The sequence below is a fragment of the Toxorhynchites rutilus genome, chromosome 3 (assembly GCF_029784135.1).
Source record: "Toxorhynchites rutilus septentrionalis strain SRP chromosome 3, ASM2978413v1, whole genome shotgun sequence".
Taxonomy (NCBI): domain Eukaryota; kingdom Metazoa; phylum Arthropoda; class Insecta; order Diptera; family Culicidae; genus Toxorhynchites; species Toxorhynchites rutilus.
In genome coordinates this window covers 210,140,795-210,717,510 of record NC_073746.1, presented here as the reverse complement: position 1 = coordinate 210,717,510, position 576,716 = coordinate 210,140,795, and the positions used below count along the sequence as shown (strand labels likewise).

The 576,716-nt window shown below is 39.4% G+C and overlaps 22 protein-coding genes, 7 long non-coding RNA genes, 1 other non-coding gene and 4 pseudogenes across 47 annotated transcripts; 21 read left to right on the top strand and 13 right to left on the bottom strand.

Annotated features, from left to right (window-relative positions):
- Positions 1-24,430: 24,430 nt before the first annotated feature.
- LOC129775419 (serine/threonine-protein kinase polo) lies at positions 24,431-27,429 on the bottom strand. 2 transcript variants are annotated; one of them, XM_055780162.1, is made up of 6 exons: positions 27,037-27,429; positions 26,417-26,641; positions 25,762-26,356; positions 25,344-25,671; positions 25,031-25,277; positions 24,431-24,966 (listed from the first exon to the last, which is right to left on the bottom strand). In XM_055780162.1, the coding sequence occupies exons 1-6, from the start codon at positions 27,136-27,138 to the stop codon at positions 24,775-24,777; spliced, it is 1,689 nt and encodes a 562-aa protein (XP_055636137.1). In that variant the 5' UTR covers positions 27,139-27,429; the 3' UTR covers positions 24,431-24,774. The 2 variants fall into 2 exon arrangements, with proteins under 2 accessions (XP_055636137.1, XP_055636136.1); XM_055780161.1 differs by having other exon boundaries at positions 25,735-26,356; positions 27,037-27,425.
- An 11,627-nt stretch (positions 27,430-39,056) lies between these two features.
- Positions 39,057-40,138, top strand: LOC129775427 (cyclin-C). Its single transcript, XM_055780173.1, has 2 exons — positions 39,057-39,787; positions 39,849-40,138. The coding sequence occupies exons 1-2, from the start codon at positions 39,200-39,202 to the stop codon at positions 40,056-40,058; spliced, it is 798 nt and encodes a 265-aa protein (XP_055636148.1). The 5' UTR covers positions 39,057-39,199; the 3' UTR covers positions 40,059-40,138.
- Positions 40,139-75,161: 35,023 nt separating this feature from the next.
- On the top strand, positions 75,162-77,618 carry LOC129775421 (protein RFT1 homolog). The gene is made up of 4 exons (XM_055780163.1): positions 75,162-75,574; positions 75,640-75,848; positions 75,906-76,401; positions 76,461-77,618. Exons 1-4 carry the CDS (start codon positions 75,515-75,517, stop codon positions 77,388-77,390), a joined length of 1,695 nt encoding a protein of 564 aa, XP_055636138.1. The 5' UTR covers positions 75,162-75,514; the 3' UTR covers positions 77,391-77,618.
- Positions 77,619-82,851: 5,233 nt separating this feature from the next.
- Positions 82,852-86,602, top strand: LOC129775417 (uncharacterized). The gene is made up of 2 exons (XM_055780159.1): positions 82,852-85,992; positions 86,054-86,602. Exons 1-2 carry the CDS (start codon positions 82,889-82,891, stop codon positions 86,226-86,228), a joined length of 3,279 nt encoding a protein of 1,092 aa, XP_055636134.1. The 5' UTR covers positions 82,852-82,888; the 3' UTR covers positions 86,229-86,602.
- A 4,128-nt stretch (positions 86,603-90,730) lies between these two features.
- On the top strand, positions 90,731-92,422 carry LOC129773901 (jerky protein homolog-like). Its single transcript, XM_055777561.1, has 3 exons — positions 90,731-90,805; positions 91,032-91,831; positions 91,981-92,422. The coding sequence occupies exons 1-3, from the start codon at positions 90,731-90,733 to the stop codon at positions 92,420-92,422; spliced, it is 1,317 nt and encodes a 438-aa protein (XP_055633536.1).
- Positions 92,423-115,630: 23,208 nt separating this feature from the next.
- LOC129773900 (uncharacterized protein K02A2.6-like) lies at positions 115,631-117,700 on the top strand. The gene has a single exon (XM_055777560.1). The coding sequence runs from the start codon at positions 115,631-115,633 to the stop codon at positions 117,698-117,700; it is 2,070 nt and encodes a 689-aa protein (XP_055633535.1).
- LOC129773899 (uncharacterized protein K02A2.6-like) lies at positions 116,774-121,564 on the top strand. The gene is made up of 2 exons (XM_055777559.1): positions 116,774-120,090; positions 120,919-121,564. The coding sequence occupies exons 1-2, from the start codon at positions 117,716-117,718 to the stop codon at positions 121,562-121,564; spliced, it is 3,021 nt and encodes a 1,006-aa protein (XP_055633534.1). The 5' UTR covers positions 116,774-117,715.
- Positions 121,565-123,526: 1,962 nt separating this feature from the next.
- On the bottom strand, positions 123,527-125,514 carry LOC129775424 (DCN1-like protein). The gene is made up of 3 exons (XM_055780170.1): positions 125,368-125,514; positions 124,637-125,221; positions 123,527-124,280 (listed from the first exon to the last, which is right to left on the bottom strand). Exons 1-3 carry the CDS (start codon positions 125,368-125,370, stop codon positions 123,981-123,983), a joined length of 888 nt encoding a protein of 295 aa, XP_055636145.1. The 5' UTR covers positions 125,371-125,514; the 3' UTR covers positions 123,527-123,980.
- A 12,585-nt stretch (positions 125,515-138,099) lies between these two features.
- On the bottom strand, positions 138,100-139,113 carry LOC129775435 (uncharacterized). Its single transcript, XR_008742952.1, has 3 exons — positions 139,008-139,113; positions 138,515-138,948; positions 138,100-138,458 (listed from the first exon to the last, which is right to left on the bottom strand). It is a non-coding gene; the product is annotated as an uncharacterized LOC129775435 (long non-coding RNA).
- Positions 139,114-139,258: 145 nt separating this feature from the next.
- Positions 139,259-140,207, top strand: LOC129775438 (uncharacterized). Its single transcript, XR_008742956.1, has 3 exons — positions 139,259-139,297; positions 139,357-139,791; positions 139,848-140,207. It is a non-coding gene; the product is annotated as an uncharacterized LOC129775438 (long non-coding RNA).
- Positions 140,208-140,599: 392 nt separating this feature from the next.
- On the top strand, positions 140,600-141,771 carry LOC129775433 (uncharacterized). The gene is made up of 3 exons (XR_008742950.1): positions 140,600-140,883; positions 140,943-141,382; positions 141,439-141,771. It is a non-coding gene; the product is annotated as an uncharacterized LOC129775433 (long non-coding RNA).
- Positions 141,772-142,200: 429 nt separating this feature from the next.
- On the top strand, positions 142,201-182,180 carry LOC129775415 (uncharacterized). Of its 4 annotated transcripts, none has more exons than XM_055780155.1 (13): positions 142,201-142,392; positions 142,711-142,882; positions 161,007-161,319; positions 161,377-161,632; positions 161,939-162,010; positions 167,282-167,517; positions 167,574-167,659; positions 167,723-168,162; positions 172,128-172,374; positions 172,440-173,531; positions 173,593-173,943; positions 174,005-174,318; positions 179,823-182,180. In XM_055780155.1, the coding sequence occupies exons 3-13, from the start codon at positions 161,115-161,117 to the stop codon at positions 180,652-180,654; spliced, it is 4,131 nt and encodes a 1,376-aa protein (XP_055636130.1). In that variant the 5' UTR covers positions 142,201-142,392; positions 142,711-142,882; positions 161,007-161,114; the 3' UTR covers positions 180,655-182,180. The 4 variants fall into 4 exon arrangements, with proteins under 4 accessions (XP_055636130.1, XP_055636129.1, XP_055636132.1 ...); XM_055780156.1 differs by having other exon boundaries at positions 142,203-142,360; XM_055780154.1 differs by having other exon boundaries at positions 142,201-142,882.
- Positions 149,156-149,284, top strand: LOC129781004 (U4 spliceosomal RNA; annotated as a pseudogene).
- A 4,046-nt stretch (positions 182,181-186,226) lies between the features above and the next one.
- Positions 186,227-190,030, top strand: LOC129775422 (GPALPP motifs-containing protein 1). Of its 4 annotated transcripts, none has more exons than XM_055780164.1 (3): positions 186,227-186,387; positions 187,792-189,028; positions 189,088-190,029. In XM_055780164.1, the coding sequence occupies exons 2-3, from the start codon at positions 187,799-187,801 to the stop codon at positions 189,238-189,240; spliced, it is 1,383 nt and encodes a 460-aa protein (XP_055636139.1). In that variant the 5' UTR covers positions 186,227-186,387; positions 187,792-187,798; the 3' UTR covers positions 189,241-190,029. The 4 variants fall into 4 exon arrangements, with proteins under 4 accessions (XP_055636139.1, XP_055636142.1, XP_055636141.1 ...); XM_055780167.1 differs by having other exon boundaries at positions 186,237-186,387; positions 187,796-189,028; positions 189,088-190,030; XM_055780166.1 differs by lacking the exon at positions 186,227-186,387 and adding an exon at positions 187,580-187,719.
- LOC129773898 (phosphatidate cytidylyltransferase, mitochondrial) lies at positions 186,579-187,589 on the top strand. The gene has a single exon (XM_055777557.1). It carries the CDS (start codon positions 186,579-186,581, stop codon positions 187,587-187,589), a length of 1,011 nt encoding a protein of 336 aa, XP_055633532.1.
- Positions 190,031-193,095: 3,065 nt separating the features above from the next.
- LOC129773897 (uncharacterized) lies at positions 193,096-203,818 on the bottom strand. Its single transcript, XM_055777556.1, has 5 exons — positions 203,670-203,818; positions 203,310-203,328; positions 198,886-199,143; positions 198,692-198,830; positions 193,096-193,256 (listed from the first exon to the last, which is right to left on the bottom strand). Exons 1-5 carry the CDS (start codon positions 203,816-203,818, stop codon positions 193,096-193,098), a joined length of 726 nt encoding a protein of 241 aa, XP_055633531.1.
- A 9,035-nt stretch (positions 203,819-212,853) lies between these two features.
- On the top strand, positions 212,854-462,781 carry LOC129775413 (protein TANC2). Of its 9 annotated transcripts, XM_055780145.1 has the most exons (12): positions 212,864-212,913; positions 213,011-213,190; positions 234,553-235,497; positions 408,578-408,772; positions 411,365-411,522; positions 430,040-430,313; positions 430,606-430,860; positions 454,742-455,080; positions 455,138-457,564; positions 457,630-457,981; positions 461,525-461,789; positions 461,847-462,781. In XM_055780145.1, exons 3-12 carry the CDS (start codon positions 234,567-234,569, stop codon positions 462,213-462,215), a joined length of 5,565 nt encoding a protein of 1,854 aa, XP_055636120.1. In that variant the 5' UTR covers positions 212,864-212,913; positions 213,011-213,190; positions 234,553-234,566; the 3' UTR covers positions 462,216-462,781. The 9 variants fall into 9 exon arrangements, with proteins under 9 accessions (XP_055636119.1, XP_055636122.1, XP_055636120.1 ...); XM_055780144.1 differs by having other exon boundaries at positions 212,854-213,190; XM_055780146.1 differs by lacking the exons at positions 212,864-212,913; positions 213,011-213,190 and adding an exon at positions 234,379-234,488.
- On the top strand, positions 238,977-242,491 carry LOC129775434 (uncharacterized). The gene is made up of 3 exons (XR_008742951.1): positions 238,977-241,563; positions 241,623-242,059; positions 242,116-242,491. It is a non-coding gene; the product is annotated as an uncharacterized LOC129775434 (long non-coding RNA).
- LOC129775441 (uncharacterized) lies at positions 241,589-249,338 on the bottom strand. The gene is made up of 3 exons (XR_008742958.1): positions 248,985-249,338; positions 248,517-248,849; positions 241,589-242,969 (listed from the first exon to the last, which is right to left on the bottom strand). It is a non-coding gene; the product is annotated as an uncharacterized LOC129775441 (long non-coding RNA).
- LOC129775416 (uncharacterized) lies at positions 314,036-348,595 on the top strand. The gene is made up of 3 exons (XM_055780158.1): positions 314,036-320,840; positions 347,053-347,098; positions 347,159-348,595. The coding sequence occupies exon 1, from the start codon at positions 315,553-315,555 to the stop codon at positions 319,408-319,410; it is 3,858 nt and encodes a 1,285-aa protein (XP_055636133.1). The 5' UTR covers positions 314,036-315,552; the 3' UTR covers positions 319,411-320,840; positions 347,053-347,098; positions 347,159-348,595.
- Positions 314,071-314,199, top strand: LOC129780806 (U4 spliceosomal RNA; annotated as a pseudogene).
- Positions 320,225-320,353, top strand: LOC129780805 (U4 spliceosomal RNA; annotated as a pseudogene).
- LOC129780675 (U4 spliceosomal RNA) lies at positions 362,463-362,602 on the bottom strand. The gene has a single exon (XR_008743998.1). It is a non-coding gene; the product is annotated as a U4 spliceosomal RNA (small nuclear RNA).
- Positions 462,782-469,059: 6,278 nt separating the features above from the next.
- On the bottom strand, positions 469,060-470,791 carry LOC129775432 (uncharacterized). Its single transcript, XR_008742949.1, has 3 exons — positions 469,968-470,791; positions 469,650-469,738; positions 469,060-469,418 (listed from the first exon to the last, which is right to left on the bottom strand). It is a non-coding gene; the product is annotated as an uncharacterized LOC129775432 (long non-coding RNA).
- An 8,858-nt stretch (positions 470,792-479,649) lies between these two features.
- LOC129775426 (40S ribosomal protein S3a) lies at positions 479,650-481,002 on the bottom strand. Its single transcript, XM_055780172.1, has 3 exons — positions 480,619-481,002; positions 480,216-480,525; positions 479,650-479,914 (listed from the first exon to the last, which is right to left on the bottom strand). The coding sequence occupies exons 1-3, from the start codon at positions 480,957-480,959 to the stop codon at positions 479,753-479,755; spliced, it is 813 nt and encodes a 270-aa protein (XP_055636147.1). The 5' UTR covers positions 480,960-481,002; the 3' UTR covers positions 479,650-479,752.
- A 191-nt stretch (positions 481,003-481,193) lies between these two features.
- Positions 481,194-481,927, top strand: LOC129775430 (mitochondrial import inner membrane translocase subunit TIM14). Its single transcript, XM_055780175.1, has 3 exons — positions 481,194-481,360; positions 481,420-481,659; positions 481,730-481,927. Exons 1-3 carry the CDS (start codon positions 481,358-481,360, stop codon positions 481,841-481,843), a joined length of 357 nt encoding a protein of 118 aa, XP_055636150.1. The 5' UTR covers positions 481,194-481,357; the 3' UTR covers positions 481,844-481,927.
- Positions 481,928-497,262: 15,335 nt separating this feature from the next.
- Positions 497,263-498,281, top strand: LOC129775431 (single-pass membrane and coiled-coil domain-containing protein 4 homolog). 3 transcript variants are annotated; one of them, XM_055780179.1, is made up of 2 exons: positions 497,263-497,280; positions 497,920-498,281. In XM_055780179.1, exon 2 carries the CDS (start codon positions 497,936-497,938, stop codon positions 498,116-498,118), a length of 183 nt encoding a protein of 60 aa, XP_055636154.1. In that variant the 5' UTR covers positions 497,263-497,280; positions 497,920-497,935; the 3' UTR covers positions 498,119-498,281. The 3 variants fall into 3 exon arrangements, with proteins under 3 accessions (XP_055636154.1, XP_055636151.1, XP_055636153.1); XM_055780176.1 differs by lacking the exon at positions 497,263-497,280 and adding an exon at positions 497,561-497,667; XM_055780178.1 differs by lacking the exon at positions 497,263-497,280 and adding an exon at positions 497,675-497,862.
- A 167-nt stretch (positions 498,282-498,448) lies between these two features.
- Positions 498,449-499,523, bottom strand: LOC129775429 (programmed cell death protein 6). Its single transcript, XM_055780174.1, has 2 exons — positions 499,386-499,523; positions 498,449-499,313 (listed from the first exon to the last, which is right to left on the bottom strand). The coding sequence occupies exon 2, from the start codon at positions 499,292-499,294 to the stop codon at positions 498,770-498,772; it is 525 nt and encodes a 174-aa protein (XP_055636149.1). The 5' UTR covers positions 499,295-499,313; positions 499,386-499,523; the 3' UTR covers positions 498,449-498,769.
- A 14,889-nt stretch (positions 499,524-514,412) lies between these two features.
- On the bottom strand, positions 514,413-516,058 carry LOC129775423 (DALR anticodon-binding domain-containing protein 3). Its single transcript, XM_055780169.1, has 5 exons — positions 515,340-516,058; positions 515,098-515,279; positions 514,910-515,043; positions 514,681-514,848; positions 514,413-514,620 (listed from the first exon to the last, which is right to left on the bottom strand). Exons 1-5 carry the CDS (start codon positions 515,906-515,908, stop codon positions 514,501-514,503), a joined length of 1,173 nt encoding a protein of 390 aa, XP_055636144.1. The 5' UTR covers positions 515,909-516,058; the 3' UTR covers positions 514,413-514,500.
- Positions 516,059-516,413: 355 nt separating this feature from the next.
- LOC129780777 (U4 spliceosomal RNA) lies at positions 516,414-516,494 on the bottom strand (annotated as a pseudogene).
- A 7,845-nt stretch (positions 516,495-524,339) lies between these two features.
- Positions 524,340-525,726, bottom strand: LOC129775425 (S-adenosylmethionine mitochondrial carrier protein homolog). The gene is made up of 4 exons (XM_055780171.1): positions 525,576-525,726; positions 525,387-525,501; positions 524,653-525,335; positions 524,340-524,536 (listed from the first exon to the last, which is right to left on the bottom strand). Exons 2-4 carry the CDS (start codon positions 525,444-525,446, stop codon positions 524,425-524,427), a joined length of 855 nt encoding a protein of 284 aa, XP_055636146.1. The 5' UTR covers positions 525,447-525,501; positions 525,576-525,726; the 3' UTR covers positions 524,340-524,424.
- An 8,329-nt stretch (positions 525,727-534,055) lies between these two features.
- LOC129775439 (uncharacterized) lies at positions 534,056-534,842 on the top strand. The gene is made up of 2 exons (XR_008742957.1): positions 534,056-534,189; positions 534,261-534,842. It is a non-coding gene; the product is annotated as an uncharacterized LOC129775439 (long non-coding RNA).
- LOC129775418 (protein CLEC16A homolog) lies at positions 534,778-552,985 on the bottom strand. The gene is made up of 10 exons (XM_055780160.1): positions 552,609-552,985; positions 552,415-552,554; positions 551,971-552,349; positions 541,793-542,370; positions 541,522-541,731; positions 541,107-541,226; positions 540,861-541,053; positions 540,534-540,799; positions 535,463-536,051; positions 534,778-535,405 (listed from the first exon to the last, which is right to left on the bottom strand). The coding sequence occupies exons 1-10, from the start codon at positions 552,809-552,811 to the stop codon at positions 534,925-534,927; spliced, it is 3,159 nt and encodes a 1,052-aa protein (XP_055636135.1). The 5' UTR covers positions 552,812-552,985; the 3' UTR covers positions 534,778-534,924.
- A 17,652-nt stretch (positions 552,986-570,637) lies between these two features.
- Positions 570,638-571,305, top strand: LOC129778169 (splicing factor 3B subunit 6). The gene is made up of 3 exons (XM_055784907.1): positions 570,638-570,793; positions 570,849-570,967; positions 571,025-571,305. The coding sequence occupies exons 1-3, from the start codon at positions 570,764-570,766 to the stop codon at positions 571,254-571,256; spliced, it is 381 nt and encodes a 126-aa protein (XP_055640882.1). The 5' UTR covers positions 570,638-570,763; the 3' UTR covers positions 571,257-571,305.
- Positions 571,306-576,716: the final 5,411 nt, after the last annotated feature.

Sequence of the window (576,716 nt, the reverse complement as noted above, 5' to 3'; positions counted from 1 at the left end):
TTCTACTGGGGTCTCCCAAATACCAGCCCAGAAGTTCGTCACATCGCTAATATCTGGCAAACCTTCGCGGTAGTCGGGCTTCTCGTCGCTAATGTGGTCGTAGAACGCTTTTTCGTTATCTCTGAACATCCGATTTTGTTCCTGGCGCTTTGCAGAGTCAGAGTAACGTTTCAGCCGTTTAGTTAGGACGCTCAATTGCTGTACCAGTGTATCGAGTTTTTCCGTCAGCTGGTGAGCTCCCAGCTGGCGAAGTTCAGTAGGCCGCACGATCACAGCAACTTGGCGACATAATTTCGCCGATCTGCTGCCTCTTTTGTACGCCATCAGTCTTCCAATTGCGGCGCGCTTGTTTAGGATCCGTTGCTCCAATCTCCTTCGCCATGGAGGCTCACGCCTTTCACGGAGATGTTGGAGCAGTCCGCCTCTTGGCCTAATACGGTATCCTAAACTTTTGGCGGTCGCCACAGCAGCACAGTAAACTTTCAGTTGCAGCTCCTCCATGTTCTCAGCATCAACCAAGTGCAGCGGAAGAACGTGCTCGTTCATGAGCTTTACTGCACTTGTCAGCCTGCGGGAATGCTGCAACTTCGGGATCCTGGGGCGCGACAAAGGGTCCGTGTCGCGGAACTGTGAGATCGCCTCGTCGTAATGGAAGACCAGATCGCGTAGTAGTTGTTGATCTGGCTGTGGATCTTCCGGCTCAGGGGGTTGTTGTACTGTGGCCTCCACTGGTGCTGATTCGCGTGCCCCACTCGCGAATGAATTGCTCAGCCGTACTGAACTTCGTCTCGACACATCGCTTGCTCTGCTTGTTCTGGAGCTTAGTTCTCTCTGCACCTGCTGCTTGATCTCGTCGACTTGCGTTTGGGAGAGCATATTGTTGCGTACAATCGCTCTACGCCTCGCGTTCATCGCGTTTTGGTCAAGCACGAACTCTGGATACGCTTCCTCGAACATTGCGAGTATTCGAGGGCGACCGCTCATGTCCGTCTCCAAAGCAGTGCAGATGTAATAGGCGCGGATCACGAATTCATTCATTTCATGTGTCCACATGATCCGTCGCCTAGTAGTACCCACAAGTGTGGACGACTGTCGTCTGACAGTCGCAACACGCCTCGTAGGCGCAGCGTTTCGTTGGTGATGTCGATGGCTGCTGTTTCCGTGTGGCGGTAGCTCTTCGGGTTGAACCCGGCTGGTGGCCCGCTCTTGCACATCGCCCTCCAGCCGCTGGCCGCTCGCTCTTACGCCCGTTCCAGGACCAGCTCCAGTTCGGGGACCCTCCTCGGGCGATCGCATTCTGAGTATTCTTCGTGAACGTAGCTCCATTTTCTGGGTGTATCTCCTTTGCCCGGGAGACAGCGGGTTGGCAAGGCCTCCATGACCCGGGAGGCCTTCCCCGGGAGAGATATAGCGCTCTGACTCGCTCGCACCCCCTCACTTAGCCACTTTCGACACCCGTTCTCGGAGCCAAGACCAGGTGTGTGTTTCCAGTTCACGCCCGATCTAAAAATGTCGTCATATGATCTTCGTGGAGGCGTGAGATAGGAACATTTGAGACCAACAGGTAGGCTCCTACCCTAGTGTTGATCCCCATTTGAGAACCAATTTTTTTTTTTTTTTTTTTTTTAAGGCAGACTTATCTCACTTCTTAACTAGGCGAACCTAGCCAGAATTTTCACCTGCCCCCGGGCTTCTGAATGCCAAAGGGGGACTAGGCTCTGCGGAATGCACGTATCTGCATGCTCGTGCTGTTTTAGTCCTGACCGAGGAATTGTCGGACAATCGCGCAGGTGCTAAGGATGACCGACTTTTGGATGCCGGCCAATTCCTTCTCGATGTTCAACACCTTTAGCGCTTCCAGAAGTGTCTTCGGGATAATTCCAGTTCCAGAGAGAACGACTGGAACAATTCTTGGGACCTCCCTTAGCCCCCACAGTTCCTTGAGCTCCACGGCCAATGGTCGGTACTTGCAGATTTTGCGACCGTGGGTCTCCTCCAGATTCTGGTTCAGTGGAATAGCGACATCGATGATGGTGACTTTGCGGTCGCTCTTGTCGTAAACCATTATATCTGGGCGGTTGTGGTGGATCGAGAGGTCGGTCAGAACAGTGCGATCCCAGTACAGCTTGAAACGGTCATTTTCCAGGACAGGTGCAGGCAGGTACCGGTAGTTTGGTACGTTGTCTTCCAGTAGAGCACATTGGAGCGCCAGTTGTCGATGAACAATACGGGCCACGTTGTTGTGGCGCTCGGTGTAGGCTGCGTTGGCCAAAACGGGACAGCCTCCCATAATGTGCTCTATGTTTTCACCTGGTTGATGGCACATCCGGCAAATGTCATCAACGTCTTGATGCCAGACGTACCGCCTGCAGTTTCTCGTCGGCATTATCCTGTCCTGGATGGCTATCATGTCGGCTTCTACTACTGAAGAGAGTTCACCACGCGTTAGCCACAGATTAGATGCGGCCTTGTCGACGTGTGGCCGGTCCAGTTGATGGGGGTGGGCACCATGCACTGCCTTCTGCTTCCAAGCTGCAATCTTCTCCTCCACTGTCTGCAGATTGCAGTTGAGTTGGTACTCCGCTTGCGCCAAGTGCAGAGCGCTGTATCCTCTGTCGGCGGCGCAGACAGCCCGGTATAGCGCGTTTTGGTTGGCGCGTTCTGCGAAGTACTCGCGCAGTTGTCGTACCTGGGCAACACACAGTGCAGAAATGTCGACGATTCCAAGTCCCCCTTCTTTGCGTGGTAGTGAAACTCTCTCCAGTGCCGATTGAGGATGGTGCATTCCGGCCTCTTTGAATGCTTTCCTCATCCTCCTCTCAAGGTCCTCTAGGTTAGTTTTGCTCCATTTGACTACACCAAAACTGAAGGTCAGCAGGGGAACCGCGAATGTGTTGATCGCGCGTACCTTGTTCCCCGCGTTGAGGAAAGTCCTCAGGACACAGTTCACTCGACTCAAGAACTTGTCTCGCAGCTCCGTCTTGATGTCGGAGTGGCGAATCCCGGTGAGCTGTCGGAATCCAAGATATTTATAGGATTCGCCACGAACCATGTCTCTTATAAACTCGCCGTCATAGACCTCGTAGCTTCCGGATTCGGTAAGTTGTCCTTTCAGCAGGTGGACACAGCGACACTTGTCGAGGCCGAACTCCATACAGATGTCCCTGCTTATGTCTTCGACAACCCGGATAACTACACCTAGACGCTGACGTGAATCAGCGTAGACCTTGAGATCGTCCATGTAAAAGGTATGGGTCACTTCTTCGTGGGCGCCGTCGCCATACCTTATTTTATAGCCATGACCGTTTCTATTGAGCGTCCTACTGAGGGGGTTCAGTGCCAGACAAAACCAAAGCGGGCTGAAAGAGTCGCCTTGGAATATCCCCCTCTTTATCTGCAGCGTTCTAGACTGCAACACATTTTCCCCATCACTGAGGTGCAGAGACGTACTCCACTGCCTCATCGCATGCTGCAGGAACCTAACGACGACGGGATCAATTTTGTAGAGCTCCAATACCCGGACGAGAAACGAGTGAGGTATGGAGTCATAAGCCTTCCTGTAATCGATGTAGGCCATACTTAGGTTCCGCTGGTTATATACCGCCTGGCCGACTATGGCTGCGTCGATGATGGCCTGGTCTTTGCAGCCATGCGTATTTTTCCTGCATCCTTTCTGCTCTTCTGCGATGATGTGATGCTGTTCGCAGTGAGCAGAAACTTTGGCGGTAATTATGCTGCTCAGTATTTTGTACAGACTCGATAGGCACGTTATCGGTCTGTACTTTGATGGGTTCAATGTGTTGCTGTCTTTCGGGAGGAGGTAGGTGACGCCACGGGTGGCGAATTCAGGAAGGTTGTGTGGGTCACGTAGCACCTTGTTGAAGCACTCAGCTATCTTTGGATGTGCGACGGTCAGCTTCTTGTGCCAAAAGTTCTGGACACCATCGGGGCCCGGTGCTGCCCAGTTCCTCAGGTACCGCGAGGCTTCGCGGACATCGTTCTCTCCGACGATGATAGCTGGCATCTCTCCAATTTCACCACAACTCTCCTCCTCCCGTCTTAACCACATTTGCCCGTCGCGATGTTCTACTGGGGTCTCCCAAATACCAGCCCAGAAGTTCGTCACATCGCTAATATCTGGCAAACCTTCGCGGTAGTCGGGCTTCTCGTCGCTAATGTGGTCGTAGAACGCTTTCTCGTTATCTCTGAACATCCGATTTTGTTCCTGGCGCTTTGCAGAGTCAGAGTAACGTTTCAGCCGTTTAGTTAGGACGCTCAATTGCTGTACCAGTGTGTCGAGTTTTTCCGTCAGCTGGTGAGCTCCCAGCTGGCGAAGTTCAGTAGGCCGCACGATCACAGCAACTTGGCGACATAATTTCACCGATCTGCTGCCTCTTTTGTACGCCATCAGTCTTCCAATTGCGGCGCGCTTGTTTAGGATCCGTTGCTCCAATCTCCTTCGCCATGGAGGCTCACGCCTTTCACGGAGATGTTGGAGCAGTCCGCCTCTTGGCCTAATACGGTATCCTAAACTTTTGGCGGTCGCCACAGCAGCACAGTAAACTTTCAGTTGCAGCTCCTCCATGTTCTCAGCATCAACCAAGTGCAGCGGAAGAACGTGCTCGTTCATGAGCTTTACTGCACTTGTCAGCCTGCGGGAATGCTGCAACTTCGGGATCCTGGAGCGCGACAAAGGGTCCGTGTCGCGGAACTGTGAGATCGCCTCGTCGTAATGGAAGACCAGATCGCGTAGTAGTTGTTGATCTGGCTGTGGATCTTCCGGCTCAGAGGGTTGTTGTACTGTGGCCTCCACTGGTGCTGATTCGCGTGCCCCACTCGCGAATGAATTGCTCAGCCGTACTGAACTTCGTCTCGACACATCGCTTGCTCTGCTTGTTCTGGAGCTTAGTTCTCTCTGCACCTGCTGCTTGATCTCGTCGACTTGCGTTTGGGAGAGCATATTGTTGCGTACAATCGCTCTACGCCTCGCGTTCATCGCGTTTTGGTCAAGCCTCCCGACGAACTCTGGATACGCTTCCTCGAACATTGCGAGTATTCGAGGGCGACCGCTCATGTCCGTCTCCAAAGCAGTGCAGATGTAATAGGCGCGGATCACGAATTCATTCATTTCGTGTGTCCACATGATCCGTCGCCTAGTAGTACCCACAAGTGTGGACGACTGTCGTCTGACAGTCGCAACACGCCTCGTAGGCGCAGCGTTTCGTTGGTGATGTCGATGGCTGCTGTTTCCGTGTGGCGGTAGCTCTTCGGGTTGAACCCGGCTGGTGGCCCGCTCTTGCACATCGCCCTCCAGCCGCTGGCCGCTCGCTCTTACGCCCGTTCCAGGACCAGCTCCAGTTCGGGGACCCTCCTCGGGTGATCGCATTCGTAGTATTCGTCTTGACCTTAGCTCCATTGTCTGGGTGTATCTCCTTTGCCCGGGAGACAGCGGGTTGGCAAGGCCTCCATGACCCGGGAGGCCTTCCCCGGGAGAGATATAGCGCTCTGACTCGCTCGCACCCCCTCACTTAGCCACTTTCGACACCCGTTCTCGGAGCCAAGACCAGGTGTGTGTTTCCAGTTCACGCCCGATCTAAAAATGTCGTCATATGATCTTCGTGGAGGCGTGAGATAGGAACATTTGAGACCAACAGGTAGGCTCCTACCCTAGTGTTGATCCCCATTTGAGAATTTTTTTTTTTGGCAGACTTATCTCACTTCTTAACTAGGCGAACCTAGCCAGAATTTTCACCTGCCCCCGGGCTTCTGAATGCCAAAGGGGGACTAGGCTCTGCGGAATGCACGTATCTGCATGCTCGTGCTGTTTTAGTCCTGACCGAGGAATTGTCGGACAATCGCGCAGGTGCTAAGGATGACCGACTTTTGGATGCCGGCCAATTCCTTCTCGATGTTCAACACCTTTAGCGCTTCCAGAAGTGTCTTCGGGATAATTCCAGTTCCAGAGAGAACGACTGGAACAATTCTTGGGACCTCCCTTAGCCCCCACAGTTCCTTGAGCTCCACGGCCAATGGTCGGTACTTGCAGATTTTGCGACCGTGGGTCTCCTCCAGATTCTGGTTCAGTGGAATAGCGACATCGATGATGGTGACTTTGCGGTCGCTCTTGTCGTAAACCATTATATCTGGGCGGTTGTGGTGGATCGAGAGGTCGGTCAGAACAGTGCGATCCCAGTACAGCTTGAAACGGTCATTTTCCAGGACAGGTGCAGGCAGGTACCGGTAGTTTGGTACGTTGTCTTCCAGTAGAGCACATTGGAGCGCCAGTTGTCGATGAACAATACGGGCCACGTTGTTGTGGCGCTCGGTGTAGGCTGCGTTGGCCAAAACGGGACAGCCTCCCATAATGTGCTCTATGTTTTCACCTGGTTGATGGCACATCCGGCAAATGTCATCAACGTCTTGATGCCAGACGTACCGCCTGCAGTTTCTCGTCGGCATTATCCTGTCCTGGATGGCTATCATGTCGGCTTCTACTACTGAAGAGAGTTCACCACGCGTTAGCCACAGATTAGATGCGGCCTTGTCGACGTGTGGCCGGTCCAGTTGATGGGGGTGGGCACCATGCACTGCCTTCTGCTTCCAAGCTGCAATCTTCTCCTCCACTGTCTGTTTTTTTTTTTTTTGGCAGACTTATCTCACTTCTTAACTAGGCGAACCTAGCCAGAATTTTCACCTGCCCCCGGGCTTCTGAATGCCAAAGGGGGACTAGGCTCTGCGGAATGCACGTATCTGCATGCTCGTGCTGTTTCAGTCCTGACCGAGAAATTGTCGGACAATCGCGCAGGTGCTAAGGATGACCGACTTTTGGATGCCGGCCAATTCCTTCTCCATATTCAACACCTTTAGCGCTTCCAGAAGTGTCTTCGGGACAATTCCAGTTCCAGAGAGAACGACTGGAACAATTCTTGGGACCTCCCTTAGCCCCCACAGTTCCTTGAGCTCCACGGCCAATGGTCGGTACTTGCAGATTTTGCGACCGTGGGTCTCCTCCAGATTCTGGTTCAGTGGAATAGCGACATCGATGATGGTGACTTTGCGGTCGCTCTTGTCGTAAACCATTATATCTGGCCGGTTGTGGTGGATCGAGAGGTCGGTCAGAACAGTGCGATCCCAGTACAGCTTGAAACGGTCATTTTCCAGGACAGGACAGGTTCGTTAACCAGCTGCCGAGGCATCCAGACGTAGAGTTGTTTGCGTCTATTGTACCGTTACAACAATACCGTTATTGGCTTCGTGACTGGTGGAGTGCTTTTGTTTTCACCCAAGCGGGTTTGTGAATGTCGCGTGTGATCCGTGCTGTGGAAAAGCGGAATACCAGTGCCACAATCAGCGGAGAACAAAGGCTGCTACAGCGGACGCTGTGACCTTTTGCTGGTGTCGGATTATCGGCATTGTTTTTATTGCATTGCCGTATTATCACCGAGGTATACCGATTCATCGCATTATTGGCCGATACACCATCTCGTCTGTATCAACGTGGTCTGCCGTTCGATTTGGTGCAACGAGGTACATATAAAATAAATATAAATATAAGATTAGAAAATTAGTTAGAACATTGATTATAATGGAGAATGATGAGGGATCTCCAGAAATGGAGACCTCCGACTCTGAAACCAATTCAAAAAAAGTAAATGGGAAAAAACATAAACGAGTCCCTCCTACAGAATGTAGTTCGTCTGGGGACGAATCTGCTCATCCTACCAAGCCCCCCTCGAAAAAAAATTGCCTCCTCCCTCCTCCCTGAACTCCCCAAAACTCCCACTCCTCCTCTCCCACCATCGATTTCATTTCCTTCTTCTGATATTTCCGAGCCAGTTCCAACCTCGTCCTCGTCTTCCTCTTCTGTTGTATCCTCTCCCCGTGTCAAGGTTTATCCAGAAGATGCACCTGGAACTGGTCCCTGGGTTGTTTTCTTCCGGCCCAAACCAAACGGAAAAGCACTGAATGTTATTCAGATCACGAAAGATCTGACAAGATACTACTCCTCCGTGATCGAAATTTTAAAAGTTAGACCGAACAAACTGCGTGTTATCGTGAGTGACCGGAAACATGCAAACGGTATTGTGATCGACCAGAGGTTCACCCTAGAGTATCGTGTCTACGTGCCGTCCCATGACGTAGAAATCTCGGGGGTGGTAACTGAAACGGGTCTGACGTGTAAAATGATAAAAGAAGGATTTGGAAAATTTAAAAAACTCCCTTTGGTGAGTGTTAAAATCTTGGACTGCCGCCAACTAGGGAAAGTCTCCCAAGAAGGGGGAGAAACTAAATTCACGCCGTCCGACTCGTTTCGAGTAACTTTTGCTGGTTCCGCCCTCCCTGACTACGTCATGGTGGATAAATTGAGGCTGCCTATGCGACTCTTCGTGCCAAAGCCCATGACTTGCCAAAAATGCAAGTCAGTTGGCCACACTTCAGCTTATTGTGCCAACAAGGAGCGCTGTGCCACTTGCGGAGAGCAACATGTGGGCGAATCCTGCAGTGCGACTGAGCATAAGTGTCCATATTGCGGAGGAGCTCCACATGTACTCTCAGCTTGTGAAACTTACAAGAGTCGCTGGGAGAAACAGAAGCGCTCTTTAAAGGAACGCTCGAAACGCACATTTGCGGAAATTTTAAAGGGCGCTTCTTCACTGGCCCAGCAGCAACAACAACCAATCTACACACACAATGTTTTCTCTACGTTGCCAGTTGATGAAATGGAAGCGGACACAGCTAGCGGGGGCACACCGCTTATTTTCAAAGGGAATCCCCGGCGCAAAAATGTGACCACCCCCAAAATTCAAGAACAAGTCCCCCCGGTGATACCCCCTGTTAGCTTGCCTAAAAAATCGAGTGCAGCGGACAAGCAAAATCAGGTTCCTCCTGGCTTCCGTGGGAATAGTTCATCTTTGAACAACCCAGCACTCGAGGGGACATCAAAAACCCCAACTGTCCCTGTTTTTCCGTCCAGTTCAACTTCCCAATCGGGATTTATAAAGTTGTCTGACCTTGTGGATCAAATCTTCACGTGTTTTAATGTTTCCGACTCCATCAGAACCATTGTTATCTCAATGCTTCCAGTATTAAAGACAATTTTGCAACAATTGATGCAAACATGGCCCCTCCTTGCAATGATTATCTCTCTTGATGTCTAATTTAGATAGAGAGGTCGGAGATATCACTGTTTTACAGTGGAATTGTCGTAGTCTTATCCCTAAATTGGATACATTCAAATTTTTAATTCATAACTCCAATTGTGATGTTTTTGCTCTGTCCGAAACTTGGCTTTCTTCGCGAGATGATCTCTCTTTCCACGATTTCAATATTATACGCTTGGACCGTGATGACAGATACGGAGGGGTGCTATTGGGGATCAATAAGTACCACTCATTTTTTCGAATTGACCTTCCACCTATTGGAGGGATCGAAGCTGTTGCTTGTCATGCAAACATCAGAGGCAAAGACCTCTGTATTGTCAGCTTGTATTGGCCTCCGAGAGCTGCGGTTAGCCGCAAGCAACTTGTTGACATGTGCTCACTCCTTCCTGAGCCACGATTGATCTTGGGAGACTTCAACTCTCACGGAACTGCCTGGGGGGAACAGTACGACGACAATCGTTCATCGTTGATCTATGACCTTTGTAACAGCTTCAATATGACCGTTTTGAATACTGGGAAAACAACACGTGTACCTAAACCTCCTGCTAACCCAAGTGCTCTTGACCTCTCGCTTTGCTCGAATTCACTATCGTTAGATTGCGAGTGGAATGTAATCCAGGACCCCAACGGTAGTGATCACTTGCCAATCAAAATTTCCATCACCATTGGGTCGAATTCTTCTGAATCTATAAACATGGCATATGACCTCACAAGACACATTGACTGGAAAAAATATGCGGACGCGATTGCTCTAGCCATCAATTCCAGAGATGGCTTACCTCCATTGGAGGAGTATAACTTCCTTTCTCGTTTGATCTATGACAGCGCAGTTCGCGCTCAAACGAAACCCATCCCAGGTTCCACTATTCGCCGAAGGCCTCCCAATCTATGGTGGGATAGCCAGTGTTCCAAGCTTTATGTAGAAAAATCGAATGCATTTAAAGCTTTTCGGAAACGTGGAACCCCTGAAAATTTTCAAACGTATTTAGCCCTTGAAGATCAATTTAAAAACTTAATCAAAGGGAAAAAACGTGCTTATTGGCGAAATTTCGTGGGAGGTTTGTCACGAGAAACGTCAATGAAAAAATTATGGAAAGTGGCTCGAAACATGAGAAATCGCTCTTCAACGAATGAAAGCGACGAATATTCACATCGATGGATTTTTAATTTTGCACGGAAGGTTTGTCCTGATTCCGCTCCTGTGCAAAAAATTGTTCGAGATATACCACAAGATAGGTGCGATCTTGATTCCGAGTTTTCGATGGTAGAATTCTCTCTTGCTCTGCTTTCTTGTAACAATTCTGCTCCGGGATCGGATAGAATTAAGTTCAACTTGCTGAAAAACCTCCCTGATGTGGCGAAACATCGCTTGTTGAATTTATTCAATCGGTTTCTGGAGAATAATATTGTTCCAGATGATTGGAGACAAGTACGAGTTATAGCTATTCAAAAACCCGGAAAACCCGCGTCCGACTTCAATTCGTACCGCCCAATAGCAATGCTGTCTTGTATACGGAAATTGTTGGAGAAAATTATCTTGTTTCGCCTTGATCGATGGGTTGAAACGAATGGCCTACTCTCAGATACACAATATGGGTTCCGCAGGGGCAAGGGGACGAATGATTGTCTTGCGTTGCTTTCTTCAGAAATTCAAATGGCTTACGCCGAAAAAAAACAAATGGCTTCAGTATTCTTGGACATAAAGGGGGCTTTCGATTCTGTTTCAATAGAGGTTTTGTCGGACAAATTACACTCTCGGGGTCTGCCGCCTCTATTGAATAATATGTTATATAACTTGCTTTGTGAGAAACATTTGAACTTTTCTCACGGAGATTCGGCAGTAAGTCGGGTCTCTTACATGGGCCTCCCCCAGGGCTCATGTTTAAGCCCCCTTTTGTACAACTTCTATGTAAGCGACATCGACAATTGCCTTACACAAAATTGCAGCCTAAGACAACTTGCAGATGATGGAGTGGTGTCTGTCGTAGGATCAAACGAATCCGACCTGCAAGGACCCTTACAAGATACTTTGAACAATTTTTCAACCTGGGCCATTGGGCTAGGGATCGAATTCTCCACGGAGAAAACAGAGATGGTGGTTTTTTCTAGGAAGCATAGACCAGCAAAACCAAAGCTTCAACTTTTGGGTAAACCGATCACTCATGCTATGTCATTCAAGTATCTTGGGGTCTGGTTCGACTCCAAATGTACTTGGGGGGCCCATATTAGGTATCTGAGGAAAAAATGCCAGCAAAGAATAAACTTTCTCCGTACAATTACCGGCACCTGGTGGGGAGCCCATCCCGAAGATCTTATAATGTTGTATCGAACAACTATTCTCTCAGTGATGGAGTATGGCAGTTTCTGTTTTCAATCAGCTGCCAAAACACACCTCATTAAACTCGAGCGAATTCAGTATCTTTGTCTCCGTATCGCGTTGGGATGTATGCCCTCAACGCATACCATGAGTCTCGAGGTTTTGGCAGGCCTACTCCCACTAAAAGATCGCTTCAATTTATTATCTCTTCGGTTCTTCATCCGGTGTAAGGTTATGAACCCATTGGTGATCGGAAATTTTGAGCAGCTGATCGAGCTAAATTTTCACTCCGGATTCATGAGTTCATATCATGAATTCATCTCCATGCAGGTTGATCCTTCTTCGTATATTCCCAACCGTGTTTGTTTCCTTGACTACATCAATTCCTCTGTGCATTTTGATCTGTCCATGAAGCAAGATATCCATGAATATTCAGATTACCAACGATCGAGGATCGCTCCAACGATCTTCGATGAAAAGTATGGGGGTATCAATTGTGATAATATGTACTTTACTGATGGGTCCACTATAAACGAGTCCACAGGATTTGGAGTGTTCAACGAATTTTTTAGCACCTCACACAGTCTTCAGAATCCTTGCTCAGTGTATATTGCTGAATTGGCAGCAATTCATTGGGCGCTGGACAGCGTCGCCTCACGACCTGTTGAACACTATTACATTGTAACGGATAGTCTTAGCTCTGTCGAAGCTATCCGTTCAGTGAGGCCGGAAAAGCACTCGCCGTACTTCCTTGAGAGAATACGAGAAATTTTGAGTGCTTTATCCAGACGCTGTTATGTCATTACCTTTATCTGGGTCCCTTCACATTGCTCCATTCCGGGTAATGAGAGGGCTGACTCATTAGCAAAGGTAGGTGCAATTGAAGGCGATATTTATCAGCGTCAAATCGCCTTCAATGAATTTTATTCTTTAGTCCGCAAAAATACCATCGCTAACTGGCAACGCAAGTGGAATGAAGATGAATTGGGCCGGTGGTTTCACTCGATTATCCCTAAGGTTAGCCTCAAACCGTGGTTCAAAAGTCTAGACTTGAGTCGGGACTTTATTCGCACCTTCTCCCGACTCATGTCCAATCACTGTTCGTTAGACGCGTTACTCTTTCGTTTCAATCTGGCCGGTAGCAATCTCTGCATTTGTGGCCGAGGTTACCACGACATCGAACACGTTGTTTGGGCGTGTGAGGTGTATCTTGTTGCCAGATCGAATTTAGAAAACTCCCTTCGGGCTAGAGGAAGGCAGCCCAATGTGCCGGTGAGAGATGTGTTGGCTCGGTTAGACCTTGATTACATGTCCCATATATATGTTTTCCTTAAAGCTATAGATCTTCGTGTGTGATTGTCCCTACATCCTTATACCCTCCTTTCCTTCCTTTGCGGGTAATTCGTCCCCTTGCTATAAATAGTAGAATAAGTTGAAATGTAAATACACTATAGATATACGAATAGATTTAAGAAATGAGTGTTCATCAACATTGTTACAATTTCCTTATATCCCATCCTTCTCCTAAAAATATGTCACCCTCCTAAACTCGAGTACACCGCGAGTAATCGGTTTTCCACCTTACTAACCATAGATCTAAGAAAATTGTTTATATATATAGTTTTAAAATTATATTTAAGAATTCGGCTCCTTTAAACTTAAGTAACTGAGCCTGTAAAAATAAACGAATTAATAAAAAAAAAAATAAAAATTGATTTTTTCATAATTTGTTTGCCAGGATATGATGAGTATGTGAATTTGGCAGTTGTTCTGAGCTTATTGATTTTCACCAACTCTTAAATTGCTTCTAGATTGAAAGTACAGTAATTTACACTTATCTCGACATTTAGCTAATTGGACGGACCTGTAATGCGATATATTTAGTTGGACATTTTTGTAAACATAGAGTTCGGGGTCCAAATTATGACTCCTCATTGAAAGCCGACACTGTACCACTGTCATCGCAAATGTTCAATTACAGGTTAAAATTACCTCCAATCCGATACTGAGTGGTGGTAATGCGACGTGCCATTGAATGTAATTTACTGTAAAATATGTCACAAACTGGATGGGAAGAAATTTTCCAACTGTGAAAGCTGTGGCGAGTGGCAAATGCAATCGCTAAACAGAAAGGTTTAGCCGAACAATATGGGGATATCGAGTGATAACAAAACAATAAACTCTTTAGATTGAAGATAATTTTGTGATCCTGAAAAGGACCCTTTTTAGCCTGCATGTGAATCCAACGAGCGAACAAATCGTAATGAATGTATTTTTTTTGCCATCGCTCCCTTTTAACGCTCATTCGTTCCTCTCGTTGGACTCGCCCCTCTGGCTGAGTCTGCCGATTTGTCTCTATCCTGTGAGTGTGTACCGCTAGAATATAAAACACGCGGACCCCAAAAAAATATCTTATTTTCTTTCAAACCGTAAACCCGTGTGGTTGTACGGCATCGGCATCGTGGACGTAACAAAGGAGGACAAGTTAAGGGAAAGGCAAAGTCTCACTCGAACCGAGCAGGTCTCCAGTTCCCTGTTGATCGCATTCACTGATTGCTTCGCAAGGGTAACTAGGCCGAACGGATTGGTGCCGGAGCACCAGTATACCTAACAGCGATTATAGAGTTTCGACCGTCGGAGTGTTCGAGTTGGCTTGCAAAGCTGCTCATGACAATTAGAAAACCCGCATCAAGAACAGAGCAGCTTCGGTTCGGCGCTCATCAAGGCAACAATTAGTTTCAGTGAGTGGCAAAGGGTTTCTCCGGCACGTCGCATTAAATGTAATTTACTGAACAACATGTCACAAGCTGGATGGGAAGAAATTTTCCAACTGTGAAAGCTGTGGCGACTGGCAAACGCAATAGCTAAACAGGAAGGTTTAACCGAACAAGATGGGAATATCGAGTGATAACAAAAACACAACACCAAAGGTTCTTCTCAGAACCATCAACATATTCATAAAGAGTAAACAGTAAACTAATCCATTTTTCAGGTAGATAGGTAGGTATTCAAAAAAAAAATAGGTAGGTAGGCAGAAGAAAATAAAACAATATATTTAAAATATATATTTAACAAAAGCTGTCCCCTTTGTATAGTCCTACGTCACTCCGGTTATGTCCCCGACATTACCCACCCGTCTTTTTTATTACAGAGTCAGTTTGGCACTGACTCAGTTTTAAAAACGAATTCGCTATATGTCTGGTCCGGGCGATTTGCATTTGATTTCCACTGGCGTAAACAAAACAACTTTCCCGCAAAAGATCCCGCGCCTCGCTTTCACTATGTCCTCGACCTAAAGCTCCCCGTTACGGAATCAGCTCAGGTAATTAGGCCAGAGCTTGAAGCGCGATCAGGGGCAATAAACAATTATAAATGAAATAATCAAATAGCAAATTTATGGCGCAACGCGCATTTGAAATAATGAATGTCAACAACCAGCTCTAAGGGGATCACTCTACGATGACAACCGTGCCACTTTGATTTATGATCTGTGCGACAACTTCAAATTGACAGTTTTGAATACTGGGGAAGCAACCAGAATAGCCAACCCTCCTGCACGGGCAAGCATGCTAGACATATCTCTATGCTCTTCTTCGTTATCCCTGGATTGCATGTGGAAGGTAATCCAAGATCCCCACGGTAGTGATCACCTACCAATAATTTTATCGATCGCTAATGAATCAAGCTTTCGTGAGTCAGTCAATATTTCGTATGACCTCACGAAGAATATTGACTGGAGAACATTTGCGGAAATAATATCTGAAGCAATTGTTTCAATGCATGAACTTCCTCCACTCGAAGAGTATAACTTTATATCGAGTTTGATTTACGAAAGCGCACTTCAAGCTCAAAAGAAACGTGTACCGGCTACCACTTTCCGACGTCGTCCTTCATCACTTTGGTGGGACAAGGAATGTTCAAAGGTCTACCTTGAAAAATCATCCGCTTTCAAAAAATTCAGGAAAACTGGATTAGTGGAATGGTTTCTAAAGTACCAAGCTCTAGAAGCCAAACTAAAAGGTTTGATTAAAGCAAAAAAGCGTGGATATTGGCGGAAGTTCGTCAATGGTTTGTCAAGGGAGACCGCTATGAGCACTCTTTGGAATACGGCTAGGAAAATGCGTGGCTGGAACCATACAAACGAAAGTGAGGAATACTCTGACCGTTGGAGTTTTAACTTTGCAAGGAAGGTTTGCCCCGACACCGCTCCTGCACAAAACGTCGTACGCGACATTCCACTTCAAAGCGATTATGAGAATTTTTCGATGGTGGAATTCTCAATTGCCCTTCTCTCATGTAACAATTCAGCTCCGGGGTCGGACAAGATTAAATTCAACTTGTTGAAGAATCTTCCCGACTTGGCAAAACAGCGTTTGCTGAACTTGTTCAACAAGTTTCTGGAGCTGAATATTGTCCCGCATGACTGGAGACAAGTGAGAGTGATAGCCATACGGAAACCCAACAAGCCGGCTAGCGATCACAACTCGTATAGGCCGATTTCAATGTTATCCTGTATTCGTAAATTGTTAGAGAAAATGATTCTACTTCGTTTGGACAAGTGGGTCGAAACGAACAATTTGCTGTCAAATACGCAGTTTGGCTTCCGCCGAGGTAGAGGGACAAATGATTGTCTCGCGCTGCTATCTTCTGAAATCCAAATCGCATTTGCTCGCAAAGAACAAATGGCTTCCGTTTTTCTCGATATCAAAGGGGCATTTGATTCAGTTTCCATGGAAATTCTCTCAGAGAAGCTTCATAATCGTGGACTTTCACCAATTCTCAATAATTTCCTGTACAATTTACTGTCAGAAAAGCACATGATTTTCTCTCATGGCAGCTCGAAATCTTCTCGTTACAGTTTTATGGGCCTACCACAAGGCTCCTGCCCTCTTGTACAGTTTTTACGTCAATGATATAGATGATTGTCTAACTAGAGACTGCACGCTGAGACAACTTGCAGACGATGGAGTTATTTCCATCACGGGTACTAATCCCGTCGCTCTGCAAAAGTCGTTGCAAGATACCCTGAACAATCTGTTCACGTGGGCCCTCAAGCTGGGTATCGAATTCTCTACGGAGAAAACTGAAAACGTTTTTTCTAGGAAGCACGAACCCGCCCAATTCCAGCTTCACCTATCCGGCAAAACGATCCAACACTCTATGTTTTTCAAATACCTGGGTGTATATTTTGATTCTAAGTGTACCTGGGGGAGACACATTGCGTATTTGAAACAGAAATGCCAGCAAAGAATCAATTTCCTTCAAACAATTACCGGAACATGGTGGGGTGCCCATCCAGGAGACCTCATTCAGTTGTACAAAACAACGATATTATCAGTGTTAGAATATGGCAGTTTTTGCTTCCGTTCAGCTGCCAGGATCCATATTCTCAAGCTGGAGAGAATACAATATCGTTGCTTGCGTATAGCCATGGGGTGTTTGCATTCGACACATACGATGAGTCTCGAAGTTTTGGCAGGAGTACCCCCGCTTACTCTTCGGTTCACAGAATTATCCTACAGATTTCTCATCCGTTGCAAGATCATGAATCCATTGGTGATTGATAACTTCGAAAATCTACTCCAACTGACTCCTCAGTCAAGTTTTATGTCTGAGGTGGTTTTGGCGTGTGGCTGGCGTGCAAAGGAAAACACTTCACGCCGGCGATATACGTACTTCTCCGCTTCTCTCTTGCATATGTTTATTTGTAGTAGTGACATAATTTTAATTTTTCGTGTTTTTTTACATTTTTCACCGTCCGATTTTTGTCTCGGTTCGTCCAACGATGTTGGAATATTTAAAAATAAACCAATTTTCATTCTTTCATTCAAAAATACACATTGACAATTTGTATAAAACACGCCAAAGACACGCCGCTGGCACGGTGCAATGTGAGTGAATTAAAATGTCGTTGCGAGAAGTGAACACGCCCGCTGCAGTGAGAACATGGCCTTATACGAGGGTCACTATTTATATTTCGGGAATAGGAACAAAAACAAATAGTTAAGCTGCGAATATATTTTTATTGTTTTTCAAAGTACTCGCCACGATGATCGATACACTTTTGCGCATGCGCTTAAACCAATTTTGAACATAATTTTCGCACAACTAAGTGTTCATGTAAAATCGCATATATGCTGGTGGAACTAATGCTTAGGGATGCCTCAATCTCACAATAGGTTACATGACGATCTTGCTTAATCATTTCGTGCACAGCATCGATGTTTTCTGGCACTACCGTCGATTTTGGACGACCTTCACGAAACTCGTCGGACAGCGAACTACGACCACGATTGAATTCACTATACCAGCGATACACAGTGGTTATTGATGGAGCTTCATCGCCAAAAGTCAAATTAAGTTGATTGACGCACTCTTGTTGTAATAATCCACGTCGAAAGTCGTAAAAAATCATCGCACGAAAATGTTCACGATTCAGTTCCATTTTTTTGCCGAGACCAAACTTTCAACTAAATATAAAATAAACAAATTGCGTCCGTATGACAAAATGTTCTGAGTACGTATATCGTCAAAAATGTCAAACTTTACGATGGAACCGTCAGATGGACTCACATGACATCAGTGTTGCCAATTCCCGAAATATAAATAGTGACCCTCGTATAACCAGATAAGCAGATAATCAAATTTGTAGCGCAAAGGGCGCACTTGAAATCAATGGAAAGTAAAGGAGGAAACCATAATGATAGGGCATTAGGCAAAGTGAATTTTTCGCTGACGATTGGCCAGATGTTTCCCACTCGAATCTTTTTCTTGGGAAACATATTTTAACAAGACCCAAGCGAGAGTTGGATAAATAAAAGAGAACGCTAAGCGATGGTGCGCTAAGCAAAGGATGAGGGCCATAAATATGTTTAGGACAGTTCATAGGAAAGAATGATTAGAAAAAATATTTAATTGCTGGCATTTAGATAAGACCCAAGACCAGAGCTCCGTATGAGCCACCCGAGAGTTGATAGAAATATATGCATAGGTCTCGCCCTTATCGCGCATGGAATGAACGCAAAGAACAGAGAAGAAATAAACAAATGTTTAGTGAAATTCTACACGGTGGTGTAGAGATAAGAATAGAGATGGGAAAATTCCAACACCACAACCAAGGAACCAGATAACCGACGCGGTTATCTGAGTAGGACGATATTTTCTCTTCCTTATAGATTTAGGCTGGGTAAGAATTTCGCGTATATGTACTCGGGATTCTTGCCTAGAAAACTAGTTCAAATCGTCAATTACAATAGTTCATAGTTCAATTCGTTCGGATTAATAAACTTTCAATTAAAACAAAGCCGTGGATCAAGTATTAATCCGAAACCATTCCGAGCGTTGGCAATCAGGCGCCACGCTTCCAAAGATAAAAAACAAGCAACTCCCTATCCGAAAAGTAATCGCAAGCTTCACTTGGACGGACCAATCTGGAGCCGTCTGATTCTGAGGCGTTTTTGCGACTACGTTAGCCGGGATTTGCTTGAACTAGGGGCTTGGCCCATAAGATTCCATAAATCCAGGGAATTAGTTTCCCTGGCTTTTCACTCCCAGAGTTGAACCAACCTTCGGCTGAAAATTTCTTTAACAAAGAAAGAAAAAAAAGAGTAAACCTCCCGTCGGAGATAGCCACGTAAGACCCGTCCATAAGACGTCAGTCTCCCAAGCCCACTAGTATGCACCCATACAGGCATTCTGGAAGTACCTACTGCCCGACACTGTGATTATGTCTTTTTGAATGGCGTTAACGTTCCCTGTGAAACTTTTGCCGTCCCAACGTATGCATTAACCAGCGCCATTTATTAATACTTAATTGAGATTTCTTAAGCCAAATAACACGCTTTGAATGTTTTCCGAGGGGCAAGCTCTAGAACACGCGTGACCACAGTACAAGTCGAAGGAAATTTCTTTGACGAAAAATCCCCCGGCTAGAACGGGAATCGAACCCGAACACATGATAATGTGAGACGCTATACATTCGGCCACGGGTGCCCAGCCTTATTATGCTTCCTTTTAATTCACTACTACCAGGATGCAAAATAAAGCTAGGGCATCTTGGTCATGCTGAAGCAGTTTAATACAGTGGTCCAATATGCGTTGCAGTTCGCTCATGAAGGAACTATTCTTTGAACGCATTTTCTCATGGGCGAACTATCTGAATTCGAGGTAATCCAACTTCAAGGAATAATCAAGCCAGTAATCATAAATAATGTGGATGGAGGACTAGACGAGAACCCGTTTCAAAAAAGGTCATATATATTTTCGATTTATCATTTTAATCAATTGAATCTTGATCCAATATGCGTTACTACAAATGCTCCAGGACGCAGTGCTTTCAATCGTTGAACGTCGGATGGTTCTTCTTCCCCGGGAGCTAGTAGGTTCAATACTTCCTCATGATCATGAGGGATCTCAACTGGGAACGAAACATTTTAAATATGCAGGGGAATCGTTAGAATAATCTAGCGATCGACGGATATTCCTTCAAAGCAGAATATATTGAGTTCGCAAACTCCAGAATCGATAAAGCGGAATCAGTACGATATTGAGCCGACTGGTTTACTCGTCACATGAGGACATCCCAGAGCCTTTTGCAAGTAGTGAAATGCAACGACAGGAACTGCTGCGTTGAACCAAGGAGTAGTGTAAATTAACATCGATTTATATGAGCCCATGTTGCTCCCAGTTTTACGCCAGATGGGTACCAATCCCAACTGTTGTCAGCATCAAGGCGCCTAGAAGCATATCCTAAGGTGAAGCCGTTTCGTCACTAAGTTGGTTAAGGGAGGGGTATATGAAAACAGTACGGAAGAAAGCAGAAGGAGAATTATTTGCTTGTAGCGTGAAAGAGACAGACTGATCACGAGCGAGCTTCGGCACTAGCGTATTGTGTTTTGGATGTACTTCTAGGCGCCTTGCATCAGCACTAACTTTCCGTCTATGTTGGTTCAATATGCTATGAACTTGTCGAAAGTTCCTCTGATGTCACTACTTGCATATAAGAAACTTCCGTAAGAACATTTGATTCCCACCTGGGCAGATATCTAATTTTTTTATGTTGATCGAACGACTTTGACTTTATGTACGTACGTAGCGTTACGTAACACAAGGGGAGGGGGGTGTTAGCGTTACTTTTTGTTACATAGGAGGGGGTTCAAAAATCGCATTTTTTAGCGTTACGTAATTTGTGCACGACGCCTAACTATAGAACCAGATGGAAAAACTCTAACTTCTTTACAGAATTAATGTCAATTTCACAAGAATTCAGCCATCCCATGCCAAACCGATATAGTGGTTCTCAGATTTGCGTGAAAATTAGTAGTTTTGTTCTTTATCGCAAAACATTAGACCGGTATTTTTTATTGAGGTTACCATGACGTGGAAATAAATAGTCGAAACTAGTCAAACTAATCAAGAAAAGAATCATTTTATTAAACGAGTGAAGATAATATAAAAAACGTCTTTGTCACTACGTTTTCTCGAATGTGATTGGCGATTGGCTTTAATTTGATAATTTGATTTCGATCATCTGAATCGGTCTAGTAGTTCAAAAATTATGAATTTTTGAAAAAGTCATTTTTGGAAAAAAGAGGAATAGGTTGACTTTTCGGACAACTCCAAAATGGAAATGGTCACCAACCGAAACAATGAAAAAATACGGGTCTAGTATTTTGCGACAAAGAACAAAACTACCACTTTTCACGAAAATCTGAGAACCACTATAACGGTTTCGCTTGGTTTCTAATTCGTAGGACATCTTTAGTTCTCATTCATTTCAAATAACCCATTCGAGGTGGTTTAGACCAAGCTGCGCCAGGTTGTAATGTGTATGTCGTTCTACGCAGAAGATACTGCTCGTTTAAGATCGGTTTAGATCTGGTAAACAAGCAGAATCTGAAGCCCCTATTCATTAAACTATGTCACTACTTTCCGGACTTTTTGAACTGATGTCAAATTACTCAATTATCACATTGTTTTTGATGCAAAAACAGCAGTAAATAATTCTGAAGTACTTTGCACAATTCCGATTGAGACAGTTAGCACGAAAGCGAATACCCAACAGGCTTTCGAGATGATTGTTCCAAGATGGACTTAGTGTTTACTCTACAACAGATCCTTGATAATTACTGGGACTTAAAATTGCAGGCTTGACAATAAGCGTGAATTTCTAGGCGGCTTATGATTCAGTTATGCATTTTAGTATTGATGACGCTCAGGTGGACCTGGACAGGAAAAAAAATAGAAAAGTTGTGTTCAAAACCGCATTATCGATGTAGAACTAGCAACCGACAACAAGCGTTGCGGAATAAACTTTCAGCTTCAGTTTTCCACCGGAGAACCTAATTTTCACCACTGGAAGATACATTCGTAACATGCACTGCACTTTGCCGCCACTTTTAATCCGGAAACAATGCTCAAACACACTCCTGAATTAACACAACCTCTTCCGCCACAAAATGTTATGTAAATCAATTAGCTTTCTATTATTTCGAATATTACTTCATAATGCATCGAAGCATTCTTAATAACTCTTTTGGAGAAAGTTTTGACGACCCTAAAAAAGGTCGATAAATGATTTTGTAGAAACAGTTGAAGATGGATTGATGATTCATTCTTGCCCTGACGAGTCTACTACAACACCTCGAAATTAAATTGTATTTTCTCTGAACATCAATTATGAAAGATCCGGATTGCTGAAACAGGTACGGAAAAACGTTCTTTGTTATAGGAGTTGTCGCAAATGAAAGTGTTTTGACGTAGAACTACGTCTTTCATTTCTATACTGGGGTGTAAGTTCAAACTTTTGAAAACGAAAGCGTTACACCGGAGAACGAGATTTTGAGCGTTAATAGCTCCTAAATATCTGAACGAAATAGTATGATAAACACTTCATTCGGAAGATAAAATGTCTACGCGTTATATGATTGTTACTTTTGACGTGGGACTACGTCTAACCGGAATATATGGAGGGTAAAATGAAAACCTAAACACAGAACATGCAGGAAAAAATGAAAGATTTCGAATGCTTATAGCTCGAACATTTCGTACTGGATAGGAGAGATGTTTGCATCACTTGATAGGGAATATTTCTACGCATCTATCGCAACTAACAAAATGTTGTTTTTCATTAGATAAACAATTGAATAACTGTAAAATATTAGGCGTTATCTAAACGCCCTAACTGCATCGTTTTGATTGGCCCGATTTACGGTTTCCTTAACACAGCCATCAAAACCAAGCAGCCTTGGGGAAATCGGCATTGCAAATACATGAAAGTAGGGGGACTTTAGTTCTCATCGAAAAATGTTCCCTAACACAGACTTCAAAACCAAGCAGCGAAATCGGCATTGCAAGCACACGAAAGAGCCTAGAGGCGAGTAAACTGAAAAGTTTAAACCCTCTTAAAGCCAAAAAGAAGAAAAAGAACACACGAAAGTAGGGGGAGCTTTTGTTCCCACCGAAATGTGTTCCCTAATAGAGATTTCTAAACCAAGGTGCCTGGAGAAATCGGTATTTCAAATTTATGCAAGTCGGGGGTATTTTTGTTCCGACTGGAATGTGTTTCCCTAACACAGACTTCAAATCCATGAAGCGTGGGGAAATCGGCATTGCGAATTCATACAAATCGGGGGTATTTTTGTTCCGATTGAAATGTGTTTCCCTAACACAGACTTCAAAACCGAGGTTTCTGGGGAAATCGGCTTTGCAAATAAATGCAAACTGCGAGTACTTTTGTCCTCGCTTGCCTTTGTGCAGAGTGGAATATGTCTGTCCTAACATGATCTTCTAAACTTAGGAACCTGGGAAAATCGTGCAGCCACTAGAAGCGAATGAACTTCCCAGTTTCAAGCAAATTCGAGATTCGAGAAGTATGTACACTTTTGGGATGTAAACTTCAGAGGGAAATGTAAAATAAAATAATCGTTTGATAATTTTTTTTTTGTCTTTATTGGAAAGATTTTCAGCCTTAGGCTGGTTCATCAAACGTTTGATAATTCTTCCGTACATATATTTTGTTCTAGTCATCATACCAAACGTAAAAGGTCCGTCATTAAATTTACTTGTAACGAAGAACAATCAATCACAATAAATGAATTGACTTTACACGGCATTTGTTCATTTTTTTCACTCACAGAGCAAATATATTGAACTCAATTGAATTTGGAAACTGTTTCATTCAATCAAGAATTTAATCAATACAAACGAATGATTGCTAAGCTAAGGTAGTTTCACGTGAACCTTGCGGTTATATCATAGATATAACCCACTAATTTTTTGATTCAAAAATTTGTTTCAATAGCTCTAAAAATGCTTTCAAAACAGGCTACTGAAATCACACCAATCGGTGTATAAGCGAGTGCCGCTCGGAAATCCACTCAGTTATAATTGCGCAACGATTGAGGTACGATCGCTGGATTGGATGGATGTTTCCCTAACACAGACTTCAAAACCATGGAACCAGGGGAAATCGGCATTGCAAAATAGATGTAAGCAGTGGGTACTTCTGTACTCGCTTGCGTTTCTGGAAATCGGAATGCTTCCCTAACACAGACTTCAAAATCATGGAGCCAGGGGAAATTGGCATAGCAAATTAGATGCAAGCAGCGGGTACTATTGAACTCGGATTGACTATAGATTTGATATGGTATAATACGGTGTAGTGGATATGATCGAAATGGATATTATATTACATATCGAAGAAATCACAAAGCACCATCATAAAATTATTTGTTTACGAATGCTGCAATCGATCGTAGTTATTGGGAAGTTGGAATTGCTGGAAGGTGGTCTTATTTTCGCTGTGTAATTCCGTAGAGGAATCCATTCGAATCCATTCCAGGATTCGATTGGACAACTTTCGTTTCGACAGGAATCCAGATTGAGGGCGTTTGGTCAAATATAGAAAAATATTCTCATAATTCTTTTGTGTTACTATCCAATGACATGTCAGTTCTGCAATTTCTGACTTATATGTTTATTGCGAAGGGAAAAAACATTGTAGCGTTAAAAATGAGATGCTAAAGATAATGCTATCCGTCAATAAAAACAAAACCAACATTATGCTTATATTTCTCCCTTCAACATATTATATGACTGCTGACAGATGATTCGTTTTGAGTACCGGCGATGACTATGAAATATAGAGTTTTGGTCCTCGGTGGCTTCAACAAATAAATCAAAGAAAAATACTGCACGCGCATGACTGCGCTGAACTGTTGAAGGAATGGAAGTGGAGCGATGTTCAAGAAAGTTACGTTCTGCTGAACCATAAACAACATGATACTGCTACCCATACTACGCAAGTTTTTCCAAAAGTTTTTTCATCTTCTCATGTGCGTACCGGATTTTCTGATAGAGGTCACTTGAACATCCCTGCTCCTGGATGGTGGAGAAACGATACGTTCGGAAGTTCTTGTTGTTGTCCATTAGCGTGACGGCTCGCATTAGCGGACAAAGGATGATTTTCTGATGATCGGAGAAGTTGAGCTGGTGAAGAGAAACAAAAATCAAACTTTGTAATGGTATACGAAGATATTTAGAGAGAACTCACTTGCACGGTGCCATTCGTCAAATGCATAACAACCGCGCACATCGTACGGAACCAGGTGTGCAGATGGGGTATACGCGAGATCTGATCACTTTCAATATTTACAGCACCCGCGCCGGCTTTAACCAAATGTTCAGTCATGTAGCGTTTAAAGTATGATAACAGTTTCATCTTTTTCTCCATCTGGGGTGGGTAGTTATTTATATCCATGTACGTTTCAACACCTTCCTTGTCAATAAAGTGCACGTTTCTGTTGGATAAGTTAAGATTTTTCAAATATTTGTAACTGTCTTGCACTGAAGTCTGATATACTTACAAACCGTTGGCAAGCATGATCAGTTTGGTGGTGTCATTGAACATTACGCCCATGCCTTCGTCGCACAGTTGATAACCGAAACCGTATTTATCACTGTAGTCCACCCATTTGGACACCCAGAAAAGAGGTTGTACCGCCGGATCAGTATTCTCGTCATCCAAGTTGGAGGCTAGTTTCGGTGGTTTTGAGGCGATTAGCGAGCTCAACTGTTTGTACAAATTATCTATATCCGTCCGATATCCTTCATTGTGTCGCGACATTGTGCCAGAAGCTGTGATTGCATCATGCAGGTTATTCTTGAGGAACGATGACTCGAAACGGGTGTCGTCTAGAAAGAAAGAAAAAAAAAGGTTTTTTATTTTATCAAACGATGTTTCCTGCTACCGCGTACCATTAATTTCAGAAAGTGGCTTCCTACCCATACGTTCGGCACTCTCCAATTGATCAGCTCGTGGAGCCATTGTAAGGCAAGAGATGGGCAGGGATAACGGAATGTGACTGTTGAAAACAAATTCGTACTTGAACAATTGTCCCACACTTGGTCGTTTGCCGGGATCTGATTGCAACATTGCGCAAATCATTTCCGCCGCACTAGATCGAAGTGTCGATGGAAGACGATACTCGCATTTCCTAATCTTAGTATAAGTATCTTTCAGACTTTTCGTTTCAAACGGTGGCTGGCCAACTAACAGTGTATACATTACACAACCAATCGACCAAATATCCACCTCGTAACTGTGGCCCTTCTTGTTCAGAATCTCAGGTGCGATGTAATTCGGTGTTCCGCAGAGCGTCTTTTTGCGTTCACCTTCGAACTCTATTTTGGTGGCTAATCCGAAGTCTCCTATCTTAACGTGAAGGTCATCATTGAGAAATAAGTTTCCCAACTTCAGATCTCGATGGATGATGTGCTTATCGTGCAAATATTTAACACCGGTCAGCACTTGATGAATGTAGTAGCGACACTCGTAATCGGTGATAATTTTTCGCCGCTTGTGTAACTCCATCATTGACTGCGAAAATTGAATATCAGATAAGTTGTGAACTTTAGCTCGCAATTATTTCAAACTTACCCGTTTCTTACAGAGCTCTAGCACAATATAGATATTCATCGGATCGTCGAAAAAGCTATGAAATCCGACAATGTTCCGATGGTTCAAAGAACGGTGAATTGTAATTTCTTGAGTCATTTTTTCTTTCTGATTGTGTTTCATCATTAGCTTTTTGGAGACGATCTTGCCTGCATACACATCGCTTGTGACCACATCCATGATTTCGTAGCATTTTGCGAATCCACCCTACGAATGGGACAAAAAGGAAAAAAGAATCATTATCAAATCTGTTGCAGTATATTGTCATATTGAATACATATGGAAATTCTACTTATTTTGTTGGACGTTTTACATCATATCCATCTTAAGTTTTGATTCATTTACCCATGAATAAAATGAAACACAATTTTTTCTCGAAATAATCATAAATATTAACGAACGAAATTGAGGTTAGTGACAAGCAACAGAACATTTTCAAAAACATCGCTCCTATCCCCAACTGCTGTAGCATTCGTCCTAACATTTTGCTTATAGATCTGCATCCAATCAAACTTAGCTAATGAATAATGTGAAACAGAGATCACCACATACATCACCGGAGAAAATTGCAATGAATTCGGCAAAACATTTCAAGCACTTACCTTACCGAAAAATCGCAACCTTTTGTACGTTCTTTTTGTCGTGGCATCGTATAGCTTCTCCGGGATATCACTTGCTTTGTCGTCGGGTTTAACAGAACTCATGTTTACGCTTACTCCTCCTCAAATCGGTTTCGGTTGAATCAAAGAACCGGACAGCTGTATAAATATTTCAAAAATCTACCATCAGATAGCAAAACCCACAGAAGTTTCTTGTAAATATTCTTATTCTTTCTACGCTCGTCTTGCTAGCGCTTCTTGCGAGCGAATTTCAAACTGACAGGAGAGCCATGCAAACGGTCGTTATGACAGCAGAAGAAAACCGAACCAAAAAAAAACTGGGATCCTTGGATCTGTGTTGTCCCGCGTCTTCGCAAGATTGTGTGGTGGAATGTACACTATCAAAAACAAGCGAGACTGATATACCTACTAGAAACGGTTTGAATATTAACCAGGATGAGTATATATTAAAAAGAAAAAAAAACTTCTATCGAGGAGAGACCTAAACACTCGCGCTTGTAACGAAAACAACTGAATGAAAAGCAGCGAGTGAAATGAGATTCTCTAGAAGTGCCGGCACACACAAATTACCGTTCACGCAATGATGGAGGAAAACCAGAACTTTTGCGGGCTTTGCAACTGAAGGCTGTCCACTGAGTGTGTGTTGGTGATCGATGTATGGGCGAATTTTTTCCATATGTGATCGAAAGTGTTTTTTGAAAGGGCTTGCGAATTAGTTGAAGCCAGGGGTGTGCTGGACCCACAAATCTACAGGATAGGTTCTTGTACATTTTTGAGCGTTTTTTAAAATAATTATTTTCGATCCATTTGTACTACACAATTCGAACACAATAAAACTTATCAAAGCATTTCAAATTTCAATTATTTTCTTAAAGTGATATACAACATTATTCAATTGTATACCAAGTCACTGTCTACATTAAATAATTCCCTATTAATTTTTGAATCCAGCAGCTCAATAGTTTTAGGATTGTTCGGGTAAACGCAATACTGATATTGTAGAAATTATTGGAGTACCGGACAAACTGGTTTGAATAGTATATCATTTATTAACTTGATGGAATATTTGTAATGTAGGTTTTATTCTTATCCAAACAAATATATTTTCCATTTTATAATATATATCTGGTAGAATAAGTAAATGTAAAGTTTTTTTTATCTATTGGGTTGGAGAGTAAATTCCTAGCGTAGCTTTTATTTGAACAAAAAATATAATAATTATATCAATAAGTTAATAAATTTTATACTCGTTCAATTTATTTTGTTCCGAGTTACTTTGGCAGCTATTTGACATCGATGAAAAGCAAAGAAGAGCAGGTGTCAAATGTCCTGGGTATTCCATTTCTAGGCCTCAAAACTAATAACAAATTGAATAACTGAAAAATACAATCAACATAGTGAAATTCGAATCAAATTACAATCGTATAAAATATCAATCAAAGGATCATCATGTGTATCCGAAATAGTATAAAATACAAAAACTCGATTTTCTATATCATTGATGGATTAAGTCGTATGACGATCATTCTAGTATCGCGATATACAGTATAATATACGCACATTCTATTTATTTTATATACCATTGTCAGGTTAATTCGCATCATTCTGGTTAGAAAAATAGCAACGCATACCCAGGGTAGCAGCCGGTTAACAATTTTGGCAACACAATAACGAAGAAACATCAAATATCATGGAACCCGCATGTTGTAGCGTTTTACACAACCAAGTTCTACTCATGGTACTCATACGGAAATTTTGGATATCTGTACTGAAAATGTGTATTCATGATACGAGAACTATTCTCTATTCAGGGTCTCGATTTGATTTTCATCGGTATAATAGATAATAGAAGCGTATTCAAAAAACTACTAAAAACTTTCAATGAAGACCCAGCAAACATTAATTCGCATAACAAGCGTATATATAACATCATATGCCCTAAAATTTGGTGGGCATATAATGCGCCTAACTGGCATATGCATGCAAAAGTGGAGGCTATATACATACATGGCAAATGCTTACCGAATTTGTTTGGATGAATATGCAACTTTGAGCGGCAATAATAGCGATTATGTTTAATTGAATTGCGATCTAATGTGAATATATTCATGAATTGTCAAAGCAACAAATACGACTTTTGCCATACTCATATACGATGTCTGTAGACATAGAAAAAACAAATAGCGCAAAATGTTTTCGTGAAATGTTTATTATAGCCTTGCTTATACGACACACAAACTGCATCAGCGTAATATACGCATATGATGCGGATTCAATATATTTTACGACAATGTACATCATAAAATTGATGTTTATTATACCGAATTGCGACTTAATTTGATAATGGCATATAAAATCGAGTTTTTACATTTTATACGATTTCAAATATACACGATACATACTTTGATTGATATTATATGCGATTATGATTTATTCGGATTTTTTGTAAGACTTGGCACGTGTAAAATTATACGATTTAATGTTTGCATGTAATTGCATAAAACTCGAAAGTTTTAACCGCTGTTGAATTAAATTTCAGTTAGCCGCGCGAGATAGCTGGTGGATAATAATCCAGACGACCGGAGTTCGAACCCTCATCGGAGTAGTTTTCACCAAACATCAATCTGTGCCATTTTAAACATTCATATTCCACTCCCAACACAAGTCAATCAAACAATTATTATTGCTTTATTATTGGAATCGTAATCCAATTCGGATTTTGATTTTGTTTATTTTGTTTATTTGTTCTGGCATCAACAGACTACAGTGTTCCAATTGATACAATTATCTAACTCTAATTAATTCTAAAAACCGTTGTTTCAATGTAACAAGCGAAACGTTAATATCAAACGCCGAAGAAACTGTGTTGAATGGCCTTCGAAACATCAACTTCATAACGTTAAAATAATGAAATTTCATTCGTTTCTATGAATGTGGGGGAGTGAAAATGGCTCATGGAAATATCACTTTTATCCTTCTTTTTCGACGTGATTTCACAAATATTCACTCCACGCTATGCCATTAGCCTCATATTCAGTGGGAGCTCTACAAAAATGTACGTTTTTAATTGATAAATTACTTCCTGAAAATGGCATTTTCACATGGATGCGGTGGGCGTTCAAAGATAAACACAACTATTGTAGCTTCGAGTGAAAAACGACTTGATTGTTTGACGGTAACTAACGGAATGAAAATTTTATTTTCCTATATTGAGTCATGGCTTACTACACTACAATACTCCTCCTTAAGCAATTAATCCTATGGCTTCACGATTCCGGTTCAGTTTAATGAGGGTTAACGGTTTCGTGAGCCCATCAGCGAGTTGATCTTCACTACTGACGTAATCGATGTTGACCATTTCTCTCTCCAGCGCATCTCGAATATAATGATGCCTGATATCGATATGTTTCGTTCTAGGGTTATATCCGCCAGCTTTACCAACAGCAATGGTACTTTGATTGTCACATAGAATCTTGATAGGGCCAATTTCTTGAAACTGCGAAATCAATCCTCTCCACCACGAGGCTTCCTGAACTGCTGCTGATAGGGCCATGTATTCAGCTTCACATGTTGACAACGCAATCGTAGGCTGCCGCTTACAGCACCAGGAAATCGCCGCACCCTGTAGCTTGAATATGTAACCGCTAGTCGATTTTCTGTCGTCCAAATTTGCTGCCCAGTCCGCATCGCTGTATCCTATGACTTCTTCATTAGCATCCTTCCTGTACGTCAGCTTCACTTTTGCGGTTCCACGGAGGTACCGGAACAGATGCTTCACAGCACTCCAGTGCTGCATTCCTGGATTGGAATTATATCGGCTCAGCTGGTTCACGGCAAATAAAATGTCCGGTCGGGTACATTGGGCCAAATACATCAGACTACCGACTGCTTCCTGATACGAGATGTTGGCCATCTGGTTCGTCTCGCCAGGGGTTTTTGGTGACATCTCCTTGCTCAGCTTGTCAGTCATCGGGGTCTTGACTGGTTTACAGTGTGCCATGTTGAATTTGGCCAGCATTGTTTCAATGTAGGCTTCCTGATCCAACGCAATAGTATCCTCGGTCCGGCTTATCCGAATTCCTAGGCAACTCTTAGCTTCACCCAAGTCCTTCATTCGGAAGTTTTCATTCAGGAACACCTTGACACGCTTGATCCAGTCGTCAATGTTCGAAAAAATCATCACGTCATCGACGTATACTATTAGGGTCAGAACAACGTATTTCTAGTAGGTAAATAACGCCAAGAAAAAATTTTCATACAAATTTTAGCAATTTGAAATTATCTTAGTGCCGACTAATCTAATAGAGAATAGTTGGCCTCATACAAACTAATGTCGTATCCAGATGTCGACACCATTCTGCCGTCAACGCGAATTGGCGATCTAACGTACAAATTTACACCTACGCGGCGCTGCGGTGAAAGTGATGATGGTTTTAAATTTTGCCATGTGAGCTTATGGAAGGTTTGTAGTTCTATCCATAAATTACAATGTTATAATCATAAACGATTATTTGATTGTGATGAGTTTGTAAGAAATTTAATTCTGCGCAATTTTATATATAACATGTTATTTATTTACCTCTTTCAGTAGTCAAAACTATAAAAATGTTGACAATGGTTGAATTAAAGAAGGAAATTCGAGAGCACAATCAAACACAAGTAGAAAAATGCACGATTCCTGCATGTGAGAACTACCTTGGAATGTCCGGAAGTAAAATATACGTAATTTGTTTTTTGAGTTTTAGGTTACATTAGCATCATTTTCTTAGTTCAAAAACAAAATCCAGATGTCTCACCGATCGTTTACGTTTTGCGTTAGATCGCCAATAGTATCGACGGCTGGTGGCAACTTTCAATTAGGGGGTATAATTTAGGTCCCAAACTCATTAGTGTAATCTCTATCAGATTGAAAGACACGAAGTTAGTTTTCAAATGTTAAAATTTGAATGAAAATTTTTACATAATGTTTTTCAATTACTTGAAACACGTATTTCCGATCTTTATTTTACTATTTGTCTATTGGCGATCTAACGCAAAACGTAAACGATCGGTGAGACATCTAGATTTAGTTTTTGAACTAAGAAAATGATGATAAAGTAACCTAAAACTCAAAAACAAATCACGTATATTTTACTTCCGGTTTTTCCAAGGTAGTTCTCACATGCAGGAACCATGCATTTTTCAACTTGTTTTTGGTTGTGTTCTCGAATTTCCTTTTTTGATTCTACCAATGGCAACATTTATACAGTTTTTACTACTGAAAGAGGTAATGAAATAACATGTTATATATAAAATTGCGCAGAATTAAATTTCTTAAAAACTCATCGCAATCAAATAATCTTTTATGATTATAACATTGTAATTTATGGAAAGAACTACAAACCTTTCATAAGCACACATAGCAAATTTAAAACCATCATCACTTTCATCGTAGCGCCGCCTAGGTGTAGATTTGTACGTTAGATCGCCAATACATTTCCAACATTGTTACTGAAATTTTTCATTATGATATAAAGTTGTCTTCAAAAACAATTTTCTCATAAGATTGTTTCATCACCTGCAAAAAAAGTATTTTTTCATGTAAACACAATGCTAATTTGATATGGAAAATTTCATTCATAATTTTAATTTTAAAAACGTTTTCATTTCGCCTGAAAATCAATTATTTTTTGACGCCACCCTAAACTAGTAAACGAAGATCAATTGACAAATTTACGCAAAGCTGAATCAGCTCATGCGACATCTACATTAGAGCTCAGAACCACAAAAGTGAGGGTGTTTGTTTATTTTACGCACTGAAAAGCAAAATTCGGTGGTGATTATTCATTTTATCTTAATTTAGATTCATTTCAGTCATTGAATGTCGTCAGTATATGGTAAGAAAGTTGGAGTTTTGTATATTTACGATGGTCTCAACACGCGAATTGACCAAAGTCATAGATAACCCTCGAAAATTTTTAGTTTGATAATGGTATGCATTATTGATACTATGGCTAATTGCGATGAAGTCGATATCATATCAAATTGGCTGATATCATTGATTATATAGGGATCGATACGAGAAGGATTTGCTGTATTTTTAGCGCAAAACACCCTATTCATCGTTCACTTAGTTCAAAAAAATTAAAGTTACAATACTTAAAAATGATGATTTTCTAACCTTTTCAGCGTGGAAAGAATACATTAAACCGGGAGATTTGAAGATAAATTCTGATTTTTCTAGAAAATTTGAACGAATTTCATACCAAAAAAACAAAACATCCTCATTTTACTTGCTGCGCCATCTAGTTGTAAATCCAACGTAAATTCGTCAATGCCGTCAACGCGAAATTTGTGAATGCATTAAATCTTCTATACCGACGGTGTACCGACCATTTGTTTTGCTGTTTTGCTTCCATCATGGTGTATAGAGTAAATTGGGTGGGTCATGGTAACACTGTGAACATCTTGAAAGTCTACTCTAATTTATTAGTGAATTAATTACAATACAAACTTTATTCCCTCTCCCTTTAAATATTTATAACAGCAGAACATCACAATATGTTCAGTGGATGAATGCAGGAAATTGAACACTTGTGATCAACCTCTCCCGTTTAAGAAAATAATCTTCTCTTCGCTACTATACTCGTTTTTTACTTTTCAAGGCAGGTTTAGAGTTACCGTAAACGTGAACGCGGACAAACACTTTTTTGTTAATAATTCATCTGTCCATATATAAAACGCGATGAAAACATCTTGAAACGATAGGAAGAAACATTTTCTAGTTGAAAAACATGCTTAAACACAATTCATATTGATAAAAGTGGATTAATTCAATATTTCACAACGATTCTGAATTTCCACCGTGGAATCGAGATGTTGGTGAACTCACCATAGTTCACCGACTTCGGTGAACGTGAACGTGAAAACAGTGGTGAATATAGGCGTCAAAATATTTCCCCGTTCATGTTCACGTTTGAATGTCCCAAGGCAAGCCTGGTTTAGAGTTCCCGTGAACGTGAACTTGAACAGGTGGTGGAATAGTACGATCATTTCACGGTGAACTACATTGCGAACAAACAACTAAAAAAATCATGGTGAATAGAATGATTTTGTTCACGTTCACGTTCATATTAAAAGTTCGGCAGTAAACGTGAAGTAAATAAACATCGATCTTCAATAAAGTAATTCGGATAAAATATACAGTTGTTCACGAATCAACCCAAAGCAACGAAGTTTTTCAACCCGCGCAATGATCCGATTGATTGAAATTGCATCCATATCAAAATTTTCATTGAAAACATGAGAATTGCTAAACATATCCTTTTAAGTTCACGGTGAAATAATTTTCAGAATGCCTTGGTACATTCGAACATGAACATGAACGGGGAAATATTTTGAAGTCTATATTCACCACTGTTTTCACGTTCACGTTCACCGAAGTCGGTGAACTATGGTGAGTTCACTAACATCTCGATTCCACGGTGGAAATTCAGAATCGTTGTGAAATATTGAATTAATCCACTTTTATCAATATGAATTGTGTTTAAGCATGTTTTTCAACTAGAAAATGTTTTTTCCTATCGTTTCAAGATGTTTTCCTCGCGTTTTATATATGGACTGATGAATTATTAACAAAAAAGTGTTTGTCCGCGTTCACGTTCACGGGAACTCTATACCTACCTGCATTCTGAAAATTATTTCACCGTGAACTGTAAAAGGATATGTTTAGCAATTCTCAAGTTTTCAATGAAAATTTTGATATAGATACAATTTCATTCAATCGGATCTCTGCGCGGGTTGAAAAACTTCGTATCTTTGGGTTGATTCGTGAACAACCGTATATTTTATCCGAATTACTTTATTGATCGATGTTTATTTACTTCACGTTTGCTGCCGAACTTTTTATATGAACGTGAACGTGAACAAAATCATTCTATTCACCATGATTTTTTGAGTTGTTTGTTCGCAGTGTAGTTCACCGTGAAATGATCGTACTATTCCACCACCTGTTCAAGTTCACGTTCACGGGAACTATAACCAAGGCGCCTAGAAGTATATCCTGAGGTGGGTCAACTTGCTAAAACCACCGTTCAGCCATCTTGGAAATCTACTGTGTTTTGTTTGTAAACAAAACACAATACGCTTGTGCCCAAGTTTGCTCGTGATCAGTCTGTCTCTTTCACGCTTTAAGGAAATAATTCCCCTTCTGCTTTCTTCCGTACTGTTTTCATATACCGCTCCCCTAACCAACTTAATGACGAAACGGCCTCACCTAGTACCATAGACCCGTCTTGGTTTTTGCTAGGATACGCCATTTTTGCATTTTCACATGCGAGAGTAGTGGATGAACTGGATGAGAATGAAATTCTACAAAATCATCCCTTCTTTTTCACATAAATTCGCGAAAGCCGAACATAGTAGACATCGTTCAAATAAGCATCGTAGCAGTTTCTAGAGAGCCGCCGGCAGCGTTCTGATGCTGTTTGTAAACAATACCGACAGCAATTCCAATATGGCTTAAAGTGCATTTCATATGATTATTTCACCTGGTATATGTAGAGGCACCTTGCTCTAAACCAAGGAAAGTGAAGTGGGAGGTAAAACGTAATGTCAGAATTGCCGTTCAGACGTATCCCGTAAGTTTGAACTTATTTACATAGATGGTATCCAACCAACACTAAACATTGACTACAGTTTCGCCGGCACGGTTGATTGTCGTTATAAACCAGCACAAAAAACAAAGCTGCAAATTATGCGCCAGTGGCGGTACCACGATCAAACCACTCCCTGAATCACATTAGCCGAGCCAGCTGGCGGAAGCATATGCATAAAGGTTACTAGGTTACTATTTTCAACGACAACTGTTTATTTATTATACTGCTTCAAATACCTTCGACGAAATCAAATGTAACCATACCAACGTAAGTTATAACGTAAACAAATCCAAACTTTTCGTCTTGCCATTCATCAAACGTCTTTTTTAAATAGTGTAAATTACGAGCCACCTGTTAACTCGACTATATTGCTCTAAACCTAAGTGGTGCGGACTCAATCCACTTCATTCTCAAGCAAATTCATGCATGTTTTCAAGCGATTTCTTGCAATAAATTCTCAGACCACCGGAGATGCCAGATTTCCAAATATGTTTGTAAATTTACAGACATATCTGTAAAACGTTCTTCACATCTATTCATCACATCAAAAATATTTGACTCACCATATGACATTTTTCCATAGTTTTAATACAGAAAAGTTATTATATTTAGTATATATCAATACACATGACGTTAGACCAGCGATACTCAACCTGCGGCCCAGCAGTCCTTCTGGTTGGCCCATCTGGTGTGTATGAACTTTTGCCTTGACATCATTGCAGACGAAAGAGAGGATACGGTTATTCACAATTAATGAAAAATTGCATTCTCTGCAGGTAAGGAAAAATCTTGAACGAAAATTGTCTCTGATAAATATTTTCTGTTCTAGATAAGATTGTTTTGCTGAAATGCAAGGAGATTTATTGAAAAATAGTTAAGTTAGGGTCAGGACTATGTCTTCTAAGTATTTAAACAACATCGAATAAAAATTTTCATTCTATTTTTAACAACTTACATTTGCTTTCGGGTCTGCTTATGACGAAATATGGGTTACTGTTCGATATTGTTACGACAGACATGGTTCATGGCCGTGTGGTGATCTAAAACTTGTATAGCCTTGCATGGCGGATGGAAAGTATACACTGCATTTTCTTATAAATTTCATCAACGACAAGACCGCAAGCCTTGGTGGATGTCCAATATATCAACGGTGAAATACTGCTTTTTATAAAAATTAACAACGCGTATGTATGTGTATGTATGTATGTGTAGATCGTTGAAATATTTAAACACATTACAGGACATAAGTTATTAAGTGGTCCGAAAAATATTTTTTTTCCACTTTTTCCCAAAAATGACAAATGAAAATTAATAACTTTTGAATCACTGAATCGATTTAGATGATCGACTTTTTTTAATTGACCTAGCCATTTATTAAAAAATATTTAACTTGCGAAAAAAATAATTATATTTTAGTAATTAGTGATTGTAGTCGTTTTTTATTTTTTTATGACTTTCGACTAGAGGGCGCTATATTTTTTTATATTTTTTCTTGAAAGCTGAGGATTTTTTACACAACATATCTCGATATCAGGGTTGCTATTTTTTCGTTTTTTAGATATGATTTAAAAAAAAATCATTTTTCCCCATTTGTCCAAAAATAACTTTCTGCAAAAAATCATAACATTTGAACTACTGAACCGATTTAGATGATCGATATATTAAATTGAAGCCAATAAGCAAAATTCACACTTGCGGGAAGATTGGATTCTAGTAGCATAGGTCTAGTTTAGTCACATATGAATATTGATCGAAGACTTAAAACATGTTAAATTTACATAATTCTAACTTAAAAACGATAATTATAGCATCTCTGATATCGAGATATGTTAGGTAAATAATCCTCAGCTTTCCATAAAAAATATAAAAAAATATAGCGCTCCTATCTTTAACCGAGAAAACTATGAAAAACTAACTAAATCAATAATTACAAAAACAAAATTCAATTTTTTGCGCAAAAGTAATATTTTTTCAAAGAAAAATAACTCGTAAGCTTCAATTTGATATGTCGATGATATGAATTGGTCCAATAGTTTGAAAGTTATGACTTTTTGTAGTGGGAAAAATGGGGAAACATTGTTTTTCGAACCAGCGATTAGTTTTGAAAAATCATATTTCAAAAACGAAAAAAATAGCATCTCTGATATCAAGATATTTTATGTAAAAAATTCTCAGCTTTCAATCCATATTAAAAATAGGATCCATATTATATGCAAGTTAAATATTTCTCAATTAAAGCTCATTGGCTTAAATTTGATATGTCGATCATCTAAATCGGTTGAGTGGTTCGAAAGTTATAAATTTTTGATAAAAGTCATTTCGGAAAAAGTGGAAAAAAATGATTTTTGGGATCACCCTAAAATGGAAATGGGCACCCTAATGACAAATTAAAAAAATACGAGTTTAATGTTTTGCGATAAAGAACAAAATTACCACTTTTGACGAAGATCTGAGAACCACTATATTAGTTTGGCATGGAATGGCTGTATATATATATACAGAATACAATCTTACGTGCATCGTGATGTACAAAGTATTAATGAATATGTGAAAATTAACGTTAAAAGACATTTCTATAGATCTGCACACTTTTACAGACTTTTCCACATTTTTAACAGACATTCACATGTTTTTACAGACTTTTTTTAAAAATCATCTGGCAGCTCTTCCTTCCACTTTTTATCGAATATTTCCAAATCACAGGAGTAAACATTTACGTGACTCTGACTTTGTTTGTTTTTATTACGTTCGGAAAAACGTTATGACAAAGAGAGGGGACATTAAAAATACGTTGCTCAGTGAAAGGCTGAGATGCTCTTTCAGAGATGCAATGGTTAATTAAACAATTGACGGAAATATGTAGTTCGTTCATTTTATAATTTTACTTATTTTTGCCCTTGACAACAATACCTCTTTTATAGTGTTGATTATCATAAGAAATATAACACTCCTGATCGTTGGATCTCTTTTGACATTTCAATTGGATCTTTTTTGACAGCCGTTTTGATTCAGTCCGCACTACCTAGCTCTAAACCAGACTTCACATGGAGCAAAGCAAGACGGGTCTATGATACTAGGTGAGGCCGTTTCGTCACTAAGTTGGTTAGTGGAGCGGTATATGAAAACAGTACGGAAGAAAGCAGAATGGGAAGTATTTCCTTGAAGCGTGAAAGAGACAGACTGATCAGGAGCGATCTTCGGCACTAGCGTATTGTATTTTGTTTACAAACAAAACACAGTAGACTTCCAAGATGGCTGAAGAGTGGTTTTAGCAAGTTGGCCCACCTTAGGATATACTTCTACGCGCCTTGGAGCAAAGCTACAAAATGGATCCACCTCATGTAAATGTAAATACCTTGAATTTCACCACCGCTGAAATTAGAAAAGTCAATCGATGTATATCTCAGAGTTCCAAAGCTAGGATCAAAACATTTATTTCATTCATATATTACTAACAGAATATCTAGGCGATCTTTACTGAAATTTCGATATAGTTTCAACTAGGCGGTATGGCTGGCAACTTTTGGCAAAGTTCACATCACCAGCAATGGATTTTAGATAAACAGGATCTCATCCGTGAAAGACAAATTGATTTGAAGACATTAACAGAAGAGGAGTACCAAAAGATATTCATGTTTTTCGCAAACGTGATCCAGGTTCTTGGTGAACAACTAAAGCTACGGCAGCAGGTTATTGCTACCGCAACTGTATATTTCAAAAGATTTTACGCCAGAAATTCCCTCAAGTGTATTGATCCATTATTACTAGCACCGACTTGTATTTTGCTCGCTTCAAAGGTGGAGGAATTTGGTGTCATCTCGAATTCTAGACTAATTACCACTTGCCAAACAGTGATTAAGAACAAATTCAGCTATGCTTATCAACAAGAATTTCCATATCGGACAAACCACATTCTCGAGTGCGAGTTCTATTTACTAGAGAATTTGGACTGTTGTTTGATAGTTTATCAGCCATATCGACCATTGCTTCAGTTGATTCAGGACATTGGTCAGGAAGAACAATTGCTGACACTAACTTGGCGATTGATAAACGACTCCTTGAGAACTGATGTTAGTTTGCTTTATCCGCCTTATCAGGTAAGATCACTGTGAAGTTTCCAAACTGAAAAACTAATTGAAATGCATTATTTTATTTCAGATTGCGATTGGGTGTCTGCAAATTGCATGCGTGATTCTACAAAAGGAACTGAAAGCGTGGTTTGCCGAATTAAATGTTGATATGGAGAAGGTACAGGAAATAGCTCGCGCTATCCTTAATCTTTTTGAACTGTGGAAGAGCTACGATGAGAAAGAAATACAAAGTCTGTTAGATAAAATGCCAAAACCAAAACCGGCTCCACAGCGGTGATTCATGGTTTCGGTGATTTCGTCTATATGGAATTAATTCATTGTATGGAAAATTATATTAATATCAATCAATCAATTTAATATAGGTATCTAAGCAATAATGACTATCCGAAATCATTTGGCCGAAACAAAACTAATCAAATTACATTTGAATGCGTCGTTATATCATATCGCTACAGAAAATAGAAGAATCTCTAATGTTACGGTTTTCTGAGTATAATGGCTTTAAACCTGGAAGTTTAAAGCCACTATAAAAAAGGGTCATCAAGCAAATGATGGATTTGACTATTTCGCTAGGAGTCAGATTGCATGGCCTAGATGGTTTGGAAAATAGTCTCTCGCTAACGGAGCCTGTGGAGTACCAGGGCATTCTCCACAGTTGTACAGTTTCGACGTGTTTGGGCCATAATTTGGGTTTTATTAACTCGAAAGTGTAATCTCTATCAGATTAGAAGGCACGAAGCCAGGTTTAAAATGCTAAAATTTGAATAAAAATTTCTACATCATGTTATTTAATTACTTGAAACGCGTATTTCTGACTTATTTAACCACTTGTCTATCCATTTTTGATATTTCTACGGATTTCTTTAAAATTAATATGAAATTGTCTTCAGACACAATTTTCGAACGTTTTTTTTTATTCATAATTTTCAATTTAAAAACATGTTCATTCCGCATGGAAATCAATTAATATCTTTGATGCTCCCCAAAAACGTAAAACAAAGCTCAATTGATGAATCTACGCAGAGCTACATAAACTCATGCGTAGGCTGACCAAATAGTTCCGGAATAAAAACGGGACACGTAAGCCAAAAAAAATCTTTTGATATTTATCCAAAAAAATATTGAGTGAATAAAATCGAGTATAAAATAAAATAATCAAACATTCTTAGGAATTCAACGACGGAATATTAAGATGATGAAGTGACGTGATAAGGGATATTATGATTTTTGGATGTTTTATCATTAAATTTATATTCCAATTCGTTTATTTGTAAGGCTCAATCGCATAAGCTTTGCGGAGCCGCTAACTCAAGTTTTGTTTATACAAAAATTTCATCTTAAATCTATGTTTAGTAGGTTTCGACCGATTACTCGCGGTTTACTCGAGGTTAGAGGGGCAACAATTTTTGTGGGACGGGTCAGGTTAGGGATATGGATATGAGGTATCAATGTCTCAACCGAGGGTTGCCGCACGCACTGTAGCATTGTGCATAATGACCAGGGATAGCATCTGGTGTTCGACTAGCTGTCGAGGGTGGGCGACGGTGAGATGAGGGGACAATACAGACAAACTAATAATGAAAAAGAAAAAAAACACAAAAGCATTAAATTCTTATACTAGACCGTTTCACAAACATATAGATCAACTGCATATAGCAGATGTCGCGAGTTCCCAACACGTCTCTAACAGGAACATAGGGTTGTCTTCCTTGGACCTCAAGGGCATTCAAAAGGTACTCTCTGGCTGCGTAATTATCCGTACATTGCCAAACTGCGTGATCGATGTCATCGTAACCGTTTCCACACCGACAGACATTGTTTTGAACAAGATTTATTCTGTGGAGGTGCACATCTAGCGAGTAGTGGTTGGATATAAGTCTACTCATTACACGAATGAAGTCACGACTTACGTCCAAGCCTTTGAACCACGCTCTCGAAGAAACCTTTGGAATAATTGAATATAACCACCGCCCAAGACTTCCAGTGTCCCAATCGGTTTGCCAACTCAAGAGGGAACTCTGACGCAGTAATTGGAAAAATTCATCGTATGAAATCTGTCTATCAAACAATTCGCCTTCCTGGGCACCCACCTTTGCTAGAGTGTCCGCCTTCTCATTGCCAGGAATTGAGCAATGAGAGGGGACCCATACAAAGGTTATCTTATAAGATCTTTCGATCAGTGCACTCATCTGCAGCCTCACTTTTGTGAGGAAATAAGATGGGTGCCTACTAGTTCTCATCGACTGGAGAGCCTCAAGCGAACTGAGACTATCCGAGAAAATGAAGTAATGGTCTGCAGGCTTGTTGGAGATCATCCCCAATGCGAAGTCGATTGCTGCCAGCTCAGCAACATAAACGGAACAAGGTTCCTGCAGTTTACGGAAGGCGCTCGAATTTTCATTGAAAACACCGAAGCCAGTGGATCCATTGAGGCGAGACCCATCAGTGAAGTATCTTTTCATGCAATTGACTTTTGAGTACTTTCGGTTAAAAATACGGGGAATGTAAGTTGATCGAAGCTGATCTGAGATTCCAAGTATTGCTTGTTTCATCGACAGATCGTATTCAATTGAGGAACTGCTGATGGTGAAGTGAGCACGGTCTGGAGTAAACGATGGAAGACAAATATCTGACGAAATATAGTGGTGGTAAATTCTCATAAACCGAGATTGTATATTTAGATGAAGAATTTTTTCAAAGTTTTCAATCAAAAGTGTGTTCGTGACTCCGCATTTCACCAGTATTCTGAGAGAGAGTTCCCAGAATCGGTTCTGTAGAGGAGTTACTCCTGCCAGAACCTCGAGACTCATGTTATGCGTTGAGTGCATACAGCCAAGAGCTATACGCAGACAATGATATTGAATTCGTTCCAGTTTTAGAAGGTGACTTTTAGCTGCTGAGAGAAAGCAAAAAGAGCCATACTCCAGAATGGATAGAATAGTTGTTTTATAAAGTGTTATGAGATCTCCCGGAATAGCTCCCCACCACGTGCCGCAAATCGAGCGGAGGAAGTTGACCCTCTTTTGACATTTTTGCTTCAAATACGTAATGTGGGTATTCCAAGTGCATTTTGAATCAAACCAGACACCAAGGTACTTGAAAGTCAATGATTGGGTAATGCTTCTGCCCAAAAGCTTAAGTTGCAATTGGGCTGGGAACCGCTTTCGAGTAAACACTACCAGTTCGGTTTTCTGCGGCGAGAATTCGATCCCTAAGTTCCTTGCCCAAGAAGACAAGTTATCTAAGGAATTTTGCAATGGTCTTTGCAAATTTTCGGCATGGAGACCTCTGACGGAAACCACACCATCATCTGCAAGCTGTCTAAGCGTGCATTGTTCTGCCAAACAACTGTCAATATCTTTCACATAAAAATTATAAAGAAGGGGGCTCAGACATGAGCCTTGGGGTAGACCCATATAACTATTTCTGGAAGTTGTCAGTTGTCCAAGGGTGAAGTTCATTCGCTTTTCTGACAACAAATTGTACAAAAAGTTATTCAAAATTCCAGGAAGTCCACATCTGTCCAGATTGTCTGACAGAATTTCTATGGTAACCGAATCAAAAACTCCCTTAATATCCAAGAATACTGAAGCCAATTGCTCCTTGTGCGCAAAGGCCAGTTGAATATCTGTAGAAAGCAACGCTAGACAATCGTTTGTTCCTTTGCTCTTGCGAAACCCAAATTGTGTACTTGATAGCAAATTATTTGTCTCGATCCATTGATCGAGTCTTCGAAGGATCATTTTCTCCAACAATTTTCTAATGCACGAGAGCATAGCAATCGGACGGTATGAGTTATGGTCAGACGCTGGTTTGCCAGGCTTTTGAATTGCTATTACTTTGACCTGTCTCCATTCGGGTGGCACAATATTGTTTTCTAGTAGGGTATTGAATAAGTCTAGCAAGCGTCTTTTCGCGATATCGGGAAGATTTTTTAGAAGAACGAATTTAATCATATCGCTTCCGGGTGAAGAGTTGTTCGATGAAAGAAGAGCCATAGAAAATTCCAGCATTGAGAATGGTCCGTCCAGAGGTCCACTGCTCGGAGACGTTTCTCGAAGAGTATGTTGGGCTGGAACTGAGTCTGGACAGACCTTTTTCGCGAAATCGAATATCCATCGGTTGGAGTATTCTTCACTCTCGTTGGTAGATGAGCGGTTACGCATGTTGCGAGCTACCCTCCACAAGGTACGTATTGAGGTTTCACGAGAAAGACCTTCAATGAAATTGCGCCAGTAACCGCGTTTTTTTGCTTTAATTAATTGTTTCAGCTGTATTTCAAGCTTTGAATATTCCTCGAAGTGTGTGGATGTTCCATGTCTACGAAAAGCTTTGAAAGCATCAGATTTTTTCAAATACAGTTTTGTGCATTCATCGTCCCAGCCAGGAGTGGCTGGTTTTCTTTTAAACGGAGCACTTGGAACTTTTCTTTTTTGTGCTTCCAGTGAGCTTTTATACATCAAATCGACAAAGAATCGATATTCTTCCAATGGTGGAAGTATATCTATTGATTCGACACCGATTGTTACCGCCGTTGCAAATTTTTGCCAGTCGATGTTCCTTGTTAGATCAAATGGAACTCGAGATGGTTCAGTGGATTGCGGGCTACACTTGATTGATATACTGATTGGCAAGTGATCGCTACCATGGGGATCATTGATGACCTTCCACTGGCAATCCAATGATAACGAGCTTGAGCAAAAAGAAAGGTCGAGACGACTTTCTCGAGCCGGAGGTTTTGGAATTCGTGTCGCTTCACCAGTGTTCAAGATAGTCAAGTTGAAATCGTCACATAAATCGTAAAAAATAGCCGCTCTGGCGTCATCATAAGGATCACCCCACCCAGTACCATGAGAGTTCATATCACCCAGAATTAGAACTGGGGATGAGAGAATCGAGACTAGATTCCAAAGATGACTACGGCTAATGTTAGTATTTGGAGGAACGTATACTGAAGCTATGCAAAGTTCTTTACTCTTTGCAGTTATTTGACACGCGACAATTTCGACGTCTGATAGAGCTGGGAGAGGAATTTTATAGAAAGAGTAGCACTTTTTGATCCCCAAAAGTACTCCTCCATAAGAATCATTTCTATCCAGGCGAATAATGTTAAAATCGTGGAAGTTGAGTTCAGTGTCAGAAGAAAGCCATGTTTCAGAGAGGGCAAATATATCACAATCATAATTTTGAAGTAAAAATTTGAACGAATCTAGTTTTGGCACTAGACTACGGCAGTTCCATTGTAGCACATTGATCATATCTTCTACTACGCTAGGGGAATTATCCATCGAATGATATGATTGATGCAAGGAGGGGCCATGAAGCAGTCAATTGCTTAAGATAAGACTTTAAAGATGGAAGCAAGGCAGAAATAAAGCTTCTGAGGGGGTCTTGAATTTTTAACGTGTTTAGTATGAAGTCCACAATGTCCGAAAAACCTATCAATCCTCGATTAGACGCGAATTTTCTACGAGAAGTTCGAGGAGCAGCGTTTTTATTTCTCTCTTCTCTGGGTAATGACGTAAAATCCTTGCTGCAACCAGGAACTGGCTGAGAAGGAGCCTTCGGATTCGTTTTTTTATTACTATTACCCTTGGAATTAGACAATCTTCCGAGGGTCACTTTAGGTTTCTTACGGTGCACCGTTGGTGAAGAGAGCTTTCTTTTTGATGATTCATCCTTTATTGAAGATTCTGGTGCAGCCGTAATATGACCCTCATCAGAATCAGAGTCCGATTCTTGAGATGACAAAACCGAAAATTGGTTTTCATCTTGAGCGGCTGATGCGGTCTTTAGCATTTCAGCATAAGTCCGCTTGGAGCGTCCAGCGATAGAACGCTTCACTTTATCGGAGTGCTGTTTGTACCTCGGGCACTCGAGTGTCCCAACTTTTTACAGTTGGTACAATTATAAACCCGTGGTACAAATTATCATTAAATTTGTCACATTCCAGATCAAAGTACGGTTTGATAATTATCATAACTTTCATGGTTTCAACATTGAGTCGTGACTTTTCCGTTGCCGTTGTTGTTCCTTATTTGATTCAATTTGATATGTCGATCATCTAAATCAGTTCAGTGGTTCAAAAGTTATGAATTTTTTAAAAAGGTCATTTGTGGGAAAAAGTGGAGAAATTGATTTTTCGGACCACCCTAAGATGGAAAGGGGCACCCTAACAAAAAAAAAATTAAAAAATACTGGTCTAATGTTTTGTTTTTTTGTTCTTTATTATAGTGATTTTCAACACATTTAGGCACGAATTCTTACACTCTAAAAATTCATTTTCCATCTCACCTTCCGATTTGCAACTGGCACGAATTTTTTTTAAAGAACTAAATTACCACTTTTGACGAAAATCTTATATCCCTATATCGGGTTGACGTGGAATAGCTGTGTAAGGAAACGAATTTCTTGTGTATTGCTCGCGCGAGGGCAAGAATGAATCATCAATCGATAATCTTCATCTGTTTCTACACAACTATCCATCCCCAAAACATGGTTTGAGCTATTTGAAAATTGTCGGTGTATTCTAAAGTAATATCCGTAAAGCGAATTGATTTTTAAATTTTTTTTTGTCAAAAAAGAGTTTTTGTGAATTCAGGAGACTTATTGGTGACTGTTTCCGATCGATCATTCAATTTCCGCGAATTCGAGCATTGTTTCCGGGTTTAAAGTGTCGTCAAAGTGCAGTGTTGCTTTTGGCAGCCGGCTCTCGCGTATGCCTCTTTGGGAATTTCGTCGAGAGAGGGGTCTAAGTGCTTTCGATGCACTCCGAACGTATTTCGTACTAAACTAAAGGGATGCAGAAGAATAGGCTCAAACTACTGTAGGCAGCACTTTAACTTCTCGAAGTTGAAAGAAATTTTCGAATCTTCAGACAGAACAAGTTATTGTCATATGAAAAATTAAAAACGCAGAGAATGCTGTGCATTATTTCCGGTTTAAAGGTGGCTTCAATGTGCAGCGTATTTCAAGTCGGATATAATGAAGATATTTTTCTGGAGCGAGAGCTGTGTTCTTCGACGAAACACTTGTCCTATCCGGCAATAATTTTGTAGTCCTACGTTAACAACGCGGTCGAGTCTTGGACACCACCCTTCCAATTTAAAAAAAAGATCTTGTTGCAACTGTTCAATTTCATCTTTAAATGACCAATTTTAATTGTGACTGATTTTTTTTAAGGGTGTGTACAATATAATATTTCGAAAAAATCGTTGCTCGAAATTGTTGGAAAATCAATTAACTATTTAGAAAAAATGACATTTAAATACAATGTTCAAAAATGTTATTCGAAAATTGAGTTCAATACTAAAAATTTTGATAACTCAAATCAAGTTATTTTTTCAAAACAATCCATCGATTTTCCAACAACTTTGCCGTAAATCATATTTTAAGCAGACGCCTGGACTTCGAGTTATAATTTTAACAAAGAAAAGTCATTGATCAGGATATGCCTTATAAAAAAACAGTCGTAAATAAAATTGGTCATCTGATAATAAAAATAATGATTTTGGTACCTGTCACCATACGTACAAACTTTTAAAAAAATTGGAGAGTATCGAAGTAACGGCTAATTTGGCGAGGAATTGCTCTACAATCCGCTAGCTTCACGAATTCTTACACTCTAAAAATTCATTTTCCATCTCACCTTCCGATTTGCAACTGGCTCACATTTTTATCTCATAAATCATAACTTCTTCAATCATTGGCCACTTATGCTACTACTAATGCTACTTTGAACAACTTTGAATGAACTCTATTACAATCCTTTTTGCGTTTCTTTTTGACTTTTTTTAGGCCTTCCCTGTTTCAATGTATTCCAACGCAGTATCGAAAAAAATCACTGTTTTAGTAAATTTAGCATACTATGTTCCACCTGAACAAACTACCCAGCAAACATTAAATCGCATAACAAGCGTATATATAACATCATATGCCCTAAAATTTGGTTGGTATATAATGCGCCTAACTGGCATATGCATGCAAAAGTGGAGGCCATATACATACATGCGAATGCTTACCGAATTTGTTTGGATGAATATGCAACTTTGACCGGCTATAATAGCGATTATGTTGGAATTGAATTGCGATCTAATATGAATATATTCATGAATTGTCAAAGCTCCAAATACGACTTTTGCCATACTCTTATGCGATTTATTACAGACATAGAAAAAAAAACAAATGGCGCAAAATATTTTCGTTAAATGTTTATTATAACCTCACTAATCCCCATTTTTATATATGAGTATTTATGTTCGTAGAAATAATAATTGATTGATTGACTTATGTTGGGAGTGGAATATGAATGTTTAAAATGACACAGATTGATGTTTGGTGAAAACTGCTGCGATGTGGGTTCGAACTTCGGTCGTCTGGATTATCATCCACCAGCTATTTCGCGCGGCTATCTGAAATTTAATTCAACAGCGGTTAAAACTTTCGCGTGAATCAGCATTTCATTGACATTTCAATATGATGTAATATGTTCTTTATTAGGATCTAATATGATTTACTGTTTCATGATTTTCTTCAGCATGCAACACGATTTACTACAGTACTGAATCGATTTAAATTATACGCTTATACGACACACAAACTGCATCAGCGTAATATACGCATATGATGCGGATTAAATATATTTTACGACAATGTACATCATAAAATTGATGTTTATTATACCGAATTGCGACTTAATTTGATAATGATATATAAAATCGTGTTTTTACATTTTATGCGATTTCAAATATACACGATACATACTTTGGTTGATATTATATACGATTGTGATTTATTCTGATTTCTTGTAAGACTTAGTACGTGCAAAATTATACGATTTAATGTGTGCTGGGTAGAGTTCTAAGAACAATTTTCACCTCGAAAATACTTCTCCCCTTTCACGTTGAAGAATTCTGCATTGTTTCTTCCAACAAAGCCGATTAATGCCTGAAGGGTCACTAACCGATCTCTAGTAGAAAGCAACTATCGTTTGCGGCAAATAGTCGAAAAAACGGTACGTTTGGTCAGCCTACTCATGTGACACTTACATTAGAGTTCAGAACCACAAAAGTGATGATGTTTGCATTTCTACGCGCTTAAAAGCGAGATTCGGTCGTGATTATTTTTATTAATTCCTTTTTAAATTCATTTTAACCAGTAAATGTCGTCAGTAAATGGTAAGAAAGTTAGATATTTGTATATTTACAATGGTTTCACCACACGATTGGATCAAAGTAATAAATAATCTTCGAAATTTTTAAGTCTGATAATGAATATAAGAAAATTAGATATTTGTGTATATTTACAATGGTTTCACCACGCGATTGGACCAAAGTCATAGATAATCTTCGAATTATTTTACGAGAAGAATCCGCAGTATTTGAAGCGCAACATCGTCCGCCTAATAAAGATTGAGCGATACAAAAAAGAGAGCCTTTTCCTTTCATTACCAAAAGAGGTATGAAATTTTCCATACCTCGCATCGCACGGGGCACTGGGCCGCTCGGAATCTTTCCGTGGAAACGCACTCTCTTCTAATAGCGAATTCGTTTTTAAAACTGAGTCAGTGCCAAACTGACTCTGTAATAAAAAAAATGTTTTCAGTTTCACGAATGCGGTGGTTTGTTGGTGTGCGTTATACTTATGACAGACATACAGCTGTACTTGCGTTGTACTTCGAAAATTGTATGTCTGTCACCATGTACAGCGCTAGAACCATGCAAGCAACTCGGTACAATCGCTGTACCTGTACCGACCTGTTTTACCGCTGTACATGGCTACAGTTGTACTGTGCGCAGCGCCATAGACGGTTAGTGATGGGTAGCATGAACAAGCAGAATCAAATCACTTGATAAACGTTCTTTTCATTGACTTTCTTTTAAGTTAATAACTCAGATTGGAAACTTTTTTGTTGTGTTTGATAGTTTAGACACTAAATAAAAACCTTTTTCATTGAAATATGTGGTGGAAATTGGAAAAATATCTGATTGTCAGTTTGACATACGGTACAATGTACAACCAAAGTATGTCTGTCATGGTACGATGGTACCTGTACAACGCTGTACACGTACAACGCAAGTACAGCTGTATGTCTGTCCCTGGTATTATATAGTCTGATTTGTTTATATTTACGACGGCAAATGTACAGTGTCGACGTCTGGTGGTGATATTAGTGCTTGGGAGGTAAATTGTTCTCCATCAGATCAGAAGGGCCAAGTACAGTGTAAACATATAAAAGTTTGAATGAAAATTTTTACTTAATATTGTTTGATTACCTAACACATGTAGTTCTGACACTCACTTAACCATTTGTCGATGCATTTCCTGTTTGTTCCACAAATAATTACTATTATAATATAAAACCATCATTAGACACAGTTTTCGTTCAATATTCTGCGATATCGGAAAAAAACTTTTATTTAATCACATAAAATAAATATTCGATAAGTTAAATTAAATTTTCAATCATAATTTTGATTTTGAAATTTATTCCACCTGAATATCCATCATTATTTTCACCTCCCAATGAAAGCACACGTAGCTTAATGCCGTCTACTCTACTCTTCAAAATCAGAATCCAAATTGGATTACGATTCCAATAATACAAAAGCAAAAGCAGCAGGTTTTCCATTTTCATAGTCTTTATTTTTAGATTTTCCAAAACAATATTCGGAACTTGACAGTTCAGTATAGTTGTATTGGTGAACCCGAGTGCCAACCCGTGAAACATCTCAGTGCGAAACTAACAGCTTTCGGGGCGAACTAGTGCGACACTGAGTGCGAAACTGAGTGAATAAAAAAACGTTTTGACAGCAGTTAGTGCGGCACTGGGGTTGAAACTGAACGAAAACGAATTCGCTATAAGTAGCATAATTGCTACTTTGGTTGAGATTGCCACATTCGTTGACCTTGCGTGTCAGCTCCGGCTATGGAAAAGTTTGGTTCGAACACGCACAAACAGGATCGCAGCTTAGGTACAGTCCACTGATTGGTGAAAAAACACAACCAATCCAGCAGCCAACTTGAGACAGATGGGAAGAAGCTTTGCTCCAAAATTAGCAGTCTAAATCAGAGTGAAAACGAGACGCGTCAACGGTACGAATAGCATGGAAACGTGGTTGCAGGCAAAACAGAGAGAGAGAGAGAGAGAGAGAGAGAGAGAGAGAGAGAGAGAGAGTACGATGAACTGCAGAATCGATATCAAGATTTGACCAGAAAGCGCCAGCAGGAACGCCAGAATATCCAGGCGGTAAAACGATAACTTGACGAAGGACGACACCACCGACAGCAAGGGATTGCTAAGATTACCACCTTTTTGTAGCCAGCATAGAAAATCATGAGCATAGAAATCTTAACCTAAATTAAAAATGAAGTACTCCGCGCGATTCTCCAGCAGTGGTTTTAATTACAAATCGCCAAAAAAGCTCCCGGATGGGTATCCAAACATCGCTTGCCAAAGGAAACTATCCAACGCAATCAATGTTTTTCAATATGTCGCTGAATTGGGTGCGATATATTACGCATTAGGGATCATTGAAACATTGCCCATCGACCACTACTTTATTTTTTCAGACAGTCTCAGCTCAACAGAGGCAATCCGCTCAATGAAAGTTGATAAACGCTCATCTTATTTCCTAACAAGAATAAGACAACTATTGAGTGTTTTGGTCGAAAAATTATTCAAGATTACCTTAGCATGGGTTCCCTCTCATTGTTCGATTCCGGGGAATGAGAAAGCGGACTCGCTAGCTAAGGTGGGCGCTTTAGAAGGCACACTTTTTGAAAGGCAAATTGCTTATAATGAATTTTTCCACATTCCTCGTCAGTATACGCTCGTAAGTTGGCAGCGCATGTGGAGTGGTGATGAGTTCGGTCGTTGGTTACACACGATTATCCCTAAGGTCTCGACGAGTGCATGGTTCAAGGGATTAAATGTAGGTCGTGATTTCATTCGCGTGATATCTCGGCTTATGTCCAATCACTACAACCTAAACGAGCATCTCTATCGCATTGGGCTCGCAGCAAACAAATATGATTGTGGCGATGGCTACCACGACATCGAGCATGTTGTCTGGTCGTGTATCCGGTTCCATGCTGCTCGCTCTCAGCTCTCTAGAGCACTGAGAGCACAAGACAGACAATCGGATATCCCCGTCCGGGATATCTTAGGTAGCCGGGATCCTGATCTTCTGCTTCATCTATACCTGTTCCTCAGAAACGCCGATGTCAACGTTTAATGATGTTTCCTTCGTTGTGTCCCCGTTTCATATCCCTCCTATCCGATCGATAAACTTTTACTTAGTCGCGGCAATACATACACACACTCTTTACAGATGCACGGGCCGAAGGTTGTGCAGTCCACTGATCAATCAACAAGAGCCAAAGGTTGTACCGCTCATGACAACTCTACACGAGCTGATGATTGCGCCGGCTAGTGACCATTCTATCCTGGATTCCTCGAGTTGAGAAAGACGCACCACGCTAGATATGGGGTACAGCCTAGGGGGGCGTTGCTGATTAATGGTCAGCTGCATCCCAATAGGAAGTATCCCGTGTCGGGCACACGAACAGAGCATCGAAGACTGCAACATACCAATTATGATAACACTTGTAATACTAACCTCGAGCCAACCGCGAGTAATCGGTTACATATTACTAACATAGTTGTAAGACAAAAATTGTCAAAATATTGGACTCCCGGCCCCGTCAGGCTAACGTGTGCCTTAATAAAATATATATTTTGGAAAAAATAATCTTATTTTTGTTATTTCATGGGGCTATCGTTTGTTTCCATTCGTTAATTTGAGGACTATTTACCTTGCAGCAGCATTAGGCAGCGGTTACACTGGATGCAGAAAAGTGATCGCACGAATTGTATACAATAGTGAAAGTAAACAACCACATTGAGTTGCATTGGTGTGGTTACATTGCTTCCCCTTTGCTTCGTTAAAATTCGTCAGCTTCTATCGAACAAAATTGTTTGTTTCTATTCGTACAATCAAATTTTCGTGCGTACTCCGATCCAAAGTAACCTTAGCCTTAATCTATCACTCGTTCGTTCATCTTCCTCTCAAGGTAAGGTGACATTGGCTCGGAGTACGCACGAAAATTCGATTGTACGAAAGGAAACAAACAGTTTTATTCGATAGAAGCAGACGAATTCGAACGAAACAAGGGGGAAGCAATGTAACCACACCAATACAACTCTATGTGATTGTTTATTTTCACTATTGCATACAATTCGTACGACCGCTTTTCTGCATCCAGTGTCACCGCCGCCTTATACACCATACACATTTAGCCAATTTACATATATTTACATAAATAATGCAGATACCATTATAGCATACCTGTGTAACCGTTTAATACGTTGATTGGGATCTATGTTCAAAGCAAGGCACCTATATATACCAGGTGAAACAATCATATAGCGAATTCGTTTTTGAAACTGCCCTTAGAAAAATCCTCGGTCGAAAACTACTAAATACATTTGGTAATGCAAAATTAGTAGAATGTACAAATTTTTTGTACAAATTGTCAACAAACCCGCATCCCTACCAGAGATTAGTATATTTTACTCGATAACATTAGTAAGCTTGGATATTGTCATATCTGAAAATTGGTGAGAAAAGCGCGTTTTAACCATTTTCATTGTTCCCATAAGGCAATACGGAGGTATAATAAGGATATAATTCTGATACGTGCATTTTCGGCGAGAAAATGTAGCCGATATTGGGCTTCCGAATCATGGTTCTGCTTGACATATGTGTTTATTAGTACGGTCGAAAATGACTATAGATTGGTAGTATTTACCAAAAAATTCGTTATATTTACTAATTATTTCTCTCAGTGTGATAGCTGATTTATACCAAGGCGCGTAGAAGTATATCCTAAGGTGGGCCAACTTGCTAAAACCACTCTTCAGCCATCTTGGAAGTCTACTGTGTTTTGTTTGTAAACAAAACACAATACGCTAGTGCCGAAGCTCGTTCCTGATCAGGGGCTGTCCACATACCACGTGGACAACTTTAGGGGGGGGTAGGGGTTACGAAAATGTCCACGCTTGTCCACGGTGAGGGGGGAGGGGGTTTTGATATTGTCCACGTGGAAACGTAAAGTATTTTTTAAAGAACATTCAAGTTAGAAGTCAATTGAATGAGATCTGTTTTGTATTTACACGATTTTCTGAACTTCACGCCCGCCCTAAGTACACAGTATTCATCGATGAAAATACTGAACTGCCTGAGAGTGCTGCTCGGTCAAACGTCCATATTTTTTCATATGACTGAACCTCTTTCCTGAAATGTATATCCTGAAGGTAACGCACATGAACTAGGATCCAATTTATTCCAATCGGTAATAAAGGGCGATTAAATCCGCCAGGATAAAGACACCCAATAACACAAAGAATGTTGGATTTTTTGTAGTATTAAAAATCACGACTTAAGTGCGGGTTGAATTCAGCTTTTGCTCTTGATGACAAAACTGTTTGGTTTGTTTTCGAGAACTCCCAAGGATTTCTGAACATTGAAACGAAAAACAAATTCTTCCATGAGTGTACGGGCCGTATCTCTGGAGATCTTTTTCTTGCAATGATGTTGTTCTTCACTGATGTCTGGTAATTTTTGTAATAGGTTTTTTTGAGTTGTCTGGAAAGTTCATGCTGCTACTGCTGATTAATTAAAAGAAAAGATTAATCTTTCATGCACATGAATTAGTAGATTCACTACAGATGTCGAAAATCACCGAAATCACAGAAATGAAACATCACGAAAAACATGCATGAAACATGCAAACATGCAACAATGCATGGACTACATATCAACCCATATTACGGAACCCGATCGGATTTGACAAATCGCAATCCGAACGAAATAAACTTTTGCATTCTGCATTTCAAGGTTGCAATATTTGTACAATCCGATAGGATTTGACTCGATCAGATTAAGGGGGATAGAGACACGAATTTCGGACGTTTGTTCGAGCTCCGAAAAAGTAAAACAAAGAATGTTTTTACCATACATTATATCACTATTTGTTATATCAATAAAACAAAAATTGAACGGAAAAATATATATCCATAATTAGAAGCTGATCGAGTGAGGGGGTTCAAAAAAAAGTTGTGCCATGGCGTACAAGATTCCATTTCTGGTTCTCTGGAACAAACAAATCGAACAGATTCTGAATCAGTAAAGATGCCACTATCGTATGAACCTCGGACAAGTCAAAAACGCGTGTTTTGATAAAATGGCGGAAATTTGAACAGATTCTGAATCAGTAAAGATGCCACTATCGTATGAACCTCGGACAAGTCAAAAATATGTTTTTGGATAAAATGGCGGAAATTTGAAGGAAAAAAATGCTGTTAAAAACTTTTTTTTAAGTTTCTTGATTTTTTTAAAATAGTAAAGTTACGAAATTATGATTTTTTATAGGTTCATGCGATAGAAAGATACATACAGATTGTATTCATATAAACATAGATCGGATAAGTAGAACTTGAGATATCGTGTAAATCAGTTTGAAAAACATATTTCGAGAAAAACGCGTTTGAAGTTAATTGTTATGGCCGTACTAGATAAGATATCACATCACTAAAATGGCTATAACTTGGTAAACAATGAGATTTCCAAAAAGTCTCTTCTATGGTATATTCTTAAATGTCTGAATTAGAGAAACATGAAGAAAATTTTTTTTTTCAAATTTTTAGACTAGAATACCCTCTTAAACAACGCAACATTGTGCTAATTTCAAATCCGACCGGATTCAGGAATAAGGGTTTGTTTTACCGAAAACACTTGAAGGGACTTATCACAATCTGCGATTCGTTTCATAAACGTGACGGAAATACATATTTGTAGCGAATTGTAAAGGGCATATCATTTACAAGAATATTGAGTTAAAAAAAATCTTAGCAAGTGAATGGAACCCCGAAGCAGGTTTTTGCTTGAAGAAAGTTATGGCTGGGTCTGGTAGGACTGGAAGAAAATCTGTATCATGAGCTTCTACCAAGCAACTAGTTTCGATGAATTCCAACAAGTACTGCTAGCAGCTGAACGTATGAAAATCAACGATCCAGAACGCTTCTAGGGCACTTCTAAAACTCCACCCGCCTTACACATCAGATATTGCATCTTCAGATTATTAACTGTTAAGATTCTTGTAAGAACTTCAACTTACTGTATAGCATAAGTTCTGAGAGGATGGAATTCTCAAGTTGCATGAAGGATGCTGAAATATTCAGGAAAAAACGGTGCATCTATGATCGAAAAAATGTATGCCTACAAAAATATGCTTTTGGTTTTTTCCTTAGAATCGGCATGAATTTTTCAGGACAATATTCAGCATGATTTAACAATTAAGGGTTGTAGGTCAACGGAATCATCGATCACGATGATACTGCAGATGTTTTGTTTTGACTAGGTTCATTATAGCCATCAGGTACTACCGAACCTGTGAAAGCGAAAGTCATTGATGTTTAGACGAGAAAATTCTGTTTTCAAACAAAGTGGTTGATTTCATTGTCTGATTTTTTTGAAAACTCAAACAGCCAGCCAGCTTTAATAAAAATACTCGAGAATAAGCTCACAAAGGGTATTTTAAAATGGATATGGAGATAACGTGAGTGGAATTCGGAAGAAAATAATGAGTTCCCGGACAATGTTGAAAAACATCGAAGATTTCAAGACAAATCGTTACCATTGGTAAGGCTATAATTTTTATCAATAAACATATGGAATAGAAAATAGAAACAAAAAAAAGAAACAAACTTGAAATGAAATTTAAGCGAAAAAATAGAATTTCTTGATTTTTTCCTCAAAACCGGAGGAATGTCCACGTCGACAACAGGTGGAGGGGTATAAGAAATGTCCACGCTTGTCCACGGAGGGGGAGAGGGGTGTCTAAAATCATGCTTTTTCTGTCCACGTGGTATGTGGACAGCCCCTCAGTCTGTCTCTTTCACGCTTCAAGCAAATAATTCCCCTTCTGCTTTCTTCCGTACTGTTTTCATATACCGCTCCCCTAACCAACTTAGTGACGAAACGGCCTCACCTAGTACCATAGACCCGTCTTGATTTATACCAGGGACAGACATACAGCTGTACTTGCGTTGTACGTGTACAGCGTTGTACAGGTACCATCGTACCATGACAGACATACTTTGGTTGTACATTGTACCGTATGTCAAACTGACAATCAGATATTTTTCCAATTTCCACCACATATTTCAATGAAAAAGGTTTTTATTTAGTGTCTAAACTATCAAACACAACAAACAAGTTTCCAATCTGAGTTATTAACTTAAGAGAAAGTCAATGAAAAGAACGTTTATCAAGTGATTTGATTCTGCTTGTTCATGCTACCCACCACTAACCGTCTATGGCGCTGCGCACAGTACAACTGTAGCCATGTACAGCGGTAAAATAGGTCGGTACAGGTACAGCGATTGTACCGAGTTGCTTGCATGGTTCTAGCGCTGTACATGGTGACAGACATACAATTTTCGAAGTACAACGGTAGTACAGCTGTATGTCTGTCATAAGTATTACACATTGACCAGTAATTGGCGCCAGTTACTTGAACGTCAACGGCACGCCATATTTACATCACCAGTTGACTGGTGCTGTGCGTTTATACACATTTTCAGCAACTGGACAGCTTGGCTGTCACTTTATCCTCGATGACGAATGACAGTGGCGACATCTGGTGGCGATTACCATTTTGGGAGGCAAATTAATCTTTATCGGTTTTGTAGGCCCGGGGGCAGTTTTAAATTGTCAAAATTTGAATAAAAAATTTTACTTCTTGTTAATTTACTAATAAAAACACGTCGTAATGAACCTTCATCAGCTGTTTTTATATAAATTTCCTGATATTTCCATGATTTCATTGTCTATTATCATTTTCGCTTCACAAATCGAACACATGAAGCACAATGCCGTCAACGCGAATGGAGATTCTTGAGGGAATTGAATTTGATGTTCCTTGTACCGTCGAACCATCCAGTGTTGACAAATGTACAGATTTATCCGGAAAGGTATATTTTTTCAGTTTTTTTTGTTTTGTTCTGTACAGTAAGAACACAGATTTTTCTCATAAACATAGCACCGATAGGAACTGTTTTTAAACGGTTTTATTTAGCTTGCCCTGTAATTTGTATGTTTGTATGTTTGTACGTTTATATGTTTGTAACATGTTTGTCTGTAGCGCATTACCACATCGATAGAAATTTGAGCCCCTTCCTGTTGACCGATTGATCTGAAATTTGGAACACACCTTTATCTCTGCAGTCATTATAAAACTGGGAATTTCATGATTTTAAAACTCCAAGATGGCTGCCGCTACAAAATGGCGGATTACATGTTCTCCCAAACTCCTTCAATATGGATATCAAATGAAAGGGCTTGGCTAGTAGAACACAATTATTCATGAGGAATGCAAATCCAAAATGGCCACCACCACAAAATGACGGATTACATATTTTCTCAAAACTCCATCAATATGGGTATCAAATGAAAGGGCTTGACTAGTAGAACACAGTTATTCATGAGAAATGCAAATCCAAAATGGCCACCACCACAAAATGACGGATTACATATTTCCTTAAAACCCCATCAATATGGGTATCAAATGAAAGGACTTGACTAGTAGAACACAGTTATTCATGAGAAATGCAAATCCAAAATGGTTGCCACCACAAAATGGTGGATTACATATTTTCTTTAAACCCGATCAATGTGGGTATCAAATGAAAGGGATTGATTGTTATTTATGAAAAATGCGAATCAAAAATGGCTGCCACCACAAAATGGCGGATTACATATTTTCTTTAAACCCGATCAATATAGATATTAAATGAAAGGGATTGACTAGTAGAACACATTTATTTATGAAAAATGCGAATCAAAAATGGCCGCCACCACAAAATGACTGATTACACGTTGTCTCAAAACCCCATCAATATGGGTATCAGATAAAAGAGCTTAACTAGTAGAACACAGTTATACATGAGAAATGCAAATCCAAGATGGCGACCACTACAAACTGGCAGATTACACATTTTATCAGAACCCCATCAATATGTATATCAAATGAAAGGGATTGACTAGTAGAAAACAGTAATTTATGAAAAATGCAAATCCAAAATGACCGCAGTCCCCAAACAACTAATTACTTTTTAAATGGTTTCATTCAGCTTGACCTGTTTGTATGTATGTTTGAATGTTTGTAGGGTTGTCCCATATTAATAGAAAATTGCCCCGTTCCTATTGACTGATTGATCTGAAATATGGAACATACTTTTAATTCTACTGCCATTATCAAACTACGTATTCTATGACCTTGAAAAATTTATTTTGGCCTTCGCTAAAAATGGCTGAATGACTTGGCATGAAGAACACGAAACATAATAAACAACATAAATTCAAAAAGGTCGCCGCCACTAAATGGTCGACTATGTATTTTTCGCAATTCCCTCAATATCGGTATCAAATAAAATGATTTTGATGGGATATTCAATGTATTACCCCTCACCAAGTTTATGGAATAACAAATGGCCCTTCCGGCAGCACTGTATATATCAATGTAAATATAAATTCAAATAGCAACCATTTTTGTATCGACACACATTGAAAGTAAATCTGTTCTTCCGTGATGCACCGCGTGTTTTAATTCATCCTTCCAAAGCAAATGCGTGTTATCCACTTGCGCTCTGTGAAAATTCTGTCCTCCCACAGATTTGACTAATAGAATACAATACATCATGAGAATATTCCGAAGAAAATTAGGTAAGAAATAAACGTTGGATTTCCATTATCCACAGTTAGTTGTTTCATCATGTACCCCACGATGTTATTTTCGTCTCATCATTGCCCTAGATCAATGAAAGAACGGATGTGATAATTACTAACAGCTACTTGTCAAATTATTTTCTAGCTCTTAGTACATTAAACCGTTTAACTTAAAAAGGTTTTTTTACTTATTTTAATTCCTAGTTTCTCTACATTAAAACCATTTTAAAAAATTGTTTTTTTTTCAATTTTTGTTTCTTACCTAACTTTCTTCGGAATATTTCGATGGTGTACTGTATTCTATTAGTGAAATCATTTCATTTGATACTAATATTGAGGGGATTGCAAAAAATACATAGTGGAACATTTTATGGCGGTGACCTTTTCGACATTATGTTGTTCATATTGTAGTGTATTCTCCAAGTCAAGCCATTCAGCCATTTTTTAGCGGCGGCCAAATCAAATTTTCCATGAACATGGAATACGCAGTTTTATAATGACAGTAGAATTAAAAGTATGTTTCGATGTTTGTTGGGATTTTTCATGATCTACTGTGTTCTACCAGTCGAGCATCTTCATTTGATACCCATATTGATGGGCTTTGAGAAAAACATGGCGCCATTTTATGATGGCGGTCATTTTGGATTTGCATTTTTCATAATTTTCCATAAATTTCTGAAAATATGTAATCCACCATTTTGTAGTGGCCGCCATTTTAGATTTGCATTTTTCATAAATAACTGTACTCTACTAGTCAAGCCCTTTCATTTGATACCCATATCAAAAGGGTTTTGAGAAAATATGTGAACCACCGTTTTGTGGTGGCGGCCATTCTGGATTTGCATTTCTCATGAATAACTGTGTTCTACTAGTTAAGCCCTTTCATTTGATACCCATATTGATGGGGTTCTGAGAAAATATGTAATCCGCCATTTTGTAGTGGCCGCCATCTTGGATTTGCATTTTTCATGAATAACTGTGTTCTACTAGTCAAGCTCTTTCATTTGATACTCATATTAAAAGGGTTTTGAGAAAATATGTGATCCGTCAATTTGTGGGGGCGGCCATTTCGGATTTGCATTTCTCATGAATAATTGTGTTCTACTAGTCAAGCCCTTTCATTTGATACCCATATTGATAGGGTTTTGAGAAAATATGTGATCCGCCATTTTGTGGTGGCGGCCATTTTGGATTTGTATTTCTCATGTATAACTATGTTCTACTAGTTAAGCTCCTTCATTTGATACCCTTGTTGATGGGATTTTGAGAAAATATGTAATCCGCCATTCTGTGGTGGCGGCCATTTTGAATTTGCATTTCTCGTGGATAACTGTGTTCTACTAGTCAAGTCCTTTCATTTGATACCCACATTGATCGGGTTTAAAGAAAATATGTAATCCGCCATTTTGTGGTGGCGGCCATTTTGGATTTGCATTTCTCATGAAAAACTGTGTTCTACTAGTCAAGCCCTTTCCTTTGATACCCATGTTGATGGGATTTTGAGAAAATATGTGAACCGCCATTTTATGGTGGCGGCCATTTTGGATTTTCATTTCTCATGAATAACTGTGTTCTACTAGTCAAGGCCTTTCATTTGATACCCATATTAAAAGGGTTTTGAGAAAATATGTGATCCGTCATTTAGTGGTGGCGCCCATTTTGGATTTGCATTTCTCATGGAAACTGTGTTCTACTAGTCAAGCCCTTTTCTTTGATACCCATGTTGATGGGATTTTGAGAAAATATGTGAACCGCCATTTTATGGTGGCGGCCATTTTGGATTTGCATTTCTCATGAATAACTGTGTTCTACTAGTCAAGGCCTTTCATTTGATACCCATATTAAAAGGGTTTTGAGAAAATATGTGATCCGTCATTTAGTGGTGGCGCCCATTTTGGATTTGCATTTCTCATGAATAACTGTGTTCTACTAGTCAAGCCCTTTCATTTGATACCCATGTTGATGGGATTTTGAGAAAATATGTAATCCACCATTCTGCGGTGGCGGCCATTTTGAATTTGCATTTCTTATGGATAACTGTGTTCTACTAGTCAAGTCCTTTCATTTGATATCCATATTGATAGGGTTTTAAGAAAATATGCGATCCGTCATTTTGTGGTGGCGGCCGTTTTGGATTTGTATTTCTCATGAATAACTGTGTTCTACTAGTCAAGTCCTCTCATTTGATACCCATATTGATAGGGTTTTAAGAAAATTTGTGATCCGTCATTTTGTGGTGGCGGCCATTTTTGATTTTTATTTCTCATGAATAACTGTGTTCTACTAGTTAAGCTCTTTCATTTGATACCCTTGTTGATGGGATTTTGAGAAAATATGTAATCCGCCATTCTGTGCTGGCGGCCATTTTGAATTTGCATTCCTCATGCATAACTGTGTTCTACTAGTCAAGCCCTTTGATTTGATACCCATGTTGATGGGGTTTTGAGAAAATATGTAATCCACCATTCTGCGGTGGCGGCCATTTTAAATTTGCATTTCTTATGGATAACTGTGTTCTACTAGTCAAGTCCTTTCATTTGATATCCATATTGATAGGGTTTTAAGAAAATATGCGATCCGTCATTTTGTGGTGGCGGCCGTTTTGGATTTGTATTTCTCATGAATAACTGTGTTCTACTAGTCAAGCCCTTTCCTTTGATACCCATGTTGATGGGATTTTGAGAAAATATGTGATCCGTCATTTAGTGGTGGCGCCCATTTTGGATTTGCATTTCTCATGAATAACTGTGTTCTACTAGTCAAGCCCTTTCATTTGATACCCATGTTGATGGGATTTTGAGAAAATATGTAATCCACCATTCTGCGGTGGCGGCCATTTTGAATTTGCATTTCTTATGGATAACTGTGTTCTACTAGTCAAGTCCTTTCATTTGATATCCATATTGATAGGGTTTTAAGAAAATATGCGATCCGTCATTTTGTGGTGGCGGCCGTTTTGGATTTGTATTTCTCATGAATAACTGTGTTCTACTAGTCAAGTCCTCTCATTTGATACCCATATTGATAGGGTTTTAAGAAAATTTGTGATCCGTCATTTTGTGGTGGCGGCCATTTTGGATTTTTATTTCTCATGAATAACTGTGTTCTACTAGTTAAGCTCTTTCATTTGATACCCTTGTTGATGGGATTTTGAGAAAATATGTAATCCGCCATTCTGTGCTGGCGGCCATTTTGAATTTGCATTCCTCATGCATAACTGTGTTCTACTAGTCAAGCCCTTCGATTTGATACCCATGTTGATGGGGTTTTGAGAAAATATGTAATCCGCCATTTTGTAGCAGTCGCCATCTTGGATTTTTAAAATAATGAAATACCCAGTTTTATAATGACTGCAGAGATAAAGGTGTGTTCAAAATTTCAGACCAATCGGTCAACAGGAAGGGGGTTAAATTTCTTTTAATGTGATAAAGCGCTACAAACAAACATGTTACAAACATACAAATTACAGAGTAAGCCAAATAACACCGTTTAATAATTGTCTTCACCATAGCCGAAAAAGATTTTTCCCCTTCCAGTACAAATAAATATATGGCACCACTGAAACTGCCTGGCATTTCGATTTCACACAAATGTCTAAAATGACGCACTGTTTGGAAGAAATTGTCATTTATCTATTGGCGCCAGTATCTAGAAAATTTTCTATTCGCTGGCGTGGCCAATTAAGGCTGATTTAGACGATGCCAGTCAACGCTCTAGTTGAAGTATCCAGTGAATAGAGAAGAGACACTCTGTTCAAGTTAGAGGCCAATTACTTGTTCGATACTGGTACAAGTAACTTGAACAGAGTGTCTGTTCTCTGTTCACTGGATACTTCAACTAGAGCGCTGACTGGCATCGTCTAAATCGGCCTTTAAGCCGGGTTCAGACGGTGCGAGTAAGCATACGAGTCGGTCTAGTCAGTTGCTGCAGTGCAGCTACTCACACCGTGTGAACACATCATGCCAGTTAGTGTCATGTGTTTTCCGGCGTGCGAGCTACTTCAAAGTTTTTTGAATTCACTCGCACTCGCATCCCTCAAAACGTCAAAAACAAAATTTAGTGTTCGAATCAGGGATGCCAAATGTAAAGAAATGTCTCTATTTTTAAGATAATTGAAAATATACGAAGATATTTATAAACTTTACAATTATTGGAAAAATAAATAAAAATCTCATAGTTTCTAAACGAAATCGTTGTTATTTTGTTTTGCACGCTGGCGGGCACGCTTTCTTTTTGAGATAGTTTTCTTGAGAATCTCTAATATAGAATCATTATCAGGCACAATTTTCATTCAAAATTCACACACAACTTGCAAAAAAAAAGTATTGATCTAAGAAACAGAATACATATTCGAATTAAAAAAGGACATTTTCATTAATTCACATGCAAATCTACTATCATTTTTATTTCACGAATTGGTACAAGCTGTTGGCAAGACGAAATAAATAAAATTTTAAAAAATATTTTAGACTGCCATTTATAGCATCACATACTTCCGGAATTATCTTAGCTATGAATGCTTTCGAGATTCTAAAACATATCGACAACAATCTGAACGATATTCCAGAAGAAAGCCACATCAATGTCGTTTTTTGATTTCACTCTTGCAGGTATAGCACCTCTCATGAGTGTATCATGGCGTTGTATTTTTGGACCAATGAATTCCAACAGTGTTTCCACTTATTCAGGTGTTTTTCTCAACACTGCTCTGTACTCTAGAGGATCATCATCGTAGAGTACCTTCAGTATTACTTTTGTTGCTCCTTTTCCTTGCATCCAATTCCTAGCCCAAATCCTTTTGCCCTTCTGCTTTTTCGGATAGTACCTTCAGTTCGAAGAAATTCAGCTCAAAGTGTTTTTATACACGGTCAGCGTGTATTTCGCGATAAAAATGTGTAAATGTGTAATAAAAAACTGTCAATAGAGAACTCGATTTGGGATCAATCATCTGACAAATTCGGACCTGATTGCTGTTTCTGACTATTTGATGGACATTTGAAAAATCATCTGGCATCCCTGGTAAGCCAATGCAGTAGTATCTAGTTTCTCGTCAGCAGCTCACACTGTGTGAACGGACAAGGCGAGTCAACCAATTGTCAAGCGAGTTCACCGGCCCAGTAGCTGCTCACTGTAAAGTCAGCTACTAGCAACGTATAAATGGGCCTTTACTTGTGCGATACTTGCGCAAGTAACTGGAGCCGGGTATTTACATGGCTCTAATAACTAGACTCTAGTGATTGGATTCTTCTACTAGCGCGTTGACTGGCACCGTCTAAATCAGCCTTGAGTCAGTGCCAAACTGACTCTATAATAAAAAAAATGGGTGGGTTATATCTATGATATAACCGCAAGGTTGACGTGGGACTATCTTAGCTTAGTAACCATTTGTATGTATTGATTACAGTTTGCATGTATTTGCAATGGCGATTTCCCCAGACACCTTGGTTTAGAAGTCTTTATAGGTAATCAGATTTCAGTCGGAACAAAAATACTCCCGACCTGCATGAATTTGCAATCCCAATTTCCCTGGACACCTTGTTTCTGAAGCCTGTGGAAACATATTTTAGTCGGAACAAATTGCCCTCGACTTGCATGTATTAGCAATGCCAATTTTCCCTCGCTCCATGGATTTGAAGTCTGTGGTAGCGAAACACATTTCAGTCGGAACAAAAATGCCCCCGAATTGCATGTATTTGCAATGCTAACTTTCCCACGCTCCTTGGACTTGAAGTCTGCGTTAGGGAAACGCATTTCGGTGGGAACGAAAGCTGCCCCTACTTTCATGTATTTGCAATGTCGATTTCGCCAATGCTGCTTGGTTTTGAAGTCTGTGTTAGGGAACATATTTCGGAGAGAACAAAAGTCCCCCTACTTTCATGTATTTTCAATTCCGATTTCCCCAACGCTGCTTGGTTTTAAAGTCTGTGTTGGGGAAACCGTAAATCGGGCCAATCAAAACGAGGCAGTTAGGGCGTTTAGATAACGCTTAACATTTTACAGTTATTCAATTATTTATCTAATGAAAAATGACATTTTATTAATTGCGATAGATGCGTAGAAATATTCCCTATCAATTGATGCAAACATCTTTCCGATCCAGTAGAAAATGTTCGAGTTATAAGCATTCGAAATTTTGCATTTTTTCCTGCATGTTCAGTGTTTATGTTTTCATTTTACCCCCCATATATTCCGGTTAGACGTAGTCCCACGTCAAAAAACGTTTTCAGTTTCACGAATGCGGTGGTTTGTTGGTGTGCGTTATATAGTCTGCTTTGTTTATATTCGCGATGACAAATGTACAGTGTCGACGTCTGGTGGCGATATTAGTTCTTGGGAGGTAAATTATTCTCTATCAGAACATAAGGGCCAAGCGCAGTGTAAAAATATAATAGTTTGAATGAAAATTTTTACTTCATATTGTTTGATTACCTAACAAATGTAGTTTTGACACTCACTTAACCATTTGTCGATGCATTTCCTGTTTGTTCCACAAAAAAATACTATTATAATATAAAATCATCATTAGACACAGTTTTCGTTCAATATGTTTCTGCGATATCGGAAAAAACCTCCTATTTCATCACATAAAATAAATATTCGATACATTGAAGTAAATTTTTATTTTCAAAGCATGTTTATCCCACCTGAATATCCATCATTATTTTCGCCTCCCAATGAAAGCACACGTAGCTTAATGCCGTCTATATATCGAATATACTCTTCAAAATCAGAATCCGAATTGGATTACGATTCCAATAATACAAAAGAAAAAGCAGCAGGTTTTCCAAGTCTTTATGTTTAGATTTTCCAAAACAATACTCGGAACTTGACAGTTCAGTATAGTTGTATTGGTGAACCCGAGTGCCAACCCGTGAAACATCTCAGTGCGGAACTAACAGCTTTCGGGGCGAACCTAGTGATCCCCGATTTTTGAAATTTATCGTTTATCAGCTAATCGAATACATTTCAGCGGTTTGTTATTCGATACGATTAATCGCTTCAAATAATCGATTAATCGATTAATCGTTACAATCAGAGAAATAATTAGTTAGACTAATATTTCTCATTTGCCAAAAAGACTTCTGGAATCAAATGAACACTTTACGCCTGAAAATGAATTATTATCCTTTATGCTCCCCTAAACTCGTCAACGTAGCTTAGCGTGGGCGGAATTGAGCTTCATTTACGAGTTTAGGGAAGCATCAAGGATAATGACTGATTTTCAGGATAAAACTGCGGCAACCGTACGTTTTTTTTTCTCTGGGTTTAGATTAATTGGCGTCGAATAATCGACGTAAATTATTTGTTCGCTTCGATTATTGGTTGCGCAGTATTCGTTCGATTAATAATCGACTTCTGTATGAAGTATTCGATTAATCGATTAATCGAACGATTATCGGGGATCACTAGGCGAACCCAAGGCGCGTAGAAGTATATTCTAAGGTGGGCCAACTTGCTAAAACCACTCTTCAGCCATCTTGGAAGTCTACTGTGTTTTGTTTGTAAACAAAACACAATACGCTAGTGTCGAAGCTCGTTCCTGATCAGTCTGTCTCTTTCACGCTTCAAGCAAATAATTCCCCTTCTGCTTTCTTCCGTACTGTTTTCATATACCGCTCCCCTAACCAACTTAGTGACGAAACGGCCTCACCTAGTACCATAGACCCGTCTTGGGCGAACCTAGTGCGACACTAGGTTGTAACTGAGTGAATAAAAAAAAACGTTTTGACAGCAGTTAGTGCGGCACTGAGATGGAAATTGAACAAAAACGAATTCGCTAATATGAAATGCACTTTCAGCCATATTGGAATTGCTGTCGGTATTGTTTACAAACAGCTCTGGTGAAAATCTCTACCCGGTCGGAAGAACAGGAAAATCATCAGAATGTTGCCGGCGGCTCTCTACAAACTGCTACCGCTTTCACGAATTTATGTGAAAAAGAAGGGATGATTTTGTAGAATTTCATTCTTATCCAATTCATCCACTACTCTTGCATTAGAGATGTGCCATCCGCTCATGAGCTGTTCCGAAGAATCGACTCTTTGAAGTGAGTTGACGCGGAACAGCTCGCAAAAAAAATCAAACAGCTCTTCAGCTCACTTTGATGATGATGAAGGAGAGAAAAGAGCTGTAGAATTGAAGAGAGTGTGTGAGCTGTAAGATTCAAATGAACTGACCGTCTCTCGCTCTTCGTGTTAAGACATCAGTTTAGTTTCATTTGTCCCTCGTCTTTTCAACTGTTATATTCGCGTTGACGGCATTGAGCTTTGTTTACCAGTTTAGGGGGCGCCAAAAATAATAATTGGCTCTCAGGCAGAATGAACACGTTTTTAAAATTCAAATTATTAATGGAAATTAACTTCTGTGTATCAAATGAGTATTCTATTTCAATGAAAAACACTTTGTTTGCAGGCGGTGCAAAAATCTCATAAGATTTTTTTTTTTTTGAAGAAAACTTTCTATTGTAATGTAAAGCCTCAGTAAAAATGTCGGAAATGTTGTACTCGCCGAGTCTGTTGTAAATAATAGTCTGGAATACGTGTTTCAAGTAATTAATAATATGGTGTGAAAAATTTCATTTGAATTTTAACATTTTCAAACTGGCTTCGTGGCTATCGAGTTTGGGACCCAAATTGAAAGTCGGCACTGACAACTGAGCTGAAGAGCTGTTCATAAAGAACAGCTCATTTAGATGAGCTGATATGATCAGAGCTGTTCATCATGATGAGCTGATTTGCGCACCTCTATCTTGCATGTTAAAATGCAAAAATGGCATATCCTAGCCGTAATCCCCTGCTTATTGAAGTGATGATATTGCTTCACATGTTATACATTTATACAAGCGCCTTGGTTCAAAGCAAGGCGCCTAGAAGTATATCCTAAGGTGAGGCCGTTTCGTCACTAAGTTGGTTAGGGGAGCGACATATGAAAACAGTACGGAAGAAAGCAGAAGGGGAAATATTTGCTTGCAGCGTGAAAGAGACAGACTGATCACGAGCGAGCTTGGACACGAGCGTATTTATTGTAGCTTCGAGTGAAAAATCGACTTGATTGTTTGACGGTAACTAACGGAATGAAAATTTTATTTTCCTATATTGAGTCATGACTTACTACACTACAATACTCCTCCTTAAGCAATTAATCCTATGGCTTCACGACTCCGGTTCAGTTTAATGAGGGTTAACGGTTTCGTGAGCCCATCAGCGAGTTGATCTTCACTACTGACGTAATCGATGTTGACCATTTCTCTCTCCAGCGCATATCGAATATAATGATGCCTAATATCAATATGTTTCGTTCTAGGGTTATATCCGCCAGCTTTACCAACAGCGATGGTACTTTGATCGTCACATAGAATCTTGATAGGGCCAATTTCTTGAAACTGCGAAATCAATCCTCTCCACCACGAGGCTTCCTGAACTGCTGCCGATAGGGCCATGTATTCAGCTTCACATGTTGACAACGCAATCGTAGGCTGCCGCTTACAGCACCAGGAAATCGCTGCACCCTGTAGCTTGAATATGTAACCGCTCGTCGATTTTCTGTCGTCCAAATTTGCTGCCCAGTCCGCATCGCTGTATCCTACGACTTCTTCATTAGCATCCTTCCTGTACGTCAGCTTCACTTTTGCGGTTCCACGGAGGTACCGGAACAGATGCTTTACAGCACTCCAGTGCTGCATTCCTGGATTGGAATTATATCGGCTTAGCTGGTTCACGGCAAATAAAATGTCCGGTCGGGTACATTGGGCCAAATACATCAGACTACCGACTGCTTCCTGATACGAGATGTTGGCCATCTGGTTCGTCTCGCCAGAGGTTTTTGGTGACATCTCCTTGCTCAGCTTGTCAGTCATCGGGGTCTTGACTGGTTTACAGTGTGAATTGAATTTGGCCAGCATTGTTTCAATGTAGGCTTCCTGATCCAACGCAATAGTATCCTCGGTCCGGCTTATCCGAATTCCTAGGCAACTCTTAGCTTCACCCAAGTCCTTCATTCGGAAGTTTTCATTCAGGAACACCTTGACACGCTTGATCCAGTCGTCAATGTTCGAAAAAATCATCACGTCATCGACGTATACTGCCACAAATATCATCTGCTGGCCATCGATATGATAATAAACGCAGGGGTCGTAGTTCGCCTGTGTAAGGCCAAACTTCTTCAGCATCGAGTCCAGCTTGTTGTTCCAGACTCGACTAGATTGCTTGAGTCCGTAGAACGCCTTGTTCAAGCAGCACACCAACGAACGATTCTGGGGATTCTCAAACATCGGGGGCTGCTCCATATAGATCACTTCTTCCAGGTCTCCTCGGAGGAAAGCGGTGACGGCGTCCATCTGCTGGATTCGCAAATCGTACCTTGATGCCACCGCGAACAGGTATCGCAGCGAACTGTGGCGAACGACGGGGGAGTACGTTTCGTCATAATCTACCCCCTTTCGCTGCGAAAAACCTTTAATCACCAACCTCGCCTTGTATCTGTTCACATTTCGGCTTGAATCACGCTTAGTCTTGAACACCCATTTGCATTTTATTGCCTTCCTACCTTTTGGTAGTTCTGCCAGGTTCCAGGTACCGTTGCTGATCAGCGCATCGTACTCCTCCTGCATGGCTGCTTTCCATTTCTCGGCATCAGAACGCGACATCGCTTCTTGTGGTGTAACAGGATCACTTGAGATGTCGTTCGCTTCGTCGATTTGCTGAGTCGTCATTCCGCTGAACTGGCTCGATACAATTGGCTTCGCAACTTGCTCATCATCGGGTTGCGCGTCTTGCACGGCATCGGGTTTTTTTGATTGCACTACATCGGGTTGGGTTATCTGCGAAGAGTGGGGACGGAGCAAACCTTTGGTCGAAACTACAAATTGATCATACTTGCCTGGAAGATGGTGCTCCCGACCGCTTCGCCTCAACGCCAGTGACCCAGACGGATATGAAACTTGGCGCGGAGGGAGCACAGTCACATCAATCATGGTATCTGTCGAGCTACTGCTAATGTTGCTTAATGCTTCTTCATATTCGTCGTCTTCGAAGTCGCTCTCGGTAACAGCCGGGACTGCTTCAGCCGCTGCACTCGTCCCTTCCGTAACTTCTGGCGATAACGACACATAATCCTCGACATCCAGCCTGACCATCGTGCGAGTACTTCCTCGATTCACTTCTGATTCACGACCATGCATTGTCCCTTCGTTGATGAATCGAACATCCCGGCTCTTGACGATCTTCCTGGTCTTCAGATCGAATAGACGGTAACCCTTGGTGTCTTCATCAAATCCAATCAGGATACTAGCTTCCGATTTCTCATCCCACTTGCGTCGTTTCGGTTTCGCAACATGAACCATGGCTTGGGTTCCGAAGATCCTGATGTGCGATAATTCCGGTTTCTTTCCGCTCCACAGCTCCTCAGGTGTGATATTGTGACCTCGCGTTGGTGAACGATTCAGGAGGTACACTGCCGTCGACACAGCTTCTGCCCAGAAAGATTTCTCCAGTCTTGCTTCGAAAAGCATACACCTCGCACGTTCGACGATTGACCGATTCGCCCTCTCAGCTAGTCCATTCTGTTCCGGAGTATAGCTATTCGTGGTTTGATGACGAATTCCGAACTTCGCTAAATATTCAGAAAACTTCTGGTTTGTGTACTCCAATCCATTGTCGGTCCGGATAATTTTCAACTTGTGTCCAGTTTGCCGCTCACGTGGAAACTTCGCCCTCCGACTTCGATCGCAAAAAATATACAAACATCCGTCTGGACTTGTCATCCACAAACACGATGTAATACCTGCTTCCTCCGATCGATTTGACCTCCATCGGGCCGCAGATGTCCGAATGAACAACCTCCAACAGCTCCAATGCACGGGAACCTTTCTTATTGAATGGATGACGGCTATGCTTTCCCATCGCACAAACACTGCAATCATTCCCAGCCTTGTTGCTCAGTAGCACACCATCAACCAGTCCATCCGCAAGTTTCTTCAGTCCCGCCGAGTTCAGGTGACCCATCCGTCGATGCCATTTATCCATAGATACTGTTGCGACGCACGCTAATGCCGTTCCACCATTATGTTGATCCAACTGGAACATGTCATTAGTGTGGCTGCCTGTTGCCACGACATCGCCACTCGCGTTCAGCACCCTACAACCTTCATTGTCGAAAATCATACTGTACCCGTTCTTTACAATTTTGTTGACAGAAAGGAGGTTCACAGATAGCTGCGGAATATACCGCACGTCGTTGACTTGAAGACTAGTGCTTCTGTCACGGCAGCTCGGTCGCAAAATGGTTTTGCCGATTGCTTCAATGCTCATCTCAGCCTTGTTCGCTGCAACTACGCTACCATTTGATGGCTTCAACTCCTTCAATAGTACCTTGTTATGAGTCATGTGAACCGTTGCTCCGGAATCGAAAAACCAATCGGTGTTGCTATTGGACTCGATCGATGACAAGACGACACAGAAAGCTTCTTCCTTTTTGCTCCTGCAATCCTTTGCGATGTGCCCGAATTTCTTCCATTTCCTGCATTTCGGACCCTTTGATTCCGTCTTCGGTTGATTGGCCGGTTTCTGCTGCTTGTTGAATCCTCCACGCTTACCTCTTGCCAGTAGTGTCGCATCCGACATTGGTACCTGCAGCTCCTGCAGTAGCTTTGTCTTGATCGCATCTCCTGTTACAGGGGTTCCAGAGTTTTCCAGAGCCATAATCATTGGTCTGTACTCGTCAGGAAGATCACACAGCAGCAACGCGCCAATCCACTCATCCGAAATTTTGAATCCAATCCCGTTGAGTTGGTGAGCCGTCGAAATCACTTCGTTGACGTATTCAGACATCGACGCACTGCTTCCCAGGTCTGTCTTCACTAGTTTCCGCAGAAGTCCTACTCGCCTAGTGAGTCCGGAGTCTTCAAACGCTTTCTCCAGATTATCCCAGACTTGCTTTGCAGTCGTCGCTTCCTCTACATGAACGTAATTCGTTGGTTCCAACAGAAGAATAATCTTCGCTCTCGCTTTTCGATTCTTGACAGGGTCGATAGCTTTGAAAGTTCCATCCTCGTTCTTCTCGGGCTTGACGGCCTCCTAGAGGTCTTCAAGTTCGAGGTAAGTCTTGACGGCGAACTTCCATGTCGCCCAATTTTCCCGTCCGTACAATCGCTCGATTCCAGGTAGGCTTGAAGCACCGTGTGATCTCGAATCTTGATTTCCCAAACTTCCAATTCTTGACGTTGCCATTTCGAATCTTCAGAGCTTCAAAAAAAAAAACGATGAATAGGCCCATAACCTATTGTAGCTTCGAGTGCAAAATCGACTTGATTGTTTGACGGTAACTAACGGAATGAAAATTTTATTTTCCTATATTGAGTCATGGCTTACTACACTACAATAGTATTGTGTTTTGTTTACTAACAAAACACAGTAGACTTCACGGCTGTAGAGTGGTTTTAGCAATTTGGCCCACCTTAGGATATACTTCTAGACGCCTTGGTATATCCCAAGGTGTGTATATATATACTAAAGGTGTGACCGTGTCGTCAATAAGTGCGCGAGGGGAAACGGTATAAATATACAGAGGATTGTGGAAAGGGGTTTGACTACAAAACGCGGGAAAAATATTACTGTCAAGTTTTGCTCACGGACCACGGTCACCAACTACTCATTTCTACATGCTGCCGTTTTTCACTCGGGTATTAAGTTTAGTATCGACGCTTTGGATCAAACCTGCCCATGATGATCTGCATGGTGTCGAGAGTATTATGCCGAGGAATATCACCGTTGGGGCGGATGCAGTCGAACATGTGAATCTGATTCCCGTTTATGAACTGAATGTCTGCTCAATGCTTAAACACAATACTTTGGTTCTAACTAGAAGCGCAGCGCAAGAAATTGAATCGAAACTATGCGAGCATTTACATCACAACGATGCGAGATCACTTATGACAAAATTCCATGTCGATCGGTCATTAGATCATCAGAATCATGAAATAAAATCGAGTTTTGTTTGATTCTAATTTAGTTTATAATCTCAATGTAACATTAATCAGTCGTTTTACTTATGCTAGAGACGCCAAATCAAAAATCGCTCGTTTGGACGGAATTTGGCAGTCAATGGCGGAATGTTGTAAGAGATGATCACTTTTTACCAAACAGTTTGTTTCGCTCTATCCATCTAAGCTCGGAATGGTTGTTTTCTCCTGGTAGACGATCTTTGAACCGTTCCTATTCTTTTTTATATACATGATACAGTGCAACAGAGTCATTTTCCGACAGCCCATCGCGCGTGTGCTTCTTGTTCGGATCGCTGTGAACAAAGTCGTTAATATTGTCGATCCAATATGCTTGGTCGCACATTTTATTCGGAGTAGATTCCTGTTCCTTCGAAGGCTTTTTACTTTTCCCGCATTCATGCTGATTCTCCTTATCGGCACTGGCCCCCCGTGGCTACTCAGTTTTCGCCTCATTGTCTGGCTCCGATCCTACAGCCATTTCCGATGGAGCAGCGGAAGGTGCCTTTGCAATACCTTTCTTTGCGTGTTTCGCATCGTAGTTAATAGTAGTGAGAGTGTGCAATCGCTGGAATGTGTTCTTTGAGTTCGCCACATGTTTCAGTGCTAGAACTAAAAAAATACTTTTTAATGCTCTTATTGCCACCAAAACAATTCCACACACAAAAAGCAAAAAAAAGCTATTGCAAAATATTGCTGATTGTTTACAAACACTGCAGAAAAAATCCAAGATGGCTGAAAGGCCTTTCTCATAAGTCGCGCTACCATACTGTATTTATCGTGGTATATCCTTAGGTGAGACCGTTTCGTCACTAAGTTGGTTAGGGGAGCGGTATATGAAAACAGTACGGAAGAAAGCAGAAGGGGAATTATTTGTTTGAAGCGAGAAAGAGACAGATTTTTTAATTTGTTTAATTTGTTCTGAAGTTCTGAAGTTTTTTCAATATTCCTTGATTTTAAAAGTTCTAAAAATCGTAAAAAGTGACAAAATCGCAAGTCGAGCTGATGGTGAACACGATAGTGTACCGATTTTCCACTGCAAGTAAGGTTTTATGTGATTTTTTATCGATTTCATATTAAACAGTTTTTATTTACTTCAGCAAAATGTTGAAGTACCACGCCCCGCGATGCCGGAACAGAATAATTTCAAATGAGATAAACTAATCGGAGTTATTTTCAGCCATCTCATGCATTCACTCCTTGGATCGGGACGAAACTGCTTCGATATAACCTCTCCACACATTTGTTTATCGGTTTTGCATTATTCTTATAGTACAGGTGCGATAATTCTACTGTTTCAAATTTAAAAATAATTGAGTAAACTACTATTTCGTCATTATGAAACATGTTTTGAGACAGTTCTTGTGTTATAATTTAAAAAACATTTAAAAAAAGTTTGCATTTATATGGATTCGTTCGATGTTTTATTACTATTTTTTGCTTTTTTTCTTTTCTTACCACTACTTGAACAATGTAGGGAATAGACTACCTTCTTATTCTATGTATTTTGTTCAATGTTGACGACGTATTAACAAGTGACATTACACTTCAGCCACAATGATGCCAGCAGAGAATGCCAGTTTCCCGATAAAGAATAATTTTGAATTAATTTGAAACAAAAAAAAAAGGTGTCAGCAATTTAGATTCAAAACAATGAGTTAATAAAGTACCGATGTGTTAAGAAAAAGCACACACGCGAATCACATAAACTATGCTTGTTACAAAATGAATAAATGATAAGGAACATTGTTTGAATCAAGCTGGCATCTATGATGCGGTGTGAGAGGTGTGAGATGAGGTGAGATGTAAGTTACAAACAAAACAAAAACAAACACTTCGTTCTTCATCATTGCCGTCAGTCCTTGAGGCCTTTGCCTTAATTTTTCACTTTATAAAGGTAAAATGTATCAGTAAGTGAGTCACTCTAACTAGAGTAACTTTAGAAATATGGGTAGAAATATTCTTGCCAGCAGCTTACAACATGCGTCTTTTAGCATCGTATTCCAGGTGAGTAAGAATCGCTAATCATCGTGTTAAGATTTAGGTAATAATCGTATTTTGTTTATGCAAAGATACTGTGTAGATGCATTACGTTTGCTATAAATGCGTTCATAGTTAGAAGCGTTGGGCGAGAAGTGCTTGGCATCACAAACGTTCGGTTGCTTCTTTTGGAAAGCACCCTCCTGTTTCTGTCTAAAGAAGCGATTACCCGTTCGGCTCTGAGCTCTCGCCATAACAAGCACTGCACATGGGCCCAGCTGATAAACCAGCTTTGGATCACGTAATATGGTAACCTTATCCGCCGATACACTCGATGTATGATTGATGACCGTTTCAGGGTTCCTGCATGCTTCATCCTGGCGATTCCCTGTCTTTACATATGGCTCAATTGGCTTTCGACTGTGGACGAGCACTATTATGTGCAGTATCGTTTCGGATGTTTCGCAATTGCCTTTGCTTGTGTTATCGAACTTACAGCTGAAGCACCAATTTTCGTGTCGCAAGTGTTTTGTTTCGTTAAATTGAAGGTTGTGATGGATACATCCCATATATTCATACGTTCCTTGGTGTTTATCGTGATTGTTCTGCTGAATAAAAATATAACGATATACGCTTTCGGCGTAGCGCAAATAATAAGCGCCGTAACCATCATCGCTGGAAATTATGCCTTCTTCCATATGTACATACCCCGTTTGATGCACTATCGGAGAGAATTAAAACGAGTCGACGATAAATATAAACTACGTGAAATGTATGGTGACTACTACGAAAATATGGACGACTTCCCGTTCATGTCCATAAAAGAAATGTGTCCAGGGGTTCTACCGAATCCGGTAAAATGATCAACATTTCGTGTTTTGGTGTATTTTTTAAATCATTGATCTACTTCCAGAATTCCGCATTTAATCCCGATCTTCAGAAGCTCGTCTTAAGCTTCACTAAACAAGGCGTCCTGAAGCAGGTGTTAACGGAAGGGGAGAAATACGTTATGTCCGTGAGCCCGGTTCTGACCTTTAGTGAGCAAGCAACGTATGACGTTGTGAATAATATGGGCAGTTTGGCTGCCCGATTCATCTTCCGACCGATTGAGGACAGTAGTTATTTCTATTTCACTCAAACGATTGCTCGTGACGCAACGCTGTTGAATCAAAAGCGGGACGCCGTAAACGAGGCCTGTCAGGTGCTTTCGTACTTATTCAGAGTAGTGACTTCCATTGCACTGGTTGGGTTTGTGTTTGGACAGTTCTATGCTGGAACTATTTTGCTTCTATACGGTGGGGCAGATTTTGTTGAAGGAGGCTTACCGGAGATCCTTCTGCGATGGCACTGCCTGGCAATCGTTCTGCTAGCGGTCAATGGTATTGCGGAAGGATATATGTTCGCGACGAACACATCTCAAGAAATTGACACCTACAATTACTACATGGCGTTCTGCTCGGTTGCATTCCTAATGCTCTCGTACCAGTTGACGAATTGGCTTGGCCCGGTTGGATTTATATTGGCCAACTGTTGTAACATGTCCTTCCGCATTAGTTATAGTTTATTTTATATTCACAAACACTTCAATGAGGTTAATACCAATCCACTGCAAGGCTTTCTTCCTAGACCAGTGTTCGTTACAGTTTTGTGTGTATGTGGTATTATGTGCAAGATTTCCGAGGCGTATTTCAGCCCACACTCGATATTATACCATGTCCTTTTTGGGGCGCTTTGCACGTGTTTAACTTTACTGACATGGTGCTTCGAAAATCGGCAGCTTTTACAGACAGGATTAGCAAAATATCGTGAGCGAAAGGTGAGTTTAACTGGTGATACCAACTAAAGTTGTTTTTATTGAAAATCGATCGATGATTCGTATATTGTTATTTGTTTTCAATTGTTTCGATGGTCCTACAAAAGTGTTATTATTTCTATCAGCACTCGAAGCTAATAGTAGTATAGACGAAGCGTAGACAAGCTAACAGGTTTAGTTTAAAACCCGTGTGGATCTCCCAATGATTTTTGAATAAAAATGCACTTGTACATTATATTTGTTGTATGTGCAAAGCGATACGGTTGTATCATTATGAGGCACAATGAGAGAATAATTTAGTAAATATTCCTAGATTATATGAACGACGCACTAATGAGGATTAACTTATAGAACAAATGTGAAAGTGTGCATGTGTGGTATGCCAAAGAAAAATAAAAGAACCGTCCTCGTGATTTTCCTAAGTTTGTGTTTATTGAAAATAAAATTAAATCTTGAAGCTAATAGTAAATTTTGTATATTTGTTTTTCTCCCTTCAATTCCGAACAATCAAGGTGTTTTTCATAATTCGTTTACTTTTACAAACTCAGTTAAATAGGTTCGAAGGAGCAGGGCCTTACAATTTCACTTCAATTGGCACATCTCAATGATGTGTCTGTCGCTTTTCATTTTGCCGCAGAACCATGTTTTTATCCCATTTATTTATTAGGCTCATTAGCATTTTATCTGTAACAGAGCCGGGTTTTTATCGTTTACATGTTTATGTTTCTAAAAATTATAAATTACACAGAAGTAGTAGTAGTAGCCATTTAGGCGTTAGGTTTTCTGTTCCATTACTTTATGGTAAATTACACTGTAGTAGCCATTTAGGCGTAAGGGTATTCTATCTGTTCTTCAATTGTTCAGCAGACCGGACAGCGAAGACAGTTGATATTGATCATTGTTGGGTTATTTATAGAACAGCAGCCCGATGTGTCTTGCAGAGCAGAGCAGTTATATGGATGAATCGATCTTATTTCGACCGTGGATCGATCTCCATCGCTGATTATGGTTGCGTGGACGTAGTTATTCTATAATAACACAAAGATGGTCAATTGAGGGCCCTGAGTTTGAACTCACGATCGCTAGCTTAGTAAGCGAACGCGTAACCAAGTGGCTACGAAGACTCCCGTCCGCAGAACCATGCAAGTTAAAAATATAGCTATTCTCTTTTCACCAGTGATGGTAAAAAATCACATTCAACGATCAATGAAGTATATCCCTCTAGTCGGATGTTTTTAAATCACCCTCAGCAGGCGATGCTCTTTTTTCCTTACTATGTACACAGAGAGAATACTTGGAACGGTGAGCTACCAAGATCTCAAAAAAGCAATATGAAAGAGGAATCCCCACTGTATGCACTCTCGAAGCATTACTTCTACTACTCAAGGTTTATCGTGCGTGCAAGTCACAAACGATTAATCCCATTCCATAGAGCGGATGATGAGTTCTTGATCGGAAAGTGTACAAGAGACGATCAACTGAAATCTTACGACACTCGTCGAGGGATTTTTAATTCTCTATTGCACTGACCGCAGTGAGTGGCTGACTTAGTCTCGTGTCGATTTTATTTTGCTGTCGTCTCCAGCGCGATAAACAGCAGACGGGTAATGGATGCAATTTATTAATTTTATTACCAGCAGATTTGGGCGAATCTCATCCCGCCCAAAATCGTTTTTTAGATTCCAATAATTCTGAACATTCACATTTCTCTTCAAATATTTTTTTCTAATAATAATTCAATTAGTGATTTCACGAAATTCTTTTCGAATTCAATGGAATTTAAGATCCTTTTTTATTTTGTAGATAAAACGGATCACATATTTGATTAATTCAATTCTGTGTGGTTACGTTTTTCGTTGTAAATAAATGTAATGAATAAGTATAGACATATGTTATTCATATATCGTGGACTTCCGTCATATGTGGCAGTAGATTTATTGAACGACCAATGTTTTTTTCTCATATCCCTTAAAACTTGTTGCATCTTTTGAGTGTACATACTGCTTTGTCCGCAGATTTGTTTGGTTGAATCTGGTTAATTTCAGGTATTCAATCTCTATTTTGGCGAATAAATACTGTTGGAACAATCGGTATCGCAGAAAATGATTATCAACATCCTACCTAATCATCAAACGGTATGCGAAGAATTTAAGTGAACTGACGGCATTGGAATATATGCTTTGTGGGGACCACACAATTATTATCAGAGCGGATAAACGTCCGACTGGAAGTCATGAACATCAAATTAATGTTCCCAAGATAAATTTATCCTTTGAAGGTCGTTAACCTTCCTAAAGATGATCAGATGGAATATATTCCAATGTCATCTGGAATAACCGAGCCAACACTTTATGATCGTGATGTTGTTTTTGCTATTGTGCTGATGTTTCATAACACGGCACTCTATTGATTATTCGCCGAAAATGGATAAAAAAATATCCTTGAGGTTAGCCTACGGTTTTAGTAGCAGTGCAATATGGTGAACCAGTCTCATGATAAGAAAACATTTTAAAATAAAGCTTTTTTTTTTGAATGAATCAGTAGTAAAACAAAACGTCAAAAAAAATTTCAGCTTTGTGATAGTAGATAATCATTACCCATTTGAGTTGTATGAGTATTCTCCCACAAACTGTGGATAGTCTATCTGTATACAAATTATGTAGAGTTCCACAATCCTAAAATTTTATGAGTAAATATTTACGTGCTTACACAAAAAACACATGTTGTCATATAAATTCAAGGTAATTAAGGTAATTTCTAGCCACAAGTTTACTCGGGCCCGAAAGGAGTATTCTGTATTTGGGCTGGCGGAAAAATATATCTCGCGAGACCACGTGTTCACTCCAAATAATCGATTAATCGTCACACTGAGATAAATAAATAGTTAGACTCATATTTCTCATTTGTTAGAAAGTCATCTGGCATCAAAAAAGTGTTCATTCCGCCTGAAAACCAATTATTATCGTTTACGCTCCCCTAAACTCGTAAACGAAGCTAATTTCGAATCGACGGCATTGAGCTTCTTTTAGAAGTTTAGGAGAGTGTCAAAGATAATGATTGATTTTCAGGATAAAACTGCAGCGGCTATACGGTTTTTTGGCTCTGGGTTTGGATCGATTAATCGACGTAAATTATTCGTTCGCTTCGATTATTGGTTGTGCAGTATTCGTTCGATTAATAATCGTGTTATGAGTCGAAACAAATTATCGATTAGTACCCTATTTTCCCTTTCTGGAATTTTCGATGTACATAAAAATCATAGCAAACTGGAATTAATAATTTCCGCTTTTATATACCATAAAAACATAGGCCACGAAGGCAATATATTCTGTTACTATGTTCAAATAAACTTAGTAGACCGTTAACCATAGAAGCGAAAAGAAGTATTTTTTTTTCTTCACGCCAGCCGAAGTTTAATTCGAAGTCAGCCGTCCCGCTATTACTATCAAGCCTTGTCGAAGTCGAAGTCAGGAATTTTCGTCACATTCTCCTGTCGTTAAGTCCAGCGGTTTATCGCTAAGTTTGAACAGTAAATGGTGCCGAAACCCGGGAGGAGTTCCCATAGTCGTCGTGTCGCTGAAAGAATAGCCAGTTTGGATTAGAGGAGACTGCAGCCAGGAGCGCTAGTGGACCACGTGGAATCCTGTCGTCATCGTCGTCGTCGTCATTGGCCAGAGAAGCGCCAAATCTCCTGTCGTACGTGTCCAGCTAGTTGCAGCCTGATCGCCGAGAAAAACGAAAATTCCAGAACGTTCACCCATAAATTGAGGTTACGGTAGGCTTGTGGTAGCAATCAAAGCAGGTGGGTAACTAGATTATTAGAAATTGCAAACGATGAATACGTCCACCAAAAGAAATCTGCGTAAGAATGCGCAGCACTTGAAAGGTCTATATCGGAAGCGGGACAACATCCTTGGTTCTGCTAGACTCATCGAACAGTTTAATGCCGATTATGATGTAAGTAAGGCTAATCAGCTTCAGATACGCATCGAACGATTAGACCAACTGTGGGAAAAGTTTGAAGATATCGAGGATGAAATTGATGCATTTGAAGACCAGGAAGAAGGTTTCTCGGAAAGTCGCCAGGAATTCCAGAACCTTTATTTCGAACTCAAGTCATCTCTAGTGAGTAAAATTCCTATTCCCGAACGAGCACCCTCGAGTCCTTCTGCTGCTCAGTCATCGGCTCTTTCTGTACCCCCTGCTAACCACTTGATGTCCGTCAAGCTACCTGTAATCAAAATTCCCGAATTTGGAGGGAAATCCGCCGAATGGATCGAATTTCGCGATCCATTCAAATCGTTGGTTCACACTAACCCCCAAATTTCCGCGGTGCAAAAACTTCACTACCTACGTAGCGCATTGAAAGGTGAAGCATCGCGATTAATTTCTTCGCTTACAATAACTTCGGATAATTATACGATCGCTTGGAAAACAATCAGTGATCGTTATGAAAATAAAAACTTCCTCGTCAAACAACATATGTCCGCTATTCTCAAGATTCCTCATGTTAGAAGAGAGTCCGCTTCTGGTCTTGCCGAACTCGCTGATGAATTTAACCGACATGTTGGCATCCTGGACAAGCTTGAGCCTGAGGAGCCTCACTGGAACTCGTTTTTGGTTGAGCGTTTGAGTAGCTTGTTGGATGAAAAGTCATTGTTAGATTGGGAGTCTCACTGCGAGGAGAATCAAGTTCCGCTGTATCAGAAACTATTAAACTTCATACACAAACGTTCTCGTACACTACAAATGTGTAAATCTACGCAAATTCAACCTACTTCCAATTCAACAAAACTAGTGAAAATTAAATCATCCAATCATGTCGCCTCGGAGAATATGATCAAATGCCCCAATTGTAAGCAGGCACACGCACTAACGCAATGTGAGCTGTTCTTGAAACTAAAGCCAAATAGTCGGTTGGACTTCGTCAAAAAACATCAGCTGTGTATCAACTGTCTTCGTGGTGGACACATGGCTAGGGACTGTCGCAGCAGTTTGTACAAGACATGTACGAAGAAACATCACTCCCTACTACACCTTCCGCCGATCGCTTCAGTGCCAGCAGTTATGGAAGAAGAGGATTCAGCATCATCAACTTGCACGGTTGTCTGCTCGACAGAAAGCTTTGTCCATCCAGTGGACACTTCGTATTCGGTTTCGTTTGCACCGTCGGTGGTGTCTTCGCGCAATTCACCACAGGCGTATGGTTCGTCATTGTCGAAAACGTCCGCCGTCGGTAGCCCCTCCCTGTCGTCGTCGATCAATTCGGATCAATTGGACAAGCTACAGTCTGCGTCCGCTACTCCGTATCAATCTCTCTCGCATCACGTTTCGGTAAATTCATACAACACCTCGATTGCTTAGTTTTACCGAAGCTAACCGTTAGCCTTCCAAGCTATCATGTGGACATCTCACGCTGGAACATCCCACGTCACTTACCGTTAGCAGACCCGGAATTTAACATTAGTCATGAAGTAGATCTGATCGTTGGAGCCGAACTGTTTTTCTCGCTTCTTGAATCGCACCAAATGCTTTTGGCTGATGAACATCCTTTTTTGCAGAAAACTGTGCTGGGTTACGTGGTCTGTGGAAAATACACAACACCTTCGGTCGGAACGGTGGCATGTCATGTTGTCACGGAACAAGATTTGAATTCCCAGCTCGAGAAAATGTGGGAAGTCGAAAATCTGGATGTCGGAAAGTGCTTCACGAGAGAAGAGCAAGATGTCGAAGATCACTTTCTTCGCACGGTAAGCCGTGATGATGCAGGCCGTTATACGGTGCGTCTTCCCTTTCGGGAATCCATGGTTGCACTATTAGGAGAATCATATGAACCAGCATTACGTCGTTTTGTTCAAATGGAGAAACGATTCATTCGTGACAAGACCCTGTATGATGAGTACGTGAAATATATGGACGAGTATGAGCGATTAGGGCATATGGAAGTGAGTTCTTGCGTCGCGGGCCCGCAATACTTTCTCCCACATCACGCTGTTCATCGATCGGAAAGCAGTACGACAAAAATCCGCATAGTGTTCGATGGGAGCAGCAAGGGATCTGGATCTCTGTCCCTTAATGAAGTCCTCCACGCTGGGCCAACTGTACAGCCACCTTTACTTTCCACTATATTAAATTTTCGGATGTACCAGTACGTGTTTACGGCGGATGCCGAAAAAATGTTCCGCCAAATTTGGGTCGACCCGGAGGACCGCAAATTCCAACAGATCATTTGGCGTAGGAATCCGTCATTACCTCTCCAGATTTATCAATTGAAAACGGTGACCTACGGACTTACCAGCTCACCGTTCCAAGCTGCTAGAATCCTCAACAAACTCGCCGAAGACGAAGGTGATAAATACCCTCTCGCTGCAGCAGTGCTTACCAAGCGTTTCTATGTCGATGATGTCCTAGCCGGAAGTGATAGTTTAGAAGAAGCCGTCGAAATATGTTCTCAATTACGCAAGTTGCTCAGCCTGGGAGGATTCTCGTTACGAAAATGGAGTACGAACAACCAGACAGTCCTCAAACACATTCCGTGTGAGCTTTGGGAAAATTCATCGCAAATGGAAATATGTCGATCAACGGTGACTGCTTTGGGACTCCTGTGGAATCCACATCGTGATTACTTCGGATTCAAGGTTCCACACCTCTCCGAACTGTCGAAAGTAACTAAACGAATAGTGGTGTCAGAAACAGCCCAGCTTTTTGATCCACTAGGATTACTCGGATCAGTTGTGATCAGCGCCAGAATCTTCATTCAAAGGCTTTGGGCCATCAATTCTGCGTGGGATGAAGAACTCTCTGATGAAGATACTGCTTGGTGGAAGCAATTTCGTTGTGAATTACCTCTGCTGCTCGAGGTGGCCGTTCCTCGTCGAGCTCTCTGCAATCGTGGCCGTAATTATCATCTGCACTGTTTCTGCGATGCTTCGAGTAAAGGCTATGGATGTTGTGTCTACATGGTTGGCCCTAATGATGAAGGACAAATCACCAGTAACCTGTTGGTCACCAAATCCAGAGTCGCACCTATACGTGGACTATCAACGCCGCGACTGGAGCTGTGTGCGGCATTGTTGGGCAGCCAGCTGGTGGATAAACTACGTGCTACAACAGATTTCTCGCAATCGGTCACATTCTGGACTGATTCGACGGTGGTTCTATACTGGCTTCGAGCACCCCTGACAAACTGGAAGGTATTTGTTTCCAATAGGATCGCTGAGGTACAGCGCTTTACAAGGGATTTTCAGTGGAGGCACGTTCCCACAGAACTTAATCCAGCCGGTCGAATCTCGCGCGGGATCCGTCCAAGTCAGATAATCGATGATGACTTGTGGTGGCACGCACCAGACTTTTTGACACAGTCGGAGACTGAGTGGCCTAAAATCCTGCCGGACACTGCACGTTCCGTGAAATCGGATGTAGAGGCTGAAAAACGTCAAACTATTGTTTTGTCCTGCTTGAAGGTTGAAGATCCCATATCTGAACGATTTTCAGAATTAGGGAAGCTACTGAAAACTGTTGCCTGGTGCTTTCGATTCTACAATAATAGTCGCAAGAAACGAGAAGATCGTGTCATCGGTAGACTTACACCAACAGAAGTAAATGGAGCACTCAAATCGCTCATTCGGCTAGCACAAGCAACAGCTTTTCCGAAAGAGTTCCACAAATTAACCACGATCAATGGAAATCCGAACGATAACGTCGTATTCGATACAAATTCACCTCTTAAGAATCTAAATATATTCTGTGGTAACGATGGGTTGCTTCGACTAAACAGTCGTTTGAGCAATCTAAAGGGACCTTACGACTCAAGGTACCCCCTACTGCTTCCCGCCAATCATCATTTGAGTACGTTGATTGCTCGTTCGCTACATCTGCGTACGGCTCATGCGGGACCTTCACTACTACTATCAACAATGCGCCAAAGTTATTGGCCAATTCAAGGCAGGCTGTTAGTTCGTCGAGTCGTCCGGAATTGTATCACGTGCTTCCGATGTTCACCAAGTAACACTCATCAACAAATGGCACCACTTCCAACAGTGCGATTATCTCCAGCTCGAGTATTCTCCTACAGTGGACTGGACTATTGCGGGCCATTCAACATTCGTCCGTCGTATGGGAGAGGGCCAAATGTGAAAATGTATGTCGCATTATTTGTGTGCCTGTCGGTGAAAGCTATACACGTCGAAATTGTTCCGAACTTATCGTCAGGTGCGTGTATAAACGCGATAAAGCGGTTTGTGGCTCGACGTGGTCGGTTGATCGAGCTTCGGTGCGATAACGCGACAGCTTTCGTCGGGGCTGATCGTGAGATGCGCGAACTACGTCATCAATATAAGCAGCAGTTCCAGACGGACCAATGGGAGCAGTTCTGTCTCGATGAGGGAATCTCCTTCAAATTTATTCCGGCTCGGTCCCCGCATTTCGGTGGATTGTGGGAGGCGGGAGTAAAGTCGTTCAAGTTCCATTTTCGAAGAATTTTTGGTGGCTCGTCGTACACATTGGATGAATTTACAACAGCAGCAGCACACATCGAAGGCATTCTCAACTCTCGGCCTCTCACCCCCCTCACGGACCACCCAGATGACCTCGCTGTGTTAACACCCGGTCATTTCCTCATCGGGGAACCAATGTTCTCTCTTCCCCAGCCTGATGTCTCCGAAGTTCCCACTAAAAAACTTTCTCGCTTTCAGGAAATGTGTTCTTCCGTACAGAATTTTTGGAAACGTTGGTCCAGAGATTACATCTCACAGCTACACCAGCGCTCAAAATGGAAGCAAGCAACGAACAACATCCAGCCTGGAGTCCTCGTTCTTCTTAAGCAGGAGAATCTCCCACCGTTCATGTGGCCCCTTGGAAGAGTGGTGAAGACCTATGCCGGAACTGACGGGTTGGTGCGTGTAGTACTGGTTCGTACCTGCCGTGGAGTTTATAAACGAGCCATTACTGAGGTCAGCGTCTTGCCAATCGAGACGGTGGATCGAGAAAGTGGAGCAAACCAGGTCATCGAAGACAACAACAAGGATCTTCAAGACACGTTGAACCGGACCGGTTCAACGGGGCCCGGGATGTTATGAGTCGAAACAAATTATCGATTAGTACCCTATTTTCCCTTTCTGGAATTTTCGATGTACATAAAAATCATAGCAAACTGGAATTAATAATTTCCGCTTTTATATACCATAAAAACATAGGCCACGAAGGCAATATATTCTGTTACTATGTTCAATAAAACTTAGTAGACCGTTAACCATAGAAGCGAAAAGAAGTATTTTTTTTCTTCACGCCAGCCGAAGTTTAATTCGAAGTCAGCCGTCCCGCTATTACAATCAAGCCTTGTCGAAGTCGAAGTCAGGAATTTTCGTCACATTCTCCTGTCGTTAAGTCCAGCGGTTTATCGCTAAGTTTGTCGTGAACAAATCGATTTCTGTAGGAAGTATTCGATTAATCGATTAATCGAACGATTATCGGGGATCACTATTTGCGATTAATCGTAGATCGCATCATGCTTCCTTGTTTTCCATCCTTGCTCTTCACGCTCGATAAGACAAATATCTCGTCTCTTTCGCACATATTCCTTTCGTTTCACTTTTTTTTATCCAAAATATATATTTTTATTAAGGCGTCGCGCACAAATTACGTAACGCGATAAGGGGGGGGAGGGGGGTCGAGGTTGCGTTACTTTCTGTGTATTAGAGATAGGAAATTGCGTTACGTAGGGGGGGGGGGGGGGAGGCGGTTCAAAATCCGGATTTTTCGCATTACGTAGTTTGAGCACGACGCCTAAGGCTCAGTTCAAAACTTCAACAATGTTCGTTTCACGTTGATTCCTTTCATTCTGAAAACAAAAGCGACATTAGAAATCGTCACTTGGAAATTAATTTGAAGCATCCATGTATTCGGGCAGTCTGTGTATGTTCGCGTGTTTTTTGGGTATTTGTGTGCGTGTGTGCGCGTGTATTCGTACATGCGTGTGCGCGTATGAGCACGCTAATGTGCGCGTGTGTTCGTACATGAGTGCGTGTGTGTGCGCGTTTGTGCGCCTATGTGTGTGTTTGTGTGCTTGTGTGCGTTGTTTGTGCATTTGTGCGTGCGCTCGCATTTCTGCTGAAATTTTCCAGACCTAGTCGAAAATCGCGTAATTTCGAGCAAATCATGTAAAAAAATCGCGTAATTTCAAGCAAATCGCATAAAAAATCGCGTTATTTTGAGCAAATCGCGTAAAAAAATCATACAAAAAAAATTATAGGAGGTTGTGTCCAAGATACGACCGCATTGTTGACGTAGAACTACGCTGTTATTTTATATTAGTCGCTTGTTTATACCTTCGGATATTATTCTATAATGCTGTGAAACTTTAGAAACAACTGCTTAGTAGAATAATCTCTGAAATGGTTTTTTCATCGTAGAATCAGTTGACGATAATTGATTGATGATTCATTCTTGCCCTCGCAAAACAATGCACTAGCTGATCGTATGTCGCAATTTATTTCTTGGTTTACATTGGTGACTTGAAACTACTAGGAATATAAACACTTCTAGCATTTTGCGCTATTCTCAAAAGAAATGCTTCTGTTAATATAACTGGCCTCGAAAAGAGTTGCATAACTTTCTCATGCTCGAGAGAAGCGCAGCTGTCACCCTTAGTGGAGGAAGTTTTGCTACTGGCAAGCGAAACCTAATCACATACAAAATTCCAGAACATTTGCTTTCTTGGTGACTAAACAAGCGAAATAAACTCTTTTTGTTAATAACAACCTCGAAAACAGTGTCAATGCTTCATTATGATCAAGATTAGCGCAAATGCAATCCTAGTTGAAGGCAGTTTTACGACTGGCACGCGAACCCAAATAACTTATAACATTCCAAACATTCCAGTAAGACATTCAAGATGCTTGGTGTTCCCCAAATATTTTTTGGCGCACAACCTTAACGTCTGCTTCGACATAACGGCAGTTTAATGCATTGATGCATTCTCATAGGCACCAACGAAGCCCTTATGATGACGGAAAACAAAATGTTAACTGCTTGGAAAAAGACTGAATTATGCCACACAGCTTGTACTCTGCTGTAACACCCATCGATGCGAATTCGCTGATGAGTTTGTCAAGAGCGACCGCCTTCACCACCAGCGGGGGAAGCTTGATTTTGGTTGCTGCCTGGGTAACGGCGTTTACATTTTCGACCGACGCGCCGAAATCGCCTGCTTCGATGTTGTTCGATGCGGTGTCACACTCGCGAAGGCTCGGTTCAGTGCGAGCACTTTTCACTGCACCAACATCGCGTGCATCCTTAGATGACGCTTGCCTCGAAATTTTATTGCCCCTGTCAATGCGTTCGTTTTTTGCAGGGCTCGAGCCTGCCTTCCTCTTCTTCTTGCTCATCACACACTACGCGAAGCGTCCAATTTATGACGCGGAGAGAAAAGCACACAATACGAAAAACGCGAACAGAAAAACCAAACGACGATATCCAAGTTGGATTACCACTGGTGGGGTCCAATCTTAGATCGAAGCGCAGCGAAAGCAAAGTGAACTGGATTGCTCAACAGTCCGATGCCGAATGAAAGTTTGCCTCAGCGAGATCCACTGTTTATCCGCGTTGACGGCATTGAGCTTCGTATTACGAAATGGGGGAGCAGGCATGACAATATGGGTTTGCAGAAGAAATGATCGTACTTTTAAAATAAAAATTATGAATGAAAATTATTTTTACCAAACCAAATTAGTACTCTATGTAAATGAAAATCACTTTTGCTTGCAAGTAGTGAGAAAATATCATACACAAATTGTGTCTAAAGATAAATTTGTATTATAATGGTAGGTTTTGGTGAGAATATCTGAAAAATTCATAGAAAATAGTTTAAATTAGAGTCAGAACAACGTACTTCTAGTAGTTAAATAACGCCAAAAAAAATCGTACAAATTTTTGCTATTTAAACCTGCTTTAGGGTCGACTAATCTGATAGAGAATAGTTGGCCTCATACAAACTAATATCGTATCCAGATGTCGACACCATTCCGCCGTCAACGCGAATACTCTAGGCAAGTATTCCCCTTCATTCTTCTACTTTTCTTTTGTTCACGGAGACTTTAAATCCTACGATTTCCCCTCCGTTGGTCGTCGATAAGTTGCTCGGTGTTGACAGTTCTGTTCGGGAAAGCACACAAATGGACAGAACAAATGTATGGGAAAATGGAAACGCTTAAAGTTTTCATGAATTTTAACCATTTACAAACCAGGGGATTCTAATGTATAGCATAATAAACAAATCTTACGGAATTTGCGATTCGTTTAGTACGTAAATCGCCAAAATCCGTTCGTGGCAAAAATTGTTATTAATGTTAACTTTATTTCATAAAAACGTGACCTGTTTTCTGATTTGGCACCCTTAATGAAAGACGTAGTTCTAAGTCAAAAATCATTTCTGCGTAACACGGAATACATGTTTGATACAGAAAATGAAGACGGCGCCAGTGGTTGTGTGGTTAGCGTAACAGCCTCACAATCCGATCGGCCTGGGTTCAATCTCAGCTGGCGTCGTTGGGATTTTCTGAGGCGAAAAATCTCTGGTTACGTCTTCCTTCGGAGGGGAAGTAAAAGAAGTTGGCCCGGCTCATGAGTTGTTGAGTCTGATAGGTAGGAACAGGTGGAGTCGCCTCCCTGTTGTCGGTGATTGGCACTAAAGTGGCGGAAATAGGCCGACGAAAAATAAGCGAAGATAAAAAAAATAAAAGAAAATGAAGACAACTCAAATCGGCCTATTCCTTTCTCGAGTTTCAGGGGGGGAGGGGAGTTTCAGGGACCTCCCTCCTCTCTAAAGAGAGGGCTGCACAACTCGAAAACTAATCAAACAAATGGAACGAAATTTGCCATGTGGATGTTTTAGGAGACAAGAAACATTTCTATGGTAGTTCGTCACTCCTTCCCCCTCTCTCTCATTCAAACAAAACACAAATTTCTGCATAACCTGAGGATTAATAGAGCGAATGAAACCAAAATTCGAATGTGAGGATTTTAGAGTACAATAAATGTTTCTATGATGGTATGACACCCCTCCCTCCTCTGATAGGAGGAGGAGGGTCCCATAAAAATATTACACATATTTCAACCAACCATATTCCAACCAAATATGACAATTGAAAGACTTTCACTCGTTGGGCTGAACTGTCAAAGTCGAAAATCGATCGAGGGTCACACCGATTGTTTGTTGTTATGGGAAACGCAGAAAAGTTTTCACACCACTGGCGTTTATTTCATTCGTGGTTGAGTTTCGTTCTAGGTTGGATTAATTGGTAAGTTCTTAATGAAGTTTGATATTAAAATTAGCGTAGATTTAATATACGTTCATTTCGATCGCCAGGCTCAAAATGGATGGTTTGCAAGGATCCAGTACGAACGTTAACCGGAAACGGAGGAGCAACTTCCTGACGCTGGTGGAGAAGGTTCGCATAATTGAAGATTTTGAAGCAGGAGTCATGCGTACCAGACTTTCTTGGGAAGAAGTACGGCGTAGGATCTTCTACGGTCACGAGAATAATCCAAAAGAAAGAAGCAATTCGTGAGGCGGTGGACAAGTTCAAGGAATATGGTGTAAATAATCGAAAAACATTGAAAAAGCAGACGTTCCCTTTGCTGGAAGAAGCTCTTTACATCTGGATTTTACAGTAGCGGCAGTCCAACATTTTGTTGACAGTGGATATTCTTAAAGCAAAGGCGGAGCTGCTGTTTAAGATGTTCCAGGACCGGGGGCTCTATGCGGTGCACGGTTTTTCTGCTTCGGATGGCTGGATGCATCGTTTTAAGCAGCGGTTTGGATTGCGCGTGAAAGCCGTAACAGGAGAAAAGGCATCGGTAAACGTTGAAGCGTACCTAAATTTCAAGAAGGTTCTACAGAAGAAGATTCAGGAAATGCAGCTAACACTATCCCAAGTCTTTAATGCAGATGAATCTGCCTTGTTCATCAAGCTCCTAGCCACACGCTCTGTCGTTACTTGTGATGAGACCGTGGCAAGCGGACGGAAGCAAAACAAGACATGGTATACATTTATGCCTTGCTCCAACATAGATGGTTCCCTAAAGCTTCCGTTGTATTACATTTGCACTGCTGCAAAACCACGAGGAATCAACATCGAAGAACTTCCCGTTTCATATAATCATTCCAAAAAGGCTTGGATGGCCAGACTGTTGTTCCGTCAATGGTTCCACGAAGAGTTTGTCCCCGCTGTTCGAAAATTTTCGGCCGAGAGAGGATTGGAGCCAAAGGCATTGCTGGTTCTTGATAATTGCACCAGTCATTATGACGTTGACGAATCTCTACAGAGTGACGATGGACTGATTCAAGTGATCTACTTCCCACCAAATGTAACTGCTGAATGCCAGCCGATGGACCAAGCGGTCATCAATGCAATCAAGCGAAAGTATAAAAGAAAACTGATGCTCGCATTAATTCTGGAAAACGAACACGTAAGGTAAATTTCCAAATATTAAACATTAAATTTTTGTAATTAATTCCAAATATAAACACAAAACTATGCGCACGATAGTTTTTCGTCTGTGCTTTTTCAAAATTTAAATTCAAATTCTAATTGAGGTTTTATTTATGTACTTTCCTCTTTAGTTTCGAAGAACGATTGAAGAAGATTAATCTTCAACAGTGTATTTCGTGGTTGGCAACCTCTTGGGAGGAGATATCTGACAAAACTATACGTAATTCGTGGAAGAAATTGATCGATGGTTTGCCGGAGGATGCTGTTAATGTAGACTCGAAAGCGGCCGATGATGACTTCAAAGCGCTTGTGTCCAGGATTGACAGTTTGGCAGGAACAAAAACATCTGAGCAAGATATTGATCTGTGGATCAAAGATCAGGTGTATGATGCTGATCATAATCCAGATTGGGTAACCAGTGAAGTGTTCTCTGATGACGAGATTTTGTCATCAGTTCTCAAGAAAGATCAACCTGAAATGCAAGAAGAATGGTTGGTAGACACAGAAGATGGAAGTAATTCGTTTGATACTTCCATTACTAGTACCGGAGATCCTGATTTTGGCGATGATTGATTGCCTAGTTCGCTATATGAAGCATGATGTTGCAGAAGTATGCCGTTTGAACGCGCTACGTTCGAAAATCACTGAAGTTGAATGGCTAAAACGAGCATGTTGAAGAACTCTACCATTTTGTTGAAAATGAATTTACGTGGTTTGTTTAATTTAGTTTGAAACGTTTAAAATAAATATTGTTTTTGTTGAATAGTATTCGATTTTATTTATTTCAATGATTCATTTAAAATTTATTTTAAACCTAAAACACCATCCACGAGCACCTCGAAAAAAATTTTACGTTGTCAGAATTGACGTTTGTCTTCGATTTAGTTGGGCTATAGCCCAACGAACGGGAGCCCAACTAAAGATAGCCCAAAGAGTGAAATTCAACTGTAGTGAAAGTAAACAACCACATTGAGTTGTATTGGTGTGGTTACATTAGTTCCCCCTTGCTTAGTTCGAATTCGTCATCTTCTATCGAACAAAATTGTTTGTTTCTATTCGTACAATCAAATTTTCGTGCGTACTCCGAGCCAATGTCACCTTACCCTAAACAATGATATTAGCCAACTTAATATGATATTCATCGCCATTATCCACAGTATTCATAACCAGGTATGGGCAAAATCGCATTCGTTCAACAACACTCATTCACAGATAAAACTCACCCTTCTATTCTCCGTTTATGCCTCACTTTATTTGAGACAGAAAACATTCACCTATCCTCTTCCCAAAGCTCATTCTCGATTAAAACTAGAGGTGGGCAAAACGGTTCACTTCAATGAACCGTTCACTGACCAACCGTTCACTTAGAAGAACTAGTTCTTATGAGCAGTTCACTCACTCTTTTGCACAGTAGAGGGATATGTCAAAGCAAGTATAAAAAAGTGTGGGATGTTATGTAAGACTGTTCTGTTCATTTATAAAATGCTATTTATTAACAAATAATTATTCTCCGAATTTTGTGAAAAATATCTCAAATCAAATATTGATTTTGAAATTTTGATTTAGTTCGAACCGTGATTTACTTTTCTCAGCACAAACTAGCTTTGTATACACAGTTCAGTCAGCGGTCAGTTCGTTCTGAACAGGGTATACAGTTCATATGAACTGTTGCCCAGTAAAAAAGAACGACCGTTCGTTCACTCTTTTTGGTGAATTAGTTCTTTTGAACAGTTCATGAACGGTTTGCCCATCTCTAATTAAAACGAAAAAATACTGTCTCGATTCCGCTCTTCTACTCTTAAGGCTGATTTAGACGATGCCAGTCAGCGCTCTAGTTGAAGTATCCAGTGAATAGAGAACAGACACTCTGTTTAAGTTAAGGCTGATTTAGACGATGCCAGTCAGCGCGCTAGTTGAAGTATCCAGTGAATAGAGAACAGACACTCTGTTCAAGTTAGAGGCCAATTACTTGTTCGATACTGGTACAAGTAACTTGAACAGAGTGTCTGTTCTCTGTTCACTGGATACTTCAACTAGAGCGTTGACTGGCATCGTCTAAATCAGCCTTTAGAGGCTAATTACTTGTTCGATACTGGTACAAGTAACTTGAACAGAGTGTCTATTCTCTGTTCACTGGAGACTTCAACTAGAGCACTGACTGGCATCGTCTAAATCAGCCTTTTTGGAATTTTTGAATTCTCTCATTTGCCTCTTGGAATGATGGTGATAGAATCAAACTGGAAACTTATGTTTGAGCCAGCGAGTGTCTCTGTAAAATCATTCGTTTTTCACTCAAATAGCAATCATTGAGCCTCGATCGTAAAATATAGGTAGATAGTTGAGATCGAGTTGTTTCCTGTGCATTATTGCAATATTTTTTTGTTTCTAGTATGAAACGATCTAAGCCAATGCAAAAAACCATATTAACGCAAGTTATTGATGAGCGGGAAGGTGGATTTCATGTGCACATGAACGCTGACAAGGAAAAGAGTACAAGGGAAAATAAAATCATACATACACGCAGATTCAATCTATTTTGACTCACTTGTTATTTTGTTTCGTGCGATTCTTCCAAAGGAATATTCATCCATTGAATGTTATTTTCCACTCTTTGTTTTGCTATGTTTTCTATCAGCCCCGAATGTAGATGGTCGGGGAGTGTAAAATGATTCATCGTGCAATCTCACGATTGTTTGCTGCATTCTTTTCGCCATGATTATTCCAAGCAAATACAAGAGTGATTTATATTCAGGTGCGGAGAAATGAGCGAATGGAATTTTCCACACTTGTTCATAACCTGTAGGGGAGATGGTGGTGAGACGGACATGTTAAGGAAAACTTCAATTGTATCTTTGGAAACTCATGTTTTCAAAAATTTAAAAGCAGTTTCTTCTAGTTCAATATACTGGTTTTCGAAATAACTGGCCAAATGTTCTATAAAAATGTGTTTTTCCATGTTTTTTTACTGAAATAAAAACAAGCCGAAAAGTATAAGTACATTTATATCGGTGCGGGTATAATGGACATGTAGTGGGGGGGATATGGACAGGTTCATAATATACGAAGTGTAGAGGTTTATCGCTCGCGAGAGAAATAATTTAACTCTCTCTTAGTGTTTGTGCGTCCAGTAGCTGAAATAGAACAAAAAGAGAAAGCAATACAAAAAAGAGTTCAATATTCTTCCCTTCACTTTCTATCATGCATTGGATGTGATTATGGATGTGACTGTCCATTTCTTACCCGCGGCTCCCCTATGCATTATCAAACTTAAAATTTTAAAAGATTATCCATGACTTTGGTCAAATAGCGTGTTGAAACCATCGTAAATATACAAAACTCTAACTTTCTTACCATATACTGACGACATTTGATGGTTGAAATGAATCTAAATAGAAATAAAATGAATAATTTTGCTTATAACGCATCTTGCTTTTAAGTGCGTAGACATCATCACTTTTGTGGTTATGAGTTCTAATGTAGGTGTCGCATGATCTGATTAAGCTTTGCGTAAATTCGTCAATTACATCGTGATAAGCGTGTTTAGTCCATTCGATGTTTGCGCTAACTAAATTGATTCCTGTTCGACATGAATTTTCAGCTGAAAAAACGCATTCCTATATCTTCTAAATTATGTATGAGTCCTCGTTTTATTAACGTGGGACTACGTCTGCCCGGAGTATATGGAAGTGAAATGAAAACCGAAACACATAACATGCATGACGAAATGAAAGATTTCGAATGCCTATAACTCCAACATTTCTTAATAGATCGGAAAGATGTTTGCATCAATTGGTAGGAAATATTTCTACGCAACTCTCACAATGAATAAAACGTCGTTTTTCGTTAGATAAACAATTGAATAACTGTGAATTGTCAAGCGTTATATAAACACAAAAGCGGGTACGAACACAACGCTTTGGCTCGGTTATTCAAGACTGCATTGGAAGATATGTCTTCATATCTTCTGCTCACTGAATTTATACACATACCGTTTGATGATTAGGCAAAATGCTGATAACCATTTTCTGCAATAACGTCGATTGATTCAACAATATTCAACAATATGCGTTGGACGCGCATGTCAAAGTCGAAACTGAGTGCCTGAATTTAATCAAATCAAGCAAATTCGCGGTTCGAGAACTACGTACACATGAGAGATGCAATGATTTGAGAGGGAAATGTAACATACAATGATCGTTTGACAATTCTCCCGTCACATATTTTGGTAGACCTGGGCATCATATCAAACGTAAAAGGGCGGAACATAATCTATTACAACGCATGAATTGATCTTATATGTAAATTGTTTAAGCTCCTTAGTTACAAAGCAAATATGTTATTTGCAAGTGATTTGAAAATCTTGAATTTGTGTCTGAAAATAATTTCATATTATAATGACGAGTTTTGGTAGAAGTACACTGCATTTCACAACTATAGAACCATTCATTTTTTCTGAGTTTCAGGGGATATGTAAGAAGTCGGTTGAATTGAAGTATATAGTTTAGGATATAATAACTATGTTCATTTAAAAGACTGGCCATTTGAACTTTATTGTTGTGTCCACGCGCGGAACATTCAAAAAACTAAATTTCCAGTGTTTCATAGCTATAGAACCAGATGATAAAACTCTCATTCCTTTACAAAATTAGCGTCAATTTCACATGAATTACAATAAGTTTCTAACACGTAGGTCATTTTTAGTGCTCAATCAGATCAAATAACCTACTCGGGGTGGTTTTGACCAAGTTGCGCCATGCTGTAGTATGTATCTCGTTCTACGCAGAGGACACTGCTCGTTTAAGCTATTCAAATCACTCATACTGCTTGTAAGCTGCTTCTACTATTCGTACGATCATTCCACATAAGTTTTTGATATGGGTTTGAAATGGTAAACAAGCTGACCAGATTGGAATCTGGAGCCCCTGTTCATTAAACCATGCCATGACTTTCCGAATTTTATGAATTTTCGTCATCTGGTTCTATAGTTATGAAAAACTGGAAATTTAATTTTTTGAATGTTCCGCACCTGAACACAACAATAAAGTTCAAATGGCCAGTCTTTTAAATGGCCATAGTTATTATATTCTACACTATATCGTCGAATTGCAGCGGAATACCACAGGTCATTGGCAGAATCTCTATTCCCAACGTCGCTGATGCCAACGGTTCAACTGTCCTCCTGTATTACCAAAACCTTGGCGGAATAAACACCTCGCTAGCGATGTACGCGACTGCTTGCAGCGACGGCTGCTACGACATCTACGCGTTTACTGAAACATGGCTCAATGACAACACTATTTCAAGCCAGCTCTTCGATAGTAATTACGCCGTTTTCCGACAAGATCGATCACCCTCCAACAGCAACAAAAGGTCTGGTGGCGGAGTGTTGTTGGCTATTCGTTCTCGCTATAAGTCGCTGTTACTATCCCCTCCCGAAAGCCTGACGGTTGAGCAATTGTGGGTGTCGATCGAAGCGGGCGACTCAACGCTCTTCATCTGTGTGGTGTATATTCCTCCGGATCGTGTAAACGACAATATTCTTATCGAAAAGCACTTGTCGTCGCTCGACTGGATTATCTCTCTTATGGGCGCGAAGGACAGTTTGATAATCCTTGGAGATTTCAACTTACGTGATGTGAGATGGGAGCAGAACACCCATGATTTTTATTTCCCTACATCTGACTCATCGACTGGACTCGCATCCCGTAATCTGTTGGATGCTTATCGCACTTCAAGACTCGGACAAAAGAGCGGAGTTATGAATCGTAACAACCGTATGCTTGACCTCTGCTTTGTGAGTGAGGAAATGTGTTCCAGTTGCTCCGTAATACCAGCTCCTGCTCCGCTAGTGAAAAGTTGCATACATCATCCCCCGTTGCTGGTCAGCATTGATATTTGCGTACAATGTGATTACAAAGACACGACAGAGAGCATATACTACAACTTCGACAAAGCCAACTTCGACGAGATGAACAATTTCCTCTCAAACGTTAATTGGGATGAAGAATTGGCCAATCGCGACGTCAACGATGCGGCATCAACGGTATCGTGCATCATAATCTATGCCATTGATCAATTTGTACCTAAGCGAACTAACCGTGTGTTGAATAACAGACACGCGATCTAGATAACTAGATAAGTTTTTCATTTCGACATATCCTTTACGATGCTCTTGAGTAGTAGGCTCTATATTTTTCTGTAGCTATAAAAACACTGTCATTAAATTGTATCTTTCTCTTTATCAAATAAACCATTGCTGCGCTAACAACTCTGTACCTCATCAGGTTATGGGCCCAGCGAGCAGGTTACCATAGTAACGGAAGTTTTTTTGAAAGTGTGCGCGTCGCGAGTAGTTTCGTTTGCGAGTGAAAATTTTTTTTTCGGATCGTATAAAATGGAGGACGACCGCGTCCAAAGAGTGTATCTTTTCGACGGGAGAAATTTCTCGAATTGGAGCTTCAGGATGGAAGCGTACCTGGAAGAAATGGGTATACGTCATTGCGTCGAGAAGAAGCTGGAAGAGGAAGATTTTTTCGGAGAAAATGAAGCGGACACGGTTGCTGTGAAAGCGGAGAAGGAGGCGAAGCGAAATCGACGGAAGCAGGAGGACGCCAAGTGTAAATCAATACTGATCCACAAGATTGCCGATTCACAGCTGGAATACATCCGCGGAAAAACATTCCCACGAGACATCTGGTTGACGCTGCAGAACACGTTCGAGCGGAAAGGAGTTTCGGGAATTTTCTTTCTCCTGAAACAGTTGGCCGGGACGAAGTACGACGATCGTCGGCCAATGGAAGAGCACATTTTGGAGTTCGAGAAGATTGTTCGCGAATTGGAGTCAGCGGACATCAAATTCAACGAATCCGTTATAGTGTTCTTTTTGCTGCAGTCGATGCCGAAATCCTACGAGCAGCTCATCACCGTGCTGGAAACGTTGCCCGTGGAACAATGTTCGTTGGAGTTCGTCAAAACGAGGCTGCTGAGCGAAAATGTTAAGAGACAGCATTTCGTCGTGAAGCAGGAAGTCGGCACTGCGTTTGCGGGAAAGAGCAGGAACTTCAATTTTAAGTGTCACTCTTGCGGAAAACCAGGACACAAGCGTGCGAACTGCCCAGAACAAGTGAAGCAGGAACGATCGTCGAAGAAACCGGAAAAGCAGCAAAAGAAGCAGAGTAAAGCCCATTCAGCGGAAACCGACAGTGACATCGCCTTCATGACGAGCGAATCAAAGTCGGGTAGCGGTGATTTCCAGTGGGTACTGGACAGCGGGGCGTCCGAACACATGATGAGTACCAGAAGCTATCTTAAAAATGTTCGGCCGCTCGACACGCCTGTGACGATAAACGTGGCAAAAAGTGGGGTTAAACTCACTAGTACTCTAGCTGGTGAAGTTGAAATGTTCTCGACTGTTGGAAGCAAAAAGCTGAGCTGTACGGTGCACAACGTTCTCTACGTGCCGGGACTGTATACGAACTTATTCTCGGTGAAACGGATTACGGAACGTGGCATGGAGGTAACTTTCGGAAGCAATAGTGCGCGGATTATGAAGCAGTCGGAAGTGGTCTGTACAGCCAGTCGCAGAGGGCGCCTGTACGAGCTGGACGTGGAACTGAAGCATCCGGAATCGGCGATGACAGGAAGTGTGGAAAACAGCCTACCGTTGTGGCACCGGCGTTTCGGGCACATCGGGAATACGAATCTGCTGAAGCTCATCCGAAGTGGAATGGTCGAAGGCATCGACGTGGACAGAAGCGTGAAACCGGAATCCGAAATTTGCGGCTCGTGCATGGTGGGAAAGCAAAACAGGTTGCCGTTTGAAGAAGCCGATTCGCCTCGTTCGTCTCGTCCGTTGGAGCTGATCCATACGGATGTTTGCGGTCCATTCACACCATGCTCATGGAATGATCAGAAGCTGTTTGTGACGTTCATCGATGACTACACACACTTCACCGTGGTGTACACGCTGAAGGCGAAAAGTGACGTGCTAGACGCATTCCGGAAGTTTGCTGCCATGGCCACGGCGAGATTCGGAAGCAGGATTGCCAGACTTCGCAGTGACAACGGTGGTGAGTACATCAACGCCGAATTCATTGATTTTTGTGAGCACACCGGAATCGTCATGGAACCCACCGTTCCATACACACCGCAGCAGAACGGTGTTGCCGAACGAATGAATAGGACGATTATGGGGAGAGCGAGGGCGATGCTGGACGATGCAGGTTTTAAGCGTTTGATGTGGAGCGAAGCGGTGTTGGCTGCGGTATATCTGATCAACCGAAGTCCTACGTCCGCCTTGCAGGAATCGAAAACGCCGTACGAGATGTGGTTCGGGCACAAACCAAATGTGTCCAAGCTGCGAGTCTTCGGAAGCAAAGTCTACAGTCATGTGCCGAAAGAGAAGAGAACCAAGCTGGATGCTAAAAGCCAAGTGTGTTTCTTGGTAGGCTACGCAGTCAACGGCTATCGTTTGTGGGATCCTGTTCGTCGCAAGGTCATTGTGTCTCGAGATGTGGCTGTGGAAGAAACTAAACGGAAACGTGAGTATACGGAAGTCTACACCGAAGATCATTTAGTATCGGACCAGCTACCCGAGCAGCTGCCTGAACCAGTTGCGGTGGAAGTTCCAGTCGTTGAAGATGTTCGAGTGCGACGAAGCGATCGTGAACGGAATCTACCAACCCGATTCGGTGACTACGACATGTGCGTTGCGTTTGCATTGAATGCGCAGAGCTATGTAGGAGAGCTGCCTGGTACGGTTGAGGAATTGCGGAAGCGGGACGATTGGCCGGAATGGGAACGTGCAATTAACCACGAGATGGCAGCGATGAATAAAACAGGAAGTGGGTTATATCTATGGTATAACCGCAAGGGTGACGTAGGACTATCGTTGATTTAGAGATCATTTGTTTGAAGTTGAATCTAAATCCATCCTGAATGAATGAATAAATAAATATTTGGGTGACTTCAAAAACGAGAGTGTTACGTTGGAAACTCAAGGTTTTATGCATCCAATATTGGATACAAAAAACCTTGTTCTGAAGAATAATCTTCAGAAGCTTTCCTGCTAACTGCACTTGATTGACAAATCACAAAACCAAATGTATGTGGTCGCAGTATTATATGGATAGAAAACATTAAAATAAACTCGCTTGAATGTAATTTTCAATTCCAAGGGGAACTGGCAGATTATTTTTCAGCAACGATCATTTTTTTTCCAGGTTTCCTCTCGATAACCAGCAAACGAAAAGAGTTGCGCGCGTGTATGTGTGTGTGTGGCGGCTGCTTCTATGTCTTCCCGAGAAACCGTATTTCGATGCTGATACTCTCTTGGTCACGAGAGTATCAGCATCGGCTTTTCTGCGCTCCCTCACAGTTAAAACAAACTGATTGCATTTCAGGTCAGGTCAGGCCAGGTAATGAATCCCTCGATCCCTCGCCGTTCAGCTCGTTCAGTAACGATGTTGTCTTGTCGATGTCCTCAGGCGTCGTGCACAAATTACGTAACGCTAAAAATCCGAATTTTGAACCACCTCTCCCCCCCCCTTCGTAACGCAATTTCCTATCTCTAATAAACAGAAAGTAACGCAACATCTACCCCCTCCCCCCTTATCGCGTTACGTAATTTGTGCACGACGCCTCACGAAAAATGAATCGGTTTCACCACCAGAATATCATTTCAGTATGCTTTTCGTGCGTGATTGAATCGAGAGAAGGTGTGGTTTACGATGGCAATTTGGAAGGCAAACTAGAGGAGAATGAACTCTCTGAGTATGAAAATTTCGGCGACTGAGCAATAATCGATTGAAAATTATATAATTTTCGAGATACGAAACATTTTCCGTTTTTCATGTTATGCATCCAATATTGGATACGAAAATATCCTACTGATGGGAAAGAATAATCTTCAGAAGCTTTCCAGCTAATTACACTTGATTGAAAAATTACGAAATCAAATGTATTTGGTCGCTGTGTTCGCCATATAATTAGAAAACATTAAAATAAACTCTTTCGCATGGATGTATTCTTCAATTCCCAGGGAACTGGCAGATTATTTTTCAGCAACGATTAGATCTTTCCGGAATTTTCTCGATGCTGTATGGCATCCAAACGAAAATTCTCGTTTCAGTTTGGCCTGCAAAAAACTTTTCTAAACTCTAATCCATCAAATTTGGAGCCCTGAAAAGGGCCGATGATTATATGCTAAGCTAATATAGCACCCTCTCCTTGCATTCGATGGGCCAGCTGAATGTCCTTGGGCATGATGTGACGCGTTTTGCGTGGATAGCACACAAATTTGTATCTTCGAATAAGCCTCCTGCAGCGTCATAACCGCGGAACTTTGGAAGCGCAAGTCGGTTTTGAAGTCCTGAGCAATTCCACGATCCAAAAGCTGCAAAGGTAGCTTGCGGATCAGCAATTCGGTCGACTTCCGATAGCGATGAATTTCACGCAAAGTTCCCGGTCGATAGCGATGTGGCTTTTTCACCTATCCTGCGGCTGGTGCGCTTATCCGAGCTGCTTTCGTGTGCCTTACCACTGAAAGACTAACTATCTATCTGCTTGGTCCCAAACAAACGAGTCGTCACGGTGCGAGAGTAGAGTAAGAAATGAACGAAAGCAAAGGAAGCGTCATTTTATAAACCATAAAAGTATAGAATCTAAACCCCACCCTTATTATATTCGTTGCTTAACCTGAGAGAGAAACGAATAACATCGAAGTAAGTATACAGTAATGTATTTGAATCCGGACACTTTGCGTTACATTTAATACCATACCGCAGCCACAACATTTCCTGCATGTTGAATTAATGCGATTGATAAGTAACTATCAAGAAACTATCAGTAACTATATTAGTAACTATTAATCGCATAAATTCAACATGAAAAAAATGTTATGGCTGTGGTATGATATTGAATGTAATGCAAAGTGTCCGGATTCAAAAGCATTACTGTAAAAAAGAGTTAACTCGACTGAAATTTTTTCGGTTCGGCCTGCAAAAACGAAATTAAGAGCCCCCGCCGACTGCAGACTGACTTGTCGACCGATAGTTCGGTCGGCTTCTTAATCAGTACGGAGAAAAAAAGTCTGTAGTGTACAGCATAATGCATAGACGTAAGTATGAGCTTCCCCATCTCACATTCCAATAAGATTAATGGGTTTCCAAGTGGGCGCGCTACATACGGATACGAATGATTTCAATAACCTGTTTTCGAAGCTATCATTAAGCTATTGAAACAATTTTTCGACTCAATAAATAGCAATCATATAACTCTTGGACATTGTATCTTTTGTATGAAATGATTATCATACTGTTCCGTTGATCCGAAGCAGAATGAATCACGCTTAAAGAAGGAATGGATTTTTTCTTGGAATTTAGTCAGCAGAAATAATGCCCTTTCCCAACAATTAAAAACGACAAACGGTAAACAGTTTCATCAAAGTGATTTCTTCGATATGGGGATATATTCACTACATCATGTCATATATTTCATATTTTTCATTATAAAATCCATATCCATGGCACCTATCGGTATCGAATTATCATCGACACCACGATTTTCGCTAAATGCTCCTTTCAGTTCGGCCTGTAAAAAACTTTTCTGAACTCTAATCCATCAAATTTGGAGCCCTGAAAAGGGCTGTTGATTATATGCTAAGCTAATATAGCACGCTCTCCTCGAATACGATGGGCCAGCTGGATGTCCTTGGGCATGATGTGACGCGTTTTGCATGGATAGCACACAAATTGGTATCTTCTAATAAGCCTCCTGCAGCGTCATAACCGCGGAACTTTGGAAGCGCAAGTCGGTTTTGAAGTCCTGAGCAATTCCACGAACCAAATGCTGCAAAGGTAGCTTGCGGATCAGCAATTCGGTCGACTTCTGATAGCGACGAATTTCATGCGAAGTTCCCGGTCGATAGCGATGTGGCTTCTTCACGCTTCCTGCAGCTGATACGCTTATCCGAGCTGCTTTCGTGGTGCCTTACTACCGAAAGACTAACGAGCTGTCTGCTTAGTCCCGATGAAACGAGTCCTCGCGGTGCGAGAGTAGAGTAAGAAATGAACGAAAGCAAGGGAAGTGTCATTTTATAAAACAGAAAAGAATCGAATGTAAACCCCACCCTCTTTATTGTATAAGCTTACTGTATACTCACGAATATAATAAGGGTGGGATTTAGATTCTATACTTTTATGGTTTATAAAATGACGCTTCCTTTGCTTTGGTTCATTTCTTACTCTACTCTCGCACCGTGAGGACTCGAGCTCGTTAGTCTTTCGCAGACAGCTCGTTAGTCATTCGGTGGTAAGGCACACGAAGTCAGCTCGGATAAGCGCACCAGTAGCAGGATAGGTGGAGAAGCCACATCGCTATCGACCGTGAACTTCGCATGAAATTCGTCGCTATCAGATATCGACCGAATTGCTGATCCGCAAGCTACCTTTGCAGCATTTGGTTCGTGGAATTGCTCAGGACTTCAAAACCGACTTGCGCTTCCAAAGTTCCGCGGTTATGACGCTGCAGGAGGCTTATTCGAAGATACCAATTTGTGTGCTATCCATGCAAAACGCGTCACATCATGCCCAATGACATCCAGCTGGCCCATCGTATCCGAGGAGAGCGTGCTATATTAGCTTAGCATATAATCAACGGCCCTTTTCAGGGCTCCAAATTTGAGGGATTAGAGTACAGAAAAGTTTTTTACAGGCCGAACTGAAAGGAGCATTTAGCGAAAATCGTGGTTTCGATAATAATTCGTTACCGATAGGTGCCATGGATATGGATTTCCTTATGAAGAATATGAAATGCATGACATGATGTAGTGAATATATCCGAAGAAATCACTTTGGTGAAACTGCATTATAAAATTATTTGTGTACGAATGCCGCAATCGATAGTCGACTCTAATTTGCGCTGGGTAATTTCCTCGGAGGACTCGATTCCTCCTTTGAGCATTAATAATCTCTTTCTGGCAAAACGATGTGGTATGAATCACATTATTTGAATGATAGAATGAAGAAGTTTTCTGCCAATTTCCTTCAACCTCCAAACGTATCTTTCTCCCGTTTGTCGTTTTCGCGTTCGCTAATCCTTTCTCACAACACCCATTTCTAGTTTGAGAAATTGTTGAGTAAACATTGTTTGCCAGTGCGCGTAGAGCGGGAATTCCTAAAGATTCATTGCACCTCTAATAAATTGCCGAAAGACGTGGTCTTACGTTGATCGCACTTGATTGAAAATATCCAAAACGAAATGTATTTGGTCGAAGCATTATATGAGTAGAAAGCAAATAATCGCTCGAAAATGACTTGATTTTCGTGATGTGAAACATTTTCCGTTTTTCATGTTATGCATCCAATATTGGATACGAAAATTTCCACTGATGGGGAAAAAATATTCAGAAGCTTTCCTGTTAATTGCGATTGATTGAAAAATAACAAAACCAAATGTATTTGGTTGCAGTGTTATATGGATAGAAAACATTAAAATAAACTATTTCGCATGAATGTATTTTTCAATTCCCAGGGGAACTGGCAGATTATTTTTCAGCAACGATGATAGCAACGAGAATTCCGCGCGTGTATGTGTGTGTGTGTGTGTGGCGGCTGCTCCGATGTTTCAAGCGGAACCGTGGCATCACTCTCCTCCTGATGGATTCCCTTTTGGCCTTAGGTGCACAAACAGGCTCTTGGTGACACCGTTCATCAGCGCATTCATGATAAACGAAATTAGCTTCACAACAACAGCGACAACATGCTCCAATCGCTGTTCAATCATAACTGAGTGGGTTTACGTGCGCCGCTCGCTTATATACCGATTTTTTATTTCAATAGCCTGTTTTGAAAGCAATTTTAAGACTATTGAAACAAGTTTTTGGATGAAAAAGTAACAAGTATATGACGCGTAGACATTTTATCTTTCAAATGAAGTGTTTATCATACCATTTCGTTCAGTTGTTTAAGAGCTATTAACGCTCAAAATCTCGGTCTCCAGCGTAACGCTTTCGTTCTCGAAACTTTGGTTTTACACCCCGGTATAGAAATGAAAGACGTAGTCCTACGTCAAAAACCACACCTGGGATCTGGTGGAACTCCCTCCTGGCTGTAGGACGGTTGCAAGCAAGTGGGTGTTTAAAATTAAGGAAAATGAAGACGGATCGAACGGCAGGTACAAGGCGCGTCTGGTGGCAAAGGGGTGCTCTCAGCGGGAGGGCTACGACTACCAGGAAACTTACGCTCCGGTGGTCCGGATGTCGACTGTGCGGACCTTACTGGCGGTTGCGGTGCAGCGGAATCTACATCTGCACCAGATGGACGTGCGCACTGCCTTCTTAAACGGACGACTGAAAGAAACGGTCTACATGCGGCTGCCTCCCGGATTTGAGAGGGGAAGTTTGGTCTGCCGACTGAACAAATCTCTATACGGCTTGAAGCAGGCACCACGCAGCTGGAACGAGCGGTTCAACGAGTTCATACTGAAGCTGGGATTCCGTCGTTCTCAGTACGATAGTTGCCTGTACACGAAGAACGAGAACGGCGTGCAGGTCTATCTGGTGCTTTATGTGGACGATATAATCCTGGCGTCGAATTGTCTGGAAGAGATTGGAAAAGTTAAGCAGAAACTGTCGGAGGAATTCGAGATGGATGACATGAACGAGCTTCACAGCTTTCTCGGAATCAAGTTCGAACGAGATCATCAAACGGGTAAATTAATAATTAATCAGTCTAAATACGTTTTTGATCTCTTGAAGCGATTCGGCATGGAAGGATGCAAGCCTGCATCAACCCCAATGGAGTCGAATCTGAAGCTGGAAAAGATGAAAGATTGCAACGTCTCGACTAAGCATCCGTACCGAGAGTTAATAGGATGTCTGACCTACTTGATGGTATCCACGCGGCCTGATATCAGTGTGGCCGTGAATTATCTGAGTCGCTTCCAAAACGGCGCCACCGAAGTCCACTGGGTCCATCTGAAGCGGATTCTTCGGTACTTGCAAGGTACGAAGCACTTCAGCCTGGAGTATCAACGGAGTCCAGGAGCAGATCCTTTGGTTGGATTCGCCGACGCCGACTGGGGAAGCGATATCCTCGATCGCCGATCAACCTCGGGATATATTTTTCAAATGTTCGGTAACACTGTCTGTTGGACCACCCGGAAGCAAGACACCGTTTCACTGTCGTCGACCGAAGCAGAGTACATTGCTCTTAGCCAAGCAGCATGTGAAGCCATATGGTTGAGGAACTTGCTAGGAGAATTCGACGTTGTTCTGAGTGCACCGTTGGTAATACACGAAGACAATCAGTCATGCATTCGTATTGCCGAGGAACCACGCGACCAAAAGAGGATGAAGCATTTAGACATCAGGTACAATTTCATTCGCGAGTGTATCCAGAATCAGCACATCCAAGTGCGGTACATACCAACGGGGCAACAACTTGCGGACTTCTTCACCAAAGGCCTTCCGGTGTGTACGTTCAAGGAACATCGAGCAACGCTGCGTCTGAGAGGGGGTGTTGAATAACAGACACGCGATCTAGATAACTAGATAAGTTTTTCATTTCGACATATCCTTTACGATGCTCTTGAGTAGTAGGCTCTTTATTTTTCTGTAGCTATAAAAACACTGTCATTAAATTGTATCTTTCTCTTTATCAAATAAACCATTGCTGCGCTAACAACTCTGTACCTCATCACCGTGTACCTCTTAAACCTACATGGTCGAACTCGGAGCTTAAGCGTTTGAAGAAACGGAAAAGGGCAGCTCTTCGGGAACATGCCAAACTTCATACCGAATCCACGAAAACGCGTTATTCCAAGGCTAATTCGGACTACAGACGATTGAACGATCAACTACATCAAGCGCACCTAAGACAGCTCCAACGTCGTCTGAAATCCAACCCTAAGAGGTTCTGGCAACACGTGAATAGTCAAAGGAAGGAAACAGGGCTCCCCTCAACCATGACTAACGGTGTAGTGAACGCTGCAGCCATTCCAGATATTGCAGAATTATTTCGTTAACAGTTCAGCAGCGTTTTCAGTAACGAACGAACAAACAGCTAGGACATAGCAGCTGCATCTCGCAACGTTCCTTTCTCATCCTTCTCAAGTGGACCGTTTGCTATTACGAGAGAAATGGTTATCTCAGCCGGGAGTCAACTGAAAAGTTCGAGGGGTTCCGGTCCTGATGGAATTCCGTCCTTGGTCCTGAAACGCTGCTTGATTGCTCTAGCAACACCTCTAGCCAATACTTTCAATCTCTCCCTGAGGTCGGGTGACTTCCCATCCTGCTGGAAGGAATCTTACGTTTTTCCGATTCACAAAAAGGGTTGCAAAAGGACTGTATCGAACTATCGTGGAATAGCCGCTTTAAGTGCTACGTCGAAACTTCTCGAGCTAATTATTCTCGAAGAATTGGTTCAAAACATCGCTCACTGCATTTCGATGGACCAGCATGGTTTCATGTCCAAGCGCTCAACGACTACCAATTTAGTACAGTTCACTTCCTTTATTCTTTATTATTATTGATTCATCTGACAGAAATAGTCTTAATGAATAATCCATCACGTTTTAAAATACATGCAGTCTTCTTATACTATTAACAAATTGTGACGTGGACATTCCAAATTCAAACACTGATTCAACGGACGAAAACATGCGGATCATTGCACAAACAGGTTGGTTGTATCCATACAAAGTACGATGAAATCCCGGCTGCATTAGGGATCGGTATCTCAGCATCCTACCCGAGGCTCGAAAGTCCAAAAGCGATAGGAGATACGAGCAGTCGACATCGCCATTGAGTAGTTTAACTACAAACGTCGCTTGGTGAATCTTTCGTCTCCGATCAAGTGTTTCAAGTCCAAGCAAGCGACACCTGTCAGCATATGCTGGTAGGTTCAATGGGTCACGCCACGGTAAATTTCTGAGCGCAAGCCGTACAAACCTCTTTTGCACTCGTTCAATCCTTAGGTTCCACGTGACATCATTAGGAGCCCAAACAGCAGATGCATTCTCCAGGATCGGGCGAACAAGAGAGCAATACAATGCTTTTAGGCAATGCGGGTCCTTGAAATCTTTGGCAATCTTGAATAGAAAACCAAGTTGTCGGTTTGCCCTAGATATGGTCCAGGTATAATGAGAATGGAAGGAAAGTTTAGGATCCAGCACTACGCCAAGATCTACCACTTCATCTACTCTCTCAAGAACATTTTCAACGATGTGATAGTCAAAAATGATTGGGTCCTTGGATAGATGAAAGGTCATTACATGGCATTTACCGATGCTAATAACAAGTTTGTTCTTGCGGCACCAGTGAACAAACTCATCGAGTAGCCTTTGAAGACGTAGACAATCCCCGATGCAACGTACCACGACATAGATCTTTAAATCATCAGCATACATAAGTTTGTTCTTGAAGCCTAACGAAGATGCAGCGTCATTGAAATATAACACGCACAATAAAGGTCCCAAATTGCTTCCTTGTGGGACACCAGATACGCTCACAAACGATGATGATACGCTAGAGCCATGCTTGACACGAAGCTTCCTATCAGTAAGGTACGACGACAACCACGACACCAATCTGTTCGATGCGCCCATCCGTGATAGTTTACACAGTAGCACTTTGTGGTCGATCTTATCAAAGGCTGCCTTTAGGTCTGTGTAGATCACGTCTACATGTGCCTTTTGTTCTAAAGCTTCGAAACAAGTACTGGTGAAATCCAACAGATTGGTACTTACGGATCTACCGGGAATGAAACCGTGCTGATCGGATGAAATGTGGAACTTAGTAGCATGTAGAATTTGATCACTGACGATAATCTCAAAAAATTTCGATGCAGCGGGGAGGCTGGTTATTCCACGATAGTTCTTCACATTACGTCGATCCCCACTTTTGTGTACAGGTAACATATATGATTGTATATATAAATTGAGCTACGTATCTTTCAAAATCGGCCTGAACCCTTCTTACCGGGACATTGCTCTCGACGCTTCTACGTGGCCTGCCGGACTACTGTTTAGGGAGTTTATGGAGCATTCGACTAAGCGTCGTCCGGATAGGGTCCCTGCTGAGATCCCTTTAGACAACGCTATGGGCCCGATTCAAGCTTAAGGCGATGTCGTGTGGATGGTGGAGATCATCTCGTCTCCACCAATGGCGAGTATTTTTTATTTTCAATTGACGATCCCGTACAAATGCTTCGCCCGTTGCAGCCGAATGATGATACTATACCCGTACTATGTGAACATGATGGTCGTGACGTGCTATGTTTCGCCGATGTCCAACGAAGCGATATTGTGAGAAATTCTGATGTGGGGCATTTTTCAATGGAAGGCGGAGGTGCTTGCACCTCCGTCAGAGGCGAGTATTCATCTGTTGGTAATTCCGGTGACGGATCACCATCCGTGCAATCGTTTCAGCCCTCTAATCGCGGGGAAGTGTGTATGTATTTCCAAAACGTCCGGGGACTACGTACTAAAATGGATGAGATCTTCCTGGCTGTGAGACGACATCATCATTCTAGTGGAGACCAATTTAGACGAATCAATAACATCAGTACAACTGTTTGGTGATAACTACAATGTCTTCAGGAATGATCGGAACATTCATAATAGCACTAAAAAAATCTGGAGGAGGTGTTCTCATCGCCGTTCGTCGTCAATTGGCTTCATCTCCTATGTGCAGCGCTGAGTTAGATTTCGAACTAGTGTTCACAAAAGTCCAAATCGATGACACGAACCTACTCATTTGTGCCGGATACATCCCACCCGAACTGCGTGCTAACGTTTTATATATGAGGCGTTTTGTCGATGCAATCAATAACGCTCTTGATTGTACCCGCGGTGGTGATACAATCATCGTGGAAATCTGAAGAGTCAAACTTTGTAACTGCTGATACCAACAGCGTGGAAACGGCAAGTGCCTGCTTGCTAGATAACATGGCCTTGATGAATCTGAAACAATTTTGCGGAATTTTGAATCCTTGGAATCACATTCTTGATCTCGTATTTTCCAATGTTGATTCATGTATTGTTCACGAAGCTGCTGTTGCAATAGTGAAAATCGATCGTCCTCATCCACCATTAGAAATAACACTCGTCTTTAGCGGCAGCGAGTCATTGTTTGAGCACGAAGACATTCCCCAACTGGATTTCAATCGCATTGACTTCGTTGCATTGAATGCTTTTTTGGCCGATATTGACTGGACAGATGCTTTGTCTTGCACTGATGTGGACCTTGCCGTGGAGAAGTTTAGCAATCCTATTTTACAGTGGCTTGCTTCTAACGTTCCAAAAAAGCGATTGCCTGCCAAACCGCCTTGGGGAAATGCACATCTTCATTTTCTAAAACGCAAAAAGAATGCATGTCAGCGTCATTACCGGAGACTACGAACCCCGGTCCATAAGCTCCGTTTCCAAATCGCTAGCGATTCATACAGGACTCTCAACTGTTTTCTTTATAAGCAATACGTTGCCAAGTAGCCTCCATAGAGCCTAATAGCCTCCATAGAAATCCTAAACGTTTCTGGAACTTTTTCAACTCTAAACGCAAGAGTATCGATGGTGTGCCTGCTACGGTGTCTCTGTTTGATGAAGTTGCAACTAATGCTTCGGATAAATGTGAACTCTACGCAAAGCATTTTGTAAGCGTTTTCAATACTGCTAGCGCGACAATGGGCCAAGCTAAGTCTGCTGCATCCGCTGTTCCGGGTAGTATGTGTGACTTGAGTCTACCGGTCATAACCGAGGAAATATTACATACTGCAGCAAAGAAATTAAAATCGTCCACAGCTCCTGGACCCGATGGAATTCCAGCTGTCGTATTCAAAAAATGCATTGAAATTCTAACTTCGCCACTGTGTCGCATATTAAATCTCTCACTACAACAGAAGAAATTTCCCACGCTCTGGAAGGAATCTTATATGTTCCCTGTTTATATGAAAGGCGATAAACATGACGTGCGCAATTACAGGGGAATCACATCTCTATGTGCTGGCTCTAAGTTGTTTGAGACTATCATGTACGGTCATCTATTTTCTCAATCGAGAGCTTACATCTCCACGGATCAACACGGATTCTACCCGGGTAGGTCAGTGACAACAAATCTGCTCCAATTCACTTCCGAATGTATTAACCACCTGGAGAATGGCAAACAAGTTGATGCCATCTACACCGATCTGAAAGCCGCCTTCGATAGAATTGACCACCGGATTTTGCTATGTAAGCTCTCTAAACTTGGTGCCTCGGCTGCTTATGTGGACTGGCTCAAATCCTACCTTTACGACAGGAAGCTTTGTGTAAAGATTGGCTCATATAGTTCAACATGGTTTCAAAACCATTCCGGCGTCCCGCAGGGCAGTAACCTCGGACCACTACTATTTGCACTCTACATCAACGATGTCTCAGCTCTATTGGGTGTTGGTTGTAGACTGATGTATGCTGATGACCTCAAAATCTATAACGTAGTCGACAGCCCAGCTGACTGCGTTCACCTACAATGCCTGTTAAATCTGTTTGTCGAATGGTGTAAACTGAACAACATGATGCTCAGTATTAACAAATGCTCCGTGATAACATTTTGTCGCTCTGCCAATCCGATCCACTGGGAGTACAAAATTGATGATATAGTTATTGAACGAATGCATCAAGTAACAGACTTAGGAGTTCGGCTTGACTCTAGGCTGACCTTCAATGATCATCGCTCCATAGCTATTGATCGTGCCAATAGATTGCTAGGACTCATCATGCGGACAACTAAAGAGTTCACTGACATGCATTGCCTCAAAACGCTCTACTGTTCGTTGGTTCGATCAATCCTTGAATCCTCGTCAGTGATTTGGAGTCCCTATCAAGCTATTTGGATCGACAGGATTGAACGCATACAACGACGATTTGTTCGTTTCGCCCTGCGCTTGCTTCCTTGGAGGGATCGCATTAATCTCCCTCCTTATATTGATCGGTGCCGCCTGCTGGGAATGGATACCCTTGAACAACGACGCTCTGTTCAACAAGCAGTCTTTGCAGCGAAGATTTTGAATGGAGAAGCTGACTGTCCCAGCCTACTTGCAAAAATGTCACTGAACGCTCCCACCCGGATTCAACGACGAACTCTGGATCAGATGCTGGCTGTTCCATTCCACCGCTCGCTATTCGGTTACTTTGAGCCGATGTCCACTATGACAAGAGCATTCAACGAAGTGTCACATTTGTTTGATTTCGATATGTCTTCGACAGTGTTTAGACAGAAAATCCTCCGCTCTAGACATCCTCCACATCATTAGGTTAAGTTATTTTCATTAAGACTATGAGCCAGATGGATTAATAAATCAAATCAAATCAAAAAAAAAATCAAATCAAATATGATTCTTTCCAGCACATGGGAAACACTCCTCTTTCAAACGAGTGTCTGAAAATGAAGGCAAGCGGCTCTGCAACTGCAATTATGCAGCGACGGAAGGCAGATGCAGGGATACTATCCGGTCCAGGAGAAAATGAATTCTTCAATTTCTTGGAGGCGTGGATGATCATTGCAGGTAATATTTCAAACGTATCCAAATCTACTGCATCCACAACGATGTAAGACGCAGCCAGTTCAGCATCGGAATCGCTAGATGGCTCGGGTTGAAAGACGGAAGCAAAATGTCTCGCGAAGAAGTCGCACGCTTCGGCTTCATCACTGGATTCCTTGTCTTCATACACTAAATTGGACGAAACTATTGGGTTTTTGCGTTTGCTATTGACAAAGCTCCAGAAGGATTTTGGATCACGACGTAGACCAAACTGCACCCTTAATACATGTGATTTGTAGAGTGCAGCATTACTACAGGCATCTATAGTCATCGCTTGCATGTTTGAAATTGACTTTTGTAAAGTTGGATCGATGAGTTCGCATACGTCGCTGCCATTGATTGCGTACACGCTTCGCCCTCCGGAGGAGAGGCGTACTCCAAGGAGGTGAAATTGGGCACCGTTTCAAAGGAACGTTCGCAATCAGCCATTGGCGAATGATGTCGCAAAATTTGAATGCCATGTCATGGACGTTTGTACAATCGTATATACAACTCCAATCAGAACCGGACAGATGGGCAGAAAGGCTGTCAAAATCAATTTTGCGGTAATTTATTTTCCTTTCTTCTACATTTCCCACTGGAAGCGAAGTCACTGATTTAGCTGGTGCGTTGAAGCGAATGGTCAAAGGAGGGTGATGAGGATCTACGGACACTAGTGAATCAACGGCGGTCAATACTTCAGCATGGCTTCCTTCGGATACAAAAACCAAATCCAAAGTACGGCGCAGGTGATTTAGTTGTGCATTAATTTGATTCATGTTCAAGAAATCCATTTCGTCAATCAGCGCTGCGCTCGCCGGAGTCAAAAGTATCGGGTTGTCGAGACGTAAGCTGTTGTCGTCGTTAGACCATGCTACGCGGCTGGTTATAGTCGCCACAAGCGAGAATGATAGCTTCGGAGTTGGCGGACACACTTAGTTCACGGACGGTGGCGATATGATCTTCCATCAAAACAACGTCCCGGCTTTTATCGGGTGGAATGTAAATGTTACACATCAGGAAACGATGGCCCCGAATATTCGCAGAAACACACACTTGCTCCAGCCGATTTCCGTTAAGCGTGTCGATGCGTGTGCTCACGTGTCGATTGGCGACAGCTATCAGTACACCGCCAAAATTACGCTTGTCGCTATTCAGAGAACATCGATCACATCGAAAAACGTTGTACGATGATCCGAAAATTTGCAGTGAATTGATGCTATCGTTTAGTCCAGTTTCCGTCAGCAATATAACGTCATAACCGCAGTCGAGGGAAGTAAGAAATATATTGTCCAGCTTGGTCCTCAATCCTCTTACATTTTGGTAATAAATCCAGACGGCATCATCGATGGAAGTAGAAGTATGCTGCAACACAGACTGATTGAGTGCTGGGTTCGAGAGAATAGAATGGATATACTCGCCTGTGATGGGAATCCTTGGGTTCCCACCGTCCTCATCATAACGCATTGGAACATCGATCAATTCTGCATTGCATCTACCGGTGGTGTGATGGATGTTGGCGTCAGGTTGACAACGGGAGTTTTCCGAAATTTTTGGACAGTAATCTCCTCGAACTCACGGAACATGATGCCCTCTGGCCAAGACGAAGGGTCCATTGCTTTGGATTTCAAAGCTGGATCAAGCCCGACTTTGAACGAGATGAAGGTCATGTTGCCGATGTCTGCTCCTTTGGGGACCAGTTTGACTACATCGGGATCCTGGGTTAATTGCAAATTTGCACACACCATTGCTGAAATTTCCCCATTGGTCACATCGGGACGTATGCGAGACAGGTAGAGCCAAAATTTGGGTGCTGGTTTTGCACTGCCGCGCTCGGATACGTTATTCATCCGACGCAGCTCAGACCGCAGGGCTCGCGTGCGACAGCATGACTGTCACTGAGCGATGCTGGAGATGCGCATATATGTGTTTTTAATGTGGTTGTCACTTGTTGTTGTTTACATTGTTATTGTTGTGGAGAGTCATTGTTTATCGTCCATAGTGAAATGTATCGTTTAGTCATGTCGTGAATAAAGTTTGTTTTTATTTATTGTACCGTGCGCGTTTCATTAACCCTGTCGTGATATTGTCCCAGTGCAAGTCCAGGGTCCCGCGGTACAAAAGTGGCGACGAGTAATCGCGAGTGTGTGTTGTTTTTCACCGTCGGAAAAACACACTGAACATTTCGCCCCCCGCGCGTAAGAAAAGAAAGTGGAGTGAAAGTGCGATGGCGAGCAACGACGACGGACAGAATAGTGTTGACCCCACGGGTGTGATAAACAATCAACGGCAACAAAACCAGCCGATTATCCCCGTGCCGGCGGTCCACTATCAGCAGCAGTTTATTCCCGTCTCTGCCGCCCAGCAACAGCAGTACGCGCCCTTCCCGCCCCACCAACCGCAAGCACAGGTCAGTAGCGATGTGTTCGTGCAAATTTTGCAAATGATGCAGCAGCAGCACCGAGAGATGATGACCCAGCTGATTCAACAGCAGCAGCAAAGTGATGAGAAGCATGAACGCTTTCTCCGTACGATCGCATCGTCAATCAACGTGCAGGTACCACCGAATCCGGAACAGATTCTTGACTCTTTGGCCGGCAACATCAAGGAATTCCGGTTCGAGGCCGACTCCAACGTGACGTTTGCGGCTTGGTACTCGAGATACGACGATCTCTTCGAGAAGGATGCTGCTAGATTGGACGGTGAAGCAAAAGTTCGTCTTCTTTTGCGAAAGCTGGGTGCATCGGAGCACGAACGGTATGTGAGTTACATTCTGCCTAAACTTCCGAAAAATTTTAGCTTCCTGGAAACAGTGGCCAAGCTCAAGAGCCTGTTCGGAGCAAAAGAATCGGTGATCAGCCGTCGCTACCGATGCCTGCAGATAGCGAAAAATCCTGCAGAGGACCATGTGGCATTCGCTTGCCGCGTAAACAAGGCTTGCGTGGAGTTTGAGCTGGGTAAGCTCTCGGAGGAGCAATTCAAGTGCTTGGTCTACGTGTGTGGTTTAAAATCGGAGAACGACGTCGAGATCCTCACGAAAATAGAAGAGAGAAATGACGTGACGTTGGAGCAGCTTTCGGAGGAGTGTCAGCGACTGTACAACCTGAAGCACGACAGCGCCATGATCGAATCTCCGTCCACGTATGACCAAGTACAAGCGATAAGAAAATTTGGTGGGAAGCGGTACGAAAAGCGTGACCGTGAGTCACCGAAACATCCTTCCAGTGACACCGACAGGAAACCAAATTCGCCATGTTGGTTTTGCGGTGGATTCCACTACGTTCGGGACTGTAGATACAAGAGCCACAAGTGTTCCGAATGTGGCCAGTTCGGGCATCGTGAGGGGTACTGTGACGGTGCCAAACCCCGAAAAACTGGAAGGAGGCGCAGGAAGCAACCAGTGTCCGCCAAGGTGGTGGTCGTCGATGTGTGCAGTGTGCAGCAACGACGCAGATATGTCTCCGTGGGCTTTTCCGGAACAAAAATTCGCCTGCAACTCGACACCGCCTCAGACATCACCGTCATTAGCAGGGAGATTTGGCGGAGCATTGGCAGTCCTGCGTTATCGTCAGCAACGGTGAAGGCGAAGACGGCATCTGGCAGCATACTATCGCTCGATGGGGAGTTCGAGTGCGACGTCACCATCGGAAGCAGTACACGACGTGAGCTCATCCGTGTAACCGAGAAGCAGCTGCAGTTACTCGGATCCGATTTGGTCGACAGTTTCAACCTTTGGGCCGTCCCTATGGACACCTTCTGTTGCCACGTGTCTGGAACGCCAGTGTCGACAGGTGCACTCAAGTCGTCTTTTCCAGAGGTCTTCAGCGAGAAGCTCGGCTTGTGCACCAGAACAAAAGTGAAGTTGGAGTTGAAAGAAAACGTTCGACCCGTCTTCTGTCCGAAGCGTCCGGTAGCTTACGCTATGTATGATACCGTTGATCGCGAGCTCGACCGGCTAGAGAAATTGGACATCATCACCCCGGTCGATTATTCGGAGTGGGCCGCTCCGATCGTCGTAGTCCGCAAGTCCAATGGCTCCATCAGGATTTGCGGAGACTACTCAACGGGTCTGAATGCAGCTCTCCAATCACAGCAGTATCCACTTCCACTTCCGGATGACATCTTCGCCAAGCTGGCTAAGTGTAAAATCTTCAGCCAGATAGATTTGTCCGACGCCTTCTTACAGGTGGAAGTTGACGAGCAGTACCGTAGTTTGCTGACGATCAATACGCATCGTGGTCTCTACCTCTACAACCGCCTGCCGCCGGGTTTGAAGATCGCGCCTGGCGCATTTTAGCAGCTCATCGACACAATGTTAGCCGGACTGAAGGGCACTTCTGGCTACCTCGATGACGTCATCGTCGGCGGAGAAACTGAAGAGGAGCACGACCTCAATCTACGGGGTGTCCTGAAGCGAATCCAAGATTTCGGATTCACGATTCGTGTTGACAAGTGTTCGTTTCGCAAGCAGCAAATCCGATACTTGGGGCACATCGTCGACAGTCGCGGGTTGCGACCAGATCCGGCGAAAATCGAGGCGATCACCAAGCTGCCGCCTCCAGCCGATGTATCCGGTGTGCGATCGTTTTTGGGGGCCATCAACTACTACGGCAAGTTCGTCCCCAACATGCGCATGCTACGCTACCCGCTCGACAATCTCCTCAAGGTGGAGACGAAGTTCAGCTGGAGTCCGGAGTGCCAGAAAGCGTTCGACCGGTTCAAGCAGATTCTCTCGTCGGATCTTCTCTTCACACACTACGATCCGAAGCGGGAAATCATCGTTTCTGCTGACGCTTCATCCGTTGGACTTGGGGCTACCATTAGCCATAGGTTCCCAGATGGAACCATCAAGGTGGTCCAACATGCATCCAGGGCGCTCACGAAGGCAGAACAGGGCTACAGTCAGCCCGATCGCGAAGGTCTGGCCATCATCTTCGCCGTCACGAAGTTCCACAAAATGCTCTTCGGACGGCACTTCCGTTTGCAAACCGATCATCGCCCGCTGCTTCGTATCTTCGGCTCTAAGAAGGGAATTCCAGTGTACACTGCGAACCGCCTGCAACGCTTCGCCCTCAACTTGCTGCTCTACGACTTTGAGATCGAGTACGTGTCCACTGAGAAGTTCGGCAACGCAGACCTGCTCTCCCGGTTGATCGACCAGCACATCAAGCCTGAAGAGGACTACGTCATCGCGAGTCTCAATCTGGAAGAGGATATTAGGTCAGTAGTAATCAATACGGTTAAAGTGTTGCCTCTCAATTTCAGAGTCGTTGCGCAAAGCACCCAAGCAGATCCGCTGCTCCGTCAAGTCCACCGCTACGTTCAGAACGGCTGGCCCCAGTCAACACTCGATGGGTCAGAACTTCGCCGGTTCCAATCAAGGCAGGAATCGCTCTCTGTGGTGGATGGGTGTATTTTGTTTGCCGAACGACTCGTCATTCCGTCGCTGCATCGGAAACGGTGCCTCGAACAGCTGCACCGTGGCCATCCGGGCATGCAGCGAATGAAAGCCATCGCTAGGAGCTACGTGTACTGGCCTACGTTGGATGCTGACATCGTCAGCTTCGTCAAGGCATGCCAGCAGTGTGCGTCTGTAGCTCGATCACCTCCTCACTCTCCACCGGTGCCGTGGCCCAAATCGACCGCTCCGTGGCAACGCGTCCACGTCGACTTCGCCGGTCCAATCGAAGACGACTACTACCTGCTCGCTATCGATTCGTTCTCTAAGTGGCCCGAGATCATCCGAACGACCCGCATCACCTCTGCTGCGACCATCAGCATCTTGCGTGGGTTGTTCGCGCGGCTGGGTATGCCCGTAACCTTGGTCAGTGATAACGGTACCCAGTTTACCAGCGCCGAATTCGCCGATTTCTGCGCTTCCAATGGCATCGAGCACCTCACGACAGCACCGTTTCATCCACAATCAAATGGCCAGGCGGAACGATTTGTGGATACCTTCAAGCGACCCGTCAAGAAAATTCGAGAGGGGAGAGGATCCATTGAAGAAGCACTGGATGTCTTCTTGCTGACGTACCGAAGCACGCCCAGTCGTGCTCTGCCGGATCAGAAGTCGCCATCTGAGATCATGTTTGGCCGCAAAATCCGAACGTGTCTCGAGCTTCTGCGTCCACCACCGGTACGTGTCCCAGTACCAACCGACGATGACCGCAAGCAACCGAGGTCCTTCAACCGAAACGAGACCGTGTACGCCAAACTATATGGTCGTACCGGTTGGAAGTGGGCTCCTGGTGTCGTCGTCGAGAAGATCGGAGACGTTATGTACAACGTGTGGGTCGAAGATCGCCGAATGCTACGCTCGCATATCAACCAACTTCGGAGTCGCCTTGCTGCTGGCGCGATACCGAAGCAACCCACTGTACATGCCACCTTAAACCAACATTCGCTGCCGCTGGACATTTTGCTGGATGCCTGGGATCTCCCAAGCCAATCACCAGGTCCATCTTCACCAGAGCCTGTCTCCAGTGCTGAGAGAACCATGGTAGATTCCGGGCCGACTCTTGCAACGTCTACGCCACGTCATGAGGTCTCGGCGTTCGTCCCGTCATCAGCATCGTCATCATCAACAACAACAACGCCAACATCGACAGAGTTCGAGTCCGCTGTCGAAGTAGAACTAGCTGTAGACATCCCTAGGCGCTCTTCACGACTACGAAGACCGCCAGTAAGGTTTGATCCGTACCACCTCTATTAAGAGGGGAGATGTTGTGGACAACCCTATTTTGCCGCGCTCGGATACGTTATTCATCCGACGCAGCTCAGACCGCAGGGCTCGCGTGCGACAGCATGACTGTCACTGAGCGATGCTGGAGATGCGCATATATGTGTTTTTAATGTGGTTGTCACTTGTTGTTGTTTACATTGTTATTGTTGTGGAGAGTCATTGTTTATCGTCCATAGTGAAATGTATCGTTTAGTCATGTCGTGAATAAAGTTTGTTTTTATTTATTGTACCGTGCGCGTTTCATTAACCCTGTCGTGATATTGTCCCAGTGCAAGTCCAGGGTCCCGCGGTACAAAAATTCCCAATCTGCTTAGAGCCAGACTGACATTCAGACGATTTTTGTGTGACATCAGGTCCACGAAGACGTTTGGCAGCTCGAACAGGTTCTAATGAGGGCCAACGCTTCACTGCGGGTGACATGGTCAACGAAGTGGGCCTAGATGACAATTGCTTTAATTCCGATTGCAAATTGGTGATTGCTTCCGTGAGTGCAACCAGCGGAGATTTTTCATCTGCTACCTTAGTAATGGAGCGGAGATGGGAATTGCTGAACAGCTCAGCGCATTCATCGCACATCCAAAAGTGATTTTTCCGATGTGACGAGAAATAGCCCAGAAGGGCACGTGTCACTACCGGCTGGCCAGCACATTGCAAGTGGAATATGCCACCACAATATCCACGGCATGTGACGAATTCAATGCCGTTTATCATTTGGCAGCAGTTTGCACAAATCTTCTCCATGATAACCGTCGAACTTATTCGCCTATCGGTAGGCTTACAGCACAGCACAAACACAAGAACAGCAAAGAGGTGCCGAGGAATGTTTATTGTTTTTGTGTACAAGTGGATGATAAATCCGATGAACAATTAGAAGCTTTCGCCGAGTGGTGCCAACTAAACCGCATGTCTCTCAATGCATCGAAATGCTCTATAATTTCATTCGGTAGACAACGTGCATTGATTCAACACAACTATGTTCTATCGGGGATAAGCTTGAAACGGGAATCGACGGTCAAGGATCTTGGATTACTACTTGATTCCAAGCTTACATTCAAGGACCACGTCGCCTACGTGGTGTCGGAAGCTTCATCTCAACTCGGGTTCATGTTCCGCTTCGCCAAAGAATTCAAGGATATATATTGCCTTAAGGCTTTGTACTGTTCTTTGGTTCGACCAATACTGGAATACTCGGCTGTAGTGTGGTGCCCATACTACCAAAACGAGGTGAACCGCATCGAAGCAATCCAACCAAAGTTTATCCGTTTCGCTCTGAGGCATCTTCCTTGGAATGACGTCCACAACTTGCCCAGCTACAAAAGTCGTTGCATGTTAATACACTTGGAATCACTTGAGGCGAGACGTACCATCACGATGGCATGCTTCATTGGCGACCTGTACTTCGCTGTTAAGCTGTTTTAACATAAACATCCGCCGCCGTAATTTACGCTCTCATGTTTTCTTATGCGTCCATTCCTCGCGAACAAATTATGGATTTAACGAGCCCATGCGAAGGATGTGCCGTGTCTTCAACAGATACTACGATGTGTTTGACTTTTATGTTTCACGTTGTAGAAATAAGAGATGGTTCCGTAGAGTTTTTAATTAATATGTGTAGTGTCGTAATTTTCATGTCATTGGGATAACTATTGTATCTGTTGGCAAATGAATAAATATAAATATATACTTCAATTCAACTGACATCTTACATATCTCTGGAAACTCAAAAAAAAAAGAGTGGTTCCATAGTTATGAAACGCAGTGTATTAGGAAGTTTATAGTAAAAAAATGTCAATTTACGAAAGGGTCAATTAGAAGATCAATCAATGAATTGTCCTGCCGGGTCAGCAATTTTAGTTTAGGTAAACCCACGACTAAAAATAGGGTGATAGTGTTTGTGAGAGAAGAGCAAAGCACACGTAAATAGATCAATTCACTTATCAGACTGTGTGGCGCTTCGTTGACACGAGTCTTTGAACAAATTTGAAAAAAAAATAACAATTCAATACTAAAGTAAAATGTATGAACGATATGTTCCGATGAACAATTGCAAATATAAATATATATAGAAAGTGTATTTGCATGTTAAGTAAAATTCTTGTTCTACGCGAGCAAATTCATAACACATGCAAATTGGAGCTCTTTTGGTATTAACAAGTTCTTCCGCATAGTAACTCGATGTTGATAATTCCTTAATATTTTCCTTCGTTGGTCGTATTGTTTTCACATATTCATGTTGGAGAGGCTCAACCCTTCTCTTCGTTGGCCGAGGCATTTAGATTGAATTTAATACTTTTCCGTTTACTGTTTTTGAAAGCATAGGCAGCCGTGGCAGTGTTCCGAGCTCTGCAACACAATTTTCTTACCCAATGTTAATGTTGCTAAAACTTACAGTATAGACCCATTAAACGTAAAAATAATAATTTTGTTGGTATCAACACAATTTTTCTCCCCTCCTTTTCCTGAAGAAAATATGTCACCCTTCTAAACTCGAGTCGACCGCGAGTAATCGGTTTCCTATATCATTAACATTAGAATTAAGGAAACATGTATATATACTAGTAACAAAACAGTAAGGAGTTCGGCTCCTTTAAACTTATGTAACTGAGCCTGTAAAAATAAACGATTTAAATAAAAAAAAACACAATTTTATTCTATTGATTTTCATGACATGAAACGCTATGGCTCAGGAATAACATTTTATTGAGTGGTTTTTATATCTGTTTCGATGATGTTGTCTGGCATCAGTATTGAAAAAATAACGATGCTTCCACCAATACAAACAAAACCATTGCTGAAGATTGAAAAACGAAAATTTAACTTCCAGAGCACTTGCTCGAGCTTTCCGACGTTTTTCACTATACAGTGCGAAAGAAGATGAAAATTTAACATCTTGTGAGTAATCGATTAGAGTTTGGTTGATATTACTTGATGGGAAGTGTGCGAAAACGATCATTTTCTTCACACTGTCTCGCAAAATTATTGATTTTCGGGCGAGGGGTGAGGGAGGGAGATGAAAGAAATGAGTGCCATTGTGGCTAGCTTCCACCTTCACCTTAAAACCTATGTAACTGAGCCTGTAAAGCGGACAAAAAATAGGAGCAAGTTTAAAAAGGAATTTCAGTCCAATTTAAATATTTTCATGTCTGTTTCCAAAAATTGTAGGAATATTCACGTGGACAACAGGGGGAGGGTATAGGAAATGTGCACGTTTGTCCACGAAGGGGTAGGGGGTTGTCTAGAATGGTGCTTTTCTGGTCCACGTGGTATGTTGATAGCCCCTCAGTCTAACCGTGACTTTTGGCTTCCATCTGAATTCGTCCGCCACAAATAGTAAATTTCGTATATTTGTTTTCTTTTCATTCAATTCCGAAAATAAAGGTATTAGCGAGAAAAACATTTTATTGCATCATTTTTCAAATGATGGTATTTATAATAATAGAGTAGTATGTATGTATTCAACATTCAATGAATTGAAATAATTTCCTGCTTTACTACATTTTTTGTTAAACGAAACGTTACTGTACATCACTACTATCCTTCTGTTGAAATTTAGTTTGTTTCCGAGTTTTGTTTTTAAATAAGCATGAACAGGTAAGGTGCGTGTATTCTTTAGAACTAGTTCTATGAGCTGACAAATATCGCGCCCATTCGCAATGGTATTTCATTCCTGATCGGTAACGCATGTTTTTTTTCTATTGTTTCAGTACAAATTTTGCAAACCAAAGATAATTTACCCTCACACAATATCTAGGCAATAGAGATGCAGTGAATTAAAACAACGGGATAGTTTTCATCATCAACTCGCAAAGACAAACGTATCAACAAAAAGAATTTCCTAATAATACATGTTTGCCGTACTGCTGTAAGGGTTGCCCTTGCTGGCACTATATGGGTTGGCTGTCGATGATGGCGGAGAGGTTGACGAAGTGGACGGTAAGTGGACTACGGCACTAGTTGAAGTGATCACTGAAGGATGACTGATTTTATTCTGCTGCAAGCACCACTCGACGAAATCATCGATTAAAACTGGCCAAGCACCTTCCGCGTCGTAGTTGGACATGCTGTCATCGATGTATGTTGCGAAATCGAGCAGGAGATTCCAGGTGTCCTTTGGGATTGATCGTTTGTGGTTTTCCTGTAACAAAAATATAAAAAAGAATAACATGGACGAATAAGATCTAAGAATGACTAAAATCCCTCAAGCCATAAGATAACGTAGTATGTGATAGTGTATGTAATTACTTTCTCAGTTAGCATATATTCATTGACTTGGCATGTTTTCAATTGAGATTATGAATATTTATTTTTAAGTGAAAGTGATTCATTAAGAAGGTTGAATTTCCCAACAAAAACAACGCTAATGCTCCCCCGCTTTTTTTTCTATTACTGAGAATATTTTTGAATATGTGAACATGAAACATTTTTCCCAGCCGGTCATGAAATATGTAAAATGAGTTATCCTATTGCTATATACGACAGGATACAACTTACCACAAGAAATTTGCACCAGAGCTCGAGGAATTTAAACCTGTCCTTAAGTACTATATTCCAGTAAGCGATGGCCATCTCCAGATCGAGCCCCTTCTGGCCCGGATCTTTCGCATAGTTGAACGTGAATTGATAGAAATCTTTAAATTTCATAGGATCCTTCAGTTCTACCTCAAGCAGGGGAAGCTTAGCTTTCAGCTTGTCTATGCTATCTACACCTAAGTCGCTGAATCCATTTACAAATTCATCCTTGCTGAATTCGCACTGCATTTCCGCTTTGAACTTCCAAGCTATGATGAGCACTAATTTAGACTCGGGACTAAGGTACAGATCGTCGAGAAATTTCACTACGCCATCTGAGCTAATTTTGCTGGGATCGGCAGAATCGCGATACCGGTTGAAAAGTTGGTCGATTTTTTTGCGATCTAGTTCCCGGTAGTAGATGTCCGGGTTTTGGAAGTAATTGTCACACGACAAATCTAATTTCCAATCATTGTTTTGCAAACAATATATTGCTGTCTGCTCTCCGGTTTGTGTGAGAGAAATAAACTTCTTTACCTTGTCCTTCTGGTTCAGTTTGAGTTTGTTCTGGAATAAAAAAAATCGGAACGGCTATTCAGTTTTGTTTACTCGAAATATTATTCAAAATATAAAAAACGTAAAATTAAAATAGAATTCCCATATCAGTTTTCATAACTGTACTGTACGTTGATGAAGGTTTAGTACTCACTCACCATAGTTTGTATCTTTGTATTAACTATCTTGTGGTCGAGTATTTAGAAAATAGATTTCGGCAGCAATTTTACAAAATTTCAATCAACATTCTCAAAAAAAAAAATGCGACATTTGATGTAGGAAATGTAAAAACAACCCACTGCTGAAGCATATGCAGACAGTGTAAATTTCAGTTGCAAAATATATGCAAGGTGGTATAATAAGGTGGAACGTTATGTCAGAACTGCTGTTCAGCCATTACTTGAGTTCGAATTGACAGCGACCAAACGAACGGCTAGAGTTTTCCGAGAAAGAGGATAACAAATGGCATGCAATGATGAGTGCATACCGCTATGTGTTTGCTGCGCATAAACGTTGGTTTTGTTTACGCTGTTGGCATCATTGTTGTGTTTCGGTGACAGCTGCAAGTTGTTGTCTGCATTGCTGTTTTACGGAACGTGAGGGTTGTTGCTGTTGCTGCTGGGATTGGCATGTCAGCGATTGTGGGAGCTTTGCTAGTGGGTATATGAAAGGGCCACTACCGGCGGGCTTGTGCCGTACTGCTCTAAGTTCCATTCGCTTTGGTGGCATTAGTCGTTGGCGACCCATTAGGATTGAGTGATAGCGATACGCTGTGGACATCCATGCATGTCGTTTCCCGGCGATTGCCGTTTTAGCTAGAGACTCACCTGATCGTGCGGGTTGTGAGACACAACAGCTAGTTCGATTGAAATCGACCCAGCGGATGTATATGTTGGTGTGGACCGCTATGTAGCATAAAAATTAGACCTGCTTTGTTTATAAACAAAAATAGTCGCTGTCATTTTTTATACCCTCTTGCATCTTCCATGCCTTATCAACATACTGTCGAAAACGAACCACCTGCCAATTCCAGGTCCTTGAATATATGTATGGAACAGGGATGCCAGATGATTTTTTGACCCGAACTACTAATTTCTGCACTGAAGTGCGTTTTCAATTTAAAAAAAAACGAGAGCGTTACGTTTTGGGTGCAGACAAGAGCTAGAGTTGACAGGGATTTCATTTTTCGCAATAAGATGGCAATACATGGAAGATCTGAGAGGGGAAAGCAAACGATAGCAAAGAATTTTATTTTCCAACATTTCTATGATGAAAGTTCGACGAAAAAAATGAAATATCAGAAAAGAGGGGCTTAGAATGAAAGGGGTGTAGGTGATTTGATCGATTTCTCTACATCGACTCTCTTTTTTGGTCACAACTTAGGTGTAAACTCATTCCAAGCTGTATTTGAGAATGTGGAAGAAAGGTCTGAACCTCATCTATCGGATTCTATAGCTAACTTAAATTGGAACGTTTTTGCAGTTGAGTAATTAATGAAGAGAAATCGTTCAAGTCACTTACACCCCTTGCATTCTAAGCCCCTCATAATCATTTCCAATTGTAACTCTCATTAGACACATATTGAACATAATGGTAAGTATGTCCGGCGGCTTACTCCTGCATTTGAGCGACCAGGTAGTTTTATACACTGAGGCCTAGAAAGTGCTTCCAGCTCCTCATGGGCTCGTTTATCCTTCTCCTCAGGGCGCACACACACTGCACGCTATTTTATACGTGTGAGTACATTTAGGCAATCTATTTCATGAACCAGGGTTTTCATTTCACGCATATTATTCAATTTACTGGCACCTATTTCGCGATGTCCATTTAGCGACTTTCCCACTAGATTTGAATCGAAAAATTGACAGAAAAGGATGATCAACATTTTCGTCCTTATCCAGCTCCGATCGTGTCGTTTTATGGTGGTACGATTTCAATGAGTTGAATTTTATGGGCACTAACACAGTTTTTGATGAGTGACAGCTCGCTTTCCTCAAACAGCAGCACTAAAGTGGCCTTCGCCTTTCGGTCGGTGATTCTCCACTCATCGTCCCATTCTTCCGGCGGGAGCGGCTCACTCACCACAGTCCACAAATCTTCGCGCTGTAACAACATCTCAATGCGCACTTTCCAGGTTCGCCAATTTGTGCCATTTAGTTTGAATCATTCAGTCAAGAATCAGAAATCTTGGCAAAACATTTGCGAAAAACAGTACATTTATCCCGCACACGCGACGCTTGCCGGAAAAACGAAACTTTTTCGAACCGACGATGACTCTGTACTTTGCAGCAGCAGCACACCAACACACACAAACACCGTGGAACTTTCGCGATACTCCGTCACTTTTCAATCTGACTATTTATTGCGAGCTTTCTCAAATCCTACTATTTCATGGGCCCATAACCTGATGGCGATACGACTAGGCAGAGTAACGCAGCGGACCAAGGAACCAGTTTCGGAATGATCACGGTGAAATAAAACACGCGAGTTTACATTTGATAACTTGTATTTAAGGTTAAACGAAAGAATGAACTGTACTTGGGAAAAGTGTTTTCTCCAGCCTGAGGGCATCCGTATACTAGCACATAGGATTTGACAGCGTCAAACATGTCCGGGTCGCAAATGCAATTTGCGACCACTGTCACTCGCGAGAACTGCCAAACTCTCAAGCTGGTGTAAAACAAGGCACTTAACATACTACCAGGTGGGTCAAAACGTGAAGTGGTTTTCTGCAGCCATTTAAAAAATACACAAAAGTAAATTAAGACGATTGAGCACAATTTGTGGAATATACTGATACTTTATGAAATACTCATTGCTATATTCATTATATTCATTACGTTTTACGCTGCAAGCGTTTCATTTATTGTCTTTGCGTTGAAGGCACCATAATGATTTGCGCCATTTGGAAAACGAAATTAAGGACGAAATTAACACACTTCTAGAACAAAAAATAATGAATGAAAATTTACTTTTCTGTATTCAATATGTATTCTATGTAATAGAGTAATACGTTTCCTCGAAAATTGTGAAATAATATGAAACTGAAATTGTGTTTGATGCTGATTTTATATTATAATGGTGAGTTTTTGTGATTATTGTGTTGTGAAATATTTGGAAATATACAACCAAATGGCTAAGTAAGCGTCAGGACTACGTGTTTTAAATACAACTGAAATTATTGAAATAATGCAGAATTCATTCAAACCCTTTTATTTCACTTAAATTCTTTCAATTTCTTAAGTTGGTTTACATTATAATATAATACTACATTTCAAGTGATCAACCTAGGGTTCTACGTTTTATATTATCATTCAGACCCTTGTGATCATCATGATCATTACATTTCACATAAATTTTTTTTTCAAAAAACAATTCTTTTTTTAGTTAGCGAATGGGCGCACCTTGTTCCATAGATTTGCCTTGAGTTCGCCGAGTAATTTGATAGGTTTGGCAATGACAGCTAAATTTGTAGCACATCTTGACTCGCGGATCATATCCCCTTGCCCGGGGCTCGGTTTTCTCGAATGAGAGCACACGCTATTTACCTTACTAGGGAAGGGGTGCTCGGATGTAACGTGTGTACAGCAGGAGGTGTAATAATGTAGTTTACTAACAGTTTAAATAATAAAGACCACTGTTTAACTAGTTTACAACTTTTTATTTTTAATTATTAATTTATTCGCCGCTATCTTCAATGCGTCCGTCCGCAACCAAACGTAATAATTCTCTCTTCCCAGTATGCCTTTCTCTCAATTTCTCTCTGCTTCCCAAGTATATATGATTCAGGTACATATAATTAAGTTTTCTATTAGTAGTAGAACCGAACAGGAGGTAATCATTTCTCTCTTCAGTATTCCTAGTTAATACTCTTGAACGAAGATGGAAGCTTCAACAAGCTCGTCGCCATGTAACTGAACGGTGAAATTGACTCGCCCTTGCTGCTTTCTCGCATGAATATGCGTGCGCCATCCAGAGTTCGGCGTTCAACAAGCATTTTACAGCCCGCGACACACCGTTCTAGTGTTGGTTATCATGAACCTCTAACGAGAATGATTCCAAAAAATGTCACAACACCGTGGATTCTTAGCGAAAACATGTTGTTCACTTAAGTTCAAATAGTTGTCTATACACCCGATGAAAACGGCTTTTTTGTTACGATTTCTCAATGAAACCTAAACTCCTCCATATGATCTTGACGTGGTTGGATTGTTGTCGATTGATTGTGCCTAGTGCTTTATAAAATCTAAACCATCAACCTCCAGTTGATGAAGAATGTCGTTACTCAAATCAGTAGCCTTCTATCATCCAAAACGAAAAATAACCCAAAAAAATCTTTTACATGGACTTTTCCATTTTCAATATTGACATTTTTCGCTCACCGGAATCGGAGAAGGATGTCAACTCGATACATTTTCCGTACCTGGTGTGTCTTGGGAGATTGATTGTTCAATAGCTGATAGTTTTTTCCATTAACATATCCCAACGTATCCACAGAGCGTTGATCATGTGCGGTGTAATGCAAAGCGGAAAAATGTCTCGTCAGCCTTCGTGTCTTGGGAGGTTGATTGTTCAATAGCTGATAGTTTGTTTTTCATTAACTTATCCCAACGTATCTGCAGAGCGTCGACCATGTGCGCTGTAATGCAAAGCGGAGCAACGTCTCGTCAGCGTTCGTGTGGAATATGAAAATGAATTTGTGAAATATGTGGCGAAACAACCTCTGTGTGTCGGGCGAGTACGGAAGATACTCTAACATCTCAAACCCTAATATGCTCCCTCTATGTTGTGAAAAAAAAATCCCGAAAGCCCGAAATCTTCGAAGGTGAAAAATGAACACCGACTCTACTCTCCATAGCTTCGCTTCGACTAGAACTGCTTCGGCAGTCGCGGCAACAAAAAGTGACTTGACTATAAAATGAATTGACCAGCGTTGACTAGCGAGGACGACTGGTGGACTAGTCCAGTCAGTGATTATTTTAACTGACTCGACTAATGAATACAAATCTGCCTCTTCATTCAACTGACTTTAATCTACACTTCCATTTCCCCCTGACACTAATTTTATATCCGCGTATGCAATCTTATTTTACGTCCATATAAAGAGGAACGAAAACATGATTCCTGATGCAAAAAAGAAGTTACTTCACCCCTTCAATGGACGGTTTATTGTCTACCCATCGTGAATTCAAACCAACGAACTTAGACATTTATCAAGTATGCTATAAAGGTCCTCGCGTTAGTATTAGCGTGCAAAACAGCGTACACACACTGCACGCTATTTTATACGTATGAGTAATTTTCGTGTACGATACAAAAGAACCTAACTCACCTGTAGCGTATGTCAAACCACGTTGAACTCGAATATCGATTCATGCACACGTACATGGGAGGAACGAATTCGTTTTGGGGGAAGTCACTTCAAAATGCAATGAGAACAATTGGACTGGGAAGAATGAAATGATATAGTCGAGTTGGTAGAGGGAGATAGCGACTAAACGCCTGACTGACTGTGCAGTCGTCTTGGCGGAGAAACTGCGTGAAAAAGCCAAAAGTCATTACTAACTGACTACGGATATAGTCAGCCAGATAGTCAGCTAACTATTCTCAGTTGACTATGACTATGCAGAGCCCAGGTGGGGGCGCATTATCGGGCAACAGAAGTATCGTTTTCCTAGCAGCTGAACCATGAGATCTGCCTAACTTCTTGGCCACTACACAAAGCTGATCCTATTATCGGTGTTTTCTTCATTCTTATTTATATGTTTCGTTCTTTCTTCTGTTTTTCTTTCATCCTCTCTTCCTTCTTTCTTTCTTTTTGTCTTTCATTTCTGTGTCTTTTTATTTCCTTTCTTCTTTATTTCTTCCTTATTTACTATCTTTCTTTCTTTAGTTTCTTTTCCTTTTTATCATTATTTTCTTGTTTCATTTTTACTTTGCTTTTTTTTGTTTCGTATCCTGTTTAATTTCATTTGTTTGTTTGTTTTTTTTGTCTGGTGGAAGCTTGGTAGAGCAACGTTGTTCGTTCATTTTGTTGTGGGCGGAATGATCGTGTAAAGTCCATGTAACTACTATCTCTTGGGAACCTACTACACCACGTCCTGCATGTTTTTATATTAAAAATTGCATCACAATTGTGGATCATAAAGACTGTTTCGTTCATCATGTGACCCGAGTCAAAGTGATATCAAATAATTATTTTTAATTCATTTCTGGTCAAACTATGCCACATATCTGTGTTCAACTGTCCGATTTGGGCTTGTGGCTTGAAGTTCTCCTATCTAGTGGTTCTAAGGCTACCCAGCAAACATTAAATCGCGTAACAAGCGTATATATAACATCATATGCCCTAAATTTTGGTATACTTGTTGTGGCTTGGTAGCCTTGCACTCAGTGGCTCAATTACCATTCACATTAACGACGACTTCAGTAAAACCCATACATGCAGGGCATGTGTTGGCCACACATCGCTTGTTTCCATTCGTAGTTTGTATGCAGCAGAAGCGGATTTATTATCAATCGGCGCTCTTGTAGATGATTTGAATATAGTTGCGGTCTTTCTACTAGCGCGAAATTTTTCATAGAACTAACACGCACTGCGTGAAACATTTAGGGAAGCTATTTAATGATCCAGAGATTCTATGTGACGCATATTATTTAATTTAGCGACTTTCCCACTAGATTTGAATCGAAAAACTAACAGAAAAGGATTATCAACATTTTCGCAACATTTTCAAAGTCATAGAGGCTCGAGCTGACGTTCGAATGCTTCCTTGTATTTTCCATGCTAATCGATGGATTTTCTCCGTTTCCGATCAATTTTTTTATCAACATATTCAACTTCTCCGTGTGGGACAGAACCCGATTCAAATAACCAGGTTATGCAGGGAATTCCGACAAGCGAACTATCAACAACCGTCGTAAGGACAACACTTCGGAATACACGCGCCGATCGAAATTAAATAAAAGAACACAACTTAGCGAGAGCGTCTTTATTGCTGTAACGATACATGTGGAATGAGAGGAAAGAAAAACTTTTACTTCTTCTGCTGCTGCTTTCTGTCACTTATAATTGACTGTCATATTCATAGCGGGGGTAGGACAGTAACACTCGACGAGGAAATATCGCTAAGGTACAGGACATCCAATACTCCTCCTCGATATTTTCAGTAATGATCTGCTTCTTATTTACCGTTGTTTACCAAACCCAGCATCTCCGCAAACCGTCTCTGCTTTATTGCACCAAGGGGCTTAGTTAACACATCGGCTATCATGGCCTCTGATGAGCAATACTGCACCGACACAACACCTTTCTCGCACAGGTCTCTGGCGTAGAACATTCGCGTATCTATGTGCTTAGACCGCCTAGACTGACGATCTACTTTAACGAACTGGATACAACTAGTGTTGTCTTCATAAATCGTAGTTGGCCCCTCTTGCTGAATGCCCATTTCCACGAACAGCTGCCGCAACCAAACAAGTTCCTTGCATGTTTCGGATAAAGCTATATATTCGGCCTCCATACTTGAAAGAGATATTGCGGCCTGCTTACGGCTTGCCCAACATATTTTTGCTTTGTTCATTTGAAATACATATCCCGTAACAGACTTCCGATCGCTAGGATCACCGCTCCAGTCCGCATCGCTGTAACCAATTAGCGTCATCGGTTCTTGTCTATTCACTGAAAGTCTCAATTTATAATCACTGGTCCACAGCAAGTAACGAACGATTCGTTTCAGCTCTGTCCAATCAGTCTCCAAAAGCTGGCTTATCTTTCTGCTTAAGATTGATACAGACGACGCCACGTCTGGCCGCGTATTGACCGCTACGTATAGTAAGGCGCCTACTAGACTCCGGTACTCACTGTTATCCGGAAGTAACTTGCCACCTTCTCGACTTCGGTAATATCCAACATCCAACGGTATTTTAGATCCTTTTGCTTTATCTAGCTTAAATCGGCTTGCCACCTTCGCAACGTAAGTTTGTTGATCCAAAGCGTAGAAACCATTATTGTCTTTTGTAACGTGAATCCCGAGAAAATGAGAGATTTCTCCGAGAGACGACAAACTAATTCTGTTCTTTAAAAGTTTCTCAACTTGGTCAACTTCCGCTTCGGAGGTACTTGCAACTATCATGTCGTCGACATAAATTAAGATATAAACTAACTTTCCATTTTCTGATTTCTTGCTAAATAAACATGGATCCGCTCTGCCTTGTTTGAAATCCAAATCTCCGAATATTGCACAAATTGTGTCGTTCCACACTTTTGCTCCCTGTTTCAAACCGTAAAGACTGCGTTGGAGCCTGCAGACGAGGTGCTCCTTTCCGCGAACAGTAAAGCCCTTTGGTTGCTGCATATATAGCTCCTCTTGCAATTGTCCATGCAGATATGCGCTCTTGACGTCGAGATGCCTTACAGTCATCTGCTCATAACCTGCTACTGTCAACAAAATTCTGAAAGTTGTCTGGGTAGCAACTGGCGCGAATACAGTGTCATAGTCAACTCCTGGCTGCTGAGAGAATCCCTGTGCAACAAGACGCGCCTTGAACTTCGCAATCTTGCCTGAAACATCCTCTTTTCGCTTATAGACCCATTTGCAACCTATGGGTTTACGGCCGTTGGGTAACTCCACGAGACTCCAGGTATTATTTTTCATAAGAGAATCATACTCTTCTCGCATGGCCGCTCTCCATAAATCGCGTTCCGGTCCTTGCATGGCGTCATCGTAACTTACTGGCACGTGTTCAACCAGTTTTACAATGTTTACAACGTAATCTTGAAACTTCACAGGTAGAATACCTCGGGTGCTTCTATGTTCTCGTGGGTCATCTCGCTCCGATGCCTCTTCTAACTCAACATCCTCCTCATCAGCTGGCGCTTCTACTTCATCGCATCCGTAGTATTCATCATCGGAATCAACGGTAGGATCTAAAGACTCTTCTTGCCCTGCACTAGGTGAACGACTATTCTCCTCCTGAGCTGCATCTCCATCTGCTGTCGACTTGAACCAGGAATCATCACCTAAACTTTCAACGACTGGATCATCATCAGGTGCTTCCATGAACGAGCCATTACCTAGCTCAATGAACCGCGCATCACGGCTGATTACAATAGTATTCTTAGTCGGATTGAGAAAACGATACGCTTTGCGGTCCTCGCAGTAACCCACAAACACGAGTTTTTCAGCTTTAGTATCTAACTTCAACCTCTTCGTATCTTGTATATATACATACGCAATGCTTCCGAACACCCGCAAATGACTCAGAATTGGTTTTTTACCAAACCATTTTTCAAAAGGCGTTTTGTCGATCGAGCGAGAGGGAAGGCGATTCTGTAGGTAAGTAGCGGTATAAACTGCCTCACCCCAAAACCTTTTATCAAGTCCTGCATCAGCGAGCATACAGTTCGCCATCTCCAAAAGCGAGCGATTCTTCCGCTCGGCAACGCCATTCTGCTGCGGAGAATATGGCGCCGTTAACTGAGATTTGATCCCTTCTTGATCATAGAATGACTTGAGCTCCGCATTAACATATTCTCCTCCTCCATCTGAACGGATAACGCAAGGTTTCTTACCAAATTTAGTTTTCACTTGGGCTACGAATCGCTTGATATATCCAGCAGCGTCAGATTTGTGTCGAAGTAAGCAGACTATGGTGTATCGACTATGGTCGTCGATCAAAGTCATCAAATATCGGGCTCCACCAGGCGTTACTGTGGACATTGGTCCACAAACGTCGGTATGAATCAGCTCAAGAATGCTGCTGGCTCTATTTTGGGATGCTTTCGGGAATGGAATACGAGACAATTTACCTTCTAGACAGGGTTCGCAGACTATTCTCAAACCACAGTCTTTTATCTGCATTCCGATGCCGAGATTCTCCATTTGAATCCGCTCCACTGCGGACGGATCACGGTGGCCGAACCGCCGATGCCATGTGTGTTGGCAATTCTGCAGATGTCGAATCTCCTTACTTAGCTTAACGTACTCCACTGTTCTCAAAACAAACAGGTTCCCGTACGACTCACCCAGAGCCACTTTTTCACCATTCGCACTCACAATGTCACAGCTAGATCCAGAAAAGTTCACTCGGTATCCTTTTTTGTGTCAGCCGTCGTACTGACAACAAAGCACTATCCAGCTTAGGAATGTACAGTACATTTTTGAATAGGATCTTTTTCACTAGTCCATCACTATTCACACAGTTGACATAACCTTCACCGATTCCATCGGACTTTGTCATGGAACCGTCTGCCAGGACCACTTCCGTTCTGACACTTCCATCCAGCTTTACGAAGAATGAGCGTTCGTTTGACATGTGACTAGAACAACCGCTGTCGATGTACCAACAGCTTCGATACCGTACACTTCCTGCCATGAAACACAAGTCAGCATTGCTCTTTGCGATCTGCTTTTCATCACATTTCTTGTTCTTCACTTGTTTGTCACTTCTCGGAACTTCCTTCCGGAAATCTTTCCGGAAATGTCCGGGATTCTGGCAATGGTAACACACTTTCTTCTTCTGCCCCTTAGATTGCATTTTCATCACTCGTTCTCCCGAATCTACACTTCGTTCCGATCTTCGGTATCATCGATCTTCGTCCGACACTTTTGGTCTAATCGTTTCCAGGCTTCAGTCTCGGGCTCTGGCTTTGCATCAACAACTACAGACCAGAGATCTTCCCGTTTCAGTAGCATTTCCATGCGAAGTTTCCATGTCTGGTAATTTTGATTACACAGACGAGCAAACAGAAACTTGTTCTCAGACATTTTATCTCCTATTCACACGCGCACGACAACTTTCACCCGCACTGAAAGTATTTTTTCACCGACTTTATTGTTCACACCAATCGATCGAGCAGTTACCACGACTCTCGCATCGAAAACAAAAGAAACGAACCAGTCAGTCACACGTGCCGCGATGAACAAAATGACTCATAAACGCCCTCAAAAACACTTCACTATTTTTCGATTAGCTTCTGGGCCCATAACCAGTGGGACAGAACCCGATTCAAATAACCAGGTTATGCAGGGAATTCCGACAAGCGAACTATCAACAACCGTCGTAAGGATAACACTTCGGAATACACGCGCCGATCGAAATTAAATAAAAGAACACAACTTAGCGAGAGCGTCTTTATTGCTGTAACGATACATGTGGAATGAGAGGAAAGAAAAACTTTTACTTCTTCTGCTGCTGCTTTCTGTCACTTATAATTGACTGTCATATTCATAGCGGGGGTAGGACAGTAACACTCGACGAGGAAATATCGCTAAGGTACAGGACATCCAATACTCCGCAGATCATTCAGGTGCACGGAAATCATATCTTAGGGTTGGTTGATCGTTCTGGCTGAATATGTCCTTAACATCAACATAATCATCTGATTCTTTGGCGGATCTAACCACTGATTAAGGATATCTGCACACGAATGTTCATTATAGTTTACTTCTTCAAGAGACCAGCATTCTATGGCAAAAAGCATAAAGGCTAAAAAACACACTTCACCTAATCCGGCTATACAATCGCAATGTGTAGTTTACCTTCCCCCTTATTCCACGCGGCGAGTAACGTGAGATAGCAAAGTTTCTCGCTTCATTGTGGAAGCTACCTCACTTTCCAACTTCTTTTTAATACTCGAGTCGATAACATATGAGGACACGACTTCAAATCTCACTTAGCGACAAACTATAGTCATGCCATTCGCTTACGGGAATGCAGTGACTTGAGCCATCTCAGCTCACTCGTCGCGCGGAATAAAAGGGACTATTTCTGTGAAACTTTCTGCTTCCAATGATATAGATCATAGCCATAACAAAAATTTCTATTTTTCTCCGTGTATATGGCTTTGACGCTAAAAGTAAATATTTTTATGTAAAGAAACATATATTCACATGTTATTAATATAGAGTAGCGAGTAATTTTTATAACTATTTCGCTATGCAGCGATCACGTTTGCCTGCCCAACAGATTACTAATACATATGCAACATGATGGAAAGTGAAGGGAAGAAATATTCAACTCTTTTTCCTACTGCTTTCTCTGTTTGTTCTATTTCAATTACTGGACACACAGATCCTGAGGGATAGCGAAATTATTTCTCTCGCGAGCGTTAAACTTCTATGGTTCGTATATTATGAACCTGTCCATATTCCCCCCTCTACATGTCCATTATACCCACATCGATAAAAAAATGTTCTACTTTTCAGCTTGTTTTAGCTTCAGTAAAAAACATGGAAAAACACATCTTCATAAAATATCTTGAAAATTATTTCGAAAACCAGTATATTGAACTGTACGAAACTGCGTTTAAGTTTTGGAAAACATGAGTTTGGAGTTCTTCTTAACATGTCCGTATTACCCCTACTTCCTCTACATACAAATTTAATATGAAAACTAGTATCTACCCACATTCCGTTTTGCCTGCCAAGATCGGGTCGATGAAATGTCAACAATCGACCTCAAATGCTGCCACCTTGCAATCGAGTTATCGACCTTTCATATGCATTCATCGAACAACTTGACGCCACTTTTTCGCCAACATGTGCAAGGCGTCGACCTGCTTGCAGAGCTGCTTTCAGCACTGCTTGCTGCTTGTTTGTATTGGTTTCCCACATTCCGTTTTGCCTGCCAAGATCGGGTCGATGAAATGTCAACAATCGACCTCAAATGCTGCCACCTTGCAATCGAGTTATCGACCTTTCATATGCATTCATCGAACAACTTACCGCCACTTTTTCGCCAACATGTGCAAGGCGTCGACCTGCTTGCAGCGCTGCTTTCAGCACTGCTTGCTGCTTGTTTGTATTGGTTTGTTATTGAAAATGAAAAGGAAATACATTGATCGATTTTAAACATTTTATTGAAAAAAAAAATAATAAAAATCCATGTATAATAAAAATAAGGTATATAAAGGAATTGGTGCATCCGGGTTGTCTGGATTGACGATTCAAATCCGACTGAGTACATTGATGAATACCTCCTTGCCCTTGATGACACAGATATGTGGCTGAGGAGGATTCTTCAATGTGCGTGAAGCACGGGATCTCCGATGGGGAAAATTGCTCGAAATACTATCGATGGCCAGGTCCTGCTGCTGTTCCCCGGAATAGCACCCTGGACTTAAAGGATACTGCTGCGGGAAAGCTGATGCTGTTGGCTGGCGTGACAGAAGTGGAAATAAGCAATGTGGTGATGAGGGAAATCATCTTTCTCATTCGCCGATTGATTGAGTCGGATGTATTCATAGCTGAAACAAAATAAAATGATTAGTAAGTGAAAAGCAGAAATGAATTCTCTACTCACCAGTTGTATGATCCGGATAAAAATGCGAACATTAAAATATCATGCGATTACGTTCGCTTACCTCGCCTATTTTCATTCTACTATACAACGGAATCAGTGCATTCGGGTTCCTCCGGGTGGTAATTCAGCTGAGCAAGTTGATAAATACCTCCTTGTCGTTGAGTTTTCGTGTCTGAAGAGGATTTTTGAATGTGCGCGAAGCACGGAACCTCTAATGGGGAAAGTTCTTCGCAATACCATACCATGGTCAAATTCTGCTGCTGCTGCTGTTGATGCTGTCCCCCGGCATTCCCAACAGGGGTTGGAGGTTACTGATGCAGGACGGATGTTGTTGGCTGCTGTGATAGAAGTGGAAATCCGCACTGTGGTGATGGGAGAAATCATCTTTCTCACTAACCGATTGATGGAAGCAAACGAGTCGAATGTATTCATAGCTGATAAGACAAGATAAAATAATTAATAATTAAAAAGCCGAAATATATTTAATACTCACCAGTTGTATGATCCATTTGTTTTTGTTTGAGATGACAGTTTAGCGGAGTGGAATAAAGAACCACCAGTGATGCCATTTGGTTTGTTTAATTATTCAGTATTTTCGACTAACGAACTACGATATTGGGGAATAGGCATGACAGTATGGATTTGCAGAAGGAATGAATACACTTTTAAAATGAAAATTATGAATGAACATGATTTTTCCTTAATCAAATTAGTACTCTATGTAAGTGAAAATCACTATTGCCTGCTGTCATCTCAAACAAAAACAAATGGATCATACAACTGGTGAGTATTAAATATATTTCGGCTTTTTAATTATTAATTATTTTATCTTGTCTTATCAGCTACGAATACATTCGACTCGTTTGCTTCCATCAATCGGTAAGTGAGAAAGATGATTTCTCCCATCACCACAGTGCGGATTTCCACTTCTATCACAGCAGCCAACAACATCCGTCCTGCATCAGTAACCTCCAACCCCTGTTGGGAATGCCGGGGGACAGCATCAACAGCAGCAGCAGCAGAATTTGACCATGGTATGGTATTGCGAAGAACTTTCCACATTAGAGGTTCCGTGCTTCGCGCACATTCAAAAATCCTCTTCAGACACGAAAACTCAACGACAAGGAGGTATTTATCAACTTGCTCAGCTGAATTACCACCCCGGAGGAACCCGAATGCACTGATTCCGTTGTATAGTAGCATGAAAATAGGCGAGGTAAGCGAACGTAATCGCATGATATTTTAATGTTCGCATTTTTATCCGGATCATACAACTGGTGAGTAGGGAATTCATTTCTGCTTTTCACTTACTAATCATTTTATTTTGTTTCAGCTATGAATACATCCGACTCAATCAATCGGCGAATGAGAAAGATGATTTCCCTCATCACCACATTGCTTATTTCCACTTCTGTCACACCAGCCAACAGCATCAGCTTTCCCGCAGCAGTATCCTTTAAGTCCAGGGTGCTATTCCGGGGAACAGCAGCAGGACCTGGCCATCGATAGTATTTCGAGCAATTTTCCCCATCGGAGATCCCGTGCTTCACGCACATTGAAGAATCCTCCTCAGCCACATATCTGTGTCATCAAGGGCAAGGAGGTATTCATCAATGTACTCAGTCGGATTTGAATCGTCAATCCAGACAACCCGGATGCACCAATTCCTTTATATACCTTATTTTTATTATACATGGATTTTTATTATTTTTTTTTCAATAAAATGTTTAAAATCGATCAATGTATTTCCTTTTCATTTTCAATAACAACCCACAATCCAATCGACGAAAAAAACATCGACCTAACAACGACCGTAGCGCTGTTACCTATTCACGATGACGACGATTAGGTATCGACATCTGGATACGGCATTAGTTTGTATGAGGCAAACTATTCTCTATCATATTAGTCGGCCCGAATCAGTTTATAATTGCTAAAATTTGTATGAAATTTTTTTCTTGGCATAATTTTTCCTACTTAAAGTACGTTGTCATGACCCTAATTTGAATTATTTTCTATAGACGTTCAGATATTCTCAAAAAAACTTGTCATTATAATATAAATTTATCTCAAAACATATTTTTTTATGACGTTTTTTCACCACTTGTAGGCAATGGTGATTTTCACTTACATAGAGTACTAATTTGATTAAGGAAAAATCATGTTCATTCATAATTTTCATTTTAAAAGTGTATTCATTCCTTCTGCAAATCCATACTGTCATGCCTCTTCCCCAATATCGTCAACGCGAATAGTTCGTTAGTCGAAAATACTGAATAATTAAACAAACTAAATGGCGTCACTGGTGGTTCTTTTTTCCACTCCGCTAAACTGTCATCTCAAACAAAAACAAATGGATCATACAACTGGTGAGTATGAAATATATTTCGGCTTTTTAATTATTAATTATTTTATCTTGTCTTATCAGCTATGAATACATTCGACTCGTTTGCTTCCATCAATCGGTAAGTGAGAAAGATGATTTCTCCCATCACCACAGTGCGGATTTCCACTTCTATCACAGCAGCCAACAACATCCGTTTTCCTGCTGCAGTAACCTCCAACCCCTGTTGGCAATGCCGGGGAACAGCATTAACAGCAGCAGCAGCAGCAGAATTTGACCATGGTATGGTATTGCGAAGAACTTTCCCCATTAGAGGTTCCGTGCTTCGCGCACATTCAAAAATCCTCTTCAGACACGAAAACTCAACGACAAGGAGGTATTTATCAACTTGCTCAGCTGAATTACCACCCGGAGGAACCCGAATGCACTGATTCCGTTGTATAGTAGAATGAAAATACACGAGGTAAGCGAACGTAATCGCATGATATTTTAATGTTCGCATTTTTATCCGGATCATACAACTGGTGAGTAGGGAATTCATTTCTGCTTTTCACTTACTAATCATTTTATTTTGTTTCAGCTATGAATACATCCGACTCAATCAATCGGCGAATGAGAAAGATGATTTCCCTCATCACCATATTGCTTATTTCCACTTCTGTCACACCAGCCAACAGCATCAGCTTTCCCGCAGCAGTATCCTTTAAGTCCAGGGTGCTATTCCGGGGAACAGCATCAACAGCAACAGCAGCAGGACCTGGCCATAGTATTTCAGGCAATTTTCCCCATCGGAGATCCCGTGCTTCACATATCTGTGTCATCGAGGGCAAAGAGGTATTCATCAATGTACTCAGTCGGATTTGAATCGTCAATCCAGACAACCCGGATGCACCGATTCCATTATATACCTTATTTTTATTATACATGGATTTTTATTATTTTTTTTCAATAAAATGCTTAAAATCGATCAATGTATTTCCTTTTCATTTTCAATAACAAACCAATACAAACAAGCAGCAAGCAGTGCTGAAAGCAGCGCTGCAAGCAGGTCGACGCCTTGCACATGTTGGCGAAAAAGTGGCGTCAAGTTGTTCGATGAATGCATATGAAAGGTCGATAACTCGATTGGCAGCATTTGAGGTCGATTGTTGACATTTCATCGACCCGATCTTGGCAGGCAAAACGGAATGTGGGTAGTGTCGTTCAACAATTTTCGAATCATATTTCTTTATTTTTAACTGTACATTGGCGCACCGAAATCTTGCATGCAAGTTTCATACCTTACTGTCAAAACATGCAATTTTGGATTGGTTGTTTCTTTTTTATGAATCGAGACTTTGCATAGATCGCAAACGTTTCAGTTTCTTTTCATCGTCGTATCGCGCTCCTTGATGATGCGCTATCGGTCGACCTCGTACCTTTGTGTTTGAAGATGGTTCATTTGGCCAGTGCGAAGAATTTTATTATTTGAAACTGGAAATCATGTTGAGAGCTGTTCAATAGTAATTTCAATTATTTTCTAATGACAAACAGGGTAGGGCGACTTCGTGTTTTATATTTCCTTGCTAGTGTTTATGTAATTCCAATGTGCTAGAGAAATGAATGAATTGGATGCATAAAAAAGAAAGCATTACGCAGCAAAGTAGCATATTTATTGTTGCTGAGAGATGTGATACATACGTAGTTAATGGGAAGAGTTGCTTATCGGAAAACAGTGTTAGTGACAGCTGAGTTCCATTGATTGTGTGTGTTTGTGAAGTTTTTGATTGCTATGCTGAATGCCTTGTGCGCTACTGTTCAATGCGTTTGCTTGATAGAAAATTCGATTTTCATGAAAATTATTTCGATACAGTGATAAACGGCTGATAATAACATCCCTCTTGAGGGAATAAAATGGAATAAAGTGATACATCCATATGCTGTTCCAGGATTACGCAAATTGAGTGGATTATGTTTTTTCTTTAGTGGGTCAATGTTTTCTACAGCATTGAAAAGTGCTTCTCCCAGTTTTCTCTATTAAATAGGTAAGTGATGTGCAAAACGACTCCGAGTTGTCATAAAGCTCCGAAATGGAACAGTCCAGGAACAATGCAAAGTTCTTGCCTCTCCCGGTCCTTAGGGTGTTTTTATGACGTCTTTTATGTTTTCATTTCGATATGGTATTTTTCGACAAAGCTTTATGTGAATTGTTTCCATGTTTCAAATGAGTTTTTGAGAAACTAAAGTATTAGTTTTGTAAATGGTAAATTGTTATGGTAATTGCAACGAACTGCTCGACGGGAGGTATTGTTTAGATCCATAAATTGACCCATTTTGTGTTGGTTCAGTGATCGTAGGACGTCGTGACCTGCATGATTGGTTGAGGCAGGTGGCGAATGTGGGCAGTTGTGTATTCTAACCTTATTCGTCAAATTGATTTTAAAGGGGAAGGTGGGGGGAATACCGCATGTTAAGTAGATCTTAGATTGTATTTCTGGAGAAAAACTTAAATGCAGTTTCTTGCAATTCAAAATACTGTTTTCGATTTAATCAGTAAAATGTTCATAAAAATAAAAAATTAAATCCATAAAAAGTGTCTTCCACTGTTTTTAGTGAAAATAAAACAGATCGAAGAGTAGAACAATTTTTGTGATGCGGGTAAAATGGACATATAGTGGTGGTGAAACGAACAGCTTTGTAACATACGAAGCGTAAAAGTTTGTCGCTAGCGTGAGGAATAATTTTATTCAATCAAGGTATAAAATATTTCCGAACGTTCGTTGAATTAAAAAAACGAATTGATTCTCTTAGAAGTGATATCGTGCTTTTCAGCTGTATAAATGGGCATATCTTTAACTATTTTGATCCAGCGGTGGTTAGTTGCTGGGCGGCAACGCAGTGTCCAATACACCCATACCTCGCTTTACGGCCTAAATATGTTCCACGAAATTCGGCCGCAAAGCGAAAAGCCGTAAAAGGAATCAACTATTCTAATACAAATCTTGTGAATTGGTTAAAGCCGTAGAACAAACTACTCCGATTGACAGTTGGAACAGTAATGAAAATTTTATTCAGCTAACAGTTATATAAGGCTACTTCGTTATTTGCTTCACATCGACACCTACTGTGATTATATTGTCGCAAGGTATCAACACTCCTCCTCGACAATATCTTGCAATACTCCTATCTTCTCGCGTAACGTCTTCAATCGTAATTGTTGCAGCGGCTTCGTTAGAATATCTGCCAGCATAAACTCGGTGGGGCAGTACTTCAGATAGATCTGCTGCTTCTCTTGAAGGTCACGTACGTAAAAATATCTGGTTTCGATGTGCTTTGATCGCTTCTCAATTCTGTCGCTTTCCACCAAACGAATACAGCTTTGATTGTCTTCGTAGGTAGGAACTGGCTTGGAGACATCTTCACCCATATCGATCAGCAACTTCCGCATCCAGCTTAATTCCTGACATGCTTCGGTTAATGCCACGAACTCGGCTTCGGTGGACTTTAACGCAACACAGCTCTGTTTGCGGGATGCCCAACTGATGATGCCTCCTCCAAAACGTATCAAGAAACCGGAATTTGACTTCCGATTCCGATGGTAGCCTGCCCAATCCGCGTCCGCGAACATCTCCAGTCCCGCAGCGGTGTACCCAAGATGTAGTTTATGATCAAAGGTAGATTTCAAGTACCTTAGTACCCTCTTAGCTTCTTGCCAGTCCAGCTGTGTTGGGCAGCTTGATTTCTGAGCCAGGATGGATACGCTTGCTGCTACGTCCGGCCGGGTTTGAACTGCAATGTACAGCAGACCACCGATGAGACTCAGATATTGAGCATTGTTTGGCAAATGTGTCTCATTCTCCTCCTTCTGCTGTAGGTACGCAGGATCTAACGGTATTCTTGATGGCTTAGCGTTTTGCAGACCAAATCGTCCTGCGAGCTTCAGAATGTACTGTTTCTGGTTGAGCTTGAAACCGTTGCCATCCCTCTCGATCTCGATACCCAAGAAATGCTTAGCGTCACCAAGTGCAGTTACGGTAAAAGCTTGTTGCAGTGCCTGGTATATTGCGTTGTACTTTTCCTTAGTCTGACACACTATGAGCATGTCGTCGACGTATATCAGGATAAAGGCGAACGTGTTGTCCTTCTTTCGGATGTAGAGACACGAGTCCGCTAACGAAGGCTTGAATCCCATTTTCCGGAATACTGCGTCGATGCTTTGGTTCCAGACACGGGCAGATTGTTTAAGTCCATACAAGCTCTTCTTCAGCATGCAGACTGTGTTTGGACCTCCCAAGGCGTAACCTTCTGGCTGCTTCATGAAGATGGTTTCTTCCAGCTTCCCATGAAGATACGCCGTCTTGACATCCATGTGTTTCACCAGCATATCACGCCGCTTTGCTATGGTAAGGAGCGTCCGGAGCGTCACTTGCTTGGCCACAGGAGCGAACACCTCATCAAAGTCCACGCCGAACTTCTGCGTGAATCCTTGAACCACCAGTCGAGCCTTATGACGCACTACGTTCCCCTTCTCGTCCTCCTTCGTTTTAAATATCCACTTGCAACCAATGGCCTTGCGGTTCGGGGGTAGTTCAACCAGGTCCCATGTATCGTTCTCGATCAGAGACAGATACTCGTCGTCCATCGCATCCTTCCAGAGTTTTGCCTTCGGTCCTCTCAGGGCTTCGGGTGCATTACGTGGATCTCTATTGACCAATGGTTGACGTCTGGCTGCTAGTCCCTGCTGTTGTACGTTTGCCCCAGGTTCAGGAAGGTCGCAGTTTCCTCCAGTGCCCTCGTTCGTACCAAGCTCGGGTTGGTTGTCTGAAAAATGATCGGAGGGCAGTCCTTTGCTTGAAAAGAAAAAATCTTTCAACTTGCCTGTCAGATAGCGCTCCCTTCCGCTTCGCCTCAACACCTGTGACTCGGGTGGATTTGAAGATGTTTGCGGGGGGAGCGCAGGGAAGGTCACGTCATTTGCTGGATCTTCATAATCTTCATCAGTGCTTGATTCGTCGCCCTCTATCGTTTCATCATCTTCTTCAACATTGATTGTGTCTTCTTCTTCGTGTGGTGGTTCTCTAGTTTCGGAGACCTCCTCGAATGTAAATGGATCACCAAGATCTAGACGGACTATCTTACGATCAGGTGCCATTGATCGAGCTTTGAAAGTTGACGACGGTTGCTCTACTCTCTCGCTGATGAACGTGACATCTCGGCTCTTGACAATTTTCTTGGACTTCATGTCCCACAAACGGTAAGCCTTGGTTTCTTCTTCGAATCCAGTGAGTATGCATTCGTACGCTTTCGCATCCCACTTTTTTCGCTTCGGTTTGGGAACATGCACCATTGCTTTTGACCCGAAGACTCGAACATGTGCCAGATTAGGCTTCTTGCCGGACCACATTTCTTCTGGTGTAATCTCGTGCCCTTTAGTAGGAGATCGATTAGCCAGGTACACGGCCGTTGCTGTTGCTTCGGCCCAGAACGTCTTCGGCAGATCCGCTTCAAATAGCATACACCGTGCACGCTCGACGATGGTTCGGTTTACTCGCTCAGCCAGTCCATTTTGTTCCGGTGTGTAGTCCGTTGTTGTCTGATGACGAATTCCCAAACGCCTCAAATGGACTTCCAGCCTTCTATTCGTAAACTCTTTACCATTGTCGGTTCGGAGCACCTTCGTTTTCTTCCCGGTTTGTCGCTCGGCCATGGAACGAAAATCTTCGAACGCATTGTAAACGCCTTCCGCAGACTTTTCCCTCAGGAAGTACACAAAGATTCGGCGAGATTTGTCATCCGTGAACGTCAAATAATATCGGCTTCCACCTAGCGATTCCACCTCCATAGGTCCGCAAATATCCGAGTGGACGACTTCCAACAGATCTGACGCTCGTGATCCGGACTTGCTAAAAGACAAACGTGTTTGCTTACCCATAGCACATATCTTGCATTTTTCGCTCCTCCTGGACGACGTATCATACTCGACTCCGGAAACAAGGCCACCTTTCATCCTTTGCAGACTGTCATAGTTGATATGACCCAGTCTCTTATGCCACAGCTCCGCGCTCTCTTGAGACGAACACGCCAAGGCTTCCGATGACTGCAGCTGATCCAGCTTGAACAGGTCACGCTTTCTACTTCCAGTAGCCATTATTTCACCATCCGGATTGATGACTTTAACGCCATCTTTGCTGAACGTTACTGTATGGCCACGTTTAATAATCTGACTCACCGAAAGTAAATTAGTCGAAAGTTCCGGAATCACTTGGACATTTTGCACTACAATAGTGTCATCTGGACAGCATTCCGGCTTCAATTTCATGCTTTCTTTTGCGATTACCTTCATTGTTCCTCTGTTGGCGGCAACAACTGTGCCACTGCTACTCGAGGAGCTCTCCAAGAACCGCTCCGATTTGGCAAAATGATTTGAAGCACCTGAATCGAAGTACCAGTCGTTGTCATTTTCCTTAAACGCCGACAGTACCGTACACCAGGCATTTCCTTTCTTGGCAGGATTTGAATAACATTCCTTCGCAATATGGCCAAATTTATGACATCGCCTACATTTTGGTCCTTTGCTGGATGACGACGAATTCGGTTCTTGTTCGTCATTCTTCTTGACTGGTTTCTTCCAAGGCCTGTTACTTGCGTATGCAGCTCTCGACGAAGGTACTCGAATTTCCTGCAGCAGTTTGGTTTTTATTATGTCCCCGGTAATTGCCACTCCGGAATTCTCGAGAGCCATAATCATTGGACGGTATTCTTCAGGCAATCCCGCCAGTAGAAGAGTTCCGATCCACTCGTCGCTAATTGCAAATCCGATTCCTCGTAACTGGTGTGCCGTTTCTACGATACTGTTGATGAACGTTTCCATGGAGTCACCAGTAGCTAGGGACGTTGTTATCAGTTTTCTCAGCAGGCCAACTTTCCGGGTCAATCCGGTGTCCTCGAACGCTGCTTCCAACCTTGACCAAGCGTCCTTCGCAGAAGTAGCTTCCCTCACATGTACGTAATTTACCGGATCCAGTAGGAGAATTATTTTCGCCTTGGCTTTCCGGTCCTTCAACGCATCCACGACCGCCATAGTTCCGTCTTCATTCTGCTTCGGTTTTACTGCTTCCCAAAGGTCTTCCAGTTCCAAGAACGTCTGGACCGCAAACTTCCACGTCGGCCAGTTCTCACGGCCTAGCAGAAGTGGTATGGACGGCAGACTTGTTGGATTGTACATCCGGATTGGTGCAGCATCTCCTCCGCCTGTCTGGAAACTTGTTGAATTCATGTTCGTTTTTGAAAAAATTGCTTGAAACTTGATTTCACTGGGACTGGGCCCATAACCTCTTGTGAATTGGTTAAAGCCGTAGAACAAACTACTCCGATTGACAGTTGGAACAGTAATGAAAATTTTATTCAGCTAACAGTTATATAAGGCTACTTCGTTATTTGCTTCACATCGACACCTACTGTGATTATATTGTCGCAAGGTATCAACAACAAATTCATTCAGATCGGTTCCAAACCATGTTAAATATGTATCATGGTTTATCATTCAAAATGCATTTTATCTTTTTATTTTTATTTCATTTTAATCAAAAATTACATAATACAATACAATACAATAAATACATAATAAAAAAAACCATAACATAAACAAAAAACATACAATACATAATAACCAACAATAATCTTTAAACAAAAATGAAACAACTTCATGTTACATGGAATATGTGTACATACCTACCTACCTACCTAATACATACCTAATTTGTATGTTGCTTAAGTTATTGTCTCGCAAATATTTTTTCACTTCTGTACAAAAGTGGTTTTTGAACCAATCCTCGGATTTTTTTTCCCGTTATAACGAAACATTTTAGGTCGTAAATCGAAAATGTGCCTGAACTGAAGAGGGCCGTTATAGCGAAATGCCGTATAAAAAGCGGCCGTATAGCGAGGTATGGGTGTATGCTCTATTAAAATTCAAACATCGGGTTTTTTGCATAAGAAATTCAGATTTTATTGGTTATTGTTTTGAATGAAAGATAATATTTTGTTGATCATTCACAGCATCTATTTCGAAATAATAACGCGTTTAACCTTTTTGATTAGCTTCGAACACTCTATATTAGTATATTAGTGATGAAACGGATAGTGGTTTGGCCGGATACCAGATACCGGATATTCAAAATTGAGACGAACAAAATTGAGAGAAACGGCATGTGACATGGTGCAAATAAAGTGTTAAATGTAAGAAAGAAATAAACACATCTTGAAATAAAAATTTTGATCGAATACTAAATTTCTCTTTTAGAATAAGTATCCGATTTAGCTTTGCGCAGTATCGTAACCAATGAGGTTATACCGATGTGCGGTTATTGCTAATTAAAAAAAATCATATTTAAAAGTGTATTATGTTTTCCACAAGGAATTTAGAACAGTTTTATTCTGATTATGGTTTTATATTATTACTAGCTGACCCGGCAAACTTCGTTCAGCCCAAAATTTATTTTTGGTTATCACATCCACGTTTTCTTACTAAGCGCACGTTCATGGGTCCATTCCCAGTACTGTTCATTGATTGATCTTCTAATCTACCATATAACATTACTTTTGACTATAAACATTTCAATTCTTCTACCAAAACTCGTCATTATGATATCAGATTATTTTCAGACGCAATTCTAGAGTAAGATTTTTCATCCACTTGCAAGTAACATGTTTCTTTGTACATGGAATAAACGTTTGATACAGAAAATATGATAGAATGAAGACAGCCCTAAATCGAACAATTCCTTTGTCGAGTTTGGCTCTTATCAGCACATTTGGCGATCCTTTTTTTTTGGTATAGATAGAAGAAGATATAGGAGTGCGTTTCATCACATTAAAATCCATTTCCAGTTTCGAACAAAGACCAATTTCGCTAGCGCAAACATCAAATGGACTAACAGCACTTGTCACTATGTAATTGTAGAACATATGGGAATTTAATATTCCAAGTTTTCCTTTTTTCCTTCAGAGTTTTCCGAAAATTTTCAATTGTCATGTTTGTTTCATTTGTATGGCAGCTCCCCTTAGAGAGGGGGTGGAGAATCTAACCACCATAGAAACATTTATTGCACCCTTAAACCTCAATATGCCTAATTTGGTTTCATTTGCTTGATTAATTCTCGTGTAATTCAGAAATTTGCATTTCATTTGTGTGGCAGACCCCCTTAGAGAGGGGGTGGAGAATTTAACCACCATAGAAACACATTTATTGCACCCTAAAACCTCAATATGCCTAATTTGGTTTCATTTGCTTGATTAATTCTCGAGTAATGTAGGAATTTGTGTTCAATTTGTATGGCAGACCCCTTGACTTGACTTGACTGTTTCTATCAATCAAATTAAAGTTCTCAAACCATTCTACAATTTGTTTCTGTCACCCAACTTCAATTTTTCTTAATTTCGCTGCAATATCGATATAAACAATTCCTGGTGAAAATTCAAGCAAAATCTTCAAAAATCATTATTTTTACCCCACTGTACATATAATACCCACTTAAATTCCACTTTAACGTTCAAAGGTTACATTTTTCATTGAAACAAGTCATATTTGAAATGTATTTTTTTCAAATTGTATATAATCGAGTCCAAAGTTGTATATAATCGAATCACATATAATCGAGTCCGACCTGTATAAGTAAATAGGTAACTAAATTCAAATACTGAGAATAGGATTGGGCGATCTTGGATCGATATTCAAAAAAAATCGCGAAAATCGATAAATAGGTAACTAAATTCAAATACTGAGAATAGGATTGGGCGATCTTGGATCGATATTCAAAAAAAATCTCGAAAATCGATCTTTTTCATCCATTATTGACGTAGGACTACGTTTTTCATTTCTATACCGGGGTGTAAAATCAAAGTTTCGAAAACGAAAGCGTTGCGCCGGAGACCGAGATTTTGAGCGTTAATAGCTCCTAAACAACTGAACGAAATGGTATGATAAACACTTCATTCGAAAGATCAAATGTCTACGCGTTATATGATTGTTACTTTTTGAACAAAAACAAGCTATTGAAATCACCAATAGATATGTAAACAAACGCCGGTCGGAAATCCACTCAGTTATAATTGAAGAGCGATTGGAGCTTGTTGTGGTGAAGCTAACTTCGTTCATCATGAAAGCGCTGATGAACAGTGTCACCAAGAGCCTGTTTGTGTACCCTATGCCAGAAAGGGAATCCATCAGGAGGAGAGTGATGCCACCGAAAAGACGAACAAGAAAGTACCAGCATCGAAAATTGGTTCCGCTTGAGGCATCGGAGCAGCCGCCATAAACATACACAGACACGATCGAGAAAAATCCGAAAAGATGTCATCGTTGCTGAAAGATAATCTGCCAGTTCCACTTGGAATTGAAAATTACATTCAAGTGAAGGAGTTTATTAAAATGTTTACTATCCATATAATACTGCGACCAAATACATTTGGTTTTGTGATTTTTCAATCAAGTGCAATTAGCGGGAAAGCTTCTGAAGATTATTCTTCCCCATCAGTAGAATATTTTTCTATCCAATATTGAATGCGCACACAACGGAAAATGTTTCGCATTGCGAAAATCATATAATTTTCAATCGATTATTGCTTAGTCTCTGAAAGTATCAAACTCAGAGAGTTTATTCGCCTCTAGTTAGCCTTACAAATTGCTATCGTGAACCATACCTCCTCTCGATTCAATCACGGACAAAAAGCATTCTTAAGCGACATTCTGGTGGTGAAACGCATTCATTCTTCGTGAGGGCACTGACTGGACAACATCGTTGCAAGACGAGGGATCGATTGATTCATTACCTGACCTGAAACGTATTCAGTATGTTTCGAACTGTGAGGGAGCGCAGAAGAGCCGATCCATCAGGAGGAGATGAGAAGGCGACAAAGAAAGTACCAGTATCGAAAATTGGTTCCGTTTGATGCATCGGAGCAGCCACCACACACATACACACACACATTTTACATAGATCTTGTCATGGCTTTATTCATACCAATTATTTTTTCAGATCCACAAATGGACTCACCAATTAAACCATCCGGCAATCACTCAGTTTAGGTCCACATAACACCAAACCGGTTCTTTTCAGGACCACTTCACAACTTTGAAAGAGTTCAATTGAAGTTTTCTAAATATACAGGGTTTTCCATTTCGGGCTTCCGAAAGTATACAGCTCTGCGCTGACAACCGTTTGACATAGCTGTCAACCAAAGCGTCATATCGTTAGTTGAATGTCTGCCATTTTACAATATGGATCGTTTTAGCATCGCACAACGTGTTAATTTTGTTAAATTATACTATAAAAATGATGAAAAACCGGCAAATGTTTTTCGAGCATTACGGACGGATTTTGGTCGTCATGGACAGCCTACAGAGCACAAAATCGCTAATGTAGTGCGTAAATTCGAACAAACTGGATCCGTAGCGGATATTGTGAAACCTGTGCATCATCGTAATGTGCGTTCGGCCGAAAATCTTGCTGCTGTTGCTGCCAGTGTGGAGGATGACCCGAATGTTTCGATTCCACGACGTGCTCAGCAATTGGGCTTGTCAAACACATCATTGTGGCGAATTTTGCATTTGGACTTGCACCTACATCCATATAAAGTCCAACTGGTACAAAAATTAGAGCGTGGTGACCATGGAATGCGTCGGGCATACGTCGATTGGGTGAACGAACAACAGCAGCAAAATGCTGAATTTTCGCATCAAATTTTCTTCAGCGATGAGGCACATTTCGAGCTCGGTGGCTATGTGAACACCCAAAATTTCCGTAAATGGGGCTCAGAAAATCCACACGTGATTGTTGAGAGGCCATTGCATCCGCCAAAAGTCACTGTTTGGTGCGCATTATGGTCTGGTGGAGCTATGGCCGCATGTTAATCGATTTTTTTTGCCACAAATTGAAGATATGGATACGGATGACATGTGGTTTCAGCAGGACGGCGCCACGTGCCACACAACACGACCGAACATGGCCATATTGCGAACGAAATTTGAGGGACGCATAATTTTGCGTTTTGGTAATGCCAATTTGCCGTCCAGATCATGCGATTTGAACCCGCTAGATTTTTTTTGTGGGGTTATGCGAAAGACCGTGTCTATGCCAACTCTTCGCAAACTCTTGAACATTTGAAAGACAACATTCGTGCCGAAAAGTCATCGTAAATTACCTGTTCCGGATCAAGGTGTGCGAGGAAGCCACATCACATCAAATTGCATCACGGAAAAAACGCTGTAGAAATTTAATTTTTAGGAATTATAACTTCAGCTTTCGCTTATAATCAGATAAGAGTGTATGTGTGTCCGTGGCGTAATCCTCATCAGCTCCCTAGTTACGAAACCCGATGCTTGTTGATCCATCTGGATTCACTGCACTGCAGAAGAAAGCTAGCTAAGTCTTTGTTTCTAGCGGATACACTCACTGGTCGCGTCGATTCTCCAGAAATTTTAAGCCACCTAAATCTCAACGTACCACCTCGACGGTTGCGGAGAGTTCCTTTTCTGCGGACCATACTTCGGCGAACGAATTATGGCATGTACACAGCAATAGCAAGCCTTCAGCGTGCATTCAACACAGTTTCTACGGCGTTTGATTTTAACATTTCGCGTGTTACATTGAAACAACGGTTTTTAGAATTAATTAGAGTTAGATAATTGTATCATTTGGATCACTGTAGTCTGTTGATGCCAGAACAAATAAACAAATAAACAAATATAGATCACGTTGGCCATGCTTCACTGTCAATTTTTCGTAAATTTGGAAAAATGTCGTCGAACGAAAAAGAGCGTCGTGAATTAATCCTGTGCACTCATTTCGAGAATCCGGAGTTGTCACATCGGGACATCGGTAAGATGCTGGAATCGTCCAATCCACGGTCAGCAGAGTACTAAAACGATACTTCGAGAACCTAACCATCGACCGGAAGGTGAAGAACGGCAAAAATGGATGCTCCGTCAGTGAAAAAGATCACAAGCGCGTAGTTAAGCAGTTCAGACGTGATCCGAGAAGTTCGGTCCGGGATGTCGCCAATAAGCTGAATTTGTCAAGTTCATTCGTCCAGCGGACCAAGCAGCGGGAGGGCCTGCGTACATACAACGTTCAGAAGGCTCCTAAACGCGACGCAAGGCAAAACATGGTGGGGAAGACGCGAGCCCGGAAGCTGTACACCGAAATGCTGACGAAGCCGCATTGCCTGGTAATGGACGACGAAACCTACGTCAAAGCGGACTTTCGTCAGCTGCCGGGCCTGTTGTTCTTCTCCGCAGAGGACAAATTCAGCGTTCCGGAGGAGATTCGCAAGCAGAAACTATCCAAGTTTGCCAAAAAGTACATGGTGTGGCAAGCGATCTGCTCTTGCGGAAAGCAGAGCGCCCCCTTCGTGATGACCGGCACGGTAAACGGGCAGGTTTACCTTAAGGAGTGCCTACAGAAGCGCTTACTACCACTATTGAAGTAGCACGAGGGCCGGACCATCTTTTGGCCGGATCTCGCTTCGTGCCACTATTCAAAGGACGTGTTGGAGTGGTACGAAGCCAACGGGGTCACCTTCGTGCCAAAGGAAATGAACCCGCCCAACGCGCCGGAGCTTCGCCCAATAGAGAAATATTGGGCGATTATGAAGCAGGCCCTCCGGAAGAACCCAAAAGTTGTCAAATCGGAGGCGGACTTCAAGAGAAAATGGATTTCTGTTCAAAAAAAACTACAACCTGTCGTTGTACAGAACCTTATGGACGGGGTAAAGAGGAAGGTGCGAGCATACGGGCTTGGGCTCGAAGTATGAATAAAAAGAAAATGCCAAAAGTTGTTTAATAGTTTTTATTTTACTGTCTAAAATTTTCAAAAGGATCGGTCTACTCGGCGAATTTCTACAGCGTTTATCCGTGATGCAATTTGATGTGACACACCCTTTAGCTAGACATAATCACCGGGTTGCTCTGCTTGTAGCGTTAATATTTAATATTTACAATTCCGATAATAGTCAAAACGTCTTCGTCGGTAGTTTCAGTTCTTATCGGATAAATTCAAAAAGATTTGAAAGAAATTTAGTGAAATGTCTGGAAAGGGTGCTCTTGATTTGTTGCGAGTCTATGATAGTACTTTTTTCCTGAAGAATACTCTGGGATATGATAAGAACAATAGGTTCAATTAATTGAGATTGTAAAGCCAATCTGCAATATTGGTAATTTTAGCAACATGATTTACCGATATCACGATCAATCGCCGAAAGATAGTGGAGTGACTTACTCCAACGGCATGAGTAAATGCTGAGTATATGGAATAATTCAATGTTGAATCCGAGGAGTTAAAATGCTAAGAACCATTATTATTTTAATTTTACTACTGATCTGATTGTTTAATTATCTACTAGAAGATCCAAATGCAGAAATTTAGGTAATTATAACATTAAAAAATACAATTGCTTCTCTTTGTTCATCGTGTACAGAAAATAGTAATTATATGAGCAGCGTTTCAATGGTTTCTTATACACATTATTAGTTATTAGGAAACACTAAGTAATAAGACACTATCGTGACAGACATGTTTGGACTCTACAAAGAATGTGATTCAAATGTAGATTTAGCTTATAGCACATAATACTGACAATTGTTGATTTTCGAACGATGTATGAATGCTGTATGGAACTACGTCCGTTATGCGGACAAACAGTGATATTTTTCGAAAACGTTTTTTCAAAATTGCTCAAATGTTTTTGAACAAAAAATGTTTGTTTGCATGTTGAGCAAACGTATTACATTGTGTAGAATGCGAAACAGCGAAAAAGTCGATTTTGTTCATTTTGTCGTTTACGTCTCCTATACAAACATGGGCAGTTCAGTGTACATCGATTTTAGTCTCACCTAAGATCACCTACCAAATTCTGCCAACATTTGGATCGCTTCACTAATTTGTTTTAACAAGTATGTCTGGTTCTTCTATGATTTACTTCCGTACTGGCGCTGACAGGATCAGAACTAGCAGCAGCTACTGAGGGGCGCGTACGTACTGCAACCAGTAGCTCGTACGATCACTGAACTGGATGGCTACATCAGTTCTAGTCGAAAGGTTTTTTATAGAACTGACACTAAAATCAAGATTTGTATTTCAATAAATAAAATAAAAAATTAATGAATTGAATAAAGGCGTCAAATTTTCCAAAGATCGAGTCTGTGGTAGCGATATAAACGGTGAATTCATCTCTACGCTGTTTTGAGAATCGATCCGTCAAGATCGAATTTTTTTAAAGATTGCCCAATCCTAGTTGTAAACCTAGGGAAAGCAGTTGTGTAAGTTCGGTCATCACAAAACATACGGTCACAAGTCATATTAAAATCATCACATTCACTAGGCTGACAGTGAACATGGAATGCCCTGGAAAATGTATTTTTTCTGGGCTTTAAAGTTTTTTGTGGCCTTCATAGCAAGGAACAAAATAAAATGCTTTTGATGTTTGAATATAAAAATGAAATTTGTATTCCCTGTTTAAAAGAGACATGGTTCTCATAAAGGATAAATAAATAAATTGTAAAAAAAAAGCATTTCATTTTTCAAAGATCGATTCGGCAAAAATCGATTCTTTGGTACCGATTTATTCAGTGGATCGATCCCACGAGGTTTAGAAAATCGATCTGTCAAGTTTTTGTAACGATCGCCCAATCTTAACCTGGAAGCTACTTACAAATATAGATTTCAGGTAAATTATGGCACAATTTCCTATCGAAACATTCCCCGTGGGAATGAATGGAACCATCAATCTCACCACGTCTATCTACAGCCAGCACCGCCAGCTTTGAGACAGGTCTCCGGATTAGTCCATTGCTGCTCGGAGTCACTTCTACAATTCGGCCTCGTATCCTCCCATTTCGTCTACTGTCGTCGATCAAAATGACCAAGTGTCCGGATTGGACAGGCTTCGTCTCTTCAACTAACTTAGTGTGTTTGGTGAGTGTGGGCAGATGTTTTCTTTCTTTTGCTTTTTTTTTTGTTTCGACAGATGAAGCGACATATGCAGGCGATACAGCTCTCCGTCGATAGATCATACGCAACCTCGATGTGTACTGTACGAATTGTAAGTCACGGAATCAGACAAATCTACCGTTACATCAGCCTGAGATCATCAGTTTAAGCACTGAATTTACATACTATATTTGTAATTGAATTACCTATTATGAGAAGAGAATTTATAAAACCTTTTGGCCAAATTTGAATATTTCCTACCTCGCAGTTTTGTTCTTTCAATTTGTTTTCAAAAACCAGCTTAGCGTATTTTGCATCACACGAAGAGAAAAGATAATCCCGTTAATTGATTCAAGCTATCAACTGATGAACACAAATGATACTCGAACCAAGGTTGTCGTGTGCAAAGTCGCATAAACATAAGCGAAGTTGTTCAGTATTGGAGAAAATGTGTTTTTGGCTATAGTGTGCGCCGGAGATACTTATTTCCATTTTACGTTGATACGCCGATGGAGATTTTTTCTTATTGTTCGGGGCGAGATAAAAGAAATAAAACAACTTATGGCGTCATATACAGCTGCGTTCTCTTGCGTTCCACTTCAACTCTAGAGCAGGTCTGAAGCGGCCTGTAAAATCTTCATCTAGAATAAGACCAACTGATATGGTTTTTGTTTCCCATTTCACATTCCGATGCACCTGTACTGTTAGTTCAATCATATGGGGAAGCTAATGCCGGAGTAAAAAAAAAGTTGTTTGTGGAAAGGAATCAACTAGGGTCCATTCATGCAACATGTTATTGTAGGGTACAATACGAAATATAAGAATAGAATAATCTAACTACGCAAATAATAGTGCCATATTCAAGCAAACCATTTGTCATGACAATTGTCATGCGAAAATGCGAAAACAGAATAGAAACTGAGAGAGGTTGGCGTCGACATCATGCCTCATACCGTATGTTTCTATTCTGTTTTCGCATTTACGCATGACAATTGTCATGACAAATGGTTTGCTTGGCCATATTACATGCAACACATATTTGGTAAGGTACATAGCAAGTACATAGCATACGAAATGCTAAACTTAATAGGCGAATGAATTGAAAAGTTTAAAGCTTTAACGCCAAAAAGAAGAAGAAGAAGAAATGTTTAAACTAATGCAATCAATAACTCGAAATTTTTCAATTTTGCGACTTTGGTCCCCTATGACTTAACACCGACCACATAGAACGGATAATCAGATTTGGAAAATCGCGCGTGCAGCAGAAATATAGTATCGAAATTGTTTCGAATGCTCTATGGAAACCCCGTATAGCACCAAACTTTTCTTTTTTCGTTTTTCTTTTTGTCTATACTCGTTTTTCTCGAAATCATAAAAATGTCACATGGTCCGGTCTGAATTAACATCGACCATGTGATAGAAACACTTACTTTTGCAAGTGTTAGAGAAAATCGTGAGCTAAAATTTTGTTTTAAAATGATTTAAAATTTATCTGTTTCCTTTATCTATCTACAGGCAAACCTTGTTTTGTGCGGGGAATAGGGAACGCACCAAAAAATCGTGCAAAACTTCTCCAGTAGCTTTAAAAAAACGTGTTCGGTACACAATGCGAAAAAAACTTTTTTGTGCGATAGAAAGGGATCGCATAAAAAAGTTTCCCCCAAGAGAATAACTCAAATGCACGCCGTTTACCGTTCGATTCCCTTTTGTTTCCCTGCTTTGCGATAAGACAGTTTACCTTTTCGATTGCGCGTGGCTGTGTTGTGCTTTTAGTTGCATGTTAACTTCGTCAAATATGCTTCTTTTCATATACCGCACAGAAAAACGCACAAAGAAAACCACATAAGAGCAGAAAATCGCACAAAAACAGGGTTTCCTGTATATAAATGTTCTGTTCGTGTACGCGTTAAAAACTCGAAAAGTTCGGAACAAATTTAATGCAAAATAGTTGATTCTCATTCGAAGCTCAATTTCTGAAATGCTCTAGAACCATATGAAGAATCATTTTTTGCATATGTTCATATTTTATTTAATTTTTTTTCTTCAAATTTTTATGTCTTAACAACATTCCTTCAAGTGGATTGCATATAGTGTGAGTTTTTGAACCATACACGAACGTGTTAATTTATATATAGACCGGCTTCGGGCTCGATGTTGCCCATCTAAGGTAATTAAGATAATTTTAACCCTTTTAATGATTAAAGGATTATAAATGTTGTGTCCTAGTTTCGTGTCGCGTCTCGTGAGTGGATAGAAACAAAATGTTCTTTAAATTCGATAATTATTTTTTCCCATACCTTCATTGCCTCTCCAATGCTAAGTCCCAAAAGGTCGATTTTTTAAAGTCATTTGGCATCGAAAAAAAAATTCGATTTCCGATTTCCTTGGAAGATTTTCGAGGGTCAAAAAATCAAAACTTTGAGCGCTTTGAGGCATCCCTAAATCATGTCCGATCGAGCTTAAACTTGGCACAGATCATTTTTTGGACCAATAAACAAAATGTACATGGTCGGTTTTTGAAATTCGACAATGAAATTTTTCCCATACATCCATTGCCACCCTAATGTCCATGTTCGCCAGGCACTTTTTCACTGTTTGGCCGGTTGCACCGACCTTCCGACCAAGCGCACGCAGCGGTGTAGCCACTTTTCCCTCGATCTTTCTCTTCAGCATCCTTGGAGCTTCTTGTCGCTCAGGGTCGTCCGGAACCGGACTTTTTTTCGATGCCCTGATTGTTGTCCAATAGTGTCAAGATGTTGTAGATGCCGGAACGGGCGTATCCGACGTCCACGATGTGCCGCACGATGTCCGTTTACGGCGCGGCGGAGTACCGTTCTTTGAAGGCGCACACTTCTGAACGGAGTAGCTTCACTGTTTTCGCCATCACGGTTAGAGTTCGACTGATAGAGCTGTCATTTTTTTTGCGGGAGGGAGGGACTATGATGATACGATATTTTGAATGCATTTAGTAAAGAAAAAAACGTTTCGCAGAGGAGGAAAGAAGTCAATTCAGTTCAATTTTTGGCGTTCCGTAATTGGTGAAAACCCCTATACTAAAAATTTTCAGGTTATTACACCTTTGATTATTCTTATGAAAACATTTTGAAATATGACAATAATTTTGCCACTATTGGCTGGAGCACTTTATGAAAGATTCTGCTCTTCATGGAACAATCTGAAACACGGTGTTGCACAAAGCGTTATCTTACACTTAGTACATTGTATTTTTGATCTTTTATTCCTGGTTTTCGTACTACACGAGCGGCAGCGGCGGTATTCTGGTAGCTGCTCCAACTGATGACTTCCAACATCCGTAAGACATAGGTTGTCTGGAACTCGTTTTTTCTGGTGGTGTGATGACATTTTTGGTTTTTTTTTGCAGCATATTTCGGCTCGGCTTGTATACTTCGCTTTCGGCATGTATAACTACCTACGAGGTCCCGTGCCAGCTTCAATCTGCACTGAAACTGACGCAAAGGGTTTCGGATGCGACTGTTAGAAGAGTACAACAAATGTGCATTTGTGATATCCAAATCCATGCATAAATAGAAAATTCGCATCCACCACTTCTTACTTTTTCTTCCAACCTCATAGGGTTTTCTCTTTTGATCGAAACGGTCAACACCTCCCATCCTATTTATGTACTACACAATATGTTTGGCAGTCGCTAAATTCGGTACCTACAGACCTGATAGTTTTTTGTGATTTTTACCTTTGGAATACACAATTTACTATTGAAGTATTATTTCTAATGTTTCATGATAGCTCGATATTTTACACACTAGAAACAGAAATTAAAACTGATATAATTTTGCCGCTAGTTAGTTTATCGAAACAATATGCAAGTCTTCTTTTGTTTCTAGTATACACGATAACAAAGCTTAATTTTAATGAACCGATCATTCGGAATATTAGTTGTTGCAAGAAAGGTGCATTTGCATGGCAATCTTGAAGCCTACAATCATTTCACTAACATTTTTCTAACAAACGATGATGGTATACACATAAATGTTCACTCTGGGTGAATGAATAGGTGCGCGCTTCATGTGCATACAATTATAATGATTAATTTCTCCAAGTACTGATGTCATTCAGTTGAAGCGTTAAGAAAACTTTAGGAAAGAATTCCATCCGTTTGTGTTGTACTGACAGTTATTTTTTTTTCTTAATTTTCCCTTTTCAGATGATCATTAGGATGGCTTGAGAATAAAGAGCATTCACTGGCGCGTATGCCAGTTTTAACTGACAAACTTGACGCACTTGACACAATCGATAGACCGAGAACGAAACAATGGAGACTGGTGACACAGCAACGCTTCCAATGGGCACTGCTGCACCTGCCCTTGTACGTCCGAACACATTGCTGCCGCCCGAGAGAGAGCCGGTTCATTTTCAAATCAATCTTATTGGTGCACCACCGGAAGTAGAACAGCTGATCGAACATGTCAAAGCTGTTGCGGAGCAATTTCTATATCATTGGAAAACGTTTCCTATCAGTAAGTTGTTAAGATTTTTTTGAATTTCCAAATGTTCTATAATTTAAATTTTCACAGATCTGCCTACACCGCTTTCTTCAGGCCCTGGTGCAATCACAGGTACTGGAAGCCGCAGTGAAGGTGGAGGAAATGCTATTATTAGTACTAATAACAATAACAGCACGGCTGGTACTAATCGAAAGTCACGCCCGATCAATCTGCGTGACCTATTCATCGCTCCTCCGTTCGACGAGTTGGACGCAGTAGCGGCGGATGGATCGGGTGAACCGCGGCTGCTGAATAACGCTCAACTACGATCGTTGCGCGAACGAGGGTATGTTTAAAACCAACAGCTGCCATACGTTCCATTCGAAATATAAGTTACACACTTATTATTCGGTTCAGATACATGCGTTGAAATAATTGGCAAAACAAAAGAGCACCCGCATTATTTTGTGTAAATATCACACATCGGCAACGAAGTGAGATTGCTTTATATTTCGAACTAATTTTTTTTTAAACTTGGTTTTCGCTTTGACTTCATGATTCAATTTCTATCCGATTATTATCTCTTAACTGCCATTTCGTGTACGTAAACTAAAATGTATTTCATAACAATTCTGTAAATATTTCTGTAAAGCTTGCAAAAGGACAAATTTGGCAAACCGAAGAAATTAAATTTGGAACAATTGGACTCGATACAATTGACAGGGTAATGATCCAGACTAGTACTGATTTCGTTTCCGTTCTTATCGTTTAGATTTTTGATTTTGTATTTTCGGTTTACGGTGACAAACCATGTGTACAACAACCTGATTTTGAATTGCGATACTCATATGTATTACTTTCCCTGTTTCTCTTTCACTTGAATATACTTTAGTTCTGGTTTCAGCATGCGAACAATGTGTAATATGGTATAGCTTCTGTTTTGTACTTTCTGTGCGTTATAAACAAATTCCGCACGTTTGTGTGCAACAATGGTAGTGGAGAATAGCTCAATGAGTGTGTGACATGAAATAGGTTTGCAAAGAGATAAAAACAAGAGAGGTTCAAAATATTCACGATGATATAGGTTTTAAATAGATCATGTACTATTTAGTTTCCGGGATATTATTACGCTTATGTTGCAATCCTATTTGTTTTATTTTGTCTGTGATATTTGAAACTGATTCAGCAATGTATCAGTTATTACAATTGTTTAAAACTGTAAGTGTTTTGTCTTTAGATCACTTCAATTACAGGATTGGTAGCATTATTACAAGTGGTCGGTGTTCAGTCAGGTCGGATAAAGTAACATAATTCTGATTTCGATTTACTCGTACTTAAAGTCTGAAGCTGTGTAGTTTTAGTAGTATCAAATCATTCTCCCCAATTGTTTTTCTACAACTCTACAATTTCATTTTTTCCAGAGACTGAATCATCTCGTTTATTCGGTAGATTTCTCTCCAATAAACCTGTACAATAAAACACACCGGTTTTATGTCTTGGAAAGTATTTTACTTACCAAAAATAATCAGTTAGTATGTATTTTCAAGTACAATTCTTGGTTGTCTATAAATATGTTTCAACGTCAAATGGGTTAGCGTGATTTTGAAAAAAGGTACTTGCAGTTAATGAAAGACCACGGTTGGATATGAATTCGATCATGAAAGGTTTAGTAATTACAATTTTTTACTTCCTGACACTTGTTTTTTCCAATCTGTCTGAACAAGATATAATAACATATTCGAATTAATTTCCAATGACTATGAATTATTTGAAAAGCATATTCGTGTTCATTGAAGGACAATGGAAAGAATCTTTTGATGCGAAGAAATCCAACATTTTATTTGAAATTCCTTCCATTTTCTGGTTGTCAGAAAAACTTGGCTTCTCTCTAGTCGTATGCACTTGGTCCACTCTGACTGTATACTATTCTAAGTTTTTACTGATCATTCAAAATAAATTTATGCCATAAGACCGGCTGCTTGCTACATAATGGAAAAGAAGTAAAGAAAAGTGAGGTAAAAATAAAGAAGTAAAGAAATGCTTTAATTGTTACTATTGACTCAGTTGTTCTTATTTTGTCACTTAGTCTGGTCTGACTGAACACCGACCAAGTGTTATTGATAATATTTGGGAGCGATACAATATTTTAATTGAAGGGCAATTCATATCTTTGTCTCACACTAACGGGATAGGAGAGTGCTAGTTATTTTGAAATAAGTCTTGAAAATCATTGCATTTTTGGTATAATTGGTATATTTGGTATAATTTTCAATAAAAACTAAATAAAAATTTCTAAGGGGTTGTATCTAGGACACTACCGCATATTTTCGACGTAGAACTACGCAATTATATTATGCAATCCATTTGTTTACCACTTCGAATATTATTTTAGAATGCATCGAAATTTTTGTAATAGATTATGTTCTTCGTTACGAATAAATTTTTACGTTTGATATGATGCCTAGGACTACCAAAATATGTGAACGAAAGAATTGTCAAACGATCATTGTATTTTACATTTCCCTCTGAAATTATTACACATCTCATGTTTACGTAGTTCTCGAACCGCGAAAGTTCATTCACATCTAGTGTCTGAAATGACGATTTTCCCAGGCTTCTCAGTTTAAAAGTACGTTTTAGGGAAACATATTCCGGTCTACACACTCGCTTGTCGTGACAAAAGTACTCAACACCAAAAAACACCCCCGACCTGCATATTAATTTTGAAGTCCGTGTTAGGGAAACACAGCTCGGTGGGAACAAAAATACCCTCGACTTGCATGTATATTTGCTGTGTAAGGGAAACCGTGAATCGGGCCAATCAACCCTTGGCAGTTAGGACGTTTAGATAACGCTTGACATTTTACAGTTATTCTATTGTTCATCTAATGAAAAACGACATTTTATTAATTGTGATAGACGCGTAGAAATATATTTCCTATCAATTGATGCAAACATCTTTCCGATCTTGTTCGAGTTATAAGCATTCGAAATACAGGTAGGGTTGGCACACAAATCGGCAGAACAAATGTATGAGAAGGAAGTTCTTCCAGTTTTCATGAATTTAAACCGTTTAAAGATTACCGAATTGTAATACATAACATATCAAACAAATCTTGAAAAATTCCGATTCGATTGGTATGCAAATCATGAGAATTCGTTCACAGTGAAAATAGTTATTAACGTTAACTTTATTTCATAAAAACGTGACCTGTTTTCTGATTTGGCACCCTTCCTGAAAGACGTAGTTCTACGTCAAAAAATTAAATGATATCTCGTGATTGAAAAGGTTGCACACTCAGCAATAATACAACGTAAGATATATACTGCAAGGAACTCCAGTAACGAATTCGCTGTTTTTCTGTGTTGATATGGTAGATTTAGGTCAGATTGTTCGGTCTGGGATAAATATTATGACTTGAGGATTTTCATTCACATTTCGGGAATGTTGACATTCGAAGTACAAATATCGAACTTTGTCTTTTTTTTAGAATGTTTTTTCTTCGAGTCTTGAGTTTTCCCCTCCGTCGAATCGAGAGGCTCTGTGGGTCGTCGCTACCTGAACTCCGTTTTTTCCAATTTTGTTCGATCACCGAGAGCGCAGGTACAAAAGAACTGCACACGGTCAATGAGATGGAGATCAGCTCACCCCGCTGTCAAATCAACTTCGGAAGTCCCAATCATGAACCGAATTCATCTTGTTCCGTCCATGCCTGTCGAAACACGATCCAGCGCCGCCATCTACGATAAATGGAGACCAAATCTGAAAGGTCAAACAGACGTCAGATCAACGAATCTGCAATGAAATGTCAATGAACAGAATAACAACCTTGGAGCACTACAATAGATCAAACTAATGGTCGCAGTGGTTCAAGACTCCTAGAGAAGAAGAACAACCTTGGAGAGGTGTAGATCCTAGATCTGGAGTTAGGTTCTTCACCGAGTACACCGAGTGTCTCCAACTAACGTCCAGAAAATCCTTGGCGGTAAATACAACTGGCACACAAAACAGAGCTCCGCTCTACAGCTCTCCGTGGCTTTGGTTATCAAGAGGAGCATGAACCCCACAAACGTAAACAAATCACCACCGACCTACCGATACTAGCGGTCAAGATGGAAGCCCCATCGGATACAAGATGCTAAAATAATTAATCCTCTGGCCTAGTACCATCCACGCCTGCAGTCTCGATATGCGCTGAAGCGGGTAAACCTTCTTCCCTCTCTTTTAATCGACTCGGCGATAGCATCCAGAATCGTCAAAATCAGCGAACACATAATCGATTTCTGCCCAAATCATAAGGAAATCAGGATATTGTACGGCATCAGCGGCAGCATCCGGCGGCGATCCATTCCTGAAAGATGCCGACCTCTATTTTCAAATTTAACTCGTAAACTGTGGAACCAAAACGAAGATCCTTGTTCCTTTCTTTTGGCGATTAGGGGGCTGAAAGTCTCAAATAAAAAATTAAAAAAATATTCCTGATAAGCGTTATAAGAACGATCACATACAGCGTGGCAGGTTTCAGTGGGCTGGACAAGTGGCCAGAATGCCTGATGAGAGAGCCGCCAAAACTATCATCAGAAGAGAACCAGGAAGAGGCCGTCGACTTCGTGGTAGGAAGAGGATGCACGATCTGCTGGTGTACGAGGTGACTGGAGAACGCCTGCCCAAGACAGACGAAGCTGGACATCTCTAATTTGTTAGGCCCTAGACCGGAGAACGGTCCGTCGACCAACAAAGTAAAAAGTAACAAAAGTAAGATCTCAATCGTACTCAATGTCCAGCTGCTGCAAACCTACTGGACGATTTCCTTGATCTTCTGTACATTTATGACCCTAGAGAGGAGACGAACAGACGTCTGGTCACCTTTCTGTTCGAAAACAGAAAATTGGATTACCGACCTGGTGTGTTCACCAACTCATACGCTGCGATCCTTGGGAAGATGATAGATGATAGTACGTGAATCCCGCTAGTTTTCAAAACGTTGGCAGATTGGACTGTAGACGGCATGTTATTCAGAGCTTCTCAACAAATCGGATCTTCAAGGTCAAAATAGGAAACACCAGCTCCACAAGTTTCCACGAGAAGACTGGGGTACCTCAAGGGTCCGTTCTATCGTCTTTCAAATTGCAGCCTGTTCCAGGTCCTGCCGAGGGGAGTATTCGTATTTGTCTACGCGAACGACATTCTCCTGGATGTGGTATGAGACACGCATAAATTCCACACATCAGGATGCAGACAACTACCAGAGCTATTGGCGAGTGGGCCGCAGAGGGAGAGAGTTTAAACTTTTAGCGAGGAAGAGCGGTCATATAATGATTTGCGGCCACAGAAACCAGGCCCCTGGACATTCTTGCCATCCAACCAACAACAAAAAGTGGAGCAAGCCCTTGGGAACAATTTGGTTTCGAAATGAAGAAAACAAAATAATTGTAAACTATGTGAATTTAAATGTAAAATTGATGTGATTTGTGATGTGTTTTGTAATTTCTGTAATTTGATATTGCGGCATTATTGAAATGCGTACACAGATGGTTTTTTCTGAAAAACTTAGAAAGAGGCTAAAAATTGATCAGAACAGATATCTTCCGGCTGTTATTGCTTCGAATTGAATGTGATCGCTTTCTTTTTCCGTTGAGTATGGCACTCAGATAGCATTGTGGTTATATTTGCATTACACATTTTTAGTTGAATCGTTTAGTGGAAATGCACTCATCACAGTTTACTATCAAAATAATGGTAAATGTTGTCAATGAAATGAGAGGATTGAATCTATTCAAAGACTGCATTTGGAGGACGACTTAATATATATAAATTCACGATGAATACAAATTAATCATAGATACTATGGGGTTCATTTAATTAGATTCTAAACGTAGTTATCGATAGCAAAGTTTAGTGTATGTTACCTTCAAAAAAATATATCAGTGTAGTTCTCGATCATGCTGTTATTCCTACACGACTATAAGTAGATTGGTTGTGTTTGTTTTTCAGTGAGTTTGAAGTTCCCAGCTTGAACTTTCCCGGACAAATGCACCGTTGGAGGTTGTCTCAGTTTCTACAGAAAGGATCCGAACGTACGCGAGCTTCGCTGCTTGGAGATTTGGCAATGTCCGCGCGTTTCTTGGTTATCACTGCCAAGCTAAGACTGTTTGGTCACTTCTTTTCAGTTGCCCACGCAGCTCGCGCACTTTTGAGGGGTCTCATCAAACTAGCTGATATGATAATAGGTGAGAAAATGAGTTTCGTCCGGAAGATATAGTTACCTAATCTGTTTCGAACGTAGGTGTTCCATCTCTGCTGGCACAAAATCTAGATAATAAAATCAAAGAAGAACGATGCCGTTTTTTGGTAGCCGAATTAGTGTGTAGGGTGAGTATAGGATATTGAGTGTTTGCTATCTTAATCTACCATCATCTCTTTAACGATTTGTAGAGTGAATACGAGGATTGCATGGATGCCCTGTGTGGCTACGTAAGACATCAACTTCGCAGAGCCACAATGGAGAAATTTGATGTCAACTGTCAGCAAGCACAGCCTATACCTTATTTGTACCTAACGCCAAAAGGACAGGATATTGATTTGCGACTTTTCTCCAAAGACATCATGCGGAAGGCACTGCCCATTTTGGTGGGAATTTTGGAGAAAGAAACTCGCGGATGGTTCCTACATTTCCGCGAGAGATTGATTGCGGAGCTACGAGAGCGCAAAATGACCGACGCAGAGATAGAGGAAGAAGTGAATGATGCCGTAATGAAGGAATATCTGCAGCGAGTCTACACGTCTATACTGGCAAACGGCGATCTGGCTGATTTAGGCGAAAATATTCCACAATTGCTTGTACAGCAAGCACAGTCTGTGGTCATCATGCATAAGTGAGTAATCATGCATAAGTTGATTATGAATTGTTCTTGAATATCCTGGAGATACATTCTGTCAAATCTACATCGGGAATTTGTAAGTTTATATCTCCCCGCTGCACTTTTTTTGACGTAGGACTACGTTTTTCATTAAGGGAGTATTCTAGTGTAGAGATACGAATTCCAGACGCCTTTTCAAGCTCTGAACAAATAAAATGAAAAATATTTTACTATCCATTATTTCATTAAAGTACACCGGGGCAAGTTGAAACTCGGGGTGAGTTAAAACGGAAGCCATAACTTTCAACCCACCTGATGACCAGTGTTGACAAACGTACAAATTTTTCTGGAAAGGTACACATTTTTTGGTTTTTTTTGGTACAGGTTCTGTACGGTGAAGATTACAGTTTTTTATAGCAAAGTAAAGATAGGTACAGATTTTCTGTGGTAATACATTAAGAACACGTGGAGTTGGTAAAACACATAAGGCCGAGAATTCATTTCGATGATTGGACTCTCTAGGCTGCTGCAATGTTGAATTCCAAAAACATTTCCAAACTAACAAGCATCAAAAAAGTATTGACAGCGTTTTCAGTTTTTTTACAATGGGGAATGAATACTTAAATATGAAAATACTCCGTAAAGGAATCTCTGCTGAGCAAAAATCGCTCATCTGAGAATAAAAATGACATCTCGCTTGAATTTTAATATTCTTACCATGCCTCACTCCTCGTAAACGGTCGAAGATTTTTTGCTAAACATCTAAATCGACAAAGCAATGATACGGTTAACACAATCTTGAATTCATTTGGTCAATAGGGGAGCTCGAAACTTTTAAAAGCTGAAGCAGTCAAAGCTTAGCAAGAGTTTGTATAAAATCATCAAACAAATGAGTAATTTGAGACTTGGGATTGCGATAGAGATTTTTGAAAGTGGTAATATAGATGAAAAACTTTTCAGTATAACTGTGATAAAAATCAGACTGCTTACAGAATATTTACTATCCTCAAAGGTTTAATCACATAACCTCTGTTGCTTTTGGGAGTTTATTTTTTCCAGATCAACAGATTGATTTGTTTGTTACAGTTTGAAAACCCTGATTTCACGATGCTACATGAAGAGCTGAAAGATTTTAATCTAGCCATTCTCAATAATATCTGCGAGAAATCTTTCGTTGTTTCAATGTCCAATGCTTGTGAATTTGAAGATCATTTGAAAAGCGGCAAGAATTATGTTGGGATGGCAGCAGAAGAAACTATCAGAACAATAAGTGGCGAACGCAGATATTTTTTTAAAGGGTTTGTAGCAGTTTTTTCGTGGACCTGATCAAGAAAATGAGAGAGAGAGAGTCGATTTTAATGATCCCAGGCTTAGGTTAGTAAATAAATGTAATATTTTGAAAACAAAAAATGTTAAAAAAAATAACAAAAAAAAATAATTAAAATAGGTGTTGGTGTGCAGAACTTCTGGCACAAGAAGCTGACCTTCGCACATCCAAATATAGCTGAGTGCTTCAACAAGGTGCTGCGTGACCCACACAACCTTCCTGAATTCGCCACCCGTGGCGCCACCTTCCTCCCGAAAGACAGCAACACATCGAACCCACCAAAGTACAGACCGATAACGTGCCTATCGAGTCTGTACAAAATACTGAGCAGCATCATTACCGCCAAAGTTTTTGCCCACTGCGAACAACATCACATCATCGCAGAAGAGCAGAAGGATGCAGGAAAAATACGCATGACTGCAGAGACCATCATCGATGCAGCCATAGTCGACCAGTCGGTATATAACTAGCGGAACCTAAGCATGGCGTATATCGACTATAGTGAGGCTTATTGCTCCATACCTCACTCATTTCCCGTCCGGGTATCGGAGATCTATAAAAATGATCCCGTCGTCGTTAGGTTTCTGCAACATGCGATGAGGCAGTGGAGCACATCTCTGCACCTTAGTGATGGGGAAAATGTGTTGCAGTCTAGAACACTGCAGGTAAAGAGGGTGATATTCTAAGGTGACTCTTTCAGCCCGCTTTGGTTTTGTCTGACACCGAACCCTCTCAGTAGGACGCTCAATAGAAACGGTCATGGCCATAAAATAAGGTATAATGACGGCGCCCATGAAGAAGTGACCCATACCTTTTACATGGACGATCACGATCTCAAGATCTACGCTGATTCACGTCAGCGTATAGGTGTAACTATCCGGGTTGTCGAAGATATAAGCAGGGACATCTGCATGGAGTTCGGCCTCGATAAGAATCCGGAGGCTACGAGGTCTATGACGGCGAGTTGATAGAAGACATGGTTCGTGGCGAATCGTACAAATACCTTGGATGCCGACAGCTCACCGGGATTCGCTATTTCGCATCGATGTCGCTATTTCGCTGAACCAAAATCTGGAAGAGACCCACGGTCGCGAAATTTGTAAGTACCGTCCATTGGCCGTGGAACTCAAGGCACTGTAGGGGCTAAGAGAGGTCCCAATAATTGTTCCAGTCGTTCTCTCTGGAACTGGAATTGTCTCGAAGACTCTTCTGGAAGCGCTAAAGGTGTTGAACATAGAGAAGGAATTGGCCAGCATCCAAAAGTCGGTCATCCTTAGCACCTGCGCGATTGTCCGACAATTCCTCGGTCAGGACTAAAAAGCACGAGCATGCAGATGCGTGCATTCCGCAGAGCCTAGACCCCCTTTGGCATTCAGAAGCCCGGGTGCAGGCGAATATTCTGGCTAAGTTCGCCTAGTTAAGAAGTGAGATAAGTCTGCCAACAAAAAATGTTAATGAAATAGAACATTTTTCTGCAATAAATATTTTGATGGTTCAGATTTTTGGATGAAAAAGTACAGATGAAAAATATTTTAACAACTTCCGGTACAGATGAAAATGTGGCAACACTGTTTGAGAGAGCTAGCCCGTGAATTAAATATCTGTCATGAGACTAGCGTTCAAAATCACAAGGGCCCGACATTTTAACAGAAACTGAAATTTCAGTGTTTTTGAAGTGTTCTAAACATAATTTCAATTCAATTTTACTTCTCGTTACGTCGACCAAAAACGTAAACGAACAAAGTCAGAGTCATACAATCTTTTGTTCCTTTGACGGATAAACATTTGAGACGAAAAACTTTCCGCTTGCGTCTTAGTTTTAGACGACTGAAATTTTTAGCACCTTAATTGTGAAAAAGTAAAATTGTAATTACAAATGTCAAACTTCCATGAAGTTGCTCTAGAATCCAAACATAGTAGACATTAGAATACTATATCTGAAATCAAAGAAATAATTAAACATTTTAGTTCGTGATATGTTTCGTTTTTTTTCATGATGCGAAAAATATGATTTGGAAATCTGTAATTAGCTTCTGTATATCCTCTTTCAACGTTATTCGTTGACACATTCAATTTTGTACCATTTGAGTAAGGCTAAGGTTAGTTTGGATAGGAGTACGCACGTAAATTTGATTGTACGAATAGAAACAAACAATTTTGTTCGATAGAAGCTGACGAATTCGAAAGAAGCAAGGGGGAAGCAATGTAACCACACCAATACAACTCAATGTGGTTGTTTCCTTTCACTATTGCATACAATTCGTACGACCACTTTTCTGCATCCAGTGTCACCGCCGCCTAACTGGTATGTGAACTTCCTATCTTCCTGGCTACTAACACAATCAAAGTTCAACACAACCAAAACCCGTGAATCTTCCCACCTTCTATTCTTCATCTCGAGACCGATCTTTATGAGAAAAGTCGCAGCACGACTAGTGCCAAAAGAGCTCAATTTTCTTCAAAAATTTGATCGCGATCGAAGGCGATAATATGAATTTATGATAAATACAGCACTTTCTTTAAAACACAAATTTGCGGTATGTATTTGACAAAATGTAGATGGGGTGTAGAGCTGAGGACAGTTTGTTTAAGAAAAAGGAGTTACTCAGGGGGATTCTCTCAACAATCTGTTCAAATATTGTATATTTTTCAGAGCTGTCGATAAAATACAGAAGGAGCTGAAGAAATCTCGCGATGAACAGAGAAAACAGTTGCAGGAACAACACTTAGTTTTATCTCGTATATCGCCCTGGCTGCGCGCGAAGCTTGAAGCCTGTGAGCAAACGAAATTAACCAAAATTACGTGGGGTGCCCATGAAGAGGCGCTCAAAATAGCACAGAAGCATAATTTACACCAGACGGTGTATTTTCTCAGTCGTGATCTAGCATTCATGAAAGAGGTAAGGGTATAAATTATATGTTTCAAGAATATGTTATTCAAAACTTTTTTTCTGCATACTCTCAGCGTGAACCAGTTCTGCTGAAGGAGTTGAAAAACGCAAAAACACCCACGCGAAACTTTCAATGGGCATGTAGGATATGGTCACCGAGATCATGGATTATTCGTCGTAGTTTCCAAGGACATTCCGAAGCTATACCAACTGTTATCACTCAGCAAGCCACCTCAATAGTTACCCCTCGATCAGATCCCAGCCAGCCAGTGTTTCTGGTGGAAAAAGAGCTTGTTCGCTCAACGAGCACGCGGTGGCCAATGTGGCGCTTGCTGAACCTGTTCCAGCGCACTTGGACTTGGACATGGAACATTATGTTTCTGCTGGGCATAATTGTACCGTGGTGTAGTCCACTTGGACTTCGCGCTCTGTTTTGCGTCAAACCATTCATGGCCGATTTAGAGTTGTCCCAGGTGAATGGGACACTTTTCCCTAGGAAAACCAGCATTACTCCAACAATGTGCTCAAGATTGGTAGAACTGTGGAGACACATATCGAAAGCGAGGACACACTTTGAAACTGAGCCGGACACCGGATTTGTTGGGAAAGGAATGACAAGGCATTTGAACAGACTGTACAATTATTTTATAAAAGGGTTTCTCGGATCTCTGCTTATACTCATACTTTTTCCGTTGTTGTGTATCAGTGTTAGCATTAGTAGCATCGCGTTTGCTATCGCTGCTCCACTGTGGATGCCATTCATTACTGTCACACTCCATATGTACATGATGTTAGTCTATGATTTGGATTGTCCTGATGAAAGTCGTCGGAATCGTTATTGCATATTCATGGAGGCGGTTGGTTGGAATATTTTGATACAAGGCTTGCTGCAACCACTAGCTGCACTGATGGTTATTGCTTTGATTTGTCCGACAGTGTCAGTGATCGTTTTATTCCTAGGAGTCGCTCGATACTGGTTACGGTTGATCTGGGATGCCATGACATTCCATCTTTTTATCAAGAAATGCGGACGGGTTCCTGCGAGTGACAGTTTTGCCGTAAAACGCATCGCTGGACCTGGGCTGGCTTTGGACTATTACTTCTCTATTAAACCCGAGCAAGCCCTGGCGGCTTTCGAAGCAAAAATGGAGCTGGATGAATTACAGGTATGAACTATCCAATTCATGCTTGAGATGTAAACTATTTTCAACATTTATTGCATCATAGGCCTATCAGCACTCAATGGAAACAGTTATTTGCCAGCCACAGAAGGATTTTAGTCAGTTTGTGGAAGCTTGTTTCGGGCCCTTTTCGGCACAGCTTTCCAAATCGGTTGGCCCCTATCGGCAGCTCGAACGAGAGGGCCAAGATCTAATGACATCACTACACGAGAAGTTGGAGAAGCGACGGCGTGACTTACAAACCGGACTGACCACCGCTGTAAAGTCGAGGATAAAGCTGAATACGATGGAACTGAAAATTGTTATTCAGCAATCCGCTTATATGTTGGAGAAATTTTACCCATCTCATGTGATAGCAAGACTCTCAATCAGTGAGGACGAATTTTGGGATGCCAAGGTATTGGTTTTGTATTGTTTATTTTTTTTTTACTTCCAATGTTTTCTCTTTCTAATTTTAGGGACTCTCAGTGGGTGATTGGGCAGGGTTAGCAGGATTGCTGTACGCCGATATCTTCAGTTTGGACTTTTTGACACCAATGGCAGATAACGATACTCAGTTCAAGTTGGAGCCTCATTCGCAGCTGGATTTGTCGCGCTACACGGAGATGGTACAAAACACGAGCGACATTATGGGCATCAATGGTCCAGACCTGTTGGGAAACGTTTATGCGCCTCGTGGAAATATACAGGTCCATTCGCCATATCTGGAGGTTTCCGCTTTCAATCCTCGGTCAAGAGTTATGATTAATTCTAGAAGGGCTGAGAAAAGGAAGTAAGTATTTTTTGCTTGTGAATTTTTCGATCGGTTTGATAACATTTCATTTCATCTAATTAGTGTTCTAGAAGTTGGAAAGATGTTTATTTTTAAAATACTTGTTTCTGATGAAATCTGTTCTACTTTTCATTACTTCGTATTAAATCTGGACGGAAAATCTTACAATTAAAAGATATAAATTGTTGAACGACTCAGAAAGTATTAACCCATTAACAATCAAGCTGTAAAAGTTATTTTTTCAACAAACCTCATTGGTGTAATTTTGATTATTGGCGTTAAAGAAATCCCAATCTTCAAGAATTGTTTTTTTCCGTTCTTCCGTTTTCCGGAAAATGACAAAAAATCAAAAAAGCACCAAACAAAAATATTGGCCAAATCTACATTTTTGTTCTTGCATCACAATGCGTGATTATTTATCAAAGTAATATTGTTGAAAAGTTTACATATTTTTAAATTTTGTAAGGTTTTGTTTTTTGTTAGGTTATGTACTTTTCGCACACAATTGCTTTAAACCGATGTTTAACCCCAATGAATTGATGCAAATTTGAAGAAATTGATAGTAAGTTTTAGCTAATAGACGAAGCTATCAATTGATGCCAGAATCTTACCATATGGTTGCTTTCCAAAGTCATGAAAAATTATCGAAATTGCTGTTCGATTTTTCGAACGCTCGGCATAAAACAATAATTATATATTATTAGGCGTACTGGTAAGTTTCTTCGGGTTTAAAACAGATGGCGCAACATGGCGAAGCTTCGGAAATTCATCGCATTTTGGTGGGAGTTTATGGTGACCATGATCCAACTGAGCGAACGTGTCAGACGTGGTTTGCACGGTTTAAAAGTGGTAATTTTGACTTGGAAGACGCATAATGTCCGGACCGCCAAAAAAGTTTGAAGATGAAGAAATGCAAGCTTTACTCGATCCGTCAAAAACGCAACAAGAACATGCAGATACACTTGGAGTAGCTCAGCAAACCATATCCGATCGTTTAAAAGCAATGGGAATGATCCGAAAGATAGGACATTGGGTGTCGTATGAAGTGAAGCCACGAGACGTCGAACGCCGTTCGATTTTTTTTTTCCGAAGAAGAGTCAAACCACCCCAAAAAGCGCTACTCTGAAAACCCGCAAACCTCCACTGTCACTCTTCTAAACTAATCGCTTTCATGCAATCATCGGATTTCGAATTAATTTTCTGTTATCTCCGCTTCCACTCAACTATCTACCTTGTTTCCCCCTCTCTTCTCTTCGTTGTCTTCGCTCCTACTCATCCATGGTGATCGTCAATCATCTTTTCAATTGTCTCCGCTCCACATGTCGAGGTATATCCAGAAAATGCACCTACGAAAATGGCCTAAGACTTATCGACTTCGCTGCCTCCAAGAACACGACGATACGTAGCACCTTCTTTCAGCACAGCCTCCAATACTGCTGCATCTGGAGATCACCATAGCAAACAGAAACACAAATTGATCACGTTTTGATCGACGGCGACACTTCTCGGATATCATCGACGTCAGAACCTATCGTGGCGCTAACATCGATTCAGACCACTATCTGGTGATGGTTAAACTGTGTTCTAAACTGTTAGTCGTCAATAACACAAGACACCAGCGCCAGATTTTTGTATTGAGGTAGATCCCCCAAAAGTGCCGCGAGTATCAGGTTCCTAAGCACCACTTCTTCGTTGACTTCAAGGCCGCATATGATACAATCGACCGACGACAGCTATGGAGAATCATGGACGAACACGTCTTTCTCAGAAAGCTGACAAGACTGATTCAGGCAATTATGAACGGCGGTGCAGTGTACGGATCTCAGGTGAGCTGTTGGAATCATTTGAGACTCACAGGGGACTTCGTCAAGACGATGGACTCTCCTGTCTGCTCTTCAACGTGGCGCTAGAAGGTGTTATGCGAAGAAGGAGCTTCAAAATGCGGGACACGATTTTCAACAAGTCTAGTCAGTTTATCTGCTTCGCTGACAACGTGGGCATAATCGGAAGAACACATGCGACGGTAGCCGACTTGCATACCCGACTGAAACACGAAGCGGCTGATTGGGCTTGGGATCAATGCGTCTAAGACTAAATACATGCTAGCAGGAGGAACTGATTGCAACAGAATTCTTCTTGGTAGTAGTGTTGTGACCGACGGCGACGAGCTCGGGTTGGCAGAGGAATTTGTATACCTTGGCGCGTTGATAACAACTGACAACAACAACAGCCGTGAAATTCGAAGACGCATAATGTATGGAAGTCGTGCCTACTGGGTTGTTCTCTATGGGCACGAAGCATGGACGATGCCTCACAAGCGCTTGGTATTTTCGAACGCCGAGTGCTCAGAACAATATACGGTGGTGTACAGGAAAACGGAGTATGGAGAAGGAGAATGAACCACGAACTCGCATCTTTACGGCGAACCCAGCATCCAGAAAGTTGTCAAAGCTGGACGAGTGCGATGGGCAGGGCATGTTCCAGGATTGATGGACAGCAGCCCTGCCCAGATGGTGTTCGCATCAAATCCGGTAGGAACAAGAAGGAAAGGAGCCTAGCGAGCGAGGTGGTTGGACCAGGTGGAACAGGACTTGGCAAGAATCGGTGCGGTTGGGAGTTGGAGAACTGTAGCCATGGGTCGGATTTATTGGCGAAAAGTTGTGAATAATATCTATTCTCTCAATGGGATGTAGTATCATTTTAAATGAAAAAAAAAATATTAACACTGAAGAAAATAGTTTATTTTATGAAACTAACTATCAATCAAGTAAAAAATCCCACATATCCAAAAAAACAAATTTCGCGTTCGGATTGTTCGATTCACAAAAGCAATCATATCCAGTGCATCTGCACTTTGTGAAATAAGGATACGGAACTATGCAATGTAATATGAGTTTGACGTTTGGTTTTCTACTGATGTGTAACTTTTAGATTTAGATTTTTTACATAGGCATATTTAGGTGTTCAGCGAAGCGAAAACAGCATCGTTAGCCCCACCCCTTTCGATTCATTAGTCAGTCAGAACCAGCGTTGCCAATGTTCCAGTTTCTCTCGATCCAGTCAAACAGTTAAATCCTTGAATCTTCCAGTTTTTTCAAATATTATCCAGTTTTTTATATAAGTGTTTCCAAAATTTGGTTCGGACAAGCGTTATATAGGAAGAAAAGTACCAAAGAATAAATTAACAAAATGGAGAGAAATAGTTTTCAATACCAAAATTTGACAATTTCAATACTTTTTCAATTTTATATGAGGGGCTTAGAATGAAAGGGGTGTAAGTGATTTGATCGATTTCTCTACATCGACTCTCTCTTGGTCATAGCTTAACCTCAAATACATTCCCAGCTGTATTTGACAATGTGGAAGATAGGTCAGAACCTCACCTATCAGATTCTATAGCAAACTTAAATTGGAACGTTTTTGCAATTGAGTTATAAACTAAAGACAAGTTGATGAAGAGAAATCGATCTAGTCACTTACACCCCTTGCATTCTAAGCCCCTCATATATTGATAAACAATATTTCTTTTTTTTTTTAATAACCAGAAACCATGTCCTCATGCACCTTAATTAACCACATTGTTGAGCAGTTTGAGCAGACGATCTTCTATCAGCATTTTTATCGACATAAACCAATAACGAGATTTTTCAAGTTAGAACCGTATTTTCTAGAGATTCTAATTCACAGTCATGTTCGAGTGGTGGGAAACGACATTTTGAAGGAAATTCTATTTCTCAAGCATTGAAATAAGCAAAAAATTGTTCTAGATCGTTAATCTTCCTAAAATAAAACGGTTTTACAGGATCTGTTTTTTTCAGTTTTTTCAAGAGCAATCTTTCAGTTTTTTGAAAAATATTATTGGTGACTCTGGTCAGAACTGCATAAAAGGTGAGGCCTAGCAGCGAGAGGCATTCATTCACTTCTCTTTTGGTGATTGTTGAGTGAACATCGTTTGCTGTCGAGCGTTGAGCGGGTATTAATTGAGTGACTCAAAATGAAAGGGGTGTAAGGGTGGGTTTAGACTAGTGATAAATTCATGTGAAGAAATATGATGAGATTTATAGAAATCGCATCAACCGTTTACACTAGCGTGAATTTCTATAATGAATATATTTATATTTTCGGTGACTTTATTCACCTGAAGTAGAACTGCATCCAACTCTAGTGATTTCTCACCAGTGATAAATTCATAAGCGTTTACATATGCTGAATTTATTCAAGTTATGTATACCTCGAATAAGTGTATCATATTTATTCTCACCCATTTACACCTATTTTCACGTGAATAAATCCATCTATAGCTAGAGACTCCCTAATGTAAACCCGCCATAAGTGACATAATCGATTTTTCTACATCGACTCTCTCTTTTGGTCACAACCAAGGCGCCTCTATATATACCAGGTGAAACAATAATATGAAATGCACTTTTAGCCATATTGGAATTGCTGTCGGTATTGTTTACAAACAGCTACCGGCGGCTCTCTACAAACTACCACAATGCTTATTCGAACGATGCCTACTATGTTCGGCTTTCGCGAATTTATGTGAAAAAGAAGAGATGATTTTGTAGAATTTTATTCTCATCCAGTTCATCCACTACTCTCGCATGTGAAAATGCAAAAATGGCGTATCCTAGCAATAACAAAACAAACAACCCTCGCTCCACAAACCGTAATCCCCTTCTTATTGGAGTGATGATGATGCTTCACCTGTTATACATTTATAAAAGCGCCTTGGTCACAACCACATTTCACAACACATTCCCAGCTGTGATTGACAATGTGGAAGATAGGTCAGAACATCATCTATCGGATTCTATAGCAAACTCGAATTGAAATGTTTTTACCGTTTTTACAGTTGAGTTATCAACTAAAGAAAATGTTGATGAAGAGAAATCGATCAAATCACTTACATCCCTTTCCTTTTAAGCCCCTCAGTTGTCTTTCTAAAGACATGGAGAGGGGTTGAGGTTAAGTTTTTCTACAAGGGCCCGTTTTAGGGCTACAGGCTATTGAACTGGAAAAGTTTAAAAACTCTCTAATAAAAAAACGGAATAAAAACGAAAGGCATTCAGTTTATTAAGAGCTGTGAAGCAACCTTCCCTACAAATTAGAGGAACCACCCGAAAAAGCAGCAAAATAACATCCGTACGAGCTACGTTGGCAGCAGTAACGGCAAAAGTGGAGAAGTGTCTGTCACAAGGAATCGGATTTTTTGGCGAAAATGGATCATCCGACTTGAGCTGTCTATTTTTTGTGTTCTTCTCCGCCCAAGGAAGGTTTATACGTTACGTACCTAACGTATGCCTAACGTAATCAGCTATGTGTCTCGGACTCAACCCTCCTTTAACTTTTTACAACGTAATGAACTGATACGTTTTTTATCACACTCCGTTCATTTCTAGCTCAATTAATCGTAACAGCGCAATTTTCATGTTAACATCATAATTTAAATTTCACTTTTCCGAATTTGTTTAATCATAATAAAACGTTTTCTATTCAAGTGACACTTCATCTGGATTGACGACGCCACGTGTAAGGGCCCGACGTTCGCCCATTCCAACGCCCAAATCAACACAAAGCAGCTGGAAGCCGTGGAAGCGAAAACAAGCGATGAAGCATGCTGCTGAGAAAATGTTGATTCCGTTGCCGATACCGCATCCTGTTCACATAGCCATATCAATTTATAACAGAGACTCAGACCACCCCGTTCCGATCGAGTCGGACATTTGCTGGGATATTTTAAGATCGATCGAGGAATGTCAGGGTGATTTGGAGGCAATTACACGCTTCCGGGAGGCCGGTGGGGAAGCGAATCGTTCTGCGGGGCTAAGCGTCGATGGATTAGCTGCAATTGACTCCAGCATCGATTCGTTGGACTCACAGAATTCTTCCAACTCTGGGACCAAGGACAGTATGGATATGATGGCCGGTGCCAGTGAGACACTTCCTTGTACCAATCGAGAAGTAACGATAATTATTCCGGCCGCTCCGGGTGAATTGGACAATATAAAAACTGTTGGAGGGCGCAGTGCCGTTGAAGTGGATGTAGATGTAACACCATCCGCACCAACGCACTTCCATTGGACGCTAAGAAATTGGGGAACTACCAATGGGAACCAGTCGGCGCTGGCTGCTCGTCGTCGAAATACCAGCTACACATATAGCAGTAATACCAGTGGGGGCCATGTTAACTTGAACAGTGCCAGCACTACTTCCCAAAATGATGCGTTGCTTGAACAGATTCGCGTTGATTTGGCCAGTCCAGAAGATATTTCTCTGGACACCGATAGCTCTAGAGCTGTTTTCAGTGCTGCTTACGGAACTACAGTTTGAAAGCTGAATGACTAATTGCTTATGATAAAAATCGTATATGCATAAAAATGGTGTTTGTGATAAAAAAAGTATATTTACTTTTTCCGGCCAATGGATGAGCCCTCAAGTTGAGAATGTGTTTCAAACACATTGTTTGTATTCAGTGCATTGTTTCATTATTTATTATATTTGATATTGTTTTACCGATGATTTTGTTTGTTTTTCTTTAGTTCTCTATATACTCACTAAGTCATTTTAATCACAATTGATACCTTACATGTCTAGTCTTACTTATTGATGCACTTTCGTAGTTAGGACATCAGGCCTTTTTTGTGAACGTCCTTTAATTGTATATTATAGTTTAACAAGTCACCACTCAACGCTGGAAAAACTTGAGTTCAATAATATTTAAATATAGATGCTTTCATTACTTGCTGTTGACAGATAGCATTGCATAATAACAGTTCACTGATAAACTCGATGAGCAGTCAATGCTTGATGTTCTTAATATACATTAATGTTGAATGCATTTATTATTTAACGCGAACCAAATCAACTAATGTACAGCTAGGTTAAATTGAAGTTAGTATAATGGAAAATTGATAAAGATAGATTTTTTATATATTTAGTGAAAAGCACAGTTGATCTGCCAATAATAGTAACTAGATTGTAACGAAAATAGCGATGACGATATTTTCGATCCGGTATTCAAATTTCTTATAAACCAGTAATTTCTCTCAGTTTGCTTGCTTCGTTTCAAAATCGATTTGCTTTGCGTACGAAATGAAAAGCATAACACGTATTATCTTTGATTGAAATATTCCAACAAAGTCCATCCTTTCATCATTCCTCCATTTCAAGAAGTACACACACACAAACGATTCTCTAAAAAATAATAAATTGTCCTACGTAATTGATAAAAAGAATAAAAAGGAAACAATAACCTCAATAGTTAAGACATACTTAATACAAAATCACTTCTCGGACTAGAGTAGCAACAAAACGAACACGTTAAAATTCATCTGCAATCTAGCTTCGTAAGGCGGACATTTAAATAACTAGAACATTATTTTAAGAAAAGACCTACGAAAAGCTACTTCTAAGATGTCGAAATAATAATTTTGCTCTCTACATTCATAATTACGACAAAATAACATTCTGAAAGTACATTTATTTACCTTTAACAAAACTTATTTCCATTTTAATAATCTAATTGTGGTTTTAGTACAGGTATTGATTTTATTTGCAATACAATAAATGCCAAAGACAAACAAAAGTACGCAACATTCTCTGCAAACAACAAAATGAATCTTATTTATACAGATAAACAAACTTCCATGTGTTTTAGCTTGTATTTGACACATAAAATCACAGCATCACTTCTAGCAGCTAAGGGACAGTTTGCCATGGGCACATGTTCTTTTGTGTACATAAAGGGATAGAAACCCCCCGTAAAACTACCATCATCTATGAATAAAATTTCTTTGTAGACCGAAATTCATGGGAAACTAATAAATTCATCATGCGATGAACAGTTTGCGATCAAATGCTTGCTAACTGGCGCATTTGCCACTGAAAGAAACGCCATTGTTAAAAAAACGGTACGTCTTGCCTACATCTGCATATCCGACGAACACAAGTTTGCATTGAGATCCAGCTGAAGCATTTTTTTCTTGGGAATATGCACTTACACCTCCGATCCGAAGATTCTGATGTGACCAGAGATTCCTATGACGATTCCTTCCATGTAAGGGGGAACTCTGAGATTTCAAAAAAATAACGGTTTCATTCAGCTTTACTTGTTTGTATGTACGTTTGTAACTTTGTAGCTTTGTCACTTTGTCTGTAGCGCAGTCCCATATTAATAGAAATTTAACCCCCCTTCATGTTGACCAATTGATTTGAAATTTGGAACACATCTTTGCCTCTGCTGTCATTTTAAAACTAAGTACTCCATGATCTTGAAAATCCAAGAAGGCGGCCGCTATGAAATGGCAGATTACATATTTTCTCTAAACCCCATCAATATGACTATCAAATTAAAGTGCTCGGCTAGCACAATACAGTAGATCTTGAAAAAATTAAATCCAAGATAACCGCAGTCCCAAAACAGTCAATTACTTTTTGAAATGGTTTCATTCAGCTTGTTTCATTATTTGTACGGTAGATTTGAATGTCTGTGGGGTTGTCCCACGGAATCCAAATTTGACCCCGTTCCTGTTGATCTTAAATTTGGAACACACCTTTATGTTTACCGTTATCAAAAAAACTACGTATTCCATGATCGTGAAAAATACGATTGCCGCCGTCAACCCTTTCGCTACGACAGTGTGCTCCATCGGAGTGCTACCACTGAACGGAGCACTGCGCCGAAAAGTATGCATATCGCGCTGGTACGATCGATTTGCAGTATCACCCTGATCTCGTATATAGGCGACGCTCGTACACACAAGTCGTCGCTCGTAGCGTAAGGGTTAAAAAATAGTTGAATAGCTTGACTTGGAGAACACAGAAATTCAAAAAGGTCGCCGCCACAAAATGGTTGACTATGGGCCCGATCACGAACGTCACTTCACGGCGAAAACGAAGTGAATTATATACAACGTTATAACGGCTACCACCGTGCGTGTAGAATGCAGAAGAGTTATCCGTCGTGACAACTTTGATGAACTCGGTGTTATATGAATACCACGATACTGTCAAGTCACGGAGAAAAACTGTTTAGAGAGTACCAACTGGAAACGACAGGAAAAAAATTGGAAAATGATTTTTATAAAAGTTCCCTATTGATCCGATTCAGACGAAAAGTTCATCTTTGGTTCTCTAGCTCGGTCGGGGCTTAACGTGTTGAATAACCCGGAAGAACTAGTGTATACTTGATAGGAAGAGGCAGGGTTGTTTGATGAAGTATCGCAAATGAAGCGCCGGACGGCCTTACGGAAGTTGGCCGGAACCTCAATCATGGCCGATGAAAACACGTATGTCGACGTGTTCTTTTACCTTTCCGAGGCTTCGGGAGTCAGCTATCTCTCTATTTTGGCCATTCTGAAAATAGTAACCTAGTAACCTTTATGCATATGCTTCCGCCAGCTGGCTCGGCTAATGTGATTCAGGGAGTGCTTTGATCGTGGTATCGCCACTGGCGCATAATTTGCAGCTTTGTTTTTTGTGCTGGTTCATAAAGACAATCAACCGTGCCGGCGAAACTGTAGTCAATGTTTAGTGTTGTTTGGATACCATCTATGTAAATAAGTTCAAACTTACGGGATACGTCCGAACGGCAATTCTGACATTACGTTTTACCTTCCACTCTACTTTCCTTGGTATCAAGTACATCTCGTCTTTCATTATGAGCACGAAAAGAAGTTGTTCACCAGTGAAACTTCTTCTTCTTTTTTTTCCCTTCTTTCGCCGGAAAGAAGTTTTCCACGGCCGGTCTCGTCTGACGCTTCCACATAAAAATGTCCATTTTGGCCAGATTCTCATTCACCGTTTGGCCGGTTGCTTCGATCTCCCGGCTTAAGGAGCGACAGGGAGAGGATGTTGTAAATACCAGATCGGCTGTATCTGGCGGACACAAAGTGCCACAGGATGTCCAACTCCTTTGCTGTGGAGTGGAGCTGGTAGTATGAAAAAATCATCAAGTTTAGGGATACCATCCGGTCGGAGTAGAAAATCAGGACACTTGTCACAGGTACGATTATGACCAAACCATTGAGATTCTTTGAGATGTAAATAAAGAAAACATGTGAAATTTATTCATTTAACATATTTCTCAGGCGATCCATGAAAATATTCCGGAGATAAGGGCTTCTGTCTTTTTACGAGCACAGATGATTTTTGGCGATTTCAAAGTCATCAAACAACAAGTGTAATAGTACCGAAGTACAAGCCACGGGTATGAAACGCAAGAGCTCCTTCTGCAATAAAAATTTTCTGAGCGGTATGACTTCTGCACCACACAGTTCAGCATGGAACTATGAAAGTGGATGCCAATCGAGTATTCTGGTAATTTTTCGGTGTTTGGATATGCTTTTCCTAATTAGTTTTCCTAATCAGTATTAATATTTCATTGTTGATTTCAAACTTCTGTTTCAAAAAAATGCTAATACCGCTTTGAGCCACTTATGAATCATATATGCAGCGTTGGTTATCCTCAAGTTCTTTTATGAAAAAGGGGTAGTTCTGGCGTAATTCGTCGGTAAGAGGACACTTTCGTTTAGACATTTGGAAAACTCTACATAGACTCCCTCTTTTGGTCATAACTTATAGTGAGTTCGTTTTTGTTCAGGTTCAACCCCAGTGCCAATTAACTGCTGTCAAAACGTTTTTATTTACTTAGTTTCAACCTAGTTTCGCACTAGGTTCAACCCGAAAGCTGTTGGGTTCGCAATGAGATTTTCACGGGTTTGAGCCAACACAACTATACTGAACTGTCAAGTTCCGAGTATTGTTTTGGAAAATCTAAAAATAAAGACTATGAAAATGGAAAACCTGCTGCTTTTGTTTTTGTATTATTGGAATCGTAATCCATTTCGGATTCTGATATTGAAGAGTATATTCGCGTAGACGGCATTAAGCTTCGTGTGCTTTCTTTGGGAGGCATTGGGAAGTTTTGGAACTAACTCAGTTTTAAAAACGAATTCACAGTTAGCTGATAACACATCCGCGTTGACGGTATTGAGCTTCGTATTACGAAATGGGGGAGTAGGCATGATAATATGGGTTTGCAGAAGAAATGAACATGCTTTTAAAATCAAAATTATGAATGAAATTATTTTTTCCAAATCAATGTTGTGCTCTATGTAAATGAAAATCACTTTTGCTTGCAAGTAGTGAAAAAATATCATACAAAAATTGTGTCTAAAGATAATGTTTTATTATAATGGTAAGTTTTGGTGAGAATATCTGAAAATTCATAGAAAATAGTTTAAACTAGGGAAATTCATACAAATTTCAACAAATTAAAAATGCCTTAGAACCGACTGATCTGATAGAGAATAGTTGGGCTCATACAAACTAATGTCGTATGTAGATTCCACCATTCCGCCGTCAACGCGAATTCCCAGTTTTATTTGACAATGTGGAAGATAGGCCAGAACCTCATCTATCGGATTCTATGGCAAACTCAAATTGGAACGTTTTTGCAGTTGAGTTATCAACTAATGAAAAAGTTGATGCAGAGAAATCGATCAAATCACTTACACCCCTTTTCTTCTGAGCCCCTCACAAACGAGGTCTGTTCAAAAAGTATCGCGACTTTCGAATTTCTGCGGGTTACGCATATTTGATTCTAGATTTTTTTTGTGGCATTATGTTGGTACTCATGTCTCTCACTTATGATGACGGCTCATTTGAATATTTAGTGAATTTTTGACAACTGCTATTCTTACACGTGTTTTGGTTCATCTTCGATTTTTACCTATTGCAAAAATGGATCAAAGAATCTATATCAAACTTTGTGTAAAAAACATGTAAGAAAAAATTCTTTTCAAGTCCTGCAACATCGTACACACCCTGTAGCCATCGCAGTAATGATTCCCATCTTTGAAGTATTTTCGATCACTTGGTGCCGATGCCAAACAACACTGACAGTAATGTCGATGTAACCTTAAAACGTTCAAAACAAATATTTTATGGTTGTGGATAGTTTTAATTTTGTTGCTTCTCACAATAAAAAAGGAAAGCGAAAAATACGTACCGAACCTGTGAACCCGCTTGGGAAACGACAAGCAGAACTCCTCGTAGTCGTCGGTAGGTATTCGTATTTTTTTTTGAGAATCAGAACATGTTATATCATCTCTCTTTTATTTGTTTTTTGACATTTGTTATGGAGCGCATGCATACGGCTAATGGTCGAAATTAATATTTACCTGGGTTTCCACGAATTTGTTAAAAGATTGAATTGTGTGTCATGTGAAGACAAACGTGAATTAAGTGACACAATGTTAACAAAAGGAAACACTTCTCCAATGTTCTACCGGATATTAGCCCGGTTTCCCTCGAATTTCACTTTTTGCTTCGCGTACGGATCGGGAGTAAAGCAGCAGATAGGATATGATTCTTCTAAGAAGAAGACAAACATGATCGATTTGATCTACACGGTCGACAATGTTCATCGGTGGCACGCTAGTAATCTAGACCGGAATCCGGACCACTATTCTGGCCTTAGAGTTTTGGGTAGTAATTTCATCGCTCGATACCAGGAGACTCTGGGGGCGAAAGTCTTCTTCAACACATTGATACCTATCAAGGAAGAGGATGTGGTTATCAAATATGGAGTTATTTCCACCAAAGATTTGATTGAAGATTTAACGGATTGGACACATTTGTATTTGGCCGGGAGGCTACACAAACCAGTGGAGATCATTCGAACGGCGTCGAATTCCAAGATCCAGAATGCTATCGAGTGTAATCTAAAATCTGCGGTGCATGCTGCGCTGCTGTTGCTGCCGGAACAATTCACAGAGTTCGAGCTATATAGGGCCATATCTAACCTGAGTTATGCAGGAGATTTCCGTATGATATTCGGCGAAAATAAAGACAAGGTGAATAACATTGTTCGACCACAGTTGGAAGGATTTCGTAGTCTTTATGCGTCGACACTCAAAGAATTGAGTCCTGTGCTGCATCTCCCGTCGAAAACCAGCGATAATTCCGTCTGCACTCAGGATCAGTCCAATAAAACTATTCTGTATCATCTGAGTCGTCTCCCAAAATGGCCCGTGCGTGTTATTGTACACAAGAAAACCAGAGGGCGTTACAGACAGGACACCGAAGACATACTGACTGCTATTTCGAAATCATCCGATTATCAGGACACAGTTTTCCGATGCCTTCGTTCGATTGTTTGGCAGAGCAGTGTAAAGCAATCGATTAAAAACATACCTTCGGCCGGTGTGATCAAATCCATCAAATACAGCTTTGCCAAAGCACTTAAAACATTCAGCACATAAGATAATCCTTTGGTGTTGTTCGCGAATAAGATTAGTATACGTTCGAAACTAAATTTTCAATCATTACAAGTAATCTACGTAAATATAGAATTGATTTCGGTAGTCATACGTCCATAGTTCGATTATAAAAGTATGTCATATAACGTTTTAATCAATAATTTCCGATACAACACTGTTTGTTAAAAAACTTCGTTTATTTCAGATAGATCATGTCCGACTCAGACACCACGGATTCAGATTCAGGTATACGCTTCAAGACAACATCAACCCGTTTCAGGTTGGGATGCATAGAGAAGTATGCGACCACATCCGAACCAAGCCACTCTGCAGATTCCAGTAATGGGCACAGACAAAGCCGCCGTTCCGAACGGGATAACCATCGGAGAAGTGATGACCACAGAACGAATCGTCGCAGCAAACGCAGTTCCTCCAGAAGTAAGAGTCGCAGCCGCAGTCGCGAACGGCGAAAGCAAAAGGAGAAAGATCGTCGAAGGCACCGAAGTCGATCCCGGTCCAAATCGAAAAGACCTCAAAGTAAACGGGAACCGGATTCAAATTCCGCCAGCACAAGCCAAGCTCCATCTGCAACCATCGATATTACGGATACAAGTTCAGTTGCTAAACAGTCAAAAGTTTTAGATATATCTGTTTCATCGCTATCATCGCAAGAAGATCCCATTGGAAAAGAAGAAACATCCGAAGATATCTTTGGGCCTGCCCTGCCACCATCACTGCAGCAGAGTGAAGTGAGCAAACCTACCAACAACAATGGCCCTCATGAAGACGAGAAGACTGACTCAATTGGGCCTGCGCTTCCACCACACTTAATCAACAAAACACAAGAAGATGAAGATAACCTCGCCACCGATAGTATCAACATTGTTGGACCCACCCTTCCAGCTGGTTGGAAACCATCCGAAGTGACCAATGACGATGGTTCGGAGTCTGAGCTTTCACCATTCTCAGAAGAAGAACAAAACGATGATGACGACTTCATAGGACCCGTTCTTGGCGCTTCCAGTTCAAGATCCCACGTGGAGCTGGAGCAACGTGCGCTGGAATTAAAAATACAACGTTTCGACGGCGAGAAATATACGAAAGGTGCCACCGTTTCATCTCGCGAGGATTGGATGCTGGAACTGCCAGACATCCGGAAGGTGGGCGATATGGGACTGGGTGCCAGACAGTTCCGAACTCGCGAAAAGCAACCAATCGGTGACCGATCGGTATGGACTGACACACCGTCGGATAGAACCACTCGCAAAAAGAGTGGCCATTCGTCAAAAGATCCACAGTACGACCATGAAATCGAACAAGAACGACGACGAGCAGCTGATCGTGATAAGCAGCAGGAGGAATTGGTCAAACGACACAAGAAAAAGCATAAAAGAGACAAATCGATGCTGGAAATACACCAAACGAAAGTTAAAAAAGAGAAAGTACGTGATTTTCTGTAATGCGCCACCGAGATTGTTAATTCGTTTCATTTCATTTTCAGACAAGCAGTTCTTCGGAACCAACAAGAAGACCATTTGATCGCAATATTGACCTACATGCAAATCGATTTGACGATGCACAGAAAAAGGCTATTTATAAAAAAGCACAACTTCTGGACACGCGCTTTTCTAGTGGTGCCTCGAAGTATCTGTAGAAGCGTATCACTTGAATCTGGTGTTCATACTTTTGATTCCGTTACAACAGTGATAAGGGAGTGATATATAATTTTATCGTTTCCATTTCCATTTAGAAAAGTAAGTTTAAAACATAATACGCCTGCTGTAAAACATTTTTATCATCAGATTAGTTTGATTTTTTTTTATTTAAGGCTGACCTTTCACTCAATAAAAATATGTGTAATTCAAACAATGAAACTTATTCCATAAAGTGGAACACACTAATCAATTAGTTACTTTTGATAAACAGGCATCAGAAATATAATGTTGAATACTGATTTTGCGATACTTGGTTAGTAACATGTATTGTTTCATTCACCCTAACATCACATACAAACGGGTCATATAATTGACCCCGTCCTGTATACCGAAGAGTTTTGCGGTTTCTCGACGTTTTATGCATTTTAAGTCATTTGGGATCGAATTTTTTTTTTCGATTTTTCAAATTTCCTCTACTCCTCCCTTGGAAGATTTGCGAGAATCAAAAAATCAAAACTTTGAGCGCTTTGAGGCACCCCTAAATCATGTCCGATTGAGCTGAAACTATGCACAGGTCATTTATTAGGCTAATAAACAACTTGTACATGGTCGGTTTTTTAAATTCGATGATGATTTTTTTTCATACATCCATTGCCACCTTATAATACATATATATAGTTCAGTAAAAAATGTTTATTTTTCATAATCTTGCATGTATAACTGCTTTTCCAAGGAAAAATAAAAAATTCGACCAGTACGACACCCATGCCCAAAATTAATACGACCGCAAAGGGTTAAACTATTTGAATATATTATAACTACATAATCATTAACTTGAGTCTAGTTAGCTTAAACTACAGAACAATATAAAAAAAATATATTATTTATTCCTTTGTTACCTCGTCGGTATTATCCTAGTCTGGAACAGTGCCTGTGGTGGGTCGTAACAACTACATCGCCAGGTGATGTAGCATTGGTATCCTTTGGTAGTGAGCGCCTCCTTGCTATGTTTATAGTTCTTGTAATGATCTTATCTCAACGGGTACTAAGTTCTGCTTATGTAATAGGAAAGGAAGGGAGAATGGACAAGTGGGAGTACGAGATGCGACCTAAATAATAATATAAGCGCTTCTTAGGAAGTCATATGGGGAACATAAAATATGAAATTTAATACGCAAAAATACCCGTTTTTGAAAAACTGTTTTTGATGAAACTAAAGTGTTAAGCGCATCTTAAATAAGACCACATGACAATTTAAGAGTGTTTCTTGTGTCAGTGTCAATTTATCTGTCATTTTTGTTGTTTTGTTGTGTATTGAAGCTTGCAAAGTTCGAGTTTCCCGCAAAAGTCGCAAAGTAAACATAACCTACACCTGGACAGTAATGGGTTAAGGTCGTGAGTAGCTAAGATATCGCGAACTGTCATGTGTGAGTGTACTCCTCGAGTCTCTAAATCGACAACCAGTTTGATTCTTCCATTGCAAAATTCATCACATGACCAAACAACGTGCTCGATGTCATGATATCCTTGACCACAATTGCATAAATTGTTAGTAGCAAGACCTATGCGGAAGAGATGCGTATTTAGCGCGGAATGTTTGGACATCAATCTGGACATAGTTCTAATAAAATCTCTGTCAAGATCTAACCCTTTAAACCAGGAATTCGTTGAAGCTTTTGAGGATAATAGAGTATAGCCATCTTCCAAGCTCATCTCTGTTCCATTGGTTTTGTCAACTGGTGAGTGACTGCTGTCGGGAAATGGAGAAGAATTTCCGATGCGCTATTTGTCTTTCAAAAACTGCCATGCATACTACCCATCTTTGCGAGTGTATCCGCTTTCTCATTACCAGGTGTTACATTAGTTTTTAGTCGGGTACTCATCTGATTCACCCTTTCATTCACACCTTGTATTCACCATCTTGATTCCCGCTCTAACTTGTATTAGTTCAATAAAGCTCTTTGTATCGAACAGTCGCGCTAGTATTTTGCTCTGAACCATATCCGAAACATGGTGTCAGAAGTTTTCGCGGTGTAGAGTTCGAGAAACGTTCGAAATCGTCGGGCATTGCACAACCCGAGATCGCATAACATTTTATAAACGAAAGCGATTAAAACTTTCTTCACGTAATAGCTCTAAATCAAGATGGAGGAGCTAACTAAATTGTTGGAACACCAAAACAAAATTTTCGAGAAGCTTCTCAACCAGCGGCGCGAACCCCAATCGGTAGCACTAGTACCACAAAATGTGCCGCTCCCGCCGCCATTATGTCTCGAGGGCGATATGGATGAAAATTTCTCATTTTTCAATGACAACTGGAAAAATTATGCCACTGCGGTTGGCATGGACAACTGGGCTGCTGAAGAAAATGCAAAGAAAGTGAGTTTTCTGCTATCAGTTGTTGGCTCGGAGGCACTCAAAAAGTTTTGCAACTTCGACCTGACAGCAGCAGACAGAATATCGCCGGATACTGTACTTGCAGCCATTAAGCTCAAAGTGACACGTACAAGAAACATCATTGTGGATAGACTGGATTTCTTCACGGCTAGCCAGACAGCAGTGGAAAGTATCGACGACTATGTGGTTCGTTTGACGAGTCTAGCAAAGCCGGGCAAGTTTGCAGCCCTGGAAAACGAAATGATTACCTATAAGCTGGCTACCTCCACCAAGTGGCCACATCTTCGATCGAAGATGCTTACGATGACGGACATTACATCGGCAAAAGCGATAGACTTGTGTCGTGTAGAAGAGATTACGACTAAACACGTACAAACACTTTCAGTAGACACGATGTCAGAGGTAAACAAGATCAAAGCGTCATCATCGAAGGCCCGTTTATGTAAATTCTGTGGTGACTGGCATGCATTCACGAGAGGTTCATGTCCAGCATACGGTAAGAAATGTAAGCTTTGTTCCGGAAAGAATCACTTCGAGAAAGTTTGCCGAAAAAACCCATCGAGTTCGTCAAAACGCAATCGCGTACGCAGAGTGAAGAAAATAAACGAAGACACCTCGGATGACAGCGATTCAGAAAACGAGTACAGTGAGCAGTCAGAGGAATCGGAAATGGAAGGGGAAATCGGCAAGATCTTCGACAAATCTAAGAAAGGAGGAAATGTTCTGGCGGATATGTTCCTGAAAATTAAAGACAAGTGGAGAAGTGTCAAATGCGAGCTGGATACAGGTGCCAATACCAGTTTAATTGGGTACGATTGGCTGTGTAAGCTGACTGGTGAAACCGATCCGGAATTATTCCCGTCACCGTACAAGCTTCAAGCTTTTGGTGGTGGCACTATCAACGTTCTTGGTCAAGTCAAACTACCTTGCAAGTGCCAATCGATGAAGTATATACTCGTATTGCAAGTCGTCGACGTTAGCCACAGGCCACTGCTGTCCTTGAAGGTCTGCACAACGTTTGGTTTGATCAAGTTTTGTAACTCCGTCAGCATGGTACCTGCTCAACCAACGGGAGAAACTGAACAAAATGTGCTGAAAATATGTCGTATCAAAGCTGAGAAATCATTGAAGAGTACGGAGACGTTTTTGAAGGATATGGGAAAATGAACGGGGAAGTTACGTTGGAAATCGATAATAGTGTTACACCGGTAATCCAGCAGCCACGCCGGGTTCCAATCGCTCTTCGACCAATGCTGAAGGCAGAATTGGATCAGCTGCAACGAGATGGAATCATCACGAGGGAATATCACCATACAGAGTGGGTGAGTAACATCCTTATTGTTAGACGTGGTACTCCAGGATCCGAGTCAATCCGCATTTGCTTGGACCCTATTCCGTTAAACAAGGCAATCTCCAATTCGTTACTCTGGATGAAATTTTACCAGAGCTGGACCAGGCTAAGGTATTCTCAACAGTTGACGCACGTAAGGGTTTCTGGCACGTAGTGTTGGAAGAGGCGAGCAGCAAACTAACGTCGTTTTGGACCCCTTTCGGACGCTACCGCTGGCTAAGACTTCCTTTCGGTATCTCATCTGCGCCCGAAATCTTCTAATCCAAGCTGCAAGAGATAATTCAAGGATTAAATGGCGTAGAGTGTCTGGCAGACGATCTTTTGATCTATGGCCGGGGTTCAACCATTGAAGAAGCACTTCGCGACCACAACGCTAATCTGGAGATGCTACTGTGTGGAACCACGCGAAGCTTAACAAATCAAAGCTCAAACTTTGTGAAACTTCTGTAAAATTTTTTGGACACGTGCTTTCGAACGAGGGTTTACAACCGGATCACACCAAAATTTCGTCGATCAAGCATTACCCGGTTCCAGCAACCAGGACAGAATTGCATCGGTTTATTGGAATGGTCACGTACCTCAGCCGTTTCATTCCCAACTTGAGCGCAAATTTTTCGAAGCTGCGACGGTTGATTTCGGAGAAGGAGCCGTGGCAATGGACACAGGTAGAGGATGAAGAATTTTCAAAAATGAAGTCTCTTGTCTCCGATGTAACAACTATGCGATACTACAACGTACGTGAGCCTCTGACAATCGAATGTGATGCGAGCTCCTTCGGTCTTGGAGTGGCCATATTCCAGAAAGACGGAGTATTTGGTTACGCTTCAAGAACGCTAACGAACACAGAAAAAAACTACGCGCAAATAGAGAAAGAGCTGCTTGCCATTTTGTTTGCATGCGTACGCTTTGATCAATTAATCGTTGGGAACCCCTGTGTAACCGTTAAGACAGATCATAAACCTCTTATCAATATATTCAGCAAACCACTATTAACAGCTCCGAAAAGATTGCAGCACATGCTTTAAATTTACAGCGGTACCAACTAAAGCTGCAATTTGTTACCGGAAAGGAAAATGTTGTGGCGGATGCGATCTCTCGTGCCCCATACGACGATTCAAGGGAACACAGCGAATATCGAAAGCTTAACATCTATAAGATATTCCAGCAGCTCGAGGACTGCAACGTGAGCAGCTACTTGAGTATATCCGACAACTGTTTGGATGGAATCATAAAAGCCACAGAACAGGATGCACCTTTACAAGCAGTAGTAGATTACATCCGAAACGGTTGGCCCACAACCATCGACCGAGTTCATCCAGGCGCCAAAATTTACTATAAATACCGATGTGAACTATCTACTCAAGATGGATTGGTCTTCAGAAACGATCGAATTCTAATCCCAAGTGCACTTCAGCGATCCATGATCCACAAGGTACATGTGAGTCACAATGGCATCGAATCGACATTGAAGCTTGCACGGGAAAACATCTTCTGGCCAGGTATGAGCGCGCAAATTACGGATGTGGTGAAGGAATGTTCGATCTGCGCAAAATTTGCTCCGAGTCAGCAGAAACCTCCTATGCAGAGTCATGCTATCCCAATTTACCCTTGGCAGATAGTCTCGATGGATGTATTTTGACGTAGGACTACGTCTTTCATTTCTATACCGGGGTGTAAAACCAAAGTTTCGAGAACGAAAGCGTTACGCTGGAGACCGAGATTTTGAGCGTTAATAGCTCTTAAACAACTGAACGAAATGGTATGATAAACACATCATTTGAAAGATAAAATGTCTACGCGTCATATACTTGTTACTTTTTCATCCAAAATCTTGTTTCAATAGTCTTAAAATTGCTTTCAAAACAGGCTATTGAAATCAAAAATCGGTATATAAGCGAGCGCCGCTAGTAAACCCACTCAGTTATGATTGAACAGCGATTGGAGCATGTTGTCGCTGATGTTGTGAAGCTAATTTCGTTTATCATGAAAGCGCTGATGAACGGTGTCACCAAGAGCCTGTTTGTGCACCTAAGGCCAAAAGGGAATTCATCAGGAGGAGAGTGATGCCACGGTTCCGCTTGAAACATCGGAGCAGCCGCCACACACACACACACACACACACACATACACGCGCGGAATTCTCGTTGCTATCATCGTTGCTGAAAAATAATCTGCCAGTTCCCCTGGGAATTGAAAAATACATTCATGCGAAATAGTTCATTTCAATGTTTTCTATCCATATAACACTGCAACCAAATACATTTGGTTTTGTTATTTTTCAATCAATCGCAATTAACAGGAAAGCTTCTGAATATTTTTTTCCCCATCAGTGGAAATTTTCGTATCCAATATTGGATGCATAACATGAAAAACGGAAAATGTTTCACATCGCGAAAATCAAGTCATTTTCGAGCGATTATTTGCTTTCTACTCATATAATGCTTCGACCAAATACATTTCGTTTTGGATTTTTTCAATCAAGTGCGATCAACGTAAGACCACGTCTTTCGGCAATTTATTAGAGATGCAATGAATCTTTAGGAATTCCCGCTCTACGCGCACTGGCAAACAATATTTACTCAACAATTTCTCAAACTAGAAATGGGTGTTGTGAGAAAGGATTAGCGAACGCGAAAACGACAAACGGGAGAAAGATACGTTTGGAGGTTGAAGGAAATTGGCAGAAAACTTCTTCATTCTATCATTCAAATAATGTGATTCATACCACATCGTTTTGCCAGAAAGAGATTATTAATGCTCAAAGGAGGAATCGAGTCCTCCGAGGAAATTACCCAGCGCAAATTAGAGTCGACTATCGATTGCGGCATTCGTACACAAATAATTTTATAATGCAGTTTCACCAAAGTGATTTCTTCGGATATATTCACTACATCATGTCATGTATTATATGCTAAGCTAATATAGCACGCTCTCCTCGGATACGATGGGTCAGCTGGATGTCCTTGGGCATGATGTGACGCGTTTTGCATGGATAGCACACAAATTGGTATCTTCGAATAAGCCTCCTGCAGCGTCATAACCGCGGAACTTTGGAAGCGCAAGTCGGTTTTGAAGTCCTTAGCAATTCCACGAACCAAATGCTGCAAAGGTAGCTTGCGGATCAGCAATTCGGTCGACTTCTGATAGCGACGAATTTCATGCGAAGTTCCCGGTCGATAGCGATGTGGCTTCTTCACGCTTCCTGTGGCTGATGCGCTTATCCGAGCTGCTTTCGTGGTGCCGTTTGTCGTTTTTAATTGTTGGGAAAGGGCATTATTTCTGCTGACTAAATTCCAAGAAAAAATCCATTCCTTCTTTAAGCGTGATTCATTCTGCTTCGGATCAACGGAACAGTATGATAATCATTTCATACAAAAGATAAAATGTCCAAGAGTTATATGATTGCTATTTATTGAGTCGAAAAATTGTTTCAATAGCTTAATGATAGCTTCGAAAACAGGTGATTGAAATCATTCGTATCCGTATGTAGCGCGCCCACTTGGAAACCCATTAATCTTATTGGAATGTGAGATGGGGAAGCTCATACTTACGTCTATGCATTATGCTGTACACTACAGACTTTTTTTCTCCGTACTGATTAAGAAGCAGACCGAACTATCGGTCGACAAGTCAGTCTGCAGTCGGCGGGGGCTCTTAATTTCGTTTTTGCAGGCCGAACCGAAAAAATTTCAGTCGAGTTAACTCTTTTTTACAGTAATGCTTTTGAATCCGGACACTTTGCATTACATTCAATATCATACCACAGCCATAACATTTTTTTCATGTTGAATTTATGCGATTAATAGCTGCTAATATAGTTACTGATAGTTTCTTGATAGTTACTTATCAATCGCATTAATTCAACATGCAGAAAATGTTGTGGCTGCGGTATGATATTAAATGTAACGCAAAGTGTCCGGATTCAAATACATTACTGTATACTTACTTCGATGTTATTCGTTTCTCTCTCAGGGTAAGCAACGAATATAATAAGGGTGGGGTTTAGATTCTATACTTTTATGGTTTATAAAATGACGCTTCCTTTGCTTTCGTTCATTTCTTACTCTACTCTCGCACCGTGACGACTCGTTTGTTTGGGACCAAGCAGATAGCTAGTTAGTCTTTCAGTGGTAAGGCACACGAAAGCAGCTCGGATAAGCGCACCAGCCGCAGGATAGGTGAAGAAGCCACATCGCTATCGACCGGGAACTTTGCGTGAAATTCATCGCTATCGGAAGTCGACCGAATTGCTGATCCGCAAGCTACCTTTGCAGCTTTTGGATCGTGGAATTGCTCAGGACTTCAAAACCGACTTGCGCTTCCAAAGTTCCGCGGTTATGACGCTGCAGGAGGCTTATTCGAAGATACAAATTTGTGTGCTATCCACGCAAAACGCGTCACATCATGCCCAAGGACATTCAGCTGGCCCATCGAATCCAAGGAGAGGGTGCTATATTAGCTTAGCATATAATCATCAGCCCTTTTCAGGGCTCCCAATTTGATGGATTAGAGTTTAGAAAAGTTTTTTGCAGGCCAAACTGAAACGAGAATTTTCGTTTGGATGCCATACAGCATTGAGAAAATTCCGGAAAGATCTAATCGTTGCTGAAAAATAATCTGCCAGTTCCCTGGGAATTGAAGAATACATCCATGCGAAAGAGTTTATTTTAATGTTTTCTAATTATATGGCGAACACAGCGACCAAATACATTTGATTTCGTAATTTTTCAATCAAGTGTAATTAGCTGGAAAGCTTCTGAAGATTATTCTTTCCCATCAGTAGGATATTTTCGTATCCAATATTGGATGCATAACATGAAAAACGGAAAATGTTTCGTATCGCGAAAATTATATAATTTTCAATCGATTATTGCTCAGTCGCCGAAATTTTCATACTCAGAGAGTTCATTCTCCTCTAGCGCAGATACACACACATACACGCGCGCAGCTCTTTTCGTTTGCTGGTTATCAAGAGGAAACCTGGAAAGAAATGATCGTTGCTGAAAAATAATCTGCCAGTTCTCCTTGGAATTGAAAATTACATTCAAGCGAGTTTATTTTAATGTTTTCTATCCATATAATACTGCGACCACATACATTTGGTTTTGTGATTTGTCAATCAAGTGCAGTTAGCAGGAAAGCTTCTGAAGATTATTCTTCAGAACAAGGTTTTTTGTATCCAATATTGGATGCATAAAACCTTGAGTCTCCAACGTAACACTCTCGTTTTTGAAGTCACCCAAATATTTATTTATTCATTCATTCAGGATGGATTTAGATTCAACTTCAAACAAATGATCTCTAAATCAACGATAGTCCTACGTCACCCTTGCGGTTATACCATAGATATAACCCACTTCCTGTTTTTTGCATTCTATCAATGCAAGAAACACCAGTTCCTCGTAACAGTCGACCATTACTCGGACTACATCGAGCTAGGTGGTCTCAAGGATATGTCCGCCAAAACTTTATCTGAAACCTGTAAAAGAAATTTCTCTCGCCACGGAATACCACAGATCGTCAACACCGACAACGGAACCAATTTCGTGAACGAGGAGATGAAGAATATGGCTATCAAGTGGAACTTCAAGCATTCGACATCGTCTCCTCATCATCAACAAAGCAACGGAAAGGCGGAAGCAGCAGTCAAGATCGCGAAGCGGTTACTTCAGAAGGCAGATGAAACGGGTCAGGATACGTACTGCTCCATTGGCGGAATATTCCAAACAAGATTGGAAGCAGCCCAGTAAGTAGATTGTTCTCACGCAGCACTAGGTGCGGAGTGCCCGCTTCGTTCGAAAAATACTCTCCTCGTGTCGTACCGAATGTTCCAAATCGATCCTAGAAAACAAGAAAAAAGTGAAGTATTATTACGATAAAAAAACACGTAACTTACCTGTATTGCAAACGGGTTCACCAGTTTACATCCAAGCTCATCCCGAAAGCAATAAATTATGGACTCTAGCCGTTGTACATGAGAAGCTGAACGATCGCTCTTATGTGGTGGGCGCGAACGGTTCCTTCTACCGAAGAGACCTGGTAAACATAAAACCGCGTAAAGAACCAGCAACAAGCTCTCTTGATCCGAATCCAGAACGTTCACAACAGGACAATCAGCATACCATTTCGAGAACACAGTTTGAACCACAAGCAACTAAAGCCGGGTTCAGACGGTGCGAGTAAGCATACGAGTCGGTCTAGTCAGTTACTGCAGTGCAGCTACTCACACCGTGTGAACACATCATGCCAGTTATTGTCATGTGTGATCCGGCGTGCGAGCTACTTCAAAGTTTTTTGAATTTACTCGCACTTGCATGCTTCACAACGTCAAAAACAGAATTTAGCGTTCGAATCAGTGATGCCAAATGTAATGAAATGTCTCTATTTTTAAGATATTTGAAAATATGTGAAGATATTTATAGACTTCAAAATTATTGGAAAAACAAATAAAACCCTCATAGTTTCTAAACGAAATAATTGTTATTTCGTTTTGCACGCTGGCGGGGCACGCTTTCTTTTTGAGATAGTTTTCTTGAGAATCTCTAATATAGAATCATTATCAGATCACAACTTACAAAAAAAAGTATTGTTCTAAGAAACAGAATACATATTCGATTTAAAAAAGTACATTTTCATTCATTATTAAAATTTTTGAAGCGTATTTATTGCACCTGCAAATCGACTATCATTTTCATTTCACAAAATAAATAAAATTAAAAAAAAATCTTTTAGACTACCATTTATAACATCACATCCTTTCGGAATTATCTGAGCTATGGATGTTTTCGAGATTCTAAAAAATATCGACAACAATCCCAACGATATTCCAAAACAAAGGCACATCAATGTCATTTCTAATTTAACTCTTGCAGGTACAGCATCCCTCATGACTGTATCTTGGCGTTGTATTCGTGGAGCAATTAAATCCAACAGTTTTTTCACTTGTTCAGGTGTTATTATCAACACTGCTCTGTAATCTCGGGGATCCTCATCGTAGAGTTCCTTCAATATTGTATTTGTTGCTCCTTTTCTTTGCATCTAATTCCTGGCCCGAATCCTTTTCTCTTTCTGCTTTTTCGGATAGTACCTTCAGTTCAAAGAAATTCAGCACAAAGTATGTATTTTTAAACACGATCAGCGTTTGTTTTGCTATAAAATTGTGTGATGATACATTCAACTGAAAACCTAAGATGAAAACTGCCAATAAAGAAGTCGATTTTGGACCAATCATTTGACAAATTCGGACCTGATTGCTGTTTCTGACTATTTGATGGACATTTGAAAAGTCGCCTGGCATCCCTGGTAAACCCGTGCCGTAGTATCTAGTTTCTCGCCAGCAGCTCACACTGTGTGAACGGACAAGGCGAGTCAACCAATTGTCAAGCGAGTCCACCGGGTCAGTAGCTGCTCATTGTCAAGTCAGCTACTAGCAACGTATAAATGGGCCTTAAGCCACAAGCACCGACACCATTGCGTGGAAATGACAGTAGGGATAAGTCAGTTAGGCCGACTGAAATCAGCACACCCAAGAAGAACACAGATGCGACGAACAGACCAAAACGTGAGAGAAAATTGCCAAGCAAATATGATGAGTTTGTCATGGAAAATTAATTTTATAAAGAAGGGAAGATGTTACATTAGTTTTTAGTCGGGTACTCATCTGATTCACCCTTTCATTCACACCTTGTATTCACCATCTTGATTCCCGCTCTAACTTGTATCAGTTCAATAAAGCTCTTTGTATCGAACAGTCGCGCTAGTATTTTGCTCTGAACCATATCCGAAACACCAGGAATAGAGCAATGGGAAGGAATCCAAATTAAAGTGATTCGAATACTTTCATCAAAAAGAAAATTCAATGCATCCCTAATTTTGATAAGGAAATATGATGCTTTCGTCTGACTATCCGAGAAAATAAAATAGTGATCAGGGGGTAACGACTCAGTGGTCTTAATTGCATGATATATTGCAGCCAGTTCGGCAACATACATTGAACAAGGGTCTTCAAGTTTATGGAAGCTAGTGTGATGTTCATTAAAGATACCAAAACCAGTGGATCCGTTGATTCTTGAACAATCAGTGAGAAACATTCTTGAAGAATTGATATGGTTATATTTTGAAGTGAAAATATGAGGGATTGTCGACGATCGAAGATGATCTGAAATATCTCCAATTGCTTCCTTCATAGAAAGAAGACCTGCAGAAGTTCGGGAAGCTAACATTATCGAAGATGTCTGCTGAAGAATGTTCAAATGAACTTTTATAGTATAAAGTTTCCTACAGTAGAGAAAGTAGAAAAATACAATCAATACATTTCCTAGTTATACGCCAAGATCCAAGAGCACTTTCAGACCCTTCCCCGTACAACATCGAGTCTCATTCGTGGTGTGCTTGCATAACATAGGGCGCTAGAACGCTCACCAGAGTAGTGAAATCACTTGATGTGTGACGTATTAAATAATACGGGAAGGGGTTAAGCAGGACGTCGATTTGAAGTTGGTCGTGGTTTGTGAAACACATGGCCAGGGTTTGCCATAAATAAGTTTTCACTTGCATTTTGGAAACTTGGCGGGAAAGATGGACACTGACCTGAAAACCCAACTCGATGAGGTCTTCAAATAAACCTTAAAAATATTCGAACAGAAAGGCTAGGTAAAATCACCTAAAAGAGCTTGTAATTTTTCTCATTTTTTCATATCTAAAATAGCTTTCGACATTCGGAATGACAAAATCAGATTACGTTTTAAAACCGCTCTGCCGATTCATCCATGATATCTGCCCTTGCAAACGTAGTTAGTGAGCATCTGTTATAAAAAGAAGGTGAAGGTGGAGATAATCAAATTGTTTTAAAAACAAAATGTCTGTCTTTAGTTGGTGGAGTGTCCGTCTTACCCGACATGATTAGTATTTTATTTTCATCGATATTTCTTTAGTAAAAATGAGGACACTTCACCGTTATTCATTAAATATATTGTAATTATAATATAATGTATGTAATTTTTGTCTACTATAGTTTGACGAAATAAAGAAATAAACTTGATTATTATTCCAGTGAATCAAATTTTCAGACATTCGTTGGGAAGCTACTGTCATTGCGCGTCTTTTTCAGTATATGTCAAAAAGTTGAAGCGTAAACAACATAGTTTTTTGCCACTTCGAATATGTCGAATTTCGTACCAACGAGAGTGTTTTTGCGGGGAGTGTTTCTTCATTACATCAATATGATGCTCCAACTGAGAGAATGTGTCAGACGTGGTTTGCACGGTTTAAAAGTGGTAATTTTTACTTGTAGGATGAAGAATTGGAGGCTTTACTCGATCAAGATCCGCCACAAACGCAACAAGAACTTGCAGATGACATATCACAATTTAAAATATATATATTTTTTTGTTTTCTTTGAGTAAATTACAACTGATCCTAATTTTGTTCAAAGTCGAGATAGCAATATACTGTATTCGACGAAGTTTTAGATCTTATTGAAATATGAACATTCATCGAGGACGTCAAAAGTTCTATCTTTTATAGTTTTTCTAGTATTTTGTATGGAAACCCCTGAAAAAATAATGTTTTGCTCGTTACATTTTTATGTGTAAATTCTCGCGTTTGACATGTTCTTGACATGTTTCTGAATAGAAAAAAGTTAGCAGACCATGTAAATCGCGATAATTTATACATACAAATGTTACGAATTAAACATTAATAGTAATTTTTCTAAGAAAAACATGAAAAAGTGATTGTTCAAAAAACATTTTTCCTGTAAAAGTGCCCATCTTCCGATGTATAGGTGACTTGTTGGAAATTGTATGATCTATTCAAATCTATTTTTTCAGAAATAATAAAAAACAAATTTTCGAGAAAAATGAGTTTTAATTTTCAAAACTAGCGGCCCAATTCAATGTTTCAATATGTTTACCCCAAAGTCATTGGAATAACTTTGCTGTTGCACTCGAACAGACTTTCGCAACTTTTTTTGCTTTGCTTTTATTCAATGTTTTTTTTAGACCAAATGTCTCTATGACTAAAACTTCTACTCTTTCTCTGCGATCAATTGTTGCTCTTTCAACTTTGACTTTGGCTTACAACTCTCTACTCTCTATTTGCTACTGTATACTCTACACTTTTTTCTCAATTCTCTCTACTCTCTGCTCTTCATTTTAAACCCTCTACTCTCTACTCTCTCTACTCTCTACTCTTTACGCTCTGTACTCTTTACTCTCTCTACTCTTTACTCTCTCTATTATTTACTCTCTCTACTCTCTAGTCTCTCTACTCTCTCTACTCTCTACTCTCTCTACTCTCTACTCTCTACTCTCTACAAACCCTCACCCCTTTTTTTGAGCTATTCGGGGTTAAAAAGTAAATAAAAGTGACTCATATTCATCGTAAAATTGATCCTTTTCATTCTCATGTAGTAATAAGAAAAAAATTAAAATGGTCACATTTCTACTTCATGTATATAAAACAAACAAAAAATCTTCGATTCAGATATTGCAAGATAGAGTGTACAGTTCAAGTTTGTCTTAAAAAGAAAATTGAAATCAGTTCGTGTTCCGCTTTGTTCCCTGGATTTTTATTCTTCAGATGGTTCATGATTTCCCACCAAAGATACTCAATAGTGTTGAAGTCCGGTAATTTCGGAGGTGTTTTGAGTTGATTGGGACATTAAAGAGCAGGTATTACCGCATTATGAGGTCAGTTTGCTTCGGGTCATCATTCTGTTGAAAGAAGTAATCACGAGGGAGAGCCAACTTCTGCACGGGACACTGAAGGTTACGTTTCAGGACGTTCAATGAAGCGATTTTGTCTATCGCCGAATCGATAAACTCCATGGTTTTAGTTCTAGAAGCCGCTGTAGTATCATACATCATCTGACTGCTGCCGTCGTGTTTTATTGTGGGAACCAAATGCTGAACCTGAAGCACCAATCCTGGTTTCCTTCACACTATCTATCCTTCATCCGATTCAAAGAGATTGGTTTTCATCTCAAACTGTAGTCGTTTTTTTTATATTCGCCTTTGAGATGAAAGATTTTTCACGGCCAACAAGACCTCTCAGATTGTTCCTGTATGCTGCTCTCCGGACAGTGTCTGTGCTGACAGGTCTTCCAATGATGCCGACTACTTCGGTAGTTAATTTAGGAATGTTTGTTTTAGAGTTGTTTTGAAATGTTCGCACAATTACTCGTTCATCATCAGAAGACAGGATACGTTTGTGTCTTCTACTCGGGAGATTTTCCATGGTTCCTTCGTATTTCCACTTGTTTATGATTTTCTTTGCTGTGGGTTCTCCCGACTATAACTGCTATTTCCTGCAATGTCTTTCCACGACAATTCATATTTATTATCATTGTATGTGTAATAATATCTCTTTCTTTCCTCTAACTTGCCATTTTTATAAAAAACTTTTTCAAACATCAATGAAAAACAAAAATCAACACTGCCCAAGTAGTGGTTAAGTGTTGGTATCAATCACTGACGAAAAAAAGTACACCAATTCGCACAGATTTTACTTACAATGTTAATTTTTTCGGAAAAAATTCAAGGTGTACATTCAATTTTGCGATGCCTAGAATAGAGATTGTTTTCAATTTTCAGGAATAAACAATTAGCAGAAAACTTTTCGTGGAATTTGATTGCACGTACAGCTAGTTAAATGTGTGAGTAATTATATGCATCAAAAGAATCAATGTATTCAAAATATGTTATACCAAATAAATGGAAAGTATCGTCAAGTAGCATTTGTACACTCAATTTTGCGATAGACTGTAAATAAAAATGGAAGGCCAAATCTGTTTGTAAGCCAAAAAACCGAAGAAGGAATGGTCCGATTAAGGTCGTCTGTATTTGTTGTATTCGTCTCTTCCTGTAGATCAATATAGCGGAGAGAAAAATCGAACAATTTCCGGAAAACTCTGAAAGAAGGTCGAAAATTCGGAAAATTGAATTCCCATATGTTCAAAAATTACATCATGATAAGCGTTGTTGGTCCATTCGATAATTCTCGAAAATGATTCTCAAGTGGAAAATGAAAATTATGAATGAAAATTTAATTTTCTGTATCAAACATTTATTCCGTGTAACGGAGAAACATGTTATTTACAAGTGAATCAAGAATCTTGGCCAAAAATATGTCTGAAAATACATTTGAATTATGGTGGTGAGAAGAGATGCCAACCTTTCTGATTTTTCAGGTTTTTTACTTTTTGGCACATCCCCTGATATTCTGACAAATACTAAATTTTGCCTGATTTTTCTGATTTTTTGTATTTTTCACTTAATCTGAATGAAAATTATCCGTAATAAATATACAAAGTTTTACTGGTTGGAAATGAAAACTGTCATGATAACCTTCATTAAAAAGCTCTCCTGTTTGCATTTGTATAATGTTTAAATCTCATTATCTATCTATTCCAAAGCGATCCAAATTTATCAAAGCATTCAGTTTCTTTCGACATATATTGAAGCTTGAATTTTGCGTGAAGGAAATATAAATAATTACCTGATGTGTTTTCTATGCTTAAACCACGTAGTCCTAACTCTTACTTAACCACGTGTTAACCAAAACGTGTTTCTCTATTACGTAGAATTATATGTACAATTATGTATTTGATGCGGAAAAGTAAATTTTCATTTTTAATTTTTATTCTGAAAGCGTGAAAATCTAATAAGATTTTAGCTTCACAATGACAGAAAACAAAACCCAATGCCGTCAAGGCGAATATACTTATACGGTTCAAAATTTGAATTGCAGGCATTTGAAAAAAAGGGTGTCCCTGCATCAATCTTTCGCAATTAATTTCTAAGCTGAATTCATTCATTTTTCTCAAATCACAGGAGATCATCCAAGTCAGTCACTTTCGGAAGAAGAAGTCGCTTCTGGTGAAGAAATGAAGCTAAAAAAACCGAATATTGCATCTACAGATTAACACAGGTTCAGGTCCCTGCAAAATTTACTCGAGGGCAACAACTGAGACCCTATGGGCAGCATAAAAAATACCTTGAACAGTTTTCGACGAGAAAGCAAACATATTCTGAGAGGATAGAATCTTTGAGCTGCGTGAAAGATGGCGAAAGATTGAGAGACAACACTGTGCCTATTAAATTGAATAAATGTATGTCTGCCTATAAAAATAACGCTTTGCCCAATATGAGCTAATATGAGCTATCCTGATTTCTTCCTGATTTTTGTGTCTATTATTCCTGATTTTTGAAAATTATAGTTGGCAACGCTGGTGGTGAGTTTTGTTAGAAGTAATAGGAAATTTATAGTAAATTGAAATTATAAGAACCAAATACCCCTTTGACCCGAATTTTTTTAGGTATTATAGTTTTTAAGTTATAATTTTTTGTAGAAAATCAAGAAAATTTGTTTTGCCCTTTCAAAAAATCAGTCTAGTTTTTTTTTAATATTTCATGTATGCAAAATTGCTTAAAAGGCCCATGTGCAACGTTTCGCTGCTATCTGAGTGCTGGCATCATATATCATCCAAATGTGTCTTGGATGTATGTACATCGCCTCTAATTATGGCTATTTATACGATTTCATGTTTGCTGGGTTGTCATAGTTAACGCGATGCGAATTTCAATGCAGCGAAACTATTTGTGGAGTGCTTTGCCGCGTGTGAACTCAAGTGGTGGTTACCAGGAGATTTTCATGAATATCTTCACATCGAACTTATCGAACAAATATAAAAATTGAGTTATTGAATTATTATTTTCGCTTCGTTCGATAAGTCATATATTTATAACTCTAACTAGCTGATCCGGCAAACTTCGTCCCGCCCAAAATTTATTTTTCGTTATCACATCTACGTTTTCTTACTAAGCGCACGTTCATGGGTCCAATCGCAGAACTTTTTATTGATTGATCTTCTAATCTACCCTTTAAAATTATTTTTTACTATAAAAATTCAGTATTTCTACCAAAACTCAACATTATAATATCAGATAATTTTCAGACACAATTCTCGTGCAAGATTTTTCATTCACTTGCAAAAAACACGTTCCTCCATTACATGGAATAAATGTTTGATACAGAAAATATGATAGAATGAAGACAGCCCTAAATCAGACAATTCCTTTCTCGAGTTTTTGTCTTACCAACACATTCGGCTATCCATTTTTATTTATATAGATAGAAGACGATATAGGAGTGCGTTTTATCACATTAAAATCCATTTCCACTTTCGGACGAAGATCAATTTCGTTACCGAAAACATCAAATGGGCTAACAACGCTTGTCAATATGTCGAACTACCATAGAAACATTTATCGATCCCTAAAATCTCTATATGCTAAGTTTGATTCCATTTGATTGAGTAGTTCTCGAGTTGTTCAGCACCCTCCCCCCCTTCTTTAGAGAGGGGAAAGGAGTGTCAAACCACCATAAAAACATTTATTGCTCCCTAGAACCTCCATATGCCAAATTGGGTTCCAATTGCTTGATTCGTTCTCGAGTTATGCAAAATTTTGTGTTCCATTCCTATGGCAGACCCCTCCTCCTTACAAAGGTGGGAGGAGTGTTAAACCACCTCAGAAATGCTTCTTGCCCCCTAAAATCTCCAAATGCCAAATTTGGTTCCGTTTGCTTGATTAGCTCTTGAATTATGCAGAAATGTATGCTTCATTTGTATTGCAGTATGGCAGTTGTATGGTATATTCACCATATAAACGTTTCGTTTTTTTTTGACTTGTACAGAAAATTAGTTAAATGTAAATAATATTCTTGTACTTAATTTTGGTGGTGCTAACGTAAGGGCATTTAACACTATTCACTCACGAGACGCGACACGGAACTAGGACACAACACTTATAATCCTTACAAACATTAAAAGGGTTAACATTACCTTCTTCGTCGACCGGTTTCGGGCTCGATGTTGCCCATCTACTGGACGGTGTCCGACTGGTTACGATGGAGCACTAACACATATTCATACGGTTATCAGTACTTGTTGAAGATATATTTTGCTGAGTTATCAGCTTCGTGAGATGGAAGAGTTGAGATGATATTGGTGCATCTTCTTCATTCATAAGTGGGGAATCGCTGGTTGAGATGTACACCCAGGTTTTTTTTTACGCGGGGGATACGTACCTCGTAAAAAAAACCGCGTAAGAAAAACCGCGTTAATTGGAAAATCCGCGTAAAAAAGCCGCGTTAATCGGAAAATCCGCGTTAAAAAAACCGCTTAAAAAATTTAGCCGTTAAAAAATTTAGCTTTCTCGATTGCTTAACCGCGGGTACCGCGTAAAAAAACCGCGTTAATTGGAAAATCCGCGTAAAAAAAACCGCGTTAATTGGAAAATCCGCGGAATAAAACCTCGTAAAAAAACCGCGCAAAAGAAAACCGCGTAAAAAAACCTGGGTGTACATTGATTCCCATGCATTCAACTGTGAGGCTTTAAGGTGAAGGTGGAAGCTAGCCATTGTAGTAGTATAGGTAAACCCTCGTGTAAAAATGGGGTAATAGTGTTTGTGAGAGAAGAGCAAAGCACACGTAAAAAGATCAATTTACTTATCAGACTGTGTGGCGCTTCATTGACACGAGTCTTTGAATACATTTGAAAAAAAAACAAATAACAATTCAATACTAAAGTAAAATGTATGAACGATATGTTCCGATGAACAATTGCAAATATAAATATATATAGAAGGTGCATTTGTATATGATTCTGATTATACGCGAGCGTAACATGAGCAAATTTATAACACATGCGAATTGGGGCTCTTTTGGTATTAACAAGTTCTTCCGCATAGTAACTCGATGTTGATAATTCCTTAATATTTTCCTTCGTTGATCGTATTGTTTTCACATATTCACGTTGGAAAGCCTTAACCCTTCTCTTCGTTGGCCGAGGCATTTAGATTGAATTTAATACTTTTCCGTTTACTGTTTTTGAAAGCATAGGCAGCCGTGGCAGTGTTCCGAGCTCTGCAATACAATTTTCTTACCCAATGTTAAAGTTGCTAAAACTTACATTATAGACCCATTAAACGTAAAAATAATAATTGTATTGATATCAACACAATTTTATTCTATTGATTTTCATGACATGGGACGCTATGACTCCGGAATAACATTTTATTGAGTGGTTTTTATAGCTGTTTCGATGATGTTGTTTGGCATCAGTGTCGAAAAAATAACGATGCTTCCACCAATACAAACAAAACCATTGCAGAAGATTGAAAAACGAAAATTTAACTTTCAGAGCACTTGCTCGAGTTTTCTGACGTTCTTCACTATACGGTGCGAAAGCAGATGAAAATTTAATATCTTGTGAGTAATCGATTAGAGTTTGGTTGATATTACTTGATGGGAAGTGTGCGAAAACGATCATTTTCTTCACACTGTTTCGCAAAATTTTTGATTTTCGGGCGAGAGGTGAGGGAGGGAGATGAAAGAAATGAGCGCCATTGTGGCAGCCATTTGTGGCTAGCTTCCACCTTCACCTTAAGTACATTTTTGAGTTAAAGCGTGTGCTGCCACACTTGATTCGTTGGCTCGTTCATTATCCACCGCATTCTTATGTTCCCGTAGGCGGATTTTAAATTTCCGACGAGTTTGACCGATGTATACACTAGTACAGTCTTTACAGGGAATCTGATAGATCTCTGATTTTTCATCCGGTGGAATTCTATCTTTCAGGTTGCACAAAAGGTCTTTCAGGGTGCTCTCACTTTTGTACACCACATGAAATCCGTGTTTCCGGAGTGTAGACTGGACTGCGTTGATTATTTTGGGATAGTACGGTAGACTGATTCTTTTGTGTTGTTCCTTCTCAGGCTCTAATGTGGTGTTGTTTTTTCTCCATTTCTTCTTCTCGTGTTTCCGAAGGATTTTCTCCACAAAACATCTCTCGTACCCATTCAGCTCTGCATATTCTTGTAGATATCGAAAACTTACAGAACTAGGTAATTTCGATTGCTTATGGTCTTATGGACATGTAGTGTGTGGGCGTTTGTGTTCGCGTGTTGACCATTGAACGGTGAGTGTTGAGCATTGAGCGTTGAGCGTTGGGCGTTGGGATTTGAGCGTTCAGTGTTGTCGTTGCACTTGTTTTCTTTTTCGATGGTTGTTTATTGAATTATCCATCATCAAAGACGAAGCAGTAATTTTTCAACTGAAATATCCCAGTGTGGGAAGGTCCTACAGGAACGTTCTTGGAACCAAAAAAAAGCTGATTGATTAGGTTATATGGATTTGCTGTTGAGTTGGTTAGCAAAAAATTGTGTTAGTCCAGAATATTCTTGAAAAAACAAAGAAAATTTGATTTTTCATTTCTTCCCGATATTATTGCCTACTACACCTACACACACCAAGATAAAAATGTGTACATAAAATATTCTAATACCCGAAAGTTGTAGCTTCAAGATGATGCGCCTCCCATCGATATGCGTTGATTTTTCACGAAGATACAGCATGTCAAAAATCACTTAAAATTTCCGACTTCGCACTCTGTTCCTCTAATTTTTTTGTATGTACATAAAAATGAATCGCCTAATGTGTTGATAAGAGCAAAACTCGAGGAAGGAATTGTCCGATTTAGGGCTGTCTTTATTCTATCATAATTTCTGTATCAAACATTTCTGTTTCTTCATGTAACGGAAAAACATGCAAGTGGTTGAAAAATCTTAAACGAGAATTGTGTCTGAAAATAATCTGATATTATAATGACGAGTTTTGGTAGAAGTACTAAGAATTTTATAGTAAAAGGTAATTTTAAACGGTCGATTAGAATATCAATCAATGAATAGTTCTGCGATTGGACCCATGAACGAGCGCTTAGTAAGAAAACGTGAATGTTTGAAGATATTGATAACAAAAAATAAATTTTGGGCGGGACGAAATTTGTTGGGTCAGCTAGTTTACACATAAAAATGTTACGAATTAAAAACTAGTTGTTGCAAAAACTCTTTCCTTTTAAAAGTGCTCATATTCCGATGTATGGGTGACTTGTTGAAACTTGTATGGGCTATTCATATTTTTTTTATTCAGAATTTTGAAAAAAAAATTTTTTTTGAGAAAAATGAATGTAAATTTTTAAAATATTTGTTTTAATAAAATTTTGTTTTAAAAATTAGTTTTATATTTTTTAATGAAAACATGAATAATATTCCACATTTGAAAATAAAAGGTTTTTGTTTTCGTTATTATTGGTTGAATTTGTTTACAAGGTTTCGGGACCTTGAATGCTATTATATTTTATTCTTGAAATCTTACATAACATATCTAAAAATTAGAGACGCGTTTTTTTTAGTTATAATTTTCCAAAGTTAACCGAAGATTTTTAACCAAATTTAAAAGTAATTTTCCCTCCTTTTTTTCCAAAAATGACTTTTTCAAAAATTCATAGCTTTTGAACTGTGAGATCGATTAAGATGATCGACATATCATATTAAAACCAATGAGTTAGAAACTGGAAAAAATAATCGGATTTTGTATTCGTAATTATTGATTGTATCATAACTCAGGGCTCGTCAACTGACCATCTTTGTGTGTTATTCTACCTACTACATCCACGCAACAATCATCATGTGACCGTAATCTCAGTTCCCTACCGCTCACATTACGATCTGCTGTGTCGGTAATCGGCATTATTAATAACACAACAATGGAAGCCTCATATCAACAGTCCCGCTGTGAACAGTCCAACTGTGTACATTCGAACAGTAGGAATATTCATACGCCGAAAAAGGCGATTTTGTATCGATAGAATAGGAATACTGTTACGTCTAAACAGCTACTGTGTAATATACAGCAAGAGTTATCTTAGGATAAAAATGTACACTAATTAATTCGGCTCTGTTACATCTGAATTGAATCTGAATGAGCCTAATAAAATAAACAGATAGGATGAAAGGAAAATCATAACTCAGAAACGAAAAAAGCGCCTCTCTGATTTCTAGATACGTCATATAAAAAACCTGAGCTTTCGATAAAAAATAAAAAAATAAATGTAGCGACATTCACTAGTTATGAAACCAAAATCCTTTTTTTTACTGGTGCAATATTTTTTCAAAGAAGACTGGCTCATTGGCTTCTATTTGATATGTCGGTAATCTGAATCTGTCAAACAGTTCGAATTTTCGAAAAAAGTTATTTTTGGTTTAAAGGGAGAAAATTGATTTTGGTTAACTTTGAAAAATCATACCTCATAAACGAAACAAAAACACCTCTCCGATTTTTGGACTGGTTATGTGAAAAAACACCTGCTTTCAATAAAAAAAAAAATATCCTGGGAAACAGTACCTCAATGTGAAATTCTCCTGTGTCAGAACTCAATTCTGTGTTAAATTCGTTAGAATGTATTCTTCGTGAGAATACAAAATCACTCTGGTGAATTTCGGTGAACTATCTTCCGATTTTCCAGTTCGGTTTGATGTTATTACTCTGTTACGATGGGTTCTAGAAATGAATGAGAATTGCAATCTAGCACTAGGCATTTAAATGGATAAATCCTGAATTCTCAAATAAGTTAAAACAGCTTTTGTTAAATGGTAAACAAAACTGAGACTCTCAGAAACCTTTCTTTTCACTTCAGAAATATGAGCACATGAGCACTGATCTTTTCTCGGTTCCCCTTTCCCGAGGGCTAAAAGATCGTGTTCTCCGTTGATTTCAACAGCTTTCGAATTTCCTTTTTTCCGTTTTACTTTGTCTAAATGCATACAAACACAAACAGTCTCTTCTCATACACACAACAAGCACGCACGTACAGACCGGTGAAAACGCATTGAACACAGAGGCATCATCCGTTTTCCTTTTTTTTCCCGATTTTGAAGATGCTACTGCTAGAACGAAGCGTACGCAGCTCAGCCGTGTATTTTCTGCTTTTCTTCGAGAATTAGTTTTCACTTTCATTTCGTAGATGTAACATCGGTGCTCCGCGCGTGGCGATGCGCCCCCTTTTATTTATAACATCATGTAGTGTGTACTCATTTGTTGGGAAAATGATTTTTTCCGCAGCAGGAAATTTAGATCCGTTAAGTTATTTTATTTATTGATTTATTTATTGTGTGCTTAGAATTAATCTTACACAAAAGTGTGGGGAATGAATGAACTAGTGGAGTGTACTTAGAAAAAAAGTGTGTGCAAATGAAAAAAATTAAAGTGCGGTGCGGGATTTTGAAGAAATAAATGGAGTGAATTATGCGAATGAATCTCACGAATTGAAACGATTTCACTGGAAGCCTGATCGTCAAATGTGAGTGATACACTTTTATATATGACGGTTAACCTTTATTTAGCTAAAAGCGAAAAACGCAAGCAAACCATGTAGAGTAAATTAAAATCGAACAAAGTTCTAACGAAATCCCAGACAAACGGAAGTACATGATCGTGCATTTGTGTATAATTTTTTTGTCCTAATGGAGCTATTCGCCGAAAATGTCCAAGACAGATGCGATCTTTTCTCGTCTAAAGTAATGCGATGCATTTTCTCTAGCGCATCTCGCAGGCCATAGCGACTGCGAAAAAATCTGCTCGGAATACATTTTGGAGAACATAATCATACAATATAATCGTTTTCACTCTTGGTGGAATATAGACCATTCTTCGGGTTAAACTACTATAATGATCAGATGTCTATGTATATTGGATTTATTTGTGTTCATTTTGAATTTCAATTTAATTTTGTATTTGAGTTTTATTATGATCACTGCTTGATATGATATCGGATGCATAAAAATATGTATAATCGAAAACTAACGGTTTTTCTCTAGTGATCCGAAGTTATTTGCTTTTTTTAATGTCATAACTTAATCATGACTCATTCTAGCATGACATGACAATGAATTGGCTCATTGCATTAGAGGAGATTGTTAAAATTGATGAAACTTTTAGCAAATCAATCAAGATTCAAATTTTAATAACTTTTCGGAAAATATTCGATGGAAGTAGTTCTATTAGTTTCTAATTTTGGAATGGAAAACTGGAGATTTTTTGGGGGTATTTTGAACGTTGTATTTTCAATCAATGTTGTTATAGCTACGAGTTCAATGCAGCTCTTGGATTTTAGATCGGCTATGGAACAGCCGAGACATAGCCATTCAGAAAAACTATCGATACTGTTTACCAATTAGGAGTTTGTCTCCTTTAAACTTATGTAACTGAGCCTGTAAAAATAAACGATTTAACAAAAAAAACTGTTTACCAATTGAATAGTGTCAATACGGGTTCGATACCTTTTGCATTATGAGTTTTATTCTGGTCGGAGAATCAAGATTCGTTAAAAAATAATCGAAATATACACCCTCATCCTCATCCTCATCCGAACGAGTTTTGTACCAAAATTGTGTCTGATTATAATTTATTATTGCAATGATAAAATTTAGGAGAAATACTACAAAATTCAACGAAAATAGTTGGGTAAAGGTCAGAACGACGTGTTCTAAGTATTTAAGTAACATAAGGTAATAGTTTTCTTTCAAGTTCAAATAATTTAAAACCGCCTTCGGACCTGCCGAACTGATAGAGTAAAATTGGGAGAAAATTGAAGTTGGTTCTCGAACGAATTCCAGCGTGACGTGACAACGTTTTGCCTCACTAAAAACAGGTTTTCTTTTCTCGTTTTCATGTATTATATAAATCACACGATTTCCAAAAAGTAAACGAAGTCAAAGTAAAATTATAAAATTTCATACAAGGATCTTCAGATGGAGAATATTTTACAGCAACAAGCGAATTTAGCCAATTCAATACTTTTGTGACGTGAGAACACCTGACTTTTTGCGGTGTCCAACTGTTGAACATTTATGTTATATTTTCGGCTCCGTTTCGAAACATTCAGATGGACTTTGTTTCAATGATTTGTCAAAAAAGATGAATGAGGACTCCTGTATATTAAGTTAAAAAAAACGCGAGAACTTTGCAAAAATCATCATGCATTTTGTGACGTAACAACACGTTCTGTGCGAAAAACAGTCTACACCAGGGTTTCTCAAAGTAGTCGATATCGACTCTTTGGGGTCGATCTCGGTTTCCCAGGAGTCGACAGAAGCGAAAACTGATTTTGTGAGTCGACGAGGCCTAAAATCGACCCCTATTAATCAACACAAGTTCTCATTTGAAACTTTCAAGATACTGTCTAAGTTGTATTACATGAATCAATTTGTTAAAAGAATGACTAATATTTTAATAGAATAGGTTGGGGTTAAAGTAATCCATTATTATTGCGTAAAATTCAAAACTTTATTTGTGATATATAGGATTGTCCGATTGCGATATGCACCGTTTTTTTTGTATATTTTGTTGCCATTTTGAAGGTAAAGGTAACAAACATGGCAACAAGTGATAACCACATTTTTTCTCGTATTGCAAAACTTATTATTTCTTAGCACTCAGGAAGAGTGCCAAGAAATTGTGATCAAGAGATGATTGTGATAATCAATCACTATAAGTTTTTCAATGCGAGAAAAAGATGAAAATCACTAGGTGCCAGGTTCGGACTGGATATATTATTACTTTCCAACTAAACTCCCGGAGTTTCTGGCGAGTCACTATAGACATGTGTGGCTTTGCCTTGGAACATAACACCTCTTCTGATGGCCAATTCAAGTTTCTGGCCAATCACTAGTTAGTCCTGGTTAAGCCACCGTTTGAGCGACTTCACCATGCTTTGACCACGATCGTACTGCACAATATGGTCGTATGGGATCTATTTTTTATCCTCAGTCACTATTCGTTTAAGAAATGGGTCGATTTCATTCCGTGTTGCCAAGGCTTCGCAGATGCAAATTCGATCCTTCCTTTAGGCACGTTTTGACTTGTGCTATTATTGACACATATACTCGATTTAACAGAAGACAGTAATGATCAAATTCAAATCCAAACATGATCCTAATATTTTACTCTATAACAAGCTTGCACTTAGGTTCCAAGTTCTGAAAAAAAAATATCTTTCGAATGAAGTTATTATCATATCACTTCGTTCAGCCGGCAAACAGTTATTAACGCTCAAAACCTTGCACCTCCGACGTAACCTCCTGTTTTTGAAGCTTTTAACTTACACACCGGCACAGAAATTAAAGAAGTAATCCTAAGTCAAAATTCATGCGAAAGCAAGCTTACTACATTACAGTTTTCTTTGTGCATATTGTGAGAACACTTTTTGAAGCTTCATTGCAGCTTGAATAATAATGAACTCATCTAACTCATCTATTAATTTAGTTCAAAAAAAAAAATCAGAAATTACATTTACATTTTTCTGGAAATTGTGATCAGTTTGCTCCCGGCTTACGGTATTTGATGAAAAATTAAAATTATAAAAATGATGAAAAAGTCTATATAAAAAAACATGTTATTTCGCTGTACTAGATATTTTAATTTTGTTTTTGCATAAACAAAGGAGCAATAAAGTGAGCTGTGAGCAGCGACAAACAGTGTTTTTGGGGTTAACGAGCAGTGGCAACTATATTGCCACTCTTTTTTCCAATTGTTTCAATAGTTTATTTTTTATCAAAGGTTTATGTTCTCTGAAGTTTGAGTCGATTCCTTGCCTAATTTCCACGGCCTTCTAAAGGGTTAATCAACAGCAAAGTTTTTCAATTGTTAATTATTTCATATGATTGATGTATGATTGGCTATGGGGGTCTGAGGTATCACTTCATTCTGGAAAAGGGGTTGTTGCAACCCTTTCCGAATTCTTCAGTTTACCGGATCCAATAGTGATAATAATTCCTGGAAGTCCCCGTGTTTTGAATATCTCATTCCAACAGGGGACGTTGCGTTACGTATAGAATGCGTTACGTGATACGGGCAGCGATGAGAGACATAGGATTACGAATAACACCGACACGTAGCAAACGAAGACGTATTTTGACGTGGGACAACGTCTAACTGGTGTATATGGGGAGTAAAATGAAAACCTAAACGAAGAACATGCAGGAAAGAATGAAAGATTCCGAATGCTTATAATTCGAACATTTCTTACTGTATCGGAAAGATATTTGCATCAATTGATAGGGAATATTTCTACGCATTTATCGCAATTAATAAAATGTTATTTATCATTAGATAAACAATCGAATAACTGTAAAATGTTAAGCGTTATCTAAATGCCACTACCTCGTTTTGATTGACCCGATTTACGGCTTCCCCAACACAGCCATCATAACCAAGCAACCTTGAGGAAATTGAAATTGAAAATTCATGCAATTCGGGGGTACTTTTGTTCAGACTAAAATGTGTTTCCCCAACACAGACTTGAAATCCATGGAGCGTGGGGATTTTGGTATTGCAAATTCATGCAGGTCGAGGGCATTTTTGTTCCGACTGAACTGTGTTTCCCTAACACAGACTTCAAATCCATGGAGCGTAGGGAAATTGGCATTGCAAATTCATGCAGGTCGAGGGCATTTTTGTTCCGACTGAAATGTGTTTCCCTAACACAGACTTCAGAACCAAGGGGTCTGGGGGCATTGGCAAATTCATGCAGGTCGGGGTATTTTTGTTACGACTGAAATGTGTTTGCCTAACACAGACTTGAAAACCAAGGTGTTTGGGGAAATCAGTTTTGCAAATAAATGCAAACTGCGAGTACCTTTGTACTCAGATGACTTTGGCCAGGCTAGTATATGTTTCCTGAACACGGTATAAGTTGAAGTTGTTGATCCATGCAAGCCGGGGGTACTTCTGCACCCGCATGTTTTTTTTGGCACTCCGAAAAGTGTTTTCCTAACACGGATTATAAAAACGGGTACAAACACAACGCTTTGGCTCGGTTATTCAAGATTGCATTGAAGGATATGCCTTCATATCTTCTGCTCACTGAATTTCTGGCACTGAGTACCTGAAGTTTATCAAATCAAGCAAATTCGCGGTTCGAGAAGTACGTACACTTAAGAGATACAAACTTCAGAGGGAAATGTAAAATAAAATAATCGTTTGATAATTCTTCCGTTCACATATTTTGTCCTAGGTATCATACCAAACGTAAAAGGACTGTCATTTAATTTACAATACATGAATTGACCTTACATGGCATTTATTCAATCTCTTTACTCACAAAGCAAATATATTGAATTAATTAATTAATATTTTTAAAAGCATAGGCAGCTGTGGCAGTGTTCCGAGCTCTGCAATACAATTTTCCTCACCAATGTTCAAGTTGCTAAAACTTACATTATAGACCTATTAAATGAGAAAAATGAAAAGTTAATTTTCAGAGCACTAGCTCGAGTTATACGACATTTTCCACTATATATTGCGACGGCAGATGAAAATTTAATATTTGGTGAATTATCGATTAGATTTTGGTTAATATTACTTGGTGGAAAGTGTATGCAAATGATCATTTTCTTCACACTGTTTCGCGAAATTATTGATTTTGTGGGCGAGGGGTAAGGGAAGGAGATGAAATAAATGAGCGCCATTGTTGCAGCCATTTGTGGCTAGCTTCCATCTTCACCTTAATTATGAATTTCACTGTGTTTTATTGTTCTCTTCATTCTAGCGTTTTAGCCCCATTTTGTTTTCATTGCTTCAAAAACAGAGAAAAAATATGTTTGACCTTTCTGGAAAATGAGTTCAATGTACGTTTAGATTGCGATACATTACAAAACAAGGCATTTTCAATTGTTTCTGGTATGTTCATAAAAATAAGCTATATAAATTGAATCCACCTGTTACCAGTAGTAAACGGCATGGCGTTATTTTGAAAAAGTCGGGGTGGTCTTGTACCGACCTTCAAAAAGGTGGTCCTAAGCTGACCCTCATTTTTTAGATCGTGATTACTTAACATGTTCATTCTGGCGCTTGCCACCAATGGCTCACACAAGCCTAGCTCACCGGACGGCGTTCACTAACGGTGGAACGCATTTGAATTCGCTATCAGAAACTTTCGATTAACTCTATGTATGCATATATGTGTGCATGTGCGACTACCTGTGTAAGGAAGTTTATGTTTGCGTGTTGAAGATGACGTTGACTTTGACCGATGACGTTTGCCTGTGCTTTGTATGTGAACTTTCTTTGTCTACCTCCACTCGCGTCGCTCTAAGGCTAAGTTCTTCCCACTCTAACATTATCTCCCACTCGCTCAAATATTATCTGTTTACTATAAAGCTTTATTTTTCATTGTTCTTCGCGCACCCATGGATATATGCTAACACTATAATTTCCGATCGTATTGTGGGATTTCAAACCATTTCCGGTCTTTTAGAGTCGCTTTTAACAAACCGGAAGTCATCACCTTCTATTTCAAAATAGCAACGGAATACGATATTAGATTTCCGCTGGTAAGACCCTTTCACCGAATACCCAAATCGTATGGGTTTTCCATATTTTTTGTCATCCAATACTATTATCAGGATCTGTAATTAATTCAGTTAATCATATCAATGTTCAACAGTCCGAATCAACGTGTTGTCACGTCACAAAAGTATTTGACTGACACCAAGTCAATCTAACTATACAAAATACCATACTTTTCATGACGTGACAACAACTGCTTGAAACATTTCATACTCCTGTGTCTTGAAACATTGCATACTCTGTGGAAAGTTCTGAACCATTTTTTTTGGTTTATTTACGTTCATCGTTTTTTGAAACCTAAATATAAAAATGTTTTAAGTTCATCTGATGAACCAAAAAGTACACATATTACATATAATGTAGTTTTTTAAACTCGTCCCTCTCAAAGGCTGGTGCATGAAAATCAAATTCGTTTCAAGGAATTTATGTTGTAACTAGTGCTTATCCAAATAAGGTTTTTATTTTTCATTTTTCTCCTAAAACTAGATTTGAAATTTGAATCTTTGGTGCATGACTTTATGGTATGTGTCAATTGCAGAATGCAAAAGTCGATCTCGATGGGATTGTAAATATTGAAATCCGATCGGGTTTCGGAATATGGATGCTCATGAGGTCGTTTATTCTTAGTAGACTACCAAACATACAGTTTTTGATCTACAATTGAAGAAGACCTTGCACATTGGAATACATTGATCATATGTTTGTCTTTATTTGAATCGAATAGTATTTTTAATCAAAATTTGAATATCAACATCACAATTTTGGAGACTATTTTTAATACATCAATGTTATAAAAAATGACACGTAACGATAAATATGTTAGAGGTGAAAGTAAATTCTGAACCAAATTATTTTAGCGTTACGAACACAAATTGATCGATGAATGATCACAATATGAAAAACCACGTGCGGCGCTAAAATCTGTTGGTATCTTCCACCTCGGGATAAACAGCATTTGTTCGCAGCAAACAGCTTCGAACATCTTTGTTTTCATTCACAAACGCACACACGAACAACATCTGAAAATTCTGTAACACCTTTAGACGCACCCATGTTTCGAATATGGTAGCTATGATGGCAGGAGCGAGAGGGGTGGAAAATCTTGACTGAAGATGAGTAGAGACAACACGTGTCCGCTGGAGGAGATGTTCTCGTCTTCGTTGAAAGGAACGCAAGGAGAGGGCGCGAAGATTCCGGAACCCCTCCTGGCAGGATTATGTACGCTCATTACGCACCCTCGCACCACTCTCGTAACGGTGACTTTGTTTTGTTTGTGCTAGTAGTGGGTTGTTATTACATACGAGTCACTGACTTAGATTAGACTCAGCCAGGGTCAATAACCGAACGAACATTTAGTTGAGGCTGCTTCCTTGATGCATTTGAGTAGGAGCTACCGATGTGTTGTAAACCGCAATCGGAAGAAAATTGAGTTTGGGAAAATGGTGTACTCCAATGTTCGTTGTTATTATTTGAGTAAAACACATATTTGATCAATTTGATCGCATTTCCTGGGTGCAGACAGTGACTTGCAGGGTTGCCACGATTTATTTGCATTCCGTATTTAAAAGAATTCGAATGATTTTTCGCTTTGCAAATACAGCGCGGACTCGATTTCTTTTCACTGTATAATATACAGTGTATATAATCGAATCCTGTATCTATATCTATAAAAATGGATTTCTGTCTGTCTGTCTGATTTTTATGGACTCGGAAACTACTGAACCGATCGACATGAAAATTTGTATGTAGGGGTTTTTGGGGTCGGGTAAGGTTCTTATGATAGTTCGAGACCCCTCCCCCTCTCTAAGGGCCATACAAATGAAACACAAATATCTGTATAACTCGAGAACTAATCATTCAAATGGAGCCGAATTTGGGATGTAAGGGTTTTTGGGTACAAGAAATGTTTCTATGATGGAATGACACCCCTCCCATAAAAATAATGCACATTTTTCAACCAAACATATTCCAACCAATCATGAAAATTGAAAATTTACGGAAAACTCTGAAGGAAAATGGGAAAATTCGAGAAAACTCAATTCGCATATGTTCTACAATTACAAGCGTTGTTTGTCCATTCGATGTTTGCGCTAACAAAATTAATCTTTATTCGAAAGTGGAAATGAATTTTCATGTGATAAATTGCACTCCTATATCGTCTTCTATAATAAAATAGATAGCCGAATGTGTTGATAAGAGCAAAACTCGAGAAAGGAATGGTCCGATTTAGGGCTGTCTTTATTCTATCGTATTTTCTGTATCAAACATTTATCCCATGTAACGGAGAAACATGTTATTTGCAAGTGGATGAAAAATCTTGCACTAGAATTGCGTCTGAAAATAATCTGATATTATAATGACGAGTTTTGGTAGAAGTACTAGGAATGTCATAGTAAAAGATAATTCTAAAGGGTCGATCAGAAGATCAATCAATAAACAGTTCTGCGATTGGACCCATGAACATGCGCTTGGTAAGAAAATGTGGATGTGATAACGAAAAATAAATTTTGGGCGAGACGAAGTTTGTCGAGTCAGCTAGTATAATATAAAAAATCTTAATTATTTCAGGAGGTGATAGTAGATCATATTTGATGATAAAAATCCTTCTAAGCATATGTTCGAATTCTAACAATGACAGAGCTATTGAACTTTTTCTCTGTCTCGGGCACTGTTTGCTTTTAATTTGCTATAATTCAAAAATTACGTTACGTAGGACAATTCTGCTGCTTCCATTTGGAATATGAGAAATTTTTTTACAGGATACCGTTATGAAATTTCTAAATTAGTGAATTTAAGTAACAATTTAGAAGTGAAAAACTTCAAAGTTTGTGGTTGTTAAGGTGTTACTCTTAATTTTATCCCAAAAATCATAATAAACATGAATATTTCTATCAACCTAATTGAAGCTCTCCAACCGAGTTCTTCCTCGAGCGTCAGCTAATTGTATATCTTGAAACGTTATTGAAAGGTTTTTTAACCTTCCTGTACTCGCGCGAAAAATCGGAACTCTTGTACTCACAGACTGTGCGCATCTCTGTAATATTGCTATTGTGTATTTTTTAGGCGTTATTAGTATTAATTCAAAGGAAAAGATATAATTGAATGAAAAATCTCCAGAATTTTTTTTTCTTTGACTTCATTCATAATAGTCATTTAATTCAACCACCTCATTGCTTCTCGGTCTGTCAGACCGTATGCGCGAGTATAGGAGGGTTAAAGCAAAACATCTGGAATGCAACAAGCAAAGCAAACAGCTCGAAAAATTATGTCGACTGCTTTCACCCGATAAATACAGATACAGCGAAATAGAGCTAACAATCTAAATTCTGTTGAACTAGAATTACATAATAGGGCATAATATTTTAGAAATTTTAGAAATTCATAATTTCTCATTGATCACTCCATTCCATCCACTCCATCACTCATCAAATCACGCCATTTAAAATTTGCCTTTAAGATTAAAATAATAATACTTCATTAAAACTTGCGTCTTCAAAGGCGAAGTTTTCTTCAAGAATTTAGTTATTATTGATTTTTGAAACCATATGTCGGATGTTTTCAGCATTTTCAATTGGCCGTTTCATTTGTTAAATGAAAAAATATGCCTGAAGAAAACATTGTTTAAATTATTCCTAGTTATTTTTTTTTGCTTTATTATAAGTTATGGTCAAGCATCTGGTTTTATTGGTGATAGCATAAACACCTTATAAGATGATTACGGAAAAAGGTGGAGGGACATTTAGAACATTGCGTTTGGAGGTGACACTATCCCAGACCAGCTCTGCCGTAATCTCGCAAAGTGACGCAAGCGCCAAAATTGACATTTTCCTTTTTTTGTTATATTTTTTTTTTCCAAAATATATATTTTATTAAGGCTCATATGGCGTCAGCCTAACGGGGCCGGGAGTTCAATATTTTGACAATGTTTGCTTAGACTATGTTAGTAATATGTAACCGATTACTCGCGGTTGACTCGAGGTTAGTATTACAAGTGTTCTCATAATTGGTATGTCGCAGTCTTCGATGCTCTGTACGTGTGCCCGACACGGGATACTTCCTATTGGGATGCAGCTGACCATTAATCAGCAACGCCCCCCTAGTCTGTACCCCATATCTAGCGTGGTGCGTCTTTCTCGACTCGAGGAATCCAGGATAGAATGGTCGCTAGCCGGCGCAATCATCAGCTCGTGTAGAGTTGTCATGAGCGGTACAACCTTTGGCTCTTGTTGAATCATCAGTGGACTGCACAACCTTTGGCCCGTGTATCTGTAAAGAGTGTGTGTATGTATTGCCGCAACTAAGTAAAAGTTTATAGATCGGATAGGATGGATATGAAACAGGGACACAACGAAGGAAACATCATTAAACGTTGACATTGGCGTTTCTGAAGAACAGGTATAGATGAAGCAGAAGATCAAGATCGCGGCTACCTAAGATATCCCGGACGGGGATATCCGATTGTCTGCCTTGTGCTCTCAGTGCTCTGGAGAGCTGAGAGCGAGCAGCATGGAATCGGATACACGACCAGACAACATGCTCGATGTCGTGGTAGCCATCGCAACAATCACAAAGATTGTTTGCTGCGAGCCCAATACGATAGAGATGCGCGTTTAGGTTGTAGTGATTGGACATAAGCCGAGATATCACACGAATGAAATCACGACCTACATTCAATCCCTTGAACCATGCACTCGTCGAGACCTTAGGGATAATCGTGTGTAACCAACGACCGAACTCATCTCCACTCCACATGCGCTGCCAACTTACGAGCGTGTACTGACGAGGAATGGGGAAAAATTCATTATAAGTAATTTGCCTTTCAAAAAGTGTGCCTTCTAAAGCGCCCACCTTAGCTAGCGAGTCCGCTTTCTCATTCCCCGGAATCGAGCAATGAGAGGGAACCCATGCTAAGGTAATCGTGAATAATTTTTCGACCAAAACACTCAATAGTTGTCTTATTCTTGTTAGGAAATAAGATGAGCGTTTATCAACTTTCATTGAGCGGATTGCCTCTATTGAGCTGAGACTGTCTGAAAAAATAAAATAGTGGTCGATGGGCAATGTTTCAATGATCCCTAATGCGTAATATATCGCACCCAGTTCAGCGACATACACGGAACAAGGATCTTTGAGTTTGAAAGAGGCACTGGAATTTTCATTGAAGATGCCGAAGCCAGTGGACCCGTTTATGAATGAACCGTCAGTAAAGAACATTTTATCAGATCTAACTTTCCCATATTCTGCCGAAAATATCGGCGGAATAGAATCGGAGCGTAGGTGATCTGGGATTCCATGGATTTTTTGTCGCATGGACAGATCAAAAATGACAGAGGAATTGCAGAAGTATGGGAAGCAAACTTGGTTGGAGATGCCTGGTGAAGGATGCACGTCGTGTGTAAGGTACTCATGGTATAAAGCCATAAAACTTGACTGAGGAGTCAGTTGGAGTAGATCTTCGAAGTTATCAATTACCAATGGATTCATGATCTTGCAACGGATGAGAAATCTGTAGGATAATTCTGTGAACCGAAGAGTAAGCGGGGGTACTCCTGATTACTCTTCGGTTCACAGAATAGCCTGTTTGTTATAGATCGATAAATCATTCCAAAGGCTTTCAAACCACTGCGTTTTACAGAAATGTGAAAAAATGACCCCGTAAAAGCCTAAAAACGGAGTGGCACATTTTTCCTATGGTGTGACGTAATTTGATTGTGATGCGAAGTGATTTTTTATCTGATCTGATAGCATAGAATGGATTAGCAGGGACAGCAAATTGATATCCTTGATCGATCACATATTGCACATAAAAATTGTAACTAATTGGTTTCAACTCATCAATTTAATTGTTGATTACCAGAATTGATGTCTTTTGATGGCAATGATGTCTTTTATCCTCATGTATTAAGCGATAAAGCTTCTTGACGCTGTTTACTTTCCCACATTCTCATTTTTCTTTCGGATGGATTGAAGCTGAGTGTTGATTGAAGGGTAAATGTCGGATTTGGTGAAAAGCTGCACTTTCTAATTCCTCCGTCGAAACGCATCAAACAACAAAACAACATCCTCGCATAAACTGTATCTGCTTTACATCGGATGATTTTGGACGGCATTATCTTATGTTTTTTCAATGTTTTCAATTGCATTTTGGATTGGAAAAAAATGGTGCTGTCTCTAATTGTTACAATCGGGTTCTCAACTATGTTAGCCTGTTTAACGCATGTTACAATGTCGGAAAATGTGTAGAACTTTTCTCCCTGATGCTTTCTCATGTTCCGCTCAACGGCAGCATTTTGGATAAATAATTGGAAACAATCGGTTGTGGAAACAGTAATTAAAATTCGCTGTTTCCACAACAAACTGGCGTTGGTAACATAGCTTAAATAAAACGGCAAAAACCAAGCCGATGGCAATGTTTTTCCATCAAGTGTACACAATTTGAACAGATCAGATTTTCGTAATGTACGCGTAAGCTGATTATACATGCAATTTTACGAAAAGTCTCGTACTGTACCAGTTCCTCTACGTTATCTCTCGATAAAACAGAGAACTGTTAAGAAAAAAATTACTGTTAAACAAGTTGAGTTATTGTTGATTACAGTATTCAAAGTAGTTTTCTCCAGCTTTAATACATTTTTTACATCGATTTATTCGCGTTACGCGTCCACTCGTAGAATTCACAGGATCTAATTCATACACGGATCTATCGTTTTGTTTATGAACGTTGGCGGCAGTTTGTGCATTCCCCGCAGATCACAACGCCCATAACGTGCGCAGACGTGTTTTGGTTTAAAGTCAATGCCAAGATGACGCTTTCGCGCGAGATGAATGTCCGTTGTCTAACAAGATCTAGTCGTTCGCGTGCACACACAGAGATAATTGAACACATCGGATGCAGTTGCTAATGTTAGATGTTAGACGCGACGCGTTCTACCGAAAGCGACGTTTGCCTCAAAAACGAAAAGTAGGAAATTGCCTGGTTGGCTATTTTCATCGTTCACAGATGAGACCGAACATATTTTTAAACACTGCGCTGAATTTCATTCAGTGACTGTTTTTGTAATTTTCGGCTGAAAATGTTTGACCTATGAACAAAAACAACCCCGCTGTGAAAAACGTAGAAATGCGATTTCAAGCGCAATCATCTGCTTATGAGACTTTGCCAAAATACATCCATTTTAAGTTTCCGTCAAGTCAATGAGATCTAAAGAGAATGAAAAAAAGTTGGATGGGATGAAAACTACTTCTCCACCTCATTAACGGATGATGTCTCAATAGCTTCTCGAAAGGGGAATTGTGTGTAAATACAAAAAGCAGATGATTGACTCTTCCGGTATGTCAATTTTTATATACTTAAACTTCTTCAAACGAAAATGGCGCATATATTCTACTAATGAGTATTTGCGAAATCATAGTTTATGTTACGAACTAATTGAAACAAGCAATCCATATCACAACCATGGAGAAAGTAAGTATGCATACTTGCTAGTCTACATTTTTGCCCAAGGGGTGATATTTTTAGAACGAGTTTCATTCCTTTGCGTGTCAAAGTCCCGACTTCTCGGTTCGGTTGTATTCACGGAGACACGTTTTTTTGGCCTACCAGTCTTGAGATGTATTGTGTAACATGTCTGGAGAGCATTCGCGCACGCGTTCCTGATAGTGAATGGTCAATTGAAACGATCATGAAGTGTATCTTTAAAAAATAGTTTGTTTAAAATGTTTTATTTTTCTATATTTGATGGTTCTATAGGTTCTCTCTATGATTGTTGCCTCCACGTGAACGCGTTATTTGTTATCATTTAGTATGCCAATGTGCACTGGGTTTGTCCTCTCGCTTTCTTCCTCTGGCTTATACCCATATGCAGGAAATATGATGGTTTTCGGTTTATTCTATTTGCTTGTTTATAACTTCGGACATTATTTTAGAATCCTTCGAAATTTTGGAAATAACTATTCAGTAGAATGGTTTGATCTTTCTGAAAAGGTTTTTCAATGAACGATAATTAATTGATGATTCGTTCCTCTCGCAAGAACAATACACAAGCAACTTGTTTCTGTATGACACGAACGCTATTCCAGTGGCCTTTCAAAGTACTCACGGTTGCATCATAATTTGAGCCGAAATTCTCATGAAATCATTGAGGGTTGATGTACAGGGTGACTCAAAAGTCATGACATTCTTCAAACATAAGCAGGTGACCACTTTACCTCACGAATTGATATTTTTTTATAAGTGGAAATGGATTTTCAGGTGAAGAAACGCACTCCTGTATGTTATCTATATATATAAAAATGGATTTCTGTCTGTCTGTCTGTCTGATTCTTATGGACTTGGAAACTACTGGACCGATCAACATGAACATTGGTATGTAGGAGTTTTTGGGGCCGGGGAAAGTTTTCATGATAGTTTTAAACCCCTCCCCCTTCTCTAAGGGCGGGCTGCCATACAAATTAAACACAAATTTCTACATAACTCGAGAATTAAACAAGCAAATGAAACCAAATTAGGCATATTGAGGTTTTAAGGTGCAATAAATGTTTCTATGGTAGTTAGACTCTCCACCCCCCTCTCTAAGGGAGTGCTGCCATACAAATGAAACACAAATTTCTGCATTACTCGAGAATTAATCAAGAAAATGAAACTAAATTAGGCATATTGAGGTTTTAGGGTGCAATAAATGTTTCTATGGTAGCTAGACTCCCATCCCCCTCTCTAAGGGGGGGTGGGGGGTCGTGTGGGTCTGTCATACAAATGAAACACAGATTTCTGCATTACTCGAGAATTAATCAAACAAATGAAACCAAATGTGGCATGTGTAGGTTTTAGGGTGCAATACATATTTTTTCATGGTGGTTAGGCACACCATCCTTCTTTCTAAGGGGGAGCTGCCATACAAATGAAACACAAATTCCTCCATTACTCGAGAATTAATCAAGTAAATAAAACGAAATTTGGCATGTGAAGGTTTTTGAATACGAGAAATGTTTCTTTGATTGTATGATATCCCTCCCTTTTCTGAAATGGAGAGGGGGTTCCGTAAAAATAATACACATATTTCAGCCAAACATATTCCAACTAAACATGACAATTGAAAATTTTCTGATAACTCTGAAGGAAAATGGGAAAATTTGGAAAATTCAATTCACATATGTTCAACAATTACATAGTGACAAGCGTTGTAAGTCCATGTGATGTTTGCGCTAACGAAATTGATTTTTGTTCGAAAGTCTAAATGGATTTGATTGTGATATAATGTACTCCTATATCTTCTTCTATCTATATAAATAAAAATGGATCACCGAATGTGTTGATAAGAGCAAAACTCGAGAAAGGAATTGTCCGATTAAGGGCTGTATTTATTCTATCATATCTATCAAACATTTATTCCATGTAACGGAGAAACATGTTATTTGCAAGTGGTTGAAAAATCTTGAACGGGAATTTTGTCTGAAAATAATCTGATATTATAATGACGAGTTTTGATAGAACTACTACGAATTTTATAGTAAAAGGTAATTTCAAAGGGTAGATTAGAAAATCAATCAATGAACAGTTCAGCGATTGGACCCATGAAAGTGCGCGTTTAGTCAGAAAACGTGAATGTGATAACGAAAAATAAATTTTGGGCGAAACGAAGTTTGCCGGGTCAGCTAATAACTATATAAATAAAAACGGATTGCTAAATGTGTTGGTAAGCGCAAAACTCGAGGAAAGAATCGTTCGATTTGAGATGTCTTCATCTTATATATAAAATAAGTTTTACCGAGGTATGTTTAATTCATCATCACAGGAGAACGGCTGATCAGATCTGCGTCGTCTATATATCGTTGTGTTTGTTTCATTCAAAATAGAATGTTAGAATACTTTGGAGGTTATTTAAAATAAAAAAAAACATGAAAATTCGACATTCTCTGGTTTTTTTTTTATATCGGTGTTCATAAATGACATGAAAATCAAAATTAATAAAGCCGATCCTACAGAAATACTTGTTGATCGTTCGTCTGTTTTCTATTGTTAGTTTAATTTAGCTGAAAAGAATAAGGAATGACACTTTTGCAGTACATTCTTAAAGTTTATTATCATTATTATTATTAGTACACTCAACTGGAATCCAACAAATGTAGGAAACTTCACAGCTCTTCATGTCCTGAAATTGATATCATTAGATTAGATAGGACATCTTCTAATTTGTATGATTTTTTTTTCACTGGGAAATGAAGAATTGCTTCTTCTTTAAAAGTCGCGAATTGTGAGTCAAAATATGTTTCTCGCTTGCCAATGCGGTACGTAATAATTTGATCTGCGCAATTTTGCATATTTTCTGTTGAGAATCAATCTAAGTTTCATTAAAAAATAATGTTTAAAAATAGTTCAATCGGAGAAAAAATCCCATGATCTCAACGAAGAAACTTTTTTTTGTTTTGCTTTCCTACTAGAAAAATATTTTTTACCTAATTCATGAATTGTTTCAGATCTCTCCGTATTACACATGAATTTAAAAAAAATGCATCAAATTGAAAACTAACAGCTTTGCCGAATACCTAATTTAATTGCAATGATGAACATTTTAATTTTAACAACCCTAGTTTTAAATTCAAAGTTAAGCATACATTAACAAAATCAGCAACGCGTCACATGAATTTTTCTTGTGAATGGCAATATTGTTATCCTTTTTAGTTTCCTAGCGTTCTCCGTATCGTTCACCACAATCCAAGGACAATTTTGGGGAGTTAAGTTGGTCGTTCATGATTCCTTACAATTCCGTCAGCTAGCTGAACCTCCACGAATACCATTTGATGATAATTCAGAATGTGGATAACCATTTACTCCGGAACCGTTGATTGTTCCAACAGTGTGTATTCGGCTTGTATCGAATTCGAGACTAAGTTACTGAAAGTCATCAGATTCAACTAAGAAAATTCGAGGAGTACGTATACTTAAGAGATGGGATAAGTTCGGAGGGAAATTCTGTACACCTCGCTCTACGGCCTAGTTACGTTCCACGAAACTTGGCCGCAAAGCGAAAAGCCGTATAAGAAATCAATTGTTCTGATACAAATTCATATAAATTCATTTGGATCGGTTCCATATTTATAAAATATGTAACATGGTTTATCAATCAAAATGCATTTAGTCTTTTTATTTCGTTTAAATCAAAAATACACACATAACAAGTTCATACATTAATTTACACGATAAAATACCCAAAACAATGTTTATCGTGTAAATCAACATTTCGCTCGAAGTTCCATATGAAAAATCAAGATGATCATTTTCATTGGCACCCTAAACCATACGTTTTGCCTCCTATTCCGAAAAAAGACTCAAAAGTCTCAGTGTCGATTTTTGACAATAAAAATTTTGGAGATTACAGTAGATCTCGACGTTTCATGCAATTATAAGACATTTGGCATCAAAAATAAATTCGAAAATACAATATTCATCGACATCGAAAAAAAGTTTTTTGCCGTTATAGCGAATCATTTTAGGCCGTAAATCGAAAACGTGCCTTAATTGAAGAGGACCATTATAGCGAAATGCCGTATAAAGAGCGGCCGTATAGCGAGGTATGGGTGTATATATAAAAATGGATTTCTGGCTGTATGTCTGTCTGTCTGTCTGATTGCTATGGACTCGGAAACTACTGAACAGATCAACATGAAAATTTGTATGTAGGGGTTTTTGGGGCCGGGGAAGGTTTTCGTGATAGTTTGAGACCCCTTCTCCCTCTCTAGGGGGGGGAGGGGGTGGTCTGCCATACAAATGAAACACAAATCGATAATAAATTAAGCAAATGAAACGAAATTTGGCATATGGAGGTTTTAGTGTGCCATAAATGATTCTATGGTGGTTAGATACTCCTCCTCCCTCTTTTAGGTGGGGCATCCATACAAATGAAACACAAATTTCTGCATAACTCGAGAATTAATCAAGAAAATGAAACCAAATTTGGCATGTGGAGGTTTTAGGGTTCAAAAAATGTTTTTACGGTAGTTAGATACTCCACTCCCCTCTCAAAGGTGGAGCTGCCATACAAATGAAAGACAAATTATTGCATAATTCGAAAACTAATCAAGCAAATGGAGCCAAATCTGTCATGCGAATGTTTTAGGGGACACGAAACGTTTCCATGGTGAATAGACACTCCTCCCCTCTTTCTCAGGGGGGTGCTGCCATACAACTCAACTCAATATTTTGCATTACTCGAGAATTAATCAAGCAAATGGAACCAAATTTTGCATGTAAAGGTTTTAGTGTGCAATAAATGATTCTATGGTGATTAGATACTCCTCCTCCCTCTCTTAGTTGGGGCAGCATACAAATGAAACACAAATTTCTGTAAAACTCGAGAATTAATCAAGAAAATGAAACCAAATTTGGCATGTGATGGTTTTAGGGTGCAATAAATGTTTTTACGGTAGTTAGACACTCCACCCCCTCTCTAAGGGGCAGCTGCCATACACTCGAAAGACACATTTCTGCATCATTCGAAAACTATTCAAGCAAATGGAGCTAAATTTGTCATGCGAATGTTTTAGGGGACCAAAACGTTTCCATGGTGAATAGACACTCCTCCCCTCTCTCTGAGAGGGAGCTGCCATACAAATGAAAAACAAATTTCTGCATAACTCGAGAATTAATCAAGCAAATGAAAGCAAATGTATCAATGATGAGAACTGATGAAACACGGGAGAAATTTGAATATTTATGAACGGGTAAATTCTGCGTGTTCATGCTAAGGAAACTTCAAACACAAACGATAATGAGTAGTGTTGTAAGATTTCTGCCGATTATATTATAATTTAAATGTAGTTCTCATGTGAAATGATAGAGATACCAAGGGATTATTCTTAGGAAGCAATTGTGATATTAATTTGATAGTTATATCATCAGTGCATTAAGAATTTCTAGATATTAGTAGAATTTTAGTAGAATTTACCCGTTCATAAATATTTAAATTTCTCCCCTGTTTCACCAGTTCTCATCATCGTTAACAGTTTACTGTGATTGCTTGGTAAGTGTTTCGCAGTTGACTATGAAATGAGGGGCTCAGAATGCAAGGGGTGTAAGTGACTTGATCGATTTCTCTTCATCAACTTTTTATTTAGTTAATAACTCAACTGCAAAAACTTTCCAATTTAAGTTTGCTATTATTTATTTTATTCGATGATTTTTTATGTTTTCAATCAAATAGGTATCAAAGTAGAAAGCTGAAAAGGATATTGAACTAATTTATTAAAAATATCAACCGAATAATATCTGTGCATAAAGTTTAGACCTGTTTTCTGCATCATATGCCTTCAGCGTCCGAAATATGGTTCTGAACGGTACTGAAAAAAAAGTTCATGCATGCATTGAATAATAATATTATTGAAGAATAAGTGCGCACATAAAGATTGTATTTATTATTTTCGGCATCACTGTACATCAAACAGTTTCTGTTCGAGCCGTTATAGAATCCGAATTTATTCATTTCGTCAAACAAATGTAGACTACACACTTATGTTACAATGTTTTCTTAGGTTAAATATTATTTTTGCGGTACATGTTCCTTTTTAATTGTTTTTTTATTCATTGTTGGGTCAATTATTTCGCAGTGCTGATTGTATATACGCATCATGCGATTGATAGGGGCGTTATTTGCATAATTTGTTCTGGATGTTTTGGTTAGAAACAAATTTCGCATTCTTAGTTGACGCCCAGGTACATAGAAATTTAGTTTTTCTAGTAATTCAGCTGACTGTACTCGTTGCGAAATTAGGTCATTAACAAAAGAAAGCATTGCAAATTCACGGCGTTCTTTTAGTGTTTGGATGTTTATGAGCATGCAACGTGCTTCATATGAAGGAAGTGGAAATGAGGTCCAGTTGAGTTTACGAAGTGTAAATAGAAGAAACTGTTTCTGGACTGACTCAATGCGTTCTTCATGTACGACCAAACGATGTTACAGTATTCCAGAATAGGCCTTACATATGTAATATATAAAAGCTTTATTGTGTATGGGTCCTGGAAGTTATGTGAGAAGCGTTTGACAAAACTTAACACACTATTCGCCTTATTTATTACAGAGTTGTAGTGTTCTATGAATGTGAGTTTACAGTCCAGGACGACGCCTAGATCTCTAACTATTTCACATTTTTCTACATTTTGATTTCCAAGACATATTGCAATATTTGGTACATGTTTTTTTCTGCTAAATGTTATAGAGTTGCACTTTTTCACATTCAGTGTTAGTAGATTTTTATCACACCAAGTATGGAATACATGTATTTCGTTTCGAAATGCTTCGATGTCGTTTTCATTTCCAATTTCCGCGAAAAGCTTCATGTCGTCGGCATACACAAATACATTGATACGCTTGAGAACGAAGGAGATGTCATTAACGTACAGAATGAAAAGAAGAGGACCAAGATGAGAGCCTTGTGGGACTCCCGAAGTGACTTACTGGATTTGAAAGAGAATTTTGAAAATGAACAATTTGTTCCCACAAGCCACGTTTACCGTTTGGCAAAGAGAGTCACGTCTTTAATACGTTTAGAACTATGTTTCTTCTTCAAATTCCTGTTATCCCGAGCAACCAAAATCTATCTAAATCTATCTGATTCAATGTGGTTGTACCGTTCATAGAAGTGTGCCACCCTTCTTACGTGAAAAATAATCCGCGTTACGTGTTAGATTTTATGTTCGCTTCCGAGGATGGTATACTCAAGGCATCAAATGGCATTTAAATACCTTTTTCCCATATGTAAATTTTGTTGAGGGACGGCGTACATGTGATCCATGCGGAGCGGGGTTTATGACACACGAATTGAGTGAACGGAACCAAGTGGCGTCAGAAAGAGGACAGATAAATGTGACGCGCTACGAAGGAAGGACCCCCAGCAATAATTTCTTTGCGCATTATCGGAAGCTGTGTGATGCAAGAGAGTGAAAAAGGTGCGTGGCGGGCGCGAGTGACAAAATACTGAGTCAGAGCTGCGCAGTCTATGGGTGCGCAACATGACATGTGCGGATAGAAACAAAGTTCGTTCTAATGTACGTAGATTTATGGCGTTGCATCGTTTCACATACTGGGGAAATGGCAATCGCCGGAGGGTTGCTTCTGAGTGAGGGTTTCCGTATGTACCCATACTAAGTGCAGATAAATGATTAGAAAAGTGTGAGACGCATCTCCACACACAGTGCGAACAACTGTGTTCCCCTCGTTTATTTACATTCATTTTATTTCCACTCTAGTTCCACTTTTAGCGTACGTTACTCCAGATAATCGTGTTGCTAGTCCATGTAATATAACATTTTATTTCTCTCGACAGATTTTTCAACGAAAATGGATGACTCAACGGAAAAGCTGCTCAACGATTCAATGATTTCCACCATGTCCACCAACACCGACGACCTCGCTTCGTCCGGTGTGGATAATTTAAACTATGTTCCTGGACATCCGGACAATCCGTACTATGCAGACATCACTAAGGATAGAGTTGTGCCCGATTTCCTTCTTGGAACATACAATCGAACGGAAGTCCCAAAAGTTACGAGACCCCTTTCAATGTACGAACCGTGGATTGGGCCAAAGGTTCATACTCTGTCAACAAATGCTCAACACCAACACGAAGCTGACATCAGCTTCGAGTCCGAGTTGGTTGCTCGGAAAAATTGCTGGGAAGCAGAAGATGCGAATGATTTCATCACCACATTGGATGAGTCCGCTATTCTTGATATCGAGTCGTTCGAAGACGTCAACCAGTTGTATGCACAGCCAGCATCTAAGGTGATAGTTGCAGCTGACATCCATCATCGGTCCGATATGGATGACAGAAAATACGAAGAAATTGAAATCTATGCCACAGTCAAGAAGAAGAAGCCACGCGAAAAACCCGTAATTCAATCTCAACCAGTTGACTGTCAAGAGATGATCACATCCGGCGGACCGATGGAAAAGTTTCCGGATATTATGACTACTTCCTGCTACGGCGAGCTGATGAACACGAGCGAGGTGTGGAACGATAACGCATCGATGGTGAAAAGTAACGAAAATCTTCTGGATTCCCGCGCATTTTCGATTGGAAACAACAATTCTATGAACAATTCCATCATGGATGGGTTTTCATCCATGGCTAGTTCCATATATGAGCCGCATTCTATGAATTCTTCGATTGAGATAGTGAAACTTCCCTCCAACGAGAAAGCACGCGTTAAATGGTGGGACGAATTTACGGAAGAAACCGAAGCTGAGTTGAAACAAATAGCTGAAAAAGGTAGGTGGTTTTTCATAGGCGAATATTCTGTATTGATCGCTTATTTCGCATTGCATTGAGAGATTGCATCTCTCGATTTTATTTATTTTGAATCATTTTAATATTTCGTTTCAATTATTTTCATCAAATAAAAACAAATAGTGAAATTTAGCGTATAATTTTCATCAGGTTTATTAAAGCTGTTGAATGAATTTTTATTCCATGTTTCAGGTTCTCTCAATAGGGCGATTTTTCTAATTTAGTTCACGTTTTTATGATTATGAATAAGACGCAGACCCTGTGTCTTGTTTGTGATCATTTTCAAAACAAATTGAATCGTAAACTGCAAATGTCTAAACTCGGAAGGTATATCTTTAAGAATCATTGGTATGCATGAGAATAATACATTTTCCTGTTTGAATTTGGAGCTTCTACCACATGAAACCATTACCAGATATATAAATAAAAAAAACTGGAATTTGCCAACAAATGGCTCTAACTGTCAATGTGATTCTCATCATAACCCAACAAACAATCATTACCTGTTATTAAACTAGTCAGGCGAATAATGGTCCAACAAAGGCATTGATTGCTAAATAAAACAATATGCTAAACTATACGTTGGCCTAATTAATGCTATTATTCAACCATTGATATACACATGTATTGCAGAGCAGCTTTTCCACAACAACTGACGGTTCACTGAAATGAGCATTTACATCAAGCGAATACAGTAGTAATATAGAAGGTAATTTTGCATTACATTCTTAAGTGATCGAACGAATCAAATGATTTGATGAAGGATACCCATTCCGTGAGGTTATGCACCAAAGGAAGAAATTTCAAATCTAGTTTTAGGTGGAAATTGAAACCGTTATTTGAATAAGGACTAGTTATATAATCAATTCTTTGAAACGAATTTGATTTTTATGCATAAACCTTTGCGAGGGACGAGTTTAAAAAACTACATCATTATATTTAAAACATTTTTGGTTTTCAGTATTTTTATGTTTCTTGAGATATATCTGCACTTGCTTAGCCAAACTTTAAATTTTATTTGCCATTGAATGGATAATTAAATACTTGTTTGAAGAGCGGTGGGTAGACCTAGGTTTCATTTCATTTATGAGAAACAAGCATTTCAAAAACAAGTACAGGTCAGACTCGATTATCCGGAGTATTGATTTTTTTTTTCACTCCGGATAATCGAATCCTCCGGATAATCGAGTTATTGAAAAAAACGAATTTTCTCTCGGTAAACGTAATATAATTATGAATTGTACTTATTTATTAAACTGTTTTATCTAGGTTGACCCGTTTGTATGTTTGTGACTTTGTAACTTTGTAACTTTGTAATGTTGTAACTTTGTAACGTTGTAACGTTGTAACTTTGTCTGTAGCGCTGTACCACATGCTTAGAAATTTAACCCCCTTCCTGTTGACCGTTTGATCTGAAATTTGGAATACATATTTATCTCTGGTGTCATTATAAAACTGCACATTCCATAATCTTGAAAATCCAAGATGGCGGCCGCTACAAATGGCGAATTACAAATTTTCTCAGAACCCCATCAATATGTATATCAAATGAAAGGGATTGACTAGTAGAATGCAGTTACTTACGAAAAATGTAAATCCAAGATGGCGGCCGCTACAAAACGGCGGATTACACATTTTCTCAGAACCCCATCAATATGTATATCAAATGAAAGGGATTGACTAGTAGAACATAGTTATTTATGAAAAATGCAAATCCAAAATGGCCGCCACCACAAAATGGCGCCATATATATTTTTTTTCAAAAACTCATCAATATGGGTATCAAAGGAAAGTTCTCGACAAGTAGAACATAGCAGATAATAAAAAAAAAACAATTCCAAGATGGTCGCAGTCTCCTAACAACTAATTACTTTTAAAATTATTTCTATGTATGTTTCTATGTATGTTTGAATGTTCTATGTATGTTTGAATGTTCATAGGGTTGTCCCACATTATTAGAAAATTGACCCCGTTTTTGTTGACTGATTGATCTGAAATTTGGAACATACATTTAATTCTACTGTCATTATGTAACTGCGTATTCCATGAACTTGAAAAAATCAATCGCCGTCGTAAAAATGGCTCAATGATTTGACTTGAAGAACACGAAACATAATAAACAACTTAAATTCAAAAAGGTCGCCACCACTAAATGGTGGACTATGTATTTTTTGCAATCCCCTCAATATCGGTATCAAATGAAATGATTTGACTAATAGAATACAGTACATCATGAAAATATTCCGAAGAAAATTAGGTAACAAATAAACGTTGGATTTCCATTATCCACAGTCAGTTGTTTCATCATATACCCCACGATTTTATTTTAGTCTCATCATTGCCCTAGATTAATGCAGGAAGGTATGTGATAACTACTAACTGCTACTTGTCTTATTATTTTCTAGCTTTAAGTACATTAAACTGTTTTACTTAAACATTTTTGTTACTTATTTTATTTTATAGTTTTTAGTAAATTATCTGTATCATTAGTATACTTCTCTACATTAAAACCATTCAAAAAATATTTTTTTTTTAATTTTGATTTCTTACCTTACTTTCTTCTGAATATTTTGATGATATACTGTATTCTATTAGTCAAATCATTTCATTTGATACCAATATTGCGGGAATTGCAAAAAATACATAGTCGACGATATTGTGGCGGCGACCTTTTCGAATTTATGTTGTTCATAGGGTAGTGTATTCTCCAAATCAAGCCATTCAGCCATTTTTTAGCGGCGGCCAAATTGAATTTTACAAGATCTTGGAATACGCAGTCTTATAATGACACTGGAAATCCCGGTTAATCGAGTCTCCGGATAATCGAGTCCGACCTGTATTATGAAGCGTTGTAACGTCACAATAAAAGAGCTTTTTTTTAATTTATCAGTTCAAACAATTTTTTACTTGGGTTTCTCAAACAAGCAAACATTGAGAGTTAACAACCCATAAAATTTGGTTAGGAACGGTCCATAAATAGAGAAGTATCAACTGTCTCGAGAAGTTGTTGTCACGTCACGAAAAGAATTCCATTCCAGCGTGACGTGACAACATTTTGACTCACTACAAACACTTTTTTTATGTTTTCATGCACTGGTCGGACTCGATTATATACAGTTTGAGAAAGAAATATTTTTTTAAAAAATATATGCATAAAGAACGATTAAAAAAACTGTTGGGTTTGACTCGATTCTATACAGTGAAAATAAATCTGAAACTATATATAATCAAGTCCGCCCTGTATAAAGCACATAAAATTAAACGATGTTATGGAAACATTGAAGAAACTTTCTACAAGAATCATCAGTTGGAGAAAATTTTATAGTTAGAATGGCTTGTTGTAAGTAAGAAACTTTTGTAAAGTGACAACACTTAACTTTTTGCTATTTCGAACTGTTAAACATTAATGATTAATTTTATTGATTTCAGTTTTTTTTTTCAACAATAGATAAACGTAGGTTCCAGAATAGTGAATATAATCTTGTTGCGAGTTCCGGTTTGCTGTTAATAGTATTGAAGGACAAAAAATATGGAAACCCCATACGATACGGATATTGCGTACAGTTGTCTTACCAGTGGAAGTCGAATATCGTATTCCGATGCTATTTTTGAATTGAAGATGGTGACTCCCGGTTCGTTAAGAACATATCTGAGTAACCGGAAATGGAAATGGAAATGGTGTTAGCATATATCCACGGGTGCGCGAAGAAGAATGAAACAAGAGAATCAAGTTTTACAGTGAGCATATAGGATTTGAAAGAGAGTTGAGTGGAGAGTTGAGTTGACGCAAACGTCAACGGTTAGCGGTCAACGTAAAAGTAATCTAATAAACACGCAAAAATAGACGCCCTTGCACAGATACGCGCACACTGATAGGTTCAGGACCGGTCGCCGGAAATTTGGTAAAAGAAACTAATGTAGTCAGGCGAAGATCGTCTTTTTGATAGCGCAATCTAAGTAGAACTAAACAAATCAAAATATGGTCGAAAAGATGTTTCCACCACACTTTAAACTGAATTTAATGAACAATATTGGCTATAGCATAATAATTTCTCGTAATTTGCTTGGCATTGTATATTAAAATAGATTAGGGATTATTAAGCAAAGAGCTGAGCTATAAACGTCGCACTGATGGGAAATTGTTAGTTGGGAATGCATCATTGATAACATTGCTTTGCTTTGACATCTTGCAAAGGATTTCAATTCAAACTAAAACAAATTTTACTCTGTAGTATAGGTTTGAAGAGTTTTGAACATGTGACCTGGAACCCCGGAAAACCCGGAAAAGGTCGATGATGGTCGATGGTTGGCTCAGCGGCACTGGCGTCCACGGCAGGTCGGCATGTGGAGAGTTGACCGTGGCTGCCGTCTTCCCTCTTTGACGGCAATCGACAGGCCCAAAATGACACCGGAGTGAGACTGCCGAGAGGGGCCCTGCTTTATGATTATAATCCTTTATGGTTAGGCATCCAAACTATACCGAACTCTTGGACAAACGTCCGTCACATACCACGCCTGAATCCAAAAAGACCCATTTTTGATGGAGAATCCTTCCTCGAGCCTTATCATTGCATTTTTAGTGGTACAGCGTCCATTTTACGCAACTTACCGCTCGCTCTCGCTCGCAATCTAAGCTGTGTTCTGCCATATTGACTAGCCACAACTCAAACCTTCATCTAGAGTATTCATTCCATGGCATGTCAGAGAATTTCCAAATGGGAAGTCCCTAGACCGAGCGGGAATTGAATCCAATACCTGTGTCAGTTTTAGCCATCAAACCCAACCCCAAGACTAATTATATACGAACTTCAGACCGATTACTATTCCCAGACATGCCAAGAAAACTTCCAGTCCGAAAAAATCCTCAACCGGACAGGAATTGTACACAACACCTATGTAAGTATTTCCCTTGAATTTTACTAAGTAAATCCCGTCTTAGTATTGGATCGCGGAATAAATTCGTTGCGTTTTTACCGAAGACTTTTATTTAAACAAAAGACAATAATTATATCAATAAGTTAATCAATTATATATTCGCCATTGCCGTCTACAACCTCTTCCCACCTCTCGACCAATTTGTTCCGCCAAAAATCGCCAGTTCAGGTGTCAAAGAAGTTGTTCAGCCAGATTCTAAGGACCTCCTTGTTATCGAAGGTAACGCCCTTCATATGGTTTGACAGGAAGCGGAAAATATGTAATCGTTTGGTGCAATGTTCGGAGAATACGGTGGATGCTGAATGACCTTCAATTCGAATTTTGACGACTTGTGCAACATGGGCCTGGCGTAATCGTGAAGGAGTATGGTTTGACCACATCGATCAGGTATTTTCTGTCGAATAGCCTCATTCACGTGGTGGAGCTGGGCAATGTACAGCTCCTTGGCGACCGTGGTATTTTTTTCGAGCATTTCCCAGTGCATCATGACCAACCAACCCACAATCCAATCGACGAAAAAAACATCGACCTAACAACGACCGTAACGCTGTTACCTATTCACGATGACGACGATTAGGTATCGACATCTGGATACAGCATTAGTTTGTATGAGGCAAACTATTCTCTATCATATTAGTCGGCCCGAATCAGTTTATATTTGCTAAAATTTGTATGAAATTTTTTTCTTTGCATATTTTTTTCTACTTAAAGTACGTTGTCATGACCCTAATTTGAATTATTTTCTATAGACGTTCAGATATTCTCAAAAAAAACTTGTCATTATAATATAAAATTATCTCAAAACATATTTTTTATGACGTTTTTTCACCACTTGCAGGCAATAGTGATTTTCACTTACATAGAGTACTAATTTTATTAAGGAAAAATCATGTTCATTCATAATTTTCATTTTAAAAGTGTATTCATTCCTTCTGCAAATCCATATCCATGCCTATTCCCTAATCCATGCCTATTCCCCAATATCGTCAACGCGGATAGTTCGTTAGTCGAAAATACTGAATAATTAAACAAACCAAATGGCATCACTGGTGGTTCTTTTTTCCACTCCGCTAAACTGTCATCTCAAACAAAAACAAATGGATCATACAACTGGTGAGTATGAAATATATTTCGGCTTTTCAATTATTAATTATTTTATCTTGTCTTATCAGCTATGAATACATTCAACTCGTTTGCTTCCATCAATCGGTAAGTGAGAAAGATGATTTCTCCCATCATCACAGTACGGTTTTCCACTTCTATCACAGCAGCCAACAACATCCGTTTTCCTGCAGCAGTAACCTCCAACCCCTGTTGGCAATGCCGGGGGACAGCATTAACAGTAGCAGCAGCAGAATTTGACCATGGTATGGTATTGCGAAGAACTTTCCCCATTAGAGGTTCCGTGCTTCGCGCACATTCAAAAATCCTCTTCAGACACGAAAACTCAACGACAAGGAGGTATTTATCAACTTGCTCAGCTGAATTACCACCCGGAGGAACCCGAATACACTGATTCCGTTGTATAGTAGAATGAAAATAGGCGAGGTAAGCGAACGTAATCGCATGATATTTTAATGTTCGCATTTTTATCCGGATCATACAACTGGTGAGTAGGGAATTCATTTCTGCTTTTCACTTACTAATCATTTTATTTTGTTTCAGCTATGAATACATCCGACTCAATCAATCGGCGAGTGAGAAAGATGATTTCCCTCATCACCACATTGCTTATTTCCACTTCTGTCACGCCAGCCAACAGCATCAGCTTTCCCGCAGCAGTATCCTTTAAGTCCAGGGTGCTATTCCGGGGAACAGCATCAACAGTAACAGCAGCAGGACCTGGCCATCGATAGTATTTCGAGCAATATTCCCCATCGGAGATCCCGTGCTTCACGCACATTGAAGAATCCTCCTCAGCCACATATCTGTGTCATCAAGGGCAAGGAGGTATTCATCAATGTACTCAGTCGGATTTGAATCGTCAATCCAGACAACCCGGATGCACCGATTCCATTATATACCTTATTTTTATTATACATGGATTTTTATTATTTTTTTTCAATAAAATTATTAAAATCGATCAATGTATTTCCTTTTCATTTTCAATAACAAACCAATACAAACGAGCAGCAAGCCGTGCTGCAAGCAGGTCGACGCCTTGCACATGTTGGCGAAAAAGTGGTGTCAAGTTGTTCGATGAATGCATATGAAAGGTCGATAACTCGATTGCAAGGTGGCAGCATTTGAGGTCGATTGTTGACATTTCATCGACCCGATCTTGGCAGGCAAAACGGAATGTGGGAAGTATATAGCATAACAAACAAATCACGCCTAACTTTTCAATAGGGTCTGTCTGTTTTGATTGATTCTCTTAATCGACATTCTCTACCCCTAATATAACTCAGCGGTAAAAGCCTTACCTGATGTGTTCGACGATCTGGATTCGAGAAGAGAACCTCGTCTATCAAACTATCTGACAAAAATACCGCTAAATCCGTCGTCGAGGAAGTTCTTATCTAAAGAGAGAGCAAATAAAAAAAGTCGATCAAATCAGATAGGTTCTATTGAAAAGATTCTACTGGTTTTTTGTTGACTTTTTGCAGTCGGCCTTGATTTAAGGAAAATTATACACAATTTGAATGCGCTAGACCGACAGCGTCATAATGCAATGGTAAAACATATTTTATTATAAAATATTTTTTTTTTATTATTCCGTTCATTTTTACAGGCTCAGTTACATAGGTTTAAAGGAGCCACGCTCTTAAATATATTTTTACTATAAAATATTAACATGTTTCCTTAATTCTATGGTTAATAAAATAGGAAACCGATTACTCGCGGTCGACTCGAGTTTAGAAGGGTGACACACTTTGATTGGGAAAAGGATGGGATGTAAGGATATTGTAGCAATGTTCACACTCACACTCGCATTTACATTCACATTCTCATTCACACTCACACTTCACACTCAATTCTTAAAACTATCCTTACATCTAATATGTATTCACAATTTAACTTATTCTAATGTTAGTAGGAAGGGAACCGATAGCTCGCAAAGGACGAAAAGGAGGGGTAAAGGATGTAAGAACAATCACACTCGAAGATCGATAGCTTTAAGGAAAACATATATTTGGGACATATAATCAAGATCTAGCCGAGCCAACACATCTCTCACCGGCACATTGGGTTGCTTTCCTCGAGCCTGAAGGGAGTTTTTTAAATTCGATCTGGCGACAAGATACAACTCGCACGACCAAACAACGTGTTCGATGTCGTGGTAACCATGGCCACAAACGCAGAGATTGCTGTCGGCAAGATTAAAACGAAAAAGTAGCGCGTCTAACGAACAGTGATTGGACATGAGTCGGGAGAAGGTGCGAATAAAGTCCCGACTCAAGTCCAGACTTTTGAACCATGGTTTGAGGCTAACCTTAGGGATAATTGAGTGGAGCCACCGGCCCAATTCATCTTCGTTCCATTTGCGTTGCCAGTTAGCGGTTGTATTTTTACGGACTAAAGAGTAAAATTCATTGAAGGCGATTTGACGCTGATAAATATCGCCTTCAATCGCACCCACCTTTGATAATGAGTCAGCCCTCTCATTACCCGGAATTGAGCAATGTGAAGGGACCCAGACAAAGGTGATGACATAACAGCGTCTGGATAAAGCACTCAACATTTCTCGTATTCTCTCAAGGAAGTACGGCGAGTGCTTTTCCGGCCTCACTGAACGGATAGCTTCGACAGAGCTAAGACTATCCGTTACAATGTAATAGTGTTCAACAAGTCGTGAGGCGACGCTGTCCAGCGCCCAGTGTATTGCTGCCAATTCAGCAATATACACTGAGCAAGGATTCTGAAGACTGTGCTAAAAAATTCGTTGAACACTCCAAATCCTGTGGACTCATTCATAGAGGACCCATCAGTAAAGTACATATTATCACAATTGATACTTTGAATTGAAGATCGTAGGAACGATCCCCGATCGATGATAATCTGGAATTCCATGGATTTTCTCTTTCATGAACAGATCAAAATGTACAGAGGAATTGATGTAGTCAGGAAAACAAACACGGTTGGGAATATACGAAGAAGGATCAACCTGCATGGAGATGAATTCATGATATGAAGTCATGAATCCAGAATGAAAATTTAGCCCGATCAGCTGCTCAAAATTTCCGATACCAATGGGTTCATAACCTTACACCGGATGAAGAACCGAAGAGATAATAAATTGAAGCGATCTTTTAGTGGGAGTACGCCTGCCAAAACCTCGAGACTCATGGTATACGTTGAGGGCATACATCCCAACGCAATACGGAGACAGAGATACTGAATTCGCTCGAGTTTAATGAGGTGTGTTTTGGCAGCTGATTGAAAACAGAAACTGCCATACTCCATCACTGAGAGAATTGTTGTTCGATACAATATTATAAGATCTTCGGGATGGGCTCCCCACCAGGTGCCGGTAATTGTACGGAGAAAGTTTATTCTTTGTTGGCATTTTTTACTCAGATACCTAATATGGGCCCCCAAGTACATTTGGAGTCGAACCATACCCCAAGATACTTGAATGACATAGCATGAGTGATCGGTTTACCCAAAAGTTGAAGCTTTGGTTTTGCTGGTCTATGCTTCCTAGAAAAGACGACCATCTCTGTTTTCTCCGTGGAGAATTCGATCCCTAGCCCAATGGCCCAGGTTGAAAAATTGTTCAAAGTATCTTGTAAGGGTTTTTGCAGGTCGGATTCATTTGATCCTACGACAGACACCACTCCATCATTTGCAAGTTGTCTTAGGCTGCAATTTTGTGTAAGGCAATTGTCGATGTCGCTTACATAGAAGTTGTACAAAAGGGGGCTTAAACATGAGCCCTGGGGGAGGCCCATGTAAGAGTCCCGACATACTGCCGAATCTCCGTGAGAAAAGTTCAAATGTTTCTCACAAAGCAAGTTATATAACATATTATTCAAAAGAGGCGGCAGACCCCGAGAGTGTAATTTGTCTGACAAAACCTCTATTGAAACAGAATCAAAGGCCCCCTTTATGTCCAAGAATACTGAAGCCATTTGTTTTTTTTCGGCGTAAGCCATTTGAATTTCTGAAGAAAGCAACGCAAGACAATCATTCGTCCCCTTGCCCCTACGGAACCCATATCGTGTATCTGAGAGTAGGCCATTCGTTTCAACCCATCGATCAAGGCGAAACAAGATCATTTTCTCCAACAATTTCCGTATACAAGACAGCATTGCTATTGGGCGGTACGAATTGAAGTCGGACGCGGGTTTTCCGGGTTTTTGAATAGCTATAACTCGTACTTGTCTCCAATCATCTGGAACAACATTATGCTCCAGGAATCGATTAAATAAATTCAACAAGCGATGTTTCGCCACATCAGGGAGGTTTTTCAGCAAGTTGAACTTAATTCTATCCGTTCCTGGAGCCGAATTGTTACAAGAAAGGAGAGCAAGAGAGAATTCTACCATCGAAAACTCGGAATCAAGATCGCACCTATCTTGTGGTATATCTCGAACAATTTTTTGCACTGGAGCGGAATCAGGACAAACCTTCCGTGCAAAATTAAAAATCCACCGATGTGAATATTCTTCGCTTTCATTCGTTGAAGAACGATTTCTCATGTTTCGAGCCACTTTCCATAATTTTTTCATTGACGTTTCTCGTGACAAACCTCCCACGAAATTTCGCCAATAAGCACGTTTTTTCCCTTTGATCAAATTTTTGAACTGATTCTCAAGGTCTGAATACGTTTGAAAATTTTCAGGGATTCCACGTTTCCGAAAAGCTTTAAATGCATTCGATTTATCCTGATAAAGCTTGGAACACTGGCTATCCCACCATGGATTGGGAGGCCTCCGGCGAATGGTGGAACCTAAGATGGGTTTCGTTTGAGCGCGAACTGCGCTATCATGAATCAAACGAGAAAGGAAGTTATACTCCTCCAATGGAGGTAAACCATCTGTGGCATTGATGGCTAGAGCAACCGCGTCCGAATATTTATTCCAGTCAATGTGTCTTGTGAGGTCATATGCCATGTTTATAGATTCAGAAGAATTTGACCCATTGGTGATGGAAATTTTGATTGGCATGTGATCACTACCGTTGGGATCCTGAATTACATTCCACTTGCAATCTAACGATAGTGAATTCGAGCAAAGCAAGAGGTCAAGAGCACTTGGTTTAGCAGGAGGTTTAGGTACACGTGTTGTTTCCCCAGTGTTCAAAACGGTCATATTGAAGCTGTTACAAAGGTCATATATCAACAATGAACAGTTGTCGTCGTACTGTTCCCCCCAAGCAGTTCCGTGAGAGTTGAAGTCTCCCAAGATCAATCGTGGCTCAGGAAGGAGAGAGCTCATGTCATCAAGTTGTTTGCGGCTAACCGCAGCTCTCGGAGGCCAATACAAGCTGACAATACAGAGGTCTTCGCCTCTGATGTTTGCATGACAAGCAACAGCTTCGATCCCTCCAATAGGTGGAAGGTCAATTCGAAAAAATGAGTGGCTCTTATTGATCCCCAATAGCACCCGTCCGTATCTGTCATCACGGTCCAAGCGTATAATATTGAAATCGTGGAAAGAGAGATCATCTCGCGAAGAAAGCCATGTTTCGGACAGAGCAAAAACATCACAATTGAAGTTATGAATTAAAAATTTGAATGTATCCAGTTTAGGGATAAGACTACGACAATTCCACTGTAGAACAGTGATATCTCCGACCTCTCTATTTAAATTAGACATCAAGAGAGATAATCATTGCAAGGAGGGGCCATGTTTGCATCAATTGCTGCAAAATTGTCTTTAATACTGGAAGCATTGCAGTGACAATGGTTCTGATGGAGTCGGAAACATTAAAACACATGAAGATTTGATCCAAAATGTCAGTCAACTTTATAAATCCCGATTGGGAAGTTGAACTGGACGGATAAACAGGGGCATTTGGGGTTTTTGATGTCCCCTCAAGTGCTGGGTCATTCGAACTATTCCCACGGAAGCCAGGAGGAACCTGATTTTGCTTATCCGTTGCACTCGGTTTTTTATGCAAGCTAACAGGGGCTATCACCGGAGGGACTTGTGCTTGAACTTTGGGAGTGGTCACATTTTTGCGCTGGGGATTCCCTTGGAAAATAAATGGTGTGCTCCCGTTAGCTGTGTCCGCTTCTATTTCGTCAACTGGCAACGTGGCGAAGACATTATGTGTGTTGATTGGTTGTTGTTCTTGAGCCAGTGGAGAAGCGCCCTTTAAAATTTCCGCAAAAGTGCGCTTTGAGCGTTCCTTCAAAGAGCGCTTCTATTTATCCCAGCGACTCTTATAAGTTTCACAAGCTGAGAGCTCATGTGGGGATCCCCCGCAATATGGACTTATGCTCAGTCGCACTGCAGGATTCCCCCACATGTTGCTCTCCGCAAGTGGCACAGCGCTCCTTGTTGGTGCAATAATCTGCTGTATGACCAACTGATTTGCATTTGTTGCAAGTCATGGGCTTTGGCACGAAGAGTCGTACTGGAAGCCTCAATTTGTCCACCATAACGTAGTCAGGGAGGGCGGAACCAGCAAAAGTTACTCGAAACGAGTCGGACGGCGTGAATTTTGTTTTTCCCTCTTCCTGGGACACTTTTCCTAATTGATGACAGTCCAAAATTTTAACTTTTGTCAAAGGGAGCTTTTTAAATCTGCCATCTCCCTGTTTTATTAAGAGGAGAGGAGGTGGATGATTGAGGGGGATCGGAAGCAACAGATGAGGGATGCGAGATCGGGGGTTGAGTTAAAGTGGATGGTTCAGGGGATTGAGAGGAGAGGGTTGCGAGTTTTTTCGAGGGGGGTTTTTTTAGGTGGGATGACTCTTCTTCCGAAGTGGTATTTCGCTTTAGCGATTTTCCTGCCGCCGTTTGCACAAATAAAGCGGTATTACTTTCGGAGTCAGAGGTTTCCATATTAGGAAACTCTCTTTCCCCTTCTGCCATGATTATGCGGCAGTTAAAAAATGCAATATTTTTTTAAATCTTAAAACTATCAAATCTTAAAAATTATTTACTCTTAAATACCTAAACGCACCCACCGGTGCAGTTGAACTTGACGCACGGTTGATTGCGTGCTGGGCGCTCCGCGCAAGTGAGATGGCAATCGAACACTACCACCACCAAAAAGTGCTTCTTCACGCTTTCACACTGTGTGGGATTGACTAGTGATCCCTGATTTTTGAAATTATTCGTTCATCCACTAATCGAATACTTTTCAGCAGTTTGTTATTCGATACGATTAATCGCCCCAAATAATCGATTAATCGATTAATCGTCATACTGAGAGAAATAATTAGTTAGATTAATATTTCTCATTTGTTAGAAAGCCATCTGGAAACTAAAAAGCGTTCATTCCGCCTGAAAATAAATTATTATCTTTTACGTTCCCCTAAACTCGTAAAAGAAGCTCAATTCGCGTTGACGGCATTGAACTTCGATCACGAGCGCCAGTGACAATGGTTGATTTTTAGGATAACACTGCAGTGGCCGTACTTTTATTTTGCTCTGGGCTTGGATCGATTAATCGACGTAAATTATTCGTTCGCTTCCATTATTGGTTGTTCAGTATTCGTTCGATTAATAATCGATATCTGTAGGAAGTATTCGATTAATCGATTAATCGAACGATTATCGGGGATCACTAGGATTGACCACCGATGTCTGATGCCGATAGTAATGGCGATGATATGGTGAAAACCAAAAGCCAGACGCTTTGCCAATTTTGGCTGAAGTGAAATTTTCTTCACTGCTATCGCGAACACTGTATTTAGTTCACGCGCGACACTAATGCGGGAAAAAATAGCTTCACTAACGGTATCCGATAACACTAACGGGACGTACACAAAGCGCGTGCGACTTCTCGAAGCTGTCGGCGTGGAATGATTATAAAATAATGACAGCTGTCAAAAATGGCACGGTATCAGTGTGGTACGTTTAAAGTAGTGTTGTCAACACAAAGGTACCTCTATAAAAACTTCAGTTAATCGATTGGAACGATGTATTTTTGACCTCTTAAAGCAGGCTCCCCTTGAAAATGGTGATAGAATCTGTACTATAAACTGAATTCTGCCACTTTAAAACCGAATCCATTTTCCACAAGACAAAAGCAATCCAAGAGCGTTTATGGAATGTACAGTAAAACCTGTTTTCGTGCGGTTTGTTTTGTGTGATTTTCTGTTCTTGTGCGGTTTTTTGTGCGATTTTTTTGTGCGGTGTATGAAAAGAAACATATGTGACGAAGTTATCGTCCATTAAGTTTTTTTCGATGGTTTATATGCATTTCAGTGCGAAAAAAGTCACAGAACGGTTGTGTCCGAGACACGACCGCATAGTTGATGTAGGATTCCGCTGGGCTATCTGTTGATTTCGGATATGTTTGAAGAATTATATCGTTAAACTCTTTGATAATGTTTTGGTTTTAATGTCTCTGTTAGGGAATACATTTCGGTAGGAACAAAAGTTCCCCCTACTTTCTTGTGCAATGTCTGTGCATCAATACTCAACGTCATTTTGTTCGTCAGGGTTTGGAGTGCACGGCAAACTGCTTTTCGAACTCGGGAACTTTCGGGAACATCACTTTTTATACCAATTTTTACAGCGCAATTTACTCAATTTTACTCTGTTTTCTTCATACTTTATCTACTATTGATGTTTATTTGCATTATATTAATTTATAAATCAATGTCCGATTCTGTCTGACTCTCAGGCCTCGAATTTGAGTTATTTTGTAGTAGTTTTATTACAGTTGGTGATAGCAATTGGACCTTTTTAGATTTTCGTTTTCGCAAGCCGCTTATCAAAGAGTCGGATGTCATAAGAAATCTTGCAAAAACATCCTGATTGCTGATCTCTCTGCAAGTTGAATTGAAAAGGTTTAGAATGTATTTATACGCCTTTTCTAGATATGTGTGATTTTTTTTTCAGAATTTTAGCAGTGTTCCGCAGTACAAAATATATATATTTATGAAATTTTGATGTGTTTTTTTAGAATTTTGAGACTCAGTACTCTTTTTTAATTTATATTTAAATATGTTCATATGTGTTTTTTAGTATTTGTGAATTGAACCAGTACTAAGTCTCAAAATTCTAAAAAAAATATATCAAAAATTTATATATATATATCAAATTCGGAAAAAAGTCACACATATCTAGGAAAGGCGTATAAATACATTCTAAACCTTTTAAATTCAACTTGCAGAGAGATCAGCAATCAGGATGTTTTTGCAAGATTTCTTATGACATCCGACTCTTTGATAAGCGGCTTGCGAAAACGAAAATCGAAAAAGATCCAATTGCTATCACCAACTATAATAAACTGTAATAAAACTACTGCAAAATAACTCAAATTTGAGGCCTGAGAGTCAGATAGAATCATAAATTGGTTTATAAATTAATATAATGCAAATAAACATCAATAGTAGATAACGTATCAAGAAAATAGAGTAAAATTGAGTAAACTGCACTGTAAAAATTGGTATAAAAAGTGATGTTCCCGAGAGTTTCCGAGTTCAAAAAGCAGTTTGCCGTGCACTCCAAACCCTGACGAACAAAATGACGTTGAGTATTGATGCACAGACGTGCACATTTTTGAACAATTTAATGAATAAAAGTGGCATGTTTTTGCTTTGTAACCACTGTGAATCGCAATGGTGTCATTTAAAACTAATAGTGTCTTCAGCAAAGTTATATATTTTCATGTTATCTAAAACTTTGTGGAACATGTTGAGTTGATATAATGTAATTTAGGCATAACATAAGTCAAAAAACTAGTTTTAAGATAGTCTGCTCAGAGAAATAGGTCTATCTCTGAAGGACTGATAGATAGATATTATGTATCTTCAGCAAAGTTTCATGAAATTTATAGTTTTTACAATGATACTGAAGACATAACTCAACTATCTCGTAAGTATAGAAAGTTATTTTTTTAATTTGTACTGTAACTTAGTAAGAGTTTAAATGAAACCGTCAAATGATTCAAAACAACTTTTCTTAAGACACCCAAGCTCTAAAATGTAAGGTAAGACGAGAAAAGATTTTTGACCGTCTTTTTTCAGAACGGCCCCACTGTGCGGCAGCTTGGTTTTGATATCTCTGTTAGGGACCCGCCTCATGTGTCGACCAATCAGAAGTGGGTATTTCCGTTAGGATAGGGGTTGAGATTTTTCAATTGTTCAATAGTTAGTTTCATGACATAAATTACTTTCTTCAATATAAAAATTGTTATGGAGTGCCGAAATCGATTGATGCAAAAAATTCATCAATTCATCATGAAATGACTGAGCAACAAGCGTTTGAAATTGGACAAATTTCACGATGTGCTCGATTTTCGATTTTCAATTTGTACCCTAATATGTTTCCGAAAGACGTAATCCTACGTCAAAAGATGCAATCGAATATGTCATTCCTGGTCGTCTATTGTATTTCTGTATGTCTTGAAATTTATACAGAAATGGTCAAGATCTGATAGAAATTAATTTGCCTCCCTGAATCACCATATCACCAGACGGCGACACTGTATATACGACATCGCGGATCTCGATATGTCAAATTCCTGATATGATGTAATACGGCCTCAATTACGATCTAATATTACCCATTGGTAAACGATTTTCCACAGCATGTAGTACAATTTTTCACAGTACTACATTGATTCAATTTATATGTTCATGCGACTCGATGCGACTTTATATGTTCAACGAAAAAGTCGTGACTCAATGTTGGACAAAACTTCGATTTGGAATGTGACAATTTCTATGAGTATGAACGGATAAAATTAGCTGTAGAGAACAAAGTAACAAAATTTAAGAATGTTCCATTGTTTGGATTTATTCCCGGTTTTATTCACTCATTCATGAAATACTGGGTTTTTTTTCTCACGTGTCCCGTTTATATTTCGTGTTTCACAATCAGAATTATGGATGTATGTAATTGCTACTGCTTTAGTCGAGAATCGATTTATTTCGATATTGGAAGTCGTCTCCCGCTTATGCCGTGTTAACATATTTCGCCATATTCCGTTCTATGGAGAAGCTTATTTCATTTGCGATTCAAATTGCATAAAGAAGCGCGAACACGCCGAAATAAAGTGAACTATAGAGACAGGCTATTTTGGTACGAATCGTTATCGCGAAATTATAAAATAAATCGAGTTGCTTCGTGCAGTTTACTCCACTGGATGGAATCTTAGTCTGGCGGTCGGGTTTGGCGGCAATAGTAACGCCTGCACTCGCTTCCGTTCGGTGATTGTGCACAGAAGATGATTTCTTTTCTGGTCGTGTTTGAAAAACAATTCCGTGCAATGGTGTTATACGTTTCGAAATTATGCTTTAATTAGCGGAAAGTTTGGGTGATGCAAATTGTTCAATGATCGTTTCGATAGATAAATGTTTTTAAATTTACATCAATCAGCAGCCTTGGGCGCATTATTTCGGTGAAGGCATCGTTTGATTTGATGAATGCAATGTTTCGCAAAGTGCATGGAAAAAACGGCCGTATTCGAATGGGAACCAGTACATACACCAATTGCACTACGACAGCCAGCAACAGACGATTTGGTAAATGTTTTGGTTTTGGCTTATAGTCGGACAAAATGACTACATGTGAAATTAGCCGGAAAGGTTTCAATTGAATACGTGTGGAAAAACTGATAAGTCAATGTGCACACAGCCTCGCGATTACATTCCCAAACGTTGGTTCACTGTTTATTGTTTGAGTTTATGTTCGAGTGCGATAAGGCGTCACCTTTTCTTATGTGCATCAGATAAAAAACGCTTTCCGCGGTCGGTAACGTGTTTGCGTCTGAGTTATCTCGTTTGAACATTTGTCCCAGTGTTCATGTTTCATATTATCATGCACATCCCTGGATATTTTCCATTGTAATTTATGTTCTCATCCGAATGAAAATATTGAAATTCTAATTCATAAATTCTTGCGGTGCAATGCCAATGAATGCACAGACAAGTTTTTGTCTTAATGAATAATTTCCACACCACTAGAATGATTGCTTTCGGTTCACTGCAGCGATGATCATCTGTAAAATTTCTTCAATCATGTTCTCACAACACTTACAATTCTTTTTGTTTCAATATCTACCTGAACATTTCATATAACCGCTATGGGCAGAAGATAACAACCACTGCGCAGTGAAGAAACGCAATGAAGCCTCTCTGCACATCCCAGCACTGACCTTTACATTGTAATATTAACACTGCTAATTTTGCCCCAAACTCTGATTAATACGATTAAAGGTCACGAACAAACCTTGGTTTCGCGAGAGAGTCGCCTGAGATGCTGTTCGCACAGCATCGTGCTCGGAACGGGCAGGTTCTGCACTTAGTCATAGCACTCAGGCTGCGTACCTTGAATCATAACGTGACCGTGAGGTTCTATTTACCATACATATATTTACAAAACATTTTATGAAGTGCAATCGATAATACATTAAGGGGATCTCGAATGGTTTGGTCCCTTTTTTGTACGCATCGTTAACACGTTTTCGAATATTTTGTAGAGAATAATGTATTGAACGTTGGCACAATATTAAAGCACTGAGGAAATATCAGAGGGTTAATGCATTCCAAAACTGAAAAATAAAGTTATAGATGAACAGTAACGGACAACATAATAAGACTACGAAAAGAGGTTATAAGTTATTGTTTCAATAATAGATTGTTATGCACCAGAGAACCAAATTTCAAATGGTAGGAGAAAATTGAAAACGATATTTGAATAAGCACTAGTTATATCATACATTTTTTGTAACAAATTTAATTTTGATGCACCAACCAAGAGCCAAGAGCTAGTTTAAAAAACTACATATATAATTATATTTAAAATATTTTAGGTTTTACCTTTTTTATGAGATATATCTGCACTTGCTTAGCCAAACTTCAATGTCTATATACCATCGAATGGATTATTAAATACTTGTTTGGGTAGACCTAGGTTTCATTTTGTAATTGATGAGAAACAAGCACAGGTATTTTGAAGCGCTGTCAAGTCACAAAAATAGAGCATTTTTTAGTTTATCAGATGAACCTTAGTTCAAACATGTTTATATTTGGGTTTCTCTTAGCAAACAATGAGGGTCAACAACCCACAAAATTTATTTAAGACCGGTCCACAAATAGAGGAGTATTAACTGTCTGAAGAAGTTGGAGAATATTTTATAGTTAGATTGGCCTGTTGTCAGTCCAATACTTTTGTGAAGTGACAACACCTGATTCTTTGCTGTTTTGGACTGTAGAACATTTATTATTAATTTAATTGATTGCAGTTCCGTTTCAAAACTTACAAATGAACTTTCTCTTGTCAACAAAAGATGAACGTAGATTTCAGAATATAGGTTTTAATCGTGTTTCGGCTTCCGGTTTGTTGATGATAGTATTGAATGACAAAAAATATGGGAAACCCATACGATATGGGTATTGGGTACAGGTCTCTCCAGTGGAAGTCAAATATCGTATTCCGATGCCATTTTGGAATCGAGGATGGTGACTTCCGGTTCGTTAAAAACGAATCTGAAAGACCGGATATGGCATGAAATCCCGCAATGGTCGATGGGTGCGTGAAGAAGAATGGAAAATGGAATAAAGTTTGATAGTGAGCAGATAGGATTTAGGCGAGAGGGAGATAATGTTTTAGTGAAAATAACTTAGCTTTAGAGCGACATGTGTGGAGTTAGACAAAGAAAGTGCATATACAAATGCACATGCAAACGTCAACGGTCATCCGTCAAAGTCAACGTCAACGTAAAAGTCATCTTCAACACGCTAACATAAACGCCCGTGCACAGGTTTCTGATAGCGTTCCCCGGTAGTGAGCGCTACTTGATGAACCATGCTTGTGCGAGCCATTGATGACAAACGTTATTTTCCCAAATAACGGCATATCGTGTACTACTAGTAACAGAAAGAGTTAATTTATATAGCTTATTTTTATGAACATACCATAAATAATTGAAATTGCCTGTTTTTGTAATGTTTCGCAATCTAAAAGAACATTTAACTCATTTTCCAAGCAGGTCAACAATATTTTTTTTCTGCTTTTGAATTCATTGCTTCAAAAGCAGAAAAAAAATATTGGAATGACGCTAAAACGCTAAAATTAAGAGAGCCCGAAAAAAGAAGGAAGGGACACCGTAGGAAGCTCCGTTCCAGAGATACAAAGGGGATTAGGTTCTGGACTACCGGTCGGGTTAGGATGGACTTTTGAAAGGGGAAGGGGAGATCTCAGAGGAAAGTGAGAAGGTTTTAGCGTTGTAAAAAACATGAAAAAGATTTTTTTAAATATTTTTCTAAAGTTCATGCGAGTTTTTTGAAGAACTGAATAAACAGTAATCCACGTTCATCTTTTGTTGACAAATCATAGAACAAAGTTTATTTGTATGTTTTGAAACGGAACATAAAATACAACATTGATTTTCAAAAGTCGGAAACCGCAAAAAGACAGGTGTTGTCACGTCACAGAAATATTGGCAACAAGCGAATTCTACTGCAAAATATTCTCCAACTGAAGATTCTTGTAGGAAATTTTCTCATTTTTACTTTAACGTCGTTTACTATTTGGAAATCGTGTGCTTTATACATGAAAACGAGAATAAAAACCGTTTTTAGTGAGGCAAAACGTTGTCACGTCACGCTGGGATGGGTCATTGATGTTAAAAAAATACTGATCAAGTAGGGAAATACTGAAAATCCACCGAAGGAAAAGACGAACATGTTGTTTTAAAAATAATTTGATTATCCCCTCGTTTTTCAACAGTTGCCTACTAACTAAGTTTGCAAGAGCAACCGGAAGTCATCGTCGAACCAGCGAATGGAAGAAACTGTTAAGGGAGGTTCCCCCCCCGTTCACAGCAGCGTTGATTTCTAACATTCTAAGAAAACACTCATACGGTACCTCAAAAATTCCAATTCTTCACTACAGCTTGGACCACCAACTCAGATGGTTGGAAAAGTCTAGCTTACCGGTTTTTAAAACGTAATCCGATCTGCCATTCCGGATGCCGGAAGCTATTTAAGACAAGGAAAATTGAGAAAATTTGCAAGCTCCTTCTAGGTGATTTTAGTCAAATCTTTTTGTACAATCATTTGTAAGACCTATTTGAAGACCTCAAAAACCTATTGAGTTCTACATGGGCTGGAAAATCCCGGGAGTTTCGAATCCGCGTTCGATTTTAATATCTCCACAAAAGAATTTCTACGTAGAATAAGAAGATTAAACTTCAGTTGAGTGTCGGGTGTTTATTAAGACAATTATGTCAGATAAATTTAATTGTAAACAATAAACAATAAACAATAAACAGTCTAACTGGATAATGATAGAACAGAAGGAATACTCTTACGCCTAAATGGCTACTGTGTAAATGTACCATATGCAATGTTATAGAAGAAATACTTCTACGCCGAAAAATGACAGCTGTGTAATGTTCTATTTAAAGATATGATGAACATGTGACATGCACACGATTAAAATTCGGCTCTGTTACAGCTAAATGCTAATGAGCCTCAAATAAACAAATGGGAAAAAAGTCTAAAAATACACAATATAAATATTACACACACAGTCTGTGAGTATACGAGTTACGATTTTGCACGCGTGTATAGGAGTTAAGCACCATCAAAGAAGTAGGAGTAGTGGGGGTAATGTGGTCACGTGGGGGTAAAGTGGTCACTTGCTTGTTTGGTAGTATAACTATTGACTATTGACACCGTATCGATAGTCACCTTATATTTCATGACTTTTGAGTCACCCTGTACTACAGTGGAGCTGTCGTATGTCAAAATATAAATAAAACCAAAAATTGTTCGCTCATGGCTACGGTCGCAGTTTTGTGCGTTTCGAATTTAAGGAATTTCTAGTGAAATTTGGACCTTAGAATTTGACCTGATATTTGCAACAAACCAACAGTTTGGACGAATGTTCACATATTCTAGGGGAGAAGTACAGATATTTTATTCAATTTCAGAGATTATTTCGCATATTTCGCAATTCGTTGTTTGGAGGGCAAAGTGGTCACTGAAGGATTACTACTGACAATGTTCTGTTTTCAAAAGCTGATATACCTTATCATCTTCTGCTCCTGGTTTTGACCCAGAAAAAATATGCACCCCAACTAAAACCAAGCCTCATTTTGAAAAACATTATGTGTTTCCTACCTACTATTTCAAAAACGTTTTAAACAAATTTGGCCAAAAAACCGGCATAAATATAATCTATCTAGCGTGATATGTGTGAGTGACCACTTTGCCCCCCACAGGCCACTTTACCTCCTCACTAGAAAAATGTTCGGTTTTCAACCTTTTTTCTAATAAAGAAAAATGTACTATTTTCAATTTTCATTAAAAAAAATCGCTTACTATCCTGAACTACAATAAATTGAGCTACAATATTTATCAAAGAACGTGAATTTTAGTGGTATGTGAACAAAGGAAATGGGCATGTTTTTTAGAGTGACCACATTCCCCCAGTTCCTCTAGTTCTTTTTGGTAGGTGAGTGCTGATTGACAGTTACAATATAAGAAAATAAAAATATATATGGTTTGAGTTCGGATGTTTTACAAAATGTGACTACTTTTTAGTCGAATTTTTGACTATTTCCTATTTATACAATAAGTATCTTCTGGAACTGGGACCGACACTGATACATATTGTGCAAACTCTCTTGATGCGGACTTAATGGAAAGCGCAACAAGAACAATTCGGAACTCAACGTGCTAAAAACTTTTGTTCTTATTTAGACTTTTTTTTTCAAATTTATTATTCTAAACCTTCTTAGCATATCAATGGGACGACTCCAATACTGAAGAATGGAACCACCCAAACACTTGTGTGCAGGGTTGCCAACTATAATTTTCAAAAATCAGGATCAATGAAAATAAAAATCAGGAAGAAATCAGCATAACTTTTACTGGGTTGTAATTTTTATAGGCAGACATACTTTTATCCAGTTTTATATGCACAGTATTGTTACACAATCTTTCGCCATCCTTCATGCGGCTTAAAAATTCTATTCCCCCAGAACATCAAAAACTGTTCAAGGTAATTTTCATGTTGTCCATAGAGTTGAAGCTATTGCCTTTGAGGGAGTTTCGCAGGGACCTGAACATGTGATAATCTTATGGTACAATACCCGGTTAGTTTAGTTGATGGGATAGCACCTCCCAGCTAGTCTCCAAAATAATTTATCGTGTTGTCAGAAAAACATGACGTTAGGTGTTTCCCTATTGGATGACGTCTATCACATTGACTTATTTAGGAAGTTTATCATGGATGGATCTTCAATGGGCATCAGTGAAAAACTGAAGCGATTGTCAATGTTTCGAACTAATTCCATAATGTTCCAAATATCTCGGGTATTATGTGTCTAGGATTACCATTCTACGTTCGATTCAAATTTAGCTGTACAATTACTTCTTGATAATGAACCGTTGATCTGGAAACAAAGGAATTTTGTGGAATCTTAATTCTGGCCCAGATGTGAAGGTTTCGAAATGAAGGGTATCACTGCGCAATATCTCCCTGTCGATCAGCCAACTCTGCCTTTGTGGGCCCCTAATAGACGTAGAACGGATTGGAACAGGTACGAACGCTCTTGTAGCGTGGCCATGAAGTTGTTAACTGCTTCATTGTGGCGATCTGCGCGCTCGAAACCATCGGTCCTGGCATGGGTTACGAAATTGCCAAAGTTGTGCTGTGCTGTGAATAATGTTTTTTTTGCTCCCACCCAATGGAAAGAAATCTGGTTAAGGTTAAGTGGAGTTGCTGTATGCTGCTGCTGCTGCTGCTGCTGAGCCACGTACTTGTGGAGAGGCAAGATAACGAGTTTTTAATTGAAGAACGCGAACAGAGATAAAAATATCATTATCATCCGATCGAAAATCAGCGCTGTTTTTAAGCGATGTACTCTCACCGCGCTGGGATGACTGAAGTCCCTTGCAACACATAAAGAGTGCTACCGAGCTGATAGTGATTGCTGCTGAACTCTACGATCTTATACATATATGTGGATGAACATAACGCCTCGGGCATGTTGTAAACTTTATGAGGACATCAGATGTAAATGAATGGTATGGCTACCGAAAGGAAAAATGAAAATTGAGATACAGACACTATGCCGAAGGATGCTGTTTTATTTTTGTTTTTTTTAATGTGCACCCTGTCATATGCATGTTAATGACTCAGATTAAGACAAGAGACTCGTAGAAGTCAAATGATTAATGAGTTTCTTTCACCTTAAAATTTTCTGTTTCTTTGCGACAGTTATTGTAGTTTTGTATTTGTTTTTAATTTATGTTCCGTGTATATGTGGTTTAATCAATGTTCTTTCACTTTCACTTTTCAGGTAACTCATCTTTATTGATCAATAAAAATACTAGTACTTAAGGTAAATATGATCTTTTTTCCCATGATATATTTGATGTTCGACTTTCCTAATGCACGAACTTGCAATGATGTTCAGTTTTCCTTTATTTACTGATAACTTTATCTGAAACAAATGCAAAGTAATACTTTCTCCCGGTTCAACTTCTCATTCGTGTAATGACATATAAATTGCACACGAGAACCTTAAGATGCAGTTTTACTTGTAGCTGCGTAGGCAAACTAGATTTTCATTCTTGCATATTATGCATAATGTTTTACAGCCTCTCGATGCAGAAAAAAAAGATCGACGAGAAGCGTGTTGAACAATAAATATGTGTCCATTGCTCAGAACTGAAGAACATGGTTCGGAACCATTTGCGACCAGTTATATAAAGTGGGGAAGCAAAATCCGTACCCCGATGGAAAGCAATCGATGAATGGGGTCTGAAGTGTAATTCTCGAATTATATACAGAAAAAAAAACGTAAACCGAGTTGGCCCTCTTAGCTTCGATTCTGCTAGATCACATTATATAATGTTGAAATTTCAGCTGCAATGCGCAGCTTGTGATTAAGCTCGCGTACATATTGTCGATGTCTATGCCTTCTTGCTTGGCAAGGGAGTTCAGATTCAAATACCACTTCAGACTTGTTGACGACGGACTATTAATTTATATTACGATAGGGCAAAATTGGACACCTTTTGGATTACTGTGTTCCACCTGAGTAACACACTAACAGAGGGCCAGCGAAACGGGGCTGATGCTAATCGTGACTAGCGGCAGGACAAGATTTATTGCAAAACGTTTTCTAGCTACTTTTGCCATGTGATCAGTCTCATACTAATTATTGTTTATGTATATACAGCTACCCAACAGGTTGTCTTTTCCGTTCATAATGTACTCGATGGCATAGGGGATGGAAAATATTATAACGAGATGCCCAAGTATGTCATATGTATAATGGTGCATATGTTTTTCGTTTGGATAAAATGTCTGTCCAAGAGGAAGCAGTTAGTTGACTCGAATAAATTTGAAAAGGTGTTCTAAAGATATGACTTTGAAAACGATTTCCTGCAGTAAAAATATTCCATTCTATTTTTGAGTCTAGAAATGAATAGAGCAAATTTTTGATACCTTGTTTAAGAGAACTCGATAAAATGATACAAAGCGTCGATTTTCATGTCGTCTGGTGGAAAGCGCTTGTGTAACTGTGCATAACATAACATTGTTGGTTTCTATGCTCTGCCAAATGTTGATTGAAATTGTTACCTTAAGCGGTTTTAATGTTTTGTTGATTCGAAATGTGGTTTCCATGTGGTGGTGGCGGAATAAACATATAATTGCTGTGACCGTATGTATGTCAGCTGGAAATAAGAACGCCGCGAAAGCTGTTAGAGCTAGAAAGAACATCAAAAAGAACGCATGCTCATTTTCCTCATGCTCGTGAGGAGGAGAATGAACTCATCCATATTCAGCTTCCTTCACAAAACCACGCAATCGATCCTTTTCAGGATCACCAAAAATTTATACTGAAGGGTTAAAGTATGTTGCAGGTATGACATTTCGATTCATTCTAAAATAATATCTGAAGTCGTGTGATACTCCTAAATGTTCGGACTTATATTATAGTTTCGAAAAACACCAATTGAAAGATCAAGGCCAACAACAATCATTTCGACTTTTTCTATGTTTGTTCCATCATCAGCATTATTCTACATTTATAATAAACAAAACAAAACAGAATAGCTACCATATTGTGCGACTTACCTCGACGAGAGTCCGTAAAAGAGTGGGTGAATGGTTGGTTGGTGGGGAGATGCTCGGGTCGTGTGTGTGAATTGAGGCGTTACTCGTTTAACGGCTTTGTACTACTCCGCTTGCAACGGTGGATGATGGTACTAGCATAGTTAAGCTCCATTCACAATAGCGTTTTATATGCCACACATCTTCCCCTCTCTCTCAAAAAAAAATAATAAAAGAAGCCAAAATAAATAAATTTCAACTGAGAAAGATATCGTCTTAGAATAATAAATTTGACAGCTTTCGTCAAACTCTTAGTCATAACAACACTCGTAGTTTTCGAACGTATCATCAAGAAGCTTCGACAACTATTGTAGTATGTTTTTATACACCGCATTTCCAGGATCGCATTCAATAAAGACGGTGTAATTTAGGTCGGTGTAATTGTACGTGACCATCTTGTGATATCAGTTGTCTCTGACGTTTGCCAGTAAATAGCGAATGGAACGAAGTGAAATGTAACGAACAACAAGCAAATCTTTGACAATCTGGTGTGCTCAGTTTGTTGTTGCTTAAACTAAATGAATTTCTTCCACAAGAGCACTGAGGTATAGTATACATGAAGTAAATTTCACTAATTATTTGTTTCGTTTTAGATTTTCTATATATTTACAATGGGTTATACGCTATATTTATTTTTCGACCGACCGTACGTATTGATCTAAGTATGCTGGAACCTTTTTTGCACGATTGGTCCCTCGTTTGAGGTCTGCTGCCTTACATGTAGCACTGTTATTAGGTGACGATGAAGTTCCCTCGTCATTGAGCGGATGATGTTTTTTCCAAAGAGACACTTTCTTCGTCTGCGTAACATGTCGTTTTATCGTTTGGCCATCCTGGCTATGGAGAACCAAAGTTCCGTTATTTTCATCCGAGACAGCGTATCTTGTTGGAGAGAATCGAGACTGTCCTTTACTACGAGATTGACGCTGAACGATAACCGTATCTCCGGGTTTAACACGACATTCTCGTGCACCACGGCGAGTGTCCTCTCTCCGCTTTCCTTCTAGTTTTGCCTTCCGATCTCTTTCGTCCAAGAGCCTATCGTCGATGAGTGATTTCCCGCGGTTAATCAAAGGTAATCCGCGTCTGATTTTTCTTCCCATCAGGATTTCTTCAGGTGGAAGCCGTGTTACGCTATGAGCTGCGGCGTTATGGGCATTTACTGCATCGCGTAGTTCAGTGACGTAATTAGTTTTGTTGGTGATAGCAGTCGACATCGCCTTATTTATAGTTTTCATGCTGCTCTCCACCAATCCATTCTGTTGGGGGAAAAGGGGCGTGGAAAATAATGTTGTTATTCCGCGTTCTGTACAGTATTCCTTGTATTCCAATCCATTGAATGGAGGGCCGTTATCTGACTTCATGTTTTTCGGGTATCCCTCTTTTTCAAATATCTCATCAAGGATCTTCCTCGTGCATTCAAAGCTAGTTGACTTCACGGTTTTCGCAAAAATAAACCTTGATCTGTAGTCGATAATTACCAAAATTGAAATTCCGCCAAGAAGAACGTAAGGACCATTGAAGTCGAGTGCGATTGTTTCCCACACGACCTTCGGAGCAAATACTCGTTGCATGGTAGTAGGTCTTTCTGGTTTGCCATTCATTACGCAACTCTCGCATGATTCAACCCATTTTTGTACCTGGGACGATAATCCCGGCCACCACACTCGTTGCCTGGTTATGCTTTTCATTTTTGCTACAGATGGATGTCCTTCGTGAGCAACTTTCAAAGCCTTGTTGTGCAGTGATGGTGGTACAACAGCACAACCGGTTTTTATGATCATTCCGTCACGAACAGATAAGTCATCTCGCACGTTACGGTAGCTCGTGTCTACGCATGACCAGTTCCCTGATTCTAATGCAGCCATAACACGCTGAAGTGGTTCATCTTGTGACGTGGCGTTTGCGATTTCTTTTTCGGTAAGAATTTCAATTAAATTCGCTTCCAACATTCCAATTTCCCACGGGCTAACATCGTCGTCGAAGGGCTCGTCTTTGCCGTCGTAAAGTCTGGATGACGGGTCGGCAATGTTCTCCTGTCCGCGTACATACTCCACGTCGTAACTATAGGGACTTAACCGGAGTGCCCAGCCATCTGCCCTAGTTAATGCTCGTTTTGATTCCTCTCGTGATCGATTAAGGATAAACGCTACTCCTTGAGCATCTGTGCGGAGGGTGAAATGTCTGCCTAAGAGAAAATAAGAGAAGTGTTCTACTCCCCAAACAGCACCTAGTGCCTCGCGTTGGTTCTGGGCATATTTTCGTTCAGTTGGCGTGAGAGCTTTGGATGCAAAACTGATAATTCTAGGTTTATGAGTATTGCTTTCTTGTATTAGAACGGCGCCCACTGCGCTGGGGGAAGCGTCGGTATACAATATAGTTTTATCTGTTTCCGAGAAGTACCCTAGGGCGGTTGTACAATGTAGTATGCACTGTTTAATTAAGTTGAAGGCTTTTTTCTGCTCCGTGTCCCAGATCCACGTTTTCTGTGTAACAGTTTCCCACAATGGGCGCGATATTTCTGCGAAATTGCTCAGATATGGACTGATAAAGGATGCAAGACCCAAAAAACTTCTCAGTTCGGAAATAGTGGTGTGCTCCCTGAAATTGTGAACGCTCTTGACTTTTTCTTCATCAACGTGGAAGCCATTGCCGTCTAACTGGTGCCCAAGGAACTTGATGCTGGTTTTGTCGTACTCACACTTTGCCGTGTTAAGCGTGAGGTTGTTGCTCTGTAATATATGGAGTACTTCGCTAACGATTTGCCGCAATTCTTCCAGGGTTTCCGCAAAGATCAGAATGTCATCAATATATACTATCACGTTTTCAACGCCAGCAAATAGGCGCACCATTTCTCGTTGAAATATTTCTGGAGCGCAATTTACTCCGAACATCAACCGTGCAAAACGGTACATACCATTTTCTGCGAGAAAGGTTGTCAAGTCGCGTGATTCTTCACATAGCTCCAGATGATAAAACGCGTTTTTCAGGTCCAATTTTGTAAAGTACTTTGCGCCATGGAGTTTTACTCGCATTTCATCTACCAAAGGCAGTCTAAAATATTCTCTATTTATGGCCTTATTCGGCGCCCTCATATTGATCACGAGTCGGAAATCTGACTTGCCTTTGGCCACAGCAGACATGCCACTTATCCAAAGGGGTGCCTTCGTTACCTTTTCGATTATTCCCTGCTGTTCTATCTCATGTAACCTTAATCGGGCAGCTTCCCTGAATGCTGCTGGAACATTATAATACGCGTTCTTAGTTGGGGGGATTGATTTGTCCACACTAAATTTAACTTGCACTCCCGGCATTTTAGGAAAAATACTGGGTTTAATGATGTCGCAGCTGTTTACTGTTTTGCCCACTTGGAGGAGCTTCAAATCGTGAGCAGTGGACCGGCCTAGCAGTGATCTCGCACCATCAGGGACAACATGGAAGGTTGTGACGATCGTTGGTTTGTTTGTTCCTGGAACCTCAATGGTTGCTTTGAACGTGCATTCTATGAGCATAGGCTTAGTGGAAGCGTAGGCATGCATTTTTTGCTTAGGTTGTTGTGTGATCTGAAGTTTCGCGAGCCCCGCTTGAAGATCTCGTTTCAAATGCATCCAATCGCTGCCGCCGATTACATTGACGTCGGCTCCCGAATCGATAAGGAAACTTATGGGACTTGCGGATCCGATACTGCAGTCGACTATTGCTTCCTCTAGAGTGAGGGTGTTAATATGCTAGAAAAGGAATTTGAACGGGTTTTTGAAGCTCAATAAAACGGCTAATTTATGTGATCAACGTATATTTGAAATCGCTTTTTCTTAGACAATTAATCATGTTTTACCTGTTTTTCGTCAATATTTTCCTCGCTTGAGGACTCAACATCGGAGTGCTTCGTGACCTGCTGTATGGTTCGCCCTGTTCGACATGCGACTGCAAAATGTCCTCGTTTGCCACACTTATCGCACGTCCTGAATAAAGCGGGACACTGCGGATTCCGGTGAAAAATGTTGTTACATCTTGGACAGCGTGTTCGACGTCCTTGTGTCCGTGTAAGCGACCGATTATCTCCTGCTTGTAGGCTGAGCGATAGCCTTCGAGAGATCAACGAGAACCTTCTCGATTTGTTTTATTCGTTCGCTTGTGTTTTCGGTCTTCTGGTGCTCGGTAGTGTTCGACTCATGACATGCGGCGGTTTCTTTCGTCTTCGATGTGGGCTCGTCGACATCGTTGTGGTTATCCACACTGCAAACATTGCTACTGTCGCTTTCGCTTTCTTCTTGGGCGCTTTCATTGGTATAGTCCACTGAGCATTCGCTGTTGCTACATCCGTTGCTACCATCAAGATTTGAACCATCGATATCGCTAGGGTTTATTACTCGCGTCGGTTGATTGTCGGTTGAACCGGACTGGTCTCCATCGTCTTTCGATCGAACGTATTTTCCGTTGCTTGCCATGGTTTTCGGAAGTATTAGTTTCAGAGCTTGCGAATTTTAACCTGCAATTTGCAACATGTTCATTATTACTTTTGAGGTTTAAAAACATTAGCCATCAATTAGGATAGCTGTATGCATTGGTCGAGCTTATTACGTTATGGAGGCAAATAATTTCGTGACACTTTTAATTAATGGCATGCGTGTCATAACAACCAGGCATTTTTTGCATGATTCATTGCTTTGTTTTTTGGTGGTTGTCCCAATCCACTAATGCTAGAAATGCTTTGCAATAACACCAACAGCAACCATTCAGCAATGCGGCATCGTTTTGAAACGATTCGAGTAAATTTGCAAATGAGCATTTTATAATGGCGTCGTTTTCAAAGTTCAACATATTTATGATGGCGTCGTTTCGAACGACTGCAGCAGTTTTGCAGTTTTTGTTTTTGCATTTTTCCAATTGTGCAGTTTGGAAGCGAATCAAGCATACCTTTACTATTTTTTGAATGCATTGGCGACGCTATTGTCCCAATCCGCTTGTTATGAGCGTGGCTATTATATTTACAAATTATTGAGCTGGAAATGGAAGATTCCATTCGGCTCGCTTTAATAAGATGGCAGGATCGCCAAATGTGCGACTTACCTCGACGAGAGTCCGTAAAAGAGTGGGTGAATGGTTGGTGGGGAGATGCTCGGGTCGTGTGTGTGAATTGAGGCGTTACTCGTTTAACGGCTTTGTACTACTCCGCTTGCAACGGTGGATGATGGTACTAGCATAGTTAAGCTCCATTCACAATAGCGTTTTATATGCCACACACATATCAGTATATCTTTCACAACGTTTAAAAACAACATGTAAATATAAAAAAATAATGATAACAGACACTGTAAATCGTTTCATTTAGTCTCCACAATTGATTTGAAATCACTGAAAAACCGCGCCGCGGTGTGTGAGAACAAAAGAGCCCATGGTCTAGCGGAAGGTCTAGTATGAACGGTTGTTGTCGTACTATTCTCCCCAGGCGATTCCGTTAGAGTTAGAGTCTCTCAAGATCAACCGTCGATCAGGAAGGACTTGGCACATGACAGCAAATTGCTTGCGACTAACTACAACTCTAGGAAGCCAATACAAGCTTACACATGCAGAGGGTTTTACCTCTGACAAGTAACGGCCTCGATCTTTCTTGCAGGTGACCGATTCTAAAAAATGAGTGTCACTTATTGATCCCCGAATAGTATGAGTCATTATGATCTAAGCGTCTAAAATTGAAATCGTGAAAGAAGAGAACTTTCTTGAAGAAAGTCAAGTTTTCGACAGATCGAAAACATCACAATCAATTTTATGAATGAAAAATTTGAACGTATACGATTTAGGAATAAAACTATGATAATTCTGCTATACTCAATTTTCCAACCAACGGGTGTGTGAGAACAAAAGAGCCCATGGTCTAGCGGGAGGTCTAGTATGAACGGTTGTTGTCGTACTATTCTCCCCAGGCGATTCCGTTAGAGTTAGAGTCTCTCAAGATCAACCGTCGATCAGGAAGGAGTTGGCACATGACAGCAAATTGCTTGCGACTAACTACAACTCTAGGAAGCCAATACAAGCTTACACATGCAGAGGGTTTTACCTCTGACAAGTAACGGCCTCGATCTTTCTTGCAGGTGACCGATTCTAAAAAATGAGTGTCACTTATTGATCCCCGAATAGTATGAGTCATTATGATCTAAGCGTCTAAAATTGAAATCGTTAAAGAAGAGAACTTTCTTGAAGAAAGTCAAGTTTTCGACAGATCGAAAACATCACAATCAATTTTATGAATGAAAAATTTGAACGAATACGATTTAGGAATAAAACTATGATAATTCTGCTATACTCAATTTTCCAACCAACGGGACTTGTCCTTGAACTTTGGGAGTGGTCACATTCTTGCGCCGGGTTTCGCAAACTTAGTCCGCCACTATTAAGTCTACTAGCCACGTGACGGGGATGTTGTTTGTGGTTACTGGTTGTTTCTGCGAAAGTATATTCCGAAAGTTTCTTTAAAAAGCGTTCTAGTTTACCCTTGCGACTCTTCTCAACTATCAGATGAAAGAGCTCCGGCGTGGTTCCTCGTACTATAGATACTTATTTCAATAGCATGGCAGGATTCTCCTTGTTGGCACAATACGCAGCCACGTGGCTCACAGACTTGCACTTCTGACTCAAAACAAAAAAAGTCACGCTCCATCACTTCGATTGGTTTCGGATGTCATACCCACTGGAAGGCTAAAAGAGGCTACGAATTCAGTAATCGTAAAACAAGTGCAGCGGCTCGTTTCGAACGATCGTAAAGTGAAGTTACGCGAGTTAGCTGATGCCGTAGGCGTAGCGGGATACATTTTGCACGAGTTTTTGGACATAAAAAAGCTCTCCGCGCGATGGATGCCGCGCTTGCTGATTGTCGACTAAAAACAGCGGCGCGTTGATGATGCAACAGCCGGTTTGGCGTTGCTGAAGCGTCATCGAGTGGACTTCCTCCCAATACGAGATGGAAAATTAAAGGTGGGAAGATTTTTCAAATCTGTGACGTCACAGATTTTGTTTATGTATGTTACTTTTCTTATAATGGTCCACTACATAGGAAAAGTGTTGTTATTAAAAGTAAAAATAAGCAAATGAAATGAACGAACTAGTTTTTTTTCCTAAATCAATGCTAGCGTTCAAAATCATAAGGGGCCGATATTTTAACAGAATCTGATATTTCTGTTTTTTTATGTGTTCTAAACTTAATTTCAATTCAATTTTACTTCTCGTTACGTCGACCAAAAACGTGAACGAACAAAGTCAGAGTCAGACAATCTTTTGTTCCTTTGACGAATAAACGTTTGACAGTGCAAAGTTCAACACAATCAAAATCCGTGAATCTTCCCACCTTCTATTCTTCATCTCGCTCCCAAAAGGCAGTCTGCAGAGTGACTGACAAGCTACGAAAGCCTGCCAAAGCGGCCAAAATACGAACGGTCGGCCGGAAAGGTTTTAGTCGTCGTTTTTTAGGATGCGCATGGTATAATCTTCATCGATTACCTACAAAAGGGAAAAAAATGGGTGGGTTATATCTATGATATGACCGCAAGGTTGACGTGGGACTACCTTAGCGTAGCAATCATTCGTTTGTATTGATTAAATTTTTGATAGTATGAAACAATTCCCGAATTCAATTGAATTCAATATATGTTGGACCATATGGCCAAGTTGGACCAATTATGATTCCAATTGGTTGCTCACCCATCATATTCTTCAGACTTGGCCCCCAGCGACTACTATATGTCCCCAAAACATCGAATGAGAAGGTCATCGCAGAGACTGAGGCATATTTCGAAGATTTAGACGTACTACAGTAAGCGAATCAAAATGTTGGAAACTCGCTATACCAAGTGTATTGCCCTTGAATAACTCTATGTTGAGGAATAAATACAGCTTTTCCCAAAAAACTATTTTTTTTTATTAATTCGTTTATTTTTACAGGCTCAGTTACTTAAGTTTAAAGGAGCCGAATTCTTAAATATAATTTTAAAACTATATATATAAACAATTTTCTTACATCTATGGTTAGTAAGGTGGAAAACCGATTACTCGCGGTGTACTCGAGATTAGAAGGGTGACATATTTTTTGGAGAAGGACGGGATATAAGGAAATTGTAACAATGTTGATGAACACTCAATTCTTAAATCTATTCGCATATCTATAGTGTATTTACATTTTACCTTAGTCTACTATTTATAGCAAGGGGACGAATTACCCGCAATGGAAGGGAAGAAGGGTATAAGCATATAGGGACAATCACACACGAAGATCGATAGCTTTAAGGAAAACATATATATGGGACATGTAATCAAGGTCTAACCGAGCCAACACATCTCTTACCGGCACATTGGGCTGTTTTCCTCGGGCCCGAAGGGAGTTTTCTAAATTTGATCTGGTGACCAGATACACCTCGCACGACCAAACAACGAGCTCGATGTCGTGATAACCTTGGCCACAAACGCAGAGATTGCTGCTGGCAAGATTGAAACGGAAGAGTAGTGCATCAAACGAACAGTGATTGGACATGAGTCGGGAGAAGGTGCGAATAAAGTCCCGACTCAATTCTAGACTTTTGAACCACGGTTTGAGGCTAACCTTAGGGATAATCGAGTGAAACCACCGGCCCAATTCATCTTCATTCCACTTGCATTGCCAGTTAGCGATGGTATTTATGCGGACTAAAGAATAAAATTCATTGAAGGCGATTTGACGCTGATAAATATCGCCTTCAATACCTTTGCTAATGAGTCAGCCCTCTCATTACCCGGAATGGAGCAATGTGAAGGGACCCAAATAAAGGTAATGACATAACAGCGTCTGGATAAAGCACTCAAAATTTCTCGTATTCTCTCAAGGAAGTACGGCGAGTGCTTTTCCGGACTCACTGAACGGATAGCTTCGACAGAGCTAAGACTATCCGTTACAATGTAATAGTGTTCAACAGGTCGTGAGGCGACGCTGTCCAGCGCCCAGTGAATTGCTGCCAATTCAGCAATATACACTGAGCAAGGGAACTGAAGACTATGGGAGGTGCTGGAAATTTTGTTGAACACTCCAAATCCTATGGACTCGTTTATAGTGGACCCATCAGTAAAGTACATATTATCACAATTGATACCCCCATACCTTGCATCGAAGATCGTTGGAGCGATCCTCGATCGTTGATAATCTGAATATGCATGGATATCTTGCTTCATGGACAGATCAAAATGCACAGAGGAATTGATGTAGTCAGGAAAACAAAAACGGTTGGGAATATACAAAGAAGGATCAACCTGCATGGACCAAAAAACTATTGTTTTTATTAAAAATCCCGGGACTTTTCAGCCCATGTAGTATCTGCAACATTCTTATTTGCATGCTTCCGATTAGACACGAAACTCATCGTTTGTTCGGTTTAACCTTACACATTTCCTTCACGGAGGGATATCTTGTCAGATCTGTCGGGATTTGAATGACCTTCAGGACTTTTCGGTTCGATTTGGATTAGAGGTTAAAGGTTCAAATTTGAGCACAAAGGGATGGGAGGAATGACTGCGAGTTTTTTTAGGTGTGGGCTTGACAGGGAAAGCTTTACAAGTGTACGAGTACGAGTAAAGGAAATGCATTTCCGTCGAATCATATTATGTACACTCGGTTCAGCTCTGATGCATGCTTACGGGATCGGACTACTGAGAAGCCACCTCAATTGTCTATTTTTTCAGAAGCAACTAAAAATGGTTGATTCATTTTTGCCTTCGCTCGATCAATACTCACGCTGGCCATTACGTTGTAATTTTCCCCTTCTACACTGCATTTCGAACGAGTTATTCACAATGGCAGTGCTAGATAAAACCAACAACAGTACCCTGAACTATCCGATATTGTTCGCACACGAGAAAATCGTCGTCATAATTTCATCGTTGTCAATATTTACTCCCTTGTTAACCTTGCACTTGTAGGCAAAGTTGTCAAATTAACTCTAAAAAATATTAACATCTACTGTCTGCATCTACACTTAGACACTGAAATCCCAGAAACAGGCTTTTATACTTGTGGCACCTACACAACTATTCGTAACTTGTTCTTTTCAGACGGCAAAACTGGGGGAGCACAAGTAGGACCAAACAAAACGTGGGATTAAACACAGCAGGAAATCACGCATCCAGCGAATAATTCTTTGCACAGTACCACAAAATACACCAGCGCTCTCCACCAGGCGGCATGAAAATCCAACGCTTTGGGTCACTTCATTGTGTTCCACCTTCTGTTTGAAGGTATAAACAATATCGCCCCGCGATCTGATGTTGACTGACCGCTAGCAGGAGCAAGACTGTGTAGTAGAAGTTGCAAGTGCTCTTTCTTACGCTCTGGTCCCTATCAATTAGATACCGGAGGCGGAGCTTAATTATGCGTTAGGGTGAGGACTAATTTTTACTCATTTCTACGAGACATCATTATTTCATTTGATTTCATTTTATATGGTTTTATTGGGAATTCTTGGGAGCTTTTAAATATTTGTTTTTCAATATTTAAAAGTTCTTACGGTCATTGGCCGATTCTCTCAAATGTCTATAACGCCGCTGAAATTAGTAGAAATTGTTCGCCATGTGTTTCAATAGTTCGATATAAAATATCAATATTCTTTTTACTGAAACACGAGGTTTACCATATTACACATACCCTAGACACAAAAACATGGTTGGTTTGTTCGAAAACATTTGAGAATTATTGAAAAAAAACCTTTTTGACCTTCCATCCATTCGTACTCAATGTTTATATGCACTGTCGTAATGCGTCTGGTCGTGGTAACGATAGATTATGTTGCTGAAGTTAGCAACGTCAAACATGATTTTTCCTCTCTACTCCGCACGACGAATGACGCTTAAGTTACAGTATTTCCGAAGGCGAATGGCGTGGCTATATTTTGTCAATTGACGAGCCGAGTGTCCTCATTTGTTATCGAATCCGGGTATCAAATAGGAGCTAATGAATAAAGGTTTCCAGGCAAATAGTCTTCCAGAATAAAATTAGAAACTTTGCTACCTACCTTCAATCGCGGCGCAGAATAAAGAAGACTATCTTTTAATATTTATTCGATGCAATAAAAATATATAAATCTACTTTCCATAACATAGGCCAATGCACAATGGTCCAGGAAATGTATTTAACACTTCACGGACCGCTTACGAGATTTCTCGTGTTTCGCGTCCCATCCGTTGCGAACCGCTCTCGAGATTTCCCGTTTTCGTGTTCCTTCTTTACGGACTTGTGTGAAATTAGCGGATAAAAGTTTCTGTTGCGTGCAAGTTTCTGTTCAACGTCTTGCTGAATTTAATGAATAATAAATTATTTCAGATGAAATAGATTGATTGTTTATCAAGTAACAACCTTCAAAATCATGCTCATCAGATAGAGAGCTGAATCATTCATCTTCCCACATAATTAATTTTATTCTTGATCGTGATAGAGAAAAGTTATAGACTGAAACTTGAGCATGGGTCAATATAGGAAAATATACAGAATTTTGAAAATCAAAAAAAAAGTTGTTCAAATAGAGTTATCGAAGTTATTCGTTACAGAAATATTTTATCTATCTTATTTTATTTATCCAGCGAGACGTTGAACAAAAATTGGACGCAACAAAAACTTTTATCCGCTGATCTTTCATCCGCTAACTTGAATGAACTGCAAAGTTTAAAGCCTCATTAAAACTTGCAAGCAAAGCAAGCAACTTCACACAAGTAAAAACGTGCGGTCACAGGCGTATGTCTTACAGATTTTATCCCGGTCCTCAAAGTGTTAAGTGGAAATTAGCATTTAGAGCTCGACGTTTATTCTCTGGACAAAAACTGTCTGAGACAAAATTGTTACATATGATAGGGTGCACATTATAATGTCAAAAATAGGGTGACCAAAATTGTCGATAAAATAAAAAAATATAACTTTCTTATTTTTATAGATAGAGGTAAACATAGTTCGACAATGTTGTAGTTCCAGTTATTTGAGACATCTTTGTAGAACAAAGATTTTTCTATCTCTTGAAATAACCGATATAGAGCCTTTTTTCTAAGTTACGTTAGGGGCACAATGAATAAAAAACTGTTTTCTTGCTCTAACTTTCATATTTCAAATTTTATATACAAACTGTCTTCGAAAGACTTTTAGAACTTACTAATACAAACATTTTGCGATGCAGAACTGTCAATATCTCAACTTCACTCAAAGTTATTGATATTTCTCCCCAAAAAAACACGCTCTTTTCATTTGTTTGTCATTCTTTTTGGGGAAAACATAAAAAATGTTTGTTGACAAAATTTTAAAAAACAAATTTCACTCTATATAATATGTAATTTTTAAAACTATGTTATTTTTCTTGTTTGAGTGAATTAAAATTGAAATCATGAGTTTTGAATGGATGAAAACCCATCAATAACTTTGAGCAGGATTAAGATATTGACAAATTCTGCATCGCAAAATGTTGGTATTGATAAGCTCTAAAAGTCGTACGAGGACAGTTTTCATGTAGAATTTTAAATATAAAAGTTAGAGTGAAAAAACAACCGTTTTTTCATTGTTACCCTAACTCAGATAGAAAGCGCTAGAAACAATATTGAGGGAGATATTTGTTCTTTAGACAAAAACTGTCTTCGACAAAGTTGTTACACATGATAGAGCGCTCATTTTTATGTTATTAAAACCAAAATTGTCGATGAAATAAAATATCTAATTTTCTTATCTTTATAAATAGAGATAGTTTGACAATGTTGTAGCACCAGTTATTCTAAACAACTTTGTAGAACAAAACTTTTTTCTATCTTTTAATATAATCGAATTAGAGCTTTTTTTCTAAGTTGTATTAGGGTGACCATGAAATAACGGAGTTATTTTGCTTCAACTTTTATATTTCAAACTCTACATCAAAACTGTCTTCGTACGACTTTCAGAGCTAATCAATACCAATATTTTGCGATGCAGAACTTTTTTTTTCCAAAATATATATTTTTATCAAGGCTCATATGGCGTTAGCCTGACGGGGCCGGAGTTCAATATTTTGACAGTTTTTCTTATTATCTATGTTAGTAATATGTAACCGATTACTCGCGGACGGCTCGAGGTTAGTATTACAAGTGTTCTCGTAATTGGGATGTTGCTGTCTCCAATGCTCTGTACGTGTGCCCGACACGGGATACTTCCTATTGGGATGCAGCTGACCATTAATCAGCAACGCCCCCCTAGTATGTACCCCATATCTAGCGTGGTGCGTCTTCTCGACTCGAGGAATCCAGGATAGAATGGTCACTAGCCGGCGCAATCATCAGCTCGTGTAGAGTTGTCATGAGCGGTACAACCTTTGGCTCTTGTTGAATCATCAGTGGACTGCACAACCTTCGGCCCGTGCATCTGTAAAGAGTGTGTGTATGTATTGCCGCGACTAAGTAAAAGTTTATAGATCGGATAGGAGGGATATGAAACAGGGACACAACGAAGGAAACATCATTAAACGTTGACATCGGCGTTTCTGAGGAACAGGTATAGATGAAGCAGAAGATCAGGATCACGGCTACCTAAGATATCCCGGACGGGGATATCCGATTGTCTGCCTTGTGCTCTCAGTGCTCTAGAGAGCTGAGAGCGAGCAGCATGGAACCGGATACACGACCAGACAGCATGCTCGATGTCGTGGTAGCCATCGCCACAATCACAAAGATTGTTTGCTGCAAGCCCAATGCAATAGAGATGCGCGTTTAGGTTGTAGTGATTGGACATGAGCCGAGATATCAGGCGAATGAAATCACGACCTACATTCAATCCCTTGAACCAAGCACTCGTCGAAACCTTAGGGATAATCGTGTGTAACCAACGACCGAACTCATCTTCACTCCACATGCGCTGCCAACTAACCAGTGTGTCCTGACGAGGAATGTGAAAAAATTCATTATAGGCAATTTGCCTTTCAAAAAGTGTGCCTTCTGAAGCGCCCACCTTAGCTAGCAAGTCCACTTTCTCATTCCCCGGAATTGAGCAATGAGAGGGAACCCATGCTAAGGTAATCTTGAATAATTTTTCGACCAAAACACTCAATAGATGTCTTATTCTTGTTAGGAAATAAAGTTATCAATCACCAATGGATTCATGATCTTGCAACGGATGAGAAATCTGTAGGATAATTCTGTGAACCGAAGAGTAAGCGGGGGTACTCCTGCCAAAACTTCGAGACTAATCGTATGTGTCGAATGCAAACACCCCATGGCTATACGCAAGCAACGATATTGTATCCTCTCCAGCTTGAGAATATGAATCCTGGCAGCTGATCGGAAGCAAAAACTGCTATATTCTAACACTGACAATATCGTTGTTTTGTACAACTGAATGAGGTCTCCTGGATGGGCACCCCACCATGTTCCGGTTATTGTTTGGAGAAAATTGATTCTTTGCTGGCATTTCTGTTTCAAATACGCAATGTGTCTCCCCCAGGTACATTTAGAATCAAAATATACACCCAGGTATTTGAAAAACATAGAGTGTTGGATCGTTTTGCCGGATAGGTAAAGCTGGAATTGGGCGGGTTCGTGCTTCCTAGAAAAAACGACCATTTCAGTTTTCTCCGTAGAGAATTCGATACCCAGCTTGAGGGCCCACGTGAACAGATTGTTCATGGTATCTTGCAACGACTTTTGCAGAGCGACGGGATTAGTACCCGTGATGGAAATAACTCCATCGTCTGCAAGTTGTCTCAGCGTGCAGTCTCTAGTTAGACAATCATCTATATCATTGACGTAAAAACTGTACAAGAGGGGGCTTAGGCAGGAGCCTTGTGGTAGGCCCATAAAACTGTAACGAGAAGATTTCGAGCTGACATGAGAGAAAATCATGTGCTTTTCTGACAGTAAATTGTACAGGAAATTGTTGAGAATTGGTGAAAGTCCACGGTTATGAAGCTTCTCTGAGAGAATTTCCATGGAAACTGAATCAAATGCCCCTTTGATATCGAGGAAAACGGAAGCCATTTGTTCTTTGCGAGCTAATGCGATTTGGATTTCAGAAGATAGCAGCGCGAGACAATCATTCGTCCCTTTACCTCGGCGGAAGCCAAACTGCGTATTTCACAGCAAATTGTTCGTTTCGACCCACTTGTCCAAACGAAGTAGAATCATTTTCTCTAACAATTTACGAATACAGGATAACATTGCAATCGGCCTATACGAGTTGTGATCGCAAGCCGGCTTGTTGGGTTTTCGTATGGCTATCACTCTCACTTGTCTCCAGTCATGCGGGACAATATTCAGCTCCAGAAACTTGTTGAACAAGTTCATGCAGAACTTGTCAATATCTTTTTTTTTTTTTTTTTTTATTAAATCGTTTATTTTTACAGGCTCAGTTACATAAGTTTAAAGGAGCCAAACTCCTATCTGTATTGTTATAAGTATATATAATCATTTTTCATTAATTCTAGTGTTAATGAAGTAGAGAACCGATTACTCGCGGTTTGCTCGAGTTTAGAAGGGTGACATTTTTTTCAGGAAAAGGAAGGGATATAAGGATATGCTGACAATGTTCACACTCACATTCGCACTCACATTCATCATACTCAATTCTTAAGTCTATCTTATATCTAATATGTATTTACATTTCACCTTATTCTATTGTTAGTAAGAAGGGATTTAATTTCTCGCGAAGGAAAAGGAAAAGGAAAATATAAGGATATAAGGACAATCACACACGAAGATCGATAACTTTTAAGAAGACGTATATTTGGGACATGTAATCAAGGTCTAACCTAGCCAACACATCTCTCACCGGCACATTGGGCTGTCTTCCTCTGGCCCGAAGAGAGTTTTCTAAATTCGATCTGGCAACAAGATACACCTCGCACGACCAAACAACGTGTTCGATGTCGTGGTAACCTTGGCCACAAGCACAGATATTGCCATCGGCAAGATCAAAACGAAAGAGTAGCGCGTCTAACGAACAGTGATTGGACATGAGTCGAGAGAAGGTGCGAATAAAGTCCCGACTCAAGTCCAGACTTTTGAACCATGGTTTGAGGCTAACCTTAGGGATAATCGAGTGAAGCCACCGACCCAATTCATCTTCGTTCCACTTACGTTGCCAGTTAACGATGGTATTTTTACGGACTAAAGAATAAAATTCATTGAAGGCGATTTGACGCTGATAAATATCGCCTTCAATTGCACCTACCTTTGCCAATGAGTCAGCCCTCTCATTACCCGGAATTGAGCAATGTGAGGGGACCCAGACAAAGGTAATGACATAACAGCGTCTGGTTAAAGCACTCAAAATTTCTCGTATTCTCTCAAGGAAGTACGGCGAGTGCTTTTCCGGCCTCACTGAACGGATAGCTTCGACAGAGCTAAGACTATCCGTTACAATGTAATAGTGTTCAACAGGTCGTGAGGCGACGCTGTCCAGCGCCCAGTGTATTGCTGCCAATTCAGCAATATACACTGAGCAAGGATTCTGAAGACTGTGGGAGGTGCTAAAAAATTCGTTGAACACTCCAAATCCTGTGGTCTCATTCATAGAGGACCCATCAGTAAAGTACATATTATCACAATTGATACGCCCATATTTTGCATTGAAGATCGTAGGAACGATCCCCGATCGATGATAATCTGGAATTCCATGGATTTTCTCCTTCATGAACAGATCAAAATGTACAGAGGAATTGATGTAGTCAGGAAAACAAACACGGTTGGGAATATACGAAGAAGGATCAACCTGCATGGAGATGAATTCATGATATGAAGTCATGAATCCAGAATGAAAATTTAGCCCGATCAGCTGCTCAAAATTTCCGATCACCAATGGGTTCATGACCTTACACCGGAGGAAGAACCGAAGAGATAATAAATTGAAGCGATCTTTTAGTGGGAGTAGGCCTGCCAAAACCTCGAGACTCATGGTATGCGTTGAGGGCATACATCCCAACGCGATACGGAGACAAAGATACTGAATTCGCTCGAGTTTAATGAGGTGTGTTTTGGCAGCTGATTGAAAACAGAAACTACCATACTCCATCACTGAGAGAATAGTTGTTCGATACAACATTATAAGATCTTCTGGATGGGCTCCCCACCAGGTGCCGGTAATTGTACGGAGAAAGTTTATTCTTTGTTGGCATTTTTTACTCAGATACCTAATATGGGCTCCCCAAATACATTTGGAGTCGAACCAGACCCCAAGATACTTGAATGACATAGCATGAGTGATCGGTTTACCCAAAAGTTGAAGCTTTGGTTTTGCTGGTCTATGCTTCCTAAAAAAAACCACCATCTCTGTTTTCTCCGTGGAGAATTCGATCCCTAGCCCAATGGCCCAGGTTGAAAAATTGTTCAAAGTATCTTGTAAGGGTTCTTGCAGGTCGGATTCTTTTGATCCTACGACAGACACTACTCCATCATCTGCAAGTTGTCTTAAGCTGCAATTTTGTGTAAGGCAATTGTCAATGTCGCTTACATAGAAGTTGTACAAAAGGGGGCTTAAACATGAGCCCTGAGGGAGGCCCATGTAAGAGACCCGACTTACTGCCGAATCTCCGTGAGAAAAATTCAAATGTTTCTCACAAAGCAAGTTATATAACATATTATTCAATAGAGGCGGTAGACCACGAGAGTGTAATTTGTCTGACAAAACCTCTATTGAAACAGAATCAAAGGCCCCCTTTATATCCAAGAATACTGAAGCCATTTGTTTTTTTTTCGGCGTAAGCCATTTGAATTTCTGAAGAAAGCAACGCAAGACAATCATTCGTCCCCTTGCCCCTGCGGAACCCATATTGTGTATCTGAGAGTAGGCCATTCGTTTCAACCCATCGATCAAGGCGAAACAAGATCATTTTCTCCAACAATTTCCGTATACAAGACAGCATTGCTATTGGGCGGTACGAATTGAAGTCGGACGCGGGTTTTCCGGGTTTTTGAATAGCTATAATTCGCACTTGTCTCCAATCATCTGGAACAACATTATGCTCCAGAAACCGATTGAATAAATTCAACAAGCGATGTTTCGCCACATCAGGGAGGTGTTTCAACAAGTTGAACTTAATTCTATCTGTTCCTGGAGCCGAATTGTTACAAGAAAGGAGAGCAAGAGAGAATTCTACCATCGAAAACTCGGAACAAGATCGCACCTATCTTGTGATATATCTCGAACAATTTTTTGCACAGGAACGGAATCGGGACAAACTTTCCGTGCAAATTTAAAAATCCATCGATGTGAATATTCTTCGCTTTCATTCGATGAAGAGCGATTTCTCATGTTTCGAGCCACTTTCCATAATTTTTTCATTGACGTTTCTCGTGACAAACCTCCCACGAAAGTTCGCCAATAAGCACGTTTTTTCCCTTTGATCAAGTTTTTAAATTGATTTTCAAGGTCCAAATACGTTTGAAAATTCTCAATGGTTCCACGTTTTCGAAAAGCTTTAAATGCGTTCGATTTATCCTGATAAAGCTTGGAACATTGGCTATCCCACCATGGATTGGGAGGCCTTCGACGAATAGTGGAGCCTGGGATGGGTTTCGTTTGAGCGCGAACCGCGCTGTCATAGATCAAACGAGAAATGAAGTTATACTCCTCCAATGGAGGCAAACCATCTCTGGAATTGATGGCTAGAGCAATCGCGTCCGCATATTTTTTCCAGTCAATGTGTCTTGTGAGGTCATATGCCATGTTTATAGATTCAGAAGAATTCGACCCAATGGTGATGGAAATTTTGATTGGCAAGTGATCACTACCGTTGGGGTCCTGGATTACATTCCACTTGCAATCTAACGATAGTGAATTCGAGCAAAGCGAGAGGTCAAGAGCACTTGGGTTAGCAGGAGGTTTAGGTACACGTGTTGTTTCCCCAGTATTCAAAACGGTCATATTGAAGCTGTTACAAAGGTCATATATCAACGATGAACGATTGTCGTCGTACTGTTCCCCCCAGGCAGTTCCGTGAGAGTGGAAGTCTCCCAAGATCAATCGCTGCTCAGGAAGGAGTGAGCACATGTCAACAAGTTGCTTGCGGCTAACCGCAGCTCTCGGAGGCCAATACAAGCTGACAATACAGAGGTCTTTGCCTCTGATGTTTGCATGACAAGCAACAGCTTCTATCCCTCCAATAGGTGGAAGGTCAATTCTAAAAAATGGGTGGCACTTATTAATCCCCAATAGTACCCCTCCGTATCTGTCATCGCGGTCCAATCGTATTATATTAAAATCGTGGAAAGAGAGATCATTTTGAGAAGAGAGCCAGGTTTCGGACAGAGCAAAAACATCACAATTGAATTTATGAATTAGAAATTTGAAAGTATCCAATTTAGGGATAAGACTACGACAATTCCACTGTAAAACAGTGATATCTCCGACCTCTCTATTTAAATTAGACATCAAGAGAGATAATCATTGCAAGAAGGGGCCATGTTTGCATCAATTGCTGCAAAATTGTCTTTAACACTGGAAGCATTGAGATGACAATGGTTCTGATGGAGTCGGAAACGTTAAAACACGTGAAGATTTGATCCACAAGGTCAGTCAACTTTATAAATCCCGATTGGGAAGTTGAACTAGACGAAAAAACAGGGACAGTTGGGGTTTTTGATGTCCCCTCGAGTGCTGGGCCGTTCAAAGGTGAACCATTCCCACGGAAACCAGGAGGAACCTGATTTTGCTTGTCCGCTGCACTCGATTTTTTAGACATGCTAACAGGGGGTATAACCGGTGGGGCTTGTCCTTGAACTTTGGGAGTGGTCACATTTTTGCGCCGGGGATTCCCTTGGAAAATGAACGGTGTGCCCCCGTTAGCTGTGTCCGCTTCCATTTCGTCAACGGGCAACGTGGCGAAGACATTTTGAGTGTTGATTGATTGTTGTTGGGCAAGTGGAGAAGCGCCCTTTAAAATATCCGCAAAAGTCCGTTTTGAGCGTTCCTTCAAAGAGCGCTTCTGTTTCTCCCAGCGACTCTTGTAAGTTTCACAAGCTGAGAGCACGTGTGGGGATCCCCCGCAATATGGACACTTATGCTCAGTCGCACTGCAGGATTCCCCCACATGTTGCTCTCCGCAAGTTGCACAGCGCTCCTTGTTGGCACAATAATCTGAAGTGTGACCAACTGACTTGCATTTGTTGCAAGTCATGGGCTTTGGCACGAAGAGTCGCACAGGCAGTCTCAATTTGTCCACCATGACGTAGTCAGGGAGGGCCGAACCAGCAAAAGTTACTCGAAACGAGTCTGACGGCGTGAATTTCGTTTTTCCCTCTTCTTGGGATACTTTACCTAGTTGGCGACTGTCCAAAATTTTAACGCCCACCAAAGGGAGTCTTTTGAATTTACCAACTCCTTCTTTTATCAATTGGCACGTCAGACCCGTTTCAGTTACCACCCCCGAGATTTCTACGTCATGGGAGGGCACGTAGACACGATACTCTAGGGTGAACCTCTCGTCGATCACAATTGCATTTGCGTGTTTCCGATCACTCACGACAACACGCAGTTTGTTCGGCCTAACCTTAGAGATTTCGACCACGGAGGAATAAAATCTTGCCAGATCTTTCGAAACCTGAATGACATTAATAGATTTTCCTTTAGGTTTGGGCCGGAAAAAAACAACCCATGGACCAGCTCCAGGTGCATCGTCTGGATAGACCTTGACACGAGGAGAGGAAACAACTGAGGGGGAGGACGAGGTCGATTGTTGAGCGGGAGCGGGATCAGTAGGACTGGGAGGCAAGTTCGGGAGTTGAACGGAAGCGGGAGATTGAGGGGGCGAAGAGGAAAAGTTTGCCAATTTTCTTGAGGGAGGCTTGTTGAGGTTAATTAACTCTTTCTCTGAAGAGACATCTTCTGAGGGGGGAACGCGTTTGAGCGACTTCCCAGTCCCCGTTGTAGCTAGTGAGGAGGAAACAGTAGTTTCAATCTCCATTTCAACTTGACCTTCTGCCATTACGGCAGATATGAAATAATATAATTTTGGATTCTTCTATCTTCCTAAACCTAATATATATATTATACCTAAATCTCACACCAATGCGAATGAAATGAAACGGTGTCCCAATCGAACCGCGTGGCAATCGCTCGGTACAGCTGCAACGGTAAATCGCACCACCACACGATGATGGAATCGGTGACGATGATAAAGCACACACAGCGATGATACGGCACACGCACTGCGCCCGCGGTGGAGAACTTCTTCCTCACGCTGGTTGTGATTGCTGCTCTTCTCACTCGCGCAATAAAGAGAACCCCGTTAGGGCGAAATAACTTCACCAGCCACTGATAACGGTATAATCTCCACTGTATGATAGACGCGAACAAATTTGCGACCGATGTCTTCGGACTGCGCGAGCTGAATGTCAATATCTTAATCCTACTCAAAGTTGTTGATGTTTTTTTACCCAATTCATGATTTCAATTTTAATTTACTCAAACACGAAAAATAACATAGTTTTGAAAATCTCACATCATGTAGAGTTAAATATGCTCTTTCAAAAGCCGCCAATAAAATTTGTTTATGTTTGCAACGGGAAGAATGACAACAATTGAAGAGAGCGTATTTTTCGGGAACAACTATCAATAACATTGAGTGAAGTTGAGATATTGACAAGTTCTGCATCGCAAAATGTTTGTATTAGTAAGTTCTAAAAGTCTTTCGAAGAGAGTTTGCATGTAGAATTTTAATTATGAAAGTTAGAGCAAGAAAACATTTTTTTTCATGGTGACCCTAACGGTACTTAGAAAAAAGACGCTATATCGATTATTTCAAGAGATAGAAAAAAAAATTGTTTTACAAAGATGTCTCTAATAACTGGGACTACAACATTGTCGAACTATGTTTACCTCTATCTATAAAGATAAGAAATTTATATTTTGAATTTCATCGACAAGTTTGGTCACCCTATACATAAAAATGAGCGCTATATCATATGTAACAACTTTGTCTAAGACAGTTTTTGTCTAGAGAATAACTGTCGAGTTCTAAATGCTAATTTCCACTTAAATGCATCTCCTGGACCATTGTGCAATGTCAGAAAGAACCGAGATCACGGGGGATTATTTATACATTAACACGGTCTATGTTTTTTTTTTTTAAATGGAAGCAGATAATTGAAGAAAGAATAATATTAAATAAAAACATAAATGTCTTGAAAATTCGAAGAGCAAGGAAATATAATGTAACAAAGTATAGTTCTTTCCCTTCTTTAAACATGAGCTGTTCCAGCTGTTCCTAAAGGTGATATGTTTTAAAATATTGAAATTGGAGTAAATATAAACTTTCAACAAAGTGCACCAATGGCCGAGTGGTTAGCATCTCAAATTATCATGCCGGGTGTTCGGGTGCGATTCCCGTTCTGGCCGGGGGATTTTTAGTCAGAGAAATTTCCTTCGACTTGCACTGTGGTCATGCGTATTCTAGAGCTTGCCCCTCGAAATACATTCAAGGCGAGTTATTTGGCTTAAGAAATCTCAACTAAGTACAGGTAAACTTCGATATAACGTACATTTCACTTTCAAAATTGTACGTTGTATCGAATTGTACGTTATATCGAAGCATAATAAAGTACTCACAAACGTAGTCTATATTACATTATTGTGTTGCTGTTTTAGTAAAGTTAATAAATAACTTCAATCAGAAGACGAAGCCAGCCTTTCTCATGATGTTTCCCTTCGTACTGTTGATTAAAGCTTGATTCATTTAGAATCCGGAATCACAAAACCAGCTGTATTTTGGAATTGATTGAAGGTACAAAACTTGTTTTAGCATCACAATAAAGATAATTCATTGTTCTATCAGAAAAAAAAATTCCTTTACACTTTGGAAATGTGTACGTTATATCGAGGTAAAATGTACGTTATATCGAGTGACGTTATATCGAGGGTACGTTATATCGAAGATTCCCTGTATCACTAAATAGCGCTAGTTAATGCATACGTTGAGACGGCAAAAGTTCCACAGGGAACGTTAACGCCATTCAAGAAGGTAAACGTTCAATAAAACGCCCGTAATACTAATCTTCTATTAACTTTCGTCTGCTCATATTCGTTTTATAGGAAGATTATTTTATATAAGTGGTTCGTATTGATAAGTATTCAGCTAAAAATAAGAAAACAAAATTTTAACTTGAGACGTTTTAATCAAAAGGATGCATTTTTTTCAAATATGCACTCTTCACCAAGTATAAAATGTTTCAAGTCAATATGATTTATATAATTAATTATATTTAGAAATAATTGGAACACATTATATTTGAAACAACTCATCCATATAATAAAGGCTAATGAGAAACCTACAATACAGAAAATACTAAACGAGGGAAAAAAATGTAAGCTTCTAGGTATCACTCGCATATACTCGTATTTTATTAGGTCAAATCTTATGCCCAAAACAAGCTGAAAAAAGCTTCATACGCACGGCAACCTGTTGATTATAGCGAAAGCCTATATCCAAGCTGAAAAGTTCATCCAATGACACTCACTGGTACGTTGAGACCTCTCCTCTCGTACGCTCTCTGTGATGGAGTTCCAGGTTTTACTTCGATTTCGAGCACTCCATTCATTCATGCATAAATTGCTCCAGTCATGCAGTTTTGTTTATATTTATTATTTTGTTCTCAACTCTTCGAGTCGATCTCCACTTACCTACCTACAACTTCACCGCTGCAAGTCGCTCCGCCATCGGGCTCCAATCCAGCCATAACCGGTGAGAGCATCGCCGCCACCGCGGGGTTCATCATGAGTCCAGTTCAGTCGCAACCGTTGATCGTGTCGGACGCGTTGGTTTGAATGGTTCGAATGGCTAATGAAGAGTTCGCGGGCTCTTTAACTTTAGAAGTGGGACTGATCGTCAGTGAATAGTGGTTTTTTTCTGTACCTTCGAGAGACCCGTGTTGTATGCATACCGGTTTTGGGTTTGCTGCTTTCGGAGGAGATGTCTATTTTTGTGCAAAAAACAGTTTTGATCTTCACTGTGACTGTTTTATGGCTGTGAATGAGTTCGGTTTTGTCGCGTATTGATGGTCTGTTTGCAGGCTGTCCCCTGATGATAAGGGCGCCTTAAGGTACAGAACGTGTTCAATTGCACATAAACGTGGTGATCTCATAAAACTTGTGGAATTGAGGAAAAAATATGATGTGGTGCGCTACATTTTTCTTGAAAGGTGTATGGGGGGTTACCTGGAAGTGAGCTAATGTCTGGAGATAAGCAAACACCGATAACGAAGTGTTCGCTCTGTGTGTTTCGAGTGAACGAAATGTGCATGGGAATTTATAGTCAATGAAGTCTGCAAAGCGACGTAAAATAGATCATCTGTCAATAGTTTGATGTATTAATAACAATCAATGTGAATATCGGTGTATCGTAGACCCGTGATGATGATAGATGTAAGGTTTGTGCCGATGCAGTTAATTTGAAGTGAGTTATGTTGCCCTCCATTCACGATTGGGATAAAGGAGGGTACGTAGAGTAGGAAGTGAGATTGATGTGAAAATATACGATTATAAACGGCGAGAAATAACTGACCGTACTCATCAGCAGCGTAACACGTAGCTGATGAGACAAACTGGATGCTGTATTACCTAGTGTAATTAATTGTTTGTTGCGGCCTATGTAAATCATCAACGGCTGCTATACTAATGGCCGTTAGCATCGTTTATCCCAGTGATATTAAATGTTGGTTGGCCTATGAATGTGTGTTTCCTTGATATATTTTTAAAAGGCCTAATTTATATACCTGTGTTAGCACAACCCGTAGATATACAATGCAGTTGAAATGAAAAAAGTGCCTTGTAAGCGGTCAAAACCCATCGAAATTACTTTTTTGGATTGTCTTCTTTCGACTTATCCTTCTACGATCATAGTGGAAAACTTAGCGGCATCTGGGAAGGTGAAGAAACAGAAGTGAAGCATCTATTCCCCCTAAGAAACAATGATAATATTAGAAGTGTCAAAAAATGTCGAAACAATCAAATCGATTAAAAGTATTTTGTGTGTTGGATAGATAATGAAATCGATAACAAATGAATTTTGGTGGTGACTATCTGTTCACTGGAATGAGTTGAATATTTGATTGGAAATGCCAATCACCACGGCGAAAAGTGCCAGTGCGAAAGCATGTAACGCAAAGGATTTCCCAGCAAGTGCCACAACGGCGGCCAAATCCGGCATTCAGGAAGCCGACAAAGGTATCCCTGCGAAAAGAGGCTTCGCAGGGCCGGGCTCATTGGGTGCCAGTGTTCGCAATGGGCGACCAGGGAGCGGATTGAGTTTGAGCGTTTTAGGTGAGCAGTTTTTTTTTATAACCGATCGTGTTGTTGAACATTGTTGAATAATCTGTCCATTTGTTTGGTTATGATACCATCATCCGGGGGGTAAGAAAAATCAATTTTACTAAAAAAACACGACAACTTTTTTTCTTAACCAGACAACCAAAATTTCACTCGAGGTAACTCTGCATCTAAAAACCCTATACTCTAACAGTACCATTACATCAATCTACTTCAGAAGTAACCATACTGTTTGTTTATTTTTCATTCTGCGTTAGGTACATCTTTGAGTGTTACATAAACCAATATAAAAAGTAAAATTTTCGTGAAAAATGATTCGAACTCATAAGAAGCGGTTGGGTGCATGAACTGATCTCAAATATTCGTCCGAAACAGTTGGAAAGGCGGTGTCAGCAGGCCAATTCAAGCCTACATGACCTCGATGACGTAACCTGGATTCGTTTCGAATCAGGTTTTCGAGGGAACAGAGATTTTTTTTTCTAATTGGTAAAAACGCGTGTTCTAATTTTCGTGGTAATGACAGCAATGCTGACTCGTTTCTAAGCCACAAGAGTCTGCTGATTTGGTGACATGAACCAAGATTTAACATGTTCCTAGAGAAAAACAAGTCTAATGGTATTAAGGCACACAACATCACATGTATTCGTATTATCGAATCATCAAACTGCCCGCGGATTGTAAAATTCAGCGTAATTATGGCTGTGTGGCATGTTGTACCTGCTTGTTGAAATAGAATGTTATCACCATCGAATTAATCAATTTTCGGAGAAAAAAATCAGTCAAAATTCCTCGAAAACGCCCGCTATTCACGATAATAGTGGGGTCCTCCGATTTTTGAAAATGTTCGGCCCGATTATACCACCATACCAAACCTTGAGTTGCTGTGGATGTGGTCTTTATTTTGGTCTATCTGTTTCCAAGCTCCAGTCATTTCATTCAGTCACTAGACGTTTTATTCTTCAATGAAAGTTTTACAAATATTTTTTTTGTGGTAAAGTGGAGAGAAGGCTCTATTACATTCAAAAATAAAATTACTCTCATTTGAGTAATGTCACACTAGTTAATGGTGAACAAAATATAAGTGATCGAAATTTAAGGCAAAACGGAAATCACTGAGCAAACAGCTTTTTTTCCAGGCGTCGTTTTCAGATTTTATCTTGAATATTCGTTCACATAACATCAATTTATTGCAAAACGAGAATGGGTCAAAAGTTCAAGAAGTTACGAATAAAAAAACAAAATTTATCTTTATTTATTTATCTAAAAAAACAAGTATTCCTGAAATTTTTATATTTTATGTAAAAAAGTGAATGGGTGATGCCGGATAACACGCCTTAAAAATATTCTGGAGTGGCAAACTCAAGAACACGCGTGATCACAGTGCAAGTCGGAAGGCATTTGTTTGACGAACAATTCCCTGGCCAGAACGATGATCAAACCCGAACCACCGGCATAATAATGTGGAACGGTAAACTCTCGACCACGGGAGCTTAGTGAAATTACATTTTCAACGCTCCTAAAATCGTCATTCCCAAAGAAATAATCAACAAATTATACTGTGCAGCACCTTTCGCAGAACGACAAAAGAACAAATTTTCAAATTCAGTTTTCAATTCTAGAACTCTTACCTCAATGAATATCTTCTTCACATCGGGCCTGAAAAGTGCTGCACTTTGACGTCACTTTTAACCCGAGAATAATGCTCGAATTCGCGAAAATTGAATGATCGATCGGAAAAGGTCACCAATAAACCACAAAAAAAAAAATTCAAACAAGCTCTTTTCCGGCAAAGAAATATAAAAATCAACAAATAATAAATTACAAATTAACTCTCAGCTTTAACGCATGGTAATCGCTATCTAGAGTGAAACTGAAAATCAAAAAAGGGAGACCATGCCTAATTGTAGAGGTTTTAAACTTTTGCAGTTCACTAAGAAAACTTAACTCTTAGCTTTAAGAAAGATCATTACACGTCCTCTCCACCGCTTGACAGCAAATTTCGACGTTTCATGCAATTTGAAGACATTTGGCATCAAAATATTTTTTTTGAAAACTATGATTTCATGTTATACTATCTCCACTATGTTTGTCTTAGGCGAAATAAATTTCTGGGAATATTTTCTATTAATTAGTGTGTTTTGGTCATACACTTTTTCCACCCGAAACATTGAATTGGGACCCTATATTGAAAATACGTAGTCCTACATCAAAAATCTCTGCTTCCCCAGAATATTATAAACAGTCTTTTTGGGTTTCTTTGCTCTCGACACCATTTGGGCCTTACTAATTCGGGACCCAAAGTACGAAATAAAAAAAGGTTTGTTTAAAATTTATCATGAAGCTAAAACTAGAGGGTGAGTCGATAATTATTGTGACACTTTAGATCAATGGATAAATCGGCTGACATACAACGGTTAAATTTAAGGGCGGGTCTGAGAAAAAATGTTCGACACATGCGATTGACATCCTCCAGTCGTTACCGTTCCATTTTTTAATTTTTTTTAGCTTCCTACTCTTTTCCTTTTCGTCCTTCGCTTCTCTTCGGTCACCCCAAGTTCGCACTACATCATGACTCAATAGGTTGCGATCGGTCGAAGTTCAAGACTTTTTGGTGACTTCATGTCTTTCGGCACAAAATTCATAATAGCTGTATACAACTGCGCGTTTTTGGAGTAAAAGCATGAAACCAAATCGGACCGCAACAATGATTCTGATCGTGCTTTCTCTCAGTGTTGTAGATCTCACCGTTTATGGTGTCTTTGGTCATGAATGGTTCACTACGTTGGCCAGAAGTGCATATGTCCTGCTAAATCAGGTACTTCTGAGTGAATTTCGACATCTTCTTCCATTTGTAACGGCCATCCACATCAAACATGTCCTTAACCGTTAAATATTCCTATCCCGACAACTGCTTAAAATCTGTTTTGATGTGAGTCTCATTATAGATGACGTAGCACCGGAATTCCGAAGAAAATTGCTTTTCTTCCAACTACTGTCTAGTGGTCTAATGTCATCGGTCCCCGGAACCTTTGGAGAACTCTTGAGACGGTCGAATGATGTATATTCATCAGTTTTTTCGAGGCACGACAATCGACAACGAACGAGTTTGCATGTGGGTGAACAAAATCCTTTTGCGAAAGGTTTGCTGATTTTCTTCCACCTCGAAAGGAAACTCGCTGACAACTGCAAAATTGAGTGGATGTGAACAAACACTCTAAGAAGAAACTGGGCAAAATTTAATTAATTTCAGCTAAGTATGAAAAAAGTTACACAAGTTTGAAAGCGTCGCAATAATTATCGACTCAACCTTGATGCAGTCATTCCATCAAACCAATATAGTGGTTCTCAGATTTTCGTGAAAAGTGGTAGTTTGGTTCCTAATCGCAAAATAACAGACTTATATATTTCTGTTTTTTACTGTTGTGCCCATTTCCATTTTAGGGTGGTCCGAAAAATCAACTTTTTCCCTTTTTCCAAAAATTACTTTTTTCAAAAATTCATAACCCTAATGAAAAAAAAGAAGAACATGGGCCTAATATTCTGTGATAAGGAACAAATCTACCATTTTTCAACTCAAAAAATGATCAACGGACACTGTAAAATGGTCCATGACGATTTTAAGAAAGGTTCTTTAATGATTTTAAGCCGAAGAAACATTGGAGATTATGGAAATACAGGGAAATTCTTAGGGTGTCGGTTTTACCCTGATTTATCCTATATTATTTTTTTCATTTTTTCATGTATACTCTCAAAATGAAAAACGCCTTTTTACGAATGAATCAACAACCTGTAACACTCAGTGTATTGTAATAAATTTTTTAGTTTTTAAATAATGTTTTGACGTCATTTTCATACGAATATGGAAGTCCGCATGATTTGAGAAGCCGTTACTCTGTGCTGTTATAACATAATGACTTCATTCGGCCCGATTCTCTAGAATTTATGCTAGACAGGTCGGCTGACGAGCAAATTCTACACATGATATAAATTAAGAAAAAAAAACTCGTCTGCGAGCCACTTTGAATGAGTCTCGCCTGTTGTGAAGAAGCACACATCATGTTGGGTTGAATGTTTCTCGTTTGCTTGTCCACAGCTTCTTCTCGTGCTACAGAGCTACTTCACTATCGATTAATGACTCGGTCAATATTTAGTGTGCTTCTTTTTACTCTGATCTTTCCTTTCCGCTGATTCTCCCATACATTCAACCCGGTTCTTGGGATCACTGACGTCCGACCAGCAGAAGAGTGGTGGGCGAAGGCAAATCAGCGAAAGCGATTGATTTGGCCTTTCCGATCTCTGGGACTGTGTGTGACTGGTGATCAATATTAAGCTCCCCGAGAAGCCTGTTCAGAAGCTATCTTGAATGAAATGGTGCACTTAAACAGTGCACACTTAGCGCCAGATAGACACTTTGAGACGAGAGTTACGACGCAAATAAAAGTTTGTTTAGATACTGTATGAAAAAAAAATGGAAGCAGTCTTCGGAAGCAAATATATGTGCTGAGTGTTCAATGCTACCCAAACACAAAGAACCTAAAACATAGTGCGAAGATCGGCACGCGGGGCCTCGTCAGATGGCGTAAGCTGACCATGGCGGAAGAAGAAGTTTCATCATAGTTTCCGTACCGACGGACCATTTCTTTTCACTTCACATCGAACTTTCGCAAAGACGCACAAAACAGTGATTTTTTGTTGCCCGAGGCGCTGCATTTATCCGTTGACCTCACGTATCACAAGACGTATACGAACCGAGATTGGTTTCGACTTTTCTCCTCTCCTCACTGGACAGGTAATTTGTAAGCTGCAGCCTGTATGCGAATCTGGGAGAAAAGTTGAAATACAGCACAAAATCATATGTCGGATTAATGAATTGTGTCGATTTCGGAAGTTGAAGGTTCCTATGCATATCTCTAGTATATTTAGTACTTAAGACAACACAAATTGACATCTACATAAAATTACATTTGCAAACAGAGCATAAATGCATACGCTTCAGACAAACAACCCATTACACGAAAGATGATAGCCTCCAGCTATGATAATGTCAAACGGTGCTGTTGCTCTTCATCTCACTGTTTTGCTCTCTTTGCACTGCCCTGACAACACATATAGCCTTTCAACTTGGGGGCCTGCAATTACTTTCACAATTTCTCCACTTTTCGCAAGCTGCAAAAGTTTCTCTTTTTTTCGAAATGCTCAAGTCCTCATGTTGCGTTCGGTTCCAAGCAAGTATCGTATGGCCGGTGTCATTCTTCGGACATATGTGAGGATGAAGTAAAATTAATTCCTAGAACGCAGAAGATGCAATTAGCATATTTTTTGCCCCTGCTAATCCAGTGTTCACCGATGACATGTGTTGTTCACAATTTTTCCTCAATGGCAGCACATTTCGGAGTTTGGCCACATACATTGGCTGTGAGCTAATGTTTATGCGTTGACTGTCACTGAATTTTAATAGCGGTAGGATTTCCGCGAACGATAAAAAAAACCAATTCATATTCAGTTAATAGTCCGTGAAATTTATCGAAAACATTTTAATGTATGTAACAGTAGTCAAAGCCTCGCTACCGCAAAACCGATACGGTTGCAGCCAGCGTTCCATCCACCCGGTAATCATTTCACCCTCCAGCGGTCGATCAATCAGTTCGAGTTTTAAAATTTGGAAGAGGGAACTGGGCGGACAGTTTTTCATCTCTGATATCCACCAGAAACGCTTCATTCATTATATCACTATAACGAAATTACAAAGAGGAAAGGCCGAATTTTAACCGTTCGTTGGTCATATCTTCGCGAAGTCGTGATATAACGGCAATGGGTGTTTTTAGTCCCAATTTGGGTCGAAGATTATTTTTGTATTGGAAATCGACACTGTTTGTAGTGAAGTGGAGCATATAACTAACATCCCAACAGTGCAATCAAAGATCAACAGTTTGTCTAAACTTGAGAAATTATCACATTACACCTATCCCTCGGTTTACACTGAAGATAGATTCCCGATAAAACCGTGTAGAATGAAATCTCCGATTTTGCTATGTAAAACGAATTAAACTCTCGATATATGCACAATTTAATCATAAAAAAACAATAATAAAAATCTACTTATGGAATTTATTATGAATTCTAGATTCAAATAAAACAAAGAATTCTTCAAGAAACTAAATTGTAATGAGTTTATTCGCTATTACCACTTTTAGAGATCTCCAGTCTTTTTATACTGATTAGTATAAAGTCATCCTTATCACTTGAGCATTCCTGATGCCATTCTGGTTCAACAGTCGACGAATTCAGGAAGATCTCAGATTCGACTTCAGACTCAGACTGTTAATTGAATCTTTAATTAACAGCTACGTAGATTTGTTCCGCTTTATTTATCATTAAATTTATTAAAGAGATTTTCAGCCAAAAGCCCAAGATATAACTTTCTTTTACTTTTCATTTTTGTAGATATTCCTGGCATTCTAAGAGTTTGAAAAATTGACACAAACCACACAGAAAGACTCCAAAAATGCTACCAAATTGCCAATTCTGGAACATAAAATCGCACCCGTAGTCAAAACTATCATCCTATTTTACTTGTTTTCATATGAACTACATATATACATTCTTCAAGTTTTTCAAAATTTGTTATTTCATAAACCGTGCAAAAGCGAAATCGTGTAAAACAGGTACCGTGTAAATAGGGGGATAAATGTATACAACTTTCATTGGATTGGGTAAGAGGTCAATTCTTCGACTGATAATTTAACCTAAACGCTTTGGCTAGGAGACCTTCGCGGCCTCTGGATGAAATCGCTCGTTACGGTGGATCAACAAATTACTCCAAGAGATCAGTCATACACAGTATGTGAATTAAGTTCCAGGACTCAACCTATTTAAACCATTATGTTCAAACAACTCATCGCACCTACCCAAACGGTTACTGGAAAATATCTCAGGATTTTGGAGCATGTCATACCTAGAACTCGCGGAATTCGACCCGAGTATCACCATCCAGAACGTTTGGCTCTCCTATACGATAATGGTAACCCTACAAAATTCTATTACATGTTACGAAAAGTTTAAGAGCTTTCGAACGCCTTTTTACGCAAAACCGATATCAATATAGATGTTCTAATATATTCAATTTGAAGGAAAAATTATCCAGCAATTTGTTTTTCGCTTAAATCACAAATTGTGATGATAGTGAAGCGTACGATTCCATGAATAAAAGAAGCACGTTTTGTGAGTAAATGCGAGGGTAAATTCAGCTTCAGTTCCCTTGAATGTTGTAATAATTCGTTAGATCAAATTAATTAGATATTCAGTCAGTGTGATACAAATTAGAGTGATGTAAATGGTGGAGGATAATATTGACGAGGTAACGATAGATAAAATGATGTTTTTAATATACTTCAATATTTCTGTGACACTTTTTATTTTTATTTATTTTATATTTATTTTATATTTATTTTTAATTTCTGTGACAGCATTAAGAATAAATGGTTCCGAATTTTCTCTACTAGTTCAATCATACAACCCGCTTGAAAGATATTCAGTTTATACGAGGAACGACTATTTTTAGGGTAACCATTTGGAATATCAAAAGAGAACTTAATTTAAAAGCACTTGGCTGCCACGGCTGACAACCAGCCCATGACAATATAAAAAGAAGAATCTTTTAATTTTAATTCATTTCACTTTTTTTACATCGAATATGGATATAATCATACTCCTTGATCCAAGGAACTATCTCTTGATTTAACAAAGTATGCATTGCTCCATATTCGATGTAGGTCATAATTTGAAGGCCGCATCAATGCAATGATTCTATCAATGTTTCACTGGTCGAATTGAAATACTTTTTGACGAAGGACTATGACTTTCAGTAAAGGTGTAAACATGTAACATCTTTATGACACAAAGTTAACGTTCGGGTTTTGCTACGAACTAATTCTGATTATTAACATACCAATGGAATCGTAAATTCTCTAAGATTTGTTTGATATGCTAGAAAATTGTAAACTTTTCCATGTTCCCATACATTTGTTCTGCTCATTTGTGTGCTTACCTAACCGTACCGCCAATAACGGGCAACTAATGCGTTCGTTTCTGCCCGTTTCAACTTACTTGGTAGCTAGCGAGCGGATATAATGCTGATATCACAAACCTACATACATACAGTTCGATACAAGAATGAAATGAATGAACGATATTTCTAAACAGCAATTTTTGTTCGATGGAAACAACGCACCGATTTTTATGTCAGTGCGTACCCGAATTACGGCGATGAATGCCAGGAAGTGAACGTTATTTTACGTGAGAGAATTGAATAATCTTTTCTCAACCATTTGCATTCCAGTTGCCCTCCGGAAAACGCTGACTTACACGTGATACACAAATCAAATGCAGCGTTCGTTTTAAGAGCAATGAGAGAGGAGAGAAAGGAAACATTACAATTTAAGCATCGCTATTTCTCGATAGATTGCAGTGATATTTGCATCAATCAGTAGGGAATTTTTCTACGCAATTAGTAATAATTAATTACAGAAAATTATACGTGCTTTGAAAAGAACTATTGAACAGCTGGAAAATGTCAAGCATTTTCTAAATGAAAATTCCGCCTTCTGATTGGTTGAATGGAGAGGAGTTTTGCTGCTGAGTTTTTAATGGTAGAGAAAAGAAAAGAATCGATCGTAACAGATAGGTCCTATAGAGAAGTTAAGCTTGAAATATCCTGAAAATGGCCTTCTGTACCCCTGAACGAGACACCTGTTGCGTTCGTATGGATTAAATATTGAAAAGTATATATGGAGGGTTTAATGGTTTAAAAAAAAGGGTTTAATGAATGGATTCTCTATTGCCATATTTGCTTCAAACCAACGAAACACAAAGTTAAATGCATCAACGCAAATTTCTATTGAATTAACAACATCTACTACGATCTCACGCCAGAACACATGGGAATTTATTATTAATTACTTATTAGATGAACACAATAAATCAGACATCTTAAATTGGAACATCCGTTCTCTATGTGCGAACGTACATTTATGGCGATTGATTTTAGTATGTGAATATTGAAAAGAATAGCTTTGAAACTGTTTCCAGCAAAACGGCTACTGCTACTTTTAGTTATACAGGACACTTTGCCTGCTACGTAGAGACAAATCAGTCCAACAGGCCGAAAAAAAGTCTACTATGATTCCATGGCCCGATTTCCTTCACTTCATTTTTCTACCCAAATAAACCTTTCTTGGGCGGAGACGAACACAAATAATAGATAGCTAAAATCAGACGATTCGCTCTTGGAAGGAAACCCATTCCCGTTGTGATAGTCTCTAGCCTCAGGGCCCTTGTGGACAAACTTAATCCAAACTCCTTCTCCACTTGTCTTGAGAATGACAGTTCATTCTCACTCGACGCTAAACGGTGTCCCACATCAAATTGTATCACGGAAAAAACGCTGTAGAAAATTATCTAGTCGACCGATCCTTTTCAAACCTTCAGACAATAATATATAACCCATTAGTAAGCTTTTGCCATATGTATTTTATTCAACTTCAATACCATAACTCGCACCTTACGTTTAACTCCACTCATAAGGGTCTGCACAACTTCAGCTTCTTCTGTACGGCAACCCACCTTTTCTTCGCGGCTTTCTCAGATTTGACCTTCTTGAGATGCTTCCGTAGTTCGTGCTTCATAATAGCCCAATATTTTTCGATGTGTGGAGGCGATCTGGCGTAGTGATAAACATCCGTACCCCTCACGCTAAGCGTCACGAGTTCAATTCTCACTCCCAACATTCTTCCAACAGAACAAATCCGTTGGTCCAAGTGACGCTAGTTCGAAGGCTGAAAATCACTATAATACAGCAAATATATATATATATATATATATATATATATATATATATATATATATATATATATATATATATATATATATATATATATATATATATATATATATATATATATATATATATATTAGGCTGTCAAAAAAGTCCTGCGGTATTTCCGCGAGTTGTCGTATTCATTGTATCGAGTCATACTATAGCTTGTTGGAAAGGTATTTTTGCGCGCTATAATATAGTCCTTGACAGTGTTTTGTTTGGTTAAGTCGTTCGTTATAGTGTCGCAAATATGGAGCAAAATAAAGAGAAAATCCGACATATTTTACAGTACTACTATGACAAAGGCAAAAATGCATCTCAAGGTGCCAATAAAATTTGTGCAGTTTATGGACCCGATGCAGTTTCCATTTCCACCGCACAACGATGGTTTCAACATTTTCGTTCTGGTGTAGAGGTCATCGAAGATGCGCCACGCTCCGGAAGGCCTGTCGTCGAAAATTGCGACAAAATCGCTGAATTAGCCGAGAAAAACCTGCATAGTAGCAGCCGTAGCATCGGCCAAGAGCTGGGGATAAGTCATCAAACCGTTATTAACCATTTGAAGAAGCTTGGATTCACAAAGAAGCTCGATGTATGGGTGCCACACACGTTGACGCAAAAAACATCTTTGACCGTATCGACGCATGTGAATCGCTGCTGAATCGCAACAAAATCGACCCGTTTCTGAAGCGGATGGTGACTGGCGATGAAAAGTGGGTCACTTACGACAACGTGAAGCGCAAACGGTTCAGACGGTGGCCAAGCCCTCATTAACAGGAAGGTTCTGCTGTGTGTTTGGTGGGGTTATCAAGGAATAATCTATTATGAGCTGCTTCCCTATGGCCAAACGTTCAATTCGGACCTGTACTGCCAACAACTGGACCGCTTGAAGGTAGCACTCATGAAGAAGAGGCCATCTTTGATAAACAGAGGCCGCATTGTCTTCCATCAGGACAACGCCGGGCCGCACACTTCTTTGGTGACGCGCCAGAAGCTCCGGGAGCTCGGATGGGAGGTTCTTTTGCATTCGCCGTATAGTCCGGACCTTGCACCAAGTGACTACCACCTGTTTTTGTCCATGGCGAACGAGCTAGGTAGTCAGAAGTTAGCCACAAAAGAGGCCTGTGAATATTGGCTATCCAAGTTTTTTGCCAAAAAGGAAGCGAGCTTCTATAACAGGGGTATTATGAAGTTGGCATCTCGTTGGGAACAAGTCATCGAACAAAACGGCGCATATTTGACTTAAAACAAATGATTGTAACTAATTTTATGAACAAATGAAAATTCAAAAAAAATACCGCAGGACCTTCTTGACAGCCTAATATATATATATATATATATATATATATATATATATATATATATATATATATATATATATATATATATATATATATATATATATATATATATATATATATATATATAACACACTGATGAAAATGAGATGAATAAGAGAAATAAAGCAATGGGATTCCGCGTTGTTTCCGATGTCCCGATAAGAGAGTTGAGGGTTTTCCCGGTTGCTTGTGCGAAATCAATTTTCGGGTGACGCAATTTTTCCCAATTTTCGAGAAACTGACAGCCATAAAAATACAGTGTAAATAATACACTCTACTTCTATCTATATTTTTAAGTAAAAATACCCAATGGGTCATTTTTTACAGAGTTTTTTTCCGTGATGCAATTTGATGTGGGACACTCTTTAATCATTAAACGGTGTTCGCGCCACAAACACCAAACGAGGTTCTTGTGGGCGCTCCTCGATGCTAGTCCGTGAATTTTATATATTTTTGGTTGGTTCATTAATCACCAAAGGGTGGGGCTTCATTGTAGTTTTCGCTTCTCTTCAGGAACTGAACGACTAGTGATATGCACAAATGTATACGAAATTCTCTCGCCGTAGTAGTTTACTTCATCGTTAGTGATGATGATTATGTTTTGAATTATCGAGGCGAATGAGCTCTGCGAGTTTAAAGCTTCCAGCAACAACAAAATCAATAACTTAAACTAAATCAATCACATACATACATTTCATTGCACAAACTCGTGTTCGCGTTGAATGAGAATGGGAGAGCATAGATTGCTTGCAGCAATCAACCAATCATAACGCAGAATTTTCGTTTAGATAATGCTTGTCATTTTTCGTTTGTTCGATGGTTAGTTTCATAAAATATTTAATTTTCTTCATTGTAAAAAATTATTATAGAGTGCCCAAATCAATGGATACAAAAATATCGTAAATCCATCAAGAAGCGCACAGGTTCTCAATACAGCTCAATCTTGCCAATCAGAGACGAGAATAGAGCTAAAGAAGTGGCTAGGGCGGTCTTTGCGAAGTCCAGGGTTGAATGGGCAGTGGAATCCTTAAAGCCCTTTAAATCTCCAGGACCAGATGGGATTTATCCAGAGCTGTTAGAAAAAAAAGGATATCACTGTCCCTCTTCTGACGGAGATGTTTAGAGCTAGTATGGTCCGGGTTATATTTATTCCCATGGCTGGTAAACGTGACAGTAGGACTCCCAAAGCGTATACACCAATTAGTCTAACATTTGTCATCATAAAAATGATGAAAAAGATTATTGTTCTCCATATCAAATCATCATATTTGAACAGGAGACGATTAAACAAATTTCAATTTGCCTACTAAGCGAATAAATCACTAAAACTGCGCTTCACACGTTAATTTCAAAAACAGAGAAGTCATTTGATGCTAAAGAAATCTCACTTACAGCTTTTCTTGATATTGAGGGAGTATTTGATAATGTTTCACACAATTCTATAAGTAAAGCTATGAATAAATGTGGTTTTGACATGTGTATCTCCAACTCCATGCTACTCCATCAACATGCTCTGTTAGCCAAGGGAATGATAAAAGCCAAATTAGGAGGATCAACTCTAACGACGAAACCAGCAAGAGGCTGTCCTCAAGGAGGAGCTCTGTTTCTTGCTGTTGATGATCTTCTCAACTATCTGACTAACCAGGGGTACGAAGCCATTGGATTTACTGATGACATTTGTTTGGCTAGGAAATAGAGGTGTGCCAGTATCTGTATTTTCTCAGATAGCCAAGAAGCTCTAAATGCATTGAAAGCATATACTTATCAGTCAATGCTAGTTTGGGAATGTATTCTATCCTTTAAAAAACTAGCTGTAACTAACGAGATTTACCTATACTGGGTACCTGGTCAAAGCGGTGTGGAAGATAATGAAAAGCCGATCTCTTAGCTAGATTTGGATCTTCAACTAAATTCGTCGGACCTGAGCCATTTTGTGGATTATCTACATCCTGTCTGAAATCAAAGCTGAAATCCTGGAAAATATCGATGATTGAAGCCAACGGGAGAGCTCTATCAACATCACGACAATCAAGAATATTCATTACACCTTGTAATAGAATAACACGCAGCCTACTCAGCTTGAATAAAGCATATCTGAGTAGAGTAAATGATCTTGGTTTGTCCGATTTGGGGTGTTTTTCCGCAACTAGTAAATGCAAATCGATTTTTCTTCATGAAAAACGCATACAATCGATACGAGTTTGGGCTTGTTGAAAAGCCTCAAGTCTCTAGTTGCTTTTACTACCATAAGGCGTTGATACTATTTAATTTTTTATGTATTTTAACGATTTTCCTAAAAGAGGAATTATGATCATGGTTTGATCACTTCTGATCATGGCTTGTCCAAAAAAATGATCATGGTTTGTCCGGCTCAAAAAATCATAATTTTTGAATGAAAACAGTCGAATTCTCAAGTAAATGTTGCATTTATCATTGCTTGAGTTTACTGTCATCATATTGATCTATTCATAATTTTGGCTTTCTTCAGAATATTGCATTTTCCCGGGCATTTTAAAAGTGTTACCCTCAACACAGAGAAACTTTATTTCTACTATGCGCGAAGGACGTAATAAACAAAACAAACAAACTGCAGCGCGCCAAGCGGTTGCCGTAGAATCATGTGGACAAAACAACATTATTGAATTGGACAACTCGTGATCAGAATTGAGTTCATCAAAATGCGTTAATTTATCGGTTTAGTTATGTAAATCTGATACAAATGGTGTGCAAGAATGATGTTTACAATATTTGTAAGTGTTATAATCCAGAAAAGGTCTGAATACGTGCCAAATAATCATCTGGTGATCGATTAAAAGTTAGCTCGAATGAGGGGCACATTGACACCAATAGATCCTTTAAAACATGTGAATCCGTAAAAATATATTATAAAACTACTGTTAATCATAAAAAAGACAATATTATTTATATGTTTTGAAACATTCGAATACCTGTTTTGACACAGGTGCGCTGAATTAGAGCATTCAAAAAAGTGGGCAACCCATGATTTTTTTCTTGTTCTTCAAGCAGCATTTCAATTTTTTTTCTATTTTGCTAACGATATGAACGAAGGTGCAAAATTTTTCACCCACGAATGCATACTCATGTGCACGTGGAAAAGCATAGAAGAGATCTTGCACTGACGGGTAAAAGAGAAATATCCATTAGACCATACATCATCGGTTTTCATACCATTGGGTGAAGAGTGTTTGTGTACGATTAAATAGCACATGAGTATTGATGATTTTACTGTCAAATATGGTGGTGGCGGAACATATAGAAAGTAGTGATGAAACGGATACCGGATTTACGGCAAGCTTCGAGGCCGGATAGCCGGATATCCGGCGGCCGGATTTATGTGCGAAGGTGAAACTGGGAGAAACTGCATGTTTGTATGAAGCTGATAAAAGATTACATTTTAGAGAGAAATAAACACCTCTTCACATAAAAATAAGGAACTATTATTACATGTTCCATATAAAATGAACATCCATTAATAGAGTAGCAAGTTTTCTACAGGGAATATTGAACACATTTTTTTCTGTCATGGATTTTCTACTACAATGATGAGATGTTTGAGGATATATTGAAATAATTTTAATACTAGTCAGTTAGAGTAAGAACTACAAATTCAAATAAGCTAAGAACAACAATCAATTATTTTTATTCAAGATTTAAAAAAACCTTTGAACTGTCTTCAGGGCTGAAAATCTGAGAGATGGTACACTTACTTCGACACAAATAAAATTAAACGAAGAAAAAGAGACGAAACTGAATTAAACCCGATACACAAAGCTCACGAAACCTTTTGAGACAATTTCAACGAAGTGCCAAATGAATATAATAAAGGGTGTGTCACATCAAATTGCATCACGGAAAAAACGCTGTAGAAATTTAATTTTTAGGAATTATATCTTCAGCTTTCGCTTATAATCAGATAAGAGTGTATAGATCACGTTGGCCATGCTTCACTGTCAATTTTTCGTAAATTTGGAAAAATGTCGTCGAACGAAAAAGAGCGTTGTGAATTAATCCTGCGCACTCATTTCGAGAATCCGGAGTTGTCACATCGGGACATCGGTAAGATGCTGGGAATCGTCCAATCCACGGTCAGCAGAGTACTAAAACGATACTTCGAGAACCTAACCATCGACCGGAAGATGAAGAACGGCAAAAATGGATGCTCCGTCAGTGAAAAAGATCACAAGCGCGTAGTTAAGCAGTTTAGACGTGATCCGAGAAGTTCGGTCCGGGATGTCGCCAATAGGCTGAATTTGTCAAGTTCATTCGTCCAGCGGACCAAGCAGCGGGAGGGCCTGCGTACATACAAGGTTCAGAAGGCACCTAACCGCGACGAAAGGCAAAACATGGTGGGGAAGACGCGAGCCCGGAAGCTGTACACCGAAATGCTGACGAAGCCGCATTGCCTGGCAATGGACGACGAAACCTACGTCAAAGCGGACTTTCGTCAGCTGCCGGGCCTGTTGTTGTTCTCCGCAGAGGACAAATTCAGCGTTCCAGAGGAGATTCGCAAGCAGAAACTATCCAAGTTTGCCAAAAAGTACATGGTGTGGCAAGCGATCTGCTCTTGCGGAAAGCGGAGCGCCCCCTTCGTGATGACCGGCACGGTAAACGGGCAGGTTTACCTTAAGGAGTGCCTACAGAAGCGCTTACTCCCACTATTGAAGCAGCACGAGGGCCCGACCATCTATTCAAAGGACGTGTTGGAGTGGTACGAAGCCAACGGGGTCACCTTCGTGCCAAAGGAAATGAACCCGCCCAACGCGCCGGAGCTTCGCCCAATAGAGAAATATTCGGCGATTATGAAGCAGGCCCTCCGGAAGAACCCAAAAGTTGTCAAATCGGAGGCGGACTTCAAGAGAAAATGGATTTCTGTTCAAAAAAAACTACAACCTGACGTTGTACAGAACCTTATGGACGGGGTAAAGAGGAAGGTGCGAGCATACGGGCTTGGGCTCGAAGTATGAATAAAAAGAAAATGCCAAAAGTTGTTTAATAGTTTTTATTTTACTGTCTAAAATTTTCAAAAGAATCGGTCTACTGGGCGAATTTCTACAGCGTTTTTTCCGTGATGTAATTTGATGTGACACACCCTTTAGTCATCGTCGCGAAAAGGAATTAAAAATCCCACTGTTAACGAAATCGACTGTTATGCGGAAATATTTCGAATGGGTCGCAATCACGTTTGGTAGTCATTAAACTCTAAGCGGTACCCCAATTGGTAAGGTTTGTTAGAGGTTATCTTTGATCTCCTTACAGTAGAGTTTACGAAGAAAGACTGTTCTCTGAAGCTGGTCTAGTGTACGAAGCAAAGCGTATAGTTACGATAGTGTTAATGAATCAATGTTATGAGTTAATATTAATTTAATTTTGAAAAAAATATGATTTATCTAGTGTTAATGAGAAATTATTGATTTTTTTCCTAATATCCGGTATCCGGCCGGATAGTAAATCACTATCCGGTATCCGGCCGGATAGCAAATATTGGCCAGATAGGCCGGATACCCGATAGTTACCGGATATCCGTTTCTTCTCTAATAGAAAGAGATCATATTGGCTATAAGGAGACAAATCTCGTTCATTGTTTCACGTAGTTTTTTTTATTATAGAGGAATAGAAAAAATTGAGCGAATAAACTTATTTTTACATACTGTATATTTAATTTTCGTTGTTCCATAACGCTTGTAATTTGGTATCTCGTACGCACAATATGTCCACTAATGTTTTACAACGAATCTCTTGCGTTAAACACAAGAGAGAAATTAACCATCAATATTTCCTACACTGAAATGTTATGTACACACAAGAGAGGGAAGTGTAGACATTATCTTCTGTGTGCAGCAACAGTAATTTGCCTCCATCGCGTATTCCTCCGACAACATGCAGAGTCAGATGAAACACCCAGTTGACGCCACAGCCAGCGGCAGCGCCATGCTCTCATCTTTGAGACATGACGGTGATGCCCCTGCGCAGCATGGTCTGTTCCCCAGGAGTGGTTATTTAAGATTTAATTTCATAGCGATTTAACGCCCGTCCAGGGATGGATTTTCACTCTCCGTCTCCGTCTCCGGCGGTGACGGTGTGTGGATGTGGTAAATGGTTCCTGCGCCATTCTCAACCGGAATGAATCCCGGCCATCACCGTTGCATCAAATACATACATACAAACGGCCGGGTAATGGAGTGTCTACCCGTTGAGTAGTGGTTCCACGCGAAAGTCGATTTTGCACGCTTTGTCTCGTGGAGCCACAGAGGTTACCACAGATCATCGTTGTTGTTGTGTTGCAGTCGAAGCAATGTCAGTTGTCGATGTTTTGCTTTCTATAAATGGTAGTGAAGTAACTCGACAGATATCATGCATTGGAACAGGCCTTCGCTTGCCGCATGGCGAGAGAAAAATTAAATGACTTCAATGATGGTACTTTAACTGCATGGTGGAGTGGCAGCAGCATCAGCAGCCAACAACGGAGTTATACACAAAATTAGTCATGAGGACCAGATTTTTTTTTCGTTTTTGTTAACTCTGATGGACAGACGCTTTGGTCTACCAATTAGCTTCCCCCCGTTGTATTGTGTTTTTATGCTCTCTTTCGGAAATCAGTGGTGGCTGAAATCGATTAAATAACAGCATAATCATCATTATCTTATTCCTTCGCATTTAGCGCGCCTTTTTGAGTGATCACTTTTTGTTTCCTCGGCTTCAGTCGAGGGTCAGACCAAGGCAAACATGTGCTCGATGACGCGTCTAAGTGTGGCAGCTACCACTTCTCGTGGCTGCTAAAAGTTCGATCCAAATTACTATTTTCATGAAATCACGCAAGATTAGCCGGTTTGATCCAAGTGCGATTTGGTGTGTTTACGATCGCGGTGGTAGCTTTTATAATCGTCCGTGCCATTTGGTGTGACCTCGAGCGATGAAGCTTTACTCTTCCGAACCGAAAGGCAAATCTCGCGCAGATAACCTTACGTCAGCGATAATTTTCGACACCGCGTCAGACGCAATCCAAAAATTGCGTGGGAGAGACCGGAAATCTCCAAACACATCCCGACTAGTCAGGTGTGCCAGCCTCCGCCGCGCTTGTCAATGATAAATCAACAGAGGAACGTTCCTAGACTATTATTGGAAACGCAAATTTCAAAAATGATCAACTGGATGATTGAATGGGCGACTGTATAAATGCTGATTCGGTTGCGGATAGATCAGCAGAGCAGCACTTTGAGTGGATAGATTTGCGATAGTTTTGGAAACACCTAAGAAGGAGCCATGACATGGTATTTTCATCAATGCAAACGAGCGGAACGAGTGCTTATGAAATAAATAATGAGTAACTCCGACACGACTGAAAAGGAGAGAGTTTCAGTTTGCCCTAATGAATGACTGCGTTGATTACATAGCAGTGGAGTGTGTAGTTTCAGCGCACCAGATTAGTGCAAATCTCTTTTGGCTCGACTGAATAAACGAAGCATATACTAAAAAATTTACGTAAACTCAACTAGGAACTGAACTGTCTGTCGGGATATGTCCAGATGAAGAGTTGTTTTATCTGCGACTAGACAAAAACATGTTTCTTCCATTCGATAATATCTATTGTTATACACAGAATTAGTTTCAGAAGTATTTGAATTTTGCGTGTCAGTTTATGTTATATGTTTATTACCAAATAAAAATGATAAAATGATGCTCGAACTGCGGTCGAGGTCCATCCTGATCTGTGAATAATCTCAAAAAACATATGAATTTGGTTGAAAAGGTTTATGGGGGGTGCTTATTCCGAAACATATGATGGTGGAAATGAACATCTAGCGATCTGCATAAATGAATGCGAAATCATATCCTTTCACTTGAGTAAAACACTGCAAAAGATAATTTAATGGGACAAATTTCCTATAAAATATCATTTTATTGATCATTTTACGAAAAATATTTCGATGCCCGGCAGTTGGCCGGAACTTTCGCCACTTATGTCGAAAACATACTGATTAGAATGAATTACAGTTCTTCCTTAGCTTTATTTATATGTTCCTCCTCCGTTTTCACCACGAAATTATTGGAGTAAACCCTCCGCTTCAGGTTTGCCCAGAATTTCTCGATGGGACACGACGTTCCTCTACTTAACTTTCACTTAATTAACCTTTACTTAATCTAACCCTTGGGTTAGAAACTTGATCCACGACAAAACAGTTAAAGCTGCAGTACAAAATTTTATTCGGTGTTTCAATGCGTACCGGAAGTACCGCAAATGCTGCCAAAAAATATATAATCCTGATATTTGGTGATTGAACAACCCGATTGGATTTGACACGATCAGCTTATGCGGGCGCTACACGATTCGTCCAACGTTTGACTCTAATGTTGGACTCAAACATTTGACTCGATGAATTGACAAATGTTGTGACGAATGTGCTGCTACACGGTGAAGTGAGTGTTCGATCCAATGCATTCGGTCCAAACAATCGGCGAGTATTTGAATCGAATGATTATTATTTTTGTTTACCAAACCAAAAACGTTTTGAAATTGGTTGCCGATGTGAGTATTGAAATTGCTGCCGTAGCAATTATACTGATATCGGGCTGTAAATCAAAAATGTTTGAAATCAACATTATTAAACTGCAATATTTTGCCGCATATTTTGAAATTTACGAAACAATTTCATAGTTCCTTAATCTACAACTTGTAAACAAACCAATCTATCGAAGATAGATTCGGACGAATTATGTTGCGGAGTATCAAATGCCATCGAGTGTCAAATCGAGCGAATGATAAAAATCCTTTAACTTGGAAGGTAAACCACAACGAACGGATTACCTTCTAACGCGACACATAAATTTATTGTACTTTTTTTATACTCCCCATATGTTGGTGGAAATACTTGTGCAATATACCATAACTTGAACAGAATACAAATATTTAAGATAAATACTCTTGACGTAGGACTAAGTCATCAATGTCATGAAACGACATGAAAGCTTACTACGACATCCAGTAATAATTTTCATTCAAATTTCAACTGCTAAAACTGCTTACGGGATAGAGAGTAAAAAGCTTCACGAATACGGGTGAATTATTTTAACGTTTGTTTGGCGTCAACTTCAAATTATGATTGAGTTTTGGGAATCGTTTTTTTCGCAACTTTTCATATGAACACTATTTGCGTTGATGGAATCGAGCTACATACTCCGCTTTTGGGAAATCCTAATGACAATGTATTTTCAGGTGAATCTCACACCCCCTTTATTTTTTTTTTATTTAAATCGTTTATTTTTACAGGCTCAGTTACATAGGTTAAAAGGAGCCGAACTCCTTACTGTATTGTTACTAGTATATAAACATTTTTCCTTAATTCTAATGTTAATAATATAGGAAACCGATTACTCGCGGTCGACTCGAGTTTAGAAGGGTGACATATTTTCTTCAGGAAAAGGAGGGGATATGAGGATATATTGACAATGATCACACTCACACTCTCAATCACACTCATCACACTCAATTCTTAAACCTATCTTATATCTAATATGTATTTACATTTCATCTTATTCTTAAGAAGGGATCCGATCTCTCACAAAGGAAAAGGAAAAGGAAAAACTAAGGGTGTAAGGATAATCACACACGAAGATCGATAGCTTTAAGGAATACATATATTTGGGACATGTAATCAAGGTCTAACCGAGCCAACACGTCTCTCACCGGCATCATGGGCTGCCTTCCTCGGGCCCGAAGGGTGACTACTAAATTCGATCTGGCGACAAGATACAGCTCGCACGACCAAACAACGTGCTCGATGTCGTGGTAACCTTGGCCACAAACACAAAGATTGTTGTCGGCAAGATTAATACGAAAGAGTAGCGCATCTAACGAACAGTGATTGGACATGAGTCGGGAGAAGGTGCGAATAAAGTCCCGACTCAAGTCCAGACTTTTGAACCATGGTTTGAGGCTAACCTTAGGGATAATCGAGTGGAGCCACCGGCCCAATTCATCTTCGTTCCATTTGCGTTGCCAGTTAACTATGGTATTTTTGCGGACTAAAGAATAAAATTCATTGAAGGCGATTTGACGCTGATATATATCGCCTTCAATTGCACCTACCTTTGCTAATGAGTCAGCCCTCTCATTACCCGGAATTGAGCAATGTGAAGGGACCCAGACAAAGGTAATGACATAACAGCGTCTGGATAAAGCACTCAAAATTTCTCGTATTCTCTCAAGGAAGTACGGCGAGTGCTTTTCCGGCCTCACTGAACGGATAGCTTCGACAGAGCTAAGACTATCCGTTACAATGTAATAGTGTTCAACAGGTCGTGAGGCGACGCTGTCCAGCGCCCAGTGTATCGCTGCCAAAACACACACCCCCTTTGAAAATAGATGAAATGGGTGGGCTATATCTATGATATAACCGCAAGGTTGACGTTGGACTACCGTTGGCTTAGTAATCATTTGTTGGTATTGCTTAACTTATTGATCGGATGAACAATTTTCGAATTTACTTGAATTCAACATGTGTGAGTAAAGAGTTTGAACAAATGCCATGTAACACCAATTCATGCATTTTAATAGATTATGTTCTTCGTTAAATTTGAGCAAATTTGATGGCAGCATTTTGCCTAATCATCAAACGGTAGGCGTAGAAATTCAGTGAGCAGAAGATATGAAGACAAAACTTCCAATGCAGTTTTGAATAACCGAGCCAAAACGTTGTGTTCGTACACGCTTTTGTAGTCCGCGTTAGACGTACATTCCGGAGTGCAAAAAAAAAACATCCGGGCGCAGAAGTACCCCCGGCTTGCATGAATCAACTACTTCAACTTCTACTTTTTATACTACAGAGGCTTTAAATATAAAAGTTCATTCGCCTCTAGTATCTGAAATGACTATTTTCCCTGGCTCCTCAGTTTGGAAGTACGTGTTAGGGAAACCATTTATGCGGTTTTCACAAAGGCAAGTACGTACAAAAGTGCTCGCCGCTCGCAAAGCGGATTTCACAAGACACATTGGTTTTTAAGTCCGTGTTAGGGAAACACATTTGGGTGGGAACAAAAGTCCCCCCAACTTGCATGTATTTGAAATGCCGATTTCTCTTTTTGATTCAAAAGCCCTGTGTTGAAGAAACCGTATATCAGGCCAATCAGAACGTGACCGTTAGGGTGTTTATATAACGCTTGACATTTTACAGTATCTCATGAAAAATAACATTTTATGAATTATGATAGATGCGTAGAAATATTATATTTCCTATCAATTGATGAAATCTTCTTTCCGATCTATTAAAAAATGTTCGAGTTAAATGCATTCGAAATCTTTCATTTTTTCCTGCATATTCTGTGTTCAGGTTTTCATTTTACCCCCATATATTCCGGTTAGAAGTAGTCTCACGTCAAAATTATTAGTGGAAATTGACTTTTTCCTATTAAATATGTATTCCAGTAATCAAATATTATATTATTTTGCAAGTGGTTAAAGAATCTGAAATGAAAATTGTGCCTGATAAAGAATTTATATTATAACGGTTAGTTTTAACGAGAGTATCAGAGAGTTGATTAAATAAAAAGTTTGGGTCGGCACTACGTGTTTCGGATAATTAAATAACACCAAGTAAAAATGTTCATTCAAATTCAAATAATTTAAATCTGTCCTCGGGCCACCTATCTGAAAGAGAGTAATTTGACACAAAACACGGATATTGCCACCAGATGTCGGGATTGTACACGCAGATTAAAAATTAATGAAACCCATGTTTTAACACAATTAAAATAAGCTTGCAACATGTTTGCATTTTTTTGGGGACATACTGTAGACGCATGACCCAATTTCCATATCACACTAGTATAATATTGCGCCATAATATTACATCACATAACAGTGATTGTTTCGACCACAGCCCCACCGACAACTGTATGTGCATCCTCAAATATGCATAGATAATTGTTCACAATGACCAGCAGCAACCGCGCGTGTTTTATCCCTTCGTCATCGCAAACGTGAACCATCCGTTGCCATCGACAAGAGCCAACACGATCACTCTTGTATGAAAACAAAAAAAAACAAATAACGCCTCCTCACTGAGTTGTTGTGCGGTTGTCGTTCGGAAAGATAAATAAATTAAACGATTTCTCCGCATAAACGTCTCTCGTAGTCATTCCAGGGACATGCGCGGGCGCATTTGCCGACCATACACATTTGATAGTGGAAAGAGAATTGCGCGGGGTTTCCGAATCGTACCAGATCTTTTCGAGCGACCGAATGCAATGAATGAATGTATGAATGAATGTAGACGTCACTTCAACTTGACTCAGCCAGCCTCTCTCTTACCCCATTGACTTGCAGAACCACGTTCCCCTGCCACCTTGATTCGTTATAGCACAGATTCGACACACACACGGAGTGCAGACTATTATTGAGTAGGAGACATTATGGCTGCCCGGGATATTGGATTTGCAAAGAACCGCCGAGGTTGGCAAGATTCTGCGTCATCTGCCTGCCCGCTAGCCCGCAGTTCCCAAACACGCGTTCCTGCTGCAGCCATGAACCGGTGGTACTGCTGAGTGGTCGTCGATGATCTAGTTGGAGAGTGAGAGATCCAATCGAGCGGAAATGGGTGGGTTGTTGTTCGATATTCCAAAGGTGTTGCAAGATTTCCTTTCCGAAAGACGGGTTTTCACGCGTGGATAAAATTTGCGCGACATGCGAGCAAGAAGTTGCAGTAGGATGGACTTTGTATGCCAAGTTGCTCGTCTAATCAATGAGAATGATGTCACACAGCTCCGGTTGAAAATTGGTGTCACCGATGGTGTGGTCAAATATTTCCCACTGTTTTCTGAAGGCCGAATGACGATGACGAATTCGATCCGTCATATTTTACCAAACAACATCGTGCTTTTAAAAAACGAAAGTAATGCTTAAGAAGCGACTTTAGCTAGAAACAATAAAATATTTAACACGGAGATTAAAATGCATCGTAACGGGCGTCAAATTTTATTGTTATGCGTCTCTCTAGCGACAAAGCAGTTCACAGTCCTCAGCGCTCCTGCCCATTTGGAGTGCGCGACCCTCTGGTTGGGGTTCACGCTTCAATGGCGAGTGTTATCAAGATAAGTGATGTGCCGCGCGTACGCACCTTAGAGTGCTCGGATGGATTACGAAGGCACCGCCGCGACCGCGTGGGACTTTTTATCGGTCGATGGGAAAACGAGCAGCGGCTCATGAATCAACTTCGAGACGATTACGTGAAAAGAATATTATATAGTAGTTGGCAGTAACAAAACGGCTTTCTATTGATGAAAAGATTATATTAGCTTCAAAACAATCAGCCGATGATAATGTTTATGCAATGTCATAATCAGCAAAATGATGTTGATATAATTCCCGATTGCGAGTCTTCATTGCGAAAACGGTTCAAATGAATGTAACTAGTTCTTTTTTTGCGGAGACGTCTGGAACTCAAATCTGAACTAATTAACCCAATTGATCATCGAGAGGAGGGAGTGCGAACCGTTGAGAGACATACAAAAATGGATACACAGCTTTATAACGAACCCGTATGGTAACCACTGGTAAAGGTTAATCTCGGACCATGATTTTCGCACCATTCGTTGTCGAAGATATTCAAGAGGTCATTAGTTAATGAATGTGAAGTTGTTTTTTTTTCTGCCGCATTACTACATAATGCACACTACAATTAATTTACGCATTATGAGGTGCGAGGCATAATCAAGGCTTAACGACATTTTAATCACTGGTGTTTTTGAACTTCTGCTCCCATATGAAGGAACTCTCAACTTGACCATTATCTTTTAGTCATTTCGAAAGGTTTTACCAGATCCTCTTGTAGCGTATATTGAAACTATATGATTGTATAACAACGTTATTACCGTAGTCTTACGTTCTTCCTAACAATAGTATCGATTAGTATTGATTTCACTGGTCGGGTTGCAAAAAAGCATGAAATATCGAATCGGAATGATGTAATTAACATGTCAGACAGTGTCGATTACGTTTTGTCGTTTCAATGTTACGACAGCGAAGGATTCACACGTAGTTTGACAAGATCTCTATCCATGATAAGCCACTTTTATAGCACCACGATTGCTGATACATGTGTGTTGTTTAGGTATGCTAGCCTAATGTTACATGTAGTCGAACAAGTTTATGATGAGAACGCTCGCCGTAAACAGCAGCAGCAGCTGCAAATAGCCTTGCGATGTGACGATGCTCGATGATTGTCTGGATCCATTAATAACTTCTAATGAAGTGATTTGCCGACTGGTTGTTAATAAATGTGGTTCCTTGGCAGGTTTTTTTCTATTGAAAAAAAAAGATGCACAAAAAATGTCTTATAATACGCGGTCAGCGAGAGGAACCTCCAATATGTTCATTTACGGTTTGTTTGGTCATCCTTTCAGATGACAGGAAATTGATTAATTATACACGTTAGTATGCGATTAAAGCTTCTAAAACAAAGGAAATACCTTCCGGTACATTATTTCCACTAAGCATGTGTGTCACGTAGTTGATAGCGTCCCGAAAACACAGTACGTGAAACTAATCTAATCCAATTTGACATTTTTTTGATTTCGAGAAAAATGAGTTTGGAGTTTGAGTATTCAAAACGATTTCGATACGTTATTCCTGCTGCACGCGTGATTTTCCAAATCTGATAAATATTATGTAGTATGTAGCCTACGAAATACTTAACCTAATGCAATCAATAACTCGAAATTTTCAATTTTGCTACTTGATCCCCTTTGACTTAACACCAACTATATGAAGTGCGGAAAAAATAAGTGATAGTTGAGCATTTTGATGTGAGTGAATATGTCACACTATATGACCACGCACTATAACGGCCGATTCCGTAACCGTGCATCGGAGTTAAAACAACTTTCTAACACTGATGGTGAAGGAGTTAAATATTACCGAGAAAGGATGATACTGGCTGTATCTGACAGCGTTGGTTCTTCTGCATGGAATTCACCCTTCATATATACTTTTGTTATTTCAGACAGAACGCAGGCCAGAACGTTGCCCTCATCTCGTCCGGGCCACAGATGGCAACATATTGTATTCTATTTCGGCAACTTTTATCCTGAAAAATAGACTAATCACCACCCTTCACTAACACTAGTGGAGTGAACAAACAATACTTAACAATACTGGGTGAGTGTGCAACTGGAGCAAATTTAAACGATGTGAAGAATGATATTGAAACTAATCTGGGTGAGAAATATAGTGCTGTTGTTCCCATATCGGTGCCAAGATTGAAAATTGTGGGCATGAGCGACCAGTATTCCTCCGATATCTTCGTTGACTATTTAAAAAGTCAAAACGAAGGTATCACAATAAAAGATGTAAAAGTTATAAACACGTTCGAGAATCCACGCTTCACATATAACAAGTATAGTTCTGTTATTGAAGTAGATGTTGACACATATAATGGTATGCTGCGTGCAAAACAAGTAAATGTAGGGTTTGATCGGTGCTCCGTAGTTCCCGCGATAAATGTGTTAAGATGCTTCAAATGTGGAGAATTTGGTCATAAGAGCAAAGTATGCAATAATTGCGATACGTGCTCTAGGTGTAGTCAAAAACACCAAACATCCGAGTGCAAGTCAACTGTATTGAAATGCGTTAATTGTTTAAAAATGAATAAAGAACGCAAAATGAACCTGGACGCTAACCATGCCGCTTTTAGCTCTGAATGCTCGGTTTATAAAAGACTATACAATTTGAAAAAAGCAGCTTGCATTTCAATAAATAGCAACCATGTTCCAGAAGAATTGTGGATCAATTTCATGTACTGTATTTAAATATCGCGGGGTTGTCGACAAATGTCGCCGCACGGATCATGCCTTTAGAGCGTGATTCATGGCGAGAACGATAGAGCGGATGCTTAGATCGCGCTCTATCCTAAATACACAGAATAGCTTGCGCAGTGGCTTTATCGTAACTAATGAGGTTTTTCCGAAGTGCGATTATTGCTAGCTGAAAACCTAAATATCATAAAACTCCTCCGGCCAGCGATAACCCGCCGGGAAGGAGAACAAAACAAAAATAAGCAAAACGACGTAATGTGTTTACGATCAGAGCCTATCTCCGATCGTAAATACCGAAGGACGGGAGAAATCCCAAAAAGAGAGCACTATGGGTGCTATAAACGGAGCCTATCTCCGAGCTAGGACAATAAGTAATAAAACGGAGAGGAAAAGATAACACGCCTGCGAGCGTGTTAATAAACATCCCTCGTTCGCCCGTCTGGCTTAGAATAAATAATTGTAATTTTCTCTCTCTTATGCTACGCCCTTCTGGGGTAGATAAGAAGGCAATGTCTGTATATAAGAGAAAACTTGAACAGAATAAACGCACTCTCAACTGGACACTCTCAACCATACCACGGACGTAGGAGCGTCGTGGCGAAGTACCGAACCCCTCTTTTTTGTCATAAACGTATCACAACCCTGGACATCGCCCGAGCATCCTGGACACCATCGGGAGCACCCTGGACATCATCGCCGGCAGATCCCAGCGCAACAAGCGCTGGTAAGTATTGAACACCCCTCCTCCAAAGATCCGAAATTCCAACCACCCTTCCTCTCCCTTTTCCTTCCCTTGGCTCCGCCCGGCCAAACTCCCAAGTGACGCGGTACTACCGGATCGCACCAGTAGGCGCATACTCGTTATGCGCTCTACGTGATCTGGCCTACCACATAGCGTCCAGTAAAGGGCTTTCCCTTCGTGTCATCAGCACGATCTCGAACTGCAGCCACATTTGGTGGCTCCAGAGAGGATCTTTCCTCCAGCGTAATCAGCACGATACCCTGCAGCCACATTTGGTGGCTCCAGAGAGGATCTTTCCTCCAGCGTAATCAGCACGATACCCTGCAGCCACATTTGGTGGCTCCAGAGAGGAGTCTTTTCCTAAAGACACTGTACGAACTCACAACACGCTCGGTTGAGTTGAGAATCCTGTTAAATTGATTTGCGCCCGTCGTTGAACGGAGAGGTTCGGTCTTGTAAAGACGAACAAGGTGAGGTTGTCTGTGGACATCACCATTTAGCCAAGAGGCAAATTGCGCATTTCAAGAAACAGAAATTAGGTCCTGAAAGACGGACAAATTAGGCCGTAGAAATCGGCATCTTGTTGAAACAAGTCCAGCTTTATAAACAGACCGATCGCCAGTCAGGCATAGTTGGACGAAGGCAACCAGGCGCCTCGTCAACATCAACTGTAATCCGGTCACGAGGGCCGGAAGACGAATATTGTGCAACGTTTGAAATCAGCGTAGGCAACTAGGCGCCACGCTTGGTTTAAGACAAGGCGAAGGCAACCAGGCGCCTCGCCACTTGCGCATTATAACACAGTTTAAACATCGAGTGACGGCAACCAGGCTCCTCACTCAGGAATAATGATATCAAGCTTTACGAGATCATCACGCCCGTGCTGTGATGCATGTGGCAAGAAAATTGAACTAGACAATCTGGTCCAATGCAGACAGTGCAAAAGGAATTATCATCATTCCTGTGTAGGACATACACCCACTGAAGAGGAAACCTATTTAGTATGCTCGCTTTGTTCCCCTACCAAAACAAACGAAAGTGAGGGAAAGGCACAGGCACCTGCAGCGTCTCATCCCTCAACTAATTCGAGGGAACAAAAACAGATAGAGGAGCTGACGAATCTAGTTACACAACTAGCTGAGATGCATGTTAGCGAACGCAACAACATAACCACATTAAAAAAGGAAATAGTAACAATGCAGGCATCACTCAACGCTTTAGTCGTGGGCGCAACGACAATAGCAACACAGCGACAAACAGAATTACCATGCTCTCCGGCGCAAGCGCAGTCAACTGAACCCCTAATCAATATCTCCGGGCAACAACGTGACCGAGCAACGATTCAAACACCACTACCAATGAGATCCGGTCCATCAATTGGCTGGGAGCAGAGTGCAATGATGCCAGCTCCACAGCATGGAGATTTTACGATTCTAATGAAGAGGCAAGCTTTGACTCCCTTGCCAAAATTCAGCGGGTCGCCCAAAGATTGGGCTAAATTCAAAAGGATCTACGAAGTCAGCACGAGAGAATGTGCGTTTTCCAATCATGAAAATCTCTCCAGACTTGAAGCTGCCCTTGAAGGACGCGCAGCTAGAAGCGTGCAGCAACTATTTATAAACTCGGAAAATGTTCCGAGTATAATAGAGAGACTAGAGGAAAATTTCGGAAACCCTAAATTCATATATGAGGAACTACTGCACGATCTACAGAAGCTTAAAAGAGAAAGTAGATCAATAATAATCGAAATGTCAGATGCTTTAGAAAATATGGTGGCAAACATGACGATCATAAATCAAAGAGGTTACCTACTAGATGCGAGGTTAATAGAAGACCTAGTTAAGAGACTACCTTATAACCTGCAAATAGAATGGACACGCCATAGAACGACGACTGGTGATGCCCCATCTTTAGAAGAAATGAGTAACTGGCTGAAACCTCACGCCAAAATAATGAGGAATATGGCTTCTCCTCTACCTTCTACAGTTAGAAGCCAGATACATGTCCATCAAGAGATGCCACGCATGAAATGTCCGGTTTGCTCGAATAACCATAAAATCTTCGATTGCACGGAATTTAAGAACTCCAACATCCAAAAAAGATGTCGATTGGCAGTACAATGTAAAATATGTTTCGGATGTCTAGGCACCGGACATATGGTTAAAGATTGCAGACGATCTAGGAGGTGCGGCTTGAGTGGATGTAACAAGCACCACCACAGAATGTTACACTCGAATCCAGACATGGAACCAACACCTCGTAATACGTCCGCTACAGTTCCGCTTGAAGCCAACTGCAATATTCACAAGTCCTCAGCAAACGAGATATACTACCAGGTGATTCCAGTAACACTTCAACACGGAAGGCATTCAGTCGATACATATGCCTTCCTAGACACAGGGTCTTCCCTGACATTGCTAGATGAGGAAATGGCAAACTCCTTGGACCTATACGGCAGAGAAGAACCACTACAATTAAAATGGACACAGGACGTGTCTCGAAACGAGCTGAACAGTAGAAAAGTACAAGTTCGCATTCAGGGGTCGTCCAGAAGGTCGTACCGACTTGACGGTGTAAGAACCATTAAAAACTTACAACTTCCGACTCAGACAATGAACTACAAAGCAATGGCTACAAAATATCCGCATTTGGAAAACCTTCCGATCGAAAGCTACGAGCTTGCAAGGCCAACAATTCTCATAGGGCTGAATCAAAGCCATTTGCTTACCGCCATGGAAACAAGAAGGGGAAGTGACAATGACCCAATAGCAGTCCGAAGTAAGCTTGGATGGTTTATTTTCGGTAATGTCAGATCAATTTATCAAAACGATCATGAACTATTGCAACACGATAAAGAACTACGAGATATGATGGCTGCGCACTTCTCAATCGATGAATTTAGCATCAGACAACCAATAAGAGTCAACGACAACCCCTTGCCCTTAGAACCGGTCAACAAGTATACCACCGCGAGTTCTAACAACGTAATGCTGATAACCTCGACCGAAGATAAATCAAAAAAATCAACGCGAAAAAAAAGACGTAGAAATAAGACTACAACAAAAGGCATTTCTAAATCTTGGTTCAACATCTCACGTATATTGAAAATAATGATGTTGTTCGTAATGTCGTTCACGTTGATCAACGCTATATCCATAAAACCCGTTGACAAAGACGGTCTAATGTTCGACCACGAAGGAACGTGCTTATTACATAGAGGCATATGGCAAACGAATATACAAACCAACGTAGTGCCCGATGAAGACATTGAAGTAATTAACTCGGTACGGAATAATGTGACAGTAGCGATGAAAGACATGGAGTTTGTCATCGAAGACTCTCTCCTAGAGCAAATTGCAACATCTGTTGAACGTTTATGCGATGATGCGATTGATGAGATCAAGCAGACAACGAGAACTAAACGAAGCAAAGGGTTCTTCGGTTTTTTGGCGGACTTAATATTTGGTAGCGACGATATGGAAAACGAGCTACAGGCAATGAGGGTTCATGAAGACGAAAAAATTCACCAAATATCGGAGTCAATGGTAAAAATGAATACCAAGGCGTCCAAAATGGGAGAACAGCTTAACGAGAGATACTATAAATTGTACAAAGACATGACTCAATTAAAACAATTATATTCTGCGGATAAGGTTCAAAGGTTACGAACAACGATGTTAGAAACCACGATATTGGCACGAGAAGTTATCGATGGAACATTGAATAGATATAGGAAAGTTCGAACGTTTCCTTTGTCCGTCGACGAACTAGCCCAAACCAGAAAAAACATTTCACAAGCGTTGCCAACTGGTTACATTGTCCTGGATCACCCATCAGCCGTAAAATACAACACGCGTGTAGTCAACGGCTCCCTCATAATTACCATGACGAGTGTTGTCATCAACAAAGTTGAGTTCGAGGTATTTAAGATAATACCGATCCCACGGGCTGAGAATGGCTCAATTATTGTAACAGAACATGATCGCATCGCGGTAGGCCACAACCAAGACTTCTTCTACCCATCGATCGAACCAACAAAACTGAATGATACGCATTTAATTACGGTTCAACCAGAACTGAGTAAGGAAGTGGATTGCGTAGCGGCTGTCATACTGCATATCGCAAGTACCCGCAAATGTGCAACAAAACTGTTAACCACGCCTTACGCTATGATGGAGACACTGTCCACTCCTAATACCGTTTTATACTATGCATCCGATACAAAGGCAATAGTTATACATTGCGACAACGTGGTAATGTCACCACCTTATGAGGCAGCAGTAGTAACTCTCCAGCCAGATTGCCGTATACAATCCAACAACAAAACGATACATGCAAGTTTAAATGGCATGAACAAGAAGATTGCAACATACTTCAAATCTAAATACCAGGTGGCCGATCACCTATTGGACGAATTCAATGACACCGTAAAAGATGTGGTGGAGCCGAAGCCCGATAATCCCTACGATAACAACGCTATGATAACCGTGTACAACAGTTTGGATCCCTTCCATCCGAAATCGAAGTATCTTTGGAGGAACGCCGCCCTTTTCGTAAGCATACTAATGATTATAATCGGGATCATTTATCTACGTTGCTGCAGACGAAGATGCTGCACCAGATCCAGAGCCACAGCAGGACCCGATGTCCATATCCGAATGGACAACCTATTGAACCGGCAACAATTAGAAGACACAGCGCTTTAAAACCAAGCATTGGAGGGACGTTCAATGAAGCAAGGCGGCATGCCGAAGAATTGAAGAGAAAAAGTGATTTAAAACTCTGTTAGACCATAAGTACACAAAATGTAAAATAGAAGAAAATAATTGAATATGAAATAATTGTAGTCAAAATGAGGAATCTGACAATGAATAAGAAATATAAGCAACAAAGGGTTGCATAAACTGACGAGAAGATATGTCGTCTAATGTAATAGTAAAAAAAAAAAAATATAATTTGTTCAGTGAAAGAAGCAATTAGGCGCCGTTGTATGGCTATTAAAGTACATAAAGTTGAAGACTCTTCTATGGATAGAAGAAGTATTGAATTTGAAAATTGAATACTCCTGCGAGAGTAAAATGAAGTGTAACACAAAGCTAAAATGAATAGGATTTGCATTGTAAATGAATCTGAAGGCAAAGTGGCTAATAAATTGTAACGAAGCAAAGAATGAATTTATAACACACCATGTATGAAGAATAAACGGAAGTCATCCGCTCATAGCAAACGAATTGCATTGTATAACTTCAGGTTAGGAAATTGAATGTAAGAAAACATAATATTGAAAAGAGAATATAAGATGAAACAATTGCGAATTATACAGTAATAAAAGATACAGCATCAGAAGCATAGAAGAAAAAATTATTAGAAACAGATGCGGCGTAGCTCAATTGGTAAATCTGCCTTACGCGATTTACGAGGGCCGGTATGTCGCCGCACGGATCATGCCTTTAGAGCGTGATTCATGGCGAGAACGATAGAGCGGATGCTTAGATCGCGCTCTATCCTAAATACACAGAATAGCTTGCGCAGTGGCTTTATCGTAACTAATGAGGTTTTTCCGAAGTGCGATTATTGCTAGCTGAAAACCTAAATATCATAAAACTCCTCCGGCCAGCGATAACCCGCCGGGAAGGAGAACAAAACAAAAATAAGCAAAACGACGTAATGTGTTTACGATCAGAGCCTATCTCCGATCGTAAATACCGAAGGACGGGAGAAATCCCAAAAAGAGAGCACTATGGGTGCTATAAACGGAGCCTATCTCCGAGCTAGGACAATAAGTAATAAAACGGAGAGGAAAAGATAACACGCCTGCGAGCGTGTTAATAATCATCCCTCGTTCGCCCGTCTGGCTTAGAATAAATAATTGTAATTTTCTCTCTCTTATGCTACGCCCTTCTGGGGTAGATAAGAAGGCAATGTCTGTATATAAGAGAAAACTTGAACAGAATAAACGCACTCTCAACTGGACACTCTCAACCATACCACGGACGTAGGAGCGTCGTGGCGAAGTACCGAACCCCTCTTTTTTGTCATAAACGTATCACAACCCTGGACATCGCCCGAGCATCCTGGACACCATCGGGAGCACCCTGGACATCATCGCCGGCAGATCCCAGCGCAACAAGCGCTGGTAAGTATTGAACACCCCTCCTCCAAAGATCCGAAATTCCAACCACCCTTCCTCTCCCTTTTCCTTCCCTTGGCTCCGCCCGGCCAAACTCCCAAGTGACGCGGTACTACCGGATCGCACCAGTAGGCGCATACTCGTTATGCGCTCTACGTGATCTGGCCTACCACATAGCGTCCAGTAAAGGGCTTTCCCTTCGTGTCATCAGCACGATCTCGAACTGCAGCCACATTTGGTGGCTCCAGAGAGGATCTTTCCTCCAGCGTAATCAGCACGATACCCTGCAGCCACATTTGGTGGCTCCAGAGAGGATCTTTCCTCCAGCGTAATCAGCACGATACCCTGCAGCCACAACAAACTACGTAGCATTACGTCAGATTGTTGAGGAAAAGCGTCCACTTTTAGTTTTATTATCAGAAACCCACATTGTTGAAATTGAATCATTTGATCAATATAGTATTCCGGGATATAATGTTGCTGCTTGTTTATCACATTCTAGACATACTGGCGGTGTTGCTATTTATGTAAGAGAATCAGTACAATTCAATCTTCGCCTCAACGAAATGATTAATGGAAACTGGTTCTTAGGCATAACAGTTGCACGTGGCATGAAGATGGGTAATTATGGTGTTTTATATCACTCTCCCAGCTCTAGTGACCAACGTTTCGTTGAAAAGTTAGAAAACTGGCTCGAAATGTTCATTGACTCTAGTAAACTAAATATACTGGCTGGTGACTTTAATATTAATTGGTGTGATAACCATAATTCGAATCATTTGAAGCGTTTAGCTGAATTTTTCAATTTAAAACAAACTGTGAATGAGTTTACGCGAATTTCCCGGCACAGTAAAACTTTAATTGATCATGTGTATTCCAATATTGATAGTGTTTGTTCATTAACCGATACTGATTTAAAAATAATCGATCATGAGACCATAGTTATTAACGTTTTGGATAGTTTCATTAACAACCAAGATTATGTGAAATTGAAGTGCTGGAGAAAATATTCTAAACAGGCTATTTCGAACCTTGTGGAGAGAAGCCTGGATTGTCCATCCGAGGTTAGTAACTTAGATGAATCTACAGCTGTTCTAACTAACGTCTTGAAAACGTGTACAAATCAGCTAGTTGATCAAAAGTTTGTGTCTATGAAAAACTCGAACAGCTGGTACAATTTGGATCTTTTACGTCTTAAACGTGAGAGGGACAGATGGTACAAAAAGTTTTGTAGAACGAATAGTGATATTCATTGGAACAGGTACACGATCGCGCGGAATAAATATTCACAATCAATAAAAAATACACGTTGTGAATATTTTCAGAGGAAAATTGATCAGCATCAAAACAACAGCAAGGAGTTATGGAAATTTTAAAATCTTTATTGAAGCCAAGTAATTGCAAACCGCGGTCCATAATCTTTAATGGCACATTAGAACAATCCGAGCATGTAATAGCATCTAAGTTTAACGATTATTTTGTCGATAGTGTTTCAGTGATCAATCAATTGAATTGGTCGATGAACCCGATGAAATAAAACAGCCGGTTAATAGTAATTGTAGATTTGAAGATTTCCACCCAATTACATTAGGTCAGTTGAAAACTATTTGCTTTTCATTAGAAAAAACGGCTGGAGTAGACAATGTTAATGCTAGAGTTGTTCAAGACTGTTTCCATATCATTTCTCACATCTTGCTGGACCTTATAAATACATCATTGCGAACTAGGCATGTGCCTCAAGTGTGGAAAGAATCTTTAGTTGTTCCGATCCAAAAGGTTGCTGGAACGATTAAAGCCGAGGAGTTTCGTCCCATCAACATGTTGCACACCTTAGAGAAAATATTAGAACTTGTTGTTAAAGGCCAGCTGTTGGAATATTTAGATTGTAACTCTTTGCTAATACCAGAACAATCGGGATATCGGGAAGGTCATTCCTGTGAAACCGCATTGAACTTGGTATTAGCAAAATGGAATGAACAATTAGAAGATAAAGAAACCATTGTTGCTGTTTTCTTGGATCTAAAACGCGCTTTCAAGACAATTTCTAGGCCCTTGTTGTTGAACACGATTAAGCGCTTTGGAATTACGAGTACTGCATTTAAATGGTTTGAAAGCTATTTGTATGGCAGAACTCAACGGACTGCTTTTAGCGATTTCATTTCTAGTCCTGTAGAGAATAATCTTGGAGTACCTCAGGGCAGTGTATTAGGGCCTCTTTTATTTATTATGTATATCAATGACATGCGGAGAGTCTTACGATTTTGCGATATTAATCTTTTCGCAGATGACACTGTGTTATTCATTGCAGCTAAAAATGTATATCAGGCCGTTTTGCACCTGAATGAAGATTTGCGTTTTCTAAGTAGATGGTTGAAGTATAAACAATTTTTTTTTTTAAATTCGTTTATTTTTACAGGCTCAGTTACTTAAGTTTAAAGGAGCCGAATTCTTAAATATAATTTTAAAACTATATATATAAACAATTTTCTTACATCTATGGTTAGTAAGGTGGAAAACCGATTACTCGCGGTGTACTCGAGTTTAGGAGGGTGACATATTTTTAGGAGAAGGATGGGATATAAGGAAATTGTAACAATGTTGATGAACACTCAATTTATAAATCTATTCGTATATCTATAGTGTATTTACATTTCAACTTATTCTACTATTTATAGCAAGGGGACGAATTACCCGCAAAGGAAGGAAAGGAGGGTATAAGGATGTAGGGGCAATCACACACGAAGATCTATAGCTTTAAGGAAAACATATATATGGGACATGTAATCAAGGTCTAACCGAGCCAACACATCTCTCACCGGCACATTGGGCTGTCTTCCTCGGGCCCGAAGAGAGTTTTTTAAATTCGATCTGGCGACCAGATACACCTCGCACGACCAAACAATGTGCTCGATGTCGTGATAACCTTGGCCACAAACGCAGAGATTGCTGCTGGCAAGATTGAAACGGAAGAGTAGTGCATCTAACGAACAGCGATTGGACATGAGTCGGGAGAAGGTGCGAATAAAGTCCCGACTCAAGTCCAGACTTTTGAACCACGGTTTGAGGCTAACCTTAGGGATAATCGAGTGAAACCACCGGCCCAATTCATCTTCATTCCACTTGCGTTGCCAGTTAGCGATGGTATTTTTGCGGACTAAAGAATAAAATTCATTGAAGGCGATTTGACGCTGATAAATATCGCCTTCAATTGCACCTACCTTTGCTAATGAGTCAGCCCTCTCATTACCCGGAATGGAGCAATGTGAAGGGACCCAGATAAAGGTAATGACATAACAGCGTCTGGATAAAGCACTCAAAATTTCTCGTATTCTCTCAAGGAAGTACGGCGAGTGCTTTTCCAGCCTCACTGAACGGATAGCTTCGACAGAGCTAAGACTATCCGTTACAATGTAATAGTGTTCAACAGGTCGTGAGGCGACGCTGTCCAGCGCCCAATGAATTGCTGCCAATTCAGCAATATACACTGAGCAAGGATTCTGAAGACTGTGTGAGGTGCTAAAAAATTCGTTGAACACTCCAAATCCTGTGGACTCGTTTATAGTGGACCCATCAGTAAAGTACATATTATCACAATTGATACCCCCATACTTTTCATCGAAGATCGTTGGAGCGATCCTCGATCGTTGGTAATCTGAATATCCATTGATATCTTGCTTCATGGACAGATCAAAATGCACAGAGGAATTGATGTAGTCAGGGAAACAAACACGGTTGGGAATATACGAAGAAGGATCAACCTGCATGGAGATGAATTCATGATATGAACTCATGAATCCGGAGTGAAAATTTAGCACGATCAGCTGCTCAAAATTTCCGATCACCAATGGGTTCATGACCTTACACCGGATGAAGAACCGAAGAGATAATAAATTGAAGCGATCTTTTAGTGGGAGTAGGCCTGCCAAAACCTCGAGACTCATGGTATGCGTTGAGGGCATACATCCCAACGCGATACGGAGACAAAGATACTGAATTCGCTCGAGTTTAATGAGGTGTGTTTTGGCAGCCGATTGAAAACAGAAACTGCCATACTCCATCACTGAGAGAATAGTTGTTCGATACAACATTATAAGATCTTCTGGGTGGGCTCCCCACCAGGTGCCGGTAATTGTACGGAGAAAGTTTATTCTTTGTTGGCATTTGTTACTCAGATACCTAATATGGGCCCCCCAAGTACATTTGGAGTCGAACCAGACCCCAAGATACTTGAATGACATAGCATGAGTGATCGGTTTACCCAAAAGTTGAAGCTTTGGTTTTGCTGGTCTATGCTTCCTAGAAAAAACCACCATCTCTGTTTTCTCCGTGGAGAATTCGATCCCTAGCCCAATGGCCCAGGTTGAAAAATTGTTCAAAGTATCTTGTAAGGGTCCTTGCAGGTCGGATTCGTTTGGTCCTACGACAGACACCACTCCATCATCTGCAAGTTGTCTTAGGCTGCAATTTTGTGTAAGGCAATTGTCGATGTCGCTTACATAGAAGTTGTACAAAAGGGGGCTTAAACATGAGCCCTGGGGGAGGCCCATGTAAGAGACCCGACTTACTGCCGAATCTCCGTGAGAAAAGTTCAAATGTTTCTCACAAAGCAAGTTATATAACATATTATTCAATAGAGGCGGCAAACCCCGAGAGTGTAATTTGTCCGACAAAACCTCTATTGAAACAGAATCGAAGGCCCCCTTTATGTCCAAGAATACTGAAGCCATTTGTTTTTTTTTCGGCGTAAGCCATTTGAATTTCTGAAGAAAGCAACGCAAGACAATCATTCGTCCCCTTGCCCCTGCGGAACCCATATTGTGTATCTGAGAGTAGGCCATTCGTTTCAACCCATCGATCAAGGCGAAACAAGATCATTTTCTCCAACAATTTCCGTATACAAGACAGCATTGCTATTGGGCGGTAAGAATTGAAGTCGGACGCGGGTTTTCCGGGTTTTTGAATAGCTATAACTCGTACTTGTCTCCAATCATCTGGAACAATATTATTCTCCAGAAACCGATTGAATAAATTCAACAAGCGATGTTTCGCCACATCAGGGAGGTTTTTCAGCAAGTTGAACTTAATTCTATCCGATCCCGGAGCAGAATTGTTACATGAGAGCAGAGCAAGAGAGAATTCTACCATCGAAAACTCGGAATCAAGATCGCACCGACCTTGTGGTATATCTCGAACAATTTTTTGCACAGGAGCGGAATCAGGACAAACCTTCCGTGCAAAATTAAAAATCCATCGATGTGAATATTCTTCGCTTTCATTCGTTGAAGAGCGATTTCTCATGTTTCGAGCCACTTTCCATAATTTTTTCATTGACGTTTCTCGTGACAAACCTCCCACGAAATTTCGCCAATAAGCAGGTTTTTTCCCTTTGATTAAGTTTTTAAATTGATCTTCAAGGGCTAAATACGTTTGAAAATTTTCAGGAGTTCCACGTTTCCGAAAAGCTTTAAATGCATTCGATTTTTCTACATAAAGCTTGGAACATTGGCTATCCCACCATAGATTGGGAGGCCTTCGGGAAATGGTGGAACCTGGGATGGTTTTCGTTTGAGCGCGAACCGCGCTGTCATAGATCAAACGAGAAAGGAAGTTATACTCCTCCAATGGAGGTAAACCATCTCTGGAATTGATGGCTAGAGCAATCGTGTCCGCATATTTTTTCCAGTCAATGTGTCTTGTGAGGTCATATGCCATGTTTAAAGATTCAGAAGAATTCGACCCAATGGTGATGGAAATTTTGATTGGCAAGTGATCACTACTGTTGGGGTTCTGGATTACATTCCACTTGCAATCTAACGATAGTGAATTCGAGCAAGGCGAGAGGTCAAGAGCACTTGGGTTAGCAGGAGGTTTAGGTACACGTGTTGTTTCCCCAGTGTTCAAAACGGTCATATTGAAGCTGTTACAAAGGTCATATATCAACAATGAACGATTGTCGTCGTACTGTTCCCCCCAGGCAGTTCCGTGAGAGTTGAAGTATCCCAAGATCAAACGTGGCTCAGAAAGGAGTGAGCACATGTCATCAAGTTGTTTGCGGCTAACCGCAGCTCTCGGAGGCCAATACAAGCTGACAATACAGAGGTCTTTGCCTCTGATGTTTGCATGACAAGCAACAGCTTCGATCCCTCCAATAGGTGGAAGGTCAATTCTAAAAAATGAGTGGCACTTATTGATCCCCAAAAGCACCCCTCCGTATCTATCATCACGGTCCAAGCGTATAATATTAAAATCGTGGAAAGAGATATCATCTCGCGAAGAAAGCCAAGTTTCGGACAGAGCAAAAACATCACAATTGTAGTTATGAATTAAAATTTTGAATGTATCCAATTTAGGGATAAGACTACGACAATTCCACTGTAAAACAGTGATATCTCCGACCTCTCTATTTGAATTAGACATCAAGAGAGATAATCATTGCAAGGAGGGGCCATGTTTGCATCAATTGTTGCAAAATTGTCTTTAATACTGGAAGCATTGAGATGACAAGGGTTCTGATGGAGTCGGAAACATTAAAACACTTGAAGATTTGGTCCAAAAGGTCAGACAACTTTATAAATCCCGATTGGGAAGTTGAACTGGACGGAATAACAGGGACAGTTGGGGTTTTTGATGTCCCCTCGAGTGCTGGGCCATTCGAAGGTGAATTATTCCCACGGAAACCAGGAGGAACCTGATTTTGCTTGTCCGCTGCACTCGATTTTTTAGGCATGCTAACAGGGGGTATCACCGGAGGGGCTTGTCCTTGAACTTTGGGAGTGGTCACATTTTTGCGCCGGGGATTCCCTTGGAAAATGAACGGTGTGCCCCCGTTAGCTGTGTCCGCTTGTATTTCGTCAACGGGCAACGCGGCGAAGACATTTTGTGTGTTGATTGGTTGTTGTTGTTGGGCCAGTGGAGAAGCGCCCTTTAAAATATCCGCAAAAGTGCGTTTCGAGCGTTCCTTCAAAGAGCGCTTCTGTTTCTCCCAGCGACTCTTGTAATTTTCACAAACTGAGAGCTCGTGTGGGGATCCCCCGCAATATGGACATTTATGCTCAGTCGCACTGCAGGATTTCCCCTCATGTTGCTCTCCGCAAGTGGCACAGCGCTCCTTGTTGGCACAATAATCCGAAGTGTGACCAACTGACTTGCATTTGTTGCAAGTCATGGGCTTTGGCACGAAGAGTCGCACAGGTAATCTCAATTTGTCCACCATAACGTAGTCAGGGAGGGCGGCACCAGCAAAGGTGACTCGAAACGAGTCGGACGGCGTAAATTTAGTTTGGTCCCCATCATGGGAAAGTTTCCCGAGTTGGCGACAGTCCAAGATTTTCACTTCCATTGAGGGGAGCTTCTTGAACTTGCCTTTTCCTTCTGCTTTTATTTGTTCGCTCGTCAGACCCGTTTCAGTTATCACCCCCTCAATTTCTACGTTATGGGAGGGTATAAATGTTCGATATTCGAGAGTGAAATGTTGATCAGCAACAATCTCGTTTGCGTGTTTCCATTCATTCACGACAACTCGCAATTTGTTCGGTCTAACCCTGCGAATTTCAGATACAGAAGTGTATCTGGCCAGATCTTTCATGATCTGAATCACGTTAAGGTTTTTTCCTTTCGGTTTTGGCCGGAGGAAAACAACCCAAGGGCCAGTTCCAGGTGCATCTTCTGGATAAACTCTGACACGTGGAGCGGTGACAACAGAGGGGGAAGACGACGACGAGGACGAGGACGAGTATGAGGATGAGGACGAGGATTGGGTTGGATCGGAAGCATCAGAAGGGGGAAGCGAAATCGATGATGGGAGAGGGGGAGTGGAAGTAACAGTGGGTTGAGAAGGGAGGCTTGCAATTTTCTTAGAGGGGGGCTTGGTAGGATGAGCGGATTCGTCCCCAGAAGAATTATCTTCCTTATGAGGGACTCGTTTATGTTTTTTCCCAGATCTTGTATGAGATTCATTATCGGAGATCTCCATCTCTGGAGATCCTCCACTATTCTCCATTTTACAAAAATTTCTGTCTTATTTCTAAATTATTATTGATTTTAACAATAATCTTAAAAAAAAAATTGCAAAAAAAAAATTATGATAATATCAATGAATAATATGATATTATGATTTTAACAATAATCTTGCATCAATGAACAAATGTATTGAATAATAATATTAATAATAAATATGTGTACCTTAATATATAAGTTGTTCCAATAATGCGCTCTACTGCCCTAATCAGGGAGAGACAGAGGCTACGCGCTACGGAGACAACACAATAGCGCAAGAATAGCTTACGCAGCCACGTGATGATGAATCCCGTTTGCGACAGTCACGCGATGGCGATCCCGTTATGCCGAATCAGTTCAACAGCCGCAATCCGGCTCGCTGCAAGAACGCTGCTTCCTTTGTTCCTTCGTTCCACTTAACAAAAGGTCAGGTCGAAAGCGGACAGCAATGACCTTCACTCGTACACGATTCACTCGTACCAATAGCACAATAGCAAAAGTGGCAACGCACAATACCGACACTGAACTTTACTCGTCAAGAGTTGGATAGCGAATGAAGTATAAACAATTGAAATTGAACATAAGTAAAACAAAATACATGATAATCTCGCGAAATCGAATAAATGAAAACGTCTCTATTGTTATTGATTATGAGACTATTGACCGCGTTCGGGAGATTAAATATTTTATCGTGATTATTGATGACAAACTTAAGTTCAACACTCACATTGACAATGTTATCAAGAAAATTGCCAAGAAGTATGGAATCTTATGCCGATTGAAAAATGATTTAACTATTTGCAGCAAAATACAGCTATACAAATCAATCATCTCTCCTCATTTGGACTTTTGTTCATCCATTCTATTTCTAGCCAATGGAACACAAATATCGAGATTACAGCGTTTGCAGAATAAAATAATGCGATTAATACTAAAATGTAATAGGTTCACTTCCTCATCTTTGATGCTGGACGCTTTGTAATGGTTATCCGTGAAGCAAAGAATTGTTTATTTAACTATGGTGTTCATTTTTAAAGTAATTAACGGTTTGCTACCTCGATATTTGTGTGATCGAGTTGAAAGAGGAAGTGACTTCCATAGTTATAACACTAGAAACGCGAATGAATTAAGAACACCCCATTTCTTGACATGTGCTTCACAAAATTCGTAATATTTCAAAGGAATAAATGTTTTCAACTCGATGCCAAGACATATTAAACGTGCAACAACATTAGCAGAGTTTAAGAGAAGCTGTGTTTCACACGTGAAAGCTGTGTTTTCATAACAGCTGAATGATTTTTCTTTTACTTTATGACAAAAATTTCAAATGACGAAGTTTTATACGAATGGATAATTTATGTGAAAAGTTTTATGCAGTCTTTTTTATTTTATTTTTTTCATTGAATATTGTATCTGACGAAGTTTCTATTGAACGGATTATAATGTGGAGACGATTTAATTTTTTTTACATTATTTTTTTTTCTTTATTTTGTATTAATCTCTATTATGTCTGTCATGATCTTGGTGATGATGGACTATTTTTATTTTTATTTTGATTTTTTTTATATTGTAGTAGTTGTAAAAAAATAAAAGTAGTCTACAAAAGTTTGAGCGTCGCGCGCGTGTTGCAGATATGAAGGATAAAAATTTAAAAGTATTGTAAGGGCCGTTCTAGAAATTTTTCGTGAAGGAAAATTTCTCGATTTCTCTGGATGGGGATATTCAAGTCAATCCAAAACATGGCTGGTGGTTGGACTCGTGTCTTGGTGGACCATTTGGCTGCAAGGGCCTTGTCGGGACCGTATCGGCTCTGTGGCGGACTAGACTGAGTATTGGCTTGTCTTTGGACATTGGAATTTTTTTTGAACTTATATATCTGTAAATAAAATCAGTTCGTTTTTTTGCTAAACTGATTTCAATGCTGAGAAAAAAATATCTTTTAGATAACTCGTCTTGCTCAAATCTCTGTAGGGGAAGGAGGCGGGACCATCATCATCATCATTATCATTATACGGACGTTTGATGAAAAAATGCGTTTTTGTTACATTCCCCGATATTCTAAGAATAGTGAAATTAAAAAAAAAAGTTGATTTGTCTGGGCCTAGGGGCACGGACGGGATCTTGACATAGGACTGGGATTGTGTGTAGTAATTGCATTTAAATTGAGTTTTTCATCGTTCAAAATATGTATTTCTTTATCTCTTTTAATACATCAAATGGATGCCCTGGAAAAACCGTTTCCTATATGTACTTGTATCCTTTAAACGGGTTAGATGACATAATGTGGTAGAATTCGGTACCGCATTTTGTTCAAAAATGTACACAAAAATACCATCAATTCCATTACTACCTTTTTCTTCTGTTTATTCAATCATGCAGAAGAAGACAAAGAGTCATTATGTATCATTTTTAAACACAAGTCTAAATAGTTAAGACCTACATAAATATGAGCCTGAGTCAAATCAATCTATGACTACAAAAATATATTATAGATAAAAATAGCACTATCTTCTTCGTTACCACGTTGTCCGGAACATTGTTTGTAATTACTTTATAGCCCTGTAAGATCGCGACTACTCAAGCTATCATAATCTGTTTTACGTGGGTATACCCTTTCGATCTACTAAATCAGCAGACATTTAAATTCATTTATTCTATTTTCACATAACCAAACAACATACTCGATATTATGACATCTTGGACCACAATTACACGATAAAAACATGAATTGAGTACAAATTGATTGGACAACATACAATATAATATAAAATTAATTCCTATTATCGATAAATGGAGAATAATTCATTTTACGCATCAACTCACATTCTGAGCTAACGCCTGAATTGAGGTTCAAGAGATTGCTCGTTGCGTCGGGGAGGAAGCGAGTGGATAGTGCAATCGAAAGAAAACATACCCAAAATTGTTAACTTTTTTTACTGTATTCACTGTTCATGTTTCAAGAAAAAAATAATTCTGGATAAATTTCCTGTCTAATGATATATAACACAACATATGTCGCAATAACCATTTTGAGTAATATGCGTTTGAAAACTCTTAATAAATCGTTACATTTCTCGTAGAGTGACCCCCCTATATAGAAATCAAAGACATAGTCCTATGTCAAATTTTTTTTTTCTATTGATTAAGCGATAGAGAGATGTATACAGATTGTATTCATATAAATTTGACATGAATCAGTGTACGTCAGTTTGGAGAAACTAGTTTAGAGAAAAACGCGTTTGAAGTTAATTGTTATGGCCGCACTAGATTAGATACCGCATAACTAAAATGACGAACGACTAAACGATCATCTGTATTAAGTGCATCAAACACGACTGCAACGCCGTCTGAAACCCACTCCTAAAAGGTTCTGGCAATACGTAAATACTCAAAGGAAGGAAATGGGGCTTCCCGTCAAACATGACCAATGGTGAAGTGGAAGCTCTCACCTTCACGGATAGTGCAGGCTTGTTTTGCACATATTTCAGAAGCGTTTTCAGCAATGAACGAATAAACAGTCAGAGCTAGTCTTCCGTGTTTCACATAAAACACTGCATTCGAGATGAACATGTTCACGCTGTTTTCGCAGTTTTGTGTTTGCATCCAAACATGATTTTTCCGTACCTGGGTTTGAACATGTGACATCAATTAATAAATTGAATTGTAACATCCGCTATTCTTAGCTATTTGAACAAGTACCAAAATTGATTAAAGTGTAGCGGAGATGCTTAGTCGCCCAAATAAAAATACCAAGAATAGGTGTAAACTTTCCTGAAAACATGCATCTAATCAGACTTGCAAAATGTACATGAACTCAGATGCTATGAGTTCATGCGATTATTTCAAAACGAAATAAATTTCTAGTTATTTTCTGTGAAAAAGTATTCTACAAAGAAATGTATTAGGAGGAATATTTTTTCCCTGTGCATGAAAGGAAACGAAGAGCAATGAATACTGGGAATCAACTGTAAAACTCGAAGTGTTTCGGTTCAGATAACATTCCGTCCATTGTCCTCAAATGTTGTTTGCCTGCGCTAGAAATTTCAATCTCTCCATGATGAATTCCCAGTCTGCTGGAAGGAATCCTACTTTTTTTTCCGATTCGCAAGAAGGGTAGCAAAAAGATGTATCCAATTATCGAGAAATAGCTTCATTAAGTGCAACCTCGAAGTCTTTCGAGCTAATTGTTCTCAAAAAAAAAAACGGAAGAACAACTTTGCCCACTGCATTTTGGAGGACCAGCATGGCATAGATTTATAAAGTATCATCCGCGATGTCGAACTAGGCCAACAAGTAGATGTTATCTATACAGATCTTTCTGCAGCGTGTGATAAAATAATTCACGATATAGCTTTGGTTAAATACGACAGCTTACATGTTCATAACAATCTGTTTGCCTGTCTTTCTCCTTCGACTGGTCAAAATTTGTCGGTTAAAATTGTATGCTATGTTTTTTCTCCCTTCCCCGTCACATCCTGCGTTTCTCAAGGCAGCCATCTAGAACCATTTATGTTACTTTTATACACGAATGATGTAAACAACGCTCTGAAATGTTCCGAACTGTCAAGGATCTGGGAATATTTATCGGTTTTAAGTAGCGTTCTACGCTGATTTCTATCTGCCAACAGAGAACTATTGAAGGACGTCAATTCCAGTGTTAGAAGCATCAGCGGCCACGATTATTGGTAGCTTTGGGCTATAGTGAACCGAAATAATCCTCGATGCGTATTGATGGTAGGAATCTGTTTGATTATTTGTCAACCTCGAGCTGAAGATACGCATCGGAGAGATCGATGATGCTGAAGTGCCCAATGAACTTCTGAAATCGACGTTATTCATACGATACATCAAGGAACACGGTCATGATAAATTCGCTGTGAACTCGTAGCCTTCGGTGTTGGTTAGTCGCCCTTTTAGAAGGTGGGCAGAGCAGCACTAGGCTGATTTTCATACCACTGTCCTTACTTATATGTTTGACAACCCGGATAGCTACACCTAGCAGCTGACGTGAATCGACGTAGATCTTGAGGTCAACCAGGTACAAGGTCTGGAGCACATCTTTGTGGATGCAGTCGACATATCTCGCCTTATAGTAATAACCGTTTCTGAAAGTCTAGTGCCAGACAACACCAAAGCGGGTAAAAACAGTCACCTTGAAAGAGATCCTCTTTTTTATCTACAGACTGCTAGACTGAGGTGCAGAAACGGTCGTTTCTGACAGAGAATCGGATGGGCGGTTATCTTCAAAATTGGCTTCACCTTTTTTTTTGCAATGTCCCAGGGAATCATTGGAAACATCCGATAGTTTTGTTTTGAAGTTTACAAGCTAGCTTGTCCACATATTTCGCTTGAAGTTGGTTGTAGACCGAGCAAATGGGAATTGACCACAACCCGAACAATCCAGTCGATGCCCAGCATGATATGTTTTGAAGGACTTGTCACGAAACATCTTACTTGGAAGGTTTTGCCGTTGATACTGATTTCGCACTGGAACTTTCCGAATAGCACGAGTGGCTTACCTGATGCGCTTATGGCTTGAATTTCTGGATCTCAGGTTTACCCAGACTATTCCAAGTTTGGTTGGAAATTGCCGTGGTGATGTCGCTTGCTGTATCCAGTTGCAGCTTGGTCTCTACCCCGTTGATGTATGTAGGCACGAGCTTCCTCACATCCAATCGAGTTGTGCAAATGTGGCAATCTTGCCACACAATCCGTCATTGACGACATTGAACTTTGTGTTGCACATTGGGTGGAACAAACACGCCTTCAAAATTAAAATTATGAATGAAAGTAAACATTTCCGTATCAAATATGTGTTCCATTTAACAGAATAACATAACACTGCAAGTGATGAAATAATCTTGAACGAAAATTGTGTCCGATAATGACTTTATTTTTTTTTTTTTTTATCTTCGCTTTTTTTTCGTCGGCCTATTTCCGCCACTTTTAGTGCCAATCACCGACATCAGGGAGGCGACTCTACCTGTTCCTACCTATCAGACTCAACAACTCATGAGCCGGGCCAACTTCTTTTACTTCCGCTCCGAAGGAAGACGTAACCAGAGATTTTTCGCCTCAGAAAATCCCAACGACGCCAGCTGGGATTGAACCCAGGCCGATCGGATTGTGAGGCTGTTACGCTAACCATACAACCACTGGCGCCGTCTAGACTTTATTTTATAATGATAAAGTTTTAGCGGAAATACAAAAAAATCTATAGAATTTTCATGATTCAAAATTGCCTTCGGACCTGCTAATGTGATAGAGAGTAAGTTGTTTCACAATTATGGATGAATTGTGTTGACGTCAGAGATCGAAATCCTCGCTCGGATGCACGATAAATATTCAATCAATCAATCTAGTTTTCGATGAACCGTGTATTGTTGATATTTTCGTCTCTTCGTTTTCACCGAAAAATCTTTATCAGAGAGAAAGAGATGTGGAAAATCTCGTTCTCGGAAGTTCAACGAGAATGGCTTTTCGTCTCTCATTTGGTACTGAAAATATGGAGCGAAAAATCATAGCTAACTTTACCAACGTTAATCTGTTAGGACAGCGTCCAAACGATCTGCATTTGGACAGCGTTTGAATTGTACAAATATTAATCCATCTCATGTCCACTTCACGATGAAACCCAATATTGCCGCATATTTTCAGCTGTACTGAAGAAGTAAAAAACCATTATCGGCATCAAGGAGTCACTGAAAACGAAACCATTTTTCGGCAATCATAACTTACCGAAAAATAAAAATCGGCTTTGCGTTTCTCGCGAGAATCGAAGTGAGCGTATAACATTCTCTCGCCTCCTATATTATCAGCTATTTTTCCCTGTGGGTGAAAACGGATGTTTTTCGTCTCAAATCAGTGAGCATTTCGATCTCTGGTTGACGTTTGTTGTGCAGCGAGGCAAGGTTGCTATATTCGCACATGTCGAACGGATTTCAGTTTGCAAAGCCGATTTCGATTGAATCGTGGAATTAAACAAGTTTCAATTCGAATTCCGAAATAAGGGTAATAGAATCTCGTTAAAGAATCTCTTAATCTTGAGCTGAATCATTGAAATCTAACAATGTATTTTTTTTAGTCGGGAGTTCCTGGCATGCTCAGTTATTTCAAAGGGATAATGATAAAGTAACTTCAAATATGATTGAGGACTTCGAATTTCCTGAAAAAATATTGAAGCCCAATAAGCATTAACAAAACACCATTCAAATATATCAGTGATACTAAACCGTTTATGCTTTCCCATCAACATTTAATTATGATGGTACTATTCAGCACAAAACATGTGCATTAGTTTCGTCCGATTGAAGTTTCAAAAAAAAAACAAACAACCAGCTGATGAAGAATTTTAACTACAGGGCGAATTTGGCGGCACATTTTACCATTCTTCTTTTGATCAATTTTTGTGGTTTCGACTGCTTTTTATAGTGTTCCGCGCGTACCGTGAAATAAAAGGAAATGTGAAATGAATAAAAAATATATTTTCCCACGAGTTGTGACGATGCGGGTTTATTGGGATGATGATTTGGTTCCACGAATCAGCTTAGGGATAGACAGCCGAAAGGATATGTATTCTAATGAGACTCTACTCGCTAAATGCTGCCCTGCTTCGGTCTATTTTTCTTCCTATGCTTTCATGTCTAGTCGGATTGCTTTTTTGGATATATAGATCTTTTTGATTAAATCATATGTGATTTAGATGTTATTATCAATTCGAAACACACTGGATCAAACTTCTAAACTGGGACAATTAAAACAGTTGCACCACAGTGACAAATCAGATGGACAAACGAGAACTTCATGTTACAGACTCCCGTATTCGACACTTGAACAACCTTATTGTCCTTGAACATCGCAACAATTCATTCAACGCAACGTATATGACTTCCACAGCGACCATCACCATGCTGTCGAATAACCTCAAATTGATTTATGTTGACTTGTCTGACGAACCCCGTGACTCATCGTGACCCTTGATATCGGCTGTCCCCGACGGACTAGTGGTTGATTTGTGAGCATTGTTGGTCATCTAACGCCTATCGTGTTGGGCTGTCTATTGCTATTTTGCTGTCACCGAGAGGTGATGGAGCAGAAAAAATCAAACAAATGTTTCCTTTCAAATCTTGCAAGACTGGTTCATGCTCGTTTTGGCGACTCGACAATTTGACAAATTGGTTGAAGCCAATTTGTCGAGGCTGTTGAAAAAAAAAACCCGACGTGCATCACCGTTGACCTGATATTCGCGAACCGTTGCTTTTGACAATGATACCATTCAATGTTGTATGTAAATGATGTGGTCCAGTTGGTTACGTCATTCCTATAGAAATGACTTTGAATATTGCTCTCTGTGTGTGTGTTTGTATTTTGAAAGTAATGGCTATTATCAACTAGTATCTCCCCCAATTTAATTTTACAATCCACAGTTTACATGTTGTGAATAGGAATCTTTGTCGCGTTCCGTGCAGCTCCATTCAAGTTGAACAGGTTAGAGCAGTTCGACGCCGTTGCCAATCTAACGATGTGCGATGTTGAAAAACTGTCACTCGTGATCGTTATCTCACTCACGATCGTTCCTGCTACATAAATTCAACAGACCGGTAATATAATGCGCCACAACAGTGGGCTGGTCTCGGCTTGAAGTAGTCTGCTGTTTGGCACTCGTACGAAATGTTTACGATTGTGACATTTTGCACATCATTTTTATCGCCAAACTTGGCAAGGATGACACAATTCTGTTCGCCGCCGCGTGATCGACAAGCCTTGAGGTAATTGTATGGATTGAATGGAAACTGACTTGTTAGGATTGGTGCATATGATGAATGAAATAGTTGTCTCGGAGGGATTCGTTTTCTTGCATTATGAATGTGATCTTGACTTTTCAGTCCAAAAAGGCACATAGCATCATATAAATTTTATTAGAAGAGCCGAACAATTACAGCATTTGACCATTATCAAAAAATCGGCCAGTAACATCGCCAATACTTCATTCAGTCCTGCAGATTATTGTCCTATCTCAAGTTCTGCATCAGACACCATTCGGAGACACGAGTTCGACTCTATTTGCTAGAAACTTCATTCGAAAAATTGTGGCAGATGAATGGGGATACCATCTGTCCTGATTTAGCAAGACATGTCTTGATTTTGAGATACTTTTAAAGCGTCCTGATTTATTTTTTATATTCTAGCATTTATTCTGATTTACAAATGAAATTCAATTTTGTTGATGCATCATAATTTTTTTCAGCGTTTTCTGTTTTTGAGTAACAACTTTTTTATTTGTGACTACAACTTTACGAGCGTGTAGAGATTCACTGTTGCATATTCCACAAGATCTTCCATCTGTTTTCATTCAGAATTTTAGTTTCATCCAGCATGGTACGGGTTTTGTGTTTTGTTTCGATAACGTCTAATTAAAGATCAAATATCCAATTATTCATGTCGTATTACAGACCTGTCCAATTAGTTAGATGTCCGACTAGAGGCGAATCACTGTATATACAAACACCGCGATATTGTAAGAGTATTTAATTGGCATTCACTTCCAAATCCATGCTGCACTATGTGGTACAGATACCAAATCTAGCCGCATAGAGGATATGAGTTGCAGAAGGAGCTCTTGCGTGTTATACCATGATGCACTTTAAATGGCTTCAAATCCATGGAGTGTACTTCATAACTATTGCGCAGGATGTTCGACGACTCGGCAACCACGAAAAAACTCTTGTGTCATCATCTCCAGAGTATTTTCACCGCGTGGAACGTCCGAGAAATATGGCAAATAAATCAATTTGAGTAGTTAGGTCTCTTGAAGTGCAAATCACATACAACGTGTTTTTCTTTATCTATATCTCAAATAATACCAAAGGGTTGGTCATAATCGTACCTATGACAGGTGTCCTGATTATTTACTCTGATCAGATGGTATCCCTACAGATGAGTCACTAGCTTTTGCATCTTCCCAAATTTGGCATTTGTAATACCATGTGGTATCGCGTAGTTTGATTGATAGTTTCAAACTATCTTCTTCAATTCCACATTGATGTAAGAATTCAAAACTTTTGACACAGCCAGGTTTGTAAACGTGATGAATTTTGGTCATTCGACGTACTATTTACAAAAGGATCCTTCTTGAGAGGCACTAACGTCCCAAGAGGAGCTTATGCTGCCTTAACTTAGGTATTACTTGCGTCATTTATTAATACTTTATTGAGATTTCTTATGTCGAATAGCACGCCTTGACAGTATTCTGTGTGGAATGTTCTTGAATATGCGTGACCACAGTGCAAGGCGGAAGAATGGTAACTGAACCCGAGCTTCTGGCGTGATAATAAATGACGCTGCTTGGCCATGGTAGCACAAAAAGTATAGGGAGGATGGGGATAAAACGGACATGTTAAGAAGAACTTCAATTGTATCTTTGTAAACTCATGTTTCCCAAAACTTTGATGCAATTTCTTGCAATTTAACATACTGTTTTTCTCCCTAATTGGCCAAATATTTTACAAAAAAGTGTTTTTCAATGTTTTTTACTAAAATTAAAACAGACCGAAAAGTACAACATTTTTTGCGATGCGGGTATAATGGACATGTTGGGGTAATATGGACAGGTTTGTAATATATGAAGCGTAGAGGTTTATCGCTCACGAGAAGAATAACTTTATTCAACCAAGGTCTGAACTCATCACGAATGTTCGTTAAATTATGAAAAAATTGAATTAATCCACCTAGAAGTGATATCGTACTTTTCAGCAGTATAAACGGACAGACCCTCGACTATTTTGCTTTTGGTTCCAGTCAGTTTCTAAACAATCCACATTTAGCGGTCAGATTTCCATTTATAGACGCAGGACATTCCTTAGGAATAGATTAAACATACTTTTCACAGTTCATCTCACTCCCACTGGCAACTATCCATTTTACCCCACCAGTATTTCATTATTTCAATAATTGAAATTTTCCCACTCAAAAATAAATTTACTTTTCCGTACATACCTAATATCGATTCTCTGTTAACTCACAAACCGAAATATAACCATCAGTGAATTGAATTTTTATATTAAACCACTCAAAATGCTTAATATCGAAGCAGCTAAAATTACATCCTCTTACGGAATCATGTATGATTTTCGGTTTTTGTGCCCCTTTTCCACTTTTCATCAGTATTCATTGTCATAGGGCGTCTTCAATATTATAGAATAACATGTAGAAGGTATTCTCATTAACAGAAATTTGAAATTCAAAACATAACTATACAAATCAACCACCTGTCCATATTACCCCCACTGTCCGTATTACCCGCGGTTCCCCTACATTATATTTATAGACTAGAACTGCCAGATTACAGGCTCGTTGTTCTTACTCTATTTTTTTGAACAAAATATTGACTTTGAATTATGACTTGCTGATTCCTGTTCGTTACTTGACTTCTCAACTTTGTCCGTCTGTCACCTCCGGGTTTTAGAACGATTGTCAGATTCTCCCCGGTCTATTTTAGAACTTCTCACACCGTAGGATTTTCCCATCGGTAGACCAGTACTTTACATTATGTAAACACATGAATTTATCCTGACAACCGATACTACAATGCACTCTTATCTTGGTTCGATGAAATTTTGAAAAAAAAAAGCAATCGAAAAATCTTTTTTGTGTATTTTTAAAATGTTGTAAATGTTGTGAAATACTACAAAAAATCAAGAATATCAACTCCTTCCTTCGTTTTGAACGAAGTTCGCGTTTGATGGATGGTATGCTTCAAAGCAATGATCAAAATGTTAAAAAATGATCAAAATGGTAATCTAGTACTATGCATATACATTTTTCGCATTTTGTGCGAAAGTTTTTGTGTTTTTTCGCTGTGTAATACAGGGCGGACTCAATCATATACAGTCTCCGATTTTTTCTCACTGTATATAATCGAATGGTGTAATAATCCAGTCAGAAAAAAATCATTGTTTTTATACATACATTTTTCATTTTTTGAATATAAAATAAAAATTTTATTTTTTATTCATCCCCTTAACACGTTGAGACCCGATTTTTTTGCTGCGCTTTCCATTCAGCCCGCATCAAGAGCGTTTGTACAATAACAGTATCTGTCCCAGCTCCCAATGATACTTATTATATAAACTAGAACGGAGTCACATTTCCTAATACATCCGAAAACAAACCATATATATTTTTATTTTCTTTTCTTGTAACTGTCAGTCCCAGTCAGTCAGCGCTTTACTATCGAAAAGCTCTATGTCCGCCCCTAGGAACGACGCGGGACTCAAAGTGTTAAAGTCATAAAATACCTTTCTCTCATAACAAATCCTAATTTTTTCAGGTCGTGATAGAGAATCATATTTGATGAAAAAAATCCTTCTAGACATATGTTTGAATTTCAACAATGACAGAGTTATTGCACTTTGGCGTGCTGAAAAAATTCTATGCTTCCAAATTAGTGGATTTAGGAAACATTTTAGAAGGAAAAAACTTCAACGTTTGTGGTTTTTAAGATGTTATTCCCAAAAATACATAATAAACTTGAATGTTTCTATCAATGTAATTCTGAATGTAATTCTTCTATCTATCTCTTCCAACTTCTTTTGTTTTTAATATCGCTGCATATCATTTTAAACAATTCCTGGTAAATCTTATACTAGAGTCAACAAAAATCACGTTTTTTCTTTCATTCTACTCATAATAGCCAATAATTTTCACTTTAACGTCGAAATATTTAGTTTTCGCTTGAAATAAGTCATATTGAGATTTTTTTTAATTACACAGCTATACACTTCTCCCATTACTGCAATTTGTTTTGTTTTGGGTTGAAATCCTTTACCAAATGTCAGAATAAAGGCAATGTTGCCGATAATGCATTATGATAAAAATGACTTAGACAATTAGAGCAATTTTTTTGGTAAGTTTCAAATGATATTAGTTTTTTTTTTCAAAAGCTCTTACCCTCAATGGCCAATTGCCTCCTAAGCGTCTGGCACCATGCGCCAGCATGCGCAGGTTGATATATCTGACATCCATTGTGTCGTTCAAATGCTTTCACGAAGCAACCGCATAAAGGTAATATTATATTATCAGGCATGTAGCGTAACCAGCACGGCACGTTTCATGCAAGACAAATATTATTGTGTGCGTTTCAAATGTGTATGCGTACATATAGCGGAACAGCTCCGGCCATACACAACACGTTTCAGATAAATGTATGAAGGAATTCTCGAAAAGAATATTTTGCCGGTGCCGGGCACGAACTACACGGGCGAGTAGCACCATACATACAAATCAAACGTCAAAGTTCGTGGTATGGGTGCTTTCGTCGCACCTCGGTACGACATCGGTTCAATCACCAGTAGCTACGCTTGGCTTAGTTTCGTCAACGAGAATTTACTCTCCCGCTCCGTCTGCGCTGCCGGAGTCTCTCAATGATTTCATGTTTCCAATCATCAATCGAGGCCCCTGAACAGACTTAGTGAATCAGCTACAGGTTCAAAGCAAAACACAGATCGGTAAAAACTTTTGTCATACGCTAAAAGGGTGTGTCACATCAAATTGCATCACGGAAAAAAACGCTGTAGAAATTTAATTTTTAGGAATTATATCTTCAGCTTTCGCTTATAATCAGATAAGAGTGTATAGATCACGTTGGCCATGCTTCACTGTCAATTTTTCGTAAATTTGGAAAAATGTCGTCGAACGAAAAAGAGCGTCGTGAATTAATCCTGTGCACTCATTTCGAGAATCCGGAGTTGTCACATCGGGACATCGGTAAGATGCTGGAAATCGTCCAATCCACGGTCAGCAGAGTACTAAAACGATACTTCGAGAACCTAACCATCGACCGGAAGGTGAAGAACGGCAAAAATGGATGCTCCGTCAGTGAAAAAGATCACAAGCGCGTAGTTAAGCAGTTTAGACGTGATCCGAGAAGTTCGGTCCGGGATGTCGCCAATAAGCTGAATTTGTCAAGTTCATTCGTCCAGCGGACCAAGCAGCGGGAGGGCCTGTGTACATACAAGGTTCAGAAGGCTCCTAACCGCGACGAAAGGCAAAACATGTTGGGGAAGACGAGAGCCCGGAAGCTGTACACCGAAATGCTGACGAAGCCGCATTGCCTGGTAATGGACGACGAAACCTACGTCAAAGCGGACTTTCGTCAGCTGCCGGGCCTGTTGTTCTTCTCCGCAGAGGACAAATTCAGCGTTCCGGAGGAGATTCGCAAGCAGAAACTATCCAAGTTTGCCAAAAAGTACATGGTATGGCAAGCGATCTGCTCTTGCGGAAAGCGGAGCGCCCCCTTCGTGATGACCGGCACCGTAAACGGGCAGGTTTACCTTAAGGAGTACCTACAGAAGCGCTTACTACCACTATTGAAGCAGCACGAGGGCCCGACCATCTTCTGGCCGGATCTCGCTTCGTGCCACTATTCAAATGATGTGTTGGAGTGGTACGAAGCCAACGGGGTCACCTTCGTGCCAAAGGAAATGAACCTGCCCAACGCGCCGGAGCTTCGCCCAATAGAGAAATATTGGGCGATTATGAAGCAGGCCCTCCGGAAGAACCCAAAAATCGGAGGCGGACTTCAAGAGAAAATGGATTTCTGTTCAAAAAAAACTACAACCTGACATTGTACAGAACCTTATGGACGGGGTAAAGAGGAAGGTGCGAGCATACGGGCTTGGGCTCGAAGTATGAATAAAAAGAAAATGCCAAAAGTTGTTTAATAGTTTTTATTTTACTGTCTAAAATTTTCAAAAGGATCGGTCTACTGGACGAATTTCTACAGCGTTTTTTCCGTGATGCAATTTGATGTGACACACCCTTTAACCACGTCATTCAACCTTTGGCAACGCATAAAACAACAACAATGTGTGCGTGTACTACAATAATAGAGAAGCACTATTCACCATACGGCATGGAAATCGATGCGGTTCTTCCCCGAACAAAATTGCGTAGCTGTTCGCTATATCATTCGACCATTCTTCCCTTGTATCAAAAGAAGAAGTCGAACAAGACATTCAAGCTTCTCTGGAGTTCAGGCCGAACATTATCGAACCTTTTTTTCCACGTCCAATAAAGCAATTGCTGAAGTATCTGAAACAGACTTGTTCCGTCTGAATACATTGGAGACTCGAGTCAACTGATGGCCAGTCGATCGACTCATTTTGAAACCGCACTGGTCTCCAAGCAGAATGTTGTATTTTTCAGCAGATATCAAAATACGCTGATATATTGCTTTTTCAGAAAGCTTTGAGGCTGACGGATCGGTATGCAGGAGAGGATGTTGGATGCTTCCCAAATTTCCTGATGAGAATGACTTTGGCTGACTTTCAGCAAAAGAAGAAGTAGGCAAGTCAGCGACATGTCAAACTCAGACGGGTTCTGATATGTTTGCCATGTTGATGATGAAGATGATTGCCTAGGTACCGCGTTGGCTCAACCGAGTAGGAGAGCCCGAGGTCAAGAGAGATTACTGCGCCACCTACAGATTCTCAGCCAGAACCGTGCTGGTGAAAATGGTAGTGGAAGTGAACATTTCAACCCTTGAAACTTCAATGGTCCTCAGCTAAAAGCTCAGTAGAAGGTAGGTGACGGCCACTCCATCACCCCTAGAGTCCGTTGAATCGAGCTTAAGGAGTCGGGAACCAGAAAGGTACATATTGACTTCGGCGTTTAAATGGATTTCCGTGAAGATGACGATGTTGATACTCCTCTCGCTCTTGAGTTTCAATTTGTTATTCGGAGGGTTTCACCGTCCATATTTGGCGATGAGAGCAACAGCCATTGCAGCTGTTCAAATTGTGTTCTGAAGGTTCGCATGATGGTTATTGCCACAACCAACGGACTGGAGAGTTATTGAGAAGGGAGAGGGGAATCGTCGATCTTTCCGGACGTGAATGGATCGGAATGATCTTGATTCCAGGAAAGCCCCGGATTCCAAGAAAGCCCCGAGGCAGATGCGACGGTTGCTTGGATGATTGACAACCTCAACACTTGATGTAGCTGCAGTTACGGCTGTCATTTAATAGTTGCGTGAGAATCGAGGAAGCACTGGAATCGGACGACGCTGAACGATGGCTTGGATGTTTTGTCAGTTGTTTTTCAGCACTTTTTTTGCACTTGGCTGATTTTCGGTTGGAACCCGCACGCTTAGAGCATGTCTTACTGTTGACCAGCTTCCTTGATCAATCCGCACGCATTGGGTGCGATGTGGAAAAGTTGTGCAGATGTTTTCTAGGTTCTAAAGGCACGTCGCTCTGGTCATTCCACTTCATATTATGAATGTTCTGCGGTTTCACCCTTTCTCCTTGAGCTCCTTCAACAGCGTGTCTACATTCATGTCCGGGAGGCAGTGGCGTCAAGTGAAGCTTTCGCACCCAGTTGATTTGCTTTGAGGTTCTGTAAAAGAGTTTTCGCTGCATTGTAGTAGTTGATTGTCGCCACTATTTTATCAGTACACAAACCGATAGTACATCAAAGTCGACGTTTCACTGAATAGTCGATGTTTTTCCGGAATAAAGACGAACTTTTTCCTTCTGAAAATTCTAAGGAATTGATGAAACGGCAGCCATGGTCGAGAATGGAGGCATCTGAATCATGGGAAAGAATCTGTCCAATGAAATAATTTCTGCCCCCAGATTGGTATTCATTGTTGACGGAGATTGATTGGGCGAGATCAATTACTGATGTGTAATTATTAAATATAGCTCCGTCGTCTCGTCTTGAGATATACGATCGATTTCGAAGATACGTGATGTTTTTAAATAAGACCGCCGGTTAATTACTAGAGCGTTTTTCCGTGGCCTGCATTTCAAGGAGCTGAAAGGACGTGTCTAGCGCCATTAAATCTACCATTTCTAAATTTTTAGCACATCATAGAGAGCAAGAAAGTAGAAGCTTAAGCTTCAACAAACAGGTTGGAAATAAACTCTAAAGATTAGCACCTCACAATACCGTTATTTCTACACCTCACACTGCCTATCAGCAGGTCCATAAACTACCAGTTTTACGTTCATATACACATTTATTCTGTCTCCTCTTTATTGTAATAAAATCGCGTCGGTTATAAGTTGCGATAAAGTACAAGAAATGATCCGCTGCGAACAGGAAAGTTTTCTACCCGAACAAACGATCATTAGCGATAACGTAAGAGCGCAGGCTCCCCTTTATTGAACTGTCACTTTGCTTGGAGCTGTTCAGTAGTGCCCTTGAGTCAACAACAACAACAGAAAGCAGCACTCTGTATATATTCTACGGAAGATTGCAAAAATGCAAACTAACTGCGTTCGAAGCTGCTACTGCTAACATGAGAGCGATAGCAGCAACCAATATGTAAATCAGTTGCCTTATGGCAAATGGAGCGTGGCGAAAATGTTTCCTGTCGATAATCGAGTGAAGACTCATCCGTTAATAACGTAATTGTTTGCGCCACTGTCGTTTATCATCCTCTTGAAGAGGATAGTCACGTTCGTGAAAAATTGTTGTGAGTGGAATATATATATTTTTGGGCCAAATCTTGAATCAGGATGCAACTAATGCCAACTTATAAAACCATTATCAAAGCGAAGCACCTTCTCGCCTCTCATCCAGCTCGATGATTGTTGCCGTTTAAGACGCGCCGTGCTTCCACAATAAACCGTGAAATTGTGGCAATAAAATAAGTATGATTGTGTCAGCGACCCTATCAAAATGGCACCATCAGCGTCTGGAGCTTTTTTAACGCTGCCAAGAGCAAATATATAATATTTACAAACGAGCAACATTTTTCATAGGAAATTGTTACATCATACAGCCAGAACATGCGCTTCTCAGGTATGCATCCGAAACGGGACCGTTGTTTTATCTTTATTTTTTTATGAGATTACTAGCTACACAAACCAGCAGCCTCTTTGAAACTTCAACTCTGGATTCTGGGTTGAGCATAACCAACTTGTGACTGCTCAGGTTGCGTCGAAATGCCGCTCGAAGCCGTAACTAAACGCAGTGTGGAAAATGGGAGACTTTATCTCTAATCTAAAGCGATATAAATTCTTACCGTTTTATTTACCCTGTTGTGTCCTTCTAGCTGTAAATTTCTTTGTGTTCTCCTACCCTTGAAGGGTGTATCAGTTTTCGAGACTAGAAGCATACGCAAGGTTCGCGAATAGTTGTTTCCAAGTTACATTTCTGAACATTGATGATAACGAAATACTAACCCTATCTCTTTGTTTTTTTTTGTTCGTTTCAGGTATGCGTTTCTGCTGACTACCCAATTTGATAATTCCCGCCGAGCCGTAAGTGGATGAATCTCAAATAGCAACATAAACGCCTAAAAGCTTCTCCTTCTCATTCAGTCACATAACCTCTTTTACGAGTTACGGGTTAAAATTGGAAACTCTCACTTAAATCACGCTGGAAACTTTAATACAGCAGAAAAGAAAGTCATAAAGAATCCAGCAACGAACGAGTAATGCAAGAGATCAAAGCGCATCGTGAATGAGTGAAAAACGCTTCGCTAATTGGTGTCGGTGATGGAGGTTCGGCATGCAAGATGCCTCTTCGTCAGCAAAAAAAAAAGATCCTGCAAGGCTTGTACGATACGACTTAAACTGAAACTGTTTGTACTTTGGCATTTATCGCGTATTATACAGAAGAAGAAAAAACGCGAACAATTTAACCAAAATTGTACAACCGTCGAAGGTTGTTATAATTAGATGTGAAACTCGCAGGGCTGCATCCATCATGAGACGTTTGGTTCAAGCAGTTTGGTGAATCATTTTCTTCATGAAAGACAATTATATATGTACTACATTTATGAGTGAAGTGAGCATTATAAGTCCATCGGAAACAGTTCAGAAACAGACTAAAAGCGAATTTTCCTTACCTTCTTCCGGGGTTGGAACTCTTTTTATCGAGATCAGTTTGGTTATAGAGGTTGAATCTGCAAAATCCGAACAAATGAAAAATATTGCCATGTATTTATTTTATGAGTTGAAGTTTTCCAAAACTGATCGGAATTGCGTTAAGCGTGTATAGAATCGCAGGGCATTTGCTGTCAGAATAAGTTCATTTGTTTAAATTCTGGCGAGTCACAAATCGATCCTGCACACTCGCAGTGAAAATCCAGTTCCCTGCTACCGCCTATCTTTCCCAATGTGCTCGAGTGGTGCCAACATCTCAGGGTTCAAAACATTCATAGTGCCTGTACTTGATTTGCAGAGCTGTCAGAAGACCCATTCCATGAGGTTATGCACCAGAGAACCAAATTTCGAATCTAGTTTTTGGAGAAAATTGAAAACTTTATTCTTCTTCTTCTTTGTTTTTAAGAGGCTTTAAACTTTGCAGTTCATTCGCCTCTTAACTTTATTTGAATAAGCACTAGCTATATCATAAATTGGATTCCCTGGTGTTTCCTGATCCATCTGTCGGACGCTTTCGTATTTCCCAAGACGACTCGCAACATTTTTTGACGAATCCACGCTTGCTCCTAAAGGGTGTGTCACATCAAATTGCATCACGGAAAAAACGCTGTAGAAATTTAATTTTTAGGACTTATATCTTCAGCTTTCGCTTATAATCAGATAAGAGTGTATAGATCACGTTGGCCATGCTTCACTGTCAATTTTTCGTAAATTTGGAAAAATGTCGTCGAACGAAAAAGAGCGTCGTGATTTAATCCTGTGCACTCATTTCGAGAATCCGGAGTTGTCACATCGGGACATCGGTAAGATGCTGGGAATCGTCCAATCCACGGTCAGCAGAGTACTAAAACGATACTTCGAGAACCTAACCATCGACCGGAAGGTGAAGAACGGCAAAAATGGATGCTCCGTCAGTAAAAAAGATCACAAGCGCGTAGTTAAGCAGTTTAGACGTGATCCGAGAAGTTCGATCCGGGATGTCGCCAATAAGCTGAATTTGTCAAGTTCATTCGTCCAGCGGACCAAGCAGCGGGAGGGCCTGCGTACATACAAGGTTCAGAAGGCTCCTAACCGCGACGAAAGGCAAAACATGGTGGGGAAGACGCGAGCCCGGAAGCTGTACACCGAAATGCTGACGAAGCCGCATTGCCTGGTAATGGACGACTACGACTTTCGTCAGCTGCCGGGCCTGTTGTTCTTCTCCGCAGAGGACAAATTCAGCGTTCCGGAGGAGATTCGCAAGCAGAAACTATCCAAGTTTGCCAAAGAGAACATGGTGTGGCAAGCGATCTGCTCTTGCGGAAAGCGGAGCGCCCCCTTCGTGATGACCGGCACGGTAAACGGGCAGGTTTACCTTAAGGAGTGCCTACAGAAGCGCTTACTACCACTATTGAAGCAGCACGAGGGCCCGACCATCTTCTGGCCGGATCTCGCTTCGTGCCACTATTCAAAGGACGTGTTGGAGTGGTACGAAGCCAACGGGGTCACTTTCGTGCCAAAGGAAATGAACCCGTCCAACGCGCCGGAGCTTCGCTCAATAGAGAAATATTGGGCGATTATGAAGCAGGGCCTCCGGAAGAACCCAAAAGTTGTCAAATCGGAGGCGGACTTCAAGAGAAAATGGATTTCTGTTCAAAAAAAACTACAACCTGACGTTGTACAGAACCATATGGACGGGGTAAAGAGGAAGGTGCGAGCATACGGGCTTGGGCTCGAAGTATGAATAAAAAGAAAATGCCAAAAGTTGTTCAATAGTTTTTATTTTACTGTCTAAAATTTTCAAAAGGATCGGTCTACTGGGCGAATTTCTACAGCGTTTTTTCCGTGATGCAATTTGATGTGACACACCCTTTATGCCATCTCGATAAACACTGGGCAAAAAGCTATGAAATTTCACCAATGTAAGCGCCACATTGTAAACGGTCGACTGCAACTGATAGTTCGATGTCTTCTCAACAAAATTCATTCTACCCCTGCTCCCAAAGTGGATCAGCTGAAAAACCTAGTCAACTTTGGACACGTCGCGCAGAACCTATGCGTTCACCTCCAATCGAACACTACTCTACTCAAGAAGCTAATGGAAAAATCGCAAGTCAACATAAATGTGGGTTGGAAACTGTATCAACGTCAATTGTTTATGATGGAAATGGAAGCATTTGGGGATTACATAGGAAGACACGACAAGCAGAAAGGAAAGGAAAATGGTTTCCTGAACGCACATTCTACCGATGAAGCTACACCCAAAATTGATTTTAGCACACGTTTTGCCATCCTGATTTATAACATTAATTAGCTTAAAAATGACAAAAAATGTGCTACCCTCCCATACAAGTACAACATTTGTATAATATATATGCGATAGCAATATAAGAAAGCACGCATCTGACAACTCTAAACGAGCTGAAGATTCTGCCGGCTAGTAACAAATTACTAACATAGCTAATAAGAAATATTGTCAAAATATTGTACTCCCGGCCCTGTCAGGCTAACGCTTATGAGCCTTAACAAAAAATATATATTTTGGGGGAAAAAAAGCACGGATTAACTCTTTCCGCATACTTTACCACAATCTACCCACTGCTCCCGACCGAAAAGAATACAGATTCGCGTTTATGCTTCCTTTTTTACTCTTAGAAAACACTTTCCATGCATATTTTCAAGATCCAACTTCATTCTATAAAGTGGTGTAATATTCTCACGTATCTGTGCAACAGCACTAGTAGCTACATCCAAATTTAATTTCTAGCACATGTTATGGCATCCCGATTTATTACATTAAATGAGCCGAAAAATAACAGAAAATGCTTCACTCCCAAATAGGTGTATATTTATATAATTTGTATGCTAGAGCCAACATGAGCCAAAATGAGCGAGCGAAACAGGCGAAACATAGTTTGCAAATACACGGCTCAGATTAGGAAAAATATCTATTCTCGTTAATGCTTTTCTTTTTTCTCTTAGAAAACATTTTCCAACTTCATTTTATGATGAGGTGTAATATTATCACGCTTTCATACAACAGCATTAGTAGCTATATGGATAGCGTGGTCGTATGGAACAGCTTTACTTTCCATCGACGTCATATGGACTTTTTTTTGTCACAATCCCAAATGAAATGAAGTAAGAAAAAAGAAAGAGATGTCTGCTCCCATATATACGAACTTTTTTCAAGCTTTTAAAACAGCTCATTATTTGCGCATTTGACCCTTCAGCACACGATATGACATTATTTCTGCCAAAGATGATATTTTTTCTGCCAACGCTAGTTTGGGTATACAAAGCACGATCAACATAAGGAGCAAAAAGGGAAATAGCTGAGGGACGTCGAAAGATGCCGAAAAACCATATTTTCTAGTGTGTTGGTTGGTTAAAAGTGTAAAGATCCTCACAGACTCCTGAGTGAAAACACCGAGAAACGGTTGAAACTGGCGCAGCAAATAAATGTGTGCAGGGGCTGTTTGATTCCTCATGGCAAATAGGCTCATAAAGCCACTGTATGCCGAAAGAATTGTGACCAGAAACGTTGTTGATTCCAAGGATTGAACCTCCATCGTCTACGACATGCATAATTAACCTCCCTCGGCTACAGCCACGTCCAATTCTTTTTTGGGTCCTCCAAGTCACCATTTATGGAAAAGATTCGACAGTAGGCACGTAGGCATCCCTTAATGAAGGATCATGATTCACATTGATCGAGCAAGAACTTGCGAAAGAGCTAGGTGTTACGGGGAAGGTTGAATAGCTTTGCATAGTGTGGACGAATGGTATAAAACGAACTCGCGTTTGATCCGATTGCAGATCTCAGATGAAAACATCATAAAAAGCATGTTTTGAACGACGTGCGTAAAATGGAAAACCTTGACATTCTATCGCAATACCTGCGATTCCGAAGTTTGCAGAGAAGTACGAGTACTTGGAGGGTCTACCAGCATCATACTATGAAAATGCAATACCTTGAATCCTCAGGGAAATGGACAATACCAGTTTACTGGTCAGTTCCCAAAACAGCTGCCGCAGCTATCACCCAGCCCCCTACCACTAAGACTTTGCAGGCCACATGCAATGCAGAAATTCTGCCTTAGAATTACTATTTCATGGGTCTGATTGTTGTATGGTTGCATCGGCGATATGCTCACGGAGACAACAAACAAATTTTCCATCCTACGGACATTCATCTGATGTGTTGTGAAGCAGCGCTGGTTGTATCCCGTCTACCGATCCACCTCAACGGTTCCTAGGATAGCCCCACTTCCAGAAATCAAGGTAATTTCCACCTTCACCTTTATCGGCGTGGGCTACTGTGGTCCTTGTCCCAAGTGATTTGGAATATGCGAGGTGAAAAACATGGAATGCTGGTTACCTATTTGACTATTCGTGTCGTGCACTTGGGAACGATCTGTAGTTGTCAACAGAGGCATGCATGTCAGCCATTCGAAGGTTTATAGCCTGGTGAGGTGTACAGCAGACGACCATGGCACACATTTCATTGGTGCAAGTAGAGAGTTGCGATAAAAATGACAGAAGCAACACTACGTTGAGATGGTGAAGTTCTTCTAGGAACGTTAGTGCCACTGAAGAAGAAAAAGAAGAAGACAGCAATCCTTCTTGAGATGTGCTGCCGCTAGTTTTCGGTGTAAAGATCTGACTTAGCATCTGATACTCCCCGAAAGATTTACTTGTTACGGTTACCTAGTTTGACACTGGCAATCTTCATTGCTTTCCGTATGCCGATTCGTTTTGAATGTATTATTTTTCTTTTCGTTTGCTATATTACTTCCCGGTTCCCCCTGTGATATTACAGGCCAACGAATTGTAGTGATGCCATTTTACATCCAATAACATAGTTAGACGCAGCATTGCAATTTTAGATAAGAGATAACATACTATCAGAAGATCTGATTTATTGAAATTCAAAGTACATTGTCCATTGTTGGAAAACATAGAGAAATTTTGTAAACGGTCCGTAATCGAATGTTCGGCGAAGCTTCCGTTTGATGTCAGAACTCGAGCGTTGTACGGTCTACATGTCAACTTTGCGAATGCATCTCTTGTTCCCACCCAACCAATCAAAGAAAAAGCTAAAAATTCCGAAGAAATCTTCAATTGGGCGACACTGCGGCAGATTTGTCGAGTTGAGGTTTTGAGGTAAAAATAGGATCGAATGGGTATTCAGAAAAGATTGTGTTTTTTGTCGTACGAGCTCGTTTATTGTTGAGGGCTTCGAAAAAAATCCAAAATTTTAGTTGTCCCACTTTACTGGTTATATTAGCAATTGTGAGTCACTCAAAATCGATTCAACAATTGAAATCCACCATAATTAGTTGAAACTCCCACACTAATTTTGACTTGCAGAAAGAAGCAACCTTTACATGTTCATTCGATAAAGTCATTGCGACGAACCACGAATATTTTTATCTCATAACCATATTTGACCCCATACCACAAAGAAAAACCGTTTAAACACCCATAAACCAAAAACTTTCGACCTCATCTGAAATTTCAATTTCAATTCAAATTTGATGTGGCCGCGCTTTCATGTTTTGATAAATGACCCGGCAGTGCAGTTAAGACGGAATGTCCCACCAAGCGTGTGTTTAGCTGTCGCGAACCGGTTTACTTCGAACAACGCCTTGCTTATCTCTACGTAAAACAACAACAACAACAGCGTAAAACATTCGTTGACGTACAGTGGTATAGATCCCTCTCGGCTGTCCAACAAAACCCATGGTTAATTTAGATGGAAATGCCTATACGGCTCACACAGGTCTTGTTTTAAACGCTGACGTGATGGCTGTGTCACCTGCCCAGAATGACAGTAGCTGCATATGATTAAAAATAAGCCCCTTGCCTTCAGTCTGTATCAATAGGCACTGGGAGACAAGTTGTCCACGATTCATTAGCATTTGATTCGTAATTGAACTAAATTCCAACTATTCAAATAAAGCCTCAAACACACATTTCTAGCACAGAACAGCATTAGCTTAACCGGTCACTAACAAATGTCGTCTGAATCCAATAAACTCTTTGGAAAGGAATTAAATAATCAGCCATGAGTAGAATGTGAACCATCAAGGGGAGTGTTCTGTAATTGATCGGTTGAGCGGGTGGCGACGATTTCTCAACAGTATCAACAAAACATTCCGGCTGCCGGCACGACCCATTGTCGGTGGGTAAATACATCTAATTTACATGTTGATCATTCGTAAACATAGCTCAAAGACATTAATTTTCTTTTTTAGGGAGGCCATCATAAAAAGTCGGCCTTTTAAAAAGACATTAACTTATTTCTCAATACTTCCCCCCGAATGTTGTTGGATGATGGCTTAATGAGGGATTTAGCATAGTAAGGGGACCTTTTCTGATGGTAGCTATATAGCTTTTGCGCTGTATAAGTAGATTTCGTTGATCGTCTTGACAATTATTTTGTAGATTCCATTCTGTGTTACATATCGATACTTTCAAACACCTTGAAACTTCACACGGTGCGGAAGACTCACACTTTTGTAAATGTTGAACCGTTTGGAGTGAGTCTTCCGCACCGTTTGAGTTTTTGCCGGTTTCTAAATTAGCTTTCGCTTCCATGCTTTCTGTAGAACGTAAACAAATGGAATAGTCGCTCCATGCGTAGAAATTTTTTTTCCGGAAGAATCTACCCGATTAATACGCAAAAAAGCAATGCGAGCAAATACATAAGAACAACTTTTCGGTACGACATTCACGGAACGGTTAGAATAATACCAGTGGTCATAATATAAATATAAATTATTCTGAAACTATACCCATCTAACACAAGTTTATGGTCGATCGAGACTGTGACTGACGACCCGTTTCATTTTTTTATCACGCCGTGCTGAATTTGCTGCTTTTGCCACCATTATTTTTGGTGCGCTAGCATTCCACCAAAAACAATTCATTCACATCGTGATCGATAGTTCTTCATTTGAGAAACTGGGCCGCTAAAGTGTATCGTTGCCTTAGTTAGCGTCACACATTATCATGCCGGGGATCCAGGGAAATTTCTTCCGACATACACTGTGGTCACGCGTATTCTTGAGCTTGCCACTCAGAATACATTCAAGACGCATGAGAAATCTCAACTCTCATTAAAAATGATCCAAGTAATAGCTACGTTGAGACGGCAAAAATTCCTCAGGGAACGTTAGTGTCATTCAAAAAGTGACCCTTCCAACTATGAACTTCTCAATGTAACGTGAAAAAAGGTGGTCTTACGTTGCGAACTATGAATGAATATGAATGAATAAATAACATTTTGATGATGATGATGGTCCCACCTCATACCCCTACAATGGTTTGAGCAGGACGATTTATCATTAAGATAATTTTTAAAGTTTAACAAAGCACATCTGGAACCAGTATGCAAAATAAAACGAACTGGTTCTGTTGCAGACATAAATTGATATCATAAGAACATTAAACAAAAGACGGAAACCGAAAAGTAAAGATATAATCCCAAGGCATGTCGAGCAAATTTCCAACCCGGGAAGATCCTTGACTGATCGGGAATCGAACCCGATATCCTCAAGTTTCCACTAGATACTTACACTGAGATCTGCCGCGGTACAGAAAAAAACTCGATATAACCATCTGCTAATACGATAGTTTACAAGTATTCCGTCTGGGCTATCCCTGGTTCGAATCCGGTTTCCACTGAAGACCCTAGAACATTTCATTGTATAACGATTTTCGCCAGTGTTCAAAATCAAGTTATCTATGTCTACCGAAACGCGCGAGTGGCTCAAGCTTTTGTAGACTACTCATTTATTTTTTTTTTTTCAAATCTAACTTACAACAACAATAATGTAACAAAAATCCATCATCATCAATACGAACATGATAGCTTATGCAAACATAGAAACATTGAAACATTTTTACAAGTTCATAACACAGATTTCACATGTGACAGACACAATTCTTTGAACTCAGCTATTGTTGCCGCTCGTTTGATATTTCTGGGCATCGAATTGAAGAATTTTAATCCTTTATACAATAGTGAATTTTGGGACCTGCTAAATAAAAAGTTAGGTGTTCTTGCATCAATCGCGTTTCTTGTATTATATCTATGCAAATCACTTCCTCGTTCAATTCGATCACACAAGTATCGAGGCAGCATATCATTGAAAATTTTAAAGATGAACACCATTGTCAAGTAATAAATCCTTTGCTTCACAGATAACCACTGTAGCGCGTCCAACATTATGACAGAGGAAGTGTACCTATGACATCTTAAAATTAATCGCATGATTTTATTTTGTAACCGCTGCAATCGCAATAGTTGTGTATTATTTGCAAGAAACAGGATGGATGAGCAGAAATCTATGTGTGGTGAGACGAGTGATTTATATAGTTTGACTTTACTAATTGCGTTTAACTCATTCTTCAAACGACAAATGACGCCGTACTTTTTAGCAACCTTTTTGATGACATTATCAATGTGAGACTTAAAAGTTAGTCTGTCATCAATAACTACTCCCAGATATTTTATTTCTTTAACCCGTTCAATAGTCTCACCATCGATTTCAAAATTACCGTTATATCTGGAGTTTGCTGAAGAAATGAGCATGTATTTTGTTTTATTAACATTCAACTTTAATTGTTTGAATTTCAACCACCGAGCGAGAGAATGAAGATCTTCGTTCAAGTGCTCCGCGATTACATTCAACTCCTTAGCTGCGATGAACAGAACAGTGTCATCCGCGAACAAGTTGATATCACAAAAACGTAAAACCCGCCGCATATCATTAATATATAAAATGAATAAAATGGGCCCTAACACACTTCCCTGTGGTACACCAAGTGTGTTATCGATGGGAGTAGAAATAAAATCGTTGAAACGAGTCTTTTGAGTTCTATCACACAAGTAGCTTTCAAACCATTTGTATGATGTCCCTACAATTCCAAAGCGCTTCAATGTTTGCAACAATAAGGCCCTAGAAATTGTTTCAAAAGCGCGTTTCAAATCCAAGAACACCGCAAAAATAGTTTCTTTAGCCTCGATATTCTCTTTCCATTTTGCCAACACCAGATTTAGTGCGGTCTCACAAGAGTGTCCCTCTCGATATCCCAACTGTTCCGGTATCAGCAAACTGTTATTGTCAATAAATTTCATCAGCTGGCCTTTCACAACAAGTTCTAAAATTTTTTCTAATGTGTGCAACATGTTAATGGGGCGGAACTCTTCGGCTTTATCCGTCCCATTAACTTTGGGGATGGGAACCACAAGAGATTCCTTCCAAACTTCAGGCACGTGCCCAGTTTGCAATGATTCATTTATCAGGCCTAGCAATTCGTGTCCAATAACATGAAAGCAATCTTGTATCACTTTTGCGTTGACATTGTCGATACCAGCCGATTTATGCAAAGAAAAACAAATATCTCTCAACTCTGCAAATGTGATGGGTAGAAAACATTCTAATCTGCAATTGCTGCTTATCGGCTGTATTATTTCGTATGGCTCACTGACCAATTCAATACTTTGATTGATCAATTGAACACTATTCACGAAATAACTGTTGAATTTTTCCGCAATGATTTGTTCCGAATGTTCTTCTGAACCTTCAAAAGTTATGGACCGCGATAAACTATTTTTAGTGTTAAGTAAACTTTTTAGTATTTTCCATAACTCCTTGCTGTTATTCTGATGTTGATCGATTTTCCTCTGTATATATTCACATCTTGTCTTTTTCAAGGCTTGTGAATATATATTCCGCGCGCAGGTGTACCTTTTCCAATCGTTTTCTATATTACTTCTACAAAATTTTGAGTACATTTTATCTCGTTTACGTTTGAGACGCAAGAGTGATAAAGTGTACCAGCTGTTCGAATTTTTCAAATTGATTTGTTTCTCAAAAACTAGGCTATTGGTACACACTTTCAAGATATTAGTGAGAACAGCTGCTTTCAAATCCAGATTGTCCGTTATTGCAGTAAAATCCAGGTTTCTAGCAACAAGATGAGACAGTGCTTCCTTTGAATACTTGTTCCAGCACTTGATTTTAACTCTATTTTCTTCACGTTCACTCTGTTCGTTCTCAATATAAATAAAAATTGTCTCATGATCTGTTATTTTCAATTTGGCCTCTATCAAAGAATGAACTGTATTAAAATTAGAGAAAACGTGGTCTATCAAAGATCTACTGTTTTTCGAAATTCTTGTAACTTCTGTTACAGTCTGTTTCAAGTTGTAAAAATCAGATAGTTGCTTCAATTGCTTCGAATTCTGCACGTTGAGCCAGTCAATATTGAAGTCACCAGCAATTACATTCAATTTACTGGAGTCAATGAAACTCTCCCACCAGTTTTCTAAAATTTCTAAAAATCGCTGATCACTAGAACTGGGGGAATGATACAAAATTCCAAAATTTCCCATCTGCATACCTCTTTCAACTGAAATTGCCAAGAACCAATTATTTTCAACAGATTCGTTTAACCGAATGTTGAATTTAATCGATTCTTTTGCGTAAATAGCAACTCCTCCAGTGTGTCTGGAATGTGAAAGGCAAAAAGCAACTTTGTAACCCGGGATGCCATATTGATCAAATGAATTCTCATCAACAATATGAGTTTCAGAAAGAAAGACTAATCGTGGACGGAAATTTTCTACAAGTTGGCGCATTGCCACATAATTTGTAGAAAGCCCAGCTATATTGAAGTACAACATTTCAAACTTCCTATCACATCTTCTTTCCTTGGGTTGCTATTTACTAGAAAAAATGTTGCTTTTTTTCTTTTCTAACAGCCTCCGATACACTGGACACTGTGTACTATAAGCTGGGTGGTTTATGTCCAATTTAAATTTTTGCTCTTGATTCACTTTTAAACAATTTACGCACTTAAACTCAGTTGACGAGCATCCAGATGTTATATGTTGTTCATTACATCTTGAGCATTTATCTTCATTACTACAAACTTTGCTCTTGTGCCCGAATTCTCCACATTTGAAACAACGTAGAACAATAAAGGCCTCAGCAACTGAACACTTATCCCATCCGATGCTTACTTTACGAGTACTCATCAGACATCCATAAGTGTCATGATCTACTTCAATAATCGTATTATATTTGTTGTACTTTAAACGTGGATTTTCATATTCTGCAACAACTTTAACATCTCCAATCTTGATGTCATCATTTTGACTTTTTAAAAGATCTACGAAAACGTCTGAGGAATATCGATCACTCATTCCTAATATCTTCAATCTTGGTTTTAATGGTTTGGGAACAACAGCGCTAAACTTCTCTCCCAGATTACTTTCTATGTTATTTTTCAAGTTTTCAATGTTATCCCCTGCCGCACACTCAACAATAATCGAGCCGTCTTTCCCGTTCCTAAAATTGCTAATTTTATGGATTCTTGGATTTAATTTTTCTTTTAAAAATTTTCTGGTTTCGTCATTATTTTGCGACTCGACAGGTTTAATCACGATAACAGGGCAAACCTTACGTTTTTTTACGGATTTTGAACTCTTTAATACACTTGCATACGAGCGTGCATTGTTTTCAACCTTTTCGTCATTACCATTGTCATTAATTTCTATTTGTATCGGTTCCTCGCGCTTATTCATTATAATTTGTTTTTTCCTACTAGGGCAGTCCGGTTCCGAACCAGCTGTTCTATTACTCAGAGTACGTTTCCTGTTCATCCCAGCTAATTTTTTATCATCGTTACTATTTTCAACAAATGAACTTTTCAATTCTTTCAAATGTTGAGAAATACTGATATCAATACTTCCCATCTTTTGAACTAGCCGTTCATCGAAAGATCTGATCAGTTTCTCCATCTCTCTTTCCATTGCAATCTTTATTTGATCATCGATGTTTTTCTGGATCTCGCTTAAAGAAAGTGAGAGAGAAGAGATTTTTTCCATCTCTTTCTTCACTTCTCCGAAGTCCAGAATATCATCTCGCGAACAATAACTCTTATCCGACAAACATTCAGTACACTTAAACTGAACATTTTCATTCTCAGCTATAAGTTTTGCAGCTGCTTTTGTGAGGGATGTACAGCGCCGATGATATCGAGCGCCGCAAATTCCCCCGCAAACAACTGGATCATCATTGATCATTATTTTACTTTCACACACTCTGCACACACTCATCTTGCATACAATATCCCGTGCAAGCGCCAGCAATAGCTAAGAACAAAACACACATTGAACACAAAGGGACAACCAAACAATTATATCGCTACAGCCGCCACCAAAGCGATAGCAGACCGTAGTGTTATTTTCAATTTAAATGATGAAAACCAGAGTAAATGAAAGCATGCACTTATACTTATCTGGATCATCGGTTTAATTAAACGTTGGACACAACTTTTTTCACGTTTGCACACAATTTCACATACAAAATATTAAATTGAACGGAGCACAATTTCTACACAAGCTACCATGTTCGCAATTCAAATCAGCAATCCTACATCAATATGATATTTAATCTTGCGGCTCCGTGGAAAAAATCCAGTAATTTTCTGGCGTAACATAAAAGTAGTGGCAATATTTGAATAATTTAACATTTTTGAGGGAGTCATTGATAGATTATTATTTCTATAGAAAGGGTTTTATAAATGTTGTTTTTGATGTTTATTTATATGTAAGAAAACCAGATAATGTCAAGTTCCACGGGTTTTCGTTAGAATATCAATCTTATTTTTTTAATAATTGATTATTGAAAATAAACAGCGACAAATAGCCACAATATTCACAAGATTCTTGCAACCTACGCTGAATTACGATTTAGCCACGATATGCACCGTTTTGTTCTCGTTGTTGTATTTTTAAGGTAATTCTATTATGCCTCTATTATAGAAACCCGTCCCTATTAGCAAAAACCTGGGACAGTCGATTTTCACAAGTTTCTTTTGAGGTGATTTTTTCACCATCAAAATCATTTCTATTGTACGCTTATTAAAGTGGTTTAAGACAACTTTTCGTGCAATATTTACAGCGTGCGTTTATACAGCACAAACAAAACAGTTATTAACTCTTTGTGGTCGCTTGTCTGCTGTCCGCCACTATACCTTTTTTACCGTTCTGGTCGTTTGTCTGCTCTCAGCCACCATAACAAGAAACCATGCAAATCTTATATTTCACTCAACCAAGTATCAGTTTATGCTTTTCCTAAACGAAGCTTGATGTCTAGTGAACCTGTTCACGAATCAATACGGTGCCCCTATGAGTAATAGATAACGGTACTCGGTATCAAACAAAGTAGTCACTCACACAAAACAATGTATAATGCGTCGAATGCATAGGAATGTGGGACAAAAATCATAACTGCAGAATTTAGCCATTGCAACACTTTTTTTCTCAATAGTATAAGAACTACTGGTTGCATAAATGTCCCATGTCTCATTAATAATCGCATATGCGACAAAATCTAAAGTTAATCTAAAGTAAAAAGTTCTGATCATTTCGGATGCGCAGAAATCATTATTTGAGTAACTGCTGGTTTAAATTATGTTGAAGTAGTTGTTTTTAAAGAGCAGAATAATTGTTCGCATAAGTGTCTTATGTCATCTGAATAATCTCATGTAAAACAATCTTCTTTGTTTGTTAAAAGTGAAAAATGCTGATCTTTTTGGATACACATTGCTGGCATCAATTACTCTTTTATTGCATCAATGGCAAAAGTGTCTCATATTCAACGGATAACAAAAATAAAATAATGCATTGATTATACTTCATATGATTTATTATTGGAGGCTGTTTCGAAAAATTTCCTACGAAGACGAATTATAAAATATAATTTAATATAAAAACACCACATTTAAATACATTGTTAAGTTAGTACATATATATAGATCACAAAAAAAATAAATGAAAATGTATTTATTTTTCATAATCCTGCATGTATTACTGTTTTCTCAAGGAAAAATAATTCCGACCGGTACGACACCCATGCCCAAATTTAATACGACCGCAAAGGGTTAAATGACGGTCGCAATCGACGATTTCTACTACAGACCCCGTTCGTTTTTGGCACGGTTCGATTTTGGCACATATGCCAAAAACGAACGGTTTTCCTTAAACCCTGTTTTTCAGTTTTCTCGTCCTTCATTCAACCAATTTAAGCTCAACAAAATAAAGATAATATGATCCTTTATGTTGCCAAAATATAAATGGCTAGAATCTGTTAGCTGGTCCCGGAATATGGCCGGAACATGTTCCGGTAAGATAATGTGCATGATAAAAGCAGTACTGAGAACCGTACTATGCCTATTATGAGACACCTCTAATTACTCGGGATTTACAAACTAACCCATTGGTGGTCATATCTAGTGTCTAGGTCGTCATAGGCTAGGACCTGTTCCGATTGCGGTCCTGAGTACTCCCGGATGGCTATTTTATTATTGAACCTCTAACAACTTAGAATCCAACATGTAGTCAATTAGTGTTGCTGCATCCCAATAGGAAGTATCCCGTGTCGGGCACATGTACAGAGCATTGGAGACTACAACATCCCAATTATGAGAACACTTGTAATACTAACCTCGAGCCAACCGCGAGTAATCGGTTACGTATTACTAACATAGATGATAAGTAAAATTGTCAAAATATTGAACTCCCGGCTCCGTCAGGCTAACGCCTTGACACTGATGATGAATTTCAGTCACTTTATTACAAAAAATATCGAAACGCAAAATAAAAATACAATTTGCCGTAAATATACAAATGAACATAACCTAGTAACTTGAATCGAATGTAAACAACGTAAACCTTAACTATTCTGCCTTTCTAATCATTGACCCCTTGTTATTCTGAAGATTAACTGAAATTGAATGAAATAATTTTTTTTCAACTAGCAATAATCGCACCTCGGATGTACCTCATTGGTTACGATATCGCCACTGCGCAAAGCTTATTGAAATAATTAACAGTTATAAGAAAGGTTTATTTTTCCAACAGAAGTAGAAGTTCGAATATAGAAATTTAGCAAATGGTACAAACAGTTGATGCAATCAGACTGGAAAAAGCGATGTTTTATTCTGTCTCCATTGCACTATGGTCCAGGAGATGCATTTAAGTGGAAATTAGCATTTAGAGCTCGACAGTTATTCTCTAAACAAAAATTGTCTTAGACAGTTGTTACTCATGATAGAGCGCTCGTTTTTATGTTGTCAAAAGTAGGGCGACCAAAATTGTTGATGAAATAAAAAATCTAACTTTCTTATCTTTATAGTTAGAGGTAAATATAGTTCGACAATGTTGTAGCTCCCATTACTTGAGACATCTTTGTAGAACAAAGTATTTCTCTATCTCTAGAAATAACCGATATCGCGCCTTTTTTCTATGCTCCGTTAGGGTCACCATGAAAAAAACTGTTTTTTTTTTGCTCTAACTTTTATATTTCAAATTTTACATGCAAACTGTCTTCGAAAGACTTTTAGAGCTTACTAATACAAACATTTGTCGATGCAGAACTTGTCACTATCTTAACTTTACTCAAAGTTATTGATATTTATTCCAAAAAAAACACGCTCTTTTCATTTGTTTGTCATTCTTTCTGGGGCAAACATAAAAAATGTTAATTGACGGAATTTGAAAGAACAGATTTCACTCTATATAATATGTGATTTTCAAAACTATGTTATTTTTTGTGTTTGAGTAAATTAAAATTGAAATCATGAGTTTTTGGATGAAAACCCATCAATAACTTTGAGCAGGATTAAGATATTGACATGTTCTGCATCGAAAAATGTTGGTATTGATAAGCTCTAAAAGTTGTACGAAGACCATTTTGATGTAGAATTTTAAATATAAAAGATAGAGTTAAAAAACCCGTTTTTTCATAGTTACCCTAACGCAACTAAGATAGGAGGCGCTAAAAACAATTTTGTGGGAGATATTCATTGTTTAGACAAAAACTGTCTTGGACAAAGTTGTTACATATGATAGAGCGCTCATTTTTATGTTATCACAAATAGGGTGACCAAAATTGTCGATGAAATGAAAAATATAACTTTCTTATCTTTACAGATAGAGATAAACATAGTTCAACAATGTTGTAGCCCCAGTTATTTTAAACAACTTTGTAGAACAAAGCTTTTTTCTATCTTTTATAATAATCGATTTAACGCTTTTTTCTAAGTTGCATTAGGGTAACCATGAAAAAACGTGTTTTTTCTGCTTTAACTTTTGTATTTCAAATTCTACATCAAAACTGTATTCGTACTTTTAGAGCTTATCGATACCAACATTTTGCGATGCAGAACTTGTCTATATCTTAATCCTACTCAAAGTTATTGATGGTTACTTACCCACAAACTCATGATTTCATTTTTTTCACTCAAACATAAAAAATAACATAGTTTTGTAGTACCGGATCAAGTAGCAAAGCACTTTGATATACTTTGGAAAGAAAAAAACACTTTTGTGGTTTCCGAATACCTGCACTTGAATTGGGCGTCCACCCCTTGTGGCGACACTGTGAACTGCTTCTATTGACCAAAACTCAGACCGTCGTCATCTGTGTCACGCTTGGCACTCATTGCATTGTATCGTTGAAATTTATACCCCAATCGTGAGAGAATGACAGAGGTACGAGGACAGGCGCATCTAATTGAAATAGATTACAATCGAACCTGCTACATTCCTGTTTGTCGAAAATGCGAGGTTATGCGGGGAGGTGTGTCCGATACGATAGTATGGGAAACATATCAAATTCAAAATAGCGTAAATGAGATTCCGTTTCTGAAGTGAGTCGACATTTGAATTTATACGACAAATTGATCATTCTATTCATTGCATGGATTATGTAATCATGTTAGTCCTGGCTTGGCATGTACTGTCAGGTTTTTCTTAGTTTTTCATCTATTTTGGTAAGCGAAGGAGAGCAACTCACTTTTATCGTTAATATTAGTGAGTGTTAGTATTAGTGAGTAGACAAATAAACTACAAAATAATAACCAGCGTAAATATCGTTCATCAGCTTGTTGAAGAATTATTAAATCACTAAGTTAGTAATTTTCTCAACTCAACGTTGGAGAAGCAGCGGAACATTTTTATTAATTAACCTATATGAATATTGATAGAAGCTCGTTTTCAAATGCACAAACTCGTTGATATGGAGCAGATGAAAGGGAAACTACGTATTAGCTAACTGTCCGATTCAGACCGCGCTATGATAGTTGCTTATTATTTCTCTCGACAGAAAGTTACTCTCATAAGTATATTCAACTCTTAATAGGTTCAATGCAATGTGCAATGATAGCGATCATTGCTTGTCTCGTTAATGCTGTCTCGCCGCGTATTACCTCAAGACTCTCGTGTGATAAACGAGATGGCACATGGTCCTCCGGCTCCGACCGAAGTTGCGAGTGAAATCATAAAACAACATCTATCACGAAAAGCGCCCAGCAAGAGTAAAAGTCGATGTCATTCAAATGCCAGTGTATCGACCACGGAAAGTGAAAGTCTAAGTGCTCCTAGGAGACACATAGTTAAAAGGAAATTATTATGATAAAAACAAAAACTCTAATAACCACGTGCGGAAAATCGGACCACAGGTCCGATAGCGCAGCCGCCCGGTGGTCAATTGGTCTAATTGGAATGTATTTAAGTTAAGCGCGGAAAAAATAATACGATTGACGTAAGAAATCGATTCGCAAAGTGAAACTTTGAACTGAGTTTGATTTGAGGATTTTTATTTAATTTACAACTATAAGAAAAATAAATTTCATCTTGAAAAACATTCCCTATCAATGCTTTCTATTTTTAGACAGCTTGAGGCAAATTCTTTCCTGTGCGGTAACTATCAATTCAAATGCAAACACGTATCAATTCCTGAATTGTTGAATCCTCAAACAGAGCGCGAAAAAGAAAACCGCGAGAAAATGATTTCCACTGCGATATGAGCGGACGGATGTTTCTCGATGATGAGTTAAAGCCAACACAGCTCACATCACGTCGAGTAGAAAGCCTATTGTGGTCGACGGAATTCGTTATCACGTACCAATTGCTGGTGCCGCGATAGGGGAGAGGCTTGAGTGCCTTTGCGAAAGGTATTCAATTTGCCAAAGCGCCGCCAATTAATGCAAACAAACACCTAGCGCCGGTAACGACGACTACGACTATGGGTGAGTCATTTCCATTCCAGTATATGTACTCTCTAATGGAGTTATTATGTCAGCCAACCAAGGAGCGCAGCAGTTGTACCGAGTAAGCAAACACCCGCCATGAAATGTTTTGATCTAGATTGTGAACTGTGGCACAATTATATTCAAATCATTGAAAAACGATACTCGTGATTGCGATACGACTGCTGCTGCTGCTGCTGCAGAGACTTGTTTGTTGGTCGCGAAAATGCTAATAGCGGAACGGATTTTGATGTATCTATGCAAATGCTTCTTGTAAACATTGAACGCCAGGTTTCCGGAAAAGTGCTGTCTGCATCGTGAATTATTCTGTTCTAGTAAAACCGATCTTTTACGCCAGATGGCACCACTCCTGATATGCGTTATCGCATATCAATAACATCATTTCAAATTCATTTTTTTACAAAGAAGAATCAAAGTTTGGCTGTGGAATTTTATACGAACACGCTGGAATTTGTGGAATTTTATACGAACACACGCTGTATTTAACACGGTGTAATGAAAGGACGAACATGGCTTTCCCTTTTTCGGCAGACTTACCGTTTAATTCATTATAAGCATTGACATTGGACTTTGGAACATCGAGCACATTGTTTGGTCGTGCGAGGTGTATCTGGTCGCCAGATCGAATTTAGAAAACCCCCTTCGGGCCCGAGGAAGACACCCCAATGTGCCGGTGAGAGATGTGTTGGCTCGGTTAGACCTTGATTACATGTCCCATATATATGTTTTCCTTAAAGCTATAGATCTTCGTGTATGATTGTCCCTACATCCTTACACCCTCCTTTCCTTCCTTTGCGGGTAATTCGTCCCCTTGCTATAAATAGTAGAATAAGTTGAAATGTAAATACACTATATATATACGAATAGATTTAAGAAATGAGTGTTCATCAACATTGTTGCAATTTCCTTATATCCCATCCTCCTCCTAAAAATATGTCACCCTCCTAAACTCGAGTACACCGCGAGTAATCGGTTTTCCACCTTACTAACCATAGATGTGAGAAAATTGTTTATATATGTAGTTTTAAAATTATATTTAAGAATTCGGCTCCTTTAAACTTACGTAACTGAGCCTGTAAAAATAAACGAATTAATAAAAAAAAATTGGACTTTGGAAGAAATGAAATGTGGACTCTATTTTCTTAGAATCATGTTTCAGTATGAGTCGCATTTTTGGCTTAATATTTCTTGTTGGTGTCAGGCGAACCAGCCCAGGAGGATGAAAGCCTCTCTAATAAAGAAAAAAAAATTGTTGTTTTTTTTATTTTTATTTTTTATTATCCAAAATATATATTTTTATTAAGGCTCATATGGCGTCAACCTGACGGGGCCGGGAGTTCAATATTTCGACAATGTTTGCCTTATAACTATGTTAGTAATATGTAACCGATTACTCGCGGTTGGCTCGAGGTTAGTATTACAAGTGTTTTCGTAATTGTGATGTTGCTGTCTCCAATGCTCTGTACCTGTGTCCGACACGGGATACTTCCTTTTGGGATGCAGCTGACCATTAATCAGCAACGCCCCCTAGTCTGTACCCCATATCTAGCGTGGTGCGTCTTCTCGACTCGAGGAATCCAGGATAGAATGGTCAGTAGCCGGCGCAAACATCAGCTCGTGTAGAGTTGTCATAGCGGTACAACCTTTGGCTCTTGTTAAATGATCAGTGGACTGCACAACCTTTGGCCCGTGTATCTGTAAAGAGTGTGTGTATGTATTGCTGCGACTAAGTAAAAGTTTATAGATCGGATAGGAGGGATATGAAACAGGGACACAACGAAGGAAACATCATTAAACGTTGACATCGGCGTTTCTGAGGAACAGGTATAGATGAAGCAGAAGATCAGGATCACGGCTACCTAAGATATCCCGGACGGGGATATCCGATTGTCTGCCTTTTGCTCTCAGTGCTCTAGAGAGCTGAGAGCGAGCAGCATGGAACCGGATACACGACCAGACAATATGCTCGATGTCGTGGTAGCCATCGCCACAATCACAAAGATTGTTTGCTGCGAGCCCAATGCGAGAGATGCGCGTTTAGGTTGTAGTGATTGGACATAAGCCGAGATAGCACGCGAATGAAATCACGACCTACATTCAATCCCTTAAACCAAGCTTTCGTCGAAACCTTAGGGATAATCGTGTGTAACCAGCGACCGAACTCATCTTCACTCCACATGCGCTGCCAACTAACGAGTGTGTCCTGACGAGGAATGTGAAAAAATTCGTTATAAGCAATTTGCCTTTCAAAAAGTGTGCCTTCTGAAGCGCCCACCTTAGCTAGCGAGTCTGCTTTCTCATTCCCCGGAATCGAGCAATGAGAGGGAACCCATGCTAAGGTAATCTTGAATAATTTTTCGACCAAAACACTCAATAGATGTCTTATTCTTGTTAGGAAATAAGATGAACGTTTATCAACTTTCATTGAACGGATTGCCTCTATTGAGCTGAGACTGTCTGAAAAAATAAAATAATGGTCGATAGGCAATGTTTCAATGATCTCTAGTGTGTAGTATATCGCACCCAGTTGAGCGACATACACGGAACAAGGATCTTTGAGTTTGAAAGAGGCACTGGAATTTTCATTGAAGATGCCGAAGCCAGTGGACCCGTTTATGAATGAACCGTCAGTAAAGAACATTTTATCAGATCTAACTTTCCCAGATTCTGCCGAATTGTTGTTGTCAGTTGTTAAAAACGAGCCAAGGTGAATAAACTTGTCGATCACTTCAACTTACTATCAAGAACAATTCGGTTACGATCAACTTCTCCTGCTAACATGTATTGATCCTGAGCTCAAACAACCCTGCTTCGTGTTTCAGTCAGGTGCATGTGATTTTTCCATCATGTTCATGTCATCGGCGAAGCAGATAAACCTAGTAGACTTGATGAAAATCGAGCCCCGCATGTTGAAGCTCGCTTTCCGCATACCGTATTGCTTTCGAATCCGAACGACTTTTTAATCCGGACACTTTTTCATTATATTCAATATTATAACAAAACCGTAACATATTTTGCATATTGAATTAATATGACTGATAGTTAATATTGTATAAATTGAGTGTAGTGTCAAGCAAAGTACCTAACTGTTGACAAAAAATGTAAAAAATCAAAACAAATATTTGTGTTTCACAAACTTATGTCCGGAATAAAAAACACATTCAGAAGACGATTTCAAATCCGGACGTATCAAAAGATGAACGAGAGAAGTTTCTTATTGAAGAAGTTTCATAAAAGTATCTTACAAACCCGTTGCCTCTCAGGAAGTAATAGACGAATTTTCGGATGTTGATGATGATCTTTCATTAACAAATCTCTACGGAATGTTAAAACGAGAGATTGTCCATCGTCAAAGCAGTATTGATTCCTCAACATAGTTTCCTTCGACGGTAATACACTTGATGTAGCGAGTTTCCAACATTTCGATTCCCTGTCTGTAGTACAAAACGTCTAAGTCTTCGAAATATGCCTCAGAGCCACTCTGCAGACTGCTTATTGGACTCAGAAGTGATCCATTGTCACAAAATGTCGAATGAAGTGCACTTGATTACGCTTCAAAAACGCCAAACAGGCTGTTGAATCGTCAACGCGCCGCTATTTTTGATCGACGGTCAGCAAACGCGGCACCCATCTTGCGGGTAGCTTTTTCATATCCAAAATGTCGTGAAAATGTCTTCCACTCGTTCGCAATCCTTACGGCCTCAGCTAACTCACGTAACTTCACTTTACGATCGTTCAAAACGAGTCGATGCACTTGTTTTACGATTACTGGATTCGTAGCCTCTTTTGGCCTTCCAGAGCAAGGTGCATCTGCAGTGCTTGTACCGCCCATTTTAAATTCACTAAGCCACCGACAAACTGTTATTCTCGAAGGAGCAGAAGTGGAATAACATTTCGTCAACCACTGCATTTATAGTTCAAGAGTTTTTCACATCAAAAAACAATGTTTGATCAAAATACCATATTCCCCTTTTTCCATTTTCTTTACGAATGCACAGGTAGTGACACTTAAACAACTGTAGTTTGTGAACAAATAAACGAAATGTCATGAAACTTCACACATAAGTTAATGACAGATGAATCTCTCGAAATGAATCTTGTTTATTTTTTTCAGTGGCACCATCTCTAATTCATAATTTTCAAATATTATCTGCAATGGAACATGAACCACGATTGAGTGGTGAACTAAATATTAGTTACTCATTCGAGCCAACTAATGCTATAAATGAAAAGCTCAAATTCTGTTTACTAGAAAAATACTAGAAGTTGTGGAAATAAATCTGAAGTGTTGAGCCAACTATTATTAGAATTCGAAACTGATATTCACGTGGTAATATTTGCCGAAACATGGCTTCAAAAGAATGAAATTTTCAACCTCGTGGGTTACGATGCATATCGCAGCTGTAGATAAGGTAGAGGAGGTGGTATATCCATATTTGTTCCATCAAATTTACACAGTCATTTGATAGTGGAAATGGATTCCAATGACAGTAACCTTCTATTTGTTGAACTGATTGATTATAAAATAAAAGTTATAAGGTTATACAACCCCGGTAGACTAATCGAACCTTTTTTAGATCAGTTTGAGCGAATTCTAGATTGTTATAAAAGATTATTTATTTGCGGTGACTTTAACATAAATTTGTTAGATGAAACATCTGACAAGGTTATAAATTCAGAACTCAGTCACTTGCACATGCTACAAGAGTCTCAAATACAATTTCCACTTTTATCGATCACATCATTACCGACATTTTTCAATACAATTTGCATTTAATAATTAGGAATACTAACAGATTTATATCTGATCACAAGATAATTGTTTTATCAGTAAAATTGAATATTATAAAACATGAGTCATTAATCAAAAAGATATTCATTAATTACGATAATATAAATAACCCGTTGTCAAGAAACGTTCTACACCCAAACTAGCGTTGGCAGAAAACATTTCATCTTTGGCAGAAATGATGCCATTCCGTGTGCGCAAATAATGAGCTGTTTTAAAAGCTTAAAAATGTTTTGTATGTATACAAATACGGGATAATATTGCACCTGATTATATAATGAAGTTGGAAAGTGTTTTCTAAGAGTAAAAAAGAAGGAGAAGGAGAATAATACCTATCTCGGTCTGGTCCGTGTATGTGCCAAGGTATGCGGAAAGCTTATTTGTCTTTTGTTTCGCTCGCTCATCTTATATTGCTGTACCATATATATTATACAAATGTTTACCAGTATTTGTGAGTCATGACATTTTCTGTTATGTTATGTCTCATTTAATGTCATGAATCGGGATGACAAAACACTAGCTAAAAATCAATTTTGAGTGTATAACAAAACATGGATAACTGCGACGCACAACCGAAACAGAATTGTTTCGGATAATGTTTCGGATTACAGTTGGATAATGCCAGTGTAAATAGGATTTGTTTTATTGGTTCACAATTTCAGATGTTTCGTCAAATGTTTTTGCTATAAAAAGTGCTCTGCCATAAAGAAATCTGAAAACCCCTGTCCTATGGTATTATCTAAAAAAAAGAGTTTTCCATCGCATTCACCTAAAGGGTGTGTCACATCAAATTGCATCACGGAAAAAACGCTGTAGAAATTTAATTTTTAGGAATTATATCTTCAGCTTTCGCTTTAAAATCAGAGAAGAGTGTATAGATCACGTTGGCCATGCTTCACTGTCAATTTTTCGTAAATTTGGAAAAATGTCGTCGAACGAAAAAGAGCGTCGTGAATTAATCCTGTGCACTCATTTCGAGAATCCGGAGTTGTCACATCGGGACATCGGTAAGATGCTGGGAATCGTTCAATCCACGGTCAGCAGAGTACTAAAACGATACTTCGAGAACCTAACCATCGACCGGAAGGTGAAGAACGGCAAAAATGGATGCTCCGTCAGTGAAAAAGATCACAAGCGCGTAGTTAAGCAGTTTAGACGTGATCCGAGAAGTTCGGTCCGGGATGTCGCCAATAAGCTGAATTTGTCAAGTTCATTCGTCCAGCGGACCAAGCAGCGGGAGGGCCTGCGTATATACAAGGTTCAGAAGGCTCCTAACCGCGACGAAAGGCAAAACATGGTGGGGAAGACGCGAGCCCGGAAGCTGTACACCGAAATGTTGACGAAGCCGCATTGCCTGGTAATGGACGACGAAACCTTCGTCAAAGCGGACTATCGTCAGCTGCCGGGCATGTTGTTCTTCTCCGCAGAGGACAAATTCAGCGTTCCGGAGGAGATTCGCATACAGAAACTATCTAAGTTTGCCAAAAAGTACATGGTGTGGCAAGCGATCTGCTCTTGCGGAAAGCGGAGCGCCGTGATGACCGGCACGGTAAACGGGCAGGTTTACCTTAAGGAGTGCCTACAGAAGCGCTTACTACCACTATTGAAGCAGCACGAGGGCCCGACCATCTTCTGGCCGGATCTCGCTTCGTGCCACTATTCAAAGGACGTGTCGGAGTGGTACGAAGCCAACGGGGTCACCTTCGTGCCAAAGGAAATGAACCCGCCCAACGCGCCGAAGCTTCGCCCAATAGAGAAATATTGGGCGATTATGAAGCAGGCCCTCCGGAAGAACCCAAAAGTTGTCAAATCGGAGGCGGACTTCAAGAGAAAATGGATTTCTGTTCAAAAAAAACTACAACCTGACGTTGTACAGAACCTTATGGACGGGGTAAAGAGGAAGGTACGAGCATACGGGCTTGGGCTCGAAGTATGAAAAATGGAAAATGCCAAAAGTTGTTTAATAGTTTTTATTTTACTGTCTAAAATTTTCAAAAGGATCGGTCTACTGGGCGAATTTCTACAGCGTTTTTTCCGTGATGCAATTTGATGTGACACACCCTTTACCATAATAAAGTAACACAAGTGAATCGAATAATTTCACATCGTTCGTGACGATAGGAAAAACTATTACAACAGAACAACACAAAACAAGCATTGAAACAAATAAACAATTCAAGCGGATTGTCAAAGGAAGCGACTAGTCGAACGAAAATTGGCAATTGTTGACAGGTATGCTATTCTGCTCATGCTTGTATAGGTGACGTGAGCGACAAAATGAACAAAATCGACTTTTTCGTTGCTACGCATTCTACACAATGTAATAGTATATATGTGTGCTCAACATGCAAATAAATATTTTTTGCTCGTAAACATGGGAGCAATTTAAAAAAAAACGTTTTCGAATAATCACAGTCTGAACGCATAACTGAAGTAGTTCCATGCAGCTTTCATACATGGTTCTAAAGTTAACAATTGCCAGTAGTTTGTCCTCTCAGCCACATCTGAATGATTTTGTATTGTTCTACAGTCTCATGCAGTCCCCTTCTGCCTTTAACGGGCCTTCAACGTAACTAATAATTTCGTGCAAATTGTCATATTGGAGTACTGATAGGTAAGCAAGACTTACGCGGTCCGAATAAATTGCCTTATTGACGAACCATAGAAATTCATCAAAGGTACAAGTACAGTGTTTTCAATACTCGAATGTTCGTCGCCGTATGGTAGACCCATTAACTTAGAACTCTGCACAGAGATTTTTCTTTTTTATAAGCACTAATCCTACTGTACCTTTACCAATATTTGTTGTTTGTACCAACGATAATTCTTCTTCGCGAATGTCCTGATCAATAAGAATTCCATGACGATTATTAATCAAAATGAAAACCCTACAACAGATAGCAAATCAATTTTTGAGGATTAACTGCAGCCAATCGAGATGATCGAATAATATGTATTCGATTAAAGGGTAGAACGATCAAAATTTGGTCAATTTAAGCCACGGAAAGCACCGAAATGTCGTTCTACATAATGGTGAAGACTCCGAATAGCGACGGCAGAACACGGCGGTCTAACAAACCATGTTCGAAGTTGTATTTCAACAGATTCACCCTTTTTAAGACTAAGAATCTGTAGTTGCCAATTACGGATGTTTTTTGGTCTCACACATATTCTACAGATTTTTTGAAATCACGAGCTGCAGAATGCTGATCAGCACAATGTGTCAATAAAACACTATTAACCCTTTGCGGTCGGAATTAATTTTCCTTGAAAGGGATCCTCTTATCTTTCCACGCTAATAATATTCTGTTTATACCGAATACCGTTACCCATTATTCATACAAACTTCGTATTTAATCGTGAAAAAGTTCACTAGACATTAAACTTAGTTTAGAAAAAATGTAAACTTTTACATCGTAGAATAAAGTATTAAGTATGATTCCTTGCTGTGGTGGCTGAGAGCAAACCGCAAAGGGTTAAACTAAAACAAGAAAAAAACACTTCTATCAGAAACATTTCATACCCTCCACCCGCATATGACTTCACGACATATATTTTCCTATTGTGTACCAGAAATATATCATTATAATAGCACTCTAGTAGCGCTGTGAAAAAAAAATAATCCTGGTAACTTGTCAACTTCAATTTCACTTTCACCAGTGAATCAAATTGTTTTCATTACAATGTATAAACTAAACAGTACTACGTTTTACCATCATATCGACGAATCAGACATTGCTTTAAACTTGAACTCAAAATTTGTTCACAGATATTCTGACAAAAACCAAAATTCAAAGAATTTTTCAAATCAAAACCACAGATTTTATGATGGTAACCCTGAAGTCTCGTTCCTTTCTGTGGCCGTATATGTCATCCACCGTTATGGAATGAATGCACACTGATGTTCGGATCAAGATTTCATTGATCATGAAAAGTGTAAAATTGCATGAAATAAAATAAAACAACAATTATGTTTGAAGAAAAAATGCCTAAGAATTAATCTGTGACTTCTAAAAATACGATCCATTCCTTTTTTGAGGAAGGAAATGGCATTAGAAACGCACTTTGACAGTTAGAGCAATCTGTTGCCAAAATAAGGTTTCATATTTACACTTCTGATGTAGAAAAAAAATCTCTTGTTATAGCTTTCACCATTCAACATTGTATTCGATATTTGCATTAGTAGTTTACTTTCTCGCGGTGTCTTGAAGAAGCAGCCCGAATGATAGCCTCTCAGTGATTCCATTGCCTTCCAACGAAAGCTTTTTGGAATATGGAATAACGTACAAGCGCCACTATTAACCTATAGAAAGGTTAGGTCGGTTCGTGCATATGAATTTTTATATCTGGTTTTATGGACAAAAATATGGCCGTCAATAAAACGACGTTCGCATTTCAGCTCACTCATCGGTTATCAACTTCTCTTGACTCAGCGAGAAAACAAAAAAATCAGTAGAGTAACGGTCAACTTAGACACGTTACTTTGTAAAAAATATTCGAATGGTGATAAACTGCACATAAAAAAGGTAAGCTTCTCTTCGATGACCGATATTTCAGTAGTGAATAGTCTCAATACTTTATCGACCGCTAGTCTATCAATTGAATGCAAATTTAGAATCACAGATCTCAAATGTGAACAAAGAAATAGAACAAATTTTACGTACTGATTCTATGATATGATCGTGATATAACTGACCCTCGTTCTTGAATGTGATCACTCGTCCATTAGGGTCTCGGGGGCTTCTCAAAACAATGAAATCCACCAACATATCTATCGGAATAAAAGCGAGTGCCCCGTGATTATGTAAAAACGCAACCAAACATGCACGGGAAACTCTCAGTAGAAAGGTAAACGAGAACAAAATGAAGAGGAAACAAAATAAAGTAGAAAAGATGAAACCAGGTAAAGAGGAAAGTTCACATGAATAAAACCATGGTTGGGGAGAAGTTTGCACTGCTCAACTGGTTTGCAAGTGAACTGTTCTTTCGGATGAAGGAGGAAGGAAGAATAATTGTGGATGTATGTCATAAGGTCATCCAATCCACCCAAATGTTAGGGGGAAACAAGATCGGCTAAGGAGGAACTTGAATATACGTATAAGTAACCAATCTCCAAACACAACAACTGACCGGTCAGCATTTTTTCATCAATTTCTGTGATATCTGGTTTTTCAATTAAATTTATATGAATAACCGACAATCCAGATTAGTCACGCCGGCTTATTCCGTTTCTTTAATTGACAAGCGTTTATTTGTTGAGCAGGTGGATCCAAACCCGGCATTCTCATTTGGATTGTGGACACATGAGGCCGGCGATAGGTTTAACTCATTCATTCTCATCATTCTCATGGCTTCTCCAATTGAGTTGATTTCTATTGTTATCGCATAACGTATCTTGCGTATGAATATCACGGGATTTGCGCATTTCAAATACTGTTGTTTTTTGTCCCGCATTTTGCTCATCTGATTTTTCCAGTGTCAATGTACTCTCGAACGCCATGTTGAAAGTTCAGTGTATAGATGGAGCACCCAAGATAGATGTTTAAGTGGTAATTGAAATATAACTAATTGTTAAATTATTGGATAAAAATATGTTTATGTTGTTATTTGTTGAATAAACTTAACATGTGTAACAGAATAGAGTTAGATCATTTTCTACACTGGATCCCATCAGGGCTGATAGGATTTCGGTATCTCATACCTTCTATCTTGATGTCTTTGAGCCTTTGAATTTGGGTTACCATATCTACAGAATAATCTGTATTTATACAGATTTTTCAGACTTTTTGGGACCAAGAATCTGTAGTTGCAAATTACATATTTTTGGGCTTCATACAGAATTTACAGATTTTTAAAAACCAACGTTCCAATATTAGTTATCGGTTCGATGTTAACCATATTTTCTCCATCTAATTTATTTCATCCATATGGCATTTGAATCCGTCTAAATGAGAGTTCTGTCTTCTTGATATTTATATGTAACGTGATGGCTTGCTTTCTCGTGTTCGATTTAAGACGAAAAAATGCAAAAGTCTGTGTCATCGGTTACAATATATGATTACAATATATGCTTAACAATATATGATTAACATTTATCTTTTTCGTACTAAAGCACAGTTAATGTGAATTTCAAAGGCAAGGTCATATTATCGTGAGAATCCTTTTAGCTTGGGAAGTTTTTGTTTTAAAGATTAACGCAGGATTACATTTTTGGGGACATATACTGCCGTTCTACGCATAGTTGTCCCATGTTACTTTTTGACAATTTTCACTTTTCTTTATAAAACGATGTTTTTATACCTAGTCTTCCATAAAACCACAGAAAAACTAATTTTTTATTTTCAGCTTTTTGAAAAGCAAGAATTTCAGCAGGTTTTCTGGTTTGGAAGAGCGATCTAATTCTCAAACAAATAAAAAAAAAGGTTTAACAGAACACGTGTACACCTTGTTAGCGAGTGACTAATAACAATGAGATTTCTATTCTGCAAAGGTGCTGCAAAGGCAGATCACTCCCTTCCTCAAGAAACGTTGTTTTATGCATAAGCTTTCGGAAAAAAACAAACAAAAAACTAATTGTTTGTTCCCAGTATTTTAAAAAACAATATCAAGTTCAATTGTCACATGTTGATATTCTGGGCATAACTGTCCCACCATGTGTTTTTAAACCGTAATCAAGCTTGATTGATTCAAGTGAGGGGAACTTTCCACAGTTCATTAGACAATAGTTTACTGCTTATAGAAAACCCGGTGTATAGCCAAACTGAAATAATTGAAGCTTCTGGTAGAAAAATATGCTAGAAAGCATTGATTACGTTTTTCTCAGTTGCTCATTTTGGAACATGGGACAACTATGCGTAGAACGGCAGTATAGGGAGTACAAAATAAAAAAAGATATTGGTTAAGTTACGAAAATTGTCCAATTTTGAGCACTTACAGAAATGCTCAGAAATTCCATGAGGGGTTCATGATATGTTTGCACCAATCGATCTGGACACTATGTAACAATCTGTTGCGATATAATTATGAAATTTCCAATAGATAATATGTTAAAATAGCACTAAATATGGATTCTAATCTCTCATATATTTGGATAGACCGCAAGACGTTTCCCTAACACGGATTAAATCAGTCTAGAACCGATTAGGAAAACGCATTGCGGTCTACACATTTCTTTTCATCTTTCGTACAGCCCAAAGTGAATAGATATGATCACCTCAAGTCAAGATATATGGAAGGTTAAACCTTTGAAGATGTTGGATTCGTCCACAATAAGAAGGCTCTTACTGGCTCTCGTTGATCGTTAAACGTAACCTAGAGAGGTTCAACTATAACCGAAACCAATCACTTTGAATCATTTGAAACCTATCTTATTTTTTTTACAACGTTTTTCTCTTAATTAGTGAGTTGACCAAAACAAATTGAAATACCTGAACTCACTGAGATTAATTTGGAAAACAGAACAATTTATTTAACTCATCTGAGCATTATATGCCCAGAATAATACATCATGTTTAAGGTATCAGAATCCGACTTTGGAGATTTCGAGGAGCTTCTGAAGAATCCCCAAGATATCTACGTCGATGTTTAATTTGTAGAAACAGGAACGACTGAGCTCGTCCAGCAGAAAAATAAATTGTTGAACGACGGAAGTTTGAATAAAAAATATGAATTAAATTTAAGAAAAACATTCTCGATTAATTAGTGTAGAATGAAAAAAAAAATCTATCAAAATCTGTCCGTATTCTAATTAAGGACTGTATCGAAAAGTAATCCGAATCATTTAACACGTTATTACACACAAACTGGTGAACTTTTTTTTGTCGTGTTATCAAAGCACGCTTTGTTTACATGTGAAAAATCGAAATACAAGTCATTTAGTCGCGGTCATAAAGTTGTTTTCGAAATGTCGTGGATTGATTTGGAAACCAAAAGGAAAATTCTGCACAATTGGTGCATCGAAAAGAGTGTATCATCCCATAAAATAGCAAAAAAATCAAAGTTTGCCCAGAAAGTGTTAAACGTATCGTTGCAAAGTTCGGTAATGAGTGTTCTTTTGTGGATCTCAGCAGAAGTGGACGAAAAACCCGACCCAAGTAATCCCGAATTGGAACGAAAAGTTGTGAATTATATTCAGAAAAACAGGTCTGCATCATGCGGTTTAAACAGTGACATGGTCTAAATACCTATAAAAAGAAAAAAGTAGCCAAACAAACACCGGAGCAGCAAGATCGCGAAGCAGCTAAAACACGAGCTCGAAAGCTATATGAGCGTATTTTGAACAATCCCAACCAGTACATTCTCATGGATGACGAAACATACTTCAAAGAAGATTCCAGAACGCTGCCGGGGCCTCAATTTTATACCAAATCGATTGAAGAGAGTGTACCTTTTGCGGATACGACTGTTGCGATGGAAAAATTCGGCCAAAAAGTACTCGTTTGGTAAGCATCTTGCAATCAAGCAAGCAAGTGTGTGGCATGCGATCGTCAATTGAACGTTACTGGGCAATTGTCAAGGCTAAATTAAAGAAGGAAGATACAGTGTTTAAAAATATGTCAGAGTTCAAGAAGAAGTGGTCTGCAGCGTCCAGAAAGTGCACAAAGACTACTGTGCAGAATTCGATGAATGGAGTTGAATCTGAAGCTCGATAATTTTTTAGAAATCAACAATAAGCTTGATTTTTTCATTTCATTTCTATGTAGACTCAATATTCTTTAATATAACTTTCGTATACACTTTCTGAACGTTTCTAGTCTTATTTTGATGTTTGAAAGAATAAGACTACTTTCCGAAACACTCCTAATCGTTGTTTTGGATTAGCCTACTATCTCACCGGATCTCAATCCGATTGAGAACCTCTGGGGAATTCTGCCCCGAAACGTTTATCGTAAGGAACGCCAATTTCCGAATGTCTCACAATTGAAACAAGCCATAGAAGAGGAATGGGCAAAAATCGACGAAGGAGTCGTAAGAAATATTGTTGATTCCATGCAAAGTCGATTGATGCTTGATTGAAGTCTTGAAAAAAAGTGGAGGCAATACAAATTGATATTTTAAAATAAACCCCTATGAGGTATATGCTGATTGGCAATCAGATTTGCCATTTAATTCAAGATCATCAATTGTGTCGAGAGAATTGGGCTTTGAAAGGGATAAAAAACGAACCAATTTTCATCGAATCGTGTTTTCGCACGAGTCACATTTCTTGTGAAACAGATTTGTTGCACAAAATTTTCATGTTCAGAAAAATGATTGATCGAAAGTAATATTTCCGAGATCTTCCACAATTCCACATCCAAGTCTTTTTTCGTTTCGAAAACTATGCACATAAAATACTGATAAATGAACATGACCTTTGAAGACAACACAACAACCTGAGAGATGCAATTGTAGCACACTCTTTCTTTTCCTCTGAAAGATGAAGTACAAGCCTGTTCTTCGGAGCCAGACATAAATTTAAAGTGAGACTGGATAAGTCTCAACGAAGAAAAAATTTAGCCGTTCGGTGCCGGGCCATGACAGAACAGCACAAGTGCCATACTAATTAATGCTGGTGCTTTTTTTACGTTCGAATTCAATAGGGGAAGTGGGGGTATAATGATCACCAAGGAATATGCCCATTTCCAGCGCCCACATACCGATTTAATTCCCGTTTCTCGAAGAATTTTATTGTTCAACTCATTGTTCTTCAAGATAGCAAACGGCTTTTACTATAAAAATTCAAAATAGTACACTTTTCATCATTAGAAAAAAAGGTGAAAAATCGAACTTTTTTTTTTGCTTGGAGGTAAAGTGATCACCTATGGGGGGCAAAGTGGTCACCCGCACATCAAGCTAAATGGGATAGATTTATGCGTTTTTTTAGTCCAAATTTGTTCAAATCATTTTTTATATAGTAGTTATATGTATAAAATAAGTTTGGCCTATTCACCTAGAGTCTCAATTTAAATTTTCTCGTGCATACAAAAACTTTGTAAGAAACACATAACGTTCCGCATAATGAGGCTTGGTTTAGTTGGAGTGGCATATTTATCCAGGGTCAATGCCACAAAAGGATCTTCTTCAAGAGCAAAATGTGATGAGGTATATCAGCTTTAGTAAACAGAACATTGTTAGTTGTTATTCACTTTGCCCCCAAACATGAAAAGAATGCCTATGCCAATTAATCGCTGAATTTAAACAAAACATCTGTTCACCTCTCCTAGAATATGTGAGCAGTCGTCCAAACTAATGGTTTGTCCAACATATCAGATTAAATAAACTAAATTTCACGAGAAATTCCTTAGATACCATGCGCACAGAACTACGGCCGAATGGCTATCGAGAGAGTAATTTCTGTTTTAATTTGTATTTTGACATGCGACAGCTCTACTGAAGTACAGGGTGACTCAAAAGTAACATAAGGTGACTATCAATACGGCATCTATAGTCAATAGTTATACTACCAAACAAGCAGATGACCACTTTGCCCTCCATGACCAATTTGCCCCCACTACCCCTACTTATGTTCTTCTCGTAGCACCACCCAAGAATTGTATGCAAAGAAAGCTGAATGAAGCAAAAAACTGCAACGATAAAAGACAGCTCATTAGAGCTTCAAATGATGCATATAATTCGGAAACTCGTTGATCTGAATGGGTGGAGAGAGTCCTACAGCACTCGTGTATTTGTATATGAGTTGCATTTCAATTGAAATCGAAAAAAGAAAAAAGAATGTTTTATCATCTTGAGTTTGAGAAAATCAGAGATAACATTCCGCTTTCCGAAATTCCCACCAAAGCTATTAGTTCAATAAACAATGAACAATTCCCACTCTGGAGTGAGACCACAAGTCATCCAGTAACGGTAGCTGGTAATTAAGAATCTCACCGACATCGGTCATGTAAAGACTCAATTCCAATCGGAGGTGCTCTCCACGCCAGCACCACATTCGCTACACTCTTTAGAGATGGTCGTAAACTTCTGCCTATCGCCCGTTGGGAAAAAGTCCCATTTCCTGTTTGACCAAAGTGCAGACGGTCCAGGCCAGAACCATCATAAAAGTAATCTTTATAGAGTGTCGACCATGACTGGATGAGTGAGCATTAAAATCAGATTTAAATAAATTATCACTGACTGCTGCTGCACCTCGAGTGACTACACATTTCAACAACCTATCAGAAAGTGTTGGAAATTCGACACGGCTATTTGATAGAAAACATTGATTCATGCTACCTGCACGTTCACATTGGTGCACTGAACCCTTTCGTTGAGATATACATGTGTGGGCGTTCCACGTTGGACGGGCGAAAGGACTACACGATGAAAGAAACTAAACCCGCGCTGCCCCAGCGTCCGTCGTTATTCGGAGGGTGTCAGCCAGTTAATTAAAAGAAAATTTATATGCAAATTTTCAATCCAATGGACACTATCTTCATTCATATCTTGGTTATTTAGCGTACCGAGATTTTGCGCTGCGACCAGGCAGGAGACGATCGAAAGATAGGAAAGTCAAGCGAAATGGAACCGTGACTGTGTCTGAAATGTCTGCATAACGTGTATGACGCCATTGCCGAGATTTATTAAAAGCGGCGAAACACGTTAGTTTAGTCTGTGTGTTCCAGCCAGGCAGGCATCAACTGGTCCAGCTACTATCATCATCATGAGAGTGCTATCGTCTTGATCTACGGCAGACTTGTTGCTGATTATTTTCAAACGCATTAAACAACGCGATCCATGCACATGCACATGCGCCCGACCGGATTGTGGTGGTTTCGTTGTAAGCTCGTAACAAGAATGACTTACTCCCTCGGAGAGTGAGATGCTATCCGCGTGATGAATCTACTACGAGTGCTCCAATCATAACTCGGGAGGACGGAGGATAAAAATCAGCATCTGCGTAGGCAGTTCCTGTGCGGAAAGTCATACGCTTGAGTCGTTCCATTAACAGTGTGCAGCTTATGCGAAAAGGAAAGTTAACGAAAAGTTAACTCCGTGACGTTAGTGGCTGGTAGATGGCTGGAGTTAACTCGTAGAATCAAATGGAATCAGACACAGCCAATCAACTGTAATTGAACCTGATTGTTTCGTTACGTGTTGGTATTTATGTCATCCTAAATTGCTTTTTCGCTCTAGATGATCTACAAACATAACAGCATATTTTTTTATAGAAAAACCCCGAATTTGAGATTCGTCATCTGTTAAAAGTGGTTTGACACATTATTTTTTTTTATTAAAATAAGTTGATGAAACGCATCATTTAGAGACGGATACAAACACACAAATAATTTCTATCTCGGAATATTTTTGATGGAAAAAAATGTGAAGACATCAAAATAAGTGTATTTAATAAATTTTTCTAGAAAAAATGTATAATACAGAAATAACCGGATTTGGTTTTTGTGAAATTGAAAAGTTTTTCGGAGCACACGTCATCGGAAAGGGCGATAAGTTTTGACGTGTTGAGCAACATGTGATCGAGCGTTGTCGTGCAACAAAATCACCTTTCCATGTCTTGCTATTTCTGGGGTCTTTTTCCTTCAATGTTCGACTCAAACGCATAAGTTGTGTTCGGTAGCGAGCTCCTATCATGTTTTCACCTAGTTTCAACCGTTCATAATATACATCGCCGAGTTGATCCCACCAGATACACAACATGAGCTTGGCCGTCAATGTTGGTTGATATCCGCGGAAACTTCAAGATATGATTGTCGTAATAGATCCACTTTTCATACCCAGTAATGATCCGATGCAAGAATATCTCCAATTTTTGACTTCGAAGCAGTTGTTCGCACTCAAACAAATGCCGTACAACGACTCGCGGCTCACAAAACACACGAAGCGACTTGTCCATATACAACTGATAATACTGCTAGTTCATGTTGCGTTTGACTTGAATCCTCATGAAGAAGTACCTCCAATTCTGCAACATCAAACGTGTCCATCATTGGAACGTTCCTGGCTTTCGATTCTCACCATAGGTGTCTACAGTCATCTGATGCGCTTCAGCTTCATATTTCTTTGAATTAAACACGACAAGCAAAACTTCCCATAAATAATTGAATCATTTGTTTGAGAAATTCCATAAACGCAATTTTCATCAAAATTGACTTCTAGGCAGATTTTGAGTCCATGAGGGTTTCTACATCGACGATCAAAATTTCAGAAAAAGTTAGTTCTACGAAACCTCTTAAATTGGGGTCGTTTGTTTGAGAAACCCCTTAAGTCCATGGTTCTAAAGCACAAAGAACACTAGGCTGATTGGCAGGCAAACCCTCGTAGTACTTACGTACTGTTCCTGTATAAGGTAACGCAAAAAGTATTTTAAGATATCCTCTATCTTCCTATCGTATTTTTGTATTCCTTATGCATCAAGAGTAAGACAAACAATACTTATCCAACGCCTCCTCCTTCCTCCTTCAATGCAGAGCATAACTTATAAACGGCCCCATTCTTACTTGATGTGAGAATTATGAACATTTAAAGTAGGGGAATGGGGGGTATGCCCGACCCCCTAAGGAAAAGTATTGTTTTGTGAGATCTGGGGGATATATTGATAGGTTTCCTCCACAGAATCATTGTCTAGTTCGTTTGCCATGAGATATAAACGGTAATTTTCTCAAGTAATAGTCAATTTAGAAAACTGCCATAAAAATGAAGCTCATCAACCAGTGCAGGTGAAACCGGCACCCCATGGGGGTAACACCGGTACCCTACGGGGTACGACTGTCATCTCAATTTCTCAATATATATACTTGGCAACAGATGAACCAGTTTGAATGTGACAGTCGGCAAATAGAAGGTATTCTAATTCTAAATGTCGCTGTCGAGTATGATTCGGATCGTTCAACCGATTCCGGAGATATGGTAGGAACAAGTTTCGATGAACATGGAATATGGAGAAGAAATCACCAAACCACACCACAATTCAATTACAAATTTGATGGAATCTAGGACCACATTGAACACTTACCGGTGGTCAGTTTTTCTTCTTACTTGAATCAATATCCGTCATACGACGCTTTTAATCACACTAGGATTCGACTTGAAATCACAGAGAAGTATGAGTTCATGATTGTAGGTAAATTATTTCAGGTTTTTGTGATTATGATGGCAATTAAACTAATTAAATTATGTTTATTTGTAATTAATTTATTATTTTCGTTATGACCATATAGCCATTATTTTTCGTTTAATGATGAAGTTCATTTAGTTTTATCGAACAGTTTAAATCGAACATTAAATTTACATCAGTAGTTCAATTCATAAAAAACAACTTACGAACAAGCGATTCCATTTCTTTCAGCAAGCTCGAAAGCTAGCTTCCGTACGTCAATCTTCGTGATGCCATAAAATCGGTTTTCTAGGTCAAGTAGGTGCTGCATGATCTCCGCTTCCTGCTCCACCGTAAATAGGGTCTTTCTTGGTCCTAGTTTCGAGCTTACCACCTTCTGAAAAATGTGATCATGTAATGTAGACCTGGGTATTCCAAAATTCGTGGAAGCACGTTTGATAGAAACTCCACTAGCAATAGCCTCTTTTGCAAGGGTGAGGTTCTCCTGGGACCAACTCCCTCGATTCGTTTACCTTTGGTAGCTGCGAGGCATCTAAAATTGATGGAAAATATGTCTTAGAAACCTTCAACTAAACGCAAACCATGCCGGGATCCCCCACTCAAAGGGTGACGGACTCCGATAGCACACATTTTTTCAAGAAGACTATTTCTATTAACTTATTGCTTTAACTTACCTCAACTCGAATCCCAGTGATTGCTAATAATCCAGGGGACAAACTGTAGAGCAACGGAAAAGAATTTAAACCGCGTTCAACAATAAAAGCTTAAACTTCATTGACGGAAAATTACATCCGGATACATATCATCGTCATTCGAGTTTATTTTGATTTATCTATTGACAATTGACGGTCATGATGGGTTTGATGTGATTGAAAACGTCTATTTTAGACGTTAAATACTAACATGTATAGTATTCAAAAACGTAGTTAATCAGAGTTTTCTAGTAAGACTCAGAGGGTGCCGGTCTTATCCTCAGTGGCGGGCTTACCCTCCCTTCCCCTACATGAAATTGAATTGAATCACTTCAAAACCGCTAAATACATCACTGATTTCTCGTTTGTTTGAAAAAAAAACCCCGAAGTTCACCAATTTTAAAGCCTTATATTTTAAGCTTAAACTTTTACATTGACAAAAAAGTGGTTTCCAAAAGTCGTTTTGGGTCTGATTACCGAACCTGATACCAACAAATAGGAGGACCAGGTCAAAATTTTGAGAAAATCCGTTTTTAATCGTTTTCTCGCAAGTGTGACAAATGGGGTTTCTCAAACAAACGATTCAATTGTTGGCTCGAATGTGTTTATGGTTTTCTGGCCTATTATACTGCCCATGTTTGTATAGGAGACGTAAACGACAAAATGAACAAAATCGACTTTTTCGCTGTTACGCATTCTACACAATGTAATACGTATGCTCAACATACGAACAAATATTTTTTGTTCCAAAACATTTGAGCAATTAAAAAAAAACGTTTTCAAAAAATCACTGTTTGTACACATAACAGACGTAGTTTCATTTCATACATCGTTCGGAAATCAACAATTACCAGTATTATGTGCTATAAGCTAAATCTACATTTGAATCACATTCTTTGTAGAGTCCAAACATGCCTTTTTGGATAGTATCTTATCACTTAGCATTTCCTTTTAGATGAATATAAGAAACCATTGAAACTCTGCTTATATAGTTACTATTCTCTGTTCACTGCACTGCGATGAACGTAGAGAAGCAATTTCGTTTTTATGTTATAACTACTTAAATTTCAACATTTGAACTTTCAAGTAGATAATGAAACAATCAAATCAATTCAATTCAAAGTTTCATTTACTTATTTTCATTATAGTAACTGATTGTTATAAAATAAGTAAATATAAATGAACACGGACAGCCCATTTTATCATGCGTTGTCAATATAAATAATACTTCTTCATTCTAAATGGTATCCAGCCGAAGATTTACGATTTACATACAGATGTTGCATGGAAATTTTACTGAAAATTCAGCTGTTTAATTTATTTTACGAACATCTATTTTGAAAACTTAACCCAAGTTCAATGAAACACATCGATATTTTTTTTTAAACTTATTCTTTATTTGTTATTCTAATACAACTAACCTGAAAATTTTTAATCTATTTGAGTCTCTGACAAATTAATCCAATAGTCATGTTTATCTATTAAAGACAAAACTTTTTTAATTATAAAATCCTTTTTCGATTTTTGAAGCTGAAGCTGGTAAATGAAATTAAATAAAGGCTTTACAACATCTTTCAGTTGTTTTTTGTCAATATCTTAATTCCTTCATGTGATGGTTAGTGCATTGAAATTTCTTCCAAACCTATTTGATTTTATCCGACAACAACTGAAACTATCGACGGAGACGTTTTGATTATTATCGGAAAGGTAAATGTTCACACTACAGATAAAGCAAGCTGGTGTTTACGTCTAGCTATACGAACAAATGTTCATTGAAACGATTGATTGTCCGCATTAGTATAGACGCAAGCGTTTTTCAAATGGAAAAAAAGGTGTTTTAATCGGCAAAATCTCTGGACAGATAATTTCATTGGAAATATGCATGGTATGCTTGTAGGCCAAAAAACAACAAAAAAGCGTTTTCCCAACACTGGGGATGTTGGTGATCACGTCTCCTATGCATACATGGGCAGTATAGGGGCCTATTCTATATGACGAGACGAGCAATTCATCTCGACTCGTTTCGGCTCCAGTCACTGTCGAGGCGAGCAAAATATTTTATTCCAGTAGACAAGCATCTTTTAAATGTGTTTTATAGACTGGGAAGTGCCCTGTCATTTTTTACGGATATCAATATAAATATTTAATCTTAAAAAAAATGTTGTAGTTTGAATAATACTTGATTTAGTGAATCACCTCTAGATCTTTTTAAAACGATAGTGTAAATGTGGTTAAGCGTTGATTTTCCAAGAGAACGTGCAGGAGAAATATCAAAAGGAGCTGTATAAATTCTCTTAATACGTTGTAACAGTCGGGATAAATTAAAATAACGATCATAAATTAAAATCGATGACATAAAGTTTAAACTTTACTTTATTCAGACAGCATCGCAAACTCTGACGGAATTCAACAACACTTTTTCTCCACCGCCGATGACTGACGCCTACACATTCGCCTATTGGAACCCTTTCCTTTGCGATTTCTACGTCCGTCCATGTTATAGCCAGACATTCTGCATTCTTCATCTATTCTTCCTTCTCATTTTCAATGTTATCGTCACTAGAAATATATACGTCTTTCAAAATTACGTTCTCGAAGCTTTGTGCTTCACGGTTAGTTAAGAAATACTGAGATAATTCTTCGTCATCCTTCTGATGTTTAAAAGCTGACGATTTTCGCTTAATGGATATTGATGGATCGGATTTTAGGAGCAATGATCTCAACAGATCTTCGTTTGAATTGGCTCGGGATAATTTCTTCGTGTGATTTAAAAGGGGTTTTCTGATGATTTTATGGGTAGCTTCCAAGTAACTTTATGTAAATTGTTCACCACATCTCGAAGCGCAATATATTTTCGGTCCATCAGATTCAAGTCTACAAAAAAAGCCAGTGCTTGAGCAGGCGTTAAGCACTTGTTGCTATTTTCATTTTCAGAATTCCCAGAATTGTTTGCCCCAAAAGCTAGGTCTTCTGGGGCGTTATTAGAAACTAGTTGTGCAACTCTCAAAATCCTTCTGAGGACGTCCGTGGGTTGTGTTTCCAGTGGGTTTATCGTTTATCTCTTCGGAACTGGACAACAGAACTGGTGACTGCAGCCACCTTTTATGTTTCTTAATGAATAATTTCGATGACAATCTTCCCACTTTTTTTAAAGTTTGGAACAGTACGTGTGATGGTAAACATCCTCCGGACTATCGTCTGGCAGATAAGATCAGATAGCGGAATACGCATGAATAAGCACTCTTCAAAAAATTGACGATTTAGGAGCGATTGACCTACAAATAATTGAATATCTTTTTTTTCTGCAGGAAACTGCACCTAAGCCATATATGCCCTCATATAGGAAATATTTTGCAATCTTTGTATGGAAGTTCGAGAGAGGAAGTCGGCGGAAGTTTTATTAAACCGATCTCTAAAGTTTGAATTTTAATGTCATCATTTTCTATTTCTTTGCAAATTCACCCCTGTTTTTCAAGAGTATTGTCAGAACCAAGCCACTTTTCCATTGAAACATTCTCTACTTACCTCGATAATTGCATTCCATTTCAGTTGACTTGATAACACACAAGATTTGTCTTTTGAATGCGTTTTGAAATCCGTTTGAAGTTTCAAAAAACCTTCGCTTTCCCGTGGTCATTCAAACAGAAGTAGCACAGCTTCTACTTCATCACAAGAGCCGTTCGATCACCACAGCCCATTCTCCGAAAATCTTAGCAATACCGCAAAGGATTATCGTTAAATAGGACGTCTTCCTTCGACAATTCTAGATACGAGGTCGGCGATCGTTCGCAACTCAACTTCCTTTTTCTTCCTCTTGTATAGGACCCACTCGCGTTTTTCTCCATCCGGGAGCTCGTTAACCAATTCCTGAATCAGTAACGGGTTTATCAGATGTTGTTGCAAGTTTGCTGTCACGAGATGATCGCAGAGTTGTTCTACGGTGATTCCGAAGGGTATAAACGATGTAAGTTTGTCGGGCTTCGATGGTTCAAACTTCTCAAGTTGGTTTTGAAGAAATAGCACAGGCCGGTCGTACAGCTGGGGCAGTTTTTGGATCACCTTTGGTACGAATTTAGGGAGAAGTAAGCTTAAGAGTTAAGGAGTCTGGACGGCTTTCATCGATGAACAAATAGCGACCATGATTAACTTCGTTTGTTTGTCGGACTTCGATGGTTCAAACTCCTCAAGTTGGTTTTGAAGAAATAGCACAGGCCGGTCGTACAGCTGGGGCAGTTTTTGGATCACCTTTGGGACGAATTTAGGGAGAAGTAAGCTTAAGAGTTAAGGAGTATGGACGGCTTTCATCGATGAACAAATAGCGACCATGATTAACTTCGTTTGTTTGTCGGACTTCGATTAGTTCAAACTCCTCAAGTTGGTTTTGAAGAAATAGCACAGGCCGGTCGTACAGCTGGGGCAGTTTTTGGATCACCTTTGGGACGAATTTAGGGAGAAGTAAGCTTAAGAGTTAAGGAGTATGGACGGCTTTCATTGATGAACAAATAGCGACCATGATTAACTTCGTTTGTTTGTCGGACTTCGATGGTTCAAACTCCTCAAGTTGGTTTTGAAGAAATAGCACAGGCCGGTCGTAAAGCTGGGGCAGTTTTTGGATCACCTTTGGGACGAATTTAGGGAGAAGTAAGCTTAAGAGTTAAGGAGTATGGACGGCTTTCATCGATGAACAAATAGCGACCATGATTAACTTCGTTAATCCAGCGCTTCCCAGTGGCATAACATTCGGCGTCGTCGAATGTTGCAACAAATCACTCATTACACAAAAAGTTTCTGAAGTCAAATCCTGTTCTTCTTTTGGTGAAACGCGATTCTCAATTGACAGAATGTGGTCATAGTTAAAAATTGCTAACTTCAAAGTGGAACCTTCAGATGGGATTCGAAAACAATCTGAGATGGAAAAATGCTTTGATTGTTCTTTGAGTATCATGATATGCGTCGGCATGTGCGAATAAAATATCCTTCAGCGAAAACGGATCGCCCTTTTTCGAAGTTTGAAGGACTGGTTAGTACTAATTTCTCCATTCCACAATTTAATATCAGAATAATGTTTATTGTTTATTGTTGTTTATTGTTTTACAATTCATCCATCGGACTACATGAATACTACACTGAAACTACATTTGAAATTCGATCACGGAAAACTTTACAGCTCACATTGAAATCAAACAAATAATAAAAAGAATTGAAAGGAACACACATAGATGAAACTGGTTCGTGCTGAGCATAATCTGTTCGATGGGTGGAAGTCGAAGGAAACTCTGCTGTCTAAGTGGTGGTGGTACAACGTTATTATTGATTCGAGCGAGAATCCATGGGGCATCGATCTCGCCAAGAAGAAGTTTTCCGACGAATGTGGCTTTAATTATGTTCCGTCTCTTCTCCAGTGTATCCATTCCCAGCAGACGGCATCGGCTTTCATACGATGGGAGCTCATTTGGGTTTTGGCAAGGCAGAAATCTCAATGCGTACCTCAGAAACATTGATTCTATTCTCCCAATCCTTTAGATCCATACCGTGCGAAAGGGACTCCAATGTGGACCGGACTAAACTGAAATACAGAGATCTTAAGCAGTATGGGTCACGGAATTCAGCGGATATCCGGAAGATGAACCCTAAGTTTCGGTTGGCTTTGTTGATGGCATAGTCATAATGTTCACGGAAGTTCAGCTCTGAGTCCAGCATTACACCGAGGTCCTTCACAACGCGTGTCCCTTCCAATGGTTCATTCCCTATGCGATAGGTCCAGTTAATAGGGGTTTTCTTCCTAGTGAATGAGATGATTGTGCACTTCTTCACGCTTATGATCAGATAGTTTCGCCTGCACCAACTCGCAAAAATGTCTATGATCGTTTGCAAAATCCTGCCTTCCTTCTAGAATTCAGAAACTGATTCAGTAAAAAAATCTTCCATTCTGATCGCAAGAGTTACACCATAAAATACCACCTCTTGAGGCAGAAATACTTCTGGAATTCCGGATTTCCGGCAAACTCTGATATGAAGAAAAACACCAAATATTTGAACGAACTTACGCCACACTTTGCTCGTTTACTGCATTCTCGACGGCAGTTTATCGTCGCTCATCAAGGTTCAACCAAATTACCTTGTGTAAATTTTAACCTTTCGACAAATAGTGTGGTAAAACTTATCGCTGCCCAAATACACCCAACATTTGTTTACTTTCACTGCGTCCGATATATGCCACCACGAATCTACACTACGAGTCTCTCTCTGCGCTGGAAAGCCGATATTACCCTCAAGGTTTCCGCGCTCTCACACTTGAAGTCCATAGGAGCGACCTGTCCTTTAGACTTTATTTTTTGATAATTATTTGATTAAATCGGAAGAAAAATAAACATTCCATTCAGCACTCGGCGATGTTCAGACGGTCACCGTTTTACACTCGATGCTGCTGGAGAAGGGTTGTGAAATGTGGATTGTTTGCCGATCGTCAAATTTATGATTGAAGCTACCTACTGCTCAATCAGCTAAAAATGCGATCGTAGCAATTTTATGTGTGTACTCGTCATTGAATTTTGGCTATTCGACGTAACTGGCGTAAGAATGGGACAGTCCTTGCAATCACTTCATGTGAAAGCGAAAATAATCGCCTTCATTGCTAATAAAATAATTTGAGCCGATGAATTCATGTTCACATTGAAAAGTTTGACAGTTTACAGACAGATTGCATTATGAGTGTATTATTTGACAACAATAACACGGTTTTAAATTGAAGCGTCAGGTTTTAAAACCATTCTCTTGAATAAGCCTCTGGCAGAGATGAGACTAATTTGAATATCAACGAGGCGTTCATTGATGGCGACAAAAAGCACTACAACCGTTAACTCATTCACTAGTATTATTTTTTACTTTTTCAGGTTTTCCTCTGTCTGAAAAATGAGTTGCAAACCAACCCGTACGAGCGTACTCGTGTAAACACACATCCGAGTTCAACACTTTGGCTCAATACGTCGTAAAATTTCAACCCACGCGAATTTGAGTTTATCCCATTCCTTCCAAACCGCCTCTCCACTCCATTTCATTGAAAAAACCATACACCGATTCCGCACAGAAACTTGTATCATGCAACATATAACAATTTCATTCATGAAATATTCTGCCTGTATATTTTGCTCATTCAAAAAAAAACTGGTTGATCATTATCGCCACGGAGATAGAACATGTTCATTCACCTTTTCTAATGTTGGAGTTCCGTTAGACCCAGCCATGTATGTTGCACTTCCACTGCGCAAAGCTACACGCAGGAAATTACATCACCAGTACGAATAATCTTAGGCAATTTTGCGCCTAAGTGGATCAAGTCAGCCTTACCTTTGTGAATGAAAGTTTGCGTGTGCAAATTGCTAGTGATTGCGACTTATAGCGATCGTTCGAACGCTCGAACGCTAATGGTGGAGAATATTGAAAAATATTTAAATTCTGTCATCTATGAATAAATCCAACAAAGTTGAACACACGTCTGATGGCACGTCGATGGCCGTTTCCATTAGCTCGGTTTAGTTTCGTTTTCTGTATTCTAGATGAACACACTAAGTGCTAGTCGGATTCCGATTGCTGCGCCTCGCACCTCAATAGTGCAATAAAGTGGTGTTAAGTATCTTAGCAAAGGATCTATGTACGCTCGGAGTGTACACTTGATCGTTAGTTTTATGGTTGAGCAAAGAGCAATGTTCACCCATGGCACTACTAACGCGAGACTTCATTCACAAAACTCTGATGAATGTGGACTTTAGTAATCAGGCCAATGCTGTCTACTATCCAATTAACTACTTATTAATGGGCTCTGGAATTCGATGTCATCAAATTTATTTTGTCGAAATATTGTTATTTGCACTCTGTTTCGTTTATTTTAAATTTCTCACGATCAAAACTTTCGTAATTCTTGTGTAGCTCAAACAAAACGAATGTCTTGGCCATGACTTGGCGCATGTTGATTTTCAACTGCTCCATAATTTGATACAATGTTCACGTAGCTTCATGAAAAAAACTCCAACGACATCAAATAGACCTCGCTCTAAAGGCTTGATCTACTTGTAAAGCGCAAAACGTGCCCACAGCACAACAGGTTTTGTGACGTTCAACGAAAATCAGTTTTTCTTTTGGGATTCGGGAACACTAGGAAATTCGCCGATTTCCGTATTGATTGTTTAAACTGTATGAGAACATGCGTTGTTTTGGTGGTATTTTTTTTTCTCTTTCTGTAAAACTAATCTTATGTTTACATCCAGCTGATCTATAAGGCTACAATCTTAGTCTGAGTTTATTGTTTCACCAGTTTGAACCTAATGTAAAAACGAAACTGCTTTAGTAACTCAAACAACAGATACCTTCAAATATTGGCGATTAATTCTAAAAATAAAGTAGTATGTGGAACAAACTTTCATCTTCGGTTTTCATCGAACACAGCTCTCATCACTGGAAAATACCTTCTCTACAACAGGCTTCAAAAATGCTGCACCTTGACGCCACTTTTAACCAAGAAATAATGCTCGAACTCACGAAAATTAGATGATCGATCGGAAAAAATCGTCAATAAGCTCAAACACACTCATGATTTCACACAAACTCTTTTCTGACAAAAAGTTTTATAAAACATCGGCAAAACATCAGAAAGCATCGAATAGCTCTTCAGAAGAATATTTTAGAAGCTTTAACTGGACCGATGGACGGTTTGGGTGATTTCTTTGATTATCTTTTCAATAAACTGCTTTTGATAAAAAACTGATCCTGTAAAAACGGTTTATTTAAAGAAGATCGGCTTTGATTTATCTAAAATTATTTTTCCCCATTCCAATTCTTATGAAATAGAACCTCCTTCGAAGCTCCGTGTAGTATTTATTTGTAAAGGGTATAACGTTTAAAATCCGCACACACAAAATTCATCCTCAAAATTCGAGTTTTTTTTATCTGATCACATATGCATATGACCCCTGTTTTCTTCATTTCTTCGACATTCATCACCACTTCAGGCCGGTTTAGAAGGTGCCCCTTCATAATGGCCAAGTATGTTTCTATTTGGCGCAGTTCCGGAGTGTTTGGGGGTTCAGATCTTTCGGCACGAAATCACCATCATTCGCCGGATGCTACTCTAGCACATCCTTCGCGTAGTGACATGATTTTTTTTTCTTTCCGTATTATAGTAACTTTCAATACTTTTTTGATGGTTCGTCACTTGTATTTCCATTTCGGAAGAACGTCGGGAGTGAGAATTGAGACACGTGACCTTCAACTTGAGAGGATCTTCACCTCCGATCAACAGTCGAACCGTTTAACGATACCAGACACCGTGGAATTCGCGATTTCCAACTTTTTTTACGATGACATGATGTGTCAGATCCTCATTCTCGAAATACTCGTGCACGCAATTTTCTCACTGTCGAAATTTCTGTTGAAATTATGCGCACCTGATAAGATTAACTCAAAAAGTGTAAACAATACACATCAAACCAAATTTCAATTATTTTTACACAATGGATCAAATGTTAGAGCAATTTGAGTGTGTGCGGATTTTAAACGGTACACCCTGAATGGTGAAATAAACCCTTAATAAGTCATATCATGACTGTGATCATGACTGTGAAAAAATATCTGAGGATATTTTCTCCTCTTTTCTTTTTTGAGAAAAACTTTAAAAATCTCGTATTCATTGCTTCACGGAAAAAAGTGCGTTTGTGCTGTGATCATTTTTTGAATGAACAAAAAATAGTTCACTCTGGCAGTCATCTGAAAATTCATTCCTTTTGACCTACCGATTCAGATAACTACGAAAACAAAAAACGGATTTTGTTTTAGTAGTTATTGATTGTATTTGTTTTTATTTTTATGTTTACATGGTTTAAGGATAGAGGGCTCCATTTTATCAACGTTTTTTCTTGAATGTTTAGGACTTTTTACATAAGATATTCCCTTAACTTCTTTTTTCACATTGTGTTGTGTTTGTTGAATACATTGTGACGTGTTTGTTGAATGACAGGTCACAATCGCTTCCACTGACTGGTGCCTCGATTTGTCCAATTAGAGACAAATCTCTGTAATATCAAAATCGTGAAAATGTTGTAACGTGACAACGATAAAACTAAAAGGGTGGTCTAAACTAATGCGATGAGTCACATAGGGTTTAGTGAGAGAGGTATTTTAATATGCATATGATCATTATGATGAACATGAAGCATTTGTGCGTTTATGATGTTTAAATGATTATCTATTCATTGTTGTTATGTGACCAATTGAACACGATGCTAGTGATTTTGGTGTCAAAATTTCATTGAGAAAAAGCACTTGATATACGAGATTAATAATCTGCCGACACACGTAAATCTCCGAAAACAACAGTCTGCAGACGTTGGTGCCAAAAAAAACAAAACTTTCAAGTTGTAATAATGGGTGTACATCTTAGCGATTAAGATTAGACTTAAACGGCTGAAAAAAAATTTGAACCAAACTAAATAATACGCCGAACGTCTACCCTATTTTCCAAAAACGTTCCTCGGGATTTTTTCCAACCCCGAGATTGATTTTATTCGTACCTCAAAATGACCTTTGCACACAAACTGGTCGAGTGCCGCATTCAAACTCATTTCATACCATATCGACTGGAAGTAAAAGGATGGCCCTCTGACCTATCCCTTTCCCTTTTCTCTCATGCTGTTAACCATGAATGACGACGGTTCAGCAAGCGCCCTATGGTAATAGAAAGTAATCAGTAATAATAACGCTCAACTGTGTTTGCTATGCTTTATAACTTTCTCAATTGTTCTCATTTTTATTTTTTTTACCAAAAGTAAACAACGAACGCCATTGCATCATGCCAATAGCAACGCAAAATACTTCATGAGCTGGAACGTGAAAGCGAACGTTGTTCGACATTTGCAGAACTGTTTTTTTGGGTAATTATTGGAGAAGCTTCAATCAGCCGACATCTAATAGCTGCGATTAACGATTATTCTCGACCTTCATTCATCCATGTTGACCTGATGAACTGAGGCCTTTTTATTTGAAGGTTGGTGAGCACTAAGCATATTCAACCCATTGAACTAAACAAATTGATAATGATAGACAATTATGCACCCAGCATGATATACATGAATTTTAAATTATATTTATGAGGCGCACCAAAGCTGTCATCATTTGGAATCGGTGGAGATCTCTTACGTGAAATAGGAGCAAATCTCACCGGGATACACTCAGCGTAAGATGAATTAGAATTCAATTAGGTAGTGATCAATTTTGATCACGTTTAATGCTGGCATTGATTGCGAAATACAGCTTCATCTGAAGTTTCGTGAGCTTCGAACCTTTTTCTTGTGTTCTCCAGCAAGATAGAGTTCTGACTTGCGAAATTTGCCCTGAACAAGTCTCATTGATGCATTTTGTACACGAACTAGTCGGGCGTCCAATCCGCGGCTGTCGATGTGTACACACACACTGAAAATTACGGGGACTAACTCGTTAGCAAGTGCATAAGTCGGTACATGTACAATACCCGACGACGATTGAGCATGAAACGTGTACTTTGCTCGTTTGCTAGACTCAGCCCGGTTACAATCTGGATCCGGCGGTGCTACACTTCGTACGAATCTAGCGAATTTGAACGGTGGAACAAATTCTCCCGCGCTGCGCCCAAAGGGCACCGCTGTGCACCTGACCAGAATTCAATGCGAGAGTGGCGTGTGAAACTCTGGGCCACGGTGGGATCCTGGTGTGCATGTTTACGGTTGATGGAAGATTACGGCCTAGTTTACAGACAATCTGCGATTTGTACAAGCTTGGAGTAAACCTAGGTGAATTCTCGAATCTAAACATATGTTGTTAAATTTTTACACTTTAGCCAATTTTGTGAGAGGCAAAGGAAATAGTTGTTTAATGACTGTTTGTTTCGAGCCAGCCAGTTTAGATTATTCAGTTTTTGTTCATCGGAAGTCGGTTATTCTCTTAGCAGACATTCGAACATTCCTATTAATCAGATAAAGCTACAATAAATTGATTTTCACAATCCATATCTATATTATTTCATTTTACTCACAATCTTTTATCCTTTTTTATTATTTCTTCTGAGTTTTGGCGAATCATCTAAATGTTATTTAGTCAATCTTTCTAGACAGTTGTTTTTTTTCTTGCTATTATTTTTAATTTAAAACTACAGGGTGTACCCAAGCTAGCATTGGAAAAAAATATCATCTTTGGCAAAAATAATACTTTTTAATGTGCTGAAGGGTAAAATGCACAAGTAAAAGTACCTTTTTCAAGATAATTGAAAAAATATGTGCAATAATTTGCATAACTTTCATAAATGCCATACACAATTTCAGCAGCCTGGGTTGCATTTTCACCTTTATCAAAGAAAAACTGTAAAATGTACTGATTTTCTCTTTTGAAGTGTAGTCCATTGACAACACTTTGTAACTCACAACTCAATGGAGCAAACAAAAAACAGCAAATGATTTTTTTAGTGTGAAATGTCACCTTGACAACGAGCATAAATATGAAATTGTTTGATCGATACTGTACGAGATATCTAACACTGTACTGCCGTAATCTTGCAAAGTGACGCAAGCGCCAAAATTGACATTTTCCTTTTTTGTTCTAGATCGATGAAGAATTCCAAATGCTTTCAAACAACTGCGAAGTTTTACAGAAATGTGAAATGACCCCGTAAAAGCCTAAAAACGGAGTGGCGCAAGCGCCATTTCCACTGTGATGTGGCGCAAACGCCATTTTCCCTATGGTGTGACGTGATTTGATTGTGATAGGAAGTGATTTTCTATTTGATCTGATAGCATAGAATGGATTAGCAGGGACAGCAAATTTCACATAAAATCATCTTCCGTAATGAACGTTTAGCATAATGAAAATCACTTTTCCGAAAAGCTCGTCATGTCAAATGTGTTAAATCCAAAACAGTCCATCCCCATGCAGTGCTACATTTATAATAGGAATTTGTTTCAGAACTACGAATCTTGTATTTTGTTCTGTTTATAAATCTCGTCAAATATTTAAATTCATAAAATCAAACTCACCTCAAAGGAAAAAATTATCCTTGATCGATCACATATTGCACATAAAAATTGTAACTAATTAGTTTAAACTCATCAATTTAATTGTTGATTACCAAAATTGATGTCTTTTGATGGCAATGATATCTTCTATCCTCAGGTATCAAGCGATAAAGCTTCTTGACGCTGTCTACTTTCTCACATGCTCATTTCTCTTTCGTATGGATTGAAGCTGAGTGTTGATTGAAGGGTAAATATCGGATATGGTGAAAAGTTGCACTTTTCTAAATCCTCCATCGAAACGCATCTTGCAACCAAACTTAAAACATACTCGCATAAACTGTATCTGCTTTACATCGGATGATTCTGGACGGGATTATCTTATGTTTTCAATGTTTTCAATTGTATTTTGGATTGGAAAAAAATGGTACTGTCCATAATTGTTACAATCGGGTTCTGAACTATGTTAGCCTGTTCAACGCATGTTACAAAGTCGGAAAATGTGTAGAACTTTTCTCCCTGATGGTTTTTCATGCTCCGCTCAACGGCAACATTTTGGATAAAATAATTGGAAACAGATTCTCGCATACTTTTATGGATGAACGCCAATCGGTTGTGGAAACAGCGATTAAAATTTGCTGTTTCCACAACAAATTGGCGTTGGTAAAATAGCTTAAATAAAACGGCATTTTTTCAAAAATCAAGTCGATGGCAATGTTTTTCCATCAAGTGTACACAATTTGAACAGATCAGATTTTCGTAATGTACGCGTAAGCTGATTATACATGCAATTTTACGAAAAGTCTCGTACTGAAAATTCTTCCCTCTGGCGCTTGCATCACTTTGCAAGATTACGGCAGTGTAGTCATCTGCCGAGAAAATAATTGACTTCTTTTTTCCCAACCTTATATTATACACAAACTCGCCTCTCGCTAGAGTAAATACTGTATCAGTATGAACGGGAAGCATTTTTTTATTATTTTCGAGCTCATTTAATGTGATACCTAAGGATGTCAAAAGATATGCATAAATAAAAGTTTTCTAGTGTTACACTGAACATTCTTCCCCTGTGTATCCAGAATCTTTAATTCCAAGGACCACATCTAACAATGCAACTTTACCAATAGACCGCTGCAATACACCACTTGAGGTGAGATCATCTGCCCGATGCGTAGTTCCATTTCTTCCGTAGTACGTAATACACGCCCTCTTATCCAACGATTCTTGACTATAAGAACAAGCTCGCGCTCCTCTGTCTCTCACAAATTGCCGAACAGCTTCGTTCTCCTTGTGATTGTAGGTAAATATTCTTTGATCAACCATTGTCAAAACATTTCTAAAGTACATTTTGTCAAATATTTACCGGGAATTTGTGTCTTTAAAGAAAATGCTTTACTTATCATCGAAATTTATATAATCACCTTCAAAATAGACTCTTCTGAAACAATACACTTTTTTCAATGAACAATCCAGTCATTGAAACACTTTTTTACAGCTGTACTAGCAGACCCGGCAAACTTCGTCCCGCCCAAAAATTATTTTTCGTTATCGCATTCACGTTTTTTTTACTAAGCGCACGTTCATAGGTCCAATCGCAGAACTGTTCATTGATTAGACAATCTACCCTTTAAAATTACCTTTTACTATAAAATTTCTAGTACTTCTACCATAAGTCGTCATTATAATATCAGATTATTTTCAGACACAATCCTCGTTCAAGATTTTTCAACCACTTACAAATAACATGTTTCTCCGTTACATGGAATAAATGTTTGATACAGAAAATATGATACAATAAAGACAGCCCTAAATCGGACAATTCCTTTCTCGAGTTTTGCTCTTATCAACACATTCGGTGATCCTTTTTTATTTATATAGATAGAAGAAGATATAGGAGCGCGTTTTATCACATTAAAAAAATCAATCGCCATGTTTGGTTGGAATATGTTTGGTTGAAATATGTGTATTATTTTTACGGGACCCCCTCTCCATTTCAGAGGAGGGAGGGTTGTCACACCATCATAGATCATCATTTCTCGTATTCAATAAACTTCACATGCCCAATTTGGCTCCATTTGATTGATTAGTTTTTGAGTTATGCAGAAATTTGTGTTCCATTTGTATGGCAGCCCCCCTTAGAGAGAGGGGTGGAGTGTCTAACCACCATAGAAACATTTGCTGCACCCTAAAACTTCCATATGCCTAATTTGGTTTTATTTGCTTGATTAATTTTCGAGTAATGCAGAAATTTGTGTTTCATTTGTATGGTAGCCCCTCCTTAGAGAGGGGGTGGAGTGTCTAACCACAATCTATTGCTGCCTCCGTAAGGACAGAGAGTAGACTTTGGATGTACATGTCGAAAATTTCACCCGAAGTCTCGGATGCGGATGTCCAAAACCTCGACAAGGAATGTTTGCAGACGGATGACGTAGTGATAAAATCACTTATCCCCAGGGGCCGACCGTTGAACCCGTTAACGTTTGTGTCAACCCAAACTTAAAAACCAAGGCAATAAACCCCTCTACTTGGCCGCAGGGGATCGAATTTCGCGAATTTGAGGACAATGTTTCCAACTCACGGCATTTTTGGAAACCAGCGCCGATAGTCGACCCAGGAGCCTCAACGTCGACGTAATAACTCCGCCACCCCCAAACAGTACTGTTATCCAACTAGTGTCATCTACGCAAAGCTTGCACGTTGTCGATCAAATCATCTGCCCTTCCAATCTTGACACTGCGGCGACATTATTCTCAAAACATATGACACTTTATTATCAAAATGTTCGAGGCATGCGTACTAAAACTAGCGAGTTCCGTAGCTTTTAAAAATTGACCCTCACCATAACCCGTTTGTTCTCCGGCTTGAAATCGTGACTGGAAATCAAAACCCTATCGGCGTAAGTGATGTTGATGATTTTGATTTTAAACGATGTGACTTCGTAGCGCTTAATGAACTGCTTGCGGCGATTTACTGGGATGCTATACTCGGGACGCATCCACAGACCAGACAGCTGCATTGTTTTATGAATGGTTTGGTTTTTGGCATACTCGACGATCAAGTTCCACGAAAACCCAGGAGTCTCACAGTTCACTCAAAACTCCCTTGGTGGACACCAGAACTACGACACCTTCGTAATATCGTTCGGAAATCACGTAAATGTTTTTTCCGCAAAAGATCTTCGTGCAACAGGGATAGATTAAAACACCTTGAAACGCTCTACAATGAAGGTGAAGAAAACGCGTTTCGAAGTTACAACAACCGCACCGAATCAAACTTGAAACGTGATCCAGCATCTTTCTGGTCCGGAACCTGAAAAATACTACTCGAATTCCCTCAGGAATGACGCATGATGGAGCTACTGCGGACTCGCCCGAGAATATCGCTGACTTTTTCGCGGACCTTTAGTAGCGTGCACAATCGTGACACTCCCAGTTTTTCAGCGGCTGGTCGAAACATTCCATCGTTCGACATAAACCTTCCGCTATTAACTTTCGCTCCAAATGATGTAGCTGCAGTTTTGAAAAACCTTGACGCTTCCCGGCACAGACTGTCTACCTCCAGAATTTCTAAAGGAATGTGCAGATGCATTGAAAACTCCTACCAGCACAATCTTCAACCGTTCCCTGAGCGAGCGTAGGTTTCCAGAGGTGTGGAAGATGGCATCGATCACTCCAATCCACAAGTCTGGTAGTGTTCACGCCATTGGTAACTACCGAGGAATCTCGATACTATGCTGTATTTCTAAAGTTTTTGAAGAACTCTTCCACCGGAGTCTCTTTAATGCGGTTCGTTCGTTCATAACTGATGCTCAACATGGTTTTGTGAAGAGAAGTTCAACCGCTTCAAATCTGATGAGTTACATGAGCGTTCTGTCGGAAACTGTAGAAAGTCGCAGTCAGGTAGATGCTATCTATTTTGATTTCTCGAAAGCTTTTGATAAAGTCCGCCACGAACTGGCTATCGTGAAACTCAAACATATTGGACTTCCTGAATGGATAACTGAGTGGCTCAGATCGTATCTAACCGTTAGAAAAGCTTTCGTGAGAGTTGGAAGTGCTCGTTCCCGTACATATCATATTTCATCCGGCGTCCCTCAAGGAAGCGTTCTTGGACCCTTGATTTTCATTCTCTTCGTCATTGATCTCGCCAGCCGGCTGAGGTCTGGTAAGCTTTTCTACGCTGATGACCTAAAAATATTTAGGAAAATCTCTTCCATATTGGACTGCTGTGCTCTACAAGCTGACGTGAATGAATTGGTTGCATGGTGTGCTGATAATGCCATGGAGTTGAACATCAGCAAGTGCAAGACAATCACATTTACAAGGCGCCAATCGTTTCTGTCCCATGACTACATCATCGGCTCTGCTGTTATCGATCGCGTTAACTCCATTCGAGATCTCGGGGTAATTCTCGACATCAAACTAAAGTTTACCGAACACATCAACAACGTCATCGCAAAAGGATACGCTGTTCTAGGGTTTATCCGACGGAACACGCAGTCCTTCCGTGACCCGTACACGCTGAAGGCTCTGTACAGCTCAATGGTTCGAAGTGACCTTGAATACGCAGCATGCGTGTGGGCTCCTTATCATACAACGCACATCATCAGGATCGAAAAAGTGCAACGCTGTTTTATTCGCTACGCCTTAAGACAACTGCCATGGAATGATCCCGCTCATCTTCCTGATTACGAGAGTCGCTGCATGCTTATTGATATAGAAACGCTTTCGGCGAGGCGGAAAAAAATTCAACGTCTGTTTGTCTTTGATTTACTGTCCGGAAACATCGACTGTGCGGAGTTAATCAGCGAGATACGGTTTTACGCTCCCACCAGACAGGTCCGCGAAAGACAACTATTGGCGATACGGCCGCATACAACGTCGTACGGGCAAAACGGTCCTTTGTCCAGCTGCTTCCGTGCGTTTATTGAAGTTCAATGTCACTTCGATTTTAATGTATCTAAATGTGTTTTTAAACGTAGAATTAGGAATATTAGGTAGTATTTAAGATTTGTCAGTCTGTGAGATGTTTTTTTTAATCTAAGACGAAGTGAAAGTAAATAAGTAAAAACATTTATTGCACCTGAAAACCTCCATATGCCTAATTTGGTTTCATTTGCTTGATTAATTCCAGAGTAATGCAGAAACTTGTGTTTAATTTGTATGGCAGCCCCCCTCAGAGAGGGAGGAGAAGTGTCGATTCACCATAGAAACGTTTCGTGCCTCCTAAAACCTAAAACCATATGAATCATTTGATTTTATTTTCTTCATTAATTCTCGCGTAATGCAGAAATTTGTGTTTCGTTTGTATTGCAGCTCCCCTTAAGAGAGGAGGATGGAGTGTCTAACCACGGTAGAAATATTTATTGCACCCCAAAACCTCCATATGTCTAATTTGGATTTATTTGCTTGATTAATTCTAGGGTAATGCAGAAATTTGTGTGGCATTTGTATGGCGGACCCCCCCTAAGAGGAATATCTAACCACCATAGAATCATTTATTGCACCATAAAACCTTCACATGCCAAATTTGGTTTCGTATGCTTGATTAATTCTCGAGTAATGCAGAAATTTGTGTTTCATTTGTATGGTAGCCCCCCTTAGAGAGGAGGTGGGGTGTCTAACCACCATAGAAACATTTGCTGCACCCTAAAACTTCCATATGCCTAATTTGGTTTTATTTGCTTGATTAATTTTCGAGTAATGCAGAAATTTGTGTTTCATTTGTATGGTAGCCCCTCCTTAGAGAGAGGGTGGTGTAACTAACCACAATAGAAGCATTTATTGCACTTTAAAACCTCCATATGCCTAATTTGGTTTCATTTGCTTGATTAATTCCCGAGTAATGCAGAAACTTGTGTTTCATTTGAATGGCAGGTCACCCCCCCGCCCCCTAAGAGAGGGGGGAGAAGTATCTAATCACTATAGACATTTATTGCATCCTAAAATCTCCACATGCCAAATTTTATTTTGTTTTCTTGATTAATTCTCGAGTAATGCAGAAATAGGTGTTTCATTTGTAAGGCAGACCCCCCCCCCGCCTTAGAGAGGGGGAGGGGTCTCAAACTATCATAAGAACCTTCCCCGACCCCAAAAACCTCTACATACCAATTTTCATGTCGATCGGTTCAGTAGTTTCCGAGTCCATAAGAATCAGACAGACAGAAAGACAGAAAAACAGAATGACAGACAACCATCACTCCATTTTTATATATATATATATATAGATTCATGGATTACCTTTAGTTTACGCTGCGAATTCGTTTTTATGCCTTCAATGCAGTTAAATCGGGCCCCACTTAGCGATAATTTGAGTTCCGGAAATGGGAAAAAGTCACACGGGACCATATCTTATAGAGTACGGAGTTTGTCAATCACATTCATGTCAGTTTTGGTCTAAAATTCACAATGATCGATCGATGAGCTGGCCGTTTGTGCCATATTTTCTCTCACAAACGCCTCATAACGTCAAGGTAATACTCTCTATACACCGTTTGGTCCTCCGGAAAGAATTCCGAATCCACAACACCACGAATATTGAAGAAAATAGTACATTTCCTAACGATCGACTTTGGCGTGGGTTTTTCGGAATCGACTCGTTTGCAGCGTTCCATGCCTCATGATTGTTAACTTGTTTGTATGTCATATTCGTATACCCATGTCTCGTCGCCAGTAACCATACGTTGGATGAACGTGGGATCTGAATTTGATCGCTCGAGCATGTCTTCAGTCACGGATATTTTTTTGAACCCTTTTGGCACTAGTCGTGCGAAACATGAACCAAATTATGACGAACGATCTCGTGAGAGATATTCAATTCACGGACCAGCTCTCTCCAACTTAAATGACGATTGCCTAGCATCATTCCTTTTGTTTTGTTGTTTTGTTCATCAGTTGGAGAGCTGGACGGGCGTTAGAGTGCCAATGGAAATGGTCATCTCGAATTTTCGAACGGGATTTCCGGCAAAATGTTGATTGCCGCGAAAAATTGAGTTTTTCGAAAACCGTAAAATCATCCAGAACCAGTAATCGGGTCTTCAAATTGCATGAAACGCCGTATCCAATTTTTCCATAAATTGACTCTTTGGTCTCTTTGGAACATAGTCGTTTTTCTATCTCAAAAAAATTGAGAAATGTTCAGCGAGAAGATTTGAAATTACAAACTTCCGATACATATCTGACAAAATGTACAACAATTTTCCCCCTATTTTTTTCGATAAATCTTCGAATGCAAACATCGGTTCAATGCGTTTTGTTTTTTCCATGTCGCGAAAGAGATTCTTCCAATTTAAAGTTACAAAAATAACGATATCTGCGCGGAACACTCCTTGCACTGTTGCGACTAAAGGGTGTGTCACATCAAATTGCATCACGGAAAAAACGCTGTAGAAATTTAATTTTTAGGAATTATATCTTCAGCTTTCGCTTATAATCAGATAAGAGTGTATAGATCACGTTGGCCATGCTTCACTGTCAATTTTTCGTAAATTTGGAAAAATGTCGTCGAACGAAAAAGAGCGTCGTGAATTAATCCTGTGCACTCACTTCGAGAATCCGGAGTTGTCATATCGGGACATCGGTAAGATGCTGGGAATCGTCCAGTCCACGGTCAGCAGAGTACTAAAACGATACTTCGAGAACCTAACCATCGACCGGAAGGTGAAGAACGGCAAAAATGGATGCTCCGTCAGTGAAAAAGATCACAAGCGCGTAGTTAAGCAGTTTAGACGTGATCCGAAAAGTTCGGTCCGGGATGTCGCCAATAAGCTGAATTTGTCAAGTTCATTCGTCCAGCGGACCAAGCAGCGGGAGGGCCTGCGTACATACAAGGTTCAGAAGGCTCCTAACCGCGACGAAAGGCAAAACATGGTGGGGAAGACGCGAGCCCGGAAGCTGTACACCGAAATGCTGACGAAGCCGCATTGCCTGGTAATGGACGACGAAACCTACGTCAAAGCGGACTTTCGTCAGCTGCCGGGCCTGTTGTTCTTCTCCGCAGAGGACAAATTCAGCGTTCCGGAGGAGATTCGCAAGCAGAAACTATCCAAGTTTGCCAAAAAGTACATGGTGTGGCAAGCGATCTGCTCTTGCGGAGAGTGGAGCGCCCCCTTCGTGATGACCGGCACGGTAAACGGGCAGGTGGAGGAGTACCTACAGAAGCGCTTACTACCACTATTGAAGCAGCACGAGGGCCCGACCATCTTCTGGCCGGATCTCGCTTCGTGCCACTATTCAAAGGACGTGTTGGAGTGGTACGAAGCCAACGGGGTCACCTTCGCGCCAAAGGAAATGAACCCGCCCAACGCGCCGGAGCTTCGCCCAATAGAGAAATATTGGGCGATTATGAAGCAGGCCCTCCGGAAGAACCTAAAAGTTGTCAAATCGGAGGCGGACTTCAAGAGAAAATGGATTTCTGTTCAAAAAAAACTACAACCTGACGTTGTACAGAACCTTATGGACGGGGTAAAGAGGAAGGTGCGAGCATACGGGCTTGGGCTCGAAGTATGAATAAAAAGAAAATGCCAAAAGTTGTTTAATAGTTTTTATTTTACTGCCTAAAATTTTCAAAAGGATCGGTCTACTGGGCGAATTTCTACAGCGTTTTTTCCGTGATGCAATTTGGTGTGACACACCCTTTACTACCTTCGCAGTGCAGAAATTGCCGACTTCAGTGTCATTTTTTTTCTCGATCACGGAGAAGAAAGACCGGTATTTTAATTTACGATTGGATCAATAGTCACGCTCCAGAGGGCTGCGTCTATTATGTTCCGATCATTGATTATGCTGCTGCTGATGATGATCTTTCAGGCTTTCAAGCTTGACGACTGATGACTACCACGCTCAGACTGCTTGGGAGCGGATCGTCGTTCGTTCCGTGTTTTACATGGACAGTTTTGCATAAAGTAAACATTTGTCTGTATAACCGATGTCATTTACAATCCCATTTTATATCGTATCTCTAGTTTGTCATTCCGAATGTCCAAAAATATATATCGCTAGCAATACAAACAATCAATCATCAACACGGATTGGAAAACATTATATAACATATCGTGCATCTTGGAAAGTTTAACAGTGTCTGTCGCCATTTGCAGAACACAGTTTCTTGTTGTTAATCACCTCTCGTAACCCACACAAGAGTGGAATGATTACAATTTTGTAATATTCTATTCTGCCATTCATTCACAGATATTTGACTTTCTCTCTGCTCGAGGGAATGTTCGAATCCAAACAGATATAAATAAATCATTGTCGTTACCGAAGCTCACGATAGGCGTTCGTGGCTTCTTTACTGTGACTTCCTTTCACACCAAAACTTGTATCTGAATCCTATCACAATGGACAAACCTGATTGTGTCGGCTTGTATGTCAAACCTGTGTCGACTTATATATTTTTGTTTTTGTTTCATCGTCAGGACAAACAGATTAAAATGATAAGATACATTTACCCCGATGCTCACTAACGATGTCACTATTTCAAATTTCGCATTTTTAAAACAATGGCAGAAATTTTGACTACGTCTCATTGCTTTATAACCTATTCAACGTGGGAAATACCCAATGCATCGAAACATCGGTTCGCTCGACTTGTTTCTAAAAATATTTACTATCAACTTTGTTGTTAGATTAATCGCATGTCAGTTTTATTATCGCTGATTTCCGCTACGCGAATTGGATAAACATAGAAATGCCCATGGCTCAAATTTCACATATGCAAATATTTCCTGTTATCTGTCAGATCTAATTAAGTTCAATTCATTGGCTAGATGGTTGTTTCAGATTTAATTTCGAAGATAGATATGAAACAATAAATGTTATCCGAAAACCTCGTGAGCCAAGGACCTGAACACATTGTTATTCTTCTGAAAACAAGCGAAGCTTCGGATACTTGCCTCTTTAAACCATAATTTTAAAGTATCTTTACAAGTAATGTTAAAAACAATCACCAGACCACCACGACGGATTCTTCCTCGCCGCAAGGCGCAACCGATGAAAAATGCATCGTTAAAACAATAACTATAGTTTGGCACTTGCAAAAATGAAAAAAATACTCTTATTAAACCCATTATCTCCCAACTGCCAGCGGTGAATGATAAATAGCACATTTCTCTTTCCGTTTTCTCGTATTTCTTGGCTGATCTTGATTTTATTTTTTTTTATCTCACGCTCATTCCAGATTTGGCAGCGATTCGAAAAATTTTGGAAAACGAAACCGGTGGCGCACTCTGTCCAAGCTGTCAGATGCCCTTCGATAAGGGCAAGAAAAGGAAGCTGATAGATACCTGCGGCCATGAGCGGTGCTACTCGTGCATGTTCCGGAATGAAATATGCCCAATCTGCAATCCGTCCGCGGAACAGGATATCGATCATGGTGAGTGTACTAAATTATGTTTTATCATATTTTAAACATGTAGTTAGAATGTGGTTTAATTGTACTGTAATCTCCAGTAATTCTTAATTCAACATATCTTGGTGAGGTACTAACGGTTCCATAGGAACGTTTGTGCATTTGACGAAAAGGATGAATTTGTCCATTGTCGTTGCTCTTACATACATGTTGACATCGCTTCCACACCGTTACTCGAAAACGTAATTCCAGCGAATGAACGGACAGTAAGTGCCTTCACATGCTTACGTCTCGCCGCAGGGTAATTCACAAAACAGGCAATGCTGAAACGAATTTGGATAGACTCACCTCAAACCCAACAGAAACCCAACATCAGGATAATTTTAAGGGTCCAATCAATTGGCCCAATCTCTATGGAACTGAACTGCGCCGGGATTGTTTCGTGTTACATTGATTGATGCTATTATATAACACAAAAATCGCAACAGCAATGCTGATGGTATCGCCTCACATTCGTATCAATGTTCTCGAAAAAAGGTAATGAAGATGGTCGAGTTTCGAGCGACATAGCATGCGCTGTCATAACTATTTCGCAAATAGTGACGTCAGTCGTTGTGTTTATCTTTGATTGCCCACTGCATCTATGTGGAAAATGCTATTTTCGGGAAGTAATTTATCAATTAAAAACGTACATTTTTGTAGAGCTCCAACTAAATATGAGGCAAATGTGATAGCGTGGAGTGAATATTTGTAAAATCACATCGAAAAAGACAGATAAAAGTGATATTTCCATGTGCCATTTTCACTCCCTCGTGTTCATAGAAACAACGAAGTTTCATTATTTTACCGTTACGGAGTTAATGATTCGAAGGCTCTCAGTGTCGGTATGTATGTTGTGAGATAATAATCGCCAATTAATCAAAATTTCACCGAAAATGTTACTGCTTTCGAGAACTAAGCATACGACTGCTCTCTGGACCTTTTTACCACATGAATAATCGAAATGAGCCACGATATAATTGTCATCTGTTAGAAAACAACCAGTTGAATGATTTGATGAGAATTTTGGCTCAAATTATCATGCAACCGTGAGTACTTTAAACATTGTTTTGTTTCTTCCATATACATTCCATATTGAATGCAAATAATTACGACACGGTATTTTGCTTGCCAATACAGATACACTTCGCCTACTGCTCCACCTCTATATGTACCACATTGCATTCGTATTATAAAATGTTCTTTCATTTCTGAGAGTATAAAATAACAATTACCGTTTTATGCTTCACTCCAAACCCGAGTTTGCTCAAAATATTCAGTGCTGACTACTAGAGTGACCTCATTTTGATACTCTCATTTATTTTAAGACATTCGAACCTTCAGTCAGGTTTGGCCTTGCCAGTGGTAACATTTTCATCAGTCATCAGGCTTTCACACAGTACAATATGCGAATCGAATTGCGATAATTCAGGATTTTCTGTACGATCCCTCTGAATTTCTGCGATGACTGCACATTCCCCCACGTATTGAACTTCACATCAGTTCAATAACATATCACACGTTTTGATGGGCTTATTCTCCATTTTAGGGTACAGAAACGGCTTGCGTGTGGTGAAATCTAGAAAAAACTGTAGAGCTGAAGATTCAAGAAATGCGCAAATCGGTTATGGTTTCACTCACTTGATATTTATTGAAATAAGCCAATGTTTGGCATCAACGTCACAAATTCATTGCACGTGGTTAACCCATTAACGACCAAAGTGTAAAAAATATTTTTTTCACGAAAGCCATTGGTGTAATTTTTATTATTGGCGTTACAGAGACCCCAATTTCCGTTTTTTCCATTTTCTGGAAATTTATAAAAAACGAAAAAGTGCCAAACCAAAACATTGGCCAAAACCTACATTTTTGTTCCTGTAGGAGGTTCAGTTCAATGATTATTTTCCTACTTCACAATGTGTGTTCTTTTATCAAAGTTATACTGTAGAAAAGTTTACATATTTTTTTGCATTTTAATAGGTTTTGTTTATTGTTAGGATATATTAGGTTATGTATTTCGCGCTTACACTTGTCTTGAACCAAAATCTATTGTCCAATAAAGTTATGCAAAATTGAATTAAACTGATAGTAAGTGGTAGCTAATAAACTAAGCTATCATTTGATGCCAAAACCAAAGTTGCTGTTCGATTTTTCGAACGCTTGGCTTAAAATGGATTGAATCGTGATTATCCTAACTAGCTATGAACTCAGAGGTAACATATTACTAAATGGTACGATAAGTTAGTGCAATAAGAATTCACATTTTCTCTTTAATCACAGATGTGCAGTAAAAGCTCTAAATGAACTCTAAATCTTAATCCATAAATGAATCAATATCGTGACTAGGACAACCCGTACAAAGAAAAAACTAGATATAATCATTGCAATGGTATTCCATCTCCCAATAACTGTCATTTCAACAACTGTTCGCATTAGTATCTTATTTATTTATTAGCTAGTATTGATTGTCCCATGTAATCCTTATGAAAACTTTGTTCAATATGCATCTCTCATCTCTGCAGAACTCAGATTCCTGCTACATTACATTGCATTAACTTTTCTCTTCGTTCGTTCCAGAAATTTTATCCAACAGCGGAGGCTACATGGGCAGAAAGGTACATGACTATGACACCGGTATTGGAAGCACCACAACACTTCTCAGTCCGCTAGGTTCTCCGCAGCCCGTGCTTCGGTCACATGCCAAACAGAGTGGACTATTTTCTCCGACATATCAGGTAAGAGAACATTCATGATTCGGAAGGATTCACTGTAAGACGATCAAGATATCTAAAGCATATAATTCGACGCCATGACTGTTAAAAAACATTAAAATGTATTATACATTTTTTACGTTTACAATTTCCGCGAAAATATTCTTGCACATGGTCTATGGACACATGCAGGGTAGCCAACTATAATTTTCTAAAATCAGGAAATATGAAAATAAAAATCAGGAAGAAATCAGTATAGTCCGTATTGGGTTGTCCGTAAAGTTCGCACCGATTTTTGTGAAAACAAAAACATAACTTTTATAGGTAGACATACATTTATTCAATTTTACAGTTTTGCCTACATGCTTTAGCCATCTTTCACGCTTTAAAATTCTATCCTCTCAGAACATGACAACTTCTTCGTCGCAAGCTGTTCAAGGTACGGCAAAGTATTTTCCATGCTGTCCATAGAATAAAGGCTTTCCTCATGAGGGAACTATGCATGAACGAAGCCTGTGGTAATCTGGTTATACAATATTCTTCCAACCAGACACCAAAATTTGTCGTGTTGAGCTTTGTGTTCTGAAATTGTGAAATCAAAGTGATTTTTTACAGGTGGTATAAACGAACTTGTAAAAGAAAAATTATAAATGAGATTTTTCTTTTCCGTATCGATGATTATTTCTACGTTACAGGTGAATACGATTTTTTTTCGAAAATTGTGAAAAGTGTTAAACAAAAAAACTATCTGATAATGATATTGATATTATATTATCATATTTTTTTTTTTTTATTAATTCGTTTATTTTTACAGGCTCAGTTACTTAAGTTTAAAGGAGCCGAATTCTTAAATATATTTTTAAAACTATATATATATATATAAACAATTTTCTTACATCTATGGTTAGTAAGGTGGAAAACCGATTACTCGCGGTGTACTCGAGTTTAGAAGGGTGACATATTTTTAGGAGAAGGATGGGATATAAGGAAATTGTAACAATGTTGATGAACACTCAATTCTTAAAATCTATTCGTATATCTATAGTTTATTTACATTTCAACTTATTCTACTATTTATAGCAAGGGGACGAATTACCCGCAAAGGAAGGAAAGGAGGGTATAAGGATGTAGGGACAATCACACACGAAGATCTATAGCTTTAAGGAAAACATATATATGGGACATGTAATCAAGGTCTAACCGAGCCAACACATCTCTCACCGGCACATTGGGCTGTCTTCCTCGGGCCCGAAGGGAGTTTTCTAAATTCGATCTGGCGACCAGATACACCTCGCACGACCAAACAACGTGCTCGATGTCGTGATAACCTTGGCCACAAACGCAGAGATTGCTGGTGGCAAGATTGAAACGGAAGAGTAGTGCATCTAACGAACAGTGATTGGACATGAGTCGGGAGAAGGTGCGAATAAAGTCCCGACTCAAATCCAGACTTTTGAACCACGGTTTGAGGCTAACCTTTGGGATAATCGAGTGAAACCACCGGCCCAATTCATCTTCATTCCACTTGCGTTGCCAGTTAGCGATGGTATTTTTGCGAACTAAAGAATAAAATTCATTGAAGGCGATTTGACGCTGATATATATATATATTTTTTTATTAATTCGTTTATTTTTACAGGCTCAGTTACTTAAGTTTAAAGGAGCCGAATTCTTAAATATATTTTTAAAACTATATATATATATATATAAACAATTTTCTTACATCTATGGTTAGTAAGGTGGAAAACCGATTACTCGCGGTGTACTCGAGTTTAGAAGGGTGACATATTTTTAGGAGAAGGATGGGATATAAGGAAATTGTAACAATGTTGATGAACACTCAATTCTTAAAATCTATTCGTATATCTATAGTTTATTTACATTTCAACTTATTCTACTATTTATAGCAAGGGGACGAATTACCCGCAAAGGAAGGAAAGGAGGGTATAAGGATGTAGGGACAATCACACACGAAGATCTATAGCTTTAAGGAAAACATATATATGGGACATGTAATCAAGGTCTAACCGAGCCAACACATCTCTCACCGGCACATTGGGCTGTCTTCCTCGGGCCCGAAGGGAGTTTTCTAAATTCGATCTGGCGACCAGATACACCTCGCACGACCAAACAACGTGCTCGATGTCGTGATAACCTTGGCCACAAACGCAGAGATTGCTGGTGGCAAGATTGAAACGGAAGAGTAGTGCATCTAACGAACAGTGATTGGACATGAGTCGGGAGAAGGTGCGAATAAAGTCCCGACTCAAATCCAGACTTTTGAACCACGGTTTGAGGCTAACCTTTGGGATAATCGAGTGAAACCACCGGCCCAATTCATCTTCATTCCACTTGCGTTGCCAGTTAGCGATGGTATTTTTGCGAACTAAAGAATAAAATTCATTGAAGGCGATTTGACGCTGATATATATCGCCTTCAATTGCACCTACCTTTGCCAATGAGTCAGCCCTCTCATTACCCGGAATTGAGCAATGTGAAGGGACCCAGACAAAGGTAATGACATAACAGCGTCTGGATAAAGCACTCAAAATTTCTCGTATTCTCTCAAGGAAGTACGGCGAGTGCTTTTCCGGCCTCACTGAACGGATAGCTTCGACAGAGCTAAGACTATCCGTTACAATGTAATAGTGTTCAACAGGTCGTGAGGCGACGCTGTCCAGCGCCCAGTATATCGCTGCCAATTCAGCAATATATACCGAGCAAGGATTCTGAAGACTGTGTGAGGTGCTAAAAAATACGTTGAACACTCCAAATCCTGTGGACTCATTCATAGAGGACCCATCAGTAAAGTATATATTATCACAATTGATACGCCCATACTTTGCATTGAAGATTGTAGGAACGAACCCCAATCTAAGATAATCTGGATTTTCATGGATTTTCTCCTTCATGAACAGATCGAAATGTACAGAGGAATTGATGTAGTCAGGAAAACAAACACGGTTGGGAATATACGAAGAAGAAACAACCTGCATAGAGGTGAATTCATGATATGAACTCATGAATCTAGAATGAAAATTTAGCTCGATCAATTGCTCAAAATTTCCGATCACCAATGGGTTCATAACCTTACACCGGATGAGGAACCGAAGAGATAATAAATTGAAGCTATCTTTTAGTGGGAGTACGCCTGCCAAAACCTCGAGACTCATGGTATGTGTTGAGGGCATACATCCCAACGCAATACGGAGACAAAGATACTGAATTCGCTCGAGTTTAATGAGGTGTGTTTTGGCAGCTGATTGAAAACAGAAACTGCCATACTCCATCACTGAGAGAATAGTTGTTCGATACAACATAATAAGATCTTCGGGATGGGCTCCCCACCAGGTGCCGGTAATTGTACGGAGAAAGTTTATTCTTTGTTGACATTTTTTACTCAGATACCTAATATGGGCCCCCCAAGTACATTTGGAGTCGAACCAGACCCCAAGATACTTGAATGACATAGCATGAGTGATCGGTTTACCCAAAAGTTGAAGCTTTGGTTTTGCTGGTCTATGCTTCCTAGAAAAAACCACCATCTCTGTTTTCTCCGTGGAGAATTCGATCCCTAGCCCAATGGCCCAGGTTGAAAAATTGTTCAAAGTATCTTGTAAGGGTCCTTGCAGGTCGGATTCGTTTGATCCTACGACAGACACCACTCCATCATCTGCAAGTTGTCTTAGGCTGCAATTTTGTGTAAGGCAATTGTCGATATCGCTTACATAGAAGTTGTACAAAAGGGGGCTTAAACATGAGAATATTATCATATGATATTATTATGTTTTTTTTTGTATAGACATGCATAGACATGTATAGACAAATGGCGTCAAATTCGGCCCAAAAATATGGGTGACAGGTCGTCGAACGATTAAATGTCGACAATATACCTCCGATAACGCGAATCGCATCGGAATAGATGAATTAACACTCTCGTCGCCCCGTCACCCAGATATAACTGACGCTTTCCCCGTTCAAATTGAATAGGATTCTTAAAAGGAATTTGACAGAATAGGCACCTAAATGTAACTGTCTACCAACTAAGTTTGATCTTCATTCAATAATTTATCCGCAAGTTGGGATTCGCGTGAAACTCGAAAACGTCGCGTTGGGCGATGAACGTGTTAAACAAAAATAAAGAAAGAGTAAACATTGCGGATCAGAGAGCTTTTTTATGACATATCCAACCAGGAAAACTTTGGCAGAGATCCCAATATATTTATTTCGGATAATGTTTATTCTGATTAAATAAAAAGTACATAAATCAGGAAAAATCAGGATCATTTCAGTAAAATCAGACAAAATAGGGTGTTTGTTGGGATATCAGGGAATGTACCTTAAAGTCTGGGAATTCTGGAAAATCAGGAAGGTTGGCATCTCTGAACACATGTACAATGCTTCTATAACTTTTGAGATATGTCGGAGGTTCAGGTCAACTAAAAAAAATTTCGTGCGCTTATTAACGTTCCAATTTGGTCATAAATGTAGTTGCCTGTACAGTATAACGTTTTTAATTGCATTTTCACAGCGTTAAACAGCCTGAAATTGGATGCAATGCAATGCAATACAATCAATAACGTTTATCTTCCAAACAGGCTTTGATGCACTCAAGTACAGCACAAATGTCGTATTTGGTCAAAGGTGTAAGCGTCAGAAATAATGAACTGAATAAATCAAATTGGCTTGCCTTGCAATTTCACACTGCTAGAGTTTTTATCCTGTGAATTTGAAGTTTCTCAAGTCGAGACATACCAGTAACCAAACAATGACATACCTACTAACTGTCGTTATGACTGAAAAGTAAAAGTAAAGAATTTGAGCCTTGAAATTCAGATGAGGAAGTAACCACTGTTGAAGCTTGTCTATGCAATCCTTTAATGGTACCCTGTACATCTTGTGGTGCATCAGATGTGACAACAATTAACATCACGAATGTAATCAAGTGAAATGTACTTATATCTAGTAGGGATGTACTTTATATCCTAAGAGTCGAATGATCTCTCAGAGTTTAAAGTCTCTATAATTCAACACCTTTCCTTACCTTTACATCTGACATTTGCTTTACAAAGTTTTGGTGATATATACTAAAAATGTGTACGTTGTACCAATATTTCAATTACTAAAGGTTTTGTAGCTTCGGTTATGAATGTTTTCTTCTAGTGTATGTAGCATCATCATCGTCGCATCACCGCACAGTGGTCCCTCAGAAATTCTCGGTGGCATTAAATAGAAAAATAAACAACAATGCCTGACCCAATGAATGGTCTAGTTTTGTTCTATAACCTTCAAGGCAAACAATCATCGACCGTGCGATCGAATCATCATCATCACGCACTCGATCGTTACCAATAATTAAAACAAATATTCCTTCCTTTTGCCTTCTGCACCAATTTTCTATACAGGATCGTTTTCTCTGTTTTTGACCGCTCAAAGAGCATTGACCGTACTCTGTATAAATAGCTCTTAGATAAATTTTGAAAATAGAGTTTTTTTATACACTAGAAGTGAAGACAGTCTTTCTATGGTCCGCGCGCCAAATGTAGAGGAGTTGGGGGTAAAACGGACATGTTAAGAAGATCTTCAATCATATCTTTGGAAACTCATGTTTCCCAAATTTTGATGTAGTTTCTTGCAATTCAATATACTGTTTTTCTACTTAGTTGTCCAAATATTTTACAAGAAAGTGTTTTTCAATGTTTTTTATTAAAATTAAAACAGACCGAAAAGTACAACATTTTTTTCGATGCGCGTATAATGGACATGTAGTGGGGGTAATATGGACTGGTTTGTAATATATGAGGCGCAGAGGTTTATCGATCGCGAGAGAAATAATTTTATTCAACCAAGGGCTGAACTCAACACGAATGTCCGTTAAATGATGAATAAATCGTGTTAATCCACCTAGAAGTGAAATCGTGCTTTTCAGCAGTTTAAACGAACAGACCCTCAACTATCTTGCTTTTGGTTCCAGTCAGCATTCATTCATTATATTAGGCATTCATTAGGAATAGATTAAACAGACTTTTCACAGTCTATCTCACTCCCACTGGCAACTGTCCGTTTTACCCCACCAGTACAATTATTTCAATAATTTAAATTTTCCCACTCAAAAATGAATTTACTTCTCCGTACATACCTAATATCGCTTCTCTGTTAACTCACAAACCGAAATCGTCAGCGAATTGAATTTTGATATTAAACCACTCAAAATACTTAATATCGAAGCAGCTAAAATTACATCCACACGCGGAATCATGTATGATTATCTGTTTTTGTTTCTCTTTCCACTTTTGATCAGTATTCATTGCCATAGGGTGGCTTAAATATTATAGAATAACATGTAGAAGTTGTTCTCATTAACAGCAATCGGAATATCAAAATGTAACTATACAAATCAACCACCTATCCATATTACCGCCACTGTCCGTATTTGATAGCTACGATCAGTGTTGCCACACGTACAAATATATCTGAAACGATACAGATTTTTTTTCGATTTTTTAGTATAGCTTCAGTACGGTACAGATTATATTTTTTTCTACAAAAGTACAGATAGGTACAGATCTTCTGGAGTGATAAGTTAATAACACGTGGAGTCTTGATCTAGCAATCAAAGAAGTGTTGGAAGCAATTTCAGGTTTTCATGATGAGGAATGAATAGCGTGTCTAAATATGAAATTGCTCCGTAAATAAATCTCTGCTGGACAAAAATCGGTTGCCTGAGAAGAAATGACAGTTCGCTCGCATTTTATTATTATTACTATGCCTCACTCCTCGACCACTGTCTGTGATTTTTTTTTTAATATAACAACAACAAAACTAATCGTCTAAATCGATAAAGCAACGATACAATGATCACAATCTAGAATTCATTTGATCAAAACAGCATAGGGTAGCTCAAAACTTTCAATAACGGATGCAGTTAAGATTTAGCAAGAGTGTGCATAGCAATCATCAAACAAATGAGTTATTTGAGGCTTGAGTACTTTTTCTTCAACAGATCTTTCTATGCAACAAATATTTTGAGCGGTACAAATTGCGATACAGATTTTCGAAAGAAATAGTACGGACTGTGACAAAAATCAGAAAGCTTGCAGAATACTTACTGCCTTCAATGATTCAATGGCATAACCTCTGTTACTTTTTCGGAGTATATTTTGCTCCAGTTCAACAGATTGAATTGTTCGTTCCAGTCTGAAAAAGCTGAATTCGCTATGCTACATGAAGAGCTAAGAAATTTTTATCTACCCTTTCTCACTAATATCAGCGAGGAGTTTCAAAGTGCAATGCTACTGAATTGGAAGATCATTAGAAAAGCCGCAAGAATACTAATCTTGGAATTAAAAAAAAAAGTTAGAAAGCGAAAGCAGATAATTTTTAAGTATATTTGTATCAGTTTTTTGATTCGGAGAGCTGATCGAACAAATAAGAAAAAGATTCGGCTGCTGTAATGAGAAATCTTACAGATTTTTCCATTTTCACTAGCATCAACGTTGTATAGGAAGCGTTTCCAGGGTTCTACGATGGGGTTTTACAAGATCTGAAGAATTAACTCAGTGCCCTGAAAGTAAAATTGCTCTGGAAGGATATCACCGTTGCAGAAAACAAACATTAGCAGAATTGGAATCCTAAAAGAATTAACGATTCACTCGCATTTGCGGCGCTTCGATGCCTTGTTTCTAACGATCTCACTATGCCTCACTCCTCGGCATAGGTTTTTTTTTCTGAATATAATCAGAACGAGAATAAGATCCGAAATCGACTCAGTAACGACACGATGAATGCAATTTTAAGATTAAAAGATTTGGTTGAACATCGTGGCGGCTGATGGAAAATGTTATTTAATGGTAGTATGTAATATTAGGTGTACCGGTAAGTTTCCTCGGTTTTACAACAGACGGCGTAACCTGATTATTATTCCAGTGAATCAAATTTCCAGACATTCGTTGGAAAGTTACTGTCATTGCGCGTCTTTTTCAGTGTATGTCAAAAAGTTGAAGCGTGAACAACATAGTTTTTTTGGCACTTCGACTATGTCGAATTTCGTACCAACGAGAGTGTTTTTGCGGGGAATGTTACTTCATTACTTCAATATGAAGAAAAAAGCTGCGGAAAGTCATCGCATATTGGTGGAAGTTCGTGGTGACCATGTTCCAACTGAGCGAACGTGTAATTTAGACTTGGAAGACGAAGAACGTTCCGAACCGACAAAAAAGTTTGAAGATGAAGAATTGGAAGCTTTACTCGATCAAGATCCGTCACAAATGCAACAAGAACTTGCAGATACAGATACTTGCAGATAGGAGTAGCTCAGCAAACCATATCCGATCATTTAAAAGCAATGGGAATGATCCGAAAGATGGGACATTGGGTGCCATATGAATTGAAGCCATGAGACGTCGAACCGTTTTTTATTTGCGAACAACTGCTCCAACGGCATAAAAGAAAGGGTTTTTTACTGGCGATGAAAAGTGGGTCCATTACATTAATCCTAAACGTCGGGCAACGCATGGATACCCTGGCCATGCATCTACATCGACGGTCGCGCGGAATATTCACGGCCAGAAGGTTATTCTGTCTATTTGGTGGGACCAGCTGGGTGTGGTGTACTATGAGCTGCTAAAACCGAATAAAACCATTACGGGGGACCTCTACCGATGACAATTGATGCGTTTGAGCCGTGCACTGAAGGGAAAACGGCCACAATACGAGCAAAGACACGATAAAGTTTTTTTGCAGCACGACAATGCTCAGCCGCATGTCGCGAAACCGGTCAAAACATACTTGGAAACGCTGAAATGGGAGGTCCTATCCCACTCGCCGTATTCTCCAGACATTGCTCCGTCCGATTACTGCCTTTTCCGATCGATGCAACATGGTCTGGTTGAGCAGCACTTTTCCGTTTTTGATAAAGTCAAAAATTGGGTCGATTCATGGTTAGCCGACAAACCAGCCGATTATTTCCGCAAAGGGATCCGGGAATTGCCAGAAAAATGGGAAAAAGTTGTGACTAGCGATGGGCAATGCTTTGAATATTAAATTTGTAGCCATTTTTGCAGAATAAAGCATTAATTTTTGAAAAAAACTCGTAACTCGTAAAGGAAATTGAACGAAAATTTCAAGTTTGACAGATTAGGATTTTGCTTTTACAGGGGAATCGAAAGCTAGTAAATCCTGGAGCATGTCTCCATAATTATTTGAAGTTAAAATTCAAGCTGGTAAATGTGCCCTCTCGGATATTATCTAAGGCTACGACCAGGTGTGGCAGCACCACATTATGGCAACGCTAGCGAAAGGGAGTTTTGTGGAAAGAACAATAGCTTACCTTGACAGTTTTCCATCCGTCAGAACAGTCATAATACTGGTAGAAAAATGACTCTGCAGTGAAAGACGCTGGAAAAGACGTTCCTCGATGTTCTAACCTTTCGGCCACTCCATTCCTAGTAGCGATGAAGTCGAGTCGAGTCGATAACATATGGATTAAAAAATGGACTAATTTCGGATGGGAATGAAAAAAACCCACAAAACATAATTAAATGGAACAAAATTTCCTTCGATCCCACATTCTCTAGCCTTCTACAAACACGCTTCGATGCAATACCGAGCGACTTTATGGTTTTTGTCCGGAGCTTAAACCATGACCGACGAAAAGGTTTATGTTGGCATGTACTTCAGCTTATTCGTGGTCTTGGCAAGCAGTTTCTTTGGCCATGAAATTATCGGAGAAAATCCTCCGTTTAATCGCCCAGAAATGTTCTATCAGTCGCAGTTGGGGAACATTAGAAAGGTTGGCGGTTTTCCGTTCCGTCCAAGATCATGGAATACGCAGTTTTATAATGACAGCACATATGAGGTGCTTAACACAATACTCTCAGAATAAGGCTACAACCAAATAACGCATATTTGATTCGAAATTTTCACACTCCACACGCTGAATCCCTGATGTTGAGACGGTCGCAATCGCTGACCGATTGTTTCCATAAAAGTCAGTCGTTGAATCATTTTTTAGAATGCTCAATAAATGTAGCATTCAAGGAGTATTTGGTCCAAGATTTATCTTTTATAGTTTTTTTTTCATCGACATCCGAAATTAGTCCATTTTTTGAAATGCATACGTCAGTGAACGTTACCGAAAACTATTCATCGAATTTCACCGTGTTCTTCTCCGAATATGACCAAAATTATCAAATTATTTTGTAGATGAAAATGCCCTGTCCACCGAGCAAGTCCGGCGAGGGTAAGTTGAACTTCTTGATTGGGATGAAGCATCGCATGCGGTTCATTGACCAGACTTGACTCCTTCCAAGTACCATTCTTTCAACGGATGGGACACGCACTCGCACCTCAATTTTCATCAATTTTCATGAAACCCCGATACCCGCCACTAGGTGGCACTGTTATAATTGGACGAATTCAAGTGGGGCGATAGAAGTCCGAAAGCTCAGAAATGTAAAAGAAAAAGACTTTCAAAAAGTATTTGAACATAATGGCTGGGGTTGGATGATCAAGCCAGTAACAAAGAATCACGAAGCGGATAAACGGTTAAAAGTTTTCTTTAAAAGAATGTTTTGGGTCATGCGGTATGCGTTTGCCGTGTAAGAGCTCGAAATGCATTGAAAGCTCCGGAAAAGTCGCTGTGAGTACCTCAACATCACACTGACCCAGCTTCTCAGAGAAACTAGAGGTGAGTGTAATCTAAAGAAGTGGGTCAAGAGGTCGCACGATGTTTCCTTATCACACGGTCATATTGCTTATGTTGACAATTGACCGTGAGGTAATTAAAGAAGGAAGATTTGTATGTTTCATTAGGCAACCCAAGCTGACTCATTATGCAACGCTCGAATCTTTAGCCAACTCTCTGATGCCTAATTTGAGTTTCTGGACCAAGATTTCCTACATGGTGATGATCTCGGGAAATTTTTGATCTAGAAGGTATTTCTCATTTGTGTGTGATCTAAAGCGCTCCCTTGGCAAGAAATTGGACAGAACACTCAAAATCATAAAAAAAATGCAAGGTCGGTGGACAATAGCATGTTTGATACATGACGTTCACACCTAACTTACACAAGTTTGCATGCACATGAAACATAAACAAAATCTGGCGCACACTGAAAGATCAGAGGTGTGAATTGCCATTGCTCAAAGAAATGTCGAAGAAATTGAGACAAAAAAATTATAACATGATTTTCTTATTTTATAAAAAATTGACTCACCTACACTGCTCCCCGACGATTTCTTCATTCACTCCCACCGCAAGCACCAATTAGTACCCTTTTTTATCCTAGCGTGTAAATCCTTTCACTATAAATCGTTCAAGCCAATGAAAAACGATCGTTCTTCGGACGCCTTTTTTCGCATTGGCAAACTTATTATACATGCGAACTGCAAGTTGAAGCATGATTCGCACTGATTGATGTGCCGGTTTGGCAGCTCGTTGTAATCATCATTGGCGACGCGGACAACAGTGAGTGGTGAGTGCCTTGAGGGATGCAGCGAAATCAAACGGTCGCAGCTAATTTAGCATGAAATTTCCATTTTTGTGCATATATGCGAATGTGCAAGCAGGTTAAGCTTATTATTCTCGCTGAAACGGCGACATTGAGAGTGCAATTAAATTGAATGCGTTTATAGTTTACCTTCAACATCCATGCATTTAGCGGGCACCTCGACACCTCGAGAGAATGACATACTTTTGCGTACGATTATTCATTCTGATCAAAACATATTGGCTGTCTGTTGGAGATCCTTTTTTTTCGCTGCTCCACCAGAGGCTGTTCAAGAAATGTTTTTATGTGGTTGGATTGATAGGGTACTGTTGTTTTTTTCCTAAGGTATCGAATGCGAGATACGAATCGTAGTTTTTTTTAAAGCGTGCCATTGTCTTAGGAGTAATAACCGGACAAATATTATTGCGTGTCTTATACTACCTTTGCGATTATACAATTTTCGAGATTAATCATCATTGTGTAACAGAACCAACCTTTCAGCGTTCAAGTAGCACTCAACAAGCCATATAATTTGCATTACAATCTTGTTTTACCGATAGAAACAGATAGTACTCTGTGCAGCCAACAGTGGTTCGGATTGGCATCTGACAAAGCTTTTTCTCCACGGCAGCAGCAGCAGCAGCAACATAAGAAAGCGTGACGAAAAGTGTCAATTAATGGTTAAACGCGTCAATATTTCATGTTCAAGCATGGTAATAATTATGCCCGTGCTTGTGTTCAAGTAAAGAGACACGATTCAATTAGTTTTACAGCGAATAATGGCTCTTGTAATAAGTGGGGGATATTCAAAGTGGATACCGAAACAGCAGCAGCAGCAGCCGCAACATAAACTTAGGCAATATGATTTCATGGTCAAAAGGTATTTACGAGTTTGAAACGATCATTAATCATTTCGGACACATAAGTGTTGTTTGTCACACTGTAAAATCTTCATTGGGTGGAACGGATCCTATACGCAATCGTATGAGGTGAATGGGGCACATTGGGATCCCCGTGCTAAATAACAACTCTTCTACTGTTTTGATTAGAAACATTTCGCTTCCCGCTTCGAACCAACGTTCTGTCCATCTGTCATTCTGTGTTAATTAGGTTTAAGGCCGCTCGCTGGCAACAGCAGCATTTGTCTTCGAATATGGTTTGATACATTTATCATCAGCCAAGGTGTGGTGAGTGGCTTCAGATTTGTTAAAAGTTCACTCAAAAGATCACGATCTTATCTAGGTCAGGAAAGAGCGGCGAACCGCTTGCTTGCTCTCAGAAGACGACGTAACAAAAAGTGAAAGGTGGATTAAGAATCACTGACCACGGAAGCTGTGAAGTTGATCTTCTGGAGTGGGTCAATCGTAATTATACTCTACATCGATTAACAATTGCTGACATTTATTATGACCGTCGAAAACATGCTATGTGAACGTTTTCGACGATGTTAACTTAGTTATGGTTTCAGTTCAAGAAGAATTTCATCAAAATAATGATTAACCCATCTCATCCCCCTACAAAGACTTGAGCTGGATGATCTAACTAATGAAAAATGAAAAAAAATGTCCATTGGAACTAGTAATCAGATCTATCACAATTTCCAAAAAATCTTGTTATGACCATCTAGGGTACAAATGAGCCTGCAAGTATTCTGGTTGAACTATCTCCAGCCCCATTTCAGTTTTGACATTGGACTCTTTAAATGATGTTTATCTGATTCGATAACCAACATTTTAAACTCTCATCTCAAACTCAGTGCAACTTTATGTACAAACTGCCCAAATATGCATGGTTGACGCAACCACCAATACCAATCAGTGATGGAAAACGCATTTTTCTTGTTTTTAGCTGAATAATTATGACTGTAAACAATTCATATAAAATAATCTACCTCTATATATTAAATATTAACGGTCAAAAGTGGACCGGAAGAGTTTTATAATTTTTATTATTTCAATTCAATCGAAGAACACAGTTGGCGCTTACGTCAACCCTGCATATTTGGGTAGTAAATGTGTTCCACGAAACTTGCAGTTAGATCTTTGTAACTGTGTCACACTCACAATTACGAGACAACGCTACACTCCCATGCGCAACCCGAAGACCCGGACACCCACCACAAGATGGCACTATTTTTATGGCCAAATATAATGACGAAAAACAAGAGGGTATTGACCACAGGCAAATAGAAGAAGGAAACTTTCAAAGAAGCCTTTATCCAGAACGGTTAAAAAAGCGACGTCCCGTAAAGACAACAGAATCGTCCGATATGACACCGACCGACAATCGCGAAAATATAATAAGAGAATCTGGTTTAGAAGGAAAGATGTTCGGTGGCGCAATTTCACGAGTGCTCGCGAATAAAGCGTAAAGTTCACGAGTGTTTCCAAAAGAATCTCCTCGTTCCAAGGCTCCGAGAAGCCACAAAGAGTCGTCTACACGCGCTCTAATCCAGAATCCAGTCACAATACAGGTGCGTGTAGGCTAATGGTGGAGTGGGTCGAAGGTGTTCCCTAATCGCTTAGTCATTAACGCATACTGACCCTGAGATGTTCAATCAGGGAGTTTTGTGTATGTCATTAGGCACCCAGGCTGACATCTCACATCTTCTACAATCCTTATAACCTGAATTTACGAGTATTCAGGTTGAGCTATCCCCGGCATCATTCCAGTTTTCCTACCGTTTCCTTGAAATGAAGTTCATCAAATGTTGAAAGCATGTTCTCTTTGCATAAGAGTTTAATTCACATTTTCTATGCGCGCGATGCGAGGATTTGATTTCTAATAGCGAATTCGTTTTTGAACCTGGGTTAGTTCCAACCTAACTCTATAATAAAATAATGTTTTCGGGTTCACGAATGAGATGGTTTGTTGATGTGCGTTTTATAGTCTAATTTGTTTATATTAACGATGACAAATGTACAGTGTCGACGTCTGGTGGCGATATTAGTGCTTGGGAGGTAAATTATTCTCCATCAGATCAGAAAGACCAAGTGCAGTACAGAAATATAAAATTTTGAATGAAAATTTCTACTTCATGTTGTTTGATTACCTAATACGTGTAGTCCTACTTAACCATTTGTCCATACATTTCCAGTTTGTTCCACAAATAATTACCATTATAATATAAACTCATCATCAGATACAGTTTTCGTTTAATATGTTTTTGCAATTTCGAAAAAAAACGTCTTATTTCATCACATAGAATACATAGAATACATTCACAATTTCTTATTTTAAAAACATTTTTATTCCACCTGAAAATCCATAATTTTTTTCGCCTCCCAATGAAAGCACACGAAGCTTAATGCCGTCTACGCAAATATACTCTTCGAAATCAGAATCCGAATTGGATTACGGTTCCAATAATCATCGCCAGTCACCATTCGCTTCAGAAACGGGTCGATTTTGTTGCGATTCAGCAGCGATTCACATGCGTCGATACGGTCAAAGATGTTTTTTGCGTCAACGTGTGTGGCACCCATACATCGAGCTTCTTTGTGAATCCAAGCTTCTTCAAATAGTTAATAACGGTTTGATGACTTATCCCCAGCTCTTGGCCGATGCTTGGAAAAGGCCAATAAGAAGATTAATGGCCTGATGGGGTTTAATTAAAAAAAGGAAGCTAAAACGAAGGCGGAGAAAATTCATAACGTATGGCATTTAAAAAATGAACTCATTATAACGATTTTTCATGCGAGTGTCCCGTCCAGTGCGGTGAAAATTCAATCTCAATCGAAAGAAATCAACGAAAATGACAAAGAATACCATTCCAGAAAGCATTGCTTGATCGTTTAAATTTGGTTAATCTTGTCGACTGAGATCCGAAAGGGTTCATTGTCAAACGAAAACCTTTCCTTCTCATTTGAATGTGATGAATTCAAAGACGCTTATGAGACCGCGAATTCAAAGGCGCTTATGAGCCCGCGATATTCGTGTGAAGAAAAGTGTTGTCAAGCATGACTGGCCCTGTCACCTGGTGGTGAATCTGCCAATCGTAACAACCCTGTTGTGTATAGAAAAAAATGACAGCGTTAACAGTTGATTTGCAGCAGCCATAACGTAAAAAATCTAGTCACTACGCTCGATGCCTTGTTCGTACTGCCAAACTGTACTGTTCTGAAGAAGTTGGACATCGTGAGGCACGTCGCGTCCACCGGATATAACCGTTCCGGCATTCACATCTTCCCCTCCCTTCTGGAGGAAGGCTAGAACGTCGAACGAAAGTCTGGTTCCGGCCACCCGACGATGCTGCACGACCGTCAAGTGCCGCAGAAGCTGGAGAGGAAGACCGAAAGCATCAACGTTCATCGCCCTCATCGCACTCGCACCTTGGACCGGGAGTTCAGAGCACTCGACCAAACGATGAAACGTTTTTGGTCAAAATATTCGTGATATTCGTGTGAAGAAAAGTGTTGTCAAGCATGACTGGCCCTGTCACCTGGTGGTGAATCTGCCAATCGTAACAACCCTGTTGTGTATAGAAAAAAATGACAGCGTTAACAGTTGATTTGCAGCAGCCATAACGTAAAAAATCTAGTCACTACGCTCGATGCCTTGTTCGTACTGCCAAACTGTACTGTTCTGAAGAAGTTGGACATCGTGAGGCACGTCGCGTCCACCGGATATAACCGTTCCGGCATTCACATCTTCCCCTCCCTTCTGGAGGAAGGCTAGAACGTCGAACGAAAGTCTGGTTCCGGCCACCCGACTATGCTGCACGACCGTCAAGTGCCGCAGAAGCTGGAGAGGAAGACCGAAAGCATCAACGTTCATCGCCCTCATCGCACTCGCACCTTGGACCGGGAGTTCAGAGCACTCGACCAAACAATGAAAACGTTTTTGGTCAAAATGTACATTTTTATGTGGAAACATCAGTCATGCCAAACGTTGCCGTCTTTATCAAGAAATATCACGCAAAAGAGCATGTATTTTTTTTTTGGCCAGACCTGGCCTCGGCTCATTTTGCCAAGAGACTACTGGAAGAGAGGGACTAGCTGAAGCTAAAATTTTCTTTTCAACCATGGCTAAAGTTCCAGCGAATTGCCATAAGGTCGCTCGGCAGGGCGTCGAAGCATTCTTGTAAACGTAAAACATTCATAAATGTAGAATTTAAGAAAAAATAAATTCCATTATAGAAAAATTAGCAGTTTCTCATCACCATCTGAAATTTGTTCACTTTTTTTATTGCATGCGTTGTGTTCTCACGTGCACCCGTGGCCGAGTGATTAGCGTCTCACATTATCATACCGGGTGTTCGGGTTCGATTCCCGTTCTGGCCGGAGGGGGATTTTTCGTCAGAGATTCCCCGTGTTGTAGATTTTAACCCCGGCGTTGTAGCCTTGTAAATCACCATGAACTACTTTTTTCGGAGCCTTGCTTTTTGCCACCGGATAAACTCGAAATCGTATCCTGAGATTGAGAACAATCCCGCGAAGTTTTCTTTGTATGACGATTCACTTTTGTCTAAGGGTGATTTGAGGCGGTTGTGCGTTGAGAATGATCGATATTTGATAGTGGTCACTTGCATGTAGGTCGTTTGCTTTATTCCACCCAAGGCTGAATTACTACGATTTCGACTGAAGATGTCGGTAATGTCATTCAGAACCGAGAGCTCCAACGATACGAATAGATCGGCGATGATATCCCACCTTCGTTGTTTGGATCCCTCAGTTGTGGTGGCCTCCATTTCGAACGCTAGTATCGGTAGATTTTTCAAGTTTATGCGGGATTCTCTTCTCAACAAACACAGCAACGGAGTGTTATAGGACAGAGTCCCGATTTGTAGCCAGTGGTATTTGTGATATTTATGCCCGAGAATTTTCTGGATATGCTTGGAGAAGGACGATTGAGGGACACAGTTCCCGGTCTAGAATCTCGAGTTCTCTACTGCAGGATCAGGTTTGTTCATCTGGCATCCGATGGGCCTCGCTGGCAGTTGGTGGCGTGGCAGTTGATCAGTGGAGTCAGGCTTTTTGTGTGACCTAGAACACGGCCGATGACAGTGGCCTGGGACGATCTAACGGAGAACCGGACACCCCGGCTATAGCTGATAGTGAATAACCCAGGCTTTGTCTCCATGCGTCTTAGATGGCAGCGTTGGACCGTGCTTCGACATGCATGGACGAAAGAAAATAGATTCGGTTGATGTATGGGTTATACGGAGTGGATACGGTATTAGTATACCCGACAAGTCCAATATTGACAAACAATCGCATTATGAAAATAAAGTGATTCGTTCAAATATCATTAATTGGAGTGTGTTGTTGTTCATTGTTTGATTCATTTCGAGAATTGTTCAATCAAGGAACTTTAATCAAGGTTAAATATGTCTACGTATTCATTAATTTACGATTTATAAACTCTAGGCTAGCCAAAGTAGAAACAACAGCTGGAAGATGAATCTTTAACACATTCTGTTCATTCGGATGTTTAGTTTTGGCATTCTAATTTACGACAGCCCTCAACTGTGGTCGAAATTAAATCATTCCGCACAAACAGACAACACGAATCAGCTGTCAGCGTCACACGGAATACATTACAAACAGTAGCATCGCCGCGTGGTACGGTTTAATTTCTTGGCCATGTTTGCGGTCCCCACCCCAAAATTGGACGTGACTGGGGAACAAGAAATGCGACTTTTAATCAAAACGAGGCTTCTTACGGACACCGTTCTCCATCGTCTCGGCTCATATGGCAAAGACAGGTAATGCCTTTTCAAATACATATACTTCAGACTGAGGTAGCCAGACAAGTTACATTTAACGAGTGCATTCTGACCAGGTTTGGAAGTGAAATTGGCGACGAGATTTTTTTTTGTTATTTTCTTTCTGCCCCAGAGTAAACTGGATTGCTTTCAAGAGTTTTGTGGTGTCATTGATGTACGGGTTGCTCTTCAAATTTTATATATTTAAATATATATATATATATATATATATATATATATATATATATATATATATATATATATATATATATATATTCATTTCAACATATTAGTTACAAGAAATATATCGATAAATCGTTCATGTGAAATTCACTTCTCATTTCCAGACTCCGTCTGATTTGTACAAACTGAAGGAAAGACCTCCAAGATGTCCTTCCGTATCAGGAAAATCGGAATCTTATTACTGCAGTATCAACACAACATTCGGAGCAGAGATGAAACCCTCCCAACGAACAGGACTAAACAGTAGTAGCGAAATCTCGTCTAGCGCTTGTGCTACTCCTCCACAGAACCGAAGGCGCTTATTCAGCCCTAAGAACCTGCGAAGTCCGTTTGGTTACCGTAGAAGTAATGCGGCAACGGACAACTCGACATTGTCTGGTAAGTTGAATGATCCACTAACCGATAAGCATTTGAAATCAGCCAAGAAGCCATATTACTTAATTGCCTTTGTTATTTGATTTTGCACTCCACTCTCGTCGTCAGACGATTGTGTTAACCCTAATTTTATAGTCGCGATTGGCTGCTGGATGGATTTATGATAACTTCATCTGAGTTCATTTCGTCTGAGATCGTTAAATTTTTGCGAGAAAATTCATCATTATTCCATCTCATAAGCTCACTCCCATTTTCGTTATCCCTTAATATATATACAAAAAAACGCTGGAAACAGGTTTAGCGTCTCTTTTGAACCCGGCAACGTATCATCGTGCGGCAACGGCGGCAACCAACAATTTGCGGTCATCATCAGCGTCACCAACAGCAACAACAGCAACAACAACGGCCAACAAAAGACAACGGAACGCTAATGATAGCCATACATTCCACCGACTCAGCCTGGGCAAAGCCTCGATGGTTTTCGGCAAAATTAAATCCCTGTGGTCAGCGCAAACTTCGTCAGTCAATGCCGGATTGAATCAATTAGCAGGCACGGGTTCACGTTTCGAGTTCTGATTTGCTTTATGTGGATTATATGATTTCTGCTTGCTTTCCTCTTCAGCCGAGTTTACTTCCCATGTTTGGATTTATGTTTGTTGTTTTTTTTCTATTTTCTTTGTGTGCTTCTTTGTTGCTCTGTATATTTGTTCATCCAATATATTTGTTACTAACTGAGAAAACTGCTGACAAAAGCGCGTGCAAAACTGTGAGTGATTGAACTAAATTTAACCTTATGTTTGATAAACAAAATTGCATGTCACTTAACCCCTTCTGGTGAAAATACCGGTCTAGCTCGTCGTTGGTTGAAGTGCTTTTCCGCACAATGTCATGAGATTAAAAAGTTCCTGTTGAATATTCACAAGACACGTAAATGTCTTCCCAAATGTTCAGTTTTCAGATAACCTACTTCTAAAGAATTAGGTCGCCAATGTAGAAAATTCTGAACTGAGCAATTATCCCATAAACAAAATATCATAGTTCGGCCAGAAACAACGATTCTTTTATTCATCTTTCACGCAAAAAATTATAGGGGGTTGTATCCAAGGCACGACCGCTTAGGACGTGGGACTACGTACTCGTTGTATTTAATTTGCTTGTTTATCATTCCGGATATTATTCATAAATGCAAAAAAAAATCATAGATCACTCTTTACAAGAATGATTCGGTGAGCCCCAAAAGGATAAGTCATTAACCATTGGCTTTGTAGAAGAAGTTATAGATGAAACGATTATTTCTTGCCCTTGACATGACAATACACGAACTGGTCATATGTCGCAATTTGTGTCTTTATTTCAATGTAGGGGAACCGCGGGTAATACGGACAGTGGGGGTAATATGGACAGGTGGTTGATTTGAAAAGTTACATTTTGAATTTCAAATTTCTGTTAATGAGAACCTTCTATATGTTATTCTATAATATTTAAGCCACCCTATGGCAATGAATACTGATCAAAAGTGAAAAAGGGAAACAAAAACCGAAAATCATATATGATTCCGCGTGTGGATGTTATTTTAGCTGCTTCGATATTAAGCATTTTGAGTGGTTTAATATCAAAATTCAATTCACTGATAGTTACATTTTGGTTTGTGAGTTAACAGAGAAGCGATACTAGGTATGTACGGAAAAGTAAATTCATTTTTGAGTGGAAAATTTTAATTATTGAAAAATAGTGTACCGATGGGGTAAAACGGACGGTTGCCAGTGGGAGTGAGATGGACTGTGAAAAGTCTGTTTAATCTGTTCCTAATGAATGCCCTGCGTCTATAAATGGAAATCAAATCGCCAAATGTGGACTGCTCAGGAGCTGACTGGAGCCAAAAGCAAGACAGTTGAGGGTCTGTCCTTTTATACTGCTGAAAAGCATGATATCACTTCTAGGTGGTTTAATTCGATTTTTTCATAACTCAACTGACATTCGTGATGAGTTTAGACCTTGGTTGAATAAAATTATTCCTCTCGCGATCGATAAACCTCTACGTTTCATATATTACAAACCTGTCCATATTACCCCCACTTTATTTCCATTTTACCCGCATCGAAAAATATGTTGTATTTTTCGGTCTGTTTTAATTTCAGTAAAAACATTGAAAAACGCTTTTCTGTAAAATATTTGACCAATTAGGTAGAGAGACAGTATATTGAATTGCAAGAAACTGCATCAAAGTTTTGGAAACATGAGTTTCCAAATATATAATTGAAGTTTTTCTTAATATGCTCGTTTTACCCCACCTCCCCTACGCATTGCCCTGACTATTCATCGCACTACCGGCGGTTCTTCTCGAATTTGACACACATACACACTTGGTCATATGCTATTAAATATTTTTTTCCACCAGCCACCGTTAATATCATTGGCCTCGAAGAGACGATTTCTTGGTGAGGTGTAGTTGCAGTTGTGTTGCGTAGAAGTCATTGTGGAAATTGTGGAAACACTGGCACGCAAAACTAAATCAAACATAGAATTCCAGCAGAAAAATCATTTTCCTTGTGAGCCGGCGATGATTTTTCCATACATAATGTGGCGAAAACCAATATAATTACGCCTGCTTTGTTATGGCTCGGCTCGATGTGTTGATTGCAATACCAGATCCACAGCGAGTAAAATATTCTCTCGCGTCCACAGCTCGAGGGGAAACGAGGATGACACAAAATGAGCAGGATGCGGAAGACAATTCATTCTCGCTCGACGATCGCCAGTAACGATGTTGCTTCGATGACCACCAAACGAGAAGTGAAAATGTTTCTCAGAGGAGATGCAATGTTTATACACTAGCGACAGCGTGCTCACTGTGCAAGGGTGGATTTTACGTCGCAAATATTCTCTTTTCGTTATTCCCTTCATTGTTTTTCATTCTCGCGGCTGCCTAAGCAGCACGTTATTGACAGCACGGTTAGTGAAGCACACAAATGAACAAAACAAATGTATGGGAAAATGGGAATGCTTCTAGTTTTCATCAATTTTAACACTTAACGCAATGTATAGCACATCAAACAAATCATAGAGTATTCCCAATTCGATTGGTATGCAAATCGTCAAAATCCGATGTAGCGAAAATATTTATTAAGGTTAACTATATTTAATAAAAACACAAGCTGACTGTAGGTTCCGACACGTACAGACGAAGATATTTCTCATGTTTAAATGTTTTTGTTGTGCATTGCGGCGTGAGGTCAGAGACAATAAGATTGCGATATCAGTGTTTCTCTTCCAATCAACCGTGGCAGACTCAATCGAGATGATCTTGAATATGCTTTCGTGTTGCATCCGAACCGTTCTGGGGTCCTGTCAACAACCTGCTTCTCAACAAAACCTCTCTGAACTGTCCTGGAACTAACGGAATTCCGTGCAGTCTTAGCTCAGATCCATATTCTTTCAAAGTATTGCTGAAATTACCGTTCGAATACCTCAGGCTTGACTTTTATAGAGCCGTTGATAAGTAGCTTACTTCAGAAAGATAGCAAAATATGGTGCAAAAACTATTAAATAAGAAGTTCCAAATTATAATTGTAATAGTATAATTGACCAAGAAAAAAAAACTTGGCTCGTTTTGTTACAATGCTGCTTAGTCTATTTATTCGCAGTTTAAAACTAATGTGGTTCCAAGACATTCATCATGTAGGAGGAGGAAAGAACAATAATCGTGCACCGTCAACTCCAAAATCCATCTGCTTCAACTCAGGAGCTGGGAAAAACTGCTGGATTGCAAACCAAGCATCGGAATGGAACCCTTCAACTGCAGTCGGTGGTCATTCCGAAAGTCAAGGCTGATCACGACACTTCGGAAAGCCAACGTTTTTTTTTTGACGGATAAGACCTTGGATTCCGAAGTATACAAAAGTGATCTCAACAAAAGGATTTTACGCTCCATTAAGTCCCATAATGATCCAGATCCAGAACTGAAAGCGTGGCAAGACCGTGCTACAGTGGTACAACGTCAATGCAGTCCAACTCATCCCAAAAGAGCTGAATTCACCAAAATTTCCCCAGTTCAATCCAGCAACATCGGTCAGACGAAGAATTGGTGGAGCCGGATGGCCAAGACCATGTGCGCCGGCTGATGAGCGACAGTACCAAGAGTAAAGTAAGAAAATTCTTTCGAAATAAGTTGTTTCATCCTTTTTCATCTTTGAAAAATGTTCTAATGGAAATAAAAGTTAAAAAATGCTCACATTCGCCTCTTGATCAGGGTTACCATATCTACAGAATAATCTGTATTTCTACAGATTTTTCAGCTTTTTTAAAACCAAGAATCTGTAGTTACAGATTACAGATTACAGGAGTTTCATACAGAGTATACTATTTTTTCAAAAACAGCGTGATGTAACATAACCTAGGGAGGTTGAATGGAATGAAACTGTTCGATATCCGAATCATCCACGACCGAAACCAAATTATGAATAGATTGAACAACTCGATTACAAAACTTATTTTACAATTTTTTTAAACTACGTTTTGCCACTGAAAAATAAGTTGAATAAAACATTCCATACTAAAACACACGAATTCACTCAGATTCGGTTTATTCGGAAACTACTTTCAAAACCATCCGCGGGCATGTTTTATGTACAATTCGATACTAAAGACGATGTTTTGAAAACCGCTCTATCGCTGGACGTTGCAAAGATTCAAGGTTTTTCGTATTTGCATGAAGTTTTACAGAAGTTCCCTTTTTTTTTTCAATTTAATCAGTAAGAGTTGGAAAACGAGTTCCGAGGAATCAACTCTAGAAATTCTAGCGAAATCATTGATATAAATAACAAGCTGAAAACCCATAATTTCTGGGCGAATATACTGAATATAAAATAAAAAAAACTGGTGCTACGCTTTTCCTGTATTGTAGAGTTTCACCAATTTTTTCATCAACCCACATTTCTTGGAAACTGTTGGAAGATTTTTTTTCGCATACTGAATAGGAACGAAACAAAAGTGAGAAGAATACTAGATTCGTTAAATATTGGTATTATCCAGAAACCAAACCGTACATTGCAAATGCTCAGTACAGAAAATACTTTAAAATGAGTCAAAGGGTTCAACGACGAAGATAAAATTAAATAATATAAATTTCAATGAAAAACATACCCAATTGTTTTATTTTGAATGGAAAAATTATTTCAGAAACTATCCGTATCGTAAGCTCATGTCTTCATAACAACTTTATGTTCCTTTTTCATGCGTTGATAGTCCAGTTATTGAATTCACTTATTATACTACCTATGACATAATTGCATCAATTATATTTTTGGGTGTACCAAAAATGTATTATGATTTGTATTATGATTTTTTACGATTTTTACGTTATTTACGTAGTACAATGTAAACAAGTGTACTCTGGTAACTATGCAAACTTTCATTACACCTTGATGAAGCATTGTATATTAACTACATACTTTATACTTGCTAGGACTACGGGGATACTACTTTCTACATCGACAATTCGATAATCCTGCAATCAATTATAATAAATCCAAGAATATGCTTAAACTCTGACTTATAGTTATGAAAGTGTTATACAGATTTCAATACAGATTTTCTGGGAAAAAAATAATATGAAAAAAAATTTCAGATCGAAAACACAGATTTTATTATGGTAGCCCTGCTCTTGATGCGTTTACTAGAATACTAGAATACGGATAGCTGGATGGGTGGATATGAATAAACTATTGTAACAAATTTTTATTCGTTTTTCTCAATGTGTCGTCGGTTTTACCTTGACAGGGTGTCGATTTTACTCACACTCCCATCCATTCCATTTCAAAACACAAATTTTTCATTCTATCAAAATTCGAGTTCTACTCAGTAAATGATGAACATCATGAACATGATGTAATTCTGCAGAATGGTTTCAGTAGCGTTAAAGAGAGGTTCTGTAACGAATTGAACTCAAAGAAATGGGAGTTCTTGAAAATATGTGAAAACCTTTTGGTGTCGGTTTTACTCTGATTTCTCCTTGATCGGGCAGGATCGTGATTTCCGACGGATAATTTATCCCAGAAATCACATTCGGATCACAGATAAAAAATAGAACTTAATAGCAACGATTTTAACTCGCGATCTTTATTCCTCGAAGGTTGGATTAGGAAGAAATTGTTTCGTGATCCACTGGCTGTTTACCCTACGTTGTGTTGATACAATGCAGTACTAGAGCAGTCAGCATTGGGCAACAACAGTCTTGAGAACTGTTACCTCTATTTGTTCGGTTTCCTGAAAACGATGAAGTTCGGTCTACACGAGCCGTGTGGAAACTATCGCGTTTTCCAAATTGCGGGAATACGGCGAAAGGGATCCACTAGCTGCTTAAACCGCTGCTGTCTATCAACGAACGATTCGTGTTCCGTATACTACATGATGGCCAATTCTAGTTGTTCCTGGGTGATCGCTGGTTAAACGGTTCAGTTATTGAGAGTTGATCCCAATGTAGTGCTTGGTTAGGGGTAGTGGGGGCAAATTGGTCATGGGGGGCAAAGTGGTCACTTGCTTGTTTGGTAGTATAACTATTAACTATAGATGCCGTATTGATAGTCACCTTATGTTTGAAGAATTTAATGACTTTTGAGTCACCCTGTACTTCAGTAGAGCTGTCGCATGTCGGAATATAAATAAAAACAGAAATTTATCTCTCGATAGCCATTCGGCCGTAGTTCTGTGCGCATGGTATCTAAGAAATTTCTCGTGAAATTTAGTTTATTCAATCTGATATGCTGGACAAATCATCAGTTTGGACGACTGTTCACATATTCTAGGAGAGGTGAATAGATATTTTGTTTAATCTCAGCGATTAATTAGCATAAAAATTATTTACATGTTTGGGGGCAAAGTGGTGAATAACAACTTACAATGTTCTGTTCACTAAAGCTGATATACCTCATCACATTCTGCTCTTGAAGAAGATCCTTTCGTGGCTTTGACCCTGGATAAATATGCCACTCCAACTAAACCAAGCCTCATTATGCGGAACGTTATATGGTTCTTTCTACGCTTTTGTATGCAAGAGAAAATTTAAATTGAAACTCTAGGTGAATAGGCCAAGCTTATTTCATGCATGTACCTATTATAACAAATATGATTTAAACAAATTTGTACGAAAAAAAACACATAAATCTATACCATTTAGCTTGATATGGGCGGGTGACCACTTTGCCCCCACTAGGTGACCACTTTACCTCCAAGCAAAAAAAAAAGTTCGATTTTTCACCTTTTTTTCTAATGATGAAAAGTGTACTACTTTGAATTTTTATATTAAAAGCCGTTTGCTATGTTGAAGAACAATGAATTGAACTATAATATTCTTCGAGAAACGGAAATTAAATCAGTATGTGGGCGCTGGAAGTGGTCATATTCCTTAGGGTGACCACTATGCCCCCACTTCCCCTACATGGAAGCAATTTGTCTCCAGTCTTCGTCCGTTTGAAAAAAAATATCGATTCCATTCCGTTTGGTACCGGCTTTGCAAATGGAAATTCGATCTCTCTTGTTTTTGGGTTAATTGGTGTGGCCCTGAGAAGAACCGATGCGTTGCGTGGTTTTGTAGAAGCAGATGATTAAATCGGCTTGATCTTGCGAAAACAATACACAATCTGGCCGCAGTGTCACAATCCTCTTTTTAACATCAATTAGGATCTGCAGATCCACTAATCTGAATTGGAACTTATAAACTACTGAGCATATGATTGCTCCATCGCGTGTTCTTCATTGAAAGGACGCACTTTCATCATGGCTCCTACAGAAAAATTTCAAAGCATGGCCCTAAAAGAAGCTGAATTAGAATTTCAGCGAATTTTCATTTGTGGCAACGATCACCAAACAACTGTAGTTCAATCGTGGCGGTTTTGGTTTTGGTTTTTGTAACTGTCGTAACGAATATCGGTTTCACAGAAACAAATCGGTGCAAACGACACGGAAGAGTTTCAGACGTGCAAAATCGCCCTGCGGTGTCTCGAGGTTTATTGCGTTTATTGCATTTTATTGTTCTTTGATGCATCTCAATAATATAAGGCATTCCGGATCGTTTAACAATCCTGCGGGACCTTCTGGGGTCCGGTGCCAAACACACGGTCATGACCAACATGACTGTTTATCATCTTCGATCTCTTTTCTGTATTCGATATCAATATGGATAATTTCAAAATGCAAAAAGTAATTCACGACAGTGCTTATGACTCTTAAGGATAACCCAACCAAACTCCGCAAATTTACATTTGGCTTTTTCGAAAGCGTAATGATAGTATCATGTAAAACAAACAATCTCCATTATATTCCACAAACCTGAGCAAAGGTCTCAATCCAAGATCTCCGTAATATACGTGGCTATAAATTTGTGTGGAAACTGTGTAAAATTTATTCATCTCATTCAAAGCTGCATTCTCGTATTGCAAATTTCTTCAGCGGGAGAACATCTATTTTGACAAGAACAGGTATACAATTTTTTTCTTCAAAATTTGCTCTAAATCTGGGTCCTTCACATGAATAGCACAGATGTCAACCTTTCGAAGCACGAAAAAAAAACAAGAAAAAAGTGGTACCTCGAGAAAAATGTTATTTATCTTTAGAACGAACTCAAATTGGATTTTAATTCTCTTACTTCGTTGGTGAGTGCACGAAAAATGGGCATTGTTGGGTAATTAATGTTTGGGTATCTGATTTTTGTTATTACTTTATGCTTATAAATCGTTCTTTTGTAAAACTGCAGCTGCTCGTATTTCATTCGGAGATTGCTTTTATTCACATGCTCGTGAGCTTGCGAAAAACGTTCAGTCAGCGTTACATTAAGAAAGGTAAATTATTACCAATTTTCTGCCTCGAAAATTTTCAGAATGCTTAAACCAATTTGATTACCTTTGTCTTACGGCCGTTTTTCCTCTTGCCAGTGCATTTCAACCACTGCCATTGGGTGCCGCTCTTCTGTAACGAACCAACGTAAAGAGCAGGATTCGTCTTCTGCATGGATGTTTTCAAATGTTGGCAAACTCAGACACATCCATCTTGATGCTACTCATTCAATCTTCTCTCCTCAGAGCCTACACTGCAACCTCCGGCTCCACTCCCGCCCCACGAAAGTCTGCTCAGTTCACTGGCTCCGTATTACTGCTGTGTCTCGATCAATGCGCTTCGATCTCCAGAACGTCTCGTGCATCCAGCAAAAACCAATTTATCGCATATTATTGCATGCAGCAGTGCTGATTCATCGTAAAACAGGCACCGAACGATTTAGGAATCGTCTGCGACCAACCGACCGACGTAAGCGCGCAGAGTGGCAAAATGCATCAGTTGAAGAATTATTCAAAGTAGCATTAGTTTTCCCATGACCGCAGTGATTGTATGAGAGCTGCAGCAAGAATGTATTTCTTTTGTCCAGTGCGGAAGTAAAAATAATGTTATTCGTATGAATAGATGGAGAAGAATTGAAAGGATCTTAAGAAAATGTATACAGATGGTGTGATGTAAGCAAGTATTACCTAAGCATTCAGCGATGTTTCAAATCGAGTGGTTCTATAACTATGAAATATAGTGTATGTCTAATAACTACTTTAATCGTTCGTTTGCTAGGCCTGAAAATGGGTTGATTTCATCGATCATCGAATTTTACTCGCAAACTGCAAAACAGCAAAAGCAGAACATTGAATTGAAGATGACATCTATTATTGATACTTTTCTACTTTGCACACCAGTTTACACACGCTCAGTTAAAGATAAGCTCAATTGAAGAATGTTCAATTACCGAACGCCTACTGTATAGAACCCAGAAGCGTAGTGTGCGGGCGGCAAACCCGGCATTTGTCGGGGGCGCAGATACCGTGGGGCGCCAAAATCCAAGAATTTTCAATAGCAATTTTTCCCCGTATTATAATTCATCTTTCAATTGAGTAAAAACATCCATCATGAGAAGGGGACACGGGGTGAATTTGGACCCCCTAAGCAAATCGCCTAATATTTCCAAACCAATACGGTCTAACTAAAAAAAAATCACATTGTACACTTAGCCACACTTGTTTTCTCTCAATCAATTATGTTTAATCATTATATCAAGCTTCAAACTACCAAATATATCATAAAATAAAAGAGATGATTTTTGAACATAAAAATTTGATGCGGGGTGATTTGGCCCAGTGTGTGTTTCATCGAAAAAAACATACTTATGTTTATCTAAAGTATTACAAGATAATATTACAATCAGTAACTATATTCTGGGATCGATATGAGGTGTCTTGGCCAGATTCCTGACCAGAGAAATTGCATTTAGACCATTTCGAATTCTGCATGAATCTTTTCACTGTTGTTCGAGCATTTTCAAACACTTTCGTTGCTTGGTCAAAGAAAATTCGTCCTTGATGGCCTGCGTTGCTCCTTCAAGCTCTTACTTATTCCAACGTTGTCGGCCCTTCTTTTTTTTATAATTCAGCGGCATCTGGAATCAATTAGACCAAAGAAAAGCTTCAAACCTGCAGGACCAATTCACCCCACAGAAACGTGTCCATGTCACCCCACACAACATGCAAAAATTAAAACACAATTAATTTCTTTTATTGTTATCAAACGTACTGTTTCGCTGCATTAAATTGTTCCTTTTCCTTAGGTGAACAGAACTTTCCTGCACAATACACGAAAATTTTGTTTAACCAGCGGAAAAAACCTTAAAATCACGATCGAAAAACTCACATTTTTTGACAATCAAAGTGCTTGATGTGTTCATGCTACTGTTTTCCTCCACCTGTTAAATTTTACCATAGTTTTTTTACGTTTGGTACGTAGGGTCCAACAATAGAAGGAGATGACATTATAAAAATCCAAGCTGAGCCGTACTTTTCGAGATAAAGGGGTGGTCCAAATCACCCCGTATGTCCAACTCACCCCGTGTTACCCTAGTTGCTTCTTACCGTACATGAAACCAATAACCTCTCTTTGAGTTTCACAAAAAATGAAACACCTTATCTTATCAACAAAAAGTAAAATTTCAACAGCATTTCACCTACAACAATAATGTTCTTTGGGACTGTACAAGAAATCTTCAAATATTTCAGCAGTTCAACTACACGTTGAAATCTTTGGGAGTTTCGTTGAAAGGGCATTCCGATACAAGATGGTGGTCAAAACGACAAGCGGTATTAGCGTTGAAAAGGTCCATTTGTTCCATCTTTTTTGTTCTCACTAATTTAACGGATTCGACCATACACAACAGCGCCATCTAGTACGGGGCTGAAGTTTTATTGAATCAAATAGACTTTAAATTTCTTTGTCTTCTGAAACTTTGGGAAAAATTTTTAAATAGTATGAACAAAGTAAATGAATCGTTACAAACAAAATCCCTAGGAGTATCAAGTAAGCTTCATATAGTATTGCGTGCATCATTCGAGGAGATGAAGAAGGAAGCATCTATTCATGCCATTTAGTACACAAAATAAAACTGTATTCAACTTGGTATCCCTGACAATTTTGAAGCTACTCTGGAAACTGGAAACTCTACAGTCCCACTAACGAGTGAAGATAGTTTTCGGCTGGAGATTACCTCTGCATTCGAGAAAATAATATTGCAGTTGGAGCAGCGTGGAGAAGCTTCAGCGGATATAGCATTAGATTTTTCATTCAGCAAGCTTAAACTGACTAAAAATGATCTGCATTCTAAAATGAACCAAAATCGACTCAATAGCTTGGTTATTCTCTCGATCGAGAAAGAATCGCTAGCAGACCTTGATTTAGATGCAATTTTGGTTCATTTTGCTTCAGCTAAAGCACGCAATGCAAAAATTTTACTAGAGAATAAGCGAAGCTTGTAATGATATTTGTTCCTTCTAAATTCGAATAAACTGTTCAAAGTGAACTACCGTGCGAAGTGCGAATTGGGTAGTTTTCTCAAAATATCACAATTTCAAAACTAGTGAAAAAATCGAAAAAAGTGGTATTTTTTGGGGTGCCATTTTCATAGTTTGCCAACGGCGCTATCTACCCTCACAACGCCGTTGATAGAACCGCTATATTTTAATACAGATGGGAATTAGGGATTGCATTACCGTGCCAAAATTTCAATAACCGGTTATTCGGTAATGAAAATTTCATTACCGGTAGAGAAAATACTTAAAATAAACCATTTTCTTGAAGGAACGGCTTTTATTGATAATGATTAGTTAACAAAAAAAAAACATTTTAGAAATTTTTGTTACTTAGTTTGTTGGTTAGAGTAACGCCCAGGACACAGAGAATGTTAATTTTATTAATTTTGTCGAATGAACGCACGTTCAGAGTCCTATCATGTTGAGCATGCAGTACGAAGGGTGTACCATCGAATACCATTGTCATGTATTTGCCTCTGGACACAAAACACAACAAGCACAACAAGTTATTTTATGCCTAAAATATTGTTTCAGTCTGTTCGTGAAACCTGTCGGTACATGGTTAGGGTACCTTAAATATTTCAGTCGAATTTCTCCATGTTCGATGTTTCTCATTGTTAGCCACTGTTGATAATTGTAGAGTGGCAAACAAAGTAGTGTTTGCACAAATTTCAAACCAAACAAAATTTTCCCTTGATACTCAACTGTTCTGCAGCTTCTGCACGTCCAGTTTTTCCTCCTGTTGGCCAGCCAATGAATCAATGCCATCATCGTTAAATTTCATCAAGTCACGAACTATTTCATCAATGCAGTCGTTTGACGCTATGACATTATGAAGTTTGATAGAAGACGCCAAGTCAACATTAATTGTGTCACGACCACGAGCATTATTCATATACGGGAACAAATCTGTCAGCTTCATTAAGGGTATAGTTCTTCAGCAAAAGCAGTCCAACAGCGGTCAGAACTGGTTCGAGGGCATCAACCAAAATCCTTTATCATTGTCAGTTCTTCATCGCTGGAGCTTATCTTGTGTTTAGTTTTCAGATCAAGCAGCGATATTTGAACTGAAGTCCGGAGGTCGTAGAATCGGTCGTGGAACTGCCAGTTGTATTTTTTTCGATCTTATTTTATTCTCGAATAATATTTCGAAGCGTCATAAAGGCAAATATTATTATATTTTATGTTACAAATATCAACAGGTAACATGTTTGCCCTAATGACGAAGAATCAATTATAAAATAATTAAATTAATAATAAAGCTATATAACTAAGTATTAAATAATCATAACTGCTTTAGAACAACAGAATAGAGCGCTCAGAGGGACGAACGGGAAAGATGATAATCGAAACAAAATTGAACACAGGACACATACTGGTTACGTGTTCATTGTAGCCGTAAATTGTTCGACAGGTACGTGAATTGCGACGACTAATGTTAAAATTAATTGAGTAGATCAATTCGGGGCAATCGATATTTGATAAAATTGTATCTGCTATTAAAAGCGCCTTGACAACATTCCTCCGAGAGCCCAAAGAATCTAATCCTATGAGTCTACAGCGATCCTCGTAGCTGGGTAGATTCAATGGATCATTCCATGGCAGATTTCGCAAAGTAAATCGAACAAACTTTCGCTGAATCGACTCAATTCGCTGTACACTATTTTGGTAATATGGTGACCATACAAGCACATTCAAGAATGGATCGAACCAATGCACGATAAAGGGCCTTGATACAATATGCATCTGTGAATTTCTTTGTGACACAGAAAATAAAGCCGAGAACTTTAGACGCTTTAGAAGTTATGTAAGTTATGTGATCACGAAAGGCTAGTTTAAAGTCTAACATAACTCCAAGAACTTTGATTGAATCGGCACGCCTCAAAACATCAACATGCGATTTATATTCAAACTTTATCAATGTGCGCTTTCGAGAGACCGAAATAACCGAACACTTGGATGGATTCAAGATCATTCTATTAGTTGCGCACCATTCAGCTAAAAAATCCATCTGTTCCTGTAAAAACTCCGCATCTCCAGTGGAATTTACGCGAAAAAACAATTTGAAATCGTCTGCATAGGAGAGTTTCTGGCACTTCAGACGAAAAATTATGTCATTTAGGTATAGCAGAAAAATATATGGACTCGCCACACGAGCGCGATATGTATACTTTTCGGCGCAGTGCTCCGTACAGCGGTATCACTCCGACGGAGCACACTGCCGTATTGAAAGGGTTAAAACCAAGACGTTGAAGCTTAGCTACAGCGATGCTGTGGTTGATTTTGTCGAATGCCGCGGAGAAATTATTTGTGGTGTAAAAATGAAAATTACTGAAACTGCCGGTTATCGATTGTAAAATTACCGGTAATTCGGTAATGAAAAATGACCCGGTAAAACCGGTTAACAATCCCTAATGGGAATTGATGGGTAGGATATATTAACTATCTTGGTTCATAAGGCCACCTTTCCAACCATTATTGTTTTGATCAAGAGTGAAACATTCAAAAAACTGAATGAATTTGTGTGGAAATTTCTTGTCCCTGTACAAAATTAACATCAGATTCGCATGAAAGGTCTAGAGCAGTTCAAACAACCTATTCGTTATACCTTCAATCAAACTATGACATGTTTGACACGTGTATCTCATTCCACACAGATACAACTGCTCGTTAAAGCTCCTCAACGCTTTAATATTCTGATTGTTGTTTGCATATCTTTTTCGATCAACCCCCACAACTTCTCAATCAGTTTTTGATCTGGTGAACAAGTTGACCAGTCCAGAATCTAAATACCCTGTTCAAATGAACCATGCCATCAGATCCATGGGCCCTACACCTTAGGCATCATTCCATCGATTCCCGAGGGATGAGACCATTCGGAAACGGATTCAATTCTTCGGACAGCAATATTGAAAACATGTAAATTTGCTCGCTTCACATCAGTCTATTTTGTTGACTTTGGTGAATTTATACAAATCCAGATTGATGTTCCTACTGACAGAAAGGCCAACGATTCTCATGCTTCGTAAAATCAAAACAGGGCAGTTCGCCGAAAGGTCTTGATTGACATCAAACACGAGTTGAATCCAGTAATCATCCTTAACATCCACGGAATCATTCCAGTTTTGTAATGGGATGAAACAAGACTATCCCATTTGTTCCATCAAAGGATATCGCATCGACATCTCTAATGAAAAACCTAGCGATTCGGCCGGTTCTGATAGCTTAATTCAAGCAAAGCGGCAGGAGGTATCGGAGAGTCACAGAGAGCTCCAGGACCCCTAGGTTTTGATTAGAAATAAAATCTATATAGATTATTTTTACGCTGCAATGAATAAATATATACATTAAACTGAAATACAATAGAAATAAACTTATTTAGACAAATTTATTAAATATACCGCTCCATGATACTTGCAAAGCTAACACGTCTAACACAGCCACACTGTTACTGATGCACTAGTCAGTCCAGACTACCTTGTCACATACGTACCCTGGCTAAAGCTGGAATAGCTCTCATGAGACGCGAAAGTTCTAGCTGCAACTTAATGTATCTCGAAAAAGGCTTCGTGCCACCTGCAAAAATGTGTTGGAATAAGGATAGAGGTATCTTGAAGAACCTTCGATAAGTAACCGAGAGGTGGAGACAGCAGTTCCATAAGCACCTGAATGGCGTAAATGCAGAAGACTGTGAAAACTTTCGTGCAATCACCGTCATGAACGCTGCCTACAAAGTTCTCTTCCAAATTTTTTTTCGCCTTCTATTGCCACTAACGAACAAATTCGTGAGATGTTATCAGACCAGCTTCATGGAAGGTCGATCTACTACGAATCAAACATTCACATTGCGCCAGATCCTCCAGAAATTCCGTGAGACTAGAGTCGATAGCACCATCTACTCATTGACTTTAAAGCAGCATATGATTCAATAACATGGAAAGAATTATGGAGAATCGTAGACGAAAATGGCTTTCCCGGGAAGCTAATTGGAATGATTAAGGCTATGATGGATGAAATACAGTACTGTGTGCGAGTACCAGGTGGATTATCTGAATACTTCGAGCCCCGCAGGGTAACGGTCTCTCTTGCTTGCTGTGTTATGAGAAGAGCGGCTTCTAAGTTACGTGGCAGAATTTTCAACGTGAAAACTGTCAACACAACATTTAAGGTAACAGATCATAACACCAAATTTAGGGCTCTGTTATATAAATCGAATCGAGAAGTGGATACAATCAGTATCAGTATAACACCGAGCAAAATTTCATATTTTGTGAATCGAGATAATCTCTTACTGACCTCGAATTTCATGTTTTGCAATTGCATATATTTAGGCGTTTCTAGAAATGTTTCCCAGAGGAAAATATCAGGAACGCAAACCAAAACAAAATAATTCTCTAAAGATATGCGACACGCAAACCAAACATCTCGAAAAATTCTGACAATTGCACCGATCGATGCTATCGACTCGCTCGGTATCTACAATAGTAAAATAGAGCTAACGAGCAAAAATTTCTGAAAAACTCTATTTCCATAACAGGGCCATTCAGCACTAAGCTGAAAGAGTAAGACTGAGAAATAATACGTCTATAACCAAATGCATACTGGCTTCCTGATCTGAGCACGATATGGCCCGATCAGGTATAAGAGTAGTGAAGTATTCGATGTAGTAGACCAATTTATCTACCTTGGTTCAATTGTAACGACTGCCAATGATACTAGCCGCGAGATCCGGGGCACATAATCAATGGGAGCCGTGCCTACAATGATCTCCACAAACACTTGAACACAAAAAAAGTTGTGCCATGACGTACACGGTTATCTGAAACAAAACAAAAATCGAACAGATTCTGAATCAGTAAAGATGCCGCTATTGCATGAACCTCGGACAAGTCAAAAACATTTTTTTACAAAATGGCGGCCATTTGAGAAACAAAATGCGGTTTAATACGTTTTATTTTTTTTAAAAAGTAAATTTTAAAAAATATATTTTTAGAGGTTAATGCGATAGAGAGATGCCGACATAAATCGGTTCAGAAGAACTTGAGATATCGTATACGCCAATTTGAAAAAAAACTAGTTTCGAGAAAAACGCGTTTGAAGTTCATTGCTATAACCGTATCAGGTAAGATAAACCCTTAACTAAAATTGCTCTAACTCGGTAAATAAAAGGATCCCCGCAAAGTCATTTCTAGGGTATATTCTTGAATGCCTAAACTGCAAAAATATGAAGGAAAAAGTTTTTGATTTTTTTCAAGTTTTCTAGACTAGAATACTGCCTTAAGAACTATCTTCGGTGGTGGGCAGAAGGACGGCATATAGAGGCGAAGGACGAACCGCGTGCTCATGCAACTCACCGGGCATAAATCCGGCTTGATAACTCACAAATTTGTCTACTATGGGCGATAGACGACGAAAGAGGATCTGAGACAGAATTTTGTAGACACCATTCAAGATCCAGCGTGTCACTTTTTCATAGATGGGGCAGATTGCCCCATCTTTCCACTCCTCCGGTATGATCCATGTCACAGATCCTGACTATCAATCGGTGCATCTACTCTACAAGCTTTCCCGGGCCTTTTTTGAAGAGCTCCACTGCGAGGCCATCCCTACGTTTGGCAATGTTCTTGGAGGCAGCGAGGTTGATAAGTCTTAGGTCGTTTTCGTTGGCTCGCGGGTGGGCGCTGAACCTACCAATTACTGGTCTGAACTCCTCTTCTTGGCCGACCTGAGTGTTCAAATCACCCATGACGATGTTGATGTCGCGTTTTAGGCAGCAATCGTCTTCACGTTCTAGCTGCGAGTAGAATTCTTCTTTATCGTCATCGGTGCTACGTAGATGGGGGCTGTGGATGTTGGTGATGGTGATGCTGATGTGTCCTCGCATCCTCAATCTGTACATTCTTTCGTTGATTGACCATCCCATCACGATGAAAGCTGTTTCCAGCTCCTCTTCTTCTGTTTTGTTTTTGGTAGGCTTTTAAGGCAGTTCATTTGCCTGTAGTGCCCAGCTCGCGTGTGTTGCCACAGCTCTGGTAGATGGTATAACCACCATGAATTATCGAACTATCGATCATTTCCATCACTCCTGCAGCGCTACGATGTTGGAATTTCGTGCGCTCAATATAAAGAATACGGTTACTCGCAAGAAAGTTGAGTTACTTGCATGTCCATGTCCCGAGTTTCCAATATTTAGTCCGTGTTCTTTGCGTGGGTCTGGTCCAATTGTCCTGTCTCGAATTTCTTTGTGAAATTTCCGTTTCATTTTCATGGATGGCTTGCAGGGCCTGCACCAACCCTCTGTCTCGCCGGAGGACCGACGCGCACAACTCTTTTTAGAGTCCCCGCTGGCACAAAGCCAGTGTTCAGTCGCCCCTGACATGGGGAACAGACGCTGTTTTGAGCCGCACTTCCATTGAGATCATCGGCGAATAAAAGCTTGGATGTGGAAAGTAGCTCACATAGGTCGTTCATATAAATAATAAACAGGAGCGGTCCGAGAACACTTCCTTGTGGCACACCAGATGGAATGGTAAATATTCTAGAGTGCACGGAATTAACAGGAGCGAAAGCTATACGATACGATATGTACGAGTATATCCATTTGGTAATCCATGAGGGAAAACCAATGTGATTCATTTTATGAACTAGCTGACTCGGCAAACATTGTTCTGCCATATAAATTATTTCTAGTGAATATTTTGGTAGTGAAATGGAAAATAACTAATTTTATTTTTAAAGGGTCTAATATGATTTTTAAACATCACAATTCTCTTCTTCATCAATTTTGGTACTTGATTGTTGAAAAATTTAGTTTGGAAATAGTGTGTCCCATTGATGCTTGCTTCTTAGCATTTTGCTAAGGAATATGCGCTCAAAATAATGAGATTATTATGCTGTGATGTGGCTGTTTTCATGCAAACACAGTGTAGACGTATACATTACAACCTTCTTGATGTTGTGATTCGACCAATTTATACGATTTTATCGAAATAAACATGTATTTTTCTATTACCATAATTGGTATGGTTGTACGTTGTTATGTTGTTATGATATTATGGTTATAACTAACGTTTTCACGCTGTACAATTGCATGTCATAGGGCGCTTTTGAACACTCAGTAGTGTAGTGCAATAGCACTATGCGTGTCCGACCGAAGCAAATTTGTTTGATCCACTCTGTTGAAAATTAAATCTCAGGTAAATGGGTTAATATCCTTTGTTCAGTTCATGAAGAGAAGCGAAAACTGCATCACAACTCTCACGCCTTTGTGATTCTCCTGTCATCCAGCAGAGAGACCAAACAACGAGGAGCAGGCAGTTATTTTACAACCAGGAAGTACCTAGCAACAGACTAATCTAGAGATGAAACGGATATTCGCTCGCTTTATGAAAAGATCGATCTTGTCGAATCGATTTTCCAAACGGCGTAGGGATCGATCCACTGATTAAATCGGTACCAAAGATTCGATCTTTACCGAATCGATTTTTGAAAAATGTAAAGCTTTTTTTCGATTTATCTGCTTGTTCTATATGAATGGCGCAAATTCAAACAGGGAATACAAATTTCATATGTTCATTGAAACATCAAAAGCATTTTGTTTTGTTCCTCGGCATGAAGGCCACAACTACAGGGCATTCATCAGATGCCGTCAGGCAGTCGTTTTATTAAATAAATTAATTGAAGAACCATTATTAGAAATTCAACAACCGCCCAGAACTCAGTTGACCATAATCCCATAAAATTCAATCATGCCATACATCTGTCATTTAGTCAAAGGCGATTTCTGCTTTTGGCGCCAGTTCTAAAAAAGAACGATTCGCCTGTAATTGATGTCAAAATCAGGTTCAATGATCCTATGCGCAACTGAGTACAGTACATCCCCTCAGTAGCTGCCGCTAGTTCTGTCTCTGTCAGCGATCCAAATGTTGACATTATGTTTAAAAAAAAGTTAGATGGCCTTTGGTGAGATAAAAATTCTGAAAAAACAAATCTACAAATTTTTTTCTAAGATCGAAAAGATCGAAAGTATAAAAAACGAATTTCTCGATTTTCTTGAGTACAAAAGATCGATCCAAAAAAATTGGAAATCGGAATGGAAAAGATCGATCTTTTAAGAAGATCCGAGATCGCCCAATCCTAATACAAATATTTGGTTGATATTCTTTGCATATTGAAATTATGTGGCACAAAATCTGTCTGGAAGGTCATGGATATCGTGAGAGAAAGTCAATCAAAGCAAAAGCAAAAATTAGGCAAAACTTGCCGAATACTGAATAATAAATAATGAGTCTTGTACAGAATCTATTTTAATTTTCCAAATTGCCTTCTGATTTGGGAATTATCGCATTATTGAAAAAGTATTCATTAGAACAACGGAAATTTTTCATTCTATCAAAACTTTTTCCTGTAGTAAAATTACCTACAGGAGCGTTCTTGGAATGAAATGAAACTGGATTTATTATTGACTTGGTTGGCCACTACACATACACACAAAAAATAGAAACATTCAAGTATATCTCAGTATATCTTGTGAATCTCAGTATATCTTGTGAAAAACCAACGCATGAAGCTTTTTCACAAAGTTACAGCGTTTCTAAAATCACTTAAAAACTTCGACTTTGCGCTTCGTTCCCATAATTTTTGTCGAGTATAGAATCAACGACATAGTATTACATACTAGGAATAATATTTAGAGGCATAGTTTTATTTAAAAATTATTATTGAAGTATTATTTGAATCCTATTAACACCTTTTCTATGTGACACTAACTATTGCCATAATAGGTACATTTATAACGAAACTCCAGGAACACTATTACCATAATGGGTACATGGAAGTGGCATTTTCAAAAATGTTTTTTATACAATTTAGTCAAATAATCATCGAAATATCAGTGAGAATCTTCAAAAATAGAGTCCAAACTGCAAGTAAAAGTATACTTGTGTATACTTTTGAACTAAAACACAGTATTTATTCGCCAATTTCTGCAAGTTGGTGACATATGTCCTCCATAAATGGTGCACTTACCCTAAACTAACCAGACGTTACGCGGGACAGTCCCGCATATCAACAAAATGTCCCGCCTAGGATTACGTCCCGCATTTGGCAAAAGGAACGAAAATGTCCCGCGATATCAATATATTTCAGTATTACAATTTGATCATGTTGATTTTCTTAAATGGATGAACCTCAAAATAAAATTTTTATTTGTCAGACTGTTCAAGAGCTTCCAATGCATTCAACGATTAACCCTTTGCGGTCAGAATTAATTTCTCTTGAAAGAGATCCTCTTATCTTTCCACGTTAATAATATTTTGTTTATACCGAGTACCGTTACCCATTATTCATAGAAACTCCGTATACATTTATGAAAAAGTTCATTTGACATTAAAATTCGTTTAGAAAAAAATAAACGTTGAATGAAGTATTTAGTATGATTCCTTGCTGTGGTGGCTGAAAGTAGACAAACGACCGCAAAGGGTTAATACGTTGAGCTGGTTTCATCACACCGACAGTGGACTTTTTGTTTAGAGAGTGTCAACAGGAAACGACAGCAACAAAATCGGAAAATTGATTTTTATAAAGATTTATTTTTAAGTTTTTTATAAAGATTTATAATGATTTTTACAAAAGTCCCCTATTGATCCGCAGGGACCAACGTGAGTCAAACGAAAAGTTCATCTTTGGTCCAGCTCGGTCAGGGCTTAACGTGTTAAATAAGCCAGAAGAACTAGTGTATGTTGGACAGGAAGAAGCAGGGTTGTTTGATGAAGTATCGCAAATGAAACAAATGTTGGCCGGAACCTCAATCATGGCTGATGAAAAGATGTATGTCGACATGTTCTTTTACCTTTCCGTGGCTTTGGTAGTCAGCTATCTCTCCATTTTGACCATTCGCTTAAAAGTTTTCTATAGGCCGCAGCTGGGGTACGTTGGGAAGGTTGGCGGTCTACGCGACAATGTTTATCTCCAGCCGATCCATTATCCATTCTCCAGTGATCTTTTGACATAATGGGTTGATCCCCGTTTCGGCATAAAGACCACATCACCTTCGCAAGTTTCGGCAAGCACTTCGTACTCGTTCCCCGTTCATCATATGACTCGAAAGAAGAGCGGCTTGGATATTCTCTTCTCGTCTATCAGAGAAGGGCCTTCTTCGAGAACTTGATGTGGATGATATATTCGACGTCATCGCTTACCTGGGGAACGTAAAGTACCCGGTCCCCGGCCATTTGTTGAATTCTAGCATCAAGCACGTCTCGTTTTCCATTATGAGTACGAAAAGAAGTTTTTCACTTCTTTCGCCGGAAAGAAGTTTCTCATCAGCACTTGAAGCTACTCCTTCTGGGTGATTGCCTGCTGCTCAGATACTGCCGGTCTCGTCTGACTCTTCCGCATAAAAATGTCCATTTTGGCCAGATTCTCCTTCACCGTTTGGCCGGTTGTTATAAATGCTGTAAATACCAGATTGGCTGTGTCTGGCGGACACAAAGTGCCTCAGGATGTCCAACTCCTTTGCTGTAGGGTGAAGCTGATAGTATGAAAAAATCATGAAGTTGCTTGACAGTGCTGCTGCTGCTTATCAAGCCTTGAATGGTTATTGTTGTAGGCTTAATAAACGTAATATTTAAGGAAAATTTGTTCCATTATATTATTTTTTGTAGTTTTTTCTCATCGCCATCCGAAAATAGTCCATTTTTTTGGTCACTTTAACTTATCCTATAAGTTTGATCGAATGTGTTCGATAAAATAGAACGAATGAAACGATTTGAACAAAAGTGTGTTAGACATTTATCTTGTCAGGAACGACAGTGTATCGATATTCGATAAACAAACGTGAAACGCTCGTGACTCATGTGTTCATATTTGTGTTTGACATACCGAGGAATGGAGCGCCAAAATGATGACCACCGACCAGAAATTAAAATCAGGGAGATTGGTAAATACTAGGTCCAGAAGTCTATCATTGGTGTTGACATAACTATTGATCTGCCTCAAGCCATTCGCAAGCCATGTGGCTTGTGTAAATTTAGTTCGGTTTCATCTAGATCGTTTGAAGGAATGTATCCATTGATGTCCTCATCATGATGCCATCGGCCGAGCAATTTTTGTACGCAAACCTCTAACGTTCTGGTAATACGGCTCACGTGCCGTAACGACGGGCAATGACCGACTATTTGACGGTATGTAGGGTGAGATGGTTACAGTCGCTGCATTTTCACTAATTTGGACCATTTCGGTACCACCAAATTCTGAGTGAAGTGTGTAGTGGCTCAAAGCGACATTGTTCCTAACATGTGGATACTCGCTTGTTATGTCATTTTGGAAGTCCCCTTCACCATTATCAACCTTAGGACCGGGATGACAGATGATCGCTGACAGGTGCAGCTCAACTAAGGTGAGAGTTTTAAGGGGCTTCCATGAGGCCTGCCAGTATCCTGCATCCCGGTGGAGGAACGACTAATTCAGGTGTCGATTGATTGTATGTCGGTGTGCAGGACGAGATGCGACTGGAAACGATAGACTTTACTGCACAAGAAGCGTTCCAATAATATGGATACTTGCCTGTGATGACAGTTCGGAAGTCCCCTTTACCACTTAAACTCAAATGAGGAGTACCGGTAAGTTTCTTCGTTTTTTTTTTCAAAAAGTAATGCAGTTGTTCGCACGTGAGAAAACGGCGTTCGACGTCTCTTGGCTTCCATTCATACGGCACCCAATGTCCTATCTTTCGGATCATTCCCATTGCTTTTAAACAATCGGATATGGTTTGCTGAGCTACTCCAAGTGTAACTGCAAAATCTTGTTGCGTTTGTGATGGATCTTGATCGAGTGAAACCTCTAATTCTTCATCTTCAAATTTTTTTTTGCTGTCCGGAACGTTCTTTGTCTTCCAAGTCAAAATTATCTCTTTCGACGTGCAAACCACGTCTGACAAGTTCGCTCAGTTGGAGCATGGTCACCAAAATGCGATGACCTTCCGTAGCTTTTTTCTCCATATTGAAGTAATGAAGTAACACTCCCCGCAAAAACACTCTCGTTGGTTCGAAATTCAACATATTCGAAGTGGCAAAAAACTATGTTGTTTACGCTTCAACTTTTTGACATATACTGAAAAAGACGCACAATGACAGTAGCTTTCCAACGAATGTCTGGAAATTTGATTAACTGGAATAATAATTACGTTACGCCATTTGTTGTAAAACCGAAGAAATTTACCGGTACACCTAATACTAATTTCGCATTTACTTATTTTCGATTTTTTTTATCTAACGACTAGCACAAATTGAATATTTTTTGTTGTTATCTAAGATATCTTGATAAGTGTTAAGATTTTAGATGCACAAAAATCAAAACATACAGTTCAAGCAGAAAAATTCAAATTTATTTGACGTGTTCTAATTTACTCATATGTATGATACACTATTGTGTATGGTTTGCTGTGTAATATATGTATTTATTTATTTTTTCGTTGTTTTGCATGCAAAACTGAAAAAAAACAATATATAAATCCAATTTTAAATCATGGCCCATTTTCAATTACAGATGACGAGGGAGGAAACGTGAAGCCCATACTTCTGAACGGTAAATCCAAATCATCGCAGGATGAGTTGCAGGTGCGGCTTGGGTTTTTCCTCGAGAACAATCCTCGTCGCAACGTTCGAGTACCGATACAGTCCTGCAGTTCGCTAACGTCAACCAACACCAGTCCCGTATCCACCCTAACCGGATCCTCGGAAGCCGATGTGTCCCGGGCGCTACAACTGCAGGAACCGAACAACTACAACACAGGCTGTGATTCGATTGGATCGATGATGTCAGTTTCCGTATCGGAACAAAGCAATGCTTCATCGAGTCCATTGAGCCGGCGGCATTCAGTCACTAGTAAGCTGCAAAATGATAGATGTAGATTAAATACTCATCAACGTATCATTCTTGCAGCGTCACAAAACCCTAGCACAAACGGAGACGATCTTGGCCTCTTCAAAGCGAGAAAAACCACTGTAAGAAGATCGGCTCGATCAGGTCAAATAAAGGGACCTATCGACCCTAAAATTCGTTTCGCGCAGTATCGTCAACATCAGCAGCTAACGTTGAAGCCCCTGTTCTTCGAGGTGCCTACCCAGGAACCCGATCCATTGTTTGTGGGACGTCACTGGTTGGTTCGAGAACTGGCCAACGCTGTGCAATCCACTGACTCACCGGGTGTACTTCTGAGTGGCAATCTTGGTACAGGTAAAACTGCACTGCTTCTGCAGCTTGTGGAGTACTCGTGTTTCGGACGGCGTAAGGAAATGCCGATCCAGGAGAATGATGGCATCTATTGTCAAATCAATGTTGCGCATGATCGGTTGCGGAATCTTGCCTCGCATGTAGTTGCCTATCATTTTTGCCAAGCGGACAATAATTCCACCTGTCTGATACCGGATTTCATTCATTCTCTGGCAGCCCAACTCTGTCAAGCACCCCAGCTGGCTGCATATCACGAGTTTTTGTTGGGAGAACAAGCACTTCAAAATGTTCTCAGCGTGAAGGAATGTATTGCTGATCCGGAACGAGCGATGATAATGGGTATATTGGAACCTTTGGCAGCATTGCGGAGAGTTGGTAAAATATCGCCGAAAAATTGTGTCATACTGATAGATGCTTTATGCGAGGCTGAGTACCACCGACCAGATCATGGTGATACCATAGCGTCCTTTCTGCAGAAAATGACCGAACATTTTCCTCCGTGGTTGAAGGTGATCGCCACCATTCGGACACAAATGCTACAATTCACCAAAGGACTGGCTTATACAAAAATGAGTCTAGATAATTGGAACAGCAACGAGGTTCTGCAGAAGGATATCCTCGAGTACATCACATTCCGCATAAACCAGACCTCTAGCATACAGCACAACATCGCCGGCGGCAGGGAAATAGTCAATACAAGTTTGCATTTCAAATTTGCTCAGCATTTGTTAACCCTGACGACGGGTTCCTTCCTGTTTGCTAAGTTAACTCTGGATTTGATCGAACGTGGCAATTTGGTTATTAAATCAAGCAGCTTCAAGGTGCTTCCGGTTTCATTAGCGCAAATTTTTCTACTTAACTTTAATCTACGGTTTCCCACGACAACCGCGTACGACAAGATCTCCAATATACTGAGCGTTTGTTTAGCGGCTCTCTATCCACTGACATTAACGGAAATATTCTACTCAATCAATGCGCTGATAGTGGAGGGTGAGGGAGGAGAATATATCGATTGGGAAGAATTTATCTGTCGATTCAAAACGCTTACCGGATTTCTCATCAGGCGCATTGACAACACGTACATGTTCTTTCATCCCTCGTTCAGGGAATGGTTAATAAGACGAGACGATGGAGAGAGTATCAAATTTCTTTGCGATCTCAGAAACGGTCACGCGGGGATAGCGCTGCGATTGTCGCGTTTGCAAGCTCCTCTAGATCCGGAACAAGCTTTGGAACTTGGCCATCATATATTGAAGGCTCATTTGTATCGCGCGGCGCCACAGCACCAATCGCCAAGAGACTTACAGGCAGTCTGGGTTTCTTCTGTGACATCCTGTATATCTTCTGCGCTGTGTACCCTGAGAAACGTCTACAATCCCAATATCAAAGTTTCTAGGCTTCTGTTGTTAGCGGGGGCTTCTCCCGATCACATTACAAGCTTCCTTGGCAACGCAACTGTCCTCTGCATAGCTGCCCATGAAGGAATAGTACCGATGGTTAGCCTCCTGTTGGAGTTTGGTGCCGACGTGGAGAAAGTCAACAGCCAGGGCTGTACTCCACTCATCCTAGCAGCGGCCAAAGGTCATTGCGATGTAGTTCGACAGCTGGTCGCCGCTGGCAGTGCTCTTGGACAAACCGACACCTCCCAAAGATGTGCTCTTGTACATGCTGCAATTGTCGGAAAACTCAAAGTCGTTAAGTACCTGGTGGCGTGTGACTGGAACACTAGATCTAACAGCAATGATGTTACGCTAGAACAAGCAGCTCAACAGGCACTCATAGCAGCGGCCAGTCAAGGAAACACGGAAATAGTGGAAGATTTCCTTGACATGGGAGAGGTTCAGGTGAATCGACTGGATATCATTACTGGCGAAACTGCGCTAACGACTGCTTGTGTCAATGGACACACGGAAACGGTGTCTATTTTGATCAGTCGTGGAGCAGCCACGGAAGTGAAGAACAGGAAGGAACAGTCACCCCTGCTCATCGCGGTCAAAGAGGGACATTGGGCTATAGTCGAGAGATTGTTGCAGAACCAGACGGATGTCGAACAACGAGATAGCAACGAAAAGACAGCTTTGATGGTAGCTGCTGAGGAGGGTCATGTTGGAATCATTGAACTGTTATTAAATCGAGGTATGTTCAATATTGTATTCGGTTTAAAAATAAATAATAATAACTCTCTATGTTTTACCTTACAGGAGCATCACTAAGCACCCAAGACAAAGATGGCCTTACGGCGCTCAGCTGGGCTTGCCTCCGGGGTAAACAACAAGCTGCCAAATGTTTGCTGGAAAGAAATGCAGACAAGCAGCACGCCGACAGTACGGGCCGAACTCCGCTGGATCTTGCCGCCTATCAAGGCTCTACTGCTTTAGTTCAGATGCTCCTCGATCACGGGGCGCAAATAGAGCACGTGGATATCAATGGAATGCGGCCACTCGATCGCGCTATCGCCTGTCGCAATGTGCAAGTGGTTCAGGTTTTCCTGAAACGTGGAGCAAAGCTGGGACCTGCAACCTGGGCTATGGCTAACGGAAAATCCGAGATAATGTAAGTATTTTACTATACAATATTATGAAGATTGTTTTATTGGACAGAGAACTCGGATATAGCGGAGAAGTAGATGATCTGAGATTCTATGGTTTTTTGACGCATGGACATTCAGAAAATGACAGAGAAATTACATTTTTTTGGCAAACTTATCACAATTCATGACTAGGCGAACTTAGCCAGAATTTTCACTTGCCTCCGTGCTCTTAATGCCGCAAGGGGGACTAGGCTCTGTGGAGTGCACGTATCTGCATGCTCGTGCTTTTAGTCCTAACCAAGGAATTGTCGGACAATCGCGCAGCTTCCAAGGATGACCGACTTTTGGATTCCAATTCCTTGTCGATGTTCAACACCTTTAACGCTTCCAGAAGAGTCTTCGGGACAATTCCAGTTCCAGAGAGAACGACTGGAACAATTCTTGGGACCTCCCTTAGGAGGATCTGTGGGGGTCCTTGAGTTCCACGGCAAACGGTCGGTACTTGCGAATTTTGCGACCGTGGGTCTTCTCCAGATTTTGGTTCAGTGAAATAACGAATTCGATGATGGTGACTTTTCGGTCGTACACCATAATATCTGGAGGGTTGTGATGGATAGAGAGGTCGGTCAGAACAGAGAAACCCCAGTTCAAATTGAAACAGTCATTTTCCAGAACAGGTGCAGGCAGGTATCAGTAGTTTGGTACGCTGTCTTCCGATAGAACACATTGGAGCGCCAGTTATCGATGAATAATGCGGACCACGTTGTTGTGGCGCGCGGTGTAAGCTGCGTTGGCCAAAACGGAATAGCCTCCCATAATGTGCTCTATGTTTTCACCTGGTTCACATGGGACATCCGGCAAATGTCATCAACGCCTTGATGTCAGTCGTACCGCCTGCAGTTTCTTGTCGACATTATCCTGTCCTTGATGCCTATCATGTCGGCCTCTACTTCTGAAGAGAGATCACCATGCGTTAATCACAAATTAGATGCGGCCTTATCGACGTGTGGCCGCTCCAGTCATGCACTGCCTTCTGCTTCCAAGCTGCGATCTTCTCCTTCGGTGTCTACAGATTGCAGTGAAATTGGCATTTCGCTTGCGCCAAGTGAACAGAGCGCTGTATCCTCTGTCAACGGCGTATCTTCTCCTTCGGTGTCTACAGATTGCAGTGAAATTGGCATTTCGCTTGCGCCAAGTGGACAGAGCGCTGTATCCTCTGTCAGCGGCGCAGACAGCCAATATAACGCGTTTTGATTGGCGAGTTATACAAAGTGATTCCAAGTTCCATAGTGTCACTTTCTCCAGTGCCAATTCAGGATGGTGTATTTCGGCTTCTTTGAATGCTTTCCTCATCCTCCTCTTAGGATCTTCTGTGTCAGTTTTGCTCCACTTGACTATTTTAAAACTGAAGGTCAGCTGGGAACCGCGAATGTGTTGATCGTGCGTAACTTGTATTGAGGCATTGAGGAAAGTCCTTAGGTCACTCGAGTTCACTCGACTCAAGAACTTGTCTCGCAGCTCCATCTTCATGTCAGACTGGCGAATCTCGGTGAGCTGTCGGAATCCAATATATTTATAGGATTCGCCACGAACCATGTCTTTTATCAACTGCCATCATAGACCTCGTAACCTTCGGATTCGGTAAGCTGTCCTTTCAGCAGATGGACACAGCGGCACTTGTCGAGGCCGTACTCCATGCAAATGTCCCTGCTTATGTCTTCAACAGCGTAAACCATGAGATTGTCCATGTTAAAGGTGTGGGTCACTTCCTCGTGGGCCCCGTCGCCATGACCGTTTCTTTTAAGCGTCCTACTGAGGGGGTTCGGTGCCAGACAAATCCAAAGCGGACTGAAAGAGTCGCATTGGAATATCCCCTCTTCATCTGCAGCGTTCTTGACTGCAACACTTTTCTCCCATCACTAAGGTGGAGACGTGCTCCACTGCCTCATCGCATGCTGCTGGAACCTTACGACGGTGGGATCAATTTCATAGATCTCCAATACCCGTACGAGAAAGGAGTCATAAGCCTTCCGATAGTCGATATAGGCCATACTGTGGTTCCGCTGATTATATACCGCTTGTCCGACTATGGCTGCGTCGATGATGGCCTGATCTTTGCAGCTATGCGTATTTTTCTTACATCCTTTCTGCTCTTCTGCAATGATGTGGTGTTGTTCGCAGTGGAATCGGTTATGATGCTGCTCAGTATTTTGTACAGGTTCTACTTTGATCGGGCTTCTCGTCGCTAATATGGTCGTAGAACGCTTTCTCGTTATCTTTTAATATCCGGGTTCCCAGCTCGTTCGTGAGCTTCACTGCACTTGACAGCCCGCGGGATTGCTGCAACTTCGAGTTCCTGGGCGCGACAAAGGGTCTGTGTCGCGAAACTGTGAGATCGCCTCGTCATAATAGAAGACCATCGAGTAGTAGTTGTTGATCTGGCTGTGGGTCTTCCGGCTCAGGGGGTTGTAGTACTGTGGCCTCCACTTGTGCTACAGATCCGTGTGCCCCACTCGCGAATGAATTCGTCTTCGTCTCGACACATTGCTTGCTCTGTTTGTTCTGGAGCTTAGTTCTCTCTTCACCTTCTACTTGATCTCATTGATTTGCGTTTGGGAGACCATATTGTTGCTTTCAATCGCTTTTGGTTAAGCCTCCCGACGAACTCTGGATACGCTTCTTCGAACATTCGAGAGTACTCCCGAGATTCGCACGTAGCACATTACACGATGTGGCCACGTTGTATTCACGACATTTATGTAGAATCTGAAAAGAAGATTGAAAAGATTTGGTCTGTGGTACCGCGGGCTCCCATGAAGCCCGCCTGGTGCTGTCCCGCAAGCCCCCTCGTTAAAGGTGATAGACGTTGGGATAGAATCTGGGAGAGTATTTTGTATACGGCGTTGATGAGCGTAATACCACGGTAGTTGCAGCATTCCAGCTTGTTGCCTCTCTTGTAGATAGAGCAAACGACTATTTCCATCCACTCTTCCGGTAATTTTTCCTCCTCCCAGATCTTAGAAATAACCCAGTGCAGTTTAAGCAAGCGTTTTTATAGAGCTCTCCCGGTAGGTCGTCTTTACCGGTGGCTTTGTTGTTTTTAAGCCTTCCAATCTCACACTGTATCTCATGGAGATATGGGGCTAGTACTCCGTCATCTGCTGCTGGCTCACCCAGATCAGTTTCATCTCCGCTTTCGCTTGCTGCATCACCATTCAGGTGCTTGTCGAAGTACTGCTTCCACCTGTCGACCACTTCGCTTTCGTTCGTGATCAGGTTTCCTCCACATCCTTGCATATGTCGGCTTGCGGCACAGTCTCTGCGGGATTGAGTTACCTTCTCGTAGATCTTCCGCGTTTCATAGACACGGAACAGCTCGTCCAGATGCTCATGATCACGATCCTCCTGTTGGTGCTTCTTTCGTCTCAGAACCGTGGTCATGTCGTTTCGTGCCCGCCTGTGTTTGGGCAAGTTCTCCCTGGTCCGTAGTGTTTGGTAGCTCGCCCAAATAGATAAAAGCCTCGTAAATTACTCTCTATCACGTTTCGTGGATTTTATTCTTTCAGGCTTATCCTTCTGAATAAACTTCTGGAGGATGGAAACACGCTATATCGCAAGAATCGTTTACAGGAGGCTTCCCACCGCTATCAATATGCCCTGAAAAAGATCCCTACGAATTCCACAGGCACCAATGGAAACCTTGCGGAAGCACACGCCTCGACCACACTATGTTCTGCTGATACTAATAATAATTCCAGCAGTAACGCTACGTTCCAACAGCTAAAATTCAATTTCTTGCTTAATTTATCTCGCTGCAAGAGAAAAATGAACGTAAGTATTTGCGTTGAAAGCCTCCATGAGCCCACTCATCTTATCAAACTCCCACAGGATGTAGCAGAAGCAATCGATTTAGCCGCGCAAGCAATTGAAATCAAGCCGAATGCCTACGATGGATACTATGCTCGATCGAAGGCACTGATGGAATATGGAAACTTTGGAGAGGCGTTGAAAGACGCAGGGACTGCCTTACTGAAGTCACACTCAACATCACCGGAAATACGAGAAACTCTCACCCGCCTACACAGTGATCTGCAGAAACGACAAATGCATGCTTTGACTGTGGCAAACAACAATACGGCACTCCAATTCGGGGGCAGCGAACGGTCCACCGGTGGTGTGGATCCCAATGCGAGATCTAGTTCCGTGCATGGCAACCGCTCGATCGCTGAATCCATGGATGTAATAACGGATTTGTAAAAGCATAACGCTGAATCGATTTTAAGTTCTAAACACTAAGCGACAAAAACATAAAACCGAAAAAAGACTAATGTAAACTCTTCATTCACAATGCAAAACAGCCTTAATATTCTAGTTTATAACGATAAGGTTTTCTGGACAATCGCTACCGTTTGTTCGAATGCGCTAAAAGCGCTTTTTAAGAGAACGAAAAAAGTAATATTTTATAAAATATATTTTGTTTTAGAACATGGAAGGCAACAGCACATATTTCGTTGAGTCGCGATTTTAATCTAAAGCTAAACTAAATTATTCACGAGTGAGGTATTCGTAGTTACTCTAGGATCATAGCAAAATTTTTGTCAAAAGCCATACCATGTGATGTAAATAACTTGAAGGAATGTTAAATATCTGCATTCATTGTATACAATTGACATTATTTATCTCTAGACAATAATAACATATATAATTTGGTTTCGAGCGAATATAGCATACGATTAAATTATTTGTCATTTATATAATTGCCAATATTTTATTGCCTTGTATCCTGTAAAAGATAAAAATTGAAATACAGTTAACTATCGGGATACTCTTTGTTTTTATTCATTCAACATTCATAAAGTGACCAGATGGTCAGAGGTCTAACGCGGGACACAAAAAACAAAACGTTATGTATATACATTATGTGAACATAAATCATAGTTTAGCGAGTCTAAACTGATCAGTATTTTTTCTTTCTGAGTATCGGCACTCAGTTGTGATTTTTCGGTGGTTTAGATTTTGTTTACGCCCGAAAATCACTCGCTCAATCAGAGCATTTACGCCTGGCAAGCCCAATTCAAATTCTAAAATTTTCTTCAAATTACCGAATGGAATGCTCGAAAATTCCAATTCATTTTTCATCGATTTTAGTGTTAACGTAGGCATTCAAAAAATTGACTAATTTCGGATGGCGATGAAGGATAATTTATAGGAACAAATTTTCTTGAAATATCACGTTTATTAAGTCTACAACAAAAATGATTCAAGGCTGTTGATTCGCAGCAGCAGCACTGTCAAGCAACTTGATGATTCTTCCATACTGCAAGCTCCACCCCACAGCGAAGGAGTTGGACATCCTGAGGCACTTTGTGTCCGCCAGATATAGCCGATCTGGTATTTACAATATCATCTCTTTGCCGCTCCTTAAGCCGGGAGATCGAAGCAACCGGCCAAAATGGACATTTTTATGCGGAAGCGTCAGACGAGACTGGCCGTATCTGAGCAGCAGCAGGAGGAGTAGCTTGAGGTGCCGGTGAAAAACTTCTTTCCGGAAAGAAGTGAAAAACTTCTTTTCGTACTCATAATGAAAGACGAGACGTACTTGATGCTAGAATTCAACGAATGGCAGGGGACCGGTTACTTAACGTTCCCCAGGTAAGCGATGACGTCGAATATATCATTCACATTAAGTTCTCGAAGAAGGTCCTTCTCTGACAGGCGTGAAGGGAATGTCCAAGCCGCTCTTCTTTCGAGTCATATGGTGAACGGGGAGATGTATAGTACGAAGGGCTTGCCGGAGTTGGGAAGGTGATGTGGTCTTTATGCCGAACCTGGGATCAGCCCATTATGCCAAAAGATCACTGGCGGATGAATCGGCTGGAGATGAACATTATCGCGAAGACTACCAACCTTCTCAACATTCCCCAGCTGCGCCTGATAGAACACTTTTGGGCGAATGGCCAAAATAGACTACCACCAAAGTCACGAAAAGGTAAAATAACACGCCAATATACATCTTTTCATCAGCCATGGTTCAGGTTCCGGCCAACTTCCGTAAGACCGCCCAGCGCATCATTTATGATACTTCATCAAACAACTCTGCCTCTTCCTGTCGAGTATACACTAGTTCTTCCGGCTTATTTAAAACGTTAAGCCCTGACCGAGCTAGGGGACCAAAAATGAACTTTTCGTCTGACTCACGTTGGTTCCATTCGGATCAATAGGAGACTTTTATAAAAATAATTTCCAATTTTGTTGCTGTCGCTTCCAGTTGACACTCTCTAAACAAAAACCCCAATGTCGGCGCGATGAAACCAGCTCAACGTATTAATCTTTGGATGCATTAGAAGCGCTCTTGAACAGTCTGCCAAATAAAAGTTTTTTTGAGGTTCATCCATTTAAGAAAATTAACATGATCAAATTGTGATATTGAAATATATTGATATCGCGGGACATTTTCGTTTCTTTTGCCAAAAGCGGGACCTTCCGCGGGACGGAATCTTACGCGGGACATTTTGTTGGAATGCGGGACTGTCCCGCGTTACGCGAATCGAAATCGAATCATTCGTCATATGTTATGAATGAAACAATGTAAAATGATTATTTTCTAACCTTTTCAACGTAGAAAGAATACTTGAATCCGGGAAATTTGCATAAAATTTTCTGATTTTTCAGAACAAATCAAACCGATTCCATACCAGAAAAACAAAACATCATCATTTTACTCGCTGCGCTATCTGGATGCAATTCTAACGTAAATTCGTCAATTGGCGATCTAACGTACAAATCTACACCTGGCGGCGCTGCGATGAAAGTGATGATGGTTTTAAATTTTGCAATGTGATTTTATGGAAGGTTTGTAGTTCTTTCTATAAATTACAATATTATAATCATAAACGATTGTTTGATTGCGATGAGTTTGGAAGAAATTCAATTCTGCGCAATTTCATATATAACATGTTATTTTCTTACCTCTTTCATTTGTGAAAACTGTTTAAATATTGACAACGGTTGAATAAAAAAAAATTGTAAGAGGTTGTATCTAGGACACGACCGCATATTTTCGACGTTGAACTACGCAATTATATTATGCAATCCACTTGTTTACCACTTCGAATATTATTTTAGAATGCTTTGAAATTTTTGTAATAGAATATGTTCTTCGTTACAAATAAATTTGATGAACGTTCTTTTACGATTGATATGTGGCTTACCAATATACGCGAACGGAAGAATTGTCAAACGATCATTCTATTTTACATTTCCCTCTGAAATTATTGCGCATCTCATGTTTACGTAGTTCTCGAACCGCTAAAGTTCATTCACCTCTAGTATATTAAATGACGGTTTCCCCAGGCTTCTCAGTTTAAAAGAACGTTTTAGGGAAACATATTCCGGTCTGTACAACGACAAGTGAGTACAAAAGTACTCAACACCAAAAAATACCCCCGACATGCATGTATTGGAAAAGCGGATTGGGAAGCACAGCTCAGTGGGAAAAATACCCCGACTTGCAGGTTTTGACAAAGCTCATTCCCCCAGGCACATTGATTTTGAGGTCCGTGTTAGGGAAACACAGCTCGGTGGGAACAAAAATACCCCCGACTCTCATGTATATTTGCAAAGCAGATTTCCACAGGTAGATCGATTTTGAAGTCTGTGTTGGGGAAACCGTAAATCGGGCCAATCAAAACTTGGCAGTTAGGGCGTTTAGATAACGCTCGACATTTTACAGTTATTCAATTGTTCATCTCATGAAAAATAACATTTTATAAATTGTGATAGACGCGTAGAAATATTTCTTATCAATTGATGCAAACATCTTCCCGATCTGTTAAGAAATAGTCGAGTTATAAGCATTCGAAATGCGGGTAGGGTTAGCAAACAAATCGACAGAACAAATGAATGGGAAAAAGGAATTTCTTCCAGCTTTCATGAATTTAAACCGTATAGAAATTGGCGAATTGTAATGTATAGCATATCAAACAAATCTTAGAGAATTTCCGATTCGGTTGGTATGCAAATCATGAGAATTCGTTCACAGTGAAAATAGTTATTAACGTTATCTTTATTTCATAAAAACGTGACCTGTTTTCTGATTTGGCATCCTTCCTGAAAGACATAGTTCTACGCCAAAAGGAAATTCGAGAGCACAATCAAAAACAAGTTGAAAAATGCATGGTTCCTGCATGTGAGAACTACCTAGGAAAGCCCGGAAGTAAAATATACATGATTTATTTTTGAGTTTTAGGTTACATTATCATCATTTTCTTAGTTCAAAAACAAAATCCAGATGTCTCACTGATCGTTTACGTTTTGCGTTAGATCACCGATTGGTGTGGGTGCATTGGGTTCGGACTCCGGAGACTACAGAGTGTACACATAGATAGTTTCATTGGACGATGGCTGACAGGGGAAGCAGGCAATTTTGTTCGCTTGGTGTGTCTGATTTCGGGTGAGGCGGAGGATCACTGGCAGCTGCACCGGTGCAATTCTGTGTAGCTGTTTATTTCTCGTGATTGTATACGATTCGTGTGGCCGCATTTCGCACAGAAGTTCATCAAATCTAACCAAAATTACACATCATCGAGTCGATTGATTGTAAAGGAATTCTCAAGGTTACCACTCACTCACTCACCACTCATTGTGTTTGCCGATTGACCGTTTCACTGCATAATACGCTTTCGTTTGTTCAAATGTGATCTTACAGGAATCATTTCCCCCAGTGACATTTTTTCGCTTTTACGTGCTACAAATCATGACACAAAAGAGAACGAGACAACTCTGCTCCGGTTCGCACTTCATGATACACGAGCAAGCAAACCAAAACCGTCATGAACGGTTTCGGTGCAGAAAGTTTATATTCTTCTTTGCCTCTAACTCAATACATAAAAGCTATCCATGCATTATGAAACAGCAGGATCATATGGACTACGCAAAGCGAATGATTCATATTCAATTAATGCCGCAGATCCTGACCCATAAGTGTCAGCAAGTGCAACCCTATGTGAATACACCAAGGTTTTTTTACGCGGGGGATACGTACCTCGTAGAAAAAACCGCGTTAATTGGAAAATCCGCGGTCATTCGAAAATCCGCGTAAAAACCGGTTTAATTGGAAAATCTGCGTAAAAACATCGCGTTAATTGGAAAAATCCGCGTAAAACAACCATGTCACCTAATGACAGATATCAAATACTACGTAGAACGGAAGTAAAAAGTTGAGTGTTGCTCACTTCCGAAAACCCGTAGTTTTTTCCTGCAATTTCGTTAGTTACTGGTAGCTATAGTTCGGTTTTCCTCACGAATGAAGTCATCTGCTGTTGCTAGAGGATTCCATTGCGATTTGTACACTCTACTGCCGATGCACGTGCAGTACCACTGTTGGACCGTCCAGAGCTAAGTAGACAGGGAAATCTATTCACGAATCGCTGCCCGTAAAAACCCCGTCCCGTTATACCGCCAGGTGAGCTACCCGTTACCCAATACACAAAATCCACATAAGAATCGTGATAAGGTGCGGCACTAAGCGCTAAGCTCCATTACAAGCACTAATTACCGTAATATGCTTTGAAGGAACATAAGAGAAAAATGTGAGCTGAGGGGGAGATGTGATATAGTATTGGTCTTTTTTTACGCGGGCCCGCTTAAAAAACCGCATTAATTGGAAAATCCGCGTAAAAAACGCGTTAATTGGAAAATCCGCGTAAAAAAACCTCGCAAAAAACCGCGCAAAAAAACCGCGTAAAAAAAACCTGGGTGTAGTTAGCTAGCTAGATGCTCAGGGAAGCATAGACAGATATTTTCCATTTTTAACGCTGCTATATACAATCAAATCTCCCTAACTCGATATCCAAGGGACCATCGAGTTATGGAGAGAAGAATGCTTGTAAAATCAAATATCGAGTTACAGAACATCGAGTTAGTGAGAGTTGACTGTATATTCATATAGACCGCAAAAATTTTACTAGCAAAACCGCTCCAATGAAAAACAATAATTCTCTCGTTTTATCTCCCATTCGCCGCTCTCCGCAAATGGTGACCGAATAATGACGTAATTTTTCATGTATAATTTATCGCTCTGCATTTGGCGGTGCAGCGGTTATTTGTTATAGCTAGAGAGGGACGGTATATGCGGTTCAAACTTGTATACAGGCATCGAAAGTGGTGTGCGATGTTTGGTACAGTTCGGATATGCAATCAACAGGCTTTGTTCCTCGCTTCGTATATTCATTTGGTGCAACAATAGTGAATACTGTCATTCGGTCATGTATTTGAATCATCCATCCATGTTAGGTTATATATTCGTGAATGGTTCCTAGCATGACACATTGTGTTTCATTCAATATTGGCAGATATCCATACACTGCTTTTCAGGTTACCTAAGGTAAACCATCCATCGCCGCGATCGGATTTACGTAACGCGAATAATGAAATATATCGCTTGTCCGATTGGTTTGAGAGAAGTTCCCTCGGTTTCCTTATCAGGTTTCCCACAGTTTAAACTTTGCAGTTGCAATTCAATTTCGATAACAAATACGTGCGAGAAATGATGAATCCAATCAATATTACAGGTTCTCGCGTTTACATAATCACATCACTTACCTCAGTGAATCCTGATTCTTGCCTTTTTCCACTAACAATTATCACTTCCATGATAATTGCTAGTGAACCACGCTATAAAGGCGATCCTTCTGGCCTTCGGACGGCGAATATCATACTAACATTCCTCCACTTCCCCTGGTGACTGTAAGGATGTGACCGGCGTCGTTGTTGACCATTTAAAGCTGGAACCACCGAAACTTGCACAATGAGAATGGTTTGCTACTCCCAAGCGTTATTCAGTGTGTACTTTGCGCAATTTCACTGGTTCAGGTCAATCACGGAGAGCAACTACGAATTGTACAGTCAACCCAAGCTGAAACTCAAGAACAATAAACTGTTTTCACTCGCTCCTTTCACTCTTTTGAATTGAATAGTGTTTATCGTCTGCGGCGCATATCGCTTCAGAAAAGCTTCAGATTTTTTTACATGTTAAAGCAAACATCCACAGTTAGAGCTTCCAGTTGTTCGGAAAGAGGAATAAAAAACATAAATAACTCATTTATTTTTTTATTTATTTTTCATTTTATTTTTTGTAATGCAACAATATACAAACTACTCACCATACCACCGTCTCAACTCTTCTTCTTCAATATTCGAAAAATAATTAAAATATAGCTGTTTAGCTACTCAAGACTTTGAGGGTTAGTATTACGCGTAGCTCCACAAGAAATAGTAGAAGGACGTCAAATCGCATGAATTATAACGACACTTGGTAACTGTTCGTGCAGAAAATCCAATTCTACTCAAAGCTCGAACATGATCATGGCAGAATCACCACTGCGGCTTACAATATTATATTGCTAACCCAATCAATCATGGTTTCAGCTTGAACTCAGCTTTATCAAATGAGCAAATGTGCTGAAAAGCAGAAAAAAAAATATTCAGAACATTCCATATGATAATTTTCATTAAATATAACAAATAGCTGAATCAGATGCCATTTCATCGAAAACATAACAACAACATTAAGTTACTGTAAAACACAGAAAACTAAATGCATTTACGTTATGTTTCAGTCTCGTCATCGGTTTCATCACAGAGAAAAAATCTAAATAAAAGTAATAGGAAAATTGAATATGTGTAAATTACCTGGAAATCATCATCATTTTTCATTTGGCTTTATAGATTTAAACTCCAAAATCATCGAACATTTAGGACTTGTTTCAATGAGCGTTTCACTGAAAAAATAGAGAACAGATATTAGATTTTTCGTGACAATTTGTTATATTTTCGAATTCATGGAAAACAATCAGTTGCCATCAAATCTCAAATAAAATTACAAGATTCGTCTTTCGCAAAACGCGAAAATATGGAATGTATGTAACTTTATTTCATTCTCGTCATCAGTATCATCATTGAAGGTGAACTGTCATATCACTGTATAAAATTTGCATCAAGTGTACTCACCATGTTTCCATGCGTTGTCTACAGTCAAAATTTGAAGCGCAACTGTTTCCATCGATGGAGTTGGCCTGTTTAATCAAACGAAAACATCATTTTAGTTGAGATATATGTGACGAACAGAGAGAACAAATTGTAATGAACAAACTGATCAGTCGCCAAATCATCAAAAACATAATCGTAACGTCATGATTCTGTAAAACACAAAATACATTGATGTCGCGTGATTATGTTTCAGTCTCGTCATCAGTATCATCACATGAAATAAAATACAAAAAATAACAAAGCGCGTTCTTTGAAGCGGACAGGACTTTTTCAAAACACTACATTTCAATGACGCCACATGTTAAGGCTTATTGAAGGACTTCTCTGGAGATCTGGAGATCTGTTTGATAATTGCTTGCTTATGCAAATAGCAGTTAGAGACTCAAGTAGGCTTTAAGATGAATATTTGATTGATTCATTTGTACGATTATAGAGACTTTGAACTGCAAAATTCATTCGCCTCTAGCCTTGAATAAGACCAATCAATCAATTGAGTTCCTGAGGAATCCACAATCGTTCGCCTAGTAAGCGAACACGTAGCCATTCGTTGAACCTAAGTATTTTTTGGATTCATTTTGAAAAAGTCTTTCTACTCTTAAACGCACATTGTGTATAACATTCAATGGGACTGGCAATTTCTCTATAAAATATTGCAAATCAAATGAAGAGTAAATGTTATTCAAGAACAAACTAGAAAATAAACCACGTTTAAAGAGCTGTGTCTCTGATCGACATTTTCTAAAATGGAAATTTCAGTCCCCTTGGCTTAGATAAAAGCAAAACAAAATTACCTTCCAAAACACCAGACAAACTGTATGACCATGGTCAATCTCTGAAAATACAATGAGGGAATTGATTAAAAATTATTCGATATTGTCGAATAATTTTGGGAGATATGTGCGTTTGTATTACAACCGCTCGTTCGAACATTTGATCATCAACTCGGGTAGTGACGAAACAACGATTAGTGACTTAGAAATCGAATTATCCAAAAATCATTTAGAAACTAGACACTAAAATTATGACGATAAACTGATCGATCTGAATTTTATTTGCATAAAGCTTTAGACCCTGATTTATTAACATCAGTCTGCTTTGATAGTGTTCTCCTTCAAATGGTGAAAATTGAGTTACGAGATAATTTTATTCTTGACAAATTATGCGTGGTGGAGGATAAATGCTTCCTTTCGAGAATGAACAGTAGCAACGTTCTATGAAGTAACAATTGAGGATATGTCTCAAGGAAGTTTAATTTCGTTTCTGACAAAGTTGATGAAAATATTCTGACCTGGCAAGTCATATAGTTTCTTATATCCACAGAGAAAAATGCGCAATGTTACATAAGCTTACAACGTAGGTAATGCGCACATGAATAAAATCGTGCAAGGAAGAAACCTCATTTGTATATACAAGTAGAATAAAACACAATTTATATTATTAATATACTTTAAGCCAGGGATTCTATCCCCTTGGGAATCATCGACTAACATTCCATAGGTCGACATAAACGAAAACTGATTTTGAGGATCGACGAGGTCTAAAAATCACAAGTTCTTATTTGAAACTTTCAAGATGCTGTATAAGTTGTGCTACGTGAACAAACTTGTTATAAGATTGACAATCTTTTTAGTAAAAAGTTGTAATTTGTATTAATGATTATGATTTACACTTGATATTTACTAGATTTTATGTCTATTGAAGAGAAAATGATGTCAAGTTTGCACACTTAACCAATAGCAACATTTCTGAAATGCTAACTATTTTGTAATAATCAGATTAAGATAATCTTTTCAAAGAATGCCTATAGAGGTCGATGGGTCCTGGAAAAGGGTCCCTTGCCCAAAATAGTTCGAAAATCCCTTTAAACGGTAACAAATGCAATTTTAGTTTGGACATTGGAGAGATTTTTGTTAGAGGATGAGTCCTGTTTAGCGTGTGATCTTAATATAAAAAAAAGTATAAAATAACATTTGAACGCCCAGATCTCAGGAATGGCAGTATCTACCGAATTTCTTGTTGTGTAAAATGGAAGGTATCACAGCGCTGTCAATATGATTGTGTAGTGAGCATTTCCCAGTTACCTTCATCCTAGCGTTAAGGCGCCTTTTTGTGTTTTCAGCGGTTCAAAAAAAGAATAGAAAAATTTGTTTCCTGCGAGGGAAATAAGTCAAATGTTTTTTTAAATGTCAAAAAATTGAAAAACTAGGCAAATTTAATTCTTTCTAGTCTTCTCGTCAAAGGATGCTATATAAATTGAATCTACCTGTTGCCTGTAGAACACAGCATGCTGTTATTTGAAAAAATTCTGATCCTGGACTGACCTCAAAATGTTGGTCCTGAACCGACCCCCTATTTTTGCTTCATAATTATTCAATACGTTCATACGTCCCGATGCTGCCATCAATGATTCGTGCAAGCCTGGCTTATCGAGCGACGCACACTTGCGGTGGAACGTTTTTGATTAGATGCCTTTCATCTAGGTCTCGCAGATTCAAACAAGCTTATTTTTAATTTTTTTTGCATCGAAAATTTTTTTTGCATTGCTCAGTGAAAGGCTGCTCAAATACTGGAGAAAGCATTTGCGTAATCCTCTACCGTTCCCCTTCACACACGCTTTCACAAATCCACTGGAACGATTTTCGTGGAAGGGTTCACGTGTTTGTGGAGCAAGTGCAACGATTGAACTATTAAAAACTAATAGTGTCATTTAGGGGGAGCTCCGGTCTGGAATGTCGAAAAAAATTTTTTTTGTTCATTGCATTTTTGGGGACCTGATGCCCTCAGAAATGTTGTACTAAAAGAATTCATCGAAATTTGATTTCGTTGTAAAGTTACAGCCAAACGTATGAAAACGTCACCTCAAGGATATAGTGTTGCTGTACGAATTTTCTCGAAACCATGTTTCTTCAACTGGACTTTAACTCGATATCTCAGGATCTGTTCGACCGATTTGGTTGAAATTTTTTATCAGCATGTAAAAATGAATTATCTAAAGCGTTACATAGCCATTTTTTTATATCTAATTTTTTCGATTTTTTATGAGTTTCTAAACAGACATTTTTCATGAAAATAAATTGTTTTTAACAAAACTGGCCGCCATTTTCGCAATTTTTCTAATTTTCAAAAAACCATTTGTAACGCCCGAAAGATTCAAAATATTCATTGGAATTTGTTCTGCGAAACCCCGTTACTTCAGAACCGATACCACCAGCATGGTACAAATTTTCAGACAGCATTAACGCATCCAGCTGTCAACAGCGTAATAATATAATACTTCATCAAATATACCTTAAACAATAACCAAAATACCATACCACTTAACTTAACAAACTGGGGTGCCCCCTTAATCGAACAGCAATATTGATAATTTTCCATGTTAATTTGAAAATTAACCATATAGCAATGTTTTCGCACCAAACGATAGCTTATTTTACTAGCTGCCATTCATCATCAATTTCATATAATTTTGTATAACTTCATTAGACAATCAAAGCGATTCAAAACAACTAAAGACTGAAAGGAATGCATAACTTTATACAGCTGTAACTCCCAAACCAACGGCGCTATTATGAAAAGCTAAACAACATTAATAAGGAAATTCAATCAATTTTATCACCAAATGAAACTGATGGTGATAAAATTTACACATTTTATTTTTTGCAGAACTCTTCTATCTTCAAAGGCCGTCAGAGACTTTACTGTAGTTTCGGATACCTTCCTAAGTTCCACTTTTTACGAAATTCTGCAACATTTTCGTAACATCTCTTCATTGACTTCAAGTTTCTTTCAATTAAAGCCCCATATCTTTCAATCGGACGAAGCTCACGAGAGTTAGGCGGATTGGCGTCCAATATCACATTATTGTCTTCATACCATTTCTTTGGTATGGCATAATAACATGAATCCAAACAGGTCAAAAGAATGAAGACACATTTTGTTTCCCCATGACTGGCAATAGACGTTTTTATAGGTACTCTTTAATATTAATTTCGGAATTTATACTTCCAGTGGTCACAAATGATTTGCTTCAGGCACCACAACTACAAATCGCCTACCAAACCAGAAACTTCTTTGCGAGCTTTGATTTCTTTTGTGTTTTGATTTTTTCGTTGAAATTTCCTCGTTTTTCCGCTGAATAAAACCCCTGCCCAGGAAGTTGTGAGAAGTCACAACATTCCTAATATAACACAGGTTTTTTTATTCTAAAAAAACGGGATTTTAACTTTCTTGTCCTGTTGTTTAACATATATATTGTGTGGCATTTTCGATCAGGAACTGTCTGAACTTTGGATGTCTTCAGGCCTGCACTGGCTTTCATTCGCTGAACGATTGAAGAGTTCAGGATTTCTCTGTAATCAAGTTTCTACCTTGTTCACAGTTTCTGGATATTAAAATCCTTTCTTACGACCAGAATCAATGATCCTGTTAACATTTAAATTGTGTTTGAACGTTTGTATCACTCTTTCCACAGTATATTGGTTCACATTAGCTTCATTGGCGATTGTTTGTTGGGACCACGAGACATATTTTTCGAGACAGAGCCGTTTGAAGTTAAGCATTTTACCTGCATCAGTCCTTATGTACGCATAACATAATCTCATTAATAATAATACCTTACAAAAATATGTGATACCTTACAACAATATTGATGAAGAAAAATCTCACATTCTGATGCAGAAAAAAAAACATTGGATTGAACCTCTATTGGATCGAACCTGTTGTTTGACGATTTGGCGAATTCTCGTCATTTTCCGGAAATCTTTAACGCCAAAACACCAAAATTACACCAATGACTTCCGCCAAAAAAATTTTTACAGTTTGATTGTTGATGTGTTAAATAAAATGACATTTTGTTGGTTTTCCCAGCACCTTCATTTGTCCATTCTATCTAATGTTAGAAATGTAGATAATATCTACATCTGTAGACGAGGACTTGCTTGCCTTTTTGACTAGTCGAAAGCTGGTATAAATTAAACACTGAATTTACAGCTCAAACGCTAAATGAGCCTACATAAAAATGAACAGATGAGATAAAATGAAAAACAAAACTAGACTCTTCAAACTTCTGTTCGTAAAAAACAGGTTTTGACAATTTTCGGTGTCTACTTATTAAAGGAATTTCCATACGTAAAGGTATTTTGGTTTAGATATTTGACTATTATTGCAAATGTAAGATTGATTGTAGGCTTGTAGGCTTATGTAACATTTAAATTTTTTCTCTACGGTTATTTCTGGGCGATTATGACCGGATGAGACAGGGTGAGATTTAAAAAAAACTTTTCAACATAATTTTGTCGGATTCATAAATAGGTAGAATAAAATCCGTGATAACTTATCAAACAAAGTATAATATTTTCCGGTTGCTTATCTCGTTTATAGTACCTGCAAGAAAACGTTTTATTTACTATGAAGTTTATCGATGATCGGTATCTTCGATGTGTTTCTATATTGCGTCAGTAAAACAATTAAATGCGTAGGTATTTAGGAACAAGTTATCTTCATGTTTCTATCGAAGCGAGCTGAGTTGGTAATCATCATAGAAACGATTAGGAAAATATTAATATAGTATTTGAAACTTACCGAAAAGTACTTCAGAAGATTATTCCTAGGAGCGAATCATCTTCGATTATCTGAAACAAGACGAAAATTATGATTAGCAATCTACGGATGTTTGATCGAAATTATTTCTTTTTTCTTTATTTTAGTTCAGTTCATTGATTAAATGCGTAGGTATTTAGGAACAAGTTTTCTTCATGTTTCAATCGAAGCGACTACTCAACTCGCTTCGATTGAAACATGAAGAAAACTTGTAATCATAGATACAATTCGGAAAAATATTAAGATATCATGATTTGCAACTTACCGAAAAATACTCCAGAAGATTGTTCCCTGGTAGCGAATCATTTTCGATTATCTGAAACAAGACAAAAATCTATTATGATTTTAAATTTTTAATGAAAATTATTTCATTTTTCTTTATCGTAATTCAGTTGAATGATTAAATGCGTAGGTATTTAGGAACAAGTTTTCTTCATGTTTCAATCGAAGCGAGCTGAGTAGGTAATCATCATAGAAACGATTCGTAAAAATATTAGGATATCATGATGTGCAACTTACCGAAAAATACTACAGAAGATTGTTCGCTGGTAGCAAATCATTTCCGATTATCTGAAACAAGACATAAATCTATTATGATTTTAAATTTTTAATGAAAATTATTTCATTTTTCTTTATCGTAATTCAGTCGAATGATTAAATGCGTAGGTATTTAGGAACAAGTTTTCTTCATGTTTCTATCGAAGCGAGCTGAGTAGGTGATCATCATAGAAACGATTCGTAAAAATATTAGGATATCATGATGTGCAACTTACCGAAAAATACTACAGATGATTGTTCGCTGGTAGCAAATCATTTCCGATTATCTGAAACAAGACATAAATCTATTATGAGTTTAAATTTTTAATGAAAATTATTTCATTTTTCTTTATCGTAATTCAGTCGAATGATTAAATGCGTAGGTATTTAGGAACAAGTTTTCTTCATGTTTCTATCGAAGCGAGCTGAGTAGGTGATCATCATAGAATTCATTCGGAAAATATTAAGCTTAATATGCTTTGAAACTTACCGAAGAGTGCTTCAGAATATTGTTCCCGGGAAACGAATCGCCATCGTTTGTCTGCAACAAAAAAGGCTATCATGATTTGAACGTAACAAATATTCTATCGAATTGAATTTTGTTAGTCAGTTGAATTATTTAAATGCGTAGGAATTTAGGAACAAGTTTTCTTCATGTTTCTATCGAAGCGAGCTGAGTTGGTAATCATCACAAAATTCATTCGACACAATATCAAGATATTAGGCATTGGAACTTACCAAAGAGTACGCTTCACTCTGTTTTTCCCCGGTAGCGAATCACATTTTCTTCCTGTAGGACCACCACTGCGACCTTAATTTATCTGAAACAAAAGTAAAGAGCTATTATGATTTGAACTAAAAATATGTTCAGACGAAATAAATTCAATGTTTTATCGATTCAGTAAAATTATTAAATGCGTAGGTATTTAGGAACAAGATATCTTCATGTTTCTATCGAAGCGAGCTGAGTTGGCAATCATCACAGGATTTATTCGAAAAATGTTGTCTATTTATGATTTGAAACTTACCAAAGAGCGCTTCAGAATATTACTCCGTGGTAGCGAATCACCATCGTTTATCTGAAACACAAAAAAAGTCTATTGTGATTTAAACTTAACAAACATTTATTCGATATAACTGCTATTTTTTATTTATTCAGTTGATTGATTAAATGCGTAGGTATTTAGGAACAAGTTATCTTCATGTTTCTATCGAAGCGAGCTGAGTTGGTAATCATCATATAAGTTGGGAAAAGTTGGGCAAAATAGTTATTATAAAGTGCATTACTTACCGAATACAGTGCATACAAGAACCTTGCGAGAGTCATGGTTCACATCTGATTATTTTTTCAAACTGTACATGCTGCAATTAAAAGAAAACCACGTTAAATTCAGGATATTTTGAACGCATTTTTCAAATTGAAAATAAAGACTCAGTAAATCAAATGCGTAGGAATTTAGGAACAAGTTTTCTTCATGTTTCTGTCATAGCGAGCTGAGTTGATAATCATCATTGGGGGGAGCATATTTTTTCTACAAAAAAATATTGTATTTACCTGTTCGATTCGTGGAAAATGTCCATCCTGCGCCACATGGTTATTAGCATGGTGAGAGCAGCAAGTTAAAACTGCAAGTAGAATCGAAGATATTACCATTAAATAAAATAGTAAGGCAGGGGTAATAACCCTAATATGTATCAGTCGATATCATATATCTCGTTCATAATCTTGATGATTCAGAGACGAGAAATAACACATGAAATGATCGATTCATCATGAGAAGTTTACAATACAGTAGAACCCCGATTATCCCCAGAAAAGTCTAGCTAGCTCACCACGGATAACGAAAATCGTGGATAACGCAATAAAGGACTAAAAACTAGTTCCAAGCACAAAAAAAAAAGATATTTCAGCATGAAAACTATATTTTATCAATACAGAAACCACCCAATGTGCCGGTGAGAGATGTGTTGGCTCGGTTAGACCTTGATTACATGTTCCACCCTCCTTTCCTTCCTTTGCGGGTAATTCGTCCCCTTGCTATAAATAGTAGAATAAGTTGAAATGTAAATACACTATAGATATACGAATAGATTTAAGAAATGAGTGTTCATCAACATTGTTACAATTTCCTTATATCCCATCCTTCTAAAAATATGTCACCCTCCTAAACTCGAGTACACCGCGAGTAATCGGTTTTCCACCTTACTAACCATAGATCTAAGAAAATTGTTTATATATATAGTTTTAAAATTATATTTAAGAATTCGGCTCCTTTAAACTTAAGTAACTGAGCCTGTAAAAATAAACGAATTAATAAAAAAATAATACAGAAACCATTAAACTATCCATCTAGAAAGTCGTGTACATCAGTGATCAGATAATGTAAAACTCATGCTCGAAACAAAAGTGTATGAACCTCCTTCACTGACATATTCCGGGAAAGCCTATGGATTTACTATGGAACTCGCTGTCGCGCATAATCCGCACTGCGGATAATCGGGGTTCCACTGTATTATACGACATAGAAGGTGAAAATAAATCAAAATTTGTCCCAGACGCAGATTTGAGATAGCTGCACCTGTGATATTTCAATCCAGACAAGTCAATCTCACATGCAGTTTCAGTTTTTTGAAAATCGAAGAACTAAAATCTATTATAATTTAAAATATTTAATGAAAATTAATATTTAATAAATAATATACCCTATGCAAAATATTAGCTCATTCGGACTTCATTTATTAGTGTTGCAGTAGTTAAAATTTGAGTTTTACATACGTTTCATCTCGTGTTCCGGAAAAATACTAAGTTCCAAAGTGTCGATTTTTAACAAAAAAAAAAGTTTCTAGATGACACTAGATCTCGACGTTTCATGCAATTTTAAGGCATTTGGCATCAATTTTTTTTCGAAAACCTCGTTTTCCTTTACTCCCCCCTTGAGTGATTTTTCGAATTTCGAAAAACTCAAACTTTGACCGCTTTGCGCCACTCTCCACATTTTTATGGGGTAACTTTTTGAAATTAGAGATGACCATTTTCATTGGCACCCTAGTCTAGATCTATCTAAATATACTAATAGGAAATCTGTTTACCTTTCATAAACTTGTAGTTCGACTACGACCGCACATTATTGACGCCTATCTGAAAATGAGAATAGACAGAAAGTTAGAAAAAAAAAGTCTTGGATTTAACTGTAAAAACATCAATTATTATATCAGTGAAAATCATATACTTCGTTCATAATCTTAATGATTCAGAGACGAGAAATAACTAAAATGATGAAGTCATCATGAAAAATTAACAAGATTTTTGTCATATATTGAACAATAATTACCTTGCTATACTCAATGGCACCAAATCATCAAACATTCACTGCTATCATGTATAAATTCTGCAAAGCAAATATGTTAATGAAAATACTTTTTGTTTGTGGTCATAAACGATGCTTACCTTATTGATATAACTAATGGAAAGGAATGAATTTAAAGAGGAATTAAAAAAACAACTAAATCTTCTACAACAGTTCCGGTTGTATTTCTTCGCTTTTATGTATCCACAAACTTATATACCCAACTGTTGTTGAAAACACTTAATATTGAAGGTTAGGTTCGCATTACACCGATTCTTGTACTGGTGGTTCGTATCCCTCAGGGCGGTCGATGGTAACGCCACCTTCTGCAGCTCCGGTCGAGACTTCGGCACCTTTACCGCCACCGTCACCGTGCAGTTCCAACAGATTAGCAAGGTCGAAACGGGGCTTTTTCAGAACCTTAACCTGCAAAATAAAATTAAAAATGACATATCTATGGAAGATTGTTCGAAGCGGAGTTTCACAGCTTCCAATTAAGCCGGTCGGAAACTGTATTTGCTAAAATACAAATAATGGTGCACTGAGAACTGTACTTTTCACCATGCACATATTTCCTGGAATCTATGCCTGCATGGATGATGCTCAAACGTTGCACATTTCACATTAATTCACAAACTGTCCGTCTGCCATCTTTCTTTGCTAATTGTCGTGAAACAAAAAGTGTGCACCATTTCGAGCTGGACTCTTTCTCCTATGTTCCCCTTACCTTGCGAATGTAAACATCATGCAGCGGATAGGTTCCCTGGCACGCCTTCTCGATATCCTTAGCGATCGAATCGGGCACCAATTTGTTGACAACCTCCTTCAGATCCGAGCTGGTCACATCACGGGTGATGATGGTGGTCATCTTCTTGCGGATTTCCCTAATCTGGGAATGTTGAGCGTAGGAAGTCTTACGCTGTGAAACGGGATCCTTGATTGTAAAACCAATGCAGAACACGCGCAGCATGTATCCATCGGTGGTCTTGCAATCTACGGAGCACTCGATCAGAGTTTGCCATTTCTTAACCATGGATCTGAAAAATAGAAAACATTTGTTTACTAGCGCCATTCTCATGTTTTAGGTTACGAATGGCAACAAAACAATCTTCTCCCTAGCAATGGCTTACCTCAGCTTATCGGTCGTTAGATCCATTCCGTGGAAGTTGCACAGCACGTTGCGGCCATGGACATCTTCGGCAATCAGTTTGAACTTACGGAAAGATCTCTCCGCATCCGATTCGTTCTGCAGATCTGCCAGGGAAACCTCAAACACGCGGCCTTTCAGACCGTCCGAAGCAATTCGAGTTCCCTGCGTACGGTTTACCAGGGTTTTCCCAACCTGGCGGGTCGAAAACATGTTCGGGGCTTTCACATCGTACCAATCCTTACGTGTAAACGGATCCACCACCTTCTTTTTCGATCCTTTCTTGCCTCCTTTGGAGGTACCCTTATTTTTGCCGACCGCCATGATTAAACTTCACGATCAAAAAGAACGGAAACAGCTCACGTTTGACAGCTCGTCACTTTTCGGTCGCTGAACTGAAAATGAAACACAAATCGCTCGCTCGATGAGATGTCAATTTTTTAGAACTACTCTAGTACTGCGTTTCCTAAAAAACAGCTGTCAAAAACGTCAAAGCATCTAGCTGTGTTGTGAAACAATTTAGATTGGTTTTCTGACAGCCCTGAAAGAACATCTAGCTCGATTTCTACCCAACAACAGTTTCATTGAATTAATCATTGTTTTGTATTTGAAACATATTTTCAGGGCGGTTCATCGATGTGATTTGATATTATTTCTGAATGGAATCTTGTTTTGTAATTCGACGCAAATTTCACAACAAAATAAACTAAACTCTGTGCAAGATGGTATTTTAAGTTCCCTACATTTTAATTATAGCATAATAGTCAATTTTCAACCATTACAGGCAAGCTCTTTAGTCCTGGCCGGCATTGGAATGGCAGCACTTGGCTTCGGAGGCCGGGCACTGCTGCGTCGATTGCCGAATGCCGCCAGTAAAATGCAGGAAGCGCTACAGAGTCTTCCCAAATTTGACGCTGAATCAATGGCCAATTCCAAGTACTATCGCGGTGGGTTCGATCCTAAAATGAATAAACGGGAAGCCGCTCTCATTCTGGGCGTAAGTCCTTCGGCATCTAAAATTAAGGTAAAACTTAATTGTCATAAGACAACCATAAATTACGTAACTGGTTGGTACATAGAAAACATTTTTTTAGATCAAAGACGCACATAAAAAAATTATGCTCTTGAATCATCCGGACAGAGGTGGGTCACCATATTTAGCAGCCAAAATCAACGAAGCTAAAGATTTTCTAGATAATGTTAAATAAGCGTAACTCCAAATAAGGAATGTACATATAGGTAAATTTTCTAAAATTAGAAATTCCAATAAACTGAAACATAGCACTCGAAAATGAGATAATAATTTTATCTGAATTCCTCAAAAAAATCTATTCAAATGTCAATATTTGTCTATGGGCCTGATTCTCGAATACACTTCACGGTGGAAACAGAATGAAACGTATCCGCGATGACAACGGTACGGTGTCGACATCTGGATACGAGATTAGTTTCCCACTAAACTTATCATTATAATATCAAATTATCTTCAGATTAAATTTTTGTATGAGATTATTACAGTAAACATTCACTAACTGGGCGAAAAGAGAAGACCACTTATCGACATTCGCGTTTTAACTGGTCCGGCATGTTAAACGTCAAATAAAATCGAGGGAAACTTCAATGAATTGTTTGATTCGCTTAGTTCCTCTAATTAGATAAATAAAAGGATTCCAATGGAAGTTTCGCATTGAGTGCGACAACAGGTATGACATATGATTTGAGAAAATTGTTTTTCTGTAGTTTAATCAATGTTTTTGTCGTGCGAAAATAATGTCAACTTTCATAACATTTAAAATTACATTCGAATGCCCCTCACAGCAAATCTTCCATTTGAATATGGCGTCGATTGTTTACGAAATTGTGCTTTTTAACTGGTCCAAGGACCAGTTAACGTTCGCCCAGTTAAATAGCAGACCAGTTAAACCAGGACCAGTTAGCGAACGATTACTGTATATCACATGAAGAAAACAAAGTTTTCCACTCACATTGAATACCAGTTTGATACGAAGTTAATTTTCATTAATGATTTTTTATTTGAAAAGTGCTCATTCTGCCTGAAAACTCATCATTATCTTCGACACTTCACTAACTCGTAAAACGTAGTTCAATGGCGTGCCGTTTATTTCGTTTCCACCGTGAAGTGTATTCGAGAATCAGGCCCTATATATTCAAGTTAGCTGATATCACGTGAAATTTATCGATACTAATGTATAAATATTAAATTGACGATTGATAAATGTAAATTGTAATTTCTTTCGACTGGTGATATGGACATATTGATATTGACAATATTTCCATCAATACTGTGAGAAATTATCTAAAGGAATTGGAAAGAAAGCAGACAAACTTCTATATTTTATAATATGATAATAGACACTGTTATGTGCAAAAGTATTATTTGATGATCGCTTAAATAGTTCTACCAGCAGAAGTTTGATGATCTGATTTATTCTATAAGGGGTCGTCCACATATCACGTGAACATAAAAAAACAACAAATCTTCCCATTTACTCTATCCCTCCTCCTGTGGACAAGTAGAATTTCTTCTATTTAGAAATTTAAAAATAATAAAAAAAAGCCTCAACACATCAAGTTTTTTTGGTTTTATAAACAAAAAACAGGAAGTAGGTTATATCTATGGTATAACCGCAAGGGTGACGTAGGACTATCGTTGATTTAGAGATCATTTGTTTGAAGTTGAATCTAAATGCATCCTGAATGAATGAATAAATAAATATTTGAGTGACTTCAAAAACGAGAGTGTTACGTTGGAGACTCAAGGTTTTATGCATCCAATATTGTATACAAAAAACCTTGTTCTGAAGAATAATCTTCAGAAGCTTTCCTGCTAACTGCACTTGATTGACAAATCACAAAACCAAATGTATGTGGTCGCAGTATTATATGGATAGAAAACATTAAAATAAACTCGCTTGAATGTAATTTTCAATTCCAAGGGGAACTGGCAGATTATTTTTCAGCAACGATCATTTTTTTCCAGGTTTCCTCTCGATAACCAGCAAACGAAAAGAGTTGCGCGCGTGTATGTGTGTGTGTGCCGGCTGCTTCTATGTCTTCCCGAGGAACCGTATTTCGATGCTGATACTCTCTTGGTCACGAGAGTATCAGCATCGGCTTTTCTGCGCTCCCTCATAGTTAAAACAAACTGATTGCATTTCAGGTCAGGTCAGGCCTGGTAATGAATCCCTCGATCCCTCGCCGTTCAGCTCGTTCAGTAACGATGTTGTCTTGTCGATGTCCTCAGGCGTCGTGCACAAATTACGTAACGCCAAAAATCCGAATTTTGAACCACCTCTCCCCCCCCCCTTTCGTAACGCAATTTCCTATCTCTAATAAATAGAAAGTAACGCAACATCTACCCCCTTCCCCCTTATCGCGTTACGTAATTTGTGCACGACGCCTCACGAAAAATGAATCGGTTTCACCACCAGAATATCATTTCAGTATGCTTTTCGTGCGTGATTGAATCGAGAGAAGGTGTGGTTTACGATGGCAATTTGGAAGGCAAACTAGAGGAGAATGAACTCTCTGAGTATGAAAATTTCGGCGACTGAGCAATAATCGATTGAAAATTATATAATTTTCGCGATACGAAACATTTTCCGTTTTTCATGTTATGCATCCAATATTGGATACGAAAATATCCTACTGATGGGAAAGAATAATCTTCAGAAGCTTTCCAGCTAATTACACTTGATTGAAAAATTACGAAATCAAATGTATTTGGTCGCTGTGTTCGCCATATAATTAGAAAACATTAAAATAAACTCTTTCGCATGGATGTATTCTTCAATTCCCAGGGAACTGGCAGATTATTTTTCAGCAACGATTAGATCTTTCCGGAATTTTCTCGATGCTGTATGGCATCCAAACGAAAATTCTCGTTTCAGTTTGGCCTGCAAAAAACTTTTCTAAACTCTAATCCATCAAATTTGGAGCCCTGAAAAGGGCTGATGATTATATGCTAAGCTAATATAGCACCCTCTCCTTGGATTCGATGGGCCAGCTGAATGTCCTTGGGCATGATGTGACGCGTTTTGCGTGGATAGCACACAAATTTGTATCTTCGAATAAGTCTCCTGCAGCGTCATAATCGCGGAACTTTGGAAGCGCAAGTCGGTTTTGAAGTCCTGAGCAATTCCACGATCCAAAAGCTGCAAAGGTAGCTTGCGGATCAGCAATTCGGTCGACTTCCGATAGCGATGAATTTCACGCAAAGTTCCCGATCGGTAGCGATGTGGCTTCTTCACCTATCCTGCGGCTGGTGCGCTTATCCGAGCTGCTTTCGTGTGCCTTACCACTGAAAGACTAACTATCTATCTGCTTGGTCCCAAACAAACGAGTCGTCACGGTGCGAGAGTAGAGTAAGAAATGAACGAAAGCAAAGGAAGCGTCATTTTATAAACCATAAAAGTATAGAATCTAAACCCCACCCTTATTATATTCGTTGCTTACCCTGAGAGAGAAACGAATAACATCGAAGTAAGTATACAGTATTGTATTTGAATCCGGACACTTTGCGTTACATTTAATACCATACCGCAGCAACAACATTTTCTGCATGTTGAATTAATGCGATTGATTAGTAACTATCAAGAAACTATCAGTAACTATATTAGTAACTATTAATCGCATAAGTTCAACATGAAAAAAAAGTTATGGCTGTGGTATGATATTGAATGTAATGCAAAGTGTCCGGATTCAAAAGCATTACTGTAAAAAAGAGTTAACTCGAATGAAAATTTTTCGGTTCGGCCTGCAAAAATGAAATTAAGAGCCCCCGCCTACTGCAGACTGACTTGTCGACCGATAGTTCGGTCGGCTTCTTAATCAGTACGGAGAAAAAAAGTCTGTAGTGTACAGCATAATGCATAGACGTAAGTATGAGCTTCCCCATCTCACATTCCAATAAGATTAATGGGTTTCCAAGTGGGCGCGCTACATACGGATACGAATGATTTCAATAACCTGTTTTCGAAGCTATCATTAAGCTATTGAAACAATTTTTCGACTCAATAAATAGCAATCATATAACTCTTGGACATTTTATCTTTTGTATGAAATGATTATCATACTGTTCCGTTGATCCGAAGCAAAATGAATCACGCTTAAAGAAGGAATGGATTTTTTCTTGGAATTTAGTCAGCAGAAATAATGCCCTTTCCCAACAATTAAAAACGACAAACGGTAAACAGTTTCATCAAAGTGATTTCTTCGATATGGGGATATATTCACTACATCATGTCATATATTTCATATTTTTCATTATAAAATCCATATCCATGGCACCTCGTTAGTCATTCGGTGGTAAGGCACACGAAGTCAGCTCGAATAAGCGCACCAGTAGCAGGATAGGTGGAGAAGCCACATCGCTATCGACCGTGAACTTCGCATGAAATTCGTCGCTATCAGATATCGACCGAATTGCTGATCCGCAAGCTACCTTTGCAGCATTTGGTTCGTGGAATTGCTCAGGACTTCAAAACCGACTTGCGCTTCCAAAGTTCCGCGGTTATGACGCTGCAGGAGGCTTATTCGAAGATACCAATTTGTGTGCTATCCATGCAAAACGCGTCACATCATGCCCAAGGACATCCAGCTGGCCCATCGTATCCGAGGAGAGCGTGCTATATTAGCTTAGCATATAATCAACGGCCCTTTTCAGGGCTCCAAATTTGATGGATTAGAGTACAGAAAAGTTTTTTACAGGCCGAACTGAAAGGAGCATTTAGCGAAAATCGTGGTTTCGATAATAATTCGTTACCGATAGGTGCCATGGATATGGATTTCCTTATGAAGAATATGAAATACATGACATGATGTAGTGAATATATCCGAAGAAATCACTTTGGTGAAACTGCATTATAAAATTATTTGTGTACGAATGCCGCAATCGATAGTCGACTCTAATTTGCGCTGGATAATTTCCTCGGAGGACTCGATTCCTCCTTTGAGCATTAATAATCTCTTTCTGGCAAAACGATGTGGTATGAATCACATTATTTGAATGATAGAATGAAGAAGTTTCTGCCAATTTCCTTCAACCTCCAAACGTATCTTTCTCCCGTTTGTCGTTTTCGCGTTCGCTAATCCTCTCTCACAACACCCATTTCTAGTTTGAGAAATTGTTGAGTAAACATTGTTTGCCAGTGCACGTAGAACGGGAATTCCTAAAGATTCATTGCACCTCTAATAAATTGCCGAGAGACGTGGTCTTACGTTGATCGCACTTGATTGAAAAAATCCAAAACGAAATGTATTTGGTCGAAGCATTATATGAGTAGAAAGCAAATAATCGCTCGAAAATGACTTGATTTTCGCGATGTGAAACATTTTCCGTTTTTCATGTTATGCATCCAATATTGGATACGAAAATTTCCACTGATGGGGGAAAAAATATTCAGAAGCTTTCCTGTTAATTGCGATTGATTGAAAAATAACAAAACCAAATGTATTTGGTTGCAGTGTTATATGGATAGAAAACATTAAAATAAACTATTTCGCATGAATGTATTTTTCAATTCCCAGGGGAACTGGCAGATTATTTTTCAGCAACGATGATAGCAACGAGAATTCCGCGCGTGTATGTGTGTGTGTGTGTGTGGCGGCTGCTCCGATGTTTCAAGCGGAACCGTGGCATCACTCTCCTCCTGATGGATTCCCTTCTGGCCTTAGGTGCACAAACAGGGTCTTGGTGACACCGCTCATCAGCGCATTCATGATAAACGAAATTAGCTTCACAACAACAGCGACAACATGCTCCAATCGCTGTTCAATCATAACTGAGTGGGTTTACGAGCGCCGCTCGCTTATATACCGATTTTTGATTTCAATAGCCTGTTTTGAAAACAATTTTAAGACTATTGAAACAAGTTTTTGGATGAAAAAGTAACAAGTATATGACGCGTAGACATTTTATCTTTCAAATGAAGTGTTTATCATATCATTTCGTTCAGTTGTTTAAGAGCTATTAACGCTCAAAATCTCGGTCTCCAGCGTAACGCTTTCGTTCTCGAAACTTTGGTTTTACACCCCGGTATAGAAATGAAAGACGTAGTCCTACGTCAAAAATACAGTGATTTTTAGTGATCTAGCTTTTCTCTACATGATACTATTGCCAACTGTGGAATATTCACCCTTGTCCGATCGAGTTTTACTATTCGATCGAAATCGACCAACCAAACCAAACAATAACCGCTAGGAGATCCTGTAAAAAAAATAAAGCTATATTTGTTTCCATGGTAATAACAATAAATGTTAGGAAACGACGTAAAACAAATATATCTGGAACGATGCGTAATTTTCCCACAACCATATAAAAGGACGAAATTACATTGAGAAATTATTAGTAATCGAATCTTCCAAGCGAAAGGTAGAAAAGGTGTACCAGTTCCAGTTCCCTGTACCAGACAGCTCCCAGTGTCAGAATGAAATCCTTATCCTCTGTGGTGGAAGATGATGGAAGTTTTTTTTCGCACTCAACACTCGGTCACGCTAGAGTGTGGATAGAGAGCGCACAAACTCTTTACAGTTTACGTTCTAACTTGAGTTTGCTAGAGAATCCGATCGATGAGGTTTTAACCTATCTTCCACTTTGTCAAATACAGCTGGGAATGTGTTTACAGCTAAGTGATGACCAAAAGAGAAAGTTGATGTAGAGAAATCGACAATGTCACTTACACCCCTTTCATTTTGAGCTCCTCATGTCGAATGAGATTGCACTCTTCAGTTTACTCTCCAGTGCACTCTTCAGTGGCAGAGTGCGGATCAGTGCTGGATACAGGTTTTCGCACCCTCGAGCTCCCAAGAGTAAAAAGAGTGTAAGAGTGGCTCAAGATTTCTCCCAACTAGCGCACATTGGCTCTTTATATATTCACCGGTGAAAGAAAAAAGCGCACAGTTTTGACGTGGGACTACGTCTAACCGGAGTATATAGGGGGTAAACAGAAAACCTAAACACAGAACATGCAGGAAAAAATGAAAGATTCCGAATGCTTATAACTCGAACATTTCTTACTGGATCGGAAAGATGTTTGCATCAACTGATAGGGAATATTTCTACGCATCTATCGCAATTAATAAAATGTTATTTTTCATTAGATAAACAATTGAATTACTGTGAAACATTAAGCGTTATATGAACGCCCTAACTACCTCGCTTTGATTGGCCCGATTGACGGTTTCCCCAACACAGCCATCAAAATCAAGCAGCATTGGGGAAATCGGCATCGCAAATACATGAAAGTATGGGGACTTTTGTTCTCATCGAAATGTGTTCCCTAACACAGACTTCAAAACCAAGCAGCGTTGGAGAAATCGGCATTGCCAATACATGAAAGTCGGGGGTATTTTTGTTCTGACTGAAATGTGTTTCCCTAACACGGACTTTAAATCCATGAAGCGTGGGGAAATTGGCATTGCGAATACATGTAAGTCGTGGGCATTTTTGTTGCGACTCTCATGTGTTTCCTTAACGTAGACTTGAAATCAATGGAGCGTGGGGAAACTGGCATTACAAATTCATGCAAGTCAGGAGTATTTTTGTTCTGGCTGGAATATATTTCCTTAACACAGACTTCAAATTCATGGAGCATGGGGAAATTGGCATTGAAAATTCATGCAAGTCGGGGTTTTTTTTTGTTCCGAATGAAATGTGTTTCCCTAAAAGCCCCCGCAGACTGCAGGCTTTTGTTGGCCGATAGTTTGACTGGCCGACTTAATCAGTACAAAGCGACATGCATATGCGCACACTTCACCGATTCAGTATCGGCAAACCGCATTCAAACTGTTTTGTCGGCAAACTATCGGCCGTCTGTTTAATCAGTACTGGCTAGTTTTGACCTGCGGCCATACGACGATTGTTTATTGATCGATAATTCAATTCACTCTCAATTTTGGAATCCTACATACATGCTGTGCGAATCACTGAGAATGGGATGTACCTAATTCTCTCGGATTCTGTTTTTGATTTTCCTTTTCTTTGACAACGGTGATGATTAAATAATATGCGTTTGACGTACATATCAAAATCGAAACTGAGTGCCTGAAATTCATCAAATCAAGCGAATTCGCGGTTCAAGAAGTACGTACACTTGAGAGATGCAACCTTCTGAGGGAAATGTAAAATAAAATAATCGTTTGATAATTCTTCCGTTCACATATTTTGTCATAACGTAAATGAAATGTCATTAAATTTACTTATAACGAAGAACATAATCTATCACAATGCATGAATTGACCTTATATGGCATTTATTCAATCATTTTACTCACAACTGAATATATTAAATTCGGAAATTGTTTCATTCAATCAAAAAGTCAATCAATACAAACAAATGATTGCTAAGCTAAGGTAGTCCCACGTCAACCTTGCGGTTATATCATAGATATAACCCATCCATTTTTTCACTCGCGCGCGGGTGTATCATTTCAGTGAAAATGCCATCACCACTCAGTGTCGCATTGGAGGTGATTTTCACCTGTAATTGGACATTGGCTAAATTTTCCAGTGTTCCCGCTAAAATATATTCATTATAACATGAAATCTTCATCAGATACGTTTCGTTTACGACTTTTTAACAGTTGCAAAAAATGTGTTACTCTATTGACGAATTTAGGCAAAGCTGATTCAGCTGATGTGACGATGTTTGTTTATTCTACGCACATAAAAGCAAGATTATTGTGATTATTGTTTGTACACAGGGCAATTGAAGCTTTCTGTCGTATGGTCATTACTGTCCTCTTTTTCGCAGAGTATACACCTTGGTTTTCCCTTGCAGTCTCTCCATTCCGCATTTCCTGCACAGTTTGGATCTATCCCCAAGCAGTTTTTCGCCAGGTGACCGAAGTTCAAACACTTGAACATCGCTCCAGTTGCTTGGGAACAGGCTGAACGATTCTAAAACGACCTACAGCCCACAGACCTTTATACTCTCTAACTTCAGCAATTTGTTCGCTGCGTCCGTTGAGAGATGAATCGCTGCGGTCTGCGTCCCGCGATACGCCTTTCTTAATTGGATGTTCATCGGAATTTTGCTTACGATGTTTTCTTCCTCCAACTTCTGACATTTGGCAACGCTGATCGGAACAGAGACAGATTAGAGCTTTTTCTTATTTCGCTCTTATATTATTTTCCTCTCCTTATTTGTGGAGGAATGTTCTCACGTATTGCCTGCATGTATGGGTAATCCAAGAATTCACTTGCATACAAAGCCAAAGCTTTACCATAGATCATGAGTAGATGAAACACAACGATTTTGTAATCGATTTATATTTACATATACCTATATTTCAATTGTTTCGCATTTCTTCTCTTGTCTTCATCTCATCTCCTATATTATCCCCCGCCTCTATACTACTGATAAATATTGTATAAAAATAAATCGTCATATCTAAAAGGTTTCCTGATGTCATATTTACTGCACAGAGAGTGATATTTTTCTCTCTAAAGTGACTTTTCTTTATTTTCTGCAATCTTTTTACAGGTAACTGAATCGTCTTCAACATTACCTTAGAACTTTTCAGGAAGCCCGTAATAATCTGACAATCTTCGGAGTTCTTCTGGAACTTCTTTTTCTAAGTGACGTTTAGTTCCTCCAGTGATTCCATGTTCATATAATCAACGTTACAATCAATTTATTCTCATGTAATAAATGTATACTGTAAACAATAAACTAAATATACACAGCTGGTGATATTTATCAATCTTATATTCATATTCATCAGAACTTGGAATGTATTTAAACACAAATGAATTACCGTACTTGAACACAATCAGTCAATCAGTCAATTTTATTCCACTCAAAGTATAAATCTCTAATCAAAATCATTCTTGACAATACCAAATTCGATTGATTTTTCTCAAAGCAATTCCGGTGCATCAATAGTAATATCCTTCGGTCGTTCGAAAGTTGAAGATCGGCTTTCCGAAACATGAGCACCAGCTTCCTCCTATCCCTAACGATCTCGCTACTCTTTTACCACAGACCGTTTCCTACTCTTTCCTTCGTCGTTAATTGTTTCCGCTTTTACCTCCGCGCTCTTAGCCTCGTCTTCTTCATATGACCCTTTGGAACCAGCAGGTCCTTCTCAGTTGTAAACAGACTAAGGATCCTGCATTCTATCGATGACTCGGAGGATAAGGTCCTTACGTTCGCTCCGTCGACGAGAACCCTTTTGTCAAGATCCTTGAAAGCTGAACTCCTGATTTCTGGGCCTCTCCAGCTCGAACAGCATTTCGCCATTCTGGGTGCACCCGGACTTCAGCACGCTCTCCTCCAGTTTCACATTTTTTTTTTTTGAAAAGGTCAGCGTATGATTCGTCGCCTATGGCTTCAACGATGAGTGCATCGCCTTCGCCTCTCGCCCGCCAAGGATTAGGCTTCTTGTCCTTTGGTCCCTGGTCCTGTCCAGCTACAGCTCTCTACAACGCTTCTGCGAGTGCTTTCTCGGCGGTTTTTGTCCTTTCGACGAGTCCATCGTGCTTCTTCATAGCTCGTCCAAAAGAGATCTTATGGCGGGTTTACATTAGGGAGATCTATAGCTATAGATGGATTTATTCACGTGAAAATAGGTGTAAACGGGTGAGAATAAATATGATACACTTTTTCGAGGTATATATAACTTGAATAAATTGAGCATATGTAAACGCTGGTGAATTTCTCACTGGTGAGAAATCACTGAAGTTGGATGCAGTTCTACTTCAGGTGAATAAATTCACCGAAGATATGCATATATTCATTATAGAAGTTCACGCTAGTGTAAACGGTTAATGCGATTTCTATAAATCTCATCATATTTCTTCACATGAATATATCACTAGTCTAAACCCACCCTTAGGCCCGATATCCTAATGTACGTTGGGTTTGTCCTGCACAAAGGTGTCGAGTTCTCTGACCCTCATCATGATCTCTGACCCTCCTTCCTGGGTTAAACTACCGCTGGACTTTGGAAGGAACAGAGGATTGATCCCCCGACTTTGCTGAGTCTCAGGTATTCCTCCATTACTGCCACTGGAGCCTGGTGTTTCCACTCTGCTACTAGTGAACGCGTTGAAGGTGTCTTACTGGCGTCGATCCTGATGTGCTCAGTACTCCCTTCGTTGCTACTGTACACGGTATTTCCCCCGTGCATTCTCCATAGGCTTGACCGCGCCCTTACTCGCGTTGTCGCCCGAGAAGTCGCCTTCTACGACAGGAACAGGGACCAAGACCTGAAGTGTTATTCTAGGCCGGCAGCTCCACGGCTTGATTAATTCTAATCCTGTGTGTTCTTACCGATTGTCGTGTTCCCGTTTAAGCATCGTTAAATTCCAGTGACCGTTTCTGCTAACTTTATTCTAGAGACTGACGTTCCATCGAATTAGTGGCATGCATCAGCCAAAGAGATATTTTAATTGCTCATTTTTCTCATTCTTATTAGCTGATACTCTTCCGGACCAATGGTGCCAATGTTTCCGAATTATGTTCCTTTTACTTCTAATGCATCCGGATAATCGTATAAGACATTTGGCAACGCTGATCGGAACAGAGACAGATTAGAGCTTTTTCTCATTTCGCTCTTATATTATTTTCCGCTCCTTATTTGTGGAGGAATGTTTTCACGTATTGCCTGCGTGTATGGGTAATCCAAGAATTCACTTGCATACAAAGCCAAAGCTTTACCATAGATCATGAGTAGATGAAACACAACGATTTCGTAATCGATTTATATTTACATAGGTATATTTCAATTGTTTCGCATTTCTTCTCTTGTCTTCATCTCATCTCCTATATTATCCCCCGCCTCTATACTACTGATAAATATTGTATAAAAATAAATCGTCATATCTAAAAGGTTTCCTGATGTCATATTTACTGCACAGAGAGTGATATTTTTCTCTCTAAAGTGACTTTTCTTTATTTTCTGCAATCTTTTTACAGGTAACTGAATCGTCTTCAACATTACCTTAGAACTTTTCAGGAAGCCCGTAATAATCTGACAATCTTCGGAGTTCTTCTGGAACTTCTTTTTCTAAGTGACGTTTAGTTCCTCCAGTGATTCCATGTTCATATAATCAACGTTACAATCAATTTATTCTCATGTAATAAATGTATACTGTAAACAATAAACTAAATATACACAGCTGGTGATATTTATCAATCTTATATTCATATTCATCAGAACTTGGAATGTATTTAAACACAAATGAATTACCGTACTTGAACACAATCAGTCAATCAGTCAATTTTATTCCACTCAAAGTATAAATCTCTAATCAAAATCATTCTTGACAATACCAAATTCGATTGATTTTTCTCAAAGCAATTCCGGTGCATCAATAGTAATATCCTTCGGTCGTTCGAAAGTTGAAGATCGGCTTTCCGAAACATGAGCACCAGCTTCCTCCTATCCCCAACGATCTCGCTACTCTTTTACCACAGACCGTTTCCTACTCTTTCCTTCGTCGTTAATTGTTTCCGCTTTTACCTCCGCGCTCTTAGCCTCGTCTTCTTCATATGACCCTTTGGAACCTTTGAACACTAACTGTGATCTAATAACCACGTTAATAATCATCGCTCTCCGAACAAACTCATAAGCCGATACTGCCCTTACCTCAATCGATGGGACCGAATCGGAACTAATCAACTGAGTCTCAATCTGTTTCCTCATTTTAGTGTCCCACGATCTTATCATAGCCGATATTTTTCATTATTTTATCGTATGGCCGATAGGTTATACCTATCCCACAACTTCCATGGCCGACGAACTCATTGTCGTCCCACGATTACATTTTGCATGGCCGATAGGTAATACCTGTCCCACGACTTTCATGGCTGATGAACTCATTTTCGTCCCACGATTACAATTCAATAATGTCCCCCGTTTTCAAAATGGCCTACATTCTATTTAATGCATGACCGATAGGTGAAACCTATCCCACGACTCCCATGGCCGACGAATTCATTTTCGTCCCACGATTACATTTTACATGGCCGATAGGTAATACCGATCCCACGACTTCCATGGCCGACGAACTCATTTTCGTCCCACGATTACATTTTGCATGGCCGATAGGTAATACCTGTCCCACGACTTTCATGGCTGATGAACTCATTTTCATCCCACCGATTACAATTCAATAATGTCCCATGTTTTCAAAATGGCCGACATTCTATTTAATGCATGGCCGATAGGTGAAACCTATCCCACGACTCCCATGGCCGACGAATTCATTTTCGTCCTACGATTACATTTTACATGGCCGATAGGTAGGCCATATCCCACGACTTTCATGGCCGACGAACTCATTTTCGTCCCACGATTACATTTTGCATGGCCGACAGGTAATACCTATTCCACGACTTTCATGGCCGACGAACTCATTTTCGTCCCACGATTATAATTCACTGATGTCCCACGTTTCCAACATGGCCGACATTCTATTGAATGCATGGCCGATAGGTACAACCTATCCCACGTCTTACATGGCCGACGAATTAATTTTTCGTGCCACGTTTCCAGTAAAATTACATGTCCCACGATTCAACATGGCCGACATTTTCATTGTTCAATTGCATGGCCAATGGGTTTTACCCATCCCACGACTTCTAATGCCGACGGAAGAATGATCTTTCGTCCCACAATCATTTTGCAACTTTTTTCTTTTGCATTCCATTAAATTTTTCACTATACTCACATAAAAAAAACTACCGTCTGCGCCATTGTCGTGTTCCCGTTTAAGCATCGTTGAATTCCATGCATCAGCCAAAGAGATATTTTAATTGCTCATTTTTCTCATTCTTATTAGCTGATACTCTTCCGGACCAATGGTGCCAATGTTTCCGAATTATATTCCTTTTACTTCTAATGCATCCGGATAATCGTATAAGACATTTGGCAACGCTGATCGGAACAGAGACAGATTAGAGCTTTTTCTCATTTCGCTCTTATATTATTTTCCTCTCCTTATTTGTGGAGGAATGTTCTCACGTATTGCCTGCGTGTATGGGTAATCCAAGAATTCACTTGCATACAAAGCCAAAGCTTTACCATAGATCATGAGTAGATGAAACACAACGAATTTGTAATCGATTTATATTTACATATACCTATATTTCAATTGTTTCGCATTTCTTCTCTTGTCTTCATCTCATCTCCTACACCGATGTGTTCAGACCAGGCTGTTAGTGAGGTTTTGTCGTGTGGCTGGCGTGCAAACGAAAACACTCACGCCGGCGATATATGTGCTTCTCCGCTTCTCTTTCGCATATATTTGTATGTAGTAATGGCATCATTTATAACTGCACGCGTGTGGGAGGAGGGTTTCGAAATGCATGTACATGCCTTCATTTTGATTTTATTTTATTTTTAATGATTTTTTATTTTTTTATGTTTTTTTATCATCGAGGAGCACCGTTTAACGTATCCGGAATTTGATCCGGATCAAAATCCGGATACGTTAAACGGTGCTGGAGTGTTTTACAACAAAACCAAACGTCATTCATTCATACAAACACACACATTGATAATTTCCTTAAAACACACCAAAGACAAGCCGCTGGTACGGTGCAATGTGAGTAAATTGTAATATCGTGGCGAAAAGTAAACACGCCCGCTGCAGTGAGAACATGGCCAAATGGCAGGCAGAATCGAATATTTGCAGTTATCATTAAGTAATTTTGTATCAAATTTTTTACCAAAAATTTACCACAAAAAAAACAAATTTCCATACAAATTTTGAACACTATTCAGTAATACAAACACGAGGACCTTTATTGGCGATCTAACGTACAAATCTACACCTAGGCGGCGCTGTGATGAAAGTGATGATGGTTTTAAATTTTGCCATGTGAGCTTATGGAAGGTTTGTAGTTCTTTCCGTAAATTACAATGTTATAATCATAAAAGATTATTTGATTGCGATGAGTTTTTAAGAAATTTAATTCTGCGCATTTTTATATATAACATTTTTATTTCTTATTTCTGTCAGTAGTGAAAATTGTATAAATATTGACAATGGTTGAATCAAAGACGGAAATTCGAGAGCACCATCAAAAACAAGTTGAAAAATGCATGGTTCTTGCATGTGAGAACTACCTTGGAAAGTCCGGTAGTAAAACATACGTGATTTGTTTTTCAATTTTAGGTTACCTTATCATCATTTTATTAGTTCAAAAGCAGAATCCAGATGTCTCACCGATCGTTTACGTTTTGCGTTAGATCGCCAATAGCATACCTGGTAGCTGTCTAAGTGCGTTGTTCCGTGATACTGAAGCCAAGACGGGTCTATGGTACTAGGTGAGGCCGTTTCGTCACTAAGTTGGTTAGGGGAGCGGTATATGAAAGCAGTACGGAAGAAAGCAGAAGGGGAATTTTTTCCTTGAAGTGTGAAAGAGACAGACTGATCACGAGCGAGCTTGGGCACAAGCGTATTGTGTTTTGTTTACAAACAAAACACAGTAGACTTCCAAGATGGCTGAAGAGTGGTTTTAGCAAGTTGGCCCACCTTAGGATATACTTCTACGCGCCTTGACTGAAGCTATTATAGTGGCGACATCTACCAAAGTTCTGAGTTGACGTGAAATCAAGATGTTCTATCAAATTTGCACGCCTGAACGCGGCTTCTAATTCTTAAAATATGAATGGTAATAATTCCAAGACTCCCTTTGAATGTTAAAAACAAGTAATTCTCATCATTACCAATAAACTATTTCATTAACTGTCTCGAACTTCTACTAAGCTTGATCTTCATAATGTAAAATCATTAGCAGACACAATTTACATGAAAATTTTCTCAACCATACTCAGAAAACATTTTACTCTATTACATAGAATAATTATTCAATATGGAAAAGATGATTTTCATTCATAACTTCTATTCAAAAAATATGATTATTGCATATGATAATTCATTTCCTTTCTCGCCTCACGCCAACGGAACACTATTCTCAGTGCCGTCAACGCAATTGAGCCGGTTGTTTACTCAAATTCGAGAGACTCAGTTGACTTGACACGTCGAACATTCCAAGCTGGTAATTGAAATAAACAGAAAGTGAACAGTGTATCATTCTAATGATAATTATTTAAAAAAAGACATATTTTCAAATCTATTTGCATCTGTTGTATTAAGTGACAAAGAATTGTTGAAATAAAATAAATTGAATGTAGAATTGAAGTGTTTCCAGCGTGGCATATCAGTTTATAGAAGATGCATCGATCACGAAACAGTTATTTAATGTAGTTGGTTGTTTATATTATCATGCGTTCTATTGTTCTATTTTAAGCTCACAACCTGACAAAATGCGCAAGCTACGAGGAGGGCAAACTCGCGAGACGCGCAAACAGAAGCAAGAGCGCCGAGAAGAGAACCTGAAAATCCAACAGCAACTTAAAACCATCGTCCTTCCCATTTGCGGAGTTTTTGTTCTATGCATAGTAGCTTATGTTTTCCTGAAAACGCGAACACGATTTGAAGAATTGTAAACGAATTGTCAGAATATCCCTTTTGTCTTACACCCAGTTTTAAATGGCACACTCCAACATGTTTTTTAAGAAAAAAAACATTTATTTCATGTTATCAAGTTATCAAGATATCATGAACACCACATTTAAATAACTTGCGAATAAATAACGGTTCAAATCAAAATTTTAGTTTTGAATTGACGGAAAGCACACGTATTGCCTATCAGAAATTTTAAAGCTATTAACAATGTTGGCATAAAATCCGTAGTTACTACCAACATAACGTCGTCGTAGGTTCCAAATTCACCCATCACACGTTACGTTCATTCTTTCGAATATGGATTCAAATAATTTTCTTGGTCAAATAAAACTGTATATTGTAACAGTGTGTGTGTATATGCGAAAAGTAGAATTAGAAAATACAATTGGTTTGGCAACTTTGTTTCTCCTTTCGTATCTGTTATTCTACAGAAATTAACAATATAGTAAAACAATTTCCGGTGTTGATCTCAGCTCCACTATCTCTAAAGTACAATTGTTTGCATGCTCCTTTTTCGTAGCAACCATCGGACAGAATTCATTTTCCTGCAGATCTGTTTAACAGCACATATAGAATAAAATCTTGCGTATTGAAACCTTAAGGCGTAAAGTTTTTTTTTATAATCTGAGAACCTAGATTTTCAAACAGAATACCATGTTGAGAAACTGTTCATAGTGAATTGTTATCACTCCATCCTGATCTGTGTCGTATTGTCTAAACGCTGACGTCAATGTGTACAGAATCACACAGCACTGAATAAAATCATCAAACAAAATCGTGCCATTTCCGTATCTATCGAATTTTCGAATCAAGGTGTCGTACAGTCCATCTGATAAGCGGTAACCGAAGGCAGTAAGCGCCGACTTCAGCTCACCCTTGTCTATATTTCCGGAGTTATCTGTGTCGAACGAGCGAAAGCAATTCTGCCAGTCCGTTACGTATTTCCACAACGCTCCAAAATCCTGAAAACTGACGCAACCTCGATTCGATCGGTCAAACATTCCGATCATCAATCGTACGGTTTCCGGATTGAAGGGGTTCCACGTCCCATTAGAAAGTGCTTGCTGTAATTCGTCGGCCGAAATGTATCCACTTCTGTCACGGTCAACTTTTTGAAAAATGTTCCACAGGAATTGCTGATCCGGCATTCCAGCCATTGTGAAATATTGTTAGGCTCTAAAATATGCGATTCAAATAGATACAGTAACTAAAAATCGTACGTTCTTTCCAAGAACGTAAAAAACTTACATCAGGAATATACCCAAATATCTATACTAACAGTTCTCTATGACGTATGACTCATCTGAATGACAAGTGTGATGGTATTTTTTTTCAGATGTGGTTTTGATTGTCGAGATGAAAAACACTAGAGATCTTAAAACAGAGACATTCAGTTACACCAAGAAATATTAGGCCAAATGAATAAAAACAAAGTTTAGCTTTACTTTAGGGGCCGTCCACATACCACGTGGACAACATCAGGCGGGGTAGGGGATACGCGAATGTCCATGCTTGTCTACGATGAGGGAGGTAGGGGTTATGAATAATGTCCACTTGGACACGCTTAATAAGTATAGTATAAATAAAGTCTGAAATTTGTTCAGAATTTTCAAAAAATTTTAAAACTGTCCTTCCTTAGTACTTTGATTTTTTTTTTTAATAGAAAAATTGGGCTGCCTGAGAGTGTTGCCCGGTTGAACATCCATCTTTTTCTCACATTGTATTTCTTCAATTCAATTGTTGAATTTCTCCATTGTAATGTATACCTTTAGAGTAACTCCCCAGCAAACAATAAATCGCATAACAAGCGTAAATATAACATCATATGCCCTAAAATTTGGTTGACATATAATGTGCCTAACTGGCATATGCATGCAAAAGTGGAGGCCATATACATACATGGCAAATGCTTACCGAATTTATTTGGATGAATATGCAACTTCGACCGGCTATAATAGCAATTATGTTGAAATTGAATTGCGATCTAATATGAATATATCCATGAATTGTCAAAGCACCAAATACGACTTTTGCCATACTCATATACGATTTATTACAGACATAGAAAAAAACAAAATATTTTCGTGAAATGTTTATTATAGCCTCACGAATCGCCATTTCACATACACCGGCAACGGGAACTTCGACTTACCGTTGCTGGTGTATGTGAATGCTTCAATAGGAATTCCATGGGAGAATAATTGACGCAACGTGACGTGACGGAACGTGAACGTGACGTGGATGTTGTATGTGAATCGCACTTTATCATCCACCAGCTATCTCGCGCGGCTATCTGAAATTTAATTCAACAGCGGTTACAACTTTCGAGTGCATCAGCATTTCATTGACATTTCAATATGATGTAATATGTTCTTTATTAGGATCTAATATGATTTACTGTTTCATGATTTTCTTCAGCATGCAACACGATTTACTACAGTACTAAATTGATTCAAATTATACGCTTATACGACACACAAACTGCATCAGCGTAATATACACATATGATGCGGATTAAATATATTTTACGACAATGTACATCATAAAATTAATGTTTATTATGCCGAATTGCGACTTAATTTGATAATGGTATATAAAATCGAGTTTTTACATTTTATGCGATTTCAAATATACACGATACATACTTTAATTGATATTATATGCGATTATGATTTATTCGGATTTCTTGTAAGACTTGGCACGTGCAAAAGTATACGATTTAATGTTTGCTGGGTCACATAAAAATCACTTATATTTCGGGAATCAAATGACTTAAATGCTCAAAAGTACGCATTACGCATTTCTCTTCATTTCTGATAAATCCGCGTACCTTCCTTGTGATGCCCGCAATCTAACGTTGTACAGCTGTAGTATCAATCTCTTTCGATAGTTTGTCCCAAAGTTTTATCATCTGTGCAATGTTTTACGTAATGTTGATATGCTATACATTACAATTCGCTAATCTCTAAACGGTTGAAATTCATGAAAACTGGAAGAACTCCCTTTTTTCCCATACATTTGTCCTGTCGATTTGTGTGCTAACCCTAACCGTATTTCGAATGCTTATAAGGTAATGGTGATACTGCCTTTCGTAAGAAGCTACGAAAACAAGGCTGCACGAAACGCATACAATCGTGAGAAGTAAACAACCACATCGAATTGTATTAGTGTGGTTACATTGCTTCCCACTTGCTTCGTTCGAATTCGCCAGCTTCTATCGAACAAAATTGTTTGTTTCTCTTCGTCAGTTATCGCACAATCAAGTTTTCGTGCGTACTCCGATCCAGTGTCACCTAAGCCTAACTCGTACATTTCTTAACACATCGGAAAGATGTTTGCATCAATGTATTTTTTGGTGTTGAGTACTTTTGTACTCGCATGTCGTTGTGCAGACCGGAATATGTTTCCCTAAAACGTACTTTTAAACTGAGAAGGCTGGGAAAATCGTCTTTTCAGATACTAGAGGTGAATGAATTTTCGCGGTTCGAGAACTACGTAAACATGAGATGTGCAATAATTTCAGAGGGAAATGTTCCGTTCACATATTTTGGTAGTCCTAGGCATCATATCAAACGTAAAAGGACGTTCATCAAATTTATTTGTAACGAAGAACATAATCTATTACAAAAATTTCGATACATTCTGAAATATTCGAAGTGGTAAACAAGTCGATTACATAATGTAATTTCGTAGTTCTACGTCGAAAATATGCGGTCGTGTTCTAGATACAACCCCTTACTTTTTTTATATTTAGGATTGCGAAGCTCGTGCCATTTTATCCATGTCTGTCGGTGGAAAATCCAGGTCCGTCTAAAAAGAGCAACCATTTTAAAGTGTGTTTTTTGCTTTGCTTCGATCTCTGGTTCCCTGTCGGATGGTGAGACCTTCTTCAAATTGTAACAGGACTTGAAATACCGTGAAGTTTTGGACAGTTTAACAGTTCAGCCGACTCATGAGAGGATAGTCCGGATTTTCAATGCGTACGTGCAGGATAGATTCGCGATTCGCTAGTTCCCGGACGGCATAATATATGCAAATCTTGACACTTAAAATAATAAATTCATATTCCATACTGCTTTACGATTCATTATTTCCCAGCAAACTGCAGTCTTTTTTCATATAATGGTATTTGATTCTCCAAAAACATTGTCTAATATCGTATTTTAATCGGACAGCGGGCTTCTAAGCTATGATTTTCCAAGACAATTTTCTATGCTGCTAGGCAATCCAAGCAATTGGAGTTCGAATGCCATCAGAGTAATTTTCTTAATCATCACCACCGTATGCACGAGACAGTCCTGCGTCCTTTATGCGTGCTATCGTACCTCTCTTACGCAGGACACTTGGTACCTTATCATGCGCGTTATCGTATGCCCCTCTTACGAAGGCTGCAAGACACCTACACCTTGCTTCCAACATCCGTGATCACATTGGTGCACCCATCATCCTCTCATTCTTACGGAACCCCCAACGCACAGATGGGTTAAAAACTTTTGCAACGTCCTGATACATTATTTATATCCCATAAATATTCTCATACATACGATTCGATTGACGGTTCGTGAGGTTATAGTTACAGTTGACGTCAATATTTTTCGCTATTTGTTTTTTTCCATGCAATAATAAATCGTATATACGTATGACAGCGTCGTATATTATGCCAGCGAAATTCATCGAATGCTTGTGCTAATCAAATACTCTAGATGGCACTGGCAGCAAAATACCAGCGCAGATTTGCATTACCAACTCGCCACACAATCAGCAGAATGCAGTTCCGATTTTCTGCTTCTCAAAATTATCGATTACATTTTATATGTTGAAATTTTATTTGATGGAAATACATGACCAAACATAACTTTTTTTTCATTATTACAAGTACTGAAAATACAATAACAACACGAAACCCATCCGATATTAATAGTTCAGATTATGGTCCGAAATCCCGAAAGCTGGATCGATGTTGAGCCGTTATTTTGCTATAAATTTTGACACTTGTATAATATTTACCATTTACTCACGTAAAACGTACGAATAGTTAGGGCATCCGCACCAATGCGTTGTTACAGACATTTTGACAACCCTCACCATAACGCAGCAACCCCACTGGTGGTTGCGGTTCAGGTGTGGGAAATAGTAATCGGCCTCTCGGCGAATAGTGAGTTAACAAATTTGGCAACGCGATAGCAACCGCGCCAAGTGTTGCTATCTTCAACAAACGTCAAATCTGTTGTGGGTTTCATTCGTCTTGTGTTGGTTTTTTGTAATTTTAGCAACCTGCGGTGCGAAAAAGAAGTGATACTATAGCAACCGCGATAGCAACGACGGGTGCGCAAATCGATGAGTTAATAAATTGGCAACGGCTAAAACTCGAGACTAGAAACCTTGAATAGTAACGCATTGGTGCGGATACCCTTAGCAAGGCGCGTAGAAATATATCCTAAGGTGGGCCATCTTGCTAAAACCACTCTTCAGCCATCTTGGAAGTTTACTGTGTTTTGTTTGTAAACAAAACACAATACGCTTGTGCCTAAGCTCGCTCGTGATCAGTCTGTCTCTTTCACACTTCAAGGAAAAAAATCCCCTTCTGCTTTCTTCCGTACTGTTTTCATATACCGCTCCCCTAACCAACTTAGTAACGAAACGGCCTCACCTAGTACCATAGACCCGTCTTGGCCCCTTAGTAGGGTAGAAAATGACTATCGAATTGATACTACCCAGCAAACATTAAATCGTATAACTTTGCACATGATAAGTCACATATAATTTCGTATCAAATCACAATCGCATAAAATATCAATCAAAATATCGATCATATATATCTAAAATCGCATAAAATGCAAAAACACGATTTTCCATGTCATCGATGGATTGAGTGGTAACGTTGTCGTATCAAATCGCATATCAGTCCAAAAAGCATCGCATATCGTTATATACGGCTTTATATGCGTACAAAATATGGCATATACGTATATCGCCTCCACTTTTGTGTGTATATGCATCATATATCATACAAATGTGTCTTGGTTGTATGTATATCGCCTCCAATTATAGCTATTCATACGACTTAATGTTTGCTGGGTAGTCACTATAAAATTTGCTATATAAATACTAATTATTTCTCTCAGTGTATTGATGACTATAGATCCGTGATGCATTGGAGTACCCCTCACCAATTTTGTAAACAGTTTATATTTGACGTTTAACTGATTTTCAACTGAGCTATAGCCCAGTTAGCGAGCGCCCTGCCGAGAAGCAGCCCAGTGAGCGAACATTAGCTGTACCGTTCCCCTAACCCATTTTGTGCCGAAGCAACCTCCCCTTTGCTTGAAACTATACTGTGTTTTGTTGGTAAGCCATATGATTTGTGAACTATGTGACTCTACTCGAAACGAGACTTCGAATTGCGAACGTTTCGTGTTTTTTTCAGACAAAACGTTCATTTTCGAATAAAGTACAGGGTGGGCCATTTAAAGTGGAAGCATCTGGCAACCCCATAACTTTTGACAGAGATGTCAGATTAACAAATGTCATACCGCGTTGGAAGCACAGTAGTGGAATTCCATAAGCGGACCTTACACGGTCAAATTTATTGACAATATGATGACATTTGAGAGCATAATGACAGCTGAACATGGCCGACAACGCAGAAATCCGGATTTTCTGATTTTCGGGCATCAATATCGTGACATTTCATATGGATGCATGATGATGACGTTTTACCTCACGGACTTCCAGACAGAGTTGCCAGATTTGCAAGCGGACATTTAATGTTTGTTAGTCTTTTTTGCGATTGCAATTAAAATTTATAAACTTCTGAAATTGTAGGAATCATAAATGAAAGCTTTTGGTTTGGAAAACTGATACAGTAATTTACATTTAATGCGACATGCCGAGGATCCACTCAGTGTCGCATTGGAGGCGATTTGAAGATTGAAGATGAGAGTGGTACAGCGTCGACGTCTGGCGGCGAATTTCAATGTGGGCCATAATTTGGGCCCGAACTCGATGTTTGCAAAAAATGTCTAACTAAACGTGTCACATACAGGTCTGTCCAATTAGAAAAATGTCGCATTAAATGTAAATTACTGTACCTAAAATAGCAAAATACAGTACTTTTCGCGATACAAATCAAAACCTCAAAGTAAACTGACAATGTGATGGTGAGAGAGTGAATGAAAATTAACAACGTCTTAGGAATTTTTTAACATTGAACTCGGTCATTCTTTGCGCTAGCAAGCGGGGCAGCCACTTTAGTCTAAGTTGTGTGTTTCTTCACACTCCGCTATAAAATTTGGAGAATGAGAAGATCTGGGAAAATCACAGGTGAAAAAACATCACGTGTTAATTCAAGTTACAGTAGAATCCTGATTATCCGCGAATAGTCGGGATGATGTTTAAACATAGAAACTATGTTTTATCAATACAGAAATAGATACAGATACAGATAATCGGGGTACAGATACAGATACAGATAATCGGGGTTCTACTGTCATAGTCTTATTTATCGAATAAAAACATTTGCTTGCAGATAATATAATTTGCATATATTTTCGCAATCTAAAATAATCTGGCATCCCTGAAACTGAAAGGATCAGTCTGTATTTGTGAAGCGAGTATTATGATGTGTTTTTGAGAAGGAAACACGAGTTTTAAAGTGTAAATTATGAATGAAAATTAACTTTTCCAAATCAAATTAGTATTCTATGTGAATGCAAATCACTTTTTTTCTGCAAGTGGTGAGAAAATCTCATACAAAAATTGTATCTGAAACTGACGTTATATAATAATAATAAATTTTAGTAGGAATATTTGAAAATTCATAGAAAATAGGTAAAGTTAGAGTTAGGACCACGCGCTTCAACTAATTAAATAATACCAAGTAGATATTTTCATTCAAATTTAACCAATTGAAAATTGCTTTTTAGCCTTCTAATCTGATGGAGAATAGTTTGAATCCCAAACTCGAATGTCGCCACTAGCCATCGCGGATATTTTCGTTGTCTCGGGTTGAGGGCGATATTGACCGTGTAAGGTGGCAAAATATTGATTGAGGTTAGATCGGATGTCGAAAGCCTAGCTGTCACGATATTGAAGACACTTATTGTCAATCAGTTTGATCGTGTAATGGGCACCTTACACGATCAACCGGATTGACAATAAGTGTCTTCAATATCGTGACAGCTAAGCTTTCAACATCTGATCTAACCTCAATCAATATTTTTCCACCTTACACGGTCAATATCGCCCTCAACCCGAGACAACGAAAATATCCGCGATGGCTAATGGCGACATTCGAGTTTGGGATCCAAACTATTCTCTATCAGATTAGAAGGCTAAAAGGCAATTTTCAATTGGTAAAATTTGAATGAAAATATCTACTTGGTATTATTTAATAAGTTGAAGCGCGTAGTCCTAACCTTAACTTAACCTACTTCCTCTGAATTTTCAGATATTCCTACTAAACAGTATTATTATAATATAACGTCAATTTCAGACATAATTTTTGTATGGGATTTTCTCACCACTTGCAGAAAAAAAAAGTGATTTGCATTCACATAGAATACTAATTTGATTCGTAAAAGTTAATTTTCATTCATAATTTACACTTTAGAATTCGGTTTTTCTTCTCAAAAATACATCATAATACTCGTTTCACAAATACAGACTGTTCCTTTCAGTTTCAGAGATGCCAGATTATTTTAGTTTGCCAAAATATATGCAAGTTATTTTATCTGCAAGCAAATGTTTTTATTCCATAAATGAGACTATGACAGTAGAACCCCGATTATCCGCGAGCGGGTGATCCGCCCTGCGGATTATTCGTGACTGCGAGTTCCATAGTAAATCAATAGGCCTTTCCGGAATTTGTTAGTGAGTGGTAGGCCCATGCTCTTTTGTTGTGGTCATGGCTTTTACATTATTTAGCCACTGGTGTACACGACCTTATAGATGGATAGTTGATTGATTTTTGTATTGATAGAACATAGTTTTTATGTTGAAACATCTCTTTTCGTGTTTGCATTTTTTTGTCCTTTAATGGGTCATCGCGATATTCGTTAATCGCGGTGAGTTTGCCCGACTATTCCGCGGATAATCGGGATTCTACTGTAGCTTGAATTAACACATGATGTTTTTTCATCTGTGATTTCCCCAGATCTTCTCATTCTCCAAATTTTATAGCGGAGTGTGAAGAAACACACAACCCGCTCACTAGCGCAAAGAATGACCGAGTTCAACGTTAAAAAATTCCTAAAACGTTGTTAAGTTTCATCCACTCTCTCACCATCACATTGTCAGTTTACTTTGAAGTTTTGATTTGTATCGTGAAAAGTACCGTATTTTGCTATTCAAAGTATCGGTTTTCCAAACCAAAAGCTTCCATTTATGATTCCTACAATTTCAGTAGTATATAAATTTTAATTGCAATCGCAAAAAAGACTAACAAAAATTAAATGTGCGCTTGCATATCTGGCAACTCAGTCTGGAAGTCCGTGAGGTAAAACGTCAACATCATGCATCTATATGAAATGTCACGATATTGATGCTCGAAAATCAGAAAATCCGGATTTCTGCGTCGTCGGCCATGTTCAGCTGTCATTATGCTCTCAAATGTCATCATATTGTCAATAAAGTTGACCGTGTAAGGTCCGCTTAAGGTGCCCATTACAATTCACTGACTAAAAGTTGTCCACATTTTCATCGCTTGTTTACGTGAAGAATATAATTTTTTCAGGCACACTTGATTTGAGAGTGTATGGATTTCTAGCTGTCTTGACGCAAGGTCTTTAATGAAGAATGAGAAGATGGGAAGGTTTATATACCCAGCAAACATAAAGTCGTATGAATAGCTATAATTGGAGGCGATATACATACAACCAAGACACATTTGTATGATATATGATGCAGATAACTAGCATATACACACAAAAGTGGAGGCGATATACGTATATGCCATATTTTGTACGCATATAAAGCCGTATATAACGATATGCGATGCTTTTTGGACTGATATGCGATTTGATACGACAACGTTACCACTCAATCCATCGATGACATGGAAAATCGTGTTTTTGCATTTTATGCGATTTTAGATATATATGATCGATATTTTGATTGATATTTTATGCGATTGTGATTTGATACGAAATTATATGTGACTTATCATGTGCAAAGTTATACGATTTAATGTTTGCTGGGTAAGCATGTTTATAATTACATAAGTTTATTCAAATAATAATATTGCTCTTATTTAACTATTCAGTGCAATTTTATCAAAATATGAAAGAGAAATTAAAAAAGGAATGTTTTTTTTCAATATTTTTCTGAGATGGTTATTAAAAATCCATGATTAATATTGCTTTATTATTTACCCTCCATTATTTGTTAATTTCTCCTGCTTTTCGTTCTTTGACCTATCATTTTAACAATTCAATTTGAGAGGTTTAAAATTACGACAAGATAAAAATTTAGTGTGAAAGAGCGAATTGTGGAAAATTAAGTCGCAAATTCTCTAAGTTTTTCTGTAGTATTTAATTTTTGAGTTTGTGTGAATGACAGATTAAAGTTGATTCATAAAAGAATAAGATTTCATTTGATATGACGATTTTTGAAATTGACTCAATGGTTGTAAAGTTATGACGTTTTGTAAAAAATCTTACTTAATTAATCACCAAGAGGCCCTAGTGGCATGTGCTGTACACAAAAGTTGTCTCCATTCACATGAATTTTATATTTTTTTCCAATTCATAACTTTCAAACCAACATATCATATCTTTCCGTTATCCGCAAACATGCCAAGCAGTAACTTAAAAAAAAACAAACTCATAAACAACAAAAAGAGTCTTATACCATGGACAGACATACAACTGTACTAGCGCTGTACGTGTACAGCGTTGTACAGGTACCACGATAGCATGACACACATACTTTAGTTGTACATTGTACCGCATGTCAGACTGACAATCAGAAGTTTGAATTTATTGCATTGTATTTTCACCAATATTTCAATGAAAAAGGTTTTTATTTAGCGTCTAAACTATCAAACACAACAAATATGTTTCCAATCTGAGTTATTAACTCAAGAGAAAGTCATTGAAAAGAATGTATACCAAATGTTTTGATTCGTTTTGTTCATGCTACCCACCACTAACCGTCTATGGCGCTGCGCACAGTACAACTGTAGCCATGTACAGCGGTAAAATAGGTCGGTACAGGTACAGCGATTGTACCGAGTTGCTTGCATGGTTCTAGCGCTGTACATGGTGACAGACATACAATTTTCGAAGTACAACGCAAGTACAGCTGTATGTCTGTCATAAGTATTAGATTGTATATTTTTTATATATTTTTCACAGTTTTACAGTACCATTTGCTTATTGGCGTTTTATTAGTTGGAGTGCCTTTTAATTGGCGGTACACCAGTTGGAGCACGCGCCAATCAAAAAGCAATCATCTGTCGTAATTGTATGTCAGTTTTACTCTGTTGTTCCAATGACATTTTTATTGAAGGGTCTTTGAACGTTAAACTCAAAAAATGAAGGCTCAGTATAAAAGTATTTAGTTTTGCAGTTTGTTTGACAAATGTATTCGTTTGAAAACATTTATTAATATATATACATATATAAAGTGAATTATATCACATCCACTATTCAAGGAAGTTAATGATATTTTCTAGCATCAATCCAAATGCAGTAATTCTAATTATTATTATGGCCGCACTAAAAGCCATGAAAAACAACAAGAAAAATGCGAACTTTGAAATTTGTGAACTATTGCAGTATTACTTCAGCCATTCCATGCGAAACTGATATAGTGGTTTTCAGATTTTTGGAAAATTGGTATCTTGTTTTCGTTATGATAAAATATTGAACCTGTATTATTATTTTTTTGGGTGATTCGATTTTTTCACTTTTTCCCAAAATGACTTTTATCAAAAACTCATAACTTTTGAACCACTAAGCCGATTCAGATGATCGATACATAAAATTGAAGTAAATTAGCTAGTCTTTTTGGAAAAATATCAAACTTCCAAGAAATTTGAATTTTGTTTTCGCAATTCTTGATTGTATCCGTTTTTATAGTTTACATGGTTTCGGGACCAACGGCGCTATATTTTTCTATATTTTTTCTTGAAAACTGAGGAATTTTTTACACATTTATATTTTTTACTCAAAATTAGATATATTCTTTTTTCTTTTTTGAGTTATAATTTTTTAGAGTTAACCGATAGTTCGGAATATTAATTTCTTCCCCTTTTTCCTATTCTCAAAAATTCATAACATTTGAACTGCTAGAGCGATTCAGATGATCGATATAACAAATTAAAGCCAAGAATTTTTTGGAAAAATATTGCACTTGCGTAAAAATTAATTTTGTTTTCGTGATTAATAATTGTATCTGTTTTTCATAAATAAAAAAAAAATTTTGCAAGTGTGAAATTATTGACTTAAATTAACTATGTCGATTATATGAATCGATTCAGTAGATCAAAAGTTATGAATTTTTAAAAAACCTAATTTTTGGAAAAAGGGAGAAAAATGATTTTTTGAACCATCGGTTAATTTTGAAAAATCATAATTTAAAAACGAAGAACACATTTTTGGATATGTTATCTCAAAAATCCTCAGCTTTCGAGAAAAAATATAATAAATAGCGCCCTTGAATGAAAATTATAAATAACAATTACGATCAATAATCAAGAAAACAAAATTACTTTTTTTGCAAGTATAGTATTTAAAAAAAAAGCTGACTAACTGGCCAATTTGATATGTCGATCATATCATAGATTTTTCGAACCACCCTAAAATGGAATGGGATCTAATATTTATCGAAAAGGAACAAAACTGCCAATTTACAAGAGAATCTGAGAACCACTATGTCGGTTTGGGATGGAATCTATATATAATGCTAAAAAAATATAGTTTGGTGTTAAATTCCCCTGCAACTAAAATACTGATTACTAGAAACTAATTGACGTTAACGTTTTATTACCTTGTAAATTCTAGATACAATACCATCAGAGGGTATTTAAAAAAATAAAAATAGCTTTTTATATGGTGCGTTCAAAACTGAAAAAAAATAATCATAATCGTATTTTTATGTTGTTTTTTAAGCATACCTACATTATTTAGTCGTATAATTATTGTTTCATTCAATTTATTCCGATGAGAATGCTTTAAAATATTTCAACTGATGCTCTTACCACATTTTAATTTTTTTATTCAATGTTCAGTTTCTATGGCGAAGCTTCATTCGTAAATTACACATTTGTCATCATTGGTGGAATACGATCATAAATGTTGTTATGAATAGCACAGCAAATTAGGATTAAAATACATATGGATTTATTTTGATAATGCATTATACATAAACCGATAAAAATGCATTATAATATCTATCCACAGCGTTTTAGCATCTATATGTATATTGTATTCAATTTCGGTTCGTAATTTCTATCCCATTCGCCGTGTTTATCATGATCTGAGAGAGAGGAGCCAGCTCGCTTTTGTTGTGATCACCCTTATGTCAGCGCGGACCAGTCACGGTGAACCAAGGGGAAGTATTGAAATATGTAGAAAATTTCAAAATGACATTTTTTTGCAAGACATTTTATGTGAAAATAATTTTGACGTCGGACTACATCCTTCATTTCTATACAGGGGTGTAAGTTCAAAGCTTCGAAAACAAGAGTGTTACATTGGAGAAACAAGATTTTGAGCAATAAAACCTCTTCGCCGGTTGAAAGAAATGTAATGATAACCGCTTCATTCGAAAGATAAAATGTCTACGCGTTATATGTGTGTTACTTATTGATCCAAAAACTTGTTTCAATAGCTAAAAAATTGCTTTGAAGGCAAGCAATTGAAATCACAAAAATCTGTATATAAGGAATATAAGGTGCAAGCTCGGAAATGCACTCAATTATAATTGTACAGCGGTTAGATCATTTTGGAACAGTTACTGCTACAAAAAAAACTTGCTACTGTGAAGAAGGCGACCAGCAAGAAGAAAGCTGCTGATACTGCTGGTGTGGCTGCCCGAAAGCAAAAGTCAAACAAATCCTCAAAAATCGCTGCATGCAAGCCGAAAACGCCGAAGCCATAGAAATCAGTAGCAGCTTCGAAAAAAACTACCATAGCCACACATAACGCACAACACGAGAGAAAACAAGATAGTGTTTTCAGCAAATCAAATCCAGTTCTTTTCAGAAAGAGTTTATCAAATACTGCGGTCAAATACATTCTTTTTGTAATTTCTTCGATCAAGTGCGATCAACGTAAGATTACATCTTTCGAGCACTATTTAGGGGTACAATGAATCTTGAGAAAGACAATTCATTCCGGATCGACACTCACACAAACAATGTCCACTCATCAATGTCACAAAAGGAAAGTGAGTGTTGTGAGGGAGAGCAGAGTGAGCGCTTCATTTATGTAGACTGTTTGGAAGCGACAGTTATGTTGTCTATGGGAAATGGTATACAAATTAAATCACACATAAAGGGGAGAAAGAATCTTGACCCTTTTAGTTTTGTGGACAAGACCAATTGGTTCACCTTCACTATCGGTCAATTCGATTGGATCTTCAGTGATACTATTGCCTTGATTAGCAACCTGCATGTCAAATTTAAAATTTGCATATGAATGGTCCATCAGTGATGGGCAGGAATATCATGGCAAAGATGACGAGAGACTGGTAGGATAATTCTCATCTTCATCCGAATCGTGATCACTGCCTGTTAAAATTGCAGACACAGCATCCTTTTTAGTCAACCTACTATTATTTCCATCGGACACAAACAAAATTCCATCAAAATGCACCTGAGAGAAATCAATGTTGACTCTTTTAATTGGAAGATTAGCACTTATTTTATATATTCCACATACGTTGCATATTCAAATTGCATCGGAGAATATACAATCATCGCCCTCATTGCAAAAATCGATTCACTGAGCTTGCAGCAATAGATCAACCTGGAACCAGTGAAAGAATGAATGAAAGAATGAAAAAAATTTCGGATATTGTTTTAGTAATCATCGAAATAATTCTTTAGAACACCTATATCGAAATTATCAAAAGTAAAAAAAAAATGTTGGAATGGGCCGATGCTGCTGGAAGCCATGATGTGGGCTGGCCTGGTACATCTTTTATTATATATTCCTGTTAGACGCAGTCCTACGTCAAAAATCAAATCGGGGATAAAAACGCACAAAAATACTCACAAACAAAGGTTCACGTCAAGTTTGAACACTTTTCTCATAAATGAATGACAACAACATGCTTGATTGAAATTGTCAGATTGGAATTTTCTTGATGATGATGCGTAAGAAGAATAAGAAGAAAACAAACTATCTGTCATTCAGCTGGCTCCTCTCTCTCAGATCATGATGATGCTAACATTCATAACATTATATACGAACCTCCCACCTCATATATGATGTCTCCCACCCTTTTAGAGACATCTTAACATTATGTTCAATTTTTAGAGCGTAAACTATCTGTCAATTTTTTCACTGTTTACATTTTCTTGCCACAAATCGTTGCCACCTTTTTCTCTCAAGTTCCACTTCTCTTCTCTGTTGGAAGCGTCATTTCAGTACAATTTTAACCATGGAACAATACACACCTAAACAACGCGCTGAAATTGTTCAGCTGTACATTCAAAATAACTTCTCAATTGTGTTAACTAAACGTGCGTGGAAAAATAAAAATAAAGTTAAAACATCGCCTGGAGACAACACTATACGTCGATTATATGCCAAATTTATATCGTCTGGTAGTGTTGGTAATGCCAGTCATCGGTCCAGAGAACGACCAAGACGTTTCGACGAGAATATTGATGCCGTTCGAGCCAGTGTTGCAGAGACTCCGAGGAGGAAGCTGAAGAGTCTGGTTGACTCTGGGGTTCCTGCAAAGGAGGCTCGGTTGCAAATGCTGGGTCAACGTTCCTCTGGGCCAACAAAACGTCCAAAGATATCGAAACTGCCCAGCAGTGAAGAGAACCCGATCCTCATAAAAACCGAGGCAGCATCTCCGCCCCCAGAAGCAATAGGCGAACGCGACTCGTTCATTTTCTGAGCCCCTACGTGAACACGCCGAAACGCCTTGCGCAAAGCATATGTAATTCGATGCAGTTTTTAAATTAGTTCAATGCAACATGAGTTCGCAATGCGAATATAAGTCTGAACAATGTTTTTTTTTCAACGGAATTCATAACGAAGGGACTCCCCAATGCTTGTAATCAACTTCTTATTTCAAGTAAATATAAGATTTTAAATTTTAAAGAGCTCGGATTGTTTTTATTGCATATTATCTTAAATATCACAAATTGAGTAATCGATAAGTTAGTGTGTAATCATATTCGCTACATCTGTTCGATTGCTTCTAAGTCCAGGAGATGCAGAAGTTTAGACAACACTTGAAAAACCGATTTCAGTAAACCGATTCTTGCAAATAAGGTTGGCAATAGATGATCACGATTTTCCTAGAATATATGATAAGTAATTTTCATTGCTTTAAAACAAATGAAACCGCTTGTTCTTACCGTTAATATACGAACTCGTCTATAGTATCTACTGAGACATATCACCAGCCCCGACGTAAAATTCAAAACTAAGTGAGGTGATAAATGCGCTAATTGTTCGCCACCTAGAGCCTGTTTCAACATGTTCGGAAAACCCACGACATACACCCAAAATAATTGCCATTCATCCTATGAGAGATATAAATATACGAAATCAGTTTCAAAATGAATAAAATTTTCTGTATTCCACCTCTTCGCTCAGTAAACTGAAATCCACTTGGCTAAGGTCAGGGGAATCAGGATAGTACCCAGACCGTGTCTTTTCTTCGAATGTTCTGAATAGAATCGCAAGCCGGGCATAGTTGTATAGGATGAATGAGGCTCCTGTGAAAGAAAATCATATGTTTGACCGCGTTCTAACAATAAGGTCATTGTTACCTTTGCTAGACGCATTTTTGTCCTTCCTTAAATCTATTGGGCTGGAAGCTTTCGATTCAAGCATGTCCACTATAGCAGCTGATCTTCCCAGACTTGCAACTAGACTTTTGAGCTTTTGACTATCCTTCACCCTGATACCATACTTATGTTGCGCGATCAATTGCATATCATTAGAACGCTTACTAGAACGGGAATCAGTACTGATCAGTTACAGAAAACAGGCAGGATGTTACCCATATCACCTTATATATTCAGCAGCTGTTAATCCATTCGTTAGAACAGGACCACATAAAATATCTATGCTATTGTCCGACTTTTTGAAGGGATTTCGACCAATTCTCACTGTTTGTGTGGCAGCATCCGAAACATTGTATCCATCAATCATTAGTATATTGCGTATAACTTTATGAATGGACAGTATCCTAAAGTCAGATAACGTGTGACGCTCCAGATTGAGTTCTTCCGTATCACACTTGAGACAAATCTGTTTGCCGTTAGCTCCAGCTAAGGGAAACCCTTTGAGAATGACTCCCATTATGAACTGCTGATAGGCCTTTTCCCGATTGATGAAGAACGTAACCGAAATACTGGTAAGCTTCATACTTTGAACGGGTACAACCCATTGCGTTGTGTCATTGCTTGAATCCTGAAATCCATATTCTGGATCTTCTAAACGATTAGCAAACTTAGCCACGATGTCACCGTTTCCTTTCAGTAGTTTGTTTTGGAACTTGAAGTACGCCGCTTCTTGTTTGAATTTATCTCGCAAGTAACGATTAATGTCGACCTGCAATTGTTGCAATATTTCCATGGTATACACTGATAATTTGTGTATTCGCACTCTGAAAAGTATGTTAGGAAACAAGTTTTCTGCAGATTTAATTTATAAATAGTTTAGCGTTTAGGAAAAAAATAAACACAGTGAAATCATGTAAGCAATTTTCAAATGTTATTGTTTAATTTTCTCGACGATGATACCAATGTATTATAGACAGGTGGAGCAATAGAGCAAAATTTGCCGGGTTGTGAACTGAATTCGAGGCAGGGATGCCAGGTTTGAAGACATGCTTAATTTTGAAGACATTTGACTTACTGTGAAGACATTTGATTTTGTGAAGACATTATGAAATATGTGAAGACATTTCAGTATGATAGCGTATCTGAATTGTTGAGAGATATTATTTTCATAAATTTTCACCTATTGGCCGGAAAGATCGTCAAAAGAAGTAGGGCTTTTGTATCAGTGTCATTCGATCGCTTTTTTATCAGTGTCACTTGTTTCCTTTCGTTCTTAGTAATCAAAAAAGACTTTTGCCTCGGTATTTTAAGTCTTCAACTAGCAATAATCACACCTCGGATAAACCTCAATGGTTATGCTATCACCACTGCGCAAAGCTACCCAGCAAACATTAAATCGCATAACAAGCGTATATATATAACATCATATGCCCTAAAATTTGGTTGGTATATAATGCGCCTAACTGGCATATGCATGCAAAAGTGGAGGCCATATACATACATGGCAAATGCTTACCGAATTTGTTTGGATGAATATGCAACTTTGACCAGCTATAATAGCGTTTATGTTGAAATTGAATTGCGATCTAATATGAATATATTCATGAATTGTCAAAGCACCAAATACGACTTTTGCCATACTCATATACGATTTATTACAGACATGGAAAAAAACAAATGGCGCAAAATATTTTCGTTTATTTCGTTTATTATAGCCTCACGAATCGCCATTTTTATATATAAGTATTTATTTTTGTAAAAATAATAATTATTTGATTGACTTGTGTTGGGAGTGGAATATGAATGTTTGAAGTAGCACAGATTGATGTTTGGTGAAAACTGCTCCGATGTGGGTTCGAACTCCGGTCGACTGGATTATCATCCACTAGCTATCTCGCGCGGCTATCTGAAATTTAATTCAACAGCGGTTAAAACTTTCGAGTGCATCAGCATTTCATTGACATTTCAATATGATGTAATATGTTCTTTATTAGGATCTAATATGACTCACTGTTTTCTGATTTTCTCCAGCATGCAACACGATTCACTACAGTACTGAATCGATTTAAATGATACGCTTATACGACACACAAACTGCATCATAAATATGTTTTACCGAATTGCGACTTAATTTGATAATGGTATTTAAAATCAAGTTTTTACATTTTATGCGATTTCAAATATACACGATACATACCTTGATTGATATTATATGCAATTGTGATTTATTCGGATTTCTTGTAAGATTTGGCACGTGCAAAATTATACGATTTAATGTTTGCTGGGTTGCGGCTGGAGTATCATCTGTACCCATAGCTTCGTCCTCATCGATTCCAAAACCCAGCTTGACCATACGATAGATGCGAGATGCGTGGATACCGGGCTCATCCAGTGAGAATCCAGATGATAACAACGCAATTTCGAACATTACAAGATCCTTGCCAGCTTTATCATTTTTATCGGCTCGTTGTCTATGAATAAAATTTTGCTTATGAAAATTGTTTAAATGCGATAATAAATATATCTTACCGATAATAAATATATATTCCTTGTAACAAGGAATGGAAATTTTTAAAATCAAAAAAATATATATACATATAACACATTGAATGCATAGAGCCTTTGCAAAAAACACAAGCTTTGACATATATTCCAATGAACACTGCACCATTTGTCATTCATTAGGTATTTTACTACAAAATGAACCTCTCATGCCATGTCAATCGCCTTCGGCGATACGGTGACCTGGGTCATGCAGGGGTACGACTAAAACGTCAAATCCCTCATATTGCCAATGTACCCAATATTGCTGCGGTTTACTGACATTTTGGTTCAATCAATTACTGTTGTTTACAACTCGGTCCGGTTATATAGTCGAATAGTGGCTAACTTTAAACTCCATTTTTTTTATCCAAAATATATATTTTATTAAGGCTCATATGGCGTCAGCCTAACGGGGCCGGGAGTTCAATATTTTGACAATGTTTGCTTAGACTATGTTAGTAATATGTAACCGATTACTCGCGGTTGACTCGAGGTTAGTATTACAAGTGTTCTCATAATTGGTATGTCGCAGTCTTCGATGCTCTGTACGTGTGCCCGACACGGGATACTTCCTATTGGGATGCAGCTGACCATTAATCAGCAACGCCCCCCTAGTCTGTACCCCATATCTAGCGTGGTGCGTCTTTCTCGACTCGAGGAATCCAGGATAGAATGGCGGCGCAATCATCAGCTCGTGTAGAGTTGTCATGAGCGGTACAACCTTTGGCTCTTGTTGAATGATCGGTGGACTGCACAACCTTTGGCCCGTGTGTCTGTAAAGAGTGTGTGTATGTATTGCCGCGACTAAGTAAAAGTTTATCGATCGGATAGGAGGGATATGAAACGGGGACACAACGAAGGAAACATCATTAAACGTTGACATCGGCGTTTCTGAGGAACAGGTATAGATGAAGCAGAAGATCAGGATCCCGGCTACCTAAGATATCCCGGACGGGGATATCCGATTGTCTGCCTTGTGCTCTCAGTGCTCTAGAGAGCTGAGAGCGAGCAGCATGGAACCGGATACACGACCAGACAACATGTTCGATGTCGTGGTAGCCATCGCCACAATCACAAAGATTGTTTGCTGCGAGCCCAATGCGATAGAGATGCGCGTTTAGGTTGTAGTGATTGGACATAAGCCGAGATATCACGCGAATGAAATCACGACCTACATTCAATCCCTTGAACCATGCCCTCGTCGAGACCTTAGGGATAATCGTGTGTAACCAACGACCGAACTCATCACCACTCCACATGCGCTGCCAACTTACGAGCGTATACTGACGAGGAATGTGGAAAAATTCATTATAAGCAATTTGCCTTTCAAAAAGTGTGCCTTCTAAAGCGCCCACCTTAGCTAGCGAGTCCGCTTTCTCATTCCCCGGAATCGAGCAATGAGAGGGAACCCATACTAAGGTAATCTTGAATAATTTTTCGACCAAAACACTCAATAGTTGTCTTATTCTAGTTAGGAAATAAGATGAGCGTTTATCAACCTTCATTGAGCGGATTGCCTCTATTGAGCTGAGACTGTCTGAAAAAATAAAATAGTGGTCGATGGGCAATGTTTCAATGATCCCTAATGCGTAATATATCGCACCCAGTTCAGCGACATACACGGAACAAGGATCTTTGAGTTTGAAAGAGGCACTGGAATTTTCATTGAAGATGCCGAAGCCAGTGGACTCGTTTATGAATGAACCGTCAGTAAAGAACATTTTATCAGATCCAACTTTCCCATATTCTGCCAAAAATATCGGCGGAATAGAATCGGAGCGTAGGTGATCTGGGATTCCATGGATTTTTTGTCGCATGGACAGATCAAAAATGACAGAGGAATTGCAGAAGTATGGGAAGCAAACTTGGTTGGAGATGCCTGGTGAAGGGTGCACGTCGTGGGTAAGGTACTCATGGTATATAGACATAAAACTTGACTGAGGAGTCAGTTGGAGTAGATTTTCGAAGTTATCAATCACCAATGGATTCATGATCTTGCAACGGATGAGAAATCTGTAGGATAATTCTGTGAACCGAAGAGTAAGCGGGGGTACTCCTGCCAAAACTTCGAGACTCATCGTATGTGTCGAATGCAAACACCCCATGGCTATACGCAAGCAACGATATTGTATTCTCTCCAGCTTGAGAATATCAATCCTGGCAGCTGATCGGAAGCAAAAACTGCCATATTCTAACACTGATAATATCGTTGTTTTGTACAACTGAATGAGGTCTCCTGGATGGGCACCCCACCATGTTCCGGTAATTGTTTGGAGAAAATTGATTCTTTGCTGGCATTTCTGTTTCAAATGCGCAATGTGTCTTCCCCAGTTACATTTAGAATCAAAATATACACCCAGGTATTTGAAAAACATAGAGTGTTGGATCGTTTTGCCGGATAGGTAAAGCTGGAATTGGGCGGGTTCGTGCTTCCTAGAAAAAACGACCATTTCAGTTTTCTCCGTAGAGAATTCGATACCCAGCTTGAGGGCCCACGTGAACAGATTGTTCAGGGTATCTTGCAACGACTTTTGCAGAACGACGGGATTAGTACCCGTGATGGAAATAACTCCATCGTCTGCAAGTTGTCTCAGCGTGCAGTCTCTAGTTAGACAATATTCCATATCATTGACGTAAAAACTGTACAAGAGGGGGCTTAGGCAGGAGCCTTGTGGTAGGCCCATAAAACTGTAACGAGAAGATTTCGAGCTGCCATGAGAGAAAATCATGTGCTTTTCTGACAGTAAATTGTACAGGAAATTGTTAAGAATTGGTGAAAGTCCACGATTATGAAGCTTCTCTGAGAGAATTTCCATGGAAACTGAATCAAATGCCCCTTTGATATCGAGAAAAACGGAAGCCATTTGTTCTTTGCGAGCAAATGCGATTTGGATTTCAGAAGATAGCAGCGCGAGACAATCATTTGTCCCTCTACCTCGGCGGAAGCCAAACTGCGTATTTGACAGCAAATTGTTTGTTTCGACCCACTTGTCCAAACGAAGTAGAATCATTTTCTCTAACAATTTACGAATACAGGATAACATTGCAATCGGCCTATACGAGTTGTGATCGCAAGCCGGCTTGTTGGGTTTCCGTATGGCTATCACTCTCACTTGTCTCCAGTCATGCGGGACAATATTCAGCTCCAGAAACTTGTTGAACAAGTTCAGCAAACGCTGTTTTGCCAAGTCGGGAAGATTCTTCAACAAGTTGAATTTAATCTTGTCCGACCCCGGAGCTGAATTGTTACATGAGAGAAGGGCAATTGAGAATTCCACCATCGAAAAATTCTCATAATCGTTTTGAAGTGGAATGTCGCGTACGACGTTTTGTGCAGGAACGGTGTCGGGGCAAACCTTCCTTGCAAAGTTAAAAATCCAACGGTCAGAGTATTCCTCACTTTCGTTTGTATGGTTCCAGCCACGCATTTTCCTAGCCGTATTCCAAAGAGTGCTCATAGCGGTCTCCCTTGACAAACCATTGACGAACTTCCGCCAATATCCACGCTTTTTTGCTTTAATCAAACCTTTTAGTTTGGCTTCTAGAGCTTGGTACTTTAGAAACCATTCCACTAATCCAGTTTTCCTGAATTTTTTGAAAGCGGATGATTTTTCAAGGTAGACCTTTGAACACTCCTTGTCCCACCAAAGTGATGGAGGACGACGTCGGAAAGTGGTAGCCGGTACACGTTTCTTTTGAGCTTGAAGTGCGCTTTCGTAAATCAAACTCGATATAAAGTTATACTCTTCGAGTGGAGGAAGTTCATGCATTGAAACAATTGCTTCAGATATTATTTCCGCAAATGTTCTCCAGTCAATATTCTTCGTGAGGTCATACGAAATATTGACTGACTCACGATTCATTAGCGATCGATAAAATTATTGGTAGGTGATCACTACCGTGGGGATCTTGGATTACCTTCCACATGCAATCCAGGGATAACGAAGAAGAGCATAGAGATATGTCTAGCATGCTTGCCCGTGCAGGAGGGTTGGCTATTCTGGTTGCTTCCCCAGTATTCAAAACTGTCAATTTGAAGTTGTCGCACAGATCATAAATCAAAGTGGCACGGTTGTCATCGTAGAGTGATCCCCATGCTGTTCCATGGGAGTTAAAATCACCTAAGATTACCCGCGGCTCCGGCATTGCCTCGATAGTATCAAAGAACTGATGGCGGCCTACCGTAGTTCTGGGAGGGATATATATCGAAGCAATGCAGAGGTCTTTGCCATTGATTTGTGTCTGGCAAGCAACAACTTCAATGCCTGTCATCGATGGGAGAGTGACTCTATAGAAGGAGTGACATTTTTTAATCCCCAATAGTACGCCACCAAACGAGTCATTTCGATCGAGGCGAATAATGTTGAAATCGTGGAAATTCAGCTCATCGGCTGAAGAAAGCCATGTTTCACAGAGAGAAAATACATCACAGTTAGAGCTGTGAACTAAAAATTTAAACTGATCTAGTTTAGGAATGATGCTTCTGCAATTCCACTGTATTACAGTGGTCAAATCCTTGACCTCTTGCACTGAATCAGGCATCGAGGGAAATGAACGCTGCCAAAAAACCACATTTTTCTTTCAAAAATGTTCTCACAATCGGAAGCAAACATAATACTATGCTTTTAAGAGGGTCGTTTATATTTAAAGCATTTAAAATGTTGTCCACCAGGTCAGAAAGCGCAAGCAAGCCAGATTGTGGCTGTTGCCTCGACCGCGAAAAAGGAGCAGACGTGTTGGGTGCTGCTCCGGGAAGTGCTGAGGACCCCTGGTGCGTAGAAGAACCGCTTAAACCAGGAGGTACTTGCTTCGGTCTATTCTCAGCACGTTCGATTCGAGTTTTCATTCCAACTTGGGAAGTTTCGGTTTTCTTTCTGGGGAGTGAAGGAAAAGAAGTAATTTTTCTTTTCCTGATGGCACCCTGCGATATAATTTTTTTTTTTATTAATTTGTCATATAAACTCCATGTTAAATGTGAACACCTCCATGTGAAACCGAAATATGAAAATCGCTCATGCAGTTAGAATAAAGCAGCGCATTTTTCGATTTCAATCCTCGTAAATGATATGTTGATAAACAAATGACGCCATATTGATTTTGATTTTGGGTAGCCTATATTCAATTGATGTCTAACCCCTGGGGTCATGTGACTTTAAGAAGTTCATTGCTGTCACATTCCATTCGCGCAGAAGAATCAAGCCCAATGACTTATCATTGGTAGTATTTACCAAAAAAAATCGTCATATATACCACTTTTTTCTAAGAGTGTACTGTTTACCCAAACATTAGTTAAATTCACAATTATTTCTTCAGGTGTAATGTATTTTCACTGTTTTATTTTCTTCAAAACCCAATCCGCGTTGACGGCATTGAGCTTCGTATTACGAAATGGGGGAGTAGGCATGATAATATGGGTTTGCAGAAGAAATGAACACGCTTTTAACATCAAAAGTATGAATGAAAATTAGTTTTTCCAAATTAATTTAGTACTCTATGTAAATGAAAATCACTTTTGCTTGCATGTAGTGAAAACATATCACACAAAAACTGTGTCTAAAGATAATGTTATAATGGTAAGTTTTGGTGAGAATATCTGAAAATTCATAGAAAATAATTTAAACTGAGGTCAGAACAACGTATTTCTAGTAGGCAAATAACGCAAAGAAAAAAAATTCATACAAATTTTAACAAATTAAAACTGTCTTAGAACCGACTAATCTGATAGAGAATAGTTGGCCTCATGCAAACTAATGTCGTATCTAGATGTCGACACCATTTCGACGTCAACGCGAATTGTTTTTGTCTGACAGTTTATGATCACCATAAAATAAAACTTCTGCAGCAGATATAGCTTTCCCAAATTTTTAGCAGATCGGTTGTTCCACAATGTAATTCAGTTGAAAGTGAGTGGCAGATGTTAATGCATAATCCGCGATATTACAGTTTTGGTGTCAACAAAAATACCATTACTCTACTGAGTAGGTTTTCCAACCTTGTTTCAATTAAATGAAAAAAAATCTCATCATAAGTTGCAACATTGAAGAAATTTATTCTTTCCGCTGAAAAGATCCGTAAACAAGAACTAGCGCCGGTGGCAAGAGAAGGATGTTAAGCGTTAATCAAACAACTTTGTTTCTGGGAACCACGATGAGAACAACGACAGACACTAAATTGGAATCAGCAAATCCGGAAGGTCCAAATCAAAATAGACACTATCCAGGAAATTCAGAGAGTCTCAATTTTTTGTTCATTCCATTGGCGGTTCTCATCACAATAATGCTGCTGTCTGTGATGGTAAAATTATTCGTTTTTTTTGTGTTTTCATATGAGTAATCTGTGTTATCTATTATTATTTGTCACTCTTTTTTGCAGGTTTATCTCATGGCAAGAAAGAAACACAAGATTTTTTCCAAGTACTCGTATGTTCCCAGCTTCACGTTTGATTCGTCAGATCTGGATGAAAATGACGATATGGAGACAGAATATCTGCTGAAAGGAAAACTTCGTTTAGATGAGCCCTATTTTAAGGGCATAAATAGCAAAACCTACAGCGCCAATAACGAGCTTTATGCCTAATGGGAACTGCGTATTGATGAGTAACACTTTGCCATATACTTATATGTACTTGAAATATTTTGCTGCTATCAGGTAAATTAATACCAAAAGATTACAACCAAACGTTATGTGATAATTTTGTTATTTCTGTTTAGTTTGTTGATTTACATTGAAATATATAATATAAGAGCTGTCTGAAATGCGTAGTTTCTATTTTCGATTACCAGAATTTAAGAGGCCAACAGTCAAATCATAGAATCCAAAGAATATTGCTCCCCCAAGCGTTATCCATAGTACACGTGGTAAAAATCCGGCGAACACCCTGAAATACAAGATGAAATTAGGAATTCTTCTGAATTAGTCATTTTCCTAAACATCAAAAAGTTGATGCATCTGGTAGCAAACGGCTTGTTTCTTAATTTTGTAACATTGACATACCCTTTAATCCCATGCTCTCTGTAAATACCACGAAGAATGACAAGCACGCCAGATTTTCTTACTCCGCTTTCATCGGCCAACATTATCCTGGTCTTCGCTACGTCAAGTGGAGTCGTTAGACCGGCAGCAATTCCTCCGGCAATCGCCCCACATATTGCAACTGACACAGGTGTTAACGCGACGCCCGTTGCAGAAGTCCAATTTCGTTTGAAATATTCCCACAACGGAAATTGAATGAATGAAAATGGTACTTCACGCATTAATGTCGTGCCAAAACCCCGATACAATCCACGTTTTATCCCTTCAGACTGCAAGGCGTGGCTTAGAATTTCCATCGAAGACATATTGTATTTCAGCGATAGAGCTTGTCTCCGTTGTTTTGCAATTTCAACTGGGACGCGAATTAAGCAAGCAACCACTTCCGCACTGGCGGCCGAAATCATGTGCACATATGGTTGTTGGCTTTCGGTAGCAAAACGTCCGAGATAAGACTTTAACCCATCATAAGTGCAGAAAAATAGAGCTGCCGTGGGTGCACTACCGGCTGCTGCTGGAGCTAAACCTCTATATATGCCCCGGAAGCCACCACTTCGGAAGAAACCACGTTCACTTTGTAAGCGAGTTTTCACCGTATCGATTGGAAACAGAACGATGTCCACCACCAAACCGGCGACACCTCCCGACTGAAAATAACATTGTTAAAAGTTGATTTTCTGATTCAGTATACATGTTACAATTAATGATGACCAATACACGTATGATGTAGAATAGTACGATTTGGTTTCTAGCTCCATGATTCCAGTTCCTGTTTTTGTTTAGTTCCTTTATTGATTTATGTATCCTTTTATCCTTCGAATAGAGATGAAACGAGCAATGTTATGTTGTATTTACATTTTGACAGAAACCAGTCTCGGATTGTTTACCTTTTTCTTAAGCCGGGTTCAGACGGTGCGAGTAAGCATACGAGTCGGTCTAGTCAGTTACTGCAGTGCAGCTACTCACACCGTGTGAACACATCATGCCAGTTATTGTCATGTGTGATCCGGCGTGCGAGCTACTTCAAAGTTTTTTGAATTTACTCGCACTTGCATGCTTCACAACGTCAAAAACAGAATTTAGCGTTCGAATCAGTGATGCCAAATGTAATGAAATGTCTCTATTTTTAAGATATTTGAAAATATGTGAAGATATTTATAGACTTGAAAATTATTGGAAAAACAAATAAAACCCTCATAGTTTCTAAACGAAATAATTGTTATTTCGTTTTGCACGCTGGCGGGGCACGCTTTCTTTTTGAGATAGTTTTCTTGAGAATCTCTAATATAGAATCATTATCAGATCACAACTTACAAAAAAAAGTATTGTTCTAAGAAACAGAATACATATTCGATTTAAAAAAGTACATTTTCATTCATTATTAAAATTTTTGAAGCGTATTTATTGCACCTGCAAATCGACTATCATTTTCATTTCACAAAATAAATAAAATTAAAAAAAAAAATCTTTTAGACTACCATTTATAACATCACATCCTTTCGGAATTATCTGAGCTATGGATGTTTTCGAGATTCTAAAAAATATCGACAACAATCCCAACGATATTCCAAAACAAAGGCACATCAATGTCATTTCTAATTTAACTCTTGCAGGTACAGCATCCCTCATGACTGTATCTTGGCGTTGTATTCGTGGAGCAATTAAATCCAACAGTTTTTTCACTTGTTCAGGTGTTATTATCAACACTGCTCTGTAATCTCGGGGATCCTCATCGTAGAGTTCCTTCAATATTGTATTTGTTGCTCCTTTTCTTTGCATCTAATTCCTGGCCCGAATCCTTTTCTCTTTCTGCTTTTTCGGATAGTACCTTCAGTTCAAAGAAATTCAGCACAAAGTATGTATTTTTAAACACGATCAGCGTTTGTTTTGCTATAAAATTGTGTGATGATACATTCAACTGAAAACCTAAGATGAAAACTGCCAATAAAGAAGTCGATTTTGGACCAATCATTTGACAAATTCGGACCTGATTGCTGTTTCTGACTATTTGATGGACATTTGAAAAGTCGCCTGGCATCCCTGGTAAACCCGTGCCGTAGTATCTAGTTTCTCGCCAGCAGCTCACACTGTGTGAACGGACAAGGCGAGTCAACCAATTGTCAAGCGAGTCCACCGGGTCAGTAGCTGCTCATTGTCAAGTCAGCTACTAGCAACGTATAAATGGGCCTTTAAGGCTGATTTAGACCAAGACGGGTCTATGGTACTAGGTGAGGCCGTTTCGTCACTAAGTTGGTTAGGGGAGCGGTATATGAAAACAGCACGGAAGAAAGTAGAAGGGGAATTATTTGCTTGTAGCGTGAAAGAGACAGACTGATCATGAGCGACTTTCGGCAATAGCGTATTGTGTTTTGTTTACAAACAAAACACAGTAGACTTCCAAGATGGCTGAAGAGTGGTTCTAGCAAGTTGGCCCACCTTAGTATATACTTCTAGGCGCCTTGATTTAGACGATGCCAGTCAGCGCTCTAGTTGAAGTTGAAAATATTTTGCTCCATTTGTTTTTTTTTCTATGTCTGTAATAAATCGTATATGAGTATGGCAAAAGTCATATTAGGTGCGTTGACAATTCATGAATATATTCATATTAGATCGCAATTCAATTTCAACATAATCGCTATTATAGTCGGTCAAAGTTGCATATTCATCCAAACTAATTCGGTAAGCATTTGCCATGTATGAATATGGCCTCCACTTTTGCATGCATATGCCAGTTAGGTGCACTATATGCCAACCAAAATTTAGGGCATATGATGTTATATATACGCTTGTTATGCGATTTAATGCAAGGCGCGTAGAAGTATATCCTAAGGTGGGCCAACTTGCTAAAACCACTCTTCAGCCATCTTGGAAGTCTACTGTGTTTTGTTTGTAAACAAAACACAATACGCTTGTGCCCAAGCTCGCTCGTGATCAGTCTGTCTCTTTCACACTTCAAGGAAAAAAATCCCCTTCTGCTTTCTTCCGTACTGTTTTCATATACCGCTCCCCTAACCAACTTAGTGACGAAACGGCCTCACTTAGTACCATAGACCCGTCTTGATTTAATGTTTGCTGGGTATTGTCAAAGCACCAAATACGACTTTTGCCATACATATACGATTTATTACAGACATAGAAAAAAAAACAAATGGCGCAAAATATTTTCGTGAAATGTTTATTATAACCTCACGAATCGCCATTTTTATATATGAGTATTTATGTTCGTAGAAAAAATAATTGATTGATTGACTTATGTTGGGAGTGGAATATGAATGTTTAAAATGACACAGATTGATGTTTGGTGGAAACTGCTCCGATGTGGGTTCGAACTCCGATCGTCTGGATTATCATCCACCAGCTATCTCGCGCGGCTATCTGAAGATTAATTCAACAGCGGTTAAAACTTTCGAGTGCATCAGCATTTCATTGACATTTCAATATGATGTAATATGTTCTTCATTAGGATCTAATATGATTACTGTTTCATGATTTTCTTCAGCATGCAACACGATTTACTACAGTACTGAATCGATTTAAATTATACGCTTATACGACACATAAACTGCATCAGCGTAATATACGCATATGATGCCGATTAATTATATTTTACGACAATATACATCATAAAATCGATGTTTATTATACCGAATTGCGACTTAATTTGATAATGGTATATAAAATCGAGTTTTTACATTTTATGCGATTTCAAATATACACGATACATACTATACATACTAGTTGATCATTTTTGAATAAATTTGGTTATAACTTTGTAGTACAAAGTTTTGCGTTAGAATGTGATGTACTACAATGAAGCTTATCTTTTACTCTTCCAATGAAAAATAACCAGAGTATCAATTATTTGACATTTTTATATTTCATATATATTTTTATTTATATTTCAGAATAAATTGACCAACTAACCCCACATACGGGGTAAGTTGGTCAATATATAAGACATCTCTATCATATTATAGGTATGTTCTTTTTGGTAAAATTATAAGCGTTTTTCCATTAGATGTTTCCTTCATTGTTAATTAATTAATTAAATCAAAACGAAAACAAATATCATGTTTTCAATTAAAAAAAAAACAAATTAATGAAAATTTGAAATTCTTATCTTTTTTCTATCTGAAAACTACATAAAAGTCTTCAAAGGTCTCGGCTTAGAATAATAGCTTCCGGCTTTTTAATCGACAGCGTGGAATTCCGTTGTTGGAAACAGCTAGAGATGTCCAAAGTTTCGTTTATTTCATTATGTATTATCGAAATCATGGGACCATTTTTAAATATTCAATTTATTCGAATAATTGTCTTTCAGTATTCGACTAATCAAGCGAATATTTATTTCTTGTAATAAAAATGAACAGACATTTATAATAATTAAGATTATGATGTCATAGTTTCTTTTTCACCAACAGAGAATTATTTTTATGTTTCAACCGTAAATGGTTTAGCCAGACCCCGACCAAGAGGATATGATCCGCGAGACAAGATGTGCTGCAAATTTAGCTGTCATTGCCAAACTATCAAACTTATCAAACTACTCGGTGAGCTCAAGGTAGACCTATAAAACAAGGTGCGTCCATTCGCTAACCATATTTAACTCGAAACAATCGTCAAATTCGCGAAAATTTCAAGAAGGCAGTTTTGCAATCTTAAAATTTGAATGAAGATTCATAAGTTATTTGTATACTTAAAACACGACGCTTACTTAACCATTTGGCTATATATTTCACAACACACAACGTTTACAAAAACTCGCCATTATAATATAAAATCATCATCAGACACAATTTCAGTTCAATATTATTTCACAATTTGCGAGAAAACTTAATACTGTATTGCATAGAATACATATTCGATACAGAGTAATTTTTCATTCATTATTTTTTTGACTTTCACATTTTGACCCACGTGGCTTTGGTAGTTCTCGCGAGTGCGATTCACATACGACATCCACGTCACGTTCACGTCTCGTCACGTCACGTTACGTCAGTTATTCTACCATGCAATTCTTATGAAAACATTCACATACACCGGCAACGTAACGACCCGTCAGCATACGTTCAACGATAACGACCGGCAGGATTTGTAGAAAGAATAATTGACGAAGGGGACCGGTTTCTTGGGTTTTTTGTCTGGGCTTGGTGTCTCGGATTTTGTTTTGATTTTGGTTGTACAGTAATTAACATCTAATTCGACATTGTGCACGTTTCAACCTAGGTAGTGCGGACTGAATCAAAACGGCTGTCAAAAAAGATCCAATTGAAATGTCAAAAAAGATCCAACGATCGGGAGTGTTATTTTTCTTATGATAATCAACACTATTCAAAAGGTATTGTTATCAAAGGCAAAAATAATTAAACTTATAAAATGAACGAACTACATTTTCCGTCAATTGTTTAATTGACCATTGCATCTCTGAAAGAGCATCTTATATTGCAAGGTATCAGAATCTGACAGAATATCAACAACCTAGGAATAACACTTAGCTCACTCCATGATTTTAATGTGGGAGCAAAATTCAACAGTGGCGAATTTCGATACGGACATGCACGAAAACAGCTTTGCTAGTGAAGCTGACCGAATGAAATCCGCGTAATTATGATCCACTAGTGCTTGTGATGAATAACGGTAAAGCAATCTGCGCTTCGGGTTGATGATGGACGTAATCTTCTGAGTCAACTACCAGTCTAATTGTGGAGAAGGCATTACGGTTTCTAACGAGGTATTTTTATCCGGTTAAAATGTAACGATGTATATCTATCAAAATAATCCTGAAAATGTGTATGAAAGGTTGATATACTTTTGGTTTTTAATAATTCAAACATCGTACTTATTCCACACCCTTATTCGGAACTAGTTTGTCGTCTCCGCAAAAATCGACCCAGCGCGTCTGAAAAAAAGTTTCTGAGGGTATACGATAAAAGCATACGCGAACATTTTCGCTCGTATTTGGACAGCCTTTCACTGAGCAACGCATTTTAAATGTCCACTTTCCCTGATATAATATTTTTTCGAACGAAATAAAAACAAACGAAGTCACAGTCACGTAAATGTTTACTCCTGCGATTCGACAAAAAGTGGAACGAAGAGTTGGCAGATGATTTTTAAAAATGTCTGTAAAAATATGTGAAAGTCTGTTAAAAATGTGGAAATGTCTGTAAAAGTGTGCGGATCTATACTTTGTTCATCGCGATGCACGTTGTCTTTTGTATATTATTGTATATTTTGTATGTATACAGCCATTCCATGCAAAACCGATAAAGTGGTTCTCAAATTTAGATGAAAAGTTATAGTTTTGTTCTTTATCGCAAAACATTAGACCCATATATATATATATATATATATATATATATATATATATATATATATATATATATATATCATGTTTTTCTTGAAAGATGAGAATGTTTTACATAACATATCTCGATTTCAGAGACGCTATTTTTTCGTGTTTTGAGTTATGATTTTTCAAAGTTAACCGGTGGTCCAAAAAATCATTTACGTTTTAGGGTGTTCCGAAAAATCACTTTTTTTCACTTTTTTCTAAAATGACTTTTTCAAAAATTCATAACTTTCGAACCACTGAATCAATTTAGATAATCGGTATATCGAATGAAAGCCGATGAGCTAGCTTTTTATTGAAAAATATTGAACTTGCGAAAGCCATGGATTTTATTTTCGCAATTATTGATTGTAGTCGTTTTCTATTGTTTTCATGGCTTTGGACTAGAGAGCGCTGTACTTTTTTATATTTTTTCTTGGAAACTGCGGATTTTTTACATAACATATCTCGATTTCAGAGATATTATTTTTTCGTTTTTGAGATATGACCGGTTTTTGACATTATCGGGAAATTACAATCTGTTAAGTTTTCATAATCTAATCGATAGTTCTCATAGGTTCTCGACTCTGTTCGCTTACTGTCATGAAATTTCGAAGTGTAGTATAGTTATTGTATAATATGTATTGTAAAAGAATACAATTTTTCATTCATCATGAAGAATCGTATTGTCTGTTTCGTCTGCAATGATGTCAGGGCAAAAGTACTTATGAAATAATAAAAAATGTTTTTTTTTTATTTAAATCGTTTATTTTTACAGGCTCAGTTACATAGGTTTAAAGGAGCCGAACTCCTTACTGTATTGTTACTAGTATATATACATTTTTCCTTAATTTTAAATAATGTTAATAATATAGGAAACCGATTACTCGCGGTCGACTCGAGTTTAGAAGGGTGACATATTTTCTTCAGGAAAAGGAGGGGATATGATATAAAAAATGTTGACGTGTACAAGTTATTGTTATCAAACAAAACACCAACAGAATGCAAACGATACTGAAGTATTGTCGCCGGCCACTGAGCGATACTATGCTCACGACATCAATGCGGTGCGATCTATTTTGCGCACGTAACCACTGTGGTGACACCGTATTATATAAAAAGTATTTGTTACCATATACGTTATATCTTTATTTGTATCCAATCTCCATGCGACCTATCGCATGGAGTGCAACTACAGAACTCACTTACAACTAATTACAAAAGTCTTAAGCTAAACTTCCAAACGATAGTGTAGAGTTATTTTCTATTTTCCACTGGGAGGAGCCAAGTTAAACAAAGGGGAAAGACCAATCAATCGAATGCAGTGTTCGATGTGAATGGGGTCAAGAAAAGAAAATGCTTACTGCGCTCGTAAGCGCGCATATCGATTTCATGGGAAATCGAAAAGTGTCACGACGACTTCATATATGGTCACGTAATTCATTAGAATAGAATTGGGTTTGTTTTGGTTTATTGCCTTCAGCGGCGCGCTACATGATGTAAGAATGCATTCATATCGCTAGCGCATGCTGCTAGTTTTTATGTGTGAATGCGGGGGAAAAGCATTTAACGAAATTGTGCAATTGTGCTTGAGGAGTGTTTCGTGAGAATGATGAATATTGAAGTTTTTACACATGAGTCATGAGTATCAATTGTTGAGAAACAATTAACTCCTTGTGTGGGGAAAAAGATAATTAATGGGATTTGAAATGGGATTTAAAAATGGGATTTGGAATCATACTACAACCGGCAGTTAGGCGCTTGTTTGCGCATATAAACTCTGTGGTTACGCCGGACGGCAAAGTGTTAGTGAATGACTCAAAAAATAGGTCTAACGTCATGTGTATTGATATAAATTAAATATAAAAACTTTTTATGTATCAAAACCATGGAAAAATGTAATACGGTGAGTCAAGTATCTTTGATTTGATGAATAGAGCCTCTCATTTCTCATAAACCTGTGAAATATTGTTATATCCAAAATGTCTGCAACAAGAATACAAAGTATTTTACAGATATGTCTGTAAATTTACAAACATATCTGTAAATCTGGCATCTCTGGTGGTCTGAGAATTTATTGCAAGAAATCGCTTGAAAAAATACATGAATTTGCTTGAAAATGAAGTGAATTGAGTCCGCACCACTTAGGTTTCAACACATTTAATTGGACATTTTTAACCTCTAATTGAACATTTTTGTAAACATTGAGTTCGGGGCCCAAATTATGGCCCCACATTAAGAGTCACCACCTTCGCGAATGTCCAATTGCTGGTCAAAATCGCCTCCAACGCGACACTGAGTGGTGCCTCGGTATGTCGTATTATAAGTAACTTACTGTACTTCTCATGCCAACATGCCAACTCATAGTTCCAAATATCAGAGTCAAAATCATTCGCTACTAGCTGAGCAGAATAGTTTAAATATTATAATTGTTGAATAGGGGTTGGGACTACGAGGTTTAAGTATTTAAATAACTTAATTCAATGATTTTAGTTGAATTTTTCTAAATTTAGAGCTGATTCTAGGCATGCTGATTTGAAAGAGGGCATTGCAATTTAAACTGTAGTAGGTGGCGACACCAGGAATAACATTAAATAAATCATTCATTTGACATTTGACATGACGGTGCTGCTGCCAGCATAGACTGCATGTGTGAATTGGTGAACACGTTGACGGAACGTGGACGTTCTTTTCCGTAACGTTCTGTGTGAATCGCACATAACAGTGGTCGCAATTTCGAAAAAAAACCATGACGGTTAAACAAACAACAGAACAACAAATTTTGCACTGTATTTTTTGAAAAAACAGTTTCTTTTTTCAATAATCGCGATTACTGTGATAATTATTTGATGTATTCATATATATCATTTTTCATTATTCGACACAACATTACTCGATTGCAGATATTCGAATATTTGAATTAATCGAACGATTAATCGACATCTCTACACACAGCCGGTTTCTTGCTTGCATTTGTTTTGACATTTGTTTCGTTCGCCCCAAAGTATATTGAAATAACCTCCAGGTATGCTACATTTTTTTTTTATAGAGACTGCATGCTACATTACCCGTTGCATTATTGTGGGTTTTGATATTCAATGTTAGTGTTCATTATATTTAATGAAAATTATACAGCAAAAAATACAATATTGCTAATGGTTTGTACGGTGGTTGGTATCAAGTTGTCTAGTTTCATATACACAGGGTTTAGTATTAAAATATATGCTTTGTTTGTTTATAGCTTGCGTGTAAAGCTGCGTGTGCTGCGTCCTTCTCGTTCAGAAACACTCGATACTCGTCGTCAAACCATTCGTTCCGTTGTCCTCGTTGTTCATACCCGATGGCGGTCTCAGCTGTGCTGCTAATTAAATTTTTACGGATGAATTGCACGGCCTGCACCAACCCCTATTTCGCCGGAGGACCGTATCTTTTTAGAGTCCCCACTGGCACGAAGACAGTGATCCGCCGCCCTTGACATGGGGAGCCGCACATCCATAGTGAACAGACCCTCGGATAGGCCCCCTTCCCTGTCAGCATACGATCAAGATTCCACCGGGGTTCTTTACCCGATCGTCATTATGGTTACTCGTACCTCAGTCGGAACCGCGGGCAGGTAGGCGTAGGACCAAGATTGAGGTATACTTTATGCATGCAGGTACACGAAGTACCGATGGTACGCTTAATTCAGTCGTTTACCAACCATCGTTGGTGTTGCTCACTGTGAATTCGGTAAGGAGATTATGTAGACCATGTTCAACTTCAATGGATATTAATTGGACTATTTTATTTTATCATGTAAATACATCTTTTCCGACACATTTCATTTTAACATAGAGTTAATTAAAACAATAAATAGTCCGGACATAAAACAACGAAACAAAATACATAGATAACACGCATTTTCGCTAGACTGTTTCAACCGCACCACGTTTTTTCTGTCTCTCTTCGGCAGCGATGAACGAAGTTTCTTCAGAAGTGGGACTTAGTTCAACTGGGATGGAGACCGTTGATGAACTTGAACCAGCTATTGGAACTGTTGGAATAGTTAATTCTTTCGTCGTATTTGTAGAATTGCTGTTACTTTGACCATTGCTATTAGGTGTCGTTACTGTGGGTTCTAAACTGAGTCTCGATGGAGTATGAGCACGTGAGGGTGCGTTCGATGAGTTACGTGAACCGGGGCTTGCATTCTGCGAACGACGGAAGTCCTCTAGTGGTATCTCTTCCGACCGAGGTCTCACAACACGCGGGCTAGAATCGCGCGATCTTGGTGTTCCGGAACGATTTCGGGAGGATTCGCGGGATTTCGTCGATGTAACAGGGATTGGGTGACTACTTTCCCTACGTGCTGTACCGGAGCTTTTCCTGTGTGCTCCCGTCACATCACTGAAAAGAGAAATTTTTGGTTTAGTCAATGGTGATGATGGATTATGCGAATATTACCCATCGATAGAACGGCTCGAGTTTATCTGCACTCTACTCACTCCTCCGCTGGGCATGCTTTCTCTCCTCAAAGCTGCCGCCACTCCAGGGACTCGATTCACTGTTGAAAACAGTGGTCGATGCTCTCGAAGCTGCTTTCCTGTGGAGGGCCTCAATACAGGGGTGGTTCCTGACGATCCAGCAGACGCAAGAGCGGAAAAAGCTACATCATTTAATTGTCCTGGTATTTCCAATAACTGTGCGATCTGGAACATCTTCTTTTGTCGCGCTTTGCTACGCCCTTTTGTTAACCTCTGTTTCGCTGCCATGCAGCGGATATGATCATCGAACATGAATTTCGCCGATAAGATTGGAGTGCGGTTGTTTGTGGCACCTCCTCGATGAATAGTAAGATGTAGGCTTCGAGAATCCTCCTTATCACCATTTACTTCGACGTCTTGGAGAAACCCGACAAATTTCGCAACACCCCATCCCAACCGTTTGCTGTCGGGTTCGACAAGAATTAACTGGAGGATGTCCATCACTAAAAATCGTCTATACTTGGTGCCATCACGCATCACTACCGTGCATGCTATCAAATCGCTATTGTCTAAAATACATTGAAACACATGGTCTTTACAGGTTATTTGCCCTATTTAGTAAACTTAAATCACTTAGAATCCGGAATCAAAAAACCAGTTTTTTTCAACATGTCTTTTCAAAAAAACATGTTGAAAAAAAACGAGAGTTTGGTTGTGTATGTGATATAACCGCAAGGTGGACGTAGGACCAGGGTTGCCACATTTAACTCCGTAAAATTTTCTGTAAAAAATCTGTATCGTAAAATTAAGGAAAAAATTCAAATAAAAGTTTATTTACATTTCGAATTTATTTTTCTTATTCACGGATTGTTTAAGTCATGTTAATACAACAAAATAAATCATAAAAAGATTTTCTCATAATCCTCTGAATTGTATGATGTTTTCACATGGTTTTGTTGAACATTGCCTTCAAATTTTTAGTCAATTTCATCCTTAGAATTCCTCCATGAGCCGATACATAGTTATTCGTCTATAATTGTGGTTGCCAACCGATTTCCGGAGTTTGTTTTGTTGGCATTGTAAAGCGAAAATATTCGCTCAACACACGCTGATGATTGTTATCAAAAAGTGACTCACAAACGGCCTTTGCAATGGATACAAAAAATTCTCATCACGCCTTTTGACATCCTAGGATCAAGTTATATCTGAGTCACTCAATTTTTTCCCCATAAGATTCGTCATGAATAGCCTGAATTGGTTATCCAAGCCTTGTCTATTACCTGCTTCCACGAATTGAGGAAATTGGCGCATCAAATCATTAGGGTTTGGTAGTATGACAAAATTTTGAGGGTTTATAAAGGCTGTAGTTTTGATAATCGGACCGCTGAAATCAAATTGCTTTGAAATCTTTTTCACGAGTCCAATATAGAATTCACGAGAAATCGATTTGAAAGTCTGCTTCCTAGCTACATCCAATCCTTCTTCAGCTTCTTCTGCATCGATACCGGTGTAAACAACCTCAGGTTTCTTCAGAAAATCTTCAAAATCTTTCACATCAAGGTCAGCATCAGGGAGTTGCTGCACATAGCTTTCAAAACATAAGTTACCCAACATGATCAACAATAACATTTTTGTCTCATTATAAAGTTCGCTAAATTGAGACTTTCTGATTGAAAAGAGCAGTTGGCGTTATTGATGAGCGGTAGAACAAAGTCTAGAATAATTGATTCAGTTCAGTCATAGGATTGCCTGAATATACGATTGGCGGATTGATTATGGTCATACTTAACTTGGAGCGAAAAAAATTGTCGCCATCTCGTTGCGTTGCGTTCAACATTTTTATGAACCTTAGTATCTTTGCTGAAAATCTGTAATTCTGTATATACAGATTCTGTATCTGTGTGATTGAGTATAATTATTTTTGTTGGGTTTCGAAAACGAGAGCGTTACGTTGAAGGCACAAAGTTTTGAGCCTTAATAGGAGGTATTGTCGACATTCGAAATATAAAATGTCCACGAGTAATATGCTTTGGAAGCAAACTTAGAAACAGAAGAGACTGAAAAAGTTCAAAGTCTCTATAATTCAAAACAACAATAACATCAAATTATTGGAATCACAAAATTCTATAAATATGGGTACCTGCATGAAGGAAATTTTAGTCATAATTAATATGCGGGGGATGTAAGATTGATTGTCTTTTGCTTTGTGCACAACGTCTTCAAACAACTTGTATGTAGCAAAGGAAAAATATTCAGCAAAAGAAATCACGCAAAACTGATGTAAAATTTATTTTCCGCTTTCTCATGTTTGTCCTATACATGATAAAATGCCTGTCACCAATTCTCAAACATTTTCCCCCTTTGTGTGTGATACAACTTGTATACCATTTCCAATAGACAAAAATATCTGTCGCTTCAAATCAGTCTACATAAATGTTGCGCTCCCTCTGCCTTTCCTCACAACATCCACTTCTCGTTTGAAATTGTTGAATTAACAGCGTTCGCCGGCGAGCGTCGAGCAGGAATGAATGTTTTTCTCAAGATTAATTGTACCCCTAATAAGTTCCCGAAAGACGTAAGATTACGTCGATCGCGCTTGATCGAAGAAATTACAAAAAGAAATATTTTTATCAACTCACGCTTCAAAGTAATTCTGAGTTCTAAAAAGAACTGAAAATTTGCTGAAAACAAACCAAATATCTCTCGTGTTGTGCGTGATGTGTGGCGACGGTAGTTTTTTTTCGAATCCGCTGTTGATTTCTTTGACTTAGACTTAGGGTTCTGTACAGCGACTTTTGAAGATTTAGTTGGCTTTGTTCTGCTACAGCTTCAGCGACAGTAGCAGGAGCTTTCTTCTTGTTGCTCACCTTATTCACAGTAGTGGCTTTGAATTTTTCGGCAGCGGTTGCTGTTTTCTTTTTCCCGTAAGCAGCGGCAGATTTTTTGCCAGCAGGGATATCCTTTCTAAACGGTTTTATTTAGCTTGCCCTGTTTGTATTTTTGTCACATGTTTGTATGTTTGTAACATGTATGTAGCGCTGTCCCACATTAATAGAAATTTAACCCCCTTCCTGTTGACCGATTGATCTGAAATTTGGAACACACCTTTATCTCTGCAGTCGCTCTAAAACTGCATATTTCATGATCTTGAAAATCCAAGATGGCCAATAAAATCGTGGGGCACGTTGGATCTCCATTATCCGCACTTAATGATTTCATCATATGCCCCGCGATTTAATTTTAGTATCATCAATGTCCTTGATTTATGAAGGAAGGGGTATGTAACTGCTAACTGCTATTTGCCTAATTATTTTCTAGCTTTTAGTACATTATCTGTATTATTATTATGTTTGATCACAAAGAAACCGTTTAACTTAAAACAGTTTTTTTACTTATTTTTAGGCTTCTTCTTGGCGGCTGTCTTCTCGCTCGAAGCTTGACGCCCGCCGACAAACGATGTCGACTCGATGACTACCAAACGAAAAGTGTTGTGTTTGTGTGTGTATCTGTGGCGACTGTCTTCAATACCCAGCCTTTATCCTCTTAAGCGGAAGCCTCTTTCGATGCTGAAGCTTTCGTCGGCCAATTTTTCAACGGTCCCACTTTTCCCCGGTGGATTGCTTTTTTCCCGTAGGTGGAATCTTTAACGAACCCGATGCACCAATGCCGTTTGTTTGCTAAAACCGTTGTGTTTCTCCAGCGTCTTGATCTTCTCGTTCTCCAGCGATCACTACCTTCCCGTATATCGGTGGATGGTTGGCAGGCTTTTTTCGGTTCATCTGGGTTGCCTCACGGTTTGAAACATTATTAGAGAATTATAGAGACTTTAAACTCTCTTAGTTCATTTGTCTCTAGCCTTGAGAAAGGCCCTTGGTGACAACATAGACTAATCTCCTTGGAGTCTTGAGAACAACATTCTCGCCCGAGGCCCGTCGGCAAACGGTGTTCACTTCACAAGTACCAAACGAAGCATGATGATGAATGAATGCTCCTCGCCTTTAAATATTTCTTGTTGGCTAAGCTTCAGCAACTGTGCAATAGGCGCTCGAAATTAGATGATTTTCGAGATGCGAAAGATTTTCCGTTTTTCTTTTTGTACGAGAAAGACGTAATCGCACGTTAAAAAAATAGTTTGTTGCAATATTTAACGTTTTTCTGTCACACTAACATTAACGATCTCTTTATGTTTGTAGTCACTTTGGCACCCTTCTTCAATTTCCGCTCCACAATTGCCCTATATTTTTCGATTGGGCGGAATTGGGGGCAATTGTGAGGATTGAGGTCTTCTTCAATGTGATTGACCTCTGGACAAAAACTTCACCACAACTTTATGGGCCTTATTAAACGTACAGAGACGTTTCTGCAGGCACTCGTCTTTAAACATTTTCGAATCCATTGTCTTTTTCGTGACGACAACCTTGATTTTCTGTTCACAGCTGCAAATCCTTTGTCAAATCAAGAATTTTCAGCGAAAACGAACTTAAATTTGCTAGTAGCAGTGTTCTTATCAAATTTCAGGCCCAAAATCCATCTTCACGTACGATTTGTCATCCATCAGCATGCATCCTTCGTACTTAGTCAAAACCTTATTGTACAGCTTTCGAGCGCGTCGTTTAGCAACCAGATTTGTTTCATCGTCCTGTTTGATTGCTTGCAGGCACGAAAGTTACGATAACCTTCTCGCAAACGGATTTTCTGGATGGTACTCTGGTTAGAGTTGTTTTTTTTGCGATGTAGTAGTTTTAGAGTCCCGGGATTGCCTTTATTGTTCTCAATACCTCCAACGTCAGCTTCCAATCGTAAGATCCACTACGACGCGTCCTCTGATCCATCCGAACAACAGTTGTGCCCAATATCAAATTTCTTCTCTCGGATTCCATTCTGCACAACTTTTTCAAAACAAAACGGATCAACGTGGATTTATTGCCGTCGAATGATACATGTTTTCCAAACAATTAGCTGTCAAAAGATTTCAGAAAAGCCTACTATGACCACCGCTATAAAATGTAAAATGATTCCGGATTCTAACTGAATCAAACCTTAGTGCTTACTTAAATCCAGAGCGTTGTCTATTTGGACGCATTGCCTGGGATTTGTCAGTGGCAGCAAATGCTCACTCTCTCCACTCATACTTTGGCACATTCTACGGAGCAAGAAGAAGACTCGAATTGCACGTCGTGCTTTTTCTACCTCCCCACAAGGTAATCGTCTTGGGAAACTAATTCCAGTTAAAGGTGTTCCAGTGGGAGGCAACAATATCGTCGAGTCATTACACAGAAATTCCACGTTCAGATTCGTTTTTGCCATTTCGTTGTATCTTGAGAAAAAATGAAAAGATTTGAATAAAGCATTCACCAGCGAATGCTGGACAAACTCACTCATCTTCGAACAAATCCAGGAAAATATCCTCTGATTTATAGAAATTCCTCAAAACAGTCATACTTTGATTGCGGGCCGAAAAAAGTGTGTTCCTATGCTGCTCGCTCATATTTATGTTGCTTGTACCGACACCAACAATTTGGGACAGAAGTTTCAAAGTCAAATCCATCGTAACCAATCGAACGCGACATGCTAGAAGAAGTATCTCCGAATTTTGCTGATATTTTTATCCGACAACAACTTACATGGCTGACTGGAAAGGGTAATAATTTGCAGCAACTTCTCTATTAGTATTATATTGTACTTTGAACATCCGGATGGCGATGAGCGATTCAGGACCATATCGAGCCATTCGGCGTTGACACCTACAAGAAAATTTTTTTCAAAACTTGATTGATGTTACGAGAAAGTAGTTTGAATCATTAACAACATTGGACAACTTAGTTAAACTAACCATCTACCGTACAATTGCCGAAGATTTGTTCCGTGAAATGTGCAATTTCAGGTTTTGAAGAAAGAGTTATGCGTAGCATAGTGGGTAGCGTGTATGGTAAGCGAGAACGGAATTATTTTAGCGATCTTAATTGATTCGCTTCAAATGATATTTACTGGTTCTAGCAACATAAACATGTGTCTGCAAGTATGTGAACGATTCCTTACCTTTGTTGTTAGCCAACGCATAGAGTAAGCAGAGTGCCAAGAGGGCCAGATAATCATTCTCAGAGCAGTCCAACGACGAAAGAACCATATCCAGAAAGGGCCTGTTGAATTCTGGAGTACGATATACGTTCAGAAGTAGCTTTTCCTTTTCCTCGTCGGTAATGTTCACTTTTTCAATTTCATCTGATAGTGTTGGTGGACTTGGAGATTCTTGAAATGTACATTTTGATTATAATCATGATCGAAGTACGAATGAGTAAGGATTATCTACCTATTGACTGTGGATCATTGTTGGTAGATGTACTGCTGCTGCTATTAGCTTCTTCGGCATTGGGATCATAACTGTAGGAACTGGACGAAGCGGCTGTGCTCTCCAGTGCCTCTTCAAGACTCTCGACAGGTTGGACGAAGCCGAGCGCAACTACCTCGCGATTATCTATGTATGCGTTCAAAATTTGCGCGGCTCCCTCCTTGAAAACCGTGTGGTCCGCATTGAGAATAACCCAGGTGAGCGCATTTATGAGGGGCCGGTGTGTAACAACGAGAAAAACTAGTGACAGTAGAAACAGCGCCACTACACTGGACACACGAGGGTTATTCATTTCTTTGATATCAATATCAACCACTTTATTCAGCACTGCCGCAAGGTTCCTGGTCACAACGGCCATTGAAATGGGTGGGGACGGCGTTAGCGAAAATATATACAACGGGACGAACAGTTTGTGGAGTAAGTGTTCGGTAAGGACCGCGTTCAAATCGGCTATATCCAAACAGAGGATATCGTTCAGATAGTGCAAATGATCCAAATGCTCTGCAACTAGATTTGCCAACCGGTGCTGGGATTGGTGACTGAAATAGAAAATTAAGTTCGCATTGGTTGAGTTAGAGACTTATTTCAAATTATATATATATATATATATATTTATATCTATAATGTCTATTCATCCCACGCTCCATGATTGCGGTGAAGCTCCGCATGACCTATCCGTATGCCCAGCATACAAACAGCGTGCGGAATTATAAAGCGCTCTTTGAAAGAACGTGCTAAACAGTTCTACGCTGATATTTTGAAAAAGTTCCTACCCAGAGAAATTATTTTGCTCTTTTGCGCAATGACCCGTTGCAAATGCTCCTAATGTTCGCGACCGACAGCGCGAAAGAGGAGCAAGTGTTACCTCAAATTCCATGTCCATCCCTATCCTTTTCCACACAAAACACTTCCTTCCTTTTGAAATGCAGTGTGTGGTGCATAACACTACTACAAACAGCCACAAAACTCGACGCATATAATAAAATGTAACGAATACCAACGAAGTGTAATGTGCATACCAATCGATACCTACCAACGCCAAGCATGCCATTCCAAATTCAACTTTTACTTGAACAACTTCGCGGATTAAACAACCAGTGTTTGAAAAGTTGTCCAAGTGTTTTTCCATTCTCCAACAAGCCACATATCAAATCCTGAGCTATCATCCAGGCTCCTTCAGCCGAAGGATCCGCCTCAATGGTGTGATCCACCACCTAATGCAGGTAGTTTTGGGATTCACAAGGAAACCCTGGGAAAATACAAAGAAAGTCAATTCCATCTGAGTCCCTAAATATATTAGTGACACTTTTGGAAAAAAAACAATAGCACGCTTTCGTGTCCTTGCAATGACGGATTGGTTCCACAAGCATCTCAACAGAAGCAACTCGATCACAAGTGGACTGTAACACTTTCTTGGAACTTCTTTCTGGATAGTAACTGGTTCTCTGGTGGAATCAGGATGATGATTTGCTGATTCAAAGAACTTGCTACTAGATTTGATCTTTATACAGCTTTTATTCAAAACGGTTAAATGCACGGAATTGGTTCTACTCTTGTTGGTGGTCAAACTTTTTGTCAGAGTTGCTCCAGTTCTTCTACAGAGTCCATTTCCCACCGATTACAGGAATTGAAGTTGTTGATTGCCAGACAAAAATCAATGGCATTGCTGTTTGCCTCCTAGCGCTACAGTTTACCGTCAACAGCTCAGAGATGTTGTTGAAGTCATGCCAGGTCCTCGATTAGTTTTGGATGATTTCAATTCGCATAGAATGGGCTGGGGGTCATTACATGATGATCATTGCGCCTCTTTGATTTATGATCTGTGTGATAACATGCTAGAAACATGCGTGGCCTGAACCACAACAATGAAAATGAGGAGTATTCTGATCGTTGGATCTACAATTTTGCAAGGATTGCAAAATTTCTGAGGCTTGCCCAGATTCCGTTCCAGCACAGAATATCGTTCGCGACATATCGCCTCAAAGTGATAACGAAAAATTTTCAATGGTATAATTCTCATTTGCCCTTCTTTCGTGTAACAAATCGGTTCCTGGAGTGTGCAAATGAATTAAACGACTTGTTCAGTTGAATGCTTGCAATGGAATGAAAATTTTATTCTATCTCTTAGCTACTAATAACAATCTTTAGTGACGCGTATTCCTATGATCCTATAATTGCATTACTTCTCTCTAATCCGCGACGCCTGTAAACATTCGGAACTTCTGTTCCGTCTGAACAGTCATCGATTTTGTGAACCCGTCAGCTGGCTGTTCAGTTGTAGGCGTATAGTTTAGCTTCACGACACCATTTTACAGGCAATCATGGCCTCGAAATACTGCGACTGCAAATCGCTCCACCACATAACTTCCTGAATTGTGCTAGACAGAGCCAGGTACTCCCCTTCGCAGAACAATAGGGTTACTGTACGCTTCTTCTTGACGTTCCATGAAACGTTCTTCCCTGCATCAAGAAGACGTAACCGTTCGTGGATTTCCGATCATCCTTTGACTGGTCCATATGGAGCGAAATAAAAGTCCGTATCGTTTGACGAAAATCACAATCTCCTTTATTGATCGAAAAGCCTAGGTATATATATGATAATCGTTATTCGAAATCGTATGTGCCAGAAAGGGTGATATAGTAAAAAGGAGGCGGCTGGAGTGACAAATATCAAAATTGTTTACTCTTCAACTATCGGGCACATGGAATAGCGTTGAGCGCATTGGCTTGTTATTTGATTCCTCCACGTTGCATGCCATCGGTCCTCGAACCTCACAAGTAGAAGTAGAGAGAGAGAATCGATAGAACGACGCAACTTGGTGGTGAATGACTTTGTTTGAAATTGCAACTCTGCGCTTTTGCGCTTGATCGGTGCTTCGGTGCTGAATCGCAAATGTGCTAATTCTGTAACAGCACATTTGCGATTTTATGCCACCTAGCTTTACAATCCGTATCTCTTCCCCAATTGGCATTGCTGTAACCAACTATTGCCGCGGGACCGCTTGCCAAGTACTCTAATCTCTTCGTGGTTGTACCCTTCAGGTACTGGATTATTCTCTTCATCGTTTCCCAGTGAGGACGACCAGGGTTGGCACTGTACTGGCTCACAACGTTAACGGAGAAAGCAATATCTGGTCGAGTGACTTGAGCTGTGAAAGATAAACACCCGGCTGCTTCTTTGTATGGAGCTGACTTCATTTCTTGCGTTCCGTGTTCGGTGCCATCGATTTGTCCAACTTGATGCTAGGATCTGTAGGTGTTGCAACTGGCAGAGCCTCGGCTATGCCGAAAGGATCGATGATGTCTTCGATATAGGCTTGTTGATCCAACCACAGCTTGCCTTTTTCACGCTTCCTCCTGATTCTGCCCCCGAGACAGCGCCTCCCTCCCGGTCTTCCATTTGGAACCGTCTACGCAGATGAGCCTTCAGCTTTTTCTTCAGCTTCCGATCGTTTGTCAAAATCAAGAGGTCGTCCACGTAGATGGTCACAAACATCATCTTATCTCCGTGAACACACCAGTACAAGCAGGGATCTACACTCGACCGCTTCAGTCCGAACTAATGCAGCACTTCATTCAATTGCGCGTTCCTTACGCGGCTAGACTGCTTCAAGCTATTAGGTGCCTTCTTGAGTCTGCACACTTTTCCGTTTTTCGCTGCGAACCCTTCTGGTTGCAGTATATAAATTTCCTCATCCTCCAGCTCGCCCTGAAGAAAAGCTGTGTCGATATCCAAATTGTACCGCTCCACCAGAGTCATCAAGTATCGGACGGTCGCGTATCGCGCGACCGGTGAATACAATTCGTTGTAATCCAGACCAGGTAGTTGAGAGCATCTCTCCACTACGAGTCGGGCCTTGTGCATCTAAATCCTTCTTTTCTTCGTTCGGAACACCCATTTGTTCCGGATTGCTTTCCGTTAGAGTGTAATGTTTACATGTGCAAAATTTAGTTACAATCTGACAAGTGGTTATCGAGATGGCTTCCAAGCAAGTAGTGCTTCGACAAAAGTTATGACCGCGCCATGGAAAATCCTGGTCAGTCCCACAGGTTAGGAATCAACCAATCAACCGTGATAAAATCGTTCAAGGAGCCCCAGACGACCCAGCGGCAGCGAATAAAAGCGAAGACGACCGATCCCGTGAAGGTAAGGAAGCTGTAATTAAAGCGCAATCCAAACCTTTCGATACGGGACGTGGCCGAGAAGGCCAATTCTTTTGTCTGCCTCGTCCAGCAGATAATGAAGTGGGCCGGACTTCATGTCTTCAAGGTAAGGAAGGCGCCTAACCGGAATACGGTGGCCAAAATGCGTCGTAACGAACAGCGAGAGGCACATTAGAACGGACGCCAAGCAGATCCTCGTCCTGGAGTTTTTCGTCGGCAAGTTCCGCCTAAATGTTCCGGAGAAGTTCCGTGAGAAGATCGGCAATTTTCCCAAAAGTACTTCATGTGGCAGGCGTTCTGTGAGTGCCGTAAACTCAGTAAGCCATACATAACGACCGGTCCCATGGCACTTTGTTTTGGCCGGATCTGGCATTGTGCCATTACGCAAAACCGGTTATGGAGTGGTAAGAAGCCAATGATGTTGTTTTTGTGCCGAAGGAGGCGAAACCGCCAAACTCGCCAGAACTTCGCCCAATATAAAAATTCTGGGCCGATTATGAAGAGCAAGCTCCGGAAAACAGAGAAGGTCTTCAAAAACAACCAGGGTTTGAAGAAAGAGTGTAAGAAAGATGGAGCAAGTACTGCACAGGATTTGATGGGTAACGTTAAGTCCTACACCCAAACTACCGTTGTCAGAAAACATTTCATTTTCGGCAGAAACCATGCTCGCCCGCTCGTAATAATCTTATATTGCTGAACCATATATGTTATACAAAATCTTACCAGTATTTGAAAGTCATGACATTTTCTGTTATTTTAGGCTCATTTAATGTTATAAATCGGGTTCACAAAAAATGAGCGAAAAATTAATTTTGGGTGTAGGTGCGGACATTTAGCCTAGGAGAGGAGGTTGAAGGAACCAACTTTGCATAAACATAGCTAATATGTGTTTATTTATAACCTGAGAGTTTTAAAAATATTCGACTTAACAAAAAATTGCTGGAGAAAAGGATTCTTCCTCGTTTAGACAAATGGGTTGGAACGAACAATTTGTTTTCAGGTAGATTTTTCGATATAAAAGGCGCCATTGATTCTGTTTTTATTGATATATTAGGCTGTCAAAAAAGTCCTGTGGTATTTTTTTTGAATTTTCATTTGTTCATAAAATCATCTGTTTTGAGTCAAATATGCGCCGTTTTGTTCGATGACTTGTTCCCAACGAGATGCCAACTTCATAATACCCCTGTTATAGAAGCTCGCTTCCTTATTGGCAAAAAACTCGGATAGCCAATTTTCACAGGCCTCTTTTGTGGCTAACTTCTGACTACCTAGCTCGTTCGCCATGGACAAAAACAGGTGGTAGTCACTTGGTGCAAGGTCCGGACTATACGGCGGATGCAAAAGAACCTCCCTACCGAGCTCCCGGAGCTTCTGACACGTCACCAAAGAAGTTTGGCCATAGGGAAGCAGCTCATAATAGATTATTCCTTGACAATCCCACCAAACACACAGCAGAACCTTCCTGGCCGTTAATGAGGGCTTGGCCACCGTCTGAGCCGCTTCAGCGGGCTTCGACCACGACCGTTTGCGCTTCACGTTGTCGTAAGTGACCCACTTTTCATCGCCAGTCACCATCCGCTTCAGAAACGGGTCGATTTTGTTACGATTCAGCAGCGATTCACATGCGTCGATACGGTCAAAGATGTTTTTTTGCGTCAACGTGTGTGGCACCCATACATCGAGCTTCTTTGTGAATCCAAGCTTCTTCAAATGGTTAATAACGAGTTGATGACTTTTCCCCAGCTCTTGGCCGATGCTACGGCTGCTACTATGCCGGTCTTTCTCGGCTAATTCAGCGATTTTGTCGCAATTTTCGACGACAGGCCTTCCGGAGCGTGGCGCATCTTCGACGACCTCTACACCAGAACGAAAACGTTGAAACCATCGTTGTGCGGTGGAAATGGAAACTGTATCGGGTCCATAAACTGCACAAATTTTATTGGCAGCTTGAGATGCATTTTTGCCTTTGTCATAGTAGTACTTTAAAATATGTCGGATTTTCTCTTTATTTTGCTCCATATTTGCGACACTATAACTCACGAACGACTTAACCAAACAAAACACTGTCAAGAACTATATTATAGCGCACAAAAATACCTTTCCAACAAGCTATAGTATGACTCGATACAATGAATACAACTAGAACTACGCGCTTACAACGACACCTCGCGGAAATACCGCAGGACTTTTTTGACAGCCTAATATTATCAGATAAACTTCATAATTGTGCACTCTCGCCATCTCTACATAATTATTTGTATAACTTGCTGTCAGGAAAACAAATGAGTTTTTTTCCCATGGAAACTTGGCAGTCTCTCGACTAAGCGAAGGCCCACATAGAAAAACTCATGTAGTTCATATTTGAGCGCTCTATTATATAACTTCCATGTTAACGATATCGACAATTGCCTTTCGGGACATTGTACGCTACGACAACTTGCAGATGATGGAGTGGTTTCCATAAGATCTTCCATAGGATCTTCTTTGTCCATCAGCAAAGATCATTGCAGGATACTTTGGACCATTTGTCCACATGGGCTATCAAACTGAGTATCGAATTCTCTTCGGAGAAAATAGAGATGCTATTTTTTTTCTAAAAAGCACAAACCTGCAAAATTTCAGCTTCGTTTATTCGGCAAAACACTGGGGGGAGATATTGCATAAATGACTACAAAGGATCAACTTCTTCTGTAGAATAACCAGAATGTGGTGGAATGATCATCCAGAAGACCTTATAAATTTGTACAAAACAACGATACTATCGGTCCTCGAATACGATAACTTTTGCTTCCGAACGATAGCTAACACTCATATTCTAAAGATGGAGATGATAAAATGTCGTTGCTTGTGTATTGCTTTGGGTTGCATGTAATCGACCAGGGTTCCACAAAGTTATATTCAACTGAGGATAGTCATAAGACTATGAAGCCATTGGCATTCAATTGGAAATGAGTTTTTGCTCCTTTCAGCAGTTTGTCTGTCAATATGAATCAACAGTCATTCGGACGTTGATTTCGTTGCTATCTCCTCTACGACGCTCCGTACTCATTTCATCCTTCACCTTCAAATGGACTTCACGGTGACTATCCTCAGATTGAATTCGTTTCTCTCTCTCTCATACGCAAATTGCGAATGAGTTCGCGGTGGGTGAACAATAGGCCGTCCATCAATAGTGTAATTACTTTTTTGCATCAGAAATCATGTTTTCGTTTCATTTTATATAGACGTCTCACTTAAGATTCTGTAAGCGGGCAACGAGGTACATGTCAGGATGGAGTAGTAGTGGTGGATTCAAGTCAGGATGAAAAAGAGGCAAATTTGTATTCATTTCTCTCGTCAATTAGAATAACTATTTGCTAAAATTTAATTGACTAGAAAAACCATTCACGAATATAAAACCTAACATGGATTGATGATTCAAATACTTGACCGAATGACAGTATTCACTTTTGTTGCATCAAATGAATATACGAAGCCTGTTGATTGCATATCCAAACTGCACCAAACATCGCACACCACTTTCGATGCCTGTATACAAAAACATATGTGTTTTGTGGTTATCCCACGGATATTTTCGCGGAAATTTCGCGAAGTAAATTCTGATAGATTTTTTTTACTGATGGATCATACCAATGAAGCCATGTTGTTGGTCCCCAAAATATATTTTTTATTAAGGTACATGTGGCGTTAGCCTGACGGGGCCGGGAGTCCAATATTTTGACAATTTTTGTCTTACAACTATGTTAGTAATATGTAACCGATTACTCGCGGTTGGCTCGAGGTTAGTATTACAAGTGTTCTCATAATTGGTATGTTGCAATCTTCGATGTTCTGTACGTGTGCCCGACACGGGATACTTCCTATTGGGATGCAGCTGACCATTAATCAGCAACGCTCCCTAGTCTGTACCCCATATACTCGAGGAATCCAGGATAGAATGGTCACTAGCCGGCGCAATCATCAGCTCGTGTAGAGTTGTCATGAGCGGTACAACCTTTGGCTCTTGTTGAATGATCAGTGGACTGCACAACCTTCGGCCCGTGCATCTGTAAAGAGTGTGTGTATGTATTGCCGCGACTAAGTAAAAGTTTATCGATCGGATAGGAGGGATATGAAACGGGGACACAACGAAGGAAACATCATTAAACGTTGACATCGGCGTTTCTGAGGAACAGGTATAGATGAAGCAGAAGATCAGGATCCCGGCAACCTAAGATATCCCGGACGGGGATATCCGATTGTCTGCCTTTTGCTCTCAGTGCTCTAGAGAGCTGAGAGCGAGCAGCATGGAACCGGATACACGACCAGACAACATGCTCGATGTCGTGGTAGCCATCGCCACAATCACAATGTTGTTGGTATATTTAATCATAAATTCAGTGCCTATTATAGATTGAGAAATCTTTGCTCGGTGTATGTTGTGGGAAAAGTTACAATCTATCACGCTTTGGAGAAAATTGAATCCTTGTCGCTTGGTCGATTGATTTTATGTATTCAGATAGGTATCAACATACGCATGGTTCAAGGAATGAATGTAGGTCGGGACTCCATTCGCGTGATGTCCCGCCTTATGTCCAATCATTATTGGTTAGATGCACATCTGTATCGCATTGGAATCATTGATAGTAATATTTGCGTTCGTGGTGATGGTTATCATGACATCGAGCTTGCGGTCTGGTCCTGTACAAACTTTCATTCTGTCAGGGCTCATCCGTCAGAATCATTCAGGACACTAGGAAGGCAATCTGATTTACCGATTAGAAACATCTTAGCTAGTTGCGACCCCAACCTTTTCCAATTTCTCAAAAGAAGTGATGTCACTGTTTGATTCCTGCCCTCCTCATCAAACCAAACCACCTCACTCGCTCTATTCTAGTTTTAAATCCTAGTCCTGTCCACTAGGTATTACTAAAATGGTTAGTTTTAATTATACAGAAAATGAAATTTATTTTAAAGTTCAATTTGACTCTGTAAATCTCTATAAATCAAAATGTAAGGCAAAATCTGTTGGTAAGCGGAAAACCAGAAGAAGGGATGGTCCGATTTTAGCCTCCTGTATTTTGTTGTATTCGTCTCTTCCCGTAGATCAATATAGTGGAGAGAAATATCGGAAAATTTTCGGAAAATCCTGAAGGAAGGTCGGGAAATTCGGAAAATTGAATTCCCACATGTTCGAAAATTACATCATGATAAGCGATTTTAGTTTTTTTTAGTTAAGCGATTTAGATTTATAAATAAAAATAGAAGGCCAAATGTATGGTAAGCGCAAAACCCGAGGAAGGAATGGTTCAATTTGAGTCATCTATATTTCGTTGTATTCGTCTCTTCCCGTAGATCAATTTAGCGGAGAGAAAAATCGGAAAATTGAATTCCCATATGTTCTACAATTAGCTAAGCGTTGTTAGTCCATTTGATGTTGGCGTTAACGAATTTGTTTTTTGTTCGAAAGTGGAAAAGGATTTTCAGATGGAATAACGCATTTTTATATCTTCTATCTATATAAACAAATATGGAAGGCCAAATGTGTTGGTGTGCCCTAAACCCGAGAAAGGAATGGTCCGATTTGAGCTGTCTTTATTTTATAATATTCTCTGTATCAAACATTTATTCAATGCAACGGAGAAACATGTTATTTCCAAATGCTTGAAAAATCTTGAACGAGAATTGTGTCTGAAAATAATTTTATATTATACGGACCTATTTTTGTAGAAGTACTAGACAATTTATAGTAAAAGGAAATTGTAAAGGGTCAAAGGGTAATCCATCGATAGAGAGTTCAGTGATTGGACTCACTAACGTTCATTTAGTAGGAAAACGCGGATGTTTGAAAGTATTCAAAATCAAAAAATCTGTTTTGGGCGGGACGAAGTTCATCGGGTCGGCTAGTGTTAAATATAACAATAGCATTCCTTCAAACCCGATGCAGTCATCCAAATCTATGCGATTGACTAAATCCGAAACATTTGCATACTCACTCGATATCGGTCCTGACGCACGCGTCCAGCTCCAGTATATGCTTCCCAATGAACCATACCAGATTGCTGAAGTAGGGAGCGGCAGTTTTATCGCGAATGAACTGTAGCATATTCGGATTTTGCACTTTATACACGTTCAGCGTGATGGTACGAACCGCAATGCGAACCATCGATTCCGGATGGTTGAAAAATTTTATTGCTTCGGTGTACAGCGGGAAATCGTTCGTATGTTCATTGTAGAAGAAATGTATCGTATGAGTGTTTAATTTCAAGCTTAGCGTCTTCAGAAACAGTATGTAGTATCCCATAACATCTTCGTCAGAGAAATCGAACTTGTGAACGATTATTGAGTTCACCAAATTATTACTAAGTAGATAGTCTGAAATAAAAGGTGTTCATGAAATTAGGATTACACCCAAATAAGATATTCAGCTATGCACTCACAAAGAGACGTCTCATTCCGAATGTTTTCGAACAAAATATTCAACGTTTGAAGCAATTGTACGCAAACGAAGCTCGATCCTCCGCTTTTTTGTCGCATGATGTGAAGGAAGTATGATAACATATTTTTCTCTAGGAAGAAACTGAGAAAAAAGATTATTTTCTATCGACGAAGGTCGTTGTAATGTTTAACTCACTCGAACACGGACGAATCATTTTGATCGCCCCAAATCAGGATTTCCGCTATGCATCGCAGTGATTCTACCAATAATCCACGATTATTTTCAGATACTGTAGTATTACGCTCGAGGACACTATACAAATATTTCAGGTGGTCTAGTGAGAGACGATTTTTAGGACGGTTCCATCCACCTCCAAACCAGCTTCTACTCCGAAACATGTCTTATTTGGTTTTAATTTTTATGTGGAATCTATATAACGCCGCAAAAGCTTCTTTCTATTCTACAGCAATTGCAAACAACATCAAAGATGAAGAGCGATGTTTATCATTACTATTCCACACTTTTAAAAATTATTTTTGCATCGACATACAGAAGAAATGACACTAGCCAGGAAGCTCTGACAGATAGGGTGCAATAACAAACAAAGGTAAACTCATTCAAGGATACGAATTACTTTTGCACTGAAAAAAATCTACTGATGTGTGGTGTGTCGGTGTGTGTGGTGACTATACACTGCGTTTCACAACTATAGAAACACTTATTTTTTTGAGTTTCCAGCCATGTAAGAAGTCGGGTGAATTGAAATATATCGTGTAGGATATAATAGATATCTTCATTTATAACCCTAGCCAGTTGAACTTTATTATTGTGTCCAGGCGCGAAACATAAAAAACTAAAACTCCAGTGTTTCATAACTATAGAACCAGATTGAAAAACTTTCACTCCTTTACAAAATTCACGTAAATTTCACATGAATTACCATAAGATTATAATTTGTTGGTCATCTTTAGTTCTCAATCAGTTCAAGGAACCCATTCGGGGTGGTTTCGACCAAGCTGCGCCATGTTTTAGAGTGAATCTCGTTCTATGCAGAGGATACTGCTCATTTAGGCTCTTCAAATCACTCATACATCTTGTAAGCTGCTTCTACTATTCGTACGATTACTCTTCATAAGTTCTAGATAGGGGTTTGATTTGGTAAACAAGCTGACCAAGTTATAGCGGAATTACCTCGAACATATAAAAGCCCAACACAAAAGTCCATCAAGCCTAACAGTTGTTAGGTCGTTATATAACTGAATGTGTCGCTGGTCATAATATTATCGATTTGTGGTGAAGTAAGTGTACGCCCTCTCAGATTACTCAGATCTCAGATTACCATCTCTGAAGACAGACAGTTTTTTTAATCTCAATAAAAATAATTGATTGATGTTCTTACAACACGTAATTCTTAACCTTATTCGACCAGAATTCGAATTATTTTGTTACACTTACAATAATCACAATATTGTGATAGAAAATTATCATCAGAAAAAAACTGTTGCAGATACACTAATACATAAAATATTTATTCTGAAGAATTTTTTTTTCGTATTCTAGTGACTTTCAACACTTTTTTGGCTCATTCGTCATCCATAATTCTTAATTAGAGGCATTACAGGTCTGTCCAATTAGCTTGATCTCGACTTACAGGTAACTTACGGTATATGAGAAAGTGGGAGCGATATACATACATGGCAAATGCTTGCGAATTGGTTTGGAAAAGAGTATTCCCCCCAGTTGCTAAATTTCGGTTGCTAAACTCAATTAGGCAACCCTCAACCATAACTTGGCAATCATCTACGTTTTATTTTATATTTTTCTACATAATCGCCGTAACGTTCGAGGCATTTTTCATTTGACACGAGTTTTTCTATTCCGAGCACGAAATGCGTAGCGTCCAATTTTTTTAAGTACGATGTAACTGCGTCACGAATTTCTTCAGAGTTATCGAATCGTTGATCGCCGAACGCCTGTTTCATCACCGGGAATAAGTGATAGTCGCTAGGGGCGAAGTCTGGGGAGTAAGGAGGATGCTCGAACACAGTCCATTTGAATTTTGACATAGGACTATGTCTTTGATTTCTATATAGGGGCGTCACTCTACGAGAAATGTAACAATTTATTAAGAGTTTTCAAACGCATTTTACTCAAAATCGTTATCGCGACATATGTTGTGTTATATATCATTAGACAGGCATTTTTTTTGGTTAAAACATGAAGAGTGAATATAGTAAAAAAATCAATAATTTGACGATTAAAATGGGTATGTTTTCTTTCGATTGCACTTCCACTCGGTTTCCTCCCCAACGCAACGAGCAATCTTCTTGCCTAAATTCGGGCGTTAGCCCACAATGTAAGTTGATGTGTATAATGAATTATTATCCATTTACGGATAATAGGCGTTTAACTGTTATTGTAATAATAACAATTTAGTGGAGGCGATCTGGCGTAGTGGTAACATCCGTACCTCTCACGCTCAAGGTCACGAGTTCAATTCTCACTCCCGACATTCTTTCAAAAATGGAAGTTAAAAGTGACGAACCAGCTAAAATGTGTTGAAAATCACTATAATACAGAAAAAATAATAATAACAATTCATGTAATTGTGGTCCTGGATGTCCTAATATTGAGCATGTTATTTGGTTTTGTGAAAAATTCAATTTATGAATTTAACTGGCTGCTAATTTAGACGAAGGGTATACTCACGCATATCAGATTATGATAGTTTGAATAGTCGCGATCTTAATATTATGCTCCCCATATATATCTTCCTAAGCATTCCGCTTCATTTCCTCGAATGCAAATGCCCATTCTTCTTCCATATGCTATTTTTATCTATAATATGTTTCTGTAGTCATATATTTATTTGACTTAGACTTGTTTTGACTTCTGCATAATTGAATAAACAGAAGAAAAGGATAGAAATGGCTTTAATGGATTCTACCACGTTGTATCATCCAACCCGTTAAAGGATACAAGTTCATAAAGTTTTTTTTTTCAGGGCTTCCATTTGATGTATCAAAAGACAAAAAAAAACGATTTTGGACGATGAAAAAACTTAATTCAAATGCAATTACTACACACAATCACAGTCCTATGTCAAGATCCCGTCCGTGCTTCTAAGCCCAGACCCATCAACTTTTTTCAATTGCTCTTGAGTTACGCGAGCAGAATGGGGCCGCGCATTATCGTGGATGACGAACACTTCTTTCATCAATAAACCTGGCCTTTTGTTCTTAATCGGTCCAAAACTTCAGAATAATACGGTGATGAAACAGGTGTTCGGCGGTCAACGATTCGATAACACTGAAGAAATTCGTGACGCAGTTACATCGTACTTCAAAAAGTTGGACGCTACGCACTCCGCGCTCGGAATAGAAAAACTCGTGCAGTGCTATGAAAAATGCCTCGAACGTTACGGCGATTATGTAGAAAATAGAAAATAAAACGTAGATTACGAAAATCACTTTGTTTTTTGTCCTTTTGTCCTTTATTTTTCCGCGATTTCTGAGGCATTGAAACTTATTTTTTGAACGACCCTCGTATGAGAACACTTGTAATACTCGAGCCAACCGCGAGTAATCGGTTACATATTACTAACATAGATAACATGAGAAAAGTTGTCAAAATATTGAGCTACGACCTCGCCAGGCCAACGTCATATGAGCCTTGTTGAAAATATATATTTTGGATAAAAAAAGTATTGTGTAACTTTGAGTGGTTGTTCCGGTGTGTATCTCACTATAAATAAAGACGCTAAAAAAATTCGTGTCCAAAAGCGCGATGTAAATAAACAGAGAGAATGCAGTGAGCAGTGATTGCTGCGATGACAAAATGTGCACGAGAACGGTGCGGTCGTAAACACTTATAGCGAATTCGTTTTTGTTCAGTTTCAACCCCAGTGCCGCACTAACTGCTGTCAAAACGTTTTTTATTCACTCAGTTTCACACTAGTCCGCCCCGAAAGCTCTTAGTTTCGCACTGAGATGTTTCACGGGTTGGCACTCGGGTTCACCAATACAACTATACTGAACTGTCAAGTTTCGAGTATTGTTTTGGAAAATCTAAAAATAAAGACTATGAAAATGGAAAACCTGCTGCTCTTGCTTTTGTATTAGGGGCTGTCCACATACCATGTGGACATTTTTAGGGGGGGTAGGGGGTATGAAAATGTCCACGCTTGTCCACGGAGAGGGGGGTGGGGGTATAGACTATGTCCACGTGGACACGAAAAATAAATATTTTTTCAAATATAATCACCGATACATTCTAAATTGAATAAAAACTGATCCATATTCAAGAATTTTAAAACTTTCCGCCCATCCTGAGTATTCCGTATTTATCCATAAACGGATTGAGCTGCCTAAGAGTGCTTCATATATTTTTACTAATATCATTGAACTTCTTCACTGAAATCTATATTCTGAAAATAACTCATGTAAACTGTGAACGACAGAGCTATTTTGTATGATCCTATAATTTTATAGTTGCGGGCTATGCATAGACGTTCATAGCTCAAACCTATAAAAAATAAACGATTCCATAATGGTTATGTTTTCATGATATTACACATATGGTTTTTTCATCAAATATAATTTTCTATAGATTTTGTTCTATTTATCTCGAGAACAGTAAGTCTTAGGATAATTATGTCTGTATATAAAACTCCGATACAATATGACTATTCTATTAACCAGCAAAAAATTCAACGAGTGAAAGTAGTCAAAGATTTAGATGTCCTTTTTGGACTTACCTTCCAGAATCACTACAGTAATATCATCGCTAAAGCAAACAAAAATCTGGGATTCATAATGAGAATCGCTAAGAACTTTCGTGATCCGTACTGCTTAAGAGCACTTTTCTATGCATTCGTCCGCTCAATCCTTGAAACGGCAGTGGTTGTCTGGAGTCCTTACACTGATATTTGGTCCGTACGGATTGAGTCTGTTCAGAAGAAATTTATCAGGTTTGCGCTTCGGAATCTTCCTTGGAGGGACCAGATGGCGCTTCCTCCATACGAAAGTCGATGCAAGCTGCTGAACATGGACACACTGGCTAAAAGAAGAGACGATATGCGCGCGATCTTCGTTGGAAAACTGCTTCTTGGGACAATCGACGCTCCTAAAATTCTAGCTGAACTAAACGTGAATGTGACTTCGAGATTTCTCCGTTCTACCACTTTTCTTCGTATTCCTTTCCACCGGACAGTTTACGGACAAAACGAACCAATTTGTGCTATGTGTTATATGTTTAATTCTGTTTTTCATTTGTTCGACTTCAATATTAGTTGTGAAACTTTCAAGAATCGCTTGCGTAATCGAGATTTAGTGTAGTTTAGTAACAGTCATGTAACATTTTATCATGTAGACCATGTTGTCAGATGATTTTGTTAATAATAAATATAAATATAAATAATTTATCATGCAGAATTTTGTGTAAAATTATTTTCTCGCATTACTTTTCTCGAACAGGTAGAATTTTTCAAAGTATTTGAATTCCGTAAATTTCTAGTAATGAATATTTACATTTGCGTGAAATGATCCATGCACCACTAGTCGTCAAACTTGAATCAGTTGACCCAGTATTCTGTTTTTTTCAGAAAATTTCGCATATAATGCAGTTGTAAAACATTTGAATTGATGGATTGAAGTACCTTTCAGAAGTTAAAAAATGCTTAAAATTTGTCGTTTTTCAAGGGTTTTTATACTTTTTTTTATAAATATTATAAAAATAAAATTGATTGTTTCTATCAACAAAATTAAAGCTCTCCAACCCTTCTACAATTCCTTCCTTGACACCACAATGTTATTCCTATTGTTATATTTCACTATTTAAAATGTTGTCATAACAGAACATTTTCTCATCTTTCAAATGAATGCAATTAAATTATTCTAAGTTGAGTAATTTTGAATTGGGGTCAATTTGGAGCAAAAAATTAGTCTCAAGAAAAATTCAACTTTCGCAGTTGAGACTTAATTCCATTGTTGGGAATCAATCTATCGTAAGTTGTCTGATGTCATTTTTCCCCGCAAGCACTTTGAAAGTCATCTAGACACTCAATGCAGAATGGCCCATAAGGATTCGAAAAAAAATTTCTAAAACGCCTTCAATACCCTCTGAAAATTCTCCGAACTATGGCGGAAAAAGGTTTGACTTGCGCAACCGACTAAAGGTGAATCGGAAATCCAGAGTGAAGATGAATCGGAATTTACTGTGATCGATTATATTCCGGAGTGGGCAAAGATTTGTTTCATCTAAAATTTTGAGTAACACTGTAACACTGTAACAATGCATTTGTTAAAGCAATAACTGGATCTTGTATAGAACATTTTCAAGTTGCCACAATTGTCCTTCGATTTGCTGTGCGATCGTTATGTCATAAAATATTCATAATCCAAAATGAAATGATAACTATTCATTCGACCGAGAATATCTTCTGGAATTCTACTGGAATTCAATATGAATCAAATGAAGGCGAAATAATCAAGTTGACTGGATTATTACTGGCGTCTATGTGATATCAACTAATTTTTTTTGCAAGTGTTTAGAAAATCGTAAACTAAAAATGTATTTGAGAATGATTTTAATTTCATTTATTTCTATTTGATTGGAGCTTGCAATCTCAATTAGCAAAGCTCAAGATAAATCTTTGTAGTTGTGTAGCTTATATTCAGATGCGGATTTTTCCTCATAGTTAACCGTACATTGCGTGTTTCCGGGTTAGCAAACCAGATAGCCTTTATATCTTCGCTGATAATGGAAAAACAAAAAATATTGTATACTCACAAGTGTTTCAAAATTAAACTCACAAGAAGCATGTGCTTTATTATACCACTCATTTCGCTACCATACAAGAACAATGGGCCACAACAAAGCAGGTACAGGGTACAGCAAGTAAAATTTGGAATAAAAACAACTTAAATGGAATTAAAATGGAATTTAGGCGCAAATCAGTTATTTCCTTAATTATTTTAATTTAAAAAGGAAAAATGTCCACGTGGACAAAGGGGGGTAGGGATACGAAAATGTCCACGCTTGTCCACGGAGGGGGAGGGAGGAGTTTAAAACCGTGCTTTTTCTGTCCACGTGGTATGTGGACAGCCCCTTATTGGAATCGTAATCCAATTCGGATTCTGATTTTGAAGAGTATATTCGTGTAGACGGCATAAGCTCCGTGTATTTTCATTGGGAGGCGAAAATTATTATGGATATTCAGGAGGAATAAACATGCTCTCAAAATCAAAATTATGAATGAAAATTTACTTTAACGTATCGAATATTTATTTTATGTGATGAAATAAGAGGGTTTTTGCCGATATCGCAGAAACATTGAACGAAAACTGTTTCTAACGATGATTTTATATTATAATAGTAATTATTTGTGGAACAAACAGGAAATGCATCGACAAATGGTTAAGTGAGTGTCAGGTCTACATGTGTTAGGTAATCAAACAATATTAAGTAAAAAATTTCATTCAAACTTTTCAACAAACTTTTAACTCTTTTGATCTGATAGAGAATAATTTACCTCCCAAACACTAATATCGCCACCAGACGTCGATACTGTACATTTGTCGTCGCAAATATAAACAAATCAGACTATATAACGCAAACCACCGCATTCGTGAAACTGAAAACGTTTTTTTATTACAGAGTCAGTGTGGCACTGACTCAGTTTTAAAAACGAATTCGCTATTAGAAAAGTTTTCCCAATAAAGTGCGATTCACATACAACATCCACGTCCCGTTCACGTTCTGTTCCGTCACGTTCACGTTCCGTCCCGTCACGTTGCGTCAATTATTCTTCCAAGCAGTTCTTATGCAAACATTCACATACACCGGCAACGGCAACTTCGACTTGCCGTTGCTGGTGTATGTGAATGCTTCAATAGGAATTGCATGGAAGAATAATTGACGCAACGTGACGTGACGGAACGTGAACGTGACGTGGATGTTGCATGTAAATCGCGCTTAAGTCCAAGAGAATAGTTGACGGGACGGTAACGGTGATGTGTATGTGTAGCGCACTTCAGGAAGGGCCCCGGTCTGGAAAATCGAAAAAATCTAATTTTTGTTTTTTGCATTTTTGGAATGCTTAAGGTGGAAACAGAATGCCGCGTTGTGCGTTGTGCACAATCTAGCATTCGCGGCTCCACTTTTCATGTAAACAAAAACAAAATAAAATGAAAATCTATGAAAATCTTGTTCTTGTTGTGTCCACGGATCAGTTAAATGATTTTAAAAACAACACATCGACATATCCGCGCTGGCGGCATTAAGCTTCGTTTACTAGTTTCAGGGAGCGTGAAAGAATAGCTAATTTTCAGTCGGAATGAACACGTTTTCAAAATTAAAATTATGAATGAACATGAGCTTTTCCTAGTATTCTATTTAAATGAAAAACATTTTTGTTTGCAGGTGGTGAAAAAGTCTCATACAATGTTGGAATTGTTTAGCCATATGGTTGAATGGAAGTCAGAAACACGTGTTTCAAGTAACCAAATAACATGATGTGAAAATGTTCATTCAAATTTTAAAATTTAAAAACCGGCTTCGTGTCTTCTAATCTGATAGAGATTACACTAAAGAGTTTGGGACCCAAATTATGGCCTTAATTCGAAGTTGCCACCAGACGTCGACATCATGCCACTGTCATCGCGAATTCGGTGCAAGCAGTTTAGAACAAATGTTAGCGTTTAGTACAACGATGCTAATGACGCAACGCATTATTGTGTTCGACTAAATGGAAACACACATATTAAAAATGATGTGTCCAAGCACAATTGTCACAACGCGACGCATAGCGCGGCATTCTGGTCCCACCTTTATGCTTTTAGGAATATTGTCTTAGGTCCTAGGATTTTTCGATATTTGATTCCATTGGAAAGTTACAGGCAAAAGTATAAAATCATCTTAAGGGATATAATATTGCAGTACGAATTTTTGAACGCATTTTTCCGAAACAATGTTTTTTTTCAACTGGTGGTATTGATATCTCAGGGTCTGTCGGGTTTCCTCTTTGCCATCCTGCCAAACGTCCGCACGAACTAGAGATGGGCAAACCGTTCATGAACTGTTCAAAAGAACTAGTTCACCAAAAAGAGTGAACGAACGGTCGTTCTTTTTTACTGGGCAAAAGTTCACATGAACTGCTTACCCAGTTCAGAACGAACTGTATACGAAGACCGCTGGCTGAACTGTGTATACAGTTCAGTTCAGAACGAACTGTACGGTGAACGATAAACTGTGTACGCAGTTCAGAACGAACTGTGTATGGTGATCGGTGTATAACAGGAAGGTGGGTGAACGAGTGATAGACGAATGCTGCTACAAGGTAAATAGTCCTCAAATTAACGAATGGAAACAAACGATAGCCCCATGAAATAACAAAAATAAGAGGTCGGTATTGGCGTTTTCATAATAAAACGCAATATTTCAGGATACGATGGTTCTTAAATTGGATTGTTCGATTATTTATCAAATAAAGTTTTAATTTCATATTGAGGGTTGAGGGTAAATATTTCAGTAAGATATGCAAATCTACCTCACAAAAAAATACAGATGAAAACGAAGCGATTCAAACAGTATTTTTCAACAGTAAATAAAAATTTGTGTTGCTGATAATGAAATGTTTTTATATTATATCATATTGTGCTCGATAATTTCGAGAAAGTCTTTCGCGTTTTGGTACAATTTTGCTATAGCAGTTATTGCAAAACATTGACGAAAAGCAGCGCAAGGCTAGTCTGTGCTGAAAATAATGAATCACGGCTCAAATTAAATCAAAATTTCAAAATCATAGTTTGATTTTCTATTCTGCTAAGATATTTTTAACAAAATTCGGACATATAATTATTGCTAACAAACAGCATTTTATGCATGAAAAGAACAGTCCTACACAACATCTCACACTATTTTTACATGCTTTGGCATATCCCTCTAATGTACGAAAGAGTGAGTGAACTGCTCAAAAGAACTAGTTCATTTAAGTGAACGGTTGGTCACTGAACGGTTCATTACAGTGAACCGTTTTGCCCATCTCTAGAACGAACCGACAACTTGCGACCGTTCTTCAACACTTTACTCGAGAGAATGAAGTTCCGTCGAACTAGTGTTATCCGAGTCTCTTTCAGACCAATGGTGCCAATGCTCCTAATTTTTCTAGTTTTTACTTCTCTTGCATCCTGATTATTGTAAAAGTCATTTGGCAACGCTGGTACGAACAGAGACAAATTGGAGAGTTTTCTCGTTTCGCTCTTATATTATTTCCCTCTCCGTGTTTATGAAGGATTGTTCCCACGTCTTGCTTGCTTCTTGCGTCTTGCTTGCTTCCAAAAATTGCGTCCAAAAATTTACTTGCACAAATGTCCAATGTGTACCATAGACCACAGATACATGGGGCAGATGAAACATAAGAATTTTATAGTCGATTCTTTTTTTATCATTCAATCATTTCCTCAATTGTCTTCGTCTCATCTCCTACAGGGTATACTCGAATTTTTTATCAACACGTAAAAATGTATTATCTAAAGCGTTACATAGCCGTTTTTAGATATCTCATTTTTGACATAGAACTACGTCTTTCATTAAGGGTGTCAAATCAGAAAACAGGTCACGTTTTTATGAAATAAAGTTAACGTTAATAACTATTTTTGTCTCGAACGGATTTTGGCGATTTACATACTAAACGAATAGGAAATTCCGTAAGATTTGTTTAATATGCTATACATTAGAATTCCCTGGTTTGTAAATGGTTAAAATTCATGAAAACTTTAAGCGTTTCCATTTTTCCATACATTTGTTCTGTCCATTTGTGTGCTTTCCCGAACAGAGCTCGTAGGGTTTAAAGTCTCCGTGAACAAAGGAAAAGTAGAAGAATGAAGGGGAATACTTGCCTAGAGATCCACTGTTTATGCTTCGTTTATGCCTTTGAGAATGCATCAATGCATTAAACTGACGTTATGGCAAAGCAGGCGTTAAGGTTGTGCGCCAAAAAATATTTGGGGAATACCAAGCATCTTGAATGTCTAACTGGAATGTTATAAGTTATTTGGGTTCGCGTGCCAGTCGCAAAACTGCCTTCAACTAGGATTGCATTTGCGCTAATATTGATCATAATGAAGCATTGCTACTGTTTTCGAGGTTTTTATGAACAAAAAGAGTTTATTTCGCTTGTTTAGTCACCAAGAAAGTAAACGTCGTCCTGGATTTTGTATGTGATTAGGTTTCGCTTGCCAGTAGCAAAACTTCCTCCACTAAGGGTGACAGCTGCGCTTCTCTCGAGCATGAGAAAGTGATGCAACCTTTTTCGAGGCCAGTAATATTAACAGCAGCGTTTCCTTTGAGAAATGTATAACAGTGTAGTTCTACGTCAACAATGCGGTCGTATCTTGGATACAACCTCCTATATTTTTTTTAAATTTTTATGAGCTTCTAAACAGCGATTTTTCATAAAAATGATTAATTTTTAACAAAAATAACCGTCATTTTGGAAATTTTTCGAATTATCAAAAATCCCTATGTAACCGTTTAGGAATTGTTATAATGTTACAAAATATTTATTCGGATTCGTTCTGGGACATCCCGTTGCTTCAGAACTGTCAGTACTGTCAACAGCGTAATAATCGTAATTCGTGCAATCAAAAAAAACGAAAATACATCTTAAAATATACCCTAAACAATAACCAAAATATTCGAACGCTTTACTTTATTCCCAACATCCAAAAAAAACACGAAAACTCATTATTTTTCGACCTTCCTGACAGGGAAGCTCCCTTATGTTCACCAAAACCTCTAAAATTTGAGAGTCTCCTTACAATAATCTACTTCATTTTCATAATGTCGTTATTCTAGTATTCTTTTGCCTTCCATCGGTTTTATTCATCTGCGTCTTACGCACCGGCTGTGTAAGTCAGAACTTGAAAGCTTTATTGGGTGCCTCCTCTGGTATTCTCGCTGGCTTGAGCGAACTCAACTTTAGTTGCTCTTAAGTTCATCAGCATATCCTGGCTGGGAATTTGGGCACCCACAAATAGCCGGATAATATTACATTACCGTCGATTTATTGGTTCCAGCGGACGAACAAAACACAGTGCTATTTATCGTACTTTGATCCTCGGTCCACCTTAGAACTGTTGTCATTGTGAACCTTGTTTTTCTTTTTCTTATAGCGAATTCGTTTTTAAAACTGAGTCAGTGTCACACTGACTCTGTAATTAAAAAACGTTTTCAGTTTCACGAATGTGGTGGTTTGTTGGTGTGCGTTGTATAGTCTGATTTGTTTATATTTGCGACGACAAATGTACAGTGTCGACGTCTGGTGGAGATATTAGTGGGAGGTAAAGTATTCTCTATAAGATCAGAAGGGCCAAGTGCAGTGTAAAAATATAAAAGTTTGAATGAAAATTTTTACTTCATATTGTTTGATTACCTAACACATGTAGACCTGACACTCACTTAACCATTTGTCGATGCATTTCCTGTTTGTTCCACAAATAATTACTATTATAATATAAAATCATCATTAGACACAGTTTTCGTTCAATGTTTCTGCGATATCGAAAAAAAAACCCTCTTATTTCATCACATAAAATAAATATTCGATACGTTAAAGTAAATTTTCATCCCTAATTTTGATTTTGAGAGCATGTTTATTCCTCCTGAATATCCATAATAATTTTCGCCTCCCAATGAAAGCACACAGAGCTTAATGCCGTCTACACGAATATACTCTTCAAAATCAGAATCCGAATTGGATTACGATTCAAATAATATAAAAACAAGAGCAGCAGGTTTTCCATTTTCATAGTCTCTATTTTTAGATTTTCCAAAACAATACTCGGAACTTGACAGTTCAGTATAGTTGTATTGGTGAACCCGAGTGCCAACCCGTGAAACATCTCAGTGCGAAACTAACAGCTTTCGGGGCGAACTAGTGCGACACTGAGTGCGAAACTGAGTGAATAAAAAAACGTTTTGACAGCAGTTAGTGCGGCACTGGGGTGGAAACTGAACAAAAACAGGAAGTGGGTTATATCTATGGTATAACCGCAAGGGTGACGTAGGACTATCGTTGATTTAGAGATCATTTGTTTGAAGTTGAATCTAGATCCATTCTGAATGAATGAATAAATGAATATTTGGGAGACTTCGAAAACGAGAGCGTTACGTTGGAGGCACAAGGTTTTATGCATCCAATATAGGATACGAAAAACCTTGTTCTGAAGAATAATCTTCAGAAGCTAACCTGCCAACTGTACTTGATTGACAAATTACAAACCCAAATGTATTATATGGATATTTTATGGATAGAAAACATTCAATTAAACTCTTTCACATGAATATATTTTGAAAGTTCCCAGAGGAACTGGCAGATTATTTTCAGTAACGATTAGTTATTTCCACATTTTCCTCGATACTGGAAGCCCACCAGTGGTTAATACCAACTCGATAACCACCTGTTAATAGCACTTGATTGAAACATATTTGGTCACAGTGTTACATGGATAGAAAACATTCAATTAAACTCTTTCACATGAATATATTTTGAAAATTCCCAGAGGAACTGGCAGATTATTTTCAGTAACGATTAGATATTTCCACATTTTCCTCGATACTGGAAGCCCACCAGTGGTTAATACCAACTCGATAACCACCTGTTAATAGCACTTGATTGAAACATATTTGGTCACAGTGTTACATGGATAGAAAACATTCAATTAAACTCTTTCACATGAATATATTTTGAAAATTCCCAGAGGAACTGGCAGATTATTTTCAGTAACGATTAGATATTTCCACATTTTCCTCGATACTGGAAGCCCACCAGTGGTTAATACCAACTCGATAACCACCTGTTAATAGCACTTGATTGAAACATATTTGGTCACAGTGCTACATGGATAGAAAACATTCAATTAAACTCTTTCACATGAATATATTTTGAAAATTCCCAAAGAAACTGGCAGATTATTTTCCAGCAATGATTAGATCTTTCCGGAACTTTCTCGATGCTGAATGGCATCCTAACGGAAAGAGTTCTGCGCGTGTATGTGTCGATCCTTCGCCGTCCACCTCCTCCAGCACGTTAGGCAACGATGTTGTCTTGTCGATGTCCTCACGAAAAATGAATGTGTCTCACCACCAGAATATCGCTTAAGTATGCTTTTTGTGTGTGATTGAATCGAGAGAAGGTGTGGTTTACGATGGCAATTTGGAAGGCAAACTAGAGGGGAATGAACTCTTTGAGCTCGGAACTTTCGGCGACTGAGCAATAATCGATTGCGGGCGCATACAATATTGGATACGGAAATATCCTACTGATGGGGAAGAATAATCTTCTGAAGCTATCCTGTTAATTGCGATTGATTGAAAAACCACAAAACCAAATGTATTTGATCACAGTGTTACATGGATAGAAAACATTCAATTAAACTCTTTCACATGAATATATTTTGAATATTCCCAAAGGAACTGGTAGATTATTTTCAGTAACGATTAGATATTTCCACATTTTCCTCGATACTGGAAGCCCACCAGTGGTTAATGCCAACTCGATAACCACCTGTTAATAGCACTTGATTGAAATATATTTGGTCACAGTGTTACATGGATAGAAAACATTCAATTAAACTCTTTCACATGAATATATTTTGAAAATTCCCAAAGGAACTGGCAGATTATTTTCCAGCAATGATTAGATCTTTCCGGAACTTTCTCGATGCTGAATGGCATCCTAACGGAAAGAGTTCTGCGCGTGTATGTGTCGATCCTTCGCCGTCCACCTCCTCCAGCACGTTAGGCAACGATATTGTCTTGTCGATGTCCTCACGAAAAATGAATGTGTCTCACCACCAGAATATCGCTTAAGTATGCTTTTTGTGTGTGATTGAATCGAGAGAAGGTGTGGTTTACGATGGCAATTTGGAAGGCAAACTAGAGGGGAATGAACTCTCTGAGCTCGGAACTTTCGGCGACTGAGCAATAATCGATTGCGGGCGCATACAATATTGGATACGGAAATATCCTACTGTTGGGGAAGAATAATCTTCTGAAGCTATCCTGTTAATTGCGATTGATTGAAAAACCACAAAACCAAATGTATTTGATCACAGTGTTACATGGAAAGAAAACATTCAAATAAACTCTTTAACATGAATATATTTTGAAAATTCCCAAAGGAACTGGCAGATTATTTTCAGTAACGATTAGATATTTCCACATTTTCCTCGATACTGGAAGCCCACCAGTGGTTAATGCCAACACTCGATAACCACCTGTTAATAGCACTTGATTGAAACATATTTGGTCACAGTGTTACATGGATAGAAAACATTCAATTAAACTCTTTCACATGAATATATTTTGAAAATTCCCAGAGGAACTGGCAGATTATTTTCAGTAACTATTAGTTATTTCCACATTTTCCTCGATACTGGAAGCCCACCAGTGGTTAATACCAACTCGATAACCACCTGTTAATAGCACTTGATTGAAACATATTTGGTCACAGTGTTACATGGATAGAAAACATTCAATTAAACTCTTTCACATGAATATATTTTGAAAATTCCCAAAGGAACTGGCAGATTATTTTCAGTAACGATTAGATATTTCCACATTTTCCTCGATACTGGAAGCCCACCAGTGGTTAATGCCAACTCGATAACCACCTGTTAATAGCACTTGATTGAAACATATTTGGTCACAGTGTTACATGGATAGAAAACATTCAATTAAACTCTTTCACATGAATATATTTTGAAAATTCCCAGAGGAACTGGCAGATTATTTTCAGTAACGATTAGTTATTTCCACATTTTCCTCGATACTGGAAGCCCACCAGTGGTTAATGCCAACTCGATAACCACCTGTTAATAGCACTTGATTGAAACATATTTGGTCACAGTGTTACATGGATAGAAAACATTCAATTAAACTCTTTCACATGAATATATTTTGAAAATTCCCAAAGGAACTGGCAGATTATTTTCAGTAACGATTAGATATTTCCACATTTTCCTCGATACTGGAAGCCCACCAGTGGTTAATGCCAACTCGATAACCACCTGTTAATAGCCGCGCGTGTATGTGTGTGTAGCGATGTCTTCCCAGGGAACCGTTTGTGGCATCACTCTCCTCCTGATAGATTCCCTTCTGGCCTAGGGAGCACAAACAGGCTCTTGGTGACACCGTTCATCCGCGCTTTCATGATAAATAAAGAGCTTCACCGCAACAGTGACAGCATGCTCCAATCGCTGTTCAATTAGAACTGAGTGGATTTCCGAGCGTCGCTCGTTTATATACCGATTGGTGATTTCAATAGCCTATTTTGAAAGCAATTTTAAGACTATTGAAACAAGTTTTTGGATCAAAAAGTAACAAGTATATAACGCGTAGACATTTTATCTTTCGAATGAAGTGTTAATCATACCATTTCGTTCAGTTGTTTAGGAGCTATTAACGTTCAAAATCTCGGTCTCCGGCGTAACGCTTTCGTTTTCGAAACTTTGATTTTACACCCCGGTATAGAAATGAAAGACGTAGTCCTACGTCAAAACGAATTCGCTATTATTTAGCAGCCTTTCCTGGGCCGCTTTCATTTGTAGTAGCTGATATCACATCATTTGTCAGCGTCACAAATTTCATCTCAAAATAAAATTTATGTAATGCTGCTCGGTGAAATTTGAAACGGTGACAGATATATATTTTCTTCGCGGTTGCCAGGAATGACAATCGTCAAAGTTACCAACACCGTGTAGTAAAATGTATCAATCGTTGGTAGGGATGTGTATTGCATCTGACATTCATTTTTCATACGGTTGGTAATATGTACAGACAATATGTACAATTTTGGCGAAATCATTGAAAAATTCTGGTTTCTGTCGTTTTCGAGGTGTTGAGACCAAAGAGACAGTTAGTATCATGAATGAGACTTTTCTTTAAAAGAAAATGCCAAAAATAGTATTTATTTTATCAGAATCTTTTGCAATTCCGTTGCAGCGTTACGAGTTGCAGAAAACATAACACGAAACAAGACAAATGATATATCAATTGTGAATTATTCTTGAATTATTCTTAAAGGCGGTGAAAAAAGGCGGTTATGATTCTTTGTACTTTTTTTTTTTAGAGAAAGTATGCCAAATTTGTTATTCCGTTCAAGATGAAGATATTTTAATTTTAAATACATGAATTACTGCAGCTTGAAATTGATGCTACCGGTGAAAACCGTTGATACAACTTATAGCAGATAAGGATCGCAATAGAGTCTACAGCAAGATTAGCTATGTTATACCAGGGACAGACATACAGCTGTACTTGCGTTGTAAGAGTACAGCGTTGTACAGGTACTATCGTACCATGGCAGACATACTTTGGTTGTACATTGTACAGTATGTCAAACTGACAATCAGAATTTTTCCAATTTTCACCACATATTTCAATGAAAAAGGTTTTTATTTAGCGTCTAAACTATCAAACACAACAAGCAAATTTCCACTCTGAGTTATTAACTCAAGAGAAAGTTAGTGAAAAGAATGTTTGCCAAGTGTTTTGATACGATTTGTTCATGTTACCCACCACTAACCGACTATGGCGCTGCGCACAGTACAACTGTAGCCATGTACAGCGGTAAAATAGGTCGGTACAGGTACAACGATTGTACCGAGTTGCTTGCATGGTTCTAGCGTTGTACATGGTGACAGACATACAATTTTCGAAGTACAACGCTAGTACAATTGTATGTCTGTCATAAGTATTAGAAACTCAGTTTAAAATCGTAGGCGATAAAAAACAACTAGAAAAGCAAAAATTGGAAGCAGAGAAAGAGTTGAAGAAAAGAGACATAGAGACATTTGGAGGTAAAAACGAGTAAATACGAGAATCTATATAAAGCAAAAGTATTCCAATGACTATGCGGGAAGCTTATGAAAATAAGAAACCGGACCGCTAGTGGTGGAATAAAGAGATGAATGACTGTCATACAGCTCGAAGTCTCTATAATAAAAAAACAACAACAACTGTCATCACGAATGTCCAATTAAAGGTCACAATCGCCTCTAATGCGGCACTGTGGAGTGGAGCCTCACTATGTCGAATTAGAGCTAGCTTTCTGTATTTCTAAGCGCCTTGATGCCATCAACGCGATGTGCATCATTCCCACCGAAACCCAAATATCTTGGTACTTCGTAACGTGTGTCATAATTCTCAGTTGTTTACGTTACATTGTTGTCCCATAATATATGCCGATTCGTTTTGATTGCAGAAGTCTTAAAAACAAAAACTATAACCTACTTGCCATTCATTTATAACAATTATAATATTTTGGTGCAAGTTTATTATACATCAAAATGGCTCTGGCAATGCAGAAGAGAAATAACGTAAGTTAACAAAATATTCTTTTTTTAACAGATTCATCATTTGTTTCGATTCAAGGTGCGTTTACCTCCGGAAGTGAATCGTGTGTTATACGTTCGAAATCTACCTTACAAAATCACTTCCGATGAAATGTATGACATTTTTGGTAAATACGGAGCTATTCGACAAATCAGAGTGTTAGTATACAATATGTTCATTCAAAGACAAGAATAATTTGATTTTTTTGTTCGCAGAGGCAACACCCCAGAAACTCGCGGAACAGCCTTCGTTGTATACGAAGATATCTTCGACGCCAAAAATGCATGTGACCATTTGTCCGGGTTCAACGTGTGCAACCGGTATCTTGTAGTGCTTTATTATCAGTCAACGAAGGCATTCAAACGCCTCGATGTGGATAAGAAACAGGAGGAATTAGACCAGATGAAGGCCAAATATAACATCAACTCAGACGATTTAAGAAAATAAACCTTTAACACGCATAAGTATGTTGTTCTATTGCGGAATCTATACGAAATTGCCTTTTTTTGCATTTAGAATTCAGTGGTGGCTAGCTGTAGATAAAACACAAGATTTGGGTTTGGAAGTTGTCGTAACTATCATTAGTTGTGTTGCACAGATGAATCTATGGAACAGATTCATGTAAATTGCTATCGTCATCCAGGGCTTTGATAAGCGTGAAAGAATAATTTGGTCCACAAAATTACTGTTGTTCAAATTAGCATCTTATTTAATATTCACTTGATGGGAAAAAATAATGCAAGATTAGAAACGGAACCAATTATAACTTTTATAGAACTATTTAATATATCAAGTTTTATGAATGATTGTATAGGAAAATCTTCGTGCAACCATGTATTAATTTGTTCGTGTGTACTTTAAATTATTATATTTAATAATAATAATAATGAAGGTCCCGCCTCATTCCCCTACATAGGTTTGAGTTGGTCGATTATCTAGTTGATAATTAATTAATACATAACCAGTTTTACAAATAAAAACGAACTGATTTAATTTGCAGATATGAAATCACCTCTTTGTGATATCGGTATTTCACTTAGCTTCGTCTATTCAAAAGTTTCTTCGGACATGTTTGTAAGAAGTCACAGCAAATCTTTCAGTTCAGTCAAATCTCAAGAAGAAACGCTTGCTGTCCCGTCAAGCTATCCCATAGCATCTTCTGAGTTCACTGTAACCTGATTGCCAAAATTGTCAGACTATTAACTCTTCAGATTAATCGAACATTTGACCCGTTGGATGAATTTCAGGTTGTAGCCTATCCCTTCATTCTGACGGTTGTCTGCTTGATCCTTCAGAAATAGCTATTGAGCCTTCTTTACTTGACAATAGTCGTTCCCTCGATCTTAAACGAACCCCAATCATAGTTGTGCTTTTTTTTAACGAAACTAACATATCCAATTCCACAATAAGAACAAACTCTACCATGTTCCAATCGTTATCACAATTCAGATTTCTCATGGCTGCATTATCGCGCGCGTGCTCAAACTTATGTAGACTACTTTCTATTTTCTTTTTTTTCTCTTTTCATTTCTATAAACATACAAAAAATCCTTCATTATCATTGGGACGAAGATGGCAGTTCATTCTTTCATACACATACACAAACACAATTCGTTGAAAACAACTTCGTTCATTACAATTTAACCATTTATATTACATTTTTGATATGTGAAATACACTGTCGTTTAAAATCCACTAATGTGGTTGCTCTTTTAATGTGCCTAGGCATCGAATTGAAATAAGTTACACCTTTAAAAAATAGGGAGTTCTGTGACACTCTACTTAAGAAGTTAGGCGTTCGTGCTTCGTCTGCATTTCTGGTATTATATCTATGAATATCACTTCCTCTTTCAATTCGATCACACAAATATCGAGGCAGCAATCCATTTATAATTTTGAAAACGAACACCATAGTTAAATATACAATCCTTTGCTTCACAGATAGCCATTGAAGCGTGTTTAGCATGAAAGCTGAGGAAGTGAATCTATTACAACGCAAAATTAAGCGCATTACTTTATTTTGTAAACGTTGTAGCCTCAACATTTGTGTTTCGGTAGCAAGAAAAAGAATGGATGAACAGAAGTCTATGTGTGGCGATATTATTGATTTATATAATTGAATTTTACTCGAAATTGTCAACTCATTTCTTAAACGGCACATGATACCGTATTTTTTGCAATTTTTTTGATGACATTATCTATGTGAGACTTAAAAAGCAGTTTGTCATCTATAGTAACACCAAGATACTTTATCTCTCTAACGCGATCAAGTGTCTCACCATTTATCTCTACCAAACACTCGGTGTTATAATATCTCGAAGAAAATACCATGTACTTGGTTTTTCCAACATTTAATTTTAACTGCTTATAATTCAACCAACTACTAAGACAATGCAAATCTCCATTTAAGTGCAATGCTGCGGATTCCAATTTTCTAGCTGCTATGAACAGAACTGTATCGTCCGCAAATAAATTTATATAACAAAAACGTAAGACTCGTTTCATGTCATTTATGTACACCGATCGTACTAGCTATTGGTTCAGAAACAGAATTAGCAAAAACAGTTTTCTGTATTCGATTACTCAAATAACTTTCAAACCATTTGAATGCCGAACCCTCTAAACCAAAGCGCCGCAGAGTCTGTAACAACAAGGGCCTGGAAATAGTTTCAAACGCGCGTTTCAAATCCAAAAACACTGCAATGACCGCTTCTTTGTTCTCGATATATTCCTTCCACTTAGCTAACACCAAATTCAAGGCGGTTTCACAGGAATGTGATTCCCGATATCCCGATTGCTCTGGTGCTAGTAATGAGTTATTATTCAAATAGTTCACCAGCTGGCCTTTAACGACTACTTCTAGCAGTTTTTCTGTAGTGTGCAACATATTGATAGGACGAAACTCTTCGGATTTAATCGTCCCAGCAATTTTTTGTATTGGAACCACTAAAGATTCTTTCCAAATTTTGGGCACGTGCCCAGTTCTTAATGAATCATTTATCAGGTCCAGCAGGGAATGTCCAATAACATGAAAGCAATCTTGAACAACTTTTGCATTGACGTCATCAATACCAGCCGACTTTTCTAGTGCAAAACAAATTCTTTTAAGGTCCGCAAAAGTTATTGGGTGAAAACAATCCAGTTTACATCTACTGGCCGTCGGCTGTACTATTTCGTCAGGTTCACTTACCAAATCGATACTTTCATTAATAAGTGAAACACTGTCAACGAAATATGAATTGAACTTATTGGCTATTAGGTTTTCTGATGTTATAACTGAATTCTCGAAAGTTATGGATCGCGGGCAACTGTTTTGACGTAGGACTACGTCTTTCATTTCTATACCGGGGTGTAAAATCAAAGTTTCGAAAACGAAAGCGTTACGCCGAAGACCGAGATTTTGAGCGTTAATAGCTCCTAAACAACTGAACGAAATGGTATGATAAACACTTCATTCGAAAGATAAAATGTCTACGCGTTCTATACTTGTTACTTTCTGATCCAAAAACTTGTTTCAATAGTATTAAATTTGCTTTCAAAACATGCTATTGAAATCACCAATCGGTATATAAGCGAGCGCCGCTCGGAAATCCACTCAGTTCTAATTGAACAGCGATTGGAGCATGTTGTCGCTGTTGTGGTGAAGCTCTTCATTTATCATGAAAGCGCGGATGAACGGTGTCACCAAGAGTCTGTTTGTGCACCTTAGGCCAGAAGGGAATCCATCAGGAGGAGAGTGATGCCACAAACGGTTCCCCGGGAAGATCTCGAAGCAGCCGCTACAAACACACACACATACACGCGCGGAATTCTTTCCGTTTGGATGCCATTCAGCATCGAGAAAGATCCGGAAAATAATCTGCCAGTTCCTCTGGGAATTTAAAAATACATTCATGTGAAAGAGTTTATTTGAATGTTTTCTATTCATGTAACACTGTGATCAAATACATTTGGTTTTGTGATTTTTCAATCATTTCAATTTTCAATAATCGCAATTAACAGGATAACTTCTGAAGATTATTCTTTTCCATCAGTAGGATATTTCCGTATCCAATATTGTATGCGCCCGCAATCGATTCTTGCTCTGTCGCCGAAAATTCCGAGCTCAGAGAGTTCATTCCCCTCTAGTTTGCCTTCCAAATTGCCATCGTAAACCACACCTTCTCTCGATTCAATCACACACAAAAAGCATACTTAAGCGATATTCTGGTGGTGAGACACATTCATTTTTCGTGAGGACATCGACAAGACAACATCGTTGCCTAACGTGCTGGAGGAGGTGGACGGCGAAGGATCGACACATACACGCGCAGAATTCTTTCCGTTTGGATGCCATTCAGCATCGAGAAAGTTCCGGAAAGATCTAATCATTGCTGGGAAATAATCAGCCAGTTCCTCTGGGAATTTAAAAATACATTAATGTGAAAGAGTTTATTTGAATGTTTTCTATTCGTGTAACACTGTGACCAAATATGTTTCAAGCAAGTGCTATTAACAGATGGTTATCGAATTAGCATTAACCACAGGTGGGCTTCCAGTATCGAGGAAAATGTGGAAATATCTAATCGTTACTGAAAATAATCTGCCAGTTCCTCTGGGAATTTAAAAATACATTCATGTGAAAAAGTTTATTTGAATGTTTTCTATCCATGTAACACTGTGACCAAATACATTTGGTTTTGTGGTTTTTCAATCAATCGCTATTAACAGGTGGTGATCGAGTTAGTATTAACCACTGGTGGGCTTCCAGTATCGAGGAAAATGTGGAAATATCTAATCGTTACTGAAAATAATCTGCCAGTTCCTCTGGGAATTTAAAAATACATTCATGTGAAAAAGTTTATTTGAATGTTTTCTATCCATGTAACACTGTGACCAAATATGTTTCAAGCAAGTGCTATTAACAGATGGTTATCGAATTAGCATTAACCACAGGTGGGCTTCCAGTATCGAGGAAAATGTGGAAATATCTAATCGTTACTGAAAATAATCTGCCAGTTCCTCTGGGAATTTAAAAATACATTCATGTGAAAGAGTTTATTTGAATGTTTTCTATCCATGTAACACTGTGACCAAATACATTTGGTTTTGTGGTTTTTCAATCAATCGCAATTAACAGGATAGCTTCTGAAGATTATTCTTCCCATCAGTAGGATATTTCCGTATCCAAATTGTATGCGCCCGCAATCGATTATTGCTCAGTCGCCGAAAGTCCGAGCTCAGAGAGTTCATTCCCCTCTAGTTTGCCTTCGTAAACCACACCATCTCTCGATTCAATCACACACAAAAAGCATACTTAAGCGATATTCTGGTGGAGAGACACATTCATTTTTCGTGAGGACATCGACAAGACAACATCGTTGCCTAACGTGCTGGAGGAGGTGGACGGCGAAGGATCGACACATACACGCGCAGAATTCTTTCCGTTTGGATGCCATTCAGCATCGAGAAAGTTCCGGAAAGATCTAATCATTGCTGGGAAATAATCTGCCAGTTCCTCTGGGAATTTAAAAATACATTCATGTGAAAGAGTTTATTTGAATGTTTTCTATTCATGTAACACTGTGACCAAATATTTTTCAATCAAGTACTATTAACAGGTGGTTATCGAGTTAGTATTAACCACTGGTGGGCTTCCAGTATCGAGGAAAATGTGGAAATATCTAATCGTTACTGAAAATAATCTGCCAGTTCCTCTGGGAATTTAAAATTACATTCATGTGAAAGAGTTTATTTTAATGTTTTCTATCCATAAAATATCCATATAATACATTTGGGTTTGTGATTTGTCAATCAAGTACAGTTAGCAGGTTAGCTTCTGAAGATTATTCTTCAGAACAAGGTTTTTCGTATCCTATATTGGATGCATAAAACCTTGTGCCTCCAACGTAACGCTGTCGTTTTCGA

Coding starts and splice junctions, on each gene's coding strand:
- LOC129775419 (XM_055780161.1), bottom strand. CDS start 27,138: ATGAGTTCTGTTAAACCCGACGACAAAGCAAGTGATATCCCGGAGAAG. Junction 26,357..26,416: donor TAGAGCTCTGTAAGAAACGG/GTAAGTTTGAAA, acceptor CAATTTTCGCAG/TCAATGATGGAGTTACACAA. Junction 24,967..25,030: donor TGACGAATGGCACCGTGCAA/GTGAGTTCTCTC, acceptor TCTCTTCACCAG/CTCAACTTCTCCGATCATCA.
- LOC129775427 (XM_055780173.1), top strand. CDS start 39,200: ATGGCTGGCAACTTTTGGCAAAGTTCACATCACCAGCAATGGATTTTA. Junction 39,788..39,848: donor TGCTTTATCCGCCTTATCAG/GTAAGATCACTG, acceptor ATTTTATTTCAG/ATTGCGATTGGGTGTCTGCA.
- LOC129775421 (XM_055780163.1), top strand. CDS start 75,515: ATGGGTAGAAATATTCTTGCCAGCAGCTTACAACATGCGTCTTTTAGC. Junction 75,849..75,905: donor ATAAACCAGCTTTGGATCAC/GTAATATGGTAA, acceptor TGACCGTTTCAG/GGTTCCTGCATGCTTCATCC. Junction 76,402..76,460: donor CAGGGGTTCTACCGAATCCG/GTAAAATGATCA, acceptor ATCTACTTCCAG/AATTCCGCATTTAATCCCGA.
- LOC129775417 (XM_055780159.1), top strand. CDS start 82,889: ATGCTTTTGGCTGATGAACATCCTTTTTTGCAGAAAACTGTGCTGGGT. Junction 85,993..86,053: donor TTCCTCATCGGGGAACCAAT/GTTCTCTCTTCC, acceptor TCTCGCTTTCAG/GAAATGTGTTCTTCCGTACA.
- LOC129773901 (XM_055777561.1), top strand. CDS start 90,731: ATGGATGGTTTGCAAGGATCCAGTACGAACGTTAACCGGAAACGGAGG. Junction 90,806..91,031: donor TCCTGACGCTGGTGGAGAAG/GTTCGCATAATT, acceptor ATTTTACAGTAG/CGGCAGTCCAACATTTTGTT. Junction 91,832..91,980: donor CTGGAAAACGAACACGTAAG/GTAAATTTCCAA, acceptor TTTCCTCTTTAG/TTTCGAAGAACGATTGAAGA.
- LOC129773900 (XM_055777560.1), top strand. CDS start 115,631: ATGGCGAGCAACGACGACGGACAGAATAGTGTTGACCCCACGGGTGTG.
- LOC129773899 (XM_055777559.1), top strand. CDS start 117,716: ATGTTAGCCGGACTGAAGGGCACTTCTGGCTACCTCGATGACGTCATC. Junction 120,091..120,918: donor CTACGAAGACCGCCAGTAAG/GTTTGATCCGTA, acceptor GCCTATCGGTAG/GCTTACAGCACAGCACAAAC.
- LOC129775424 (XM_055780170.1), bottom strand. Junction 124,281..124,636: donor TCTGGTGCAAATTTCTTGTG/GTAAGTTGTATC, acceptor TTTTTGTTACAG/GAAAACCACAAACGATCAAT.
- LOC129775415 (XM_055780155.1), top strand. CDS start 161,115: ATGGAGACTGGTGACACAGCAACGCTTCCAATGGGCACTGCTGCACCT. Junction 161,320..161,376: donor TTGGAAAACGTTTCCTATCA/GTAAGTTGTTAA, acceptor AAATTTTCACAG/ATCTGCCTACACCGCTTTCT. Junction 172,375..172,439: donor ATCTAGCATTCATGAAAGAG/GTAAGGGTATAA, acceptor GCATACTCTCAG/CGTGAACCAGTTCTGCTGAA.
- LOC129773898 (XM_055777557.1), top strand. CDS start 186,579: ATGTTAACAAAAGGAAACACTTCTCCAATGTTCTACCGGATATTAGCC.
- LOC129775422 (XM_055780167.1), top strand. CDS start 187,799: ATGTCCGACTCAGACACCACGGATTCAGATTCAGGTATACGCTTCAAG. Junction 189,029..189,087: donor CGAAAGTTAAAAAAGAGAAA/GTACGTGATTTT, acceptor TTTCATTTTCAG/ACAAGCAGTTCTTCGGAACC.
- LOC129773897 (XM_055777556.1), bottom strand. CDS start 203,818: ATGGAGTTTATCGATTCGGCGATAGACAAAATCGCTTCATTGAACGTC. Junction 198,831..198,885: donor TGAACCCGTTTGCAATACAG/GTAAGTTACGTG, acceptor CTTGTTTTCTAG/GATCGATTTGGAACATTCGG. Junction 193,257..198,691: donor AATATTCCGCCAATGGAGCA/GTACGTATCCTG, acceptor TATCTCTTGCAG/CTTGGATTAGAAGATTTCGG.
- LOC129775413 (XM_055780144.1), top strand. CDS start 234,567: ATGGATGACTCAACGGAAAAGCTGCTCAACGATTCAATGATTTCCACC. Junction 430,314..430,605: donor GGACAACTCGACATTGTCTG/GTAAGTTGAATG, acceptor CGCTGGAAACAG/GTTTAGCGTCTCTTTTGAAC. Junction 455,081..455,137: donor CCGGCGGCATTCAGTCACTA/GTAAGCTGCAAA, acceptor TCATTCTTGCAG/CGTCACAAAACCCTAGCACA.
- LOC129775416 (XM_055780158.1), top strand. CDS start 315,553: ATGATATCAAGCTTTACGAGATCATCACGCCCGTGCTGTGATGCATGT.
- LOC129775426 (XM_055780172.1), bottom strand. CDS start 480,959: ATGGCGGTCGGCAAAAATAAGGGTACCTCCAAAGGAGGCAAGAAAGGA. Junction 480,526..480,618: donor CTAACGACCGATAAGCTGAG/GTAAGCCATTGC, acceptor TCTATTTTTCAG/ATCCATGGTTAAGAAATGGC. Junction 479,915..480,215: donor ATGATGTTTACATTCGCAAG/GTAAGGGGAACA, acceptor TTTATTTTGCAG/GTTAAGGTTCTGAAAAAGCC.
- LOC129775430 (XM_055780175.1), top strand. Junction 481,660..481,729: donor CTTCGGCATCTAAAATTAAG/GTAAAACTTAAT, acceptor ACATTTTTTTAG/ATCAAAGACGCACATAAAAA.
- LOC129775431 (XM_055780179.1), top strand. CDS start 497,936: ATGCGCAAGCTACGAGGAGGGCAAACTCGCGAGACGCGCAAACAGAAG.
- LOC129775429 (XM_055780174.1), bottom strand. CDS start 499,294: ATGGCTGGAATGCCGGATCAGCAATTCCTGTGGAACATTTTTCAAAAA.
- LOC129775423 (XM_055780169.1), bottom strand. CDS start 515,908: ATGGAAATATTGCAACAATTGCAGGTCGACATTAATCGTTACTTGCGA. Junction 515,044..515,097: donor CAAAAATGCGTCTAGCAAAG/GTAACAATGACC, acceptor TTTCTTTCACAG/GAGCCTCATTCATCCTATAC. Junction 514,621..514,680: donor GACGAGTTCGTATATTAACG/GTAAGAACAAGC, acceptor CATATATTCTAG/GAAAATCGTGATCATCTATT.
- LOC129775425 (XM_055780171.1), bottom strand. CDS start 525,446: ATGGAGCTAGAAACCAAATCGTACTATTCTACATCATACGTGTATTGG. Junction 525,336..525,386: donor TGTATTGGTCATCATTAATT/GTAACATGTATA, acceptor TGTTATTTTCAG/TCGGGAGGTGTCGCCGGTTT. Junction 524,537..524,652: donor AGAGAGCATGGGATTAAAGG/GTATGTCAATGT, acceptor CTTGTATTTCAG/GGTGTTCGCCGGATTTTTAC.
- LOC129775418 (XM_055780160.1), bottom strand. CDS start 552,811: ATGTTTCGGAGTAGAAGCTGGTTTGGAGGTGGATGGAACCGTCCTAAA. Junction 552,350..552,414: donor TCGGAATGAGACGTCTCTTT/GTGAGTGCATAG, acceptor CTTTTATTTCAG/ACTATCTACTTAGTAATAAT. Junction 535,406..535,462: donor TCGAGCCGTTCTATCGATGG/GTAATATTCGCA, acceptor TTCTCTTTTCAG/TGATGTGACGGGAGCACACA.
- LOC129778169 (XM_055784907.1), top strand. CDS start 570,764: ATGGCTCTGGCAATGCAGAAGAGAAATAAC. Junction 570,794..570,848: donor CAATGCAGAAGAGAAATAAC/GTAAGTTAACAA, acceptor TTTCGATTCAAG/GTGCGTTTACCTCCGGAAGT. Junction 570,968..571,024: donor GCTATTCGACAAATCAGAGT/GTTAGTATACAA, acceptor TTTTGTTCGCAG/AGGCAACACCCCAGAAACTC.